Raw genomic sequence first — 566,480 nt, forward strand, 5'->3', positions numbered from 1 at the left:
TGTATTCCATGAGTTTGGACAGGTGTATAATACATGTATTCATCATTATAGTATCACACACAGTTTCACTGTCCTAAAAGTCCTCTGTGCTCTCCACCCATTCATTCTTCCCCCACCCATCTAGGCCCTGGCAACCACTGATCTTACTGTCTCCACAGTTTTGCTTTTTCCAGAATGTCATTTGGTTGGAATCATACAGTATGTAGTCCTTTCAGATTATCATCTTTCACTTAGTAATATGCATTTAAGTTTCCTCAGTGTCTTTTCATAACTAGATAGCTCATTTCCTTTTAGCACTGATTAATATTCCATTGTCTGGATGTATCATAGTTTATTTATCCATTCATCTACTGAAGGACATTTTGGTTGCTTCCAAGTTTTGGTAATCGTGAAAAAAGCTGGTATAAACATCCATACGAAAGTATTTGTGGGAACATAAATTCTCATCTCCTTTGGGTAGATGCCAAGGAGTGCAATCATGTGGTAAGAATATATTTAACACTCTCAAACTGTCTTCCAAAATGGCTGTACCATTTTGTATTCCCACCGACAATAAGTGAGATTTCCTGTTACTCCACATCCCCACCAGCATTTAGTGGTGGCACTGGTCTGGATTTTGGCCATTCTGACAGGTGTTTTAACTTGCATTTCCCTTATGACGTATGACGTGGAGCATCTTTTCATATGCTAATTTGCCATCTGTAAATCTTTTTTGGCAAAGTGCCTGTTTAGGTCTTTGGTCCATTTTTCAGTTGGGTCTTTGGCCCATTTTTCAGTTGGGTTGTTTGTGTTGTTATTGTTCAGTCTTAAGAGTTCTTTATATATTTTGGATAAGAGTCCTTTATCAGATATTTATTTTGCAAATATTTTCTCCCAGTCTGTGGCTTGTCTTGATAGTGTTGCTGGCAAAGCAGAAAGCTTTAATTTTAAGGAAGTCCAGCTTATCAATTCTTTTTTTTCATGGATTGTGCCTTTGGTATTGTATCTGAAAACTCATCACCATACCCAAGGTCATCTAGGTTTTCTTCTATGTTATTTTCTAGGAGTTTTATAGTGTGTGTGTGTGTGTGTGTGTGTGTGTGTGTGTGTTTAATAATTTATTTAGTTTTTAATTTACATCCAAGTTAGTTAGCATATAGTGCAACAATGATTTCAGGAGTAGATTCCTTAATGCCCCTTACCCATTTAGCCCATCCCCCCTCCCACAACCCCTCCAGTAACCCTCTGTTTGTTCTCCATAATTAAGAGTCTCTTATGTTTTGTCCTTCTCCCTGTAAAATTTTTTATATTATTTTTGCTTCCCTTCCCTCATGTTCATTTGTTCTGTGTCTTAAAGTCCTCATATGAGTGAAGTCATATGATATTTGTCTTTTTCTGACTAATTTCGTTTAGCATAATACCCTCTAGTTCCATCCACATAGTTGCAAATGACAAGATTTCATTCTTTTTGATTGCCGAGTAATACTCCATTGTATATATATACCACCTCTTCTTTATCCATTCATCCATTGACGGACATTTGGGCTCTTTCCATACTTTGGCTATTGTTGATAGTGCTGCTATAAACATGGGGGTGCATGTGTCCCTTTGAAATAGCATACCTGTATCCCTTGGATAAATACCTAGTAGTGCATTGCTGGGTTGTAGGGTAGTTCTATTTTTAATTTTTTGAGGAACCTCCATACTGTTTTCCAGAGTGGCTACACCAGCTTGCATTCCCACCAGCAGTGCAAAAGAGATCCTCTTTCTCCGCATCCTCGGCAACATCTGTTGTTGCCTGAGGTGTTAATGTTAGCCATTCTGACAGGTGTGAGGTGGTATCTCATTGTGGTTTTGATTTGTATTTCCCTGATGATGAGTGATGTTGAGCGTTTTTTCATGTGTCGGTTGGCCATCTGGATGTCTTCTTTGGAGAAGTGTCTATTCTTGTCTTTTGCCCATTTCTTCACTGGATTATTTGTTTTTTTGGGTGTTGAGTTTGGTAAGTTGTTTATAGATTTTGGATACTAGCCTTTTATTTGATATGTTGTTTGCAAATATCTTCTCCCATTCTGTCAGTTGCCTTGTAGTTTTGCTGATTGTTTCCTTCACTGTGCAGAAGCTTTTTATGTTGATGAGGTCCCAATAGTTCATTTTTGCTTTTGTTTCCCTTGCCCAGGAGTTTTATAGTTTTGCATTTTACACTTAGATGATTAATGTTAGATCTTTCTTCTTTTCTAATATATACATCCAATGCAATAAAACTCCCTCTAAGTACTACTTTTGCTGCATCCCACTAGTTTTGATAATTTGTTTTTTCATTTTCATTTAGTTTAAAGTACTTTAAAATTTCTCTTGAGAATTCTTCTTTGACCCATGTGTTATTTAGAAGTGTGTTGTTTAATCTCCAAGTATGTGGGGATTTTCCAGCTATCTTCCTATTACTGATTTCTAGCTTAATTCCGTTGTGATTTGACACTAGATATTGTAAGGTTTTTATTTTTTTTAAGTTTGTTAAAGCGTGACTTATGGCCCACAATGTGGTTTACCTTGGTGAATATTCCATGTGAGCTTGAGAAGAATGTGTATGCTGCTTTTGTTGGATGAAGCAGTCTAAAGATATCCATTATATTGGGGCACCTGGGTGGCTCAGTTCGTTGAGGGCCTGACTTCGGCTCAGTTCATGATCTCACAGTTTGTGAGTTCGAGCCCGGCGTCCGGCTCTGTGCTGACAGCTCAGGGCTGGAGCCTGCTTTGGATTCCGTGTGTCCTTCTCTCTCTGTTCCTTCCCTGCTCACACTCTGTCTCTCTCTCAAAAATAAATAAAGATTAAAAAAATTTTTTTTTCAAAAAGATATCCATTATATCAACTGTGTCCTCATTGGTTTTCTGTCTGCTGGATCTATTTCTGATAGAGGGTTTTGAAGTTTCCAACTATAATAGTAGATTCATCTATTGTTTTCCTTGAAATTCTATAAGTTTGTTTTTTTTTTAATTTTTTTTTTCAACATTTATTTATTTTGGGGACAGAGAGAGACAGAGCATGAACGGGCGAGGGGCAGAGAGAGAGGGAGACACAGAATCGGAAACAGGCTCCAGGCTCTGAGCCATCAGCCCAGAGCCCGACGCGGGGCTCGAACTCACGGACTGCGAGATCGTGACCTGGCTGAAGTTGGACGCTCAACCGACTGTGCCACCCAGGCGCCCCCGAAATTCTGTAAGTTTTTGCCTCATGGATTTTGATACACTGTTGTTAAGTGCATACATATTACTTGTGATATCTTTGTAGGGAGTTGACCGTGAGATCATGACCTCAGCTGAAATCAAGAGTTGGACACTCAACTTACTGAGCCACCCAGGCGTCCCTAAAGAATTTCTTTTAACATTTCTTGCAAGGCAGGTCTACTGGCAACAAATTCCCTTGATTTTTATTCATCTGAGAAAGTCTTTCTCCTTTACTTTAGAAGGATAATTTCACAGAGTACAGAATTCTAGGTTGGTGTGTTTTTCCTCTCAACACTTTAAATAGTCACTTCACTCTCTTCTTACTTGCATGATTTCTGAGGAGAAGTTGGATGTAATTTTTATCTTTGTTCAGCTATAGGTAAGGTGGTTTTTTTACCCCTCTGGCTTTTTTCAGAATTTTTTTCTTATCTTTAATTCTCTGCAGTTTAAAAATGATATGCCTATGTGTAGGTTTTGTTTTCTTGCTGTTTTTTTTGTGTGTGTGTTTTTTTGCATTTATGTTCTTTGAGCTTCTGGGATCTGTGGTTTGTTGTCTAACATTAATTCAGGAAATCCTCATGGTCATTATTGTTTCAAATGTTTCTCCTTTTTTTTTTTCTCCTTCTGGTACTCCCATTACATGCATTTTACATCTTCTATAGTTTTCCTACAGTACCTGGATATTCTGTTTTTTTTCTTTGTCTTTTTTTTTCTTTTCATTTTTGGAGGTTTCTACTGAAATATCTCAAATTCAAGAGATTCTTTGCTCAGCTGTGTCTAGTCTACTTATAAGCTCTTCAAAGACATTCTTCATTTCAGTTACAGTAGTTGTTTTTGTTTTAATCTCTAGGATTTCTCGTTGGTTCTTAAAATTTTCATCTCTGCTTATGTAGCCAATCTGATTTTGTATGCTATTAGTACTCTTAGCACATTAATCACATTAATCATAATTGTTTTAAATTCCTGTTCTGATAATCTCAACATCTCTGCCCTATCTGAGTGTGGTTCTGATGCTGAATATGGTTGATGTCTCTTCTATATTTTTTGCCTTATAGTATGTCTTGTAATTTTTCCTTGATATGCAGGCATAATGAATTAAGTAAAAGAAACTGCTATAAACAGAACTTTAATGATGTGGTGGTGAGTTGGGGGCTGGGGGAGGAGAAGTGTTCTATAGTCCTATGATTGGTCTCAGTCTTTTAGTGAGCCTGTACCTCTGGACTGTGAATTTCACATGTGTGTCTTTGTTTTTTTCTTTGTTTATGTGGGACAAGATGGCTAGAATGGGCTGGAGTTGAGTATTTCTCTTCCTGAGGTTAGGGTTTCATAATACTCCAGAGGTTAGGGTCTGGTTAACTAGTTTCCCTTGAGGGCAGGCCTTATTCATAAAAATAGAGTGTTTTGGTACATTTTAAAGTGGTTCCTTTTTCCCTCCGCTGGAAGCACTGGGAGATTTTTCTCTGATATTTGCTGTGGGAATCTCATCAAGCTCCTGGAGATAAATGTCGCAAAATTGTAGGGACCCCACTATGACTGGATACCCTGAATTTTTAACTCTCAGTCCATCTGAGCCTCCAGCAATTTGTCAGTTATAGTTCTGGTTTTCCTACCCTGGCACTGGTTCTCACAGGTAGTTTCCACTCATGAGTCTCTGCTCCAATAAATTATTATTCTCTGTATTCTCATACCAGTTTCTCCAATCTCAAGGGCAGCAATTTGCCCTGTATCCTCATCTCTCTAATGGATCCTAGAAGAGTTTTTGATTTGTCAGTGTGTTTAGCTTTTCACTCATTGTTAGAATGGAATGGTGGCTTCTGAGCTTCTTACATGCTGACTGGAAACTGAAATCTTTTTGTTTGTTAAATCAAGACAAGATACTATAGTCAAAAGTTGGGTTTTATCATGTTTGTAGGTAAACAGAGTTATTGCAAAATATTTCTGGTAAAGAAAGCTTACCTATATATAAAAGCAAAACGTCAAGTATTTAAAAATCAAATTCTGGGGCACCTGGGTGTCCAACTCTTGGTTTCAGCTCAGGTCATGATCTCACAGTTTGTGAGATGGAGTCCGATGTCAGGTTCTGCACTGACAGCATGCAGAACCTGCTTGGGATTCTCTCTCTCAAAATGAATAAATAAACTTAAAAAATAATAAAATAGAAATAAAATCTTCACAGTGTTCATCATCTAGTATATCAGGCTCCTAAAAGAGAAGCATTTCCTAAATCTTTCTGAATGTTGTTAATTTATATTTCCATGTAATTTGATAGTGCTTACTTTTCTTACTGCCCTATCCTGACATTTCTTTCCTTACAGTGTTAAATTAATCTACTTAAAAAAAGACACCTAGATTTTTCCTTGAAAAGAGGAACTTTATTAAAATATTTTCATATAAATCTCATGTCATTGAAAAACCACAAATGGTTTGAATGCTCACTAATGTTCACTTTAATTTTGTTGAGGAAAAATCCAAATCCCCCAAATATATTATTTTACCAATATTTTTAAAGTTCAAAATCTAAACACAGAGACACTCTTAATCAATTAACATTATCTTTGTATATATGTCACACACTGAGAAAATAGAAAGTGGCTTATTTTTTATTCGACAGTGGAAACCTGTGGCTTCAAACCTGTCACTTAACACTCCTTGGTGACATTTAGATTGAGAGCTGCACAGTGGGCCCAGGCTCGGTCACTGCATATCTGCAGCCAGGTGTGCAATCAAGTCTTTGGCATCTTGCATGACGGAGGGTATTTCTGAGCCATTTTCAGTCACTTGTGTTCCAAACAAGAACATCTTCCTGTCATTTCCCACCTCAGACAATGCCAAAGCTTCGTGGATATCTGTAATACGATAGGCTGTTTCAAGATCCTTCATCCCGAATAGAAAAAGGAAAGGAAAAAACTAGTTATTTTGCAATCCTTTTGGATAGAAAAATGTATTACTTTCATTGCTCTCAATGATCCCACCTCCATTTTAATGTGGAGGATATTGTGACCCCATTATTATGACTTCAGTGGTTGTCCGAATATAAAGATTTTAATCAGCATTATACCAGCAATGGGGTGCTTGCCTGGCTTAGTTGGTAGAGCATGCAACTCTTGATCTTGGGGTCATGAGTTCAAGCCCCACACTGGATATAGCGATTACTTAAAAAAGAAAGAAAGGAAAAGAAAGGAAAAGAAAAGAAAAGAAAAGAAAAGAAAAGAAAAGAAAAAAAAAAAACAGGTAGCAGGATTATACCAGTATTTATGAGCTATCATCAAAAAAAATTTTTGGAATGAAGTTAAGCCTTTATAACATCTTAATCAGTTTTCTAAGCACTGCAGTCAATCTGCTTTTTTTTTGTTTTTTTTCCATTTCTTTTTTATTTGCCCAAAATTATATTCAATAGGATGAATTATTTTATTTTTTTTATTGAGGTATAGTTGACACACAATGTTACACTAGTTTTAGGTGTACAACATAGTAATTTGACAACTCAACGTGTTATTCAATGCTCACCACAAGTGTAGCTACCATCTGTCACCATACAATGCTATTACAATACCATTAATTACATTCCCTGTGCTGTATCTTTCATCACTGTGACTTATTTATTCTGTAACTGAAAACCTGTACCTCCTATTCCCCTTCATTCCTTTTTGCCCATCTCCTTGTATTTATGGGTCTATTTCTGCTTTTTGTATTTGTTCTTTTGTTGCCATATTCTGCATGTAAGTGAAATCATATGGTATTCTTCTTTCTCTGTCTGACTCATTTCACTTAGCATAATGCCCTCTAGGTCATCCCTATTGTCACAAATGGCAAGATCTCATTCTTTTTTTATGGTAATATTCCAAAATATGTATGTATATACTACATCTTCTTTACTTGTTTACCTACAGATGGACACTTAGGTTGCTTCCATATCTTGATTATTGTAAATAATGCTGCAATAAACATAGGAGTGCATATACCTTTTCAAATTGGTGTTTTAGTTTTATTTCTTATTATTTATTTTTCAAACTTTTATTTACATTCTAGTTAACATATAGTGTAATATTGGTTTCAGGAGTACAATTTAGTGATTTATCACTTATATATATAACACCCAGTGCTCATCATAACAAGTGTCCTCCTTAATACCCATCACCCATTTAAGTGTTTAAGTTCTCTTTGGGTAAACACTCATAGTGGAATCACTGGATCATATGGTATTTCTGTTTTTAATTTTTTGATAACCTGGACCTGCCATACTGTTTCCACAGTGCTGGCACCAATTTATTTTCCTGCCAACAGTGCACAAGGGTCCTTTTTTCTCCACACCCTGACCAACACTTATTATTTCTTACAGTTTTGGTTCTAGTCATTCTGCCAGATGTGAGATGATATCTCAATGTGATTTTGATTTGTATTCCCTTGATTATGAGTGATGTTGAGCATATTTTCATGGGTCTGTTGGCTATTTGTATGTCTTCTTCAGAGAAATGTCTGTTCATGTCTTTTGCCTATGTTTTCATTGCATTATTTGTTTTTTGTGTGTGTTGAATTGTGTAAGTTCTTTATATATTTTGCATATAAAGTCCTCATCAAATATATCATTTGCAAATACCTTTTCCCAATCAGTATTTATCTTTTCATTTTGTTGATGGATTCCTTTGCTGTGTTGATGGGTTCTTTTTTATTCTGGTGTAGTCCCAATAGTTTATTTTGGCTTTTGTTTGCCTTGCCTCAGGAGACATATCTAAAAAAATGTTTCTGGTAGTATCTGGCTGGAATTTATTACATTTCTAAATGTTGGTCACCCCAATATAGTGCCTGCCTGAAACCAGAATTCATTTAGTTTTAGACCCTGCAGTGACTTTTTAAACAGTGTTAATGGATCCAGTAACATGTGGACAATGTCTTAAGTTAATAAATTCACTGACAGAATTGGAGAGGAAGAATATATATGAGGAGAGTGTTGGATAAAAAGAGGAGCTCTTTGTAATGATAAAAGCACATCAGGGATAGGGCTCAGTCAGTAGAGCATGCAACTCTTGATCTTGGGGTCATAAGTTTGAGCCCCCACGTTGGACATAGAGTTTACTTAAAAAAATAATAAATAAACTTAAAAAATAATAAATAAAATAAAAGTCACCATCTGTTAAAAACAAAAAGCACATCAGGGATAAACCCCAGGTTTATTCCATACTTGCATAACTGTGCATTAATAGAATAGAGGCCATCACTCAAAAAGTAAAAATAGTAAGATGACTTTTTAAAAATCCTTATATAATAACTTGAACCAATGAGTCATCTAAAAGCATAGACTACTTTGGCAAAGGAATATCAACAAAGATGCCTTAAACTAAACCAAAGATGCCTTAATATCCAAAACTTAACTCAAATATCCAAATCTTTCATTACTAAGCCCCAGTAAAAGTTATAAATTTGACTGTTTAAAAATGGCTCTGTTTATTCAATTTGACGAAGATAAGAGATACAAACCACAAAGGAAAGCATTGATAAAATAGACTATTTGAAATGGAAAACTATACAGGTGAGAAAAATATATGCAAAATGAAAACAGATGTAGGGAGCTCAGTGGCTCCATCAAGGGTAATAATATTCACATTATGGGGATCCCAAAAGAACAGAGAGAAGAGGGGACAGAAAACTTATTCAAAGAAATAATAGCTGAAAACCTCCTTAATCTAGGCAAGAAAACAGATATTCAGATCCAAGAGGCACAGAGATCCCTCAATGAAATCAACCCAAGGAGGTCCACATCAAGAAACATAGTAATAAATATGGCAAAAAGTAGTGGTAAAGAGAGAATTTTAAAAGCAGCAAGAAAGAGGTGCCTAGGTGGCTCAGTTGGTTGAATGTCTGACTGTTGATTTCAGCTCGGGTCATGATCTCATGGTTCATGTGTTTGAACCCTGCAATGGACTTTGCGCTGACAGTGTGGAGCCTGCTTGGGATTCTCTGTTTCCCTCTCTCTCTGCCCCTCCCCTGCTTACATGCTCTCTCTCTCTCCTCTCTCTCTCATAAACAAATAAACATTAAGAAAAAATAAAAGCAGCAGAAGAAAAGAAGACAGTTACATACAAGGAAATCCCATAAGGCTATCAGATTTTTCTGCAGAAACTTTGCAGGCCAGAAGGGAGGGGCATGATATATTCAAAGGGCTAAAAGGAAAAAAATCTGCAGCCAAGAATATTGTATCCAGCAAGGCTACCATTTAGAATAGGAGAGATAAAGAGTTTCTCTGATAAAAAAAGCTAAAACAGTTCATGACCACTGAACCAGTCCTACAAGAAATGTTAAAGGGGACTCTATTTAAGTGAAAAGACCGTAAGTAACAGTAAGAAAAGTAGGAAGCACAAAAGCAATACAAATAAGTATATATGTAAAAATCAGTCAAGGAATAAAAAAAATAAAAGGATGTAAAGTATGGTACCATATACCTAAAATGTGGGGAGAAGAGTAAAGAATGGTTTCAAACTTAAGTGACCATCAACTTATTATACAGAATGCTATATGTAGGTATTATATATAACATAATGGTAACCACAAATCAAAAATCAATAATAGATATGCAAAAATTAAAGAAAAAGAAATGCAAATATATCACTAAAGAAAGCCAGCAAACCGTGAGAGAAAAGAACAACAGAGGAAAGGATCAGAGAAGAGCTACAAAAACAACCACAAAACAAGTAACAAAATGGCAATAAATACAAACCTATCAATAATTAGCATGAACTAAATGCTCTGATCAAAAGACACAGAGTGATGGAATAGATTAAAAAACAAGACCCATATATATACTGGCTACAAGAGATTCATTTCAGGGGTGCCTGGCTGGCTCTGTCAGTAGAGCACATGACTCTTGATTTTGGGGTCATGAGTTCAAGCCCCACATTGGATGTAGAGCTTACTTTAAAAATTTTAAAAAGAGGCTCATTTTAGACCTAAAGACACATGCATACTGAAAAGTGAAGGGATGGAGAAATATTTATCATGCATATGGATGTCAAAAGAAAGCTGAGGTAGCAATACTTACATCTACTTACTGTAGACTTCATAAAGAATTTTTTTAAGTTTATTTATTTAGTTTGAAAGAGAGAGGGTGGGGAGGGGCAGAGAGAGAGGGGAGAGAGAGAATCCCAAGCATGCTCCGCGTTGTCAGTGTGGAGCCCAAACCGTGGCTTGAACTCAAAAACCGTGAGATCATAACCTGAGCCAAAACCAAAAGTTGGATGCTTAACTGACTGAACCACACAGGTGTCCAAAGACTGTAACAAGAGACAAAGAAGGACATGACATAATAATAAAGGGGACAATCCAACAAGAAGATATAACAATTGTAAATATTTATGCACCCAACATGAAATACCCAAATACAATAAACAGTTAATAACAAACATAAAGGAAATAATCAGTAGTAATATAATAATAAGGGGACTTTAACACCCCACTTACATCAATGGACAGATGATCCAAATAGAAAAGCAACAAGGAAACACTGGCTTTGAATGACACACTAGACTAGATGGATTTAACAGATATATTCAGAAAATTCCATCCTAAAACAGCAGAATACACATCCTTTTCAAGTGCACATGGAACATTCTCCAGAACAGATTACATATCAACCCACAAAACAAATCTCAACAAATACAAAAAGACTGAACTTAAACCATGCATCTTTTCTGACCACTACACTATGAAACTAGAAATGAACCATAAGAAAAAAACTGGAAAGAGCACAAATACATGGAGGATAAATAACATGCTAATAAACAATGAAGAGGTCAACCAAGGAATAAAAATTACATGCAGAAAAATGAAAACAAAACCGCAATGGTCCAAAATCTTTGGGATACAACAAAAGTGGTTTTAAGAGGGAAGTTTATAGTAATACAAGTCTACCTCAAGAAGCAAGAAAATTCCCAGATAAACAACTTAACAATATACCTAAAAGAGCTACAAAAAGAAGATGAAACAAAACCTCAAACCAGCAGAAGGAAGGAAGTAATAAAGATTAGAGCAGAAATAAATGATATAGAAACTAAAAAAAAAAAAACCCAACAGAACAGATCAATGAAACTAGGAGCTGATTTTTTGAAAAGATCGACAAAATTGATAAACCTCTAGCTGGGTTCATCAAAAAATAAAAAATAAATAGAGAGAGAGAGAGAGCACTCAAAGGAGCAAAATCAGAAACAAAAAAGGAAAAATATCAACCAATACCACAGAAATACAAATGATTATAAAAGAATATAATTAAAAATTGTATGCCAACAAATTGGACAACCTACAAGAAATGGATAAATTCCTAGAAACATATAACCTCCCAAAACTGAATCCGAAAGAAAAATAAAGTTTGAACAGACCAATTTCCAGCAATTAAAATCAAATCAATAATCAAAAAACTCCCAACAAACAAAAGTCCAGGACTCGAAGTCTTTGCAGGTGAATTCTACCAAACATTTAAAGAAGAGTTAATATCTGTTTTTCTTGAACTATTTCAGAAAATAGAAGAGGAAGAAAAACTTCCAAATTCATTCTATAAGGCCAGAATTACCCAACACCAAAACCAGAGCAAGACACCACAAAAAAGGAGAACTACAAGCCAATATCTCTGATGAACATAGATGCAAAAATCTGCAACAAAATATTAGCAAACCGAATCCAATAATATATTAAAAAAATTATTCACCATAATCAAGTAGGATTTATTCCTGGGATGCAAGAGTGGTTCAATATTTGCAAATCAATCAATGTGATACATCACAGCAATAAGAGAAAGGATAAAAACCATGTAATCATTTCAGTAGATGCAGAAAAAGCAGTGGACAAAGTGCAACATCCATTCATGATAACCCCCACTCCCTCCACAAAGTAGTTTTAGAGAGAACATACCTCAACATAATAAAGGCCATATAATCATATGAAAAACCCACAGCTAACATCATACTCAATGGGAAAAAACTGAGAGCTTCTCCCTTAAGGTCAGGAATAAGACAAGGATGGGGCACCTAGATGGCTCAGTCAGTTAAACATCTGACTTGGGCTCAGGTCATGATCTCACGATTTGCGAATTTGAGTGCCACTTCGGGTGAGCACGAGCCCCCCATCAGGTAAGCTTGAGCCCCGATTCGGGTGAACTTGAGCCCCAGTTTGGGTGAGCACAAGCCCCGCTTCAGGTGAACCCTGCTTCTCTCTCTCTCTTTCTCCCTCTCTCTCTCTCTGCTCCGTGCTCACTTGTGCCCCCCCCCCCCAAAACAAACAAATAAATAAATAAATCTTGGGGGAAAAAAGGAATAAGACAGGGATGTTCATTCTATAGTACTGGAAGTCCTAGCCACAGCAATCATCCAGGAAAAAGAAATAAAAGGCATCCAAATTGGTAAGGAAGAAGTAAAGCTTTCCCTGTTTGCAGATGACATGATACTATACATAGAAAACCCAAAAGACTCCACCAAAAAACTGCTAGAACTGATAAATGAGTTCAGTAAAGTCACAGGATACAAAGTCAATGTACAGAAATCTGTTGCATTTCTTAGACACTAATAATGAAGCAGCAGAAAGAGAAATTAAGGAAACAATTCCATTTACAATTGCACCAAAAATAATAAAATACCTGGGAATAAACCTAACCAAGGAGGTAAAAGACCAGTACTCTGAAAACTATAAAACATTGGGGCACCTGGTTGGCTCAGTCAGTTAAGCGTCCAACTTCAGCTCAGGTCATGATCTCACAGTCTGTGAGTTTGAGCCCCGCGTCAGGCTCTGTGCTGACAGCTCAGAACCTGGAGCCTGCTTCAGATTCTGTGTCTCCCTCTCTCTCTGCCCTTCCCCTGTTCATGCTCTGTCTCTCTCTGTCTCAAAAATAAATAAAAACATTTAAAAATTTTTTTTAAAAAAAGAAGACTATAAAACATTGATGAAAGAAACTGAAGACAACACAATGAAATGGAAGGACATCCCATGCTCATGTATTAGAAGAACACATATTGTTAAAATATCTATACTACTCAAAGCAATCTACACATTTAATGCAATCCCTATCATATACCACCAGCATTTTTCACAGAGCTAGACAAGACAATCCTAAAATGTGTATGTAACCACAAAAGACCCCATATAGCCAAAGCCATCTTGAAAAAGAAAAACCAAAGTAGAGGCAGCACAATTCCAGACATCAAGTTATACTACAAAACTGTAGTAATCAAAACAGTATGGTACTGGCACAAAAACAGAGATCAATAGAACAGAGTTAGAAAACCCAGAAATAAACTCACAATTATATGGTTAATCCATCTTAGAGACAAAAAAGGCAAGGATATGCAATGGGAAAAAGTGTCTTCAACAAATGGTGTTGGGAAAACTGGACAGCAACATGCAAAAGAATGAAACTGGACCATTTTCTTAAACAACACACAAAAACAAACTCAAAATGGATTAAGGACCTAAATGTGAGACCTGAAACCATAAAAATCCTAGAAGAGAGCACAGGCAATAATATCTCTGACATTGGCTGTAGCAACATCTTTCTAGATATTTCACTGAGGCAAGGGAAACAAAAGCAAAAATAAACTGTTGGGACTACATGAAAATAAAAAGCTTCTGCACAGCAAAACAAACAAACAAACAAACAAACAAACCAAAACAAAAACCAAAAACCAAACAAAAAACAAAAATTCCCTGAAAGCTAAAAACAAACGAAAACTAAAAAAAACTAAACAAGCAACAAAAATAAAAGACAACTACTGAATGGGAGAAGTAACATATCTGATAAAGGGTTAGTATCCAAAATATATAAAAAAAACTTATGCAACTCAACACCAAGAAAAACAAATAATACAATTAAAAAATGGGCAGAACACGTGAACAGACATTTCTCCAAAGAAGACATACATATGGCCAAAAGACACATGAAAAGATGCTCAACACTACTCACCATCAGGCAAATGCAAATCAAAACCACAATATTACCTCACACCTGTCAGAATGGCTAAAATCAAAACCACAAGAAATAACAAGTGTTAGCGAAGATGTGGAGAAAAAGGAACCCTCATGCACTGTTGGTGGGGATGCAAACTGGTGCAGCCACTGTAGAAAATAGTATGGAGGTTCCTCAAAAGAATAAAAATAGAACTACCCCGGCACGTCTGGCTGGCTCAGTCAGTAGAGCATGCGACTCTTGATCTCAAGGTCGAGAGTTTGGTCCCCACACTGGGTATAGAGTTTACTTACAAAAAAAAAAAAAAAAAAAAAAGAACTACCCTATAATCCAGTAATCACACTACTGGGTAATTTCCCACCAAAATATAAAAATACCAATTACCCCTGTGTTTACTGCAGTATTATTTACAATTGTAAAACTATGAAAGCAACTCAAGTGTCCATCAATAGATGACAGGCTAAAGAAGATGTGGCATAAAGAATATTCCATTGGGTGTGTGTGTGTGTGTGTGTGTGTGTGTGTGTGTATTTATTATTATTATTATTATTATCATTGTTATTACTATTTAGCCATAAAAAGAATGAAATCTTGCCATTTGCAGAAACATGGATGGATCTAGAGAGCATAATGCTAAGTAAAATAAGCCAGTCAGAGAATGAAAAATACCATATGTTTCACTCATATGTGGAATTTAAGATATGGAAGAAACAAAGGAAAGAAAAAGAGACATACCAAAAACCAGACTCTTAACTATAGAGAACAGTTACTAGAGGGGAGGTGGATGGGTGGGGGGATGGGTGAAATAGGTGAAGGGGATTAAAGAGTATACTTATCTTGATGAGCACTGAGTAACATATAGAACTACTGAATCGCTACATTATACACCTGAAAGTAATATAACACTATTAACTATACTAGAATTAAAATAACAATTTTTAATGTGGTGGTTTAAAAAATAAATGGAAAGCTATGTATAAAAAAGAGAACCATAAGCAAAGTAAAATAATAGCCAGCAGGTTGCTGGAGAAGATATTTGTAATGCACAGAAGTAACAAAGGATTATTTTCTCAAAAGATATGAAAGATTTCTACAACTCAAATAGGAAAAGATGAACACCCTAATAGGAATTTGTGAAAAGATATTAAAAGACAATTCACAGACGTAGAAATTAGCTTCAAAGAATGAAACGAATTTGAAACTAATAACCAATGCACATCTGAAAAGATGTTCAAGCTCACTAGTAACTAAGGAAATGCAAATTAGAATAACGGGATAAAATTTCAGCCCCATCAGATTGGTAAAAATGAAAAAGTTTGACAATACCAAGTACTGAGAGGGATATGTAGCTGCAAAAACTGTCATATTCCGTTGGTGGAAGAATAAATTGGTGCAGTATCTTTGGGAAAAACAGCTTGGTAAGTAAGATCTAGGAAAACCGAGTATGTACAAATCTGAAAAACCAGCAATTCCTCTTTAAAGTATATGCACTAGAGAAATGTTGATATGTATCTATAAGGAAACACATACATTGAGATTCACTGTAGCACTTTAAATACCAATAAAAAATTGGAAATAACCCAAATGCCCATTTTCTCTCTCTTCCTCTCTCTCTGCCCCTGCTACATGCATTCTCTTTCTCTCTCTCTCTCTCTCTCTCTCTCTCTCTCTCTCTCTCTCTCTCCCCCTCTCTGTCTCTCTCAAAAAAAAATTCTGAAGTAGCTTCTACACTGGACTGTAACATAGGCTCCTACTTTAGGTCATCATTTGTAATTACTTAGTTTACTTTCATAAACATTCACCCTTAGAAGCAGTGGGAGGATCAAGTTCTCTAATGATTGGCAACCTTAGCAATTGAGAGAGGGGCTTTAGTATTATAATGCTATAGATGTTCAATTTTTTAAAACTGATTTCATTATGGTAAAATACACATAACAAAATTTACCATTTTAACCATTTTTAAGTGTACACTTCAGTACAGTCACATTTTGTTCAACAATCCACCTCCAGAAGTCTTTTCACTTTGCAAAACTGAAACTCTCTACTCACAGCACAATAACTCCCCATTTCTCCCTCCCCCAACTCAAGGCAACCATCATCAATATAAACCTGTGTCCATTAAACAATAACTCCACCATCTCCTCTCCTCCCATTCCCTAGTAACCTCTAATCTACTATCTGTGTCTATGAATTTAACTACTCTAGGTACCTCGTAAAAGTGGAATCACACAGTGTTTGTTGTTTTGTGACTGGCTTCTTTCATTTACCACATTGTCCTCAAGGGTCATCCATGTAATAAAATGTACCAGAATTTCCTGTTTTAATGCTGAATGATATCCCATTGTGTGTATATATCACATTTTGTTTATCCATTCATCCATGGAAGAACACTTGGTTTGCTTCTACCTTTTGGCATTGTGAATAATTCTGCTGTGAATATGGATGTACAAGTATTTGTTTGAGTTCCCGCTTTCAATTCTTTTGAGTATGTACTCAGAAGTGGAATTGGTGGATCATATGGGTGTTATATTTTTAATTTTTTAAGGAACTGTCATACTGTTTTCTATAGTGGCTGCACCATTTTACATTCCCAATGACATTATACAAGGGTTCCAATTTCTCCATAGTAGTTTAATATCTATAATGTATATGTGAGAAATAAATTCAGGTCAGGTTAATTCATCTAAAACAAACTATTTCTTTATATATGGTAGTCCCTCAAATATTTTGTTGAAACCAATTCAACCATCAGTAAATGTTTATTGAAATTAAATTCAACACATATTTTTTGAATTTCTACTATGTACAGTATACTAAGTATTCTGAGGGACACAAAGATGAATAATGGTCTTTATTCTCAAGGAGTTTATAATCCAGAAGATCTAATAAGTATAAACTAAACTGAATATACAGCATATTGTTAAATATCTAGCTATTAAAAGTAGACATTTCTATTTCTTTCATTGACAATAAAGCTATTGAATACCACTTATATTTGCACAGATTTTTACCTGTTTGTTTGCAAACACAACCAGAGGAAGGATTGGGTTTGTTCCAATTAATTGATGAAGGTGTTTCTTGGCTTCAGGTAATCTGTTGTGATCTGCTGAATCTACCACAAAGATCAGCAGCAATCCTCTGGACAGGTACATTTCCCAATAGGAACGGAAAGGTTCACTGCCGCCAACTATACAGAATAGTGGAGAAAGAAGACACCAAAAACATTGCAGAAGTGTCCACTGAGGTGCCAGAAAAGATACTTTTAGATAATATCCCAACACTGGACAGATGTTTTGATAAAACACCACTGTGTTAGAGTGTACCCAATTCAGAGAATGACCAGAGAGCTGTTACTAGGGAAATGGTTGGTGGGAATATTTACCCTCCACAAGTGGTTCAATCATTCTGGAACATAAAGGATCAGCATAAAGACAGTAGATACTACAGAGGATGCCTTCCGATCCGTAAACATAGCGACCCCAGGGGCCACAGCCATCCTATCTGTTAAACTCAGAAAATGGGAGTAGGCTACTAAAATAACTCAGGGTGGTGGGTTAAAACACACCTTCCTCTAAAATAAGTTTTAGATGGACTGAATTCACTGGCCAGCCTCATTTGCACAATCTTTTTCCTTTGTCAAAATCCCAGAACTAATTTCTCTCTTAACATTGCACTAAGAGTTAATATGATCCTGTGAACATTAAGGAATACTTGCCTCAGAAAAAAAATGCCTTTGGATTATTTCATTCTGCTGATTCTTTCCAGAAGAAACTTACTAGTAATGATAATAATATATAGAGAGCGAACTTAGTTTTTGTTTTTCTCCTAGAAGAGAGGTTGGCAAACTATGGCCCACAGTTTAAATCTGGCCCAACGCCTATTTTTGTATAGCCCATGAAGAAAGAATGGATTTTACACTTTTAAATTTCAGGAAAAAAAAAGAAAGAAAGAATAACATTTCATAATATGAACATTATATCACATTTGGATTTCAGTGCCTACAAATAAAGCTTTATCAGAACACAGACATGTGGATTTGTTCACATATTGTCTGTGGCTGCTTCCACACTACAACAGAAGTTAGTAGTTTGAAGACCCCTGTTTTAGGAATTTAACAAAAACATTTAAAATACCACTGGGAAAGGGTCTTGATTTGCCTTTCTTTTGTTTTCCTTTTATAGAGCTAGGCTAATTCTGTAAAGTATTTCGTGTTATTAATTTTTTAAAAGAATGTTCTGTAATCTTCTAAGTTATTCACGTGGTTTTAACATACTTAAGCATGAATGAACATTTGGGTTGTTCTTTTTTTGTGTATGTGACGTCATGACATCTCATCTATATAGGGGATTTTTATCTTTTTTGTTATTAACTTCTAATTTAATTGCAATGTAGTCAAAGAACATGGTTTGTATGATGCCCCTTCTCTGAAAAATTTGTTAAGACTTGCTGTATGGTCCATGAAGTGGTCAATTTCGGTAAATGTTCCATGAGTGTTTCAGAAGAACATGTATTTTAGGTTTGGGATGTAGCTAAAATTGTCTAATTGGACAATCTTATATTGTCCATTGGATGAAACTTATTGATTATGTTCAAATTTTGTGTATCTTTTCTGATTTTTTTCTAGTTTTGATCCTATTAATAATTGACAATATGTTGAAGTCCCTCACTCCAATGGTAGCGTACGTCCTTTTCTCCCCCTGGTTGGAATCTTCCTCTCTTTTCCTCCCTTCCTTCCTTCCTTTTCACGTTTCATACTTTGAGACTATTTTCTTAGCTATATATTTGGTTAAAGTTATTATTTCTCCTATAGCTTCTTAATAAATTGAAAACTCTATTCCTAATAATGTTGTTAGCTGAAAGATCTGCCTACACATTTACCAATTTCCTGGCCCACATTTTCTTTTTGTAACTGGCTGAAAGCAAAAATAAAAAAGGTGATGGCAGTAATCTAAGTAAGAGACAGTATAGGTTCCAACTCAAATAGGTGCAGTACGAAAGGATATAACTGATGAATTCAGGATTTGTTTTAGAGGTAGAAAAATTCATAGTGTTTTATTTGTGGACTAGAGGTGAGGCTGCATAAGGAGAAATCAAGGGTGACCCCTAGTTTTCCGGCTTGAGCAACATGATAGGTGAGGGGCCATTTACTGACCAGTAGATTATAGGGAAAGGAACAGATATGGAGATAAATCAAGCACTTAGTTTTGACCATTTTAGGTTTGAGAGGCCAATTAGATATCTAGGTGGAAAGGTCAGGTGACATCTGGATATGTTTGGGCTGGATGGATAAATCTGGGATTCATTAGCAGAGGGATGATATTTAAGGCCAATAGGATGGATGAAATCATCCAAGGAGAGAGTGTAAAGAGAAGAGAATCTATGCAACTTTGGGGAACAGCAATATTTAGAGAAGCGGTGACTCCAGAATTACTTTAGAGTAGAGACTTCTGGGCTGCCATCTGGTTACAAAAAGAGGTTTAAGGCTTGTTTATAGTTGCATTTGCAGAGAAGGAAGTACACTTTATTTGCCTAGACTGCATGTTTATTAGAGGTAGTAAGGGAGGAGAGAGGCTGTTATAGGAGGGGGTGCTATAACTTTCCTTTCAGCTTCCTCTTATACCAGCACTGTAAAATGGAGAAAATAAAAAGAAAAGAAAGTGATTCCCCCTGTCCCTCCACTGCACTATTAAACTATATATGCATTCTAAAAGTATAGGAAAATCTGACCCAGTGTTACTTTTCATACAGATGCAATGTTGCTAATAGTATGTCTGGCTTAAGGTATAACAAAATGAACCTCTCCTGTTTACTAATAAGAAAGAAGGCTTACTCTCTAGGAATTCCATTTGGCTATCTTCAGTGTTGATGCATACTGCATTGAAACCTTGGGTGGGTGCCACACTGTGCTGGACTTTGTTTAAAGCTAGAGAGTGGAGAACACTGGTCTTTCCTGCTCCATCCAGGCCCAACACAAGGATCTGCTTATTTTTTTCCTGTGGAAAAAAAAAAGACAAAACAATAAACCCATGTGACCAGGGCCTCGTTTTCCTGGCTCCTGGCAGTGTGCCTGCCTGTGGTAGGACCCGATGATAATTGTGGAACTGTAAACCAGAGCAAAACTTCACAAAAAATTTAATATATCTAGGGGAACCCGGCTGAGCTCAGTTGGTAGAGGACAGGACTCTTAGTCTTGGGGTCGTGAGTTCAAGCCCCACGCTGGGTGTAGAGTTTACTTAAAAAAATTAATATGTCTAGAACAAACTGTGCCAATCAGTTTGTTTTTTATAATCTGCTATTAGTTATGTGGTATTAATCACACCACACCCTTCCATCCCCCAACTCCTGGTCAATCTATCAAATATAGACTTTATGTAGATCAGGATTTATAGGAAGTGCCGTAGATCACAGGATCAATTTTCACACTTCATTTTGCTTCTTGAGTTCATGTCCACTGGGGATTGCACCAGAATTCAGTCTGTTTGAGATCTAGGGATCTCTATGGTTCATGTACTGACTGTGCCATTCAGCAAGTAAGCATCTAAGTTTTCTTATTACGGATCTGTTTTGTTTTCCCAATTGGATCACTAGATTAGACGACTTTAGAGCAAAGTTCCCTTCTTATACTCTTTAAGATAAGTATTATGATTAAATGAAAAGGCTAAGGTTATAGAAATTGTTAAACCAGTTCCAGGGGTGCCTGGGTGGCTCAGTCGGTTAAGCGTCCGACTTCGGCTCAGGTCATGATCTCGCGGTCCATGAGTTCGAGCCCTGTGTCGGGCTCTGTGCTGACAGCTCAGAGCCTAGAGCCTGTTTCAGATTCTATGTCTCCCTCTCCCTGACCCTCCCCCGTTCATGCTTTGTCTCTCTCTGTCTCAAAAATAAATAAACGTTAAAAAAAATTTTTTTTTAAATATTAAAAAAAAAAACGGTTCCAATCACAAACATTTATTTTAAAACCTGACATTAAAACCTGTTGAACTTGACACAAACTTTAGAAAGAAGCATTCCACCAACATACCAGCCTTAAAAATTTTTATGACAAGTGACTGAGAGACAAGCATTGCAGACTGGTATGAAGACAAAGTTAAGAGTGCTCATAAAAGTGGCTATTAGGGTGCAAAATTTAATGTGATCAGTAGTAAATGACCAACAATACTGCAAGATTGCTTATAAGAATTCAATTCTATTTCCCAAACAGCCTGCTGAAGAAGTTTCTCATGCACAAAAACACCAGTAATTGTCTTCAATGGCACTGGTGTGGAAATAATCATTTACATTTGTATTCAAATACTAAATGTTGACATTAGATTTAGACTGGGTTTCTGGAAAAAAAGTGAATTTTTTTCACTGTTCCTATTTTTCTTTTTTTAAAAAATAAGATCTATGTGAAAGTAAGATGTTTTAAGATCTGATCTAATAGGGTCTTGTACAGAGCATGATTTATCAAAACTGTCTCCCGAATACCAGAATGAGACAAATACATGTTGGGGTGCCTGGGTGGCTCAGTCAGTTGAGCGACCAACTTCTGCTCAGGTCATGATCTCACGGTTTGTGGGTTCAAGCTGGCAAGGGTTCTGCACTCAGAGACGGGAGCCTGTTTAGGATTCTGTGACTCCCTCTTTCTCTTCCCCTCCCCCACTCACGCTCTGTCTCTGTCTCTCTCAAAAATGAATAAACATTTTTAAAAATTTAAAAAAGAAGACGAAGTACATGTTTTTGGAGTTAATTCTTGATGGCTCTTATAGCAAATAGTATTTCCATAGTTATTTCCTACCTTCATTCATGTTGCCTCACATCTGCATCTAAATGTTATAGTGTCATTCTGGGAGTGTCATGGTAAGGAATAAATGGCTGTAGGGTGTGGATTGTGTCTCCCTTATTGCCTCCACAAATGGCCCCATGCTCAAGGCTACCCCAACATATTTCATCAATTCCAAGATGCATTTTTCCCTCCCACATTTTAACATCTCTGAAATGAGGATTTTACAATTCATGGTATGTCATGTTTTGATTGGCAGCATTTTTTTTTCTTTCTCAGTGGTACTAAATTAATGGTATCTGAGATCCTATGGAAGTGTAAATTAAAACAGTTCCCTACTCTTTCCAACCACATCACTGTCCCTACGCCCATCCTTTCTAGAAATTCAGCAGTCACTGATGCTTTACATTTTACCTTATTTTAGCAAAATGCATGCTAAAATACATGCTTCCTCATGTTTATCTAATCTCTTAAGGAAAGCTGGGATTAATGTAAACCAAGAGTTCGGACACAATTTGTGATTTTGAACACCTCTGTTCCCTATCAAAAGTCATTCCTTTTATATTTGAATCTATAATAGTCTGTGTTTTACCAGAGATCAAATCTCAGTTAATAATTCAAATTGTTTAGAACCAGAAAAGCGCCTGTGAGCTCAGGAACTCCAGGAACAGAAGTCCATTGAGCTGGGTTTAATGTTTGCTTTTCCTTTTTATCCTACCCGCCCCCCTCCTCAATTTTTTAACTGTGGCAAAATTCACATAAAATTTACCATCTTAACCATTATTAAGCATACAATTCAGTGGTATTAACTACATTCATAATGCTCTTCATCTTGCAAAACTCAAACTCGGTAGTCATGACTAGCTCCCCACTCTCCCAGCCCTCAGCCCCAGGCAATCATCAGTTCTACTCTATATGATTTTGACCACTCTAGGTACCTCATATAAGTAGAATCATAGGTATTTGTTCTTTTGTGATTGCAGCGCCTGGTTTCTGAGACCTCTCAGTTAAAACTTTGTGACCATCCCTTCTGGGCGCTAGTAGTTTGAAAACAATTTTTATTGTAACCACGGAGAAGGTCTAGCCCTAAAACACACCCAGCACGAATTCAGGGACCCTACACTTTCTGACAAAGAATGTGTTCAACGGGAAGGACTAGGTTGGAGAGCCCGCGCGCGGCGAGGGTGCGGTCTGGTTTCTGTGCTGTAGGCGGCGGGTGCGCCAGTGCTGAGCGCTGGACGGAGATGGGGCCCAAGAAGGGCTGTTCCGGCCCCGTGAAGACCAACCAGGACCTCTTCTTCCTCAACGCTAGACCCGAAGAGGGGTGGGGCGCAGCGGCAGGGTTAGTTAGCCGTGAGGGTGAGGCAGGTGACGGGGGAAAAGGGGTAGCGATGGGTCCGGCGAAGCTTGGCACACCCCCTCCCATCCACAGATTAAAATGCCCAAGGAGACCGGATTCCCTCCCCCCGGTCGGGGCCTCGGACGTAACAGAGCCAGCGGCGCTCGGGCCTGACCGCCAATAATGGCCTTGGGGAGCGGGTCCGAGGCACCGGCCCCTTACCAGAGGCTCCAGCGGGGGCTTCGTCAAGGCGTTGTTATCCTTCTTCTCTTTGTCTTTTCCCTCAAGTTGTTCCTTCTCTTTCTCGGTCTCCCGCTCTTTCTTTTCCTCCTCTCTACACTTATTTTTCTCCTCCTTCCCTGTCTCTTTCCCCTTTTCTTTTCCCTTAATTTTCTCCTTCTCCACCTCCTTTTTCTCTTTCTCCTCCTTTCCTTTTTCCCGAATTTTTTCTTTCTCTGGCTCCTTCCCCTTCCCCCTCTCCATCTCCACCGTCCTAATTTCTTTCCCTCCTTCCGCGCGCCCGCGCGCTGGAGCCTGGATTCTGGATCCCGGCAGGTGTGGCCCCCGAGGCGGACTCAGGGTAGAGACGTAGGTCCACGCAGCGTAGAAACACTCGCGGTCACTGTGCGGCCGGGGCCAGTCTCCCGGCGCGTAGGCTGCCGCCGGGCATCTCGCGCCCACTAGCGGGGTCCGCCGCGCAGCAGATTCGCCGAACCAGGGGCTGGGGGAGGGGAGGAGATGGCCGGGAAGCTAGGGGAAGCTTTAAACCCAGAGGAGTGGGGAGGACCAGCCACGGGAGTTGGGAGACCCGTGGGGCCGATCATCTGCATAGGAAAAGCCTCCACCCTACCATCCCATCCGCGACACTTCCTCGGCAGGTCGCACTATGGCAGGATTCCCTTATGCTGGGACACAGTGTCTCAGAAAAGCCTTCCAAGCTGGCCCAGATTCCAGCGTCTCACCTCTACCTCACCACTCCAGAGTAGCCCGGCCTAAGGCCTAAGTGTCTCCCGTCGGGAGATCGCTTAAGGGAACCAGCGTCCCAGCAGATTCCGTGACTCTCCAAGCCAGTAACCATAAGCCTGAAAAGTCAAGTTTTTATCTTCCCGGCCCCCTGTTAACTACACTAGGAGTGTCCAGAGGCTGCTATCCAGGATGCTTAAGGAAAGAGAAAGTGAACGGTTCCCTTGTTTTAAATTCCTGACACATGTCGCCTAAAAAAGAATTCTGAAGATTAAATTAGTAGTCGGCCGGGATCACGGATACCAGTAATGCTGGGTATTAAAACTACAACTAAACAAAAATAGTCGCCCACAATTATATAGAGCAAATTAGGTACCACCTGGGCTTTTCAAAGGTGGTGTAATGTTTTTTAAACTGGTTTAAAAGCATATGGGTGGTTTTTATTATTTTGCTTTAATGTTTGAGAGAAAGTGAGAGCACAAGGGGGTAAGGGGTAGAAAGGGAGAAAGAATCCTATGCTCAGCCCAGGCTCAGCTTGCAAAGCCTGATGCTACGCTAGCTCTCAATGTGGAGATCATGATCTAAGCTTGACCTAAGCAGAAATCAAGTCAGATGCTTAACTGAGCCACCCAGGCAACACTTATTTCGTTAAACTGCATTCAAAAACATATTTCACAATCCAACAAAATAATCAATGCAATAAACTGACTTTCCTTCATCAGATCTACCGTTCAAATAGGCTTATAAGGAACAGTGAATGAAAGGCAGGTTCCAGGTTTGAGTAATGCAACAGTTTTTCAGGTTAGCAGTTTCCACTCAGCCTTGAAAATGCTGTGCTTAATAACTTAAAAAATGTTTACTACTCAATTTGTTTATATACTGGAAGGTAAAACTGGGTTCTTCCAGTCCCATCAGATTAGTTTTGTAGCTTTCTGGGAGGGGCAAGAAACAATTTTAGATATTCAGCCTAAAAAATTCTTCATATACCAACCAGAAGTCCCTATAAAATGCCAAGACCCATAACACCTTAATCCATACTCACTGCTAGAATCTTTTATTTTAAAATGTACCACAGTGAATGGATGTATCCATATTGTCTTTTATAAATGTACACACACATACACACACACACACACACACACACACATATATATACACAAAGAATATATGTCATTGGTTAAAGACCTGTCCAAAAGAAGAAACAATTACTAGAAATTTAATGTGGATGTTTACACTTCATTTGACAATTATAATTTATTTAAACTGAGGTTTCAGTTGCTTAGTAATGGCTGGTAATGACTAGCAATTACAGTGACTAAGTAGAGAAATGTAAATTTCACTTTTTGGTGCATTGGGTCAAAATTTTCAACAATGGATAATTTTCAACAAAATTCTGTAGCTCAGTTAACCTAAAAATGATTATCCTTCACCACAGAAATTTAATGGATTCCTAAATAACAAATTTACTAACAATTATTCCTATAATGGGGTATATATTCAGAAGGAATAAGTACATCACTCTTACCAAGAGTATTCTCTGAGCTCAAAAAGTATTATGCCATAATAAATCATTCATATATGAGGGTCTCTTGTTTAGATGTTACTGCAGATTCTGATTATGCTAAACAGAAAGGCAGCACCACATTTCTTACTTTTGTAAAGGAGGAAGAAAGCCTTTTAAAAATCTCTTTGAGGAAGTTTTGATATTTTCAGAGTCAAACACAGCAGCACTTTATTAATAAGGACAAAGTAATATGATCATAAAGAAATACTCAAAGTCTAGATTCAATGCTATCTTGGGCAGCACAAAATGAATACTCACAAGGGTGGGCATCCCAGTGTGTCTGTCTCACAGGTTCAATGGGAAAGTGGCTTATAGGTGAGGAAAGACCAGAGCAACACTGACACCAGACTGACTGTATAATACTTCATTACTTTGAGAAGGGTAATGAATGCATGTACTCTGAATGATGAAGGGGAGTCATTTCAGTATCTATTAACTGGGCCAAACAGTTCTGTTAAGTTCTAATACTGCCTGCTACTGAACTCTGGTGGATTTTCTCTCTACCTCAGAAGTCAATGTTTGAGCTCTTGACAGGGCCATTAAATCTTTCTGACTGAAACAGTCCAAACCCATCTAACCTCAGAACCACTGAGTCTAGGAGTCAACTTCTTACAACATTGATACATTTGCTTGAGTTCTTTAATGGTGATAAATCAGCATAATGTTATAATCTGAAAACAATACTGGGGTGCAAAGTGTGTATATATATATATATATATATATATATATATGTGTGTGTGTGTGTGTGTGTGTGTACTTGTGTATATATATGTACATATACACACCTACACACTTTTCATTACTCTCTCTCTATATATATATATAACATATATAGTATATGTAGTATCCCATATTCCAGTATCACATAACAGAGAATTTATAGTTAGAATTAATCATGACATTTACTTTAGTTTTCCTGTGGCCACTTATGTAATGAAGTGAAGAACACCAGTGTATTAATAAGGTCCCTTTTTATCACATGATATTTCTAAGCAGTTATTTATTTGGAATGCTAAGAAGATTCCACTTTCAGTCTCCTAAGGCCTCCTAAGACATAATTTAAAATGGGCTTTGGTAGGAACAAGTATCTTCAGACTCTAGTTGAAACAGAAGTAGTTTCTGTTTAAATCCTAGGAAACTTTGGATAACATGCCTTGTTTGTGAAACTGAAAAAACACCAGATCAGCACACAAAGAGAAAGGATGCAACAGAGATCAAGGTGGGAAAATGCCCCATTATTTTGAGGGCTTATCATCTGTGCAAAGCTAGGTAGTACAAGTAGGCTAAGTCTGACTAGGCTGAGTCTGAGGAAGATGTTTTCCTGTTTGATGCATGAGAAAATAATTTTATGAAAATGTGGGGGATGGGTGAGGGAGGAACTCTGTGTTTCTTGCTGTGTTACCTTTATTATGTTCCTAGTGTCAGTGAGACTAAAAATAGCCTGGAAACAAGAATGTTCCAATCACCAGCCACCTTTTCCACCTTTCTTCTTTTTTTGTTGCTGTTTCTTTTTTGTTGCTGGAGCCCCTGCAGGTTTCTGGTGTCTTGGGGGTATGATATTACTTGTAGATGCAGCCGATGTTGCTGCACTGCCAGGTCGTGGGGAGGTGGGTGGGCTGCTCACAGTCTTACTGGCATCCCTAAAATCATCAGATCAGGAAGTGTTGGTCATTCATATATTCAACAAAAGAAAAGGCTATAAAAACACATTATTCTTAACAATCTTCCACATATATTCTATTTCTTTCTTTCTTTTTTTTTTTTTTATTATTCTATTTCTTTTAAAGGGGGATTCCCAACTCCCTATCCATTTTTCTTTTGAATACAATTTTTACTGCTTCATAATTAAAGAAAAAGTAATATATGGTTCATGCCAATTTTTAGAAAGCTTAGAAAAGAAAAAAATTTAAATGACCTATAATCTTACAATGTAGAAATAACTTATTTAGTAACATTTTTAATAACTTCTTTCTAGTCATCTTACTTATAGTATCTGTTTATCTACATATTCAGTTGAATGACAAGTGTATTTAGAGCTTCCATTTGAAGATACCGAATCCTAACATTTATAATACAATTCTACAATCCTAGTATTTACAATATAATCAAATCAGAAACACCACATTTTCTTTTCTTTCCATAAGTATATTATAAAACATTTATTAAACATATCTGACTGTACTTCTTAACTTAAAATATATTTAAAAATTCTTACTAATGACCCTGAGTCAATCTGAGAAAGAATCAACCTATGCTCTGAGTGACTTCAATTGAGGAGCAATGACTTACAGTTCAGATGAAGCTCCTGCCGTTGCTCCCTGGGTCCCTTTTCCAATCTGATCCTTCTTCTTACCCTTCTTTCTTCCCCGGTAGTAAGAACGTTCTCGCATTGGTAGCCATCTTTCTGGGTCTGGGGTCACCTTTGGGTCATAATTCTTAGGCAGTTTTCCTGTATAACAATTGATAAAGGAATGAGAAATCTGTCCATAATGTTTTCAAGATAGTTTGCTTAAGGAATGTGTCCTAGCCTGGGAATAAATAACATTAAAATTGAAGTAAGTTCATCTGAGAAAGTTTTATTTGTATAATCTAGCAGAGGAAAAGGCCTTATTTCTAAGCATGACAGAAAATTCAGAAGCCATAAAGGAAAAGACTTCACAGATGTATCTATATAGAAAATTCTTTTTTTTTCTTTTAAGTTTACTTTTTTTTTTTTTTGAGAGAGAGAGACAGAGAAAGAGAGAACCAGCAGGGGAGGAGCACGGTGAGAGGGACAGAGGATCTTAAGCAGGCTCTGCACTGATAGCAGAGAGCCCAATGTGGGGCTCCAACTCACAAGCCACAAGATCATGACCTAAGCTGAAGTCAGATGCTTAACCGACTGAGCCACCCAGGCACCCCTATATAAAGAATTCTCAACTTCATTTGGTAAGAGATATATTTTTAAGAGAAATAGCAAATATATATATATATATATACACACACATATATATATATATGTATCATATACGCACACACACATATATATATATATTTGCATGCTATATAACACAGTGGACTGATATTCTTAATGTACAAAAAGGTCTTGATAATCAATAGGTAAATGCAAAAAAAATGGGCACTGCTATTATTAGGGTAAGCCAGGAGAAATAGAAGTCCTTAATAATGTGAAAAAATGCTCTTCTACCTCACTAATTAGAAATGAAAAAGGTAACAAAATTCTATCAAACTAACAAATATTAAAAGCAGTAATACCCAGTTTTGGTGAAATAGTGAGAAACACTCAAACATTACGGCAGAAGTGTACACAGTTTAGCCTTTGTAGAGAGTGATTAAATTTAGCAGTGCCACTCAAAATTCATACTTCTAGAAATTTATCCTGCAGATATCCAAAAGACACAAGGTTATGTATAGGAATATTCTCAAGGGGTGCCTGGGTGGCTAAGTCGGTTAAGTGTCCAACTCTTGGTTTCGGCTCAGGTCATGATCTCATAGTTTGTGAGTTCAAGCCCTGAGTTGGGCTCTGTGCTAACGGCACAGAGCCTGCTTGGGATTCTCTCCCTCTTTCTCTGCCCCTCCCCCACTTGCTCTCTATCTCTCTCTCTCACAATAAGTAATAAACACTTAGAAAAAAAAGAATGAGCATATATCACTTGTAAGTTTTAAAAAATACTTATCTAGAAACTACAAAAAATAAAAAAGTAAGTGAAACGGCAAGTTATTTCTACCTACAGTTATCGGCTGCTCCCTTGCAGTATTATTAATACATAAAACAAATACTTATAGTGGGCTGGATGCAAACATTAGCTTCTGCACCATCCCAAAACTCTACTAAGATGGAAACAAACACATTAGAAGGAAAAATAGGAAAAAATATATTATCAATAAAATTTTGGAAGCAGGAAAACAGATGGAGGAATGGTAATAAACTTAGCAGACTTGAGAGACCTGAATTCTAACACAATAGTGAACAAAATCAAAAACAATGTGATTTACACCACAGATTTCCCAGATTCAGAAACAGGTAGGTGGCTCCAAGGATAACCTCTGACTAGTTGACGCCAAACATGGTAATTCTACCCTCTCCTGCTATGGACTAAAATCAACTATAGCCTAAGCCAAACAATGTACGGCATTCCCCTGGTTAATGGTTCAGGGCTGGACACTGACCTATGTTGGCCCCATCAGATTAATGGGAAAGACATGCCAGCTGCAGAAAGTCCTTCTCTGAAAGGCTGGATATAAACAACAAGCTCTGTTCCCCGCCCCCACCTTTTTTTTTAAGAGAGAGACAGAGCCTAAGTGGGGGAGAAGGGGGCAGGGACAGGAAGGGAGGGAGGGAGGGAGAAAGAAAGAAAGAGACAGAGAGAGAGAGAGAGAGAGAGAGAGAGAATGAATCTTAAGCAGGCTCCATGCCCAGCACAGAGCCTGATGCAGGGCTCAATCCCACGACCCTAGGCATCACGACCTGAGCCGAAATCAAGAGTTGGATGCTTAACGACTGAGCCACCCAGGCGCCCCCACATTCCATTTCATAGATGAAAAACTCAGGCAGGTATCTTAAGTAACCTATTCACAGTCACAGCAAAAGAGCAACATAACTAGAGGAACAATGTAAATTCAGGGAATCAAACTCTCTAGAGCTGTACTCTTTAAAAAAATAAAATGTTAGCTATAGTCGAGACTAAAGTCAGTGTTCAAAGACAGAAGAGAGGACAGTGTATTTATGCGTGATGACTTTTATATAGGGCTAAACTCAAGCTTTTTTTTTTTTTTTTAATTTTTTTTTTCAACGTTTATTTTATTTTTGGGACAGAGAGAGACAGAGCATGAACGGGGGAGGGGCAGAGAGAGAGGGAGACACAGAATCGGAAACAGGCTCCAGGCTCTGAGCCATCAGCCCAGAGCCTGACGCGGGGCTCGAACTCACGGACCGTGAGATCGTGACCCGGCTGAAGTCGGACGCTTAACCGACTGCGCCACCCAGGCGCCCCCCTAAACTCAAGCTTTTAATTGAAGATTCTATAAGACAGAATCTAAAGATAAAAAAAGAAAAAATTCTTACCTTTCTTTTTTTTCTTCTTCTTTTTCAAATCTCCTTGTCTATAAAGAGAAGAAATATCATTACCATCATCATGATAAAATATTTATAGCAGAATAAACGTGCAAAAGAGTGAGCTGGGCATTTTATCATAAAGGCATTTAAGATTTTATATTGTCTTGCCAAACTTTATAAACTAGCTGGGATATTAATACTGGTTAAGTTTATTTTTACTTTTTCCACTTTTGCATTCAAGCATATTTTATTCAAAAACAAAAACACACTGAACAAACTCTGCCAGTAGAAATTGGCCTTGGGTGGAGAGGATTCCATACATACTGATGGAATAAGGTATATCACCCAATGGAGCATCTGTCCTTCCTAAAAGCCTTTAAAAATGGTTTGAGTGAGGTCATTGTTTTCAGGTTGACTGGCTTCAAGTGTCTGTGATGGAAGAGCCAATGCTGGGGCACTAATTCTGCTGCTCTTCAAGTAGCTGCAGGAACAAATGTTAAATTGAGTAAGTCATAATCTCAATTCCTCTCTAGGTATTTTTTTTCCTCCTCAAATTTTTATTTAAATGCTAGTTAACACACAATGTATTATTGTTTTCAGTATACTGGTTAAGTTTAATCAAGCTTCGTACACTGCAGCTTTTGGAAAGTGGTTTAAAAAAGAGGGCTAGCAATGTAGATACCATTTACATTGCCATATATTAAGTCTGTGTAAAAAGGGAAGAAACTTGAATAAGCATAAAAATCTCCAATACTATGTTAAGTTATATGCTTGGTAAAACTAGAGAACAGGTAACTAAACTCTTAGGCAAAAGAACATGTATACATATCATACACACAAAGAATCTCTCTGGGAGGGTATGTAAGACAAGTAACATTGGCTGTGACCTTGGAGAGAGGAGAGCACACATGGGTGGGAGGAAGCTTTTACTCTGTACTTCTTTATCTTTCAAATCTTGAAACTGGTAAGTTTATAGATACACTGACCAAAAAAGGGGGTGGTAGTGCTGAAAGGAGCATGAAAAATCAAGAAGACACTTCAGCAAGTATTGACAGCAGTTAAGAGGCAGACAGAAAATACCTCTGTACATAATCATATGTGCTATATCTCTATGGGAACTATGAAACAGTGAAGCATAAAGATGAGACTGCAACAATTCCTGCCAAGAAGTCATTCTAACAAGTCATTCAATTGTGGAAGTTCTTTCGGGGTACCCTCAAAAATAGGATATCCAACATACAGTGTCTTTATTTATTTGATGTTTATTTACGTTCTTTAAAAACTTTAAATGTTTATTTTTGAGAGAGAGAGAGAGAGAGAGAGAGGGAGAGGGGGGGAGACAGAGAGAGAGAGAGAGAGAGAGAGAGAGAGACACACACACACACAGAGGGAGGGGCAGAGACAGCACGAGCGGGGGAAGAACAGAAAGAGAACGAGACACTGAATATGAAGCAGGCTCCAGGCTCTGAGCTGTCAGCCCCCATGTGGGGCTTCAACTTATGAACTGTGAGATCATGACCTGAGCTGAAGTTGGATGTTTGACTGAGCCAAGTGTCCCTTAATGTTTACTTTTTATTTATTTTAAGAAGGAGAACGCAAGTAGGGGAGAAGAGAGAGAGGGAGAGAGAGAATCCCAAGCAGGCTCTACGCTCAGCGCACACTCAGCGTGGGGCTCAAACCCATGAACTCTGAGATCACAACCTGAGCCAAAATCAAATGGTGAATGCTTAACCAACTGAACTACCCAAATGCCCCAACAGGGTCTTACTTTCGAGTTTCATCTCTCACCCAAGACCATGCAACAGTCTTCTAAACTGACTCTCTACTAATCACACTCTACAGTCAGACCTGCAATTTCTCAAAGGTTCTCTGCAATTTCTTCTTTGCTTTTGCTTGCACTCTGCTTAATTCATCCTCTTTAAGAGTCAACACAATCACTTCCTCCTTGAAGTAATTTTTTAACCCCTGACTGTCCCCAGGAAGAAACTGTTCCCTCTGGTGTACTCCTCTATGCTCTGCACAATCACAGGGCATGCAACCTTTACTGAAATTAAATGGATTTATTATTTCCTTCTGCTAGACTTAGGATTAGAAAAGGGGGCACCCGGCTGGCTCATTTGGAAAAGCAGTGACTCTTATTCTTGGGCTGTAAATTCAAGCCCCAATGCTGGATATAGAGATTAGTTAAAAATTAAATAAATAAAGAAAGAATTAGAAAAGAACTATATTCCTACTGATTACTCAACTCTGTTTTGGAAGAGGAAAAAAATTACTACAGATATATAAAATAGGTGTTATTTAAAAATCCCCTTAAGATCTGGCTTGAATTTTTCATTTTGATGAAGCTTGAGGTAGGACTTATATGATGAAATGGAATATGGAACAACGTAGTATCTCTGGGACCTACAATTCCTTATTTTAGTTTTAAAAACCTATTATCAGGATGACAGTGCTTTTTTTATTTTTTTACCAAGTAGAGTTCATAACAAAGTTAATCATATACTGTTGTTGATATATTTTTTAAGTTACAAAAAAATCTGCATTTCAAAAGGCATTCTTTCAAAAAAGGAGAAAACAGTGAAAAATTATGAAAGCCACAAATCTGGGGGAAGGGTTATATGCCTTCCATTCTCTATTCATCCTGACTCTCTATTCATAGAATCTTAAACATTACACTGTAGGCCTCCACAGTGTTTCTGAGATGGCAATATGGGAGAGTAAGAATTGCTGACTTCTAGGGCACCTGGGTGCTCAGTCGGTTAAGAGTCCATCTCTTGATTTAGGCTCAGGTCACCACCTCACAGTTTGTGGGTTCAGGCCTGTGGCACTGAGCCCGCTTGGGATTCTTTCTCCCCCTCTGCCCCTCCCCTACTCTTGCACACATGTGTGAGCTCTCTCTTTCTCTCAAAATAAACAGGTAAACTTTAAAAAAGAAAAAAAAAAAAAAGAATGACTTCTAAGTTAATGTAGCTGGCTAATCCTTCCTCCAAATCAACAAAATAAACTTCATCTGAATTCTGGTATAGAATTACTAAATGATGTACTAAGTGTACATCAAAAACTTGCAAATAAAAAAAGTAGAGAATATCCAGCCAATGGAATACTATGCATAAAAAGAATGAAGTATGTCTATACTAGGAATATGGAAAAATCTCCATGACTCAGTATAAGAAAAGGCGGAAAACAGTAAGAACAATATATTACTCCCTTCTGTAAAAAAAACAAAAAATAAACCAATCCAAAGAAAATATTTTAAAATTATCTTTGTGTGTAAACACAAAGAAGATCCTGAAGGATATACACTCAGTACTAGGGGGAACAGAGTACACTACTAGGGGGTAAACAGGATGACGACTAAGAACTGGGTATAGCAAAAGAGAAGGGGAACAAAGAGGACTTAAACTTTATTCACATGGAATTTTCACAGAATGTATTTTTTATTCCTTATATAATTTAAAGTCAGCATTAGTGAATGTTACAATGAAAAACATTACCCTTGCTCCTTTGGTTGACTATCTCCAGCAACTTTTCCACCCTTTTTCCGAATGTAAGTAGCACCAGGAGAATTTTCAAGAGCCTCGACATCTACTTTCAGAGACATACTATCTGACGAGGGCAGGTGTTTACTAAGACTGGGATTGAACAGGAGTTCAGGAACACAATATATATACATATATATGTCTGTTAAAAGAAAGACAGTTTTTGATGTCCTTTGCCAAAAGTAAAAAAATGTTCTTAAATCTTCTACAGAATAACAAATCAGGTCATAAGGTCAATTACATATCATATACCCTGAAAAAAGAGCAATAATTTAATCATGCATTCCTTAACTCAGTGACACACTTCAAGATGGTGACTTAATAAAATCTCCATTCTAAAACAACTACCACGGTTATACCTCATAGACTTGCTCACTATAAAAGTTTTGACTCATGTCTGCTTAGCATTCACCACTCCACCTTGGGTTCATGAGCACACCCTGATGGAGTAGAGTAGCACAGCCAATTAAGGCACTGAATCTCTCCAGTAATTGTTTGAGATGGGCATGTAACTTAAGACAGCTCAATCAAAATGACATCTCAGAATCTTTCACAACTACTCAAATAAAATATGCTTTTTCTTTTCTTTTTTTATGCTGCTGGACTTGAACCTGAAGAGACACAGCTGCATCTTGTTGACTTCATTTTTGCTTCTGGATCAAACTGTACCCCAAGATGGATCTGTTATGGTAGTTTTTAGTCATGTAGATCAATAAATTCTCATTTTTGCTCTTACTAGTTAGTAGAGGGTGTTGTTTGTTGAAACTTACAACAGAAAAAGTCCTGCTGGGGAGTGGGCACCTGGCTGGCTCAGCTGTGGAGCCTGCGGACTCTTCATCTTGGGGTGTGATTTCCAGCCCCACGATGGTTGTAGAGATTACTTAAAAATAAAGTCTTAAAAAAAAATACAGAAAACAAAAAGCAAAAACGACAGAAAAAGCCCTGGTCAAATGAGGTAGTGGAAAGGATCTAGCATGCATTTGGGAGCTATCTGGAACAACAATCAAAAGGATACGCTTTTGCCTTCTCAGGATCTACAAGTGAGTAAGCAGAAATAAGCTGCGCCAGGGTGTGAATATCTTTTGGATTTTGTCTAAAAAAAAGGATAGTAAACAGTTTATGAAACTGGAAAAAGTAACATAAACAAGAAAATAACTTATTTGTATCAAGTAACAGCAATACAATTTGCATTTTTACATCTCTACCTTTCAGAACTTACTTCCATAGCTGTTCTAGGTCACTAATTGCCTCCTTTTTCCGCCCATATTTGAGTTTGAAGTTTGCAGCTTCTCTTATCAAGGACAAATGAGCAGAAGATTTGGGCTACAGGTTCAATAAGAAGAGGAAAAAAAAGTTTTAAGCTAAATATCTAGCAAGTTCATAAAGTTATTATATTCATTAGACCTTTAAGATGGACCTATCCATTACATTCCTCATCTTAAGTTATACTGAATGCACGAAACAAAAAATAACACACATATAGGGAGGGAGGTAGACAAATTATACAAGTGATGACCAATTTATGAATTTGGAGCATAACCTATCTCTACACTGTCTATAACCAGAAATATTTCCCCATGAGCAAATATTAAAGATATGTCACCACAGTTCTCCAATATTAACACAGTATTTCCCAGAACCCTGATATCCCTCCACTGCTAATAGTGCTAACAGTATAAATACTGTGTGAATGTATATTTATAAACTGGATACTGCCTATAAACAAACCCATAATGGAAAAAATGAAAAGTGTTCCTATTCCATGGACACGTGAGATACAACTACTGCATGTATTTATTGTTTCACCAATTACTACCATCCACGAGCTCTCTCTCGACAAGATGAGCACTCCTAATGCACTCATGTATTACTGTTTTTTGAGATTATACACGAACACACACACACACACACACACACACACACACACACACACAGTTAAAACCATAACTGAACTTCTGTTTTTAATTTTGCAGCCATCCCTATTTCTAATAACGTTACTTGGTATACTTAAAAAATTAATTTGACAGTCTAATAATATTCCATTCTTTAAACAGTGACTTGGAATATTTTATTCACTAAGTTCACTACTTGCAGCTTTTTATTTTTTTTTAATGTTTTATTTTTTTGAGAGACAGAGAGAGAGAATGCGAGCAGGGGGGAGTAGAGAGAGGGAAACATAGAATCCAAAGCAAGCTCCAGGCTCTGAACTATCAGCACAGAGCCTCATGCAGGGTTCAAACCCATGAATCATGAAATCATTACCTGAGCCAAAGTAGGATGTTTAGCCAACTGAGCCACCCAGGTGCCCCTGAAGCTTTTTATTTTTATGTAAAAACATGCCCTCATGACAATTTCTTCCACATATTTACCTGATGGTTTTGATACCACTGGATAGCTTGCGTGAAGACCTCAATGGCACTATCAATATCTTCCTCATGGCTGTACATAGTCACTAATGCAGACACCTACCCAGCCAAAAGTATAAATTAATGAATAAAATTCCCTCTCCCAGAATAAGCTTTTTGAAAATGAAAAAAATTGAAGAAATAGAAAATAAAAGTTGGTAGGCTCTGTCAATACCAAATTCATCATAAAAATTATTATCTTTTTAGAGCACAGTAACTAGAAATACTGTATACAGCAGTGGTTTCCAAATGCAAAGGTAGTTATCTATAAAATGTAACTTTCCTTTTTTTATTATTATTTTTATTATTATTAAAAAATATTTTTTTTTACATTTATTCATTTTTGAGAGACAGAGAGAGAGCACAAGTGAGAGACCCTGGGGCAGAGAGAGAGGGAGACACAGAATCGGAAGCAGGCTCCAGGCTCTGAGCTGTCAGCACAGAGCCTGACGCGGGGCTCAAACTCACAAACCGCGAGATCATGACCTGAGCCGAAGTTGGACGCTTAACTGACTGAGCCACCCAGGCACCCCAGCTTTCCTCTTAAAGTAGTGCCAGTTCACAGTTTGTTACCAGTGTATGGTAAGGTAAGTACAACAAATTGAGAGTAAGTGTTTAGAGTATTAGTTTATAAGGTAAGACATTGCTGGGACTTCCAATGTGTGATTGGTGAGGTACACTGCAGCACAGCTAATGTCCCATAAGTTGTATCTGGCCTGAACTACAAAAAGCCAGTGAAAAGCTTGCCTGGTGTAGAGGCATGGAGGCCCATGTGGCTGGAGTATAGTGGGAATGGGAGGGGCACAATGAGATGAGGTCAGAAAGGAAAGAGAAACAAAAAGCTGGATCTTAGAGAAAATCAGTAAAACTGATGAACTTCTGGCTAAACTGACCAGAAAACAGAAAAAGAAGACCTGAACAGCCAGTGTCAGGAATGAGAGAGGTTCTACAGATCTTAAAGAGATAAATAAGAAATATCGGAACAACTTTTATGCCAATAAATTCAACAACCTAGATGAAGCGGAAATATTTCTTGAAAGGCCAGATATGAAATAGTAGGAACCTTTACGTTTGCTTCTAATATAAAGTAATTATCACCCAGTCTTTAAAATATGAGTCTTCAAAAGAGAAAGCACTACTGTTATACATTTACTGAGTGCTGACTGTAAACAAGCTGTGTTAGAGGATACAGACATGAATAAAAGTCCCTATACAATAAATGCACATACCACCAACTACAGCATTAGTCTCTGCTTTGAAACACATGCTTTCACAGCAACATCACTGATTTAAACCTGTGATGCTTGAATCATCAGAGAACTAAAAACTAAATTTGTTGGCCACTATTACTAAATTGCTTTAGCTCAAAATACCACACTGAAGACATGACAGAATAATTTAGGCTAAGAAATTCCCTATGTAGGTCTTAGATTATTTAAAGTTGGCTTTCAGTGATAATATAAAGCTTAAATAGTGCCTCAAATATTTGCCTAATAAACCAATGCAAAGCAGAACATAAAGTGAGATTAAATGTATACCAGATAAATAACTGTATTTTAACTACTACTGCATTATGAATAAATAGAAATTAAATACAAAAAAATCAAACATACCAACGAACTATAATTCCATTACTTTCAATCTTTTAATATTTTAAACTCACCATGCCTGGTTTATGTTTTAACTCTTCTATGCTTCTCAATATTAGACATGCTTTGGATATATTACCTTGAGAGATTAAAAACATCATCATCACACTGAAGAAAACATATTATGAAAAAAATACAAGAAGTTTAAGTCACTTTGTAGTATCTCTAAATACTCAAGCTTTGGGATCTTGGAGATAATGTACTCTACTTATTCTTTTTACATATACATAAAGAAACGGAGTCCTAAAGAAACAATATAGTTTGCTTACACCCACAGAGTTAATGGCAGAGATGTTACCAGAAAAGAAGTATCCCAACTCCCACCTAGTCTGTTAAGTTCTATTTCTCCTTTTGTAGACTGTCACTTAAAGGAAGCTCTACCCTAAAGACTTTGAAATATGAAATACTGTAGATGGGAGCGCAATGGAAAACTTCCTATGGTGTCAAAATACTGTTTTTTTACTCATTGCATACCTCACTAACATAACCTTTCAAAGACTTGTCACAGGAACCATGATAGGCTCTTAGTAATTTTAGTACGATAAATAATCCTTTCAAAAATAAACTGAAAACTGGAGAAGGAAAGAAAATAAGGGGAAGAGCAAGAAAAAGGAGAAGTGGGAAAAGAAAAATTAAGAGAGGAAGTTAAGGAAATGTGAGTATGGGTAACAGGAAGATCAATAATTTTTTTTTTAATGCTTATTTATATTTGAAAGAGAGAGCATCTGTGCATGCCAACGTGTGCACATGAATGGGAGAAGGGCAGAGAGAGAGAGACAAAGACAGAGAATCTCTGTGCTGTCAGGACAGTGCAGAGCCTGACACAGGGCTTGAACTCACAAACCATGAGTTCATGACCTGAGCTGAAATCAAGAGTCTCAAGAGTTGGACACTTAACCAGCTAAGCCACCCAGGCGCCCATTTGTATTTTCTCTTTTAGAGTAATCTTTATGCCCAACATGGGGCTCTGGGGCTTGAACTCACAACCCTGAGATCAAGAGTCTCATGGTCTACCAACTGAGCCAGCCAGGCACCCCAAGACCAACAATGTTTCTCAATCTTGTTTTCATTACTACACACTATGGAGCCTTTTAAGACATTTCCTCCCCCCCCCCACCCCCCCCATTGTCAATTCTCATCTTTACCCATGAAATTTTCATTTCAGCCATCATAATATCTGTAATTTTTCTGATCATCCACCAAACAACTGATCCCCACCACCCAATGCTGAGAATGCATGGTCTACACCAGAGATACAACTTTCTATGATGGAAATTTCCTAATCTACCCTGTTCAACTAGCCACATGTGGTTATGAAGCTTCTGAAATGTGTCTAGCACAAAGGAGGAACTGGCTTTTAAAATTTCGTTTAATTTTAAACTTAAAATAGTTATACTTGGATAGTGGTTACCAAATGCAGATAATACATAGCTACAGACAATCACTCAGGGTTTGTTTAGAATCATGGGCAAAAACAAAAGCAGTTTTTTGTAAGATTCAAAAACATCAGTTTTCATTAAATTGTCTTGCCTCTTCTCCCCCAAAGATATGAGTCAAAATATAAACAAAGGATAAAGGATTAAGAAATTCTGAGAACTAGAATGCAAAGTAACTCTTATTTCACATAGATACTACCAAGTGACAGAAGCATTTCTACACATGACATACCCAGGAAATTCGCGTTAAGCATGATCTTTTGAAACATAGGAATCCTTTGCTTCTACTGACTTTCAAGGCATATACTGAGAATCATTCTAAAAATTTAATAACCCAAGAAAAGGCTGTTTGAAACATCGATAATTATGATTCATCATCGCGCAAAATTTTTTAAATCACATAGCCCACAAGTACTTCAGAATCATTTTAATCATGTTTCCATTAAAATGATATTTTAACCATGATGAAATCACTATCAATACCTTGGGAAATTTTCAGTTGTGCCATGGTCAGCTTAATTTCAGCTGCATTTTCTGGATGTTGATCTGAGAATTCCTAAAATGTTTTAGTTGGAGGGAAAAAAAAAAAATCACACCTAATTTATTCAACTAGCTGCACATGTTTCAATTACCACATCTACACAGAATTTTAAATCCAGTTTTAAGATAGTAAAGTTCTGGTTTTAGATCAAAATTTTAATTCCGGAAAAATTTTATTTGATACCTATTTTGTTTTAAAATTATGTCTGAAAAAAACATCAAATTATGCTCGGAAAGTGTAATAATATCAAGTTCCAGGAAGTCATTACTAGACAAATAATAATTCAGGTTACCACACAGTTCTGTTTGTTTAAATAAGATACTCAAAACAGATGATATATCCTTACTGAGAACCCCTGCCTAGACAACTCTGCCCTTCAGGATGGTCCTAATTTTACCCAGTTCAACTTTCCAATGTAGTGTACCCTCAGGAATTTCAAACATGTAATCTAGCAGTTGGTTTAGAATGACAAAAACCAAGTCAGTATCTCTGTAATTGTTTGCGTTTTTAGACTGGGACTCATTGGAAAATACATTATTGAAAAAGATTAAGCATGTTCTGGTATTATAAACCTAAAACAAACCTTTAACTCATGCTAAATTGATCTCCAAATGAAAAGCATTCCTCAGGGTTTAGGCAAACATTAATGCAAACTTACACAAAACAAAGTGGTAGCTCAAGAATTAACTAAAGTGACACTGTGGAATTTGTCTAGTGGTATATTACCTATTAGTTTTCCCATTTTATTTACAAGTTTGCAGGCTATTATAATGAAAATAAAACAAGGATGCAACTCTCTGACACCTCATTAAAAATTCAAGTAATTCCTTTACCTGAAGCAGCTCTATTGCTTTTACGTGCTGCTTTTCCCTGCAGAGCTGGGCAGCTTGGATTAATACAGGCAGGAGATGCTCAGGACTTTGGGACTGTAAACTGGCAGATATTTTGCGGCACTGTTCTGCCTAAAAGATAGTATCCCCCCCACCCCCAAATAAGTTGGTTAATGAAATTAAACAGTTAAGTGAATGACCAAAAAGAAAAGGATGGGGGTGGAAGAGGAGGGAACTCAGCTGAAAGACAATAGTAAATGAACAACTATCTAGGGTGAAAGAAGTGGTTTATAATATCTATTCTCAATTTTTTCTTATAGGAAAAAAATTTCCATTTACTAAATTTAAGCCATGAGTTATGAAAGTATTTAGGAAAGGACTAGTTCTAAACATTAATTTGTATGCTTAAATTCCAGAATTTTGTTAAAAAAAATACAAGTATCAGTCTTTGCTTCAAAACAACAAAATGTATGGGTATTTCTTGCTAAAGTATCTAGACTCAGTTCTAAATAATAAAAATGTTATTGCCTCTCACTCCCACTGAAAACCTGTTACAGAAGAATATAAAATCATTATTTACAATTAATGCATGTTAGAGTTAGAATTATACCCTTAGCATTTATAACTTAAGTAAATAGTACAAACTAAAATGAAAGATCTTAAACCTATAATCACAGTCGACATCTTTAATGACTTCTACTTTAACTCAGATCAGAAATAAGGTAATGAGAACATTATCTCATTTACAAGTGTGAATAATGTTTTCTTCCTCTTAAAAGGCAGCTGCAGACCCTTACAAAGAATTGAGCAAATTACTTGTTTAACAAATAAAATCTATGATACATGACATTCTGAAGAACACATGACATATAAGACAAAAAATGTAAATAAGTTGTACTGATTTATTTATATATATTTATTTATATAATATATATGTTTATTTGTATATAAATAAATTGTACTTATATAAGACAAAAAAAAAAATAAATAAATTGTACTGATGCACCCCTTATGCCATACTCCAAAAGGGTTAGCCAGGGGAATTGGAGGTTTGTTACCTACCTGGTTTGTGTACATAGCAAGCAAAGCTTTGTTAAATTCTATAGCTTGCAGCTGTTTCTTGGAAAGCTTAAACTCTACTCCTTCTGCATTGGTTAATTTCACCTTCTTCTTGGAGTCAAAGACATTTTGGTCCTGACAAAAAAAAGTTCATCTGCCATTAACAGCAATCTCAGACTTTAACTCTTTTAACACTTCAAGACTTTATTACTCTTCCATTTAATACACAAGAGAGCTTGGAAGATAATACATCTACCTGGTTAGGTTGCCTAAATCTCTAAGATGCATATAAATTTGTCTTAGGTTCTTGGTTTTCTTTTGATTTATCCTTCCACTCTTAACTGCTTGTTTTGAGCTTTGTGAAGAAAAGTACATATGGACAGAACAAATCTTACATTGCAAATTAGGACTAATGACAAAGATACAAAGAAATATGCAAGCTACAAACTATGCCCTTTAGAATTTAGATAACAAACGAGGAGCGCAATTCATTTCTCTTTGCAATAGTCATTACATAAGCAAATCATTAAAATTTAGAAATCAATTCACACCTCTTTTGAACCCATTTTTAGCAAAAAATGCTAATGTAATGTACTGTTCCCCCCGCCCCCCCCCCCCCCCCCCCCAAAACACACACACTTCTCACCTAGGTAGAAGCTCAAATAAGTTCAATTTCTCAAACTTCTATGTGGGACAAGCACAGTGTTATTGTTAAGAATTCTAGAATGTCACATACCTTTCTAGGATAAGGAAGACAATTAAATTACATTGCATCCTGAGAAGGCCAAACTGAGCATGTGAATGTCTACTGTGTGCACAATATTCTTTGTTAAATAATATATCTATTTGCAAATAAATGATATCCCTATGCTTTTTAAACCAGGTCTTCTATTAGTATGAAGACTAAAAGGAAGCAAAGAAGAAATCTAGAATAAATTCTACTTTTTCTGAGTGTGAAGCTCCAAACCAGTACATATCCTTTTAATTTGTTTTCTTAGTTTCCTCCCACAGGTCAAATATTTCTCCATATGTTCACTTGCTTAAACTGTAATCCTCCTTTTCAAGGGTCATCTACAAATTTGCCAACATGGAGATCTTTTCTTTCACCAATACTTCAGTTAAAAGTCAAAAAGTTTGAACAATATAATGATTAAGACTGAGTTTCATATTTCTTTGCATTACCTATAGCATCCAGCACTATTCTGAATAAAAAGTTTGTTGAGTAAAGAAAGTTTGGCATATAATTACAATGAGATTAAGATATTTAGTGTTTCACACACTCTCCTTTCCATAATCATATATCCAGGTAAAATGAATTTATCCTCACTGGCATTTCAAATAATTCATAAACACAGGCAGGTATATAATGCTAAGATTCAAATGCCACAATCTATTTTTGGATACCTAAACTATGCTGATAGCCTGCAACATCCTATAACTACTACTGGCCCTAATGCTATTATCTCATTTTCTGGGGATTCTCTAGATTTCTACTATAGAAGGGGAGAACTACCATGAAGGACTCTGCAATCAGAGAATTGAATCTCTGGAATCTGAATCCAAGCTCCACCTTTAACACAGGCTGTGTGACCTTACACAAACTGTTTTAACTTCTTTCAGCCTTAGATTATATTCCTATAAATCAGAGATAAGTACTGCCACCTAGAAACGTAACTGTGAAGATGAAATAAATGACACTTGAAAATTCACACAGCTGATCAAAAGGAATCAAATGTTACTTATTTTCTGCTGACCTGAATTTCAAATCTGAACTTGAAATGTTCTTCCATTAAAACAGTGTTCTAAATGGTAGTTAATTTTACTAACACGGTACTCTTTAGACCTGTTTATATACACACTTGTAATATTTTACATGTAGTATTGGGAGTGGGTAGAGAGAAAACCTGTCCATGTTTCCCCTCCCCCCAAATAAAAACCACGAGAAAGAAAAAAATTATTTATATAGAAAACTTATATTCAGACTCACTAGATGAAAATGTCACATAAAACATGCATGTTAAGCTTTCAGTTTAAGTCTAAAAAATGGGCACCTGGGTGGCTCAGTTAGTTGAGCGTCTGACTTCAGCTCAGGTCATGATTTTGCAGCTCGTGGGTTTGAGTCCCACATTGGGCTCTCTGCTATCAGCAGGAAGCCCACTTTCGATCCTCTTGTGTTCCCCTCTCTGTCCCTCCCCCACTCTCTCTTGCACGTTCTCTCTCGAAAAGAAATAAAAACATAAAAAAAGTCCAATTTATTTTTCAATACATAGATTCTCTACATTATTATAAACTGGTAAAAGGTCAAGATTTTAAAGTCCAGACTCTGTAACTACAAAAAAGTTTTATTATCTGAATATGGCTTGCAGAATCATCATCATTATGAAAGTTAAATAACACTCTCCAATGTAATTTTGCTACAACTGTACTGTGTCATGGAAAAAGAACAGTTATCCTAGGACAAAGCTGAGGTAATATGTTTTCAATGTAAAATATAAGTATAAGAAAGCCATGGATAGCCCATACCTTGTTAATAGTAATGATATTATTTGCAATCACAGCCAGCAATCCCACATCTGTCGGCCTGTGAACAATAAACAACAGTCAAAAAGGAACAAACATTTACAAAGAAACTTCATCCTCTATAAAAGGCATTTCATTTCAATAATTTACTTACTTTAGTTTTATTATCTGATTGTAAAGTTGCAACGCCTCCTCTGTACGACCCTGAAGCTGCAGAATATAGGCCATCTGCCCATGAATGATGGCCAGTTCTGCCTGTGGGTCTTCCTCAGTCCCATCCTAAGTAGAAAAAGAAACTTTTTTCCCCTGTAAATTCTCCAAATTGATCTTCATAATTACCAAGTGTTCCAAACATTCAAAAGATACATGATCTCAAAGACAACATGTAATTTTCAGAGAATTTCCCTTACTGTCAGTTTTGTTAAAATTTAGGAATCTGATAAAGGGGACTCCTAGAGTAAACTGCTGTGTCAACAGGTATGAGCTAGAAAACAATAAAAGATCGGTGAAAAAGCTAACAGCTATAAGGACTCTGTAATGAAACTATTTCACAGCTGTCTTTAAGGTACTGCACTTAAACAAAACTGAAAATCGTTGACTACTGGATTATTTGCGGTTCATTAAAGAAATATGCATGGAATTCCTATAAAAGGACCCATATTCAAAGACCTGAGCCTTATATCTAAAATAAGACAATGAATTTATATTAATATGAATTTAAAATAAAATGTATAAGGTATATAAAAATTGTTATTGTAATTTCTCAGCCTGAGACTCCATCAAACAACTGATCAAGAGGGTTTCTATTCTATTTATATGAAATAAATTACCTATTTCAACAAGTTAATAAACACTACAACGAAGCCTCCTATAAATTCATATTAGTCAGAAGTGTAAAATCTGGGATTAACAATGGAATACTTACAGAATCTTCTGATAATGAACGGCGGCAAAGATCTATAGGAAAAAAATGTTTTAAAATTAACATTGCAGGGTAACTCCCATTCCTTTCACCATTCCAAAGGACAAAAATTAAATTCTTAGGAAGAAGATTTCAAGATAATTTTAATAATAAGCAAACTTGAACTTTATTATTAGCATCAACTATGTTACATAAATATTATCAGTTTTCGTTATTCTAGCTCTCTGGCATTTTTCTTTCATTTGTAATCTCTAGGTTAAAAAAAAAATTTTAGCCTGGGTGCCTCAATCAGTTAAGTGTCCAACTCTTGATTTCAGCTCAAGTCATGATCTCACGGTTGTGGAACAAGGCCCCAGGTTGGGCTCTGCACTGACAGCATGGGGCCTGCCTGGAATTCTCTCTCTCCCTCTCTCTGTCCCTCCCCTGTGCACACGTGTGCTTTCTTTCTCTCAAAATAAACATTAAAAAAAAAAATAATAAAAAAATTTTAAGGGAATTAAAAAATATAAATGTAACAAATGTTGACTGCAAAAAACCAATGACAAAAAAGTATTAAAACAATGACAATAATTTCACCACCAAAAGAACCACTATTTGCATTTCAATTACTATTTTCTAAATGCAAATGCACAGCTACTGTTAAAATGAAACAGATACATTCTACATACTATTTTGAGACCCCCTTCCTCATCTAATAATATGTAGATATCTTCAGATTATAATAAATATAGATCTACATTACCATGCAATCATTTAAAATAATAATAATCTATTTTGTGGTTATGGTAAAACTTAGCCAATCCTCTTATAGGACAGAAACTCATCATGCCTTAAATTTCTTTCTTATGACTACCCCTTCAATTAGCATTCATAAAAATACATATATGAACTTATCTAATTATTTTCTTAAAATAAATTTCATTTATCTAATTATTTGCTTTTAATTAATTTAATTATTTTCTTAAAATGAAATCCTTGGATCAAAGGGTAAGCAAATTTTAAAATCTGCTACATATCACCAAATTGCCCACTGCAAAGTTGGCACTACTTTATACTCAAATCTTCCATGTATAAGAATATCCTTTTCCCATACTACTGTCAATACTAGGTATAATCAAGAAATTATAATTCTCAAACATATACCTCGTTTCACCATTTTTTCCTCTACACCATTTACTGCAGTCCCTATATCACGTTTATAGCTTCCAGGGAAATATGTATTCAGAAGAAAAGTTTACATGTTCCAGGAGTTGAAACCAGACATAAGTTCTCTAATAGGCTATTTTTCTTTTTTTCTTAATTAAAAGCTTGTTCAGAGCATGTAAATGCTATATATGGAAACATGTTAAACGGAGTTAAGATGTGCTTGAATAGTGTTACCAATATACATGCTGTGTATGCACATGCATGCACGTACCCACACAGTCACACTAAATTATCATTATACTTGAGTACCAGTTTAATAATGATAACCAGTATTTATTGGATGCTTATGTTATATGCCACATATTGCTGTAAATACTTGACATGAACTCAATTTACATTTAATATTCATAGTAATTCATTCAAAAACCTCCTCAAAATTAAGGTTTGGTGTGGATGAAAATGGACAAGTACTCTGGCTTAGGGATTAGACAGAAATAAGGGAGAGATATGTTAAAATGCCAAGAGAAAAGCTAGATGAACTGTTTTTTTTTTTTTTTTTATGTTTATTTATTGCTGAGACAGAGTACGAGCAGGGGAGGAGGGGCAGAGAGAGACGGAGACACAGAATTCGAAGCAGGCTCCAGGATCTGAACTGTCAGCAAAGAGCCCAACCTGGGGCTCAAACTCACAGACTGTGAAATCATGAGCCAAAGTTGGACACTTAACCAACTGAGCCACCTAGGTGCCCCATAAAGCTAGATGAACTTTGAAAAACTCCCACTATATCAGTATTTCCATTTAGAAACTTCACAAAAGTTGAGTACAATTTTTGGAAATAACTATTTTAATAATAGTTATTTATTACAATTACACATAAATTTAATAAATTTCCAACCTTCAGCTTTTTGTAGGATTTTCATTGCCTGGCTCAGATGGCCTTGTCCTATCAGTGCACATGCAGCATTGTAGCATAGTTCATGTGTGCCTTCTTGGAGACCCAAGTTCTCCTGCCGTGGAGCAAAATAAAAGTCAAACACTAGATAGGATTATAGTTTCATAGTTGTGTGGGTACACGGGGATACTCACTGGAACCACTTTTTCCCAATTGCTTTGTGCTGCAACAACTGCTGAAAGGTTTGTTTTTCTCTCCTCATCATAATCATCTTGGGAGTTTCGGACAAGATCTCTATACACTGCTAAGCATTCATCATAGCGTTCTAACCGGTATAGCTAGGGAGACAAATAGCAAGTAAAAAAATCAGAGAGGAAGACAAATACAGTATTAAATCTCAAACATCGTACAAATCCTTTTTGGAATCACTAAGTAGCAAACCTAATTTAGCATGTTATGGGCAATCAACAGTTTCCTTTATAACTTTTCAATTAGTTCTGTGTGCTACTAATACTTGCAAAGTTACTCGGCAATGAATCTCTACTATACTGCAGATTTGTAGGCATGATCCAAAAAGAAAAGTCATCGTATTTACCTCCTTCCTGAGGCTGGGTAAGTGCCTAAGTGGGCTGTAAAAGAAAACCTTTCCAAGGAAATCATCCTGCTACCTAGATCTGACTTACAATGAAAACATTTTCCCACCCATGAGTATTAAGCTCCAATAAATAAGAACAAAATTAGATGTTAACAAAAGGACTTAATACTTCCTAGGAGTTCACTGTATTTGATCGTCATTTTCTCTTTCCCAAAAATGAGCTAGTAAAGGGGCAATATATCAAGTACACAGAACATAATTCCTGCTTATTTCATTCAAGTTGTTCTCGAAGGGCAACAAGAACTGCCACTCTGGGTAAATTAAATCAACCATGTCTGACAGAAATTGGTGCCCTTCATCAATCTCAAAATGCTGGAATTTACCATAAATCTGCCCAGCTTACCTTAAAAGTTCTTTCTAAACCTACAATCCACGAACTTGCCCAAATCTTTCTCCAACCTATATGTATTGTTAAACTCCTACTATCTCTTGGGACAATACATTTAATACAACGTTATTTGCCCTTAATAACACTTTAAAAATCTTTAAGAGGATTTTGTTAAATCTAATAAAACATTTCTGTCCTCTCATCCTTAATAGCCCTATTTTTACATTAGGCTTAAACAGGTCTCAAAACCCTTTCAGAATAAGATATTTTAGGGATTTCATAAACTAGCTGAATTCATCCAGATTCTTATCCATCATAATTTATTTTAAACATATCCCCCTGGCCTTCACCTTTCCAACTAAAAAATTATAATTTGATAGGATAGTTTTAAATTTTCTTTAATTTTCTAACTACCATGAAGAAGCCATTTATTCATAGAACAGTATATATGCAAAGGTTTGTGTGAAGATCAAGAGGGACTATACTGAAACCTCAAGAATTGGTTTGGTGGCGAGTTTTCAGGATGGGCTGGGGTTCCTCATCCCTGCTCCTCGCTACAGGTATAATCATATTCACTCAGGATGAATGTCAACAGGTATTTTAAAGCAGTAATTACCACTTGTCCATAAAGCTCCTTTAGTTTGTCTGTCTGCTGATTGGCACTTTCTATGGTCTTCAAGGCATTCTCAATTCTGTTCAGCCTGTACTCACAATATGCCTTCTCAAAGGAAAGAGAATTACTGAAAAAGAAAAAAAAAACCCAGTATCTGGTCATTAGTTAACACTGCAGAGCACCCACCATATGCCAGACACTGCTGTAAGCACCTGATCTATATTAAGTCATTTAATACCATTAACAATGGATGAAAAAATTGACAACATTTAGTGACACGTCTGAAAAACAGTTCACAAATGGCAGAAAATACTACATCCATGTCCCTTGCCTCTCTTGCTTTCATGGATATTCTTATTAGAATTATTGGCCTTTTGAAACAAACAGTTAAGAATGAAATAATGCTTGCAGTTCGTGAGTTTGAGCCCCACATCAGGCTCACTATTGTCAGCCTGTCAGCGCAGACAGAGCCTGCTGCAGATCTTCTGTCCCCCTCTCTGTTCCTCCCCTGGTCACGCTCTCCCAAAAAATAAATAAACATTTAAAAAAAGAGAGAATGAAATAATGAATCAGCTAAGTAACTAATTACTTTAGACAAAAAGACAATCTGAACACTATTTTAAATGGGTTATTATAGTAGTCTCTTAAATCTATTAATCAAATAGTACATCCTATAAAGCTGCTTTAAATTTGTTCAAGAAGCAAATGAATAGCAAAGGTAACCAAAATCTTAAAAGAACATAGTGCTTATAACCAAACAAATGGTAAAACACACAACAACAAAAATACTACTTATCTACATTGACTTAACTCAGCTACACTAATATGACAACCTGAAACTCATTCTGGAGTTTTAACCATAACCCATGAGGAAGAATATTTATGAAGCAAATGACAATATCCTTTATTTACTTGCCTAAAAAAACAGTATTTGAAAATTTCCCTACCTCACAAAATGGCCAAAACTCAAAAAGATATTGAATTTTAGTATAAACATGTTTACTAGAAAGCAGAGTCCCCTTTATTTCCTCTTATATTTTTAATTAAGTTTTAAAATTAGTTTTCCATCTATCTACATGTATATAGTTAAAGAAAAAACAAACAAACCCAAAATCCAGAAAGGTATATATACACTAAGAGGTTTTATTCCAGGGCTATTCATATCTATCCTGTTCCCCTTTACCTCCTAGAAGTGATTACTTTAATTCACTGTTCTCCATCTAGTGTTTGTTTTTGTAAACTCAGGAAAATACACCTATAAATTCTTATATCCTCCTTTTCTTATATGAAAAGAAGTACACTAACTATACAGTTGACCTCTGAACAACACAGGTTGAACTGTATGAGTCTACTTATATGTGGATTTTTAAAAATAAATAGTATAGTACTTTAAGTGTGTTTTCTTATGACTTTCTTAATATCATTTTCTTTCCTCTAACTTCCTTTACTGTACAAATATAGTATATAATACATATAACCTAAAAGTATGTGTTAATCGACTGTTTATGTCATCTGTTAGGCTTCCAGTCAATAATAAGCTATCAGTAACATTTTTGAGGAGTCTAAAGTAATACTCAAATTTTTGACTACATAGAGGGTTCGTGCCTGCATTGTTCAAGGGTACACTGTACACCGTTTTTAAATTTATAAACCAGTATTTCATCAAAGAGTAAATATGCTGGGGATACCTGGGTAGCTCAGTCAGTTGAGCATCTAACTTTGGCTCAGGGCATGACCTCACAGTTCGTGAGTTCAAGCCCCGCATTGGGCTTGCTGCAGTCAGCTCAGAGCTCGCTTCGCATCTTTTATCCCTCCCCTGCTCATAATCTCTCTCTTGAAAATGAATAAACATCAAAAAAAAAAAAAAAGGTAAATATGCTGCAAACTTTATTTCAATACACATTTCTTCTGGGGCTTAGGCATAACTATAAAGAAAATCAACTTGCAGTAACAATTTAGAATATAAGTTCACAGTTCATGAAATGAGAAATGAAAAAGATTAACAAAAATAACAACAAATGTTATACATTTTAAAGACTGCTAAAGAGCTCTAAAACTGAATGATCTTGGCCTAAAATCATACTCACCTAAACCATTCTCAAAGGAGGTAGGCACAGAGGTCAGGCTAAGACTGCCATACTATCCTAAAGACCTCTATTTATACATCCTTACCCTAGCGGTTCTAGTTCTACCCATTCTGCCTTTTTTTAATTTTTTTTATTTAAAAAAAAAATTTTCTTTTTGATGTTTATTCATTTTTTTGAGAGACAGAGAGTATGAGCAGGGGAGGGGCAGAGAGGAGACACAGAGTCCGAAGCAGGCTCCAGGCTCTGAGCTGTCAGCACAGAGCCTGATGCGGGGCTGAACTCACAAACCGTGAGATTATGACCTGAGCCGAAGTCAGCCGCTTAACCGACTGAGCCACCCAGGCGCCCCTGCCTTTTATTTTTTTTTAATTAAACTTCTAAGTTGTTCTCCTTATGTCCTCCAAGAAATCATTACATTTATGCCCCATATCCCTCAGCAGTTTACTTGCTTCTTAGTGGTTCAAAGAAAAAGGCTCCCTAGGGCACATGGGCAGCTCAGTCAGTTAAGCATCAGACTTTGACTCAGGTTATGACCTCAGGGTTCGTAAGTTCAAGCCCTGCATGGGGCTCTGCGCTGTCAGTGAAGAGCCTGCTTGGGATTCTTGCTCTCTCTGCCCATCCCACTAGTATTCTCTCTCTCAAAATAAATAAATAGACTTAAGAAAAAATACTTCCTAAGGCAGAAAAGAACAAAGATACTATTGCTCCTTCCAGTTTCATAAATACTACTAGCAAACAGGGGAAAAAAAAAAAAAAGGAAAGAAAGAAAAGGTCAAAAATCACTGAATAGAGAAGAAAAACCATGGAAATGGTTAGAGTTACAGTAAACATATTCCTAACAACTGCACAAACAACTAACTGGATCACTTACTTGGCTAACACTTTAGTGTGAGTGTTGATGACATTCAAGGCTTCCTTGAAACTTCCATTTTGAATAAGGCATACCACTTTACAGTGTAGAGCAGTTACATCATCCTTGTTGATCTGCAGTACTAAGAAAAATTTTAGGAAAATAGTTTTAAAATCCATTCCTTTTTTACATTTTTACTAGATTTTCCCACCTACTGCCTCAAAAAGCTACATTTCCAATTTTACTGCAGCAACAATTAGTTGAAACATTAAAAAAAATGACTGATCATTTTTAACTTAAGAAGTGGCAATAAGGGGAGCACCTGGGTGGCTCAGTTAAGCATGTAACTCTTGACTTTGGCTCAAGTCTACATCTCACGGTTTGGGAGTTCCAGCCCTGCACTGGGTTCTCTGCTGACAGTGCAGAGCCTGCTTGGAGCTGTGTCTCCCTCTCTCTCTGCCCTTTATCTCTCAAAAATAAATAAAAATAAAAAATATCTTAAAAAGAAGTGGCAATAAGGACCGTTATAATTTAGTAAGATTTTCAAGGAGACAGATTCCCAAGATGCATGTAGCAAAAAAAAAAAAAACTAAGAAGCGATTTTCTCTGGCTTTTCCATCTTAGGACACATGCTACATCTTACATATTTCATTAGTTCACAGAGAAAGTAAAAAAGTTCATGCAGAATTTGGCAGCAAATGACTTAGGCTTGAGTACAAGCTTGTCATTAATGTCTCGAGCTCTTGGGCAAATCATTTCACTGATAAATGTCAGTTTTCTGATCTGCAAAATGAGTATGAAAGTTTACCCATTTACGAAATTATTAAGAAGATAAAATGAGAATATTTTAGAAAAATCTATAAGCTGTGAAGAACACAAATGCAAGCTATTTTGCTAGCAATATTTCCAAAAACCATTCAAAATTTCCCTATTCATCTAAGACAACCAACGAAAAGGGGACAAGGAAGGACTTAGGGGCAAAGTTTCAAAGCTAAACAGCTGCTCAGTGTCAAAATGATCAGGATCACTCTCCTTGCCCATGGGCAACAACAGGAACCTAATTCTGTGTAAAAATTAAAGAAAATTTTTACCAATTAAGAAAATATATATTGATAAATACACTGATAAACTTGATGATTAAATAATTCCTGCAAAATACTTACTATACTGCCACTGGGTTGCAGGCCTAGCCAAAGGCTAACGTTAATTCAAAACAAGTTTAGTAATCAAAATAACTCTAATCAATAGCCAGTTTCCTTAATGTCTGATCACCAGAAGTGCACTGGGGGCACAATCACTTCTTTCCACATTAACAATAGGATATTACAAATTATTTACACAATCTTGTATGCTACTGACATAATTTGTATGTTATTACTGCTTTAAACAGCCAAACCATGTGCTGGCAATCACTTTCCAAATCTCCCAAATATAGGTTGCATCTTCAGTAAAGAATTTAGCATGACAGCATTACAAAGCCTGGCCATATTATAGTTACATAGTAAAGGATAAATGAATAGAATACCTAAGCCTCTCATGCAAGGCAACTGACTCGAAATTATCCGTTACAGGGCAAAAAAAAAAAAAAAAAACGAGGCCAAACTTTTCTTCCGACGTTATTTCTAATGTTGGTGCTTTTACACACACATTTTCTGATCTGATGACACTGGAGAGAGAGTCTATCGATGGGGGTGAGAGGCCTAACATCCGTATCAGTCCTTTTCCATCTCCCCTGGGTCTGTACAGCGCCCACCTTGTCAGCACTAGCTTCTAAACTACGTGTCCCTTACAGGTTCCTCCCTCCGCTGCGGTCCAAGAAAACAAGCTCCCTCAGCAATACTGTCTTGATCACTCCGCTAAAAGGAAAGAGAAAAGGTGGCGATGTGGGCTATTTGCGAATTAAGAAGTAAAAACGCTAAGAGTCAAATAAGAAAACGGTTGGGAAGAAGTGCATGGAGCTGCGGTCCCTTTAAATTCCACCCTCACTTCCCGCGATGGGTAAAGAGGGAAGTACACGTGGCTCTCAGCAACCCAGAACCAAGGGCTGGTCATTGAGGGGCTGCGGCCCAAGTCCGCCCAGTGTTCCGGCTCTTGCAGCGGGCAGCGGGCGGCGGGGTCTCCCCTTCCCGGGTCTAATTGGAGGGGGTCGCGCGCGCCGGAAGGAGGCCGCGTCCTCCCTCCGGCCTGAGCTCGCCCCAGCGCCCGCCCGACACTTACTCTTGTTGACGGTCTTAAGAGCGCGCGTGAAGTCACCGTTCTGTCCATAACGGTTCACTTCACTCCAGAGGGCAGGCACCGAAACCCCCCCGCCGCCGCCGCTCGCCATCTTGAACGAGACACGGAGCTGGGCGGGCCGACCTCTACCCCGGAAGAGGATCTCTGAGGTGGACAAGCGGGGTAGGAAGCTGGTAGTTGCTTAGCGTTTCGGAGTCGGAAGTGCACTCGTCCGTGAGTCAGCTTCGGAGGCCGCGATCTTATAGGAATTTGCCTGGATACAGTCGATGCACCTTACCTGAAACCGGTCTGAAGGAACTAGGGTCGGACCACGGAAGTGGGTTCAGAACGGGTTCACCAAACAGTTTTGGTTCAAAGCAGTCCGCGGTTCCGGGGCTACCGCTGCCGGCGAAGCAGCACCCTGGTCCCACGAGGCGGAGCTGAGTGACGGCCTACGGAAGATAAATAAAAGGTCTGTAGGGTGGTAATATACTAGCTAGAAACCATAGGAAGTCTTTTGAAGGAGAGGGGGAGAGAGACGGTTCTCTTTGCTGCTGGATAATATTTCATAAAGGAATTGTACTTAAAAAGGATCTTGAAAGATTAGGAAAACCTGGGGTTGGGTCTGGGTAGAGGTCTGGCAGAGAAGCGAATATAAGGAAAGGCACAAAAGAAAAAAAAAAAAAAAACTTCCAAGTACGAAGCACGTTTGATGAAAACCTTTTGGCTGCCCTTTGGGCTCCAGTTCAGGAACAGTCGGCAATAAGGCCAAAGGATAATGTGTTTTGGGGTGAGAATGCCTAGATTGAGTTCCTGGCTCTGCGACTCACTATAGATGCTTGTGAACAAGTTATGTATGAGTCCCAGTTTTCCTGACTGTAAGATAAGGAAAACATTTTTCTAGGGATAAAAGATACTTCATGCACCTCAAGTAATACATAGATATAGACAAGTTTAGAGTTTTTGTAAGAACTTAAATACCAGGATGTGTTTGAATGTCAGAACAGAGTACCTATTGAATACTCTTGAGAATGACAGGACAGTGTATTGAACACCGCTGCAGACTCAAGTGTTGTCAAAATCCTACTAACTTCTGCCACTTCACGTCTCTTCTCTTTCTCGTCATTCTGTTTTCATCTTTCAATATTTCTGTATCCTGGTTCCAGGTTAAAAAAAAGTTACTTCTTTGGGGCGCCTGGGGGACCCAATTGGTAAAACGTGGCACTTTGGCTCAGGTTATGATCTCACAGTCCCTGAGTTCAAGCCCTGCATTGGGCTCTGTGGGCTCTGTGCTGACAGCTGTGAGCCTGGGATCTGCTTGGAATTCTGCATCTCCTCTTCGCTCTGTCCCTCCCCTGCTTACACTCTGTCTCTTTCAAAAATAAATTAACATTAAAAAAAAAAAATAGGGGCGCTTGGGTGGCTCACTTGGCTAGGCATCCGACTTTGGCTCAGGGCATGATCTTGTGGTTCATGAGTTCAAGCCCCACTTTGGCTCTGTGCTGACAGCTCGGAGCCTGGAGCCTGCACCAGATATTCTCTCTCTCTCCCTCTCTCTCTCTCTCTCTCTCTCCCCCCTCCCCTGCTCGTGTTCTATCTCCCAAAAATAAATACTAAAAAAAAAATTAAGGGCCTCCTGGGTGGCTCAGTCGGTTAAGCGTCTGACTTTGCTCAGGTCATGATCTCGCATTTGTGGATTCCACACATTGGACTCTGTGCTGACAACTCAGAGCCTGGAGTCTGCTTTGGATGCTGTGTCTCGCTCGCTCTCCCTGCCCCCTCCCCCGCTCATGCTCTTTCAGAAAATAAATGTTAAAAAAAATAAAAAAAAAAAAATTTTTTTTAAGTTACTTCTTTGACCTTGCAGACTAGGCAACATTCCTCATTACTCTCTAATGTAGCTCTTTGCTTCTGAACACTCATCATCTAAGGCCTATCTCTTTATATAGATAGACTGTCATTTCCATGAGGCCAGGGGCCCTATTTACCCTTATTCACTGAAGTATCCTTAGGCTCTAGCACACTGCCTGGCACATAGTTGGTACTCAACTTTTTTAACTGAATGAGTTTTTGCTTATGTTAACCCCTAATCTGAGTTCCTTCAGGGCAGAAAGTATGTCCAGCTCATGGTTGTGTCCATTGGTATTTGGCACATTTCATGTCTGGTCAATATAGCACAATGTAAAAGCAGCACTGTTGGTTTAGTGAACTAGTTCAGGAGGATATAGTCTTTGTAAATTAGTAAAAATCATGGAAAGAGTTGTGGACTTTCAGTGACTGTGGAACCGTAACAGATTTTAAGCTAATTATGCCTAGATTTCATGGGGTTAGGCGAGTTTCAGATGACATTTGATATGCCCAAGATTTTGTGTCAACTTTTCTGAGAAAAGGTTTTGTAGCTCTCATCAGAGTCTCCAAAGGTGTTTTTTATACAACAGCCCCACCCACCAAAGGTTAAGAACCTTTGGTGCCTTAGGGGTGATTCTCTAACTTCTTAGAACATTGACTTTACAAAAGGATTCACAATTTTGGTTTCTGCATCAGTCTGATGTCATATACTAGGTAGCTTCCAGAAGTTCCTCAGAATTCTATGAATTCCTAGGTTTCTGTTTCTTTTGTAATTTTAATGGGGTTTCATGGCAAACAGGATATAAATATATGGATTTTGTCTGCCATTTTTGAGACAAGTCTTCCAAACCAGAGTGATATTTTAAAGCATTTATGTGATGCCATTCTCCTACCCTCAGGATGAAATCCAAAAGCCTATCATGTAAGGAAGGTCCTTTATAATACAGCTTGCTACCTACCCAACCCACATAGGTCTTCTGTTACTCCCTAGTCCCCTTGCATGTTACACTCCTCTAACATTTGGTTATGTGTAGTTCCAGGTTGCCATACCTATGGGAATTTGCACATTTATCCATTTCAAATATACTGAATGCTTCATATGTGCTGGTATTTGGCATTCTGCTACTAGTTGGCTAGGTATACAATTAACAACAAAAAGACAATCCAGTGTACTCATGGAATGTATTTTCTAATTGGGAGAGATATATACAATGTCCAGTGGTAATCAATTTAATGAAGAAAGTTAAGAGGGATTAAGAATAGTGTGGGGAGTTAAGAATCCTTCCTAAGAGTCCTTCCTTTTCACTCACAACATATACTTGTTCTTTAAATCCCCTCCTCCTTTGTGTGCTCAGAATCTCTGCTCCTTTCCTCCAGGTTAAGATGATGTAGTGCTTTGAAATTGTCCTTGGAAGACCCCAAGATTGAGGGCAGAAAATGGATCTTGTTCATTGTTGCATCTCCAGGATCTTGCACATAATCAGTACTCAAAACCTTATTTTTGCACTAATGGATTTAGCCATTTGTGATTCCTGAGCAACTTCCATATACAGTATCTTGTCATTTGATCTACTCTGTGAAGTAGGCAGAAAAGATTTTAGCCCGACTTTACAAATGAGAAGTGAAGCTCAAAGTGATGTGCCCAAGAAAATCCTTTTATTTCCATTCTATTTTCACTGTACCACAATGCTAGATGAACAACTCCATGCCAAGTAATTTGAGGTTGTGGTGAGTTAAATGCAAAAAAAGTGCCATTAAAACATTTTCACCGGCTTCCCAAGAACTGCTGGGCTGAAGATGGACTGTGGATAAGCCACATTATTATGCTAATTCCCTGCCCTTTTCCCTATTTTTAGAAATGAAATCAGCTGAACAGAATATTAAATTCAAGGTAATTTTCATGGTGAATTTGTTTCACTCATCTACAATATGCCAAAGGAATGTTACATATTCATGTGTCAGGATATACTTTACATATGTTGACTCATTTAATTCTGTTAACAGTATGAGGGAGGTAGTATTAGTCTCATTTTACATTTGAAGGAGTTGAGGCGTTAACATTTAATTTACTGAAGGTCACATCATCCCTCACCTGGATAATAAATAGTCCCTTAACTTGCTTATCCACACACTAGCCAGAGAACTTTAAAAACATGTTAAATGTCATGTTATGCCCCTGCTCAAACCTTCCAGTGTTTTTTCCTTTCACACTTCAATGTGGCGTGCAGGCCCCAAGTGATCTAGCCTTTGCTTACAATCATCTTCCATTCTTACCTTTGCTCACCAGAGCTCCAGCAACAGTGGCATGTGTTTGCAGGTGGTCAAAAAGGCCAAGCTGTTTTACTTCCTGTTTAGTAAGTGATTTTCCCCACCTTTTTGCATGACTTGCTCTTGTACATCATTGCTCTGTTCTACTCAGAAGAGCCTTCCTCTTATTCCCAGCACTGTCCTATCACCTTGGTTAGTCTTCATATGCACTTATACTTTCCTAAGGCTACCTGATAGATCTTTCATGGTTTGTAGTCCCATAAGATTTCTGTGACAGTGGGAGTCTTGTTTCTATTTACTGCTGCTTTCCTAGGGCTTAGAATTAAACCAGGCAAAACATGTATTTCATGAATAGATGAATTAATAAAGCTTCACACAAGAACTTATCTTTGTCTTTTATTTGGCTACAGTGTTTTCATTTCAGAAGGCATTAAAGCAACAGCAACTATAACATGATTTTATGATACAAAGTTTAAGTACTACATGACTTGGAGAAATTTTTCTTCTTTTTATGTTTACCTACAAGCCCACAGAAAGTACAAACACCTAAAGATGGCAAACCAGGTAAATTTGTGTAAGTTAATTTATGTAACAGTTAAAAATACTTTCAAGAACTTTAGTACTAATGTAACAACACTACCGAAGATATATATATATATTCTATGAAGCTAGTAGTGAAGTGGATAATGACCATTAAAAATGGTCAGTCCTGGGCACCTGCGTGGCTCAGTTGGTTAAGCACCTGACGCTTGACTTCAGCTCAGGTCATGATCTTGCAGTTCCTGAGTTCAAGCTGCACACTGGGCTCTGTGCTGGAGCCTTGCGGAGCCTGCTTGGGATTCTGTCTCCCTCTATCTGTGTCCCTCCACTGCTTGCTATCTCTTTACCAAATAAAAGTTAAAAAAAAAGGTCAGTTCTATCCACTAGTCTAAACATTTGAATTTTTTTTCATGTACTACACAAAAACAGGTGAAGTTTTTGCTAGGTAGGGATAGAAGAGTTGAAACTACAGCCAATGACTATTCAGAAGCAACAAAGCCAAAGTTTAAAGATGTTGAAATTGTATCTTTTTAATTGTCCTTGTGAACATAAAAGAATGAAGCAGAACATGGTTTTTATAATTCTCCCATCTCTAGCAGACAGGTATAGCACATGGCAATGTGAGGAAGGAAATAAAGTGTAAGATTCTATCCTCTCCTCTATTGGAGCTTCCAACCCAACAAAGAACTACTTGTAGCCATTGTAGCTAGAAGGGATTTGGAAAGGTTTCACAGAGCGTGAAGATGAAGCTCTAGTAACTAACAAATTTTAGTAACAGAATAGATTTTAATAGCTCATTCTAAGAATTTAAGGTTCTTAGAGATTAAAGATTAAGGTTTTTAATCTCATAGATTAAGTGACAGTTGAAAAATTATGGAAAGCGAGTTCCCTTGATGAGTTTCATTAGTAATTCTTAAACTACAGACCATGGATAGGCTTCAAGGGAACACCAAAAACCAATGAAATCTGTTGGTAAATTGTGTGTGCAATCTCTACGGGCAGAGTCAGTGGCATTCATTTTCAAAGGAATCTAAACTGCAAAAGAGATTGTAAATTTATGTTGTAAGTCCTAGACAACTTCAAAACACTGAGAATGGAGACCTTCTAGATCAGCCTAATAATGCAGAATTTGACCTCCACTTGAAGCTTTTGTACAGATGATGGGTAAACAGGGTTAATTAAAAACTTGGTAATAAGTGAGATGTGAATGTAAGAGAAAAGCATCAAGTATGAAATAACACTTCTGATTTGGAGCAGTGAGTGTAGCCAGAGTTAACAGGCTGGGTAGAAGATGAATTAAGTTTAAAGCATTCAGACAGAAATACAAGACTACAAACACAGCGCCAGCAATCAGTAATACTGGTTTTAGCTTAAGGAGTTACTCCAATGATTACTTATAAATAATGGAGAGACTGTGTAGGAAACATAAATACTTAAGGGGAAAGAATAATGTAAGAAAAACTTCAGGATTGAGGTTGGAGTATCTTGGTGTCTAGTCAAGAAAGAAGTGGTTTAGGTTAATCATACCCTGCCCCACAGAGACCAGGTAAAAGAAATGATATGAGATGATAGCTTGTTAACAGCTGAGAGGGAGGTGAAAAGGTATAGACAGTATAAGCCAGTTGCAGGGGTCTTATCCAGATTTGATCTGTAGCAGAGATCAATATTTTTTTTTTCAACGTTTATTTATTTTTGGGACAGAGAGAGACAGAGCATGAACGGGGGAGGGGCAGAGAGAGAGAGGGAGACACAGAATCAGAAACAGGCTCCAGGCTCCGAGCCATCAGCCCAGAGCCTGACGTGGGGCTCGAACTCACGGACCGCGAGATCGTGACCTGGCTGAAGTCGGACGCTTAACCGACTACGCCACCCAGGAGCCCCAGAGATCAATATTTTTAAAGAAAGTTTATTTTGAGAGCGAGAAAGAAGGAAGGAAGGAGGGAGGGAAGGAAGATGGAAAATGAGTGGGGGAGGGGCAGAGTAAGAGAATCTTAAGCAGGCCCCCTCCCAGGGTTGAGCCTGATGCAGGGCTCAATCTCATGACTGACTTCATGTCCCAAGCTGAAATCAAGAGTCGGAGGCTAACGAACTAAGCCAGCCAGGCATCTGAGAGATTCTTAACATTTTTGAGGATGCAGGTCTTTTGGATAAAAACTATGGTTGCCCCATTTTTATAAATGTGAACATATATGTAAAATTTTACCTGGAAGTTTTAGGAGTTCATGGATATTCAGATTAAAGTTTAGTGATCTATAAAAAGTACTCAGGACTGCACAACCTAACAGTGACTTCCAAATATGGCTTACAGATTGATGATGAACTATAACACCTCTCAGTAACAACTGCTCTCTTAGAGGTGAATCTCACTGGGTACCCTGCTCAGACTTCTGTGGTAAGAAAGAAACTACTTAATGGTTATCAACTAGGAGATTCCAGTTTTCAAAAATGACATTAGGCTGAGGATTGTTAGTTTGGCTAAAACATGTATTATCAGAATTAAAAGAATTTTAGGATCACAGAGGCACCCATAATAGCTAAGTAAATCTTTCATTTGGAATGGCAAAGGTGATTCACACTATACTTTTTTTTTCCATGGGGAATTGCCCTAACACCCAGCAGAAAAGTTCTCAGAAAAGTCCCCTTTCCATGGCTTCCACAGTATCCCTTTATCCTACTTAGTCTTTCCTACCCCTAACACCCATCTCAACTTAAGAAAACAAGCAAAAACAAAACAAAGCAGCATCTCTGTCTACAGCTAAATACACATCTATTCTGAGATACTGACTGCAAATAAAACAACATGCCCTTAGGATTTTATAAAGATCATAATGTAAAAGAGGACTGACTATATTTTTCTCTTATCATTCTAAGATACAGGCATTTTAACTTTCTAAAACTTATGGGTTGAGATTCAGAAGGTCAAGTAGTAACTTTAGAGCTCGACAATAGGACATTATCAGCATTTAAGAAATATATCTGATTGTTATCTACCTAACAATGACCATACAATAGCTAAAGAGATTTTAAAAGTATTCTTACAGTAATTTCACTTCCTCTAAAGAAATGCTAATAATTATGTCCATATAGTCTACTAACCCATGAATCTAGAAAAGCATTTATTCACTAGTAAATTGTTTTCTCTGATTTAAAAAATTTTGATTTTTTTTTTTCTGAAGCTAAAGAAGAAATGTAGTTTTTCTCCTAAAAGCAAACAAACAAACAAAAAAAAACCCCAAAACAATGATGTTCTTATAAATTGCCCTCTCGGATTTTCTTGTCAGCCTGTTTCAAGGAAATCCATGTGTTCAATATATTTGCTCGCAGTTTGGCCCATACCAAATGGTTGTTTAATCCAAATATCTGAGCAGCAAACTGAGCTGATCCTTCTGGGGACAGTATGGTTGAACAGCCAAGACCTAATGGTTCAAAACGGAAAAGACAGAAAATTGAGCTGTCAATAATGAAAACACCATTAGTAAACTATTTTTTTAGAGTAATCTCTACACCCAACACGGGACTCAAACTCACGACCCTGAGATCATGAGTCACATGTTCTACCAATTGAACCAACCAGGCCCCCCTAGTAAACTATTTTACACTCAGAGAAGTCCTGTTAACCAAAGACCATAAAAAGCTACTGTATCATCCTTGTCTAAAGTAGGATCTGCAGGAGGAGTTTCTATCTCTACTACTAGAGTGGTAAAGTAGATTATAAGAGGATAATAATTCTGTACCATGAAAAGCTATTTTATATACAGTGTCTATCACTCTTTCACTGAATCCAACTATAAAGAAATTCACCTTTTCGAAAGTTCTTTTCACATACAATAAACTTTTAAATCCCTGGTGAAAGACAATAGAAATAAAACAAAGATCAAGTAGACAGAAGCACCTGTTCTTAGACAAACTTGAAGTGTGTTAATCTTTTTGATAATTTTCTAGCTGCTACTTTTGTCTTTGCAATTGAACCATCCTAAATCTTTAAGCAATAACAAGTCCAAACAAAGAATAATTTTACCAAATATCAGGTTATAAGTAAATTCAATATTAACAAGATCTAAAAGACAGTATAGTAAGAAAGTAACTTCCTTGTGGGGGGCAAATGTTTGCTCAGGCAAAGTTTCTTGGGGTGGTACTATTACCTCTGTGTCACTCAAGTTAAGTACTAACTAGCTTATAGATCCCAAAGCTCCATTCCCTAATATTCTTGGAATTCATCAGGCTCTTTGACTTCCACTGACCCCAGTAAGAATAAAGTATAAATCACACAATTTATTAGTTTGTATTAATAAACCAATTTGTGTAGCTCCATCACTTACTATGTGACAGCTGTCACATTAATTTTAGTGTCCTTATCTATTAAGATGGGAATGGTAACTAGTGGTTACCTTATGTGAGGATTCAACAAGTGAATACAGATAAAGTGCTTGAAGCAGTGCCTGGCATCTGGTACTCAATGAATGTCAACTGTTAGTAGTAGCAGTATTCTAGGCACAGGGTTCTACTCGAGTCTGAAATACCTGTGCCTATTGCTCAGGACTCCCTTTCTGATATCAGGAAAGCTTAACTACCAAAAATTAGGTTGTCTAGTGAGCATGCCATAAGAGAAAGAGAAATAGAGTTTTCAGGATTTTACAAAGGCCACTGTAAAACTTTTCCCCAAAAGATTATCCCCAATTCTACTGATCAAAATGCACAAATCTTCGGATTCCCTCTCTCTCCTTGGACAGTACTAGATAAAAACTGCCAAAGTTTTGCTTGTCACATTTCCCCTTTACTAAACTCCCTTGATAATGCCTATACTATTCCCTAGCATAAATTTAGTTAGACTTTCATTTATAGCCATACTAAATTTTTCACTAGAGTAGCTGATACAATCAGATATCTAGCTAAAGATCTAAAGATGGGCTAATCACAAAGTATATCCGCAAAACTGTATAAAAACAGCAGTAAATAGCTGAATGTTACACTAAAAGGTTTTTTCAATACATGTGTACTGACTATAGACCAAACATGTCCAGCTGTAAAAGTATTATTAATGGCATCCTATTTTTTATATTGAATTAACTAAAAATGATCTGCCAAAGCTTTAAAAAAATTAAAAATAAAAACAGCAGTAAAGGAAATAAAGAAAATAGACATAAACATATAAGAACAGGGAGATACAGCAATAACATTTGGCCAGCTGAAAAGGAAACGGAGTGGTAACTAACTTAGTAAAATAGGAAAATTTTATCCCAAACTGGAAGCAGGGAAAAAGGAAAAGCAATGTGACCAACATTAAAAAACCCATGCAAAGGCTGTAGAATTAGTAGCACCAGATACCTCTGAAGGGAGAAGTGGAGGTGAAAAATGAGCCCCCCTCCCCCCCCCCCCCCCCCCCCCCCGCCGCCGACTGGCTGAAAGTCGAGAAGCAGGCCATTAGATCCCTTGCCCCATTTAATGTACATGAGCAATTGCCCCTTCAGCACCATAGTGGAATCTTTAATTTTTCTGAAGGTAAAACAGACTTTGGTCCAGACTTCTGTGGACTGGAGGGCACCAGGTACAATTGAGGCAAGAAATGCTACAGTGAAAACAGGGAATTTAGTTTATATACATGTTAAAATCATCAAATTCCAGAATGCTGGCAGCAAGGTTTATTCCTCCAGGTAGAGGAGACTGAGAATAGAAAGATTCTTTGGGTAATTCTGGTCACACATGAGAAAAGATGAAGTGACACTGATGTGAGGGGTTATTCAAAGACAACCCTTCCAGATCACCCCACAGTGGAACCCACTTTTGACAAGTGCCATCCACTTGCACAGACCTTCCCACTGGTCTTTTATAACGCTGCACTCTACAGCCAAGGATTACCAGACACCAGATAGGTGAGAAAAGGAACTAATGTGAAAGAAACTATAATAATTTAAGAGAGATAAAAAATGTTATTGCAAAGATTAAAAAAAAAAGGATGGGGGAGGGGGAAGACCAAAGAACAAAAAACAGCTCTAAGAAATTAAAAATTCCGTATCTAGAATGAAAAACTCAATAGAAGGGCTGGAATATAAAGTTAAGGGAATATTCCAGGAAGTACAGCAATAAGAGACAGAAAAACTAGAAATCAGAATAGTTCAAATGTGAGTAATAAATCCAAAAATGAGAAAAGAGGGAAAATGGAGGGGGAAGGAAATTATTAGTTAATTGAAGAAAATTTCCCAGACTAAAGAATCAGCATTCCAGATTTTCTTTCTTAATGTTTATTTTTGAGAGAGAGAGAGAGAGACAGAGACATAGTGTGAGCTGGGGAAGGGGCAGAGAGAGGGAGACACAGAATCTGAAGCAGGCTCCAGGCTCTGAGCCATCAGCATAGAGCCCGACGCCAGGCTCGAACTCACAAGCTGTGAAATCGTGAGCTGAGCCAAAGTCGGACGCTTAACTGCCTGAGCCACCCAGGTGCCCCTCAGCATTTCAGATTAAAAGAGCCCACTGAAAGCCCAAGATGAAAATACTCAAGACACACCTTTGCAAAACTTAAAAAACCAAATTCATAAACAACTTAGAATTGGAATGGTGGAAAGGTGCCAGAGTTCTCAATAACTCTATATAAGACAATGGAGTAATGTTTTCAAAATTCTGAAGGAAAATAATTTTCAACCCCGGATTCCATTACTAAATTGTGGAGTATGAGGCTATGCTAAAACATATGTTATAGATATGGGGTGTCAAAAAAGTTTACCAACTGTACTCCTTCCTCAGGGAGTTAACTAAGAATGCTCTCTGACAAATTAGGAGTAAACAGAGAAAGGGGAAGACACATGACCTAGGAAACAGAAGATCTAAGACTAGAGAAAGGCAAAATGCATGTCCAGGTAAAGAGAGATCCTAAGACCATAGCAGGTGGCAGAAAAACAGACACATAGACCAATGGAATAGAATAGAAACCCCAGAACGAGACCCACAATCGTATGGCCAACTAATCTTTGATAAAGCAGGAAAGAATATCCAATGGAAAAAAGACAGTCTCTTTAACAAATGGTGCTGGGAGAACTGGACAGCAACATGCAGAAGATTGAAACTAGACCACTTTCTCACACCATTCACAAAAATAAACTCAAAATGGATAAAGGATGTGAGACAGGAAACCTGAATGTGAGACAGGAAACCATCAAAACCCTAGAGGAGAAAGCAGGAAAAGACCTCTCTGACCTCAGCCGTAGCAATTTCTTACTTGACACATCCCCAAAGGCAAGGGAATTAAAAGCAAAAATGAACTACTGGGACCTTAGGAAGAGAAAAAGCTTCTGCACAGCAAAGGAAACAACCAACAAAACTAAAAGGCAACCAACGGAATGGGAAAAAATATTTGCAAATGACATATCGGACAAAGGGCTAATATCCAAAATCTGTAAAGAGCTAACCAAACTCCACACCCAAAAAACAAATAACCCACTGAAGAAATGGGCAGAAAACATGAATAGACACTTCTCTAAAGAAGATATCCAGATGGCCAACAGGCACATGAGAAGATGCTCAACATTGCTCCTCATCAGGGAAATACAAATCAAAACCACACTCAGATATCACCTCACGCCAGTCAGAGTGGCCAAAATGAACAAATCAGGAGACTATAGATGCTGGAGAAGATGTGGAGAAACGGGAACCCTCTTGCACTGTTGGTGGGAATGCAAACTGGTGCAGCCACTCTGGAAAACAGTGTGGAGGTTCCTCAGAAAATTAAAAATAGACCTACCCTATGACCCAGCAATAGCACTGCTAGGAATTTACCCAATACAGGAGTACTGATGCATAGGGGCACTTGTACCCCAATGTTTATAGCAGCACTCTCAACAATAGCCAAATTATGGAAAGAGCCTAAATGTCCATCAACTGATGAATGGATAAAGAAATTGTGGTTTATATACACAATGGAGTACTACGTGGCAATGAGAAAGAATGAAATATGGCCCTTTGTAGCAACGTGGATGGAACTGGAGAGTGTTATGCTAAGTGAAATAAGCCATACAGAGAAAGACAGATACCATATGGTTTCACTCTTATGTGGATCCTGAGAAACTTCACAGAAACCCATGGGGGAGGGGAAGGAAAAAAAAAAAAGAGGTTAGAGTGGAAGAGAGCCAAAGCATAAGAGACTCTTAAAAACTGAGAACAAACTGAGGGTTGATGGGGGGTGGGAGGGAGGGGAGGGTGGGTGATGGGTATTGAGGAGGGCACATTTTGGGATGAGCACTAGGTGTTGTATGGAAACCAATTCGACAATAAACTTCATATATTGGAAAAAAAAAAAAAAAAGACAATAGCAGGACAAGTAGGCCTAGAGAGAAGCCAGTCCATACTGGAACAGGTTGGAGGGCTCAAGCACTTAACATATTTAACATACCAAGAGCAGATTTACACAACTCTGAAAAAGTTTGGGGCTTAAGTAACAAGCAAATCAACTCTTACTGAAACAATACTGACTCCTAGGACTTGTAGATCAGATCATTATCTTGGACTATGATAAAACTACCACAATATATTACTCATGAGATTCTGCTCAATCAGACAATTGATAAACTTCCTTATATGTTATTTATTCTGGCCCCTAATTTATAGAAATAAAATTTCATTTCCTCTACAGAAGTAACAATCACATTTACCTTAAAAACTCCATACCATGAATGATGTATTCTTGTGGGGAAAAAAACCAAACCTGAACATAATCTAACTATAGATCTCACCACCAGTTTATAGAAAATACAGGGGACGGAAAAGCATGTTAAACATCCAGAAATGTAATTAGCCAAATCCAAAATGTTAAATATTCTATAGAATAAATGAAAGGAGAAAAAGGAGGAGGATTAAAAGACTTTAAGAGAGAGATCAACTAAATGCACTGTAAGGACTGTGTTGGATCCAGATTTGAACAAATCAACTGTAAAAACAAATGAGATGATCAGAAAAACTTGAACACTAACTGAAAATTAGAGGATTTTAAGAAATTATCACTAATTTTTCTTATTATGAATATGGTATCATGATTATGATTTAAAAACTAAAGTTCTTATTGCTTAGAGAAGCATACTTAATATTTAAGTGTAAAATGCTGTTATCTAAGATCTGCTTGAAAATAATCCAGCAGGGAAGGGCTACATGTGTAACAAGATGTTAAATGATGAAGCTGAGTAATAGGTATATGAGATTTCATTATGTTATTCTCTCTACTATTTTGTGTGTTCCAAATTTTTTAACAGTTTTAAAGATTCAATGCATCTTACCACTGGGTAGTCGAAGAGAAGACCACACATCCTGAGCTCCCCAGTCTGGAGTGAGTGGAGGACAGTTGATCACTGGGTATGCAGTGTTACCAGACATCACTGGTCCTAAACCATTGCTTCTGCCTGCCACTGCCACAAATACAGTAGGAATGCCATCCCCTAGGGAAATTACACACATGTAATTGAAAGGAGGTTTTAAGATAGGTGAAAACAAAATGTCTATGTGCCTTAACTCCTTCAGTTCCTTTATTAGCAGTCTCCACAAAAAGCAAAATAAGACACTATTATTACATATACATTCAAAATATATATTTCACTCTGCTACCTATTATATCTCAAGTAACAAAACAGGGAGAGCGGTTTGGCCATCTTTGAGATATATAGTATAAAGGGAGTACTAGAGTGTGTGAGGGAATAGCTCAAAGGCCCCTTCTACTATGGCTGCTTAGGCTCACTGGAACAAAGAATGACATTACGCCAACTAGGGTCTATCCTGGTATCCTTCAACCAACAGGGTATAGGAAGACCTCATTAACAGAGACTAGAGGTTCAGGGGCACATGAGTAAAGGCAGACAGATTCAGTAATATAGTACCCAAATATTTAAGTCTCTTCAATATACTTTCTAACATATCCCTTCAACATTTCATTCTCTGATAAATTTATAAGTTATTCCTTTGTTTCTTAACACAGATTCCTAACCTGAAATCTAAAAATTTTATGTATTTACATTTTTCTGGATAAAGAGTTCAGGCTTTCATTAGCTTAACAAACAGGTCTAGAAACTATCCCAGTCCCCCGGCCCCCAAAACTGAATAACTATGCTCCTATAACAACTACCTTGAGAAAGTATACTCAAATCAACATTTTTCCCAGTTTAGAAACATTTGGTCAGGTGTATGAGACTCCATTATTCTAGATCAATACTATCACATCAAGCCATTTCTTTTACATACTAAATTCTAAAATTATTCCTTGGGGCACCTGGGTGGCTCAGTCGGTTAAGTATCCGACTCCTGGTTTTAGCTCACGATTTGTGAGATTGAGCCTTGTGTCGGGCTCCACGCTGACTGTGCAGAATCTGCTTGGGATTCTCTCTCTCCCCCTCTCTTTGCCCCTCCCCTGCCCACTCTGTCTCTCTCAAAAATAAATAAATAAACTTAAAAAAATAAAAAAAAATTAAAAAATTAAAATGCTTCCTTAATTTTATGTTTAACCGCCTCCTAGGAAAGGCTGTCCATTAAAAATACTTGAGAGGCTCTGCTACTTCAACTTCAGTCCTCCCAAAATTGATATGGGGCCTATTTTCTGTTGGAGCATATCAGAAATACTTGAGGGGCTTCTTATTAGTTAAAGACCTAACTTTTATTTTCCTTCCATATTGCATTTTCTTTTTTCGAGGAGGGGGCTCTATTCCTTTATTTACTTATTTTTAACATTTAAAAAATAACTGAACGTTGTTGGCACACAGTGTTGCATTAGTTTTAGGTGTGCTCATGTTGCATTTTCAAATCTTTCTCCTTGAGCCATTCTTTTCTAAGTGCCTTCTTTGGAAGTGCATATCATGAAACCCTAGACTACCATATTTTTCTCCTTGGATACATGGCATAGCTCTTCTTCAGTATTATTAGTCTAAGCATAAAATTTTTAGCAAAATCAGGAGAACTTCCTGAAATGCTCTAGTTGTATGACATTTACCTTCATACTCTGCTTTAATTCTCAGAGTTTCATCTGGTCCTTTATGGGCAGATGTTACCCGAAGTTCACATGGAATGCCAAATTTTCCACAAGCCGCCTTGATTTTTTCACAGTGACTCAGATCCGAAGTTGAGCCCATTAATACTACAACTCTGCACTGACTTTCTGATTTCAGAAGCAACTAGAAAAGAAAAACACGGACATGCAAAATAAAGATGGCAAAAATGGATAAATATAGAGATGAATACCATGAGAATAGTCAGTTTACAGAGCTATAGTAAAATTACAACTGGACGGAATATTTTCTTTCCTAATAGACCGAATTCAAGACAGAGACAAACAGGACAAAATGATAGAGGATTTCTTTTCCAAAATAACCTCTACATATAAAGAAAAGTGGTCTTCATACTTAAGACCTAAAGAATAACATTTAAGAAAAATTTTTTTAATGTTTATTTTTGACAGAGAGATGGATAGAGTGGGAGCAGGGGAGGGTCAGAGAGAGAGGGAGACACAAAATATGAAGCAGGTTCCAGGCTCTGAGCTGTCAGCACAGAGCCCAACGCGGGGCTCAAACTCACAAACTGCGAGATCATTCCTGAGCCGAAGTCCACTGCTCAACCAACTGAGCCACCCAGGCGCCCCTAAAGAGTAACATTTTTAATGAGATAAATTACATCTACTATTATAATACAAAGCAAGGATAAATACTGAACCCTTCTAATTAATACTCAGGAAGCTGTAATATAAAATATTTCATCCTGGGGTGCCTGGGTAGCTCAGTCAGTTAAGCATCCAACTTCAGCTCATGTCATGATCTCTTGGTTCATGGGTTTGAGCCCTGTGTCAGGCTCTGTGCTGACAGCTCAGTGCCTGCTGTGGATTCTCCGTCTGTCTCTCCCTCTCTCTGCCCCTTGCTCACTTGCTCTAAGATAAATAAACATTAAAAATATAATAAAATACTTCATCCTAAGATTTTTCATATATTCAGTTTAATGGAGATTTTAAGGCATAATCAGCCAATCTAGTTTCTAGACCTGTTTGTTAAGCTAATAATTTATAATCTATAAAAAAGATATAAATCTTTTTTCAGTTGGTTGCTTAGAACTCAAAATGCAAATGTTTCTATGGACATGATGTACTTAAAAGTAACTATGACTGTTGGATAACCACAAATCACAATTTCCATGTAATTATAATAATAACACCATAAATCTTAAAGTGACATTTTAATGTCAGATCGAGTTCTAATTCTGAAATCTGCTTATGGAACTCATGCTAACGGAACACTGAGGAGCAGTGGAGAGGGGTGGGTGGGAAATATAAGAGGCAGGGAGGAGACAAGGATTCTAGTATTCCCCAACAGAATTTGGGAGTGTACTGGCCAGTTTTACAGCAAGGGGTTTTAGTATGTCACTAAGAAGAGTCTGGTGTACATTTCTTAAAGGTGCTCCTTGTTTTAAAACCACTGGAGAAAAGAAAGTAACTACAGATTCTCACTTTTATTTTCCTTTTTGAAGCAAGATTTTCTTAAAGAAAAACACAGTACAGTATGACTTTACTATAAAAGTTTTACCTCTACTCTTTCTGCAACCCACTCAAAATTTTTCTTTACCATCTGGAGCCCTTCAGGAGTTACTTCTTTGAGGTCACGATATGACTAGAAAATAGGGTAGAAAGTTTAGAATACAAATATTCTATTAGTAATATTTTTACTAACTAAAATTATTTGATTTTTGCGTTTTGGGTAGATTAAGAAGAGCCTGAACAACAAGGAATGTATCTGAAAATGTATGGCTCTATAAATTCATTTCTTGAATTAAACTAGAGAAAGTTTAGATAGTGAAGTATACTTGTATTTTCATTTTGTTTCATTAAGTGCTTTGTACACTAGCAACTTTAGTTAACTGCCCTGATAATTCTTATGTATGAAGTATAGACAGCATCTGCCCTTATTTTGTTTTTCGTTAAGACAGAGCAGAAATGTAACCTGGTAAGATCCAGAACACTTGGGACAGAGTTCCAGATCTGCCACTTATAATTATGACAACATCTATCATCATCTCAGTACCTTAGCTTTCAATTAGCCAAACAATATACTTACCCTATGTGACAGTCATAATAAATGAGAAATCTGCTTTGTAAATGTAAACTGTTTCTATTATAATTTTTTTTTTCAGGGTACAAGAAATTTAAGACTTATTTATCCTTAAACGTAAATAGCAGTTAACTCAGGCTCTTAACACAGGGAGTAATAATTGCCTTTTCTTTCCTTCCATTTTCCTGTTCACCTCTATCCCAGCCTGATCTTGCAAAGGATAAAAAACCCCTGAAGCATTACCTGTTTGTCTTTCTGTTGGCTTCGATCTCCTGATGGCCAGAGTCTCCAGGAATCATTATCAATAACATCAGCAAGAACAATTTCTTTGGTGGTTACATCAACACCAAATTCAATCTAGAAAAAGCATATCACCAAAGAAAAGTTTTCAAAACTCTACAGCTAATGGCATTTCTCAGTTACAATCTTTACTCTCAAACCTCCATTTTATTTGTACCTTCATGTCAACCAGTGTACAATTCTGGGGCAACCAAGATTTCTCCAGTATTTCAAAAATAGCCCGTGTAGCATGACTCATGATATCCACTTCAGTTTGGCCTATAACAAGTCCAGCAAAGCAAAATTTTGCAGCAATTAGCTGTTCTTCAGACCACTGTGGATCATTATTGGCGTCATCCTGAAAACAGAATAAAGGAATACAATTAAATATAAAAATTTTAACCTTTTGAGATAAACTGAAGTCTTTTTTTCCTTGACCAAGAATTCCTCAGAATTATTTTTCTCTAAATACTTAACTTTTGGTTAAAATAACCCTTTAATTCACAATAATTATCTTTTTTTTTTTAAGTTTATTTTGAGACCGAGCACAAGTCGGGGAGAGGTAGAGAGAAAGAATCCTATGCAGACTCCGTGCCATCGGTACACAGCTCCACACAGGCCTGATCTCTCGTGGCCTGATCACGACCTGAGCTGAAATCAAGAGTCCGATGCTTAACCAACTGAGCCACCCAGGCACCCCAACAATTATTTTTGATTTCTCTATTTTTATTTTTTTGTAAAAAAAAAAAAAGTCTCAAAGTTATTATTTTTTTTAAATGTTTATTGGGGTGCCTGGGTAGTTCAGTCTGTTAAGCGTCTGACTTCGGCTCAAGTCATAATCTCTACACCCAACATAGGGCTTGAACTCATGATCCTGAGACCAAGAGCTGCATGTTCTATCAGATGAATCAGGCAGGTACTGCTCCTAACCTCATTTTTGATAAGAATTTATAGAAGACTACAAGTCTTTAGGGTTATTATTTGATAATTCAAGAGACTTAATATAAAGACATTAGTAAAAAAAAAAGATTTTCATTTTATTCTAAGTAGTGTCCCAATTTCACATGAAATTTTTCTTTAAAAAAATTTTTTTTAATTTTATTTATTTATTTTGGGGAGAGAGAGACAGAGCCCAAGCAAGGGAGGGGCAGAGAAGGAGACACAGAATCTGAAGCAGGCTCCAGGCTCTGAGCTGTCAGCACAGAGCCTCATGCTGGGCTCGAACCCACAAACCGTGAGATCATGACCTGAGCCGAAGTCAGATGCTTAACCGACTGAGCCACCCAGGTGCCCCTCACATGAAATTTTTCTTTTATGAATTTTTGATTTGTATTATAACCATAATATAAACATTTTAAGGTACGCAGTTCACTGATTATACTTGATCTGGGCCAAAAGGCTGAGAGGCGATTTTAGTTGACTGTTTAAAAATGTTACACTGACATTACTTCTGACATTGGAACTATGCTTAACAGCATAAACAAAGATGGAAAGAGAAAAGCAGGCAATAAAGAAAACAAATACAAATTTATAACCACTGATTCCTACATTTTTATTATGTTTTCGCTTGTAATAGACATTGGTAATAGTTTTTTCTGTATTTTAATATAAAAAGCTCCCTTGTATTAGCCTTTACTTCAAACTCTTCAAAAAATTTTAAGTTTCTGAATTGTTAAGTTTTCTTCCTAGTAACTGCTAGTTTTAATTTATTCATTTTGGTAGTGATCTTGAACCAAAGTTAAGATTAAGTAGAGTTTCAGAAATGTTTTCTTTTAAAAATCTGAATTATCACTGATAACAAAAATGTATATTATTGACATATATTTCTGTAATAAAGGTGCAATATCAAAAGTTTTAATAATGTTTAAACCTTTTGATTTTGAAATTTTAAGTTTGTTGCTATGTTATAGTAAAGCACAGAAATATAAAATAATTACCTTGAAAAACATCTCCACTTTAGGTGGGTAAAACTTATATCCTTCCTTGACACCAGGATTTCTTTTGAGAAAAGAACCCGTTGCTATTCTTCTGCAAACCCATTCAATTGGAATCATTTCACACTTAGGTGCAATGAAAGCTGTCTCCCCACATTTTCTGGTGAAAGCAGTTTTGATACCTATATATTGATAAAAAGTTTTTTTAAAAAGCATTAAAACTGTGTTTAAAAAGGTACATCTGAGGCATAATAAAACTGTTAACACACAACAAAATGAAACAAAAACTATCTAGCCAAATGCGTTATCCTTAAATGTAATTTAAAAAAATTTTTTTAATGTTTATTTATTTTTGAGAGAGAGACAGAGTGCAAGCAGGGAAGGGCACAGAGAGGGAGACACAGAATCCGAGGCAGGCTCCAAGCTCTGAGCCATCACCACAGAGCCTGGCACAGGGCCTGAACCCATGAACCATGAGATCATGACCCAAGCAGAAGTTGGACGTCCAACTGAGCCACCTAGGCACCCCCCTTTATATGTCTTTTTTTTTTAAGTGGAAGTAGGAAAACAAAATTATTAACATGGCTTTCTTTAATGCTTATCAAAATATTTAGCATATTTCATGTTAATGTTGCATGGCAAAGCATATAGTGGGTCAGAAGATCTGGGTCTCAGAGTCTTTACCATTCATTCATTCAGACATTCAAGAAATACTGAGTAACTCCTCTGCTACTGCTTACCTAACTTTGAACTAGGCATATGACTCATCTAAGTAGTACTAATTATCTTTAAATCAGATTTGGTGATAAGATTCTCATATTTGATAGACCAGTATTATATGGGCCTTATAAAATATCAAACTACAGGGCGCCTGGGTGGCTCAGTCGGTTAAGCATCTGACTTCGTCTCAAGTCTGATTTCCTGGTTCGCAAGTTTGAGCCCCACATCGGGCCCTGTGCCGACAGCTCAGAGCCTGGAGCCTGCTTCAGATTCTGTGTCTCCCTCTCTCTCTGCCCCTCCCCGGCTTCACTCTCTTTCTCTCTCTCTCTCTCAAAAATAATAAAAATTAAAAAAGAATTTTTTTAAAAATCAATCCACTTATCACAAGCAGATATAGCCCTACATTCTGGATAGCCCTTTTCTCTTAAAATTTGAAGGAAATAATCCCTGAAAAAAGTCTCCAATAGGTAGCAGCAGGAACTGCAGCCAATGTGGCCAGGAGGAAAGAAAACATTTGTTCTTCCTTTCCCTTCTCTTTTACTCAAATGTTAGTGGAAAACTAAGATAAAGAGCTAACTTGTGATGGGAGCTATTTTATTTGGGGGTCTTGCAAAATAACCTAATACTAGTTACAATTTTTATGAATCATATGATCGATCAACTCCACTTTTAGGTATTCCAGGTACTAACACTGGCAGCCTGAAGATGAGCATTATTATGTTAACCTATACAGGTTTCCAGGAAATGTTTTACTCCTGTTAATGCCACAGTATTACTTTGTGCTACCACGTAATAACACTTCTAGAAAAGGCAGTATTGAAAAGAATTGAAAGCAGGGACTCAAATTGATACTTGTACACCAAAGTTCACAATAGCCAATCATCAACAAATTAATAAATAACCAAAATGTACAATATACATATAATGAATTATCGTTCAGTCATTTTAAAAAGAAATAAAACTCTGATACATGCTACAACATGAATAAACCTTGAAAACATTATGCTAAGTGAAATAAAAGTATTGTATAATTCCGCCTACATGAGGTACCTAAAAAACGCAAATTCATAATCAGAAAGTAGAATAGAGATTACCAGGAGCTGGGAAGGGAGAATGGAGAGTTTTGTTTAATGGGTCATAGTTTCCATCTAAGATGGTAAAAAAGTTCTGAAAACGGGAAACTGTAAACGTACTTAATGTTATAGAATTTACATTTTTAAATAGTTAAAATGAGGGGTGTCTGGCTGGCTTAGTCAGTAGAGCATGTAACTCTTGATCTCAGGGTTGTGAGTTCAAGCCCCATGTTGGCTGTAGAGATTACTTAAAAATAAAATTTTAAAAATGGTTAAAATGATAAATTTTATTGTGTATCTTTTACCACAATTTTTTAAAAATATTTTTTAAATATTTATTTTTGAGAGACAGAGAGAGACAAACAGAGTGCAAGCAGGGGAGGGGCAGAGAGAGAGGCAGACACAGTATCCGAAGCAGGCTCCAAGCTGTCAGCAGGCAGCCGATCCGGGGCTTGAACTCACAAACCACGAGATCATGACCTGAGCCAAAGTCTGAGGCTTAACCAACTGAGCCACCCAGGCGCCCCTTAATTTTTTAATTAAGCTCTATGCCCAACATGAGGCCTACACTCATGACCCTCAGATCAAGAGTACATGTTCTACTAACTGAGCCAGCCACTCCACCACAATTTAATTTTAAAAAGTAGCAAGACCTGCTTTAGGTCAGGCATCATAAATCCGTTTTCATTTGTTTAATCCTCATAATACCTGAGAAGGTAGATAATAGGGGCAAACATTCAACAAAATAGATAAGGATAGAAGCATAGTAATCATGTTAGCTAGTACTAGATAAAGTAGGGTTTCCAATCAACACTTTCAACTCTGTGTGGCTACCCAATTAACCACTATGCTATACTGCCTCTCCTAGAAGTGTTATTACATCACAGCACAAGGGAATACTATAGCATTAACATGAATTGAAGCAGCTGCTGGAAACCTGCATGGGTTTAACATAATAATGTTCATCTTCAGACTGTAATGTTAGTACCTCCAATCCCAATCTAATCCTCTAAAATCAATTTTTTCTCATCAGAAAAAAATAAAAAAATTTTTGATCACATATATATCTATATACATACATATGTATATCCATACATGAAAGGAATCAACATTTATGGAAGTCTTGCACTGTGCCAAGTGTTCTATGTGTTATCTCATTTAACCATACATAAAATTTTTCAGGTAGGTGCTATTATGTTTATAAAAATTTTCAGGTAGGTATCATTGCATTTTACAGTGAAAGAAACAGAAGCTCAAAGAAGTTAAGTAATTTGACAAGCTAGGTCATGGTGCTAATCAGTAATGGTGCCTGGAACAGTTTCAAAACCTGTACTGTTTTCTCTGTATTCCCTCTGTGCTTGACCAGTACAATTTGATTGTAACAGAATTGTAGTATGCTACATGAACAGGAACTCTGGGAAAGAATAACAGTGTAATGGTCATTTTAACCTTTAAAGAATGATTGGGCTCACGCTCATGGATAGGCAGATGATTTAAGTCAATCCTTAACTTGAGGCAGTAACTACATGCCTAGCTTCAAGAATTTTTCCTTTTTAGATCTGTTAATCATTAGTCATATTTGTGTCTACCAAGCTTGAAAGACCAGTGTCCACATCTATCCTTTAAACATAAACAATCGTTACTTTCTTCAGAGGAAAACCCTTCCTCACATTTAAGAGAACTGAAAGAACAGAATCAATTTACGGCAAGACTCTTACACAGAAAAAAAATTTTTTTCAAAAAAAAAAAATTCAGTTTAGATGATGATTGCTCTAATACACATCATCTTAGCAAATTTCATGACTGCATGCAATGAGAAAAAGAACTCCTACCATGTAGCAAATGTCACTTCATACTCTGAATTACTGTGTCTGACAACTAATCAGTCCACATTATCTCTGGGGCCACCCATGTATTAAGGCCATCCAGCTTCTTGTCTGTGGTTTAGCAACTGCAGGACTCATACGCATGACTACTAACACACCTAAATGTAATTACGGTAGGTTTCTGTGGGAGAACCGAGACTTAAAAGATTAAGTTTTGATTTTTAAGTATTGAGACCAAACCCACACATTTTATAACTCAGGTGTAGTATGTAGAATATTATTTCCATGGAGAAATATTACTTGTATCTATCATTTGTACAGTATTTTATAGTTCGCTTATGATTGACAATGAGAAAACTAGAATCCTAATTTACTAATTGTCATTTGGTACCCTTCCCACTCTAATTTCTAGAAAAACCTTAATTAGAACATAACCTTGCTTATAAAGAAAGTAATTAAAACAATTTTTAATGTGTTTATTTTAAAATTTTTTTAATGTCTGTTTATTTTTGAGAGCATGCACATGCGCGAGCAGGGGAGACACGGAATCCAAAGCAGGTTCCTGGCTCTGAGCTGTCAGCACAGAGCCCATTGTGAGGCTTGAACTCACAAACCGTGAGCTCATGACCTGAGCCCAAGTCAGATGCTTAACTGACTGAGCCACCCAGGCACCCCTAATGTATGTATTGTTAAGAGAGACAAAGCATGAGCAGGGGAGGGGCAGAGACAGAGGCAGACACAGAATCTGAAGCAGGCTCCAGGCTCTGAGCAATCAGCACAGAGCCTGATGTGGGACTCAAACTCACAGACCATGAGATCATAACCTGAGCTGAAGTCGGATGCTTAACCAACTGAGCCACCCAAGTGCCCCTGAAAGCAATTTCAAATAGACCACTAGGAGTCAACTAAACATACCATTTATTTAACTGTCAGTGAGTAAAAATTAGATAAAACAACAGAATTCCTAATCTATCCTCTAAAACAAATCTAAGAATTTTTTAAAACTAAAGTTTTCCTTAATTTCACAGTATATAAAACCTGAAAAATATCTTTCTTTCAACATTTCCTGTGAACCAAGTAAGTTTTAGTTAAGTATGCCAAACACAGTGATTTAAATGTAATTGTTGGAGTACTTCATTTAGGGTAACAAACTTTCCCTTTAAAAATGCAAGGCTTTCAAAGTCAAAACTGGGAAAATCCTGGACAAAGAGAGACAACATGGTCACCTTAACTTACTTTTTGTTAAGCCCCAGAAAGCACACTGAATACTCCCTTCCTGAATAAGCAAATAAAAACTTGGGCCTGGGGCGCCTGGGTGGCGCAGTCGGTTAAGCGTCTGACTTCAGCCAGGTCACGATCTCACGGTCCGTGAGTTCGAGCCCCACATCAGGCTCTGGGCTGATGGCTCAGGGCCTGGAGCCTGTTTCGGATTCTGTGTCTCCCTCTCTCTCTGCCCCTCCCCCGTTCATGCTCTGTCTCTCTCTGTCCGAAAAATAAATAAAAAAAAAAATAAAAAAAAAACTTGGGCCTGTACTTACCTTGTTATTTGAGAGCATTTATATATATGTAAATATATATACATGCAATTCTGTAGCTATGTATAATTACTATGGATACGTAGGTGCTATATATTTTTTTAATGTTTATTTATTTATTTTGAGAGAGGTGGAGGGAGAGAGAATCCCAAATAGGCTCTGCACTGACAGCAGCAAGCCCGAAGTGGGGCCCTAACTCACACTGAGCCACCCAGGACCCCTGATTTTAGAATTTTTATTTTAAGCCTTCCTTGACTGGTGGTTTCTCAGTGACTGAGCAGGTTTTTATACAGAGCATCAAACTAATTTTAGGTTCCTTTTGCAGTACAGATTAAGTGATCCATTTTTAACTTCCCAAGTTATCTCATTCTCCTATACATATTAACGTTTTAAAAAGTTGCTTAATACTATAAATTGTTAACAATAAAAAAATTAGCTGCTGGGGTGCCTACATGGCTTAGTTAGTTAAGCGTCCGACTCTTGATTTCAAATCTGCTTTGGATCCTCTGTCCCCCTCTCTCTCTGTCCCTCCTCCGCTTGCATGCTCTCTCAAAAACAAACAAACATTAAAAAAAAAATCCTAAAATCGTATTACTTAGGAAATCTGAGTGGTCCTTTAAGTTTATAATAACACACTCACTTTCAATGTATAGAAGGATTTATGGTATGGAGACAAATTACGTTGTCAATTAAGTTAGTTCCACGCTAACTTAAAAACATTCAACAGAAAATGATGAAAGAGACAAAACTATTCAAGAACCCATTCTGTATAGACAGAACTGATTTAACTTGAATTACCTTGTTATTTTGTGGAAGGTAAGTATATCTATCTTGACTAAAAACAAAGTTATTAAATTCCTTTGGATTTAGAAAGATTAAGAGAAATTATAAACATGCTATGATAAGAGAAGAGGATTCAGTAGGCAGAGAGGGACAGATTAGGGCCTTAAATCCCTTGGCAGGGAAAAACACCTGTTTTCGAACAATGCTGGGAGTGTCTGACCACAGCAAGTCCCCTCAGGAATAAGGTTCCTCTTAAGAATGCAACATACTCCACCTACTCCCCCTCAGGTTTCCCCTCCAGATTTTGACAAAAGACCTAAGTAAGGCCATAGACCACTCCTCATACAATGGAAAGAGCCAATCAGATATGGACAACCCAGAACCTAGAACTAGCAAGCCAATAAGACTACAGTCTGAGAAAGAACAAGGGGGAAGGCAAGGGGGAGGGCTGACCAGATCCTTATTAAAAAAAAAAAAAGGACCCTAGACTAGAGTCCTCAAGCATTCACTTTCAAATGTTCTTTCTCAGTAATGAGAGCTTTCCTACTATTCTTACTTTCTTATCCTCTAATAAACTTCTGCCCACTGCTCATTTTGTGTCCACCTCTTCATTCTTTGAAGCAGGGAGACAACGAATCCTGGGTATTGTGGTAAGAAATCCTGCAATACCTTAAAGATATTGAGGGTTCGGTTCCAGACCACAATAAAGCAATTATTACAATAAAACAAATCAAAATGGATTTTTTGGTTTCCCATGCATATACAAGTTATATTTTATACTATACTGTGGTCTATTAAGTATGCAATATCACGATGTCTAAAAAACTGTACATACCTTAGTTAAAAAATACTTTATTGTTGGGGCGCCTGGGTGGCTTAGTCAGTTGAGTATCCAACCCTAGATTTCAGCTTAGGTCATGATCTCACAGTTTGAGTTTGGGCCCCGCATCTACACTGTTAGCGCAGAGCCTGCTTGGGATTCTCTCTCTGAAAATAAATAAAATGCTTACTGGAAGCTCTAAGAAATGAAAGGGCAACTGGGAAGTAAAAGGAGACAAAACTATTAAATTATAAAGTTAGAACTAGGGTAGTAAAAAACTAAGCTTTTATTTTATAGGTAAGGAACTGGAGGGTTCAAAGATTGAGTGATCCCAGGCAATGAGGCCTTTTACACTTGAGGGAAAGAGCTCAAAATTTTTTTAAAGTTCATTTATTTAAGTAATCTCCACACCCAACGTGGGACTTGAACTCATGACCCTGAGATCAAGAGTCATACATTTTTCTGTCTGAGCCAGCCAGGAGCCCCAGAAGAGCTCAAATCTTTTAACGAGGTTTCCTACACTACAGACAAATCAGCTGTTAACTGAATCCCTGCAGAAAAGCCCATTATCTTAATTCCCCTTTCTTTACTCCAAGTGCCCTCCATAGAAAGTTCTGATCTTAATTTCATCCTTTTGAATAGATGTCTGTATAGAAAATAGGCTTCTTTCAGTTTTAGAGTAGGAGGTAACCTTGGAAATCTTTGATCTAGTTTAAATTCCTCACTTGGGACAGGGTGAGAAGGTGTGGCAATCTTCAAATACTTTTCAGGGCTTTCAAGTGGAAAAGGGATTTGAAATTCTGTCTTATCTCCAAGGCGCAGAGCAAAGAGTAAATGCCCAGAATTGCAGGTACCAAATTTCAACTCTCCAATTACAACTACCTAACATCAGAATAGGCCTCCCTCATAGAGAAGTCTCTCCTAGGAAGATGTCCTAGGAGAGAAAAGTTACATAAAATATATGTGTGCCAGAGAAAGACCACAGCAAACTGTTAAGATTCCTTAACTAAATGGCATTACTAATTCCAAGTTCAGTAAAGTGTTATAGTGAAATTTAAGAGTTCCTGGTTTGATTTAACTTAAAGCTTAGCTTGTGAGACATCCCCAAAAACATGCTGTTAACCCAAATAATGTCAACTCCCGATGAAAGAGATCAGAGTGTGCCCTGTGTGTATGTGCACACTCAAAAGGAAGGAGATTGTGCAGGGAGGCACCTACCTGTTTTCCTGTAACAACTGAAAAATATACCTGGTAGTCAACAAGCTGTTAATCCAAATAATGTCATTTCCCCCATGAAAAGGACCAGTATGTGTGTGTGAGAGAGAATATGAAAGTGGAGGCTATTGGGAGAGCCACTTACCTGCTTCTTGTAACAACTGAAAAATACAACTGGTAGTTTTATTTGAGATTGCAGCTTTTCCTTCCAGGTGATTCTTTCTGGCTGCATTTCCTGCTGTAATCTGGTCCTTGGACTGAAGGAGGACTTTTCCTGGACTATCTAGCAATTCATAGACTTCTTTTGTTTTACCCTCATAGAGTTTTTTACCAATATTCAGCACTGTGGAAATAAAATGGAAACATCAGATTTCAGGGAAAAATTTCCTAATTGAAGACTGAATTATCTAGAATGATGAATCAGGGAACATACAAAGTGGTTAATAATTTTAATAAAAATTCATTCACCTGCATAGAACCTTATACCCTACAAAGTATTTTCACAGGCATCATATTTGATTCACACAATTTTGTGAAAAATTAGAACTATGTAAATAATTACAATTGACCCTTGAGCAATGTGGGGTTTAGGGTTGAAAATCTGCATATAACTTTTACTCCCCCAAATCTTAACTAATAGTTTACTGCTGATCAGAAGATCAACATTATCTGTTAAGAGGTAATGTTAAATGCTTGGGTAACGTGTTTTGTCCGTTATGTGTATCTTATACCATATTCTTACAATCAAACTAGAGAAAATAAAAAAAATTTTTTTTAAGTTTTTTATTTATTTTGAGAGAGACAGAGCACAAGCAGGGGAGGGGCAGACAGAGAGGGGGAGAGAGAATCTCAAGCAGGCTACAGCCTCAGAGCTTTCTGTAGCAGGCAAAATGGCAAAGTTCAGCCAGAAGGGTTTCTTGATGTTTAGTTAATGTGTAAGGAGAGGCACCCCCCACCCACTGAAGTTAGCCCATTTCCAAGAGCCTCTATTTTTTTTTTTTAGTTCACAAGCATGTGCACGAATATGGGAGAGGCAGAGAGACAGGGGTAGAGAGAATCTCAAGCAGGTTCCACACTGACAGCATACAGCCTGATGCTGGGCTTGATCTCACAAACTGTGAGATCATGACCTGAGCCGAAATTAAGAGTTGTACGCTTAACTGATTGAACCACCCAGGTGGTTATTTCTTAATCTTTCTTCCCTATCCTCCACTGTTAATCCTTTCTCCACACTAAGATGTAGGAAATTGTGAGGAAGTGAGTACAAGAGACTCTAATTTTGATGCAGGTCACAGACCTAAAAAAAGTAGACTCTGGTCATTAGAAAGAATGATTTAGATGAAGATCAGAGGTAACAGAAGTTTAAGGACTTAAAATTTCCAAGGGAAGAAATCACCCTCACATTCCCAGAACAAGGACTCATTCTTAGTATTGGCATTTTTTAGTGTCTGTGCGCCAGGTACACTAGAGATATACCAGTAAACAAGAGAGAGTTCTTGTTCTCATGAGACCTGAGCCTGAGGGAAGCTGAAATTAAACAGGACATCATAACAAGTATGATGTAAGAAACAGACTATAGGATCACAGGTTCACAGCAGGCCCACCTAACCTAGTCTAGACATCAGAGAAGAAAGGCTGGAACAAAGTGAGGATTAGGTTGCGATCAGAGGAAGGATAAACACTTAGCCAGAAGAGGAAAAGGGGTAGGTAGTGACGGTGACCATGGGGTAAAACAGTACATGGCAGAACTTCAATATGGTTGGAACACTGTGTGTGCATGCACTGCTATAGGGTAGGGGAAGGAGGTCAGCAGCTGAGAGTAAAAAAGAATGGCAGGAGATAAGACAAGGAAGAATTGGGCAGGGGTAAGATCACCAGCTAGCAGAGGTAACCATTAAACCAGTTACAATTCAATTTAATAGTTGCCACTGCAGGGTACCTAATCTAGAGGATGAATCCCCACCCTATCATAATGTCCTGACTCACTGACAAGGTTTAAAAGGCTCCTCAAGATAGAGCCTCAGCTTAGTGCTCCAACTTCACATTTCTTGATTCCCTTCCCAGAACTCTAACTTCCATGAATGAATTTCTATATCCCACTCACAGGCTTTTGACATGTTCTCTCTTGGCCCAAACATAGTTTCCTTCCCTTGCATTTCACTATTCATTCTTTAGGCCTCATACATCATGTTGATAATGCGTAGATTTTATCCTAAGAACAACCATGTGGCTTTTAAACACTTCAGCAAAATGACAGATTCCTATATTAGAAAGATTATGGCTGCTGCGTGGAAAATGAAATGAGGAAGGGGTGGATGGAAGAAAACTAAAGACTGAAAGACCAGTTAGGATGCTCTTGCAGCAATACAGCCCAAGAAATGTCCTGGTCTAAGGAAAAAGCAGTGATTGAAAGGCTCAAGATATTTAAAAGGTAAAAGTTTTAAGAACCACTCATTCAACATAGGGATAAAAGAGGGGGAAAGTCAAGGATGTTTCCTAGGTTAGCTACAAGGCAAAAGAAAGTTTTTAACTACTGCACCTCCACAATTTAGTTGAATCCATATTTATTACCTAGTTGTTAAACAGAGTAGGAATTTCAATTAATGGATAGAAAAAACATACTCATAGGAGACATATATTACAAGTGCCAAAACGCCTGCTAAGAACTAGCAGATGAATTCAGGAAAGACTGATGACTGAAAATAATTTGTGGCACTGAAATTTAAGAGTCTTGAAATGTATAGAACTTCCACAGAGAGGAGATAAAAAGTCTAGGGCTGTTCCCTCCAGTAAGGGAGCCTCTGGCCACATTTGGTCATGAAATATGAAACACGGCTACTCCAAATTGGGATGTGAGTTAAGTTTAAAATACACAATGGATTTCAAGATGGGGAAAAAAAAGGATGCAAAATAGCACACATTTACAAATATTGATTACATGCGGAAACGATATAGTTTTGGATATACTGGGCTACATATGATATATTTACAATTCATTTCACCTGTTTCATTTTACTTCCTAAAATGTGACTACTAGAAAACATAGTTACATAGAGTTTTACATATTTCTATTGGCACTGTTCTCCTAGACACCGCATAAATGAACACAGATGAGTGAACTTGGTGAATTAACCTAACTGGAATATAGGTATAGGATTCACAAGAGAGAAAAATCAAAGTTAGGGTTGAAGGGATAGGAAGAAAGCAGTATGCAGGAGGTGAAAGGGTCTTCAGACTGAATTTTAATAGCTCTTGGGTTGCCACTGAACATTTTTGAGCAAGGAAGTGCCATTTAGAAATCATAAAAGTGCCATTTGAGAAAGATTAACCTGCCAGTTAGATTCTACCAGTTTGGATGTATGGAAGGAAAAGACCTGTTCTAATACCCTGATTTTATGGAGTTGTTACTCGTTATCATCTGGATCTTTTTGTTTGGTCTCTATATATATTTTTTTACCTAAGTTCAATTTTCTTTGTGGAAGACAATGTACTGACTAGCCAACACAAACAAGTTGGTTCATCATAAATTTAAAAATTGGGCGTGTGGGGAAAAACACACTTAACCAGCATAAATGTCACAAGCTATTTTTCCTGAGGATCTAATCACTCACACATAAAATGATTATGTAACTATAAATGCAAACTAAAGCAAGGCAACTTTTTGCCTGGTGCTTTTGGAGCTCTTCAAAGCCATCATGGCATCAAAAGACTATAAAACACACACACATACAAAATCTGGACAGAAAAAAAGTAAATTTTCAGTAAATTCAATTATTAACTTTAAGGAGATAGCAGGTTATTATTAACCTAATAGGAAAAGCAGGACTTTGAAAAATCCACACGTTTCTGTGATTGTTTTGCAATATCTATTGATTACCAACACGATTTTCAGGCACCTCTCCAACCCCTGACCATTTCTCTTTGTAATCACTCTTTCTCTACTTCGTTTCCTTTCCCCAATCCAGAGTCAGTTCCGAGTATTTCAGAAAGTTCGGAGAGGCCCGGGCGGGCTGGGTTTCCTACGCCTCTCTCGGCGGTGCCTGGGCCACGTGTCCACCCGCCCAGCGGCCTAAAGAGAAGGCTGCAGGGAGACCAGACACCGCCCGGGGGTGGGAGAGGCAGCCAGGAGGGCCGCAGGGCGCGCACGTGTCCGCACCGAGCTCGCAAGCTCCAGGCGGGAGGGCAGGGAGTCCCCGGAATATTCCTGGGGATGCCTGTTACTCACCCTCAGCTGTAGCCATTATCCTGCGTGGGCTGAGGGCAAACGCCGCGCTGGGAACAGAGGCAGGGCTCTGGAAAAGAGGAGTGGTCAGAGAGGCTCACCCGGCGGGGAAGGGAGGGCGGCGCACAGACCCACCCCCGGCCAGGCCTGGTATCCCGCAGCGCAGACTCAGGCTCTCAGCTAGTACCACAGTCCGGAGGAATGCCTGTCGTCTCTGCTGCCCCGGCGGAACTTCGGCTCCGGGAGCTAGCTTTACCCCGAGGCTTCCCGCCGCGCAGACGCAGAGACGCAGGCTTCCCCCCGCCCCTACCACCCCGCGTGGGCGCTGTTCCAGAAGAGGCGAAAAGTGGCGCGCACTGGCGGCCCCTCCCGACTCTACAGAGGCTCGCTGACCAGCCCCCTTCTCCTCAGCCAGAGCGGTTCATAGGTTGGAGCGTACCAAGTAATGACGACCGGGGGAAAGCATGTGCGGAGGAGCATACAAAATTTACATCTTCTGGCAGAGAAATGACGTTAACCCTACTACTTTCATCACCCTAACCTTGGATGTTGGAAAATAACGGAGATTTCCACGTGCAGCAAAAACAGCTCCCCGTAGGGCTCAGGCGGAGGACTAGCTCCACCCTAGGCGTCTGTGACTCCTCCTCTCAACCAAGGAGCCTCTAGCCCCCTCCACGCTCATTGGTGGATACTGAAGGGGCGGGGCAGGGTGGCAGGGGGCGAGCTAATCACGCTTACTTTGGGAAAGCGCGCGCCGCCGCAGTAGCTAGGGTCGTGCGGCTGGGAAGGAAGCGAGCTTGAGGCGTAAGGGCCGAGCGGGCAGCTGGTTGGTGCTCAGGCCGCTGCCGCGGCTGCAGGTCCCTCCACGTGCTTTCGGCAGCGACATGGAGCTGGAGGAGTTGGGAATCCGAGAAGAATGTGGCGTCTTCGGGTGCATCGCCTCAGGAGAGTGGCCCACGCAGCTAGATGTACCGCATGTGATCACTCTGGGACTTGTGGGTCTGCAGCACCGGTGAGCAACCGGCTGAGGGGTGGGGGTGGCGGCGCGTGTGCTGCTTCTTCAGCACAAGCTGTTTCCCGCGGCCCGTGTTAGCGAGCTCGTGCGCGCCTGAGTGCCAGGAGGCCAGACCTCTACTACCTGGATTGGTATCTGCCTGTGGCATCGACTAGGTGGCCAAGGCGTGCGCGGGCACCACCTTGCATCCCTGGACTTATCCCTCTCAAGCCCTAGTGCTGTTCAGGGGCTCCCCTCCTCCCAGTATGCACCCCTCACAAGTCTGGCCAATTTGTTAAGGCTCCGGTTCTCTAGGGTTAGGCGGGTCGGAACTTCTCCCCGACTTAATCTTGCAGAGCCTGGAGCTGCTTTTGAGAAAGGTTTGTGTGGCGTGGCTGCTGGTCCAGGACTTACAACACCTTGAGGTGTTCGCGCGGAGCCTTCAACCCACCACAAGCTTTTGTTTGCAAGGGCAAGGCTGCTGTTGAGCAGACTGGAGATTTGAATGTAGGCACAGCTATGAGAATTTAGGAATTCTAGAGTTCATACCCCCGGAAACAGCTAGTTGATATTCAAAAGGAACTCCCGGTTGTAGATCTCATACAAATTAACTGAAAATAAACCAGTCACAGGAAATAGTGCATCTGAAAAAGATGCACGGGTTTCAGATAATGAAGGAAAAAGGTTGTAAGAAGATGCCAAGAAGTAACTCCCTTCTTTATTTAAAAGGGAGCAGTTCCTGTATGACAGGATACATACAGATTTTTGGTAGATCCCTTTGAGTTAAAAAATAACTTGGCTTCTGTGATCGTTCCGTTTTTTACTACCTGGAATATGCTATAAATCTAGATTTAACATTATCGCTGAAAGTATTACAAAGTTTTCATAAGGCAGTAACTGCAGCAACAACTTTTAGAACATTTAAGCAACTTGGCGATAAACCTTATCAGCAATACGGGAGGAACAAGTATAAATGAATTACAAATGATTTGCTTTCCCTCACCAAACTTGAAATGTAAGTAGTCTTTTTGATCTTTTCAGGGTCGCAAATACTTGAGTTTGTTTCACATCTTGCTCACGCCTCCTTAAATGCTGAGAGTGACTTAGAGTCTGGGAGGAATCAAAAAGAATATTTTTAACTTGAATGACTCTAACTTGGATACTTGTGGGTTGACCGTAATAGAAATCTTGTCTTAAAATACTGTACATTTTTTTGAGAAGATTAGATACAGAATCTAAGGAAAAACTAAAATCTACTTATATGGTAGTGCAGAGCAACATTAGTTTATAACATCTTAGGATAAGTTATTGTGGATATTCTCTGAAGGTAAGAGGTGTGCAGAAACGAGGGATGTTTATAGAGTTGCCTGGCAGTCTGTGGGAGACCAATGAACTGACCTTGATTTTTTTTTTTAATTATTTACTTTTTAACTAAAATAACTCAGAATGTTCATCTTCAGTCTCTCCTTTAAATATGTGCTGGAAGAAAAAAGGACTTTTTTTTTCAAGTGAATACAACTTGATTCCTAGCTACATGCACTTTTCTGTAGTTGCTTTTATGTGAAAGCATTATGCAGTTAGACAATACAAGATAAGAGCAATAAAAATGTAATTATAATAGAGCAATAATAAATGGATTCTATGAGACTGCTCATTTGGCCAAGTAAATCTTTGTTAACTTGGTTTTGAAGATTGACCTTGTGATGTTTTCAATAACAGTGGCAAGGAACCCAGTAGCTTCTGAGGCACAAATATATTAATGGAAAACTGTTTAAGATTTTCCTTGTGTAGGCATAGAATCATTAAGGGGCACTGAGGAGGCTGTTCCTCTCCCATAATTTTATCCAATTCAAAATTTTGAATTAGCAGAAGTCCCTACTCTTTAGAGGAACTGACTCGGATTGGAAGAATATCTCCCTAATGTCTTAAAGATAAAATCTACTCTGAACTAGTAGGTAGGGCTCAGAGATTAAGAACTGATGTTTTTCAATGACATTGAATCAAGGAACATTAGAACTGGATGCCTTAGATAGGTTATCATAGTTTAGTATATAGTAGAGTTAGTTATATACACTGTACACTGGCAAGCGGTGGTCCGTTGCAGAGGTGTGTACCTCCTCACCTACTTCCACTCAATCGTTAGTTGTTTTAAAACCACAGTAGTAACAATTCTATTGTTGGAATTTTTTTTTCCTTTTTGATGAAGGAATTTATTTCTCATGCATTATCTTTTTAAATCATGGAATCTAGAAGGTGAGATTGTTATCACTTTTGCATTGTATTTGGTTCTGTTTTTGTCTTAGGCATAATCTGATCTAAAATATTTAGTTTTGGGGATAATAGTGTACCTGAAAGTTATAATATGTATTTCATGTAAAAACAAATAGAACATCAATCACTAGATAGTCATGCACTGGATACTTAATCCAGATGGGTTCATCCAGAAGTACTTTCTTTCTAGTAGTTCTGGCTATTTGCAGATTTATTCCATAGTTCTACCTTCCGTCAAGGGGAATTTTAATTTAACATTTTCAGTGTCCTCTTCAGCTGTAAACTGTGTGCCTGTGTCTTCATGCCACATACATTTAATCACCACATGCTTTTTCAGTTCTAAAAACTATGTTTCAGTGGTTTGCAGAGTTCTGAACAAACCACACACACCTTTGTAGATCACACATTTTCGTGTTTAAGGGGCACCTGGGTGGTTCAGTTGGTTAAGCATCTGACTCTTGATTTCAGCTTAGGTCACTATCTCATGGTTTATGAGATCAAGCCCTGTGTCAGGCTCCTTGTGCTGTCAGCCCCTCCCCCCACTCATGCTGCACTTGCTGTCTCTCAAAATAAATAAATTTTAAAAAAAGAAATTTTCATGTTTAAACCACAGGCATATTTTCTGGAGGCTAGAATGACATGGACGTATTTTGAAGATTCCATGAAAGGAATTATTAAAGTTTCATAGATTTATCCGATGAATCAACTAGTTCGCCTTTTCTTGGTTAATTAGGAGATGAAAATGCCTGCTCTTTCAGTGACTTATAATTTCCCTGGGTTAGGAATTGAACCCTACAACTGATAAACATTTTCATACTTCTAAAAACTTTGAGATTTACCTGATGAAGTTGGATCACGTAGGGGGTCTCCTGTCTGTAGAAACATTCTGTAGAATCTTTTCGTTGTGTTATGCTCTGAGGAAACCGATTTGCAGTGATCTCAGGAGCAGTTTTCTTAAGAGATACAGACACTGGTTCTGTAAACAGAGCATATAACATTATCACTGGAAAGGCTACTTGTGAGAAAGATGCACTCAGACAACCTTTATGGAATTAGTTTCCATTTATCTTCATTTAGTTTGTTGGAGTACACAGGAATAGATTGTCAGAGAACTTACTTTGAGTTGCCAAATTTAAGGCTGGTAATAACTTTATTTTGATATTCATCTCTTAGTAATAATGACCAAATATGTCACATTTCTATATCCTTGGTTGGGGAAGTGACTTATGTTAAAACTGTCCTTGCTAATTTTTCCAGTCTTTGGTTTTGAAAGACTTTAATTCAATTACTTTTATAATTTAATGATTCTCAGTTTTCAGTCATAAGTGTTTTAAACTTTTCCAGTTATAATTTTTATTTATAACTTTGCTTTTTGCATTAGTTTGAAGCAGAATTTATCTATCCCTAAAAGAGTTTCAAAGTACCACTGCTTTTTCATTCTGGTCAATATTGGAAATAACATTGAGACTTGGGAAATCTAGTCCTAGGTTTCCTAGCAACATCAACTTGATCTTGGGCAAGTCTCCTAACTTCTGAGTCTGTGTTCTCATCTGTTGGGCTAGACTTATGTACTTACAGGTTCAATGGGCAAAATCCAGTGGGTTGGAAATGATACTTTTGTGTGGTTAGCCCTTAGCAATTTTCCTTTTCCTAGTTACATCAGTTTGATCTTGGGCAAGTCTCCTAACTTCTGAGTCTGTTTTGTCATTCGTTGGGCTAGACTTACGTACTTACAGGTTCAATGGGCAAAATCCAGTTGGTTGGGAATAATATTTTTGTGTGGTTAGCCTTTAGCAGTTTTCCTTTTCAGTAGCATATACACTATAGGGCATAGGAAAAGTTCAGGCAACTCATCTGACTTGGACTTTAGGTCCAAAAATAGAGAATAATATTTTCACCTCACTTGAGATAATAAGGGTCGTGGAGAGTAGGGAGGTTCCAGTTATTATCTAATACTTTATTCGAAAAATACTTAAGCTTCTGTTGTGTATATATAAGGCCCTGTGGTCAGTGCTAGGAATACTGTACTTCACAGGGCCAATGTGGTCCCTGGACCTCACAGAGAGGGAATGTTAGCCAGATGGTTCAAGAGCACAGACTTTTCTATGCCTCTATTTCCTTCTCTATAAATTGTGTATAATGATAGCACCTACATCTTAGAGTTGTGGTAGGAAGTAAATGCATTAATATACGTAAAGTACTTAGAAGAACTGTACCTAGATATATGTATACCTGTGACCTTCCGTCCAACTCCTGGGTATGTACTCTCTAGGAATGCATACATATGTTTACTGGAAGACAGGTACAAGAATTTTTATAGCATTATTTGTAATAGTCCCCATCTGGAAACAATGGAAATGTCCAAGAGTGGAATGGATAAAGAAGGTGGTGGTATGTATATTCATATATGGAATATTCAGCAGTAGTGAAAAAGCAAACTCCTACTACAAGTAAAATCATGATGAATCTCACAGTGTTTAGTCAAAGTAGCTTGACATTAACACATACCAGAAAAGTAAGAACATCTTGTATGATTCCAAATTTAATCTATGGTAATAGAAGTCAGAAGAATGATAACCTTTATAGGGGCTAGCAAGATGATTAATGACTGGGTGTAATGTTTTATATCTTGAGTTGAGTGATAGTTGTATGGGTGTGTTCACTTTGTAAATATTAAGCTGTTAAACTATTTGTATATACTCAAAATAATTTGATAGATTATAAATCTATAAAATGCTGAAGTTGGATTATCCTAAAGATCCAGAGAGATGCAGTGATTTGCTCTGTGTTGAGTTATTAGTGTCAAAGAGAAATTAGAACTCAGGTTTTCTGAGTCTCAGTCCAGTGCTTTTTCCTCTATTCTGCACTTTTTTTTCTTTCATATGCTATACTACCTCGTATTACCTTTTCTGACAGCTGTAATGAGTCAGTTTGGAATTATAGCTCACATAATTAATTTGACTTATTTGTAGAGTTACTAAAATGTTACACCCTCTACTAACTACCTTTAGAGAAAACTAAAATTCCAGATTTACTACTTTGTGGGTTTTTTTCCTTTTCTATCCCAGTATTCTGATAGCAATCATTGCAAATAGTAATTTAAAGGCTCATGATGAATGGACAGTTGTGCAGAAATTTCTGACTCTGGGAAATTTTCCATTTACTCTGTTACTTTCACTCTTAATGAGCTATGAAAGAAATCATTGCTCAGTCTTTTTTGCTCTCACACAGCTTATAAACATTATATTTAGTCTAAACTGTCAAGGACAGGAATAAGTATCTTTTATCAGGAAAAAGCAATGGAAGTTTTTTTCAGTGTGGAAGAACTTGGCATTTCTCAAGCTCTTACCATCTTCATGTGCTTTTCTTTTGATGCTCAGAGTTCTTGGGTTTTTGGCGTGACCTTCAAAAAATTCTTAAAAGAACATAGGAAAAGAATCATTATATGACATTTAAAATACATTGGCTTTCCAGATTTGAGTTCAGTAAAGTAAGAATATCAAAGCAGTTGGACAAATGAAGAATGAGTTTAAGAATTAGGAATATTTTGGTATAAGGTTTGGAAAGAAATTGAAATTCTTTACTTAAATTTATTGGGTCATTTGAACATACAGTAGTGTGAGGGTTTTATTTTTGAGGAATTTTTTACTACGTTACAATACAAAGAAAAAGTTAAGAGAAATTTTATTTTAAAAAGTCAATTTCAAGGTTACCATGTTTCCATTTGGCAGTTCTGAGAGCTGGTCCTCTTAAGATGCAGTCAACTTCTTCATAAAATCTCATTTTTCTTTGAGGGTTGCCATTTTTCTTTTGTAAAACTCTGTATTCATATTTTAAATTTTTGTATTTGGTACGACATTGTTTCCAGTCTCTGTCTATTCCAAACTGCATTAGTCTTCTGGCAATTTCCTCAAATATTTCTTTGTTTCTTGTGGCCCTTTCAAGCGTTTGCTTAATTTTTTCATCAGACCATATGTGTATAAGCGCTCTGACCTCATTGTCACACCAGTGTTTTCCAGCCTCTGTGTCGCTCACTGTTATAATCTGTAAATGATTTTTAGCATCTTCTAAAGGAATATGATTACCTATAAATCAATGTGATTTACAATTATACAAACTTATAGATAAATCTTGTATTTGAATATCATTCATTTAAAACAACCTGGATTGACATAAAGCACTGAGAAATATAATGATTTCAATGTGAGGGTCAAATCTTTTTCATATGTTCATATTCAAATAAGATTTTAAAAATTATAAGGCAGATTAATCTCCAATGTTGGTGAGAATAATTTAGCTGCTTTTCATCAATAGGTAATCTTCGCTGGATTTTTACAAATAGGAGAGTCTTGGTGTAACTTCTTAAACTGTATATATATATTAGCTTTAAATACAAAAAAAATTTTTTTTAATTCAACAATTTAGAACCCTGTACCTGACCCAGTGATACTCTGTAGTGCTGTGGGGCTGTCCACCTCTTCTGAGGCTGTACTTACAGTGTCTTCCTCTGTTAGAAAGCAAAGAAAAGAGCAGTGTATATTTGTTGTTCACAAAACTCAAATTTACTTTTGCAATTGAAGATTATACTGAGAAAATAGTAATGCTGGATTCCACCATCAAAACTGTAACCTCATAGCCAAGAACATTTGTTATCTCTAACCAAATTTTAAAATGCCTTTGTAGGATTCACCACCTTGAAAATCTTGGAAGTATTCTGCCTTAAAAGTCTCAAGGCACAGTATACAGTATTTGGGAATATGATAGCACTTTTAGACCCAATTTTGTAATATGTTTCATTGTTGTATTTTAATGCTTGACAAAGAACTTAAATCTCTTTTTCATTTGATCCTCATTGTAACTGAGAATGATCCTTTCTGCAATACATATAAACAGAGAAAAGACCTTAAAATTAAGTGGTCTGGGGCACCTGCATGGCTCAGTCGATTAAACATCTGATTTTTGATTTTGGCTCAGGTCACGGTCTCACGGTTCTTGGGTTCGAGTCCCACGTGGGGTTCTGTACTGACTACACACAGAGCCTGCTTGGGATTCTCTGTCCCTCTCTCTCTGCCCCTCCCCCACTCATGCTGTCTCTGTCTCTCTCAAAATAAATAAACTTAAAAAAAAAGGATTAAGTGGTCTTAGCAATTTTCATGTTGAGAGGTTAACAGCAGACAGGTAAATATTTTAAGGAACTGATGGTGCTTAGCTTGGTAAATATACATTTATTGTAGTGTAGCTCTGTACATATAGAATGTTTATAAGTCTGCTGTAGTTTGGGGAAAGCTCTTCCTTATATGCATATGTTGGATTGCTGTATTGATGCTATGATAGTTTTCTTTCCCTCCTGTACTTTCCTATACATTGGGACATTATTATTTTTTTTAATTTGGGGTGCCTGGGTGGCTCAGTCTGTTAAGTGTCTGACTTGGCTCAAGTCATGATCTCACGGTTGGTGAGTTCAAGCCCTGTATCCATCTCTCTGCCCTTCCCCTGCTCATGCTCTCTCTCTCTCTCTCTCTCTCTCTCTCTCTCTCTGTCAAAAATAAAACATTAAAAACATTCTGTGTTACTACTATTGTCTGTGCTGTTGCTTGTAATGATTGTTGTAAAACTGGATAAAACTACACAGTGTTTTGTTTTTTTTAAATTTTTTTCATTTATTTTTGAGAAAGACTACAAGCAGAGGAGGGGCAAAGAGAGAGGGAGACAAAGAATCTGAAGCAGGCTGCAGGCTCTGAGCTGTCAGCACAGAGCTCGTGGTTCGAATCCACGAACCATGAGATCATGACCTGAGCCGAAGTCAGACGCTCAACTGACTGAGCTGCCCAGGTGCCCCCAGTAGTTATTACCAATAGACAAGTGAGGCCAGAGGTGGTTAGGGGGCCTATAAGCTTATGCAGCAATAGCTATGTGGAGATTTATATGAGGATAGGACCAGATCTTCTTATTTTAAGGACATGTTTTTACAGTAAGACTAGAATGAATTTTAGCTTTTACCAACATTAAGACCTTCAATAACAGGTTGTATTTTGGAGCCACAAAGGCTACCTAATAGGCTACTTTTTTTTTAATTGAAATTTTTATTGAGATAATTGTAGATTCACATGCAGTTGTTAGAAATTAATAGAGATCCCTTCTACACTTGGCCCAGTTTTCTCCAATGGTAACATTTTGTTAAACCATAATATACTAATAAATGAAGGGTATTGACATTGATACAGTTCACTATTCTGATTCAGATTTCCCCTTTTACTTGCACTCACTGTGAGTTATGTATATGTATTATATTTTATAATAATTTTATCACCTTGTAGGTTCATGTCACCACCATCAAGGTCAAGATAATCAAGGGTTCCAACACCATAAGGATCCCTCTGGTTGCCCTTTTATTTTTTAAAGTTTATTTATTTTGAGAGAGAGAGAGAGGGTATGCTTGAGTTGGGGGGAGGAGGGGGCAGAGAGGGAGAGAGAATCTCAAGCAGGCTCTGCACAGACAGCACTGTCTGCGCAGAGCCCCACAAGGGGCTCCATCTCATGAACTGGGAGATCATGACTGAGCCCAAATCAAGAGTCAGATGCTTAACCAATTGAGCTACCCAGGTACTCCTGGTTGCCCTTTTATAACTAGACTTACCTTCTTTCATCCATGCCTAAGCCATTCTCCCACCCTCACCCCACTGGCTACTTTTTGGAGAGCACAAGTCCAAGGTAAATTTTGGCAAACCTTATTTCAACAGAATCTGAATTTATAACATTTTACCTAAGTGACTAAAACCATCAGTTCTAGGCTCAGGCACATGTCCTACTTCTGGGTTATGGAAATATTAACAGATATTAGGTGTCCCATAGAAATTTTGAGTAGTTAGTCCCAGAAAATAAGATGTCATATTGGAGAGTGGTAGTGTGGAAATCCCTACACTTAGCATATTTTAAGGAAAGAGAAGCATTTAGTTTTTATTATGTTTCTATCCCAACTGATACACTGCCATTCACTTCTCACACTCACTACCTGGAGTTAGCTAGCATCAGACTCTACAGCTTTAAGGGCTCACTCTTGGTTAAAACTGCCCTTACATCACATGCCAGCCACAACTTCAGCTGACTGGCTACAAACTTAGGTGATGCCGTAATCCCCTCAGGTTTGATAATTTGCTAGAACAACTCCTAGAATTTAGGAAAGTCCTATTAGGATTACAGTTTTATTATAAAAAATAGGACTCAGGAACAACCAAATGAAGATCCACATAGGGTAAGGTCTGGGAGGGTCCTAGATGCAGAGTCTCCATGCCCTCTCCCTGTGGAGTCAGGGCCTGTCACTCTCCCAGCACATCAGTGTGTTCACCAACCAGGAAGCTCTTCTAAGCCAGTTTTTATTGACATGATTATGACGTGATTAATTAAATCATTGGCCACATGATTGAACTTAGTCTCCAAAGTTACTTCCCTGCTAGAGGTCAGGGTGGCCTAAAATTCCAACCCTCTTAATCCCAAGGTTTGTCGTTTTGGTGACCAGTCCTATCTTGAAGCTCTTTAGAAACCCAGCTTGGAACACCTCATTAAAATAAACATTCTTTTTCTGATTTCAGCTCAGGTTGTGATCTCTGGGTTGGTGAGTTGCAGTACCGCATCTGGCTGTCTCTGGTCTGCACAGAGCCGGCTTAGGATCCTTTGTCCCCCTCTGTCTTTTCCCCTCCCTGCTCACGTGTGCGTGCTCTCTCTCAAAAATAAACATCAAAACAAATTTTTAAAATAAATAAATAAAAAAGACTTTCACCACTGGAAATTCCAAAGGTTTTTGAAGCTCTGTGTCAGGAACTGGGGACAAAGACCAGATTTTAATTTTTTAAAGATTTTAAGCCATCTCTCAGGTCACACCTTTGTAATTATCAAGTTGCCTATATTTATCAGCTTACCTAGGTCTGAACTTTCTTTTTTTCATACTTATAATTTTTGGGTTTTCTGAAATTTTAACCATCACATCTTTATTGGGTTCTTCTGTTGGATTAAAAATTTAAAGGTTCTCAGTATTGTGGTTCATGTGATCAAAGTACATTAGCTTATGATAATTTTACTGCTAAGATTACCCAAATTGCGTGCAAAATTTACCAAACTTTTTAAATATTTAATTTAGAAGAAAATTATTCCCAATTTTTGTTTTAATATAAATAAACCAAAATAAATGAATTTGAGAAAATAAACTTGGAATAGCCTCTGAGTTACTAACAATAGATAATTTAGTGCCCTCTGCTGGCCATCACATTGTTAATTTTTGTGAAATTGTGGGGATAGTGAATCATATTTTAATTTTGGAGATATGTTTTACCACATCCAAAAAGAAAATAGATCATTTCAAGATTCTTCTTAAGAGAACAGTGTAGTCTTTCACTTCTGATTTTTAAGCTGATGATAAGAGTGGTCTCTAATAGGATATATATGTATGTATGTATGCATGCATGCATGCATGCACGCCTGTCTCCACCCCTCAGAGCCGGAAGCAATCTACCTTTGGCTACCCCTACAAGAAAGCAGTGACTTGCAAGAATACCCAGATATTGAAGTATTCCAACTCATATAAATAGGCACTGATACTGGAGATGAATTTAGTCAATTTTAGGTCTATTCAGAAGAGATAGGTAACGCACAAGATTGTCAAACACAGATTTCTCTTCCAGCACCGTTTTCCTGGTAACATTCTGATTGCTTTTATACTCCCTTGCCTGTGCCTCACGTGGGGGGAAAAATAAATTTATTTTAGATGCAAAGAAGTAGTTATTCAATTTTCATGGGCCATTTCTTCTTATTTATTGTAATAGATTAGGCATAGCCCACGAGTTCTGTGATTCTTCCCAGTGGTTAACTTCTTTCATATGGCATTAGTCATGCATTTTTTAAAGTGATAATTGGAATGGCTATTTTTTCTCACCTAAATGGAATCAGACTGGATTTGATGTATTACTTTCTTCAGCCCTCTGCTGGTCTTATTCTCTAAATAAGACAACCTAGCTGTGGTTTTCAACCCTGGCTGTGCTTGATGATCTTACAAAAATATAGGTACCTGAACCCATCCTATAACCTACACTAGACCAAAATCTCCAGGAGTTCTAAATAGGGAACTAAGTAGTTATCTAGAATCCGGGAGGTCCACAGCTCTAGGTAGATTTTTATCTGAAATAAGAAGGAATCTCCTGGCATACATTTAAGATGGGAAAAAAAAAATTAACCTTTAGGAGATCAGTTTTATGACCAAGGGTCAATGTTAACAATATGGGGCAATAGCAACTCAGATTACAATATTTCATTAGTAGAATATATAAAATCAAAATAAAATGACCTCTACCTATTTTTACAAGAATGTTTATGACTTTATTGTGTTTTTGTTTTTAAATTTTTTTTTAATATCCATTTGTTTTTGAGAGAGAGAGAGATGGAGAGAGATGGAGCGCAAGTGGGAGAGGGGCAGAAAGAGGGAGACAGAATCTGAAGCAGGCTTCAGACTCTGAGCTGTCAGCCAGAGCCTGATGCAGGGCTTGAACCCATGTGAGACTATGACCTGAGCTGAAGTTGGACAACCGACTGAGCCACCCAGGTGCCCCTATTGTGTTCTTGTTTTTAAAGAAAGGTATTTGATGTGAATTTTTATCCTGAAGATAAATATTCGTATCTTTATACCTCAGTACAAAATCTTCTAAATAGTACAGTGGCAATTTGTGCCTCAATAGTTGTGCATTGCAGTTGTGCCTAAAGTTCTTACCTGTTTAAATTTTTTCCTTATGCATTTAGCTGCTGGGATTCTTATGGGTTTATACCTTTGCTTTTATTTTCATGGGAAAGTTTAAAATAAATTAACTTCTAGAATGACCGTAAATATTTCCTGTTTCACATTTTCTAAACATATTCCAAATTAACATATAAGCATACCAGACAGTTTTTAAAAACCCTCTCAGTTTTTATCTGGCTGAATGTTTTCCTTTCACATATAAAAAATTATCTTGAGGTAATTGGACTTAAGTGAGTCCAGAGGACTAACGAGCTAAAATCTTCTGAATGCCAAGGTTCTTAACTTTTTCCATGGAAATCTTTCTATCTCACTAAACACAATCGGATTTTAACTTTTTTTTTGTTTTTCTTTTTCCTTTTAATGACAAGAGTCATTGCTGTGATGCCCTGAGAAACCTTAGGAGCACAGTTTTGTTTACCTTTGTTATCGTACCCCTAGTCAGCTGCATGTTCCTATCGTGTTAGTCTCCTTAATTTCTCCCTATTTCCACCTTCCACTGTTCTAGCAGCTTTCGTTTCTCCCACTGAGCTTTTAATCTACCATCTCTGATAAATCAGACAAAGAAGTTTGCCAAGGGTGTGGGGAATTTGATTACCTGGTTTGTTAATCAATATGATCTTTACATTTTCCAAGGTTGTATGAATCTTTGAACTATGTGCAAGGTCTGTGATGGCTAGGCTTTTGTTTGAGGGCCTGGTGATCCCCTCATCCCTCATTTTGGTTTGTGTAAAAGGCAAACAGTCAAATAGGAAGCACTTACTTTGCTCTACCCCCTTAGTATTCTTTACCATAGGGCAGTATTTCTTAAACTTAAGCATGCATAAGTTCTCAGACAGTGCTGATGCTGCTACACTTTGAGAATAACAGCCATAGGGAACGTTATGGGTCATTAATCGTTTTCACCTTCCATTTTTGCATTTTGTAAATATGAGTATTATTCTTCGTATAATGTTATAACTTCGTATATGTTCTTAAAGCGTCTTACAGTATTTTAGTTATTGTAGCATCTTATTATACTATTATATATAAAATATAATTATAAAACCCATCATAAAGGCCCCATCCTTGTGACCTCATCTAAACCTAATTAACTCCCAAAGGTCCCGTCTCCAAATGCTCTTGCATTTGTTGATACGACTTTAGGAGTGACATATTTCAGTCCATAGCAACATCATATAATAACATCTTATGTATTTTTTCACACGCAAAACCAAAAAAAAATGTTGTTTTACCTGTGCCAGGACTTTGTTTTACTTCTCTCTCTCTTAGGTCTTCTGACATATTACTGACTAAATCATCTTCAGCTGCTTCTCCAGCAATGACTGTGTGAACATAGTGGGATATATGGTGATTTGGTTTTATTCACTTTCAGGATTGTGTTTTAAACTCTAATATGTTATTTACCCTTTTACAGTGAGCCTGGTGCTAAATACTGTAGTTGTTTCCTTTTCTCTAATTTAGATTCCCCACTCTTAAAAATCTTTCAGTCGTAGGTCCCTGTAGATACCTGGTGTTGTAAGTCTGTAGCTAGACTTACAGACTCATAACTGATGGAATGATCATTGTCTGCAATTACTGTATGAACAGAATCATGCTGCTGCTGTTGGGCTACTTTATCACTAGTCATTTTATTTTTCATGGGATAGATGTATATAGTTCTCTAGCAGACCGGTTTCTTTTTTCTTCCCAACAAAAGATTTTAGTACTTCTCACCACCATTTCTCAGTCCTAACTCTGTCATTGCCTCTCTTTCCCCTAGACACACACTCACACTCTAGGAATTAAGACTCCATTGTTTAAGCCAGATATTAAGATCTAGAAACTTTATGGTTAGTAGAGGTCTTTAAGAACATTTTGTCAAGTGTAGAGGAGATACTTGGTTTAGGATTCCACAAAGACTGAGCTAGAACTTGGATTTCCTGACTCCTGGTCTAGAACTCATCCAATTTATTTCATGCTATCATATCTTTTTGTGTATTGTATCTTAATCCTTTGTATTAAACTCATTTTAAAGAATTTTATGATATGTCCCAGAAGAACCACACTTCAAAGACATTCTCATGGGTTTTGTATTTTTCTAAGTTCTTTAATGTCCTTTTCCTGTTCACTCACAATTTTACCATAGTTGATATGAAAAGTTGCTTTAATTTCTGCCATCTAGAGTTGCATTTTTACTTTATTAAAATTGGTCTATTTTTAAACTTGTGGAAATCCAATTTTATTTCATCCTTTTTTTATAACTGTACTGTTCTCTATGTCCTGGAGGAGATTGATTATACATTCACTCTGTTTCATGATAAATTCAACAATTAGCTTATTGAATAACATTTAGTGAAACCTATTTAACTTAGATTATATACATGTTATCATGCTACTGACATTTTATGTGATGTAACCTGATGTTAAGATTACTTTTGTCTTCCTACCTGTCCGATCCTCTTCTCTTTTTACATTGGCACATCCTGTGGCTTGTTCTCCATCTTGGAATTCCTGTTCTTGTGATTTTTCTGTTTTATTGTGTCCCAAAATGGCATCCAGCTCAGTAAAAAATTTCATACTCTTAGTTATTCCTTGGTCTTGAGCCATTCTTACAATCTTATATTCATGTTTTAAGTTTTTGTACTTTGTTCTGCACTGTTTCCAATCTCTCTCTATTCCAAATTTCTGAAGCTTCGCAGCAATTTGTTCAAATATCCTTTTATTTCTCACTGTTCCCTCCAGTTGTTGTTGTATTCTTATATCAGACCAGATGCCTATTAGAGCCCTAATTTCTGGCACAGTCCAGTGTTTTCCTCCTTCATTTGCTACAGTTGGAATAAAAGTTGGATTAATAGGGGGTTCCATAATTGATGTAGAGTTACCTGTATCAGGTGGGGAGGGAAAGATATATATATATATATACATATATATATATACATATATATACACATATATATACATATATATATACATATATACATATATATATATGGTTACATAAGATAAATAATTAGATGCATCTTTAATAAAGAAAGACATTTTCTCCATGGGAGATGGAATACAAATCACAGCTTAGCTTTCCTCTGAAACTAATGGATAAATGAAGTACAGAACCTTAATCTGTTTGTTGTCATGTTAGTGACTGGCTTTAATACAGTTGTTTTTAATTAGTCACATTTTGATCATGTTTTTTTCTCTATCATTCCTTACCCGTCCATCCCACTCCTTTGGTCTGTGGTGTGTATTTAACTATATAGTGAACATTGAATACATAATTTTATAATATTGACTTGTAGAAAGCAATGCAATTAGAAAATGGCTTGTTGAGAACAGTTTATTTTTTTTTATTATTTTTTGGTGATAAGATAGGTGGGAGCAATTATCTCCTCTTCCTTTTAATCTAATGATTTCCATTGGCTACATATCAGTATCTCCTGGGGAGCTTTTATAAATCACTACTTCACTGCTAACCCCACCCCTCATCCCCGGATTGTGATTCTAGTGTGCAGTCAGGATTGGGAACCAAGACTATTCATGAATGAAGGGTTGGAAGAGGCATATTACAACAATTGGTGCTTCTTACTCCTCATGAAAATAAAATGTCCCATTGGTTAAAGAACAACTGTCATTTTAAGTGAAGTATTCTTTTAATGCAAGGAAATGTGCCAGAAATTTCATAATGCCCTAGACAGAATGTCCCTGCTTAGTTAGAAATCCTAGCATGGTACCTTCATGTTAGATCTCTAGTACAGTTTTGCAACTTACTGAGGTTATGTTGGCTATTTTAACAACCACATTATCTTGTGTTTTTGTCAGATTTCATGTTTGTTTAATAAGTGTTTAATAAGAAGGTAAGTTAATAAGAAGGTAATAAGTGTTTAATAAGAAGGTAGTTCAGACCTCAGCATCTATAATGTAAGTCATTAAAAACCACTTCTTAGCATTTACCTGAGGTATATGGAGATGTTTTTATTTTGTGGTACATTTAATGTCATTGTTTTGAAATGCTTTTCACTATTTTTCCTTACTTAGATTAACAACCTTCAATACAAATTTAGAAGCAAAGTGGGGATTTATATTGACTTTAATTGGGGTGAATAAAATCATCCTTGACCTCATTATTGATTTGGTATTATTTACTTTCACATGTAAAATTGTTTGTCTTAGACCTCAGGAGTGCTAAAGTGACATGTTCATTAAATATTAAGCATCTAGTATGTTTAATTTTGACCTGTATTTCTTACTATATTTAAAGGATGAAGGTTGTGAATTTGAAAGCTAGTATTTCTAGGCAATTTACGTTTTGTTAAAGAAATCATTTATTTTTAAAAATGATTTTTTTAGTATAGATTATAAAAAAAAGAGGGAAACTTGAAGTAATCCTAAGTGTTTCTATCGGGACAAATCATCCATTTTCTCAGAAACCAATCTTACTTTCCAATTTGGAATCTGATCAGTTTCATTGTTTTTTGACCCACCTAGTTCCATTGGTTTGATGTGAGAAACCAAAAGTAAAGGATTTCCTGAGAGGTCTTCCTTATCTTCTAATGTAACTGACATTTTACCTGGAAAAAGAATGGAATTGCTTTTAGAGTAAGTTCTAGGGAAGATAAATGTTGAATTAAATGACTGATAATGCTAGTAGCTTGAGCTGAATTTGATCATATTGATGAAAGATTATACATTTGTGATAGATTTTATATGATTTAAATACTGTGTGATATGGTTCAAATACTGTGCTTATCTATATAAAGGAAATTTTAATTTTTTTATCAATTTTTTTTAACATTTATTCACTTTTTGAGAGACAGAGTACGAGCGGGGAAGGACAGAGAGATGAGGGAGACACAGAATCCGAAGCAGGCTCCAGGCTCTGAGCTGTTAGCACAGAGCCTAACGTGAAGCTCAAACTCAGGAATAGTGAGATCATGACCTGAGCCAGAGTCAGACGCTTAACCGACTGAGCCACCCAGATGCCCCCAAATTTAATTTCTTCCATTCCATTGACGTGGTTTATTTTGAACTTCCACTAGTTTTGTTTGCTAATTTTGTAAGTTTCTAGAGATGATTGTGGTTCATTTTCAAATTAAATTACATTTTTAAAATAAAGATGTTCTTTAATTTTGTATTTTAGGTACTTTAACATAATAGGGACTTGATAAATGATACTAGCAATGTAAAACAGAGGTCCTGTAATGAGATAATCTGAAAATCTTGTTTATTTGGCATATTTGGTCAGATAGCTAAAATTTATATGTATCTTTTATAATTAGCTGGTTGGTACACACTAAACTTTCCAGAAATTAATCTAAGCTATGCTTAAGTAGACCAAAGAATGTGTCATATCAAAGAACCATGCCAACTTTGAAAAATGAAAATGGTGCCTTAATCTTCCTGGTTTCATGAGTTGGGTGTTTTCATAAAATGAGGCACAGGCTACTTTTTAATGTTTTTTGTTTTTTCAGAGAGAGAGAGCAAGCTGGGGAGAGTGGCAGAGGGGGAGATGGAGAGAGAGAATCTCAAGCAGGCTCCCCACTCAGTATGGAGTGTTGGGTTCTATCCCATGACTCCAAGATCATGGCCCAAGCCTAAATCGAGTCACCAACTGAACGACCCAGGCGCCCCTAGTTTGCTAGTCTGTTATCTGATTTAGGACCTAGTTTTATGTTTGTTGAAAACAGCGTGGAGCTGAAAATATTGGTAGGCGTGATAAAGAAAAGCTTCTCTTCCCAACTTTTCGGGCTATTTTTTTTCTTAGGTTGATCATTCCTAGCATAATTCCAAAATTGTATGTAGGGACCCCATACCCTGGAGATTGTAAACTGAGACTCTTAAGTCATCACTCCTGATGCATTTGTATCAAGTTAAGAGGAGAGAAATAGAGTGGAAATTTGGTCACTGAAAGAATGTGATTCAGCAGTAATAGTAGGCCAAAGGTATTCTGAAGTTGAGGATGATTATAACTTCCAGAACATGAAGCCTCTTAAGAGTTTGTATTTGAGTCCTTTGCCAAGGCTCAGTCAGGCTACCTTCTGCCTAACAGGAACTAGATCCTCTCTTCTTACCACTTGCATGAGGTTGATCCCAACAGTGGAAAAGGCACATTCTTTTTCTTCCCTTCTTCAATTTACCATATACCAATAAAAATTGTGCTGGCTCCCCATAGAGAAACCAGAAGACATTATAAATGAATCAGACCAAAAGTAAAGGAGGGCTTTCTAAGCCTTAAAAAAGACTATTTGATTGCATTAAGAACTTTAATCAAAACCTTTTTCATCACTGTTTGATTACATTGAAAACTTTTGAATTCTGTAGATCAAATAAAAAGCAGCCAAAATTTTAAGGCAAAAGAGATCACGCAGTTTCTAAGACCTCAGTTGACATAATTTGTAAAAGTGAATAAACATAATAGAAAATTGTTCCATAGCATTAGTAATTAAAAAAATGCAAATTAAAAGTTATCAATCACATACACCATTATAGTTAGTTAAGTAAAGTACACTTCTTTTGGAAAGCATTTTTTTTTTTTTTTTTTTTTTTTTTTAGCACTGTTTCAAAGTAATCATAGCCCTCCTGACCGGTAATTGAACTTCTGATAGTCTATTCTAAAGTGATAATGTTAGGTATTGATTATAGCATCATTTCTCTTAGGGGGCAAAGACAAACTGTATATGCACTCAGATATTATGGAACCATTAAGTAACATTTAATCCTGAATTATAATTAATTCTGGGTATAATTTAAAGATAATTTTTAAAGTAAACAAAATGCTAATGTGCTTGTAATTTTATAATTCAAAAAGTTTAAAGAACAACAACCAGAGACATTGTAGATGATGTGTTAGGAAGGGGCTGAAAAGTAAGGAGACCAGTTAAGAGCTTAATATTCCATGTGATAGATGAAGTTCTACATGGTGGTAATGAGAATAGAACGGGAAAATTTATGAAACATGTCAGTAGTTTTTTTAAGGACTTAGTGACTGATGAAAGGTCAAGGATATCTCAAATGTTTAATGTTTAAGTTTATTTAAATGATTGGAAATACAGTGATAGTAAGGTGGAGGCAGTTTGTAGGATGATCAGTTCTGAATGAGGGAAGAGAGAGAGTATGGTTTTAGAATTGGAGGGTTTGAGATACCTGAAACATACAACGTTCAGAAATAATTATGGGCCATCTGCTTACGAGTGACAATGGGGAATTTGGAGCCATGGGGGTACCTGAATGGGTTAGAAAGAGATCCTGTTAAGTGGAGATTAAACACACACACACACACACACACACACACACACACACGCACGCACGCACGCGCGCACGCGACAGGGTGGGGGGGGTGGCTCAGAGAAGAGAGGGGCAAAAATAGTGGAGATTTAGCACCCACATCTTCATTACACCAACCTCTGGTTAAAATCAAGGCCTTTCAGAAGTTGAGTCATTTACTTACCATTAACCAATATTTAAAGCATTTAAATGCCAAAGAGTGCAGGGTGATTAAATGGATAAAATAATGTTATTGCTCTTTTTTTTTAAATTTATTTATTTTGAGAGAGACAGAGTGTGAGCAGGGGAGGGACAGAAAGAGGGGGAGAATCACAAGCAGGCTGGGCTTTTACAGCACAGGGCTCGAACTCAGGAAAGTGAGATCATGACCTTAGCCAAAATTAAGAGTCAGATGCCTTAACCTACTGGCCACCCAGCTGCCCCCAGTGTTATTGCTCTTTAACTTGACAGTGGCTTTAACTTTACAATACCAAATTGCTGAATTTGGTATAGTATCAGCAATGTAAAGGGAGTATGTTAAGTGAAGTGCATTTTTTACCAAATGATTTATTATTGAGCTTTACACACAAAGTTCAGATAACCCAAATTAACCTAACTTCAATTTCTGTCATTGTACCATCCTTTCTCATTTGCTATCTTTATTCTACCACTTACCATTTTCTTTTGGGTGTTAAATTTATTCATGATGCCCTCCTTTCTGCAGTTACAAAGCATGTAGCTCAGTGCTTTGCACATGATATACACAGACAGTAGGTATTAGAAATTTTGAATTGAACAACTCTGCCCTTAAAAATAGCATCTGTAAGACTTTCGCAATGGGAGAAATCTCATTACTGCCATTGATTTCCCCTCTTTCCCTGGTGATATATTCAGCTTCCACAGACAGTGAGCAAATTCTATGTAAATAGTGTTGGCTTAACAACACAGCAAGTCAAGAACCTTGTTTTAATATCTAAATCATTTAATCATAAATAATATAAACTATCAAGTCTATTTTTGTTTCATTTTTTTGTTAAAGGGAGCTGTTCTTCTAAACAAGTAATGAAAGAAGTTATTATTTCCTAGTATTTTAGTGCTGTTATTGATAAATTTAGAAAAATGGGAACGTTAATATAGAGCAGAAAGTTCTGTCTTGTTTGGAGCTGTGGGGAAACAACAGTGGAGTAATATATTTGATTTTTTTTTCTCTTGCCACCCTTAAAAAATTAAAACCTAAAATGTTTTCAAAGCCCAATCCATTTTTCACAAAACATCAGGCATGCTTAAGGAGCAGTTGGCATTAGCAGTTAATGTCATTTTAATGTGTTTTTTTTTTCAGTATTTTACGGATTTAAAAAGTGGAGGTATTTAATCTTTCTAAATTTTTTACCTTGTGCAAAATACTGTAACAAGTCAGTTGTTTTTCTCAACCATAATATTCCAGGCTATGTTTATCATATGGACTCAGAAATCCTATACTGTTATAGTTTGTTAGGTAAAAACAACAAAAGAATGCTACTTTTTCTTTTTTACCTTCGGTGGTCTCTGGAGCTGTACTTTGGCTCAGCGTTGCCAGGCACCTGCCATTTGCATCTTCCTCTGTTAATTGGGTGGCAGGTTCATACTGCAGGATCGCATCCAAATCATGGAAGAACTTCATAGTTTTAGAGCTGTCTCCAGAGTTATGGGCATATTTAACTGTTCTGTATTCATATTTGAGATTTTTGTACTTTGCCCGGCACTGTTTCCAATCTCTGTATACTCCTAGTGCTTGCAGCCTTTTAGCAATGTAAATAAATATTCCTTTATTTCTCAGTGTTCCATAAAGTTGTTTTCGTATATTTTTTTCTGCCCAGACACTTAGCAAAGCTTTAACCTCTTCTTCAGTCCAGTGCTTTCCTGCTCCACTCTCCATGTTGAAAGTGACCTGGAAATGATTCACTATTTCTAGCCAAGGTTTTGTTTCCTAGGAAACCAGACGGCTGGTTGTCAATAAGCTCCAAAGAGCTGAAAAGATCTAGTTTAACTGGTTCAAGCTGCCTGAGGGGAGTAACTTGAGAAACTGCCAAATACGCAGGCTTTGTGATTAAAGAAGCCTGGACCTAAATGATGCCTAACGTTTTTTCATTTCAGACTTAAGGGGAAATTACCCTGGAGACAAAAGGGAAGGAAAACCATTTTTTTGTTTATTTCTTTTCTTACATAATACTCTGGTTTACTAAATGGTTGTTGATTTTTAAAAAATAATTTTAGAAGTAGTTGGCAGAGGTTCTTTCTGCCCCAAGATTTATGGCAAACGTTATTTTTTTTCCCCTCTGCCATGAATCATTTAGTCTTCTAGCATAGGTTAACCTTGAAGACCACATCATTTCAGTAAAGAAATCCTAAGTCATAAGTGATCCAGTCTTATAGGGTGTATAGAGTTATGCATATATATTTAACGTATTGGTAGTATTTAATGCATTGATAATTTAGTAAAATTTTAATTTTAAATATTTAGATTTTTACTTTGCAGGTACACTTAATGTTGTACTTTTTTTCTTATTAAAATGCTAAACAGGGATGCCTGGGCTGCTCAGTCCACTGAGCGTCCAACTCTTGATTTTGGCTCATGATCTGATCTAACCCCAAGTCGGGCTCTGTGCTGACAACATGGAGGCCTGCTTGGGATTCTCTCCCTCTCTCTCTGTCCCTCCTCTACTAGCTCACCTGCTCACTTTCTCTCTCTCTCTCTCTCTCTCTCTCTCTCTCAAAATAAATAAACTTTAAAAAAATGCTTAAACAACTATAATATATAATTTTGAAAAATATTATTTTAGCCATTATTTTAGCCAAATAAGTCAATGTATTAATTGACTTATAATTAGTTATTAATGTACATATACATATATGATAGAAATTTACCTTTTATTTCTACCCTGTTATACATTCTTTGGAACAAAAATTTGTTAAAACACATCTAGTATTTATAGAGCTATTAAAATTGTGGAGCATTTGGAATCTTTATTTTATTACTCCGTAGTGGTACAGATCCTCTTAGTCTTAAGGTGTGTTATAACTACCTCCGGCCCAGCTTTTGGCTTTTTTTTTTATTTCATCATCTAGAAATATTAACTCAGAGATGAAACACAAAGTTCCTGATTAGCTTAGCATTTTTAGAAGCAGCATTTTTTTTTTTTTGTAATAACTAAAGTGACAGATATTTGTTGGGGAAGAAAAGTGGTAAGTGCAGAAAAACAAAGCAAAAACCTCAAAAAAAAAAAAAAAGAATTTTGTTCATGATTCTAGTACCCACAACTAAGCATTTTACCTAACAATTTATTTGGAGATATCCATTTATATCTACATACTCAATTTAGAGGTCACGTAGTACAGGGGTTAGAAGCTCAAGTTCTGGAGTCAGATTGTGTTCTCATCCTGGCTGTGCTGCCACTTTCCATGCAACATCGGGCAAGTTACTTAACTTCCATTTCTTTAGTGTCCTTATTTGTAAAATGGGAATGATAATCATGATAATCATAGTATTTAGTTCATAGGATTGTTGTGAGAGCCTAATAAATTAGGTCGTTCCTATAAATTTTAGGACAGTGCCTGACATATTAGAACTCAGACAATATCATCTATCTGGTCACCATCATCGTGAGTAGAAGGGGCACTGGTACTGTTAGCATGTAATGTATTGTCAGTCCCTGAATGCTCTTGAGAAAAGTATGCTTCATAAAGAAGCTTATCAATGAGGTAAATTTAAATTTAACAGTTGATGCCTTTTTGTATTCACAGGGGTCAGGAGAGTGCTGGTATTGTGACCAGTGATGGGAATTCAGTACCAACATTCAAAACACACAAGGTATATTTGAACATTAAAAAATGTTGATAATAAAGATAACAATAACCAGATGATAACTAGTATGTTGGTGGGGGAAGGAAATTTGAACAAATAATTTGCATATAAAAGTCATACGCTGGATCAGCCTTTCCATTTGTCCAATTAGGGTCCATTTCTGTGTGATAGTTTGCTTGACTGACTCACGGAAACAGGTCATATATTTAAATATTTTAACATGCTTTGGGTTTTTAAAATGCATTTGATTTAGTTTATTTGACAAAATTTACTGTTTAGTACATCTTCAGTGTTTTAATGGAAAGTAGCTCATAAAACAAGCGCTCAACATTGTGAATGTATTAAATGCCATTGAATTGTTTACCTTAAAATGGTTAATTTTGTTATGTGAACTTCACCTCAATTTTTAAAAAAAATTTTTTTTGTTTATTTTTAAGAGAGAGAGGGAGAGAGAGTGCAAGGAGGGGAGGAGCAGAGAGAGGGAGACACAGAATCCAAAGCAGGCTCCAGCCTCTGAGCTGTCAGCACAGAGCCTGATGCGGGACTGGAATTCACGAACCAGGGCTGGAACTCATGAACCGTGAAATCATGAGCTGAAGTCGGATGCTTAACCAACTGAGCCACCCACGTACCCCTCAAATTTTTTTCTAAAAAGATATTTCATGGTTCTTACAATTAGGTTAGTCTTTAAGATTAGAATTCTGGAGCACATAGGATAAAAGCCTTTACTCACTAGGGCCACAAGTCTGGTTTTTTTTTTCTAAGATGAGCTTCTACTTTGACTTTACAAGGGAATGGGTCTTGTAAATCATGTCTTTACTCAAGACAATTTGAAGAAATTATATATTTCAAACCTTGGAATTGGACACACGAGATACGCCACTACAGGAAACTGTGAATTAGAAAACTGTCAGCCCTTTGTTGTTGAAACACTTCATGGGAAGATAGCTGTGGCACATAACGGCGAATTGGTAAATGCTACTCAATTAAGGAAAAAGGTAAGTGTTTTTAATGCTTTTTTTCATTATTAGGATAAATTAATGAAATGAAGTTATTGGGGATCTTGGTGCAGGATATTTTCTAATTGTTGCCACCTGTTATCTAACTGCAAAGGACAACTATATTAGAATTACCTGGAGTATTTGTTATAATTGCAGATTCTAAGATTGAGCCCCAGAATCTGCAGCAGGAGGGTGGTCAGTCTGCATTTTAATGTACTTCTAAGGTGATTCTGATGGTACTGCTTTAGAATAGAGATGTGAAAAAGTTGATTTATGGTTGTTGTGAGAAACAGAGAAATCAGGGTTTTATGGGCTGTTCCTATCCCTTCAGCCTTGTCCTTATGTTCAAAGCATAAAAAGAAAATAGAATATAAACTGGATAACAAATACAAGGGAAAGTGATTTGGAAACAATTACAGGAAACCACTTGGGGAAAAGGCAAAGAATTTACTTATGTTCATTTTCGTTTATAGCATGGTATTTAGAGCATTCTATGTTAATTTATGCCTATGCTTTTATCCATCATTAGTTTATCTTCCTTTTTTTTTTTAATTCCTTAGTATCTTTATATTCCTGATAGCTTATTTATCCATTCTTGCCATTCATTTATTGATGCCACGTTTCTTCAGTCCATTGGATTATAATAATCTTGATCTGGTAACCTTGGAAAGAAAACCCTCAGGTGGCATTCAGTAACAGGATGGTTATACACACACACATGCACACAGTTATTAGCATTCTAGAACAAGGCATTTTACATGGGATGAATAGTGACAGGAGTCAAATGATGATGAATTTTGGTGGGTTGAAAATATCTAGAACCATGCTTCCATACCACTCATTGTCCTTTTATTTTCAATTCTAGCTTTGTTTTGTTCTCGTTTTAGGCACTGGTATTATAATGATAATATGTTTTTCTGCCCCTAAGTGAAAAAAGAATTTTTTAATTCACACAATCAAAAAAGTATAAATACGAAGTAAAAATTACTAAGAAAAACTCACCACTTAGTGATAACCACCAAAATTCAATTCCATGCAATACCTAGCTCATTTCTAGACACAACCACTTCCCAGAGTCTGTATTTCACCTCTACACATTTAGCTGCCTACTGAAAATGTTCTATAGTATCAGTTTAAACTCAACCTGTACAGGTCATTGGTGGTGTTCTTGTCCTGGTCACACTGGCTCAGAACCTTATAATCTTCATGAGTGTGCTCAACCAATTTTTATTACATCTTCTACATTTAATTTTTCCATATAGTTAATTCCTTTCTTCTATTCTGTCAGCAATAATCAGTGGGGACGGGTAGCCCACCAGCACTATCACTAACAAACCTGGATTGAGCGGCCCCAACTGTAGTATGCCACTCTTATGGGAATGTATCCTATTGGTTAGGATTGTCAAGGGCTGAAAAAGTTAGAATCACAGTTCCAAATTCTTGTGCCTTCTCCACTCTCCCCCACCTTGACTGCAGGTTTATATTCCTTCAAACTTAGTTTTCAAAAGCTATTCTATATGCTTCCTAGAGCACTTTTTTTTTCTTGCTTAAAAACCTTCAGAGACTTCCTATTGCTTTCAGCAGTGGTTCTCCATTATTATATACATGTGTCATTAGTAGAATGCAGGATTTTCATAACTGAAAATTCACACAATGCCTGATCTCTTTCCATTATGGTGGGCTACTGGGTGAGGGGTGAGGTGGAGCTTCCCCTCTAATGATTACACTTTTCTCCATTCTAAATAGCTTCTGCGGCATGGTATTGGTTTGTCAACAAGTTCTGATAGTGAAATGATTACCCAGTTACTGGCATATACACCTCCTCAGGAACAAGATGGCACCCCAGACTGGGTAGCAAGGTAATTGTAAAACTAGGCTAAGCTCACAGCTCTGCTACGAGAGCTCTGTGTTGCAGAGCTTATGTCTTGTGTTTATAACTGAAATTATTCAATTATTTAATTAATTCCAGGATTAAAAACTTAATGAAGGAAGCACCTACAGCATATTCCCTGCTTATAATGCACAGAGATGTTATTTATGCCGTACGAGATCCTTATGGAAATCGCCCTCTATGCATTGGACGTCTTATTCCTGTATCTGATATAAATGATAAAGGTAATGCACTTCAGAAGAAATACAATTTCATAATGCTTTTCCAAGTTCTTGTCCTACTATTGGTACACCCTCAAATCTTTAGGTATAGGAAGCTTATGAATGAGAAGGAACTAGATAAAAAGAAAAAAAAATGATGTAGTACTTCGTTGTTTTTTTTTGTTTTTTTTTTTTAATGTTTATTTATTCTTGAGAGAGAGGGAGACAGAGCATGAGCGGGAGAGAGGGGAGAGCAGAAAGAGAGAGACACACACAGAATCTGAAGCAGGCTCCAGGCTCTGAGCTGTCATCACAGAGTTCAGCGTGGGGCTTGAACTCATGAGCCTGAGAGCATGACCTGAGCCATAGTCAGATGCTTATTTATCTATTTGGTGTTTAACTGTTCTCTTGAAATAGGTAGCCTCTTGTAAAATTTCTTGAATCCATTAACTGAATTGTCTTGTGATTTACAGAGAAAAAAGCTTCAGAAACAGAAGGATGGGTGGTGTCTTCAGAATCTTGTAGTTTTTTATCAATTGGCGCAAGGTAAGTTTTGTTTCACTCAGCATATTCACTTTTTCCACATCAGTAAAAAGTTTTTTGTTACGTGAAAGTTTTCTTTCTGATGGCTGCTAGACCTATCTATAAATCAATGCAGTTTCTTTTGTACATTTTACTCAGCACTGGCACTGACTTTAATATTCCAGTAATACCTTCTAATTTTGAAACTGGCATCTTGCTTTCAAAATACTATGAGACTTATTTTAGAAAGGAAGAATCTCCTCAACAAGGAATAGTTATGATCGAAAAATTTAAGCCAGGATAAAAATGTTCTCTTTAACCTCTGTTCTTCCAAAACTGAGTAAAATTTATGGCTTTTATTTTTTAAAATAAAAATTAGAATTTAGGGATAAGATAGAAGTATTAAATTTTTTTAATTTATTTTATTTTTTTATTATTACTTTTTTTTATTTTGAGAGAGCAGGGGGAGTATAGCGAGAAGGAGAGACAGAACTCTAAGCAGGCGCTGCACCATTAGCTCAGAGCTTGATGCAGGGCTCAAACTCATGAAATGTGAGATCATGACCTGAGCTGAGATCAAGAGTCAGACACTTAGGTGACTGTGCCACCCAGGCACCGCAAGATACAAGTATTAGATTTACTGCTGGAAGAATATTATTTTTTTATTTTTTAAGCCATCTCTATATTAAACTGAACCACTTTTCCTTTATAAGGGAAGGGACTCTTTGTGTACTTTACAATAGATGTTATTATCAGTCTTAAGGACTGTCTATTTAAAGTCTTCTTTCTTTAACATTGTTTCCCAAGATATTACCGTGAAGTCTTGCCTGGAGAAATTGTGGAAATAACCAAACGTAGTGTCCAAACTCTTGATATTATACCAAGGTCTGAAGGAAACCCGATGGCATTTTGTATCTTTGAATATGTTTATTTTGCAAGACCAGATAGTATATTTGAAGGTAAATAAAATATCTTTAACTTTTTACTTAAGTTTCTTTTTTATCTCACTGAAACATGGCAGTTCTTGGTTCAAAGGCTTACCTGGCTCTTTGGAGGCACATTATTAGATGCTGTGGATATGAGACTGAACCTACAAGTCATAATATCACTATTTTTCCCTTTCATGCTGGACCTTGTTTTCCTTTTAGGAGTAAGGATTATGATTTTCAGATATGTAATAAGGCCAAATTTTTTTTAAATAGTGAATTCCCCAGTTTATATTTTCTGCTTTAGTTGTTTTATATGCTTTACTTTTTGTACTCCATGTATACAGTTCTAACAAGCTAGTTTTCTTAGAATAATAATGAAATGCTAAGTAAAAATAATCTATTTTTTTTCTCAAACATTCCAGACCAAATGGTTTACACAGTAAGATACCGTTGTGGTCAGCAGCTGGCAATTGAGGCACCAGTGGATGCAGATTTGGTTAGCACTGTTCCGGAATCTGCTACACCCGCTGCTCTTGGTTATGCAGGAAAGGTATTTCTCTTGACATGCAGTGAAATGCTTTTATAGCACTGAAATCAGAAACCCTTGTATATAAAGAGAAACTTACCAGTATATTACAAGGAAAAAGAAAATGTTGGACCCTTTACAACAAGAGTTATTTTCCAACCTTTTCATTCAATGGCACTGTTTTAGTGGAATCCACCCCAAGATTCACCTAAAGATGAGCAGAATGATCCACTTCACTTAAAAAGACAACATCATTGGGGCACTCGGGTGGCATAGTTGGTTAAGTGTCTGACTCTTGATTTTGGCTCAGGTCATGATCTCATCATGGTTGGTGAGTTTGAGCCCCACATCAGGCTCTGTGCTGATGGCGTGGAGTCTGCTTGGGATTTTGTCTCTCCCTCTCTCTCTTCCCCTCCCCTGCTTGTGCTCTCTTTCAAAATAAATAAATAAACTTAAAAAAAAAAAGATAACATCATGAATACCTATAGAATTTAGTGGTAATATTTACTTATTACTAAAACTTATTTCTTGAAGCACCCTCCGTCACAAACCACTGGTTTATTTGTTCTCTATTTAGTATGGGTGATCACAAAGCTGTTTATGTTCATTTTGTGTAATGTTTTTAGTACTGTGCTTAGTTTCATTTTCCATAACCAGATAGATTTATATGACTATGGTGATCCTGGGGTGTCCTCATCTGCATTCACTATGTTGAAAGTTTTATGTTTTCAAAAGAAATGATATGCGCACATTTTATTTTGTTTTTAAAAATTTTTTTTTAATGTTTATTTTTTTGAGAGAGAGAGAGAGCGTGCGTGCAAATGGGGGAGGGGCAGAGAGTGAAGGAGACACAGAATCCAAAGCAGGCTCCAGGCTCTTGAGCTGTCAGCACAGAGCCTGACACGGGGCTCGAACCCACGAACCGTGAGATATGACCTGAGCCGAAGTCGGACACTTAACCGAGTGAGCCACCCAGGCGCCCCAATATGCACATATTTTAGATTAGTATTACCTTGAAAGATGGATAAATCACCTCCTGTCCCTCAAAAAGCATTCTTTGCATACTGGGTTTTGTTTTTTATTTTTTTAATGTTTATTTACTTTTTGGGGAGAGAGAAAGAGCACAAGCTGGGGAGGGGCGGGGGGAAAAAGAGAGAAAGAGAAATCCCACATGGGCTCTGTGCTTACAGCAAACTTTGAGATCATGATTTTGAGCCAAAATCAGGACTCAGATGCCTAACCGACTAAGCCACCCAGGTACTCCTGCATACCAGTTTTAATTCATTTCTTGCTGATAGTTTTTAATTGCTGTGAATTTTTTTGTCAGTGATTTATTGTCCTGTCTGCACACACTTACTGTTCCTTTCCAAGACAGGGAAGTAATATTTAAGAGAGAAACATTACAACTTCTGACAAATTCAATTGGTTTTCCCAATGAGTATATTACTTTGAACGAGTTTACTTTTTGTCTTTTTTTTCCCCTACAATTTAAATAGTGAAGAAAAATTGTAATCTATTGATGGAGAGTTCAGAATAGCAATTTCAAATGTTTTCATACATATTATAATGGAAGAATGACCTAGAGAAAATAAGAATCTAGAGTTCTCTATATGTTGCTGTTCATTGTCCTTTTATTTCTTGTCAGTGTGGGCTTCCATATGTGGAGGTGCTATGTAAAAACCGGTATGTAGGAAGAACATTTATTCAGCCAAACATGCGGTTGAGACAACTTGGTGTTGCAAAAAAATTTGGAGTATTGTCGGACAACTTTAAAGGCAAAAGAATCGTTCTTGTAGATGATTCAATTGTGAGAGGCAATACCATCTCACCTATAATCAAATTGCTCAAAGAATCTGGTGCGAAAGAGGTAAGTATTATTAAAACATACCCTAAAGTACCGATAATTAATAGTACGATACTGGCATAAAAATTGCAATTTAGTACAGCGAATGAAAATGGATAGTTCAATAAAATAAATTGTCATCTTTCAAATGAGTTAGTTTAGGAATAACTATGCAGCAACTTGGAAAACATATAATAGCCACTCTTAAACTGCATACTATAATCCTTAACAGACTAAAAACCTCAATATAAGGTTAATTTTAAAAACTCACAAAAGCCACACAATAAAATGTTTGTTTAATTTTTAGAGTACTTCTCTTTTTGAAGATGTAGAACAAATCCTACTGTAATAGATTTGCCACATTGGGTTATATTTTAAATCTCAAAGCTTATTCTAACTCTAAATATCTTAGTAATTCAAAATACAGAAGTGAGGTGTCATTTACAACTAATAGTTAAGTGGATTCAATAATAAAATCTCTTGTAGGAGAAAGTGGCATGGAAAGCAGTGGCAGTCTCTCTAGAAAGCTTTGAAAATAATTGTGATTATGATTTTCCAGCTTTTTATGGCTGTTAGAATTATGATAATCTCTTCAGAATTCCTTGAAAAGTTTGTAATTAAAAACAAAGAGGTGTAAAGTAAATTCACCATTTGTTACGGTAGTGAAAAAGAATACACAGCAGCTTATGTATCTACCAGTAGGAAATGTATCTACCTAAGTATGATGAAATATGTTGTAGCCACTAAAAACTGTAATTATGAAGACTACGTAATATGGGAAAATCTTTGCTTTATAAGAAAGGTAAAATAATTGTGGGTGCCAATTATGGCCATGTAAATGTACCTTACAAAAGGCAGAAAAGTAATAATAGAGAAAAAAAGCTCCTAATAGTAGTTAAGGTTTTTGTTATATCCTGTAGACCATTTTTTGCTTTCTGAAATGGTAAAATAAGAGGTAGGCAAAAGTGGCATTCAAGAGAAAATGAAGGTGGTCCTAGGAATATAAAGTCATTAAATGGGAAATAGAAGAAAGAAATGTTCTCATTGATAGATGGTAAAGGAAACAATAGGCAACTCAGTAAAAAGAATCTTTTACAAGTGGCTGACATTTTGAAATCTTTGTCCAGATGCTTGGGAGTTTAGAGCAGGGCTGCTCCAGAAGGGTTATAAATGTTAGAATAATATGTGAAATGATTTCTTTCCAAGGTACACATTCGAGTAGCTTCACCGCCAATTAGATACCCATGCTTTATGGGAATAAACATACCAACAAAAGAAGAGCTTATTGCCAATAAACCTGAATTTGAACATCTTGCAAAATATCTGGGTAGGTATTAAAATTTCTCTAAACATTTTTTTTTTAACAGAGAAAATCCAAAGCCTGTCAGTCTTTATACTTGTAATAAAAACAATGTCCAGCATTTGTTAAAAATAGCTAATTTTATAACATGTTAAACAGATACTGAATAGTATTCTGAATAGAGCGCCTGGTGTGTATACACACCATGGTAAGTGCTATATTGGAGACCTAGGCCAAGGTGAGATCAGGTAAAAAGGAAGAAAGGCTTTCTAGGTAGAGGGAACTGCAGGCATATCAGTTAAAGCCTCCCAAAGATCAGATCTGAAGAAAAACAAAAACAATTTTACCACAGATTATAATAGAATAATTTAGATGTGGGTACAAATCAAAAAGTGAAAAGCTAATGTAGGGTTATCTTTAATAATGAGGACAGCAGACTTGGAGATTAGCTTATCCTGGATAAGACAGTTGCTTTTCTGTTTTTTTTCTTTTTTTTTTTAATTAAAGTTTATTTATTTATTTTTGAGAGAGCGAGCAAGCAGGGGAGGGGGAGAGAGAGAGAATCCCAGGCAGACTCCCCATTGTCAGTGACCTGGGCTGAAATCAGGAGTCAGATCTTAACCAGCTGAGCTGCCCAGGCACCCCAAGACATTTGCTTTTCAAATTAGGTGAGATAAACTGTTGTAATATCACAGCAGATGTTTAGCCAATGTGCCTTGGTACCTCCGCACTGGTTGTCTAGATGGCTGGTTTTGACATGCCTGTGCCTTACCAGTTAAATACTTTGAATATCATCCAATTGGTACCTTATTGTGAACACTCACTTTTTGCCCGGAACGTATCTGTATTATTGTAATAATATCACAGATACCATATAGCTAGGCCATGTTTCCCTTATAAATGAAAAGACTTAGGAAAAGTAAAGTGACCTTGAGCTTAAATTTGAACACAGATTTTCCTGACTTCAAAGTCTGTTTCTCATAATCAAGAAAATTACTAAAGAGACTTTCTGAATCCATTCTAGATTTGAAGCCTCCAGTGCTATTTTAAATAGCAATTTAAATTCCAATTTCAAATTTTAAAAAATTATAAAGGCCCAGAATTTTATTGCTTATTCCCTCTCCCCTCCTCCACCCCTGCTTTTTTTTTTTCTTTTTTTTTTTTTTTTTAAGAATATGAAAGAGAAATTTTTATGCTGGCTTAAGTTTTCCTGTTTGTGACTGTTGTCTTGTGAGGCAGATCTTTCTTTCCAAAGGAAGCATCATGACCTTTTCCTTTTCCCCTCTTTCCCTCTGTAGGAGCAAACAGTGTTGTATATCTGTCAGTGGGAGGACTAGTTTCATCTGTACAAGAAGGGATAAAGTTTAAAAAACAGAAAGTGGAAAAGCAGGATATTATGATTCAAGAAAATGGGAATGGTCTGGAATGCTTTGAAAAGAATGGTCATTGTACAGCATGTCTCACTGGAAAATACCCTGTGGAGTTGGAATGGTAGTTGATAGGGGCAGACCTGATGTTTCAAAATATAAAGTTGGTCAAGAAGTTATAGTGGTGGTTATACCTTATCCATTTAACTGTTACTCCCTTGGTCAATGTAAAATGCCATATGCTTATGATTACCTTTATATATTTTGAGATTTCTTTTCTGAAAAGAGTACCAAAGTGCTATGCTTTCCTTAATGATCCTAGATAAATATTTTGGTGTCATCTAGGAGTTTGGATGATCCTTTGTTTTGTTTAGTAGTTTAGTACTTTGAGGCTACCAGTTATGAGATCATACACATTTAAGTTCAGATCAGCAACAATAATGCAATGAATAGATAAATTTCTGTTTTAGTAGGGATGGCCAGGCACTATACCTTCCCACAGATTCTTAGAAAATTTTGTGGAATGTTTCTTGAGTTACTGCAATTCGGTTGTGGAATATTTTCATAATTGAACCTTGCTAATTGCATATAATGCAACAACACTGTTTTTTGTGGTGTTTGTTTGTTTACACACAAGCATTGGCTAGCCTTTTTCACCTGGTCAGAGAAAGTAGGTAGTAAGTGGCATTTCCCAGGTCCATGCTTTAAATGGTTTGCAAGAGGTTAGACTAAGATGGTGTGATGCAAACAAGACATGAGTTAAATATAACATTTCACTCAAACCTCGAATCCATCATATCCCAAAAGTGTCAAGCCTCTAGAGTTCTCAGTGTGGTTTTGACCTTTCTTCCCTGTCTAACTTTGGACAAATCTTGAAACATCAACAACAATAAATACATGCCTCTTTGTGCCTCACTTTTCCCGCCTGTGCAGCGGGGTACTTAGTAAATTAATTAATAGGGATGTGAAAAAGTGTCATACTTTTTGTGGTGGTTAGAGCCATCCTGTCACCCCTCAGTTTTAAGATAGTGCATGATTATTAGCTTTTGAAACGTTGGCTGTTATTCTGAAATTGAGATTTCATTATGATGAAGGGAGACATACAGTTTAGCAGTGCTTTGCCACCTGTCTTTGAGATGTCCTAAGGATGATTGTAAAAACATGTCTGTGGAAGGTGTTTTTCTACATTTGACTATGAAGTATGATCTATATACTACTTAGTGCCCTTATAGTATAAACCCAGCAAGTAACCTAGTACATTTGAAATAAAAAATAAATTTTTAGGTTCTAACAACCCTTTTATTCTTATTAATTATATGTTCTTTTAATAAAGTGCTTGATCATTTGCAAACATATATACATATATATGTACAAATATAGATATATCATTGCAATTAAATGATCAAATACAAACCCTGTAGGGGCCAATTTTGTTTCAGATCAAGGTGACAACTATTTTGGAATTAGCATGCCTGTCTGATTCTAAGCATCACCTTATTACTTTTTTTCCACTTTGTTTTATTGGGATCTAACAAATACAGTTTTTTTGAAGTGTTTTCCTGTAACATCTGAGATTTAAAATTTTAAGATGCCTTGCCCTCAACTCCTGTTTATGTAAGATTTTTTTCAAACATAAAAGTGTTTGTTTCTGTGTTATTAAGTTACCTTAATTTGATGTATATAGTGTCCAAATCCATTTAGGAATTTAATATTTATTAATAACTGAAATCTTCTGTCTTCATTTGGTATATAGTCTCACATATTATATTATGGCAGGCCAAGATAAAATCTTGACAGCTATTTAAGCCCATGTGCAGCAGGCATCAGCGTGTTAGATAATGCTGTGGCAATGACACAAGCAAATTGACATTTGAATAAAGCCCTGGGACCACTTGAGTGTATAGCCTCTTGTCTTAAATGTATTCCTCATATCAGCATGGAGGAGGCAAGACCTGTGGGTCAATTTTGAATTGGCCTTACTTACATTTGATTTTTAAAAACAAGAGACTCAGGGAAAGTACTAAACCAAAATCTCTGATTTGACTTTCGTGTTTTCCATAGTTTTTGTCTCCCATTGTTTTTATTTTGTTTTATTGAGATGCTTTTATAAAGGAATATGGGACTGTGAGAGTTTGGTTATTCTACAAATTTCTTAATGTTTCTCCATCATGGCCTTTTATTTCACAAGTTTCTGAAGTCTGAATTCAATTACAGTTTTTTACATTTAATCTCAAATGTTGTTTAACTGTTTTAAATAGCAGAGTGCTGAAAATTACAAAGATGAAAAAAATGTGTTTTCACAGGATCTATATTGTTGTGAATTAAACTAAGTCTACTTTTTTGTGACTTCATTGTGATGTATTGGTGATAAATATATGTAATAAGTGTGTTTAAGTATGTGTGTGCTTTTTTTTTTTAATAATGACCTTTGGTTAGTGCATTATGATGAGTAGCGCAGTAATAGTCACATCTAGGCTCCATTCTTGGCACCAGCTAGCCAGATCTTATTTCTCTGATCCAGGCATTTCAATAAATAGACCAGTGCTTATGAACCAGGCAAAAGTCCTGGCTGAGTAGGAAGGAGAAATGAAGTTATTAGAAACGTAATGCTGAGTAAGCACTAGAATAGTGGTAAGTTTTGTGGAAATACCAGTGAGAATGGGGAGTGTCACAGAAGAGGTGGCTTAGATTTCCAAAATGTATGTGTGTGTTGGGGGAGTTGTGTTGTTGTTTTTTTTTTTCAGTCAAATTTAGGTAAATCAATAAATTGTATATTCAGACAATAGAACTTTATTCAGTCCTAAAAAGCAATGAGCTGTCAGGCCATGAAAAGATATGGAACTTAAATGCATATTACCAAGTGAAAGAAGGCAGTCTGTCAAAGCTGTATACCGTGCGAGTCAAACTTTATGCCATTCTGGAAAAGGCAAAACTATGGCTCAGTTCATGATTGTGGGATCCAGACCCACATTGGACTCCATGCTAAGTGTGGGGCCTGCTTAGGGTTCTCTCTCTCCTCCACCCCCCTTTTTTCCCCCCGCACCCCTCCATCCTTCCCTCCCTCTCCCTCTATCCCCTGCTTACGCTAGCAAGCACATTGTCTAAGATGGAAAAAAAACAATGAAGCCATCAGTGATTGCCAGGAGTTAGTGGGGAGGAAGGGATAAATAGAAGGAGCACAGAGAATTTTTAGTACCATGAAACCACACTGTGTGATATTATAATGGTGAATATATCTCATTATATATTTGTTCAAACCCATAGAATGTACAACACCAGAATAAACCCTGATGTAAATTATAGACTTTGGGTGATAATGATGTGTCATTGTAGGCTTATCAGTTGAAACAAATGTACTGCTCTGCTTGGGGATGTTCATAATGGGGGAGGCTCTGCAATATGCAGAGCATATTGGAGGGCAGGGGGTTTGTGGGAACTCTGTCCTTCTGCTCAATTTTGCTGTGAACCTAAATTAACTGCTCTAAAATATTGCCTATTTTAAAATAAACATACTAAGTCCCACCTCTAAAAGACAAAAAATAAAGTAATATATGCATATATGTTATTGCCTCTGAAAATCTTGCCCGAGGGCATCACCTGAATATCATGCCTTCTTCGAGTTTCAGATAGAGCCTGGTCAACTCCTAAGGGAAATTGCCTTCTTGTTTCTTAACCAAGTCAAAATAAATATCCAAGCCTCTCAGAAAAAACTGCATGCTGCTTAGACATTTTAGACTAAGCTATAGTATGCAATGTGAATGTGTGTGTGTGTGCACACGCGTGCATAAATTTTCTTCTTAAGTAGCTAGGAGTTCGATGGCAGGAGCTGATGCTTTTAACCTTTTTGGAAGTTCTCAGGATCTACCATAACACTGAACTCCTTGCACTGTGACAAAATGGAAAACCACTGCACAAAGGAGGCCCACACAGGAGGGCCCTGTACTCTTCCTCAATCTCTGAATTTGCTTCACTGAAAATTACTTGTTTGACTTCACTATTGACATACTGATGGATATCTTCGATGTGATGATTTTGTGTTGATTTGGCTAGGCTTTGGTGCCTAGGTGTTTGTTCAAACACCAGTCTGGATGTGGTGAAGGTATTTTTTAGATGTGATTAACATTTAAATCTGTAGACTTTGAGTAAACCAGATTACTCTCCATAATGTGAATGGCCCTTATCCAGTTGGTTGAAGGCCTTAAGAACAAAGATGGAAATTTATTGTAGAGTTTTTAAAATTGCCATAGGCACCCTGCTAGAGTTGCCAGCCTGTTGGCCTGCTCTACAGATTTCTAATTTGTCATTTCTCCAATTGTGTGGGGCAGTTTATTAAAATATATCTATTGGGGCACCTGGGTGGTTCAGTTGGTTGAGCCTGTGACTCCAGCTCAGGTCATGTCTCACAGTTTGTGAGTTCAAGCCCCATGTCAGTTCCACACTGATGGTGTGGAGCCTGCTTGGGATTCTCTCTTTCTGCCCCTACCCCACTTGTGTGCTCTCTCTCAAAAATAAACAAACTTTAAAAAAAACTAAAATACATGTATCTATCTCTGTGTCTCTGTTTTTCAAATGTGTATTTTTTATATATATTTTATATGGTGTGTGTGTGTGTGTGTATAAAATGTTGTTTCTGTTCCTTTACAGAACTTTAATAGACTCCTTTTGCAAACAGCATGACCTCCCTCATCCATCCATTCTTTCCTAGCCACCTGACAGAACAAGCCTGAATGAACCCAACCACTAATTTTCTCCCCCTTCAACCTGGCAGCTGAGCACCGTTAAGAGTAAATCACTGTTCTCCCAGTTGTGATCTACAAAGCAGACAACAGGGAGCTTATCTTTAGGGTAGTAGGACAACGTGATTTATAATGTATATTTGGTCTTTGTCCTATTTCTAGCACAGATATCCTAAAGCCCTTAGGAATTCCTAAGTGATAAGAGCAATTAAGTGTCTTTTTTGAAAATTCCAGTGTAGCGGTGCCTGGGTGGCTTAGTCGATTAGGCCTCCGACTTGGACGCAGGTCATGATCTCGAGGTCCATGAGTTTGAGCCCTGTTTCAGGCCCAGTGCTGACAGCTCAGAGCTAGGAGCCTGCTTAAGATTCTCTTTCTCTCTCCTCTCTCTCTCTCCCCACCCTTCCCCCACTCATGTTCTGTCTCAACAATAAATAAACATCTAAAAATTTTTTTTTAATTCCAGTGTAGTTAATAGTGCTGTATTAGTTTCAGGTATACAATATAGTGATTCAGCAGTTCTGTGTAGTACTCTGCTCATCAAGATAAGTGTACTCTTAATCCTTTTCATCTATTTCACCCCCACCTACCCACCTCTCCTCAGGCAACCAGCTATTTTCTAAAGTTAAAAGTGTTTTTGGTTTGTCTCTAATAAAGGTGTCTTGGTATTCATAACAAACTCCTTTCAAACACACCTGATTTGATGTTAATGAGGTGACTTTCTGAACGTATCTCATAGGGGATAGTTGCCAGGGGAACTAAATACATGATTAGAGGGTTGACCATTCATTCCCATTGCCCTGACTCTCAGGGAGAGGAGGAGGCTACAGGTTAAATCAATAGGTAATGGCCAATGATTTAATCAATTATGCCTTCATAATTAAGCCTTTACAAAAACCCAGAAGGACGAGGTTTGGAGAGCTTCATTCTTGGCGACATGGAGATGAGGTGAGTGGTATGCCTGGAGAACATGATAGCTCCTTGCTCCCTTCCACATACCTTGTCCTCTGCATTTCTTCCAGCTGGATGTTCTGAGTTAATTGTGTGGTGGATGGAAACCCCACACATTGAAGGTAGGGTCAAGGATAGTCAAAATCGCTTTTGAAATTATTATTTTTTAAAGAAATGACATCGACAACTGAGATAAGTGGGGGATTAGGTGAAGAGAAGTGAAATTAGAATGTAGCAACAAATGTGCAAAGGATCAGCAAGGTTCTAGGGTAGGCATTTGATATAGTGGACAGGAGAAGAGTAAAAAGGTCTCTTGGGGAAACAGGTGTCTAAGACATGAAACTTGGGGCAGCTGGGTGGCTCAGTCAGTTAAGCATCTGACTCTTGATATCAGTGTTGTGACTTAAAGCCCCATGCTGGGCTCTGTGTTGGGCGTGAGACCTACTTAAAAACAAAAAACAACAACAAAAAAAAAAACCGCTGAAACTCTGTTTTCAAGGTACTTAACTAGTATAAGAAGTCAAACTTAGAAATACTGTAGTTGGGGTGCGTGAATGGCTTAGCTCAGTTAAGCATCAAAGTTTTGATCTCAGCTCGAGTCGATCTCAGGGTTGTGAGTTTAAACCCTGCATTGGGTTCCATGGGCATGGAGCCTACTTAATGCAGCTGTTGGTAGCTTCTGTGAGAAATATAAGACCCCATTTGGGAAGGGGCCAAAGGCTTTTACCCTAGGGAAAAGCTAATATGCTAGCCTGTTACAGTTTTGTTTTGTGGCAGCAGACATGAGATTCCTGGGTCAAAGAGAAATTTATTATTCAAGGCAAAAGCAGTGGCCAGAGCTTCATTTATCAGTTCCCCCTGCCTCCCAAGTCCCACTGGGGTGATGGAGTCAGACAGAGATGGATGTCTGCGCACGCAGTAGGTTGTGTTACAGGAAAGAGTACTAAGTTTGGGAGATTCGCTTTTATAGGAAATGGAAGCAAGCCTGCTCTTTGGGAAAGCATTACCTCAGCTCTGAAGATCCGTCACCCCAAACAACCCTGAAAAATGACCTGGATAAAAAGCAATCAATACCTTGTATTTTTGGCATGCCCAGCAAGAATTTGCAAGGACATTCAGGCCCATGGCAGAGTGTTCCTCCCAACAGTATGCTGGTTTCATGGGATGGTGGGGGAAGATAGGTAAATTCCAATACAAGGCTTGAAGAAAGGCATCAAGAAGGTGATGTTTAAGCTGTGTTTTCTTAAGAGGGGTAAATGTGCATCAAACAGGCACAGGGAGAGGAAAGGGTATTTCAGCCTGAGACCTAGCCAAAACACAGGTGTGGAAATTTGATAAGGGCTTGGTATATTCAGAAGATTTACTAGGGTCTCATCATAGCTGGAGCTTACAGGACCAGGTATGAGGAAGGGGGTGGGGGGAGCAGTGGCCCACTGACAGGGCTAGAAAGAGAACCATCTTGTTTACCTTGGTAAAGAGTCTGACTGTCCTGCAGGCAATGAGGGACCACTGAAGGGGGTCTTAAGCAGGAGAATGTTATGGTTAATCTGGTTTATATTTTAGAATGGTCACTCTAGATTACCAGCTAAAAATGGTTTCTTGAACACCGCCTTCTGCATTTGCTTCCTCTTAAGTCCCTTTGAAAATGATATTAAAGGGATTTAAGAATCCTAAACTCTTAAGAATTAGAGGAAAAGATAAAATTCTGGAATCGAAAGCAAATGGTTCAGCTGATTTGGAAAAGTTGAATTTATATATATTTTGAGAGAGAGAGTGCATGTGGGTTGGGGTGGAGAAAGCATCCCAAACAGGCTCCGAGCTGTCAGCATGGAGCCCTACATGGGGCTCTATCCCATAAACTGTGAGATCATGACCTGAGCCAAAATCAAGATCGGACATGTAACCAACGGAACCACCCAGGAGCCCCTGGAACAAGCTAAATTCTAAATCAGAGAACAAAGGTAATAAACAATCCTATTTATATCACAGAACCCCTTAAAAACCTGAGAAGTTGGCTTCTGGAAAAAGGGCTGACAAGGGTAACTAAAAGGATTGGAAGGTCATTTAGGAATGAGTTATATCCTTATGCCACTACTCATCACCCCTGCAGCTTAATTCTGAAGTCTTTTATTCATGAAAGAGTAAAACAATATTTTTGTGTTAGAGGATACCAGGCACCTGAAACAATTAAGTAAAAAAATTTATACTCAATTCTGAGACACATCCCTCCACCCCCACATACACCACAGCCCTTCTCTCAACTTGATTTTCAACGAACTTGTCCCACAGACTCTGTTTCCAATTGCTTTTAAATGTCCCACTTTTAAATATGTGCAGATAAGTCACAATTACCAGACACCCCAGGAAGCCTCTAACATGAAAGATAGTGTCTGAAGTCAACTAAAGAAGAAAAAAGCATATCCTACAGGGGGAAAAACAAAAAAAAAAGCTATCATTAATATCAGAGTTGAAAGATGATAATGAATAAAACCGACATCACTCTAGCAGCAATTCAGAGTTGGAGCCAAGCAAGACTGGAAAAGCTTTAGGGAAAAGCTGACCAAGAAGGCCTGAACTAAGGTAGCAGTAGTGGAAATGAAGATAAGAACAATTTTTAAATGGAGATTGTAGGTCCCTCTGTAGAAAACTAATTCAGAACCTCTGGGAATAGAGGTCCAGGAATCTGTAATCTGTTTAACATCACCACAGCAGCTAGACTTTGAGATTAGGGACTGGAGACCTAGGGTCTAATTGGGTATGGGGGGGGGGGGTGTCTAGATTTCTTTACTGGCTGGGTGGATGATGGTGTCATTCTCAAATACAGAAACAAGTTTGGGAATACCCCCTTCCTCCTAAAAAAAAAAAAAAAAAAGATGATAGTTTGAGTAGCCTGTGGTACGTCTGGGTGAAAGTATCAATGAGCAGGCGGAGCTATCCCTTGCTTGGATTACTGCTAGTTTCTTACCACTGACCCTTAAGGACACAGGGTGTCCCATGATTTTTCATGTATGGTTGTCCATGCTGGGCTGTTTTCTCAGTCCTTCAGCACACACACACCCCAAAACAACAACAACAAACTCAGCTATTGCAGAGAGTGGCTTAAAAATAGCATTCTTGCCTTTGACACTTGTAATAATTTATGTCTCCAACGATAACTTGGAAACCAATTATTATTTAGGCGTGTAGCTTTGGTCACTCTCTCCCACTCAGACCTGTTTTATTGCTCCTATTAGTGAAAAATTTTTTTAGTCATCGTTTAAAACTTGTCTCTTCCAGCTATGTCTGTCTCAGCCTAATTATGACAGGGACCTCCTTTACAGGCTTCGTTGCAGGAGTCACAATCTTCCCAAACGCTACCGCAGATTTCCAGACAATATAGAATGGATTAAGTCTTTTCTTTTTTTTCTTTTCTTTTTAATTTAACGTTTGTTATTTTTGAGAGAGACAGAGTGTGAGCAGGGGAGGGGCAGCCAGAGAGGGAGACACAGAATCCAAAGCAGGCTCCAGGCTCTGTGTTGTCAGCACAGAGCCCCACGAGGGGCTCAAACTCACAAGCCGTGAGATCATGACCTAAACCGAAGTCGGACGCCTAACCTCCTGAGCCACCCAGGCGGATTAAGTCCACTTTCTATTGCACTTCACAACTATTTCATCTTCCTTTACATCAACTCTAGGCAATATCATTCTCTCCACTTTGTGGAAAAGAAGACACCGTCTCTGAATTAAAGTACTTTGCCCGAGTTTCTTGGTATAGCTCCACACTGGTCAGCTCCAACGTCTTTGAAAATCTTGCCCAAAACCCAGTGCGACCAAAACAGGTGCCTGAGCTGACAGCATTAGGCAAAAAGGCTGCCAGCTCTACTCCCAGGTTAGCCCAGCCCTCTCGGGAGGGGGCGGGGCAGTGAGACACTACCTGCTCCGGGTAGCTCCAGCTGACGTCATTGCAACAGCGACGCAGAAGATTTACGCGACAGCCTGCGCCTCTTAGATCCCAGCGGTCATTGCGGCCAGCAGGCTTTACGGCTTGGGTGTGGCTGCTCTTTCACATGTGTGTGGTGAGGTCTCCGATTCGGCTTGTTGGAGGGTCAGGTTGCGCTCAGACCTCTGCCCCAACCCTCAGGCCAGGCCTTCTAAGTGAGTCTCGCAGGAGGTGGTGTCCAGCGGGGACTTGTGTGGGAGAAGTGAAGTAAGGTGAGGCCTGGCGCTGCCTGTGCACAGATTGTTGAACTTCAGGGCCACTGCTTTGCTTCGGATGTGAGTCAGTGGCATCTGGCAGGTTGATGTGCAGACTAAAGTGACCTGTGTGATCTCTTCCTGAGTTGCCCAGCCTCGGACCCTCTGCCCCTTCTTTAGAAGAAAATAAGTGTGCCCCACCTCCTTACTAGGTTTGGAAGCTATAAAGTACATTGTTATTCAATGTAGTTGTGTAATGGAAATTAAGAAGCCCATGGATGGGGAGGGAGGAAGTTTCTAGATTATTTACTGTCTTTAAGATAACTAATAACCTAGAGAGAGACCTCTGGAGCACGACAGTTTGTTGACAGTCTTCAGACTTTTGAAGACTAAATGGCAGCATCTACTGCTGTAAATGAAGTAGGGAATATCTTTAACTTCATGGTTCCATTACATGTGAATCTGCTAAACTTACTTGCTTCTCCCCCTCCGCCCCAGTCTTATAAGGGCTCAGAAATGTTTGGGTGTATAAAAGTATATAGTGTTCTTATATTTATTTGTTTATTCATTCATGTATTTGTTTTTTATTTTTTAAAAAAATGTTTATTCTTTGAGAGAAAGAGCAAGCAGGGGAGGGGCAGAGAGAAAGGGAGACAGAATCCCAAGACCCTGGCTGTCAGCTCAGAGCTCTGGGGCTCAGACTCATCAACACAACCGGGAGATCATGACCTGAGCTGAAACCAGAACTAGGATGCTCAGTGAGCCACCCAGATACCCCTCTTTTTTTTTTTCTTTTTTAAGTATAGTATTCTTTATTGGAGAGGATATTTATTTTATGATTCAGTTAATGAAAATGAAAACCTTGGAGAGTAGATTTTGCCTTAAGTGTGTAGCAACCCCTGGGAAACTGACAGTTAAAAGTAGAAAAACCTATTAATTGTATAGAGAGGTGTGGTAGCCTTGTAATTTGTCATAAAAATAGTGTATCTTCAGTTACCTTTATAATCTTGCCCCTTAACTTTGAAGTCAAGTATTTTGGAGTATAAAAATTAATCAGAATGTCCTCATGGAAAATTAAGTGCTATAATTGCTTTTGCATTAAAAAATGCAATTTTGGGGACACCTGGGTGGCTCAGGTGGTTAAGCATCTGACTTCGGCTCAGGTCATGATCTCACAGTTCATGAATTCAAGCCCCGCATCGGGCTCTATGCTGACAGGTCAGAACCTGGAGCCTGTTTCAGATTCTGTGTTTCCTTCTCTCTCTGGCCCTCCCCCTCCCTCCCTCCCTCCCTCCCTCCCTCCCTCTCTCCCTCCCTCTCTCCCTCTCCCTCTCTCTCTCTCTCTCTCTCTCTTTCTTTCTCTCTCTCTCAAAAAAATAAACATTAGAAAAATGCAATTTTTTGGCACATACACATAAGATTTTTATGAAAATGCCTTAGTATAATATAGGCAATTTGTTATTCACAGTGGGAGAGAGTAGCAGAAGGTATCCTTCTGTACTGACTATACCTTGTCAGGGATAAACTCATTTGGCATGATTAATGGATAGTATGGACAGTCATCTTTATATAATGATAATTTGTGTGTATGAGGAAGAGCTTAAAATTTTAATCTTGTATATTACAAAAGAAAATATTTATAGAAATGCTTACTAAAAATACTGTAAATACCAAAGATCTTCTATTTTTAAACTTTATATTTAGAAATCATAGCATTTTCAAACCTTATGGGTCTCAATAGTTATTGGTTCATTTTGCTCTTTTTTGTTCTCTAATTCATATCAATTAAATGACATGGGTGAAAGTTAATTTTATTTTTTATTTCTTTAAAAAAATTTTTTTTATGTTTATTTACTTTTTGAGAGAAAGAGAGACAGAGTCGTGAGCAGGGGAGGGACAGAGAGAAAGGGAGACACAGAATCCGAAGCAGTCTCCAGGCTCTGAGCTGTCAGCACAGAGCCCGATGCAGGGCTTGAACTGACAGACTGAGAGATCATGACCTGAGCTGAAGTTGGACGCTTAACCGACTGAGCCACCCAGGCACCCCTTATTTTTTATTTCTTTTTTTATTAAAAAAATTTTTTTAAACATTTATTTTGTAGAGAAAGAGAGCGTGAGCAAGAGAGGGGCAAAGAGAGGGAGACACAGAATCGGAAACAGGCTCCAGGCTCCAGGCTTTGAGCTGTCAGCACAGAGCCCAACGTGGTGCTTGAACCCACAAGTGTTAAGATCATGACCTGAACTAAATTCGGCCGCCTAACCGACTGAGCCCCCCCAAGAGCCCCTTTATTTCTTTTTTTAATTAAAAAATTTTATGTTTGTTTGTTTATTTATTTATTTATTTATTTATTAATTTTGGAGAGAGAATAACAGAGTGCAAGTCGGGGAGGGACAGAGAAAGAGGGAGACACAGGATCTGAAGCAGGTTCCAGGCTCTGAGTTGCCAGCACAGAGCCCAACATGGGGCTCAAACTCACGAACCAGGAAATCATAACCTGAGATGTAGTCAGATGCTTAATTGACGGAGCCACCCAGGCTCCTCTATTTTTATTTCTTTAAAGTTTATTTTAAGAGGGAGAGAATCCCAAGCAACCACATTGTCAGTACAAAGCCCTAAAAGGGGCTCAGTCCCATTAACTGTGAGATCATGACCTGAGCTGGAATCAAGAGTCAGATGCTTTACTAATTGAGCCACTCAGACAACCTGGTTAATTTTATTTTGAATTAGTAATGAAATCAGTTCAAATAAATATGAACAAATAAACTTGAATAATTAAAATAGGCTACTGGGTAAATCTCATTTGCTTTTGAAATATGGAAAAGAGTTCACAGAAGAGAAAAAAATCACCTTGCCTTTCAAGGAAATACTAGTAATTGTTTCTTTTAAATCAGTGATCCCTAAAGGGTTTTTTTGTTTGTTGGTTTGGTTTGGTTTGGTTTGGTTTGGTTTGGTTTGGTTTGATGAATTACTGTTTCTACTCTGGGGTGCCTACGTAGCTCAGTCAGTTAAGCATCCAACTTTGGCTCAGGTCATGATCTCCAGTTCATGAGTTTCAACCCCACATCAGACTCTCTGCTGTTAGCACAGAGCCTGCTTTAGATCCTCTGTCCCCCTCTTTCTTTGCCCCTCCCCTGCTCATGCATCTGTGTGTGCATGTGGGTTCCCTTGCTCCCTCTCAAAAATAAACATTAAAAAAAAACAAAACTAGAGGATAAAGAGCTTATTCAACAATTACAAAAGGGACTTGATGTGACCTCTGAAGTCTTAAATAATATCATAGTTTATATACAGTGGACTAAAATTGGATCGATTTAGATAGATTTTCCTTTTTTCTACCAAAAAGGTAGACTTTGCTTTCACCTAAGTTCAGTTTCCAAAAGTATAGTTTACTTGTATTAATCTCTTCAAAGACATTTTGCAGGATTTTAACTACTTTATCTTAATCTGGGATGGAAACCAAAGAAAAATGAAAAGAAAATTAAGCATGTAGTGCTTTAAATTGTTTTTTTTTTCCTTAATGTTTATTTATTCTTGAGATAGAGAGACTGAGCATTAGTGGGGGAAGGGCAGAGAGAGAAGGAGAGACAGAATCCAAAACAGGCTCCAGCTCTGATCTGTCAGCACAGAGTCCAGCACGGGGCTTGAACCCATGAACCACGAGATTATGACCTGAGCCGAAGTTGGACACTTAACTGAGCCATCCAGACACCCCTAAAGTGGGTTTTATTGGTTAATTTTTTATATGCATTTTTTACATTGTGGTAAGTTGAGAGAGAATTCTACATTTCTACCTGTTTCATTCTCATCTGTGCATACCACTCCTCTCCCAAATTTTCTTCCAGCTCAGACCTAGTGTTAGGTTGATAGTATCAGATTAATTTTCAACTCCTTGTTCTCAACATAGATACTTCCTAAATTCAGAGATTAATTATGTTTTTGATATAGTTGTTTTTGTGAGGAATGATTTGTATTGAAGTTTCTCTCTCCCTTTTTCACCCTGCCATGTTCCCTAAAACTCCCTATCCCCATAATATTTCTGTATATAGGTGGAGTTCTCTGCTACCAATGAGGCTTCAATAAACCAGTGAAATGACTCTTCAGGAATTGGTACATCGGGCTGCCTCCATTTATTCAGATAAAATAGCTGTATGTTTTGATGAGTGTAACAACCAGCCTCCAGTTTATTACACCTATAAGTCTGTGGTTCATGCTGCTTCAGAATTATCAAATTTTCTACTATTACACTGTGACTTTCAAGGAATTCGGGAAGTTGGTCTCTACTGCCATCCTGGTATTAACTTACCCTCTTGGATTTTAGGGTAATTATTTTAATACTGAATTTTTAGTTTCTAACCTAATTTATAATTCTTTAATACATAGAATGTTGTATCTTACATAAAAATACAATAGTATACAGAATAGTGTTGCTTGATCAATTTTAGAGAGGCTAAAGAAGTTCGTATTTCCCAACAATTATTTTTAATCATTTAATTGATCTGAGTTTATTTAGGAGACCAGAAATTTTCATTAATAGAATATTTAAGTATCTCCAAAATATAAGGGCTTCATTTGTCTACCAAAAGAAAATGGTCATAAATTTGTTATATCAAAGCAAACAAGTGTTTCAGAAATAACATGACTATTTTTTCTCCTGAGACTGAAGTTTAGGTACTCAAAGTATTCAGTAAATGAATGAATAAGTAAAGTTTTGGATGTTGGTTCATAAAAAAATGAGCTATGGACTGAGGACACTAATTATTATTTGCAAAATGTTCATCATTAAGTTGTTATAGAATATTATCCTTATATAGTGATTTCTGTACTAGGGTTCTACAGTAAATAAAAGCTATTAAAGAAGTAGAAAAGTTGATGTTCATCCCATAATATGTGTGTTAGTAGATTAATGTATAAATGTAAAGCAAAAAAAGTTAAAATTTGGCTTCCATTCAGTCATTGAAAAAATTTTATTGAAAATTTACTATGTGCAAAAATCCATTGTCCCCAAAGTATACCTGAAAGTACTTTTTTTAGATTTTATTTTTAAGTAATCTCTACACCCAGTTTGGGGTTTGATTTCCCACAACCCCAGTATCAAGAGTCTTGTGCTCTACTGACTGAGCCAGACCAGCACCCTTACCTCAGAGTACTTTTAGTTAAAACAACTAACTGATTTTGGATCTTAAAGTGATAAAAATTTAATGGTGGATATTCTGCCTTAAAAACAAAATAGAAATAACTATAAGCAACAATGTGTCAACAAAAACATTGGCATTTCTGATATAGTCGTTGGCAAAGTACATAGGGAAATAGAAATACTTAAAGATGATTTTCAACAGATCTTCTATGCTGAGGAAATGCTATTCTGTACTCTTTATTTAGAATTCTCCAAGTCCCTGCTGCTTATGCTCCTATTGATCCAGATGCACCACCAGCGTTGTCAACTCATTTTATGAAAAAATGTAATCTAAGTTATATTCTTGTTGAAAAACAGCAAATTAATGTAAGTGTGTGTATTTAAATTTTTATGTGTGTTTATCTTTCAGTTGAAGGGTGTGTGTGTACATTTCTACGTTTCCTAAATGTAGACATTTGGGTTGGATAATTGTTGTGAGGAGTATCCTGTACATTATAGGTTATTTGAACAGCCTCCCTGGTTTCCACCCACTAAATGCCAGTAGCACTGCCTCGACCCCACCCCATCCCAGTTGTGACAATGAAAATTGTCTCCAGAAATGGCCAGGTGTCTCCTGGAGGTACAATTCACCTCCTACACTCTATTGAGAAACACTGCCCTATAGCATGAAGGCTATATGCCCTAGACATATAATTACTGTGCATTATTTTGAATTTCCTTTCTCTTTCCAAAGTTGTTTGTAGGAAAATCTTATAATAATGGAAACCTTTTTTAAAATTTTATTTATTTTTGAGAGGGAGAGGGAAGCAGGTACAGAGGGAGGGAGAGAGAGAATCCCAAGCAGGCCTTGAGCTGTCAGTGCAGACCCCAACATGGGGCTTGAACTCACAAACTGAGATTATGACCTGAGCCGAAATCAAGAGTTGGATGCTCAACTGACCGAGCCACCCAGGTGCCCCAAAACCATATCTTTGTATATTTGTAGCAATTTGTAGTGATCAACAACATTAAAGAACTATAACCAGGCTTAGATTTTGAAAAAAAGATTGGCACTTAGAGTTTTCCAGAGAGGTCTAGTCTATTTATTTTTTTTAAAATGCCCATTTATTTTGAGAACACAAGCCGGGGAGGAGCAGAGAGAGGGAGAGAGAGAATCCCAAGCAGGCTCTATGCAGCCAGCACAGAGGTTGACATGGAGCTTGATCTCACAATCGAGTGAGATCATGACCTGAGCCGAAATCAAGAGTTGGATGCTTAACCAACAGAGCCAGTCAGGCTCTTCCTAAATTTATTTTTTAATTTTTAAGTGACTGCCAACCAAATATCTAGCCAAGAGACATTGCTTTATGGGCAAGAGTTGGTTATTACATGTTCAGGAAGATCCAGCCCATGTTTCATTATTTCTTCATAAAATATTGTTTTACCAAAGAGGAGAAAAGAACATTATAGAACATATATTCAGTTTAGCCTGTTTTTACCCATTTCCTAGCTGAACCAATTTGTATTTGAGGATAACTTAAATGTGTTCCACTTATGTATCTATATGTCTGTGCATCTCTGAATATATAGTGAAAAATATCAAAAGCTTGAGATGCATGGAGGAATTCCTAGAGAATCACGAGTATTAGAATAAAGACTCTAGAAGGAGACAACTAAAGTATAATTGGTGAATATTTTCTAAATAAACATTAATGTGTAGTCAAAAGTTTTCTCAGATTGGTTATTTGTTTGTTTGCTTTTTTAATGTTTGTTTATTTTTGTGAGAACACCAGAAAGCTGGAGAGGGGCAAAGAGGGGGACAGAAGATCCAAAGCAGGCTCCATGCTGATAGCAGAGAGCCCACTGTGGGGCTTGAACTCATGAACCGCGAGGTTATGACCTGAGCTAAAGTTGGACACTTAACCAACTGAGCCACCCAGGTGACCCTGGTTATTTCTGTGTTGATGTAATAAACAAAGCTAAAATGGGAATGTGACATTCGTTTTTCTTGACAGCCTTGGTGAAGGTTTTATAAAAGAGGTGGTTGAATTTGAGAATTGTCAGTATTGCGTGTTCTTTATAACTGCTTATATAAAGAGTTGGGCATATAGAAAACACCATAGGAAGTCCCTTGCTTCCCGTTCCATTACTTTGATGATGGTATAAGTGTTCCTCCTTGACACATGAGCAATCAGGATGTACTTACTGAACCCAGCATCCACTAGAATAGTAGTTCTCAGTTGGAGATCATTTTGCCTCCCAGGAGACATTTGGCAATGTCCACAGTTATTTTTTATTATGCTGACAGTGCGGTGCTCCTGGCATCTAGTGGGTAGAGGCCATAGATGCTGCTAAAAATCCTATAAAACACAAGATCACCTACAAAGATTTATCTGGTGCAAAATGTCAGTAGTGTTGAGATTGAGAAACTATACACTAAAGACAAGTTTTTTGGGAGGGCATCAGTATGTGAAAGAAGCCCAAGACCTGATTCCAGCTGCTTATAACGTATAGTTGACCTTTGGACAACATGGTTTGAACTGCGCAGGTCCACTTACATGCGATGGTTTTTGTTTTGTTTTGTTTTGTTTGTTTTTTTTAATACAGTACAGTACACCATTGTAAATGTATTTTCTCATGATTTTCTTTTTTAGCATCGATACAATACGTTTTAATATAGTCCATATTCAGATTTCCATATTTGCCTCCAAAAAATCCTTTTAGCTTTTTCGGGGGAGGGGTACAAAATCCAGTCAAATATCATATAATACATCCCTTTCTCACACCTCCTTAGTATCCTTTCATCTAGAACAGCTCTCCTACCTTTTTCAAAAATATTTCACATCTTTCAGAAATCAGAGTTATTGAGGTATAATGTACATAGAGTAAAAATCACCTAGTTTATGTGTACATTTTAATGAGTTTTGGCAAATATAAAGTTATGAAAACACCTCTTAAATCATGATATAAATGTTTTCCTTATTTCAAAATCCTTGTGCCCCTTTTCAGTCAGTCCCAAGTACATTTTTTACATTTCCTCTTTTTTGAAACTATTTTAAGGGCTTTTGTGATGCCATGGCTGGTCTAGTTTTCCTCCCAGATCTCCTCAGTCACTTTAGCCAGCTTCTCTTCCTCTGTGAGGACAGGAAACTTGTTTGTAACAGTTTGTCACTTAGGATCATATCCTCAACACCTAGAACAATACCTGGTGTAGGAAACACTGCAAAGTGAGGCACTTTGAACTATGCTCATTTATGTAATGCTCAGCTTCCAGCTAAATACTACCTTCATTTTCTAAATGACAGTAAAGCTCAACAAAGTATAATTGGTACCATTTACAAAACCACTATATAACAAAGCCAGGATTTAAATACATTGGGTAAAATATGTTCTGATTAATTATATTTCAGTATTAAAAATTGTTTTTAATGTGCATAGAGTTGATACAAAATGTTACATTGGTTTCAGGTGTGCAACATCGTGATGGAGCGTCTCTATACATTATGCTAAGGTCACTACAAGTGTAGCTACCAACTCACTGTACAGTGTGATTATGGTATCACTGACTATATTCCCTATGCTGTACCTTTTATTCCCTATTATTTCAGTATTACAGATGTGTGAATATTGAAAATAATTGCGATTACAGAATTTAAGATTTTTAGAGCCCTTTATTCTTATGGTATAAGGTTATGCACATTCACTAAGAGCTGTATAATGTAATACTTATGTAACATTTTGAATTTGAAAAGCACTTGTTGAACTGCAGAATAAGTAAGGCAAATGTTATTTGGTCATTACTTTGTAGTCACTTGAGAGATTTTATGAGTTTAATTCTTTTTTTTAATTGAAGTATAGTTGGCATCCAATGTTAGTTTCAAGTGTACAACGTAGTGGTTCAAGTTTATATGTTATCTTCATTGTAAGTGTAGCTACCATCTGTTGCCATATAATGGTATTACAATGTTATTGACTATATTCCCTATGCTGTACCTTTTATCCCCATAACTTATTCCATAACTGGAAGCCTGTATCTCCTTTTCACCCATTTTCACCCACCCTTCTCCCCCTATGGCAACCACATTTGTTCTCTGTATTTATGGGTCTGTTCATGCTTTTTGTTTTTGTTCTTTAGATTACACATATAAATGGAATCATGGTATATTTCTCTCTCTTGTTTCATTTAGCATAATTCCCTTGAAGTCTGTGTTGCAAATGGCAAGATCTCCTTTTTATGGCTGAATAATATTCATGTGTGTGTATGTGTACATTACAGCATCTTTATCCATTTATTTATTGGACACTTGGTTGCTTCCATATCTTGGCTGCTGTAAATAGCCCTGGAATGCACATAGGAATGCATGTATCTTCTTGTATTATGTTTTCATTTTCTTTGGGTAAATGCCCAGTAGTGGAATTACTGGATCATATGGTATCCTTTTTTTTTTTTTTTTTAATGTTTGTTTATCTTGAGAAGGAGAAAGAGAATCCCAAGCAGTCTCTGCACTATCAGCACAGAACCCGATGCAGGGTTTGATCTCATGAACTGTGAGATTATGATCTGAGCTGAGATCAAGATTCAGATGCTTAACCGACTGAGAGCCACCCAGGTGCTCCGCTCATATGGTAGTTCTAATTTTAAGTTTTTGAGGAACCTCCATCCAGTTTACCACAGTGGCTGCACCAATTTACATCCTCACCAATATTTGTTATTTCTTGTCTTTTTGATTCTACTCATTTTGACAAATGTGAGGTAGTATCTCGTATTTTTGATTTGCATTTCCCTGATTAGTGATGTTGAATGTCTTTCATGTGCCTGTTGGCCATCTAGATGTTGTCTTTGGAAAATATCTATTCAGGTCCTCTGCCTATTTTTTTTTTTATTTTATTTTTAATTTTTTTTAATTTACATCCAAATTAATTAGCATATAGTGCACCAATGATTTCAGGAGTAGACTCCTTAATGCCCCTTACCCATTTAGCCCATCCCCCTTCCCACAACCCCTCCAGTAACCCTCAGTTTGTTCTCCATATTTATGAGTCTCTTCTGTTTTGTCCCCCTCCTGTTTTTATATTATTTTTGTTTCCATTCCCTTATGTTCATATGTTTTGTCTTTTAAAGTCCTTACATGAGTGAAGTCATACGATTTTTGTCTTTCTCTAATTTCACTTAGCATAATACCCTCCAGTTCCATCCGCGTAGTTGCAAATGGCAAGATTTCATTCTTTTTGATTGCTGAGTAATACACCATTGTGTATATATACACATCTTCTTTATTCATCCATCGGTGGACATTTGGGCTCTTTCCATATTTTGGCCATTGTTGATAGGGCTGCTATAAACATGGGGGTGCATGTGTCCCTTCGAAACGGCACACCTGTATCCCGTGGATAAATGCCTGGTAGTGCAATTGCTGGGTCGTAGGGTAGTTCTATTTTTAGTTTTTGAGGAACCTCCATACTGTTTTCCAGAGTGGCTGCACCAGCTTGCATTCCCACATCTGCCTATTTTTTTAATGGGATTATTTGTTTTGGTTTTGGTTTATTATTATTATTTTTTTTGATGTTGAATTATAAAAGCTCTTCATATATTTTGGATAGTAACCATTTATCAGATACATCATTTGGAAGTATTTTCTCCCATTTAGTAGGTTGCCCTTTTATTGATGGCTTTCACCTTTTATTGATGGCTTACTTCTCTGTGCAAAATCTTTTTATTTTGCTGAAGTCCCAATAATTTGCTTTTGTTTCCCTTGCTTGAGGAGACATATTTAGAAAAATGTTGCTAAGGCTGATGTTAAAGAGATTATGGTTTGTTTTTTTCTAAGAGTTTTATGGTTTTGGTTTCACATTTAGGTCTTTAATACACCGTGGGTTTATTTTTGTGTGTAGTATATGAGAGGGGCCCAGTTACAGTCTTTTGCACGTAGCTGTCCAGTTTTCCCAGCACCATTTATTGAAGAGACTCTTTTCCTAATTGCATATTCTCGCCTCTTGTGTCATAGATTAATTGACCATATAGGCATGGGTTTATTTCTGGGCTCTCTGTCCTGTTGTTCTATGTGTCTGTTTCTGTGCCAGTACCATACTGCTTTGATTACTACAGCTTTGTATTATGTTTTGAAACTGGGATTGTGATACCTCACCCTCTGTTCTTTCTTAAGATTGCTTTGGCTATTTGGGGTCTTTTGTGGTTCCATACAAATTTTAGGATTATTTGTTCTAGTTCAGTGAAAAATGCTTCTGGTATTTTGATGGGATTATATTGAATCTAGATTGCTTTGCACAATATGGACATCTTAACGATATTCTTCCAGTCTATGGCCATGAAATATCTGTTCATTTGTGTTGTCTTCACTTTTTTTCATCAGTGTTTTTTTTTTTATATTTTCACAGTACTCTTAGCCTCTTGGTTAAATTCATTCTAGATATTTTATTACTTTTGGTGTAATTGTAAATGGAATTATTTTCTTAATTTCTCTTTCCTTGCTAGAATATAGGAATTGCTTAATTGCTACTTCCTTGCTAGTATATAGGAATGCAACAGGTTTCTGTATATTAATTTTGTATCCTGCAACTTTATGGAATTCATTTATTTTTTTTAAGTTTTATTTACTTTTTTTTTATTTACTTTTTTTGTAATGTTTCTTTTTGAGAGACAGAGACAGATAGTGAGTAGGGGAGGGCCAGAGAGAGAGGGAGACACAGAAATCTGAAGTAGACTCCAGGTTCTGAGCTGTGAGAACAGAGCCTGACGTGGGGCTCAAACTCGTGAACCATGAGATCATGACCTGAGCCAAAGTTGTACGCTTAACCTACTGAGCCACCCAGGCGCCCCTAAAGTTTATTTACTTTTGAGAGAGTGTGTGTGTGCGCACACACACATACAGACACGTGCATGCGCACGCCACAGGTGTGTGCATGTGCAAGTAAGGGAGAGGCAGAGAGAGGGAGACACAGAATCCAAAGCAGGCTCTCTGCTGACAGAACCCACAAACCGTGAGATCATGACCTGAGCCCAAGTCAGATGCTTAACAGACTGGGCCACCCAGGCACCCTCATTTATTACTTTTAATAGTTTTTGATGAAATCTTTAGGGTTTTCTATTAGTATGATGTCATCTGCAAATAGTAACAGTTTAATTTTTTTCTTACCAATTTGGATGTCTTTCCTCCCACCCCCAAACCCTTTATTGCTGTGGCTAGAACTTCCAGTAAGTACCATTTGAATAAAAGTGGGTGGACATCCTTGTCTTATTTCTGATCTTAGAGGAGAAGCCCTGTTTTCACCATTGAGTAGGATGTTAGCTGTGGATTTTTCATATATGGCCTTTTATTATGGTGAGGCTTGTTCCTTGTCTTTGTTGCAAGTTTTTATCATGAGTGATACTGAGTTTTGTCAGATGCTTTTTCTGCATCAATTAAGAGGATGTGATTTTTTATTCATTTTGTTATTGTGAATTACATTGACTTGTGAATATTGGACCATTTTTGCAACTTTGGAATAAATCACATTTGACTGTAGTGAATGATCCTTTTAATGTATTGTTGAATGAGGTTTGCTAGTATCTTATTGAGCGTTTTTGTATCCGTGTTCATCAGGGAAATTGGCCTGCAGTTTTCTTTTTTTGTAGTGTCTTTTAAAAAAATATTCTTTTGCATTTAGTGTTTGTTTGTTTATTGTAACGTTTATTTATTTTGAGAGGGGTGGGGGCAAAGAGACAGAGAGAGAATCCCAAGCCGGCTCCACACTCTCAGCATGGAGCCTGATGTAGGGCTTAAAGCCACAAACCGTGAGATCATAACCTGAGCCAAAATCAAGAGTCAGATGATTCACAGACTGAGCCACCCAGGTGCCCCTGTTTATTTATTTTTAAGGTTTCTTTATTTTGAGAGAGAACATGTACATGAGCAGGGGAGGGGCAAGATAGAGAGAATCCCAAGCAGGCTGTGTGTTGTCAGTGCAGCCTGATTCAGGTATTGATCTCACAAATCCTGAGATCATGACCTGATCCAAAATCAAGAGTTGGATGCTTAATCCACTGAGCCATACAAGCACCTGTATTTATTTCTTTTTAAGTAGACTCGATGCCCATGGTGGAGCTTGAACTCATGATCTTGAGATCAAGAGTCCTCTATGTTCTACCAACTGTGCCAACCAGGCACCCCAGGTGTTAACTCCTCTTTAAATGCTTCATGGGGCGCCTGGGTGGCTCAGTCGGTTGAGCGACTTCGGCTCAGGTCACGATCTCGCGGTCCGTGAGTTCAAGCCCCGCATCGGGCTCTGGGCTGATGGCTCAGAGCCTGGAGCCTGCTTCCGATTCTGTGTCTCCCTCTCTCTCTGCGCCTCCCCCGTTCATGCTCTGTCTCTCTCTGTCTCAAAAATAAATAAATGTTAAAAAAAAAAATTAAAAAAAAATGCTTCATATAATTCACCTGTGAGTCCACCTGGTCCTAGACTTTTTGTTTGAGAGTTTTTGGATTACCAATGCAATTTTGTTACTAGTGATTGGTCTATTCTGACTTTCTATTTCTTCCTGATTTAGTTTTGGAAGATTGTATGTTTCTAGGAATTTATTTCTACTAGGTTATTCTATTTGTTGGCATATAATTTTTCATAGTAGTCTCATAATCCTTTTTATTACTGTGATATTGGTTGTTAATTTATTTTATTTGGGTCCTCCTTTTTTGATGAGTCTGGCTAAAGGTTTATCAACTTTATCTTTTCAAAGAACTGGCTCTTGGTTTCATTGATCTTTTCTATTGCTTCTTAGTCTATTTCATTTATTTCTGCTTTGATCTTACCATATCCTTCTACTCACCTTGGGTTTTGTTCTTTTTCTTTGAGGTAATCCAGTATCACTGTAAATTCTCTTAGAACTGCTTTTGGTGTATCCCAGCTTTGGACTATTGTTTTCATTTGTCTTCATGTAATTTTTGATTTCCTTTTTAATATCTTTGTTGACCCATTGGTTGTTCAGTAGCATGTTTAGCTTGTGCGTGTTTGTGTTTTTCCAGGTTTTTTTCTTAATTTCTAGTTTCATATCATTGTGATTAAAGAAAAAAAGATGCCTGTTAGGATTTAAATCTTCTTAAATTATTGAGACTTGATTTTTGTGGCTTAATGTGATCTATCCTAGAGAATGTTCCATGTGTACTCGAAAGGAGTGAGGAATGTGTATTCTATTTGATGGAATGTTCTGTATATATTTAAGCCCATCTGGTATAATGTGTTCAAAGTCACGGTTTCCTAATTTTCTGTCCGAACAATCTATCTAGTGATGTAAGGTGTTAAAGTCCCCACTATTGGGGCTCCTGGGTGGCTCATTTGGTTAAGCATCTGCCTCTTGATTTCAGCTCAGGTTATGATCCCACAGTTTGTGGGATTGAGCCCTGCATCAGGGCTATCAGTGCAGAGTCTGCTTGGGACTCTCTCTCTGTCTCTGCCCTTCCCCTTACTCATGTTTGCTCTCTCTCAAAAATTTTTTTCTAAAAAGTCCCCCACTATTGTAAGTTTCTCCCTTTGTTAATTTTGCTTTATGTATTAAATACTGTAGGTGCTACAGTATTGGGTACATAGATCTTTATAATAGTTATATGCTTTTGTTGTATTGATCTTCTAATTCTGTAATGCCCTTCTTTTTCTCTTATTACAGGCTTTGTTTTAAAGTCGTTTTGTCTGGGGGCACCTGGGTGGCTTAGACGGTTAAGTGTCTGACTTCAGCTCAGGTCACAATCTCAAATGTTCGTGGGTTTGAGCCTGGCATCAGGCTCTATCCTGACAGCTCAGAGCCCGGAGCCTGCTTTGGATTCTGTGTCTCCCTGTCTGTCTGTCCCTCCCCTGCTGGCTCATGCTCTGTCTCTCAAAAGTAAATAAACATTAAAAATAAATGAATAAATAGTCTTTTTGTCTGATAATAATAAGTATTGCTACCCTGGCTTTTTTTTTTCTTTCTTTCTTTTCTTATGGAATATCTTTTTCCATTCTTTCAATCTGTACATATATTTAGGTCTGAAGGGAGTCTCTTGTAGGCAACATATAGATGGGTTTTTTTTTTTTAATCCATTCCATTGTTCTATGTCTTTTGATTGGAGCATATTTAGACCATTTACATTTCAAGTAATAGGTATGTACTTAATGCCATTTTGTTGTTTTCTGATTGTTTTTATAGTTCTTTGCTATTCCCTCTCCTGATCTCTTTCCTTGTGATTGTTGATTTTATTTGTGTTATTCTTGGCTTTTTATGTTTGTTTTTTTTTTTTTTTGTATATATAGTGTTGATTTGTGGTTACCATGAGGTTTATAGATAACATCCTAAGTATGTAGCAGTCTGTATTAAGTTGGTTACTTAAGGTTAAACATATTCTAAGAGAACTACTTCTTTATTCTCCCTTTACATTTTATTTATATGTTGTCATATTTTACATCTCTTTATTGATAATTTTCTTCTAATTATGGCCTCTTCTTTTCCTCTTAAATAAGTATCACTAATGTTTTTTATAAAGCTGGTTCAGTGGTGAACTTTTTTAACTTTTGTTTGGGAAATTCTTTATCCTTCAATTTTTTTTTTTTTTTTTTAAGTTAGTGTGAGCATGAATAGGGGAGGGGCAGAGCAAGAATTCCAAACAGGCTCTACAGTATCAGTGCTAGAGCCTGATATAGGGCTTGAACTCACAAACCGTGAGGTCATGACCTGAGCTGAAGTTAAAGGTCTGATGCTTAACTGACTGATCCACCTAGGTGCCATTATCTTTCCTTCAATTCTGAATGGTAACCTTGCTGGGTAGACTATTTTTGATTGTAGGCTTTTTCTTTTCAGCTCTTTGAATACATCATGCCAATCCTTTCTGACCTGTAAAGTTTCTGCTGAAAAAATCAGCTGATGGCCTTATTGGTTTCCCTTGTATGTAACTTTTTGCTTCTTGCCACTTTAAAATTCTCTGTGTTTTGTGCCTGAGTGGCTTAGTCAGTTAAGTATCTGTCTTTGGCTCAGGTTATGAACTCGTGAGTTTGAGCCTCACATCAGACTCTCTGCTGTCAGCACAGAGCGTGCTTTGGATCCTCTGTCTCCCTCTGTCTCTGCCCCTCCTCCCCCTTCCCCCTGCCCTCTCAAATATTAAAAAGAATTTTAGGGGCACTTGGGTGGCTCAGTCAGTTAAATGTCTGACTCTTGGTTTTAGCTCAGGTCATGATCTCACAGTTTGTGAGTTTGAGCCCCGCATTGGGCTTTGCATTGACAGCACGGAGCCTGCTTTGGATTCTGTCTCCCTCTCTCTCTGCCACTTCCCCACCCATACTGTCTCTATCTCTCTCAAAATAAATAAATTTTAAAATCTTAAAAAAAATTGTTTTTATACAATAAAATTCTTTCTGTATCTTTTAAACTTTGACATTTTTTTTTATTTAAAAAAATTTTTTTAAATGTTTATTTATTTTTGAGACAGTGAGAGACAGAGCATGAACGGGGGAGGGTCAGAGAGAGGGAGACACAGAATCTGAAACAGGCTCCAGGCTCTGAGCTGTCAGCACAGAGCCTGATGCGGGGCTCGAACTCACGGACCGCGAGATCATGACCCGAGCCGAAGTCGGCCGCTTAACTGACTGAGCCACCCAGGCGCCCCTAACCTTTGACATTTTAATTTGTTATGGTGTGGACCTTCTTGGGTTCACCTTGTTTGGAACTCTCTATGCTTCCTAAACCTGGATATCTTTTTTCTTTTCCAGGTTAGGGAATCTTCCATACAGTTTTCTTAACATCTTTTATCTAACTTATATCATTCTAAGAAAACCATATATAGTACGTGTAGCATTCAGAGTATATATTAATTGATTATGTCATCAAGGTTTCTGGTCAACTGTAGGCTATTAGTAAAGTTTGGGAAGGGGGGTCAGAGTCATTCATGGATTTTAGGGTTGGTGGCTCCATAACCTATGTGTTGTTCAAGGGTCAACTGTGGTTGGAGAGAAAAGTTATCATAATCTTAAACCTGTAAGTTCAACATAATGTGTTCATACCCTAAGAGAAATAAATGTAACCTAGTAGAGATAAGAAAAGTTTAATGGCAAAAGATGGTTTTGAACTAAGTCTTAAAAATATGTATTATAGGTCCTTAATTTTTTTAATATTACAGGCCATACCACACCTGACCCCTAATACACACACCACAAACAAATAAAACCTATAGTCTCCTGCATTGTACCCTTGTTCTCATTTCTTTCTTATTTTTCTCTCATTTATAGTGATTTCTTTAATGTGAAAACTTACGTTTCATTAAACTTCTTTTTATAAATCCTAAAAGATATATTCAAAGGAACCTCCCTTTTAGCATGTAAAAGTTGAATTTAATATATTTTTATCCAAATTAAGTAAATCTGTATTAATCTGTCTCCATCTACCAAATATCTGAGTCAAAAACTTAGCACTCTTCTTAGGCTCACTCTGTATTCAGAAAGTTACCTAGTCCTATTGATTCTTGTTCACCGGCCCTTTCTGTCTGCTCTTGTTGCAACAGACTAGTTCAGGCCCAAATCATGTACCTCAATTGTTGCAAAAGGTTCATTAGAAAACCCTCACTTACCAAAAGTCTAACTTCTCAGTCTATCCTTGCCACCTTCAATTGAGTCTCATTGCTTATAAGTTAAGGTCTAAACCCCTTAGTATTGAGTATACAAATTTATTAAGGATAGCCTCTCCTCTCCTATTAACAATATTATATACCTAGTTCTTCACCTTACTGGAATTATTAAAGTTCTCCACGACACTAGCTTTCTTGGGTCATATACTCTGCATTAGCTGTTTGCCCAATAAAGTACCCCTCTTTACTTGGACAAAAGCTACTTATAACATAAATATTACATATGATGAAGCAATCTCAGACCTTCCAGGCAGAGTTAAGATCAACTCCTCTGTTTCTATTAACATTTCAAGCATATTCATGGTCAGGTACCACATTGCCCTGCAGTTGGATGTTTTTATGTCTGTTTATTTTGAAGGTGACTTTGAAAGTAAGGACAGCACTTTATTCTTGCAAGTTTTTAATTTATTTTTTAATCCCTAGTTATATAGCAAGTACTCAAAACAATGTTGAATGAGTGAATATTTCATATTACTTGTATGTAAAAAAGTCATTTAACACTAATATTGTGAACTTTGTTCCCCCATGTAACAGAAATTCAAATCTTCCTATGAAACATTATTGAATTACGATACACTTACAGAACATACTGACTTAGTACTCTTCAGGCTTCACTGGGAAAATGTTGCAGTCAGTTTGATGCTAAATGACAGAAAACAGAAATATGAAGAAGGAAAAATGACAAACAGCACAAATTCTGAGAACAATGAAGAAAAGTCAGAAGAGCACATGGATGTGAGGCTAAACCATTGCTTAGCCTATGTTCTCCATACATCAGGCACTACGGGGATACCTAAGATTGTCAGAGTCCCTCATGCATGTATATTGCCAAACATCCAACATTTTCGGTGAGTTCTGTCCTTTGAATCCTTCTTCAAAACTTGTATTTTAAGGGGAAATACTTTTTTAAGTGAACTCTACCCCTGACGTGGGGCTCCAACTCATGACCCCAAGATCAAGATTTGCATGCTCTACTGACTGAGCCAGTCAGGTATCCCAAGGGAATAATTTTTTTAATATACATTCTTTATAACTCTTGTTCCTAAATTGGTAGTCATAAGTAGTTGGCTCTCTTGTTTTGGCTATATCTGAACTTTAGTTCTCTGCAGGCTGGGGCTTCACCTCTCTGATCCAGACCTGGAGCCGGACAGAGAGCAAATAAATGATATGCTTGGAAGCTTTGCTTCTTAATTATTAAGAAGAAGGAAGTGTGTTCCTGGCAGAGGTACAGCAGAAGAATGGGGGAAAGGAAGAGTTTGGCTTGCAAGAGTGTTATCAGGGCAGAGAGGAGGAAAGAGTGGGAGGGCAGGAGCCATGTGACTCGAGGCAGGAGCCTGGTATGCCCTGTTGAAGAATTTTGAACTTAATCCAATAGATATAAAAATATTTCCATTTCATTAAGTTCATTCCTGTAGCATTGTAGACTTTGGTTTGCTCTTGTGGTCAGGAGATGAGAAATCTCTATGAAGTTGATTCTCAACTTGACAAGAAAGAAGGAAATACAAGAGGAAGGGAACCAAAGGGGAGTAATCTTAGGAAATCAAAAGAGGAAACAGAAACAAATATAGAAATAGAAACTTTGTGAGACAAGTATATATTTTTATGTCATTGTAAGTTATATATAATTTAAAAATTTCTAACCACATTTTAAAAGTACAAAGAAATAAAAAATTTAACAAATATTTAATTCAGTATATCTAAAATATTATTTCAGTATGTAATCAAAATGAAAATTAGTGAAGTATTATATGCTTTTATGCTTATCTTAAATCTAGCTTGTATTTTACACTTCCACATCTCAATATGGATTAGCCACATTTTTGGTGCTCAAAAGGCACATGTTTCTAGCGACTATCATTGGATGGTGCAGGTCTAGAAAAAGGGAATGGTGAAATGATGCAGACAGGTGTCTTGTAATTGACAGTCTAGTCTTTAGTGACTTTATTTCTGAGGGCCCAAGACTGAGGACAGATTACATTAGGCTGTGCTAAAGGATGAGAGATAAGGAAATGGAGATAAGAAAGTAAAGTGTTCATTTCTAGAAGCTAGTTTTAATGGGAAAGAAAGAATTCTGGGCAGGTGCAGATTTATTTTTGAGATGGAAGACATTTATGGGCTCATGGTAGAGAATTGATAGGAAGAGTTGGTTTGAAAAATCAAGAGATAGTATTGTAAAGGAGTTAAGATACCTTGAGATGGAAGGGTAAGGAATGTTCAGAAGCTGATGGATTGGAACTTTCAGATGAAAGGCAAAGCAGTACATTAAGAGTATGAGAGGTGAGGTGGGGTGGAGATGCAGGAGAATTGAAAAGAGTGAAGCAGATTTGGAATCTGGTGGAGGTGGAAGAGGCACTGGGCCAGTAGAGGCAGGAATTGTATGTAAAGTGGGAGCAAGTATTTGCTAGTAAGGAGTAAGGGGCTGATTTCAAATATATGAATTTCTAGGGGCCCTCGGGAGGCTCAGTCGTTTGGGCGCCTGGCTTCGGCTCAGGTCATCATCTTGCCGTTTGTGAGTTTGAGCCTCATATCAGACTCTCCGCTGTCAGCACAGAGCCTGCTTTGGGTCCTCTGTCCCCCTCTCTCTCTGCCCTTCCCTTGTTTGTTCTCTCTCTCTCAAAAATAGATAAACATTAAAAAAAATAATAAAGTATGTGAATTTCTCAATTGCTATTTATGCTTGAACTTAATGAAATCTATTTACCTGTTAAAAATCCCTTTTTCGTTTACTTTCAGGGCCATAAAAGTCACTTGTAGAAGAGATTTATAGTAGGTTCATTCTTGGTTTCCTTCCTGGGAATAAAAGCTACTCCAAAGAAGGAATTTATGGCAACTTCATTTCCCAAAAGTTTTTGCAGTTAGTGAGATAAGGAAAGGTCTAACAAGGCTTCTTTCTGCATCTGTTAAATCCAAAATGTCTTCAGCCTAAAGTAATCTTCATATCAACTATGGGGTTCTGAGTGAGTCCCCACAATATCATATTTGAAGATATTGTGAAATTAAGGTAATCCCTGCTTTTTAGACAGTGAGTTTTGTGTGTTCAGAATGAAGCAATGCCATAGGCTCACCACTGATTATCTATGCTCTGTAATATCCTAACTATATATATTCTGTTCTTTGTTCAGATACTGAGAGAAAAATATCAAATAGTGGGAAAAGGGAATCAGAGGTCTCTATTAAATATATAAGTAGGATAGAAGGAGTCAAGATTCTACCAGAAGAGCAGAACTAGGAGGATATATCAGGGACTTACTGTAAGGAATTGGCTTATGTTTGTGGGGTCTGGCTAAGCAAGACTGAGTCTATAGTGTAAACAGAAAGGGATGATCGTGAGCAGGTTGGAAACCCATAGGCATGTGCTTTTTTCCACAGGCAAGTCAGGAAAGAAGATCCTAGGGGAAGGGAGAGTAATTGTAGACCCAGATGTTGAGTCTTTTTTACAGAAGTCCTCAACACTCTTTTAAAAGTCTTCCAGTTCAGTAAATCGAGCCAACCTGGGATAAATCTCCCCTTTGATTAAAGTCAGCTAACCAGAGACTCTATATCTACAAAATCCCCTCACAGCAGCACCTAGTTTAGTGTTTAATGAAATAACAGGGAGGTATGTGTGCCACTAAATGGCACCCACCTCCCTTCTGTACTCCAGCTCTTGAGAGAATATCCCTTGTTTTGTACCCTAATGGAAAACCTAGAAAGGAAATTCTAGGGACTGTGGTTCAATCCAGCCATACTGACACATCAGAAAGTCATCACAGATGATAAAATATGTCATAGTAAGAAGTGGATATTGTTTTAAATGGCTTTTAATCCTTATATTTATAAAGAGTTATAGGATTAATAGTACCATTTTGGTTAATCTGAGAAAAGAATAAAAATCTGGCCAACATCCAGAAACTTAATGGTCATAAATCAATTTTTAGGATATGTGTTTACCAAATGTTAGACATTTCATATAACTGCATTCTGTTTTGCTTTAGGCTACTTTTCGAGATCACACAAGAAGATGTTTTGTTTCTGGCCTCACCTCTGACCTTTGATCCCTCCGTTGTGGAAATATTTGTTGCTCTATCCAGTGGTGCCTGTCTGCTTATTGTACCAGCTTCTGTCAAAGTGCTTCCATCAAAGTTAGCTGCTGTTCTCTTTTCACATCACAGAGTAACTATTTTGCAGGTACATTTTAGGAGCAAATGAAATGTTTTGTCTTCTATTTAGCATTTTATTTTATTTAAAAAATTTTTTTAGTGATTTATTTATTTTTGAGAGAAAGAGAGACAGAGCACGAGTTGGGGAGGGGTAGAGAGAGACGGGGACACAGAATCCGAAGCAGGCTTCAGGCTCTCCAACCGAGCTGTCAGCACAGAGCCCTATGCAAGACTCCCAACTCACAAACTGTGAGATAGTGACCTGAGCTGAAGTCGGACACTTAAACGACCGAGCCACCCAGGCACCCCTATTATTTAACATTTTACATGTTTTAGAGAATATTTTGTATTCCTGTAGGTTGTTTTTTTACAGTGGACTAATGATAATCTAGTTAGATTATTAAGGGTTGTCTTCTGATGATATCATCTAATTTACTTGAGAATGGGAGAAAAAAATCAGTTAATTCTACCTAGAAAATTATTTCACTGTGCATTTGGAAATAGTAATAACTAGAGGAAGTTGACCTTCACTCAAATCTGTTGGGATACACTTGCCTCTCCTGCCTTAAACTTCAGCTTTCAGTAGAAAATACAAACTTTAAGTTATAATTAGGTAGGAATTTACATTTTCTGACTTTTTATATCAGTATATTTTACATTAACTTATGGAAACAAATACTTTGTCATCTTTAAAGATTTTAAAATGTGTATCAAAGTAGGTGACTGGTATACAAGCCTTAAGATAATTACATTGCAAATGGTTAAAGATACTAGAGAGAATTAGCAAAATTGTATGTGTATCATGATAAACTAAAAATATCAGATTTATATTTAGTGTAAGAGACTCGAGGATGTTAAATTTCTGCCCTAAAGGCAAAATTTGATGTTGACTTTGTTTTTAGGCAATGTTTTTCGTCCTTAAAAAAATATTATGTGTTTACAAATATATATAAAATGAATATAATAATGTGGCTTGCTGGGTATATCAATTGCATATAAATTCTCATCTATGGTGAATCATTCTGTCAGTCTGGGCAGGACTTTAACTTATTTTTCTATAAAATTCAAGGAGCATAATTTTTAGGAAACCTTTTCAAAATACCTTAATAGATTTGAGAGAGAGAGTCATTAAATGGAAGGAGATTTTCCTTCTATGTCAAGTCTATGAGTTTTATCTCTTTAAATCCAATCCCCTTTAGCACAGTTTCAGTTAAATTTACTTTGGCAGTGGTTTTAACCTTTTTGGGGTCATGAGTCCTTGTGAGAAACTGATACACATTTATTAACTATGATTCCAGAACACAGCAAGTTGTGCATATATTCATGGTGATTTTATTTAACTCACAAGACTTAATTTGGGGTATTACCAGCAGATCAAATTTGAGTTTGAGTAAGGAAGAGAAGTACACAAGCTGACAGGATGTCCTTTCTTTTGTATAAGGCATGTCCTGTCTTGTTAGAAGGCGGAGGAGGAGGAACTGTAAAGTATCCTCCAAACTGTAAGGGACTTTGAGAACAAAAAATGAAGCCGGCAACTCCACACAGTTTACATACGTGCAGTTTATGCACGGTAACATAGTGACAGGGAGGACTGGCTGAATGATGATGCAGAGATGTGCAGCTGTTCTCCGTCAAGGCAGGACCTTAGTCTCTAGATTTTATAGACCAAAGATGTATAGGGGACAGCACTGTAGTAAGATCAAAGGGTCTACATGTACCTAATTGGCAGCTAATCTTTACTTAGATCTTGTGGCACCATCTGTGCCTGAAGAAGGGGAGAGAGACTAGATTATTTCGAACACATTTATGGACGGCCAAAGCAAACTTCTCCCTCCCCCCTCAATCCTGACTTTGGCAGACATTTCTAAGGTACAGATATTAATCTCCAGAGGGTACACAATACAAAGCCCCAAGGGAGGTCATCTAGCCGACATGAACGAGACGGAGTGCTACAGATGGATTCGGTGTGGTCAGCTCTCTTGCATGTCTCATAGTGAATTTTAGCTTTGTTGTTAGGGTTCATCTTTTCCTTCCAAATCAGATTTCTCATCAAATGATATATAAGTCATCAAGGATTTTTGCTTATGTGTATAATGTATATTATATACTTTAAAAAGAGCATCCTGTATAGATTTTATTTACGAATAATCTTACCTAAAAAATTAATTTAATTTGTTTTTACTGTTTATTTATTCTTGAGAGAGAAAAAGAAAGGGCGAGAGAGAGAGAGAGAGAGAGAGCGCATGAGCAGGGGAAGGACAGAGAGAGGGAGACATAGAATCTGAAGCAGGCTCCAGGCTCTGAGCTGTCTGTAGCACAGAGCCTGACACGGGGCTCAAACCCATGAACTGGAAGACCTGAGCCAAAGTTGGACTCTTAAATCAACTGAGCCACCCAAACACCCCATAAAGTTTTAAAAATTTAAAGTGGAATATCTTGATTTATTGTGGGGGAGAAAGACCCCAAAGTGAAATAGACTTAGCTTTTGAGGTAAACACTTATTTTGTTTCAGGTATAAGGACCTTTTGGAAAGAAAGGTCCACTTTTTGGTGTTTTACAAACCTAAAATATGTTTGAACTTTTTTTTTGTTTTTTTTTTTTGCACATACTCTGGATAACAAGTTATATTAAACTTGATGCACTTTAAAAGTGAAACCATTTAATTAGAGCAAAATCTTAGGTTGCTAGCCACCAAAATGTCAGCTTAAGTGTTTTGTTTTTGAGAGAGAGGGCACGTGCATGGGGGAGGGAGGAGCAGAGAGAGAGGGAGACTCTCAAGCAGGCTCCACACCCAGCTCGGAGCCCAATTTGGGGCTCAATCTCCCGACTGTGAGATCATCATCTGAGCTGAAATCAAGAGTCGGATGCTTGACAGACTGAGCCACTTAGGCACCCGTGTTTTTCATTTTTATGAGAATTTTACCTTAGAAATTTTGCAAGGAACCTTAACATCCCCTGTTTTTTCTGTTATTTCCTAAGTCCTATTTCTGTGTGCCTAGAATGATTTGGTAACAAAGTACATATATTGACTAGTATTTTGCCGCTAAATTTATCATTTCAGTTTGACTATCTGAAAAGTGTTACTATGCTTTATCTTGCTGAGTATTCATAGCTGTGCATTTATTTATAGAGTTCAAAGTTTAAGTTATTTTTAGCACCGGAAATGAAGGCCAGAACATTTCAGTTTGACAAGAGATTTTCCTTATCGTAAAACTTGGTAGAACAGTTAATTTGGTTGAGGATGCCTTATAAATAGGGTGGCCATTATAATTTATTACCCCCAAACCCTGAATGTTGAGAGTGAATGGAGGTGCTAAATTCCTAGACAAGAATCTGGAACAATAAGTTCATATTGGGATGTAGGGTCATTCTGTTACTTAAATATTTTGACAAACCAAGACTTTAAGTCATCTTTTTGAATTAAAATTCAAGTTGTCCATTAATGCTGCATCTTTTACTGAAAGAAACCATTTAAAAATCTTGATTCACATGGAAATTTTCTATGGTCAAGTAAAGAGATTGGCAGATCTTCTCCCCAAAAAGCAACTAGAAAGCTGGACAAAATTAACAAAAGCAACTACTCCAACACTTTAGAAATCAACCAGAGGCATACAATGATCTGAAAATTGTTTGTTTTTAAACTTTTTCATTTTGGATAAAAATAATGGGAATTTGTGGCATTCTAGACTGAGCTGCTCTTCCTGCCAGCCCCAGCTCAGTCAAAACAGACTTTTCTGTCAGGGCCCACTGTTTATAAGGGAGTTTATTCAATTTGGAATGGTAGGTTATATCCATGCCCAACAGCACTGTCTGTGAAAATGATGAAGTAGGCCAGCAAAGAGGGCAAAAACTTCAATAGTCTGAGGTTGTGGTGGAGGGGAGGGCAAGCACATTCTGGCTAAGGCTGCACTTGTGAATCAGAGACCAGAGAGCCCAAACAGATTCTTGGCTGACCTTGAGGTTGTGTGCATATACGTTAGAGACCCAAAAGGGCCCGTGGAAAATAAAAGCTTGGTTAGGCTTGAAAATGGCCTAAACTTTGAGCTCATCTATCCACACAGATCCATCTCTGTGGACAGTTTCTCCAGTCATTGCTTGACTACTGAGCTATGCACACACAAGGATGACCCATAGGAAGTAAGATATAAAATTGAAAATAAGACTATATATGTAAAACTGAGCAATGACATTAGTGGCCACACATCACTGGAAAGACAGACTACAGATTTAGCCCAGGCTAGTTACTAACAAACAAGCAAACAAAAACAAGCAACAAAACATTTCATAATGATAAAATGGTCAGTACATTAGGAGCTACATTGGTAAATCAAGAAGATGTAACCATTATAAATGTATATCCCCCTAAAACTAGAAGTTCCGAATACATAAAGCAAAACTAGACAGAAATGAGAACTAGATAACCCAATGGTTCAAAATTTTAATACCTCATTTTTAACAACTGAATGAAAAACTAGAAATCAGAACATATAAGACTCGAACAAAATTATCAACCAAATCCCATTTATAGAACACTCCATCCAGTAAATGCAGAATACATTCTTTTCAAGCACATTGATCATATTCTGAACCACAAAACCAGTTTCAGTAAATTTAAAATGTGAGCAAGTGGGATGTATCCCAGGAATGCACATTTGGCTTAACATCTAAAAATCCACTGATAGGGGCACCCAGGTTGCTCAGTTGGTTAAGTGTCCAACTCTTGATTTTGGCTAGGGTCATGATTTCATGGTTCATGAGTTTGAGCTTCACATCAGGCTCTGTGTTGACAGTGCAGAACCTGCTTGGATTCTCTCTCTCCCTCTCTCTGCCCCCCCCTCCACATTTGCTGTCTCTCTTTCTCTCTCTCTTCCCCTCATGCCCTCCCTCCCTCAAAAATAAATAAAAATCCATTGATAATGTACACTACATAAATAAGAGCATGTAATTACCTCAACAGATGAAGGAAAAGTATTTGGCAAAATCTAACACTTGGGATTAAAAAAAAAAAAACCTCTAGTAATTAAAGAACTTCCCCAACATGATGAAGGGCATCTATAAAAAAAAAAAAAAAAAAATCTACAGCTAATATCCTATTTGGTGAAAGACTGCATGATTTTGCCCTAAGATTGGAAATAAAACAAGGATGTTTGCTTTTGTCACTTCTCGTCAACATTATTCTGATTCTAGCCAGTGCAGTAAAGAAAAAAAAAACATTATTGGTAGAAGTTAAAGAGTTAAATAAAGAGACATTTCATATTTATGGATTAAAGTCTCAATAGTGTCAAGATTAAATTAAACATGGTTCCTATCAAAATGCTAGTAGACTTTTTTTGGTAGAAATTGACAAATTGATCCTAAATTTTATATGGAAATACAAATGCTAGTCCTGATCTATGCAATGAGTACCACTCAGCAATGAAAAGTCCCATGGTCTGAGTGATTATTCCTCCCTCCCCATTCATTTGTTAAAATTCTAATGTACGCTGTGATAGTATTAGGAGGTGAGGCCCTTAGGAGTGCTTAGGTCCTGAGGATGGAGTCCTCATGAGTGGGATTAGTGCTCTTGGAAAAGAGACCCCATGGACCTCCCGAGACTCTTCCACCATGTGAATATCCAACAAGTTGGGAGAGGGCTTTTACCAGAGCCCAGTCATGGTGGCATCCTGATCTTGGACTTCTAGGCTTCAGAACTATCAGAAGTGAATTTCTATTGTTTGTAATCTACCTAGTCTGTGGGACTTTGTTATATCAGCCTGAACTGAGACAAAAAGTGAATTGATACATGCAATATAAGCGCATCACAAAGTATTTATATGGAATGAAATAAGTCAGGTCAAAATAGAATTTATGTTGTGTGATTCCATTTTTTTTTGAAGATTTTTTTAAAATTTTCTTTTAATGTTTTTATTTTTGAGAGACAGAGACAGAATGCAAGCTGGGGAGGGGGCAGAGAGAGGAGACACAGAATCTGAAGCTGTCAGCACAGAGCCCCATGCGGGGCTCTAACTCATGAACTGTGAGATCATGACCTGAGTCGAAGTCGGACGCTTAACTGACTGAGCCACCCAGGCACCCCTGTGTGATTCCATTTTTGTAAAATTCTAGAAAATACCAGCTGATCATTAGGAAATAGATCAGTGGTTGTCTGGAGTTAGGGGTCCAGTTGAAGGGAAGAATTATAATGGTAAGTAGGTAATTTTAGGGCTGAAGAATATATTCATTTTTTAGATTATAGTAATAGTTTCACTGACATATTCATATATTTCATATTGTATGCTTTAAATATGTATAGTTTATTGTATGTCTGTTATATCTCAATAAAAGTGTTTTTAAAAATCTTTATTCATATTGTTTTGTTTTAGGAACATTTTTTGCACCTTTTATATATTTTTCTACAGAGAGAGTGGGAAAGGAAATGTGAATTGATTTTATATATTTTGTCCTTTTTAATCTTTAAACCGTTTTGTCTAGATTACCTAATTAAACATAACTAATATTTTTCTCAAGTTTTTTTTCTCAAGAGAAATTGATGGCACATTAAGAAGATAATGTTGCCTGAGTAGTTTTCCAAAATGATTTACAGTTTAATAAACAGCCTTAATTTTCATGTAGGTGTCCAGTATTAAGCTTTGAACTAATTATTACAGTATTTACTTTTTTAAAAAGAAGTGAAAAGAAATAAATTATCTTTAATGTGTTCACAGGCAACACCAACATTGCTTCGAAGATTTGGATCTCAGCTTATCAAGTCAACTGTTTTATCAGCCAGTACTTCTCTTCGAGTATTAGCCCTCGGTGGTGAAGCATTTCCATCATTGGCTGTTCTCAAAAGCTGGAGAGGAGTAGGCAATAAAACACAAATATTTAATATTTATGGTATCACAGAGGTATCAAGTTGGGCAACTTTTTACAAGATTCCAGAGAAGTTTCTTAACTCTACTTTGAAGTAAGGGCTTCAATTACTAAATAGGTTAGAGAGAAACTGTATTTTTCCAGTATCTTAACACTAATAATGTTTTTGGTAGGCACTGGGGTAGTAATTTTAGAAATACTATTTTATCTAGAATTTTACGCTGGGGATCCAGAGCCTTTCTTATAACTAGTGCTGCAGATCCTGCTAGAACTTTTTGTAACTAAACAGCAATAAATGACCTATGATAACCTTTCCACCTAATCTTTTCCTTTTGGCAGTCTTTGAATTCTAACATAACCAAAACCTTATTTTTCTTTATTTGGTACAATGTGATTTAAATACACTGAAAAATATTCTGTTCAAATGAAAATTTTAAATATGGTTTGGGTTGTTGTGTTTTTATAGATGTGAATTGCCTGTACCACTGGGATTTCCACTGCTTGGAACAGTAGTTGAAGTCAGAGATACTAATGGTTTCACAATTCAAGAAGGCAATGGCCAAGTATTTTTAGGTTGTTTTACATTTATTGACTGGGAATAATTTTTTTTTTAGGAAAAAAATCTGATAACTTTATTCTTTCACCAATATGTCTTATGTCCCGTATTCTTTTCAGTGATGATAATTTTTAATCTCATTCTCACAGTCATGAAACATTTAATATTATCATAATTTCAGATAACAATGTCTGATACTCTTAGGGAAGATATAAAAGTAATTTAGAAACTGTAATTTGGACGTTTATAGCCAAAATTCTTTTTAAGCAGTATTCTAAGAATTTTTTTAATCACATGTATATTTTTAGAAATTTTGTTTTGTCTCTTATTTTGCTGAGGTTATTGTTAATTTTATCAGGTGATGTTTAAAAGTGTGCTGCCCATGTAAATATTCAAAATGTGAAACTCAGTAACAGCTTTTGAAGATGTTCTTGATTTGATGGTTTTTAATATATCTCCCATGGATTTTTTTTTTTTTTTTATTACACTGGTGTTTATATCTTGTGAAGGTGGCAAAAACAGAGTGTGTTTTCTTGATGATGAAATGATAGTACCGCTTGGCACAATGCGAGCCACGGGAGACTTGGTGACGGTGAAAGATGGAGAGATGCTTTTCCTGGGACGCAAGGACAGTCAGATCAAACGATATGGCAAACGTCTTAACATTGAATTTGTGCAACAAGTAAGACTATTTAAATATTAAATATCTACTAACATACGTAGGTATTAAAGGTAGCCACCACCAATTTTCTGTACTGGGGTTCTCTATTAGTATTATTTAAACCTAAGATTTTTGTATTAATAATGAATTGCAATAAAAGATATGACTAATTCAGTGTGGCCCTTCAGCATAAAGAGATGGTTGTTTTTTAAATAAGTGACAGAGTGGATTTTAACAACTGAAAATAATGGTTTACTTTGCTCTGGGAGCTATTATTTTGAAAAACATTAAGAACCCAGTGTTCTGGCTACAGTAACAGTAGCAATCAATTTTTTAAAAATCTCTAGCTATTTTACAGTTTAATTTGTGTTGATTTCAGACATAAGAAGTTTGAGCATTTAGGAAGTTTGCTTTTAAATGTCCTCTGACAAATTGGGATAATCTCTCTCACAGGTTGCTGAAGGACTTCAGCAAGTAGAGTCCTGTGCAGTTACATGGTATAATCAGGAAAAATTAATTCTGTTCATGGTGTCCAAAAATGATGTAGTAAAGGAATACATCTTTAAAGAGCTGCAGGAACATCTTCCAAGCCATGCCATCCCGGATGAACTTGTGTTGATTGATTCTCTACCATTTACATCTCATGGTAAAATCATTTGAAGCAGATGTGTTTCAGCGCCAAGTGAATACTAATTGTATTCATAACTAGTTTAAAGGCTTCTTAATTCTTATTCTAAGTAATACTGGCATATGTTGAGGTAGACCCTCTGTTAAGTACTTTGTATAATTAACCCACTTTATTTATCTCTAGAAAATCCTGGGAGTAGGTTGTATTATTCCTATTTACAGATAAGGAAGATAAGGCTTAAAGAGGTTAAGTAATTTTGACAAAATTATATTGCTGGTTAGTGGTAGAATTGAAATTGTAAGACTGATTTCAGAACATATGCTCCTAATGACCACATTGCCTTTCCAATTTCATCTTTATCTAATATCTACATCAAAACGCAGTAATTGCTCAGTCGGTAGGACCATTTCTTTAACTCTTTAAGATAAACACTAACTCCTCCTTTCTTCTTTTCTTATCTGTTACCTACAACATTTTTGGTAGCATGGGACTGCTTTCTTTAGAACTGATCTTCCTATCACAAGCTATTCTATAGGAATTCTAGCTTTTACAGTGAAAAATGTATGTATTCTTAAAACTAATGAAGATAGTAGAAAGGGTTTGTGCTGAAATTTTAAAATTATTTCTCTTTTAAGGCAAAATTGATGTTTCTGAGTTAAACAAGATATATTTAAACTATATAAACTTGAAGTCTGAGTGTAAACTCAGTGGAAAAGAGGAACTTTGGGAAAAATTACAGCATTTGTGGAAGGTACAACTTTTTAATTTTTTTTAATGTTTATTTTTTAATTTTCTTTAATGTTTATTTATTTTTGAGAGACAGAGACAGCATAAGCAGGGGAGGGGCAGAGAGAGAGGGAGACACAGAATTGGAAGCAGTCTCCAGGCTCTGAGCTGTCAGCACAGAGCCTGACATGAGGCTCAAACTCATGAGCTGTGTGATCATGACCTGAGCTGAAATTGGCCACTTAACTGACTGAGCCACCCAGGCACACCTTAAATGTTTATTTTTGAGAGAGTGCACGTGCTTATGCTTGAATGTGCTTGAATGGGAGAGGGGCAGAGAGAGAGGGAGACAGAGGATCCAAAGGGGGCTCCATGCAGAGAGCCTGATGCGGGGCTTGAACTCACGAACTATGAGATCATAACCTGAGCTAAAGTCAGATGCTTAACCAACTGAGCTACCCATGCTCCCCATGGTTCAATTTTTAAGATACAAATTTGTTTTTCTGAAGAGGTCATGTTATATTTTTTGGGAATGTTAGCATCCTCATAAGTTTGATAAACTTTTCTAAGAATTATTATTAATGCCCAAATGTTAAGTAATATACTTTTGTTTATTCAATTTATATTAAATTAAGAGTTGTCTAGGTTAATATCAAGCCTCCCTCGCCATAAAGAAATTTATTGGAAGTGAGGTAGACACAAAGGCACAGGAAGACAAGACCTATCTTGACATAACTTTTCCCTAATGGGGCAGTGGGAGTGCAGTGCTTGTCAGAGTTGAGAAAACGGCCAAATCTTGGTATAGTACAATCTGTGGCATAAGGACTTATGTCCTTATTCCGGAAGAACTAGCAGTAACAACACGTATGTTTCTGCTTAATGGAATTTGTATATACAGATCTTCCTCAACTTATGGTGGAGTTACATGGTGATAAACCTAGTGTAGGTTGAAATTTTCCTAAGTCAAAATACATTTAATACACCTACCGAACATCATAGCTTAGTCTAGCCTACCTTAAGTGTGCTCAGAACATTTACATTAGCCTACAGGTGGACAACATCTGACACAAAGCCCTGTGTATAATAAATTGTTGAATATCTTACATGTAAGTTATTGAATACTGTACTGAGGGTGAAAAACAGAATAGTTGTGTGGGTACAGAATAGTTCTAAGCATATCAGTTGTTTTGTGATCACATGGCTGACTGGAAGCTGTGGCTCTTAGCTGCTGCCCAGCATCATGAGATAATGCATGTCGCTTGACTGGGAAAAGATCAGAATTTGAAGTACAGTTTCCCTTGAATGTATATTGTTTTTGCATCATTGTAAAGTTAAGATATCTTAAATCATTGTAAGTTGGGGGTTCTGTGTGTGTGTGTGTGTGTGTGTGTGTCAATTTAAATTTATTTTGAAATATGTGTATATATGTATATATATATGTATATATGTGTATATATATGTATATACATATATATATTACATTATAATTTAAATTTATTTTGAAATATATGTATATATATGTATCTATGTATATACATATATTTATATATATTACAACCATAGGTCAGTACAGTTTTTCTTACAAATGTGGAGTTTTCTGAAGGGTTCTGAAAAGAGGATATAATTATATAGTTTTATTTGAAAATAAAGGATATTCTGATAAAACTCTTATCTGCTTCATTTTTAGATTCTTAGAAAATAATTTCAATTTATATGAAGCAAATGAAGACAAAGATTGTTCCCATATTATATAAATATTAGATATTAGTATCTTGTGGACTTTATAATTAATAAGTCATGTTTTTATAATTCTAGGCCCTATTTTATGGGTGGGGAAATCACTCTAAAGGGAAATATAATTTGCAGTTATATAGTGAGTTTGTGATAAAATTGGTGGCATGGTGATGGTTCCCTTTACTATAAAGAAAATAATTTTAAAATTTAATTATTAAAAATATTTGTTTTGTGTGTCTTTTGTTCATATCATTAATGTAAGTACTATCCTTTATATATTACCTATAAATTGCTTGAATGTTTTGGTTTTAGGTCTTTACCAAATTTCTCCCTTTTCTCCTCTATAGTCTATTCTGAGTCTCTCAGAACATCCTTTGAAGGTTCCTGATGAGTCACTCTTCCTAAATAGTGGTGGAGATTCCTTAAAGTCCATACGGCTCCTCAGTGAGATTGAAAAACTAGTTGGCACATCAATACCTGGGCTTCTGGAAATTATTCTTAGCAGTTCCATTTTAGAGATTTACAATCACGTCCTTCAAACGGTGTTTCCAGATGAAGATCTGCTATTTAGCAAGAATTATGCCATGAAAAGAAAATTCAACGATATTAATCAAGAGGAAATCAGTGGAAAATCTTTACCTCAGAAATCTGTCCTGACTTTAAGTTGTGACAATGAGCTAGCTGCTTTTATTTCAGTGAGCAGAGGGAGTCAGATTTTGTCTCTGAATTCGGAGTTTTTAACTAAGTTAGGACTTGGCTCTTCAGCCCGTTCTTCCGATTTAATTTCACAGACTAACATTCAGAATGTGACAAGCCTAAATCCTCCAGCTCTTACTGGGCAGTCAAAAGATCCATCCTGTGTTGCAGAAGTTTCTCACGAGGGAACATCTGTGATAGAAGCCAAGAAAATGGAGCTTCATGTGAGGTGGAGGACGGACACAGGCAAATGTGTGGATGCTTCCCCTCTGATTGTCATCTCCGCTGCTGCTAAGTCCTCTGTAACTGTGTACATTGGCTCCCATTCCCACAGAATGATGGCAGTTGACCTTTACTCTGGGAAGGTGAAATGGGAACAGATTTTGGGAGGTCGAATTGAATCCTCAGCATGTGTATCTAAGTGTGGAAACTTTATTGTAGTGGGTAAGTTTCCATATGATAATGCTAGTAGGAACAAGTTAAATTTAAAAATCTATGTATGGTAGCTTTGGTTGTTGTCAATTATGGTTACCCACATGCTAATTCACAGTGTGGGTCTTGGGTCATAGTCTCTGGATTTGAACTTAGCTCTAAAACTGTTATCAGCTTTGTGAACTTTGACAAGTTGCTGGACCTTTTAGGACCTTCGTGTTCTTATGACCTTTAGGACTTAGTGTTCTTAGTTTTATAATAAATAAAACCTGTTGCATCATAAATTGTCCCCAAACTTAATGGTTTAGGGTAGCAAATATCTCACAGTTTCTGAGGTCAGGAATTTAGGAGCAGCGTAGCTGGGAGTCCTGGCTGAGGGTTTCCCATGTGGCTGCAGCCATCTGAAGGCTTGACTGGGCTGAAAAATCTTCCAAGATAGCTATCTCATACTGCTGCTGGCAGAAGGCTTCAGTTCTTGGCCGGTTCGTGGCAGGAAGCTTCTGTTCTTGTCACATGGACCTCTCTGTAGGCTGCTTGAGTGCTCTCACAACCTGGCAGCTGACTTCCCTCAGACTGAGTGGGGGAGGGGGGCCAGTGGGGAGGGGAGGAGCAAGGCAGTACTTTTAGGACCTCGTTTCCAAAGTTGCATACCATCATTTTTGCTTGTGTTCATTAGAAGCACATCATTAAGCCTGGCCTATACTCAAGGGGAGGGGAATTTAGGCTCCATCTCTTGAAAGTAAAAGTGTCAGAGAATTTGTGGACAGATTTTAAAACCAGTACAATCATCATAGAGCTTTTGTTTGTTTGTTTGTTTTTATTTTAATTCCAGTGTGGCTAACACAGTGTTATATTAGTTTCAGGTGTACAATAGAGTAATTCAACAATTTTATATGTTACTTAGTATTCGTCATAAGTGTATTCTTAATCCCCATCCCCTATTTTACCCATCCCCCCACCCAGCTTCCCTCTGGTGACCATCAGTTTGTTCTCTCTAGTTAAGTATCTGTTTCTTGGTTTGTCTCTTTTTTCCAGTTTGCTCATTTGTTTTGCTTCTTAAATTCCACATACATCATAGAGCTTTTGAGAGGATTGAGATAATTGCTTATAAATCCTTTAGTACATTGCTAGGTACAGACTGAGGGCTCATTAAGTGTTGTTAGCTACTAGCTGCTAATCATTTTCATTAAAGTATAGGTGACTTTTACTTTACTAAATATGGGGTCCAGGTGTAATGCCTCTCCTTGACTACCATTGTCTTTACTACCCCTACTACATTAAGTTTTACTTTATATGCTTGTGGAATCTTGTGCTGAGTGCTTAGGAATATGCCTCCCTACTTGTGCTATCCTAGCTAGGATCTACTTGAATCTGAGTTTGATCCTTCCCTTTTGACCACATACATTTTGAAAAGATGCTACAGGGAACTTTCAGTTATATATGTCAATGAGCATGAATAATTTCCATCCATGAAAGTCAGCTTGTTGAAGTTACTGTTTGCATCCCAAGTTTCTAGACTCAAAGCCTGGGACACATGGGGGTCTAGACATTTTTAAATTAAGATCTAATTTATATACAGGAAAACTTGCCCTCTTTAGTTTACAGTTCTGTGTTTTGACAAATGTGTACTGTCATGTAACCACTACCAAATTAAGAGTTCATTACTCAAAAGGTCTGTGTCACTTGTAGGCTTCCCTTCCCCTACCCCTAACCCCAGGCAACCACTGATCTGTTTTCTGTCCCACTAGTTTTACATTTTCTAATTTTTGCTTTTGAGTCTGGCTTCTCCTACTTAGCATGTGTTTGAGATTCATCCTTATTATTGAATGTATCCAGTTTCTTTTTATTGCTGAATATTCTGTTGTCTGGACAAATCATACTCTATTCACATTTGGGTTGTTTCCAGTTTTTCACAATTACAAATAAGACTGATATAAGCATTTGTAAGCAGGATATTATATGAATATAAGTTTTTAATTTCACTTGGGTCAGTACCTAGGAGGGGGAGATTATGCAGTAAGTATAGCTTTAACTTTGTAAGAAATTGCCAAAATATTTTCCTGGTGACTGAGCCATTTTGCCTTCTGACCACCAGTGTATGAGAGGTCCAGCTGTTCCACATCCGTGCTAGTACTTGATATTGTCAGTTTGAAAATCTTTTTATTTTAGCCAGTCAGATTGTTATGGTGTAGTATTTCATTATGGCTTTATTTTTTATTTTAGAGAGAGTGAGCAGGGGAGAGGGGCAGAGGGAGAGAGAGAGAGAGAGAGCATCTTAAGGAGGCTCCATGCTCAGTGCAGAGTCAGATGTGGGGCTCAATCCCATGACTCTGGGATCATGACTTGAGCTGCAATCAAAAGTCAGACATTCATTATGGTTTTTTGTTTCTTTGTTTAGATTGTTAAGTTTATTTATTTTGAGAGAGAGGGAGAGGGAGAGAGGGAATCCCAAGCAGGCTTCACATTGACAGTGCACAGCTCGAACCCACAAACTGTGAGATCATGACCTGAGCCAAAGTCAGACACTTAACTGAGTTAAAACTGTGGTTTTAATTTGCATTTCCCTAGTGACTAATGATGTATTTTTTATGAATTTATTTGCCATCTGTGTATCTTTTATGACTTTTCAGATTTTTTGCCCATTTTTTAAATTGTTATATTTGTTTTCTTGTTGGGATCTGAGAATATTATGTATTCTGGATACAAGCCCCTTATCTGTAAGTGTTTTGCATGTTTTCTCCTAGGCTGTGGCTTTTTTTTTCTTTCTTTCATTAACATAATGTCTTTTGAAGAGAAGTTCTTAATTTTAATGAAGTCCAGTTTATCATTTATTTTCTTTTCTGGATCATGCTTTTGGTGTCCTAGCCAAGAAAGTTTTGCCTGACCCAAGGTCACAAAGATTTTCTTCTGGAAATGAACTGAAGGAAATTTTTCATTACCCAACTGAGTCCTGGGGTACTTCACTGTGTAGGACATTTTTCTTCACCATAACTAAGAAGGCCACTTTCTTGCTACTAAGTAGTAACTGCTAGAAAGAAAACAGCACTGCAGTTACTCTGGAATTGGGCCTCAAATGAGCAGCAGTGGTTATATGGATAGGCAGAGTCATGTAAAGAGTGGTGGACCAGTGCCCAAAATCAGCTTGCCCTGATTTACATCCACTGCAGGGAACTTGAGTGATCTTCACTCTGTAGGTTTTGACCACGCCTACTGTCGCCTGAGTTATTCTGGCTACACCAAGTCAGGAACTCCTGCCCTAGCTTCTCACCTGTTGTAGCAGTTTGGGAAAAGCAGTCTGCTATAGTAGTTAAGTGCATAGGCTCTGAAGCTGGACTTCTTAGATTCAAATCCTGGCTCACCCACATGTCAGCTGAGTAGTTTTACCCTAGTAAAACTGTCTGTGCTTCCTTTTGTCATCTGTAAACTGCAGATATAACACTTCACAAGGTAAAAGCTCAATAAATGTTAGCTATTGTTAATGTTAGCATTTCTTGAACACCTGTGCACTGGGTATTCATATTATCTTTTTAAAAAATATTTTATTTATTTATCTTGAGAAAGAAAGAGCAAGTGGAGGAGAGGCAGAGATGGAGAGAGAAAGGATCCCAAGCAGGCTGTGCATCATCAGCACAGAGCCCAATATGGGGCCCAATGCAGAGCCCGACACTCACGAACCATGAGATCATGACCTGAGCCAAAATCAAGAGTTGGATGCTCAACCAACTAAGCCATGCAGGCGCCCTTTAATCCATGTTATCTTCATTATTACAATAACACTGGAGTAGATGTGTCCACATGCAGGAGAAAATCTGAGGCTCAGCGATGCTGGGTAATTTGCCCAATGATGGCCATGAAGAGATTTGATTCCAGGTCTGTCAAAGCCTCTCTTCTGCACTTCTGCACTTCTGTGCTTCATTGTTTTCTCAGTAGTGAAGCACTTTATGGTACTTTAAAAACAAAATGAGGTATACCTACTAGTAGGTATTTTAGTGATTACTATTTGGTTTTCTGCTTTACATTGCTGAAGTTTAAACCTGAGCTGAACATAGTAGTACACATAAAGAGCGTCAAATATAAATAAATGGTCATGGTTTAGGCTAAAGAATTATTCTCTGGTGATGTATCTAAATCTCCTCTTTTGTATTTTGTTTCCCAACAGGCTGTTATAATGGGTTAGTTTATGTTCTGAAAAGTAATAGTGGAGAAGAATACTGGATGTTTACTACCAAGGATGCTGTCAAAAGCTCAGCAACCATGGATCCAACCACAGGACTCCTTTACATTGGATCTCATGACCAGCATGCATATGCTTTAGATATTTATGTGAGAAACCTCATCAGTTTCTTATAAGCTTAGAAGAGTAGGACACTGTCAAGTGCTCTTGACTAAGGGGGGGCTGGTATTCACTCTTCCCTAAGTTTAGCATTGCGGTCTGGGAAGAAATGTTAATTAACAGTCTTAATATCTTAAGACATTTTTAACATCCTTACCAGATTTTCACAAATAAATTTGTTACTCAGAGTTTTTAAATCTAAAGAGCTTAGAATTACCATCTTGACAATATAAAGAATCACAAAGGGAAAAATATCAATAAGACCTGATAAGTTGGGGAAAACCATTTGAAGCAAATGTGACAGAGTTAAGATTCATTTATAAGAATAAATGGAAGAACAAACACAAATTATAAACACATGGAAAAATAAACAAGGAATATAAACATAAAAGACCCCAAAGAAGAAGTGTCTAGTAAATGTATTTAAATGTTTCCTATCTTTAGTAATCAAAGGATTGAAAATTTAAACTACATGATAGATAACCAGATAGTATTAGACCAGAATATGTTAAATGCTGGTTGGGGGGGGGTGGTGCATTGTAACTCAGTGAAGTCTCTGAAGAAAACAGTTGGGCCACAGCTAACTTCATATCCTTTGATTCAGTAAAATTCTTCTTCTAGGATTCTATCCTGCCAAAGTAATCAGAAACATGGACAGTTATGTGCACCGAGATGTCTATTACTAGGTTTTGTTTATGATACCATGAAATTAGTTTGAAACAAGTTTCAGTGATAAGGTAGAGAAATAATTTTATGTTCAGATGAGATATTATGCATTAAAGTAATAGAGTTTTACCAAGTAAATGAGCTAAATTAGATGCCAGTATATATTCAGAATGATCTCAACTATATTAAACTATTGTATGTCCCAAAAAGATCAAAAGGGAAAATGCTGAAATATTTACAGTGGTTCTCTCTGGGTGGTCTTTGTAATCTTTATACTAACTTGAATCTCTACAGTGAGACTGTATTACTTTTATACTAAGAATAAAAATTTACATTAATTAAATAGAGGTGATATGAGAAATCAGATATGTAGATTTGTTAACCACCAGCAGAAACCAATTAATTTGTTTTCTTATTTGCAGAAAAAGAAGTGTGTTTGGAAGTTAAAATGTGGAGGAACTGTCTTTTCGTCCCCTTGTTTGAGCCTGATACCACATCATTTATATGTGGCTACACTGGGAGGCCTGTTACTGGCTATAAATCCTGTAGGCATAAAATAACATATATTGATTTTATTATTTGTCTTGAATGTTTTATTTTTGCTTTGAATTCTGAAAAATTGAAGTATTTTTAAAAAATTTTAAGTTTATTAATTTATTTTGAGAGAGACAGAGACCATGTGAGTGGGGGAGGGGCAGAGAGAGGGAGACCGAGAATCCGTATCAGGCTCCACACTGCCAGTGCAGAGCCCAGTGCGGGGCCCGAACCCATGAAACCGTGAGATGTTGACTTGAGCCAAAACCAAGAGTCAGATGCTTAACTGACTGAGCCACCCAGGTGCCCCCTAAAGTAGTTTTTAATTAACTATAGTCCAGCTTTCACTGGACCAGAACTCCTTAAAAATGATTGATATGAGGATAGAAGTTCTATGTATGTCTTTGATCTGTTTTTTTTTTAATTGGTAGAATTTTCTCAGTCATATTAAAACTTAGAATAGTTTAAGGATAGATCTTATGTTCTAATTATATCCTGGTTTTATTGTACGTTTTTATCTCACCTCTTATAAAGAGCACTGATTAATTTTATAGCTGTGTATATGTATGCTAGCTTCATTTATGATATCAGCATGCCATTATAGCACTTTCTGATGTTTATAACTTTGCCCCTGGGAGATTTTATGAGTTTGTTTCATAAAGGGTAATTGATTAGTAATATAATTTAAATGCTGTGAATTGCTTTTGCTCATGGCAGGCCACTGGGAACACAGTTTGGAAACATTCCTGTGGAAAACCACTCTTTTCTTCTCCACGGTGTTGCCTACAGTATATTTGTATTGGCTGTGTAGATGGAAATTTACTCTGCTTTACTCACTTTGGAGAACAGGTAAAAAATTTCTGGTTCCGTTTTACATTATCTTTCTCAAAGTCATAATAGTTGGTGACAACTGAAGTAAAATTGTAAACATCATCATTTAAGTCATTGTATTGAAAACTAGTTTGATTTTAATTGTCAAGCCACAGGTTTCTTAATTTTGGAATGAGAGTATAGTAGATTGAAAAGATTCAAACACTGTTTTATTTGTGCCCTCCCCCAGTTTTTTTTAAAGTTTATTTATTTTGACAGAAAGAGTAAGTGGGGTAGGGAGGGAGAGAAAGAATGCTAAGCAGGTTCTGTGCTGGTAGCACAGAGCTGGATGCAGGGCTTGAACTTATGAACGTGACCTGATCATGAGCTGAGATACAGTTAGACACTTAACCAACTGAGCCATCCAGGCACCCTGCCCTCCCCCAATTTTAAAAACTTGACCAGTTTTGGGGCGTCTGGGTGGCTCAGTCAGTTGAGCGTCCGACTTTGGCTTAGGTCATGATCTTATGGTTCATGAGTTCGAACGCCCTGTTGGGCTCTGTGCTGACAGCTCAGAGCCTGGTACCTGCCTTGGATTCTCTCTCTCTCTCTCTGTCCCTCCCCCACTCATGCTTTGTCTATCAAAAATAAACATTAAACAAACAAAAACTTTACCAGTTTTTAGGCAATTTTATTATAATTTCTATTGAGGTGTTGAACATTTATTTTGAGAGAGAAAGAGAGAGCATGAGTGGGTTAAGGGCAGACAGAGAGAGATGGAATCCCAGGCAGGCTCCGTGCTGCCAGCACAGAGCCTGATGTGGGGCTCGAACTCACAAAACTGAAATCATGACCTGAGCCGAAATCAGGAATCTCACACATTTAACCGACTGAGTCACCCCGGCACCTCAAGGTTTGAACATTTAAAGATGCCCCTGCTTTTTCTATGAAAACCAAAATAGGTGGCATAACCCAAATTGCATTGTATGAAGTGCCATCTTCAACTTCATGACTGGCAGGGTAGGCTTCTTCTGCATTACATTAGGTCTTTTTTTTGGGGGGGGGGGGAGGATAATCTCCACTTCTTTATCCACAAGTGACTATCACTGGTGGCCCAACTGCTGCTGTAGGTTTGATGTTGGGGACTATTTGTATACTTGAGAGAGTGCTAACTCCACCCTGAGTTAGCCCAGTGGTGGCCAGTGTTGCTCTGGTGCTTTTTATTCTACTTTCACTCTGCCTGGCCTGGCAGTTCCTTGATGTGGGACAATTACTTTGTGATGAGATCTTTTATGATGTTCACTTAATATTTTTACTTACAAAATAATTTGAACATATTCTCACCTTTAGATTCCTAAGAAGTAAGAAGAGGCAGATACTGTTACTCCTATTTTTTTGGGTGAACCATAGATGAAAATGATTTTTCCAAGTGGACAGAATTAAGATTACAAATCCTGTTTCATGAAGATGCCCACTGTTCTCATTTTGTTTGCTTTTTATTCTGCTTTTACTGTAAACACTACCTTAGACTTGTGCCTTTTCCTTCTTTTCTTCAAAATATTGGCCGACAGGTTTGTCTATGGTACCTTTAAAATAAGTAGAGAGTATATATCCACAGGCAGACACACAACTCATGGCTTTTTGTTTAAACCTTTAATTTGAATTATTGCACATAAATTTTCCTTTTCAGTCACTTCCATCTTCTTACATTAGGAGAATAGAACAAGATCTAGTTTTTAATAAGATACATTGAAAACTGAGTGTAGTTTTATCTTTGAACTTAGTGTCTCTGAACATAATAGTAATAGCTTGCTCTTGAATGGGGTTCAAATTAGTTTTATTTCATCATATTCTGCATAGCAGTGACTCATGTAGAAAGAACACTCCAGTGTATTTTGTTCTAGATTTTACCACTGGGAAGAGAGGTATAATTTGAGAATGCTACTTTTCAGAAAAAGCCATTATTTCCTCTCTCTGTGTGTAGTTACCATTTAATAGCTTACATTGCTTACATTTTTATTAAGAATTTCCTAAAGCTTTACAGGACAATTGTTGAACTTAGATGAATTATTTTTGCCTTTCTCGTCCTTCAGGTTTGGCAGTTCTCTACCAGTGAACCAATCTTTTCATCCCCATGTACCTCAGCATCAGAGCAAGAAATATTTTTTGGTTCCCATGATTGCTTTATCTACTGTTGTAATACGAAAGGTCACCTCCAGTGGAAATTTGAAACTACTTCCCAGGTGTATGCAACACCGTTTGCTTTCTGTTACCAAGATTGTAGCAATGAAATGTTGCTGGCAGCAGCATCTACTGATGGGAAACTGTGGATCTTGGAATCTAAGAGTGGACGATTGCAAAGTGTGTATGAACTTCCTGGACAAGTCTTTTCTTCTCCTGTGGTCTGGGAATCAATGCTTCTTATTGGATGTAGAAATAATTATGTTTATTGTCTGGATTTGTTGGGTGGACATCAAATATAATCAAGTGCAGTCCTTATTCGATTATCTGAGATATCTGAAAATATTTTATCGTTACAGAACATTTGGATTAGTCTTATTTTATACTAAAGATTATTTTTGCTTAAGAAACTTGTCTATGGTACTTTATTGGAGAATGATCGTATTTTACTTCTTATAGCGGAACAAATGCTTTTAAAAGGAATTACAGAACAAAAACATCAATTTATTTAGTAGCACTCTTTGAATTAGGCTATGGATATTTTACTTTGGGCTTTTTTCTTTTTTTTATAGACTTCTGTGAAAAAGAAGATCAGAGTTTACTTGGTGGGTTAAAAACTCAGTCCATGATGTAATACACCATTTACTTATTTACAGTGAGATCTATTAATGAAAGGTTTTCAGAGGTAGGATGTTTTTTATCAAATTAGGTTCCTTATTTAGTATGTTTAAGTGAACAAAATACCAGTATTGAACTATATCTATGTATATATTTATCTCTCTTCCTATAATAGTTCCTTTGATTTATCCTCTTTTTTCCATTTTTGGTATACAAATCGTGATGAATATTTTTGTATTTCTCAATTTATTAGATTTTGTGATTGTATGTCCTTTTTTCACTGGCTTGGAGGTAGGAAACACAACAAAAACCAGGAAAGAAAAAACTCTATGTACTTTTAAGTGTCCTGATTCTCTTAATGTGTATGGTTTGGGGCTGGACCTGCTTCTCCAGTGCCATAGTCCTTTGCTTATACCTGCATTTGCTTGGTATGAAGTTGCCCCTGGTGAATTATAGCTCCTCCTGGGAGCCAGGCCCTGTATGCAGTCTCCTCTTGCACCTGGGCTTGGTCCATGATTTGCTTTAACCAACAGAATGCAGTGGAGGTGACACTAATGTCACTTCTGAGCCCAAGATTTAAGAAGGGCTGGACACTTGTGCTCTCATGGGATCCCAGAGCTGCCACATGAGAAGTCTGGCAGCTAGATGGAGAGGCCATGTCGTGAGGGAATGACCCTGACGTTTACTAAGAAAACCAAGGAAGCCAGAGAACCAAGGACAGGTGAAGCCGCACACATGCATTCCAGCCAGCCCCCAGCTATTCAGGCCATTCTGGTGCCAGACATTTAATTTCTCACCCATAGAATCCTGAGAAATAATAAAATGGCAGTTGTTTTAAGCCACTAAGTTTTAGGGTAGTATGTTAGAGTAGGGAGTTTTAGGTGGTAGCAGCAGGGATCACTGGAGCAGAAGTTATGTCATCTTCTTTTCCATGTCACTTAAATTAGATGAAAAAATGTCTCAATTTTCCTTGAAATTTCACGATATATTAGCTCAGGTAATAAAGCAGCTTTTTTTTTTTTTTTTTGCTATGGTACTATGAATTTAGCCACTAGTGGTAGTAATAATAATAACTATTTAGGGCATATTACATCCCAGACACTTGTGCTCAGGCACTTAAAGTAACAAAAATGTATCCTGTTGTTCACCTTCCCTTTTCTACAGTCAACTGTGGTATCATTTAACTGGTCCATTTATTCGTCAGTAAAGTCTCAAATATCAGACATGACAGAGTCCTTGGTTGCAAGCTATAGAAGTCAACTTAGGCTATTTTAAGCAGAAAAGAATTTTTAAAAAGAATATTGAATAGCTTGGAGAATTGCAACAAGGGCTAGAGCTATACAGCCAGGAATAATGAATGCCTGAAATCAGCATGACTGTGGCCTAGAGAAGACACAGCTGCTGTTCTTGAACCTCTAAATGCTCAGACCACTAATGCTAGATAGACAGTTACCCGCCACCGTCAGACTTCCTCATTAATTTCAACTGGGAGACAAATTCAGAGTCTCTTCCAAGTTTAAGTGAAACTGGTTCCATGCCCCTGATAGAGTACAGGAAAGCACATATCGGGCACTTCATCTTTGGTGGTGGGAGGTGAGTGCAAGACCCATGAGTTGGGAGATTTCCCCAAACCTAGAGTGGGGATTGAGGTACAGACTGGTCAAAAAGAACAACATCTCTTCTGCCAAGTTTTAGATCAGTGCTTCTTAAATCTTTTTTTTTTTTTTTTTGAGAGTGAGAGACATAGAGGGAGACAGAATCTCACAAGGGACAGAGAGAGTGCAGAGCCCAAAGTGGGGTTCAAACTCACGAACCATGAGATCATGACCTGAGCCAAAGTCGATGCTTAACCAACTGTACCACCCAGATGCCCTCAGTGCTTCTTAAATCTTAATGTATTAACCACCTGAAGCTCTTGTTAGAGTGAAATGCACGTTAACAGTTGAGAGGGCTGAAAGTGTGTTTTGCTGGGCCATAATGGAACCTGAGGCAAAAAGAAAAATCAGCAATACTGATCCTGTCCTTATTTAAAATTTTGATAATTGTTCATGTTGGAATTTGTATGAATTTTTATTTTATTAAGTAATCTCTAGGCCCAGTGTAGGGCTTGAGCCTACAACCCTGAGATCAAGAGTCACATGTTCTACCGACTGAGCCAGCCAGGCGCCCCAAGTACTAATATATATTATATATAGTACATATATATATAATATACATTATATATAGTACCTATATATAATATACATTATATATAACATATAATGTATATATATTGTATATATAATGCATACATTTGTATATAATTGTATATATAATGTATATTATATATATACATACACACTATATATACTATATATATAATACTGTATGAAAATAGTATTTTTCTTGATTACATAGTTTGTGGCACCCAAGATGAATGCCTCACATCACTCACTTGGCCCTAGTGCAGGCCTGTGAGTCAGTAGGTCTGGCCTGGGACCCTAAGCTGCCTTTCACAAGGTCTCAGCTCTCTCAGCTCCAGCCACTGTTGCTGTTCTGGGGCCCATGTGTTGTGTAAGGAGGCTGTAGGATTGTTTTGTCTGGGATGCAGATCATTCAATTCCAATTTAGGACGGAGATAAACATTTTATTTGCCCCTACTCATTACTTATCTCTAAAACACCTAGTAAAAAATACAAGGTAGCAAATAAAATGCCTTGAAATTTCTCTTTCTCAACAAAAGCTATATGAGTTTGCTTATAGTCATTGAAAATAGTAAAACCTTCAACTTGAAAAGGAAATTCCATCAGTGCTGAAGATCTTGTATGTATTTTTTATTGAAAGATCTCTTTCCTTCAATAATGAACATTTTACATTAAAACTTTATACAACCAAAAATCTCAAAATAATATTAAAATCACACTAAGATATTTTTCATTGTTGTCTCTACTTAATTTTATTATTGGTTAAAAATATTGCAAGACACTGTAACTAATGTTTCTGCTTCAAAATAAGCAATTAAACTAAATGTCACAAGAAGAGACAATGAATACATACTATAATTTGCTGATAACTGGCTAAAATGATAATAGTAATTAATGTGTAAGAAACAATTGCACTTGAAAAATTAAAAAAGTAAACAAAAACTCTCTATATGTTTATGAACAGAGTCAATCTGTTAACCTTGCCAAGAGAAGTATGTGTTTCAAGTTTAAAAAAAAATTTAACATAGCAATCATTGATTTAAAAAAAAAAGTGTTTTTGTTTTGAATTTCCCCCACAGTTTGTTAATCAGAAAAGACTGCAGCACAACTAAAGCAAAATAACACTTCATTGGTATTTAGTGCAATTTGGAGTCATTTTACATGAAATATTAAACATGTACCCTTCAGGAAGTGGTTGAAAGTAAGTGCTCTGTCCCTTTCCCCAGTGTACTCTTAACTTCTAAAGACTTTCATAGGAGCTTTTGTGACTAAGGCGTTTCTCCTGTGTGGTATGTGAGCCAGTAGAGGGTTGACTCTTCTAAGTATTCTTCTTCAGTGATCTGATTTCTTCCCCCTGTTCTCCACCCTTACTGTGGTATTATCCAAAGCTGGCAGGATGAAAGACAAAGTTTGGAAGAATTACTGTAGCACTAGAATACCAGGGCTCTAGGTGGAAAGACTGCCATTCAAAAGGGTGTTATGTTAGTAATGAAATCACTGAAAACTAACAAATGCCTACATGTTTGATTTAGAAATGAACATCAGTGTGGAAAACATGCATTGGAATATTAATTGCTTCCCACAGGAATAAAAAAAATTCAAGTTACACTGATTCTTAACAGTCTGATCCAGTATATATAATATTAAATCCGACTTGCAAGAGTACAACTATCCGCTTGACCACACTTGCCAGTTGCTACCATGAGGTTGAGCCATCATTTCCAGAAGATGCCTTCTATATGGTAAATGACAGAATAATAACAGCACATTGCATGTTGAGGGAGCTCAGCATGATGGATACTGATAAAATGTGTTTTTGTAGGAGAGGAAAAAGGAATGTGATTCCCCTTGCACTGAGTGAAGGATGTGTACTTGTATTGTGGAGTCAGAATCTTAAGAAAAGTTGAATATGCCGGCACCATGAAATAGAAAGTGTGGGTTTGCTGGTATGTCTATGCTTCATGCTTGCCATGTCCCTTCTTTGGACCACATGTGTGGAGCAACAAGGCCACTTTAGACTCTGAGATGTTTTTTAAAGGTAGTAAGGTGAATGCTCAAAATTATAAATGCTCTTGAACATTTGACTCTAAATATGAATCATTCAATTACGATAAAGAAAGAAACTTTCCATAGGAAGTCCTTAGTACAAAGGCTCCAAATCTTGGCTTCCTGTCAATTTTCCCTAAAGACCTAAGGGAATATTCAGAGATACGTAATGTCAGTAGCCTCTCCTATCTTGTAATAAATGGCTGGTTTGGGGGATGGGTTATTTTTCCTCTCTCACTTTTGCTTCTTGGGGTGAAATGAGCCTCCCTTTCAGAGTTTTAAAAGCTAGATTACACTGGAAGCAGTTTATCCCAAGGTTCTCAACCTTTGGGATGTATCAGAATTCGTCTGAAGAGTTTTGCCAGAATAGACAGTCCTGGCCCGTCCTCAAAGGATCTAATTTGGTAGGTAGGACTGGGATGGAGCCAGGACATCTTAAGTACCACTGCACTAGATGGGGATTCTCAGAGATGGAAAGAGAATATGTTGCTTCCTTTCTTCATGATGGTAAATAAAAATGTTGCCTAGGAGCCAACTGGGCCAAATGTTTAATATGTTCTTAAGGGAGTCCTGGTGTGGCAGGACCTGTAGAATAGCAGTGTGGTGGACATGTGCATGTGACAGTTTCAGACCAGGGAGAATTCAGAAAAGCAGACGCGGAAAGAGGTGGCAGCCAGACTGTTATGATACCTAGTTACTCACTGCATTCAGGAGAGTGGGAATTATTGTTTCTATCTATATGATCCTTTCTTTCACCGTTACCGTAGAAAAGGAAAGAAACCACCAAACAAATGGTAGGGTAAACTGGAGTAGAGAATCACAAACCATTACAAATATTGGCAAAGGACATGTTGTTCTAAATGGTGTGTGGGTGTGTTATGTGTGGAGCGCTGCAGAATGGGCATGGTAGGCTCTTGTAAGAAGTTCTTAGTTTGGAGATTTTGCTTCGTGTGGTCCCTCGGATGGAATTTTCTCTTGAGAATGAGGAGGAGCTCAAGGCACCAGGACCTAGGATTGTGCAAATACACTCTTTACAAGGAACGCCACCAGTTCCGTTTCTAAACAATTATTTTAGAGCCTATAAAACATGCTGCTTTTCCCTAGCTTGGTTTCTTTACCTCATATAAAAAATAAATAACAAGGGCAAGAGAAGAGCCAATAACTGGCAACAGGAGTGGGTTAAGAGTCACTCTACTTAATGATCTGTGGACAGTCGCTCCAGGCCTTGGCTTTCCTTTTGGCCAACGCCAGCCAAGCTGGTTCTGTTGACACGGGGGCAGCATCTGGGGTTGAGAACCTCTTGGTGACTTCTTTGACCAGCGGTGCAGGGGGAGCTGAATCCGAAATCTCCACTGAATTGTGTTTAGAAGGAAAAGAATAAGAATAAAAGTCAGAACCACATTTTGATGTATCAGAAGGGTAAGATTTCAGGGCCAGCCAACATGGCGGAAAAGTAGGGGGATCCATACTTCCCATGTCTCTCAAACAGACAGTCTAGAAGGAAAAGAGACAGGAGTCTAACAAGGAGACACTGGGACAACCTGACGGGCTGTAGGTGGGTGATTGTGAACTGGGGGAGATAAAACGGGCCGTGTAGGCATGGAGAGGAAGGATCCTCTTCTGCAGAGAGACAAAGGGAAGAAGAGAAAGAGTAGCTGGGGAAGTGTAGGACTGTATCTAGACAAGAGAAAAACCGACCAGGATGGAGAGGGATCCCATCTCTAACTCTGGGGCCTTCGTACTGGGGCCAGCTGCCCTGTTTCTGCACCTGGGGAGGAGGGGAGCCACCGCCGGGTTCGGGGGCAGGTCAGGGACGCAGTCCACAGTAGGAGAAAGCAGTCCTCTCCCTGAAGTACTGTGGCACAGGACAAAACCAGCTGGGACAACATAGGTGCTTCCCCAGGGCTGGGGCGCATGGAGCGGGAGTTTAAATCCCAGCCAAGTACCAGGGCATGGAAGTTGGCAGAGCGAGACAGACCTCCTCATCTGTGCCCACAGCACAGCGAGGACGGCGCAGTGATTTGGGACACCAGTCAGTGGAGAAGAGGCTGGGAGGTCGCCATTTTTCTCCCCACCACGACCAAGGTGGGGCCTCAGGGATGGGTCCCTGGGGCCCACAGTGGAGGTGGGACCCGCCTACACCAAACCACACCCCTTCATGCCAGGTAACTGCATGTCTACTGGAGTGGGATAGATGCTGAGGAACCAGATGGCCCCCTCCTCCAGACTAGTGCTGCTGCATTGCCTGGATTAATTCTAGGACAATTCTTGTTATTTAGATATATTCTTCCTTCCTTTTCTCCTTATCTCTTCCCTCCTCTAGACTGGGTACTCTGGTTGTTGGTTTGTTTTAGCAGACATATTTAATCCATTCTCTTGATACATGTTCTACACCACCTCCTTTCCTTTCTCTCTCTGGAATAATCAAGCCTATAGTTTCTCTAGATAACTTTATCTTCATTTCTTTTTCTCTGCCTCCTCCCTTATTTTCCTTGCTCTCTCTCTGAATTAAGCTATTTAGTCTCTCTGCCTGGTCAATGTTTATTTTTTCCTTTACCCTGCCCCTGTCATTTCTCTCTTTGTATGTGCTCTTCCATCAGCACCACCTCCACCCTGTTCTTTACTTGTAGCTGGTGTTTCTGGTTTTTTGCTTTTTGATTGTTTTTGTTTCATTTGTGTGATTGCATGTTTTTCTTTCCTGTTTATCTGTTTTCCTTTCCACAGCTACTTCAAGGGACAAATCAAAGCACACCTGGTGGAGGGTCCAAAACATCACTACAAGTAGGGAAATAAAATAACCAAAGTTACAACAACAGAGAGCAAGTAACTCTCCAAAACACACCTCCTGAAGGGCCAGGCCCTGGACAGTGTATGACCTCCTCTTTAATAAAGCAGTGCTCACAGGTGCAGAGCACATAACAAGCTTTTAAAACTCACAAGGGATAGAAAACTAGCCAAAATGACGAAACGGAAGAATTCTCCTCAAATTCCAGGAAGGAGTGGCCACTAAAGAATTGATCAAAACAGATATAAGCAATATAAATGAACAAGAATTTAGAAAAATAGTCATAAGATTAATCACTGGGCTTGAAAAAGGCATAGAAGACAGCAGAGAAGCTACTGATGCAGAAATCAAGGAACTAAAAAATAGTCATGATGAATTGAAAAATGCTATAAATGAGGTGCAAAATGGAAGTGGTCACAGCATGGATTGAAGAGGCAGAGGAGAGAAGAGGTGAATTAGAAGATAACATGGAAAAAGAGGAAGCTAAGAGATTAAAAAAAAAAAGTCCAGGATCACCAGTGGAGAATTAGAGAACTAAATAATTCAATCAAATGGAACAATATCCATATCATAGGAGTTCCAGAAGAAGGAGAGAGAGAGAAAGAAAGAGGCTGAAGGTGTACTTGAACAAATCAGAGCTGAGAACTTTCCCAATCCAGGGAAGGAAACAGACCTTGAAATCCAAGAGGCACAGAGAACTCCCTTCAGATGTAACTTGAATCAATTTACTGCACGACATAGCATAATGAAACTGGCAAAATACAAGGATAAAGAGAAAATTCTGAAAGCAGCTAGGGATAAACAGGTCTTAACATACAAAGGTAGACACATAAGGGTAGTAGCAGACCTATCTACTAGAACTTGGCAGACCAGAAAGGAATGGCAGGAGATCTTCAATGTGATGAACAGGAAAAATATGCAACCAGTAATCCTTTATCCAGCAAGCCTGTCATTCAGAATAGAAGGAGAGATAAAGGTCTTCCCAAACAAAAACTGAAGGAATTCATCCATCACAACTAAATCAGCTCTACAAGAGATCCTAAGGGGGATTCTGTGAGTGAAATGTTACAAGGACCACAAAGTACCAGAGACATCACTACAACCATGAAACCTACAGATAACACAGTGACTCTAAACCCCGATCTTTCAATAATAACACTGAATGTAAATGGACTAAATGCTCCAATCAAAAGACAGAGGGTATCAAAATGGATTAAAAAATAAGACCCATCTATTTCCTGTCTACAAGAGACCCATTTTAGACCTGAGGACACCTTCAGATTGAAAGTGAGGTGTTGGAGAACTATCTATCATGTACTGGAAGTCAAAAGAAAGCTGGAAAAGCCATACTTATTTCAGAAAAACTAGACTTTAAAGTCCGCAACAAGAGATGAAGAATGGCATTATATAATAATTATGGGGTCTATCCAGCAGGAAGAGCTAACAATTACAAATATCTATGCACTGAATTCGGGAACACCCAAATACATAAAACAATCACAAACATAAGTAATCTTACTGGTAAGAATGTGTTAATTGTAGGGGACTTTAATACTGCACTTATAACAATGGACAGATCATCTAGACAGAAAATCAGTAAAGAAACAATGGCCCTGAATGAAACACTGGACCAGATGGACTTGACAGATATACTTAGAACTCTACATCCTGAAGCAGCAGAATATACTTTCTTCTTGAGTGCACATGGAACATTCTCCAAGCTAGATCACATTCTGGGTTACAAAACAGCCCTCAATAAATATAAAAAAATTGAGATCATACCATTCACACTTCCAGATCACAATGCTATGAAAATTGAAATCAACCACAGGAAAAAGTCTGGAAAATCTCCGAAAGCATGGAGGTTAAATAACATCCTACTAAAGAATGAATGGGTCAACCAGGCATTTAGAGAAAAAATACATGGAAACAAATGAAAACGAAAGCACAACAATCCAAACCCTTTGGGATGCAGCAAAGGCAGTCCTAAGAGGAAAATGGCCTATCCCAAGAAATAAGAAAAATCCCAAATACAAAATCTAACTGCACACCTAAAGGAACTAGAAGCAGAACAGCAAAGACACCTCAAATCCAGCAGAAGAAGAGAAATAATAAAGATCAGAGCAGAAATAAACAATATAGAATCTAAAAAAACTGCAGAGCAGATCAATGAAACCAAGAGTCGGTTTTTTGAAAAAATAAAATTGATAAACCTCTAGCTAGGCTTCTCAAAAAGAAAAGGCAGATGACCCAAATAGATAAAATCATGAATGAAAATGGATGTATTACAACCAATGCCTCAGAAATACAAGCAATTTATCAAGGAATACTATGAAAAATTGTATGCCAGCAAACTGGACAAACGGGAAGAAATAGAAAATTTGAACAGACCCATAACTAGTGAAGAAACTGAATCAGTTATCAAAAATCTCCCAACAAATAAAGAGTCCTGGACCAGTTGGCTTCCCTGGGGAATTCTACCATACATTCAACACAGAGTTGATACCTATCCTCAAGCTGTTCCAAAAAATAGAAATGGAAGGAAAACTTCGGGACTCAACTCATTCTATGAAGCCAGCATTACTTTGATTCCCAAACCAGACAGAAACCCAGCAAAAAAAGAGAACTACAGGCCAATATCCCTGCTGAATATGGATGCAAAAATTCTCAACAAGATACTAGCAAGTCAAATTCAACAGCATATAAAAAGAATTATTCACTATGATCAAGTGGAATTCATTCCTGGGCTGCAGGGCTGGTTCAATATTCACAAATCAATCAATGTGATACATCACATTAATAGAAGAAAGGAAAAGAACCATATGATCCTGTCAATAGATGCAGAAAAAGCATTTGGCAAAATACAGCATCCTTTCTTTTTTAAAAATTTTCTTTTTTTTGAACGTTTATTTATTTTTGGGACAGAGAGAGACAGAGCATGAACGGGGGAGGGGCAGAGAGAGAGGGAGACACAGAATCGGAAACAGGCTCCAGGCTCTGAGCCATCAGCCCAGAGCCTGACGCGGGGCTCGAACTCACGGACCGCGAGATCGTGACCTGGCTGAAGTCGGACGCTTAACCGACTGCGCCACCCAGGCGCCCCAGCAGCATCCTTTCTTAATAAAAACCGTCAAAGTCAAGATAGAAGGAACATACTTAAACATCATAAAAGCAATTTATGAGAAGCCCACAGCTAATATCATCCTCAATAGGGAAAACCTGAGAGCTTTCCCCCTGAGATCAGGAACATGACAGGGATGTCCACTCTCACTGCTGTTGTTTAACATAGTGTTGGAAGTGCTAGCATCAGCAATCAGACAACAAAATGAAATAAAAGGCATCAGAATTGGCAAAGAAGAGGGCGCCTGGGTGGCTCAGTCAGTTAAATGTCCAACTTTGGCTCAGGTCATGATCTCAGGGTCTGTGAGTTCAAGCCCTGTGTCGGGCTCTGTGCTGACAGCTCAGAGCCTGGAGCCTGCTTCAGATTCTGTGTCTCCTTCTCTTTCTGTCCCTTCCCCACTCACACTCTGTCTCTCTCCCTCTCTCAAAGATAAACATTAAAAAAAAATTAAAAAGAAAATTGGCAAAGAAGTCAAACTGTCACTTTTCGCAGATGACATGATACTCTACATGGAAAACCCAACAGACTCCACCCAAAAGTCTGCTAGAAGGGATACACGAATTCAGCAAAATTGCAGGGTACAAAATCAATGTATCGAAATCTTGCATTTTTATATACCAATAATGAAGCAACAGAAAGAGAAATAAAGAAACTGATCCCATTTACAATTGCACCAAGAACCATAAAATACCTCGGAATAAACCTAACCAAAGATGTAAAAGAGCTGTATGCTGAAAACTATAGAAAGTTTATGAAGGAAATTGAAGAAGTCACAAAGAATTAGAAAAACATTCCATGCTCATGGATTGGAAGAATAAATATTATTAAAATGTTAATACTACCAAAAGCAATCTACACATTCAATGCAATCCCAATCAAAATTGCACCAGCATTCTTCTCAAAGCTAGAACAAACAATCCTAAAATCTGTATGGAACCACAAAGACCCTGAATAGCCAAAGTAATATTGAAGAAGAAAACCAAAGCGGGAGGCATCACAATCCCAGACTTTAGCCTCTACTACAAAACTGTAATCATCAAGACTGTATGGTCATTGGCACAAAAACAGACAGACCAATGGAATAGAATAGGGAACCCAGAATTGGACCCACAAATGTATAGCCAACTAGTCTTTGACAAAGCAGGAAAGAACATCCAGTGGAAAAAAGAAAGTCTCTTTAACAAATGGTGCTGGGAGATCTGGACAGCAACATGCAGAAGATTGAAACTAGACCACTTTCTTACAGCATACATAAAAATAAACTCCAAATGGATGAAAGACCTGAATGTGAGACAGGAAACCATCAAAACCCTAGAGGAGAAAGCAGGCAACAGCCTCTTTGACCTCAGCTACAACAATTTCATGCTCGACCTGTCTCCAAAGGCAAGGGAATTAAAACAAAGATGAACTATTGGGACCTCATCAAGATAAAAAGTTTCTGCACTGCAAAGGAAACAATCAACAAAACTAAAAGGCAACCAACGGAATGGGAAAAGATATTTGCAAATGACATATTGGATAAAGGGCTAGTATCTAAAATCTATACAGAACTCACCAAACTCCACACCTGAAAAACAAATGATCCAGTGAAGAAATGAAAGACATGAATAGACAGTTCTCCAAACAAGACATCTAGATGGCCAACAGACACCTGAAATGATGCTCAACGTCACTCATCATCAGGGAAGTAAAAATCAAAGCCACGCTGAGATACCACCTCACGCCAGTCAGAGCAGCTAAAATGAACAAATCAGGAAAACATAGATGCTGGCGAGGATGTGGAGAAACGGGAACCCTCTTGCACTGCTAATGGATTCATGCAAACTGGTGCAGCCGCTCTGGAAAACAGTGTGGAGGTTCCTCAAAAAATTAAAAATAGAACTACCCTATGACCCAGCAATAGCACTGCTAGGAATTTAACCAAGGGATACAGAAGTGCTGATGTATAGGGGCACTTGTACCCCAATGTTTATAGCAGCACTTTCAACAATAGCCAAATTATGGAAAGAGCCTAAATGTCCATCAGCTGATGAATGGATAAAGAAACTGTGTTTATGTACACAATGGAATACTACGTGGCAATGAGAAAGAACGAAATCTAGCCATCTGAAGCAACATGGATGGAACTGGAGGGTATTATGCTAAGTGAAATAAGTCAGAGAAAGATACCATATGTTTTCACTCATACGTGGATCTTGAGAAACTTAACAGAAGACCATGGGGGAGGGGAAGGGGGGAAAAGTTACAAACAGAGAGGGAGGGAGGCAAACCATAAGAGACTCTTAAAAACTGAGAATAAACTGAGGGTTGGTGGAGGAGAGAGGCAAGTGGGTGATGGGCATTGACAAGGGATGAGCTCATTGTTGGGATGAGCACTGGGTGTTGTATGGAAACCAATTTGACAATAAATTATATTAAAAAAAAAAAGTAAAAGATTCAGAAAGGAAAACCCAGTGAAACACTGGGCATCTTTAGTGAGAACAATTAGGGGAAGAAAGTGGGTGATCATAATTGTTACATACAGAATTAGAATATGGTTGGTTTTAATTTCACAGTTTCTAGAAGCCTAAGTTTTTGTGCACAGCTCTGCCTACATGATAATAAGAAATAAAAGGTAAATGTTGTCATTCTAGCTATACAACCAGTCAATTCCAGGAAGAAAAAGATCAAACCAGCAGTTTGAACTTATCTTTTTTTTTTTTTTTTTTTTCAAACTGGTGAGGTCAGAAGCTCCCCTCTGTACCAAGCTCTCGCTGGGGGCCTCCACTCCCTGCCGGCTCTCTAGACTTTCAGGCTGGCCTCACAATTCCAACACTTGTTTTATCAGATCTTAGAGACCTCCTAAGGTGAGGGATCTTGGCTTCTCTCTGAGTCTTATTTACTGCCGGTGGCGATGGCCTACACAGAATGAGAAATCTACAAATACTGACTGAAAAGACAAATACAAAAATAAAGGTTTGCTTTATTAAGCTGTAGCCACTCTGAACTGCATTAACTCTTTAGAGCGTCCAAGAAGTCTGTCAGAGAAAGGTATGTGATCTCTGACTCTGGAACTTTATTTTCAAAGAATGAGCTTGGTGGCACACCCGTTTGTTTAGAACCTTCAATTCTTGGGTGTCAGATCAAATGAAATTATGCCCATGGAGGTTATTGAGAAATTATACGGTGCTCCAAAGTGGTTTTCAAATATAAAGGCTTTATCTCTCCTCACCAAAATATTAAGTATAGCGTTAGTGGTTGAGACCTCTTTCCATTTCCATACCCAAGCTGGCAGGTAACAAAGGCATTACAAAGTCTAGATCTGGGGGGTGGGTGCCCTCTAGGGAACAGGGTTGCTCAGAAGGGAAAACAGGCCCGGTTAACCTCTGGGAGGAAGCTTGTTCCCATTCATATCCCTCCTTCAAGTGATTTGTAACAAGGTAACAGTTGGAAACATGACTAATCATTTTAATAGAATAAAGAATTTTTTTAAATGTGTGTCTTTTATATGTCACGAATAGGAAACCCTGCTGTTAATTAATGTGGTCAGAAACTTGCTATCTGAATCCCCATCAGTGAGCAGAGACCTTCCCACTTTGCCTGGAGTATCTGAGCCCCGTGGGTCACTGATTCAGAGAAGCAGCTTCCAGTTCCAGCTAGGTGCAGAGCCCCAAGCAGGGGTTTTCAGATTTAGCCTCCACAAATTTGTTTATTGTGTCAAAGGAAACTAGACCCTGAGTGCACTTTTCAGCTCAGGTTTGATGTGAACCCCTTTACATACAACCCTGTGCTGCTCTTAGCCCGTCAAAACCCCACATTGCTTAAATTTTACCTAAACTTCACCCTTTTCCCCCCAAATCCTCTGATAATCTTGCCTCTTCCTTTCTTTAGGTGGTTCTTCTGGTACATGGTCTCCCTTACAGGAGAGCAAGTTAGCAAACCTCATTTTGTTGGGGCTACAGGCAGCGGGGTGTCGGAGAGGGAGGGCTTGTTTGATGTCCAGGAATTTAGGGAGCCAGGTGACACCACACTGGTAGCCTGGAACTGGCTGCAGTGGGAGCATTTACCCCACGAAAACTCAAATGCTAAAATCAGAGGTCTCCCCAGTCCCTGGAGGGTGACCGTTAACCATTTACCACCATACCACTGGTGGTGGGGAGCTGCTGGTGGTCTTTACCAGAAGTGCTTTCTCAAAGCTGACCTCTGGGGCTGTGAAGAGACTCACACGCTGTGCCCATTCCCAAACTCAAGGATGTAAAGTGGCTGTGAGAAGACAAGCCTGTCACCACAGTTACACAGAATCCGACCTGCTCTCCCTACCTGTCACAGATGTGGGAAGAGTGTTGGCCTTTTTCAGCTGTTCCCTGCGCTCAAGCCTGGACGCTGCGGTCTCCAGCTTCTTCTCCTCCAGCTGTGGGCTGTGCTTGTGCAAGGAGCCTGCTCTGCTGATACTGCTGCTTCCAGGCTGCAGGATGACACCGACCTGGGTGGGCAGAGAGTCAGGGCAAGTGTGTGTTCAACCTCAGGACACGGAAAGACTGACCGTGCAAGGCCTTGGGGGGCTTCTGCCTGCCAGCCCCCAACCTCTGCCTCTGAAGGAGAAACGGGACTGCACTTGGGAGCAATGTGTGGCCAACCATGACGCCAGCCATGGAGCAGCTCAAGACAAAGGTCCCAAAAGAGGGAAAGCCACTTTTGTAGGAGTCCCAGTGAACAGACTATAAAATCAGGGCCACAGAGCAAGACTCCTGATTCTTCTCCCAGCTCACTGCTCAGATGCATTCACTTTCCTATTTCTCACATAACTGCAGTGTGTGTGGATCACTGCTAATAATCACGGACTCTACCAAATCAGGTTAACCTAACTGAGAGCACAAGGAAACCAAACAAAATTACTACTTGAAAACACTTCCCTGGTTTAATGGTTGTCAATTTATTTACTGCTCTACCCTAAGCATTCACCACTCCCAGCTAGCTTTTTTTTTTTTTAAACCCTTGTGACCCAACTAAAAGATAGCCAAACTCGAGAAGGAAAAGTTAAAGCTGAAGACCAGGCTACTCACGTTCTCTCTGGAGAGCTTTTCTGCCTGTTTGGCCTCCCTGGCTTGCTTCCTCTCCTCTCGAGTAGCTTGCTGCTCCCGAAACCCCTTCTGTTTCTGCAGTGCCAACGTTATCCACAGTGGCTGCGCAGTTTCAACCTTCTCCGCAAGTTTGGAGCCATCTAACGAGTGCCTGCTCTGAAGAACAGGCTTTTCTGGGGACAAAAAAAAGACTGCTGTTACGATTTATATGATGTATCTGGGGGCGTCTGGCTGGCTCAGTTGGTAGAGCTGTGGCTCATGATCTCGGAGTCATGACTTCGAGTCCCACATTGGGCGTAGAGATTAAACTTTAAAAAAAAATTAAAAAGCAGAATACATTTGGTCTTCATGCCCATTTCTAGAACACAGTAAAACCCTTGGAATTTCCTAAGTGATGAGAGCATAAGGTGTCCCTCATTCCGTTAATGAGATGACTTTGGGACCATCCTTAAGGCTGGGGGCTGGTTGCCAGAGGAGCCAACCATGTGATCAGGTTTGAATCTTTCGTTCCCACCCCCCAACCTCTGGGGAGGGGAGCAGGACTAGAGGCTGATTTCAATTGCCAATGGCTGATGAGTTAATTGGTCATGCATATATAGTGAAACCTCCATAAAAACCCAAAAGGACAGGGTTCAGGGAGTTTCCAGCTGGTGAACACATGGAGATTTGTGGGGAGAGGTGTCCTTTGAGGGCATGCAAGCTCCATGCCCCTTCCCCATACCCTGTCCTTATGGATCATTTCCATCTGGCTGTTCCTGAGTTACATCCTTTTATAATAAACTGGTTATCTAATCAGTAAAATGTTTCCCTGAGTTCTGTGAGGCACTCTTCCAAATTAACTGAACTCAAGGAGGCGGTTGTGGGAATCTCCGATTTAAGTTGGTCAGAAGCATAGGTGATGACCTGGATGTGGGAATGGCATCTGAAGTGGGGACAGTCTTGTGGGACAGGTAGACAGCATCAGAACTGATATGAATGATATGAAATGTAAGAAAGCCAGCTAGTATCTGAGGACGGGCTGATGGTGTGGAGACCTGCCCCCCCCCCACCCCCCCCCCCGCCCACCTCACTGGAATAGTGATCAGAACTGGTAAAGGCAAGGGTACCTGGGTGGCTCAGTCAGTTGAGCATCCAACTTCTGCTCAGGTCATGATCTCGTGGTTCATGAGTTCAAGCCCCACATTGGGCTCACTGCTGTCAGTCTGTCAGCACATAGCCTGCTTCAGATCCTCTGTCCCCCTCTCCCTACCCCTACCCTGCTTGCGGTCTCCCAAAAAATAAATATTAAAAAAAAAAACTGGTAAAGGCAAAGGGAGGTTTACAGTGAAACTGCTCACTTACCTTGATCCTTCACCCCTTAGAACTAGTGACATGAAATATTCAACTGTCCTTTCCTAACACAAACTCTGCACTGATGCCCGAGGGACTTCTCTGGGTGGAGAGGTAATATTTCTTATCAACAGAAAAATAGAAGTCTTTTCCTTCCCTCAAAATGGGACTAGAAATACAATCTTCAGTGTCAGAAAATCTCAAGCCTACAGGGGACCCAGGCTGCTATTTGATTTATTATTCTTATTTACTGCTTTATTTAACCCCTTCCCAAACATCCTACCCAGTGTATGAAAGAGGTAAAAAGGGTGCTGCTCGATCTATCCCATGAGACTGCTGAGGGCAGTGGGGCTCTGAAGAATGCAGTAGGAAACTGTGATTTTGGTCCAATGCTCTCTTTTGACAGAGTGAGTATGAGGGGCCACAGCAATCCAGTGCGGTGCCCCAGGTCACCCAGCAGTTAGTGCACAGGCTGAAGTTTGAGCCTAGGACTCCTGACTTCCAGTCTGAGCTTTTCCTGTGGTTGACTGTCTTGCCTATGCAATGGGGTAAACACACTTCACAGGTGGCTGGAATCAGAGGTTGAGCAACTGGACTCTTAAATTGAGCAGCCCTGGGCTTGACCTTGTGTGACCTTACAAAAGCTACTTAACTTCTCTAAGGTCTTCTAATCCATAAAGTGGAGATGACAATGGCACATGCCTCATCAGACTGCCGTGAAGATTAAGAGATCCTGGGTATCATACTAACCAGACAGTTGGCAGATAGAAACCACTCTACAAAAGTGACCTGTACTTACTATTTATGTCTATGAGAATCATCCCCTTCTTTTCCTCACGTAAAAATTAACCCCTTTTATAGATAACCATTCCAGCAATGCGTCCTTTACTACCTCAAATGAAAAGGGCTCAGTATAGACCTGTTCTTTGGAAATTCACTACAAGTTTACACATTGATGATCCAGAACCTTACCAACCAGGGCTCTCATTGATTTGACTTTTTATTGAGGAGAAAGAACCAAAGTAAAATCAAATTAAGAATTCAAGCACAAAAAGGAGGCAGATTCTGCTTTTCTATACCTTTAGACCTATAATACTCTACAAAGAGAATTCCTATTTACAACGAGTCTTGGTCATTATGCTCTCCCTAGTCATCAAATAAAGTTTCAGCTATGATCTAACACAGTAAAGAAAAGTGACACATTTCAGAAGTATTAAAAAAAAACCTGAAAGGTATTTTTAGTTAATTGTTAGTTAACAAAACAAAAACAAAAAATACAAATACACTAGACCCTTGAACAACATGGGTTTGAATTGGCCAAGTCTACTTACACACGGGGTTTTTTTTGTTTGTTTGTTTGTTTTTTTTTGAGAGAGAGAGAGAGAGAGAGAGCACACGCATGCAAGTGGGTGAGACGGGCAGAGGGAGAAAGAGAAACTTAAGCATGCTCCATGTCCAATGAGGAGCCCAACGTGGGACTCAATCCCATGTGATCCCAGAATTACAACTTGAGCTGAAATCAAGAATTGGTCACTCAACCCACTGAGCCACCCAGGCTCCCCTACGCGGTTTTTGTTTTGTTTTGTTTTTACAAATACAGTACAGTACTGTAAATGTATTTTCTCTTCCTTATGGTCTTCTTAATAAGATTTTCCTTTCTCTAGCTTACTTTATTGTAAGAATACAGTATTTAGCATATATAACATACAAAATATGAGTTACTCGACTATATTATCAGGAAGGCTTCCACTAGGCTATTACTAGTTAAGTTCTGGGGGGGGGTCAAAAGGGATTTTGACTACACAGGAAGGTAGCACCCCTGACCCTCATGATGTTCAAGGGTTGACTCTATTCACCACTTCAAGCATTCTGCTTAACTGAGAGGCTTTACACACAGGAAATAATTTAAGTTTTGTTCTACTCCAGGGCAGTGTAACACCTGTTTGGAAAATGTCTGAAACCAAACTGCCAAGATCCAAATGATTTCCATTTAAAGTTATTATGTAGGGGCTATTATGTATCAGTTGGTTAAGCATATAACTTTGGCTCAGGTCATGATCTCACAGTTCGTGATTTCAAGCCCCATGTCAGGCTCTGTGCTGACAGCTCAGAGCCTGGAGCCTGCTTCAGATTCTGTGTCTCCCTCTCTCTCTGCCACTCCCCTGCTTGCTTGTGCTCTCTCTCTCTCAAAAATAAATAAACATTAAAAAAAATGTAAAGCTATTATGTAAAAGGGAATCCTACACTAAACATTCCACCTGAACTTGCCTGGAAAGGTCATTAAAACAACTGGCCAGTTTCCTGCCAACAATTCTGACCAGCGTTTTATCACAAGGGTCAAAATACCTTTAAAGTAGAATTGCCTACTTTTTTTTTATTTGAAAAGATAAATCGTTAGCCAGATTTTTATTTCCTTAGAACTGTGGTTTGAATAGCACATCCTGGAGTTATGACCAGACTTTAGAAAGGCTGTAACACAATATATGTAAAGGGACTAACAGGTCTGGACTGTAGCTGGGGATCAATAAACAGAAAATGTTTTAGGATGTTAAAATGTGGCTCCTGTCTGAATTTCAGCCCAGGATGCCCAAAGGTCTTCAACAAATAATGGCACCGATTCCCACATCCTGAAGTAAAAGTTCTAGATCACTTACTTGGGGCAGGCCCACAAAGTGGCCAAACTTGGTGGCCATAGAAAAATCAGAGTTGAGGTGGAAGAAGCTCATAGAAAAAGTGGTCATAGAAAAATCAGAGTTGAGGTGGAAGAAGCCAAGGTAAAATATCTGTTTAAACCTATTCTCTCACATTCTAAACCCAGCGGACAAGGGGAACCACAGCCCACTCCAATTCCCTCCTTCAGCTTCTGGGGACATGAACCAGTGCATCCTGCCCTTATAGGGTTTTAACCACCGCTCCCAAAGGTCAGTTCTGGGAGAAAGGGCCACTTAATATCTGTTCCACCCGCCACAAGGAGGTGGGAATTTTGGAATGAGATGACATCTGCAACAGAAGTGCTAGAGGGCAAACACAGGAGGACATAGGAGGATTATCACAGCGGAGTTATGTCCACTGTTGTTTCAGTGACCTTTACCTTAAATGTATATGATGCTCCAGGTGTTTTAGCTAATAACAGCACTACAGGGTCACAATTAACAAATAAAATTGGAGATCCAGGCTTAATATTTTTATTCTGATGGGGTGTTCAGTCAAACATGTTTGGCCTGCGTGGCCTAGAGTGAGCAGGAAGACCCCAGTGGTCTTTAGACAGCACCCATGGGCATGTGGTCTTTGCTTTCATGCTGTTTTTCTACCAAGTAAAGAAAAATTCAATTAGCAGAGCCTGACAGCCCAGAATCTGGATACCGGGGAAGAAAACAGGGGCACTGCCAGTTTTGGATAGAAAATTATAATGATCAAAAGGGCTTCCCTAAGAGAAAGAAGCACAGCAGAGAGCTATTTCTTCCGGGAGAAGATAAGGAGAGTGAGAGAGTCCTCCAGACAGTGAGAGGGACTTGGATGATCATAAAAGCTACTGACACAAAGGCTAATGTCAAAACTGAAAATGGGGGTTCCAATTCAGGATGGTGACATAGGAGGGTCCTGCACCCCTCCCCTCCCATGGACACACTCAATATGCAGCTATATATGGAACAATTCCCTTTTAAAAAAAATCCAAAAACCAGCTGAACAACTATGCAATGGGTGAATGAGAAAAACTCACACAGAAGGAGGTTGGAGAGGGTGAGACACAATTTCACCATAAACCCACCCCCTGTACAGCAATCCATAACTCCGAGGGAACTCACAACTGTCAGCTTCTCCTTGAGGAACAAAAGGTTTGGATTCCACACCTGGGGCCCCAACTTTTAAGACTTTCACCAGAGGGACGGGCCCCCAGACACCTAGCTCTGAAAGTCAATGGGGATTGCAAACATGAGTCCCACAAAGCTTTAGGGAACTAAGGGTCAGCTTAAATTAATTAATTTTTCTGAGAGAGATAGCAAGTAGGGAAGGGGGAGAGAGAGAGAGAGAGAAAGGGAGACAGAGAATCCCAAGCAGGTTCCATGCTGTCAGTGCAGAGCCCGATGCAACTGCATGTTTTCCAAGTTGCTGCATAGTTATTCCTAAACCAGCTTATTTGAAAGATGACAATTCATTATACTGAACTATCCATTTTCATTCACTGCACTAAATTGCAATTAAAAAATTTTTTTAAATTTATTTTGAGAGAGAGAAAGAGAGGGAGGGGCAGAGGAGGAGAGAGAGAAAATCCCAAGTAGGCTCTGTGCTGTCAGTGCAGAGCCCAAAGAGGGGCTTAAACTCACAAACCGTGAGATCACAACCTGAACCGTAAAAAAGAGTCAGATGCTTAACCAACTGAGCCACCCAGGAGTCAGCACAGTTTTTGTTTGTTCTGTTTTTTTTTTAATGTTTATTTATTTTGAGAGAGACAGCGAGCACACAAGTGGGAGAGGGGCAGAGAGAGGGAGAGAATGAATCCCAAGTGGGCTCCATGCCATCAGTGCAGAGCAAGATGCCGGGATCCATCTCATAGAGATCGTGACCTGAGCCAAAATGAAGATTTGGACACACTGAATGGACTGAGCCCCCCAGGACAGTTATACACAGGCTTGCAGGGTGCACAATGGCATTCCCCCACAGCCCAGCAAAAAGGTTAAAGCAAAACAAAACAAAAACACAAAGAATGATGAAAATGGGCTCCTCAGCAGGACAAACAGAAATCACTCGGGAGAAATGGTCCGGAAGCGTGATCTACATGCTGGTCTAAGGCGTGGTTAAAAAGGACAATAAGGTCTTCCATAAGGCAAGTAACCAAACCACTATTGCTCAGGAAACAGATCTTTTCTCCGCAAAAATCACCCTAAATCTAAACAATTAAACACAAGAGAAGGCTTGCAGCATTTCCTAATAAACCTCAGGGGAGAGTTTCTCTGATACATGCAAGTAACTTCCTGGAATATGACCCAAACTTTACTTCAACAAAACAGAAAAGAAAAAGAATTAGATGAAGGTTCTCAGGGACCCCAAAGCCAATCCAAGTGATCACTGAACTGTCCCAAACCGATAGTCTGAAGAAACACGAGGGGCAGCCTTGAGTGAGGGCAGCTCTAAGATTTCTTTTTAAAAGGCTTCACAGTGGTAAGCTGGTGGGGGCAGGGACACATTTGCACAGCATTTTGCATAAAACTGAGCCAAAGTCAATCATTCACACAGAAGCTCCCAAGGCCGATGCTGCTGCTGAAAGTCCCCTAACCTCCCACCTTAGTGCCTTTACTGCCCAGAGCTAGAACACAGACTAGTCTAGAAAACCCCAGTCTTATCATCACTGTGAGGCTCCTTCATAAGGATTAAGGGCTTCTTTGTTAATTAGGACTGTATTTCAATGTCCGTTGTCAACTGAAAGTGTGTTAGTCTAAGTGTCAGCACCTGGAACTTATTACTTCTGTAAGTATCATTAACAGTATGAGCTGCAGGCAGGTAGCACAGTCAGCATTTCCAAAATTCTAAAGGAGCAGAAAAAGAAAAGGGCCTCAATACGACTTATGACAGCGAAGGGACGTGCTCCCACACTAGCCCTGCTTCCAGCTCCGGGCAGTTGTGGCTTCTGCCAGGACACAGACAAGCTGGACAGAGGCAGGGGGCACCTACCCATACCTACCTTTCCTCCCGGCCTCAGGAGTTTGGGAAGGCTTTTCTGGCCGAGCAGCAGACAGGGCCGAGGAACCAAGTTTCCTCTCTGTTTCTACAACTTCCTCCTCATCCCTCTTGTGTGCCTTCCTTTTCTCTGGGGGTGGCGGTGACCGCGGCCAGAGGTCCCTGCTCTCCTGACCCTCCTTGCATGGCTCGCCAGGCTCCGGGTCTGGCTTCCCTGCCCGGCGGGCCAGCAGCTCTACCAGGTAGGGCCTGCTCAGTTTGGAGAGTGGGGAGGAGGGGGGAGTCTGACCGGCAGGCTTGGGAGCCAGGGCTGGCTTCTGCACCAATGGCATTTTGTTTGCCACCTTGTCGTGCTCTGCAACTGGCTGAGGCCCCAGCTGGGCTGCAGGAGAAGAGTGTACTCTTTCAGCAGAGTCCTTCCAGGTGGACAGGGCTTGCTTCCTCTCAGGGGTTAGGGACAGGCCATGCTTGAGGGCCACACCCTCTGTCTCTTTCTCTCCTTTTGTACTTCCTGGTACAGGTGGCCCACCATCAGCACTGTCCCCGGTGCTGCTGTGCCTTTTCTTCTTCTTTTGTTCTGTCTGTTGGTCACAGTGGAAGCGCAAGGAGTAGTTGGTCCTTCTCAATTTTATCCCAAACGGTGAGGCTTTTTCCTCTTGACCAGGCGTTGCGGGGTCTGCCTTTCCTATACCACTGATGGTCTCACTGTCCAAAATGATCATGGGCTCTGCATGGGCCACTGCTTTCTGTAGAGGGTAAGGAGGGCTTGGAACAAGGAAAGATGGGAGGTCTTTGGCAAATTTGCATCCCTCTGTGCTGTCTGCTGGCTCCAGTTTCTCTGTACCCTTTGGGTGCTCATAAGTAGCCAGGGGCTGGGGAGCTGACCCATCATTGGGTCCCAGCACAGGTCTTTTTCTAATGCTCTCTGCTTCTGTGTTAGGTTTGGAGGTCTCGGTGCCACCATCTGAGAATTTCTGCCAAGCAGGCATAATAGAGAATTTTGCATTTACTGGGGGGATCCTCCGGAGGTTCCCGCGGGAATCACATCGGCCCCTGGGAGTGTGCTCTTCACCTGGTCGAGACTGGTCTCTATCAACGCGCTGCTCACTCTCTGTGTTCTTCAGAATTCTGGACCGAATGGAAGCCCATTCGGCTAGTGCAGCCACACTGCTCGGAGACTCCTGGGGGGGCCTGGCCTTCCCGTTCCCTGACCGGGGGTCGACAGATGCTCGGGGTGGGTTCTCCAGGACAGGGACATCCACGTGCTTCTTTTCTTCTGACAAGCCCAGGAGAGACTTGCATGCTGTGTCCTTGATCTGGCTCAGGTTGACGGCCGGGCCACAGAGCTGTGCTCCCGTGACCAGAATGGCTGTGTGGGGGACACTCAGGGAGGAGGGCAAGGCATGGGAGGCTGGGCTGGCTCTGGGGATCTTCGGCTCCTGGGGGGCAGAGGCAAGTCCTGCGTCCTTCAGGGGCATCACTGGGCTCAGATTGACTTTGGGGAAGAGAATCTGCTTCCCTCCGGATGACACCTGGAAAGTATAGGGCCTGGGCGTGGTCTGCCTCTCATCCACTTCCTGCCACCGAAGTTCCTCCACCTTCCTGTCTTTTTCTGGAGCGGCAGCTTCCTTCTTTTCCCCGGCAGCCAGCATCTCTTCTACCTTCGCCTCTTGTTTCCGGGGAGGCTGCATGTTAGCTTCTTGTCTCTTTTCCTGACGTGCACGACGACCATGCCCGGGAAAATCCCTGCCTTGTGCCTGCTGCTCTCGGCATGGCTCAGCCTCCTGGCTCTGCCTCTCGCAAATCCTTGACTCCTCAGAGTGTTCTCTTTGCTTCTCGGGTTGCAGGTGCTCTCGTTTGCCTGATTTCCCTGCAAAGTCCACCTGAACTGGGCTCCTTGCGCTCCTTTCCACGTCCAGTGGCTGCCACCTCTCCTCTTGCACACTCGCTGCTTCTCGACCTTCCACTTCCTGCTGCCTCTGCACCTCCACTTCCTCCCGCTTTCCCTGTTCTGCCCTTCTCTCTGCTGCTGCCTCTTCCTCCCATCGCTGCTCCTCCTGCAGGTGAAGCTTGTCCTCTCGTTGCCGCTGCTCCTCCTCCTGCTGCCTCTTCTCCTCTCGTTCTCGGTGCTCCTCCTCTTCCCGCCCCCGCTGCTGCTGCTCCTCCAGCCGCCTCTGCTCCTCCTCCAGACTCTGCTGTTCCTCCTGCAGCCGCAGCTCCTCCTCCCTTTGTTGCTGCTCTTCAGCCTCCAACTGCTTCTGTTCCTCCAGCTCCTTCAACTCTCTTTCCTCTTGTTCTTCCTGCTGCTTGTCGGCCTCCTGCCCGCTCCACACCACCTGCTCTTCCTGCTGTGTGCGTGGCGGCTGCTCTTGGGCCTCCAGGTGCCTTCCTTCCTCTTGTTCTCTCCGCTCTTGGCCTTGGGCACCTTGCCCTTCCAGTCTCTGCCTCTCCTCTTGGTGCTGCCTCTTTTCTGCCTCCAGCTGTAGTTCTGCCTCGTCTCCCTCCTCGTCCTCGCCTACTTCCTCCAAGAGCTCTTGCCTTCTGTTCTCTTCCCAAAGCCTCCTCTCCAGGGCCTGGAGTCTCTGCTCTTCCAGACGTCTCCTCTCGGCTGCTTCAGCCTTTTGCCGTTTGCACTTGGCCTCAAGTTCTAGCCAGTATTCTTCTTGGCATCTCTTCTCTTCTTCAGAGTCCAGCAGCTCTGGCTCCTCCTCATGCCAAATTGGTTTGCCTTCTCCAGGGTGTCCGTTCTGGTCCAGGGACAGCTGACCCGGAAGGCTACCTTGTTCATGCAGTCGATCCTAACATTGGTAAGGACAAAATAATTAGCCTTTTCCTTTTGCACAGGCAACCATTACCCACCCTATTCACAATGTCGGTGACCCTCTTAATCTCAAGAGAAAGTGCAGTTGTTCCTAAGTATAGAGATAGGTACACCCAGGCCAGCACAGCAAGAGTAAATTGTGAGAGTGGAGGAAAACATATCACCTTCATGTTTACTCCACGGCCCTTTTATTGGTCATTCTCAAATGCCTTTTGCTTAATACAAATGAATAAAAAGAGAAAAACCAATAGCCCAGCATTAGAAAGATGAGAAAAAATGAGAGCTGCACTTCATCCACGTCTCCTGAAATTTGTGACTTCAAAGTCCACACCAGTCAAATTGAAGAACCTTTGGCAGAGCCACGGTAAGAGAGCTGGCAAAGCAAATGCAAGGTGTCTAGAGCCCCTCAAAAGGCAGCCCCTCAACTCTGAGGCTCACCTGCCCCAGGCAGGCACCAAGTTAGAAAGAGCCAGTAGATGGGCCTGCTTCCCCCTGTTCATTGCAACACACCAGGTCCCTGATGGGAGACACTTAGTTGCTTCTATGGGTCCCTCACACCACCACCAACCCCCCTCCCCCCCCCGCCCCCCCCAGGTAGAATCAGTGCCCGCAAGCAAGGGCATCTGCCTGGTCAGCTGGGATGGGCGCTACATACCCTGGCAAGTCGCCTGTGTTTCTTTGACACCCTCTGGTTTTTTGGCTTAACGGACAGTTTGTGCTTGGCAGCACTGTTGTCCAGACGCGCGATGGCCAGGGGGATGGCATCTAGGTTGACACTTTCGATGGTTCCAGCAGAAGAGAAGTGCCTTTTTGGCCGCGATGGTTTAACTGGAGCCACCTGTAGAGGAGATTAAACTACAGAGTCAGTCCAGATCAGAACACCGTCGGGGGGGTCCTGGAATGGCAGCACTTGCTGGGGCCTGCACCTTGCCAGGCCTGGACTGGCCCGGGGGCTGCTGTGAACAGAGGCACTGGGACAGAGAGATGAGCACTGCTTTTGTCATCAAAAAACAGGACGTTGACTATTTTTTCTGCCAATGATTTTTGCATTAACTCAAAACAGTCATTTAACCTTTCAGGGACTGATTTTCCTACTCTGAATAATATGGGGGGGGTCAGATTAGATGAGGGGGGTTGACAAAACATAGCCAGGAGGCCCAATCCTGCCCACAGCCTGTTTTGGTAAATAAAGTTTTGTCAGCACACAGCCACACCCCTTGTCCATGGTCTTTAGTGCTTTTGTGCTACAAAGGAAGAGCAGAACAAAGGAGGGTATCTAGGTTGGACCTTATGGCCACAAAGCCTAAAATAAAGCATGGTTTGCTGAGCCCTGGACTAGCTCATCTCTATACTAAGGACTCTATAAGACACTTGCAAACGTCCCTCAGCCTCTACCTGAGACCCTCTGAAGTAGGGAAAATGTCTTTTTCATCTTTTCAGTTCCCTTTCTGCCCAAGCAGCAAATCTCATTTAGCAAGTACTCAGTAAATATTGTTTGGAGGAATGAAGGAACAAGGAAGTATAACATCTATGCCTAGGGCATGAAATTGCTACCTGCAAAAATGTTTTAGCACAATCATTCCAAAGCCACAGAACACAGAGTTGACTGGCAAAAAAAGGATGGGCAGAACTGTGCCCCCCCTGGGGGAAAGGGAAGGTCCTCACGGCACGACTGCAGCGCTGTAATGCAGATGGCACGCACTTAGGAGCCACCACCTCAGACAAACTGTACACCCGCAGATCAGCCTCAACCCAGGGGCCACACACCTGTAACTATTGAGCTTTTAAAGGCAAGCAGCAAGGTGAGGGCTCACAGCCATACCACGCCAACGTGCAGCAGAGGGCGCTCACGGCCCCATCTGCGGGTCTGGTGCCAGCAGCTCAGGCACAGAGGCATGAACAGAGGCCAGGGTTTATGTGTTGGCATTCATGTTGTAAGTGCAGAGCCAGTGGGGTTTAGCTGGCAGCTTTGCTTTTTGCAATTACCTTCCATATTTATGCACAAAATATAAAGGACCAAGCCAGCTCAAGAGCAAAATGGATGCTCAGTAAATAATAACTTAGGATAAGGAGCACAGTAGTAAGGAAAAATAATTCCAGCCTTTGGGCTCCTGGCTTTCACTTATTTATGGTTATCTTTATAATAGGTATCAAATTCTGAACTGTGGTTGAGAAGAGACAAATCAAACATTTATTTCCATCCCCTACTAGATGCGTGAATAAAAGGAGTTAGAGCCAAATGTGGTAGATTGAAGACACAGATAAGCACTTGAAGCTGAGACTTAAATGCAAGGTTTCATTTCTACTCATTTCAGCTGGGCTTCTTCATTGTCTGGGTGGTGGCACTGTCTTGAGCCATCCCCTTCAGAAGACTCAGGGACATACTCTGCTCACTGTACCAGTCCCTGGAAGGACCCTTGAGTCCCTATGCAAGTGAAGAGTGCTCACAGGAGTGGACTGGCCTCTACTGGAGGGGTGCACATGGTCTCCACAGGGTTCCCTGGACTCCTGCAGGCAGTCCCAGGTTTCAACAGAACACAGAAAAGTTAAAAAACAAAAATACATACAAGTAGAAAAATGCTAAGGTCTTTTTGCTTTTGCATGTCTAAGCATTTTTTCCTTTTTTAATTTCAGAGAGAGAGAGAGAGAGAGAGAGAGAGAGAGAGAGAGAGAAAATGCAAGTAGGGGACAGGGGTAGAGGGAGAGAGGGGGGGAGGGGGGGGAGAGGGAGGGAGAGAGAATCTCAAGCAGTCTCCATGCTCAGCATGAAACCGGGTGCAGGGCTGAGCCCAGGACCCTGACCTGGATCCTGACCTGAGCTGAAATCTGCATTAAGATACTCAACCGACTGAGCTACCGAGGTGCCCCTTACTTTGCATTTCCAAATAGAAGGACACTTTTTTCCTTACAGACTTGGGTACCTTCAGGTGTTCTGGAATGTCTTTTTCAATGGCTTAACAGTGTCTTGAAGTACCTGGTACATTTAGGAAAATGACCAACGTGTAAGTGTTCAAATATGTACGTGCTGGGAGGTGGCTATTTTTTCAGAACAGGGTTCAGTTCCAGCAGGTGCGCTGCCATGGAAACAGACACTCTACATCTACCACTGGTTATGTTTTGAAGGAATTTAAAGTAATAGATGAAGGTGGCATTTATGAATGGAAAAAATGAGACAGCGGATCGAAAAAAAAAGCGGGGGAGAGAATGGAAATGGAAGTTCAAGTAAAGAAGCTAAATATGTAACTTCAAATCATATTACCTTCTCTTCCATCTCACTTCTGGCTCCAGGCAGATTCGGAGGACTCCGAGAACTTGGCGTATCACTGGGCTGGAACCAAAAAGAGAGCACTCAAGTCAAACGCCAGAACAGGAAGTTCTGGGCAGATAACCAGATGCGGGCTGTGCCTGGAAAAGGCCGCAGCTGGCTTTACAGAGCCAGCAGAAGTCACAGTGGGGACTTTGCTAATGTCCAGACAAGGACTCCTGAGGCACAGAATGTGTGCTTTCCTCCTTTCCTGAGTTCAACACATTTCCATGTGAGCAGTGTCTAACCTCAGTCCCTGATGTGCTTCCCCACGGCTGAGAGCGTCCAGGTGCCGCCCTCTAGCCACCCCACCTGGGAAGCGGGGCTGTGTCACACACCTGGCCTCCGACCTCAGAGCGGTGGGCTATGCTCACTGCCTTCCACCCCCTTTGTCTGCCGGACCTCTCACCTCTATGCCAGACCTCTTCCCTGTGAGAAAAAACAAAGGCCCTACCAATTCTGCGCACAAAAGACTGGGCTGAGAAGGTGGATGACCAGAGGCAAAAACGAAAAAAACAAAACAAAAAAAAACCCCTCAGGACAGAAGAAGAAAAAGGCTGAAGATCCCCAGCCCAGTCACCTCGCCTGCCCTGGGAATGCCCACACTACATCACCTGCACCTTTCTGATGGCCCAATATACCTTCCACTTTGTGTGGCCAATATTTACACAGCTTCATCATCCCTTCCAGAGCAATAATAGCTTGTCCTGCCTCAGCCCATTTTCTGCACCACACTTAGAAGCATCTTTGGAAAACAAAAATCAGATTATGTCACTGTCCTGCTTAAAATACTCAGAGGTTTCTAGTACTCTCAGAGTAGAATCATCCCTTTCCCGTGCTCTGTACATTCTGGCCTCCCTACCTCGCTCTATCTTCCCTTTGCCCCCCATCACGGTCCAGCCAACAACACTGACCTGCTTTCTCGTGGGACACCCTCAGTCCTATCCTGGGCCTCTGGACTTGCTCTTCCCTCCATCTAGAACACAGCTCCCATAGCCAGGTCTGTCATGGCTGCTCTGACCTCCTTACCTAAAGAGTGACCTCTCCCCCTCCACGTTACTCACTTTTCCACCACTCTGTTTTACTTCCTGTGAAGCATTTTTCTTGATCCAAAGTTATTATACTTATAACATTTACTAAATAAGTTATTATCTTTATACATATCTGTTGACTTGCCATCTGACTCTCATTAAAATGTGACTATGCAGGGGCACCTGGGTGGCTCAGTCGGTTAAGTGACTGACTTTGGCTCAGGTCATGATCTCACAGTTTGTGAGTTTGAGCCCCATGTTGGCCTCTGTGAGGACAGCTCAGAGCCTGGAGCCTGCTTTGGATTCTGTGTCTCCCTCTGTCTCTGCTCATACTTTGTCTCTCTCTCTCTCTAAAATAAAAAATTTAAAAAAATGCAAACCATGCAGAGGCACCCCTAATCTATAGCTGCGGTAGCACTTGCCGAACGAATGGTCCTCCTCCTCCCTCAGGCCATGGTCTGTTGCATGTATTAGACCATCAGTAATAGTGAGGACATTTGCCTCAGTCCTTGGGCAATCCCTGCATTAAGGCTGACAGCCATTGCTGCCGCTCGCACTGAGAGATTGGAGAGAGTGGTTTTGGACCTCGCGGTCTCCACTTTACCCAGCACACCACCTGACACCTGCTTGTGTGGGAACCAGGAGTCATGAGGACCAGGCAGAGGTGGGCAACAGCAGGGGACCAGCCTGTTCTATCCTTCTTCACTTTGCTCTGTTAATCACTTCTCCTTCTTACTGCTCTATGACATATTAGCTGATAACAAGCATGACCTCTGGGGCCACGTCCATTTTAAAAACATCCAGGGTAAGTCCAGGCACCTTGGTAGGCAGAGCACAAAGAATGCTTTCTGCCAAGACTGGAAGACTCAGCAGAGAGCTCCCTGCTCCAGCTACTGGTGGGGCATTTCCTCCTTCCCCACCAGAGGCCTGAGGGGGGTCCCTTCTGCTGCTGGAAGGACTCTCATTCCAGGATATGTTCATGGTGTCTCTTTCCAAGTGTCAAAAGACCAAATTTAGATAAGACAATGCTGGACCAATATGACTTTCTTTCCTCATTAAGTAAACTTCAATTGCCAGTTTGATATGTCCTGTCTTGTTAAGAACCTATTTCTTTCTTGTTTTCCTTTAAATTAGTCCAATTTGACAAGTAATTATTCAGTGCTACTAAGTAAACACTAGCTATGTCCTAGGGAGACAGAGATGTGTAAGATCCAGTTTGTCCTCAAGGAACTCAACATTTAGAGATGGAGAGAAAACAATTATGTGGACAGACACAGATGAGTATGAATGTGTGAGAGGCACTAAGGACACACAGCAAAGACACACAGGAGACAGCACAGCCTGGGGGTAAGGCCAGGTAAGGCTTCCCAGAAGAGGTGGGTCAACCCGAGTCTTGAAGAACAAGTGGAAGACACTGTGAAGAGCGCAAAGGGCATGTCTTCTCTTCCTCTCCCTCCTCCAAGTGGCCCTCACTGCAGATCATGGCACCTGACCTGGAAGTGCCCTCCAGCCCTGGGCGACTCATCAGGAAAGCTTCTCTTGCATACTCCTTCCTTCCACTGCAGACCCAAGAGTTATCGGATGCCCCTGTTCACTGACTGACGTCCTCCCCACACGTATTAGCAAGAAGTCATTCCCAGGAGGAGCCTTACTTTGTTCTCCGTGTCTGACAGGATGATGTCCTCCTGAGTCACAATTTCCATGGGACTGGTCAGGAATAGATCCTCTTCTAAGGTAGCCTCGCCACTGTCTGCCTTCTTCATGGGAATGGCATTGGGTGGTGGCTGCCCAAACTTGATGTTTTTGCTCAACTGTCGCTGGAGAAAAACAAAAGAAAGACGTTCTGAAGCAGTGAAGCAGTTCACAATAACCGCAACCAGAGGCCCCAGCATATCTAGTAGGCATTGAGGCATATTCTGTGCACAACGTTTCTAGACTAAATACCATGCCAGTAAGCCATGATGCAGTCCTGTGATAAGTGAATTTGTTTTCCAGTTTCTTTTCTTTTCCTTTCCCACCTTCAAGCCATGAGCTTTTTCATCCAGCCACCTCTTTCTTGGAGATATCAACATTATCCAGGGGTAGAGAGGCCATATTTCTGAACCAAAAGTTGGGATATATGTTATGACAAAAATTTTTTGATTAACCTATAAATTTCTTTAAAAAAGTCTCTTAAGAGTATAAAAATTGTATAGAATATAGTTACATGAAATGCAGGAACCAGTGGGGAAAATCAAGACTCTTGTGGTCAGTGTAATGAGGGAACCCTCCAGCCTCTCTTGGACACATTCCTGTTGAATATTTATGCTTCAGCCACCTTCCTCATCAGGCCTTCACTTGAACATCATGTTCTGGTCACAGTGGGCACCAGGGTGAAGAAGGCCCCAATGCTGGCAAGTCTTTCCATGATCAATGCCAAAGTCATGGGAGTCACAGGAACAGTCTGTCCTGCCACTAGGACTTCTTTTTGCCTTGCTGCAGCTATGCTCTGTGAACTACAGGGCAGAAAGTGCCCAGTGGGGAAAAAACAGAGAAGTAGCCAGAAGGAAAAGGGCCAAGGAAGGATTTGTTACTGGTGGCAGGTAGCTAGAAGTGTGTGTGTGTGTGTGTGTGTGTGTGTGTGTGTGTGTGTGTGTTTGGGGCAGGGGGTGGGGGGGGGGAACAGGTGATAGAAATGAGGACAACAAATAGTATTTAGAATTAAAGAAAAGCCAGATTAGAAAAGAAATATATTCCCTGAAGAAAAAAATGTATAATAGTTTAAGAAAGGGCAAAATATTTAATGGGCTGCAGCAGAAAACAATGAATGACATTCCAGAAGAAGAAAGGGCATGCCGTGGCCACCTGAGAGACTACTAGATTTAATATACTATAGAAACTCTTGCCTTGATCTATAGCAGGTTTCTGAACCTCAGCGTTACTGACATTGTAGGCCAGATGATTTTTTTGTGTGGGGAGCTCATCCTGTGCACTGTAAAATGTTTAGCAGCACGTTGGCCTCTGGGACACTAGATGCCAGTAGCAATCCCTTCCCTGTCAAGACATCCAAAAATGTATCCTGAAGTTGCCAAAGTCCCCTGGGGGTGGGTAAAATTGCCTCTGGATGAGAGCTACTGCTCTACATCTTAGGTACTTGGGCTTCATAGTCCTGTCATGCCTCAAAAAGGAAAAAAAGGACGAAAGAAAGAAAGAAAGAAAGAAAGAAAGAAAGAAAGAAAGAAAGAAAGGAAGGAAGGAAAAAAATGCATTATTTGATATTTATCTTTAATTTGGCTAATATTTAATCCCATAGAGCTGCCAAGAGCAATAGCCATCACATAGTCCAGACCCCTCATTTTACAAAAAATGTCAGAGATCCAGTGGGGAGAGGTGACTGGCCCAAGCTTATGGAAAGAATGAGTGGCCCCAAAGGGATTTGAATCCAGGTCTCCTAAAACCATATTCAGTGTTATTTGCATTGCACTCCACAGGTTCTCACAAATTTGACATCAACACTTCTTTCTTATAGGGGCAGAAATAAAGAGATGATGCAGCATTCTTAATACCTTGCTGAAGTTCCCTGGCAGGGGAATCCCATGAGGGAAATGCCTGTTTCCCCTCTGAACTCAAGGGTACCAAATCCACCCACTCGTGCCCAGCTCCCCCTCAGCCTTGCATGGTGGACGGTGAGGTTGCAGAGACATGGAAGAAGTGAGCCCCAGACTTCCCTCCCCACACCCCCAGGGCACCCCGGCATGCCAAGTCAGGAGCACAGAAAGACAGAGGACTTGTATTTGATCTGCTGGTATTTCAGCCTGAGCCTGGATCCCCGGGCACCACAGAGAAGGAGCACACACCAAAAGCCCGAGTTCAGCCACTGAAGAACAGCTGAGCAGCCTAATAGGGTTTTGGGGAGGAGAAGGCTAAAAAAGGGTGTCTTCTCAAAACAAGTTTAGCAGGAAGCAGCAGTTAGTATCTACTCTCTAAGCAGATCAATAAGCAGGCACGGTTAGAGCAGCCGATGGAGTTAGACAAGAGGACACGGAGTAACAAAGTCACAGGCCCAGCTTACTCTGCTCATCTGTGGGTGAGGGATAGGGACCTGGTGATATGGTTCCTGCGTCCTAGTGAAAGCTGCAGCAGGAGTTCCCTCTGGGATTCCCAGCCCAGCCTTTGGTTTACCAGTTATCCCTTCTCTAGGAGTGCTGGCCAGGAGCTAGAAAGTGTTCTAAATCCCCTTAGACTGAGACTTCCTGTTGTCAGGGTCTGCCATCTCTCAATGCTCCTGAACGACTAAGATGAGGGTATTTCTTCCGGTTATAATAGAAAGAACAATTGTTTAATGAGCTCCCAAGGAAAACCTGGCATAACAGTCTAATGCCAGTTAGTTAGGATTTTTTTTGCCACCATCACCAAAAAAGAATATGCTGATATTTTTCTTCAAAAGGGCACTTTAAAAAATACTGATGTTGGTCCACCCTGACGCTTATGAGACAAACAAACATATGACAAAATGTAACTGCAGTCTTGATGGAAATAAATTCCAAAGATGGGATGGCTATTGTGGTAACCAGTGGAAAAGCTAAGAGGAAATGGAAAAATGAAATAGATGGAAAGAGAACAGGAGAAATAGGGTACAGAGGACAAAGCTGGGAAATGGAGGCAATGATGTTGAGAAATGAAGTAGAGAATGAAATACAAGAGGCAAGAGGAAGGTGCAGGCACAGAGGAATAGCATCAGGAGAGGGGTGTGGGCCTGGCTGCAGACACAAGAGCTGAGAGTGGGGAGGAAGGGAGGGAAGAAAAGAGGGAGGGAGGCAATGAGAATGTGTGTGTGTATGAAAGGGATGATTTATGTCACAGATATGTTCATCCTGGCAAAAGAAACACAATGCTGTTGCCTTGAGAATAACAATGTGCATTTCTGTGAAGCCGCTGATTTAAAATCCTTCTAGAAAAAATAAATTCAGACTGGTAGCTGGGAGCTTAGGGGGATGCAGAAGGGGAGGACCCAAGTCATCAAAGAAATGCTGGCTACATTTAGGGACGGGGCTGTAGCCTCTCTGTCCAGACAAAGGACTGTTTCACAGACACCCCTGTAGCTGTCAGGGATGAGACCATAGGACAAGACCAGGGTAGGACTTCGGGTCCGAGGCCATGGAGATCGATCCTCAGGTTCTCAAGGCCAAGACTCCTGCACCTGCGTGTTTCCCTTCCCTGCAGTTCCTGCTCCAAATGCTTCCTTCAGGGGACTCAAAGGACACAGGTGTCGAGACACTGTGTGATTTATTGACAATTAAAAGGTGACTGCTAAAACCTATTTGGCAATCTCAAGTGTCATGTGACTGGACTATAAGGATCACTGTGACTTTTTTGTGACTTTAACTCTGCCCACTATTCAGACATTGTCATGAGAGGAACTTTGATAGAAGCAGTCACTGAAAACCAGACTGTGCAGATGGAGGTTGCCCTTATAAACTACTACCACTCCCTCCACCTTTTTATAACACCCACGGGCTCTTTATATACACTACAATTACAACCAGAGAGAAGAGAACACTGTGCCTATCCTAACATCCATGCTGCTTGTGGCTGTGAATGGGGTTACTGTTAGGACTGGAATGTGAGCTGAAAGAGACTATATTTTATTCATTCAAATTGAGCCATTTTGTTGTAATATGGAATGCCAAAGAATGATGTTATAGGAATGCACATCCATATTTATGAGGCTTTTTCCTATGGTGTGGAAATTCCAAGCACATCATATTCTGCAGCTCTCACACTGCCAGTATTTAGATTCCCCCAGATTTTTCACAGCTATCCTCAGACCGTGTCTGTGAGAATAAAGCAGAGGAAGAATTAAGTTGCTGTCTCCTTGAGTGAACTACAGATACACCCATAGTTAAAATGAATTTTTAAAAAGAGGCAAAAGACATCTGCTCTACGCAGAAGTGGCTAAGACCAGGTATTTATTCTTTGTGTCCTTGACAGCTGCATAAGGTGTCAAAATCCTCAAACATATGACACTTGGGCATTTTTTAAGTGAAATCCAGCTTAGCAGAAGACAGCAGCTACTTAAAATGGAGGCTTTCCCTTCTGAGCTAAATAAATGGTCTGTGGATTAACAGAGTTATTGGCATTTTCTGACAAAGGTGTGGTATAGTTCTAAAAATCACCTGCAGGCTTAGACTATGATGTTCCTGCCTAAGTTTTATCATTGGTTGTTACACTTCATAGCCTGGTCTGATCTGAAATAAACAGGCACCTCCCTGATCCATGCTCTGGGCAACTGTAAAGAACATCAAGGTCATTGCAGTCCAAATGCAACGAAGTGTGAAGCTTACCAAACCACTCCATGCTATAGCAGGTAAGCAGTGATTTCGCATAGATGGCAGATTTTAAGAACTGGAGGAGCCAGATCATCCAGCATAGTCATCTCCTTATTTTTCAGATGGGGAAAATGAGGGTCAGAGAGGTTAAATGACTTCACTGCAGGCCACACAGCCAGGTGGTGGTGGAGGCTTGGCACAGGCTTTTTTTTTTTCACCCACTAGCCATGGGACAACTGACAATTATGTGTAGGATCTTCAAAAAGGGCACCATTGTTGTTTTTGTCCCTATAACTGTCCTGTATATTAGAATTTGTTCTCCCTAGAAACATGTACTATTTTTATACTAAAAAAAAAAAAAGTAATTTTTCTATTAAAGGTTCAATCATTTGTCACAGAAATTTTGGCAGGTGATAGATTCATTCAGAATAGATTTATTCAGAAAAGTGCAGGCTGATTTATGCTGCATTCAGTCCTGCTGTACTCAACAGAGAGATACAAACTGCCAAGAGCAACACCGGAGCAACAGCACCCTAGCTGGGATGACCACATGTGGACACTAGAGGGCAACCTTTCCAAACACAGTCAGTGTAGGCACGGTTCTGTGGGTTTCCGAGGGCCAGGAAGTTTCCTAGGCCAGAGAAAAATGTTTTTTGTTTTTTGTTTTTCTAAATGGCATTCCAAGAGAAATATCATTTTAAAAGAATGTCTTAATAATGGTGGCTAATCAGCTTGCCAGGACATCTACTGTCAAATAGGTGTTATCCGTAACTTTTTTCTGTTTTTCATAAACATACATACATACACAAAGACAATTTCAGACATAAAAAACATACATGCCTCTGACATAACTAAACACCCTCATTCCATGCTGGAGTCTAAGAGGGGGAGGTCTTTTATGCTGCTGACTAAGCATCAATACCAGCATAACGTTGTCATGGAAAAATGCAAAGCATTCATGCAAGTTAATAAAGTCAACTACTATTTCTATGACTTACCAGGAACATACTGCTTAGTCGACTGAAAAATAAAGCACAGTCTTTTGGGGGTGATACAATTAAATCTTATGTTACTCCAAAAATCACATTTTCTATGATAATGGCCCCCCATTTCCCTCCTCAAAGAGCAAAGCGTCTTTTAAAAATATATATAACAATTGAGCTGTAGGGCAAACTGTGAATCTATACAGCAGAAGCAAAATTAGGCAGACCTCATATGAGCAGATATTGTCCAAAGGAGATCACTCCGATTAGTTATTCTGCTTTACTCACAGTTTTCTTCCTGTTGTTAAAAGAACTGTTGCTTCAGGGAAGTTGGTTGTTTTACATTTTAATTGTGAGATCCAATTATTTAAACTTGTGCCTTACAGTGTTAATAGTAATAAGAGGCACTCACACATTTTTTTATTGAGTTTCAGTAGTGCAGAATTGCATACATTTTATAACTCCAGATCCATTCCTGGAGTGGCAATGGCATGTGGTGTGATGTTAGAACAGACATCATTTAAGACAACACACTATTATCAAATTTTTAAAGAACTCGCAAGCCCTTATAAAGTACACCTGTTTCATGGACTGAACGCTGTAAATCACTCCTCTTGGAAAGGGGATATTATGAGCCAGGGGTTCAGAACTTCTTAAGAATAATATTCCAGGAATCAAAAGACTTCAAGAAGGAAAGGTGAGGGGGGGTAGCATCAAGGTTTTCTTTGGCAATTACTATCCCTTTCTCTTCTCCAACCTGTGCGAAGTGACAGCTTCTTTTTTCTTCTCAGGCTATAAAATATGCAGCAGCATAGCCAGCAAGAACTAAAGACGGAACCTGGTTAGGAAATGCTAGAATCTGAAGGAAGCGCCTAGGTTAGCTCTGAGGGCAAGATGATGGCCTTGGGCAGTGGTTGGCAGTAGGTATAAAGATCTAGGCAAGTCTGGGTGTGGTTCTAGGGTGTGGACTATTTCCCCGTCTGCCATATGCTATACTCAGCTGAGTGTGTGTGGATATGTAACCAAACACAGGTCACAAAATGCATAGCTAATGTTCAGTAGAAACAAAAACATTTCAAGAAAATAGAAAATTTCCTTTGAGTATAATGCTTCATTGTATCGGCAGCTATTCAAGTCAGCTGTTCCTTTTTTTTTTTTTCTCTTTCATTCATTTATACATTTGTTATTGTAGACGTACAGACAGATGGAAACCAGCAAACCCGGAGTCCCCCGTTCATAATCTGGATCGCCTCCAGGCCTTCCCATCTCAAAGAAGTGCTTGCTTAGGTGCATCTGTCGGGGGAGTGAATGCTACCAAGCTATCAGGCAAACCTGCATGGTCAGATCCCGGGTGTCTTTGCTCCCCTTGCTTTTTCTGGATTTCTCATGATCTCAATCACATTTAGTGAAAAATTATTTTATTATTTTTTCATTATTAAGGAGTTGCCACCTGAGTCCATTTTGTGTAGAAAAAGTTGCTGGGCTCTGCAGTGTGAACAGGAGGGAGGTTTAAGAGCTTCCTGGCATTCTTCCAAGATACAGTAGCTCAGGGGGAGCCAGATTTACAGATAGAGCAAATAACAGAGTCTCACCATTCACTGTCCAAGGATGGATACCTGCTGTGCATGCCCTCAGCTCACAGTCAACCCTGTGCTCAGGATTACGGCCAACATTTAATGGTTGCTTTTCCAACTCTCCCCTCCCTCCATGTCCTACAGCTGATCTCGTCCTCCAGCATGACCTGTCCTCATGATATGAACTTAAAAGTGAAGGAACAGCTTGAGAGAAAAGGAGAGGGGATGTTATGCAGGTGGGTACAATGGTGACAATCTCACAGGTGGATGGAAGGTTTCCTGAGAACAGAATCAGGTCTGAGAAAGCAAAATTCTCACCAGAAGCTCCTCTGGATCTCCCGATCCATTATTCAAGGCCACTCTGGGGATTCTCCCACTTCCCACCATAGCTGGGGCCCCTCCTATGGCTCTGACTTTCCAATCTCAAGCTGTCTTACCTGAAGAGTTTTGACTTTGCCCAGGATGTTGTCCTGTGACATTGCTTGAACTGTCTGCTCACTTTCTGCTCCCCCATCAGGGATAAAAATACTGTCATGGGAAAAGGCCCGGGTTCCCATAGAATAGTTGAAGGACCTGGAATGCAAACCATGTGCTTCGTTTTATTAGGATGATAATACTTCTTTTGGCAATTCAATTTCCTGTTCCTCCTCATTTAGAGGACTCCACCCACAACCTGTCTTATTCAGAAAGCACTTCCAGCATTGTGTCCTGTTCTGCTAAGGGTCAGCCAAGTAGCTTGGGTAGGCGAAAGGGTCTCACAGAAATAAGGGAGCATGTGTCCAACACAATATTTTAGAGCCACTCAGTGAGAGAACTCAAAGACAGCTATCTACTTGCAGAGGACCCAGGACATAAGGCACTGCAGGAATTTTAACTGGAGGAGCCTATGTCCTGGTGAGCTGTCACTGTCAGTTTTCCCCCAGTAAGTCCTATCAACCAGCACTTTTTAAGTAACGTGCAGATCTAGAAGTTAGAGGCAAGAGATTCCTTTTTTTGGATTACAATCACACTGTTAGAAAGATACATACATCTAAAACTAAGACTTGACAAAGATTAGAACTGCTCGTAGGGACTGCACGTATAGTCTCTAGGGCTAGAATCTTTATGAGAAAGGTGTCTTAGGGCAATTTTGATGAGCTTCATGGACTGTGAGCAGCTTATAAGTGGTAGGTATCCAACGATAAATGCTTTTCAGTTAAAGGATTACACTTTGACAAGTCCAGACTTCCCAGGCAGAATCACACACTCTCTGTAAGGCAAGGCAGGTACATTTCCATGATTCCAGGCCCATGGGCAGACTCCCCCTTTCCCTCCTCAGGAAGGGGTCCCACCTGGAAGTGTTATCAGTGACCAAGTGCCAGCACTGGGGGAAAGGCGCCTCCAGCTGGTGCTCTTAAACTGAATTACAGAAATGGAGCAGGCAGGGTCCTGACCAAATCTAGACTGAACTGGGAAGACTGGGTACCAAATCGTATCTTCTAATTTGCCAGATTACAGGCAGCATGGTAAAAAAGCATATGAGGTTTAGAAACAGAAGACTTGGGTGTAAGCCTCCTGGCTGTGTGATCTTTGTCATGAATAAGAACAAGAACAAGAACAAGAATAAGAATAAGAATAAAGAATAAGAATAAAAATAATAGCCAAGATCAACCCTCACCTTTGTGAAAAACTGTGCCAAGAGCTTTGCTTTCATTATTTCAACACCAATCCCTTGTTACAGATGAAACTCAGGGGGTAAATCATCTTATCTAAAGTCATCCAAACAGAAGTAGTAGAGGAAATGAATTCAGAGCTACTGAGTACAGTCCTTCACCAGCCAGCTAAGTGTCTTAAAGCAGTGGAAGGTCTCAGCATCTTCCCTCCCATGAGTGAAATGGGGTGTGGGTGGGCCAGTGGGAGAGGAAGACAGGATGCAAATGACACGTGGGCTGGAATAGGGGAAGATTAGAGATGCTAAACAGCCAGAAGAATCGGTAAGCTTTCAGCCAAATAACACCACATACTGTAAAGCAGGAATCCACTCTATAAAATATGAGGCACTGTTTAGGATATGAATATGGAAAGAATTAAATAGATCATTATTTCCCTGTCTTCAGAGACTCTGTGACCTGTGTTACAAAATGAACATCCAGGTTTACCTAAAGAAGCTACGAAATAAACTTTTCATTTAAAGAATCAAATCTTTTAATATTCTATCTAAATGTCTCTCTCAGATCCCTGGCTATGACCCAGGTGGGAGAAGAGGTAACTGACTTCATTTCTATTTAGTGTATTTGCAGATGGCTTATATTTATATATGCATGCTTTCAGACACTCTTACAAAACATCTATACACAAGTCCATTTTAGAAGCTTCATAAATGTTTACTAATGACCAACAGTTGTGTGGCCAACATTACCTTGGTGTTAGGCCAAGTCCCATTCCAGTTTCTAAGTCAACCCTGACTGAATCATGAACTTCATCTCCTCGATCCCATTGTTTTTCCAAGTAGGCCGAGCAGTGACACTCTCCTACTTTTCTGTGTTGCCCCAAATGTTCCTTGTTGCCAACCATACTTTAATATCCACCCATTCCCCACTTCCAGATAATCATACTGAAAAATGGAAAATGAACAGTAACAACAGCAGTAGTAGTAATTACAGAAAGAGAGGTAGTCACAATGGTAATATTAATACTGGCTACATTTTATCAAGCCCTTCTTCCTATGTCCCTTGCATGTGTGCTAACCTCTTTAGTAGAACATCTAAGTCCTTTTTTTAATTAATTTATTTATTTTGAGAGAGAGAGAGAGAGAGAATGAGCATGAGTGGGGGAGGGGGAGAGAGAGAGAGAGAGAGAGAGAGAGAGAGAGAGAGAGAGAGAGAGAGAGAGAATTCCAAGCAGGCTCTGCACTGTTAGCACAGAGCCTGACGTGGGGCTCAAACTCACGAACCATGAGATCATGACCTGAGCCAAAATCAAGAGTCGGACACTTAACCTACTGAGCCACTCAGGCACCCCTAAGTCCTTTTATTATGTAATATTTAAGCCTTATGTGGTGGGCACTATTATTAAGCCTATTTACAGATGAGGAAACTAAGGCTTGAAGATAGGGAGTGATTTGCTATAAATTAAGTGACTATGTATATCTGGATCTGTTTCTGGCCTCGTTTCCCTTGGTCTACTTATCTATTTTTATAGCAATAATCCCACACTGTCTTAATTACTATAGCTTTTTAATGAGTCTTGGAATCTAGTAGTTTAAGTTCTCTAGCTTTTTTTTTTCTCAAGATGGCTATTCTTATCTCTGCAGTTCTACACAAATTTACACACACACACAGAGTCCAACACACTCCTGGAATTACTTTCATGACATCATTAGATCTACGGATAAATTTTGGGATAACTAATGTCTTTACAATATTTGATCTTTTAATCCCTGAACATCAGATACCCCTTTGTTTAGATCCCTCTTACTTTCTCTCAATAATGTTTTGTAGTTTTGTGTGTAGAAATCTTATACATATTGATAGATTTATTCCTACATATTTGATGTTTCTGAATTGACTAGAAATGGTGTATATAGGTTAACATTTTTATTTTCTAATGGTTTACTGGTATAATATTAAAATATAATTAGTCTTTGTATATTGTTCTTAAAGCTAAATTTATTAATTATAATAATATGACTTGATTCTTTTGGGTTTTCTATGAATACAAGCAGGTTGCCTGTGACAAAAGGCAGTTTTATTTCATTATTACTTTTTAAAGTTTATTTATTTATTTTGAAGGAGTGAGCATGTGAGTGTGACCAGGATAGAGTCAGAAAACCAGGGAGAGAGAGAATCCCAAACAGGCCCACACTCAGCACAGAGCCCAACATGGGGCTCCATCCCATGACTATGAGACTATGACCCATGCAGAAACCAAGACTCAGATGCCCAACTGACTGAGCCACCCAGGTGGAAGGATTTTAAATCCATCCTTCTTTTTTTCCTTCCTTCTTTCTTTCCTTCCCTCTCTCCCTACCCCCCCCTTCCTTCCTCCCTGCCTTTCTTTCTTTTTTTTTTTGTCACAGTGAATTAGCTAGAACTTCACACAAAGTTGAACGGAAATCGTGATGGTGGACTTTGACATGTTCTCAAACTAAGCAAAAACGTATTCAATATTTTACCATTAAGTTATGCTGTTACCTATAAAATTTTTGTAGGTTATATTACTGCTTCTTTGAAAAGATAGGCAGTCTATCATCTTTTTTATTTTAAATTTATTTACATTCAAGTTAGTTAATATACAGTATAGTATTGGTTTCAGGAGTAGAACCCAGTGATTCATCACTTACATATAATACCCAGTGCTCATCTCAACAAGTGCCCTCCTTAATTCCCATCACCCATTTAACCCATCCCCCCCCACCTACATCTCCTCTAGAAACCCCAGTTTGTTCTCTGTATTTAAGAGTCTCTTATGGTTTGCTTCCCTCTCTGTTTTTATCTTATTTTTACTTCCCTTCCCCTATGTTTATCTATTGTGTTTTGTTAATTCAACATATGAGTGAAACCATATGCTATTTGTCTTACTCTGCCTGACTTATTTCACTTAGTATAATACACTCTAGTTTCATTCACATTGTTGCAAATGGCAAGATTTCATTCTTTTTGATCGCTGAGTATCATTCCACTGTATATATATACCACATCATCTTTATCCATTCATCAGTCAATGGACATTTGGGCTCTTTCATAATTTGGCAATTGTTGATAATGTTGCTATAGACATTGGGGTGCATGTGCCCTTTGAAATCAGCATTTTTGTATCATTTGTATAAAAACCTAGTGGTGCAACTGCTGGGTTGTAAGGTAGTTTAAGACAGTAAGGTACTGGCACAAAAACAGACACATGGATCAATGGAACAGAACAGAGAACCCAGAAATGGGCCCACAAATGTATGGCCAACTAATCTTCAACAAAGCAGGAAACAGTATCCAATGGAAAAAAGTCTCTTTAGCAAATGGTGCTGAGAAAACTGGACAGCAACATGCAGAAGAATGAAGCCTGGACCACTTTCTCACACCATACAAAAAATAAATTCAAAATGGATGAAAGACCTAAATGTGAAACAGGAAACCATCAAAATCCTAGAGGAGAAAACAGGCAACAACCTCTTTGGCCTCAGCTGCAGCAGCTTCTTACTAGACAGGTCTCTGGATGCAAGGGAAACAAAAGCAAAAATGAACTATTGGGACCTCATCAAGATAAAAAGCTTCTGCACTGCAAGGCAATGGATGGAATGGGAGAAGATATTTACAAATGACATATCAGATAAAGGGTTAGTATCCAAAATCTATAAAGAACTTATCAAACTCAACACCCCAAAAACCAAATAATCCAGTGAAGAAATGGGCAGAAGACATGAATAGACACTTGTCCAAAGAAGACATCCAGATGGCTTACAGACACACGAAAAGATGTTCAACATCACTCATCATCAGAGAAAGACAAATCAAAGCCACAAAGAGATGCCACTTATCAGAATGGCTAAAACTGACAACTCAGGCAACAACAGATGTTGGCGAGGATGTGGAGAGAGGGAACACTTTTGCCCTGTTGATGGGAATGCAAACTGGTACAGCCACTCTGGAAAACAGTATGGAGGTTCCTCAAAAAATATCATCTTTTATTTATAGCTGATACTAAGGTTTTTCCCTTTGCCTTGGTTGTAGCAGTTTTACTCTGCTGTGGGCAGGTATGGATTTCCTCTACTTTATCCAGCTGGGGATATATAGTAATTTCTTAAACCTGTTGCTTGGTGTCTTTCATCACTTTTGGAAAATTCTAAGCCACTATTCCTTCAAATATTGCTTCTACTCCCTTTTTCCTTTATTTCCCCACCCCCTGATTTCTCTAACGTTAGAATGCTTCCCTATAAGCCATATGCCCTTATGCTATTTTCTGTACCTGTCATTCTTTTTACTCAATATGATTCAGTCTGGATTTTTTCTACAGTACTTGCCTTCAGGTCATTAATTCTCTCTCTGTGTCAAATCTGTTAAAATTACCTATTGAGTGCTTAATTTCAGTAGCATTTTTCATATCTAGATTTCCATTTGATTCTTTTTAATGGATTCTAGTTGTCTGGCAAAATTCTCTATCTTGTCAATTATTCAACTGAATATATTAATCACAATTATTTAAGTATCTCTATCTGAATCTTCAATATCTTTATCACCTGTGGGTCTACTTCTATTATTTTGTTTTTCTCATGGTCTGATTCTCAGCTGCCTGGTAATTTTTTGATTGAATTCTATATATCATGAATGAAACATTGTAGAGGCTGGGTTCTCTCTTTCCAGAGAGGTTTCACCCACTCCTCCAGCCATCGGCAGAGGAGCAGACCACCTGAATCCAATCAGGGACTGAGCGGATCATGGCTAGTAAGCAACCTTTGTAAGGCTCAGACTACTTCTGCTTTTCCCCACTTCTAGGGTATAGGCCTCCTGTTGTCCCAACTGACAGCCTGGATTGCTTCCTAAGGTCCCCCTCCTTGCTAGTCCCTAAATCCCTATTTTCATCTTTCCAACACCACAGAATGTCTGCCTTACCTTTCAGCCTCTATTTCTGTTCAGCTTTATCAACAAATTTGTCAAAAGGAAAACTGTTGCCCAGATTTAGATTCATTCTTCTGAGTTTCTCTTCCCTTGAGCATTTCAGTCCCTTAAGTCCTGGCTATCTTGGCAGCCTCTAACTCCAATTTTTGTATTCCAGGCTCCAGGAGATTGCCTACAGCTCTGTTGCCTTCTCTTCCTCTTGCCAGTCACCCTCCAGCTTCTTGGTCTCTTGCTCTCTCCCAACAGTCAATGCTCACAGGAGAGAAGCAATATGCAGAAAGTTGGGCTCATCTCAGTGGGCTTCCATTCTCTCCAGGAACTCATTGTTCAAGTCTGGTGCACTAGAAGCAATATGATGTCTTCAAACAGATGTCTTTGTTTTAATATTCTATCTGTATTTCTTGTTGTTCTTGGTAGGAGTTCTGATTTGCTACAAGCTACTTCATCACAGCTCACAGGAGAGAAGCAATATGCAGAAAGTTGGACTCGTCTCAATGGGCTTCCATTCTCTCCAGGAACTCATTGTTCAAGTCTGGTGCACTAGAAGCAATATGATGTCTTCAAACAGATGTCTTTGTTTTAATATTCTATCTGTATTTCTTGTTGTTCTTGGTGGGAGTTCTGATTTGCTACAAGCTACTTCATCACAGCCAGAAGTAGAAATGATTAAATAACTTTTTGATATTAAATTTCTACATTTGTCAGAACCTACTTATTTATATGGCCTTTACTCTTGAGGGGATTACTTTTCAAAGTGACCAAAAATATTTCTACCTTTTTCTTCTTATATCTGGTTTTTGTCCTATTGTAAAGCTCTGAGAAGAAACAGTGGAGGAGAATGGTACCTGGCTTATTTAGTTACATGGATGAACACTCTCTTCTAAATATTTCTGTTTACATAATTCAAATCAACATTAAATCCTTAGTAATCTGTATAATTTAAAATCTTTGGCAAACATGGTTACCAGTTCTAGCTCCAAACAACTCTACAATATAGATTATTTCCTTTTGTCTGAAGGGGAAGCTGAGACAAAGAGTAGGTAAAAACCCTGCCCAAAGTTCCAGAATTTGAGGCAGGGCTGGAATTCAAACTGAATACACCATGTGTGGAGATCTCAGCTTGAAACTATGTTCTTATGAACAAAGAGCTTGGTAGAATCATTGTCCTTAACAGCTGGGAAATAGGAATTACATGATTGGGAGGTAGTGGGGCAATTTAATACAAATTGTACCTTAGCAGAGTTCATCTGGACTTCTTTATTCTTGACATTTAAAAATCTTTCACAATTGATTGCAAAGCAGGCCAGTCCTCCCCCTTTCTTTTATTATGAGTGAGCCTAGAGGCAGGGACCTCAAAGCTGCAACTTTCCTTCAGACTTTATGTTCTCAAATGGAAAAAAAGGGGCTTCCTGTGTGGGAACCTTCTCTTCAGATGTTGAGAACACAGAGCAGCCTCTTGATCATGAGAAGAGATGTATAAAGACCTCTAAAATCCCCCAGATTTTTAACTTCTAACTGAAGGATTGTCAATACATTAAACAGTCATTTAAATTTAAACAAGATCTGAAGTCAAATGCAAAGCACATGTACTAAAAGCAAACTCTAGTAGGAGAGGAAGAGACACCCACTTGGGAAATTCATAACACTGGTCCCTGAGGAACAGTCTTCATTAGTTCAGGGAAGAATCATAGCCACACCTTAGAAGGGTTGGAAAAATGGTCCCTTTGGACTTGGAGGTCCAGGCAGCAGAAGTTCCTGGGCCCTATGGACAAAAAGCATGGCTGAGATGTCATAACTCTCATTTCTGTATCTGTCCTGGCTTTGTTGCTATTGTCACTGATGTAATTGTTATTGGTGAAGAGGTTCAGATTTCAAACATCTAATCAGAGGCATCCAGTCAGCCCATAGACATCAGCTTTTGGTCTTTCCCTTCAACTTGAACTCCTATGTTACCTTTTCAAAGGCACAGATGATAGAATGACCTGCTCTACTCTTCAGGTTTTAACAACCACTTTAAAAAACTCGGGGCGCCTGGGTGGCGCAGTCGGTTAAGCGTCCGACTTCAGCCAGGTCACGATCTCGCGGTCCGTGGGTTCGAGCCCCGCGTCAGGCTCTGGGCTGATGGCTCAGAGCCTGGAGCCTGTTTCCGATTCTGTGTCTCCCTCTCTCTCTGCCCCTCCCCGTTCATGTTCTGTCTCTCTCTGTCCCAAAAATAAATAAAAAACGTTGAAAAAAAAAACTGTCTACATGTCTCCAATACTACATGCTCTCTCTCTCTCTATGTCTCTAGCCACATGGTGGAGCTGGCTACCTGGCTGTCCCACTGTCTACAAACTCAACATCATCAGTGAAACCAAAGTCATCAGTGTTTCCCACAAAACCTACATCTTTCCTATTTCTTTGTTACTGTCATCCCTCAGGCTCCGTGATGTATGATTTTACGAGAGGTCAGGTCCAGGTTAGGGGAGAGCTATAGGGCACTGGACATTAATAAATAACATCATCTGTCCTTTCAGTTCAGAATTCCTTCAAAAACAATGTGGAAATCAAGGGGTAGGACTAAAGACCCCAAGCTGCAAGACCCACTCCAAGCCTGCACTCCATTCTGCCTGCCCACGCTTCTCTCCTGCTATGCTCGGAGGCACAGGCCGCTGCTCGCCACATCTCCAGTGCATCTCTACAAGGAAGCTAGCAGCTGGAGGGGGAGCTGCTAGTCTGGGGCACCGTCCACTGTGACAGATGGCAGTCCTCGTACAGCCAGCAGTCCAGGCTCAAAGGGCCTTCTGTGATGACGGAGTCCATGACAACAGGGGCCGAGGTCCCAGAAGGCGAGAGAGAGAGAGACTTGATCAAGACAGAACCGAAACCAGAACTCAGGCTCCTGAGTCACAGCTGACAGAGCTTTCCATTTTAACTCTCCATGTTTGTAGATATTTGGATTTCTTTGGGAACAAAGACACTATGTGAATAGCTGCCAGCCCACGGTAAGAATATAGTGTTAAGAGACTCTCAGTTCACCCACGACTGCAAATCTTATATAAAAGAAGGTGAGCCAGTTTTACTGCTTAAATACCAACTCTGTCAACACCAAATGAGATCCCAGCATCCGTGAATTTTTTTTGTATTTACATAATATTGACTGAGATTTTTTTTGTTATAGTAAAATATACTTAAAATCTATTATTTTAGCCAGTTTTAAATGTACAGTTCAGTGGCATTAAGTACATTCACAAGAACCCATCTAGAACTTTTCGTCATCCCAAACTGAAACTCTATACCCATTCAACAATAACTATCCATCTCCCCCCTTCCCCTAGCCCCTGATAACCATTATCCTCCTTTCTATGTCTACGAATTTGACTATTCCAGGTACCTCCTATAAGTGGAATCATACAACATTTGTCCTTTTGTGCCTGGCTTATTTCACTTAGCATAGTATCTTCAAGGTTTATCCATGTAGCATGTGTCAGAATTTCATTTTTTTTTTTTTAGAATTTCATCATTGTTGAAGGTTGAATAATATTCTACTACATCTAGAATATATCACATTTTGTTTACCCATTCATCTGTGGATAAACATTTTGTTTCAACTTTTTGGCCAATGTGACTTAACGCTGCTATGATCAGTGGTATTAATCAAGATTTTTTTAAAAAATTTATTTTGAGAGAGCGATAGTGTGAGTGGGGGAGGGGCAGAGAGAGAGAGGGAGAGAGAGGATCCCAAGCAGGCTCCTCACTGTCAGCGCAGAGCTCAGCATGGAGCTCAGACTCACCAAACTGTGAGATCATGATCTGAGCCAAAATCAAGAGATGGACACTCAATCAACTGAGCTACCAAGGCACCCCTTAAGATTTTAAAAAATGTATGAATACTGTATCATGACTCATAACTATGTGTAGACATGGCTGAAAGATAAGTAGGTATGCCCTATGTCCTCATTTCACACTGAAGATTTGACATTTACATCACTTTCATATCCCCTACCCAAATGAAAGTCACTCTCTGTAAAGATTAGTATAGACTTTACAGGACAAAAAAAGGAAAAAAAAAAAAAGGAGGAAGAGAAGAGGGAGGAAGAAGAGAGAACTTCTTGATATTTGCCTAAAATCATGGGAAATTTGGAGGTGAAATGCTTGAACAGCTAATAGTGGTATCTATTAGCAGTCCCTAGGGTTCAGCCCAGGAGGTTGAAACACCATGAACAGGACTATTGACTGAAGACCAGAGGATTCTAATAGGTTGAGTCAATTCTACAAGAAGGTGTGATTATTAGCACTGAGACAAACTTGGAGTGGCTTAGGGGGTCTTGTTCTATCTACATCTTATTATATTTAAAGACCTTTGATCTAAGTCATTATGGATTTGGAAGGAGAGGAAGAAAGACACTGCTGTTCCTCCCCAACTCCACCTCTTTCTCTTTCATTTACCCAGAGTCAGCTGTACTGACTGTCATAATTCTACCTAGAAGCTCTAAAGGGCATTGAAGATGAAATAATATAGTACTCTTGGGTGCACTTGGCAGCACACTGACCAAAATGTAGGGCTGTTTTGAAGGGCCCATTTCTGTGCTTGAAGTTGTAAAAGATTTCAGAAAACTCAGCTGAGGTCTGAATGCGTTATAACCCCACTCTGCTGTAATACACAGAATTGGGTTATTATGCTAGTAACCATGCCAAAAACAATATAAAGTTCACACACTTAACCTCTGCCCAGGAGAAGCTTTATTTTTATTATTTTTAATTTTAAAACTACTTGAGATTCTAAAATCACTGCAAATGTGGTATGAAGAACTTTTGTTTTCCTGGACCTCTGGAGGCAAGTGTCTGGCACGGTGCTCTCATCCCCAACCCAGGTGGACAATGGAGGCTCAAAGGCTTTGTTCTTGGACATGTAAAAAGACGTGTGCGGGAGACCTCAGAAGCAAGTGGAAGAACCGCTAAGGGCAGTTTAAGGGCCAATGAGTGTCTAATTGTCACTGTTACCCTGGTTTGACCTCCAGCCTGTTGTAATATGATTGACATCTATAAATGGTCTCCAACTGAAGTCCTCTGCAATTCCACTTCCTCTCAAACCCTGCACTAACTTTAAAGTAGTTAATTTGCCAGCTCAGAAACTCCCAGTGGTTCTCTTTTGCTAAAATCTTATGAGATGAAGCTGCTACGTTACTGGCCCACAAAGCTCTGCATGACAGGGCTCCAAACTTCTCTGGCTCTATGATGGAGGGCATGTAGTGGAGGGAGTTTGTGCTCAGACTCCATGTGTGAGTCTGCCTACCACTGAAACCCGGTTCTATCCCTTACCAGCTGTGTGGCCTTCGGCAAGTCACTAAATCTCTACGTGTCTCAGTTCCCCTATCTGTAAATGGGGATGATAACAGGACCACCCTCACGAAGCTACTGTTAGGATTAAATGAGTTATAGTATGTAAAGCACTGAGAACAGTGTAAGCATTTACATAAGTGTTACCCATTACTATCAAATGTTACCCTACTTCCAGCATCCTGTAAGACAAACCACTCGGTTCCCCAAATACCCTCTCTGGGCTCTATCATTGCATAGGCTCTTCCTCTCCATGGACTGCCCAATGCCAATCTCTTGGTTCAGGCCCTACTCATCCTTCAAGGTCCAGCTCAAATCTTACCAACACCCCCCCCCCCCCCCTACACACAGCCTCTCTTGCTTCCTGGAAAAAAGGCCTGTGCACACATCTCTTACTGTTTTATATTATGGTTCCTATAATCATGCCTTAAATAAGAGAGAAAATAAAAGTGCTGTGCATATTATAAAGTGCTACACAAATATGATTCCAGCACTAATGGGATCATTTTATCTCCACTACAGTACTTGGAGCTGCATGAGGGCAGGGATCACATCTGTTACCTTTGTTTCTCCCACAGTGCTTCATACAATATAATATGTGAGTAAAGTTTTTCAATGGAAGAGTGAATGACTAATACTGTAGAATAGTTACTCAGATGGGTTTTCCAGGGAAAGGTCACTGAGGGAATGGAGAGCCTGAGGCAAATGTGTTGATGGGGGGGGTAGGGGGGTGGGGGGGGTGGAAATATTTTCAGACCATGCGCATTTCAGGTATGGCAGGCCTGTGCCAGAGGCCATTGTGGGAGACTCTGAGAAGCCAGCTGGTGGGCAAGTCAGGAGGATGTTCAGCATCTTTAAAGACTTCTTCTGGGGACTTCTTTTTAATTCAAACCAGGGAAGTGTTCCAGGCTTTGCTTCCTACCTTCTGTGTCACACCCTCCCCCCCACCCCACCTAGTTTTCCTGGTTTCATTCTGTGTCTTCACACAGAAATTGACCTTGTCATGCTCAACCAAAAGAAAATCTACTTAGAAGAACAGTGGGGGATCAAAGAACAAAGGAAACTGGGACCAAAGCTTGGAAAAAGACAGGAGTTAGAACTGTAGCGGTCTGGGCATCAGAAACCACAGCGGCTGCCATGCCACAGGAAGAGCTTGGTTACGGGCTGCCACCATAGTTGTGTCTCATCCATCCTTGAGCACCTGCCAAGTCCAAGCCCAGGAGAGAAAATCCAACTGGCTGGTGGGGGGGGGGGGGGGTCACATGCTCATGCCAGGCTGCAGTTGGGGGAAAGTGGAGGATCTGGCCTTTTTGGCTTCTGTCATAGAGGCAGATACTGTGTCCTATTAGAGGTATACACAGAGAGGCAAACTTGATAACTTGGGGAAAAAAATAGGCAAAAACTGTTGGGAAGGGAAACTAAATGCTGACAGTTAAGTACCAAAAACAACCACCACACCGTATTTCTCATTCTGTATCTTGATTCTCCTTTCCAACCTAGCCCACCTGGATGGATAACTTTTCTGAAAAGCACTATGGTGTTTTGATTCTGCTTCTCTTGCAAGAGGCTGACTTTTCTTTCTTGGTGACGTGTGCTGTGCCTGAGAGCCAAGGATGCCATTCCCCATGCTACTGGGATGCCCAAGCCCAGGTCCAGGGCCCTGTGCCCATGCTTATTGGCAGAAGCAGTAGAGATCAGACAGAGGGTACATGACGGGACTGTGGCCTGGAACTCAGGGCACCAGAAGCAGAGTCACAGTAGAAAGAGAAGGTGAGAAGGAAAGCAAAACAAAGTTAGCCCTGTAGTCATGCCATTCCATCCCTCACCCATATGCACTTAGTGCTGAGGATTCTGAAGAGGAGTCAGGAAGGGTCACCTCCATTTTAAGTTCTGTTGACTGGAACTACTGTCTGTAGCAGGGTCTGGTGTGGAAGGAACAAAAAAAAGTGAGAGAGAGTATCATGGAGGAGGTGTTTCTGGGAAAGCTCTTCTCATTCACAAAACATGACAGAAGACAGGGAAGGTCCCCTTTCTGTCTCCCGCCTTTGTTGCCTGCATATAACAGGTGACACCTGACAGCCATTTGGGGGCTATGAAGGGACAAACCTGGGGACAAGAGACTACTCCCTGAGGAAGAGCAAAAAAAGAATCAGACCAGTTCTTGATGCCTTTGCTGAGTTACTTCATTAATGGACTTTGAAACTTGACAAGTCCTCCAGACTTTCAGGTACATCAGGTACTATATTTCATTACTGTTGAAGATACTAGTTGTGTTAGAAATAATCCTAACCTGATACAGCCTTCTAGCCACTACTCTACACACCAGGCACATTCTAAGATGCCACTGACATCATCTAACCTTGGAGTATGAGCCCACAGAGGGAAATTCTCCCCACACACAAAAGGAGAGGGCTTTCTGCAGCTGCACAGTTAACACATGTCTTGGGCCAGCCCTCCTATTCCTATCCTTTGTCTTTTTTGGACAAGCATCATGTAATTTGGGACCACAGATATTGGGTAATTACCATAGCAATGATTAGGGATTCACTTCAGGAATAAGGAAATATAATTATAGTCTCATTGCAGCTTGTTTCCATGACAACAGGGGCATTTGCAATTGATCAGCAGTTTTCTTCTAAACAGATCCGTGAGTCTCATTCAAATGAAATGCTAAAGAGCAATTAAGTATCCTCATCAAACAAACTAGAGTTGCTGGAAGAGACTGGAGTCAATATATTTTGTGTGGCATCATGGAAGCTCATCCCAGACTTCGGTATTCTATGAAAATATATGGTACCCAATAGGCTATGGAGCCTAATTATTACAACAGAAACAGGACAGTTCAAAAAAATTCAAGGAAGAGGAGGGAATTTGGGGATCTTAAATGCATGCACTCTTAGAACTAGAAATCAAAGATCACTTACTCCAGTCCCTAAGCTTAGTCCTGTGTCTCCATCACATAGGATGAGCAATTGTCTAACCTGCCGGGAGAATTCTGCAAGGACTCCACGAGTTTGCATGCTGTCTGTTCCACTCCTCAGTTGCTCCACCTGGACAAAGATCTTTTCATAAACCTCTCTACTCATCATCTGAATCAACTGAGTTTTGGTCTATGCTCTGGAAATAGAAAACTAGTATCCACGTCCTCTTTATATCAGTAATAACATTACCCTGCATTTGTAAAGTGCTATTTTATAGCAGGTAGTATAATGTCACATGCATTTTTTTGGTCCTCATAATAAGTGGGGAAAGAGCGTGGAGAGAGCATATCCATTTAACAGATGAAGGGCCTGGCTTGGGTCAGATCACACAGCTCACGAGTGAAAGCAGCTGCATGCACATGAGACTCTGGCTCCTGATCTGTTGCTCTCCCACACAGTGTATCATCAACCTTCATCCCCTCTAAACTTACTCAGTCCAGCTCCATTAGTTTTCCTGCTTTGTTCCTAAATTTCATTGAGTGGTTCTGTATATCTTTTCTAGTCCCAATTCAATCAGCACATCGCAGGTTCGTATGGGTAGAGGATAAATGATCAAGTAGTCTAAGTCTTTTCTGACTTGACCTTCTGAAAAGCAGCAAGGCCAAGTGACCCAAGGTACAACATGGGTAATCAGGGAGCCTGAACTCCACTGTCATTTCACTGGTGACATGTCTCACTATGCTGTCACCATGTACAGTGATACTCTGTACCATGGTGGGAAACTGAAGGATGAATCAGCTAAACGTTGACTTGTACAGTGGGAAGAGTCGGTATGGCAAAAAAGAGCAGTATTTGTACATTTAGTAAATGAATAATCTGAATGCCTGCTATGGCCCAGGCAAAATTCTAAAGCCTGGAAATACAATGGGTACCCTACAGGCCTACCTTTGTGGGAAGGTAAAGGAAACTGAGAACAATGGCAGGGAGGCCTGATCTACGCTAAGGGGGTCAGAGTAGGCTTATTCCCTGAGGAAGGCACATTTGTGCAGAAAAGTGAAGGATAAAGAGGAATTAGCGTGCTTGTAAGAGTGCCTGCTTACACCCTCAAGCAAGCGGAGATAGGGTGGGGTTGTTCAAGAGGAAAGGATTACCACATGCAAAATCAGCTGACTGGAATTCTAATCACATCTCTAACATGAACAGCACTGTACTGTGATCTCTTTAAGCCTCAGTGTCCCCATTTCTAAAGTGAAGGTATTGGATCAGGACTAAAAAATTACCTTAGATTTTAACACCGGTGTGTGTGTGTGTGTGTGTGTGTGTGTGTGTGTGTGTCTACTGAATAAGGGCATCATGTAAGTAGAGAGTAGGATTGATATCTCCTTTTGTGTGTATGTGTGAGCAGGGCTGCATGGGGTCAACCATAGGCAATTTTTTCTTCTCTTTATAGTCCAGAGGTCTTTTTTTAAAAAACATCTATCATGCCATGAATTCATACAAACAGATTCCAGCAGCTCAGGCTCCTCTCCACTGGCTCTAACAAAGTGTGCTTCTCTGGGTGGAGCAGGCTGGCACCTGAATCCAAGTATCTTTCTCTTTCACTTCCTTTTTCTGATCATTTTCCCCTCACATGTTTCTAGGAGCTATCTTGGTTCTTAGAGTGCTTAATATGCTCAACATACATACATGAATTCTCCTGGCAAGAATCTTGTGCAACAGGACCAACAGCATTCTGGGTAATATTATAGACCCTTCCAGTCTTGTCACAGTAACATCTGTGGGGCATTTTCTTTTGATAGTGCCCAATTCCCTTGATGTCTATAATAACACTTTTCTTACAGATTCACATGTATGTGGCCAAATAACAACTCTATGTTTCCTACAAGACACAGGCAACTATTTTTAAACAGGCAGTCTCAGACATAACCTGTATTTTTTCCCTCATGTCCTCTCTCCCTTCAAGCTGAACACCTCCCTCAATGAAGGGGCTCAACACCCTCAAGCAAATGTGTGCAGCTGCTTCTCCTTCCAAGCCAGCCTGCTGTAGCCTGCAGTGATGTCCTACTTCATAATTATCCCTTTCTGTTCCGCTCCAAATTTCTACCTCCTACTTTAGGGATTTAGGAGAGGAGAATAAGCCCTGAATCTCTCCTGCCTATACAAACTTATCACCTCAGCCAGGTAGGACTTCAACAATGCCACATTCACTACTTTAAAAAAATACATTTACTGAGATATAATTCATATACCCTAAAATTTCATTCATTCAAAGGGTACATTTCAATGATTTTTAGTATATTCTAAGAATTGGGCTACTATCATCACCACCTAAGTTTAGTTTTTATCATCCCAAAAAGAAACCCCACGCTCATTAACAGTCACCCGCCACCCTACCCCATGCCTGGCAACCACAAATCTTTCTGTCTCAATGAATTTGCCTATTTGAGACATTCATATAAATATAATCATACACTAGGTGGTATTTTCTAACTTCCTTCTTTCACTTAGCATAGTGTTTTCAAAGTTTATCCATGTCATACCATGTATCAGTATTTCAAATATTCCATTGCATGGATATATAACACATTGTATTTATCCATCCTTTTTTTTCAAAGTAGGCTCCACACCCAACATGGTACTTGAACTCACAACCCCAAGATCAAAAATCACGTACTCTACTGACTAAGCCAGACAGGCACCCCTATCCATTCATTTTTTGATGGACTTTTGGACTGCTTCAACATTTTGACTACTATGAATAATGCGGCTATGAACATTTGTGTACAGGTTTTTGTGCAGACATGTGTTTTCATTTCTCTTGGGTTATATACCTGGGATTAGAACTGCTGGGTCATATGGCAACTCTATGATTAACATTTTGATGAACCATCAAACTATGGCTATACCATTTTACATTACCATCAACTCTGTATTAGGGTCTAAATTTCTCTACATTCTCACCAACACATGTTATTGTATGTATGTATGTATTTATTTATTTACTTTTTATAGCCTTCCTAATGGTTGTGAAGTTCTATGTTATTGTGGTTTTGATTTGCATTTCCCTGATAACTAATGATGTTAAGCAAGTATGTTTTCATAATGAACCTTGTAATATTTTCTTTGGAGACATGTCTATTCAAATAATTTATCCATTAAAAATTTTTTTGGTCATCTTATTACTGAGTTATAAGAGTTCTTTACCTATTCTGAATATAACTCCCTTATCAGATGTATGGTTTGCAAATGTTTTCTTCCATTCTGTGAATTGTCTTTTCATTTTCTTCATGGTGTTGTTTGTAATGCAAAAGTTAATTTTGATGAAGTCCAATTTACCAATTTTTTCTTTTGTCACCTGTGCTTTTGGCACCTAAGAAATCATTATCCAACCATGAAGGTATATTCCTTTGTTTTTATCTAAGAATTTGACAGTTTTTTAAAAATTTTTATTTATTTTTTTAATGTTTATTCATCTTCGAGAGAGACAGACAGACAGAGCATGAGTGGGGCAGGAGCAGAGAGAAAGCGGGAGACACAGAATCTGAAGCAGGCTCCAGGCTCTGAGCTGTCAGTACAGAGCCCGACGCGGGGCTTGAACCCACGAACCGTGAGATCATGACCTGAGTCGAAGTCGGAAGCTCAACCGACTGAGCCACCCAGGCGCCCCAAGAATTTTACAGTTTTAACTTTTACATTTAGGTCTGTAATCCATTTTGGATTGGCTTGTGAATGGTATAAGAAAGGAGTCCAGGGTGACTGGGTGGCATCTGACTTCAGCTCAGGTCATGATCTTGCAATTAGTGGGTTCGAGCCCTGCATCGGGCTCTGTGCCCACAGCTTGGAGCCTGGAGCCTGCTTCCGATTCTGTGTCTCACTCTCTCTCTGCCCCTCCCCCACTCACTCTCTGTCTCTCAAAAATGAATAAACATTTAAAAAAAATAAAAAAAAAAAGAAAGGAGTCCAAATTCATTCTTTGGCATATTGTTATTCAACTGTCCCAGCACCATTTGTAGAAAAAGACTATTCTTTACCCATTGAATTGCTTGGCACACATAGTGACAATCAGTTGACTACAAATGTGAGGGTTTATATTTGTACTCTCATTTAAATTCCATTAATCTACATCTATCCTTATGCCAGTACCACACTATTTAGGTTACTGTAGCTTTGTAGTAAATTTTTTTTGAATTTTTAAATTTTATTTAAATCTAAGTTAGTTAACATATAGTGCAATAATGATTTCAGGAGTAGAATTTAGTGATTCATCATTTACATATAACACCCAGTGCTCATCCCAACAAGTGCCCTCCTTCATGCCCATCATCCATTTAGCCCATCCTCCACCCACCTCCCCTCCAGCAACCTCAGTTTGTTCTCTATATTAAAGAGTCTCTTATGGTTTGTCTCCCTCTATGTTTTTATCTTATTTTTCCTTCCCTTCCCCTATGTTCATCTGTTGCGTTTCTTAAATTCCACATGAGTGAAATCATGTGATATTTGTCTTTCTCTGACTTATCCTGCTTATTAGCATAACACACTCTAGTTCCATCCATGTTGTTGCAAGTGGCAAAGTTTCATTCTTTTCGATCGCCAAGTAATATTCCATTGTGTGTGTGTGTGTGTGTATACACACACACACACCCCATATCTTCTTTATCCGCTCATCAGTCAATGGATATTTGGTGCGCTTTATAGTAAGTTTTAAACTCGAGAAATGTGAGCCCTCCAAGACTATTTTGCTTATTCTGGATCCCTTGCATTCCCATATGAATTTTAGGACCTGCTTGCCAATTTCTGCAAAAAAAAGGCAGCTGGGAATTTGACAGGAATTGTACTGAACCTGTAGATCAATTCGGGGGCTATTGCCATCTTAACAATACTAAGTTTTCCAACCAATGAATGGTGATACCTTTCCATCTATTTAGATCTTTTTAAATTCTTTCAATGGTATGTTATCCTTTTTTCAGTGTACAAGTCTTTTGTTTATTTTTTATTTTATTTTTAATGTTTATTTATTCTTGAGAGAAAGAGAGAGAGAATGAGGGAGGGTAGGGCGGGGTGGGGGGAGACAGAGGATCCAAAGCAGGCTCTGCACTGTCAGCACAGAGCCTGGTGCAGGGATCGAACTCACGAACCGTGAGATCATGACCTGAGCTGAAGTCAGACATTTGACCAACTGAGCCACCCACGTGTCCCTATTTATTTATTTATTTATTTATTTTATTTTATTTTTTAAGTTTATTTCCTTTATAGTAATCTCTACACCCAGTGTGGGGTTCAAACTCATAACCCTGAGATCAAGAGTTGCATGCTCTTCTGACTGAGCTAGCCAGGCACCTTTGTATTTCTTTTATTAAATTTATTCCTAAGTATTTTATTTCTTTTGATGCTATTGTAAATGGAATTGTTTTCCTAGTTTCAGATTGTTCATTGCTAGCATACTGAGATACAAAAACTCCAATCTTATATCCCGCAGCCTTGTTTAATTTTGTGGATTCCTTGGGCTTTTTTATATATAAGATCATGGCATCTGCAAATAGTTTTGCTTCTTCCTTTCCAAGATCAATACCTTTTATTTATTTTTCTTGCCTAATTGCCCTAGCTATAATTTATAGTACAGTATTAAAAGCATATCCTTGTCTTGTTCCTGATCTTAATGGGAAACACAACCATTCTTTCACCATTGAGAATGGTATGAGCTGTGATATTTTTGGAGATGTCCTTCCTCAAGTTAAAGAAGTTCCCTTTTAGTTCTAGTTTTAAGAGTTTTTATGATAGTGTGTTGGATTTTGTCAAATGTTTTTTCTGCATCTATTGAGATGATCATGTGGTCTTTGTCCTTAATTTTATTAATATGGTATATTATATTTATTGATTTTGTATGATTAACTAACCTTGCACTTTTGGGATAAATCCTGCTTGATTATGGTGTATTATCCTTTTTGTATGTTGTTGGATTCAGTATTTTGTTGTATTTTGTTGAGGATTTTTATTTCTATATTCATAAGGGAAATTGGTCTGTAGTTTTCTTTTTTGTGATGGTTATGCCGTCTGTGTTATTAGGGTAACACTGGCCACATACAGTGACTTGGAAAGTTCCCTCCTATTCTATTTGCCACATTCATTCTTGCATGTAAGTCTGCTCATGCCATTCCAGATCTGAAAGTTTTATGCCTTGCCCATCAGCCATTCTGTGTCCTGCCCATCATCTGGAGCCAGTCCAAGGCTTCCTCATGCCTGAACCCTTTTTTGACTGCTATAGTCCCAGAGTGAGCCCGCCCTCATGGAAGCTCCTTTGGTTCTCAATGTGCCTACAGCTGGCACTTACTATAAGGAGCTGTAGCTGAGATAATATAGTAAATGCTGGGTGTGAGGTAGAAACTGGAAGCAGGACAAGTGGGGAGGAATCCTAGGAGCAGCAGAGCCTCAGTAAGGCAGCAAAGGCAGGAAGACACCTGAGCCTGGTGACCCAGGACTAGTAGAATTCAGGGCCATGTGACTCACTCCCTGGTAAGGCTACAGCTTCTTCAGAGTTAGAATGGGTGGTTAAGAATGCCCTCTTTCCTGCTTAATTACTGGCTCAGCAACTTACCAGCAAGTCACTCTCCAGCCTTAGTTTTCTTCCCTTTGAAGTGGGGATAGTGTCAGGAACAAGACAAGAATGTCCATGCTCACCACTTTTATTCCACATAGTACTGAAAGTCCCAGCCAGAGCAATTAGGCAAGAAAAAGAAAGAAAAGGCATTCAAATTGGAAAGGAAGAAGTAAAACTGTCAGTCACTATTTGTGGACAGGACTTTATATATGGAAAACCCTAAAGATATCACCAAAAAACTGTTAGAACAAATAAATGAATTCAGTAAAGTTGCAGGATACAAAATCAATACACCAAAATCTGTTGCATTTTTATATACTAACAATGAACTATCAAAAAGAGAATTAAGAAAACAATCCCATTTACAATTGCATTAAAAACATAGCCAGGAATAAGTTTAACCAAGGGGGTGAAAGACCTGTACACTGAAAATTGTAAGATATTGATAAAAGAAACTGAAGAAGACACAAATGGAAAGATATTCTGTGCTCACTAATTGAAAGGACTGTTAAAATGTTGTTGTTAAAATGTCTATACTACCCAAACCTACAGATTCAATGCAATGCTTATCAAAATTCCAATGGCATTTTTCACAGAAATAGAACAAACATTCCTAAAAGTTGTATGGAGCCACAAAAGAGCCTGAAGAGCCAAAACAATCCTGAGAAACAAGAACAAAATTGGAGGTAACACAAACCCTGATTTCAAACTACACTATAAAGCTACAGTAATCAAACCATGGAATGTTTTGGAATATATGGAACCAGCATAAAAAAGAGACATAGTGACCAATAGTACAGAATATAAAGCCCAGAAATAAACACCTACATAAATGGTCACTTAATTTATAACAAAGGAGGCAAGAATATACAGTAGGGGAAGGACAGTTTCTTCAATAAATGGTGCAGGGAAAACTGGACAGCCATGTGCAATGGCTGAAATAAGACCACTATCTTACACCATGTACAAAAATAATTTAAAATGGATTCAAGACTTGAGTGGAAGACCTGAAACCATAAAACTAGAAGAAAACATTGGCAATAAGCTCGCTGACATCAGTCTTGGTGATTATTTTTTAGATCTGACTCCAAAGGCAAGGGCAACAAAAGCAAAAATAAACAAGCGGGACTATATCAAACTCAAAAGCTTCTGCACAGCAAAGGAAACCATCAAAAATACAAAAAGCCATCCTGCTAATTGGGAGAAGATATTTGCAAATCATATATCTGAAAAAGGGTTAATATCCAAAATATATAAAGAATTCATACAACCCAATAACAAAAAACACTCTGATGAAAAAATGGGAAGAAGATCAGAACATTTTTCCAAAAAAGACATAAAGATGGCCATGAGGCACATTAAAAAATGCTCACCAACACTAATCAGGGAAATGCAAATGAAAACCACAATGAGGTATCACCTCACACATATTACAATGGCCATCACCAAAAAGAAAAAACAAGTGTTGGCAGGGATTTAGAGGCAAGGGACCCTTGTGCACTGTTGGCCAAAATATAAATAGGTGTAGCCACTATGGAAAACAGTATGGAGGTTCCTGAAAAATTTAAAAATAGAACTACCATGTAATCTAGCAATTCCACTACTGGCATTTATCTGAAGAAAACAAAAACACTAATTTGAAAACATGTATGCACCCCTTGTTCACTGCTACATTATTTACACAAGGCAAGATATGGAAACAACCTAAGTGTCCATCAATGGATGAATAAAGAAGATGTTACACACACACACACACACACGCTGGAATACCACTCAGTCATAAAAAAGAATGAAATCTTGCCATTTGTGATACATGGATAAACCTTGAGGACATTATGCTAAGTCAGACAGAGAAAGACAAATACTGTATGATTCCACTTACAAGTGGAATCTAAAAACTAAAACAAATGAACATGTAAAACAAGACTAATAAATACAGAAATAGACTGATGGTTGCCAGAGGGGAGGAGGTTGAACAGTTGGTGAAATGGGTGAAGGGGGTCAAGAGATACAAATTTCCAGTTATAAAATAAATCATGGCAATGTAATACACAGCATGGTGACTACAGTTAACAATACTATCATTTTTACTGTATATATTGTTCTACATATTGTATTGTATATATTATTTATATCATATATTTGATCTTAAAATCTTAAAAATCTTTAAAGTTCTCATCACAAGAAAAAAATTTTTTTATACCCTTTGTATGGTGACAGATGGTAACCAGACTTATTTTGCAGTATATATAAATACTGAATCATTATGTTGTACATCTGAAACTAATATGATATATGTCAATTATATCTCAATTTTTGAAAATAAGAAATGGGGATAATAATGTCAACCTCGGAGTGTGTGAACATTATATGAGTTCAACTATGCAAAACCACATTGCATTAAGTTCAATAAGTGGTAGCTTTAATATATGCCAATGGATATTCTCTGTGAAAAAAAGATTTGTGGTTAAAGGAGTCTTGGAAATGTTCCATAATACATCCCCCTTCTCAGAAATTCCCAGGGCACATTAGCATAGTAAAAGCTCTGAAAAGTCCTATGTAAAGGATCCTATTTGTTTTGGCCCAGAATTTCCCCAACCTATTTTTTTTTCTTTTTTTGCCAAGCTGACCCTCTCCCCCTTTTTAAATTTAACACATTTTGGGAAACACAATTTTAGTTGCATTTAATTAATAAAGGAAGTCACATTAAATTGTTAAAAACTGAACATGTTTTACTATTTTGCTTTCCCCACAGGCATGTATAATTTAAAAGCAGTAGCCTAGGAGAAATAAAGGCTTCTAACCTAGAGAAAGAACAGTATGCGTTAAAAGCCCAAAGGAAATGAGAAATTTCAGGCAGAAGGAGCAGATCAATAATGAGCTATTTTTGGCCATGGAGACATTTCTAGAATTACAGATTCTTGGAGTTTGACAGCATGTTAAAGTTCAACTCCTTTAAATTCCCACCCACTGCAGAATTTCCCCTTCATCAGTCCAAACTCCTTCTGGCACATACCCAGCCTCCCCAGTTTTAGGCAGCCCTAGTATTTAGGAAATTCTCCCTCACACTGGGCTGAAATCTGCCTCCTTGGAACCTCCACCCAAGACCATGCTAACAGAATTTTGAGTTTTGTGTTTTAGTGAGAGCTGGAGATAGCAAATAAAATGCACAGAAATTCTGTGAATCATTACACAATCTAAAGTAACATGATTATTGAGCAGTAAACTGAAAATAAAAAATTATAGGAAATATATTATACTTCCATTAAAAAAAGAAGTGTTGGAAACAATATCTTTAATTTTCTCCATCTGTAAATAGGGCAAATATTCAGAAATTCAGCTATACTGTAAGCAATGAATGTAGTATTTACTTTGCAGGTGGAATTATTTTGCAACTGTCAATTTCTGAGAAGAAAAGGGGAATGTGTATTTTAAATAATTCCTGTTTTCTTGTCTTTTTAATTTAAAAATAGTTAAAGAGACATTTAAAAAATTTTTTCATCCAAAGCTTATCCCTCCCAATTCCTTTATTATAAAAACAAGTGCTAAATAATTAAAATATAGTGTATGTCTCATAAATATAGGTTTATTAACAAAAACCAATAATAAGAACAGGTGGCATTACCTTTATTTTATAGAAGTGCAGGTGTTTGAATCAATATGAAATTCCAAGGCTTTGTATAACTTAAAATCTAAGGAAAACTCCAAGGGGGTAGACAGAATAGAACTTAAATGGGAAGAGAACCACCAGGATCCAGGCTCTTCTAAGAGTCTAAAATCATTCAGTAAGAAATCAGGGACTTGGCAAAACCATAAAAAAGGACAGCCTGTGTTTTCACAGAACAGTCCTTCTAAAGGAGAACCTTCTAGACTCCACCTCATTTTGCATTAAACTACTAGTTGGTCACATTTTAGTATCTGTTACCTCATTCTGATACTGTGAGGCAGAAACAGTTCACATTCCAATTTTCCACTGAAGAAACTGAAGTAAAATCAAAACATTTATACTGAACAATACTCAAGCATACCTTAGTACATAATGACATCCCAACCTCTGGATGGGCTTAGTGCTACCTGTGTTCTCCTTCCAGTGAAATCATTTCCTATAGTTAAATTCGATAGTATTCTTACTAAAGATAATGGAAGACAAATAACAGGCCTGTTGAGGAAGAGAGTCAATATCAGTTAGGACCCAGTAATGCTGTCACCGAGCACTGCAAAGCTTAATGTGCCACTGCTTGCCTAAGGATTCTGCATGTAAGTTGTGCTCAACTGGAGTGTCTATTAGAATTTACTTACTGACATACATCCCACAGGATGTTTTTGTTCTTGTCCTTGAATCACAGTAAAAATATCACAGATTACCTCATCTATTCCTTCCACATGTATTACGGCAAGTTGTGCCGTGCCAGGCATTCATAGGAAACAGTTTTTGAGCACCTAATACGAGGCTGAATAAAACCTGGTCCCTGACTTCATGGAACTGGCAGTCAAATGAGACAGACAAGCAAATCAATAATTTCCATAGAAAGTGACAAGTTCTTTGCTGGAGCCAGGTGCATGATGCTAGGGGAATGCCGGCAAGGGCAAACAAATCAGATCAGGGAGTGGGAAAAGGCTTCTCAGAGGAGCTGACTTCTAAGCTGTCAGTAGCAGAGTTTAATCATCTCTGACTCTAACTTCAATTCCCAGCACTCAGGTGAGAAACTACTTCCGACCCTGCTTTTCTGAGTTCTTGACACAGTCATGGCCAGATTTAGTACCTGTGCTCTAAGAAGCAAAGGGGGGTGAGGGCGGGGAAGAAGAATAAGGAGGGAGAGAAAGAGAAAGGGGAGGGGCAAGGAGAGGTGGGGGAAAGATGTAGAGAGAAACACAGAAAACAAAGAGCAGAAGCCAAAGCTCTACGACTTACAGACTCCAGAAGTCGCTAGAGATTGCCAGAGGTAGAAAGGGTGACCACTTTGTGCCTGAGCAGTCTATGTTCTCAACATGGATATACAATCTAATCTGTAACCACCCTGTCTCTTCGTCTAGCAACAGGGCATGGGAATGCAGTCTCCTTCTATCCAGATTAATTTACTGAGCCAAACCAGCAGGGTGCTGCCTCTATCACTAGTGAAGGCAGCAAAATGAAGGCACAGATCCCTGTGCTTTCCCAGAAAATGAGGCCAGACTCGTTGCCAATTCCCCATGGTGACATCTCCACACAGAATGCACAAAGTACCCCAAGCCTTCCATCTTCCCAGAGATGCAACACATCTGTGACTCTACCCTTGCCTCCTTTGGGATCCCATTCCCCACACTGGAACTCTGCTAAAATCTGGGGGGGGGGAAAGTATGGATTATTACCTTAGATTGTCTTCCAGGGTCTCCTCATCTGAAGAGAAGGTCCCATTGCTGACACTCCGGGGAGAGTGACTCTTACTCCCTGCTGACGCCTCCTGGGACAACAAAGTGTCTTTCTTTTTCCTTTTACCAAACAACTTCTTAAAAGGCTGGAATTTACCTCCTTTCTTCTTGTCTGTGGATTACAAGATGAACACACACTGCAGTTTGACAGGGCTGCACTTCTGAGCCTGAGAGCAAATTACAACTGAGCTGCCTCTGGCCAAGGGAGAAGGGGCAAAGGGCAGCCATCAGAGTGAATGAGCGACCAAGCCCTGTGCCAGGAATGACACGGCCAGCCCCAGTCCGGGCACAGTCAGGCAGAGGCAAGCCAAGGGCACAGTAAGTCTCCTGTCACCAGGCTCCCAAGAAGCACCTGGGATGACACAGAGGGGTTCCGAGGCTCACAGTGGCCTCAGAGCACCCCTTTGCACATGCCACACAACAGTGGTGCCTGCTCTCTTTAATAGGCAGATGGCCAGGGGCTCCTGGGAGGCTCAGTGGGTTAAGCATCCAACTCTTGATCAGGTGGTGATCTCATGGCCATGAGATCAAGCTCCAAGTCAGGCTCCACACTGAGCAAGGAGCCTGCTTGGGATTCTCTCTCTCTCTCTCTCTCTCTCTCTCTCTCTCTCTCTCTCTCCCTCTCTCTGCCCCTCCCCACTCGTTCTAAAAATTAAAAAAAAAAAAATAATTAAAAACAAAAAACAAGCAGGTGGCCAGTGCCCTTCTCCACAGAAGAAGCTGAGAACACATGTTAAGTCAGACAGGTGCTCAAAAAATTTCATACACCTTTATATATATAACTTTCTATTTATGTGTGTGTATCTACACACACACACACACACACACACACACACACACATATTCTCCACTGAGAATCACCCTGTTTTAGCCTTTGTTAGAGACAGAAAATAACTGCCAACTCTTGGCATCAGCTTTGCCCCAATTCCCTCCAACCCTATATATTTCCAATTTATTTCTCCCGTCTCCTCTCAGAATCTTCTATGAAGAGCCCCAAAGGAGTTGCTATGAACATCTTTCCATATATTACTTCATTCAGTCAGGACCCAGGCTCAGTGCCAGCATTACTGACAGATATTTTAGGTAATACCTTTCAAGTTCTGCTCCTTCAATTACAAATTCATCCATTATCACTCCACTCCCACCTCAGGAAAAAAAGTGTGTACCACCCCATACCAGAAGAAGCATCTTCTCAGATCCTTCCTTTTCTTTAAGAAGCTTAAAGAGCCACTTACTCAGGGTCAGACAATCTTTTTTTAAGTTAACCCTTTTTATGCATCACTGCTTTAAAAACTTTCTAAATATTAATTCAGCTAATCCTCACAATGACACTATGAGGTAGATATTATTAACATCCCCATTTTACAGGTGAGGAGTCTGAGGCACAGAGAGATGAAATAACTTGTCAACATCATGGGAAATATATCTTAAGTTGGAGTCAGGAGCTCTGAGGGAAAAGAAAATACAAAAGCTCACAATGTTTATTAAGAAATACCTGCACACTGGGGCGCCTGGGTGGCGCAGTCGGTTAAGCGTCCGACTTCAGCTCAGGTCACGATCTCACGGTCCGTGAGTTCGAGCCCTGCGTCAGGCTCTGGGCTGATGGCTCAGAGCCTGGAGCCTGTTTCCGATTCTGTGTCTCCCTCTCTCTCTGCCCCTCCCCTGTTCCTGCTCTGTCTCTCTCTGTCCCAAAAATAAATAAACGTTGAAAAAAAAATTAAAAAAAAAAAAAAGAAATACCTGCACAAAACACACAGGTATGAGTCCCCATCTGAGTATTAGAGCCCCCAGACCTCTTCGGGCCATAGTCTACAGAGAAATCTGGGCAAAAAACGAGGTTAAAGATGTGCAAGGTAAGGTAACCATCTCATTTCCTCTGGTGATCTTCAGTTCTGATCTTTCTGAAAGAAAGTCTGAAGTGAGGAAAAAGTGGCTTAAACCACTTTGCCTTAAGCTGTAAGACACTGAGATAGAGAGAATAGTTACCAATCACAAAAGGACAACAGTCTGGGATCCTTAATATAGGTGCAAATGCCTTCAAACTTCAGTGGTCTCTGAAATAACAATATCACGTTTAAAAGGAAAGGAGACTTGTTATATCAGATGACTCCCTACATAAGGCTTTGTGGTAAGCATATAGTCCTCAAAAAGGAATTTAGTTTTTTTCACTGTGTATTATTTAAAAGACAAGAAAGTGTGTATAATATAATTGAGATCATAACGCTTAAAAATGGTAAAAACAAACGGAACAAACTGGAGGGTTTGATTTCAGAATGTTTGTATGTTTTCAGTGGTTATCAATTCAGGAGTATGAGCCAGAGATTTTCATGACACCTGCTTCTGGCTCCCATCAATGGATAATTTTAAAACATTATAGGGGTGCCTGGGTGGCTCAGTCAGTTGAGCGTTCGACTTTGGCTCAGGTCATGATCTCGTGGTTTGTGGGTTTGAGCCCCGTGTCCAGCTCAGTGCTGACAGCTCAGAGCCTGGAGCCTACTTCAGATTCTGTCTCCCTCTCTTTCTCCCCCTCCCCCGCTTGCACTCTGTCTCTATCTCTCAAAAATGAATAAACGTTAAAAAAAAATTTTAAACATTATAATCAGTAGCAATTTTTGAAGACCATCAAAGAACATCAAGCAAATGTTAAAAGAGATGACCTTATATGAGTCAATTAAGAAATGTAAATTTAAAAAATTCTGAAAGATGCTTCAGGTATCATTATATAACTGGACTGATAAAATAAATGAATGTTTTCTCTACGACTGTCCAAAGCTCAAAATATGTAAATGACACCTAATTTCTAGATTTGGCAGCATTATTATAAATGGTCAAGTAGTAATTTGTGCTACATTCCACTTATTTCTGAGATGAAACTCTTCCTTTTTCCTTTTATACTGACTGCCTTTTTCCCACTACAGAAATATCTAACCCCTAGTTCTCTAATCAGAAATATGCTAGGGGTGCCTGGCTAGCACCCCCAGGGGTGGCTTAGTCAGTTAAGCTTCCAACTCTTGATTTCAGCTTAGGTCATGATCTCTCCCAGCACTGGGCTCTGCACTGGGTGTGTAGCCTGCTTAAGATTCTCTCTCTCCCTTTCCCTCTGCTCCTCCCCTGCTCACGTTCTCTCTCTCTCTCTCAAAAAAGAAAGAAAGAAAGAAAGAAAGAAAGAAAGAAAGAAAGAAAGAAAGAAGGAAAGAAAGAAAGAAAGAAGAAATATTCTAAAAGACCATAGCAAATTCTAAAAGTATCAGTTGTTACATCATTACCCCCAGTCTGGACCCACAAATCTAGCTTTTTTTTTTTTTAATTTTTTTTTCAACGTTTATTTATTTTTTGGGGGGACAGAGAGAGACAGAGCATGAACGGGGGAGGGGCAGAGAGAGAGGGAGACACAGAATCGGAAACAGGCTCCAGGCTCTGAGCCATCAGCCCAGAGCCTGACGCGGGGCTTGAACTCACGGACCACGAGATCATGACCTGGCTGAAGTCGGACGCTTAACCGACTGCGCCACCCAGGCGCCCCTCTAAATTTTAAACTACATAGAGAACATCAGGTTATGTCAGAATTTATGGACAGGGGGAAAAAATCATCACTTGCTCTAAAGTCAAGGTAGATTTGGTGGTGTTTAGCTGAGCTGGAACCAAATTAACCACAATGAAAGACAAATTAAATTACAGTTTCTTAGAATAACAACAGGTTAGTTGTGTATTTAACTAATGGGTGTATTTAACTAACTAGTTGTGTATTTAATTAATTGCTCTATACCAGCCAAAAAGGATTATATGGTCCTTTGTATTGCTTCATGCCCGAATGGTGGCAACCACCATATAAAATTGGTCTGCACTGGTCATATTGTTGGGGAAGATAGGAAGTGAAATGAATCTGGAAGGAGCTGAATACAAAGTCAAGGACAGGATAAAGAAAGCCTTGGGGAGGACACCAGGATACGGAAACCTTAGCTGGGAGAACCTGGTGGACTTCGTGCAAGCACAGAATGGCCTCCTTTAGGCGATCTGTCTTTAGAGCTGGCCCCATTTGAGGACTGCTTGTGAACTAGGCACTCTGGCACTCTGTACTGCACATTATATGGGCATTCACTTGGCATGAGTACACACATATTATCCTGAAAGATGTGTCAAAGTCCAACTGTCAATGCACTTCTCAAGAGTTACTCAGGAAAAGCTGTTTTGGCAATGCCTTAGTTATTATCACGAAGGTAAGAGAACAGTAAAACCTACTTGAACTATCCATCCAACAACCAGTCCTTCTTACAACAGGAAAAAGAGACTGTAAGTCCTAAGAACACCAATCTCTCTTTGGAAGAGGAATCAGAACACAGAAGTTCACAAGTATGCTCCAAAGTCTTAGTGTTTGGTCACATCTCAGTTATAAAAAATAAATTGCCTCCTCATTTCCAAACTACATCTCCTGTCATAAATATCTTTACATCTAAAATAAAATTTAAATATTTGTTTTTATGGTTATTTTACTATTGATTGGGGCAATTAATTAATTTTCCAGGATTAATTTTATGAAAAGATTCAGGAATGACATTTAGATCCACCCTCTATTCAGATAGCAAACCATAACTAAGCAACATTAATAGGAAATGAAGTTTTATAAATCAGAGAGGCAGTTAGACTTACTTGGTTCCCCACCTGACTCTCAAAGTCTGGTATAAGATCTCTCACATGAATAAAGCAAGTAGCTAAATTTTGTGAAACATTTGCAATTCTATTGCACAACAACCATTATGAAAACCTGAGCATATGTCTATAAATACCCACTAAATAAACTATTTTATGATCAGTTTATGATTTGGGGGTTGCACTGTCTCCACAGACTCAACTGGATTAAGTGCGTGGTCATTACCAGCAACTATTTTCTTCACAGATAACACCAACTCTTCCTGTGACTATTTTTGTACCAATGGGGGTCTAAAAGATCAAAGCAATTTTAACGATGTAGCAAAACAGAACACTTCTGCAATGCTAATGTGAAGTATTCCAAAATACAACTGCCATACTTTAGAAGTATATATAGTTCAGCAAAGTATTCTCCAACATTAGCATATTTAAGACAGCATTTTAGAATTTTATAACATAAATTTACTTTTGTTGGGTGATTAGGACAGTGGGGAGAAGAAGGGAAAGAGAAGGAAGAAATGTTCTTCCCACTAAACTTGTTACAGCTCTAGTTAGGGGTTAAATGTGTGGGCCCCAGAGACAAGAGTATTTGGCTCGAATCCTGACCCCATTTCTTACTAGCTATGAAACATCTGCTTACCAGCCTCTCTGGAAATTTACCATTTTAAGTCCTAAGACTGAATTTATAGTAGAAAAGGCAGTGGGTGCCATATTTTCTTAATATTTCTGCAATTTTCTGTTGCAATTTTTCACATGAAAGAACCTATATATGCATATAGACTGCTTCAGGAATGACAATAATTTTCATTCTTTAAGTACTGAACTGAATTAATTTATTTTCATCATCTAATAATTACCTTAGGGATTTTTTTCATTTAAAAGAGTGCACATTATCCATTATTTCATAGATATAATTACATGCCATTTGATGGCTGCAGCATCATAATTGCTAGTTTATATAGAAGCTTCTAAAAATTAAAAATCCCTGGGCAAGTCAAGCAAATCTGATTCATTTTCCATTTGTCATAAGGATGTAAATCTTATATTTTCATTTCTAAACCTAAAATAATGAAAGCATACAATTTATCTGCATTGGATTTATATGATTTATATGATTTATATGGATTTATTGGATTTACACTTCCCGAGGAGAAAAATAATTAAAAAAAAAATTTTTTTAGAGGGAGAGAGTGCACAAACAGGGGAGAGGGGCACAGGGAGAGAGAGACAGAATCTCAAGTAGGCACCACGCTGAGCATGGGGGCTCGATTCTACAACCCTGGAATCATGACCTGAGCCAAAATCAAGAGTTGGACACTCAACAGACTGAGCCATTCAGGCACCCCCAGAATTTTTTTTTTATCATACTCCATTTTAAGCATCATAAATGTCTTGGTCTGGGGTTTCTCAGAATGTGCTCTATGGTTGGTGCCAGCTTCTTGTTCAAAGACCACTACATTTGAGAATGCAGGTAAAATAAAGTTAAATATTTTTCTTTACTGTGAAGCTTTTCAGAGTCTTTAATATGCTGATATCATTATTGCTTTCCAAAAGAGCAGAGAATATGCAGTGCTTCCCAAAGCTGACTTTCTGGTCTCTGTCATGACAAGTGCTCCCCTGAACATACCCTGGGAATCACCTGTCCTCATTATTTCTTTCAAAAATATTTTAATTTTACTTTTACATAATCTCTACATGTGGGAGCTTGAACTTACAACCCGAGATCAAGAGTCACATGCTCTACTGACTGAGCCAGCCAGGCGCCCCTCTTTCAAAAATCTTTTATTTTCTTTAGGTACCATATATTTGGTACACAAACCTCCCCTACACTCCAGAGTACACTGCTCAGTAAACTTAAGTGAGTTGACTGAAACATTCTGGTTAAATAAACCTAATGCTTTAGGTAAAGTTCTGATTTCAAGCATGTAGGTAAATAGTGTACATTAGGACACAGTACGCAGCAACTGTCTGAATCCTATAATTTTACTAATTTAAGGGGAATTTCACAAAATTTTTCTTAGCTCTGGAACATGAGGATGCTTTTGAGAAGAAACTATTCTGTTAAAAAAGATGACCAGAAGTACAGTGATACACAAGCACTCGGTGGCTATCACATTTTTACCAGATCCAGTAATCCCAACACATTTCAACTAAGACTAAGGAGTTGGTGGCATGTCAGACAGGAGTGCTCTCCAGGGCCACATCATGAGAAGACTGAGGACTGAGATTCTACTTCCAGAGAGGAGGGAAGGTTATCATGGTGGCTGTCAAGTCAGGAGGGAAGAAGGAAGAGTTGTCTCCTTTTCTGGGGAAACACAGAGAGAGGCAGACATTTGCTGTTATGCCGATTCAGAATATGAAGAGACAGGATCAATAATACTTTCAGAAGAGGGCAGGGGTGCCTGGAACAAAGGTGAGAGGCCCAGGGATGGTAGTGACTGTGGCTTTTTCAAGTCAGGGGTCACAGGCAGAGAAGGCAGTGACCAGCCTGTATCAGGAAGTATCAGGTCCTGGACACTTAGGTGGATGGGCTATGGCATATGTTGTGGAACTCTGAGCCAGGACTAAAGTTTGGAATTTTTGTTTCCTCAGCAAGAAATGTCATCTTCTTCCTTCTCAACATGATGAAATTCTATTCATCCTTCAAGACCTACATCCTTGAAGCTTTTCCCAAGTCACCAAGCCCAGTGATAATTGACCACAGCTTCCTCTGGCTTCTGTGTGCTTTCCTCATACATCTTTTGAGCCACACCATATATTACAAGCTGAACTGTGTCTCCTCAAAATTCATATGTTAAAGTCCCAAACCCCAAGTGCCTCAGAATATGTATTTGGAGACAGAGTCTTTTTAAAAATGTTTATTTTTGAGAGAGAGAGAGAGAGAGAGAGAGAGAGAGAGAGAGAACACAAGCAGGGGAGGAGTAGTGAAAGAAGAATACACAGAATCTAAAGCAGGCTCCAGGCTCCAACTTGTCAGCACAGAGCCTGACGCAGGGCTCAAACTCACAAACTGTGAGATCATGACCTGAGCCAAAGTCAGATACTTAACCAACTGAGCCACCCAGATGCCCCAGAGACAGAGTACCTTTAAAGAGGTAATTAAGGTAAAAAGAGGTCATTAGGTGGGCTCTAATCCAATATGACTGGGGTCCTTATAAAGAGAGATCAGGACACAGAAACACATAGAGGGAAGGCCATGTGAGGACACAAGGTGAAGACGGCCATTTACAAGCCAAGGAAAGAAGCCTAAACAAACAGCAATGACACCTTGATCTTAGACTGCTAGCCACCAGAATCAAGAAAATAAACTGTAGTTTAAGTCACCCATTCTGTAGCACTTGGCTATGCAGCCCTAGCAAACACCACGTTGTATGATATTAAAGTAGTCACTGGGGATCTTCTGTGACTCTGCTTTCACGCCTTCACACATGGACTTCTATCTGGAACACCTTTCTGCCTTTGCCTAGAGAACTCCTAACTGTTCCTTCAAACACATTCCAGGCGTTATGTTCCCCGGAAAGACGTCCTTGAACACTCCAGCCAGAAAGAAGTCCTCTGTTCTCCATTTGTGCATGTACAGACATCTACTCTAACAACACAGCATGCTTTAGCTCCTAGACTGCAAGTTCCCTGGGTATGGGGAACTACACCTTGTTTATTCTACATCTATAGCACCCATCGTCATGCCTGACACAAAGCACTCAATAATACACTCTACTGTTCCCTATCCCCTTAGGGGCAGATGTGTTTTAGAAATCAGAATTTTTCAGATTGTATAAAGGTACATTTAGACCCCAGTGGGGTCTGTGACAGCACTTTATAACCAAATGCGGTATTTCTGGAAAACATCTATAGTCACCTTGTTTTGCTAATAAACAAATCTATGCCAAACTTCCAAAGAACTTTTGAGATTTTGAGAATACAGATAAAGGATGGTGATCTCTTTATGTAGTACAGTCAGTCCTGTAATCACACTTTTTTGGCAATGCGTATGTGTTCCAGTGACTGATCTATGCTATCTCCTCACCCAGAAACACTAGGTGAATGGAGAATATCGTGCCCAGTTGAAGTGAGGTGTGTAGCAAAGTGCATATTCACATACACCTCAAATATCTACCAGTTACCCCAGATCGCCACCAGTGTTGGGAGATACACTCATACACATGTGGTATTGCAGCTTTCTGTCCAGTTTTGTATAACCTCCCTTCCTCTACCCACAATAGCTCACAAGCTGCAGTCCTTCCAATGCACCAGTCCACAGGCAAACTTCAGGTCTTTCCCAAGGTAAAGTGCCATATTTATTGTGGTGTTTGTATATTTCATTACCATTAACACGTACAACATTTTATTATTTTTATTAGGTTCCTATTCTTTTAAAATATGTCACTGATAAATCTTTTTTGTATTGTGTTAATATCCCATTTTTCCCATTAGACTTGGTTTTGGTTTTATGATTTTGCATAGCATGTTGATTTTCTGCAATGTATGTGGCACATTACAGCAGCACTGACTGTAAATACTAAAACAAAACCTACTGAACTATTTCTGTACTTAATCCAGGTCTAGGCAAGGATCTATCAATTAAAATGACAATGACTGTGCAGGTTACTGGGACCTGCTATTTCTCAAAACTACATCATTTTTAATTTTTCTGTTTTTCCCATTGGTCTATCTCAGAACTCCCTTTTACACATCTTACAACAATTCACAAGCAAAACCAAATAATATTTAGAAATAGTAACAGAGGCAGATATGATTTCTAATGTGAAGTTTTGGTGTCTGGCCGCATTTCTCCCACATGCTAGAAGATGTGTGGGTGCTGGTTCTTTTCACTGCCAAATGTTTCCACTTGAGTTTCAGAAGGTATTGTGAGTAAAAAAATCAGACTGACTTTGAGTGGAAAATATTGGCAGGGGGAGCTTCCTGCAGGATTACCCTGCATATTTAGTGCAGTAGGACAAAAGCTTTTTAGGGACATCTGAGGCTATCTTGATCAGGGTTTAAGCAGTGAAACAGAACCAGTAGGAGATAGAGGCAGAAGCACACATGCACACACGTGTGCACGTGTGTGTGTAAGAGATACTAAAGGATTAACTGCAAGGAATTGGCTTCCACCAGGTGGTGGCTGGCTAAGTCAGTCTGAAATCCACAGGGCAGGTCCTCAGGAAGGACAGACTGGAGCTCATGAGCACAGACTGAAGCTGCTTTTCACAGATGGAATTTCTTCTCTCAGGGAAACCCCAGCCCTATTTTTAAGGCCTTACAATTTATTGATTCAGGCCCACATAGATTATCTTGAATAATTCCCTTACTTAAAGTCAATGAATTATGGACTTTCATTACATCTACAAAATACCCTCAGAGCAACAGTTCAATTAAACATTATTTATGTTTGATTAAATAACTGGGGACTACAGCCTAGTCAAGCTGACACATCAAAATGATCATCAGACTCCATCCTTTGTCAACCTGGCACTCATATACATCTCCTTAAACCATACCTAATCTCCAAATAAAGTCAATAACAAAGTCATACTTCCACTAACATGATACAAATAGCCCACATACATTAGAAAACATACTGACCCATTCCCTAGAAGAGGATGCAAAGTCCTTGAGTAACATGCACACTTCTCCTATAACTTACATACTGAAGTATAACCTTATTATTAACATATCTTACATTATGGAGAGGAGAGGGAAGAAAACAAAAATATTTGGTTAATACATATATACAACCATATTCATTAAAAAGTAAGGAAGAAATACCCATAACTATGAGTCCTTGTTTTAGCAACTGATCATGCGGTCATAGCTTTCTTTATATGTATATTTACATGAATATGTGTACATAGCCTTTATATGTATACGTAATCTCTGTAGCTATCTTATTCCACTAGGGATTCCACATTCCTTTCATCCTTGACAAGGACCTCAGCTGGCTGTGGTTCTTTGCCTGGTGAGGTGACATAAACCTACATACCTGAAGAACCCAGGCCATTAGTTGTCCTGAACTGGGTTGCTGCAGTTTCTTATTACTCCACAGGACCTGGGAGTACTAGGAGATGCCATTAAAGATCTCCTATATTCCACACATGCTCTTCCTTACCTCTATTGATAGTAGCAGCCCAATTTTCCCTTGGTAGTCAGGCTCAATCACTCTGGCCAGTACAGTTATCCCTTTCTCTACTTGTTTACTGACAGACATGAGGAGCTCCAAAGGCTGGGTGACAGTCTCAACTACCAGTTCAATGAAATCACTGTTGTGTCTCCTTATGAAAACATTCCTCCCACTGGAACTAAGAACTCCAGACAAGCAGAATCTAACGTCAAAGGGATGGAAAGCAAAATTTTTCCTAGCAGGTTACTAGGGGTAAAAGTGACCATTTCTAATTCTAGCCCTTTATTCCTGGGCCTGTGAAGCCTGGCTATGAGAGAAACAGTCCCATATACTGGATACTGACTTATACCACATCTTAGAGGACACAGTCCCAGCCCTAGTATTACCACCTAGCTGGCACTGTAACTGAGTCTTCTAAAGGCCATCCCACCATTCTACCAAGGCAGCTGCTTCAGAATGATGGGGATGTGGTGAGACCAGTGAATTCCATGAGCATAGGCCTATCAAGGTTCTTGATCAGAAATGATGTCTGTGTTGAGGTGTCCTGGGTGCTCAGTCAGTTAAGTGTCTGGCTCTTGATTTCAGTTCAGGTCATGATTTCATGATTTGTGAGATCGAGTCCTGTGTGGGGCTGTGCCTGAAAGCACAGAGGCTGCCTGGGATTCTCTCTCTCTCTCTCTCTCTCTCTCTGCCCCTCCCCTGCTCATACTCTCTTTCTATAAATAAATAAATAAATAAATAAATAAATAAATAAATAAATATTAAAAAGGAAAAAAAAGAAATGATGTCTGTGTCAAATACCATTACAGCAGATAAGGTATTCCATAAGTCCACAGATGACAGTTTTGGCAGAAGTACTGCATGCAAAAAAGGAAAATCTGTATCCAGAGTGTCTGTTCTAGTAAGAACAAAGTGCTGCTCCTTCCATGATGAAAGTGGTCCAGTATAATTAATGTGTACCAGGTAGGTAGCTGTTTACCCCAGGGCATGGTGTCATATTGGGAACTCAGTGTTGGTCTCTGTTGGCCTTGGCTGGTGGAGTCAGTGTTGTTGAGCTCATGTATAACTTGCATCCCTGCCACTATTGTATTCACAGTCCAGTTAACAAGTAGATGGGGAAAGAGGCTGATAGGTATCCACAGAATGTGTTATTCTATGCCCTTGATTATGAAAATCCTTCTGAGGCCATCCTTTAGTTAACACTCACATGGACACGAATATCCTGAAATCCTGTGCCCGTTCAGAGAGGTCTATCCACATAGCTCTTTACAGACCTCTTTGTCACTAATTTTCCAATCATATTCTTCCCAAGTCCCCAACCATCTAACCCATTAGTTACTACCTACGAACCGTTACAGACTTATACTTCTGGTCATTCTTCCTTAAAAGCAAAAAGAACAATCAGAAGCACTGATAGAAGTTCTGTCCACTTAGAGGATTTCCCTTCACTGCTGTCCTTTGGGGCTGTCCCAGAAAGGGGCTATAGCATTACAGCTTTTGAGTGGTACTTCAATATCATGCAAAACCATCCATAAACCAGGCCTAAATTTTCTCTTCCTAAGTTAACTGGTCATAAGGATCTCCCCATGAGGACACAGGCACAGAATGGGAAAGAGAGATATTGTAGCAGGAATGGGGACCATGGGTAATTAGTCCACTTTTTCATGTAACTTACTTGTGCCTTCTGGGTCTGTTCGAACCTGATCTGCATATACTAAACTTCCTTTTGATAACGGAATACTGTGCACACCCAGCTTTATGGCTTGGTGGTTAGACAACACCCAGTTCATGATGGGCAGCTCAGGTCACATGGTAACTTGGTGGTGCACGGTGAAGTGTTCAGTGTCTACTAAGCCAAAAGTGCCTAACATTAGCAAGCCAAAAGCTGTTTCTCAAAGAGACATAGTTATCTGCAGAGGATAGCAGGGTTTTGCTCCAAAATCCTGAGTATTTGCTATGATTTACCTACAGGGCCTGCCAACGGCTCCAAACAGTATCCCTCTCTGTCAGTGACACTCAAACACCACTGGATCTGCTGTATCAAATGGCCCAAATGGCAGAGCAGTTTGCAGGGCAGCTTGTACCTGTTATAGAACCTTCTCGTGTTCTGGGCATTACTCAAAATTAGCAGATTTCCAGTCATTCGGTGTGTGCCAGAGTAGCACACACAAAAGAGGAATATGCTGCCTCCAAAATCCACAGAGGCCTACCATGTGTTGGCTTCTTTCTGGTGGTAGGATGGGCCAGATGCAACAACTTCTCCTTCTTCACCTTAGAAGAGATATCACAACATGCCCCAGGCCACTAGACGCCTAGACATTTTACTAATGTAAAAGTCCTGGAATTTCAATGGGATTTATTTCCCATTCTCTGGCATGAAAATGTCTAACCACTATGTCTAGTGTAACTTATACCTCCTGCTCACCAGGTCCCATCACTATGTTTGCAAACTTTTAGTCTTTGTGATATTACATGTCAGTTATTTCTTTGAAAAACAAGCTGATTTTTAAAAGATTCAGTACCTCAGTTTGGTACTCTTGAACTAATAACAATTTTAAAGTCTGGGTGTCTTTACATCAATACCTTCATTAAACTGAGAGCTGGGTGGCACTGATGAACCAGAAATAAGCCCTGAAGAATGGCATATTTGTTGAGTAAAGGACATTTAGTAACTTGGGTGTCTCTGACTGGTTTAATTAGAAATAAGCTAAGTGGTTAGATAGCTAGAAATCATGACAAAAATTGTCATAATTATTGATAATACAGAGACTCAATAAAGGTTAGTGAAATAATTATTTAGTTACAGATTTCAGTATGATTTGATTCACTAATAATTTTTTTAGACCTAGGAGCGGTACAATCTTAGTTCCTGTTGGATAGAACTAAATTTGGGGTCAAATTCTCAAACTATGCCTAAACACATAAAAGTTCTTAGAGATAAAGAAGTCACTAGTTCTATTATGTGAACATCAGTTCTTAATATATTTAGCTGAAATTCTTGACGGCACCAGTGGCAAGCGGATGAAGGTTGACACTAACGTGTCTTAGATCCATCAGGCAAAGTGCTTATTGCTTGTGTAGATGACCTATGGAAAACAGACCCTAGTGGGAGCAGGAATGAAACTGTGAGTGTTCAGATGGAACAGAAATAAGAACTCCGCAGTCCTCTGTGCCTATCTGTGGGTAGAGCTACCCTGATACCATTTCTGAGAACAGGAAAAAACAACAGCAACAACAAAACCACTGTTTGCAAAGATTAAAAAAAAAATTCTAGCCTATCTCAGGATTCCAAATTATGTCAGACAGTCCTGTCAGGCTATTCTTTCTTGGTCTGAACACCATTCTCTTGTGCCTGATACTAAGCTTGTTTCTTTTGCACCTTATTCTGTTCTCACTGGCGAGCACTAGACAGGGTTGACACAGTTCCTTCAGGATCACTGTCCTCCCCCCGGTTTCTCATTACCAGAATAAATCTTGGACAACAACTCAGACAGGTAACAGATTTACTCTGGAACTGTACTATTCTAGGTAGAAATACAGTAACAACAAAAATACAACCACTACATCAGTTTTGTAGAACCTTTCCATTAACTCGTGCACTAGACACTGGTGGAATAAATGGCAATCCAATTCTGAGATTCTAAGGGTCAGTGATTTAAATTTCCACCTGTATTTTGGATGTGATACCTCTCTGACTAGTAACCACTGGGTCTGTGTGATACGGGAGTAGCTGTCCTTTGTCCTTTCATGGTTGGGAATCACTTTTCCAAGGGTAATCTAAGTTCTGTAGTGACAGGTGTCTTAGAAATGCAGATATCTACCACACAACTCACTCTCCAAAGTCACTTCAAGGAGTCACAGGAGCTCCGTAACTAACATCAGGAAATCTTGCAAAAGTTACTATTAAACCACAAATATTGTGGCTAAATGTGGCCTTCTGGGCAAATATTGCTACTTCTTGTTTGTTTGTCTGTTCTGGCATCACCAAGTCCAACAGTAGCTACAACTATCACATTTTTGTTTACTGTTTCTTAGCAACAAGGAGAAATGCTCTTCATTTCAAGAGGTTGTGTGAATATGGGGAAATGAGCCTTAGAGTCTTAAAGATCTGGGTTTATTTAGTCACCTTTGCCATCTGCTAGTTTCTTGGGACCTCAATTTCCACATCTATAACATGAGGTGATTAAACTATATACCATCTAAGGTTCCTAATTCTAAAATTCTATGAACTGTTCCCGTAAAAAGCAAGGCAAGTTTAGAAAATATTCTAGTTCATAAAACTTGTAACTCTTTTCATAAATTATCTACTAATTATATTCATTATGTTTTCTCTACTCCTACTTTGCTGCAAATGATGCTGGTTTTGTCACCACAATGTCTACTTAGCAAAATCAAGGACCTCTGGGGCTTAGGAGAGGCAATAACATAATCTGAAAGTTGGTAAGAGAATCAAATCATTCTGTCTCTTTGTGTCAGGATCCATGTCCCTACTCCTAGGAATGACAATGCTCATGGAGAAAGAACCTAGAATTTACATCCCCAATCCCTATCACCTCTTGCCATCCTCATTGTCTGACTCAGGTAAGTTTTCTAAAAAAGATAACTAATGTATGAGCCTCAAATCTGAGCAGAATGCTGTCTGAATTTCTTGGTGTCTTGTATATTCAGGAATATATGCCCCGCCTGGACTCTTACTCCACCTAATAACCCTACACATTTATATCCTGTCTACAAAACTCAGCCCATCTATGGAGAAGCAACACTATTCTGTTCAACACAAGTCAGTGTTATCTATGCAAGAGCTCTGTCTTCAATTGTGTTTAGTGCAGATCCAAGACAATGACTGATGAACAAATATTTACTTCAGTCCTACTGTGTACAAAGCACTGAACTAGCCCTGACATATTACAGGAATTCCTGCGTTCATGACACCTGCTAATACTCAAAATTTAGGAGGAGAGTAAGTTGTTTTTCAAATTTCATAAAGTTTTCAAGATTCTGACCTCCTATGAGAAAAATTTGTGGAGTCTTAATAGGAGAAAAATCCCTGGTAGCAGCTAATGGGCCTGTCTCTACCTGATGATCCAAAAGGTTTAGTGGTAGTGTTGGTGGTCATGAAGGTAGTATGTGTGTATACTGGGGATGAGCGGAAGAAGATGTAAAATATTCTGTTGAGGGCATGTAAAGCCCAGGGAGGTCTGGACTAAGGGGAATCCTTAGGCCAGTGACTTTCAAGTAATGGGCAATAGCCCATTTAGTGGACCCTCCAATCAATTTAGTGGGCTGTGACCAAGAATCCTCTAAAACTAAGAAGAAGAGAATAATGTGGAATACAAAATAGAGTGAGCTCTATTTCATGAAGCTTGTTTCTAGTTTATGTATGTGTGTTTATGTCTATATACACAACTTTATACACACATATGTTCTGATATAAAACATATTTCTTGCTCTAGATCAAGTAAAAAATATTTGAGAAATGCTAATCAAGAAAAATTGCCACATTTCCCAGTAAGTTAGATATTTAGATGTTAAGAGTCAACAACCATTTGTCAATGTAAGCCACTGCGTATGTGGCACTCACTTTGGCTAAAGGAAGATTAGAAAGCACTGCATGAAAGAACAAGCTGAAAGTTGCCAAAAGTCATTAAATAAGTTCCCTGACGTTGCCAAAGCCAGAGCTCATGTGCATACTGTTGAAATCTCCACTTTGGCTTTGATCATTTTGTTGCTCAACTACCAAAACTATCTTGGAGTTGAACAAAATCTCCCACTTCTTAATGAAAGAAGAAAGTTTGCTTTCTTAATGAAAGCAGGTTCTGTGCCTGCTGAGCTTGGTTTGGGGGCATAACTTGAAAACTGTAATTTGAGGCATAACTTTAAAGAAGTACTATGCCAGGGCACCTGGGTGGCTCGGTCAGTTAAGTGTCCGGCTCTTGGTTTCGACTAAGGTCACAATCTCACGGTTCGTGAGTTTGAGCCCCACATTGAGCTCCGTACTGACAGTACAGAGCCTGCTTGGAATTCTCTCTCACTCCCTCTCTCTCTGCCCCTCCCCAGCTCATGTACGCTCTCTCACTCTCTCAAAATAAACAAATAAACTTTTTAAAAAGTTAAAAAAAAATAAAATTAGAGTCCAAAGAACCATGAGATGAGGCATTTTCCTTTTTTCTGGGAGTTGCTAGAAACCAACCTATATCCTAATAATGTCACTAGACTCCATAGGTCTGCTGCAGGCCTCCGGGGTAAAAAAACAAAAACAAAAACAACAAAAACCCAAACACATTCCAAAAGGAATCTTCCTTCCTCTAACATGATCCAGGAGGACTTTGTGGAGATGGAGGCTTCATCAGACCCTGAAAGACAGCTGTCAAGGTGGATGTGTGGTGTTTTAGTGAGATGTGGTGCTTCTAAATAATGCATTGAGCCCTGATTACATCTCAATTTTTTTAAACCCATGCTTATGCTATCTCAGCCAGAAGACTGTAAGCTACAGGAGGACAATGTCCTCTGCTTCCGTGCATCCTTATGTGACCTACCTAATTGTGGTGGGAGCAAAGAGGCACCTAATAAATACTTCTGGCTGAGCTGTAGTTCTAGTTCACCCAAAGTGAGCACATTAATTGCCAAAAGCTTAAAACACAGAATCTTTCATGTAGGAGCAAAACTGGGTCCCTCAAATGTGCATTTTTCCTAGTAAGACGCCAGCTCTGACTCAGGACAAGTTATTTCAAGAAATATTTTCCAATAACTTGAATGAAGGAAGTTCTCTGAAAACTAATTGCAACATGCCATCCTCAATGATGCTCCCAACTTCTCAGTGGGAAACAAATCATGCTCCTGGTCTGTCCGCAACAGAGCCTGTACGAGGACGATAAGCTGAGTATTCTCTAATGGGACCCCAACAGCCCTGCCACTTGAAAGATTAATTCTACATTCTGGTGCTGCTGTGATGTTTTACTGATTTACTTATTTACTGTGGGAGTACCATTTAGAATTATCCTCAGCCTTGCATAATTTACTCTTTCCTATTTTTTATCTAGATAAAACACTGTCAAATCCTGGAAGTATGAAGCATCCCATGCAAAACCTCTCACAAGCACCACAATACAACTCTCCAGTGAGGATTCCTCTCCCAGTTATTAACCAGAAGATTTCAGCCATGGGGAGAAAGGAAAGGAGATGAGATCCCTCACACAACTCTGAAAATGGGCTTTTCTTCAGATTCTTGAGTTACTATCAGTGGCCACTCAATAGCGGTCAGATCACACAGCTGGAAAAGTGGCTGCTATATTATCAATCACTCGCAACACAGAAATAAGCCAGGTAAGAAAAGGCTATCAGGGGGAATAGAGCTTCATCAAATAAGATGGATGTAGCAAGAGAATTAAGAGCTTCAAAAGATACGAACTACATCTGGGCCCCAACTCTTACAAGGAAGAAAGAGAAGACATAGTTCCCAAAGGGGCTCATGTCAGTAATTTTTAGCCTCACTTTTCCTACAACTACCATGACAGATGATGGCTGCAGAGCACAAACTCCTCTGTATAACTCATTTGCCCTAAGAATCATGCATCTCTTCCTCTCACATTCAACAAAGCTTATTAAAATGTAGGTAAGTGTGGGGCACCTGGGTGGCTCAGCTGGTTAAGCGGCTGACTCTTGATTTTGGCTCAGGTCATGATCTCATGGTCGTGGAACTGAGCCCTGTGTGGGGCTCTGAACTGACAAACACAGAGCCTGCTTGGGATTCCCTCTTTCTGCCCCTCCTCTGCTGTGCTCTCTCTCAAACAAACAAACTAACAAACAAACATTAAGGGGTGCCTGGGTAGCTCAGTCATTGAACATCCAACTTTGGCTCAGGTTATGATCTTGTGGTTAGTGAGTTCAAGCCCCGCATTGGCCTCTGTGCTGACAGCTCAGAGCCTGGAGGCTGTTTCGGATTCTGTGTCTCCCTCTCTCTCTCTGCCCCTCCTCCACTCGCACTCAGTCTCTCTCTCTCTCTCTCTCTCTCTCTCAAGAATAAACATTAAAAAATGTAGGTAAGTGGGAATCATCTACACAGTGCTAATTCTGAGTACACTCTAATGTTTTTGAGAACTTAGATACCTCACTAATAATAAGAGTGCTTGGGAAATACACCATTGTATAAAGTTGCTGCCACAGAGGTAAAAAGCTGGAGGTTATATTCTGAGCATTTCCCAATTTCAGAACAAGTCCAAGGCCTTTTCTTCATATTCCATACACTTACCTTCTGGGCTGACTAAGCCTAAAGTTTCCCGATCAAACATATGAGATTCTTCTATCTAGTTAAATTATCCCAGTCAGAGACACTCCAATATGGGGGAATGCATGACCCAGTAGGGCATTTGTTATGCTATGATAAGAACTTAAACAGTAGGACTCAGGTTAGGTACAGGTACTGTTGAGTTGCTTTTGGTATCATTCTAATTCCAATAAGGAGAAAACGGCCAATGGAGTATTCAACTCAGGATTCTGCCCCTGACAGTTGCTCTGAGAAACATGTGTGAAACAGCAGACTGCCCTCCATGCTACTGTGTATGTTTTCCTTCTTGACCCTGATGTTATCTGTACGTCAGCTAATTTCATTTACATTCACTTCTCACATATGGCCCCAGGTGAAGATATATAATCTTCTCATTAAAAGATATCAAAGAAAAAGTAAGGGAGATGAAAAAGATTAGCTGCTGTAGTTCCATTCAGGATTCTCCAGTTTCAAAGGATACGAAAATGGCATCTCAAAGAATTTCCACTTCTCCTATATCTGAAAAAATAAAGATCTGCTGAGAACTGCATTGCAGATGTGAGATCTGGCTGGGTGCTTGGGCCAGCAGATTGAGACTGGCAAGCACAGCCTTATATATTCTGTAGGTCCTCGCTAATGCCCACTGCCCACCCTCCTCCCCATCAGTATCTACATGGGGCAATGCCAGACATCACTCTTGGGTAAAACAGACTGAGGCATCACATGAGGTACACTTCATCGCTTCTATTTTGCTTGAATCTTATTTAAAATAGGAAAGAAAAAATGAATTAGATGTATGCCAGAAAAATTAAATTTGCCCATATACCAGTGATCTTAGGAGCAAGTTATTTGCTACCTCAACCAAACACTGGAAGTTTGATTTTTACCTGACTTCTGTGAAGGGCAACAGAAGAGAGAGTGTTGGAGAGAGATTATAGGTACCATTAGGTATTCTGCTCTTGTGTCTGATTTCAGAAAACACTTCGTCCCAGCCAAAGCAATGACTCATCCTCTGCTGCCAGTGTCACAATAGGAATTTGATTTGCTGCAGCAAACAGTGCAACACTCCTTAGAAAAGCTCTGCTCTAGCATTTGTGAAAGATTAATTAAATTAAGTGCAGAAAATGGAAAATTACTTTCACCATTTTACATCAGAGAGAGATGACCAAAACACCACTTGAAGGTACTAACAACTTTACTTCAAAAAACAAGCACGTTTCTGTATTTGTTTGCTTTTGGTCGTTGCTGATTTGATTTTGGTTTTTTGGTATGTAATCAAATACTATGTTATAGGAAACAGACTCAGGGAGATTTGGGGGAGTGTGAGATTATGCTACACAGACATTCTAAAGAGACGGTGAAACCACCAACAACTACACACCAATGATAACTGGCAGAGAGTTCTTTAATTTAAATTTACATTCTCCTTTACTCAATGGTTATTATTGCCTTCCACGATAAAAAAGACTATAGAAAGTACTAAGATATCCCTAATGTAAGAGAGGAAGTGGTATGTTCCATGGGAAAGGGATGCTTATTTTGAGGAGAGAATTATCATTTCCAAGTGAGGAAGTCTTTCTGGTAGAAGGGTAAAATGGACTGGCCTTGAAGGATGAACAAAACAGCAAATGTTCAGAAATCAAAGGTTTTCTGAGTGATAAGCACAAAGAAATGAAGGTGAGAAAATGCAGCGAATCAGGGAGCAGTGAGCAGCTGAGACTGCCAGGAGTGGGGGAGACTTGAGAGCAGTGCCACCAGATGTGGGGACCAGATTGGTGAAAGGTCATGACACATATTAAACACATAGATATGTGGGAAATGTGCTCAGCCTTCATGAGCCGTGAGCAGGAGTTCAATTAAAAACTTTAACAATTAGAGCAGACAGGGCAGCTGCAGGGCTGGAACAGGGTCTTGGAGACCCACTTCTAGGCCAGGTGTTAACCCTTTAGTTACTGGACTGCAGGACAGTAACATGCAAACAGGATTGAATGGGATAGAATAGCTAGGGTATGGGGAAGGGCAGCATTTGGGGTTTTAGAAGAAGTGATGATTCACAAATGAGTACAATGTATTTCAAAATTTTAGCAACCAATACAGCTATACCAATATATACTAGTTGAATACCAGTTCTGTCTAAGGGAGTAATAATAATTTTCAAAAAGCAAAAAGCTAATAAAAGTTTTTGTTTCTCAGATCTGTAGAGTAGACCTCTACTTGGATGCCCCAAAGATACCTCAAACTCAGTAAGTCTAAAGCAAAAATCATCATATTCTTTCTTAAATGTGTAACGTCTTATGATTACTTCAGGAAATGGCACCATTAGCTATTCAGGTACTGATGTCAGAAATCTGGCAATCATTATCAGGTCTAGAACATCACTGCCAGCATATGAACCCCCATCCTAGTTTGGAGGAACCATCACTGTGTGAATTTTGATAGGAGCCAGGGTGATCTCTCCCTTTCACATTCAATGTTTTTTGCCCTCAGAACCTTCTACAGTTTCCAGAACACATCAAATTCAAGGTGGTCCTGAATCTCAGCCACATTCCCATTTTCCCAGTGAGACTACCTTCCTGTCTCCAGCCAAAGAGTCTTGTAAGACTTCCTGGTCAATTTACATGCATAGTATTTTAGGGATATAGTTGAAATATAGTCAAGTGTGTTCTTAAAATATCTATTAATTTAATTGTGCATGTGTTTAATTAAATATGTTAATTTGAGAACACTATTATTCAACTTGGACATTTTATAAATCAATAATATACAAACTTTTTGATAATTTCTTTGGCAGACTCATTCATTATTTCATCCTCTCAGTCATTCAAAACGTGTTAGTAATATGTTGGACTTAATGGAATAATCTCCATTTTCCTTAGTTTTTTCTCACTATTGCCCATCTTCTTGTTTTTTTAATTTCACTTTCCAGGAAATATCTACAGTTTCATCTTCCAACACTTTTATTGACCTGTCTGCTTCTTAAATGATTAATTTCCAAGAGTTCATTCTTATTCTCTGAACAAACAGCATCCTACTCTATTTTCATGTAGGCCATATCTTTCTCTTATCTCCCTGAGGTTTTAACTATGTTTTCTTTGAAGTTTTCTTTGGCTCCTTGCATTGCTTCTGATTCCTTTGAGTTCCCACTTCCTGTTTCTTCACTCTGGTTTCTGCCTTTCATGCTGGTTGCTTTAATCAAATGTCTAGTGATTCTTAGCTGTCCACTCATATTTAATAATGAAGCACTAAAAAGCTGTTTTGAATCTGGCATATGATATGAACTGGTAGACTTCACCATAGAGTGGGCAAAAAGACAGGTTGGTCTTTTTCGTTGTTTTTAATACACAAAGTGTATTCATTAGGTTACAGGCTAAGTTGCTACAACAAAGAGGTCCCCAAATACAGTGGCTCAAACAAGTCAGGAATTCATTTCTTTCTCTTTTTAACATTCCATAGTTGATGGGTAGTGCTAACAATCTGCTGCTCTTTCTGTTCTTTCTATCTTGCTGCTCCACTGACCCTCAGAGTGTCTTCCTTGTCCACATGGCTGGGGCTGCCTCAGCAGCACATCCACATCCTATCCTTGGAAGAAGTTAGAGAAAGGGGAGGACAAGCAAATTTCTTTTAAGAGAGCTGAAGAAGCTGCTCACACTGTAAATAAGAATTTGGTTGGTTAGTAGTGGGGCGCCTGGGTGGCTCAGTCGGTTAAGCGTCTGACTTCAGCTCAGGTCATGATCTCACAGCTCATGGGTTTGAGCTCTGCATCAGGCTCTGTGCTGACAGCTCAGAGCCTGTGGCCTGCTTCAGATTCTGTGTCTTCCTCTCTCTCTGCCTCTCCTCTGCTCACACTCTGTCTCCCTCTCAAAAAATAAAAAATAAAAATAAGCCTTGAAAAAAATTTTAATAAAAAAAGTATTTAAAAAAGAATTTAGTTAGTAGTCACACTCACTGCAAGAGAGCCTGGGAAATGCAGACTCTAGGTAGTCACGTTCCTTGTCAAAACTTGGGAGGGCTCTGTTAGTAAAAGGGGACTTTCAAATGTCCGTATCTCTAGGTTTTTCTCCAGGATAGTTCCTTTTCTCTAGGAGTGAATCCACCAACCCCTTACCTGGCATATCCAGGCTACTGGTATTCACTGTCAAATGCATAAATTAGGGCTTCTCATTCCTACCTCCTCTGTGCCTGATATCTCAGAGTCTGGTGGTCCTCTGGTTGACTTCCTAGAGAATAAACTGATTTTATTTGGTGTATAGGAGGCCTGGTTACCTGTCTGTGTGGGACAGAAGTGGGGAACAACTGCTCCTTGGACAGACTTTCTCCTAAAAGCCTTCCTCTTGGTCTCCCAACCCAGTCCTTGCCTCCTATGGTCTCTGATGTCTTTATTTCTGAGCTTTTCAGGGGTTCTCTGAATACCTGCATGGCAAGAACTTAGATTTCACTTTGATGTTCTCTTACCATTCCTCTGCTACTTTTTAGTCTTCATAAATTCTAGTTCAGGGTTATATACATCTACCTTCATCAAAGATGAAGTCTGAATTTCTGTTTCTTGTTCTCTTCATTATTTAAGGGATTTGAAAAAGGAGAAGGAAGTGAAAATGGCTTTACTACCTTGAAAATGGAAAATTTTTTTTCATCTGCATATGATGTTATCACTGGAAATTTTATCTCAAACCACAAATGTCCATTTGCTTAAAATAAGTTTTATTTTTCCATTCATCCTGTGGGTGTATATTTATGATCTCCACAAAGTAACCACTAATTGTATTTCATTTTCAAGTGATCTTTAAAAGGCTTATTTACAATGATATCCAAGACTTGCAGTTGTGAAGTCATTTCCCACCCTCTCCATACTTACACAAAATCTATATTGAATTTGTTTCTTTTGTCAGATGACTTCTGTAACCAGCAGTGACAGAGGTGATTCCAAGCTATCGTGTGTTTCCTAAACAAATGTTTGTGGTTCAAAACAGTGTAATTATAGGCTCCTGGGTGGCTCAGTCAGTTAAGCGTCCAGCACTTGGTTTCTGTCAGGTCATGACCTCACGGTCCTAAGTTGAGGCCCTCCTCAGGCTCCATGCTGGGTGTGGGACCTGCCTAAGATTCTCTCCTTCTCTTCCTATCCCTCCCTCATTTGTTTTCTCTCTCTCTCTCTCTCTCTCTCTCTCTCTCTCTCTCTCAAAAAAGTATAATTTAAAATAGTACCCTATAATATAAAAGGGTTTTTAATACCTGAATGTAAGGCAACTCTCTTTATTCTGAAAGAATTGTAGGAATAAAAGTTTACATGAAAACTTTATAATTTGGCATTAAAGAATTAGACTCTTTTCCTATTTTTGCTCATGTTATGCCATGTACACACTGTGTCCTCCTTCAGCTTCTTTCTCTGGCTAACTCACACTGATCCTTCAAGACTCCTTTCAATTGTCAGCTCCTACAAGAAGTCTTCCTTAACCGCTTCCCAGAGCTCCCCCAAAGGCTGATCAGGTGCTGCACCTGTGTGTTTCCACAACACCCAGTGTTCCTTCTAAATAGCATTTATAATATTGTAATCACTGGTTTATTTGTCAATCTCTCCCACTAAACTATGAGTTCCTGGAGGGCAAGGTTCATGTCTTGTTTATCTTCACATTCCTAGCATCTATAAACCATGCCTGAACATAGCAGTTGCTAGTTATACATTCACTTACTGACTGACTAAGAGAGATGCTGATTTCCAACTGGAAATAAAAGTGCCTCAATGAAATCAAGGGCAAAGGAATCCAGAGAGATCATTTACCTTGGTTAGTTTTATTCACTCTTTCCCATAGTGACTCAATATTAACCGAGCCAAGCACAGAAAATGTCTTCTATAAGCCTCAATTAAATGAAACTTCAGAAATAAAAATTTACCTTGGAAAATTAAGCAATTGGATTGCTGGTTGGACAAAAAGATGCATAAATTTGTGCTTTGAGTATTTGTCTTAGTCAAAGCTCTTTGGTTCTAATGGAGAGAAAGTCATCCAGGTTAAAAATGAGGGTTAATGGACCCAGAAAACACAAAAACCCTACAATGAGCAGTCACATTGGAGAGAAAAGCCATAGAGGGTAGGAAAATTTTGTGAGCACTTTGGGCTATAGTCTGCCCTTTTCCATATGTCAACCAGATACATGGAAGAAAACAGCAACTACTCCAACGTGGACTTTGACTTGCAGGCTGTACAGCTGACTGGAAGATTTGAGCTCCTTTACTGCTTTCATCCACCGCAGCTGCCATGATGCAGGGCCATCCATCATGCTGACAGTGTGGCAGGCAGGATGTCTCCCAAGCCATGGTGGATATGCAGATGGACTTAATCACAGCTGCACTAATGGAACTCTTGGGGGCAACATATGAATAAGTTTCTGAGATGCAGACGCATAGGCTGAAGGAGCAGAAGACACAATATAAGAATCTTCTTTTTAAAGATCAGGCACGCAGCTGGCTAAATGGAAGAGCAACTCTATGATTGAGCCCATCCACCTACACCCTGCTGAAAATTATGGCTGGTCTCCAACCACGTCAATTTAATCATGACACCAAACTAGCAAAGGAAAGAGGCAAACAAAGCAAAATATAAAACACACACACTGAGCAAAACTGCAGTGATGGTTTTTGTGTAGTTAATTTATTCCTCCAGGGAATCTCTCTTGGGGGGTGCCCTATTTCCCCAACTTTGTCTGTGTTAGGTACTCCCTTCCTCAACTACCATGTGGTATGGCAGATCTTTGGCATATCTCTATCAGGGTATTTACTGTCCACACCCTTGTCAATCTTCACCACTTTCTGAGATTGGGAATCATGTCATTCATAGATCGTTTAGTTTAAAGAAGGGTATACATAATTAACAAATGAATATTATGCTGTATAGTTCTATATTCTTAGAACCTAGTATGTGCCCAGGTCATAGATGGATGAGTATATGGATAAACAATAAAAAATAAATGAAATTAATATATCTAGAATTAAAATTTAATTGCTTTTAAAAAGTTCTGTAGTAAGAGTTGAAGGGGAGCAAAATATGCCACCCCAAAATATGCCACTTTGAATTAAAGTTCCTTAAGAAATAGCCAGTGCAACAGTGACACTCTGACCATCCTTTGTCTCCCGGAAAGTAGGAAATCTATCTCCCATCTGAAAGGTACCCTCCCTGTGACAGGTGGGTAGAAGACATCCTTATCACCAGAGATAGGGAATTCAAGGCCAAGGAACCTATATAAACAAACCTTGTTGCTTCCTCCCTAATTTATTACCCCAAGCCCAAAATTCTTTGTGTTTTAATTCTTTAAAAATCTATTGCTTCTTTGTTTGAAAGGTATAAAAGCTGCCTGCTTTGGTTACTTCTTTGAATCTCTTATTTGTATAGGTTCCCATATGTACAAAATTAAATTTGTTTTTCTCTTGTTAAACTGCTTATGTCAATTTAATCATGAGACCAGCCAAAGAATGTAGAAGGGAGAAAATTTTCTTCTACAGAGTCATAGGTTTAAAAATTTCTCACAACTTTCATCTGATTTATTTCACATATAAACATCAACAGAGTTGATGTCCATCTGTCCTTTAAAAAGTGTTTTTATTCCAGAAGTCTGTAAGTTTTGAGATAATTATAAGATAAAGACTTTTACTGTGGTCTGGTGTTCTTAACACATTAGGAGAGTAGGGCAGGGAGTGAGGGTGGGGTACAAGAGATCCTGAAGCTGAATGCTAACTGACTCTGATGGTGGCTGACTTTTTCTGCAATGCTCTATTTAACCTGACAATATCCATGCTATTTGTAAATTTCTTTCTTTCTTTTTTCTTTTCTTTTTTTTTAAGCTGTTAAGATGACCTGAATATGCTTCAGGTTCAGTTCTGCTTAAATACATTTAGATGGCATTTAGGCCATTGCTCATTTTAGCTAAACTTGGGGGAAAGGGATGTGTTGATGGCTCTCTTTATCATTCTTTGATGAAAACAGAGAATAGACATTGACATTTTACATTAAAGGTCAATTTCCACATCTGTAAACTAAGCACGATGACACCAATTCACAAGGCTGTGGTGAGGGATAAATGGGATGATGTCAGTTCACCACAGTGCCTGATACATAGTGGGTTCTCCATATATGTTTGTGGATCCGAACCAATTTAATTAAATAAGGGTGCTAGTCCAAAGATACTTTTATTTCTCTCTCATGGAAAGCAATTTTTCTGACAAAGAATTTCTTTCTCAGGGGACTGTAGCAGATAAAATAGGAAGTTTTGATACAAGCATAAGAATATAAAGTCTGAAAAACAAAGGACTTAGATATTCCCATTTCCATCTAAACTGCTCCAACCCCACTCAATTCTGTTCTGTTGAAAAACCCTAGGCCTTCATCATGCTATTTCTCCTCTGCTTCAGCAAGTGATGAGAAGTCAAAGAGGAGTCAGAAAAATGTTAGAAGGTGTCTTTTCCTTTCTTGCCTAATAGAGCATCGGACTAGAAAACCACATTTCACTCTAGATAGCTATGTGACCATACTGAAGTCACTTTGACATGTTAGGGCTGAAATGAGAAGAGGACACTAAGAAAACAGCTAACCACTCCACCATCCTATGAAATATAATGAATCAAGGATAGTACTGAAATGTGAAGAAGTCCAATAACTCCTACCTGAAAATATTTGTCAAATCCTTGCCTATCCACATCAGCACACCTGACCGAGACACTCTCACTTGTGGCTAGATGATTCTAACCTATTTACACGTTTTAACAAGATAGGTCAGCTATGGTCCACAATCTTTACTATTAGCCCACCTGCTCTGGCCTTGCCTGCCTCTCCAAACCTCATCTTTCCTTACTCACTCTCCTGGGGTCACATTGGTTTCCTTTCAGCTCCTCAAACACACCACATTTCCTCCTTTCTTTGGGTCTGTGCTTCCTCAATGAAAACCCTTCCCCTAACTTTTGCCTAGATATCTCCTACTCATCTTTCAGGTTTCAGCTGAAATGTCACTTCCTGATGGGTATTTAAATAGATCCCCTACTTTGTGCTTGCTCTCATGCACTCTACACTTTTTCTTCACGACACTCACTGCAACTTGGAGTTTTATATTTATTTGACTGTTTGTTTAACGTCCATCGCTACCAGGAGAGAAAAGGCTCCATGATGGCAGAGAATCTGTTTTGAGCACCACTGTATATACAGGACACAATGCGATGCTTGATTCATTGCTGAGCAAGTAGAAACAAAACGGCATTTGTTAATCATATACAATTTTGTTGGGGATACACTTTGAAGTACAACTGAAAACTTTTCTAAGGGAGAGTATATGGGTAGGGATCCTCTTTATGGAGAAAGGGTTCCTTATTATAAGACTACTACCAGAATGTTATTTTCAATACACTACAGTTCCCAATGGCAAATTATGTTTAATCACTGCCAAATCTATCCAAAGTATTTAGCATCTATTCAAAGTGCTGAATTACCTGACATAAGCTTTGCTTGAGTTTACAGAACTTTGAACTTGGGGTTCTTTGTGACTCAGTTTCCTTATCAGTAAAAAGAGGAGTATGAACTAATTGCTCCCTAAGACTCTAATTCAAAATTTCAAATCCTAGGCTAAATTATTATTTCTGCAAAAGATGTAAACCAGCAGCTCAAACACAAACACACACATACATACAAACTTCAATAGTAACCAAAAAAGTAAATTTAAAAAATGAGACATTTCTTTGCAGGTCAGATTGGCAAAGATGGAAAAAAAAATCCTTGTTTAGCAGTTTCAAGAAAAAATAATTTTCATTACTGTACAATATATGGAATGCCTATTTAGCAATATGTATCAGAAGTCTGAAAAAGTATGATGCAGATTATATTTTTCAAAGACAGCCACACCAATAGAGTCCATAATCCCATCTGATCTTCCTACGACATGATGTTGATGCTACTCCATTGAGAGTAGGTGTCTATGTGCCCTGGAGAGGCCTGTACAATAGAAGTGATGGTGCATGGTTTCCAAGGCTAAGTTAGAAAAGGTGACACTGCTTCCACGGGGCTTCCCTAAGCTGCATGGAAGAAGTCTAGTTACCCTGACATCAACATGCTAGAGAGATACCACATACAAATGGAGAATGGTGCTTAAGGAGTCCTAGCTGTGCTAGCTCCACTATTTGACTCTTCCCAGCCCAAGCACCACACATGTGAGTAAAAGAGCCTTTGAAGATTCCAGCCTCCCACTCTCGAGCCAACCCAGCCCATGTCAAGCAGAACAGAAATAAGCTATCCTTAGTGGGCCCTGCTCAGTTTGCTGATTCAAGAGTAAAATAAATGTTGTTAGAAGTACTAAGCTTTGGGGTAGTTGGTTACATAGCAATTGATAACTAGAAAGTTATATACACTCTTGGGTTAAAAGATATCTATATCCCTACATATAGATAGATAGATAAAGATGTAGACAGATGAAAGACAGATAGATAGATAGATAGATAGATATGTATATAGAGATGTATAAATATGTATAGATATAGATATCTTTTAACTTAGCAATTTGAGTTCTAGATATTTGTGCCAAGAAAATATTTAGAAAATATACAAAAATAGCTAGAACATTATTAATAAAGACAAATGTTTTGAAACCATCTAAAATGTTTAGCAACTGATTAAATATTTTATATTCACACAATCACTAGGCAGCAACACAAAAAGTGATGCATTCATGATAGTAAATCATGCATCAAAAAATGTAATTAATCCAATTCCTTGCACCCAAGGTCCATTTTCTTGTAATTTTTATAGGACCTATGTGCAAATAAATCGACCTTAGGTGTAAAAATGAGGTTAAGCATATACATCACTGGTTCATGTCTAGCTCTCCTTAAATGTTTTATTTATGCAAAGATATTAAAGCATATTAGTTGTTTTTATTTTTAACAAAAATTATACTCTACAAATTATTTAAATTATAAACTCTGCAATTTGCTTTTTGATCTCATAATTATTGCAGATATCTATATATCATATCATATCTCTCCATGTCATAGATCTGTATTTAACTCATTGTTTCTAATAGCTTACCATAACTTATTCAAACTTTTCTCCCACTGATGGACATTCAGGTTGTACTAGATTTTTCTTTTATATCATTACAAGCAATGATAAAATAAATATTTTGGTTTAAATATCTTCAGGCACTGATGCTTCTATTTCTATAACATAAACTCTCAAGAATGGGTTTGCTGGGTTTTTAATATACATTGTTAGATTACTTTCCAAAAGGAACACAGCAATTCATATTTCCACCAGCATTTTCCCTGCACCCTTACAAGCAACACATTCTCTCTCTCACGGGTGGAAAACTGTCTCAATGTTATATACTTTTTCATATATTTAGGATATAAATCACTTGTCATATGTTACAATTATTTTTTCTATTTGCCATTAAACTTTTCTCATGGCATATTTTGCAGCATTACAGTTTTAAATTTTGTACGTCAAATCTATTAATCTTTTCCTTTATGGCTGCCTAGACCTTTGTCTTAAAACCTCAACACCCTGTCAATGATTAGCATTTGTGGGTGTGGGCGTGGTTGAAGACACTAATCTGGACAGGACTATTCTTTCTATACTGAGCACTTGAAGTACAAACATAAATTACTCCTTTGCTGCCATTGTCCAGAGAGACTGTATATTTGTTCAATTGTGAGTTCTAGACAAGTGGTCTGATACCTTTGTTCAAAATAAGCAATTCCATTCCTCAAAGAACTGAGCTTTTCTGATGGAGATGTGAGTTGGTATACAATGAGTCTGTAGCACTACAAAACATGCTAATCTATTTCTTGTTCCTTTAAGGAAATAAAAGTAACCTTCAAAATAATCTTTCTATATGCATCTCGCAAAATGCAAGTTTCTAAGTTCTATAATATTTCATTGTTACTAAAGAGAAACTTTTGGGTTATGCAAATCCAGGCGGCTCAGGCTTTAGATATCTCATCTGTCTTTGATGAAAGCCTTGACTTGACAAATACCCAAGATTTATTGCTTTATGGCATCTGGTTAGATATGAATTAATAAGAGCTTTTACAGTTTCTTCTCCCATTCCCATTGTATTTTTTCAAGCACATAAGCTTGCATTTTTATCTACTAATGCAAATAGGATGAGGCATTTTAATTATTTCAAAATCTACAGTTTAAAAAGTCAACTTTATTATAAGTATACAAATGTGAATAAATTGCTGAAAACATGCCCTTAACTAGATAGGACTCTACCCTATGAACAAGATCAGAGGGTAGAGCAGAGGGCATTATGCAACTAATTCCTTATGTAGTGCTTGGGAGGAAATCAGAGGACTCCATTGGCTTTAATATTATCACTCTAATTTCTAAGTCTGTATTTTTATATCCTTTATCTTCCACCTAAGTTCTGTCTACCAAAACTTTTCTACTTCATATGTATTTATGACTCATATCTATGACTTAGTCATATATATATGTATATATGACTAAGTCATAGATATGAGTCATATCTATATATGAGTCATTATATATATATGACATATATATAATATGTCATATATGATTATGTCACGAAAGCAAATCAATCAACATCCTTACACAGGGATTTCCCAGTTTCTGTCAATGGCACAATTACAACTTTAAACCTTATAGTCACCTTTGCCCCTACCTTTTCTTCACCGTATCAAACCCTATTGATTTTTAAATCCTTTATTCATTCAAAACATTTATTACACATATACTATATATTTTTCATTGTGGTAAAATACACATAAAATTTACTATTTTAAGCATGCCTAAGTATACAGTTCAGTGGCATTAAGTACATTCACAATGTTGTACAACCATCACCACCATCCAGTTTCAATGCCTTTCATCATCTCAAATTGAAATTCTGTACCCATTAAACAATAACTCCCCATTCCTACCTCCCCTGATGGCCCTGGCAACCACCATTCTACTTTCTATGAATCTGACTACTCTAGGTCTAATAAATAGCATTACTAAATTTTTTGCATATTCTTAAGTATTTCCTTATGAGATATAGTGTTTATTCAATAAAAGTTCTTTAGCAAATCAATCATTGGAGGATCAATTTTACAGCTGCCTGGATGTAAAGTATGAAAAACTAAATTTCTGGGTCAAAGAACAGCTAGATGTTAACACATTTTTACACACCAGCAAATTTTACTCCAGAAAGATGCCACTGTTAAGAGAGATCATATTTATCTCTACTGTATCATTACTTTTGCATACAAACCAGCTGCTGATTTGTAGCTGCTTCTTCTAGCTCTTTTTGTACCAAATTTGTATAGCACACAATTTGTATAGCAATACAATGATTTGTATTGAACAATTTGCACTTTATCATCTTAATGTGTGATATGGTTATATATATTGCTGTTGTCATTTGTGTAGCTTATGTGGAGGTTTGCCAGGGCCTCCTATGAGATCCCACTGTTGATTTTATAATCCCAGCATGCTATATTATTATTCACTAACGTTTTTTCAAGGTATGTATGAAGTATATTTTTCTTTTTTCTTTTTTCCTCCCTTATTTTCCTATATGTTTTAAAGTCTATTTTAAGTTAACTGATACAGGGACCATACTAATGATACATTAGCAAAGTAAAGGCAGATGATATAATCTAGTTACATATAATTAGTGGATGATCTGATTCAAGAAATAAAAGATTATAGGGGCACCCGGTGGCTTAGTCAGCTAGGCGTCCAACTTCGGCTCAGGTCATGATCTTGCAGTTCATGGGTTCAAGCCCTGCGTCAGGCTCTGTGCTGACAGTTCAGGGCCTGGAGCCTGCTTCGGATTCTGTGTCTCCCTCTCTCTCTCTCTCTGCCCCTCCCCCACTCACGCTCTGTCTCTCTCTCTCAAAAATAAATTTAAAAAAAGTTTTTAAAGAAATAAAAGATTATAAAAGGAGAAAGTAGAGTGCTGCTCTCTGATAGGATTCCAATTGCAGTTCTTACACCATTATTTTTAATGCAATTTAGAGTATATTTCTTGAACTGCAGTTATCTTCTATATAAAAAGTATGCAAACTCAGAAGGAGGGCATCACCTTGGCAGATCATAAATAAAATACCAGAATGTCCACCAGGAGCCCAGTACAGTGCCCCCATTCACAGATCTTCCTTATATGGAGTATTCATCCTATGCACTCAACAAGTACTTGAGTACCCAGTAGGTGCTAAGGACATAACAATGTTCTAGAAATTTGGTCCAAGATGGTGGTGTAGGAACATTCTGAACTCATCTCTACCCATGGACACACGGATTCTATGCTACATATATAGCAATTCCTCCTGAAGAAGAACCGAAGGTTGATTAAACAGTTTCTGCACAACAAAAGGCAGAGGGACCACAAAGAAAAGGACAGGAGAGATGGAGACATGGTAATAGCAGGAACTCCACCCCCACCCCACAACCCACAATAGGTAGGATATCACTGAGAAGCCAAGCACAGATTCACCTGACCTAGGACACAGGAAAAAAAAAAAAAAAACAAAAACAAAAACAAAAAACTAACAAAAAACCCAGTGGTTTAAAGGGAAACTAAACTATAATCTTTTTTAATGTTTATTTTTGAGACAGAGACAGAGCATGAGTGAGGAAGGGGCAGAGAGAGAGAGGGAGACACAGAATCTGAAACAGGCTCCAGGCTCTAAGCTGCCAGCACACAGTCCAGTGTGGGGTTCAAACTTGGGAATGGAAAGATCATGACCTAGGCCAAAGTTGGTCGCTTAACCAACTGAGCCACCCAGATGCCCCAGAAACTAAACTATAAATGAAGCAAAATCCAGTTACAAACCCTAGAGCATCTACCAAACAGTAGAGAAACTACTGGAATTCTCACTCTCTCTACAGCCAAAGGAACTGGTGAGCACTCCTGTTTATGTACCCTCTCCTCCTTTATAACACAGAGGCAGCGGAACTAGATGCCCTAGTCAATCTAATAGGGCCACCACAGTGAGCCCTGGGATCCTAGCCCAGTTCCAGCTGTCCCCACAAGGCAGCTCTGGCCTGTACCCACCTTAGTTGTCCCTCCAGGGAGTCCCCTGCACAGATTATCTCAGCCCACACTGACTCCAGCTCCAGCTGTCCTACCAGGGTGGCCTGAATATGGGGCACACCAGGACTTCTCAGCCCTGTCTACTCCAGCTCTACTCAGCCAGCCAAACCTGTCAGGCACATGCAATCTACACAGGACACATTCCTACACAACCTCACTCATTCAAGACTGGGAGAGGCAGCTATTCCACCTAATTCGTGGTGGGGCCGGGGGGGGGGGAAACAGAAAGAAAAAAAATGAAGAAACAGAGGAATATGTTCCAATGAAAGAACAAACTTCAGGAAAAAAAAAAAACACAACTAAACAAAAGAGAGATAGGCAATCTAGCTGACAGAGCTCAAAGTAATGGTCATAAAGATGTTCACCAGCCTTGAGAGAGGAGTGGATGAACTCAGTGAGAGTTTCAACAGAGTTAGAATATATTAAAAAGAACTAATCAGAGATGAACAATACAATAGATGAAATGAAAAACATATTAGAGTAAATCAACAGCAGATCATCAGATGCAGAAGAAAGAATTAGAGAAATGGAAAGCAGACTGGTGGAAAGTACCCAAGCTTAATAGCAAAAAGGAAAACTAAAATTTAATGAGGATAAGAAATCTCTGGGACAACATCAAGAGTAGGAACATACACATTACAGGGGTCCCAGAAGGAGAAAAGAGAGAAAAAGAGGCAGAAAACTTACCTGAAAAAATAATAGCTGAAAACTTCCTTAACCTATGGAAGGAAACATACATCTGGGTCCAAGCACAGACAGCACCAAACAAGATGAATACAAGGAGACCCACACCAAGACACAATAATTAAATGTCAAAAGTTGAAAATGAAGAGAGAATCTTAAAAGCAACAAGAGAAAAGCAAGAGAGAAGCATTGTTACATACGAGAGGAAATCCCGTTAAGACTAACAGCTGATTTTTTCAAAAGAAGCTTTCCAGGACAGATGGAGTGGCACAATATAGTCTAAGTGCTAAAAAGAATAAAAAAGCCTACAACCAAAAATACTCTACTCAGCAAGGTTATCATTAAGAATTGAAAGAGAAATAGAGTTTCCAGGACAAAAAATAAAGTTAAAGGAGTTCATCACCAGTAAACCAGCCTTACAAAAAATGTTAAAGGAGCTTCTTTAAGCAAAAAAGTAAAGGCTATAGCTAGAAGTAAAAGAATTATGAACTTATCAAAATTATGAAAAGGAGGCGCCTGGGTGGTTCAGTTGGTTAAGCATCCTACTCTTGATTTTGGCTCAGGTCATGATCTCACAGTTCTTGAGATGGAGTCCCACGTCAGGCTGCACATTGACAGTGCAAGACTTGCTTGGGATTCTCTCTCCCTCATTCTCTTCCCATCCCCCACATTCTATCTTCTCAAAATAAATGAATAAATTTAAGAGAAAATGATGAAAGGAAAAACATTTCACTGATAAAACCAAACATACAGTGTAAAAGCAGATCAATCACTTACAAAGCTAGTATGAAGGTTAGAAACAAGTAGTAAAATCAATTATATTTACAAACAATAGTTAAGAGATACAAAAAATTTTGGAATGTAAATTATGTTATACACATGAAACACTGAGGGAGGAGTAAAAATGTACTGCTTTTAGAATGTGTTCGAACTTAAGTGGCCATCAGCTTAATATAGACCATTACATACATTGGATGCTACATATAAACCCCATGGTAATCACAAACCAAAATCTTGTAATAAATACACAAAGTGTAAAGAGAAAGGGATTAAAACATAGCACTAAAACTCATCAAAACACAAGGGAAGAGAAGAATAAAGGAGAGAATAACTACCAAAAAACCCAGAAAACCATTAACAAAACAGCAATAAGTCAGTAATTTAAATGTAAATGGACTAAATGACCCAATCAAAAGACACAGAGTGACTGAATGGATAAAAAACAAGACCCATCTATATACTGCCTACAAGAGATTCAATTCAGACATAAAGACACATAGACATTGAAAATGAAGGGATATAAAAACATTTTACATGCAAATGGAAGCTAAAAAAAAAAAAAAAAAACCAGGGTAGCAATACTTGTATCAGAAAAAATAGACTTGAAAACAAAGGCTGCCACAAGAGACAAAGAATGGCTTTATATAATGAAAAAGGGATCAATCCAACAATTTTATGTATGTATGAACCCTACATGAAAGCACCTAAATGAAGCAATATTAGGGGTGCTTGGGTGGCTCAGTCGGTTAAACTTCCGACTTTGGCTCAGGTCATGATCTCATGGTCTGTGAGTTCAAGCCCCACATCGGGCTCTGTGTTGACAGCTCAGAGCCTGGAGTCTGCTTTGGATTCTGTGTCTCCCTCTCTCTCTGCCCTTTCCCCACTCACACTCTGTCTCTCTCTCTCTCTCACTCTAAACATTAAAAAGTTTTTAAAAAAATAAATGAATATTAACAGACACAAAGGGAGAAATTGACAACAATACAATACAATACTAGTAGGGGACTTTAACATCCACTTATATCAATGGCTAGATCCACCCAGGTAGAAAATAAATGAGAAAACTGGCTTTGAAAACACATTAGACATAGATTTAACAGACATATATATAGAATATTCTATCCAAAAACAGAATACAGATTCTTTTCAAGTACACATGAAATGTTCTCTAAGAGAGATCACAAGTTATGCCATAAAGCAAGAATCAATAAATTTGAGAAGACTGAAGTCATATCAAGCATCTCTTCTAAACACAAGGTTATGAAACTAGAATGAATTACAAAGGAAAAAAAACTGGAAAAAACACAAAAACATGGCTAAAAACCATGCTATTAAACAATTAAGGGTCAATGAAGAAATCAAAGAGGATATAAAAAAATACATGGAGATAAGTGAAAATGAAAACACAACAGTTCAATCTTTGGGATGCAGCAAAAGCCATTCTAAGAGTGAAGTTTACAGTGTTACAGGCCTACCTCAAGAAACAACAAACAAATCTCAAACAATCTAACCCCACACCTAAAGGAACAAGAAAAAGACAAACAAAACCCAAAGTGAGTAAAAGGAAATAAATCACAAAGATAAGAGAGGAAATAAACGAAATAGAGACTAATAAAACAATAGAATAGATCAATATAAGCAGGAGCTGGTTCTTTGAAAAGATCAACAAAATTGATAAACTTTTAACCGCTCATCAAAAAAAAAAAAGAAGGGGCAGGGAGAGAGAGGATGCAAATAAATAAAATCAGAAAGAAAGAGACTACAACTGACACCACAGAAATAGAAAAGATTACAAAGAGGCTATTATGAAAAATTATATGCCAACAAAATGAACAACTTAGAAGAAATGGACAAACTCCTAGAAACATCCAAAACTGAATCAGGAAGAAATATAAAATATGGAAAGACCAATTATTAGTAATGAAATTGAATCAATAATCAAAAAACTCCCAACAAACAAAAGTCCAGAACTAGATGGCTTCACAAGTGAATGAAATTAAACATTTAAAGAAAAATGAATGCCTATTATTCTCAAACTATTTTAAAAAATAGTAGAGAAAGGAATGCTTTCAAATTCATCTCTGGGGCCCATATTACCCTGACACCAAAACCAAAGGTACTACAGAAAAAGAAAATTATAGCCCAATTTCCCTGGATAAACATAGATGCAAAAATCCTCAACAAAATATTAGCAAACCAAATTAAGCAATATATTACAAGGATCATTCACGACAACAAACTGAGATTTATTCCAGGGATGCAAGGATGGTTCAATATCTATAAGCCAATGAAAGTGATATATACCACGTTAACAAAATGATGGATAAAAATCACATAATCGTCTCAATAGATGCAGATAAAGCATTTGACAAATTTAAACACTCATTCATGATAAAAACTCTCAGCAAAATGGTCTTAGAACATATTGCAACATAAGAAAGACTTTATATGAAAAACCTACAGCTATTCATAGTAAAAAGCTAAATGCTTTTCCTCTAAGATCAGGAACAAGACAAAGATGTCTACTATTGCCACTATCATTCAGTGAGGTACTAGAAGTCTTAGCAATAGTGATTAGACAAGATAAAAAAAAGGGCATCCAAATTAGAAAGGAATAAATAAAACTGTCACTATTTGCAAATGACGTGATACTATATATAGAAAACCCTAGAGACTCCATCAAAAAACTACTAGAATAAATAAATTCAGTAAACATGATAAAAAAATCAATATACAGAAATCTGTCACATTTCTATACAACAAAAAATAACAGAATAACTAAATAGCAGAAAGGGAAATTAAAAAAAAACAACTCTCATTTGTAATTGCATCAAATAGAATAAAATGCCTAGGAATAAATTTAACCAAGGAGGTAAAAGATCTGTACTCTGAAAACTATAAGACATTGATAAAACAAATGACAAAACTAAATGGAAAGATATACCATGCTCTGAATTCTAAGAATTAATACTGTCAACATGTCCACACTATCCAAAGCAATCTAAAGATTCAATGCAATTATTGTCAAAATTCCAACAGTATTTTTCATAGAACTAAAACAAATAATCATAAGTTTGTATGGAACCAGAAAAGACCCTGAATAGCCAAAGCAATCTTGAGAAAGAAGAACAAAGCAGAAGGTAATCACAATCCCAGATTTCAAAATATACTACAAAATTACAGTAATAAAAACAGTTACTGGCACAACAATGGACACACCAGTGCAACAAAACAGAGAGCCCAGAAATAAACCCACACTTATATGGTCAATTAATCTATTACAAAGGAGGTAAAAATATACAATAGGGAAGAGGCAGTCTCTTCAAATAAATCGTGCCAGGAAAACTGGAAAGCTACATGCAGAAGAATGAAACTGGACCACTCTTTTACACATTACAGAATAATAAACCCAAAGTTGCTGAAAGACCTAAATGTGAGACCTGAAACCATAAAACTCCTAAAAGAAAACATAGGTTATAATCTCTCGGATAGCAGCCTTAGCAATATTTCTCTGTGTATGTCTCCTCAGGTAAGGAAACAAAAACAAAACTAAACAATTGGGACTATATCAAACTCAAAAGCTTTTGCATAGCAAAGGAAACCATCAGCAAAACAAAAAGGCAACCTACTGAAAAGGAGAAGATATTTAAAAATGACATATCTGATAAAGAGTTAATATCTAAAACATATAAAGAACTTCTACAACTTGACACCAAAACCCCCAAAAAATCCAACTGAAAACATGAGCAGATGACCTGAATAGACATTTTCCAAAGAGAACATATAGGTGGCCAAGAAACACATGAAAAGATGCTGAACATCACTAATCATCAGGGAAGTGCAAATCAAAACCTCACACTAGTCAGAATGGGTAGTATCAAAAAGACAAGAAATAACAGATATTGGCAAGGATGTAGAGAAAAAAGAACCCTTGTGCTCCATAGGTGTAAATGTAAATTGTTGCAGTCACTATGGAAAACAGTATGGAAGTTCCTCATAAAATTAAAAATAACATACAATCTAATAATCCCATTGCTGGATATTTATCTAAAGAAAATAAAAACAGTAACTCAGAAAAATATATGTACCCCTATGTTTACTGCAGCATTATTTATTGTAGCCAAGATATAGAAGCAACCTAAGTGTCCACTAACAGATGAATTAATAAAGAAGATGTGATATATATAATGGAATATTACTCAGCCAGGAAAAATACTGAAATCTTGCCCTTTACAACAACATGGATGGACCCAGAGGACATTATGCTAAGTGCAATAAGTCAGAACAGAGAAAGACAAATCCATACTAAATCTTACATGTGGAATCTAAAAGACAAAACAGAAACAGATTCATAAATACAGAGAACGAACTGGTAGTTACCAGAGGGGCAGAGGTGATGGGATAGAGAAATAGGTGAGGGGGATTAGAGGTACAAATCTAAAGGGATTAAGAGGTATAAAATAAATAATTCACAGGGATGAAAAGTACAGCATAAGGAATATAAACAATAATATTGCATGGTGACAATAACTTTGTTTTTTTTTATCTTTTTAATGTTTATTTATTTTTGAAAGAGGAAGAGAGAGAGAGAGAGAGAACAGGGAAGGGACGGGGGTGGGGGGCATGGGCATCCTACATGGGCTCCGTGCTGACAGCAGCAAGCCCCATGCAGGGCTCAAACTCATGAACTGCGAGATCATAACCTGATCTCAAGTTGGATGCTCAACCAACTGAGCCACCCAGATGCCTCAGGTAATAATAACTTTTTAAAAAATTAATGTTTATTTATTTTTGAGACAGAGAGAACATGAGCAGGGCAGAGAGAGGGATCAGAGGATCCAAAGTGGGCTCTTTGTTGAGAGCAGTGAGCCTGATGTGGGGCTTGAACTCACAAACTGCACAATCATGACCTGAACCGAAGTCAGACACTCAAGCAACTAAGCCACCCAGTGCTCCGGGTAACAATAACTTTGTATACGACAGATGGTGATACACATATGGTGGTGAGAAGTGCATAATGTATCTAATTGCCAAATCACTATGTTGTACATTTGAAACTAACAATAATATTGTATGTCAACTATACTCCAATTAAAAATAAAATTTAAAAAAACGTTCCTGCCCCCAGGAAATTTATGATCCAGTGTGGGAAAAAGAAAAACAGAAAATTATAATATAGTGTGATAAGTGCTATAATGGGAAGTAGAGTGACACTAAAGTATATCCAAGGGTAGCTTAATAAATGGATTCATAAGAGATTCAATTCTACATTTATGAGTGAAATACAATCAAATCCTTAAAGTACTCAGCAGCACTTTACTACTATGTTGAATCATATATAATTTAGAAAACTATAGGAGCTCTTCCAAAAATTTTAAAGTATGATATATATACAGAAAGTGAACATATCTTAAGTGTACAGCTTGGTAAGTTTTTCCAAACTAACACGACTGTGTAACCAGCACGTGAATCAAGAAATCAAACAGTATCAGCATCTAGAAGTCCTTCTTACGCTCCTTTACCCTGATTTATAACAGTAAAGATTATTTTTTCCTATACTTTTTAATGGAATCATGGAGCATGCACTTTTGCATGTCTGGCTTTGTGTCCAGTTGTGGATTGTTCATTATTTCTGCTATTTTGCATTCTTTGTGTGAATCCACATATTTATCTCAATATATAGGCATCTTGGTAGTTTCTGGTTTGAGGCCACTATTAGTATTACTCCTATAACATTTCGGAACATGTGTTTCAGTGAATATATGTATGCACTTCTGTTATATATTCAGTTAGGAGTGGAGACGCTGGATCCTAGGGTATGCATACATTCAGCTTTAGAAGGTAGACAATAGCAGTTTTTTTTTTTTTAATTTCTTTTTTAACGTTTATTTATTTTTGAGACAGAGAGAGACAGAGCATGAACGGGGGAGGGTCAGAGAGAGGGAGACACAGAATCCGAAACAGGCTCCAGGTTCTGAGCTGTCAGCACAGACCCCGATGCGGGGCTCGAACTCACGGACCGCAAGACCATGACCTGAGCCAAAGTCGGCTGCTTAACCGACTGAGCCACCCAGGCGCCCCAGACAATAGGAGTTTTAATATCACAGGAAAAAAGCAGAAATAGCACTTGAGAAAATATCCATGCTCTAAGATTGAATAAAAGCCAGGATATAAAACTATATATATTCAAAACTATGTAGATTTTTTTGAATTTTTAAAAACATTTTTAAGGTAAACTCTATGCCCCACATGGGGCTTGAACTCAAGACCCCAAGAGCAAGAGTCACACGCCCTAATGCAAACTGGTGCAGCTACTCTAGAGAACAGTATGGAGGTTCCTCCTCAAAAAACTAAAAATAGAACTACCCTATGACCCAGCAATTGCTGGGTTAGATGTTTACCAAAAGGATACAAAATTACAGATTCTAAGGGATACATGCACCCAATGTTTATAGCAGCATTATCAACAATCGTCAGACTATAGGGAGAGCCCAAAATGCCCATAGATAAAGAAGATGTGGTATACACACACACACACACACACACACACACACACACACACAATGGCATATTACTCAGCTATCAAAAAGAATACAACCTTGCCATTTGCAACAACATGGATAGAGCAAGAATGTAGTATGCTAAGTGAAATAAGTCAAAGACAAATACCATATGATTTCATTCATATGTGGAATTTAAGAAACAAAACAGATGACCATATGGGAAGAGGGGAGGGGGAAGAGGAGAGAGGGAAACAAACCACAAGAGGCTCTTAACAATAGAAAACAAACAGGGTTGATGGAGGGATGTGGGTGGGAGGGAGAGGGGATAGATGGGTGATGGGCATTAAGGAGGGCACTTGTGATGAGTATTGGGTGTTGTATGTAAGTGATGAATCACTGAATTCTACTCCTGAAAACCAATACTGTACTGTATGTTAACTAAAATTTAAATCTATCTATCCATTAAAAAAAAAAGAGTCACATGCCCTACTGACTGACCCATCCAAGCGCCCCTAAAACTATGTTAAACTATCACAGTATACAGGAAAATAACCTGGAAGGAAAATAAATCAGAAATGTAAGAGTTATTATCTTTAAGTGGAGGGTCTGTTAGCAATTTCTTTTAAACTTATCTATATTTTCCAGGACTACTGACCACCTTAAATCTCATACACGTTTTTATCCAAATGGATATATCCATGGAGTACCAAAGTGAAGACAGTTATGATGATCAGACGCTATGACATTCTCCAATCTGCAAGGAATTTTGTGAATGCTTGTTGAATGACTAATACAGAATTTTATGTCACATACCTGGCATATGTTTATATGTTCTTATATTTTGTGGCAAAGTCTCAGATTCACAGAAAATCAGAATTGAAAAAAAATGACGGGAGTCATTTGGTTCACTTGCTTTCAAATATTTTTAGCTCTGGAAGACTTTATTTGAAATTTCATATGGAAACCTAATATATAAAAGTGAGAGACCTAGAGCATTTTGAAGAGGCTTTGGGAGTGAGTGCCCTGCCTGCTTAGTTCTCTAAAGTAAACAGGTCTGAAATGTCAAGAATCTTTAAGAGAGAACTTTGAAAACCACCGATCCAATTCAATCCACTCATTTTCTGGAAAAAGAAGCTGAAGCAAAGCCACAAAGCAAGTTAGCTACAGAACCAGATTTTCTGACTTGGGAGTCTAATGTTTTCTAACATAGCCACTGCTTTTCACGTGGACTTATTGCTCTCCAATTACAGGAACAATGCCTATGCCCCTATGTTTCCTAGCCAGGCCAGCACAGACAGACAGCAGTGCCCAGAACATTTTTTTTTTTTAATCAAACAGTTGACATACACCTGCTATTCTATTCAATTGGAAAAGGCCAGATTACCACCTAAGGTTAATTATATACAGAAAAAGCTATGCATACTTTTTATAAAAGGAGCTAAGGATCATCTCAGTCTCCTCCTCAGTGGCACCAAGGACATTTCCCAGTACCAGTAAGGGTAGATTAACAAGTTAAACAATAAAGCAGCTGAGGTATGTAATGGACTTAAAAATCAAAAACAGGAAAAAGACACATATTGAAGAAATTTCTTCCTGCCCAGAGCAATTAATGTGGTGAATAGATGGAAAGGGAGGCAGACTATTTTTAGGTTTTAAAGGTAAGATAAGAGATACGAAGAAATAATAATAAGCAGTAAACCCCCAGTGCAGGGGCAAACACAAGGGCATGTTTTCCTTTTTTTCCAAAAGATATTTTTAGTGCTGGCAATAACTGCCCGAAGTGTTACCCTGCAGTTTTTCCATCATATAAAGGAACTGAGTACTGGAGAGACACAATAAAAAGTCCAGAATGAAATCACAGAGCAGGGGCATCAGTGGAGGCGAGAGGGATGAAAATGAGCTCCCAGATTCTGGTACATGTCTTATCCCGAGCTGAGTTTATAAAAAGGCAAACTTCCCTTTATTCATAAGGTAGTGTGCAGTACTTTTAGAATTGATGCTTACAATGATGATCATGAGGTGGCATGTGTATCAGTAAGAAAGGATCAGAGTCTATGTTCAATGGAGTTTGGCTGTGGGATGTGCTAGCGTTATTTCTCCATTGGTAATCCACACACAGCACCGCACAGACCCTCCTCTGTCGATTCACACAGTACTGAACAAGCTTGTCTCCTAGGTGCAGTTTCTCCCGTTGAAATTCACTTTGCTCACACCTGCAAGCACTTTTCCTGTGCCACCACTGCCATGATGACATCGCAATTTCTGACACTGGTAGAAAACATGACTTTCAAAACCCTTTTCACAACTATTTTCTCATTTTACCCTCATGACATCTCTGTAATGTGCACTTGCCATTGGACAGATAAAGAAACTTATGCTCCAAGACTGTGAGTACTCCAAGGTCTCATAGTGGTCAGGTGGAAACAAGAACCTGGAACTTCAAGTTTTCAGTCCATCATTCTTCTATTACAATTTATTTTCCATCTGGCCCTTTACAGAAATTTGCCCACCTCTGCTGTAAAATCTGGTTCTGTTTTTTATAAAGAGATCACAAAGCAATTTTTGGCAAGGGAGACTAAGAAACTGTCTATAGATTCAGAGAGGCCAGAAAATTTCTTTCTGTTACTGACAATCCATTGCTTTCGTCTATGACCCCATCACTTGACCTTTCCTTCTTAGTGTATCTATTTGTGAAGCTGAGGTATTCAATCTACTCTTGGCTCCTAGGACTGAAATTTTCTAGCACCTGTGCACTGTGTCTAGCTATGATTACTGCCTAATTCTCATGTTCATAAGAAATGTTAAGACAGAAAAAGAATGGGTTGTCAGCGTACAAAAGTCAGTAAAAGTAGTTACAGCAACAACTTGTTTATCCGAGCATATTTTTTGAGTTAATGAAAGTATATCCCTCACATTATGTTTGTTGCTTTTAGTGGAATACTTTCCTGAATGTATATCATAAATTCTGTCTATATTTAAACACACTTTACCCATTTTTTTGCTGACTCAGAATCATCATAATGAAATTTGTTACATTATAGCCCTCTGGGGCCACTACAGAATGGAAGTTAACTGAGTGAACACAAAAGAGCCAAGAAAACTGAATTCATAGTTCTTGTATCTGCTGTTCTCCTTCCCTCATTCTCAGCACCCATCCTGTAGTGAGTGGAATGCTAGGATTGGAAGGTGATCTAAACCAACTAACAATCTCCTGCTGAAATTCCGCAATCCAAAAACAAAACAAAACAAAACAAAAACACAAAAAACAAAAAAAAAGTACCCATCTAATAGGATGGTCTGTCTTAATCCACTCAGGCCGCTATAACAAAACATCAGACTGGATTATAAACAACAGAAATTTATTTCTCTTAGTTCTAGAGGCTGGAAGTTGGAGATGAGGTGCCAGCATGGCTGGGTGAGGGTCCTCTTCTGGACTGCAGACTTCCTGTTCTGTCCTCAGATGGTGGAGGAGGCCAAGGAGCTCTCTGGAGTCTCTTCTATAAAAGCACTAATCCCATTCAGGAAAGCTCTGTTCTCCCAACCTTGTCACCTCCCAAAGGCCCCACCTCCTAACACCATCACCTCGAGCATTAGGATTTCAATATACAAATTTGGGGGAAACACAAACATTGAAACCACAGCAGTCTGGTCTAGGTTAGTTCACCACATCATCAAATGTTTATAATATGCCTCCTCTGGGTCAGTCACAGTCTGAAATTCAAAGATGATTGAGACATGGTTTCTGCCCTTATGAAACATGAAATTCCAACTTTGGTAGAAAGCCCAGTGTTCTCATAGAAGACTATACATGAATAAGAAAGCCCCACTTCTTAAAGCTTCATATTTGTCTATTTTGCTCATTTAGTACTATCTATTTTACTTTCAGGGCTCCACTCACACATTTATTTTTCTGATGACAATGAACATTGTCTAAATGGATAAGAAAAAATTCTTAGCAAAGCAGTCAGAACACTTGCTTTCTTTCCATACTCAGGATTTTGTCTTACAACAGCATCCCTTGAGATAAGGCTTCCAAGAATAAATTCTACCTAAAAATGGCGATGTCCTTGTAATATACCATAATACTTCAAAGAATTGTTTTGCAGTAACTAATGTTTTGCCCTCAAATTACTCCTTAAAGGTCCAAAAGGAGGTTAGGTATATTTCAACATGATTCTCCCACTGAGCTGACCTAAACTTTCTGTCTCCATTTAACAATGATGAACTAAAGGAAAGTCCTAAATACTTCTACTTGATCATGGGTAAGTCTAGCAGTAAGATTTTTCTTTCACAAGACTCAAAATCAAGTATTATACAAAGAATAAAGGGTATCTTGAGAAAGAGAAAGATGGAAGAGGGAGAAGAGAGAAATGGAAGAAAGAAGGAAAGGGTTCAGGAAGGCAGAAATGGAGGGAAGAGAAAAGAAGGGAAAATCAAGAAGAGAAAGACATAAAAGATTAATACCCAATCAAGAGGTCTTTATTCAAAAAAATTACAGCATTGAGAGAAGATCACAAATGAAGAGCTATTTACCGAATTTCCTTATATGAGTGTGAAGAGCCTAAGGTGAAGACAGAGGGACATGGCCTAAGGTTTGTATTCTCTGGCACCTGACCCTTTCTAGATCTGATATCAATTGATGGCACCTGCCTCCCAGCTCCAGGGCAAAGGAAGCATATATATCACCTTCTATCAGGTAGTGATGAAAAAGCTGGATTTAAGCCCAAAGCAAATACTTATGTGGTAAAATAGTATTAGCAACTGAGGAAAAAACAGGCTTGAACCAGGGTTAAATAAGTGGAAGATTTAGTCAACACTATAGAAAGGAAGGATGAATAAAAGACTGGACTAGAGTAGATTAAGCCATCACTACTGACAAATGATAGGATGAAAAACTCAAAAAAGTCACCTATAAAACTACCAAAACAGAAAATAATTTAGTAAGTCTGATGGAGTATGAATCAATGGCTTTCATAAACAATAAACAGAAGATATAATGGATAAAAAGACCTCAATTACAATAATAGCCAAGACAACAAAATACCTAATAAAATAAGCTTAATAGGAATATGAAGGAATATATGTAGAAAACTTCAAAACACTTCTAAAGGACAGGCAAGTGACCAAGTAGAAAGGCACACCATAGTCTTGGATAGAAAATTGTGACATCATGAAGACATCAGTCTCTAGAACTTCCTAGAAGCCAAATACAATTCCAGTAAAGAATAGTGGGGAAAGCTCTGAAAAAGGAGAGCAATAAGGCAAAACTAGTCCCACCAGATATTAAGATGTTTTATAGACTCTCAATAATTAAAACAGTATGAAACTATTCCATGAATACACAGATAGATCCATATGAAAATAGAAAGTCCAGAAAATAGATCAAGATACATTTTTGAATTTAATATAGGATAAAAATGGCATCATAAGTGAGTGGGGAAAGACCATTCAATATACAGTTTGGACAGTTGGATAGCCAACTGGAAAAATGTGAATTTGGAACTAATATTCACACCATACACCAAGATAAGCTCCAAGTTGAGCAAAGATTAAAATGTTAAAAATATAACCATAGAATTATTAGCAGCCACACACACAAAAATGAGAACCTGATGTTATCTGCCCCCTGGTGGAAGAACACCTAGGAAGTAGTCTTAAAAAAAAAAATCTAGGGGCGTCTGGGTGGCTCAGTCGGTTAAGCGGCCGACTTCGGCTCAGGTCACGATCTCGCGGCCCGTGAGTTCGAGCCCCACGTCGGGCTCTGTGGTGACTGCTCAGAGCCTGGAGCCTGTTTCAGATTCCGTGTCTCCCTCTCTCTCTGACCCTCCCCCGTTCATGCTCTGTCTCTCTCTGTCTCAAAAATAAATAAACGTTAAAAAAAAAGTTAAAAAAAAAACTAACCAACCTAGATCTAATAGTGCCTTGATCCAACTACCAATTTACAGAAACAGAAGAACACAGAAACTACACTGCAGGGATGCAATCAGTAAAATCCACACTGTGGAAGACTCTACACTCAGGACACCTAGGGCAGGACACTCAGGGTGCAAAACCCCAGTGAAACATGCAAGAACAGTTATATCTGCATACATATTTGTTATAAGGAAAAAAAGAATACAGATTAACATTTTTCTTGTATATACATTAAAAAACTCAAAAGAGATTCACATAAAACTAAAAATAGTGATATATTTTGGAGGGAAACTGGCATTTTCCCCAATGGGAAGAAGAGTTCATTTTATACTTTCTGAACTTGAGGGTTTTTTGTTGTTGTTGTTGTTTTTAAGGTTATTTATTTTGAGAGAGAGAGAGAGAGAGAGAGAGAGAGAGAGAGAGAGAGAAAGACCACACATGCAAGTGAGCAGTGGAGGTGGGGAGAGACAGAGAGAGAGAGCGAGAGCAAGAGAGAGAGAGAGAATCCTAAGCAGTCTCTGCACTGTTAGCGCAGAGTCAGACATGGGGCTTTATCTCACAAACTGTGAGATCATGACCTGAGCCAAAATTGAGAGTTGGACTCTTAACTGACTGAGCCTCCAGGCGCCCCTTGAATTTTTGACCCATGGAAATTCAGTATCCATTTAAAACTTAAAGAAATAGGGGCACCTGGGGGGTTCAGTTGGTTAAGTGTCTGACTCTTGATTGGCTCAGCTGATCTCACAGTTCCTGAGATCAAAGCCCCATGTCCAGCTCTGCACCGACAGTGCAGAGTCTGCTTGGGACTCTCTCTCTCCCTCTCTCTCTCTGCCCCTCCCCTGCTCACACACTCTCCCTCTCAAAATAAATAAATAAATAAACAAACAAACAAACAAACAAAACATTTTTTAAAAACTAAAGAACCAATGAACTTAAAAAAAGCAAAGCAAAGCAAAGCAAGAAGGGAAGGGGAGGGGAGGGGAGGGGAGGGGAGGGGAGGGAAGGGAAGGACAGTAGCTCTTAACCTTGAAATGACCATGATAAAAGCTCCTAAGTACAAGTTCCTGAAGAGGTTAGCAGCAAGCAAGAGATAATGAGCACCTGAATTAAGGTAATTTGTCTTGCTTTTTTCACTGGAGAATTGCAACAGTTTCCAAATTCATTTTCCTGACTGCAGTTTTGCATCTTTCAATCCATACTTCATGTAGCTGTTGCAATTATCTTTGTAAAATGCAAATCTAATCATGTTTTTAAAAATTTGGAGATTTCCTAAAACATTAAAAATAGAAGTACCAAAAGAAAAATAATTACTATATGATCCAGCAACTTCACTTCTGGGTATTTATCTGAAGAAAATGAAAACCTAACTCAAAAAGATATCTGCACTTCCATAATCATTGTAGCATTATTTATAATAGTCAAGACATGGAAACAACCTAGGTGTCCACTGATTGATGAATGGAAAAAAAAGACTAGTATATATGTATATGATGGAATATTATTCAGCCATTAAAAAGGATGAAATTATGCCTTCTGGGACAACATGAATGGAACCTGAGGCTATTTTGCTGGGTGAAATAAGTCAGAGAAAGACAAATACTGTATGACCTCACTTATATGTGGAATAAAAATCCAAAACATCAAGGTTTTACAGAGAATAGACTGGTGGTTGCCAGAGGTAAAGGTGGGAGTGGGGAGGGGGATATGGGTGAAGAGGGTTAAAAGGTAACTTCCAGTTATAAAATGAATAAGCTATGGGGACAAAATGTACAGTATGGTAACTATAGTTGATACTATGGTGCATATTTGAAAATTGCTAAGAGAGATCTTAAAAGTTTTTATCACAAGAAAAATATCTGTAACTATATATGATGACAAATGTTAACCAGACTTACTGTAGTGATCATTTCCCAATATATACAAATATGGAATCATTATGTTGTATACCTGAAGCTAATATAATGTTTGATGTCAATTACACCTCAAATAAAAAACTTTCAGTGTCTTTTTTTTTTTAAGTTTATTTTGAGAGACAGAGAAAGAGCACGAGTGGGAGAGGGGCAGAAAGAGAGAGAATCACAAGCAGGCTCCACACTGTCAGCACAGAGCCTGATGTGGGGCTTGAACCCACGAACCTTGAGTTCTCACCTCATCTCCCCCAAGCAGAACTTGCAAGGACCATGCTTCCCTAGTAGAACTAAGGCTCACAGAATCCTTTGTTCAAATGTATAATACAGGCATGTCACAGCATGCCGTAACTACTATTTGTTCTAGTCAGTATTTTTTAAAAATATTTTTAAATGTTTGTTTGTTTGTTTGTTTGTTTATTTAGAGAGAGACAGAGACAGAACCTGAGCAGGGAAGGAGCAGAGAAAGAGGGAGACATAGAATCTGAAGCAGGCTCCAGGCTCTGAGCTGTCAGCACAGAGCTCGATGAGGGGCTTAAATTCGTGAAATGTGAGATCATGACCTGAGGCAAAGCCAGTCACTTAACCGCCTGATCCACCAAAGTGCTCCTAGTCAGTAGTTTTTTTAAAGTTTATTTTATTTATTTAGAGAGAGAGCTTGCACACATGCATGAGCAGGGCAGAGGCAGAGAGAGAGAGAGGGAGAGAGAGAATCCCAGGCAGTCTCCAAGCTGTTAGCACTGAGCCCAACTCAAGGCTTGATCCCACAAACCCATGAGATTATGACCTGACCAAAATCCAAGAGTCAGACGCTTAACCAACTGAGCCTCCCAGGTGCCCCTGTAGTCAGTATTTAATAAATGAATTATCACGCCTTACAGCCAACCCAACTCCTTCTGCAAAGATCCTAAATTCAAAGAATGGGATTCCAAAAAGAGAATCAAAAGGCAGGCTTATAAAAAAAATGACTAGTTCACTGAAATGAATTTATTGGTTTGTCTTCATTCCAGATGGTCCTTGAAATCAACATCCTGTATTACTCACACAGCACATCAAGAACTGCAGAGAGCCTCGTGCCCTTCTTCCCACAGGTTCCAGCAGGCTGACTCCTTCAAATAGGAACAACTTTCCCTTAGGCATATACTAACTAAAACCCCACTATCTAATTTCTTAGGGAGGAGAGTGAAGTTGAAGAGCTGGTTAGTGGAGAGTCAGGAATTGGTCATAAGAGCAGAGACTAGAAATCACACATACTCCTAATCAGATCCCTATGCTAATCTCCTAGAAAGCAAAGGAAGCCTTCAATCTTACTACTCCTTGTTTCTTGCATGTTTAGGATATTTGAGCTGATGAGCAAGTCTGTGGCTACAGAAATACTCCTGAGCTTTGACAAAGATATGGGCGTGGCTGCAGATCAAAGTGCTAGAGTGGACGAGGTCCTCCAGACAAGTGGCTGCCTGCCCCACCTATAGGTAGGTTTCTGAGAGCTTTTACTCCTTTTTTTTTTCTTTACTCAAATGTAATCTTTTGGTCTCCTTTCTCATCATTCGTACAACCAAACAGCCCTAATTTTACTTCCCTCCTCATTTTACTTTCCTGTAGTGTTCTCATACTGCAAGCTTCAGTGCACTTAACGGTCATTTACGTTTTTACAGATTATGCTGAATCTCAGACCCAGCACCTCTTAAGATTTCACCAAACACAAAATTTAAGCAGTGATCTAAATCTTCTTATGTTCTTCTTACCTCTTCTTACGCTGTAGTAGCCCTGGAATCACAGGACTTTAAGCAGGAAGGTATCTGAGAGATAGAGAGGTGAATATCTTTGTCCAAGATTATGCTAGTTAACTGCAGAAACTTGATCAAAGTCTGTTTTCCTAATATCCAGTTCAGTTATTTCTATCACATCTAGTTATCTCCATTTTTTCCCTTAATCTTAGATACTGCTTTCAAATTTGTTTCATAGCAAACTATGGTCTAGCCCACCAGAATCCTCAAATGAAGGAATTTTCTGATACCAGGAGCATCTTCTTGAATCATATTCAAACTCCCGCCTGAAACAGGGAGTCCAAGTGTGGGTGAAGGGGGGCAGAGAGCTGGATTTGGGGGGGGGAGACTCATGTTATTCATGTTCAACTAGATGAATTCATCTTCACACCATCTACCAGTTAGATAGTTCTGAAGTGACCTGATATTGTATCTTTTTCATAATATCAGTAAGTTGTATTTAGGACAGTGAAGGTCAAAAGGCAGACCAGGCTCCAATGCAACTATTTGGCCAAATATCAAGAAAGATGGTAGATTTAATTGCTCTGTGTTATTGTCCAAAGTAAATGAAAGGAACAGTATCATTATAAAACAAATAATTCCAGGGAGAATCTTCCTGCAATCATCCAAAATCCTTGTAGGGAACAAATTATTTGTAGCCATCATAAGCAAATTCTTGCATGTTCAAGTAGACAACTGTTATGAATTGAATTTTGTCCCTTCCAGAATACCTTGGAGTCCTAACGCCTAGCACCTCAAAATGTGACTCTTATTCAGAGATAGGGTCCTTACAGAAGTAATCAAGTTAAAATGAAATCATTAGGGCGGGCCCTAATCTATGTGACTAATGTCCTTATAAAAAGGGAAAATCTGGACAGAAACACATAAAAAAAAAAAAAAAAAAAAAAGACAGTCTGAAGACACAGAACACCACGTACTAGCCTAAGAACACCTGAGGCTACCAGAACCTAGGAGAGAGGAGTGAAGCAGATTCTCTCTCACAGACCTCAGAAGGACTCAACCCCGCCAACTCCTTGATTTGGACTTCTACTTTCCAGAACTGTGAGATAATCGTTTCTTTATTTAGTTTGTTTCTTTATTCCCCGAGTTTCTGTTGTATAAGTCACCCAGTATATGGGTGCTCTCTTATGGAGCCCAAACTAACACAACAGCTGATGGCCAATGGGATTCTAATAATGCCCAGTCAGTGCTCCAAGGAATCAACTTCAGGTTAATACAGAGATGACCTCTTAACATTAACAGAAGGTATATAGCTTCGCTCACCACAGAAAACAAATCCAAGAGTTTTTCCAATTGGGAATATTTTACATATTTATGCAAACACCAATTTCAAATGATGCTTCTCTCTAAATGCCACCTACCACTTTTGCCAAACTGGGTACACAGAGTGGCCACACACACACACACACACACACACACACACACACACAGTATATCCCTATATTTGGCTTTGAATAGATCGGAAGTTCCCACAGTTTCTGGGACTATGACTGCAACAATTCCTGTCAGTTTAGCAGAGGAGATTGGAACAGCTGCATCTTCAATACACATCATTGTCTTAAAAAGATGCTCAGAGTGAATTACAATTAAATTACAGAGCTGTCAAAAAGGGTTATAATAATAGCATTTATTCACCACATTTACGAGGCCAGACATACAAAAAAGGAAATAAAAGCTGAGGGGAAGAAAAACAAAAACCCACTCCACATTACTTACCTCAGCAGGAAATGTGGTTGAGGGGAGAAGAGAAGATGAATTAGTTATCATGCAAAGAGCATAGCAACAGCAATGCTCTGTGTTTCCAGAGGGTCTTCCATTCCAGAAGTCAGAGGCACTTTAAGTCATCATCTGGTAGAGACTCATCTCTCTTTTACAATTGGAAAAAGGAGGGCCAGCAAGGGTGCCATGACTCACCCACAGTTACAGACAAGCAAGGGAGGAGCTGGGACCTGAACCAAGAGCAAGGATGACTCCCGCCATGAGCTAAACAAGGAAAGCAAAATCAGGGCAGCCAGATCTGGCCTCTTGTTTTGCTCTCATCTAGAAGAGTATATTAATTTATTCTGCAATTATTTATCATGCAGCCCTTGGAGAAGACTGAATATTGTCCTTCGCTTCTCCTGCCAAAATGACACAGGTAAAAGAGGGGAAGAAAATCCTCCACCCATTTAGTCAGTTCTGCTACTAATCAATAATGTATTCAGAACCACCGGAAGAATGGTACAAGTCACTTAGTCACCTTCAACCTCAGCGTCCGAAAGATAGATCGAGGATAGTAATGCTTATGCAGTGACAAAACTCCTTGAATAAAAAAAAATTTGCTAACTAGATCACCATGCAATCCAGCAATCAACAAATTTCTACTGCATTCCCTCTTTGTGTAAGACATGATAGAGACTGTCAGAAACCAAGAGAGGTGTCACGTTTAGACTTGTTTCTCAAGTGCTCTAGTTAAAGAGAGAAGATACACAGAAAGATAAAGCAAAATAAGGAAGCACATATACTGTATTTTAAGTTACTAATTAAGTCACTTAAACAAGTTCAGAGCAAGGAGAAAATTAACTGATTCTTACCAATCTATTTCTCACCCTTTCTTCCCTGAATATGATCACATAATGGTGGCTTACTTGGCACCCTCAGGTTTACCTGAGAGTTCTGAAAATTTATTTCAATTGGTCATTCAATTAAACCATCCTTTCTACTAGTTAAGTGGTATTTCCATTATACATAAAGTCCCAACCCATCCCCCATTTTAGACCCTTGCTTGGTGGCAGCAGAATGAATCACTAGGGAAAAAATAAAAACATCTCTAATAGCGCTACATCTGATAAAATCGATGACTTTATAGGAGCTGTTCCCTGAATTAAGACAAAGGATAGATGACATATGACATTATTCTCCCACTCTGTGCCAAAGGCAGGTATCACTTATTGATCACGTAATTATTTTTCTGCTCAGTGTAAATACAGCCCTACAATCTTTCTTAATACAGTACCACTGGCAGCCACTGGTCAAAACTGACTGGTGATAACAGAAGCCACTTGCAATTACAGTGAGATTTTTTTAAGTTTATTTATTTATTTTGAGAGAGCATGAGTGGAAGTGGGGCAAAGAGAGGGAGAGAGAAAATCCCAAGCAGATGCTAGGCTGTCAGTGTGAAGCCCGACTAAGGGCTTGATCCCACGAACTGTGAGATCATGACCTGAGCCAAAATCAAGAGTCAATGCTCAACCGACTGAGCCACCCAGGCACTCCTGCATCTAACTTCTTAATAAGCTAATTATGTCATACAACATTTACGCTCTAGGTTCAAAAGGTGATGAGCAGAACATGATTCAAAGATAAGTTGACAGAGATGGACAGCTATGCCCCAGTATCCATTCTCTTTTCACCAAATGTTAAACTCCACTTTTAACTGGGTATCTGGCTATCTTTTCAACAAAATGTTAAACTCCACTTTTAACTGGGTATCTGGCTATCTTTTCAACAAAATGTTAAACTCCACTTTTAACTGGGTATCTGGCTATCTGCAAAAAAGTACTTAAGTTCTAGATAATGGGATATAGTCAGCCTCCAGGTTGTGTGCTTAAATGGGTAGAGAATACATACTAGGGCTGGCCAAGCAACAAGGAGAAGAACTTAGGTCCCAGATTTCATTATGGAGTAGAGCCACCATACTGCCCCCAAAGTGTCTATCTACCTCTAAGCTGTTATGAGCGAGAAATAAGTTTCTAATGTCTTCAAGTTACTGTTATTTTGGGTACTGCTCCTTGTGGACAAGCTTATATCCTGACTAGCAAGATAAGCACATATTAATTTGCACTAACCTAGAGAACCAGTTCTTTTATCAGGAATAAAGCAATATGAGAGAGTAAAAGGAAATTTTTCTTTCAAATATAAATCAAAGAAAACATCTTCCAATCTGCTTTAAATATTTTCAGTGGTGACAATCTCATATTCCTATGAATTCTGTATTTACATAGACAGCAAGCACACATCTCATATATCTTTGTATGTAAATCTGATCATACAGAATATCTCACATGGAAGTTCATAGGTACAATAGTGAGCCATGGGAGTATTGGAATCTGTTTCAAAACTGTAGATCCTGAATTTTTGCCATCAGAAGTGGCAAATAAATCTGAAACAAATCTGAGGATCTAAGCTAGTAAATAAAGTATTTTATTTCTATAATGAGTCCTGGACTCTTAATTTCCATCCCTTTTCCAAACACACACACACACACACACACACACACACACACACAACTTACTCACTCAAAACATATCCATGCTTATACTCACACACAAACATGCATACAAACAAAACATTTACATAGGTTACAAAAGAGTTTAGAAAAGTACATGGGGGCTTAGTCACCTGTTCTGTATGATTTTGGCTCTTGCAAAGTATATCCCCATAGTCTCTGTCCCATTTCAAACCATTCTTTGGCACTACTGTGGTCTGAATACCAGGTGAGACAGTTGTATAGCAACTCAACATGGCTCTTCAGCTACCCTACTATAATTTCATGGTAGGAACAAATGCAGGGTTTCCAAAGACCAATATGAACAGATTCCATCTCCCATAACTCTTGGTGTGTGCATTATTTATTTTTGGTGGGTGTGGGAAAGGAAGGAAATCTAATGACCTTTTAATTTTTAATGTCAGCGCCCAGTTAAAAAAAAAAAACAAAAAAAAACCTTAAGAACCTGACTTCATTTACCTCAATCCTCACCTTTCCCTGGCTTACTCGCAGGTAAGGCTAGCCAGTAATTATAAAAGACTATGAGGATTATAATGATTCCATTTTCTCTTTTTATATTTCACTGAAATTTTTCCTTGTTTAAATATGTATCATCCTTGTTTTAAACATGTATCCTCTCACTTAGAAGTAAGACCTAAAATCTCACCAACTTAGAACAGAATGATGGAAGAAGAGTCTAATGGATCTGTTTGCCTACCACTAAAACAGCTCATTCAGTGAAGCTAGGGAGATGGACTGCCAAATCCCAATGATAGACCATTTTTAATCAAAAGAAAAGCAATTTTAAATATATATGAGCAAAAACAACAACAACAACAACAAAAGGGCAAAGAGCTACAGCCTAGATGTAAACCAGAGAAGCCCAGGTACTTAAGGACCACAAATCAAGGGATTTGGATTATCATATTAAGAAGAAAGGACATTCCAGCTTATCACTTTTGCCACTCTGTGTAAAGGGACCAGCCAGGTTGTTGCCTAGGCAAGGTGACCTTGTAGGATTATACAGGCTCTTGCCTGCATGAGGATGCCCAGCCAAGCATGTCAGAGGTGAATGAAACCCAGCTTGCCTGCCATTCTTCAAGTGCCAGGCTAGCTGCTCCAGCATAGGGCTGTGACCACCTGAAGGAGAGGCAGTTTGTTTTTTTTAATATACACAAGGTTTTGAATCACGGGCTCATGGGGCTGCATCTGTCCAGAGAGGACACTGTTGGATAGCAGGATGTGCCAGTTGAGAACAAGCTACTTTAGCATAAGGTTATTTTGAGCTGAAGGCAACTGAGAAGCAGATACAAGAAGAGCTCTCTGCCATCCCCTTATCTGCCTAGAAGCAGGACGAACATTTACAAAGGTATTCTCCCTCCCCTCTCTACCAGGAAGGACAAAAGTTAATGACTGGAGACAACTTAGACCCTTATCAGCCGGGAGACGGCACCAGAAGAATCTAAGTAACAAACCTTACTAACTAGCTTTTATCTGTCAGTAGTTTCTCCATATATTTTCCCTCTCACATTTACCACCACTAGAAATTCAAAGTCCTTTTCCTTTGTCCTGTCACTTCTCTAAGTATTTACTGTCCCTTTGCTAAGATGGTATATAAGACCAAATTTTAACTATCCCTTGAAGTTATTATCTCTGAGTACTCTCATTCTAAGTTTAATGCACACATTACAAAACTAGTTTTTCTCTCATTAATCTGTCTTTTGTCAGTCCAATTTACAGAACCCCAAGTAGAGAACTAAGGAGAATAGTGGGAAGAGTAATTTTTCCTTCCCTATCACACCTGTCCTTCATTCTCAAAGGGCAGGTTTTTTTTTTTAATTTTTAAACATTTATTTATTCTTGAGAGAGAGAGAGACAGTGTGCAAGTGGGGAGGGGCAGAGAGAGGGAGACACAGAATCTGAAGCAGGCTCCAGGCTCTGAGTTGTCAGCACAGAGCCTCACATGGGGCTAAAATTCATGAACTGCAAGATCATGACCTGAGCCGAAGTCGGATGCCTAACTGACTGAGCCACCCAGGTGCCCCTGAAAGGGCAGTTTTGTTTCAAGAATTAGAAGGTCTGTAGCCCTATATGGAGTTAAGTACTAGATGATCTCAAAAAAGGGAGAAAGGAGAACTGGGGACACTACCTATGTACCCTCTCTTGGTAATAGGGTACCTCTGGGTCAGGAGGTGAAGCTAAGGTGAGCAGAGCAGTGTCATGGGAATGCAACCTGTGCAGTCCCAAAGAGCCCTATGCTTGTTCTAATGTTTTGCTTTTACTGTTTTAAAATTCTTAGTTTTTTTTTTCTAACAAGGGCCCTCATATTCTCATTTTGCACTGGACCCCAGAAATTATGTAGCCATTCCTTAAGGTGAAGGTGGCATAGTAAAGTGCTGAGAAGTTAGAAACCACTCAATGCTACAGCCTCTAGGAGCACAGTTCAACACACAATATTGGACTTGGGGGTAAAAAGACAAAGGGACCTTAAGAAGCTACTGACCAGACCCTCCTATAAGCCTTGGATTGGTAATGACAGAGCACCCAGGGACTGCTGCCAGGGATGAGAAGCTCAGGGTGGTTAATTTTGTAACCCAATCGCTCCTCCTTCAAGTATGAGAAGTCTGTGAGGATTTGAGTCCCTCAGAGAATTACTCCCAGGTACCAAATAACACAAGTACTCTGGCTCAGTGATGGTCCTTTCCAGCCCTCAATGATTACTGGTTGGCTACTAGCCCCAGTCAGCAGGAGGGAGAAACAAAGAGAAATGTCCTTACTGACTGGTTTGATCACAGACATTTCTATTCCCTTCTTTTAATAATGGGAAATTGAGGATTTGATTGTGATAATCATCTGCCCTCCTATCCTTCTTTTTACCCTTCAGCATTAAAAAACAAAAGTTTATTTATTTTGAGAGAGAGAAAAAGCATGAACAGGGGAGGGTCAAAGAGAGAGAGAGTCCCAAGCAGGCTCCATGCTGTCAGTACAGAGTCTCAATCTCAGGAACCATGAGATCAATACCTGAGCCAAGAAAAAAGAGTTGGATGCTTAACTGGCTGAGCCACCTGAGCGCTCCTACCCTTCAGCATTTTTATCCTTCTCTTTTAACTCTTATTACAATGTGCAATATTACAGAGGCTAATTTTCTATAGGAAACATTCAGGAAACTTCATTAAGATCATATGTATCTCCCCACTAATTCATCAGTTAGGCAATTAGGGTGAAGTGGATTCTTGTAGTGAAAATAAATTCTTTTTGAAATTTCAAAATGACAGTATAAATGAGATTTTAAGGCTTAGTCTACTATTACCTCCAGTTGATAGAATTATAAATTATTTCTTATGTTCTTTATATTATTTATTTTCAAAGTGTTTCATAATATTTTACTTTTGCGGTTAGAAAAAAATAAAAATTGTAAAAGATTTAGCCTGAGTAAAAACTATTTCCACATATTTTAGGAACATCTTTTTTCCATATAAACTGCTGATATACTAATTAGAAATCATTTTTACCTATTCATTAAAGCTAGTTCCTCAAGAACTTCTACTTGGAGCCTAGCTCTAACTGCTGTATCTTTTCATCTTTGTAAACCTTAAGAATGTCACAATTTTTCAAATGTGGGGTTTGAAAGACACAGGAAAAAGATAAGTAAAAATCATTCATAATCCAGTCACAGTTGAAAAAAATAATCTAAAATAAAAGGCAAAATATCTCCCAACCCCAGTTTTCTAACACATGAACAGATGTATCTTTTTAAATAAGAGAGAGATTACAATATTTTCATTTTTTCACATAAAAGTGTATCATGCACATCTACACTGGACAGCATGCATACACACACACACACACACACACACACACACACACACACCCCCCTTGTCCTTTTTAATGGCTGTCTGAACCATGATTTAGTCAATTTTCCCATTGCTGGCAACAGATTGTTTCTTGTTATTGCAAATATGGCTTCAATGAATAATTTGGCATATGTATTTTTATATATAATGCTATTACTTTTGCAAAATTCTTAAGAATGCTATTCTTCAATTAAAGAGGACAGATATTTTAAATATTAATAAATGCTATCAAATGGGGTGCCTGGGTGGCTCGGTTGAGTGTCCGACTCTCAATTTCGGCTCAGATCATGATCCTGGGATCGTGGGACTGGGCCAGGTTCCACACTGAGCATGGATTCTCTCTCTCTCTTAATCTCAATCAATCTCTCTCTCTCTCTCTCTCCCTCTGCCCTCCCCCTCAAATAAAGTAAGTAAATGCTATCAAATTATCCTCTTAAAGGATTGATCAATTATACTCTCATAGCTTATGAGTACCCCATTTCTCACATCTTTTATTGCACATAACATTATCAATGTTTTTCAAAAGTTCTTAATCTGATTCTAAAAGAAATGTTTCCATTCATATCCCAGAACATCTTTCCACACAACTTTTGGCCACTTGTGAAATTTCATCTGTAAATGTGCTCATGGTCATGCCTATGTTTTCACTGACCATCTTTCTCTTGCTGTTCACTTTTATACACTCGCTGCTCAGCACCCCCAATGATACTAGCTGAGTCACTCCTTCACAACACCCAGTGCTGAGGCTGCCGTTAGACCGAGGCGAGAGCAGCATTTAAGAACATACCAGCCTCATTATTTAATATTTTATTGTTTCAACATCCTAGCATGAAAGAATAAAAAATGTCTGTCTACCTGCTACTAATGACCATAAGCATAAAGCTTTAACAGTGCTCTGGAATGTTCAAATACCAAGATAGCTTAATAGAAAGCATCACATCACAGCATACATAGTCATGAAGTTATTTTCTTCACGTGAATAATTTCATGTGTACACACAGCAGTAAAAATCACAGCACACCTCATCACACTGTGAGCAGCCTTAAAGAGACAGAGCCATCTACTCTCAGGAGAAAATTGCTTTAAGTTGTTTTGGTTTTTACTTAGAGAGAGAGAGAGGGAGAGGGAGAGAGAGGGAGAGAGAGGGAGAGAGAGAGAGAGAGAGAGAGAGAGAGAGAGAGAGAGAGACAGAGAGAATACCAAGCAGACTCTACACCACTAGTGCAGAACCTGAAGGGTTCAAACTCACAAACTGTGGATCAGGACCTAAGCTGAAATCTAGAGTTGGATGCTTAACCGACTGAGCCACCCAGGCATCCCTCATCAGAAAATTTAAAAATAATTGCATAGAACATTATCATCCTTTGTAAAAATATCTGAATGTTTTAAAAAACTAAAATATAATTTACCAAAAGATGACAAATGTTTGATTAGAATGGTGAGTTTGGGATATATATATTTTTTGTCTTTAAATTCTCTAAATGGTATTTTAATTTCATCATTTGAAAGTAAGTTTTAATTCTGAAATTAGAGTGGTGGTGGTCACACAACTCCATGAATATACTAAAAACAGAACCATATGCCTTAAAAAGGTAAATTTGATATGTGTGTTATTTCTCAATACAGTTGTGATCTTCATAAAAGTAAAATTTTAAAGTTAAATACTGCACTGTAGGGGCAGGAAAGATATGGGAACTCTGCACTTTCTGCTCAATTTTGCTATAAAAACTAAAACTTCCCTTAAAAATAAGGCATATTTTAAGAAAATACTACAATGCAGCCTTTGTTAATTTCTCACTAATTTTATGTTTAAAATTCTGGGAGGCAGTAGAATACATAAAAGCTACAGCACAGATAAGCCTCTTTTCAACCCCCTGTTCTTGGCAATGATATCTGATAAGCAGCTGAATGTGGCTTCTTAAAGCATCAATGAAATTCGTGTCAGCATATTCAAAAACTTCTGGGTGACTTTGATTCTAAGGTAACTTACTGGGCCTGTGTAGAGTAATCTATGCTCCCACTATGCTTAGTAGAATTAACAATGTTGAGTTTGACAGTATCTTAGAGATATCCATTATTTCTCTTTCTATTCTGCTCAGCTTCTGGGGTCCCAGCTGATGATTAATGAAAATTTCAATGTGTTGAACTATTTCATATAAAATTAAGTTCTAGGTTAATTAAAAAGCCACCAAGAATAAATTGATTCCATTTATCACCAGTGTACTGTAACGGATAGGAGCTCTCCGGGGGCTGGCTATTCTTTTAGAACCTTCTATCCTAAAATGGGATAACTTACAAATATTGTATCTAAAGGGCTAAACAAGAAGCCATAACAATCATCAAGATACAAGTGAAACTGTTCTACTACAATGAATTTGGTAAATAGACTTCCAAATGTTTCTTTTCTTCAAAAACGTATATAAAAACAAGATCCCTTTTTATTCCCAAATGATGAATGGGAACAAAAGAATATTTCTATGTTACGGTGGTCTAGTGTATGGAAAAGAGTCACTACTCCCAACTTGGGATCTTTAAATTTACTCCAAGTGTTGTGAAATCTGTTCTTGGAAGCTCAGGTAGGAGAATGCTTCTCCCTGAAAGGAAACTTGCAAAGTCCTTAGGGAGAAGTCCTTGAATACTGATTGGATTTCAAACAAAGGGCATAAGAAAATGTTACATTCTCTCTAGCCAAGCCTGTTCCTCAAGACCTAAATTAAGGTACTGCTAAAAACATGGAACAAAATTTAAACAACATTTGTCACAAGATGGTAGCACTTCTTCTTTCAGTTTGCTACCTTGATACAAGTCTTTGGGGGCGACAACTCATTCAAGTGGCTGTGTGTTCAGATCATCTTCCTGTGACAGTGTAATTTAGCAGGAGCATCTGTGACTGGGGACAACTTTCGTTAGGATTTGTTTAGCCTGTTATACATCAAGCTGTAGGGACTGACCTCCCCAAACTGCCACTCTGCTCTGAAAGAGGTGAAAAGGAGCCCAAGAAAGCACAAACAAAAACCCAGAAGCTGAAAAAATACAAAAGAATCCACTTGATGAATGAAAAACACAGGAAACTTTTGACTGAACATAAGTGATCTATGGCTGCTCAGGTTTTAATAAATTTAAATCACCGACCATCAAAACAAAAACTACTGACGTAAGATTAATATTTGTTCTCATTTTAAAGTATATTATTTTTTCTATGCCTTTTATTTTTCCCTTCAACTTTAAGGGTATAAATATTCCATTCTGCCTTTAAAAAAAAAAAGTCAGCATGGAGAAGGGACACATTTTTTTGTTCTATCCTATAGGCACTATAAAGGACATGGCCATAGCTCTAAGAAAAAAGTTACTTGTGAAGTAACAGTGCCTGGCACAAAGTAGATGATAAGCTCCCAGTAAGTACAGACAGAGAGCTCTGCTCTTGAAAGTTTTATGTGTCTATTTCTTCACATGTGCAAAGTAGTTCAATGAGTACTATTTTTTCCTATTTCCGTATTAAATACTACCTTCCACCACATCTAAGGGACAGACAGATAATATCTTGCTGTATTGCAGGAGGGTAGGAATGAGATAGATCATTATGCATCTGTTTCTTCCCTGATTAAATGCTAGAGCTAACTTCTAATGTCAGAGACCTATGATAACACAAATTCGCTCTGGAGAAGGTGCCTTATCCTATCTTCTGTTTGAGGTTCGTGGCCATTGGGCCACAAAATTTCTCATGATTCACAGAAATGATAGCTTAAAATGAAATCTGGTTTATTTGGGGTTTGGACAAGAGATACTTTTTTTAAATTTTTTTAAAAATGTTTTTCTTTATCTTTGAGACAGAGAGACAGAGCATGAGCAGGGGAGGGGCAGACAGAGAGGGAGACACAGAATCCGAAGCAGGCTCCAGGCTCTGAGCTGTCAGCACAGAGCCTGACGCGGGGCTCGAACTCACGGACCGTGAGATCATGACCTGAGCTGAAGTCAGACACTCAACTGACTGAGCCACCCTGGCGCCCCTGGACAAGAGATACTTGAGGAATCAACTTTATAATCACAGAACTGTGCAGATGCGCCACACAGCAAAGTAAAGCTGTGATTTCTAATGAGGAGACATAATGTTGTCAAGGGAGTCACATAATCCAGGAAAAAAGAAAAATATTTCCTAAAAAAATAAAATAAGAAACTAAGAAGGTCTAACAGACTTCTTTGTAACCTTCCTTAGGGATGTGGTAAAGCCTTCATAACATGAGTCACAGAAAATTACTGTGGGGCCAGACTCTCACATACTGGAAAGTCATACTGGCCGGAGGGTCTGTGTTGTTGAGCAGGGGTAAAAAGGAGAAAGTAGTTCAGTGAAGGCATAATGCAGAATGTCTACCAAAGCTCTCGTTTATCCTAATTTTGACTTCTACTTTCCCAAAGAGAAAAGTTTACAACATCCAAACAAGCTATTGTAAACCCACTTTTTAAGGGAGAGAAACTCTGCTCCAGATAAAATAAAAGAAAAAAAACAACAACACATAACACCCAGGAAATCAACCAGCAAGATTGCATTAATATACACAGATCCTTTGCATCTCTGCCAAGGAAGGTGGGGATTAATCCAATCACTGTTGGCTTCCATGTAAGTCATTTGAAAGAACTTGGGGGGAAAAAACTGAATTGGGAGTTTAAAATCAAAATGTTCTAATCACTAGTAGTAAAAATAGATGTATTTTAGGACTTACTGAATGCAATATATTGTGATAATTCTTATTTATATGGTATAATTGAAGGATGAGGTTAACCAAATGTTACCCCTCTCAGTATCAAATTTTTTTAAAATAAAAGTATTTTGAACAGAAATTTTTCGATAATAAATTATACACTGAATAGAATGTAAACTGTTCTTGGAGTCTCGGGGCCATTATTATTAGGCTTAGATGTAATAACATGATATCTTAAGGGAATTATTCAAGATGGTCTGTTCCTGTCAATGCCCTTCTGCCTTAAAACATTTTTGTGCCTATTTTAAAATAAGTATTCTGGGGGCGCCTGGGTGGCTCAGCTAGTTGAGCATCCGACTTCAGCTGGGGTCATGATCTCATGGTCTGTGAGTTTGAGCCCCACGTCGGGCTCTGTGCTGACAGCTCAGAGCCTGGAGCCTGCTTCGGATTCTGTGTCTCCCTCTCTCTCTGCCCCTCCCCCACTCATGCTCTGTCTCTCTCTCTCCTTCAAAAATAAATAAAAACATTAAAAAAATAAATAAATAAAATAAGTATTCTGTCTCCTTCTTTCACGTGTTTAACTGTCACTTCTTATTAGGTCGGTGAGCCTTTTTCTCATAATTCCTTCTTTTAAATTTATGCTTCTTGTGCCTGTGCAATAGGAGATCAGATAATCAAGAAGGACAGAATTGTATGTACAGAAAGAATCACTAGGTGCCAAGCAAAAGCCTAAGAAGCTCCCCTAGGAGTTTGGAGAATGAATGATATCTGTTTTAGCTGCTTTTGCTTTGCTGTATCCCAGACAGTTGAGGTCATTGTACAAGTAATTTATAGTTAAATCCAAGCATTTCTGTACATTAAAAGCAATAAGGAAAAGATGGCTTTCGTCTCTTTAATGTGCCACTCAGAGTAGGCACTCTGTATCGTACCTGAAACAACAGCACTCAGAGTCTCATTATGGACATTCTGTGTAAGTTTAATTCCCTCCATGGCCATGATTTTGTTAAATGTTACTGAAATAAAAAGTACAACATGCAATCTGTGAGCACCAAGCTTGTGAAATTGGAAAAAAAAAAAGTGCCCCACACCTATATTATCAATTCTGTGGTGCATCTTCCACTTCAGTGAAAGAAAGCACACTACCTTTATCATGTTGATGAATATTAATTTGTAATAAAATGGAAGAGAGAGAGGAAAACAAAGTGATACCTGTAATAAAACACTGAAATTATTATTGCATTTCACAGTCCATAAGAACTGCACATTCACAGAATTACAGTCTCCATCAAACTGCTGACCCCTGCCAAGAGGGAAAGATTTACTGCACTCCTCACACCTGAAAAGGAAAGGTAGGATTAGTTCATGGACGCTTTCCCTTTCAGTATTAATAGAGTCAGTGTTTATACTAGATGAAACTACATGATTCCCAAACAATGAGGAAACCTCTACCTTGCCAAATTTACAACCTCTCACATCTTATCTCTTCTGTTTCAAAATGTTCTCTAATATCTACAGATTTGTGTTGTCATTATAGTCTAATTTCTCATAATTAAGTGAAGAGAGTAATAGGTTTATAAAATATAACAATAATCATGATGATGTTTTCTTCTGTTCTTATATTATTTTCTAAGTAGTTCAACATTTTTTGCAAATATTCACTCTCACAGTCGTTGTTTATTAGGAAAAAAAATTATGCTGGACTGACAAAACTAAGGCAAAAAATTTTAAACATTTAAATTTATTATATAAAGTAGATTTATACCCTCCTGCTTGGCCAAATGTAACAAGTTTCCATTTTAAGTTCTATTCCTTTAGCAAGATTAAATTCCATGTGCTTTTCTAGCTACACCCATAGATTCTTGTAGCCCCCATCTTCCTACCTGGTATAAGTAATCACCTGAACTGTCTGTATACCATAATGTCTTTTTTTCCCCAAACTTTCTTACGGTTTTTCAAATACCAACCATGTTCTTGAACTTTGTAATTTATACAGCTCTTATCAGCTGTTTTTTAACAACATTTTTCCATAAAGCATTTGTGCATCTTTCCCCTACACGTTTATAGCCGTGTTTTGACCATGGTCCCCTCTTTACCCTGAAACTCCTTTATCCTGGCACAGTGGCTATACTAAGCAAGCTATTTATTCTCCCTACTTCTACGTCACAGTATGAAGCATCTCCTTAAAATACACTTTTCACAACCTCTTCCTTTCCCAGGTCTTATTCTTTTAAAGGAACCACATCAGTCTCAAGTAGAAACATGACACTGAATACTTTTCTTATGTTTTTTTTCAACATTACAACCAAAAGTCTCTTCCTTTAAAAATTCCTAAATTTATGACTTCCATCCCTCTCCTAATGTTACTGAATTTATTGCTATGACAATTAACAAAATCGCAACATAAATGTCATCTCTCTACTTACATTTGGCCAGATCTATCCAAGAGGTTTGAATCACTGGAAGGTCCATCCACTTTCAGAGAACTAGTCCTATTATGGTTTTACTTTTCATTTTTCATTTATTTCTAAAACATAAACTATATTAGTGGTTCCTTATTCAATTTAGATTCCTTTTATGTATCTCTTAGCTGCTTCCTTAGCTTAACTACTTTGTTAGTGGTAATCTTAAATCCCATCATCACTGAAGAACTGGATATTTTAAAGCTTCACTACTTTTTGTTATTGCTGTCATAATGCTGTGAATGCCACAATATTGCTTTTGAATGCAATTTTCTGGGCCTGACTTACAAATGTCCTCTGTTGGATTGGCTGAAATCAGTTACATGTTTTCTTTTGTAGGATCTATTGCTACTGTATACTGCAAAATTGTGCCTATGGATTTGTCTTTTACAATCTACCCATCTGATAGTGGGATATGTTAGCCAAGAGTTGGAAGAATGTATCCATATCATTCACTCTTTATGAGGATGTGTCTCTAGTCATTTTATACCTTACTACACTGACTTTTAAAGTGCTCATATTGGTATATTTTCCCATTTAATTCAACTCATCAACTATTTACTGAGTGCCCATGAAGAGTACAATACTGAACTATACAAATCGGGAACCGAAAATGAAACGCAAATCATAATGTGTAAATCTATAATCTTAACAGAGGCAGGATACAGAATGCACCAGTACTAGAATATAAAAAATACACTTTTCTTTCTGACCTTCTAAATAAAACATAGTAGGCTATAAGCATTCTTCGATTGCTTTGATTCATATTTGCCAATTTGATTATTTGCAAGGCATTCCTTGAGATTATGTATACAACAGTAGCCACAGAACATGTAACAACTTGCAATTTAATAGAAGAATAATTTCATAAATCAATACCAACATCTCAATCCCAATATGCTTTTGTTGTCCTCTACTTATAATGTATGGGGGTTTTTTGGTGGAAAATTACCTACTGTAGTAAAATGAACAATTTGGGAATGAAGAAAATCTAGATATCTCTAGATATGTTGGCGTTTGGAAATATCAACATATACTTCTTATTTCACTTTTCTAATACACCCTTTCTCTTGTCAGTTTTTTTTTTAAAACATGATTTCCTCCAAATGAAATCAGTGCTGTGATATGCAGGAAGGAACTATCTCTGCGATTATTCTACTTGGTGCTTAACAAACATTATGGCAATACGCCAAAGTACATGTTGGGGCTGGGGCCTCAAACATTAATCAGACATTGTCCCTGCCCTAAAGGAACTCACAGTCCTATGAGACAGTGTTGTCTGTGTGGGGTGAAGGGAGGCAGGTATTAGTCAATCTTATACCACTCTCCCCAATGTCTGAGATCATAATTCTACATGGAATTTCAAAGATCTCTCATGTCTGTATTTTATATGAAAAGGTTTACATTTTTGAGACCAGGAAAAAGTCTTCTCATTCTTCTTATTTGAAATCAAGTATTTTCCATAGGTTATTTGTTTTCCTCCGCACAGCACAATGTTTAGTTTTATGTTTCTTTCTTCCCAAAGTCTTTTAAACATGACATGTCAGACCTCAAGTCATTTTTTTATCTCTTGGTCAGGTTTCTCTTCATCTCTCATTTCATTACTCTTCCTCATGGTCAATCTCTTCATAAGTCTTCACAACATTATTAACCTCATATTTCATTTTTGACATTTGTTTAAGCAGACTCCTGTGCAGGAAGACTATTAGAGGTCTTTATTATAGAACTGCTGCGGTTACTATACAAAGAGTTCATACTTTATCTATGGTTGTGGAACAGATGTGAATTTTTTTGTATCACAACTCAAAATGCATTTTTCCCTTAGAGATAATATTGTTAAGTGGTGGTTGTGGTATTTCACCCAGATCTCCATTGAGGAATTAAGGGCTTATTCCCCTAAATATTTAGTGCTGCTACAGAATGCATGTCCTTAGGTAGGAGAGTAATAGCCCCCCAGAGACGGACCCTTTCTAGTCCCTAGAACCTGTCAATGCATTACCTTTCTTAGCAAAGGGACTTTGCAGATGTGAGTTAGCCAAGGATGTTGAGATGGGAAGATTATCCTGGATTTTCCAGACAGGCCCAATGCAATCACAACCACCTTTGCAAGAGAGGCAAGAGTGTCAGAAGTCACAGGAAGAGATGTGATGACAGAAGCAGAGGCCAGAGAAAGACTGGAAGATTCTAATGAAGGGAGCAGAATATGCCACCTCAAAATATGCCATTTTGGCATACTGATTATTTTGAATTAAAGTTTCTTGGGAAATAGGCAGTGCAAGAAGGACACTCTTGACTCTCCTGTGCTCTCCCTGAAGGCAGGAAATAAGTCTCTTATGTGAAAGATACCCACCCTGTGCCAAGAGGGTAGAAGGCATCCTTATTAGCAGAGAGGCAAGTCAGGGCCAAGAGGATAAATAAACAAACTTTGTTACTTTTTCACTAAAATAGTACCCCAACCCCAAACCTCTTTGTTTTGTCAATTCTTCACAAATTTATTGTTTGCCTAAGAGGTATAGAAGATTCCTGCTTTGGACACTTCGAGTCTCATATTTTTAGGGGGCTCCTGTACATATGAAATTAAATTTGTTGTTCTCCTGTTATCTTATGTCCATTTCACTATTAAACCAGGCAGAGAACCTGAAAGGGAACATTTTTCCACCCCTACACTACATTGTTGGCCTTGAAGGTGCAGGAAGGAACTACAGGCTAAGGAAGGCAGCAGTCTCAGAAGCTAGAAAAGGCAAGGAAAGGGATTCTCCCCTTGAGCATCCAAAAGGAACACTGCCCAGTGGCCTCATTTTAGACCTCTGACCTCCAGAACTGTAAAATAATAAATGTGCATTGTTTTCAGCCACTAACTTCATGGTAATTTGTTTCAATAGCAACAGGAAACTAATACACATCTTGAGAAAAATTATCAAGGTTTCTGTGATCAAATAAATGGGGGAAACATTATTCACTTTATCTCCCTCTCAGTGCCTACAATTTGAGAAGTCCTACAGTGAAGAATTCTGTTTAACTTTGTTTAAACTAGAATTTTTCAAAAGTACTTAACCGTAGACATTTTAAGGACTGTTTAACAGTACTATTCATGGAGCCTACTTTGGGAAAAAATGCTTTAAGGATTTATGCTATGGATAATGGCACCCAGAAGAGATGCAGATATTCATTTATCTAGACTGAAATTCCATCCACTGATGCTGTTTCAGTGAATTATTATTGAGTGTCCATTTTAGCTTTACATTGTGATAGGTATCGGGATGAGGGAAGAGGAGGTGAGACATAAAGATATAGAAGAAAATATTACTGACTCCAAGGAAATCATCATTTAATATGAGATATGACATATTTACCAAAAACTGTAAACCAGGTAGAAAACATTAGGTTCTGTGTGTGTGTGTGTGTATATATGTATATATACACATATATGTATATATGTATGTATATATACATATACATATGTGTGTGTGTGTGTGTATATATATATATATATATATATATATATATATATATATATATGGGCAGGATGGGCTGTGAAGTTTGGAGAAAAAAAATGAATCATTTCCAGGAAGTTGGGGGTGTCAGAGAATGAATTATGAAGAGCTGGCATTTGAATTTGTCTTTTTTAAAACTGTTTTTAATGTTTGTTTATTTTTGAGAGAGAACGAGAGAGAGAGTATGAGCAGGGGAGGGGCAGAGAGAGGGAGAGACATAGACTCTGAAGGCACAGAGCCTGACACACGGCTCAAACTTGTGAACTGCGAGATCATGACCTGAGCCAAAGTCAGATGCCTAACCAACTGGGCCACCCAGGCGCCCCTTGAATTTGTCTTTTAAGGGCAGGTAGGCTGGTGATGATGAGAAGAGAGGGAAGAGAAGAAGGGCATTGTGCAGTGGTGGCATCAGAGTAAGCAACCCTACCTAATGACAGGCACTACCTGACCCAAGAACTAAGTTGTTCCCTACTGGGGAAAGACAAGCCTTGGTAAGCCACATCCTTGTCTGTGCAAGAATCAGAATTACAAATTTGTGGGGTGGTAGGGGGGTGCCTGAGTGGCTCAGGCGGTTAAGTGTCCAACTCTTGACTTTGATTCAGGTCATGATCCCAGGGTTGTGGGATGGAGCTGAGCATGGAGCCTGCTTAAGATTCTCTCTCTCCCTCTGCCCCTCTCCCCTGTTCATGCTCTCTCTCTTAAATAAAAAATTAAAAATACATACATACATACATACACAAAATACAACCAAACACTTAATATAAAACTTTGGGGTATTTTTCTGCATGGAATAGACTTTCTGAGACTCCCTAAAATATATACCTGGTAAAGTTTAGACTACAGATGTTTTTTGCTTTTCCTGGTAAATATTCCTAGTGGTAAGGATATAGCCTTTTTATTGTTCCTTGGACCTCTAAACTTCTGTTCAGAACTGGAGTCATCTGTTGAAAAAGTTTCAATGCCAACTCCATGTGTGTGAAGACTAGGCTTTAACAGTAAATGGGAAAGGGGGACCATGTCTGTGCTACTTTAGCTTCCTGTTTCGTGTCAGCTTTAGTCTCCTTGGGAGCAGATACTGTCTCACTGTTTGTTCTTTGTAAGCCTCAACTCTAGAGCAGTGGAGGCACTTGGCATACATTTGTTGAAATGGTGAAAGGATTATCGAAGTGAAATCTTGGCTCCACTCAAACCGATTTAGAAAAAGAATTTTCTTAAACATTTATTTCAAAATGGAAAAGGAAGAGTAAAACATGTGGCATTTTAGAGGTAAGGAATTCAACAGAATTTTTTGGTGGGGGAGGGGCCTTTAGCCCCTAGAAGAAATAAGGCTTCTCACTTTCTGGAAGAGATGCCTGCACTATCCGTAGGCTTGATCCAAAGAGAGTGGTGAATCAAACACTTATTTTCTGACTGTTCCTTAAAGAAAGAAAGGGTGGGATTTAGAGGATCACAGGGCTCCTCCCAAGAAACACATTCATGTAGATGTGACCTCTGGAGATTGTGTGCCCCCGCCCCTGTTTGTCTGGCAAACACCTGCTCATCTTTCAAGGCAGCTCAAATGACAAGTCTGGGAGGCCCTGCGGCTCCCGTGGCAGTTGTTTACTCTGCCCTTTGTGGTTTCCAGCACTCTGTGCAGAACTCTCTCAAATATCACTAATCGCATTTTATACGGTTATCTGCTTACATATCTGGATTCAATTCCATAAACTTCTGCTAGGGCAATGTTAGATTCAAAGGCAAAGACTCCGGCCTTTAGAAGCTACTTCCTTCTCTAGGAGGCAGACCAGCATACAACTACTTATAATTCTCAGCAACTGCAAGAGAACATAATGCAGAGAGGAGGTAACGGGAGGGAGGGCAGGGTCTTAGTTCATATCCTTAGGTCTTGGCACAGTGTCTGGCACATAACAAGTTCCAAACATGTTAATGGAGGGAGGGAGATAGGAAGAGATGAAAGAAGGGGGGAGAAAGGGAGAGAAGGGAAGGAAATGACAAAAATACCCCACCCCATCCCTGTCACTGTGCTGAACACTGTCAATCGATTAGTTACTATAAAGGTGCTATTCTCAGGTCCCTGGAAGAGATGTTTTGGAGCAGAGAGTTGATGTTTCAGTCATACTTGGCACACAATACCATACATGATAATCACCATCTGAGGGCAGCAAGTCATAATTTGTCCTGTATTTAACTCTCATCCCACTCCCAGGGGGTCTACAGAACAGAGACTTACAGAGGTTGCGTTCTCTGAAAGCACTAGTTCTATGCCAATTTAATTCTTGGGTTCTGCATCATTAGACCAGCAGGCTTCCTTGCTTCTGCAAAAGGATTTAACTAGAATTTTGGTGCCCTCAGAACTCTGTCTGCCACCCAGCTCCCTATTTCTCTGCCAGTTTCATCTGCACAATGCATCTTGGGTTACATATGGCAGAGAGAGAGAGGAATCTCATTTCAAGCCTCTGCTGTCCGCATCGCACAGCCCTCCCTGAGCAGCCTCTATTTCACAGGGGAGAGAAGGGAGGAGGCAGGATGATCAGCCTCCTCAAAAGATGAGTGTGTAAAGTATTTCTCAAATTTTCATCTTCAACAGCTGGTACCATTCAACTCCCTGGGGTGGGGGAGACTATGCTTTGTTGCTTAGCTAGCAATATAATCTCTAGCTATCCTGATGCCAAAGTATCAATTACAGGTTCATTTGGATGATGGGATAAATTGGTGTTGAGACCACTAGACAATGACAGAAATTGGAGGTGGTGGGAAAGGATGCCAAAGTGGGCTGACCTCTATCCTGAAGTACAGTCGAATTCTTCCTATCCTTGCAAATTAAGTAACTTAATTCTAAACTGCTAGTTGTCTCATGAAGAGAAACCCACCCGCAGCAGAAGTGAAGCAGGTATTCCTGAAGGTTTTTCTTTGAGGGCATAATTAGAGAGATGTTAACACTCCTGCAGCATCTGAGCTCTCCCAGTGTTATAACAGGAGGAAATTGGAAAAAAACAAAACAAAACGATGACCTGCATTTACAAACAAATGTTTTACCAGACACAAAAAGTCACATATTATATGATTCCATTTATATTAAATCGCTACAATAGGTAAATCCCTAGCAACAGCAGATGGGCGGTTGTTAGCGGTTGAGGGGAAGGAGAAATGGGGAGTAAGCGCTTCAGGGGTACAGTGTTTTCATTTGGTGGGTGATAAAAATGTTCTGAATGTACTAACTGCCACTAAATTGTTCACTTTATGTTATATGAATTTCACCTGAATTAAAAAAAATAAATGTTTTATAATTGAGGGCTTCAGTATTTCGCATTGCTCAACAATCTACCGCTGCTGGGGAATAGGGAGGACTTTATTCCCATTCCACAGTGATAAGAGGGATTAAGTAGGTCTCTAAATTCTAATACTTGTCACCTTTTGGCCTTTCCTATGAAAAGCCTAGTATATTCCCAGAATGTCTGTCACAGGGAAGTAATTCAAATCAATGACCCCTGACTTGCTTGGCCCTTGACAATGAGCAGCAGCAGCGACAGCAAGAGCAGCAACTGATCATCACAGGGCTAGATAATCAAACGTCCATGGGGTGCACCTGTTTACCAGCCTCTCAGCCAGCCGCCCACACTAGACCCAGGTGGCCTAGCTGCATTCGGGGACATGAGACAAAGACTATGGGCCATTTTAATTCAGTAGAAAAATATGAAGACCTTGCTCTTGCCACACTCTTTCAGAGTCAAAGAAAATTAATTTTAACAGAATAGAAGCAAGAAGGAGGCAGTTTTTCCCTTCTTGTTTGATACTAAGAAGAATATACGCTTCAACACACAGATCCAAAGCAGTCAGCTGTTAAGTGAAAAGAGAAGCTCACGAACTTAGGAGGAATAAAAACATATTGAGAAGTTAAAAGAAGGGGCTTTGAAAAGAAACTACAAGACTATGTAACATCAAAAAATGGCTAACAACTATATTCATTTTTTTAATTTTTTTTTTATTTACATTCAAGTTAATTACCATATAGTGCAACAATGATTGCAGGAGTAGATTCCTTAATGTCCTTTACCCATTTAGCCCATCCCCCCTCCCACAACCCTTCCAGTAACTCTCTGTTTGTTCTCCATATTTAAGAATCTCTTATGTTTGCTAACAACTATATTTAAAAGCAGGTAGGGGACTGCCCAGTCTTACCCAACATCTCCCCCCTCTCACCCCACACCATGCAGTCAGGGCCACAGACAAGTAGGCCTCCCGAGTCCTCACCCAACCAACTTTCTGAACCATTCCATTTGTCTCACATTCTACTTACTTCTTGACATACCTCCAATTTTTCTGGTTTTGACCTTATGACTTTTTCTCCAACCACAGTTTGTCTCACCACGCAGACTTTAACACTTAGCTTTGGGATATTTTTTTTTCTAGACCAAGATCTAGACATTCCTCTGGGAATACTACCTTTGGTGGCTTCATCCACATTTAGCCTGACCCAGGGATGTCACTCTTCACTGTGACTCACAGAAAAGTGTGCAGTTCTGTTTTCGTGTAACCTTCCCTTTTCTCAGGTGTAACCCTTAAGACTAAGCCTGAAAATAAGGCTCTAGTGCTGATTTCAGATTCACAAATGGCTAGACAAGCTTCATATTAAGTAAGAATTTTTAAATATAACGAGAAAGAAAATTACATTCAATGCTTTCAAAATCCCCTGATTCTATTGCAATATGCCAACTGACTCAGAGAGCCATGTTATATTTTCCTATGTTGTGTGAGAAAAACCCATGTGATGCTGTCACAAAATGTTCTATATACCACAGAAATTACAGTATTACTTTCCTGGAAAAATTCCAAAAGGAGAGAAATAGCATCTGTTTTCTATGTTGGTCATGCTATAGAATGAAACGCAAATGGGAAGTAGGTTATAGAGGGGGCATCTATTTTCTCTCTGATAGGAATGCTGAGATAGAGCACCAATTTTGAGCTGTCTTGAGGTTAAGCAGTATGGATGGGGAATGCAATGTTGTATGTGTGCGATTCCTGTCCTCGGCCGGAACAAATCCTTGTCACCTCCATCCTCACATCACTATCACAGCGGTGCATGTGAATTGGAATAATCTGGCTCTTCTGCTTACTGATGCTGACTTTAGGCAAGTCACTTAAGCTTTCTGAGCCTATTTCTCCACCAGTGAGACAGGAATAATAACACCTATTCTTTATTACTGTTATGGGTTAAACTGTGCCTCCAAAATGTATACTGAAGTCCTAACCCTCAGTACCTCAGAATGTGACCTTATTTGGAAATAGGGTCATTGTAAGTGTACTAGTTACACTTACAATGTAAGTGTACTAGGGGAGATCATACTGGAGTAGGGTCCTTAATCTAGTATGTCTGCTATTCTTCTAAGAAAAAGAAAGATGGCCACATAAAGACACAAGCACACGAGAATGACATGTGAAGACAGAGACAGGGACTGACATGACACAAGCAAACCTAGGAAAGACAAGGATTGATGGCTACCACCAGAAGCCGTGAAGAGGCAAAGAAGGATTCTCCCCTTATGTCTCAGAAGGAGCATGGCCCTCTCTTGATTTTAGACTTCTAGGCTGCAGAACTGTGAGAAAATAAATTTCTGCTATTGCAAGCCACTTGGTTTGTGGTACTTGTTACAGCAGCTCTAAGAAACGAATACGGTGGGGGAGGTTTATTTATTTATTTAGTTAGTTAGTTAGTTAGAGTGAGTCTGTGTGTGTGTGTGTGTGTGTGTGTGTGTGTGTGTGTGTGTGTGCGTGTGTGTGTGTTAAATGCAGGGGAAACAAACACAGAATAAACCAAGTAGGCCAGAAGAAAACAAGGCCAGAAGGTAATTTTTCTTATGTATTTAAATCAAGGAAATGACCTTATTTTCTCTGGAGCCAACACTGCCTCTCTGAACCTACCTCCCACTGTTGTCCCTCCCCCCTGCTCCAGCTCACCGGAGCATTCCTCCTGTGAGGAGGCTGTGCTTGAAATATCTCACCATGTTCACTCCTTAGGGTCTTTTGCATCGGCTGCTTCCTCTGCCTAGAACACACCCAGGGTGAACTCCTACTTCCTGTCTTTCCTGAATGAAGCTGACTCTGGCTCTGCCACTTAAACACTGCAATTTGTACTCCTGTGCCACCCAGCACTCCCAATTCCCCTTATTCAGCAGTTCTTTTTCTTTTTTCCATATTCTTATTGGCTTCTAATAGCCTGGTAATTTATTTTTCTATTACATGCAGTATTTATTATCTGTTTCCCTCTATGCTAGAACATAAGCTCCACAAGGGCAGGGATCTTCATGTTTTGCTCACTTATAGGAACAAGCATCTAAAACAGTATCTAGTTCATAACAGGTGCTTGACAAAGTTTTTTTCAAATCCATTATTTATTTTTAATTAATCACTTTGTAATTATAGAAACTGTACATGTGTACTATGAAACATCAGAAAAATTAAAAACTTAAAATTCCTACCATTCAATAATGTTTCAAATTATGATAAATCAGAATGATTTATAGCTTCTTTTAAATGACTCACTAAGGAATTCTATCTCTTTATATATATATATATTTTTTTTTTTTTTTTGAGAGAGAGACATAGACACCATGAGTGGGGAGGGGCAAAGAGAGTGGGAGAGAAAGAATCCCAAACAGGCTCTGCACTGTCAGTACAGAGCCCAACGTGGGGCTCAAACTCACAAACCTGTGAGATCATGACCTGAGCCAAAACCAAAAGTCGGATGCTTAACCAACTGAGCCACCCAGGGCCCCCATATACATTTTTTAGATGTTTATTTATTTTGAGAGAGAGACAGACAGGCAGAGAGAGAGGGAGTGAGAAAATCCCAAGCAGGTTCTACACTGTCAGCACAGAGCCTGACAGAGGGCTCAAACTCACAGATCGTGAGATCATGACCTAAGCCAAAATCAAGAGTTGGATGCTTAACTGACCAAGCCACCCAGGTGCCCCAAGGAATTTTGTCCCTTAAGGAAAAATGTCATGGTATAGATAGCCTCCATATTACAAGATTTGGTATGTGGGTTAAAGGAAATAATGTATCCACATAATACTAATGATTGTCATAACAATTCAGATAGTTATTTTCTTTCTTTTGATCTTATCTTTAACTTTCATCCTTTGCACCAACTTCTAAGAAGTAGCATATACCTGTAGACAAGAGAATGGTATAATGTTGTTCTTACAGGGGAGGCACGTGGGGAAGGTCTCCCACTCCTCTCACTCAAGATGGAGTCTCCAAATTCACAGTATCAAGCTCTACGGTCCAGATGTACCACGAGACACAAGGCCACTAACTATTCCATAGAATTTTATAACAGCAACAAAACAATACAGTGATGATTACATTTTTATATTACATCCTCCCATTGGCAAAGCTTTTCATGTGAGATGAAAGAAAGGAGGCTAAGAGAATTTAAGTGACATGTCCAAGTTTACACATATGGTAAGTAGAAGAGCTGAGTATTAAATCTAGAATTAGAAGGTCATCAGCGACAAGGATCTTTTTTTTTTTTAAAGTTTTTATTTATTTTTGAGACAGAGTGAGACAGAACATGAACGGGGGAGGGGCAGAGAGAGAGGGAGACACAGAATCGGAAGCAGGCTCCAGGCTCCGAGCCATCAGCCCAGAGCCCGATGCGGGGCTCGAACCCACAGACCACGAGATTGTGACCTGAGCCTAAGTCGGACGCTCAACCAACTGAGCCACCCAGGCGCCCCAAGGATCTTTTAACTTGATAGTGAAATGCATACTATCCATTTCTAATATCCCACTCACATTAAATAAAATGCTCTTTAGTACTTTCTCCATAAGTTACTTCCCTCCCCGTTCTCTAAACAAATGACTTACCTATCTTAATAGCCAAACGTCCTTTCCTTGCTGGGTAACTGTCCACCAAAATTTTCTTCTTGTAAAAAGGAGATCAGTGGTTAAGTGTTTCAGGAAATGGGATACATTGTTGAGAAAATCTGGGGATCACTGCTCTTGTGAACTGTTGAGAAAAAACAAAACATCAAGAGCTTTATATCTTCAGTCCTCTTGGGACGCCTTCAAAATGAATCTCTTTTCCATTCTGGCAGAAGTCAGTACAAAGGAGTTTTTGTTTTGTTTTATTTTGTTTTCTGGTTTTCAATTAGGTTTAATAATATTAAACTTGCATTCCTTAGCCTAAATTTATTCTAGACTCTTAAAAGCATTTATTGTAAATTGTTTCTACTTTTGAAGGGACTGGAAAAATCATGGCCATGAATACAGAGGCTCCCGATCCTTATTATATACAGAATTCTCACATTTATTTCTCATGGTAATTTAGCTAAAATTCAAGGAGCTAGAAGACACAAACTCAACCTAGCAGAGAACTGAAGGCAGTAATCATTAGATTGTTTCCACGCCCCCCCCCCGAGGTAGCAAAGGCACTTTTTTATTCAAACACCAATAACAGAATTAATGAGGTTAATGGGCTCTCTGGGGGTAGGGCATGCACAACCTCTTATAAACACTCCAGAATAAAAACTGTGACATAGTGACAGTATATTTTAACTGGAATGGATATGGGAAATATCCAGGGGATAACCCCAGATTCAAATATTCCCTTTGCATAGCCAAAGAAAAGAAAACAACTTTCTGGGACAATGATACAGAAAGAAATCTCTTCAAATCTTAGGATGACAATGGATGTCTGGCACTGACCAGGAGCTGATAGTACAGGCTTAGAGAAGGATTCCCAGTTCTGGTTATGAGGGGCTAGTTTGTATCAGACCAACTTTCCACTGAACACCACTAGAAAAACTAGATAAATATATCTAAAACCTGTTTAAAGGCACTGGAGTGCTACCAAGGTAGCCAGAACATGAGAGGCTAAGATCTTAGGGAGAAAAGAAACAAAACTGAGGCAAGTCATTACACTGCTTTTCCTTTCAAAACATCAAAACATCTACTGATCTTTAAGAGACACAGGGCACGTTGAAAAAAAAAAAAAAAAAAAGGGGCGCCTGGGTGGCGCAGTCGGTTAAGCGTCCGACTTCAGCCAGGTCACGATCTCGCGGTCCCTGAGTTCGAGCCCAGCGTCGGGCTCTGGGCTGATGGCTCAGAGCCTGGAGCCTGTTTCCGATTCTGTGTCTCCCTCTCTCTCTGCCCCTCCCCCGTTCATGCTCTGTCTCTCTCTGTCCCCAAAATAAATAAACGTTGAAAAAAAAAAAAAAGAGACACAGGGCAAAACTGCTGAGAAGCCAAGCAGAAAGCAGCTGCTTAGAGGCACATAAAGTGAGTGGACCAAAAAAGTACCAGAACTAAGAATCAAGTCACTTCGGTCCCTCATTAGATTAAGGAGGTCTGCCCTACTCTGACTGCCTATCAGAAGCAAAAGTAAGCTCCATAGAGAGAGACATCATCATCCACAGTATTTGTGATTCTTTATACAAAATGTCCTGTATTCAATCAATAATTACTAGGTATACCAGGGAATAGGTTCAAGAAAGAAACAGACAATGAAAACAGGACCCAGAGACAACCAGGGATATTATCTTTAAAATAACTGTGATTAGTGGCATGCCTGGGTGGCTCAGTCATGTAAGCACCTGACTTCAGCTCAGGTCATGATCTCATGGTTCATGAGTTCAAATCCCGCACTGGGTTCTGCACTGACAGCTCAGAACCTAGAACCTGCTTCAGATTCTGTGCCTCCCTCTCTCTCTTTGACGCTCCCCCACTTGTGTTCTCTCTCTCTCTCTTTCTCTCTCAAAAATAAATAAAAACATTTAAAACTTTTTAAAAAACTGTGACTAATATATTTGAAATTACAAAGATTATAAAATATTTCAACACATATCTAAGTCACAAAAATAACCAAAAAAACACAAAGAGTAAGGATACAAAAGATCTGAATAACACAATTAACAAACTCAGCCTTAGTAACCTATGTAGAATACTGCACCCAACAACCATGACCACACATTCTTCCAAGGTACACAAGAAACATTACAGAAGTTAACCATATGTGGGTCATAAAATAAGTTTCAAGAAATTTCAACAAATAGAAACCATGGAGTACTTTTCTGAGCTTACTCGTTTGAAATAATAGAGACTCACAAGAAATTGCAATAATAGTAAATTTTTTAAAGCAAAATAAAACGTACATACAGTAAAATATGCTACTTTTTTTTTTTTAAGTAGGCTCTATCCCCAGCGTGGAGCCCAACGTGGGGCGTGAACTCACAACCCTGTGATCAAGACCTAAGCCGAGATCAAGAGTGGGATGCTTAACCAACTGAGCCACCGAGGAGCTCCGGAATACATTTTAAGTGTACAATTTGATACAGTTTGATAAAGGAAACTGTTGTTTTGATACAGTTTGATAAAGGAAACTGTTGTTGTGTAACCACCAACAAAATAATAATATAAAGCATTTCCATCACTCCAGGAAGTTTCCTCATGTCCCTTTTAGTCAAATGCCACAACCCAAAGGCAAACCACTGTTCCCATTTCTATTACTGTAGATTAGTTCTGAACCACATACAAATGGACTCATAGAATGTACTCTTTTGCGTCTGGCTTTATTCACGCAGCATAATGTCTCTGAGATTCACCTACACTGTTGAGTGCATCAATAGTTTACGTCTTTTTATTGCTGAGCCATAGTCCATCGTATGAAAATATCACAACTTATAATAAATTCTCCTATGAATGGATATTTGGTTGTTTCCATTTTAGGGCTATTATGAACAACACTAATATAAATGTTCTAGTACAAGTCTCTTTGTGAATATAAATTTTCTCTTGGATAAACACCTGGGAGTGGAACTCCTAGGTCACAGGGTTGACAAATGTTTAACTTAATAAGAAACTGCCAGGAGCTTCTGGGAAGATGGTGGCGTAGGAGGACGCTGGGCTCACCGCGTCCTGCGGGTCACTTAGATTCCACCCACACCTGCCTAAATAACCCAGAAAATCGCCAGAAGACTAGCAGAACGGATTCTCCGGAGCCAAGTGTAGATGAGAGGTCCACGGAAGAGGGTAGGAAGGGCGGAGAGGCGGTGTGTGACTGGCGAGAGGGAGCCGGGGCAGGGGGCAGCCCATCGGCAAAGCAGAGCCCCCGAGTCTGGCTGGCAAAAGCAGAGCGGCCAGACAGAGTGTATTCGGACAGCAAGCAGGACTTAACCTCCGGAAGGTAATAAGTTAACAGCTCTGCTTGGAGAACGGGAAGGCTAGAGGACAACGAGAGGGGGAGTTGTTGAGCCCCTGACAACAGAGCGCAGCTTGGCAGGGAACTAAGGCGCTCGTCAGTGCCATCTCCCTCACCCATCCCCCAGCCAAAATCCCAAAGGGAACCAGTTCCTGCCAGGGAACTTGCTGGCACCGCGCAAACACCCAACGCTGTGCTTCTGCGGATCCATCCCTCCTGCAGGTCTGACTCCCTCCTGGTGCCACAGGGCCCCTCCCTAAGTGGATGTCCAAAGGAAAAGCGAGCTGAGCCTGCCCCTCCCGCCCCGTGCACCTTGCCGATCCACCCCAGCTAATACGCCAGATCCCCAACACCACAAGCCTGGCAGTGTGCAAGTAGCCCAGACGGCCCACGCCACCCCACAGTGAATCCCGCCCCTAGGAGAGGGGAAGAGAAGGCACACACCAGTCTGACTGTGGCCCCAGTGGTGGGCTGGGGGCAGACATCAGGTCTGACTGCGGCCCCACCCACCAACGCAAGTTATTCAAGACAGCACAGGGGAAGTGCCCTGAAGTCCCACACCACTCCAGGGACGATCCAAAATGAAGAAACGGAAGAATTCCCCTCAGAAAAACGTCCAGGAAATAACAACAGCTAACGAACTGATCAAAAACAATGTAAACAATATAACAGAAAGTGAATTTAGAATAATAGTCATAAAATTAATCTCTGGGCTTGAAAACAGTATAAAGGACAGCAGAGAACCTACTGCTACAGAGATCAAGGGTCTAAGGAACAGCCAGGAGGAGCTAAAAAATGCTATTAATGAGCTGCAAAATAAAATGGAGACGACCACGGCTCGGATTGAAGAGGCAGAGGAGAGAATAGGTGAACTAGAAGATAAAATTATGGAAAAAGAAGCTGAGAAAAAGAGAGATAAAAAATCCAGGAGTATGAGGGGAAAATTAGAGGACTAAGTGATGCACTAAAGAGAAATAATCTATGCATAATTGGTATTCCAGAGGAGGAAGAGAGAGGGAAAGGTCCTGAAGGTGTACTTAAAGAAATAATAGCTGAGAACTTCCGGGATCTGGGGAAGGAAAAAGGCATTGAAATCCAAGAGGCACAGAGAACTCCCTTCAGATGTAATTTGAATCGATCTTCTGCATGACATATAGTGAAACTGGCAAAATACAAGGATAAAGAGAAAATTCTGAAAGCAGCTAGGGATAAAAGTGCTCTAACATATAAAGGGAGACCTATAAGACTTGTGACCGATCTCTCTACCGAAACTTGGCAGGCCAGAAAGGAATGGCAGGAGACCTTCAATGTGATGAACAGAAAATATGCAGCTGAGAATCCTCTATCCAGCAAATCTGTCATTTAGAATAGAAGGAGACATAAAGGTCTTCCCAAACAAACAACTGAAGGAATTCATCACCACTAAGCCAGCCCTACAAGAGATCCTAAGGGGGATCCTGTGAGACAAAGACTACAAGCATGAAACCTACAGGCATCACAAAGACTCAAAACCCATATCTTTCTATAATAACACTGAATGTAAATGGACTACAAAGACATACGGTATCAGAATGGATAAAAAAAACAAGACCCATCTATTTGCTGTCTACAAGAGACTCATTTTAGACCTGAGGACACCTTCAGATTGAGAGTGAGGGGATGGAGACCTATTTATCATGCTACTGGAAGTCAAAAGAAAGCTGGAGTAGCCATACTTATATCAGACAAACTAGACTTTAAATTAAAGGCTGTAACAAGAGATGAAGAAGGGCATTATATAATAATTACAGGGTTTATCCATCAAGAAGAACTAACAATTATAAATGTCTATGCACTGAATACGGGAGCCCCCAAATATATAAAACAATTACTCACAAACATAAGCAACCTTATTCACAAGAATGTGTTAATTGCAGGGGACTTTAATACCCCACTTACAGAAATGGATAGATCATCTAGACACGTGGTCAATAAAGAAACAAGGGCCCTGAATGATACATTGGATCAGATGGACTTGACAGATATATTTAGTACTCTGCATCCCAAAGCAACAGAATATACTTTCTTCTTGAGTGCACATGGAACATTCTCCAAGATAGATCACATACTGGGTCACAAAACAGCCTTTCATAAGTATAAAAGAATTGAGATCATACCATGCATACTTTTGGACCACAATGCTATGAAGGTTGAAATCAACCACAGGAAAAAGTCTGGAAAACTTCCAGAAGCATGGAGGTTAAAGAACACCCTACTAAAGAATGAGTGGGTCAACCAGGCAATTAGAGAAGAAATTAAAAAATATATGGAAACAAACGAAAATGAAAATACAACAATCCAAATGCTTTGGGATGCAGTGAAGGCAGTCCTGAGAGGAAAATACATTGCAATCCAGGCCTATCTCAAGAAACAAGAAAAATCCCAAATACAAAATCTAACAGCACACCTAAAGGAAATAGAAGCAGAGCAGCAAAGACACCACAAACCCAGCAGAAGAAGAGAAAGAATAAAGATCAGAGCAGAAATAAACAATATAGAATCTAAAAAAAACTGTAGAGCAGATCAATGAAACCAAGAGTTGGCTTTTTGAAAAAATAAACAAAATTGATAAACCTCTAGCCATGCTTCTCAAAAAGAAAAGGGAGATGACCCAAATAGATAAAATAATGAATGAAAATGGAATTATTACAACCAATCCCTCAGAAATACAAGCAATTATCAGGGAATACTATGAAAAATTATATGCCAACAAACTGGATAACTTGGAAGAAATGGACAAATTCCTCAACACCCACACACTTCCAAAACTCAAACAGGAGGAAATAGAAAGCTTGAACAGACCCATAACCAGCGAAGAAATTGAATCAGTCAGCAAAAATCTCCCAACAAATAAGAGTCCAGGACCAGATGGCTTCCCTGGGGAATTCTACCAGACATTTAAAGCAGAGATAATACCTATCCTTCTCAAGCTATTCCAAGGAATAGAAAGGGAAAGAAAACTTCCAGACTCATTCTATGAAGCCAGTATTACCTTGATTCCTAAACCAGACAGAGACCCAGTAGAAAAAGAGAACTACAGGCCAATATCCCTGATGAATATGGATGCAAAAATTCTCAATAAGATACTAGCAAATCGAATTCAACAGCATATAAAAAGAATTATTCACCATGATCAAGTGGGATTCATTCCTGGGATGCAGGGCTGGTTCAACATTCGCAAATCAATCAGAGTGATACATCACATTAATAAAAGAAAAGAAAAGAACCATATCATACTCTCAATCGATGCAGAAAAAGCATTTGACAAAATTCAGCATCCCTTCTTAATAAAAACCCTCGAGAAAGTCGGGATACAAGGAACATACTTAAACATCATAAGAGCCATTTATGAAAAGCCCACAGCTAATATCATCCTCAATGGGGAAAAACTGAGAGCTTTCCCCCTGAGATCAGGAACATGACAGGGATGTCCACTCTCACCGCTGTTGTTTAACATAGTGTTGGAAGTGCTAGCATCAGCAATCAGACAACAAAAGGAAATCAAAGGCATCAAAATTGGCAAAGATGAAGTCAAGCTTTCACTTTTTGCAGATGACATGATATTATACATGGAAAATCCAACAGACTCCACCAAAAGTCTGCTAGAACTGATACATGAATTCAGCAAAGTTGCAGGATACAAAATCAATGCACAGAAATCAGTTGCATTCTTATACACTAATAATGAAGCAACAGAAAGACAAATAAAGAAACTGATCCCATTCACAATTGCACCAAGAAGCATAAAATACCTAGGAATAAATCTAACCAAAGATGTAAAAGATCTGTATGCTGAAAACTATAGAAAGCTCACGAAGGAAACTGAAGAAGATATAAAGAAATGGAAAAACATTCCGTGCTCACAGGTTGGAAGAATAAATATTGTTAAAATGTCAATACTACCCAAAGCTATCTACACATTCAATGCAATCCCAATCAAAATTGCACCAGCATTCTTCTCGAAGCTAGAACAAGCAATCCTAAAATTCATGCGGAACCACAAAAGGCCCTGAATAGCCAAAGTAATTTTGAAGAAGAAGATCAAAGCGGGAGGCATCACAATCCCAGACTTTAGCCTCTACTACAAAGCTGCCTTCATCAAGACAGCATGGTATTGGCACAAAAACAGGCACACAGACCAATGGAATAGAATAGAAACCCCAGAACTAGACCCTCAAAAGTACGGCCAACTCATGTTTGACAAAGCAGGAAAGAATATCCAATGGAAAAAAGACAGTCTCTCTAACAAATGGTGCTGGGAGAACGGGACAGCAACATGCAGAAGAATGAAACTAGACCACTTTCTCACACCATTCACAAATATAAACTCAAAATGGATAAAAGACTTGAATGTGAGACAGGAAACCATCAAAACCCTAGAGGAGAAAGCAGGAAAAGACCTCTCTGACCTCAGCCGCAGCAATTTCTTACTTGACACATCCCCAAACGCAAGGGAATTAAAAGCAAAAATGAACTATTGGGACCTCATGAAGATAAAAAGCTTCTGCACGGCAAAGGAAACAATCAACGAAACTAAAAGGCAACCAACAGAATGGGAAAAGATATTTGCAAATGACATATCGGACAAAGGGCTAGTATCCAAAATCTATAAAGAGCTCACCAAACTCCACACCCGAAAACAAATAACCCAGTGAAGAAATGGGAAGAAAACATGAATAGACACTTCTCTAAAGAAGACATCCAGATGGTCAACAGGCACATGAAAAGATGCTCAATGTCGCTCCTCATCAGGGAAATACAAATCAATACCACACTCAGATATCACCTCACACCAGTCAGAGTGGCCAAAATGAACAAATCAGGAGACTATAGATGCTGGAGAGGATGTGGAGAAACGGGAACCCTCTTGCACTGTTGGTGGGAATGCAAATTGGTGCAGCCACTCTGGAAAACAGTGTGGAGGTTCCTCAGAAAATTAAAAATAGACCTACCCTATGACCCAGCAATAGCACTGCTAGGAATTTACTCACGGGATACAGGAGTGCTGATGCAGAGGGGCACTTGTACCCCAATATTTATAGCAGCACTTTTAACAATAGCCAAATTATGGAAAGAGCCTAAATGTCCATCAACTGATGAATCGATAAAGAAGTTGTGGTTTATATACACAATACAGTACTACGTGGCAATGAGGAAGAATGAAATATGGCCCTTTGTAGCAACGTGGATGGAACTGGAGAGTGTGATGCTAAGTGAAATAAGCCATACGGAGAAAGACAGATACCATATGTTTTCACTCTTATGTGGATCCTAAGAAACTTCACAGAATCCCATGGGGGAGGGGAAGGAAAAAAAAAAAGAGGTTAGAGTGGGAGAGAGCCAAAGCATAAGAGACTCTTAAAAACTGAGAACAAACTGAGGGTTGATGGGGGGTGGCAGGGAGGGGAGGGTAGGTGATGGGCATTGAAGAGGACATCTTTTGGGATGAGCACTGGGTGTTATATGGAAACCAATTTGACAATAAATTTCATATATTAAAAAATAAATTAATTAAAAAATTTTTAAAAATTAAAAAAATGAAACTGCCATTTTATTAAAATGGCTATATCATTTTATACTCTCATTATTAATAAGGAGTTCCAATTTACACAGCTTCATCGACATTTGGTGTTGGCAGAATTTCAGTTTGAGCCATTCTAGTGTGAGGTTTTGATTTGCAACTCCCCGGTGACTAAGAACGATAGCTTTTTATTTATTTATTTATTTATTTATTTATTTATTTATTTATTTATTAATGTTTATTTTTGAGAGAGAGAGAGAGAGAGAAAGAGAGAGAGAGAGAGGCAGAGCTTGAGAGTGAAAGGGCCAGAGAAAGAGGGAGACACAGAATCTGAAGCAGGCTCCAGGCTCCGAGCTGTCAGCACAGAGCCCGAGGCGGGGCTCTAACTCATGAACTGCAAGATCACGACCTGAGCCGAAGTCGGACGCTTAACCGACTGAGCCACCCAGGAGCCCCAATGATAGCTTTTTAAATATCTTCTTTTATACAGTGTCTGTTCTAAGTCTTTTGTCCATTTTTAAATTGTGGTTTTTTAATTATTGATAATTACAGGAATGCTTTACACATTCTGACACTTGTCCTTTGTCAGGTATATGTATTGCATATATTTTCTCTAGTCTGTGGTTTTCCTTTATAATTTTTAACTGTATTTTGATGATCAGAAGTTTTCAATGTCGATGAACTCCAATTTGTCACTTTTTCTTTACGTTTAGTGCTTTCAGTATCCTTTAAGAATCTTTGCTTAAAGTCTACTTAAAAGCCTAAAAGATATTCTCCTATATTTTTTCCAGAAGTTTTGTAGTTTTAGCTTTATGATCTCAAATTAATTTTTGTTTGTGGTGTAATGCAAAGGTAAGAGGTTAATTTTCCTCCCGCTTGGTCTAGTAACATTTGTTTAAAAGACTTTCCCTCCCTAATTGAATTGTCATAGCACCCTCATCAATTAATTGACATTCAACACAGTATGTTTTCAATTAAGCTAGAAATCAATTAAGCTAGTGATAACCAGAGAATCCTCAAGTGTTTGACAATTAAATAGTACACATCTAAATAACCAATGGGTCAGAGAAGAAATCACAATGGTAATTAGAAAAAATTTTTGGCTTAAGTAATGATGAAATAATAAGAAATAAAAATTGGTGAAATGTAGCTAAAGTTACATCAAAAAAGAAGTTTAGAAATTCATCGTTTATATATCTATCTCAAGGATTTAGAGAAAGACAAAAATCCAAAGAAAGAAAAAGTAAGTAATTAAAAAGTAAGAGCAGAAATCAATGAACTAGAAAACGGAAAAGTCATCAAAACCAAAAAACTGGTTCTTTGAAAAAGACTAGTAATATTGATAAACCCTTCAGCAGGGTCCAGAGCCAAAGCTGCTCATTGTCAACTCTTTTACCTAAGAGTCTTCTCCCCACAACACTGATTTCAGACAGATTAAGTCTCCTCAGTTCCTCTATTGTTGTTCCCAAAGACAAGCACAGGGTCTATTTTATGTGAGAGTTGTGCTTTTATTTTTTACAGAGAAACATCTACAGAATAACAGAAATAAACAGGAGGACACTGCAAGGTTCCCAGAATCTCAAATATGAACTCATTGCCAGTACCATGAGGTCAAAACAGTGTTCACCTAGTGTTTGACAAGACATCAGTCCCCAAGATGTGAAACTATCAATAAAACTATTTAAAATACTGACTTACAGCCACTATTATTAGGAGTGAACTTCATTTTTAGTGCATATTCTGCCTTAAGTGAGCAACTAACAACATGATAAAGCCAAGACATTTTAAAATTAAGTCTCCAGAATATGAATATAAATCTCTATATATTTTTCACTGATATTAAGTTACAGTTACAGTCAATATAATACACAGTAATAAATATTTTTCTTTTTTTTTTTTTCTTTTTAGAGAGAGATAGAACATGAGCAGGGAAGAGGGGCAGAGGGAGAGAGAGAGAATCCTAAGCAGGTTCCATGCTCAGCATGGAGCCCAATGTGGGGCTTGATCCCACAACTCTGGGATCATGACCTGAGCTGAAATTAAGAGTCAGACACTCAACCAACTGAGTCACCAAGGCACCCCAGTTATGAGTATTTTCAAACAAAATATAAAAAGCCACACACCATTGGGCACCTGGATGGCTCAGTTGGTTAAGCGACCAACTTTGGTTCAGGTCATGATCTCAGTGTTTGTGAGTTTGAGCCCCATGTTGGGCTCTGTGCTGACAGCTGAAAGCCTGGAGCCTGCTTTGGATTCTGTGTCTCCCTCTCTCTCTGCCCCTCCCTCGCTTGCACTCTGTCTCTCTCTCTCTCAAAAATAAACATTAAAAAAAGAAATTAAAAAAAGCCACACACCATCTGTGAAATATTTGTTCTGCTACCATAAAAATGATTTAAATAATAGACAAAAATCAACCACTTGTATTAGTAATTGATAAGTAATACACAGATAAAATGTGGCAATCAAATTCATTCCATAGTGAATAGTTCAAGAAAATGCTGATGGAAATTTGAGGAAATAAATATTTAAAAATTACTCAATATGTAAAATTTATCATACTATTCAATGAAAGTATAGGTGTTTGTCTCAATAATGAAATACATAAAGGACTACTTTTTTAGTGAGCCACTAAAAGAAAGGAGTAGAGTAGAAGAAATATATGTTCTAGTAATAAATTACTTTTTTAATGAAAACAACACTTTATGGGGCACCTATACACACTGATTGAGTGGAGTGAAGAAAGGAATCCTGGAAAAGTTAGTACCATACATGAAATGCATTCATTGCCTCATTCATAGCCAAGCTATCATTGAAAAGAAGTTGAATCTATAAGAGCACCAAGAATGTCACTGGCTAGTTAATTTAGTAGAATCATTATAAAACCTTATAATAACATGGACAGTGATCATGAAAATCTTTTATGCTGCATGCACAGTGGTTCCTTGGTTTATTGTCATACCACTGCACCAAGAAGAGCTGTCAAATTTAAGTTTGCCTCACATTTTTTCTTTTACAACTAAACAAGTATACTAAAACATCATGACTGGGGCTCCTGGGTGGCTCAGTCAGTTAAATGTCAGACTCTTGATTTCTGCTCAGGTCATGATATTACAGTTCATGGGTTTGAGCCCCACACTGGGTCTGTAATGACAGTGCAGAGCCTACTTGGGATTCTCTCTCTCCCTCTCTCTCTGCCTCTCCCCCACTTGTGTGCATGTGCTCTCTTGTTCTCTCTCTCTCTCTCTCTCTCAAAACTAAACTTAAAACATAAAATAAAATAAAATAAAATAAAATAAAATAAAATAAAATAAAATAAAATAATAAAATATCATGACTGCTTCAGTGATGCCTACTATCAGCCATATACTTCAGAAGAGATATTTTTGGTGAAAAAAATTAGCATGTTTAAATAATTCTTAAATAGCAATTCTGCTCAGAGCCAGTTGTTACTTACTTTTCTGATAAAGTTGATGCTTTATTAATAAATGATAATTACTTTGCAAGAAAATTCATTCTCTGGAAATAGTATTTTGAAAATGGGTGCTTGGAGAAGTTTCCATCCAGTGATTTTGTTGTTGTTGAAAATGATAAAAGCATTACCTTGAGCAATCATCCTTGAATTCTCCCTGTCTCATCCTTGCCACAACTAATACCAGCAAATGTTTATTTGATCTACCTTCCAAATACATCAAGAACACAACCACTTCTCATGGTCTACAATGCAACTATGCTAGTCCCAACCACTCTCATCTAATCCCAGATTACAGCTACAGCTTTCCAGATAACCTCTGGGCATATGCTCCTCTCCCAAATCCTGCACCACACCACTGCCCCCAGGAACCTGAGTCACCTTACTAACACCTAAGTCAAATCATGTCACTCATTTGCCCAAAGCTATCTAATAATTTACTATATCTCAGCATAAAAGCCAAATTCCCTACAATGACCTACAAGGCACTACATGGTTTTACCATTACCTCACTGACATCATTTCCCAATACCCTTGTTTTTTTACTTACTCCACTCAAGTCCCAGTGGTACTGTGCCTCAGAAGCCAGGCACACTTTGCCTCAGAGCTTTGCAATTGGCTGTTCCCTTTGCCTGGTATATTTCCCCAGATATCTTCCCTCACTTCATTCAGGTCTTTACTTAAAGATCATTTTTCCATGAGGCCTTCCCTGGCCTCCCTATCTACAATACCAACTACTCCCAACACTCCCCATTCCTCTTCCTTGCTTTATTTTTCTCTTTAACGCTTACTACCATCTAACATACTTTAACTATACTTGTTTATCAGCTTATGGCCTAGCTCCATCTGAGGGCAGGAATTTTGGTTGGTGTGTGTTTACTGTTCTAGCCTAGAAAGATGCTTAGCATTAATAATTGAATATGTGCATGCTGAAAGAATGAGTAGTCAGTAAAAACCTTCATTATGTACACATTTTAAAAGCTTAGAAACAGACTTTTCTAAATCTCCCAAATGAATTTTAATAAGTTTTGAACTCTTTGCTAGAAATATAAAAATGCATTACCTTAATAATTAGCAAAATTAATTAAACAACATGGGAAAATAAAAATTATTAGGTAAACTGAAACAAAGTTTTGATATAGCCAATGGATATGACTGAAAAACATATATTATGATTTACCAAGTGCAGTAAACAATGTCATTCTTCTATTGGATCAACATCTCTTTATGAATTATCTTTTTTTTAGTTACTTAAATAAATTATGAAAATAAAGTGAACTTAAAACCACATCATCAAACATCTATATCACATAATGTTAAAACAAAACAAAGCAAAAAAATAATGACATATATTTCATGAATGTGCTCTCATGGAGCAAAGGGAATTTACTGTACTCTTAATAAAATAAAATTTTAAGTATTTTACCTTTATTCATCCTTTAAAAATGTCAATTTTGGGGCACTTGGGTTGCTCACTTGGGTTAAGTGTCTGACTCAATTTTGGCTCAGGTCATGATCTCACATTTCATGAGTTCAAGCCCCCTGTCGAACTCTGCGTTGACAGCAAGGAGCCTGCTTGGGATTCTCTCTCTCCCTCTCTTTCTGCCCCTCCCTTGCTCACTCTCTCTCTCTCTCAAAACAAATAAACTTAAAAATTTTTTTTAATTTTAATGACAATTTTGTAAATATTTTATGATATTCAAAATATTCATATATTTAACATTTATAAACAAGCAAACAATCATGGGGGAAAAAGTCTTCATTTACAGCTTGAAAACCATTGTGCTAAAGACTTGGGAAGGAGGAAGAGGCACATCTTGTCCCAGTTGATAGATATAAAATCATCAAATAATTTAACACAGTGTGGTAAGTATTTATGACTTGGTCTCTGCCCTCCTTTGAGGTTTCATCCCTCACTACTCCCTAAATGACTCAAACTTTACAAAGTTCATACTCCAGCAACAGCTAATGTCTGGTAATTTCTCATGCACAATTCTTGGTTCTGGACCCCTCTGCTTCGATCTAGGGTTGCCAGGTAAAATACAAGATACCATTTTCTGGGTGGCTAGGAATGAAAATAATTATCAACACGGATTTCCCTAAGAAACCAGTTAAAGCATAAGTAGCAGAAGAGCAAGGAAGAAAAAAAGACATTCCTCAAAAAAAATTTTCTTTCTCTCAACACTTCATCCTTTTTTCAGTGGGAACTGAGAACTAAGTTTAAATGAAGTCACCGAGCAAAACTTTCTAGAGGGCCTCACACAACCTACCAACTGCTGAAGGTCATCTTTTCTCCTAAAGAAGTCCCCTACTTTCACAGGGCTCCAGGACCTGGGCATCAATCAGTGATGCCAATACTTGTGTTGCTTAGGCCTTGGAGGCTTAGCTCTAATCTCATGATGTTTATAATTCTCATCAGTCAATTGGGATGGCATTTAATATTCACCATTAACCCAACATTATTAGTGAAACATATCTCATTTTAAAGGAAGCACTCATTTTATGTACAGTCGATTCTCATTATTTATAGTAGGTATATTCTATTAAGTTGCCATGGATACTGAATTAGCAACCACTGAACCATGGAACCACTGCTCCTAGAGGAAATCACAGCGTTCAGTTCCTGAGAGCCTCTGGTCACACTCTGATCAAGCAATCAATATATACACATAATCTTATTTCACGTGGGTTTCTTTTTAAAGACACCTTATTTAAAAAAATTTTTTAAATGTTTATTTATTCTTGAGACAGACAGACACAGATCATGAGCAGGAGAGGGGCAGAGAGAAAGGGAGGCACAGAATCTGAAACAGCTCCAGGCTCCAAGCCGTTAGCATAGAGCCCAACACAGGGCTTGAACTCACAAACCATGAGATCATGACCTGAGCCGAAGATGGAGGCTCAACCTACTGAGCCACCCAGGCACCTCTGAGGCACCTTATTTAATATACATTGTTAAATCTGTTAAGACTGAATCCATGGCCAACAGCACTATAACTCGTGCCTGAATGAAGCTTACATAACACACACATTTCTCTATAAAGCGTATCACAGCCTTCTTAGACTCAGGGAACACTCTACAGCACTTCGGGACTATGTTTGGGAGCCATTTAATTTATTTTATTATTATTTTTTTAATGTTTATTCATTTTTGAGAGACAGAGCATGAGTGGAAGAGGGGCAGAGAGAGGGAGACTGAATCCAAAGCAGACTCCAGGCTCTGAGCTGTCATCACAGAGCCCAGTACAGAGCCTGATGTGGGGCTCGAACTCACCAGCCATGAGATCATGATGTGAGCCAAACTTGGATGCTTAACCAACTGAGCCACGCAGGCACTCCAGGGAGCAATTTTAAACAGCAAAATCACTACCAAAAAAACCCCCACAAAAATGCAAAAGACATGATATTGAACTAACCACGAAAAGAATACTTGTTTAAGTATGAGACCTGAGACAAGTTGCATTGTTTGACCTCAGCTGGGAATATGCACACTAGGCAACTGAAATTTTTCACTGATCTGCGCATGTCTGCAAATGACCACTAATGTGTCCCAAGTATTGATTTTAGGGTTACAAATAAATTTTAGCTAGTAGGCAAACTGGCAAATACAAAATCCATGAATAATGAGTATTTATTGGATGTATGGTTCCAAGTCCAAAATCTGGTTTTCTTCTCTTAAATTTCTTCCCTTTTAGACAAAAGAGGCCTCGTGAAGCCTCTATAAATTTCATGACTCCCAGCTCAACTAAACTAGCTTCATGGATGCCCACTTAACTGTTAACATAGTAATTTACAATTTGTCCTATGTTGAATACTCAGGTTTGGAACCCTAGCCCCAACTCTATTCATTTCCTTTCTCATATCCTCAGAGGGAACTTTGCAGAACACTTGAAATGTTAACAGTTTGTGATTCAAGAATAACTATACCTGGGTCTCTTTTTCAAATACAAAAACAAAATCAGCAATAATGAGGCAATATATGTTTGGTATCACACCCTGGGGACTGACAGGGAAGAGGAAGGAGAGGGAAGAACAATGGGATCTTTCAGTGGATGCAGAGTAGGTATATCCAAGTAAATTCCTTCGAACAAGCTGACAAATAGACTTTTTTCCATTTGCCATGGCCACAAACAGGATGTTCCACAGCCCCTGCTCTCTGTGGAGTCCACCCTAAAAAACAAGTGCTGAGAATCAGTTGCCTGTAATTCAAGTTCTCAGTCCAGCAGTGAGGAAGACAGGGTGTCAGGACCACATATTCAGGATTCATTTCCTTCGGTAAATCATGATGCCTATGACCTGCCACTTGAGAACAGACTGTAACAGAAACTACAGCTAAATTACTCAGAAAGTTTCTGCCTAGGACTAGTAACTGTGCTGCTGGTTTTGGCCAGGTGGAATCAGGTTTCTACCCGAGCAGCTTCCATGCTGCATGCAGACACAACCCAGCCACTCTTGAGCAGTGTGTTCTCAGCCAATTCTCAATAGCAACTGGCAAGAGAGGCTGTGACTCCAGTTTGGGTGGCTCAGAGTGGACAGGAGGACTGTGATACTCTTCTCCTTTTTCTCCTCCAAGGCCTCTAACCTGAAAGCTCAGTGCAGTAGGAATATCTGGACTTTGGGCCAAGAAACCCAAATTCCAGTTTTGGCTGGATATGAAATTACATTGTAAATTTGGGGAAAAAGGGGTTATCAACTACCTCCTTCCCTTTCCTCTCTACCTGCATGTACTAGCAAGAGGAGGACAGAAATTCTGTTCCTTCATCTCCCACCTTCTTCTGCCTCTTAAGTTCCAGAGAACTTCTGGGAATGTGTAGGTACAAAAGATTTACCCAGCACTGTGGCGGAAGCCACAAAAGAGAAAAATCTAAAGCCGTGAGCACATGGAAACATCTTCACAGATGTTTACCCACAGAGTCAGGCTGAAATCTATCCCTACCCCCTCCCCAGATCTTATAATTCTCTACTATTCCTCTGCACAGAAAATACTTCTTAGCCAAACAACACATTTTGGTAATCTGAAAGGTGGCTGCTACTATTAATTTTCATTTTTTGTCTTTCTTTCACTGTTAAATTTCAGAGGCAGGTGATCTATACATTTTATCTCCATCACTTCAGCACGGTTCTCTCCTTAATCCACCAAATATCTCCTGATCTTGCCAATCTACTCAAATTGCACTTTTGAAAGTCAACAATGACCTCTGAATTCCAAATAAATGCCTTTGCTCAATTCATATATTTCTTGACACTCACTACTCTCCCATCTATAGCCCCCTAATATACAACGCTAATTGGACACTATTAAAATTTTTCTTTCTTTAGTTTCCTTGATAACTGTATCTTCCTCATTGCTTCTTTTTTTTTAACTTTATTTTTTTATTTTTTAAAATTTATATCCAAATTAGTTAGTATACAGTGAAGCAATGACTTCAGTAGATTCCTTAATGCCCCTTACCCATTTAACCCATCCCCCCCACAACGCCTCCAGCAACCCTCAGTTTGTTCTCCATATTTAATTCCTCATTGCTTCTAAACCTCTATATGTTTTTCCCTCTCCACTGATAAATCTTCAAAGCAAAGCAAATATCTTTTTCTTAGCAGCTGTAATGACAACACAGTTTTCCTAAGACGAACACCTGTCATTTCACTTATTCTCTGTTATTCTCCATGTGTTATTAGTTTTTTTTTTTTTTTTAATCTTTCTTTCTTTCTTTGAAGGTCTCTTTAACCTGTTCTGTTCCCATCCTAATGCGGGCTCTCACCTATTCATGCCTGACTTACTGCACTGTCCTACTACTCTGTTAGTCAGCCTCTGCTGTGTCCTAAATATTACTGCCAGATTAGTTTGGGAAATTATACTTGCTCCATTTCTACAAAGCATGCAATGACTCCCTGTTATTCACAGAACAAATTTCTGAGTCTGTCATTCAAGACCTCCCTACTAAACCTGGCCCCAATTAACCCACCCAGCCCTTTCCTATTACCTACACCTACCACCCCCCATCCCAAATTACCTACTCTGGACAAATCAGTATCCTTGTATCCCACAAATATCCAAGATGGGTCTCAACTCTAAGCCTTCCTTGTTTTCAATGAGGAGCATAGAAAAAAAATGTGATTTTCTGTGGACCTTCCACTTAACATTCCCACTACCACTGCAATTCAAGATCACCACTTCCAACAGAGCAACAGCACATACATAATCCCCACAAAAAGCCCTCACTCTTCATGGCTAATTGGATCCCACCAGGACCTATTATTCCACTCAAACCAGAAAGCATGTGATAACAGGGAGTGGTAAGCCAAGAAATGAAGGGTCCCCTATGTTTGTAATGTTGGCATCAGGAGGTTATTACATTTTGGAGGGTGGAGGAGGAAGAACAGGGGAAAAGGAGGAGGTTTTTTGTTGTTGTTTTTCTGCTGCTGTGAAAATACTAACAGAACCTGAGTATCACAGACTGATCTCATTCAATTTTTTGCAGTAAAGCAGCTCACCAGATATATAGTTCTGCTGGTTGTTTGAATTACAGATGAATAAACTAATCTGTTGCTTTATTTTCAACTTCTCAAAGGTAACTGTTTATAAGCACATCTTAGGAAAGAAACTGTACCTCCCTGATACTTGGGAGAATAAATGGCTATTAATTTCCTATATTTTTAAAGAAAAATCTAGGGTTTAATCATGAAAGGATAAGCCTGGTATGGGGTCATAAACCTGTGCACCTGTTCACCAAGTATGGAAGGTAAATATTTGAGACAGATGGCCAATGAGTCTTTCCTTTTGAGAGTACAGCATATCCTGTTTTACTGAACTTTCTTTTACTGCTTCACAGATACTGCTTTTTTTGTCTGTTTAACAAATTGAAGGTTTGTGGCTACCCTGTGTTGAACAAGGCTATCAGTGCCATTTATCCAAACACTTCATGTCTGTCACATTTTGGTAATTCTCACAATTCACATTTCTTCATTATTATTATATTTGTTATGGTGATCTGTGATCAGTGATCCTTGATCTTACCATTATAATTGTTTTAAAGAGCCATGAACTATGCGCAAATAAGATGGTGAACTTAAATGTTGTGTGTGTTCTGACTGCTCCACCAACCCATTGTTCCCCTGTGTCTCTCCCTCTCCTCGGGCCTCCCTATTCCCTGAGACACAATATTGAAATAAGGCCAACTAATAACCCTACAGTGGCTTCTAAACATCCAAGTGAAAGGAAGAGCTATAGGTCTCTCACTTTAAATCAAAAGCTGTAAGTGATTAAGATTAGTGAGGAAGTATGTCAAAAGCCAATAGGTTGAGATGTAGGGTTCTTGCACCAAACCGCCAAGAAGTGAATACAAAGGAAAAGTTCTTGAAGGAAAGTAAAAGTGTTACTCCAGTGAACACATAATGATAAGAAAGAAAAACAGTCTTATTGCTAGTATGGAGAAAGTTTTGAGCGGTCTGGATAGAAGATCAAACCAACCACAACATTCCCTTAAACCAAAGCCTAATCCAGAGCAAGGCCCTGACTCTCTTTAATTCTACGAAGGCTGAGAGAGGTGAGGAAGCTGCAGAAGAAAAGTCTGAAGCTAGCAGAGGTTGCTTCATGAGGTTTAAGAAGCCATCTCCATAACATAAAGTGCAAGGTGAGGCAGCAAGTGCTGATGTAGAAGCTGCAGCAAGTTACCCAGATCTCACTCATATAATTAATCAAGGTGGCTACACTAAACAGATTTTCAGTGTAGACAAACAGCCTTCTATGGGAAGAACATGCCATCTAAGATTCTCCTGGCTGGAGAGGAGAAGTCAATGTCTGGCTTCAAAGCTTCAAAGGACAGGCTGACTCTCTTATTAGAAGCTAATGTAGCTGGTGACTTCAGGTTGAAGCCAATGCTCATTTACCATTTGGAAACATCCTAGGGTCCTTAAGAATTGTGCTAAATCTACTCTATCTGTACTCTAGAAATGGTACAACAAAACCTAGATAACAGCACATCTGTTTACAGTGGTTCACTAACTATTTTAAGCCCACTGTTGAGACCTACTGCTCAGGAAAAAAATGTCTTTCAAAATATGACTGCTCACTGACAATGCACCTGGTCACCCAAGATCTCTGATGGAGACGTACAATGAGATTACTGTTGTTTTCATGCCTGATAATCCAACATACATTTTGCAGGCCATGGATCAAAGAGTCATTCAGACTTTCAAGTCTCATTATTTAAGAAATACACTTCATAAAAAAGAGATAGATTTCATAAAGCTATAGTTGTCATAGACAGTGATTCCTCTGATGGATCTGGGCAAACTAAACAGAGAACCTTTTGAAAAGGATTCACCATTCTAGTGTCATTAAGAATATTCATGATTCATGGGAAGAGGTCAAAGTATCAACATGAACAGGAGTTTGGAAGAAGTTGATTACAAACCTCATGGATGACTGTGAGGGGTTCAAGACTTCAGTGGAGAAAGTAACTGCAGATATGGCAGAAATAATGAGAGAACTAGAATTAGAAGTGGAGCCTGAAGATGTGACTGAATTGCTGCAAATCCCATGATAAAATTTTAGCAGATGAGGAATTATTCTAATGAGTGAGCAACGAAAGTGGTTTCTTGAGATGAGAGCTACTCCTGATGAAGAAGCTGTGACGGCTGTTGAAATGACAACAAAGGATTTAGAACATTATATACACTTAGTTGGTAAAACAATGGGAGGGTTTTGAGAGGGCTGACTCCACAATTTGGAAAGAAATTCTATTGTGGGTAAAATGCTATCAAAAGCATTGCATGCCACATAGTAAATGTGAAAAAGAAAAAAAAAAGGAAACTGATGCAGCAAACTTCATTGTTTTATTTTGAGAAACTGCCACAGCCACCCCAACCTCGAGCAACCACCACCCTGACCAGTCAGCAGTCATCAATATCGAGGGAAGATTCTTCACCAGCAAAAAGATTACAATTTAATGGGAGCTCAGATGACGGTTAATATTTTTTAGCAATAAAGTATTGTTTAATTTAGGTACGTCACCTTAGTTTTTAGACGTAATGCTATTGCACACCTAAGAGACTATAGGATAGTACAAATATAACTCTTACATATACTGGGAAATCAAAAATTCATTTGACTTTATTGAAGTAGTCTGGAAATGAACCTGTAATACCTCTGAGGTATGCTTGTATTATTAGTTAATGCTAAGAATCTATGGTTCTTGATCAGATAAAAATTATTTTTACTTTAGACATGATTCTAGGACAAAAATCCATGCTCTCTTGGATTTGTGTTCTCCTATTTTCATTTTCCCATCTCTTTTCCACCTGGTTTTATCTTGCGAAGTACTTTTTGGCTCACCTCAGGTTTGGTCTCTTTTGCTGGGATTTGAGAATGTAGAAGAGAATCTTCCCTGATTTAGCTACGAAGAAACAACTTACCCACTATCTGCTTACTAGAAGTAGGAATAGACTTCTACTGATCCATCCACATCCCAATCCTAGATGAGTCTTACCAGTAATGCCTTTATTGTATATCCCATCAGATTAGAATATGTTTTGTTTTATGCACTGGCTTATATGGTCAATTGTTGAAATGCTTATGGCCTTTTCCTATAGAAACTATTTGATAAATGATTATTAGGTTTTCAGGCTAGCTCTCACATCTAACTATCCACCAAAGTCTTTCTGTGTTTCTGAATCCCCTTGATCTAAAGGAAGGCTGGGAAGGGATGGTTTCAGTTTCTTCTGTGTCTTTCCAGGGATCCTTTGATTATATACAAACATATGTATATGTCCTCACCCTTTCTCCTCTCCTCTTTCTTGACATAACAATTAAATATACTACACACTGTCCTCTACATTTGTTTTTCCTTAACAAAATATCTTGTTGATTGCTGCATATCAGTGCAATACATCAGCTATGTTCTTTTTAATAGCTCTATGGATATAAGATGGCTTAATCTTTTTTTTTTTTTGACAGTGAGAGCAAGTGGGGGAGGAGGGGGGGCAGAGAGAGAGAGAGAGAGAGAGAGAGAGAGAATCTTAAGCAGGCTCCACACCCAGCATGGAGCCCAATGCAGGGCCTGATCTCATAACCCTGAGATCATGACTTGAGCTGAAATCAAGAGTCAGATGCTTAACCAATGGAGCCACCCAGGCACCCCTAACAGGGCTTACTTTTATTTAAAAATTAAACTAGTTTATAAATTTATTCATAATTTAATAAATTGCCTAAGGTAAATTTAAAATTTCTTTTTTCATTGTAAAAGCAGTTAGCAACAATAACCACCACAAAAGGAAAATCAAGAAGTGAAAAAAATTATCCACAATGTCACTAAAACTGTGTTGGTATACTTCTTTCAAGACAATATTCTTAAAGGCTGGTGCATGGAGTGTTTACACCACAATCACCATAGGTGTCTTTCAAATAGGCAGATTCTAGGGCACTGCCCCAGACTTATTAAATCAGCAATTTTGAGTATGGGGCCTTAAAGTTACAAGATTTATAGCTAAAGTTTGAAAACTGTTACCTGAAGGTCCTTTTCTCTACCTTAAAAACAGTTTTACAAAGAAAAAAAGAGCAAACAAAAAAACAAATTCTTAAATACAGAGAACTAACTGGTGGTTCCCAGAAGGGAGACAGGTGGGGGGATGGGCAAAATTGGTCAATGGGATTAAGAGTATACTTATCATGAATAAACACTGAGTAATGTACAGAATTGCCAAATCACTACATTGTATATCGAAAACTAATATAATACCATATGTTAACTATATTGGAATTAAAATTTTTAAAAAAGTAATTATAGCTTTAATTATAGTTTATTGGTAATATCATATTCCCACTTTTTTCAACTTTTAAAGCTAATGTTTTATAATTAACATCTTTCCATGTTACTAAACTGTCTTCACTATCATCATTTTAACTGCCTGCATAAATGCTCCACTGAATGAGTTTCCTAATTTACTTCATATTTTCATCTTTGGTTGGACATTTAGGATCATCCAAATTTCACCTTCACAATTCTTGCTCTTCCATACTGTCCGCTGAAACAAGTAAGTAGTTAAAAGCCAAGGCTACTACTTGGAAGATAAATTTCACTTAGTGCAATACACTAATACAACTTTACTTTCATTGGAGCCACATTTATTGAAGCCTGTCATGTCCAAGGCACCCTGGGGACAGCTAAGATGAGGAATTCAAGATGCCACCTGCTGAGTTTAAAATCTAGTAGACAGTTTACAATCTAGAAATAATCAGCCAACATTCTACTTAATTTGTTGGTCTTGGTAGCGGGTTGAGTTTTAATACCTCTAAGACAGCTACCCTTATGATCTCTCTTTTACAGATGAAGCTTGCCCAGCATCACAAAGTAAGTGGAAGAACTGAGATCTGTACCTGGACAGTGTGACTCAAAGGCAGGGATCAGCAAACTTTTTCTGTAAAGGGCCAGACGGTACACATTCTAGGCTGTGGGACCAGATGGGTAACTGATGTAAGTACTCAAGTCTGCTCCTGCCAAGTAAATCATCTAACAATACTGTAATGGATGTGCACGGCTGTCTTCCAAAAATTTACTTGCAATAACAGGCTCCTGCTCTAAGGCATATACTCTTTACTTTCATGCTATTATGCCGTTTCATTCAGCCAGTCTGATATATTGAACATCTCCTTTGTGCTAGGTAGATACAAGATTGCAAAATGAGTAAAATGAGTCTCTGCCCTAAAGAAGGTCGAAGATGAGAAAAAGATATGACTTTAAGACATTTAACCTCTGTCAATGACTCAATTTTAAAGCTATAAATATTGATATATAATATCCTTCCTTATACAATATGGATGTTGTGAAAATTAATGAAACAGTTTATATATCATCATTTATTCAGCTGAATGTCATTTTTTTAAATGTTAAATTGATGCTTGGTCTTTATCAGTCCCAAAGGAGTTGAGTAAATAAATCAATCTTTTCTTTGCTCGTATAGGAGTCCCTCTGTGTTAATAAACTAGAAATTTTTATCTGAATTGACTGCCACATACTCTTATTTTTATGAAGCACTTTTAAAGTTTATGTCACATTACATTTTCTCTTGGGACCAAAGAACTTTTAAATTTTCATTTTTTTTAACAAAATGAGAAAGAAAAAAAATCTGTGTAATTCACAAACACTGTACTTGTCCTCATCAAGTTACACATCCACAGTACCTTCCTGTTATTTAGATTTTCTGAGTTATAAAATTATGTTCTTTGTGCGTATCTCATGGGCATTTTGATGCATGTGGAGCTTCTGTAAAACACAGGCAAGAAGAGTCAGACATTTACTTTTAGGGAGTAAAGAAGATAATTTTTAAATTGCTCACACAATTATACACTCAAAAATAAAAAGGAATGAACTACTGCTACATGCAACAACAGGGGTGAATCTCAAAAGCATTATGCTAAGTGAAAGATGTACAAAAGGCCAGGTCCTACATGATTCCATTTAAATGACATTTGGGAAAGGGTAAAACTATAGAGACATATCTCAGGTCCATGGCTGCTAGGGGCTAGGAACAGGAGGAAAGGATGTGAGGGAACTCTTTGGAGTGGTAAAAATGTCCTATACTTTGATTGTGGTATGATCACATGACTGTACACGCCTCCAACCGCACTTCAAAAAGGGTGAAGTTTACTATATGTAAATTAGACCTCAATAAACCCGTCCAAAACTTATAGAGAATTCCTTGGGCAAAGATAAATAGACCCAAAAGTTTCCAATAAATTGCTGGTCAGGTTAAGTTGTGACGGGAGCTAATATTGTGATTTGGGTCAAATGCACTCCATTTGTTTACTTTCAAAGACAGACCCCGTGGGAACCTCGGGGCAGGGTTGGTCTCTGAAAGTAAGTGGGAGGAGGGAGAACACAAGTTAGGTAGTTGGAATGTCCTGACCCAGATGGCAGTTTCTGGCCATTCTTCACAGACTCCTGAGAAGCTCTTGTTTCACTGTGTGAAGGAAGTTGAAGTAAACTATACCACTTTCTGCTACATTCAGTCTGACCCACATCTTTACCTCAAACTGCCTGGGAATATGCAGAGCGCAGATTGCCGACACTTTGACTTAGGTTACATATTACTGCATTCGGTAATGTTTCTAGTCCAGTCATTTCAAGAATATCACGAAGAGTCTACCATTTGTTGGGCAGTAACACAGCAACAGACACGACCAAAATCCCTCCTCTCCCAGGGCTTATATCCCAAAGGATGGTTAACAGCTCACACTTACTGAGTGCTTACTATGTGTCAGGTGCTACGTGGATCGACTCATTTACCTCATACAACTACCGAGTGCAAAAGCTATTACTCTCATTCCTACTTAAAGGCGAGGAAACTAAAGCCCAGAGTTAAGTAAGGACACACAGCTAGTAAGTAGCAGAACCTGGGTTTAAACCCAGGCCAAGTCGCTCCCTAGTCCATGCTCTTAGCTACACTGTCTGACTAGGATACAGGTCAGCACAAAGGTTATACTTACACAGTCCCAGAATAGCAGTACTAACTAGATGCCTAGGAGAGGACTATTAAAGAAGGCTAGTCCATTTATATAGAACAGTGTTACCTCATGATATAAGGCTAAACAACATTAATAATTTTTAAAAGGAAATATTAATTAACATACACACAGAAAAATGCTTACCTTAATATCAAAGAAATAAAACAAAATGTAATTTAATATTTTGCTTTTTAAATTAGCAAGAAAAGAATTCGGATGGAGACAGCAAAGACTAATGCACTGCTAATGGAAACATAAATTAATATAGCTTGAAAGGCAGTTTGCATTCTGAGCCATAAGATACATATTTCTTTTAACCTAGTGTTTTCCATTTCTATGACTTTATATTTAGGTCAAGATAAAGATAAAACATGAAAAAAGTTATGTGCAGCAAAGATCTTTGTTACAGCAAATGGTACTTAAAAATTTATAATATTTATTATTTATACAATTTAGTATATATACAATTTAAAAATCCAAGCTTAAAGATTAAAACTAAAATAAAACCTACATACCTCTGATCCAAAATTTGTGCTTTTCAACAAAGTAGGTATTTATAGTCTCACCTGTTCTGGTTAGGCTATGGTTAACATCAGCTAAATGCGTAAGTGTGCCAAAACACAAAATAGGTATCAAGATTTTAAAAAGAAGGGATTTCACTTGTCAGAAGTATAAAGAGTCTGGTGGGCATATGTAATAAAATCAGGCTCCAAATTATATCAATCTGAGTGACTCTTTCTTTCTCACCTCCAAATGCTAGAAGAAAATAGAGTTTTTCTTTCCACAGTCCCTCCCTCTTAATTTTACACATTGCTTAAACATGTAAATCTATGGAAAAGCAAAATGCTATTTTAGTCCTTCCTGACAGAATCACTTTTTATTGTTATCTTCCTATAAAAACAAACATCTCGTGCTGAGTTACCCCTATGAATCCAAACATCTAGTGAACATTCCTCAGCTAATTATTTTCCTTACAGACATTAATGTTTTCTTTTTTAAACTACAGATCTTATTTAGGGTAAGGAATATCTCTACAGTTTTCTTACTCTATTCAGAACCCTCAGATAAAGCCTTTGTCAAGAATCCTTTATCTTGCTCTATGTCTTGCTCCTGCTCTAGAGCACATCTTCAGGACAAAAGGTAATGAGGAAACACACAGGTAGTCTGGTCTATTTTACAAACTATAAGAAAGTCAAATGGCAGGAGCACATGGGGGAGAGAGTACTGAGAGTGAGGCAGAACGGGAAGGCAGAGGTGAACATACTAAAATTTATCCTGTTACTATAACAGGTGCATGTCTGCACATCAAGTCATTTTATTTTTTATAGTGCTTGGGAAAGGCAGGCATTTTACTGAGGAAGAAATTAAGGCTTCCAAGGTTTAAGCAGCTTGCCCAAAGTCACAAAGCTGACAAAAGGCAAAAGCAGAATTTATTTTTTTTAAGTTTTTTTTAAATTTATTTTTTATTTTTAAGAGAGAGAGAGACAGCATGAGCAGGGGCGGGGCAGAGAAAGGGAGAGAGAGAATCCCAAGCAGACTCCACACTGTGAGCACAGAGCCTGATGTGGGGCTTGAATCCATGAAACCATGAGATCATGATCTGAGCCAAAACCAAGAGACAGACGCTTAACTGACTGAGCCACTCAGGCGCCTCCAAGAGCCGAACTTAAACCTGGAGTCAGTGCAGTCAGTTATACCTGGTGTCCTTAATTATCTGTCATGCAGTACCTGTCTTCTACAGAAAGAGGATATGTCTTCTGTAGAATCTGTTCATATTAATATGAACTTTATAAGTAGCTTGCTTTAAAAAAACAGGCAGCAAAATAGTATGAAACCTTTCCTTACTCAAAATATGCGATGATTAAAATATCAAAATATGAGAGTGACTTAGCTATGAATTCTCTGGAATGGCTGCTTTTGCTAGATTTTCTACAATAAATAGGCATTGGGGCGCCTAGGTGGCTCATTTGGTTAAGTGTCTGACTTTGGCTCAGGTCATGACCGCGCAGTCTGTGAGTTCGAGCCCCATGTCGGGCTCTGTGCTGACAACTCGGAGTCTGGAGCCTGCTCTGGATTCTGTGCTTCCCTTTCTCTCTGCCCCTCCCCTGCTCACACCCTGTCTCTCTCTGACTCTCAAAAATGAATAAGCGTTAAAAAAATTAATAAAAAAATAGGCATTAATTTTTATAGGAAGGATAATTCCAATAAAAGTTATTTTTAATAGTTTAATATTTTTAAAATCAAGGACAAAGGCCAGGTACTATGTAGTATTGTACCCAGCAGGCTGGAGAAGAGGCTACTGGGGCTAGGTAGCACTGGTGATGACTCCATTTGTACAGTGAGACCACATCTAGAAAGATTTTGCATACCTTCCCTAAAGAGACCCTCTTTCAAAAAACAGGAGGAAACAAACTAGTACTATGGAAGTAAGTGCTAGAACTTTTTTCTCCTCCATGAATATTCATGATAACTTTTTCTTCCTTTTTGTGATAACTTTATCCCGGAACTATGAGAGCAACTACACTATAAGAGCAACTCTTCCACAGGGAGGAGAGCTACGGCAACCCTGTAGAGGAATAACTGCTCTACCTCCCATGAACATGCAACTACTTCTGCATAAGGGAGGTGGGAAATGTTCCACATGGAAAACGACTTTGGGCTGTATGTGAAGAAAGAGATTTTTGCCAGCTGGGGAAAAGCAAGAAGAGAGAAGAGACAAGAGCATTTAAAGGTTCAGAGAGTGCAAGCTTGTGTTTCTCTGGAGTTCAGATAACAACACTGAAAAGAAGTTGTGCACTATGGTCTATCCTGGAAGCTCTCCACCCTCCATTAACATGCAAAATTAGAATTCAGCCAGAAGCCTTAAAGAGTTGATGGATGGTGGTGCCGGCTCAGTGACATTACCCTGATGGATGTGGCAGCTTGCTGTCACCTTGTGATACACATTCTTCTCTCTCCATGTTGACATATCACACAGGTGATAGCCAGCCATAAAGATAAGGTGTTATTTTCCCCTAAAACAAATATCAAGTAGACAAGTTGTGAGTCTTATGCAGAGATTTATCATCTTCTACAAAATACTAATAAAATAGCTGCCAATTGAGCTGAAACGATTACAACTCCCCAAAATGTCCTTTCTTGAGAGTAACAGGCAGAATACAAACATGGTCTACCTTTACCCAAGAAGGCAAGAGCTGGATGATCTTTGTTCTTTCCTGCGAAGGAATTATAAAAGACATCAATTTATTTATGGGATTTTCTATAAGGGCCAAGAGACTTTCAGGAAAAAGCACTATTTTAGCAAATTGAAAGAACACAAAAAAACAGGCTGCTCATTTTCAGAAAGCAACACCTGCATAATCCAAACATTTGAAAGAACGCATTTATCCCATAGGAACAACAGAGAAACAGCATTTGGTATTTCTATTTGACCTGTGGAAAAGGGATTGTTCATACTAAGTGTCAGCAATCACATCTAGAGGCAAAGTCTAGAAGCTGTTTCAGGACTGTAGAAATGCAGGCATGCATGTATATTTATTACTATTTGCCTCATTCCACTGAGATTTGGGGTGGCTTTCAGCAAACATGTTTATAACCAAATAACAGTAAAATATTAATAGGAATTTTGAAGCCCAGACAGGGAAAACATGAGTGAGAGTAGAAATTCAAGACCACTGACATGAAAGACACAAATATGCATGCCATAATTAAACTTCAAGTTAGACTTTGGGGACCAAAGCAGTCAAATTGAAAAAAGAGACACATTTAGTCACATCATTCTCATTAATAGAAAGGAAAAGGCTTACAATACCTCAGGAAAGCAAAGTTTTCCCAATCTTGAATTTTAAAAGGAAATTCTCAGATGCAACATTCTTTGGGGGGCACTAAATCCAGACAATGGACATTGCCCTCCATACCTCTGTGTTAAATGCAATAACTAATTTCTTTTTTTGCCACCTCTATCATCCTTTGATTAAAAAACAAACAAACAAACAGGGGCGCCGGGGTGGCTTAGTCGGTTAAGTGGTTGACTCTTGATTTTGGCTTAGGTCATGAACTCATGGTTCATGAGTTCAACCTCCATATTGGGCAGTGTGCTGACAGTGCAGAGCCTGCTTGGGATTCTTTCTCTCCCTCTCTATCTCTATCCCTCCCCTGCCCTCTCTCTCTCACACATACTCAAAAAATAAATAAACTTAAAAACAAAACAAAACAAAAAGCAAATAGGACAACCATTACAACCCAGTTTCCTGAAGGAGATTCTTTAAGCAACTAAGGTGATTGTATTCTGCAATATTATTTGCCAAAAGACTGAATGACAGAACGCAGGAGTTCAAAAATGGGTAGATGGGGAGCATTTCTCTCAGGCAATCTTCCAGAGAATAGATACTCATTTATTCAGTCATGCATTTATTGAGCTTCTCCTAGATGCTAAGAATCAAGTTTGGTGCTAAGGATTTAAAGGTATAGTAAGACATATTCCCAATTCTTGAAGAACTCATGATTTAGTAAAGTCTTATTTTCATAGGTATTTTTTTTTATTAAGGACCTTATCTCCATTAATTTTTATAGTAACTCTTCATGACAACTTAGAAGGGATGATACAAAGAACAGAACTTACCATGCTTCACTAAAAGCACTTATTAGATGATTTCATAGCTGGTCTTTTTTCTTCTTTCCCTACACAAAGCTTACCAACTATTCACTCATTTTTAACAAATATTTATTGAGTGACTATTTCCAGGCACTGTCCTTGGCAATGAGTTATAGCCACAAAAAAAAAACAAAAACAAAAACAAAAAACAAAAAAAACCAAAAAAACAGAAGCAAAAAATGGGTAATAATATGTATGAGGCAGCATTCTAAGCTAATTACATATATTAATTTATTTAATCCTCACAAGTAGTCATTTTTCAGATTAGAAAACTGAGGTGGGATAAGGTTAAAGGCCAAAGTTACAGGGCTAGGAAGTGGTAGAACAGGGATTTAAACTCAGGCAGTCTGGCCACAGGCCATATCCATGAGCACCACAGTGACTGTCCCTAATAGCAGGTGCTCAGGAAATATCTGTTAAGTGAATGAACAGAAAAGAGAAAGACAAAAAGTCCAGAAAAGAAGTCAGGAAGAATGTTGTAGAGATTAATCAAATCCTTACATTTTTACAGAAAACCCTAATGGTCACAATGTACTTCCAACGAAACGTTATTGAGGCTTGTTTACACCTATGTATTTTGATCCTCATCATTGAGAGGAGAAAATGGAGTTCAGATCCTCTTCCCAGTTCACAGAGCTGCCAACTGGGAATGTTCGGTCTCCTGTGCTCTTTTTAAGTTACTTCAGAGGCATGAGTGGCAAACTCAGCTTGAGATACCAAGTAAAGCTTCCCAGAGGAAGAGGCATTGGGCTGTGCCTTTAAATAAACATGCAGGATTTTAAAGTCATATTCCAGAGGACTAAAGAAATCAAGAAAACCAAAGTGCTACATATACAGTATAAATTCAGCAAATATTTGAACCAAAATATATTTATTTCTACAGGTTCACAAATCAGAATGCAAATATGAAAGGTAAATTTGGAGAGAAATGGAGAGACATTCTCAGGTCCTTAGAGATCAATGCAGTGGTCCATCTAGTTATGACAGCATTCCCTTAAACTCTTCGTTCCTTGTAAATACACTATTCCTAGAAGAATAACTACTCATACAATATAATATTAATCATCATGCAGCACTGCTCTTTTCAAAAAGCACACACAAAAATGTTTCTAGCAACAACCTGTGCTTTTTGCATTTCCTAGAGCCTAGGTTTAAAGCCTGGCTCTACTATTTACTAGCTGTGTGAACTTGGGCCTCAAGTTTCCTCATCTGTAAAGTAATTAATAATACTTATCTGATAGGATAATTGTGGGGATGCAATGAGTTAATTAATGTAAAGCACCTCAAATAGTATTTGGCAAATAGTAAACATTCAGCCAATGTTTGCCAGTGTAGGACATAGTACTAACATTTCCAAATACTTCAGTCCCCTTCCCGGTTCCTCAGGTATGCCCAAGATATCCTCTGGTATCTCCACTGGTTACATGTCATTTGCAGGATCCTATGGATTATTTATCCTCTACCAACTGACAACGGACTTGGCTGTGGACACCAGTAAATGAGTAAACATGATATACACACTATCTGAGCAGAAGTTTCAATAGCCAATGCATGCTTCCACTGGCTCTCTCCTTTTCCTCTGTTATGAGTACACTACATCCCAAATACAGGCTGCTCCTTCAGCCTAGATTATGGAATTAAAAGACATACAGAGTAGGGGCACCTGGATGGCTCAGTTGGTTAAGCATCCGACTCTTGGTTTCAGCTCAGGTCATGATCTCATGGTTCGTGGGTTTGAGTCCCATAGTGGGCTCTGCACTGACAGCAGGGAGTCTGCTTGGGATTCTCCCTTTCTCTCTGTCCCTCTCCCACTCATGTGCACACATATGCGTGAGCACACTCTCTCCCTCTCTCTCAAAAATAAACTTAAAAAATAAAAAAGACACAGAGAGCAGTAACAGATCCAATGTCAATCTGCCCAAAGATGTGTAACGAAGGCACAAAATAAACCTCTGTTCTTACAAGCCACTGAAATTTGGGGGCTATTTGTTGCCACAGAACAGCTGACTAAAACAGCTATTATTATTTCAATTAAAAGAATAGTTTTGAAAAACTTTAAAAAATCTATAGGTATTTATCTAAAAATCATCACAACACATCTATCACAGCAGATCTGAATGTGTCTAATTGTTACAAGTATCTCTTAGAAACTAAGTAACTTGGTTCCTATTCTTTATTGCCGTTTCTTTATTCCTTTATCTAGTAAAGTACATCTCCTGACAAACCTTAAAGATAATGATGAACATTTCTGCTGAGCTCATTTTTCCACTCAACATATACATCCTCCATGGGAGCCATGATTTACAATATGGAAGTCAGGAGACTGGCTTTCAAATGCCTCCCTTTTAAGTTTCATGGCCTTGTATAACAAGCTAATTTTCATTTTAAAGAGAATTCATTAATGCAGATTTCATCACGCTTTATTAATAGATTCTCATTGGGTCTGTTTTCCTATCTCAGTCTTTTGTAGTTTTTAGAAAACTTAGCTTCTAAAAAATAATTTTATTCTCTTATATCAACAATAGCATTTAACCTTCTCCATACCTCAAAAAGGGCACATTTCCCCTTCTAGGCAACTGCACTATGCTCATTTTTGGCAGAAGTACTGAACTACTATTCCTTTCTTCTAACACTGTTAGCACTTTGGGTGCAAGCTGCTAATTTCATGGGCTTAGAATCTAATGGGGAAAATAAGACAGTAAGTAAGTAATCAAATGGCTTCAAATCATGTTAAGTACTATGAAGAAAAGAGAGTGTTTTAATAGAGAATGATGAGGTATGGGGTGAGATGAACTTAACTGGTAATCAGGAAAGACCTGTCTGAGTAAGGGGAAGTTTCCTGCCCAATCCTACTCTTTCTCCCCATGAGTAGGACATGAAAAGGCACAGCTGGATAAAGGGCAAAAGGACACTATTCCGGTGAGGCACTGAGGAAGAAGAGTGTTTGAGGAGCTGCAGGAAGGGAACGTTTCCCTTGCTCTCACATTTCAGCAAGAGAAAGAGGAACATGAAATGGAGTGGATGAGCAAAGCCAGAGTCAGATCATGTGGATCTTCACTGGCTTGGGATTTATCCTGAGAGGAATGCGAAGGCACTGCAGGCTTTTAAGAAAGCCAATGATGTGATCTGATTTGCACCAATAAAAGATGTGTGGAAATAGGCCAGAGAGAAACCAGAGCAGAAGTGGAGAAACTAGTGAAGAGGAAGAAGAAAGCAAGCCAAGAGGACCTGGAGAAAAGTGGAAAGACCTGAGGCATATTTTGGAGGTAAAATATACAGAATGTGCTGACAGACTGAAGCTGGGTATGGTGGGGGAAAAGAGCAGAGGCTGACGGTAGGTTTCTGGACTAAGGAAGGAGGAACTTGGCTAAGACTGAATGGGATGAGGATGACTGGGTGAGGGAGATCCATCTAACAGCTGAAGTCAGGGATTCTATTTTGAACAAGTACAATTTAAGATGCCCGTGACATCGCGAACTGAAATGTCAGGTAGATAAATGGATAAATAAGGATGGAGTTCAGAGGAGAGATGTGAGCAAGCACTAAACTTGGGAGAGATCACCCCTCGGTGAGAAGGGCATTCCCACTGAAGGATGACCGGGCATGGAGAGTCAATGCCAGAAAGTAAGGAAGTACTTGCAGAAGAAAGAGGGTGAGGTGTAAGACAGACAGAAGTCCCCTTGAAATGGCTCTCACTGGCCAAAAATAGTCATTGTTACAAAAAGAAAAAAAGGTAATTGTACAGTGGAGAAGCTCAGAGGTCACCAACTTAATCAAATGTTCTAAAGTAACATCATCAGTAATGGGATGAAGCAAAATCATCTGCTATTGGACAGGATGTGATGAGAAGAACACAGAAAATGCCTGTGATATTCCTAGAAAAACACCCAACTTGAATCTCATTGTGAGGAAACAACAGACAACCATTACTAAGAGATACTCAACAAAATAACTGGCCTGTAATGTATGAAAGTGTTAGGGTCATGAGAATCAAGGAAGGACTGAGGAGTGGTTCCAGATCAGACACCAGAGGGACACAGCAACCAAAAACAACCTGCAATCTGAACTGGATTCTATTACCATAAAAGACATGATTTAGACAATTAGCAAGAGTTGTATAGGATCTGTAGATTAAATGGGAGCAAAGTCATCACGCAAACTTCCTGATTTTGTTATCTTACAGGTACCAAGGACAAAGTCTTCATCTATAGAAAATACAAACTATTCTGGAATGTTAGGGTATCATATTAGTAATTTACTCTCAAATGGTTCAAGAAAAAAAAAGGTTATTTGTACTGAGCTTGCAATTCTCCTGTAAGTTTGAGATTTAAAAAAAATTTTTTTTAACATTTTATTTATTATTGAGAGACAGAGAGAGACAGAGCATGAGCATGGGAGGGGTAGAGAGAGGGGGAGACAGAGAATCTGAAGCAAGCCCCAGGCTCTGAGGTGTCAGCACAGAGCCCGATGTGGGGCTCAAACTCACAAACCGCGAGATCATGACCTGAGCCGAAGTCGGATGCTCAACCAACTGAGACACCCAGGTGCCCCAAGATTTTTTTTTTAAAAAAGCAATGAGTTGCAATAATATACCTACATATCAGATTGTAAACATTAGAAGACTGACCAATACCAAGTACTTGTGAGGATATGAAATATCAGAAACCCTCATACACAGCTGGAGAGAGTGAAAATTGGAAGGATCATTTAGAAAACAATTTGGCATTATCTAATAAAATTGATAATGATACACATCCCCTGTGACTCAGAGATTGCACTCCTACAAAATCTCTTAAATGTGAGTACCAAGATGTTCATGTGGCACTGTTTGTAAGAATCAAAGACTGGAGGGGCACCTGGGTGTCTCAGTCAGTTGGGCATCCAACTCTTGATTTTGGCTCAGGTCAAAATCTCATGGTTCATTTCCAGCCCTATATCGGGCTTTGCACTGGCAGTGCGGAGCCTGCTTCAGATTCTCTCTCTCAGCCCTTCTGAACTCTCTCTCAAAATAAACAAACTTAAAAAAAAAAAAAAAAGAATGGACTATTAACTCTTAATGTGGATGGGATAAAAATGAGGATGAGAGAGAACTGGCAGACAGAGAGGAAATGGGATGTTTCAGAGAACTAGCCCTCTGAAATGCTAACTAGGCTGTGCAGAATTGTTTCTCATTTATATTTCATTATCTGAGACTATAAATACATATTTTCGGAGAATAGAAATGTTTGTAGCCACAGCGGTTATATAATATAGGAACATTTAAAACTAATAAAATATTAGTTGTCATAAGAAATATAGAAATTCAATAGGCAAAAGAAGTTCCATCAATCATACTTATTAAGGAAAAATCTTTCTCCTCTTTACTGATGTGTTTATGCATGCTTCAGAGACAGAGGTTATTAAGAAAGCAAAACAAACACAAACACAGACAGCAAAGATGGTGCACAGGATACCAAAAAGCACATGCTAATAACTAAGCAGTATGTATTGGCCAATGTACCTTCCCAAACTCACACAGAATCATTTGCAGTCTCAGCGAGAATCCAGAGCAAAGGCTAAAGAACAAGGTAAATTTGATGCATAGTGACAGTGCCTGAGAGACTTCTAGCTCTTCTAGATCTCAGTTAAAATGAACTTTGGAGAGTATCTATGAACAGAGGGATAAAGGGCAAGAGAGCTGAGGCATAATGCTAAAAGGAGTTAAAATATACATTTCCTAAAAACAGAAAAGAACTGATTCTGTCTTCTGGTAATGATACTTTTATAAATACACATAGTGAGTGAAGCAAAATGAAACAAGTTTATAGTAATCAAAAAAAATGTTGAAAGCATACAAAATCTATAAATATGTAAAGTAAGCTTTAAAAAACTTGAATACCAAGTTTTATTTATGTTGATTTTTATTTCAAAATCATGATGCAGTTGGGCAAATAATGAAAGGAAATAGAAAAATAAAATTAAAAATAAATTTAAAAATTTAAAAAAAAATTAAAAATACACACACACATAAATATAGTTATATTTGTGCAAAAAAACCTGAGTTTTTTCCTCTTATATAGAATTTTCATATTCATATTCACTGTATTCCCAGGGACATAAACCAGGTTGTACCTACATATCAACCATTCTAGCACACTGAAGCATTTTTCTTCCTCACATAGTCACTGTCAGTTGCAAGCATTTCTGAGGTAGGTTGGAGATGCAGGCGCCATGATATAAAATGAAAACTGAGCAGACAATGCCTCAACACTCCTTCAGAACCTCCTCTTTCTTTCATTATCTACTCAAAAACTAAGGAAGGGCCTGCTCTAAACTTTCTGGTTACACAGTTTAAAGAGGGTTGCTTTTCTCCTCTACATCCTTGCCTTTAGGGATGTAGTGAAATGAACAAGGCTCTTTCCCAAGTGGTCATGTGAAAAGACAGAGGCTGAGAGACAGAGACAGAAAGACAGAGAGAGGACTCATTTTCAGACTCAAAAAATAAGAGAAAAAGGTAAAGCAAAGGGTTTTTTTCTTGCTCCTAAGAAAGCTTTACAGACCTGATGGCAATAGTATGACAATATTGGAGCAAGTTCACAAGTACCATGAGGAAAAGAGATTTTATCACTTAAAGATACTTGTAACTGCATACATGGAAGCACCTTTTGGTGACAACAAACTCCAGAATGACTTTTCTAGCTTCATTTGGCCCTAGTGATACACAGACACCGTAACTTCACTAGTACCTGTCTTTATGCCATCAGCAGTCCCTTCATCAGAAGAACTATTGTACACATTGGCCCAATTCTGAAACCTACTGAAGTTATACTTACTATTGGAGGCTCAAATAATCAGAGCTTTTGGAAATCTACTGAGAAAAAAGAAGACATCTCCAGGAAAGGATGGGAAACAGGAATCATCAAATGTGTTTTCTTTATTGATTAAAAGAGTGACACGTTATTTTCAGTTTTCTAGGTTGAAGGGTTTGAAATTAGAAGAGGCATTTCTTCTAGTATTAAGCACGATCAAACCTTTTCAAATCTCATGTTTCAGACTCTACTGATAGAGGTTGATAAACTGTCCTTTTACCCACAGAAACTTCAAGTGCAGTCACATGGTGCAGGTTATTAGATACAGTCTGAATTTAGAATTGGAGATCTGAAGTGTCAGTGATTTAACATCATTCCTTCATCATGCCATCTATCTCCTAAATCAATGATTTAAACCTCAAGATCGTAATCCCAGACAAAGTTACCAATGCCAATATAGGACAACTGGGGGTCACTGTCACCTAAACCTAGACTAGAATGTCTTATCCTCTGAGAGACATATTCAAAGGAAAGGCTTAACCAGCTAAAGCAGACTTAATGCAAAAGCTTTCCATTGAAGTTCAGTGGAGAAAACAGCCAATCCAATTGGTCACCCTCACTCTTAAATCAAAAAGATAAGAAGAATATCTGAAATAACAAACTCTTTCAATATAGCTGTTTCCATTTTTTCATTCTGTAAAACATTACCTGAATTGTATCCATGTGGGACCAGATTTTCCTTCTCAGCTTAAGACAACTAAGAAAGTTTTGAACAAAATATATGAAGAAATGTTTTTCACACACTAGATATCAGTCAATGCAGGACAGGGGTCCCTGAGAGAAAAGAAACAAGAGACGAACCCAGCTTACTGACTGGAGAGAATTTATAGCCTACAGTGCAGGTAGAAGAAGGCCAGGTGTAGCCCAGTGATCTCTCTGAGTTGAAGACAAAGTTTAAAGTTAGGAAAACCAAGGTCACTGGAATTCAGGGATAGGGTAGTAACAAGGAGAGGGGTACACAGAGAGGGAGGTCTGGATATCTGCAGAGGATTACCCTTTGGTCTTAGGCTAAGTACTAACTGACACATGCATGTGGAAAAACTACCTAAAGCATGGATTAGAGAACACAAGAATTAGGGTTCACACAAGACCGTGATTAGTTCATGTTCCCAACAACCAGAATGGAAAGACTTTATAACAAAACAACAAGGAGTACAATCCTCACAAGAGTATTGTCTGAGCAACGGTTGTCTGAGCAACGGGAACAACTGAACATTAGACTAAAGGCTATAAATAAATTTGCTTAACAAAGGTCAACAGAGGGGCGCCTGGGTGGCTCAGTCACTTAACCAAGTGTCCAACTTTAGCTCAGGTCATGATCTCATGGTTTGTGAGACCCCCCACTGGGCTCTGTGCTGTCAGCTCAGAATCTGGAGCGTGCTTCCGATTCTGTGTCTCCCTCTCTCTCTGCTCCTGCCCCACTTACACTCTACCTCTCTCTCTCTCAAAACTAAACATTGAAACTTTTTTTTAATTCAAAAAAAAAAAAAGATCAACAGACAAACTGGAATACATCAACTTTCCCATAAGATTAAACTGTTCACCAGGTACTGCATTCTAGTACAAAATCCAAAACTGTTTCAAGGAATTAAAAAAAGAAAAATCCAGCACCCAACAACATAAAACTTACAATGCCCACCCACTCATGCTCTGTCTCGCTCTCTCTCTGTCAAAAATAAATAAACATTAAAAAAAACAAAAACAAAAAGACGCCTGGGTGGCTCAGTCAGTTGAGCATACAACTAAGGCTCAGCTCATGACCTTGCAGTCCATGAGTTCGAGCCCCACATCAGGCTCAGCGCTGACAGCTCAGAGCCTGGAGCCTGTTTTGGATTCTGTGTGTGTCTCTGCCTCTCCCCAACTCATGCTCTGTTTCTGTCTCTCTCAAAAATAAACAAACATTTTTTAATTAAAAAAAAAGAAAAGAAATAGACCCAGAAATGACATAGATGAAAGACTACCTGAGAATTTGTTTATTTGAACCTGAACACATACAAAATATGCTCCATATGTCCCAGAAGGTAAAAGAAACTATGAGCATGCTAGAGAAAGAGAAGATATAAAGAAAACCAAATCAAACTTCTGAAAATAAAAAATATTCTAAGTGGAATTAACAGGAGACAAGATAGTATAGAAGAAAAGATGAGTAAATGTGAAGGCACATCAATGAAAAGTCTCCAAAATGAAAGACAGCAAAATTACTGAAATGAAGGAAACGAACGGACTAACTGTGAGCTGTGGAACAATATCAAGTGGTCTAACATAAGTATAATTAGAGTCTCAGAGGGAGAAAATAGAGGTGAGAAGAGAGAAAATTTATATGAAAAAATAATGGCTATTTCTCCAATTTTGCCAAACAAATCCTCAGGCATGAGAACTATAAAGAAAACCATACCAAGACATAACAAAATGAAATTACTGAAAACCAGTGGAAAAGAAAAAAATCTTTAAAGATCCAGAGAAAAGAGATACAGTATATACAGAAGAATAAAGATAAGAATGACGGATTTCAACAGAGACCAGAACATCTGCAAAATCTGAAAGAAAAAAGAAACTGCCAAGCTAGAATTCTCTGAAAGTTGCTTTCAAAAACAAAGGTAAAGTGAAATTCATCATGAGCAATAGAACACTATAAGAAATTTTAAAAAAAATTTTAATGTTTATTTATTTTTGAGAGAGAGAGAGAGACAGAGCACGAGTGGGGGCAGCGTAGAGACAAAGGAGACAGAATCTGAAGCAGGCTTCAGACTCTGAGCTGTCAGCATAATGACACGGGGCTCAAACTCAGAAGCTATGAGATCATGACCTAAGCCAAAGTCTGACACTCAAATGACTGAGCTACCCAGGTACCCCTGAACACTACAAGAAATTTTAAAGGAAGTTCTTTAGGTGGAAGAACAGTAATGCCAGATGGAAATCTGGATCTACACAAAAGCATGAAGAGTACCAAAAATGGCAAACATGGGACTAAATACAAATACTTATTTAAATTCAAAATGTCTTTAAATGATAGTTATTTAAGGGGTGCCTGGGTGGATTGGTCAGTGAAGCATCTGACTTCGGCTCAGGTCGTTGATCTCATGGTTCTTGAGTTTGAATCCTGCATTGGGCTCTATGCTGACAGTGTGGAACCTGCTTATTCTCTCTCTCCTTCTCCCTCTCCTCTCTCTGCCCCTCCCCCACTCTCTCTCTCTCTCTCTCAAAATAAAAGAAAAAAGATAGTTATTTAAAGTAACAGTAATAAATTGTAGGGTTTATAACCTAAAATCATGAAGAAGTTAAGATATGTGACAATAATATACAGAGGTTAGGGGAAAATGGAAATATACTATTGTAAGATTCATATAGTACCTGTAAAGTAATATAATATTACTTGGATATGAAGTATAATTAAAGATGTACACTGTAAATTTTTTAAACTACCACAAATAATATAACAAACCAATTTTGGAAATACAATATTGTACTGCAAGTAACTTGTTCTCCAAGTGTTCTACAGGATGAGCAAACATTTCTAATAAATTTAAACTTGATAAACAAGCAGTATCTTGCAATATGAGTAGTACATGATGCCAAATGTCACATGATCACAACTGGACCAATGGCTCTTCTCTCTCTCTCTCGCTGCAGGATTGTGGATGATCATCTCCCACACTCGAATGCTCAGTCTCAGGCCACAGCGTTTGGCAGAAATCAGTGATTTTTCAAAACGTTGTAAGATGCCCACAACTGGCACTAGTGTATTTTTGTCACTTCAAAGCACCTGTGGACGATCCTTTGCTTTTTCCATACGAGAGTAAGCTTAGGAATGCTCTACTTCATTCTAGGTCAGGCTGCCTGTGGATATAGACCCCTTCCTCTGCTGCCTTATTGCCAGTTACATTAAATACAGTATATGACCAGAGTTTATTAATACTGTATTGTAGTCAACATCTGTGTGAGTGTATACAATGGCCCCCATGCAGAAAAAGATTCCACTGAACCAATAGACAGTATGATTCCTTTAGTGATAGTGAAAGTCATCCTACACAATAACCCTCTTCTCTTTTGTCTCCCTCACACCAGCCACAAAGGTTTTCAAAGGTAAGTGCAGGTTAATTTGTTTATTTTTCTTCATATTTTGTATTTTCTTTATTATTTCATAGTATATTACAGTATTATAATCATTTTTATATGAATATATTTGGGTTGTGTAATGAATCAGCTGAGTTTCCAGTAATTCTTATGGGGAAATTTGCTTTGATACACAAGTGCTTTGGATTACAAGCATGTTTTCAGAATGAATTTTGATTGCAAACCAAGGTTTTACTGTAACTGGAACCATAAAAAATACTTAATCCTGCCCACTCTACCCCCCAAAAAACTCAATCCTGCCCCCAAAAAAGGGAGGAAAAAAAGAAAAGGAGAACAAAGAACAAATATGACAAATAAAAAGCAGACTGTAGCTTAAACCTGACCATACTAATAATCAAATTAATTCCAAATAAAAAAGGAGAGATTGTCAGGTTAGATAAAAAATAATAAAAATTCATTTCAAATACAAAGACAAGCTAAAAGTAAAATAATGAGAAGAGATATGCCATAATAACACTTTTAAAAAACTGGAATGGCTATATTAATATTAGACAAGTAGAATTCAGAGCAATAACTATTACCAAAGATAAAGAGGGTCATTTCATAATGATAATTATGTACCTAATAATAGACCTTCAAAATAGAAGAAGCAAAAACTAATAAAAGTGAAAGGAGACACAAATTTACAATTAGAATCAGAGATTTTAATAACTCTTTCAATAATGAATAGAACAAGTAGACAGAAAATCAGTAAGACTACAGAAAACTTGTACAACACTATCAACAAACTAGCCTAGTTCACTGGGCCTAGTTGGGTCTACTGACCCAACAATAGAAAAATACAACATATATTCTTCTCAAGTGACCACGAAAACAAGGCCAAATAAATTTAAAGCATTAAAATCATACAAGCATGTTCTCTGACCACAGTAAAATTAATTATATATCAACAGGAGAAAGATATCTGGACTAGCCAAATATCTGAAAACTAAAAAATAAACTTTTAAATAACCTCCTGAGACAAAGAAGAAATCAACAAAGATGTCATAAAATGTTCTGAACTGAATAAAAATAAAAATATGATATATCAACATTTGAGGGATACCGCTAAGGCAGTGTGTAGAGGGAAATTTCAGGTGTATACATCAAATCTCATCAAATTGCATACTTCAATTACTGTATATCAACTTTACTTCAATACAACTGTTTAAAAGCACCTTGAACATTCAACTGTTCACTGGTCCTTCAAGCTGTAATTTTATACTTCCTCATTCCAAACCCATTCAACAATACCTTTTTAAAGGAGGATGGGAAGTCTATCTTCATGGTGTTGGCATCCATCCATGAAATGCTATTTAAAATAAGACACATATTTTCCTCCACAAGGAAATGTAGGTGGAGGTGAAGTGGTCAGGAAATAGAGCAGATACTTCATCAGTACTAACTGAAGGGTGGAGAGAGCACTGAAAAGGGACATTTGGCACTTCCTTGCTTTTTACGCTACTCGGATACCTTCCTATCTGGAATTACTTTAGAGCTCCCAAAGTCAATCTGTCTTTCTTTGCCAAATAATGTACTGTTCCAAGAAACTGCTGGAGTTGCCTCATGGCTTTTAGCAAAAAATGTGTAATTTGGCTTGTTATCTATTGATATACTTACATGCTATTCAGAAAACCCAATGTGAATCTGTTCTTTCCATCTGAATCATGGATACAGCTCAAGTTCCACCCTCTCCAGGCAATCAGTCTTCCCCAGCCACTCTAGGACCTGCTGACATCCCTCCTTCTCTGATCTTCGATCTCTATAGAATTTTCAGTTTGTATCATGTCATTTATCATTACAATGTTTGTTTTCTTACCTGGTACAGGGAGATTTCTTCTATTCTCCCCAAGTTTCTGGCTTTGCTATAATATGGGAATTTCTGCCCACAGTTCTGCTGTCTTAGGGAAGTAATGAGGAAAAACCTTTCACTCTGTTTTTTTTTTTTAATTTTAATATTTATTTTTGAGAGAGAGAGAGAGAGAGAGAGATGGGAGTATGAAGGGGGGAAGGGCAGAGAGAGAGGGAGACACAGAATCCTAAGTAGGCCCTGGGCTCTGAGCTGTCAGCACAGAGCCCAACATGGGGCTCGAACCCATAAACCGCAAAATCATGACCTGAGCTGAAGTCAGACGCTTAACTGACTGTGCCCCAATAAGCTTTCACTCTTAACATTACTTTTATTTCCTCCCCTCAAGAGATAAACAATCTGATTTGGGAGAAGATCAGTGCTCAGGCAGGAGTCAGCTTCTGCCTAGCCCCTTCTCAGAAAGAGCCACTTGCCCATTGGCAGAGCACAACCTCCTCTGGAAGGCAGCATGCAGTTTTCCAGCTGTTGTGCCTCCAACAGAGTAGACACTTGAAATTGAGGAGAAGGGAGAAATGTTGTAGGCCCCATTTTGGCCTTGGGTCCAAGCCACATTCCTCAATCCAGCTTGATCAGAAATATAGCTGATAATACATTTTAATCTCCACTATCAATAGAAGTTGATGATGGGTACAATTAACACCACCAACATCCAGAATGCCTTACCTTCCTTTATCTGACTGTCAAATGTCTACCTTTCCAGGATGCCTTTTTATTCGTGGAGTCTTTCCTAATTCTCAAGGTTAATCATTTCTAGCCTTTGCCCCAAAGTATATTACTGTTACTTCCACTATATTTACTCTGCTTGTCATTTTTGTAAGGTGTATATATCTCTTTCGGTACTTAAATTATAAGCTCTTTAAGAGAAGGGGCTATGTCAAATTTATCTTTTGTGTCCATCAATTCAGCTTAATTTTTTATACATTTAATCTGGATCACCTTTGTAATTGTTTACTGTTTGTTTTTAAGCAGACTGTAAATTCCAGGAGACACGGAGTCACTTCTAACTAATGCTAAATTTCTTCCACTGACATGGAGCTTGACACAAAACAAATTCTCTGTAAATATCTGTTGAATTGAATTACATTTTCTCTTACACATTTCTATACAAGCCTAATAAATATTTGTCTGCTGACTGAGTGATAAGGGGAGGGTGAGATGTGGAAGATGAACCTAAAACTAAAGTGCCATCTTATTAGTTCCAGAATAACTAAAATCAAAGCAGCAACAACAACAAATATGTACTTCCTTTAAAGATAACGGTAAAATGATGAAAATTACTCCTTTACCCATACTTTGTCCTTTGGAGTTTTCATACCTATAAATTACTATTTAGTATACTCAATACAAAGGGTAGAAGGTAACTTGCACCATCACTGACTGCTCTTATCTCCAAATGATCACCTTCTAATGAAAAATAGGTTTTTCACATTGCAGATACAAGGAAATCTTGGAAATAGAATCCACTCAATCTAATAGAGTTCTGAAATAGTGACTCAGCAACAGCACAAGCTACAAGGGCAATCAGACCTCCAATAGCTTTTTGCTGTGTTTGCCACTGCAAAATGGGTCAGATATTCAAGCTTTCTGCTATGCAGAGCCAATGACAATTGGTACATCTTGGCCTCATAGAGGTCCCTTGACTTTCCTTCAGTAGCTCAGTAGCACTGCAGCATGCATTTATTTTAGACACTCAAATTTAAATTTGTTAGCTAATTGATTAGAAAGGAAAGAAAGAAAAAGCCTAAGAGCCTAATAACTTAAATTAGTATGTATTTAGTAAGTGACTACTGACAGTCCAATCTTATCACCAGGTTCTTTGGGGAAAATTTTTCTTTTTTTTTAATTTTTTTAATGTTTACTTATTTTTGATAGAGCAAACACAAGTGGGAAAGGAGAAGAGAGAGAGGGAGACACAAAACCTGAAGCAGGCTCCAGGCTCTGTGCTGTCAGCACAGAGCCTGACATGGGGCTCAAACCCACAGACCATGGGATCATGACCTGAGCTAAAGTTGGATGCTTAACTGACTGAGCCACCCAGGCACCTCTGGGGAAAAAATTTCTAACCTCTGTAGTATGACTGATTAATACTGAAACAGTATAGCCTGATTAATACAGTATAAACTGATTAATACAGAAGCCACTACAGAACAATGTGGAATGTAAGGAAGTATGAGAGTTTGCAGTATAGACAATCAGAACAGAGAAGGATAAAAGGGATGGTTCATGGATGAGCTGCATCTTGAAGGGGAAAAAATGTAGTATTAAAGTGATAGATGAATGGGAATGCTCAGGAATGAGGGCAAATCCCTAGAGTTACAATCTACTTGAAAAGCGAATACTTTCAAAAGTCCATGTTGAATCTGATCTCTCTCAGAGTAGGTAACAACCTACTGACAGATCTGGGTTGCAAAATCAAACCTAAGACTCTCCTGAGTAGCTTTTGAGTAGGTCCCAGTTTTTTAAAAGAGCCCCTGAAATTGCTGTCATCACTGAAGGTCAGGAAAAGGGCATCCCATAATTGATACATATATAACAGAACATTTATTACAACCATCAGATGATTACTAACTTACTGCTGCTTTTCTGGAAGATGTTAACTATTGCAAACTGCATACCCCAGCGGTAACTGGTCTACATAGAACGTCCATATCTAAGCTAATTCTCTAGTGCAGTAGTTCCAAATCTGTGGGAAACATGGAGCTATTCCAAGGATCCCAGTAAATTCACATAAGCACCTAGTATTGTCTGAACACCAAACTGTGTTTCACACACAGATACTGCCATGTTCTAAATGTATATGATTACTACTGTCTTTCATTTTTAAATACATTTTTTAGAGACAGAGACAGAGAGAGAAAGAGGACGCAAGCATGCAAACAGGGGGCAGAGTAGAGGGAGAGGCAGAGAGAGAATCCTTAGCAGGCTCCACACCCAGCACTGAACCCAACACAGGGCCAGATCTTATGACCCTAAGATCATCACCTGAGCTTAAATTAAGAGTCAGATGTTTAACTGACTAAGCCACCCAGGTGCCCCTAATTTTTAAAATATATTTTAAAATGTCATTAAATTTATAGCCAGGTTCTTCACTACTATTATCTAGGACCCCTCAAGGAGGTTAAGGATAGTTACCCAACAAATGATAAGTCCTAAGGAAAGAAGCACAGAAAAGAGGTTCATCACACAGAGTAGTCGGGAGTGGGTACAAAGGTGCCCAGAAAAGACTTTCCAGGGAAAGGCTTGAATTAGTGTTTCTTAAAAACGAAAGTTCCTCAAAAGTCAGAAATTTCAAGAATTTTTAGCTTTGTATTTTCATTTTAGTAACACTTTTTTTTAAATGCTTATTTATTTTTAAGAAAGACAGTGTGAGCAGGGGAGGAACAGAGAGAGAGGGAGACAGACGATCCAAGCAGGCTCCATGCTGTCAGAGCAGAGCCCTATGTGGGGCTCTAACTCATGAGCTGTGAGATCATGACCTGAGCCGAAGTTGGATGCTTAACTGACTGAGCCACCCAGGCATCCATATTTTAGTAACATTCTTAAAAAATTATATAAGCACATTCTGGATCACGTGGATGCCCACTTTATAACTCAGTATAGTAGGCAAGAATGAGAGGGGGATTTGCAACTGTGAAGTGGTCAAATGCCTGATCTCCTGAGCTGAACGATATGCTAAGCCAGTGAAGAAGGGCTTAAATAAGAACGACACAAACTGATTTACATTTTTAAGATCTCATATTTGTGACTGTGTGGAGAATGGATTAGACAAGATTAGGGGCAAGAGTAGAAACAGAAACACCAGTTGGGGGGTTTTAGAGTAGTTCTGACATGTAAGAATGATTGTTTAGATTAGAGGTACTAGAACTGATATTGAAGGAAGTGGATGGATTTTTTAGGACATGATTGGAGTTTTGTTTCTTTAAAAAGAAAGCACATGTCTAAACTCAGGCGGAAAGGCTGAGTAACAGTGTACCCCAACAAAGGGGCAGAGAAAGAAAGACACAGGGACAGCAAGTCCCAACGGTGAAAAAGAGCATGGTTCATTCAAAGAACCAAAAGAAGATCAGTTATTTGGGATCTTAACAGTGAGTGGAGAAATGCAGTAAGAGACACTGCTGGAGGCAAGAGGGGTCAGATGTGGCCATATTATAGAATCTGAACTTCATCCTAAAAGCAATGAGGAAATGGAGTGGTTTTAAGCAGAGAAGTGACATAATCTTTTCAAGATGTACACTGTGAGGTGTTCGAGGTGTCCTCTGGATTTAGTAACAAGGACATAGCGACCTGACAAACGCAGCTTCATGGGGGTACAGTACAAGTCAAATTGGCAGAAAGCCAATTTTGTCTCAGGCAAAGAAACAGAAAACAACGGTGCAACTATTGTGCACTAACCAACAAGCAGGTAAGAAAATCAAATCAAATGAAAAGTCTTTTTTATTCTAAGCTTCCTTGGAAGTACTTAATTCTGACAGATAAGATATGGATAGACAAACAGATAAATAAAACAGAAAGATATATAGAGGAGGGGAAGGGAGGATCCAATGGATTTTGATCTTAAAAGATTTAGGGTTATTTTAAGATGGCTTAAAATCAAATTAGACTAAGAACTGGTTGATAACAATAAGAGATGAACCAGAAGGTAATTAAATATATTAAAACATTTCTATTCTTTTAAATATTTCTCCAAATAATACTCTTACATGTTGTATATTTATTATTTTTAGTAATAAGGATTTAGGGCTTTTTTTATTTGAATTTGTGATTGCAGTTTCACAGGAAAACATAAGTTATATTAGTTGCATAACTTACATAAGTAACTTATGTTCTCTCGGAATCAGTTATCAGCAAGACTACCTTCACTTTAATTTAACTCATAGTCATCTCTCAAGGGGCAACCCACATAGAAGTTCCCTTCAGGACATCTTCCATAAAATGAAGGTTAGCCCTGTTTCTGTGCCTCTGTAGCACTGTATGCATAACTTTATCACTACTGGTTTTGTGCCTTATTCATCTTTGTATCCCCATGCACAGCACAGTGCCTGACACATGGTAAGTTCAATAAACGCTTATCAAACTAATGAATAACAGATGCCTTCCAGTTTGGACCATGAAGCCATTCCTAGGCATCAACATCCCCTGGTGGCAACATCCCCACAGTGCAGCATAACAGGGAGGAAGTGAACAGTTAACGGAGGGTTTGTCTTACAAGCCTAAAAGAAATCTGGAAAGTAACAGATCTACATAGAATCCAACACCCAACCCCCCTCACTCTCCCTCCACCACTTCCCCCAGCTAAATATCTAAATCCACAAAACAAAAACCAGTTCATAACACAGTTCTAATACTTTATCTTTGTTTCCTCAGAATCAAGCCAATAATACTTGTGATGGACATTACAAGAAAAAGTTCCATAAACAGATAAAACAATTTAGTAGTACTGTTAGATTTTTTAACAGATTCCCAAGTTAACTGTGTTTGACATATTTTCTTGGATATTGAAGAATAAATACTAGTTCAAAAACTTCTACCTCAGAAATATTTTTTCTCATTGACTCAAACAATGTTAGTCACAATAGCCACGTTTATTATTTATTTTAAAGTGTCTTTAGCCCTTGTCCAGTAATCACAGAATATGGCCTTTCCTTTTTTAAAAAACACAGAAAAAAACATTTTATGTGGGAGGTGCAGAAACTTAAGGAATATTTTTATATCTTATTTGAACTATTATTTATCCATCTATTTCACAATAATCAAAATTGAAACACATTCCCAATTGCCTTTCTAGTTTGGGTGCATCTCAAAACAGCAGAAAATGACCTGCTCACCCTTGTCAAGAAGCATGTACAATGATGGCATGAAGGATCTGCCCAGCAAACAAATTAATTAAGCACCAGACTAAAGAATTCCAGAATCAGCAGTGACTAAGGATTCCTTTACACACAAAGAGAAACAGGAACTCTGTTTCATCCTGATTAAAGCTCTGTAATCAGAGTTCTCAGTGGTCTGTAGGTCATGCTTTGCAGACTACTTTACACCCTACAAAAACAATAAATCAAAGTCATCTATTATTTTACAGACTCTCAGTCTAGCCAGTTTGGGTTAAAATCATTCCCTGGGTTGCCTACAGGTTAAGCAGCCAGTATTTTTCCAGCATTGTTTAACTTTCAGCACCTTCTATACCATATCACACTACCTCCCCCCCATACACTCACCAGGAAATATTAATAAGATGGTACACAGTGACAACTCCCATCTTATTTTGCTCAAATTCTAGTGGCTGCCTGTATTTCAATCAATCTTTTCCACTACAAGAAAACACTGGAGAAAAGATAGTAACATTTCCTTCTCCCACCCATTGTGATACCAAGGACAGTGTAATAGAAGCGTCCCTTTGTGCAGTCAAAGCCTACAGACAGCTTCAATATGTGCTGCCTTGGAGCTGGCTTTGGCTCTTTGGAGCAAAGCCGAGATTTAATGAGGCTTTCCAGATTGAAGGTCACAATGGTGTGCTGAATAATAGGGTTTTTGCAGAGAACCATACATTAATAAAACTAAACAACTACATATGGCTAATGGACAACTGAGACATAATGATAAAAGACAACTGATGACCAATAACAATATTTCATAAAGCCAGCCACACAAACCTATACTTAACTTATGAGAGTTTAAGGTAACACAGACTATACAACAGGGAAAGCTTTGGTACATAGGTAGAAAAGTTCCATAGTTCATTTCCCAAAACATCATGTGCAGCCTCTGCCTCCAAAACTATCAGCCACTTTTCATATTAACTATCAGGGTAGAGGAAGAAAGAAAAAGGAATTCAAGAAAAGAAGATTTCAGTAACATAGATTCTCTTCTTTTTAAACTGAAAAATTCAAATGCCCTGCTTCTGACTCTTGTTTATTTTAATTCTTTTTTTAATGTTTATTTATTTTTGAGAGAAAGAGTGAGCGAGTGCAAGTGGGGGAGGGGCAGAGAGAGAGAGAGAGAGAGACAGACAGAATCCGAAGCAGGCTCCAGGCTCTGAGCTGTCAGCACAGAGCCCGACACAGGCTCGAACCCACGAACCGTGAGATCATGACCTCAGCTGAAGTCAGACATTTAACTGACTGAGCCACCCAGATGCGCCTGCTCTTGTTCTTAAAAAATAAAATCCACTCCTTTTTTCACTCCACTAAGGCCATTCTTTTTCTCTGAAGGTCCTTTTCTTACTACATTCCAGAACTTTTTATAAGATAAGAAATGGAGGTAAACTAGTTATTTTATATGAGAATAAAAACCAAACAAACAAAAAATCCTAGGCTCTGGTCTTGTTTCTGGTAGTGCGTAACCTTAAGGAAGTCACGTAAACCTTCACTGATGCCACGCATCTTTATACATACAACAACAGGGGTGAAACGCGACTGGGATCATAAGTGGGGTTTCATAGTGACAACTGAATTTTACGAGTAATGAACTCAATAAAATTCTATGTAAAAATATTTTGTGGATGAGCATTTTTCTAGGGTTAGCATTCACTTATAACAGATTTTCAAAACTGGTAAAGAAGCACTGGTAAAGACAATTTTTAAGTAAAATGTTGTAAAGAGTCTATAATTCCATGATTCTTTAATAACAACAGAATTAAGTAAATTTTAAGTCAACTGGAATAGAAAACAGCCTACAAATTTTCATCCTCAGAGAATGGAAAAACTGGAAATACTGTTCATTCAAGCTGTCAAGAATCCTAAGGGATCTGGGAGAGATGAAGGGATTCTCTCAGCAGTGTTTAAAGGCCAGATATCCTCCCTCCACCCTTAGCTGAAGACTTAGGGCCACCCCAAAAAGGGCATGGAAGGAAGCAATGTATACACCTAGTGCCCAGATCTTGATTGTTAAAATACCATTCCCCTCTACAGAGGTGGGAATCCTTAAAGAAATGGCTGAGTTTTAGTCTGGGGCAGGGATAGTAAGGTGACCCTGGGACATCTTGTTGGGCTAGAAAACAAGGAAGCACTCAAAGACTAAAGGATCATGTTAAAGGTTGACAGGAACAGGTTTGAAGAGGCTCCCACTGGCAAAATTTGTGCAATACAAACCTCAAAAGTAGTAACGAAAGTAACATATCATAAACTTGAAAATTTTGAAGTCCATGAGTACAAAATGGTAAGAGAAAAAAGAGCTAGTATAATGGGAGAGCGAATAAAAGACAAGAGAGAAAACCAAGAGAAGCCTTTCTTTACAGAAGACTACCAACCAATAATATAAAAGAAACAATGAAATTAGAAAAATCATCAGGGCAGCTGGGTGGTTCAGTCAGTTGAGTGTCCAACTTCAGCTTGGGTCATGAACTTGTGGTTTGTGAGTTTGAGCCCCACATCAGGGCAGAGCCCGCTCCAGATCCTCTGTTCCCCCACACCTGCTCTCTGCCTTCCCCAACTTGTACTCTCTCGAAAATAAATTAAAAAAAAAAACAAACCATTTTTCAACCCCCATGTGACAGGTGATTTAGGCAAGGATCATCAATGGATGTAAAAAATCACTAGGGAGTAAGATATTCACACGGTCTCAAAGTATCACCCAACATATTCCTTACTGCCAATGTGTCCATTCCCTGAACCTGGACTTTAAGAATGAACATAGCATTGGATATTCTAATTAAATGATATCATGGTTAATTGGAATTAACTTTTTCAAACATCTGTGAACTTACCAATTTTCAAAGAATTAGAACATAACACTTAATGTATACATTCAGCATCATCTAATAATTATCTAAGGATTCAGAAGGCCTTCCTATACCTTACTATGCCTCTTTATTATCAGATGAAAATAAAAGATAAAAGGATCACTGCACAAAAATACATCCCGACACAGCACACTAGGATTGTCAAGCTGGCTGTTGCCTTTTCTGGTTCCCAGTGGCCAATGGTTCCACTTAGGGATATCACAGTCCACAATTGTTCTACTGTCCCCTCCTAAGCTTTAGGTAAATGAAAAACATCTCTTCCTCCCCCAAAGGTAGGTGAGATGATGCAGAAAATTCTACAAGACAAAGAACCATGTTTCTTCAACAAATGGTAAGAGAAAAAGGGGAAGAAAAGGAATGGTTATGGATTAAAAGAGACTTAAGAAACACATCAACCAAATGTAACATAAGAAACTTAGCTGGATCCTGATTCAAACCAACCAACCATAGGAGCACCTGGGTGGCTCAGCAGGTTAAACATCCAACTTCAGCTCAAGTTATGATCTCACAGTTCGTGAGTTGGAGCCTCACATTGGGCTCTGTGCTGACAGCTCAGAGCCTAGAGCCTGCTTCAGATTCTGTGTCTCCCTCTCTCTCTGCCCCTCTCTCACTCACACTCTGTCTCTCTCTCTCAAAAATAAACATTAAAAACAAATTTAAAAAAATTTGGTTTCAAATAAACCAACCATAAAAATACATTAAATAGGAAAATTTACTGAATAGATATTAGATATTAATTATTTTTAATTTTCATGTGTAATGTGATTAAGATTACATTTTTAAAGAGTCCTTTTTGATAAGGTACATACTGAAGAATTTATGAATAAAACAGTATGATGTCTGGAATTTGCTTTCAAACATTACAACTGGGTGGTGGTAAGGGGATAGGAGCAAACGGGATTAGTTATGTGTTGATAACTGTCAAATCTGGGTGATGAATTTGCAAGCGTTCATCGAACTACTGTCTCTATTTTTGTGCATGTCTGGAAATTTCCATCACTAAAGCATTTTTTTAAAGTGAGGTGGCCCTATTAGTTATAGGTATGGAGACACTGTGGTCAGTTAAGATGTATGGTTGCCCAGCTTCTGGATCTATGAGTAACTGATTTTATTTCAGTAACCATTTACGAAATACCTGCCAGTTTCTGGTGTCTCTAGAACTCGGTGATAACCAAGGGTACTTTTCAGTATCATCAAGAATGTAGTGATTAATAGTGTGGTCTCTGGAGTCAGATTGCCCACACTGGAATCCCAACTCTGCCACCTACTAGGTGTGTGACACACAGAAAGTTGCTTGATCTCTCTATGCCTCAGTTTCCTCATTTATAAAATAGGAATAATAAAAGCATCTATCTCAGAATACCTGTGAAGTACTTAGAACAGTGCCTCATATACAGTAAACATTCAATAAATGTCAGCTATTATTGTTGGTGTTCATCAGTCGATCATATTAAAAGGAAATCTGACTCTCATCTACTGCCATAGAAAATCTCATATAAACACTGCCTTACTTTGATAGCTATGAAACACTTTAATAGCATTCCAGATTTCCTAAAATTTAATGGTTGTGGCATTTGTCTGTGACAAATCGATGCTTATAACAGTTTGAGGAGACATTATGTTCCTTCATATTAATTGACAAAAAAAGATACCAAGATGCAGAACAGCAAGATGTCACCCCAGCTGCCCTTTAGTGAACCAGTTTATTTGGAAACGCATTTTGTCTTCTGGCAATACATCACTGATTTTCGTCTGTGAATATAAGGTCACATCATCATAAGCAGGGTTGGAAGATGCAAATCAAGCTGATTCACCAATAACTGTTTCTAGTATTGATATTTTGAAATATAATAAAGCTAGAATATCATAAAGAGCAACGACCTCCGGCCTCTCTCTCTGACAGTGAGGGTTTGGTGGAATTGCTGACGCTGCTGAGGATGGGGAATGAAGGTTGGAAGGGAAAGCAGTGGTAGACTATTGAATCCAAGACAGAGTTCAGGCTCCATCTAGGCAGAAGGTATAATGCATGTGTACTGCATGTTCTACTATAAGTAGAAAACCAAAACAACGATAACTTGAGAGTGACCAGCAGCATCTCAAGAACAAGGCAGTGGGAAGTACTCTGCTCCAGGTATAGAAAATAAGGGGATGTGACGTCTGTAGAGAACACAAAAATATGGATGAACTGGCTAAAACTCATTCTGCATTTTATTATCACCATGCATTGGCAATTCAAAACATCTCGATCAAATATTCCTCCCCCCAAAAAATCTTTTGTCTAAATTCCAGCTACGGGAGTCACTGCTGAATTTTAATAATATACATATAAGCTTCAAATTAGAACATTTTTAAAATGTGTATCTCTATTATACATTTATGCCACATGGAATTTAGAGAATGCCCATTTTATAGTCTGTGGAAGCAGATTTCAGCTACACAGATTAATTTTCAGAGTCAGTTTATAATGGTTCAAAATTGCTCAGTCTGGCGTCACAGTTCGTGAAACCCACCATTCCACATATTCCTGAACTTAAAGAGCAGATTCAAAAAAACAATGATAGTCTGATGATTGTAATATGAAGAAACAGAATTTTAGTTACTTCATTTCTATCTTTATGTGGCCATTTGAAGTTTTTAATTTGCATTTAAATCAGTGAAACAATTAGATCTACTATGTGTAATATTTTGGTTTGGTAAGTGCAGAGTTTATTTCACATAGGAGAAACTTTAATGAATATGAATAATATCTTTTAAATCAGAATTTATTATTGTTTATAACTTTTTTCAAGACTAAAGAATACAATAATTGTTCAATGAAAGAATGATTTACTGATATAATAATTATTACATAGAAAATAATGATTGCTACTGATATTAAATGGTTACTAGCAAAAATAATTATGCTGTATAGAGGAGGGGGTGTTAAAAAATGATGTGTCCCAGGTTAAATGCACTAGGTACATCATTGTCTTTGATACTCTTCTGTTCTGCAATTAACTCCACTTAGCAGTATTAAAAAACCCAAGACCTTGAGAATAAGTATCAGAACTAGCAAAGCCGAGTAGTGCTGGGTTCCAGTTGTCAAATGCAAAAATAAACAAATCTCTGTCATTCTGTGATATTCACATATTTTAGAAGTCAAACGTGTTTCAGAACAGGCGGGACAACTTTAATCAAACAGATAATGACCTTCCACAAAAGAAACAGGAAAAAAGTCCAAACTGCTAATTGCTGGCATTAATGCTACTGAATCATGGCTCATTTATAACCATCCTCCTAGTTACGATGGCATATTATCTATCTTATTTTCACATCAGATTTTAGAATCCTTCAGTATGAAATCATAAACTGGAGCTTTCTAATCACAAGTAAAAGGATACTTGATTAGTAGATAATGCAGCCACTCAAGATTTTTAAGCAGAGAAATTGTATTCTAAGATTTAACAACTTGTATTGTGTGAATTGATGTGAAAAAGGTTAAGATTTTCTAAAACTATTTAATTGGTTGCTTATTAGTAGAGAACAAGTTGGTAACTTCTTAGAAAATTAAATGATGCTTTCCTAGCCCATTTGTGGTTAATTTTCAATTTTAAAGTTATGAGACTCATTCCTTGAACTGGCAAGCATTGGTAAATGTCTTCTGTGTGTCTAGCAGTGTGCCTATTGGTGGTGGTCGGGCCTCACTGGTCAAACCAAAGGAGCAAAGTCTCTGCTATTCAATGGAATAACAAATAAAAACATATTTATGAAAATGTGACCAGTGAGATCACAGAGAAACACACCAAGTGCTACAGAAGCAGGAAGAAATAGCTCGAAGTAAGTTCCAAACTTCAACTGCTTTGAAATTAAGACAGAATTCTGACATGTATGTCAGAATTAAGTATATGGGGGGGGCCTGGGTGGCTAAGCTGGTTAAGCATCCAATTTCGGCTCAGGTGATGATCTCACAGTTCACCGTTCAAGCCCCATGTCAGGCTCTGTGCTGAGAGCTCAGAGCCTGAGCCTGCTTCGAATTCTGTGTCTCCCTCTCTCTGCCCCTCAGCCTCTCGTGCTCTGTCTCTCTCACTCTCAAATATAAATAAATATTAAAACAAATTAAATATATAACCAGTGGAAGTTCATTTGGCATGGACTTTTTCTTCATATCCAAGCAGTCTCTTCATATTGAGTTGTTTCATCTCCAAGAGATCTACTTAATTAATTTTACCACAAAATCTTGAAATCAGAATACCTCAGATAAATGACTGGTGGCAGTGAAAATCAGAGATTAAAGTGGAGATAGCTACAGGAAGGTGGAAGAAAGGAAGGGCAACAGCTGGATGCCTGTCATTTGAGGAAGGGCGTGGATGGCAAGCCATTAATGAATTCTGGAACAGAATGAGCACACACAGATGAGCAGCTCCTAAGTTTCTCTTTAGATCCACTGTGTATGAAATGTCTATGGGATACCTGTAGGCAGACGTCCAGTAGAAGTTGGAAAAGCAGTCTGGAGCAAGGTGGGGCTTGCTGATATAGCTTTAGAAGTCTCCATTTGAGAGATGGGGATTAGAATCAGGGGGCTAGATGAGATTGGCTAGGAAGATGTCACAGGGAAGAAAAACAGATGAGGATGGAACTTGATTGTATACAGTTTCCCATCATTCCTTAAAATGTAACCGTGTGATAAAAAAGCATAAACTTTCCTAAACTACAGATGCCTACCTTTTACTTCTTTTACCCAGAAAAGTTAAGAACATGATGTTAGAAGGTGGAGGAGGGTCAGTAAAGTATTCTCCAGAATGAGAAGGTACTTTGAGACACAAAACTGAAGGAAGCCACTCCATACCATTTTCAGTTTTATTCAGGGTAACAAACTGATGGGGGAATCAAGAAGATGGATGATCCAGACCCTACACAGCCATTCTCTGCCCCAGGCTCCCCCCAGTCCAGACCTTAACCCACAGTTTTATGGAGCAAGGGGCACAGTGGTGAGGTCACAGGGCAATTATCTAAAGTGGCACCTTAGGTGTGCCAGGCATCTCTACTAGTTACCTTAAAGTAGGACCTCTGTGTGCCACTTTAGGAAACATTAAAACAAGCCTTTCTGCATTCTGGTCAGGGCATACATTAACCTCCAAGGCCTGGAACACGTTACCCTGAGGGAGATGGTTGCATAGGCACAAACAAGATGGAGGGCCAAAGATGGAGTCAGTGTTGTCAGCTCTCCTACCCACAGGCTCTGAGAGAGTGCTAACTCTGCCACTCAGAAGCTGGATAGTCATAGGTAAGTCACACAATCTGCAGGCTTCAATTTCCTTATCTGTACAATGAGGGTATCATAGCAACCATCACACCATGTACAATTTTTGTGAGAATTCAATGATGAGGGATGTAAAGTGCTTCATACAGTGAATGGCACAGAGAAGGCACTCAATAAATGTTAGCTACCATAATGGTGACAGTGATGAATCTTACTACAATTCTGGCCATATGGCAGGAACTTAATAAATAACTGTCTATATTGCTCCATATGTTTCTAAAATCTATTTCCATCTCTCAATGAATGGCCCACTTAAAGAGTATTTTGTTGAGTAAAAAATAATTCACTATACATTATAGACTGACTCATTCTCTGATTATGTACATACAATTGTCACTATACAAAGAACTTGATTGAGAAATGATTGCACTCTTATATTCCTTCCCTGTTGATATTAAGTAACCTGCTGCTTCTGATATTTTTCTATTCTACACATTTCTAAATATCTATGAAAAAAAAAACCCTAGGTTTTCTAATCATCCATTGAAACATGAAAATGTTTAGTCAGAATGAACTAATTTGTCCTCAAAGCTTCCATAATTATGGGTCCATTACTCTACTTAATAAATTGTATCATAATTAACAGTAAGTGAGTCTGTTTCTTCCCAAAGATTTATAGGCATGCTGAAGTCAAAAAATGTATTCATCCCTGTATCCTCAGGATCCAATCCAGTGTTTAGCATGTGACAGTAAGTATTCTCGATGAATCAATGAATTAATGAATGGACGAACAAACAAATGAACAAATGAAAGAACTCAGGAGCATGTAGGACAGGGAAAGGGATAACCTGGATTGTACAAGATAAAGAGTGTGGGCCAGATGAACTCTGTAGTCCTTGTGATTCAGTTGAAGATTAGCCTATGGTTGATGTATCTTATCATAATGGCATTACATACGTCTCACTGTCATTAATGATGAAAATCTGTCAGTCAGATAGAAATAAGTTATAGTTTCAATATTCACAAAGTATAGCCATTTTTATGGAAAAGCAATTTTAAAAATTAAAAATCCACTCAGTTGGAAAAAGCCAAAGATGTACTATGGCACTTCAAAAAAAATCATTTTTTTATCCTGTACTCACCAGGCAAATAAACCAGTCCCACCTGGTGTAGGGGTGAAGATGATGGACAACCAATTAGGAAGAAAGAGGCTCAAAGTGCCATTCTGCAATACTGTCTGTGAACAGAAATTACAAGCATTAAATTTCTGGCAAAAGCAAAGTTGGCATATGTCACAGCCCATATGACTCTGAATGCAATCCAATACAGTAATTTTGTACTTTGGTATATGTCACAGATCATATGACTCTGGGTGCAATAAAATATAGTGATTCTGTACTTTTGGAACACTTAGGGGTAAATATACCATGTCAGATTAAAGAGGTTTCTAAATAACTGATCTTTTGTCCATTCTAAAGAGGACATATTTTAAAATGTTACCCTCTGGGGATGGACATCTCTCTCAGAGGGTATCATTACAAAAAAAAAAAAAAAAAGAAAGAAAGAAAGTATTATTTAAGATGTTTTGGACCACAGGTAAAAGATTACCCAACTAACAGGGGCTTAAACAATATGTGCATTTCACTTTGTACATAACAAAAAGTCTTAAGTTTTCAGAACTGGTTTAGAGCTCAGCAATATCACTGAGGACTCAGGCTCTTTCTGTGCTTCCTTCCCTCCATCCTCAGCATCTTGGGGAAATCTTCCTTCATGGTCACAAAATGGCTGCCACAGTTCAAGCATCTCATCCTTGCTTAAAAGCCCATTTCCCAAACAGGAAGGAAGGAGTGGTGGTTAAAAAAAAAAAAAAAAAAAAAAAAAGGATTTTCTAGTCATGTGGCTCCCTGCTTTATCACAGTGTAAAATCTTTCCCAGAAGCTCCCACGCTGACTTGACCTTACACCATTTTTTCCCCTAGTGCAGCAATTTTATGGTTTTTTTTAACCTTTTAATTCAATATATGTTAAAAACAACAATAAAAAACCCAGTTTAGCCATTTCTTCCACCCCACCTCCCACACCTTGCCTCCAGCACCACCATTCTGTTCTCTGTGTCTATAAACTTGCTTTTTATTTTTTTAAGATTCCATATATGAGAGATCATACAGTATTACAGTATTTGTCTTTCCCTATCTAACTTCGTGCAATTAGCATAATGCTCTTGAGGCCAATCTATGTTGTTGTAAATGGCAAGATTTCATTTTCTTTTATGGTTCATTAATACTCTATTGTTTATATATACCACATCTTCTTTATCTGTTTATGCATCAATGGACATTTATGCTATTTCCTTATCTTGACTATATATATAAATGATGCTGCTGCAATGAACATGAGGATGCATACATCTTCTCAAGTTAGTGTTTTTGACACATATTTTTTAATTGCATAACATTTACTTACAATAAGGAGGCTAAAAAATATAGAGCAGAGGTTTGACAAACAATCTTGATGATGAGAATTGAAACTGCTACACCAAAGCCTGTGAATACCCAGTCCTTTCAAGAAATCTACTAGGCAAAGATCCCTTTCTAATCCTATATGACCACCATGGTGCAGTACAAAGTAGAATTAGAAGGATCTGGGATTCAATTACATCTCCCATTACTTACTCTGTTAAATGAAGACAAGAATGTCTACCCCTATAGAAATGAAGACAATAATACCTATATTGATTGTGTAAGGAGTCTATCTTACCATGTCCAGGCTCTAGATAAAATATTTTTTAATTTTTTTCTTACAGAAGTTCTTTTTCCCTTATGCTATTATTAAACCAAAATATGACTGCTATGTTCCTGAGTCAAAGAGCAGGAGTCAAATCACCCAAGGAACTAGATATGATCTATATATGCACATGAGAAAGAAAATTTATTATAATCTCTTAGTGGATAGGACTGGTACACCTTATTATCACCTTCTTCTGTACCACACAGGGAAGATGACCATGCTTGCTGGTTAAAGCAATTATTCAAGAGTGCAGGCAGAAGAAAAGAAGGAGCAGCAAACACCTAACACTGACTGGCAAGGAGACAGATTGGCTGATCGTTTTGATTCTGAAAATGGGTCACTGTATCCTCAGCAGTAACCTCAGAATTCTAATGACTGTAGAACCCAGAGAATGCTGACCAGAGGAACAGAGCAGTGGGAAGGAAACAATTTACTTTGATAGTTCTGACTATGCTAATAGCAAATAATTTTCAAAGTGTGAAATAATTTTGTATCTAGCAATAGAGAGTTCTGGAATAGCATTCTCCTGACTTCCTTACTTCCTCTTCCCTCTTAAAATTGCTAACTGGCGGTAGTGAAAAACAGCAATGGACTAAGAAGTCAGTGACCCAGGTTGGGTTCCTGGCTTATTCTTCATTACTTTGTTTATAAATCTCCATTTCCTCAGTATGAGTTAGGTGAGGTTGGACCATATGTATCTGAAGCATCTTGCAACACTGAGATTTTATGAGTCCAGGGGCACTTTGATTTTTAAACAAGTTCTCTTTTGTTACCAACACCAACTTTATAGTTCCATAATAACTGGAAAAATAGAGGAGTACATCCATGTATGATCAAATTTTTCCAATAATATAGGAACAGCCAATTATTACCTGAGACCTGGAGGTAAGGGTGACTTAGCCAAAAGTCATCCTGATAGTCTGGGATTTAGGAAATGCAGTCATTTTTGAAAGAGGCAAAATTAATAGGTCCATCATGAAATAAAGATATTCTTTTTTAAGTCTTTTTACTTTTTTTTTTAATGTTTATTTATTTTTGAGGGAGAGAGGGAGAGAAAGACAGAGTGCAAGTAGGGGAGCGGCAGAGAGAGAGGGAGACACAGAATCTGAAGCAGGTTCCAGGCTCTGAGCTGTGAGCACAGAGCCCGATGTGGGGCTTGAACTCATGAATCGTGAGATCATGACCTGAGCCAAAGTCAGATGCCTAACAAACGGAGCCACCCAGGTGCCACAAAATAAAGGTATTCTTAAAATTTGTATAACTCTACAAAATTTGCTTGTGTGTAGGGGTCTGAAATGAACACGATCAGCTCTGACACAGGTATAATGCCCAGTGCATTATAGGAGCAAACAAAAAATACTCAAGTCTCAGTTCAAAGGCGACTCCCTTCAAAGACCTTTCTAAACCTCTACTCACCACATCCTCTACCCCTGTTAGAATTACTATAAATTGAATTCCAGTGACCTTTCATAGCACTTTATTGGTATCTTTCATAGCACAGACAGCTTTCTTCCTCTTTTAGAAGTATTTATGCACAGGTTTATCTCCTTTATTGTAAGTTCCCCATATGCTCCAAATTGCTTATGATAGTAATAAATAAAGCAATACTTGTAAAATCAATGATTTTCCAGAACAATGCCTTTCTAGGTTGCTTTGCTTTGTTTTGTTTTTTTGAAAGAGAGAGAGAGAGAGAGAGAGACAGAGAAAGAGTACATGCATGCATGCGCTCAAGCTGGGAATGGGCAAGAGGAAGAGAGAGAGAATCTTAAGCAGGCTCCACTCCCAGCATAGAGCCCAATACGGCGCTTGATCTCACAATCTTGAGATCATGACCTGAGTTTAAATCAAGAGTCAGACACTTAACCAGCTGAGCCACCCAGGCAACCCTCTCGATGTTTTATTTGTTATTATTATTTTTTAATGCACAGGTAAGAAATATCTTACATTGTGACCCAGTGTTTCACAAAATACTTGCCCTAACCAAGTAAGATACACTCTGATATTCTCTATTCTTTTCTATTTTACTCTATTTCATTCTTTTTAATAAAGGGAGCAAATCACTAGATGATGTTTATGAACCTCTAAGTCTCACCCTAAAGTTTAATAGTGATCCAGAAGAGTTCCTTAAAAAGAAGCAAAATGTAAAGGGAGATCTAGTTTCTGAAATTCATTTCTGAAAATGATCTACAATCTACTTACTCTTCTTCCTACAGATGGTGAAAAGCTAAATACTTATTTTCCCAGGCTCCCTTCCAGCTAGGCATAGCCATGACCCATTTCTGTCAAATGAAATGTAAGTACGAGTCACAGAGGTATCATCTAGGAAAGTTTCTAAAGGGGCCAGATTCTGCTGGCATGTCCCCTCAGCCCTTTGCCATTCTTCCCATTCCTGCCTGAACCGTGGAGATGATACCTAGAGGTGCAACAGGCACCTACTGACAAGCACGAGCACAAGACCTACAAGGAGGGATGGGAGAACAGAAGGAGCCAGAGTCTATGGTGACATCACTGAGCCACCAGATCAGTCATGGGCTGCCTACCCCAGACATTTTACTATGTGAGACAAATAAAGTCCTTATTTGCTTAAACCACTGTTAGGTTTCTGTTTATTTATAGTTGAACATATTCCAAACTGATCCTACACTCAGTAACCATTTTTGGATTCAATGACCCTCCATGGGAGGTAAATTTTTAAAAAGGGAAGAGCGTTTTTTCTGAAATTTATTATGGAGGCTCTCTAACACTTTAATTTATACAAGAATGGCTTTGGAGAGCTCCACTATGGAGAGAACACTTCCAGTGATCATCAGTTCATAGAAAAAAATGCTTTTTGTAGAAATTTTAATCATGTATTCATCTAACTTCATCCCCAGGCAACAATGCTAGTCACTAAGGATATCACAAAGAACACAATCCAATCTCCAAGAGGCTTATAGTCTAGTGTGAGAATCAAACATACCGTGAGATACATGCTATGACAGGATGCTGTCAGGGTACTGGGATGGAACGGAGATGAGGTAGATTCACATGCCTTTCAAAGCATCAAGGCAATAAAATACAGCAAGTTCTGTAAAACCATCTTAGCAACTTCATTTCTCCTCTAAAAATGCACTAAAAGTATAATTTTTTAATGGATTAATATAAAGAAACATGTTCCCATAGCCTCCAATAAAACTCTTCTATGATCACTAAAAATGTCCCATGGAAATGTCACATGGAAAAAAAAAACTTTTTTTTTCAAATAAATCTCCAAATAGCTTTTCACAAACTATGAAAAAGACTTAATGCCTGTCATCTCACAACACATTTATTTTGCATTTATCAGTTAAACTGGTGCAATTGTGAATGTTGATTCACTTAGCACATAGAAAAGACCAACAACCAAAAATAACTGACATTTTTATTCATCAACACACACTAGCATGGACAATAGAACAACAAGACAGTATATTTTGTCAAATAAAAATATAAAGACCAAAATTTTAAATAACACATCCTAGAAACAAGATTTTATTTACCACTTCTCTACCTTTTGGCTAATATCAACTACAGAAACAAGAATTTTTACTAATCCAGAGAGAGTCAATCAAATCAAGCTGTTAGAGCAAAGTCCACATTAGGATCCCGTTGACCTCAATACAGTGGTTTCACATGACAACTGGACTGAACAGATATACAGATAAGCCTACCATCTGGGATTTTTTTTTTCTTTCTCTTTTTCTTCCTTTTTTTTTTTTTTTTTTTTTTTTGGCCTTAGATGCAGCACTTTTACTTATAGTGACCATATTCCAAACCAGAAATTAATGCAGCCTAACTACTAAAATTGATAGTAAAATTGATACTAACTAAAATTGATACTAACCTAAAAAACCAATAACCTGATAAAAGTAACCACCATACCTGACCCCCACCGACAAAGAAGAAATGGGGGTGAGGGAGAATAAAGGATTGTGTTAAACACAGATTTCACAAAGCAATATGGTCTAGGTGTAATTTCTATTTTAGCCCATGAGTATCTTTTTTCTCAAAGAAAACAAAAGGTTTTTGAGATAGTTCAGATACCCAGGACAACTGGCAAATTGTCACATGTCCAAGTCAGTGCTTCCTCTCACAGTAACTCCTTCAGTTACTTTTAGCTCTTTCTCTCTTCTTAAAGTTACCATGTAAGGATAAAAAAAATACACTTTCTTAGGGTAAATTAAATATTGGGGGAGGGGGTTAAACTTTTCAAATAACTTACATTTTGGAGGTTAGTTTTTACTTTAACTTAGTTAGCTTTTTTGTATTTATATTTCCTTTAATAGCACAAATATATATACTAGTAGTTTAAAGAACCAAATATTCTACATGTCTCATTTCACAAACCAGCAGTGCCATCCCCATCCCATTTTTCCCACCTCCCAGAGGCAACCACATAAAAATCTTTTAATTGTTTCCTTTGGCATTGACCTCCATATGCAATGTTAAATTACTGCTCTTGATTTTTTAGTTATAAAAATCTACTATCTTTTAGACTTCGCACTATGGAAGTCACCCACCCTTCTCAATCCATACCTACAAACCCACTCTTCCCATCCTCCTTCTACAGTCATCATTTTGTATGGCTCTTTATTCAATGTCTACATTATTACTACATAAATGATATTTCCAGCTAACCATATGCTATACTAATGATTACTTTTTCTTGAACAACTCCTGTTCGTACCCTAACCCAACCTCAGTGAGTCTTGTTCTTGATTTTCAAAATGTATCTAACTGCAATTATTTTGAAAATTCACAAGTTGTTTACATCTTCTCTTAATGAAGTAAATAAAAATTCTGTCAATTTCACCTTCATGACAACATGGCCCCTGAAGATTTCACACCTGTTCAAATTTGGACTATTTTGCTCTCTAGACTAATCGCAAAGTTGTCATCTTTGAGATTTTCCTTCACCAACACCCTGCACAGTCCCTTTGTTTCACTTTTGTGTTAAAGCCACAATTTCGTGCTTTCAGGTCTGTCTCCTTTTTTTTTTTTTTTTTTTTTGACATCTTTACTTTGATGAAGGTTTTCTTCTAGTAATTTCCTTGGAAGTAAAAATTTTGAGACCTTGAATGTATGAAAATGTACTTACTGGTGCACCTGGGTGACTCACTCGGTTAAGCATCCAACTTTGGCTCAGGTCATGATCTCACAGTTTGTGAGTTTAAGCCCTGCGTTGGGCTCTGTGCTAACAGCTCAGAGCCTGGAGCCTGCTTCGAGTTCTGTGTCTCCCTCTCTCTCTGTCCCTCTCCCACTCACTGTCTCTTCTCTCTCTCCCTCAAAAAGAAATAAATATTTTTAAAAATTTTTTAAAAAGAAAATACCCTCTCATACACAGAGGGTTTAATTTTTTTTGTATTGGATTTCACTTTATTTTGTTCCCTCTCCTGTTTTGGCACAGAAAAAAATATCACTGAAAGGAAAAAGGAAACAGCAGGTGAGCAGGACTAAAGAGACAGGACAGGGGCAGGCAGGGGGCAGCATCTGAACTGATGGAATACCTGTGCTTAGTCTGCTTCCACTACCCTAATTGGGGGTTTCAGGGAGAGGGACGAGCATACTGCAGGCAGAAGAGGATGGCTAAAATACTTCAGAATTTTGAAGGCATTACTTCATTTTCTTACTGTATTCTTTCTACTGCTTTACTGTGCCCATGTGTTTCAACAGTGCTGCTGAGAAGTTTGATGCCAGTTTCATTCTTAACATTGGGTGTGTACCCTGCTCTCTCCACTTTTTCTGAAAGTGTTTAAGATCCTCTCTTTATCCCACATACTTTGCAATGTTTCATCGAAGACTTAGTGTGGGTCAACTTGCATCTCTTGTGCTGAGTTCTCAATGGGCCTTTTCAACATGTAAACTGATGTTCTCCAGTTCTGTGAAATTTTCTTGAATTGTTTGATGACCTTCTCCCTTCCATTTCTCCTTCTTTGTGGATTTCCTGTGATTGGGATGTTGGGTCTCTAGTACTAATACTCTAATTTTCTTATATTTTCTTTCTCTTTATCTTTTTTCTCTACTTTCTGGGAGTTTTCCTCAACTTTATCTTCCAAATCTTATTATATATATTTTTTTAAAAACTGAGTTGAATCCTCAGCAGCTTTTTTTTTTTTTAAGTTTATTTACTTTTGAGACAGACAGACAGAGCATGAACGGGGGAGGGGCAGAGAGAGAGGGAGACAGAATCAGAAGCAGGCTCCAGGCTCTGAGCCATCAGCCCAGAGCCCGATGCAGGGCTCGAACTCACGGACCGCAAGATCGTGACCTAAGCTGAAGTCAGAAGCTTAACTGACTAAGCCACCCAGGCGCCCCAAAAATCTTATTACATTTTTAAAATGTACCAATGTTGGGGCACCTGGGTGGCTCAGCTGGCTAAGTGTCTGACCCTTGATTTCAGCTCAGGTCATGATCTCATAGTCATGAGATTAAGTCCCACATCAGGCTCCACACTGATTGTGGAGCCCACCTGGGATTCTCTCTCTCTCCCTCTCTCTCTGCTCCTCCCCTATTCATTCTCTTCCTGCCTCTTTCTCAAAATAAATAAACATTTTAAAATATATATTTAAAATTTACCCATGTTATTTTAATTTCTTTTTTATATTTAATTTTGAAATAATTTAAAATTCCTATAAAAGTTGTGCAAATTTTAGAGTTCATATTTACCTTTCACTCACCATTCCCTAATGTTAACAATCTATGTAACTACAGTACCATTTAAAAAAAATTTTCTTCAATGTTTATTTATTATTGAGAGACAGAGAGAGACAGAGCATGAGCATGGGGGGGGCAAAGAGAGGGAGACACAGAATCCAAAGAAGCCTCCAGGCTCTGAGCTGTCAGCACAGAGCCCAACGTGGGGCTTGAACTCACGGACCACGAGATCATGACCTGAGCCGAAGTCGGACGCTTAACCGACTGAGCCACACAGGCGCCTCCATTTTTAAAACCATTTTTAAAACCAGGAAATTAGCATTGGTATAACAATATTAACTAAATTACATGCCTTACTCAAATTTTACCAGCTGTTCCCCTAATGACCTGTTTCCGTTTGAGGATCCAATCCAGGATCTCACATGGCATTTAGTTGTTATGGCTACTTGATCTTCTCTAATCTGTGACAGGTCTTCCTCAGTCTTTCCTCATCCTTCATGACCTTGATATTCTGGATGAGTACTGGTGAGTTATTTGTATTTGTATTTGTATATTCTCTCAATTTGAGTTTGTCTGATGTTTTCTCAACATTGGATTAAGGTTATGGATTTTAGGCAAAAATACCAAAGAAGTGATTTTGTGTCCTTCATTTGCATTGTATCAGGAGTACTGATATATTGTATTGTTGATGGTATTAATCTTGATCACTTAGTTAAGGTGGTATCTGCAGTGTTTCTCAACTATAAATACACTTTTCCCTTTGTAATTGAAAAATGGCAGCAAGCAGGCAATTAAGCTAACTAGCCCATTTTGACCAAAAGTAACTGATCTGGATTACAGTTACTAGTTTGTCATGTACCCCAACAAAACAAACAGAAAAGATCTCTTTTCCCTCTGAAAACTTCAAAACTTAGTACCTTTCCAGAGCAACAGGGCCCTCAGCATCTTTAGATCTAACATGGTCTAGGGATCTACATACACAGTGTTTATGGTCCCTCTTGTTAAATAAGACTGAAAATTTAGCAAGTAGCAATGGCCTAATGTTTGAATCCTAACTGAGACTAAAATGTAGGTAATTTCCTAAAGAGAAAAGTATTCATGTACAAATGTGTGAGCCCCGTGGCCTAAAACAACTTCTTCATGAGAATCAACACATTCTCTTCTTGCCTCCCAGCAGTAAGTGCCTATCTCAGATAGCACAACCAATCGTGTTCACCTTCTCTAAGGCAGAATGAATGTCTGCATTCAATGATCTAAAAAGGAAGCTCTAACTTGGAAACTTCCTAAACAGACAGAAAGACATCTCATTTCTATCAGAGTAGCCCTGAATAGACCAATGGAACTGCCAGGGCTTGTGGGCCCCAACAGGTCCAAAAGCTAAGGAAATGACAACATGGAAAACTAAAAAGAAGGAAAGAAAGGATGAAGAGGGTGTCAGGTTAGAAACAAGAGAAGAAAAGAAATGACAGTAGCTAAAATTTACTGGGTACATATGTGCCAGACTTGAATTATAAATACAACAGCCCTTTAAGGTAGACATTATCACTGCCCCCATTATACACAGGGAAAAAATACCGAGGCTCACCAATTATCTCTGCGGCCACCGAAGGTGCTACTCTAACTTGCATAGCCTTAGTATGAACACAGAGAACTTGGCCTTTAATATGCCTAATGCTTTTCTAGTAAATACATACTAGTGCTTTTCTACCAGGACAACCAACATAACTCAATGGTGCTTATTAAATATTTTCATGTTCTTGTACAACCCAAATGAGATCCAATTATTAAAGACCAAGCTGTTACAGAGAAATCAAGAAAAAAGAGGAAAAAAGAATAATGATTTCCCTCACCATGTTCAGATAAGCCAGCCTGGTATTTGCTTTAGGGAACTGTATGACCTGTTCTGAGTATAAAACAGCTTTCTTATGGCTAATGAGAAAATTTCCACACAGCTAACACTGAAAAGGTGAGCAGATTGGAATAAATCAATCTTGCCAGCCTTGGAACTTTCCAAATACACTACTCATACTGACAGTGTCAGAAGGTCAAGAAACATACAAATCTCCTTCAATAAGGATGAGTGCCTTTAAACACTAGCAGTCCAGAGTTTAGTCCTATAATTCTTCATAGAGAAGATCCACTCGTGGGACATGAACTTCCTATCTCCTCTATCATCTCTCTTGTGCTCTGTCAGTTATTTATGGCTTGTAATTCTAAGGGCCCCCAGGGCCCTTCCCAACTCCTGCACAAGTCTAAAGGACAGGGAGAATCTGGCTTGAGGAAGTGTGGCCTGGGAACAAATGGGTTTTTATGAAGAGCCTTAAAAAGACAAGAAGCCCAAGCTTGCAGGGACAGTTCTGCCTCTGCATCAAGGTATTTCAGAAAGCACACTGCCCCAGAAAAACACCCTACACAACCATTCCACCTGGGCCTGAAAGTCCTTCAACAGGAGCCCAAGCCATAACACAGTAACTTCAATACCTACCCAGCAACTTTTCAGAAAATAGGTTTCAGTGAGGACAAGAGCTTGGGGTTGGAAGATTTCTGATGAAAGGTAGAGGCCACAAAAAGCATTAGTCAGGGTACTAGCCCAAAGCTATGGAAGAAACTATTAGATTTTCCAGGGATGGAACTGCAAAGTATCAAGAACAGAAAGATGGGAGTAAGATTAGCTATAATAAATATCCAACAAACATCACAGATATTCCACATTTAGAATCATATTGTACCTAGTCTCTAGACTCAATAAATTTTGACAGAAAACAAAGGTATTACAGGTTGGAAAGGATGCTGCGTCTTCACTGAAAAAGATAACCTAAGTTTGCAATATTAAAGGGCATCAGATAATAGTGACAACAATAAATAATTAATAGCAGGGGCGCCTGGGTGGCGCAGTCGGTTGAGCGTCCGACTTCAGCCAGGTCACGATCTCGCGGTCCGTGAGTTCGAGCCCCGCGTCAGGCTCTGGGCTGATGGCTCAGAGCCTGGAGCCTGTTTCCGATTCTGTGTCTCCCTTTCTCTCTGCCCCTCCCCCGTTCATGCTCTGTCTCTCTCTGTCCCAAAAATAAATAAACGTTGGGAAAAAAAATTTTTTTTAATAAAATAAAATAAATAAATAAATAAATAATAGCCAACACTTAACACAGAGCTTATAATGTAGGAAGCAATCTCTAAACTCATGAACTCACTTGTATTTCCTCATGTTACTCTCACACAACCATATAAAACAGGTCCTTTAATTGCAGCCAAGTCCTATTATTTTATTTAAAATGGGAACAGATTTAAGTTTGTACTTTGTTCCTACCATATTAAACAACCCAAGCTCAGAGTTTCATAACTCTTAACTACCTTGAAGAGTCATTTGAAAGATCAATAATAAACTAGAGACAAATGTCTTCTGTTTCCTAGCAAAAGACATTACACTTCTTTGGACACAGTTTTGTTTACAAGCTTCCAGGTTTCTACCTGGCATTCTTGCAACATCATAGTTGTTCTCTGCTTTTAGTGAAAGCACAGAGCTCCAAGAAAACATGGAGCATGTTCCACTGAGAACCCTGAGTTCCCATCACCATGAAAAAAGACTTACAAAGGAAATTCTTAACTTCCTTCCTAAGAAAGAGATACCAAAACTAAACAGAAAATGTGACAGTTGGTTATCATCCATCCTGAAAACATGTTTGCTACCTACTGCTAGGTGAACAATCCAGAAATAACTTCTGTCTTTTGACAGTGAATTAAGAATAACATTGAAGAATTATGGCTATGTAATGTTGTAAGAATTATGCACATACTCATGAAAAGGTAAAGAGGTCTCCTCTTCTCTCCAAGGCAATGCATAGATGTACAAAAGACACAGTACAGAAAACCTAATAATAAAAGCAAGATTTCTACTGGGACACAGACTCTCCACAGGACTATGACAGAAGTTCTACTATTCTTTAAGGATTAATGTAACAAAATGATTAGTAATATAAAGAACACATATTTGTCTTGTGCAAGTGGAAGCAATAAACTTGAGGGAAGGAGCAAAACTGTTTATTCTTATAGTATACCCTCATTTTCAGTTCTTCAAACCAGAATCTTAGAAGGAAAGGCCCAGCTAAGATCTATTCAGTTTTTCCTTCTAAGTTAATGGCCCATCAAACCACTGTCCAGACTCTCTTAGATTTGGCGTTCATCCAGCCAGCTAGCTGCACTGGAAACCCTCAGAGAGTTCAAATGACCCATTCTGCAGGCTCCCCAAATCAGGCAGCTAATGATCTAGCATTCCTCCTTCCAATGTCTAATCCTCCTTTTTCCTTTTTCTTTCCTTCTACCTCTCCCCTTGCCATGTCCTTTGAGTCATGAATATAAATCTTCAATACAGTCCATATAGTATCGCTCTTTCTCTGAGAACATAGTGCAGGGCTATGGTGTGAAGGAAATGGGTGACTCCAATTAGATATAGACAGTGTGCCTCCAGAGAGGCAAGGTAAGATGAGCTTTTTAAAGACTAACCATTTATTCATTTACTCATTCCACAAACACTGAGCGAGTTCCAACCATATGACAGGCATATTGCTGAAAGCTAGGGATAGAATGGTAAGCAAAAACATAGTTCCTGACTTCATGGGACTTAAGGACTCATGGAGAAGAGAAACCTTAATAAGTAACTATACACTTAAATGTAAACCTGCAGCTATGATGGGTGCTATGAAACATATCAGCCTTGTGAGTACAGAGTAGGGATGTGGGTTAGTAGGAGAGTTCAGGAGGGCTTCCCCCAGGAAGTGACAATGAGAGTCCCTAACAAGGATGAGCCAGAGGGAGGAGAGGAGAAGGGGAGAGCTGCAGGCAGAGAGAGAGAACGCAAGGGCCCTGTTGAGAAAGGGAGCTGGGCAAATGTGAAGCCAAGTGTGAAGCCGAAAGAAAGCCAGTGTGGCTGGAGGACAGACAAGGAGGGACCCAGCAGAGCCTGAAGAGGCAGGAGAGGCCCAATCCAGCAGAGAGAGTTAAGCAGTTCTGACTCTCCAAGGAGCAATGGGAAACCTAGAAGGCTTTTAAACAAGGAGATGATGGTCTGGGTTTTCAGAAAGTTCAACAAAGTCACACATGTAATCCACACAGTCACTAATTAAACTCTTCTAATCGGTAGGTTTAGCCCTGGACCCTGTTCTGCACAATACCAAAAAAGGGGGTGCCTGGGTGGCTCAGTCAGTTAAGCATCTGACTTCAGCTCAGGTCATGATCTCACAGTTTGTGAGTTCGAGCCCCACATCAGGCTGTGTGCTGACAGCTTAGAGCCTGGAACCTGCTTTGGATTCTGTGTCTCCCTCTCTCTCTGCCCCTCCCTTGCTCATGCTCTGTCGGTCTGTCTCTCTCTAAGAATAAATAAACATTTTTGAAAAATAAAAAAAATAAAAAATAAAAAATACCAAAAAGGTAATACATCCAAATGCATGATTTGACTATTTGGGAAAATAGAAACCACAGAGGGCTGGGAGGCATGGCCCCTTGGTTTTTGTCTGTTTGAGGACCTTGAACTAGTCACTACATTTGTCCAGCCCCTGTTTCCTCATTTCTAAAATGAGGAAGTGCACAGTAGGACCACTCAGTCCATTCCCTCTCTAGGAGTCTCATTAGAAAAAGAAAAAAAAAATAGACTTTAAAGAACCCAAGTGGCCAATAAATATAAAAGAGATGCTGATATTCATTCATAATTAGAGAAATTAAAATGCATCAGACTGGCACAAAATCATGGCTGGCAAGGATGTGGAACAACAGGAACTCATACTATTAAGTAGGAATGTAAACTGGTGCAACCACTTTACAGAATAATTTGGCAGTAGCTGGAAAGACTGAAAATGTACACAACCTATGACTTAGCAATTCCACCCAGAGAGACATACCCTAAATAAACTTTTACACATATGCACAGGAAAGTTAAGAGTACTCATAGCAGCATCATTTTTGAACAAACTAAAAACAGCCTACATATCAGCAAGAGAATACAGAAATAGGGTATATTCATAAAATGGAAAACAACATAGCAGTGGAAATGAGTGAAATGGAGCAATATATATAGCAACAAGGAGAAACATCATAAACAAGACTGAGTGGAATAAAAACAAATTGAGAATACATTTGACATATCTTTTATATAATGTTTAATTTTTGCACAGTGACTGTTTAGTAACACTCATTTTTAATAAAAGTACAGAGATATACATAGGAGAGCTAAGTGACAAATTCAAGACAGTAGTCACCTCTAGGAGATAGGGAGGGAAATATAACCAGGAAACGGGCTTTAACTAGATTTGTAATATTTTAATAGCTTAAAGTTGGTGGCGAATGCACAAGTAATTATTATGTTATCCTTTATGCCTTTTTTTACATGGAAAATATTACTAATAACAACAAAGAACAGGAAGCAGAAGAAAAACAGATTGCTTCTGAAATCAAATTTGCCAAAACAGCAGAACCTGATGACATATAGATATAGCCTTGAGAAGAAAAGGGGTCTGGCCTTGAACCAGAAAGTAACAGGCATGGGTTCTGGGCATGGATATGTTAATAACTAACCATGTGCTCCTGGATGAATCTTCTAATGCTCCAGGTGTTAGCTCCCTCCTCTGTAAGTAAGGAAGTTGCAACAGATGATGTCTAAGGTCCTTCCTGTCCATATCTAAAATCTCATGGTTTTCCACTGTGCTCCCCACTTCCCATCTCAACAGGAGCTCTGGCACTGGGCAGCAGAGGGGCTACATGATGGATCATTTGCAATCCAAATTAAGGTTTTAAAATTTGCATTTACTTGGGATAACTGGGTGGCTCAGTCTGTTAAGTGTTTGACCTCGGCTCAGGTAATGATTTCATGGTTCGCGGGTCCAAACCCCACATCAAGTTCCGCACTGACAGTGCAGAACTTGCTTGGGATTCTCTCTTTCCCTCTCTCTGCCCCTTCTGTGAGCTCTCAGGCTCTCTCTCTCTTTCTCTCTCAAAATAGGTAAATAGGGGAGTTCTGGGGAAGATGGTGGTGTAGGAGGACGCTGGGCTCACCGCGTCCTGCCGATCACTTAGATTCCACCTACACCTGCCTAAATAATCCAGCAAACCGCCACAATACTAGCAGAACAGAGTCTCCGGAGCCAAGAGCAGACGAGAGGCCCAAGGAAGAGGGTAGGAAGGGCGGCAAGGCGGTGCACACTACACACTGGCGGGAGGGAGCCAGGGCGGAGGGGCGGCCCGCCAGCCAAGCAGAGACCCCGAGTCTGGCTTGCAAAACCGGAGGGGCCAGACAGAGTGTGTTCAGACAGCGAGCAGCACTTAACATCTGGAAGGTTATAAGCTAACAGCTCTGCTCGGAGAGTGGGAAGGCTGGAGGACAACGGGAGGGAGAGTTGCTGAGCCGTGGACCACAGAGCTCAGTCTGGGGGGGGGGGGGGGCGCTCGCCAGCGCCATCTCCCTCACCCATCCCCCAGCCAAAATCCCAAAGGGAACCAGTTCCTGCCAGGGAACTTGCTGGCACCGCGCAAACACCCAACGCTGTGCTTCTGCGGATCCACACCTCCGGTGGCGGGTCTGACTTCCTCCCGCTGCCGCAGGGCCCCTCCTGAAGCAGATCACGAAGGAGAAGAGAGCTGAGCCTACCCTTCCTGCCCCCGTGCACCCTACCTATCCACCCCAGCTAATACACCAGATCCCCAGTACCACAAGCCTGGCAGTGTGCAAGTAGCCCAGACGGCCCACGCCACCCCATAGTGAATCCCGCCCCTAGGAGAGGGGAAGAGAAGGCACACACCAGTCTGACTGTGGCCCCAGTGGTGGGCTGGGGGCAGACATCAGGTCTGACTGCGGCCCCGCCCACCAACGCAAGTTATTCAAGACAGCACAGGGGAAGTGCCCTGAAGTCCCACACCACTCCAGGGACGATCCAAAATGAAGAAACGGAAGAATTCCCCTCAGAAAAACGTCCAGGAAATAACAACAGCTAACGAACTGATCAAAAACAATGTAAACAATATAACAGAAAGTGAATTTAGAATAATAGTCATAAAATTAATCTCTGGGCTTGAAAACAGTATAAAGGACAGCAGAGAATCTATTGCTACAGAGATCAAGGGACTAAGGAACAGCCAGGAGGAGCTAAAAAATGCTATTAATGAGCTGCAAAATAAAATGGAAATGACCATGGCTCGGATTGAAGAGGCAGAGGAGAGAACAGGTGAACTAGAAGATAAAATTATGGAAAAAGAAGCTGAGAAAAAGAGAGATAAAAAATCCAGGAGTATGAGGGGAAAATTAGAGAACTAAGTGATGCACTAAAGAGAAATAATCTACGCATAATTGGTATTCCAGAGGAGGAAGAGAGAGGGAAAGGTGCTGAGGTGTACTTGAAGAAATCATAGCTGAGAACTTCCCTGATCTGGGGAAGGAAAAGGGCATTGAAATCCAAGAGGCACAGAGAACTCCCATCAGACGTAACTTGAATCGATCTACGGCACGACATACCATAGTGCAACTGGCAAAATACAAGGATAAAGAGAAAATTCTGAAAGCAGCTAGAGATAAACATCCTCTAACATATAAAGGGAGACCGATAAGACTCATGACTGATCTCTCTACTGAAACTTGGCAGGCCAGAAAGGAATGGCAGGAGATCTTCAATGTGATGAACAGGAAAAATATGCAGCCGAGAATCCTTTATCCAGCAAGTCTGTCATTTAGAACAGAAGGAGAGATAAAGGTCTTCCCAAACAAACAAAAACTGAAGGAATTCGTCACCACTAAACCAGCCCTACAAAAGATCCTAAGGGGGATCCTGTGAGACAAAGGACCAGAGACATCACTACAAGCATAAAACATACAGACATCACAATGACTCTAAACCCATATCTTTCTATAATAACACTGAATGTAAATGGACTAAATGCGCCAACCAAAAGACATAGGGTATCAGAATGGATAAAAAAACAAGACCCATCTACTTGCTGTCTACAAGAGACTCATTTTAGACCTGAGGACACCTTCAGATTGAGAGTGAGGGGATGGAGACCTATTTATCATGCTACTGGAAGTCAAAAGAAAGCTGGAGTAGCCATACTTATATCAGACAAACTAGACTGTAAATTAAAGGCTGTAACAAGAGATGAAGAAGGGCATTATATTAATAATTACAGGGTCTATCCATCAAGAAGAACTAACAATTCTAAATGTCTATGTGCCGAATACGGGAGCCCCCAAATATGTAAAACAATTACTCACAAACATAAGCAACCTTATTGATAAGAATGTGGTAATTGTATGGGGACTTTAACACTCCACTTACAGAAATGGATAGACCTAGACACATGATCAATAAAGAAACAAGGGCCCTGAATGATACATTGGATCAGATGGACTTCACTGGATACACTGCATCAGATGCAGATGCTCTGCATCCCAAAGCAACAAAATATACTTTCTTCTGGAGTGCACATGGCACATTCTCCAAGATAGATCACATACTGGGTCACAAAACAGCCCTTCATAAGTATACAAGAATTGAAATTATACCATGCATACTTTCAGACCACAATGCTATGAAGCTTGAAATCAACCACAGGAAAAAGTCTGGAAAACCTCCAAAAGCATGGAGGTTAAAGAACACCCTACTAAAGAATGAGTGGGTCAACCAGGCAATTAGAGAAGAAATTTAAAAATATATGGAAACAAATGAAAATGAAAATACAACACTCCAAATGCTTTGGGATGCAGTGAAGGCAGTCCTGAGAGGAAAATACATTGCAATCCAGGCCTATCTCAAGAAACAAGAAAAATCCCAAATACAAAATCTAACAGCACACCTAAAGGAAACAGAACCAGAACAGCAAAGACAGCCTAAACCCAGCAGAAGAAGAGAAATAATAAAGATCAGAGCAGAAATAAACAATATAGAATCTAAAAAAACTGTAGAGCAGATCAACGAAACCAAGAGTTGGTTTTTTTTAAAAAATAAACAAATTGATAAACCTCTAGCCAGGCTTCTCAAAAAGAAAAGGGAGATGACCCAAATAGATAAAATAATGAATGAAAATGGAATTATTACAACCAATCCCTCAGAAATACAAGCAATTATCAGGAAATACTATGAAAAATTATATGCCAACAAACTGGACAACCTGGAAGAAATGGACAAATTCCTCAACACCCACACACTTCCAAAACTCAATCAGGAGGAAATAGAAAGCTTGAACAGACCCATAACCAGCGAAGAAATTGAATCAGTCAGCAAAAATCTCCCAACAAATAAGAGTCCAGGACCAGATGGCTTCCCAGGAGAGTTCTACCAGACGTTTAAAGCAGAAATAATACCTATCCTTCTCAGGCTATTCCAAAAAATAGAAAGGGAAGGAAAATTTCCAGACTCATTCTATGAAGCCAGTATTACTTTGATTCCTAAACCAGACAAAGACCCAGTAAAAAAAGAGAACTACAGGCCAATATCCCTGATGAATATGGATGCAAAAATTCTCAATAAGATACTAGCAAATCGAATTCAACAGCATATAAAAAGAATTATTCACCATGATCAAGTGGGATTCATTCCTGGGATGCAGGGCTGGTTCAACATTCGCAAATCAATCAGAGTGATACATCACATTAATAAAAGAAAAGATAAGAACCATATGATCCTGTCAATCGATGCAGAAAAGGCATTTGACAAAATTCAGCAACCTTTCTTAATAAAAACCCTCGAGAAAGTCAGGATAGAAGGAACATACTTGAAGATCATAAAAGACATTTATGAAAAGCCCACAGCTAACATCATCCTCAATGAGAAAAAACTGAGAGCTTTTTCCCTGAGATCAGGAACACGACAGGGATGTCCACTCTCACCGCTGTTGTTTAACATAATGTTGGAAGTGCTAGCATCAGCAATCAGACAACAAAAGGAAATCAAAGGCATCAAAATTGGCAAAGATGAAGTCAAGCTTTCACTTTTTGCAGATGACATGATATTATACATGGAAAATCCAACAGACTCCACCAAAAGTCTGCTAGAACTGATACATGAATTCAGCAAAGTTGCAGGATACAAAATCAATGCACAGAAATCAGTTGCATTCTTATACACTAATAATGAAGCAACAGAAAGACAAATAAAGAAACTGATCCCATTCACAATTGCACCAAGAAGCATAAAATACCTAGGAATAAATCTAACCAAAGATGTAAAAGATCTGTATGCTGAAAACTATAGAAAGCTCACGAAGGAAACTGAAGAAGATATAAAGAAATGGAAAAACATTTCGTGCTCATGGATTGGAAGAATAAATATTGTCAAAATGTCAATACTACCCAAAGCTATCTACACATTCAATGCAATCCCAATCAAAATTGCACCAGCATTCTTCTCGAAGCTAGAACAAGCAATCCTAAAATTCATGCGGAACCACAAAAGGCCCTGAATAGCCAAAGTAATTTTGAAGAAGAAGATCAAAGCGGGAGGCATCACAATCCCAGACTTTAGCCTCTACTACAAAGCTGTCATCATCAAGAAAGCATGGTACTGGCACAAAAACAGACACATAGACCAATGGAATAGAATAGAAACCCCAGAACTAGACCCACAAACGTATGGCCAACTCATCTTTGACAAAGCAGGAAAGAACATCCAATGGAAAAAAGACAGTCTCTTTAACAAATGGTGCTGGGAGAACTGGACAGCAACATGCAGAAGATTGAAACTAGACCACTTTCTCACACCATTCATAAAAATAAACTCAAAATGGATAAAGGACCTGAATGTGAGACAGGAAACCATCAAAACCCTAGAGGAGAAAGCAGGAAAAGACCTCTCTGACCTCAGTTGTAGCAATTTCTTACTTGACACATCCCCAAACGCAAGGGAATTAAAAGCAAAAATGAACTACTGGGACCTTATGAAGAGAAAAAGCTTCTGCACAGCAAAGGAAACAACCAACAAAACTAAAAGGCAACCAACGGAATGGGAAAAGATATTTGCAAATGACATATCAGACAGAGGGCTAGTATCCAAAATCTATAAAGAGCTCACCAAACTCCACACCCAAAAAACAAATAACCCAGTGAAGAAATGGGCAGAAAAAATGAATAGACACTTCTCTAAAGAAGACATCCAGATGGCCAACAGGCACATGAAAAGATGCTCAACGTTGCTCCTCATCAGGGAAATACAAATTAAAACCACACTCAGGTATCACCTCACACCAGTCAGAGTGGCCAAAATGAACAAATCAGGAGACTATAGATGCTGGAGAGGGATGTGGAGAAACGGGAACCCTCTTGCACTGTTGGTGGGAATGCAAACTGGTGCAGCCGCTCTGGAAAACAGTGTGGAGGTTCCTCAAAAAATTAAAAATAGATCTACCCTATGACCCAGCAATAGCACTGCTAGGAATTTACCCAAGGGATACAGGAGTACTGATGCATAGGGGCACTTGTACCCCAATGTTTATAGCAGCACTCTCAACAATAGCCAAATTATGGAAAGAGCCTAAATGTCCATCAACTGATGAATGGATAAAGAAACTGTGGTTTATATACACAATGGAGTACTACGTGGCAATGAGAAAGAATGAACTATGGCCTTTTGTAGCAATGTGGATGGAACTGGAGGGTGTTATGCTAAGTGAAATAAGTCATACAGAGAAAGACAGATACCATATGTTTTCACTCTTATGTGGATCCTGAGAAACTTAACAGAAACCATGGGGGAGGGGAAGGAAAAAAAAAAAAGAGGTTAGAGTGGGAGAGAGCCAAAGCATAAGAGACTCTTAAAAACTGAGAACAAACTGAGGGTTGATGGGGGGTGGGAGGGAGGGGAGGGTGGGTGATGGGAATTGAGGAGGGCACCTTTTGGGATGAGTACTGGGTGTTGTATGGAAAGCAATTTGACAATAAATTTCATATACTGGAAAAAAAAAACAAAAACAAAATAGGTAAATAAACTTAAAAATATATATAAATAAGGGGCGCCTGGGTGGCTTAGTCGGTTAAGTGGCCGACTTCAGCTCAGGTCATGATCTCACGGGTGGTGAGTTCAAGCCACGTGTGGGGCTTTGTGCTGACAGCTCAGAGCCTGGAGCCTGCTTTGGATTCTGTGTTTCCCTCTCTCTCTGCCCCTCCCTCATTCATACTCTCTCTCTCTCTTTCTCTCTCTCAAGAGTAAGTAAACATTAATATATATATATGTATATATATATACATACATATACACATACATGAAAGAATGAATGAATAAATAAAATTTGCATTTATTTATTTACCTATAAAATATTTTGTTTTTATTATTTTGCTCACACTGGATTCATGTATTAGTTTGCTAAAGTTGCTATAACCGAGTACCACCAGACTGGGTGGCTTAAACGATAGAACTTTATTTTCTCACGTTTGTAGACGCTAGAAGTCCAAGATCAAGGTGTCAGCAGGATTGGTTTCTTCTGAAAGCCTCTCTCCTTAGCTTATCTTTTCCTTGTGTCTTCATGTGGTCTCTCATCTGTGTATGTCTGTGTCCAGCTTTCCTTTTCTTACAAGGATACCAGTCACATTGGATTAGGGCCCACCAAAATATCCTCATTTAACTTAATTATCTCTATAAAGATCTCATCTCTGAATAGTCATATTCTAAGATACTAGGACTTAGGATTTCAACATATGAACTTTGTTGGGGAACACAAATGAACCCATAACAATAGGAAAGCTTTAAATCTTCACACTGACAGGTTTGTGGGAAGAGACGGCAAAATTACTAACTTACGAATTTAAATTTGCTAACCACTCTAGTTCTATAACTGTCTGCTTCTGGTCACTAAAATGTCATACTTTTTCATAACTAACTTGGGATAATTTTTATGTAGGGCTGCTTAAAACTGGGTAAATCGGGGCGCCTGGGTGGCGCAGTCGGTTAAGCGTCCAACTTCAGCCAGGTCACGATCTCGCGGTCCGTGAGTTCGAGCCCCGCGTCAGGCTCTGGGCTGATGGCTCAGAGCCTGGAGCCTGTTTCCGATTCTGTGTCTCCCTCTCTCTCTGCCCCTCCCCCGTTCATGCTCTGTCTCTCTCTGTCCCAAAAATAAATAAACGTTGAAAAAAAACTGGGTAAATCAATTACTAGATTTATCTATGCATGCTATTCAAGCAAGGTTAATTCTTTCTGACATGAAAAATAATTATGTCTTTTAACAAAAACTCATTCATTGTCTAGAAATAACCTGATTGGAAAAATACCACACAACTGGTTTCCAAGGACTAACATCTGGTGCCATAAATGACATACATATGATTTCTCCAGCATATTATTTCAATAGGCTCTGCTAATCAACAGACATCACCATTCCATAGTCTATATCAACACATACAGCATTGTATGATGCACAGTTGGCCAGTTTGTCCCACTTCCAGCATGCTGCTCACTTAATTTAGCCCAGTGAGTGACAAATTGAACTCTCTTGGCTTGGCCTGCAAAAGTCTCAATGTCTGCTAACCCACACAGAGTCTCTTTTCTTGAGCCTGTAAGTCATAGGAAAGAGAGCCAGGTCTCATTAGGGCAAAACCATCACAGGACACTGAGGATCATGGAAACTGGCCATTTCAGAACAGTTAATATGCCAAAACCTAAAATGTCCAATGTGGGCAGCTGAAGGACACTGTTCCTTAAGCCATAGACATGTCTTATTTTTAACTTGGGTAAATTGTAGTTTTGACCAAGTCTTACCAAAGGCAGGTGAATAAAAGCAGGTCCATCAAAGCATGTCATCAAAGCAGTCCCAAAAGAACAGTTATTATAAGATCCAAATTCATTTAAGAAAATAAAGGAGCAAGAGGAAATAGAGAACATCAAATACTAATGCCAGATCCTGGCCCTAAAAAACGGCACTTGAATAAGGTAGTCATTAGCAGATGGATACAAATATAGCCTACCTAGTCTTCCATTCGACTTAAAGTATCTACAAGATCCAAGTTCTCACACACACACACACAAAATCCAAGTTCTCAAAACAAACTTTGATGATTCAGTCAGAGGGCCACAATTACACACACCGTCAAGTGAAAGTAAACAGCCACCTGCTCCTTAATCAATGCTCACCAAATCCACACAAATGATGTTTTTAATGTAATTAACAGAGCAGGGATTCAGCAGAGAGTTCAAGGTGTTTTTACCTTTGTAAGGAATAGGCATTGGTACTGTCATCAAGTTTAAATATGGAGGTCTCCTAGGAACTAGCTGTTGACCCCTGGGAATTATCCTACTGACACCTTAGTTTTTGTTATTATTAAGTGGAAAAAGTGTTAATTATATCAGTTATTAAAAATGAAGCAGTAGTGCTCTAAATATGTTACAATTAAAATTATTCTTAAAGAGTAGGTCAGAATAGTAATTATGTAATTATTTTATTATGTAATTATTTTACATAAATAATTATGTAAAAATAGTAATTATCAGTAAGTATTTTCTGAGGTTGATCACACTTTGTAGAATTTCCCAAGACCATAATAATACTTACCTACATTTTTACCAAAGTAGTATAAGTATATGCAAATATAAAGAGTTAACATTAAAATTATGTAATCATATATAAAAATTAAAAACTTCCAAAATTTTTCAAAATTTCATGTATGAAAATAGGAAAAATCAGGGCAGATTTTACAACCTGTCCATAACAGACAGAATCTATCAGGTTGCTCCACCAGAAAACCTTAAGCCCTTCATGTTTCTCCCAGAAAACCTTAAGTCCTTCATGTCTCTCACATTTTTCCACATAGGTGACAGCTAATTTTACTTCAGTTTCAAAGTAACTTTACTACACGCTCTACTACGTGTGCAACAGTAAAACATTCATCAAGTCAATGTGCAGACAGCTTAAAGTACTAGAACTTCAAACTGGAAAGTCTAAATTCACTAGATTTGCCAAAGAGCACTTTTTTTTTTAAATTTAAAGTGTGAGAAACATGAAAGACTTAAAGTTTTCTGGTAGAACAGCTCTTATACTAACTAACTTGAATTTAAATTTAAAAAAATAAATCCAAGTTAGTTAACATATAGTATAATAATGGTTTCAGGAGTAGAATTTAGTGATGCATCACTTACATATAACGCCAAAGGGCATTTAAAAAAATATTTTAAAGGACCAGCAAAACCCAGCAAGACATTCATGATTTGAAAACTAAACATACATTTTTAAAATTTTAAGGTTCCTTTAGAGAAATTTAAGTGTTGATATATATAATATTAACAACCGATGGAATAACAGGTCAAAGATCATTCCTTAAAACAACTGCCAACTAAAAATCATATCAAAAATGAAAATGCCACTTCTCTAAAATTATCAATAATAGCAACCCTTCCATCTAATTCTCTATCACTTCCTTTTCTCCCTCCAAGTGTCTCTAACAATTCCTTGACTACCCCTGTACCAACAAGCCATGGATCCCATACCCTTTTTACAATCATTCATTGCTTTTTTTAAAAGTTTATTTATTTAGGGGCACCTGGGTGGCTCAGTCAGTTGAGCATCCGACTTCGACTCTGGTCATGATCTCGTGGCTCCTGAGTTTGAGCCCCACGTTGGGCTCTGTGCTGACAGCTCGGAGCCTGGAGCCTGTTTCGGATTCTATGTCTCCCTCTCTCTCTGCCCCTCCCCAACTCACACTCTCTCTCTCAAAAATAAATAAAAATAAAACGTTAAAAAAATTTTTTTAGTTTATTTATTTTGAACTCAATGCAGGGCTTGATCTCATGAACCGTGAGATCATGACCTAAACTGAAACCAAGAGTTGGGTATTTTATTGACTGAGCCACACAGGTGCCCCACCATCACTCACTATTGTCTTGCCCTCTAATTCCTTGTGAGCCAGCTTTAGATCCATGGCCCATTGTAATAATCACTTCCTTGCACACACCTTCACCTCCCTAACCCCACTTCTCATTTCGTCCTATTCACCTGTCAAAATACTAAACTAGCTAATGCCAATCCTTACCTCTCCCACAACTGTACCAGTGTTTCTAAACATGGCCACAGGAACACACTCAACCAGATGAGTCACATTTCCAATTCATGACCACAAAGCTCAACCAACAGAGCCCCTAGTGGAATCAGACAATCCTAGCATACTACTATATTACCCATTCTTCCACTCTCCAAGACAACTATTCCATATCTTACTCTCTTTCCCCAAATCTCCAACAGGACCTCCCCTGAACACTCCTTCTCAGCTGATGAAATAGAGGCGATCAGAGGAGAACTTCCACAAGCTCTCACCACTGCCACCACTTACCTATCTATAGCTGGGCCCATGTACGGTATTCTCTCTTCCCTCCTACTACTATGGATTTTTTTCCATTTTACTAAGGCCAACTCCTCCCGTAGAGTTGTCCATCAGACTTCATCCACTCTTACCCACTCAAGAGGAAGGCTCCAGCAATTCTCCCCCATTTTCCTACATCATTAATTTTCCCCCTCTGATTAAGCATCCATTGACATGTTAGAACATATAAACATGCTATTTTTCCCATATTAAAAAATTGTTGCTTCCATTTATAGCTTCCATTCCATTTCTCTGTTCTATATTACAGCAAAACACAAAAACTTGTCTCTATTTGCTGTCTCCAATTCAACTCCTTCTACTGTCCCTTAAGTCTATTCCAATCGGTCTCTACCATCATTCCACTGAACTGCTCTTGTCTGTGTCACTGATGACCTTCACATGGCTAATAACTCCAATGGTCAATTCTCAGACATCATCATCATGATCTGCCGGCAGCATCACACACAGTGGATGGTTTCCTCCGCACTATTTCTCTTGGCCCCAGAACTTCATCATCACTACCTCACTGAAGACTTTCTTGGTCTCTGACAAGTCCTCCTCCTACCTTCAAGGTCTCTAAACACTGAAGTACTCTAGGGCTCAGTCCTTGAGCCTCTTCCCATAACTTATATTCATTCTCTGGGTAACTTCATCCAGTCTCATAGCTTTAAATAACAACTATATGCTGAAACTTCCCAAATGTATATTTCCAACCTGGATCTCTCCCCTGAACATGAGCTTCATATATTCTTCTGCATCCTCTCCTCTATCAACTCTACTTGAATGTCTAATAGACACCTCAAACATAATATGTCCAAAGCTGAACCTCTGACCTCCTGCTCCAAACTTGCTTTCCACAATCTTCCCCATCTCAATAAATATCAACTCCAGCCTTACAATGGCTCAGACAGAAAACTTTAGCATCATCCTTGACCCTTCTCTTCCTCTCACCTTCCACATCTAATCCATCACCAAATTTTGTTGGTTCTACTTTTGAAAAATATGAAACATATAACAAACATATCTAAAATCTGACTGCCTCTCACTACTCCATAACACCATTATATTTCAACTGTATAAGCAAGAGCCTCCTACCTGGTCTCTGTGCCCTCACTATTCTCCACACAGGCATCAAAGTGACCCTTATAATTTAGATTATATCTTCCTCTGTCAGAATTGTCCAATGACTTTCCATCCCATTGAGGTAATAGCCAAAGTCTTTGCAGTGGCCTCCAAGGCCTCACATGAGGGTACGGGGTTACTTCATCTCCCACTACGTTTCTGCCACCTGACTCCACTCCAGCCACATACAAGCCAGGCACACCCCCACCTCAGAGCCTTTCCACATGCTTTGTCCTCAGCTTGGTTCACTCTTTCCCATTACAATCGCATGCTACCACCTCAATTTCTTCAGATCTTCGCCCAAATGTTACTTCTGAGTGAGACCTCCCTAACAATTCTATTTATAAATGTAACACTCCCTATTCCCTTTCCCTACTGTTTCTCTATGGCAGTCATTGATATTTCTCCACGGTGACAATGATAGTGTTGATAAACTGCATGTTCTTGATTTTTTATTTATTTTTGTTTCCCTGACCAAAATGGAAGTGCAAGAGAACAGGGATTTTTGTACACAGCTATATCCTCAGAGGCCAGAACAGTTCCTGACACACTGCAAGCAATAAGTACTTGTTGAATGAATGAAAGAATGAACATATTATATGATTTAAACTACATGTTTTAAATTTTGATGTAGTCTAATTTATCAATATTTTTATTAGTTATGCATTTTAACATATTGTTTAAAACATCGTTCTCAACTCACATATAGCTTTATGCCATTTCTTTAAAAAGAAACTAAAAGTACTAATCACAAAGGAAGAAATTGTTAAGTTTCCTTACTTCTTCCTGGCTGAAGACAACATAAACAAAACTAAATGACAAACAATTGATAGAAGATCCAGAATATATAAAGACTTCCTTGAAACTTGAAAGGAAAAAAACAAAAACAAAACACAACAACTGGAAAATGAACAACACTGATAACTGGGCAATTCACAGGGGGGAGATTACACAGGTTGATAATCCTAAGAAATACCATTTTATACTCATGAAATGGCAACAATCAAGCTGTCAATAATGAGGGGTGGTAAGGATTAGATAAATTGTATTTCTTCCTTTTCTAGTGGATATATAAATTGGTATACAAAATAAATTACATTTCTTTGCTTTTATTATAAGAAATATAATTTTTAAGGTTTCAGATAATTCTGTTAAATGTATATGAATTACGGAATATGTATAGATGAATACATATATATGAGTATATAAATTTCTTCTATATTTTCCTATGCCTACATTTCTGACCAAAAGACTGCAGTAGCCAATGGAGTGGAGTCACAAACACTATTATGACCCATTAAGGAAGAGAGCAAAAGCAACTTGAGACATAAGGATTCAAAAGAAGCAAGTAATTATGGGAAGAAAAGACATATGTATAAATCAACCCAGTTTTCACTGCATTTCAAATAGTTTTCTTTCAAATGCAATTTTCAAATCCCTCACATATTTAATAAGATAGCAAACCATTTTTCTAACATTGGAGTCAACAAATAATACTTCAACTAAAATTCAAGCAACCTTTCCAGGCTATGCAATTGACTTCTCATCTGAACAAGGAGCCAAATACAGTGCTCCAAATGATACAATTTTAAAGCTTCCTTATTCAGACCAAATCATCTTGATTGCCAGTGTCCCCAACCTGAAGCCCAGGAACTGCCAGCTGTGGTGCATACATTAATGACAGAGAAATAGAGACCACCCGGGCAGGAAAGGCCTTTGTGTTTCTGCCAAAATAAAAGTCATCAGCATTTTCTTCCAACCAATCACTATCTTAAATGGCCTTGGGCCAGAAGGGCTTCTGGTCACCTAATCTCTTGAGGCATAAACAAGGTCTTCAGGATTCTGGTATTATCACTTTTGTAGAACAAGAGTATCAAAAACATTCAGAAGATAAGGCATCACTTTGGCATGGAATCTGGCACCAGAATTCCTATTCAGGGCTTCCAGTGGAAGAACTCAACTACCTTGTAGAGAAAAACAGCCATTTAAAGGAAGGTTAGACTGGAGGCAGGAAACATGAGGCCAGGTTCTAGGCGCCTAGGGAACTCTCAGGGCCAACCTGGCTATAATGTAATCTCTGTATTTGTAGGATGAGAATAATTATAAGACAAAAATGCAAACTGTCATTAATATGTGACATTAATATAGTGTCATGAGTCTGCACAGCAATTTCTCAACCCAGTACTCCTGAGTTCCAAACACATTCAAGTACCCACAGGCAAGCATGACTAACTTATGTCACATCACAGAATCAAGGAAGGAATGAACATTTGTAAATTAGAGGCTAACATGATTCCCCAGTGCCTAGCACACAGGAGGCACTCTACCAAATCTGATTTAATCCTCAAAACAATTCTACAAGAGAGTATGATCAGCTCCACTGAATAGAGGAAAACAGACTGAGGAGAATTAAGTAAACTGTCCACAATAAAATAAACAAATACAGAAACTACTAATAACCCTAGTAAGCACTCAAACCCGAATCAGTCTAAGTCCAAAGCACTGGCTAATTCATCTATACCAGTGCTGTTCAACAGAAAAACAACACGAGTCGTTGTTGGAAATTTGAATTGTCTAGTAGTCACATTCAAAAAGTAAAAAGAAACCAATGAAATTTATTTTAATCACATATATTTTTAAGATTTTATTTTTAAGTAAGCTCCACACCCAACGTGGCTCAAACACAACCCTGAGATCAAGAGTTGCATGCTCTACCGATCGAGCCAGCCAGGTGCCCCTTAATCATATATTTTATACAAGAATAGTGTCAAAATATTATCAACTCACTATGTAATCAATATTAAAAAATTGAAAATATTTACATTCTTTTTTTTCATACTAAGCCTTCAGAATCCAGTGTACATTTTACCCTTACCGAACATTTTTATTTAGACCAGTCACGTTTACTGCTCCATTGCCACCTGTAGCTACTGGCCAGTCCAGACCTATTTCTGGGACAGTCCAGGCCTATCCCACACTGACTCCAGCAAGCAAAGAAACTATTCCTCCGGGCCCAAGACTAACAAGTACTTCCTATCTCACAGCTGGTGGTATGGAGGGGCACAGTCCTGGAAATACACTGAGTCAGGTGCTATTACCTGAAAAATTCCCTCTATAGTGATGCCTTCCCTGACCCTAATGTCACTCTCCACCACCCCTTTCCCAGATTCACCCTCTTCCACAGCATCCTCTTTTATTTTTCTTCTTATACTGTGTAAACCTATGTTGCAAGTGGCTTTCCCTGATTCCCTAATTTGGGTTAGGTTCCCATGCTACACATGTCTATATCAGAAAAAAACTGCTCTGGTGTCATACAACAGGAATTCAGCCCAAATTACCTTAAGCAAAATAACTAACTAAATGGAAATTTATTATAAAAATTCTGGGTGCCCAGGTTGGATCTCACACAAAGAACTCTAATCAGAAACCCAAATTTCTCTCCATCTCTGGTTTCCACACCTCTGAGTTTCAGGTTCATTTCCTCCCATTTTCTTACAGGGGTTTCCTTCCCTCCTCTAGGACTTATGGTGACCCTAAGAGCTCCCATGGTTTCACATTACTATTTAGACATCCAAAAGTTCCTTGACCTTCCTGCCTCTGTTACATTTCAAAAATTCCAGGGAAAGAAGTTATTGGCCTGGCTTAACAGGTCTCACCTTTGAACCAATCAACCATGACCCCATCATTGGGTCAGCTCTAACAATAAGTAGGTAGATGACTGGGTATAAGCAGTGATTCCTAGAAATGGCGGGGGGGGGAGGGGTACAGTCCATTACAGTTTCTCTAAACCCTGCATTTTCCTTGTCATTATAGTCATTACATGCGAAGATAACTACCTATTTAAAGTATAACTTCCAGATTAAGCCATAAACTCAAGGAAGGTGGAATACATGTCTCTCTTGGTCTCCACTCTATCCCCTTATTAGAGTAGTTTCTGGCACACAGATGGTTGTTTAACATATTTTTGTTAAATGAATGAAACTATTTTTAAATGAAATTTTAAGGTAAAGACATATAGTAAATGTAAAACAATTCATTAAAAAAAATTTATACAAATTAATATCCTGAAACTCTATCAGCCCATGAATAAAACCTCCTCCTGTACAGGTAGGCACTTGCAGCAATTCAGTTGGGACTCCAGTGTTGCAGACCATAAAATCCTATAATCCCCTCACCAAGACGACTTTGTCTGAATGACTCTTGTACACACACTAGCTAGGTTCCCTACAGGAAACAATGCCCATAGGTGGCAACTTAACAGTGGACATTCTAGCAAGAAAAGTGATAGGGCTCAGAAAAAAAAAAAAATCTGCAAAGTGAACCCTCTGGTAACAAAAGCAGCAACAGAGCAGAGAGGGAGAGTGAAGCATCATGTTTACTGCTAACAAAAGGAAGGATACGAAGCCCTGTGGCTGGAGCAACACAAGCTCCTTTCACTTACAGCCTGACCCAATTTATCTGGCACATGAAATCCTACTTCAAGTTAAGGTATGAGCTTTTCAAGGCATGGACATTTGTACTCCCAAACTTGTACAGGGCATTCTCAATGTTGCACTCACCTGGTGATACTAAACATTCATTCATTTATTCCTCAAAACTGAAGGAAAATATCTCTAATTTGTAAGTGAAGAGGTTGAGGCACAATACTGTGAAAAAAAAATAGTAACTTGCCAGAATCTGTTCTCTGAGGTGTATCCATATAGGTAAACTCAAGTGAAAAACTAAGTAATGAGTCATATTTGTACCTATTGTACAGTCTTGACAAAGCACTTGACCTCCAGTACTTGTTCAATTATTATTATGCCCACTTTAAAGATGAGGTAAAGCTCAGAGGAGATAACTTGGCATGAATCGGTTTGGCTAGAAATGGCTAAAACAATATTTTAACCTAGGCCTTTATACTAAATCTACTGTTCTTTCTACTGTCCCCAAAAGCACAAAATAATGTTGATAAAAGTGAGTATTTCTCAAATTTACAATTACTGCAAGCTACTGTTTCACTCTGAATGTGTAACTAATCTGTGTAAATACTGACAAAACCCCAGCTCTCCTGCTACATTAGCTACGTGATATTGAGCAAGATATTTATTTTGCTTCTTTTGATCTTTAGTCTCCTCATCCATAGAATAGGTATAATAATGTCAACTGCACAGGGTTGTCATAGGGGTTAAATGAGAGGAAGGCTTTGGGATTCAATGCGGGAAAAACAGGATCCCTTGGTCTTGGAGGAGTACCCAGTCCATAGAGACATACAGATCAACAAATAACTTCAATAAAAGCGGTATAAAGAGGGATGCGAAACGTATGGGGACAAATCAAAGCTCAGTTTTGAAGTGCACACAGAATTAGCCAGGACAGAAGGTGCAGCACAAGACATGGAAATATGCAAGTGCACGTACTGCTCCAGAAACTCCAAGAATGTGGTGTTACTAGAAGGCAAAGTGGATAAAGAATAACAAGAAACAGGTCTGAAGAGGTGGAGGAATCAGATCATAAAGACTCATGTAGGCACGCTAAGGAGTTTGGGTTTTATTCTGTTAGGCACTGAAGAATTTTAAGGAGTATGACATGGCAACAAGTTTAAATTTTAGATATGGCTACATGGGGAAGGATGGATTTAAGAAAAACAAAACTGGAGAAAAAGCAGAGAGGGGTGATGAGAGCCTAAATTAGTGACATGGTAGCAGAAAAGGAAGGATACAGAGGAGAAATAGCTATGAGATAAATCAGCAGAATTTGCTAAATGAGTAGGTGGGGAAGGAAGTAGACAAAAGAGAAACATGTAGGTCTAGGAAGATGTTCATATTCCTGGTTTGAGTGACTTGGGGAACTCAGATGGGGAATACATGAGGAGCTTCATGTTTTAAGAGAAGGTACTGGGGGGTAAGTTTGATGTGAGCTGAATTCTGTGATGTCTGGCAAGCATCTGGATAAAGGAGAGTGAAGTTCGGGAAAAAAGGATGAAATGCACATGCAACAGCCACAAGCATGGAGGGGACAGTTAACACCTGAGAAATAAATGAATCCAGCTCAAGGGAGCATTTAGGAGAAGAGGGTTTTGGAAAGAACCCAGGGAAACTGCAACATTACAGGGGTGGATGGGGGGGGTGGAACAGGGGCTGTGCTGCATGAGAAGGAGCAGCAAGAAGCATGAAAATGATCCAAGAAACCTGGTAATAAAGCATTTCAGTGTGTGCCAATGGCCAACAGTGTCTCTGCAACAAAGATGTTCAGTTAGGAAAGGGCTGAAATAGTGTCCATTCCATGTGTCAATGCCAAAATCACTAGTGAGCCTTCCAAAAGAAAAAAGAGGCAGAGAGAGCATTTCTGTGGAGTGGAGGGAGCCATTAGCAAATTACTGTGGTGGAGAAGTAAACATAAGGTGAAAAAATAGAGCTTGGTATAGGCTTTCTTGTCAAATGCGCCCACCTGATAGGAGGAAAACGTTCAAAGTGGTTGTGGAATCAAAGCACCAAAAGTCAGTAACTGGACCACACGACATTACTGGGGGCCAGGCCAATTTACCAACTGCACCTGCCAACAGCAACAGTGGAGAAACTCACTGGGCCATGTAGGGAAAGTGATGTGGCTGGACAGCTCCTGACTACTGCTGGAAATCATATAAGAGAGGCAGAGAAGAGGAAGGAGGAGGCACAGGACTCGGGTGTGTTGATGGGGTAAGAGGTAGAGAGAAATTGGGGAGTTTGGGGTGTGTGGTCCATAGCACCCTTTTCGGAGTCTTAACTTCCAGGAAACCAAAACGTGATTACATTCCAAAATGGGCTAAGAGGACTCTAAACAGAGCTTTGGACAGTTGGTTAAGTGTGAGTAACAACATTCAACATTATCAGGAAGGAAGAACTGGAGTGTTTTTCTTAACTCACTCGCTGCCTCCCCCTGCATTCCCAGGTCCCTCCCAGCATTCAGAGTTGCTGGGGTCTGCCTGTTTAATACTCATGTCTTTCTTTGCTCAGGCAACAAAATGGCTGCTGCCCTTTTTGTAAGTGAAATGTCACATCTCCATCTGCAAAGAAAGTCATTCCTCTAACCTGTTTCCTTCTCCCAGCAATCTGCATGCAGTAAGAAATCTGGGGAATACTACTGAATGGTAAATAATAATATGTGGAGAATTCCCTGGAATTCCCTGAGCTTGCACCAATGGGTTAACAAGGCTTAGGATGAAAGTATCCAAGATTAGGTAAACAGGGCGAAAGTGCCCCCAATATAGAACAAAGGTATAGGAATAGGAAGCCATAGGATGAAAGCATCCAGGATAGATAAACAGGGTAGAACTGCTCCCAACATAGTACAAAAGCAGAAAGCTGCTTTCACAGGATAGAAGGTCCAAAATAGGTAAACAGGTAAACAGGGCTATAGACCCCACCCCCCACCCCACCCCCACCCCAGCTGGGTGAAATTGCCCACAGGGCTAGAGCAGAGCTAATTAGTAAAAGAAAGGTGCCTGTTGACCCTGAGGTAGCATGCTCTATCTGTCTTATCCCCTAGGCAAGTTAAGATAAACAGACATGGCACCTCATGCCTACAGTAAACAGCCATCTGCTCAGCGCCAGGATTTTGTTTTTACCCAAACCCCTAACACTGGATATCTTCAAAATGTTTCTCTCACACACGTGAGTTAATGTTCACAGTTTCACTGTCTCTTTCTGCATGTCCATATTTGTAAGCCTTCTGATCCTAATAAATACGGAGCAATACTCGGGGCTCTTGTCTCCTCGGGGACATTAGCCTCTCTTGCATTTTAATTCTGTGTCCTTGCTGGACAAGAGAGAACTCCAGACTCGAAGTCTGCGACAATAGTATGTTTGGAGAGCTGAAGAAGAATATGAGATAAGGAAATAGGAACCAAATTTAACCCAGGAAATTACAGGAGAAATTATGTCATGAAAATATATAATATTTAAAACAAAAAACAAGCAAACAAAAACCCTGACTCCAGAATCTCCTCTTCAGCCTGGTTTTCCTCACAGTCCTGTAGGATCACATACATCTAGAAACTGCCAGCTCAAACTCTTTCTTTTTACTTTTTCCCCTCTCCTTTTCTATTGTTTAGATCAGACATATATTATATCTATATAATATTTCTATTATATAGCTCTTACATATATATAGACCTATATATAATTATGTAGTTGCCAAACTAAGGCAAGGAAACCAAATCCAGCCCATAACCTGCTTTGTATGGCCAAGGAGCTAAGAATGGCTTTGGTTTTGTTTTTGTTTGGGCGGGGGCGAGAGAAAGCACGCAAGCAGGGGAGAGGGGCAGAGGGAGAGAAAGAGAGAATACCAAGTAGGCTCCATGCTCAGTGCAGAGGCTGATACAGGGCTTGGTCCCACAACCCTGGGATCATGACCTGAGCCAAAATCAAGAGTTGGATGCTCAACTAACTGAGCCACCCAGGTGCCCCAAGAATGGTTTTTATATTTTTTAAGGGTTACAACAAACAAGTAAAACCAAAGTAGAATATTCAACAAGAGATCATATGTGGCCTGGGAAGCCTAAAATATTTACTTGCTGTTCCATTACAGAAAAAGGCTATCAACTCCTGTTATAGATGAAGATGTTGGTGCCCAGCAAGGCAGAGACTTTCTTGAAGGCACGCAGCTAATTAGCAGGAAAGCTTACACAAGAATTACTTCCTTGGCTCCGGGTCCCGGGCGCTCTCCCAATCACCACAGTTCATGCTGACATGACCATCAGCCAAACACAGACTAGCAATAATTCCCACTTGAAGGTACAAAGGGAGTTGTTAGGGTATCCGTGAGAACCACATAAATAAGCTTTAAAATAACAATACTACTAATATTTTTTAAAGAACTCCTGGCTAAGTAATATCAAATGGGAGGGAAATAACTTAGTGATGGGCAACACATCTCAGACTCCCCCTCTCTACTCTCATCTCTTCCTCTTAAGTGTCTCCTGAAATCTCTTCTAATCTCTGTCACCTGGGTAAGAATGTTTGTAGAGAAGGTATGTCAGGAAGCATGCCTTGTTCTTGGCCAAGAAAGCACTGCACTCTACCCACCCACATTCTCACATAAAACCAACTGCGCAGCCATGTGGCAAACTATAGGGGGCACCAGTGGCTCTGTGGCTTAAATGATAACTCATGTCAAGATGTCTCTCATTACTTAAAACACTTTCATCATACGTAATCCATTCACATAATCTTTCAAGTTATATGTAATAATCAAAACTCACCTTGAAACTTCCAAGAAAAATTCCAATGGTAATACTTCCTGCATAAAACTCCATACGAAGCAGACTATTTTGTGTTGTGGCTCCCTATCTTGAATGACATTCATTCAGAACTCCTCTGTGGCAGATATTTAATATCATTCACTAACAAGAGGTAATTATAATTTGTCCATCTTTATAAATCATAACACACCCCCAGTCATCTCCTCGGACATTTCTCAGTGCCCATAGCCTCGTTCTGTCCTGGAGCCAGCAGAGCTCACCCTGATGGTAACAATATTATGAACAGCATCATAAATATCCTAAAAGGCAAGAAGCCAGGAAAAGAGAATAAATGCTCTATTTATCCTCTATTTAAATGCTCTATTTTAAGTTTCATAGTATTATTTTAGAATGTTAAAATAGATTTTAAGGAATCTAGTCCAGTTTTTTCACAGAGACATATTCACAAATAACAGAACTCATGTTTAATGTCTTAATTAAATGTTCTCTCCATGTCCTCTTGAAGAAATATATGAATTCAAAAAAAAAAAAAAAAAGAGAGAGAGATTGAGAAGGAAAGAGAGGAGGAGGAAAAGGGGGAGATAAAGAGAAAACTCCTAGGGCACCTGGCTGGCTCTATCGGTGGAACAGGCAACTCTTGATCTCGGGATTGTAAATTCAAGCGTAAGTAATCTCTATACCCAATGTGTATAAAGGAAGGAAGGAAGGAAGGAAGGAAGGAAGGAAGGAAGGAAGGAAGGAAGGAAGGAAGGAGAAAAGAGAAAGGAGAGGGAGGGGAAGGGGAGGGGAGGGGAAGGGGAGGGGAGGGGAGGGAAAAGGAAAAAGGAAGGAAAGGAAAGGAAAAAAAGATCCTCAGTCATATATAGTTCCTGACTTTTCAGTCCAATGTAGCTCCATGGCTTAAACTCTCTCAAATATTTTTATTATTTGTGATAGAGTTTCACTAGCCTTTTAAGAGTGAAGCAAAGAGGAGGGCCTGATAATATACCTCCTCTTACAGTATGCATAGCATGTTTCCTGGTCTTCTGATAATGCCCTTATCTAAAATCTTGTACTCGTATCTCCCTGTTGAAATGATTCATTTGTAAGTTCTTGTGGATTTCTAATCAACACATTTTTCACCAATAACCAATTTTTAAGAAAATAAACAATGGGTCCAGGATGAACACAGATCCTATTTACAATAATCAAACAAAAATATCGAAGTGTTTTTTTATTCTAAATGGAGACTATTACATCATGAAATAGGTGGGGTTAGGGTATGGTATGCTGTGGAATGTATATATATATTCACTGCATATTTGTTTATGTGTTTATTCTCGTAGTTCAACTTAACCTATTAATTGAAAGTTAATTTGTCATTTTTTCCATTAAGGAGAAAGAAACCCCTTTTGGGTGTCCCTTTTCTTCACAAAAGTGAATAATTGTGCTCTGCTACTGATACATTTTTCAGATCATTATTCAACCTGCCACTTAGCTAATAACAAGTTGTAAAAACCATTTTCATCCTGGAAATATTTCAGGGTGCAAGATCCTCTCTAATAACAAAAAATGGAATAAAGGCAATTTTTCTACTTTTGAAAAAGTTTTGGTTTCATATGCTTTTGGTCAGTATCTTGGTATCACTTCTGTAGTCAATTAGAATAAAGGAAAAATGTTCTGAACTCCTTTACAACCGCGTCCTTCATCTCTCTTTAGCTCTAAGTGTGGAATACAGGAAAATTCAGAATCTATGTGGAAAACATGTCCTTTGTCTCAATTTTCAGTGTCTTTCTTTTGTCTATAATTTTTCTTTCTGTACCTCTCTGTCTCTGTGTCTTTCTCTGATTTGCTTATTCCCCTTGTTTCTATTTTCCACTCTTTATTTCCCCAACCTTCCTGACCTGCTACTTCTCCTGACAACCCATGATGTAGAAGAAAAACTATACATTTATAATTGTTTTTAATTTATCAAGTAGAATTTGATATCCTCTGTTCTTGAAGCATTGAGTAAAAACTGTTTTTTACCCAATCTTAAAAACCTACTCCATAAGCCATGTCTATTGCTACCTCCATAACTGAAATTCCTGGATTGTTCCCTCCAAATTCAACCCTTTCTTCAAAGTTTACCATCATTTACCCAGTTGCTTAGCCAGAAACCTGGTAGTCGTCTTTGATTTCTATTTCCCCCATGTTCCATTTCAAATCCATTAGCAGGTCCTGTAGGCTCTAAACCCATAACACACCCCGAATTTATCCACTCCACCACATCCCCCCCACTACGTAGTCTCCTTGTAAAAGACACCATAGTCAGACTTCTACAGTCACCCCCTCATTAGTAGCCCTGCTTCTGTTCCTGCCTTCCTTAAATCCATTATTTACATAGCATCCAGAATAAAATTTTTAAAAAATTAACCAGCTCATGACCTTCCTTTGCTTAAAGCCCTCCCACAGCTTACCACACAGCAATCAGCATTTAATCCAAACTCATCAAAAAAAAACCTACAAGTCCTACATGATGTAGTTCCTATCAACATTTCTGATCTCATCTTTTTGTCCCTCCCACATATCAAGCTCCTTTCTGCCTAAGGGTCTGGGCACTGGCTGCCCCTCTGCCTGTAAGGTCCAGATCACAGGATGGCTGGTTCCTTCTTGTCATTCAGGTCTTAGCTTAAATGTCACCCCTTCAAAGCAGCCTATACTGGCCAACAATCTAAAGTATCTTCTCAAGGCACTCTATCATAGCACCCATAGTATTAAAGTTATTAAAGCACCAGATATTTCTTGTTAGATTGATTTTTTTTTTTATGTCTTGTTCTCCCACCAGAATGTAAACACTTCAAGAGCAGAGAACTACTGAATCCTATCCATTGCTATACGCCCAACATTTAGAGAGGTTCCAAGAAGGAAGTCAGTAAGCTCTCAATAAATATGTGATAAATGAATAGATGAACAAAAATCCCACAGTCCTCCCAAAGCCTTCCCTTACCACTCTAACCAACAACAATATTTTTCCTTAACGACTTCATAGCATTAATTTGACTCTCAATGTCTTGTTACATCTGTTATATTGATGCTTTAAATTACCATATTATTTAACTTCTCATGATGTCATCATTATACCACAAATATTAAATATGTACCTCCTACAGCTGAATGAATAAAGGTAGGAAACAAAAATGTTGTTATTGGAAAATCAATTAGCCCTTTCACATGAGCATTCTACTTCAATGAGATCTTTGTATTTCTAGTTGTCAACCTGCACAGGTGCCTTGATCATTAAAAATAAAACTCTATGCGATACATTCTCCATGGAACACCTAACTGGGTCTTAGGCAAAACAGTGCTAACTACAGAATGTTGTTATTGTAGAATTAAAACAAAAGGCACCATGCAGCATTTAATTTGACCTAAGGAAATAAGGTAAATGGGGTAAGAAAGAATATGATGTACAGACCTAATGTAGCTTAAGAAATGACACATTTTAGGATTTTTTTTTTTTCCAGAAAAGGGCATCTCTACTCTACACGTATCAGTTGTCTTTGTTAAAAAAGGGTGTGGTATCCTGATTGCTGGTCCCTAAAGGATGGGTGCTTTCAAAAGTAATAAATATTTTAAGTCTTATCACTTTGACTTTGCTACTGAAACTATCTGTTGATGAGAGAAGGGACTGTATTTTGTAACTATATCATCTAGAAAACTAACCTTACTAATGAGTTGGCAAGCTACCACTGTTTACCACAGCATGCACCATACTCGAATTCAAAGGAGGTTCTATGAAAGTAGAAGCCACTCTTCAGTTTATAATCAAAGAGGATCCGACAAAAAAGAATTTTTACTCACCCATGTGGTAAAGTGTGAGTGCTATAATAGTACTGTAAAAAAATTAAAAATGATGTAGAACTTCTCAGGCAGAGATGACATCTGATCTTTGGACCTATGCCATAGCAAGGCAGGCCCTTAAGACAAGTGAAAATCTGCTGCAATTTAATATCTGATCCAATGTACTTGGTTGCCTACAAATAATGTAAGATGATTTAGAATTGTTTAAACCATCTCTGAAAAAAGTAGCATTTTATGGGCAAAAGAAATGATCATATATCCAGCAAATACTACCATTCTGAGGTAATTCCTTACTTACTACTATTTATTTTAATATAGTTCTTTTTTAAATTTTTTTAATGTTTATTTTTGAGAGAGAAAGAGAGACAGAGAGAGACAGAGAGACAGAGAGAAGACGCGAGCAAGCAGGGAAGGGGCAGAGAGAGAGGAAGACACAGAATCTGAAGCAGGCTCCAGGCTCTGAGCTGTCAGCACAGAGCCCAATGCGTGGCTTGAAGTCACAAACCGTGAGATCATGATCTGAGCCGAAGTCAGACGTTTAACCACCTAAGCCACCCAGCCACCCTAATGTAGTTCTGAAAGATATTTTAATACATTAAATACTTATCTAATAACACAAATTATAAGCCATTAGAAAACAGTGCTTCAAGGTTGCAATTTTCCTTACCTTGCCTCTCCTGCCTCCATTCATGACACTCTTCTAGCACTCATGACTTGATCGTTCAAATTATTAAACTATTCAAATGGTAAAGCTACACTTGTCTTCTGTTGCTGGGAAAAAGACAACTCTGCAATTGCCTGCTAAAGTTGAAGCTTTACATTTTTAAAGAAGAGAAAGAAGATTAAAGATTATTAAAAGGACATTAGTGGGGCACCTAGCTGGCTCAGTCAATAGAGCGTGTGACTCTTGATCTTGGGGTTGTGAGTTTGAGCCCCATGCTGAACCCAGAGCTTACTCTAAAACAATGCAAAAAAAAAAAAAAAAAAAAAGGACGTTGGATAAGTTTGGTTTTGACTCCAATGAAATAAATAACTATTAGGCAAAAGGGACAGGAAAAAATATCCTCTGAAGGGGAAAACAAAAAAGTGTGATGATTCAAATATGAAGTAATTAAAGTCTTTTTTAAAAATCCTCCTTCCACAAATAAAATCAGGAAACAGACATCTTCGAGTCTGCTGTAATCGTCATTAAACTGAGACGTCTAGCCAGCCTCAGTCTACAGTTGCCTTGGGAACACCTCCAGGGCCGGGTGCTGGATTCGGCACAGTGCCTGTAAACGGCTTCCTCTGTCCTGGCAAGACTCGCTGGACTGCACATAAAAGAACCTTCCACCACCAGCCAAGTGTCTGTAGACGTCGTTTCCTGTACAGCCTGACTTCACCTGCTCAGTGTTTCTCGCTCTACTCTCTGGACCTGCAGTGTCTCTGAAAGTTCCATCTGTGGATTCTTCCCTTGTAACTAAAATCATCTGCTCTCTCCCAGATCCCTCACAGCCAGACCTTTCTGTCTCACCTTCTAGGTTGAACACATTCTACTAATTGCAGCCAGGGCAAACTCTCTATGCTCAACAAAGCTAAAGACATCTTTTCCTCATATACTTCTGTAAAGGGTAACTCCTGCCCACCACCACCAGGCCTATCCTGGCCTCCCAGATGAGGTCCAGTCAATGGAAACTCAAGGGAAAAGGAAACTTGTGGTCTATTTATCAAAAAAGGAACCAAATGGTATCCTATTCTGTACCCTTTCCTAAAAACCTAATAACAATGTAATCAATTGGGCATTACTAGTTTTTAAATCTGATGTTAAATATTAAGTACAAATACAAGCAATAAGAAATAAACTAATTCACTCTAATATCCTGCTACAACAGTCATAGGCTGCTATTTCATTTTGTTATAAACACAACATAGCAACAATATTACAGGAAAAAGAAAGACAGAAACCTACCCATAATTCCACAACCATAAAACACCAACTACTGATTTGGGGATATTCTTTTTTCAGTTATTTGCCATATAGATATTCATTTTTAGACCAAATCTTTCCATAGATTAGTGCCTTTGTATATTTCTTTCCCACGTTTCATCTGACAAATTCCTATTCTCCTTTCAAAACCCAGCTCATATATGATGACTTCCCAAAATATCTCCACGAAGAGCAGCTGCTGAGGTTGTCAGGCCTCACAGCATTCTGTCCCTATCTCTGCTCCAGCACTACCCTGCTGCAATAGAATTCATCTGCTTTCGTAACTCGCCTTCAATAAATTGTATGCTCCATGTGAGTAGAGGCCTTTCTTATTTACTCTTGTATCCCAGGACCCAACACTATCAGAGTCTATGTGAAAAAAAGAAATGAAACAATTATGATCCTGGTATACATACAATTTGGATTCAACTTTGTTAACTTTATGTTATACCATAGTTATTGTCCAATACCCATCTCCAGCAACTGCTGGAAGGAAGAAGGAATCTGTATGCATCACAATCTCTAACAGGACTGGAAAACTACAAAAGGACTTCCAGGAGGCTTTCTCACTGTAGTAGGTAATATGAAATCCTTTGGGGAACAAGTGAAGGTATACTTTACACCCATTACTTACACACACACACACACACTCCAAACTGTCAGAATGTGAAAGAGGCCTCTCGCATAGCACAGAGAGCAGAACCCACCAGCATTCTTCTGTATTCAGAGAGAAAACCACACCCATTATGACAAATAAGTCAGATGAATTATTAGAGAAGCAGCATGGTATAGTTGAGAAAGAACTGAATTTAGATGCTAAAGAAACTAAGTTCAAGTTATTAGTTCTATGACCTGATTCCTCAATCAATAAAATATCCTGCCATTCTGCTGGATGCTGGAAATTGAGTGATGAAAGACAGAGTTCCCACTCACAGGACTGCCAGTCTGGTAGAAGAAACAGATAATAAACAGGCAATCACAGCACAGTATGGTTGGCACCATGGTGGGAAATACAGAGTGCCAAGGAAGCATGGTGGGGGGTCAAGGAAAGGCTCCTAGAGGAAGCTACATCTGGAAAGATTTTAACAGAGAAAAGAGGTAGGTGGGAAGGAAGTGTCTTTCTAGGCAGAGGGAACAACATGATAAAGGCTCAGAGGCATCTATAAAATAGGAATCTTAATACCTAATCACCGTAGAGAGCAATTTTGAGGTTCAAGTTGGATGCTGATAAGGAAGGGTAAATTTCTTGTAAATGGTGCTTACTAATAAGATTATAAAATTGAAGGGTGAATAAGAAAGGCATCTGCTCATGTGGAACATACAATTTATTGAAGACTACTGCCTTCACATGGTCTTTCCTTTTGATAAAGACACCAGTCATATTGGATTAGGACCTATCCTAAGGACCTCATTTTTGCCTAATTATCTCTAGAAGGTTCTATCTCCAAATATAGTAACATGCTGAGGTGTGAAGGTTAGGACTTCAACAACGTGAACTTGAGGAGGAAGAACTACCCCCACTCAATGAGGGTTTTTAGATGTGTTTTCCTAATCATCCTTCCCCTATAAAATGTAAATATCTCTTTATATACTGTGTTATATATACGTACAATTTTAGTACCCCCCCGCAAAGAAAACAATTTTTTCCCCTTGGAGGCAACATCACCCTTGCTGACAATGCACATTTTACCTTTTTGTTAATACTTTTCTGGGTCTCCTACATTTTTTATAATGATTAGGTCATATTCTTTTAATCAGGAAAATAAGCAAACTATGTTTCTTATCGTCTATTTGTTCTTCCATCTCCCACTGGCCAGTGATCTTCTTGAAGATCTTGGTAATCTGATGGCAGCACAGTAAATGCTGACAGAATGGAATTAAACTCTAGAAAAAATGTTAAAGTATGGAAAATTGCTTAATAGTTTTTCTAAGGGCTGTGTTGAGAGGTCACACTGTGCACTATCTTGTCCCTACCCTTCCCCACTCAAAAGAGCAACATTTTGGTGAAATCATGATAAATGAACAAGGTCATTCACTAGAAAAGAAGTCACCAAAAGGCAGACTGGGAGATGTGTGTGGGATTGGAGAAGGGTAGGCAAGCCCTTACTGGTTAATTGTGTGCATACAAGTCTTAGGGGTTATTTCTTTAAGAGTACTAGATAGCTGGGGCTCCTGGCTGGCTCAGTCCATAGAGCTGTGGCTCTTAATCTCAGGGTTGCAAGTTCAAGTCCCACATTGGGCACAGAGATTACTTAAAAATGAAATCTTTTTTTTTTTTTTTTTTTTTTTTTAATGAGTACTAGATAGTTAAAACATCACCTCCACTGCCTGGCCACCAGGAGCCAAAACCCTTGGAAATATTTACCAAAGCCTAAAATTTGCTTGCCAAAGAGTTACTTTAACTGCTAAAATCAGAACTATAAGAGACAGAGTTGGCTCATTTTGTACACATTTTAAGTTGGGGTGATAATAAGTCACATTACAGCCACATGAAGATACAGAAATTCAGCAAAGTGGGCTGGAGGATTGAGAGGGGAGCTAAAGAAAGAAAGAAACGAGAAGGGAGAAGAAAAGAAGAAGGAAAGAGAAAGAAGAAAGGGAAAGAGGGAGAGAGAGAAGTAGAGAGACAGAAGGTAAAGGGAGAGTAGAAGAGAGAGGGAAAAAGGAACAACTGAAATGAGTAATGTCAGCAATTCAGCTGGCCATCCAGTCCATGAGAATACATGTTCAGTGAGGGCTTGGGAAAGGAGAGGTGAACCCGCTTTGGACCCAATTTCTATGTGTACCGAAATTCTAGTGTTTAAAGGTAAGTATTTTTCAAATAGCAGAGCCCCTAAATGGAAGCCAATTCCTTCAGCTGGTGCTCAACTAAGGAAACAACTACTTGAAAAACTGGCTGTGTTGACCCAATGAAAAATGGCACCTGATCTCCAACACTGCATCTTCCTAAGTATTTGCAAGGGTAATAGCACCTGTGTTTGTTTTGTGCCTTTCCCACAAGCTTTATTACCTAATCCAATAAGAGACAACTCCACTACATACAATTTAAATCTCCTTTTTGTAACGTGAGTATTAGAAGAGTAAAGCCACATTAATCAAGACAGTGTGGCACTGGCATAAGAATAAACGTACAGAAGAATGGAACAATGGAATGGAACTGACAGTCCAGAAATAAACCCTCACATTTATGGTCAATTGATTTTCAAAAAGGTGTCAAGACAATTCACTGAGAAACAGAATAGGCTTTTCAACAAATGGTGTCAGGACAACTGCATATCCACATGCAAAGAATGAAGTTGAAGCCCTACCTTACACCATACACAAAAATTAACTAAAGTTGATCAAAGACCTAAGTTTAAGAGCTAAAACTATAAAGTTCTTAGAAGAAAATACAGGAATAAATCTTTGTGACCATGATTAGGTAAAGCTTTCTTAACTCTGACACCAAAAGAAAATGACAAAAGAAAAAATAGATAAACTATATCACAATTTAAAATTTTTGTGCTTCAAAGGACAAGAAAGTGAGAAGACAATCTACGGCATAGAAGAAAATGTTTGCAAATTGTCATCTGCCAAGGGACTTGTATCTAGAATAAAGAACTCCTGGGGCGCCTGGGTGGCTCAGTCAGTTAAGCATCTGACTTCAGCTCATGTTATGATCTCATAGTTCATGAGTTAGAGCCGCATGTCAGGCTCTGTGCTGTCAGCCAGAGCTTGCTTCAGATCCTGTGTTCCTCTCTCTCTCTTTCTCTCTCTCTCTCAGAAATGAATGAACATTTAAAAAAAATAGAATAAAGAACTCTTACAAAACAACTTTTGAAAAATCAAACATAAAATTGCCAAAGAATCTCAATAGATATTTCTCCAAAGATAGAAAAATGGTCCATAAGCATATCGAATATTGCTCAGCATCACTGGCCATCAGGCATGTTGAACTACCACTTCATAGCCAGTAGGATGGTTATAATAAAAAATATATAAAAAACATACATATAAACATAATAAGTGTTAACAAGGATGTAGAGAAATTAGAACCTTCGTACACCACTAGTGGGAATGTAAAATGATATAGCTACTGTGGAAAAAAGGGAGTTCCTCAAAACATAAAAATGGTTATCATATGGTGCAAGTACACTCTCAAGAATATCCCCAAAGGACAGAAAACATATGCCCACACAAAAACTTGTACACACGTGTTCACTGCATCATTATTTGTAATAGCTACAAAGTAGAAACAACTCAAATATCCATCAACTGGTGGATGGATAAATATAACATGGTATATACACATGATAGAATATTATTCAGTAATAAAACAGAATGGAGCACTGATGTATGCTATGATATGGATAAAACTTGAAAATATTATGTTAAGTGAAAGCCAGTAGTCACAAAAGACCACATATTGTATGATTCCATTTGTATGAAATGCCCAGAATAGGTAAAACCATAGAGACATTGGCTGCCAGGGGTGCAGGAAGAAAGCAACAAAGAGTGACTGCCAAAGGTTTCTTTTTAGAGGGATGAAGATATTCTGCAATTAGGTAGTGGTAATAGCTGCACAACTCTGCATACACACTGAAAACCACAGAACTGTGCTCTTCAAAAGGGTGAATGTTATGGTATGTGAATTAAATCTTTAAAAGCTGGATTTTTTTAAAAAAGGGATAAAAGTAGAAATTATATGATGCAATGTAAGCAAATTTTCTTTTCTACTCTTACTTGCTACCAGATATGAAGCAATGCTGACATTAAAGCAAGTAAGTCTCCATTTCTATAAACTATCTTTCATTAATGTCAAGAGCTTCAAATGAATTAACCTTCAAGTTAAAAACTATGAGGAAATACAATTCTGCTATACTATCAAATATAAAGGATCCACTCACTCAGAGTTTAAATGAACATCTTTATGGTACACAAGATAGAAAGCCTTAAATAAAAATAATTTATGGGAGTGAAAGTATAGACAGAAGCAATAATTTATGTTTCCTATACTATGTACCTTAGCCAGAGTTCATACTTTATCTGGACCCAGACATTCCAATTCTGAAACTTCTGTAAGAATTAAAGAAAGAAAGAAATGTGGACTAAGAGTAATTGTTACAATCACAAAATATTAAGGTAGAAGAAAACAACTTAGGTTATCTATTGACACGCTAAATACAATTTTAGACAGAGGAGCAAAGGTAAATACAAGACGACTGATTCGTCATTACTGTCACCAAGGAAGCTCTGGTATCCGTCTGCCTTTGAAGCAAGAAAGTGTCTATCTTCTTTGTAAGGAATCAAGTTTTCCTTTTTCTGGGTCACCCTAAGTTTATCCTAGTACAAAAACCTTAGAAGAATAAAAGTCTTACCAAAAGAAGTAACCTATCTGATTCTTAGAAGTTGTCTGTTCAAATAGGGCTATTACACTATTTCAATTCAGATAATATTATGAGAGGGATCCAACTTTAAAGCCTCACAAGGTCTTTTTACAAGGTAATAACTGATGGCAAAATGTCACACAGGCCATGCCAGACACAATACACAACTTCTGTTAGCAGGGCTTCTGCAGAGCAGCTACCAAGCAAAAAAAGGCCTTTCTTTTCCTCAAGAACCCAAAGGTACACAAACATATACACATGTGTACATACACACACACACACACACACACACACACACACACACACACACTGCACAGTCCCTGGGCTGCTTCCCTCAGTATTTATGCAGCAAGATCTGCTATGCAACACAGGCTGGAAATGTCTGCAGGAGAGGCAAGAGGGACTAGAGGCTAAGCAGCATCCAGGTAGTGCCCTGGGAACCCTGCCAAAGAATTCCAAAGAGGAAGAGTAGTTAGTGTGGCTAGATAGGTCAGGAAAGAATTCACAGGTATTGTTAGAGCCATAAAAATGGGTAAGGAACTGGAAAGGAAGAGAGGAAGTGGAAGGGATTGAAGGCGTGGAATCAAGAGGCAAGGACAGGTGCACAGAGGAGAGGGAGGTGACTGGAGGCACTGAGTTGAGGGTGAGGAGACAGTGGTAGGTGAGGACTTGAATACAAATGGAGTTGGAACCAGAAAGCAGAGGGCTTTGGATCCCAAGCTAAGGACTTTCTGCTAATTTCTCCTTTCTATGTAGATTAAGGACATCACTGTTGGTTCCTGAACATCTGAGTCCCAATTTCCTTATCTGCAAAATGAAAGTTTGGGATTAAAAAATAGTTATTAACTAATAATAGTTTCATACGTTGCTTAACCATTACATGTCAAGCTGTACGCTAAGTTTGTACACGTATTACCACATTAATTAAGCCCCTTCTAGTCTCAACCTGCTCTGATTACTTGAAAGAGTCTATCTCTCTAATTGATTCTAATTCCTCCTTTGATCGGGTACATTCTTTTAGAAGAGGAGAGAAGAACTGAAGACACAACTTCCCACCAGTATTCTGGCAGCTTTCTACTCAAGTTCCTTCTTGAATAGGATATAGGGTCCTCCAGATCCTTTCTGCCTCCCATAATATAAAATGTTCCCTGGTGGAAGATATCTGAGGTTGGTACAAAACAAAAGCTCATAAAATGTCTTAAAAGTAGGAGGGCTCTAATGCAATCCATCATTTTCCCCCTTGGTATTGAGAAAGAGAGAAAAAGTCAGGGCTTCCACCCCCAGACTTCTGCCCGAATGAGCTCACCAGCTGATGTTCCTAAACCCTCTTCACCTGCCCAACCTCTTAACATAGGAGCATCCAGGGGCTCAATCCTTGAGCCTACTCTCTTCTGGAGACACTTTCTCCCTGGAAGTCTCATCTGTTCTCATTGCTTTATTTTTTTTAAGATTTTATTTTTACGTAATCTCCACACCCAACACGCGTCTTGAACTCACAACCCTGAGATCAAGAGTCGAACACTCCACTGACTGAGCCAACCAGGTACCCCTACTCTCATTGTTTTAAACGTCAGCTCTATACTGAGGAATAGCAATTTTACATCTCCAACCCAGATTTTTTTCCCTGAAATTCAAACACATTTGTCATTTCAACATCACCACGTTGATGACTAATAGACATCTGTATTAGTTTCCTAGGGCTGCAGTAACAAATTTCCACAAACTTGATGGTTTAAAACAACAGAAACTTATTTTCTCACAGTTCTGGAGGCCAGAAGTATGAAACCAAGATGTCTTGGGACCATACTTCCTCCAAAGGCTCTAGGGGAGGACCCTTCTTTACTTCTTCCAGCTTCTGGTGGCTCCAAACATTCCTTGGCATGGGGTGGTACAACTCTAATTGCTACCTCCATCTTCATGTGGCCTTCTCTCTGTCCTCTCCCTCCCAAAACATATCCAGAACTTAACACTCCTTCATCACTATTCTTCCAGTCCAAGCTATGAATAACCTTCTAAATGGACTCCACGATGACACCCTTGCTTCCCTAAAGTCATGCCACTCTGATGCTTACACCCCTCCAATGTCTTCCTGTCTTATTTGGAGTAAAAGCCAAAGCCCTTCCAATGGCCCACAAGACCCACAGTGTCTGCTCCTGCATTCCTCTGACCTTTTCTCCTTCTGCTCTCTCCCTTTCATCAGTGAGGGCTGCAGCAGCTCCTCACTGTCCCTTAGACACAGGACCCAGTTTCTGCCTCAAGCCCATGGTACTTGCTATTCCCTCTGCCTGAAATGCTTCTCCTCAGATAAGCACATGACTTTTAGCTCCCTCACCTCCTTCAAACATCAACTTTTCAGAGAGGCTGTCCCTGACCACCCTACCTAAAATTGCCAACACCACCATCTTCCCACGCTCACATGTCCCATCCTCCTTCCCCTGGTTGTTTGCCTGCCCCCCCCCCCCCCCCGCTCCATACACACAGACTGTGAGCTCTACAAAGGCAGGATGTTTACTCAGTTTTATTCACTGTTGTTTATCCAGGATCTAGAACAATCTCTAGCACATAGTTGTCATTCAATAAGCACTTCTGAATAAATGACAGAATCTAGTACAACCATCTGATCTGAAAAATGAGGTAGAGAGATTTAACCCTGTCATACAATGAGCTGTAGAACAAGGAACTGTCTTTGTGTTACATGATTTATGCTAATTAAAGACATGAATCCATGCTAATAACAAGTTATATCTCCAAGCAAAGAACTGCACTTTTAAGAGGAACCCTTTAGAGACAGGTATCCAGATCTAAAGAAGTAAAGCAAATGATGAAAAGTTGAGATATTATGTGGTACATTCTGGGACAGGCCAGATTCTTCAGAAAATCAAGTCACACCAATAGCCCACTGTAGGCCTAAGCAAGGGCAGGGAATTGGCTCCTATTCCATAACACTCATCCTCTTTCACCTAATAAATGCTGTTTCTGGCCATTCTCTAAAGAAGAACTATTTATCTGAGTTTAAAAAAAATACCTTTCCCTTTTCTGAATTCCCATTTTCTACTCCTAATAGCCTATGAGAAACAGAGGCTCCTGGATAAAGACTTCCATTCTTTCCTCTAAAGACAAGCATCTTATATAATCTTAAATAACAGAACAGGCAAATTCCCTATTCTATTGTGCAAATTTCCATCTGAACGATCTTGACTAATTCTAACTTACTCATTAAATTTCTTCTGAATCTATCTAACTTTTTACTCTTCTGTCTTACCCATTTACACTTTTCTCTATTTTCTCCTATCACCATCTTCTTTCCTCCTCTATGCTATTTTCCAGTCACCTATAACACCCAGGAACCCCTGGTCCTCATGTGTTCATTTATTTTTTCATGCAATAATTCAATAAGCTATTTATGTAGGTTCTGCACTGTACACGGCACTGTAACAGACCCTCCTTATACTGTGTCTGTGAGTGTGTGCGTTTGTGTGTGCATGTGTATACCAGATAGGGCCAAAGCAAAATAATTCTGTCTACCAAGGAGAGTCACTACCACTGTTCTACACCTGCTTCTTAGCCACATTGTTGGGAATCATGACTGCAATTCAAATGTTAGATACACTACTGATCTCCAAATGAAGTAGAAGATTTCCATGCAGAATCTTGGAGATTTGACATGTTTAACAATGCTCCCAAAAAAGCTTAAAGATGGAGGTAACAATACAATATCTTGTCTGATTTCTTATCTCTTGAGAGGGTATTCAAAACTAACCAAGTGCCATCGCTGCCTTCTGGTGTTTGGAAACCAAAGCCCCTGCTCTGCATTGTATGGCACCCTGAGGGTACCTTCAGAACTATGAGCCCAACAAGTCAACCAAGACAGCACACACTCAGTTTCCAGATGAACCAGTCTGCACTTTATCTCACTAGAAGTTATAGGTATTACAGAGGAGTTGGGTCTCACCTGTAGGGACATGAGGTCTCACCTGTAGGGACATACCAAGCAGAGGTATGTTTGTCATGGCCTCATTCCACAAATGCATAACTAAAGAAGCAAAGTGATGAACCATAGAAAATAACGGTTTCCTGTCACCTGTGTGAACATAAAGTCTCACAACAAGGAGTTCCAAAGGTACTTCATCATCTTCCACAAGGACTGAGAGCTCTGAATAGACTTCTTTTGGCTTGTCCTTTACCTGTTGCCCAACAACCACAGCTCGTGGTTCTGAGCCACACTGCCAAACCTCAGATGACTTCAGTTGTCTCAAAGGGTGAAGAATCACTTCAGACATCTGTGACCAGCCTGTGTCCAGACAAAGAATGCAGAAAGGGCATTTCATTTTTTGGTTGTGGGTGAAATTTTTGGTGACTCTGTAAAAAGTAGTTTCAGTCAAGATGAGGATAGGAAGCCAGATGCATAATGTGAGGCATTAGTAAGGTTAAGGTAGATATTAGAGGCTATACTTGTGAAAAACCTGTGAGTGAGTGAGTGAGCAAGTAAGTGGGAGAGAAAAGATTGAATGGCATCATTAAGAGGGATTAAGCACCAGCAGTTGTTTGTTTTTTAATAATAGGCCAGGCTTAAGGACATTTTTATCAAGAAGGGAAAGAACTAATAGGAGAAAGGAGTTAACCTAAGACCAAAGTTTCTGAAAAGATGGGAGATAATAAGGATAAAAGAACAAAGAGGAAGTTTAGCTGTGGAAAAGGGAAGTTTTTCTACTAAAACACTAAGAAAAGGAGCTTAGATAATGGTTAAATGAGATAATGTACATGCAAGTACCTTATAAAGTGTACTCATCCATACTAATGTAAGTTATTATTATGCAGCACCTACCAAATGTCAAAAGACCAGGCACTCAAAAAATGTCTGTTAAAAGAACTGGGATCTTAAGGGAATTGAAATACCTGAGAAGGGGTTGAAAGGCAAGAAGGCTATGGGCAGAGAGGGGAGCTCCAGTCTGTAGAGTTTACAGCAAGAAGTCCACAGCACACTGGTAGGTAGACAGGTGTCCTGCAAGTTCATATCTTAGTCCTGAATCCTGATTATCTAAATATATGTTGTTTCTACCCTGTAAATAGTACAGAGATATTTAGAGATATTGGATGAAATAAGATCTGTTAAAGCCAGGGTCTGGAAGTTTCAATCTGAGAATGGGGAGTCCTTATTTATTTCTTCTCTTGTTACAAATATAGTGGGTGGTATGGAATTTATATTAAACTATTCTTAGCTCTAAGACAGATGCTAACACATTTGTCGTAGCTGAAGGAAGGAGGCCAAACAATACTGCAAGACTTGATAACCTGAGGCGAGATACAAAAATGGCTCACTGTCCTATACTGAAACATTACTCAGTGCAATAAAACTCTGAAATATCCTCTGAAAAAATACTTGTTTCCTTATTATCTTTTTGAAGATACTGGCTCTCTAATCAATCAAATACAAACATTAAATCTTGAGAAACTATTCATGAATAAGACTGCACAAAAACAAAGTCATATGTATATGTATACATATACATTTATACATACAGAAATTCAGTAACTATAAAATTATTCCAGCAAAGCAGTTTTATGATATTATTATTTCATTAACTAAAAATGAACACTTGACTGCATCTGAGAACTGGTGTTCTCTAATAAAAAGACAAACCTGCCAAAAAAATATCTATACTTGTTGAATCTATTTGTGTATTACTGGGGTCATGAAATTTATCCATTCTTAAGAACTGAGATGGAATCCTGGGAGTGGAAACATGTGATTAATAGTACCTGCTTTGATATCAACCTATTTGTCAACACTAATTCTATAGCAGACCACATTTGGAGTTGATCAGATGCACAAAAAGTGGGCTCTTGTATGCACCCATCCTATCAATTAAAGACAGAATTATAGAGGTTAGGTTTCCCCCTTCCATCTTTGCACCTCTACAGAGACATGTCAGGAAACATGGATATTTCTAAACTTCTTAATGACCTTCACTCTCCTTGAGAATTTGTTCTGTTTTCTTCTGGCTTTCCTTCTAGAATTAGACACAGGATCATACACTGAAACCATCTCCTCATGCTATTTCTCCATCTATCACATTGTAAAGACCATTTCCTGAAAAATCTGTGCTGCATATTTTTACTCCATTTCCCATAATTACCAGTCTTAGCCAGACTGAAAGAGCCAATAAGTGTACCTTGGTGTTTTCTTCCCATTGTCCTAACTATGGGTTTGGAGAAAAAAGTAAAGGCAATTTTCTTTATTTTAACAATGAAAACTATAAGCACACTACTGCAGTTTCAATTTGTAAACAACAACAATTCAGGTCAAAAGGGCAAGTTTCTTGAGAAAGCTGAATATAGCAGTTGCAAAAAGAACACTTAATGAAAAACATCTTGTAGATTGAATTGTAGTGCATAACCATGTCCCCAAAAGAAATAACCAGAGGAAAAGCTTATCTGGTTACCCACTGAACCAGTGGGTAGCTTTTCTTTCACCAATATGAACTATGGGCATACCAGGGCAAATGTACAAATTAGCAAAATGTACAATTAACACAGATGAAGATATGACAGGGAAAAGGATGAATACCACAGGCATAATATTAGTGCTGAATCACTGTGGATAGTGATATGGAAGAAAACCAGAAATATGAGGGTTATCAGCAAAGTTCTGGGAAGCAACACAGAAGAAAAATAATACCTGAATGACCTTACTCAACCCCAGTCCACATCAGATGGCTGGACTGTAGGCAGCCCTCCATCTCTCCAGCTTCACTCCCGGCCTTCCACACTGGCTTCCCAGAAGGAGCACTTGTAAACTTTAAGGGAATATGAATCCAGACTGTGACTCAAAAACTTTAGTCATCTTGTCTTCTCCTGGGAGCCTTCATCAAACAGCAGCAATACTATTATCTACTTGGATAGCTAAGTTTGTGCTTGCTGCTTGTCTTTTATATTAATCCCTTTTCACCTTCAAGTATAACTGTTATAATTAAGAAAACATGTAAATACTATCAAGAGAGTGAAAAGACAACTCACACAATGAGAAACAATACTTGCAAATCATGTATCTGATAAGTAATTAATATTTAGAATATATGAAGAACTCCTACAAGTCAACACGAAAAAAGCAAACAACCCAATTCAAAATTGGGCAAAGGGAGGAGGATTCTGGGAGAATGGTGGAGTAGGAAACAACCCCACCTAGAAAACAACTCACTGGGAAAAGCTGTCTGATGCAACTATTTTGGATCTCTGGAGTTTGTTGAAGGCTTGCAATTTCCAGGGGTACACCTGCACTGCAAAATGTAGTTAATTTTGGTCAATTTCAGCTCTTAGCACTGTAGCAGCTACCCATCCTCCACCCCCAGCCAGTAAGTAGCAAGCAACTGTGCATGCATGTGTTCCTAGAATAATTTGCACAGCTGTGAGAGCTAGGATGAGTAACAATGACTCTTTCCTACAAATATTGGGGATCTATACTCTGCTAACTGCTGCTTCTGACACATCCACATATGTGCTGACAAACAGGCAAGGAAGCAATGTTGTCATACCTCCCCCTAGTTCTATAAGTCTCTCCCTGCTCTGGCTGAAATGACTTCCAGAGGATTAAAAGGGCTAGTGTCTCCACCACTCCTCCACTTCATTTTTCACCTTTTCCCCTTTCTGGAGCTAGACATTAAAGACTAAGAGATTCAAAAACAACTGCATATAAGAAATATTAGAAAATGATCATGCATGCTCAGAAAAGACCTGAGAAGACATTAAATTTATTACTTTAGGCTAATCCTCAGCACAGACACAGCCTCCAACAATCAAAAAAACAAAAACAATACGAAAAAAAAGCAAACCCTGGGTAAGGGGTATAATCTGATCTCCAAATTTACCACATTATTAGATTAATATGCCCAGCGTTCAACCAAAAAAAAAAACAAAACAAAAAAGTCACAAGTCATACAAAGGAACAGAAAAGTATGATACATTCAACAGACAAAACAAATCAACAGAAACTGTCCCTAAGAAAAGACCTAATGGCAGATATACTAGACAAAGACTTTAAAGCAAGTGTCTTAAAGATGCTAAAAGAGCTAAAGAGAGATGCAGGTCAAGAAAATGATGTGCAAACAAAATGGAAATATCAATAAAGAGAGAGAAAACCTAAAAAGAAACAAACAAACAAAAAACCTTCTGGAGCTGAAAAAGTATAGTAACAGAAATGAAAACTTCACTAGATGTATTCAAAGGCAAATGTGAGGAAGCAGAAGAAAGAATCAGTGGACTTGAAGATAAAACAATGGAAATTACTGATGCTGAAAAACAGAAAAAAAAAAAAAAGAGAGAGAGAGAGAGAGATCAAAGAAAAGCAAACAGATTAAGGGACCTGTGTGTGGAACACCATCAAACAGAATAACATATACATCATGGGAGTCCCAGAAGAAGGAGACAGACAGAAATGAGCAGAAAGAATATTTGAAAAAATAATGGCTGAAATTTCCCAAATTTGATGAAAGACATAAACCTAAACATCCAAGAATTTCAATGAACTCCCAAGTAATTTGAACACTCACAGAGACCCACCAAGACACATTATAATGAAACTTTCAAAAGACAAAGAAAGAATCTTGAAAACAGCAAGAGAGAAGTCAGTCATTACATATAAAGGATCCTCAATAAGGTAACTAGATATCTCACCAGAAACTTTGGAAGCAAGAAGACAGTGGATTGATACATTCAGAGTGCTGAAAGAAAAAAATTGTCAACTAAGAATCCTATTTCTGGCAAATCTGTCCTTCAAAGGTGAGAGAGAAATTAAGATGTTTCCAAATTTAAAAAAAGTTGAGGGAATTTGTCACCACTAGACCTGCCCTTCAAGAAATGCTCATGGGAAGGGGAGCCTGGGTGGCTCAGTCAGTTAAGCATCTGACTTCGGCTGGGGTCATGATCTCGTGGTTTGTGGGTTCAAGCCCCACGTTGGACTCTGTGCTGACAGCTCAGAGCCTGCAACCTGCTTCAGATTCGGTGTCTCCCTCTCTCTCTGCCCCTCCCCCACTCGCACTCTGTCTCTCTCTCTCTTTCTCTCAAAAATAAATAAATGTTAAAAAAAACTTTTAAATAAATTAAAAAAAAAATTTTTTTAAAGAAATGCTCAAGGGAGTCCTGCAAGGTGAAATGAAAAGATACTAGGCAGTAACTCAAAACTGTATGGAAAAATAAAGATCTCAATAAAGATAAATACATGGGCAATCATAAAAGCTATTGTATTGTAACAATGGTTTGTAACTGTATTCTTTGTTTTCTACATGATTTAAAGACCAATACATTTAAAGAAAAAAGACAGTACTAGTGTGAGAGCTAGTATTACTATAACTTTGGTATGTAACTCCCAATCTTGTTTTCTACATAATTTAAGAAACTCATGCATTTAAAAAGGATTATTCATTTAGGATTTGGGGCACACAATGTATGAATGTAATTTTGTGACAACTACCAAAAGGGGTGGGAATGAAGCTATAAAAAAGAGTTTTTGTATGTCATTAAAGTTAAGCTGCTATAAAAATCGTGTAAGAGTGTTTTGACCTTAGGATGTTAAGTGAAATTCTCATAGTAATCACAAAGAAAATAGCTATAAAGAAAATGAGAAAGGGATTTATAAACGTATTACTACAAAAAAAATCAACTAAACACAAAAGAAGACTGTAATATATGAAATGAAGAACAAAAAAGCTATAGGACATATAGAAAACAAACAGTACAATAACAGATGACCTTCCTTATCAGTAATTACTTCAAATATAATTGGATTAAACTCACCAATTAAAAGGCAGAGATTGGCAGAGTGGATAAAAATACATGACCTAACTATAAACTGTCTACAAGAGACTCACTTGAGATCCAAAGACACAAACAGGTTAAAAGTGAAAGGATGGAAGAGATATTCCATACAGAAAGTAACCAAAAGAGAGCCAAGGTGGCTACTCTGGTATCAGACAAAACAGACTTTAAATCAAAAAATATTACAAGACACAAAAAAGAATACTCAATATTAATAATAGATTCAATACAGCAAGAAGATATAACAATCATAAACACACATCTAATGATAGATCACCAAAATATATGAAGCAAAAACTTCACATGGGACATCTTCCAGGACAGACCATATGCTGGGCCACAAACTAAGTCTCAATAGATTCAAACAACCAATGGACTTAAACAACCAATAGACCAAAGAAAAAAGCACAAGAAAAATTAGAAAATACTTACAAGATAAAATGAAAACACAAGAAACCAAAACTAATGGGATACAGCAAAAAGTGCTGAGAGAAATTTATAGCTATGAACACTTACATTAAAAAAAAAAAATAGAGCTCAAATCAACAACTTAACTCTACAACTTAGGGAATTGTTAAAAGAACAAACTAAACCCAAAGCTAGCAGAAGGTAGAAAATAAAAATTAAAGCAGAGATAATTTTTTGATAATTACTGAATGATAATTACTGAAATGGAGAATAGGGGCACTTGGGTGGCTCAGTCAGTTGAGTGTCTGATTTCAGCTCAGGTTATGGTCTTACGTTTTGTAGTTTTGAACCCAGCATCAGGATCTCTGCTGATAGTGCAGAGCCTGCTTTTGATCCTCTGTCTCTGTCTCTGTCTCTGTCTCTCTCTCTCTCTCTGCCTCACCCCCTCCCCCACAATCTCTCAAAAATAAATAAACATTTAAAAAAAAAAAGAACATATAAATTGAAAAAAATCAATGAAACCAAAATTTGGTTCTTTTAAAAGATGAATAAAATTGACAAACTTTTAGTCAGATGAACCAAAAGAAAAAAAAAAAGAAAGGACTCAAATTACTGAAATCAGAAGTGAAAGTGGGGACATCACTACTGATTCCACGAAACAAAAAGGATTATAAGTACTATGGACAACTGTATGCCAAAAAGATCAATAACCTAGACAAAATGGGCAAATTCCTTAAAACACAAAACCTACTAAGATTAAGTCATGAAGAAAGAGAAAATCTAAATATACCTATAACAAATAAAGAAATAGAATCATTAACCCAAAATCTCCCAAAAAAGAAGAGTCCTGGGCCTGAGAGTTTCACTATGAATTCTACCTAACATTTAAAGAACTAATACCAATCCTTCTCAAACATTTCAAAAGAATTAAAGAGGTGGAAACACTTCCTAACCCATTCTATGAGGCCAGCATAACCCTGATACCAAAGCCAAAGACATTAAAAGAAAACTACAGACTAATATCTCTTAGAATTATTTATGCAAAAATCTTCAGCAAAAGGGGTGCCGGGGTGGCTCAGTCAGTAAAGCATCTACCTCTTGATTTCAGCTCAGGTCATGATCTCACGGTTCATGAGATTGAGCCCCGCGTCAGGCTGACAGCGTGGAGCCTACTTGGGATTCTCTCTCCCCCCTCTCTGCCCCTCCCCCACTTGCATGCATGCTCTTTCTCTCTTTTTCTCTTTCTCTCAAAATAAACATTTTTTTAAAAATCTTCAACAAAATACTAGCAAACAACTCAGCAGCATATTAAAAAGATTATACACCTTGATCAAGTAGGATTTATTCCTAGAATGCAAGGATGGTTCACCATATAAAAACTGAGCAATGTAATATGTCACATCAATAAAATGAAGAAAAAAATACCACATGATCATCTCAATTGATGCAGGAAAAAAAAATCTAACAAAACTCAACATCTTTTCATGATAAAAACACTCAACAAAATAGAAACAGAAGGAAACTACCTCAAATTAATAAAAGTCATATATTAAAAAAAAAACTCACAGCCGAGTTTTTTGTTCCACAGAAACAGAGATCACCAATAGTACTGGACTACTCCTCAGCTGGCCCCTCCATGAAAGTTTGGGAAAGGAAGGGAGAATTCTTATGTTCTGATTTTAGAATTCCAAATTTAGAGTGATTAGAAAAATAAAGCAGTGTTTTTATTTCCACTAAAAAAAACCTCATAGCAAACATCATACTCAATGGTGAAAGACTGAAAGTCTTTCCTTTAAAATCAGGAACAAAGTAAGATATTTGTTTTTATTAAGGCTATTCAAAATAGTACTGGAAATTCTAGCCAGAGCAATTAGGCAAGAAAAAGAAATAAAAAGTATCCAAATTGAAAAGGAAGGAGTGAAATTATTTCTGTTTGCATTTGATATGATCTTATATGTAGAAAATCCCAAAGACTCCAAACACTCACACTCTCACACACACACACACACACACACACACACACAAACACACACACACAAACACACACACACAAAGGTGTTAAGATAGATGAATTCAGCAGAGTAACAGGATACAAAGTCAACACAAAATTATAAGTTGTGTTTCTACACATAAACAATTAGCCATGTGGAAAGGAAATTACAAAAACAAATCCATTTACAATAGCACCAGAAAGAATAAAATACTTAGGAATTAACTTAACCAAAGAGGTATAAGACTTATACAGTTAAAACTACAGAACAAGCGCACCTGGCTGGCTCAGTCATTACAGCATGTGACTTGATCTCACAATTATGGGTACAAGCCCCACGATGGGCATAGATTTTACTTTAAATAAATAAATAAAGTAACTACAAAACATTACTTAAAGAAATTAAGGAAGACATAAACAAATGGAAACACGTCACATGTTCATGGGTTGGAAGACTTGGTATTATTAAAACGTCAGTACTACCCAAAGTAATCTACAGATTCAATGTAATCCCCATTAAAATCCTGAAGGTGTTTTTAGACAGAAATAGAAAAACTCATCCAAAAATTCACATGGAATCTCTGGGGCTGATAATAATCAAAACAATCTTGAAAAAGAAGAACAAAACTGGAGGACACACACTTCCTAATTTCTAAACTTACTACAAAGCTATAGTAATCAAAACAGTGTAGTACTGGCGTAAAGAGAGACCTACAAACCAATACAATAAAGTAGAAAGCCCAGAAATAGACTCCTACATATATGGTCAAATGGTTCTGACAAGGGTGCTAAGACCAGTCAATGTGGAAAAAAAACGTCTCAACAAATGGTGCTAGGAAAACTTAACGTTCACATGCAAAAGAAGGAAACTAGGTCATTACCTAACACCATATACAAAAATTAACTAAAAATGAATCAAGGACCAAAAAGTAAGAACTAAAACAATAAAACTCTTAAAGAAAACATGGGACAAAAGCTTCAACACGTTGGTTTTGGCAACAACTTCAACACCAAAGGCACAGATAACAAAAGACAAAATAGATAAATTGGACTTTGCAAAAATTTTTAAATTCTATACATTGAAAGATACTATACATAGAATAAAAAGGCAACCCACAGAATAGAAAAAAAAAATTGCAAATCATATAATGGATAAGGGATTAATACATACAATACATAGACAACTTCTAAAATTTAACAACAAAAAGGCAAACAACCCATATAAAAAGCAGACAAAGGACTCTTCTCCAAAAAAGATATAGCAATGGCCAATGAGCACACAAAAAGATGCTCAACATCACTAATCATTAGAGAAATGAAAATCAATCAAAATGACAATTAGACATCACCTCACACTCAGGATGGTTATTATCAAAAAACAAACAAACGAAAAACAAAACAAAACAAAAAAACAGGGGCACCTGGGTGGCTCAGTCGGTTAAGCATCTGACTTTTGATTTCGGCTCAGGTCGTAATCTCACGGTTTGTGGGTTTGAGACCCATGTCGGGCTCTGCACTGTCTACACAGAGCCTGCTTGGAATTCTCTCTCTCTCTCCTTCTCTCTGCCCCTCCCAGACTCATGCTTTCTCGCTCTCGCGCTCTCTCACTCTCTCAGGAAAAAAAAAAGTGTTGGCAAGGATGTGGAGAAATTGGAACCACTGTGCACTGTTGGCAGTGATGTAAAATGGTAGAGCCACTGCAGAAAACAGTATGGTGGCTCCTCAAAAAATTAAAAATGGAATTACCACATGATCCAGCAATTCCACTTCTAGGTCTACACCCACAAGAACTGAAAGCAGGATCTCGAAGAGATATTTGTACACCCATGTTCACAATAGCATTATATACAATAGCTAGGATATGGAAGCAACCCAAGCATCGATCGACAGATGAATGGATAAGCACAATGTGGTACATACATTGAGTGATACTCCCCTGCTTTTCAAAAGTTTATGTGCCACTTCACTTTTACAAAAGACCCACATTAATAGTTAGTTTCACTAACTTAAAGAAATCTGAAGAAGATTTTTAATTTTACAAAAAAAAAAGGCAAAAAGTAAAAACAGCATTCAGCATTTGTTTTACAGCGAGTGATTACAGAGGCAGCACCCATTCTGAACAGTGAGAGTGGCCCTGCCAAGCTCCTTCCCCAGGAAATACACTCACCATCTCAGCATCAAGCCTCCATAGCTCTGAACTGTGTCTGTGAACACCCGTGCTTTATTGTGACTTATTTTGTGCATCCATTAGCAAGAGATGTCATAAATCCATGATCAGTAAAGCCTAAGAGGTTATTTTTGGGGTCTAGGAATGCTCAAAATATTTTTCATGTAAATTAATTGTAATTGTTTCTTCACTTTCTGCCATTTCAGCTTACAAAGGGTTTCCTAGGAATGCTCTACTTTCAGGCAGGAGGAGAAACTTGTATTACCTATTGTAACAAGTAATAACCAGTGAGGATGTGGAGAAATCAGAACGCTTGTGCACTGCTGGTGAAATTTTAAAATGGTATGGTCAGGGACATCTGGGTGGCTCAGTCAGTTTAGCAACTGAGTCTTGACTTCAGCTCAGGTCATGATCTAGCAGTTTGTGGGATTGAGCTCCCCTTCAGGCTTGCACTGACAACACAGAGACTTCCTGGGATTCTCTCCATCCTCTCTCTCTGCCCTCTCCTTCTCTCTCTCTCAAAATAAATAAATAAATAAACATTTTTTAAAAATGGTATGTGGGAATGCAAGCTGGTGCAGCCACTCTGGAAAACAGTATGGAGGTTTCTCAAAAAACTAAAAGTAGAAGTACCCTATGATCCAGCAATGGCACTACTAGGTATTTATCCACGGGATACAGGTGTGCTGTTTCAAAGGGACACATGCACCCCCATGTTTATAGCAGCACTATCAACAATAGCCAAAGTATGGAAAGAGCCCAAATGTCCATCGATGGATGAATGGATAAAGATGTGGTGTATATATATAATGCAGTACTACTCAGCAATCAAAAAGAATGAAATCTTGCCATTTGCAACTACGTGGATGGAAATGGAGGATATTATGCTAAGCAAAATTAGTCAGAGAAAGAACAAAAATCATGACTTCACTCCTACGAGGACTTTAAGAGACAAAACAGATGAACGTAAGGGAAGGGAAACAAAAATAATATAAAAACAGGGACGGGGACAAAACAGAAGAGACTCATAAATATGGAGAACAAACTGAGGATTATTGGAGGGGTTGTGGGAGGGGGGATGGTCTAAATGGGTAAGGGGCACTAAGGAATCTACTCCTGAAATCATTATTGCACTATATGCTAACTAACTTGGATGTAAATTTTAAAAAATAAAAAACAAAATTAAAAACTAAAAAAAAAGAAAACCCCCCAAAAATGGTATGGTCACTGCAGAAAATGATATATGGCAGGACCTCAAAAAGTTAAACATAAAATTACCATATGATTCCAGCAATTTTACTGGCAGGTATATATGCAAAAGAATAGAAAGCAGCCACTCAAAAAGATACTTATTCAACAAAGTTCATGGCAGTATTATTCACAATTGCCAAAAGGCAGACAACCCAAATGTCCATCAATAGATGAATAAATTTTTTTAAGATGTTATATACATACAATTTTATTCTGCCAAAAAAAGGAATAAGGTCTAATATATGCTACAACATGGATGAATCTTTCAAATATTACACTAAGTGAAGTAAATCAGCTACAAAAGGACAAATATTGTGTGATTCCATTTATATGCAGAACCTATGACAGGCAAATTTCATAGAGACAGAAAGTAAAGTAGAGGTTACCAGGGGATGGGGGGAATGAGGAGTTACTGTTTAACAGGTCAAGAGTTTCTGTTTGGGATGATGAAAAAGTTCTGGAAATGAACAGTGGAGATGGTTGTGTGACATTCTCAGTGTACTTAATACTAATGAACTATACACTCCAAATGGTTAAAATGGTAAACTTATGTTATATATATTTTGCCATAATAAAAATACTTTTCGGGGCACCAGTGGCTCAGTGAATTAAGCATTTGATTTCAACTCAGGATCATGATCTCATGGTTGTGAGATCAAGCCTCAAGTTGGGCTCCAAGCTGCTTGAGATTCTCTCTCTCTCTCTCTCTCTCTCTCTCTCTCTCTTTCTCTCTCTGTCCCTCCCTACTCCCATGTGCACACATGCTCACTCTCTCTCTCTCAAAATAAATAAACATTAAAAAAAAATAAAACAGGGGCACCTCGGTGGCTCAGTCAGTTAAGCATCTGACTTCGGCTCAGGTCATGATCTCACAGTTTGTAAGAGCCCCACATCAGGCTCTCTGCTGTTAGCACAGAGCCCACTGCAGATCCTGTTTCCCTCTCTCTATGCCCCTTCCCCTCTTGTGCTCTCTCTCTCAAAAATAAACATTCATAAATAAAAAAATAATAAAATAAATATATTTTAACCATTTGAGGGAAAAACCAAGAATACTGAAAATTCAAATATAATAATCAAATACTAGCATGACCTGGTTAGTACAGTGTCCAAACAGAATTCCCCTTTCTCTCTCCCTCCTCCTCTTCCTTCCTTCCTTCTTTCCTTTCTTTTTTAGGTCTTTCCTTCTTTCTCAGGTTTTACAGCAAATAACTAAACATTTTGAGGAAGACAGATGCATGAGGGAATTTTAATGAGAATTTCGTTTTAAAAGGATAAATCATATTACAACAGAGACTGGCAGAATGAGGTAATCAATAGCAGGGATTATAAACAACCAGCAGGCAAAACCAAAACCCCAGAAGGTACTTCTATCTTCAGTAAAAGGGAAAATGAAGAAAGAACAAAAATACATGTGCAAGCCCCAAATTTTAAGTCCCTCAGTTCTAGGACAACCCCTTGTAACTATCTTAAAGGATAAGATGAGTTAAATAATTCAGGCAGAGCCAGTTTCACTGGCTGTGAACTACTAGGCAAGGAAACAAAGAAACATAGCCTGGATTCCATGCCAGCAAAGGTCAAGGATCACATCTTACACCATCTCTAAATGTACAGCCTACCACTCTAGCTTCCCAACGCTGCAGACACACTTTGTGGGAAATCAGTTTAAAACTCTCATGGTCCTCAATAGGTAGTTAAGTTCAGATTTCCCAACCTAATATCTCATAGAAAGAACAAGCCAGTTTCATCCATATTCTTCTGCTGATTACTGCTCAACTATTTCACATCTCCAAGAAAAAAGTTATGGACAAAGAAAAATGTTTGCATTCTTTAGCCTTTCACTTGATTTGACAAGGATCATCTATAAACCAAACTTTAAGAAATCAGGATAGACCTAACTTACTAATGATTCTTTAAAAAAAAAATCATAATGTCACCGTTATGATTATAACTGGCAGAAATGGTCTCCTAAGATGCATTCCAGCTCTAATTAAAACAGGGCTGTCCCAGAGCTCCCACTTAATTTTAATTTATATTAAAATAACTCAGAAGAGCTATTCGATATATTGAACAACCACCTTAAATCCAGTTGGTTAAATGTTAGCATCTTCCCTTTCCATTAGCCATAAGTTTAAGATGGATAATGTGCTGAGGGAGAGAGGCGGCATCCAAATTACCAACACAAGTGGCCTTTTTTCAGGCCAAAGAAATTGTTTTCTAAAAATGAGATTATGCTATACTTAGTCAAGCTATTTAAAAGATGGAGTGCTAAAAAGATTCTGTCCATCAATAACCATATCAGTGGAACTAATCAAAACTGTAAGAACAGCATCTAAAAACTGATTTTAATCAATGTTGAAGAGATTGAACTCCCACAGCTTTTCACTTAATTATACCGATGATCTGAAAGCTGGAAGAGATTCCAAATATTCTGACAGCTCTTCCACTTCATTCAGAGTTCTCTGGACTACTCTATGCAGAAACAGGACCACTGTTTCACTCCACTCACTCAGCTTTACTTTTGTTAAAGCACTTACTACAACCTGACATTACATGATATAGTTACATGTTTACTAGTTACTATCCCTCTCCCACCAGAATATCACCTCCATAGCAAGAGGCCCTGTGTGTTTGCTCTTATATCCCACTGCATCAACAACAGCACTTGGCACAGACCAAGCCTTTAGTAACTACTGTATCTGTTTACTGACTGACTGAATAATTCTTGCCCAATACCCTTTTATTTTATACATGAGATAATTTGAGGCCCAGGGGAGTAAAATGACTTGTGCAAGGTCATTAGGCTAACTAGAGGGAAAGCCACACTTAGAACCAGGCCTCTCAAATCCCAGTCATCCTTCCAATGTCAATGCAATCATGCCACTCTGCTTTTGATGGCTCTCCATTGCCTTACAAAAAAAAAAAAAAAAAAAAGTCAGCACTCCTTACCTTTTTCAAATCTCTCCAAATTTTGCCTGACCCACTTTTCTAGTGCTATTTCTGCCACTCCTTTTCACGCCATATGTTCCTGCTACCTCAGTATACCATGGCTTCCATGCTTACCTTTCCATCTCTTCCCCATCTATCCAAATTCTCCCCACCCTTCAAGACCCAGCTCAATTATCACTTCCTCTGTAAGCTTCCTCCTTATCTTTCTTTACCCTTTGTCACCAGAATATTCACTTCTTCTTCTCAGTTCCCATGGCATTTTGACCTATTGGAGCATACTTTACATTCTGCCTTGTCTTTCTTCTTTACTAGACTGTGAGTTCTTCATTTTTTAAAATATTTTTTTAATTTTATTTATTTTTAGAGAGAGTATGAGCAGGGGAGGGGCAGAGAGAGAAGGAGAGAGAGAGATCCCAAGCAGGCTAAGGTTAAGTACGTGTAACCGACTAAGCCATCCAGGCACCCAGCGAGTTCTTCATTTTTGTATTTACTAGCAACTCCATAGTGCCTGATATAAACAGCTGATCAAGGGGAAAAGGAAGGAATACAGGAGAGGTGTGCTACCCTTCTATGCTCAGTATGACTCCCAATGTAACAACACCCTCCCAGCATCCCAACTGGCTGCCCCAACAACAAAGGAAAAAGTTAGCTACGGTTAAAAAAGGGAGGTGACATTAAACAAGACAGCACATGGGAGAGCCTGGGTGTCTCAGTCAGTTGGGTGTCTGACTCTTGGTTTTAGCTCAGGTCATGATCTCATGGTTTGTGAGTTCGAACCCCGTATTGGGCTCACACTGGCAGTGCAAAAGCCTGCTTGGAATTCTCTCCTCTTCTTTCTGCCCCTCCCATGCTCATGCACACATGTGCGCTGTACTCTATCAAATAAATAAATAAATAAAATAAACAAACAAACTTTAAAAAAATGACAGCACATGAAATCAGCTAGTGAAATGTAGAACACAAATTATATTACATTGTTCAGCAATAATGTAAAAAATGCTACCTTCTTTTCTTAAGTTAACTCTGCAACAAAGTTATTAATACTTTTGCATTCAAGTAATCTGCACTCCCCCAACCTTTGTTCTTTTCATGCTTTACCCATGGTGCCCAGCCCAGGGTGTGTATTCAAGGCATGTCTGCTGACTAAAGATAAACTGGGTTTCCAATGACTCAGGCTGGATGGGATGTGGGTGGTCATGGTGCTTGTAAAAATTAATGATAGGATACTTCATTTAGAATGAAGTAGAGGGACAGGAGGGGGGTGGGTACTTTTCACACCCAGCACTCAGGTCAATTTCAGACCCAAAGGGAAGTGGAACATTGCATGCAGGTGGATACTACCTTACTATCAAAGCTGGAGGAAGGAATGTTTCCTCCTCCCCCTCCCCAACAGCCCAGCCACAGATGGGTAGTCACAATTCAGCCAATGAGAAGCCACTATACTTCCAACTCCCAGTTTACTCCAGTGGACTTTTACTTCATAATTGTCCCTCTCAACACCTCCCTTTCCTCTATGAAAGAGCAGTCCTCTGCTTTGTTCTCCAGTCTTGCCCATGGTACTGCCACAGCTTCCATGTCCCAGACTACAATTCTCTGCTATTGCCAAATAAACACATCCTTTGTTGGTAAAATAAATGGCAGTTTTATTTTTTAAGGTCAACTAATTTTTCACTAAACTTCATACCAGAAGGCACTGTTACTTATTTCGGCCTACTCAAAGGTAACCATTAACAGATTGCGATCTTGTTTTGTTTCTTTATATCTAGGATCAACCGGTTTTTTTTTTACCAGACAAAATGCATAGAAAGATGGTAATTGGGAAATATTTTTATAAGCCAACCCTCTGGAAGTAAACCTGTATCTTCTTTCAACCTCCACACCACCCCTACTAGCTAGTATGGATGATGAGATTAATTGAAATGTCAGGGGTTCCCTGACAGTCATTGTTCACTAGTTGCCATTAGGTCACTGATAACAAACTGATAGTGACTTAGAACTGTGTGGGCCAAAAAGAAAGACTAGACCTGAAGGTGCATAAAGTGAACATCTTTAGGATGTTAATTTGAGCTGCCCATGCTGATCAAGAAACAAAAATCTTAACTAGAAATAATAAAGACAACAAATTTGGTCCTGAGGTTTTCTTCTTTTTTATCATTGCCAATTAAAGACCAGTATGTTTGATTCATCACATCAATAAAAGAAAGGACAAGAACCATATGATTCTCTCAATAGATGCAGAGAAAGCATTTGACAAAATACTTTCTTGATAAAAACGCTCAAGAAAGTAGGGATAGAAGGAGCATACCTCGAGATCATAAAAGTCATATATAAATGACCCAACGCTAATATCATCCTCAATGGGGAAAAACTGAGAGATTTCCCGCGAAAGTCAGGAACAAGACAGGGATGTCCACTCTCGCCACTGTTATTCAACATAGTATTGGAAGTCTTAGCCTCTGCAATCAGACAACACAAAGAAATAAAAGGCATCCAAATCGGCCAGGAGGAGGTCAAACTTTCACTCTTCGCAGATGACATGATACTCCATATGGAAAACCCAAAAGATTCCACCAAAAAACTGCTAGAATTGATTCATGAATTCAGCAAAGTTGCAGGATATAAAATCAACACACAGAAATTGGTTGCATTTCTATACACCAATAATGAATCAACAGAAAGAGAAATCAAGGAATCAAACCCATTTACAGTTGCACAAAATACATAAAATACCTAGGAATAAATCTAACCCAAGAGGTGAAAAATCTATACACTGAAAACTATAGAAAGCTTATGAAAGAAATTGAAGAAGACACAAAAAAATGGAAAAAGATTCCATGCTCCTGGGTAGGAAAAACAAATATTGTTAAAATGCCAATACTACCCAAAGCAATCTACATATTCAACACAATCCTTATCAACATAACACCAGCATTCTTCACAGAGCTAGAACAAATAATCCTAAAATTTGTATGGAACCAGAAAAGACCCCAAATAGCCAAAGCAATCTTGAAAAAGAAAACCAAAGCAAGAGGCATCACAATCCCAGACTTCAAGCTATACTACAGAGCTGTAATCGTCAAGACAGTATGGTAGTGGCACACGAACAGACACTCAGATCAATGGAACAGAATAGAGAACCCAGAAATGGACCCACAAATGTATAGCCAACTAATCTTTGACAAAGCAGGAAAGAATATCCAATGGAATAAAGACAGTCTCTTCAGCAAGTGGTGCTGGGAAAACTGGACAGCGACATGCAGAAGAATGAACCTGGACCACTTTCTTACACCATACACAAAAATAAACTCAAAATGGATGAAAGACCTCAATGTAAGACAGGAAGGCATCAAAATCCTCGAGGAGAAAGCAGGCAAAAACCTCTTTGATCTTGCCCGCAGCAATTTCTTACTCAACATGAGTCCGGAGGCAAGGGAAACAAAAGCAAAAATGAACTACTGGGACCTCATCAAAATAAAAAGCTTCTGCACAGCGAAGGAAACAATCAGCAAAACTAAAAGGCAGCTGACAGAATGGGAGAAGATATTTGCAAATGATATATCAGATAAAGGGTTAGTATCAAAAATCTACAAAGAACTGATCAAACTCAACACCCAAAAAACAAATAATCCAGTGAAGAAATGGGCAAGACATGAATAGACACTTCTCCAAAGAAGACATCCAAATAGCCAACCGACACATGAAAAAATGCTCAACATCACTCATCATCAGAGAAATACAAATCAAAACCACAATGATGGCTCACCTCACACCTGTCAGAATGGCTAACATTAACAACTCAGGCAACAATAGATGTTGGCGAGGATGCGGAGAAAGAGGATCTCTTTTGCATTGTTGGTAGCAATGCAAGTTGGTGCAGCCACTCTGGAAAACAGTATGGAGGTTCCTCAAAAAACTAAAAATAGAACTACCCTATGACCCAGCAATTGCACCACTAGGCATTTATCCACGGGATACAGGTGTGCTGTTTCAAAGGGACACATGCACCCCCATGTTTATAGCAGCACTATCGACAATAGCCAAAGTATGGAAAGAGCCCAAATGTCCATCGATGGATGAATGGATAAAGAAGAAGTGGTATATATATACAATGGAGTATTACTCGGCAATCAAAAAGAGTGAAATCTTGTCATTTGCAACTACATGGATGGAAATGAAGGGTATTATGTTAAGTGAAATTAGTCAGTCAGAGAAAGAACAAAAATCATGACTTCACTCCTATGAGGACTTTAAGAGACAAAACAGATGAACGTAAGGGAAGGGAAACAAAAATAATATAAAAACAGGGAGGGGGACAAAACAGAAGAGACTCATAAATGTGGAGAACAAACTGAGGGTTATTGGAGGGGTTGTGGGAGCGGGGGTGGTCTAAATGGGTAAGGGGACTAAGGAATCTACTCCTGAAATCATTATTGCACTATATGCTAATTTGGATGTAAATTTTAAAAGAAATTAAATTAAATTAAAAAAAAAGAGGAAGTCAGGAAGATTCAAAGCATGATAAGGATTCAACATACCATTGGTGACTTGAAGATGTGTGGGTGTGGGGAAGGCACATAATGAAGACTCTCTAGAAGCTGAGAAAGGCCCTGAATGACAGCCAACAAAGAAACACGAACCTCAGTACCACAACCAGTAGAACTAGATTCTACCAGAAATGTGAATGAGCTTGGAAGTATATTATTCCCTAGACTCTCCATCTAAGAGCCCAAAGTGGCTAATATCATCATTTTTGGCTTTGTGAGGCGCTAGCAGCAAATCCAATTGAGCCTGCTCAGACATCTAACTTACAGAACTCTGATAATAAATGAGTGCTGTTTTAAGTTTGAAAAAAAAAAAAAAGACAAATATGTTCATAAAACTGACAAGAAACCCACATTCTGGGGCCATGGCTTTGTACCAGCCAACTCTGGCTACTTCTTCCTCAACTGGAACATCAGGAGCTTTCAGGGTTAGAAGAGAAAAACTAACACCTCATAGCTGTTTCTTCAAAACACAGGCTAAGTAAGCACTCTCTCTTCATTTTAGCTCTTTTCCTCCCCAAAAGTATACAGCCTGAAAATCTTGCTGCTTTGCCCATCAAGGTTTATTCAACACTATCTGAAATTTTTGTAATAAGTACATTTTAAAAGGCCTTTTTAATGAGCACCGTCTTATTTATCTGAGTTACAATGGTTAATGTCTAATATCTTAATGTGTTTTTCTCAGAAGTAAATAAAGCTATAAGGCCTCTGGCCTATAGAGGAAGCTAAAACTGAGTCTAAAAATCAACATTATAAGCAAAACAAACTCTCCCTCCTATGTATGTATGCGCGTGCATACAATCGCACACAAATTGGCATTAACACCTAATATATAATGACTCAAGAACAGATCTTGCAACTTAATGATAATTGCAAGCACTAAATGGTCCTCTAACAGTTCAAAGAGCTCCATCTTCCAGAGCACCTAACCTATTAGCAAGAAGAGATTACAGACAACGGAAAGAACTCAGCTCAGTTACTTAACCTCTGAACCTTAGCCTTCTCATCTGTAAAATGAGGGGCTGGTCTAGAACAGTGCTGAGCAGTAGAATGCAAGCCACAAATGTGAACTGGATATATACTTTTTAATTTTCTAGTAGGCACATTTAAAAAAGCAAAAAGAAACAGGTAGAATTAATTTTAATAATGTTTTATTCAATCTAACATAGCTAAAACTTTCCTTCAACATATAATCAACATTTTGAAAGTATTAATGATGTATTTTACATTCATTTTTCATACCAAGTATTTGAAACCTACCCCGCATCTCAATTTGGACAAGCCACATTTCAAAGGCTCAACAGCCACATGGGACCAGTGGCACCATATGAGACAGCACAAATCTAGATGATCTTTGAATTCCTCTCAATACTGGACGTAATTTTAACAAAGGGGAGAAGAGATGTATACATCAAAGTAGACTTAGAAAAACTGTAAGTTTTTAAATTCAGTGAAGTTGGATCTGTAAACAACTGAGTAGGTGGTGTGATCTACTACTTGCAGACTTAACCTGTTCATGTTACCATAGCCACCATCCTACAAACCTACAGAGGGATTAAGCACATTCAGGACAGCGTACAACTGCTTAATGAATGAGACTTCTAGAAAATCCTAACTACGAAAAAACAACTGTTAAAATGAGACTTCAACAGAAACAACAAAAGAAATATAACTGACAACCATGTTATCTTCCACATATTAAGATAATGCTATGAAACACAATTTGCACATGCTTTTGGAATTATTTCTCTAATTACTCAACATCCACTGTTCTAGAAAGAGTCACGCTGCTCCTCTCACACTGCCTTGCTTATTAGTCCCTTTGTGATCAATGATCTGCCTTCGCCAGATGGCCAGTCTGGGTTAAGACTACAATATGAGATCAGAGAACAAAGCAAAGCTAACTGGCCTTCCCAGGAACTGAACCTGTGACCCTGACCTCATTATCTCTAGAAAATAGTTAACCCCTCACAAACGTGCCTGGGCAGCTGCATCATAAATAGTGCCAACAAAGTCCACTGCGGCGTCTGTCACAATACTCTGGTAGAGAAAAAGTCACTCTAAATTTATGAAGTACTTTGCAAAATGAAGAAAATCCTGCATGCTTCCTTTAAAGTAGTCTGGAGTTCAGCAGCAGTGTCTTACTAGCTCTGCTGGATCAGTCACGAGCTTCCCTGAGAACATCAGCTGCGGCCCCCACCTAAGACCACACATGGCTTTATCAAGGAGGTTCAGTTGTACTGATGTTTCCTCTCCCAAAATCAGTGAGCATGTCCTTTCCTTTCTATGTCTCCTATGTGAGGAAACCATGGGTTAACAACTATATACAAGAATTTTCACAGATTATTTATTGAATCCAACTTATCTCAGATTTAAATAATAACCAAATTTCTCTATTGTATCCCCTCCTTGCCTGCTCCCCTTTCCCTCTTAGTGCCAGCCAATCCCTCACCAGGTGAGTGGGGTGAGGCCAGTGGACTTCTGGGTGGATTGTTCTTACCTTCCCTGGTAAAAGCCCAACACCTTTTTAGTAAATTGTCCTTCCTTTCTTGTTATTGAGAATAATAACTCTTAGCAGCTGCTTCTTGCTCTTAAATTCTAACAACCTGTCTCTAACGAGCTCAGTACTTACTTCTGATTTAAGTATTTCCCTGAAGTGTTTCAGGGATGCTGTTTCTGTATCTTTTCCTTAAACATTTAATATTTAACACAGTACCAGTTTCAGAAGCAAGTTTATCGAAATTTCCACTTAAGCTTCATAGTAGGCTTTTGAAAAATTCTACAAACATCTGGAAGAGCCGGTGAAGATTTTTAAATCTGACTGAAAATATTCATTGTCACATTTCAAATGGAATCACCTTTCCACATGCAAACTTACTAGAATATAAAAGCTATGACATATGGTTGGGCTATTTGGCTTCTTAAATGTTTCTGATAACATGTCTCTAGAAGACATTCAACATCTCTTAAAGGTTTTTTCTCCATTTGTTTTATTTCCACAAAGTTACTTCAGAATTTTTTAATTTATGGATTAAGAGTCTATAATCCTGCACTTCTCATACATCTGTGGAAATCACACATATATGTAAATCTAATATATGCATATGTATCTGCCTCAAAGCTACTAGTATAAATGAACATCTAAGTTGATTTTGCTCTTCTTATCTCCAAGGATTTTCACATCAAGAATAATAGTACTATCAAAATGTTGTACACCTAAAACTAATAACACTGTATGTCAATTATACTTAAAAAAAAAACAAAAACAAAAACATAGAACAGTGCAAAATATAATGGTAACCAAGTTTAGTATCGAATTACAACAACCATTCAATAGCTGGAATGTTTCTTGATGCTCACAGAAACTATACCAATTCACTGAAGGGTCAAGTGTTAGACAATAGGAATAACTTAATAAATTAAACATAAGACATAAGCTTACTAAATATGGACACATTTCATTAGGGGAAAAACCATTTCTTGAGGGCTAACCTAAGGATGAAATCTGATACTGAACAATAAATAAAATAATATATTCACTTTTATCTCATCTTAACAGAAAATGAAGACTGAGGAACAGAAATGTATGGATTTTCAAACCACATAAATAAACCATGAAACTGCTGTTCTCTGTCTAATATATCAACATGATCTACACAAACTCTGATTTTAAAATTATCAGATCTGAATAGACTAACATCAATTCAACAAATAAACTATTTAAACATACAGTTAAAAGTTTAAAGCTCCATGTACACAGACACTAAAATGCAAAAGGAACATAATTTTATATACCTTTAAGTACCTGGTAGTCATCTTATTTATAAAAGACACTCCCACATGTCAACAGCAGTAGGCAAACCAGACCCTACAAGAGTCTGAATCTGTAAGATGTAAATGTGAAAGAAATAGTGAAATCTGCTTTTCTATTGTCATTTAAAATCATCTATTCGTAAATTCTCAGTACTACTTATAAAACATATTCCCTTATGGCATTCTTTCTTTCTGACAATATTTTTAAAAGAGGAAATTTCCAGAAATAAAATAAAATACTGCTAAAAATTAAGAAGCACTTGCAAAGAACTAAAATAAAAAAAAAATTAATAGGGCATTTAGTTGTGCTTCCTTTCAAGTACTTTACAAAATAAATACTTTAACTGCCCAGTGATTTTGAGACAAATCAATATACTATAAAATACTCTTGCAGCTCTTAAGTCTTCATTCTGTGCCTTAACAAAAGCTGGCATTCATTCGTAATGAAGTCTTTTTATAGTTACACAGCTATTTTATGTCTCTTTTGAAGACATATTAAACCTTTGGGTGCTCAATAAAACTGACCAATTAATTGACTTTATCGTAAAAACCTGAGAAGCTATTCCCAAATATTTACATCAAAGAGCAGACAAAGTCAAAATGAATTACTAGTCTATCCAATGTTTTCTTACTTGACTAAGTTGAAAATTTTCTTCAAGTGGGTCCTTTCAAAGGAAACCACAAAAGATGTACCACAAGGGGTAAATTCTCGATACTGACATTCAAATTTACATAAAAGGAATGATGTATCTACAGAAACCATTGTGACATATCAGAACAGAGTGTGAGGGGCAAGGCAGCAGAGAACTTTGGGGTCAAACAGAACTCAGTGTGAATTCTTGCTTCATCTCTACTAACCTTATGACCTTGGGCAAGTTAATAAAACCTCTCTGAGTCTTAATCTCAATTATCAAATGGAAACACAAGGCCAAATTACAGGCTGAGCACTAAATTAGATAACATATATAAATAGACTGCTTACCACAGTACCTAAATCATAATAAATACTCAATAAATAAATGCAATTACTAAGAAATGTTTAAGAATCTATTTTCAGTGTAATTTAATATTCAAATTCCAACTGGTGTAAATTATTAAAAGGAAAAATACAAAGATTCATTAGCAGATTTTTCTTTCATTTAACCTGATCATCCATTACGTTAGTGCTTTTCAAACTGCAGGTCCTAGCCCATTAATGGAATCTGAAATCATTTAGTGGTTCTTAACTAGCATCTTTAAATAAGATAGAATAAAAACATAAGAATGCATTGCACATCAGAAGTCTAAGCATTGATTCATGACGTCCTTTAAACATACTTGTAATGTGTTTGTATACTAGATGGCAATATAAAATTCACCTCTTACTGTACAAAAAACATTAAAATCCACTGCTTTATAATAATGAAAATAAAAATAATTAGTTGACGCTGAATGCTTCATGTGTTCTAGACCTTGTGCTAAACACATACATGATTTCATGCGATCCTTCCAAAAACCCAATAAGGTAGGTACTATTACTTCCACCATTCTACAGATGAGGAAACTGAGACTTAGAGACTTTAAGTCACTTGCCAAAGATGCAGTGCTATTAACTGGTAAATCGAGGGTTCAAATTTAGTCACCTGACTCTAGAACCTTCAGTAAGTACTAGGTTGTAAAACATAGGTTTTCCTAATATAAAAGTTATTCAAAAAGTAGATTTTTTCATGAAGCCTAATTTGATAGTGATTTTCTGGAGTAGAGTATATCCTGAAAAAGGCAGTGTGACTCAGAGGTGAAAACACTAGGCATGAGATCCAGCTTCTGTCCCTGGCATTGCTGCTTCAGTGGCAAGGAGTTGGCAAGTCATTTAATCTCGCTGTGTCTGGATTTCCTCACCTACAAAACGGGAATGATAATATCTGGCCTGCCTCCCCATAGGCCACTGTGAGAAAGTATATGTACATACAACAAGTGAAATACTCTATTGTGCTACTCAGTTATCTGAGATGATCACTGATACCACCCAAGGGGCCTCATTCTTCATGGAAACATACATCAAATATGATCAAAAAAGGAAGGTCACCAGGCTTTTATAAACTGTATGTGGAAACATTCTGCACAGTTTTGACACAAAGCAAGCCTTCAGTAACTGTTCATTAAACTAAAAGAACTAATTCAATCTGTATACATATTTTATCCATTTGTATTTTATTTTTCATCGATTCATTCTTTCCATAACTATTTATTTATTGAGAGACAGAGACAGCACGAGCAGGGAATGGGCACAGAGAGAGGGAGAGAGAGAATCCCAAGCAGGTTCCGCATCTTCAGCGTGGAGCCCAACCTGCGGCTCGAACCCACGAACTGTGAGATCATGACCTGAGGTGAAACCAAGAGCTGGCTGTTTAACCAACTGAGCCACACAGGCACCCCTCTTTCCATAACTATTTATTGAACACCTACTCTATGCCAAATTCGAAATGTGGACTACAAACAAAGACTATAAACCGTCCCTTGCACTGGAGAATTTCACATTAATTTCAATTAATTTTTGTAAAATACAATTTCTTCATCTAGCAATAATAATGGCTTATAGTTATTATAGTGCTTGATAGTTTAGAAAGAATTATGTGGTAGCTTTTGTTTCCTGCACCAACTGCCTAAGTATGTCAAGTCAGTATTACTATTTACTGACTCCAAATTCAGTGCTAAGTACGGTCTTTAGAGTGAAAGTTTCTCGATGTCAGAAGTGACCATAAAAATAAGCTTTTGAAGAAAATACATTTTAATACGGGAAAGGGGCAATCTAGTAGCATGATTTTTCTTTCCTTCACATTTCAGAGTTGAAGTAATCTATAGTGCAAACATATCACCTACAGAAGATGCATTTTTCAAAATGTTTCTTTAAAAACTGTGGCTTTGAAATTTCTTCTACAATTTTCTGTTGAATATATTGAACCAGGATTCAGTTTCCTCATAGAATAAAGGAAGCAATAGTGTAGGTGTGTTTCCTTTGTTGACATTTTAAAATTACTCAAAATTGTTGTATTCAGATTTCAAAGTCACATACAATACCAAATAATTGTTAGCCATTTTATACACAATTTAACAACTAGGATAGGTAATTTTTACAGGTGAACACCAATTTACTGACAACTTAATGAACTGAAATTTGCTACACAGTATTTACTAAGACCCGTTTACTAAAATTGCCTTATTCTTTGTATTCTAACCACTCCCTCTTCATCACCACCACCCCCAACATACTCACACTCCCTCACCTACACCACATCAGTTTCTGGGCCATTATTCGTAAAACCATATTAAAATTTCACAACACATGGTCCTAGTTACTAGGTTCCCCCCCCCCACCCTCCTCCACCTGAGCCAATGTGTCTTTATATACACATTCTCTCTGAAAATCCAGAATTCAGACAATATTACGATGCCTCTTTTCTGAGAACAACAAACATAAAACGTAAACGTTTGCCTTTCTGTTTACTGATAACCATGAATAAAACCCATACCCCACTTACCGTATCCGTAGGGTTAGGAGGTCCAATCTCACCACTACAGAGCTCTGCAAGAAATGACGGTTACAGGACCAGGAAAACCATCTCAATAACGCCTGGGAGAAGATAAGGAAAACACATTTTACACCACTGGCACTGTGCAGTCTCCCGGCTCCAGCCCTTGGTAAACAGGGAGAACCTTTGTCTTGCCTCAGCCATCAAACTGGTGGCTCATCAGAATTGGGGCAACAAGAGTTTGTGCGAAATGGCTTGGCAGAGGTTAAACAAAGCAATGCAGCTCCGGCGTGGGGAGAGGGCTGAGCACGGTCAGCGTCCGAGATCGCAGACGGCGAGGTCTCGCTGTACCCCCTTCGCAGCTGGGACCCGACCCTGGGACCCCGGGACCCCGGGACCCCGGGATAGGATGCCGCGGCGCGGGAAGGAGAGAGGGAATTAGAAGGTCCCACGCTCTCGGCAAGTTCCCGGGGCGCAGCCCGTCCGCAGGTTCCCTCGCGTGAGATCCAAAGCGGCGCACACCCTGCGCCGGTTCCTCGGGGAGGGTCCGCATCGTACACGCGGGGACACCGCCCCAAATTCCACCGGCCGGCCACACCGAGCCCACGCCCCCAGGGCAAGGGCAAGGTCGGGAATCCCGGGGCGTCGCGGGGGTGCAGCCCGGGGGGTCGCGAGTGCAGGGGGAGAAGCCCGCCCGCTGCCCCCATTGTCTGGCTCTGGCCGCGGGCCGACAGGGCGCTCACCTGAGTCCCCGCCTGGCTCCGTGGCTGGCAGAGCGATTGGACGGCGACCGGCGGTTCCGCGCGGGCGGCGGACGCGACCCAGCCAGCGGCCGCCCCGCAGCACGGGCAGCCTCCGCAGCAGCACCAGCAGCGCACCCGCCCCTCAGGCGGCCGCGGCCTCCATTGCTCTCCCCGCCGCCGCCACCGCGCGGCACTGCGCGCCCGGCCCCGCGCGGCGTGGTCACGTGCTCCGCCGGCGCCTCGGGCGCTCGGACCCGCGCCGCCGCCCCGCCCGGTTTCGCCCTGGACTGTCGGCCGCCGCCGGGCACCCGGCGCCCGAGTTCTCGCGCCCGCAGGGAAAGGCGCGCGCGGGACAGCTCCCCTCCCGGGAGGTGCCCAGACTGCGGGAGCCGGCCAAGGGAAGGGTTTGGGATTGGTGAACGCCTTCCCAGCACTGCAGGGGATGGCTCGAGGGACCGCTGAACGCGTAGGGGTCTGAGGTTGCTGTGGGGGGCTCACAGGGAAGCTCGCGTGGGGTGAGAGCCCGGGACCATCAGTCACCACCCCGCCGCGGGCAAAGCTGGCCCCTGGTTAACTGGGTGAGCGGGAGACTAAAGCGAGCCACCTGGATTCCAGAGGGAGTTTACCACTACCCCCACCGCCGTCCCCGCCCCCGCCGCAGAGGCCCAACAGTGAGAGAGAGCACTGGGACTCCTGAAAGTCAAGCAAGTTGAAAGATGCCACACGAAATAGAAAGGTTCAAAATTGCTTTGCTGAGCCTCTGTACATCAGAACAGAGTGACATTGATTTTAGTTATTGTCCCCAGCCATAATGAAATTAAATCTTGAATTTGATATTTTAAGGAAGCTATGTTAACTTTTCATCTTGTGTCGTAACTGGGAACACAGACTTTTTCTCCATACTTTTTTTTTTTTTGGATTATTTATTTTGAAAGAGAGAGAGAGAACGAGCAGAGGAGGAGTAGAGAGAAGGGGGACAGAGGAGCCAAAGTGGAATCTGAAGCAGGCTCTGTGCTGACAGCGAGAGCCAGATGTGGGGCTCCAACTCATGAACAATGAGATCATGACCTGAGCCAAATTTGGATGCTTAACTAACTGAGCCACCCAGGCGTCCTTCTCCATACTTTTTGCTTTAACTTTAAGTGGAACCCGGAAAGCATTTTCTAGTGATCTTTTCCTTCACTATACATGCAAAGATGCTAAAAATAATTTAGTATCATTATAAATCAGGAAATTGGAAACAAAGCAAAAAAAAAAAAATCCTCTGTGACAAAAGATGACAGGTAACCCTAATCAGGTACTTGATATTGAGTGAGATGTCCCAATGCCAAAAACAGGACTATTGATTGTAATGTATGTGCATAGCTTTGAAGAATAAATCTGCATGTTGCTTTATCGACTGGTTTTTTCTAAACTTTTTAATTACCAGCATGAAATATAGTTGTGTATTTTTGTGAATATAGGTTTCACTCAGTTGTTCAATGTTTGCATATTCCAAATGATGCCTGCTTAATTCCAAATAAACATAATGAAGAATTTTACAAAGGACTCAGCAAGTTTCTTCTGATTTGAGGATCACCATAGTGTACACCTGAAACTAACACTGTTAACTAAACTGGAATAAAAAAAAAAATCCAATTTGATCCAAGAGCACTAGGAGTTCTCAGCCAAAAATTTGTGCTGGACATATAACTGAGGTCTTTTTCTAGACATATTTAGTCTCGCCAACTACCTGAAAACATAATCTATAAAAATTCATATTTACATAAGCCAAGTGTAGATCTACTGTCTTTTAATTTTACAGGGCAAGTTACCCAAATTATACAGCCTTCAAATATTGAAAGAGTTCTAGAGAATTTATGCTCATGATAGAACTTTCCAGTTGGACTTTGTGTCTCATGGCCTCAGAAATCAGAAGCTATCATGGCACCACTTTTGACAGATGCTGTTTTTTCCCTCAGTATTCTTTTGTTTCAAGTTTCTGTTTAAATTCTAGTTAGTTAACATATAGTGTAATGTTAGTTTCCAGAGTAGAATTTAAGTGATTCATCACCTACCTATAACACCCAATGCTCATGACAAGTGCCCTCCTATCACCCATTTAGCCCATCCCCCATGCACCTCCCATTCAGCAATCTTCAGTTTGTTCTCTGTAGTTAATAGTCTTTTATACTTTGCCTCCCCCTCTTTTTTTCTTCCTCCCCCTATGTCCAACTGTTTTGTTTCTTAAAATCTACATGAGTGAAATCATATGGTATTTGTCTTCCTCTGATTTATTTCACTTAGCATAATACACTCTAGCTCCATCTATGTCATTGCAAATGGCAAGATTTCACTCTTTTTGATGGCTGAGTAATATTATATGTATTTACCACATCTTCTTTATTCATCAGTTGATGGACATTTAGGCTCTTTCCATAATTTGGCAATTGTTGATGGCACTGCTATAAATATCGGGTGCATGTGCCCCTTAGAATCAGTATTTTTTAAAAATTTTTTAATGTCTATTTATTTTTGAGAGAGAGACAGTGTGGGAGCAGGCAAGGGGCAGAGAGAGAGGGAGGCACAGAATCTAAGCAGGCTCCAGGCTCTGAGCTATTGGCACAGAGCCCGACGCGGGGCTCAAACTCACAGACCGTGAGATCATGACCTGAGCTCAAGTTGGACGCCCAACTAACTGAGCCACCCAGGTGCCCCAGAATCAATATTTTTGTATCCTTTGGGTAAATACCTAGTAGTGCAATAGCTGAGTCATAAGGTAGTTCTATATTTAACTTTTTGAGGAACCTCCATACTGTATTCCAGGGTGGTTCCCTCACTTTTCAAACACATTGTTTGAAAATCATAGTTCGTACATATGGGGCTAATAATATTGTGACACGTCAAACCAAGTATTAGCCCACTCTTCCACTTTTGAAATAGCTGCCTGTCGGTTAAGACATAGATTTTCAGAGACCCTAATACAATACAAAAGATGCAGAACATTTGGAAATTTTTAAACATTTAACCACTTAACTGCTACATTAGAGGTTATGGAAAGGATGTGCAAAAGAGATTATATGGTTAAATCAGTAATTCTTGGCTGTGAGTAATTTTGCCCTCTAGGAGACATTGGCAGTGTCTGGAGACATTTTTGGTTGCCAGAACCTAGTGGGGAGAGGCCAGGGATGCAGCTAAGCCTCCTACAATGCACAGGACAGCCCCCACAATCAAGATTTATCTAGTCCAAAATGTCAATAGCACCAAGGTTAAGAACCCCTAAGTTAAGACAATTGACTTCCAAAGCCTCTTGATTCTATACTCCATCATGTTTGCTTATCAACCCTTTCCATGTACATTAACATCAAATTTTCTTAGTGCTCAGTAAAGAAGTACCATAACAAAGTCTTTCACTGAGTGAAGAGACTAATGAGCTGAGTGGGACAAAAAGCAGTTATGCAAATAAAAGTCATTTGGATAATAAATAAAGAAAAAAGATAGGAAAAAACTAAAGTAGTAGAACTATTGCAGTGTGGGAGGATCTTAACTGTCCTTGTGACTTTTTTAGAGCCCTGTTGGATCTTCCCAATGGCCTTGACCTCCAAAATGAAAAAACTGAAGTATACCATCATTTTGAAAGTTTCCATTAAACAGGAATAAGGTTAGTAATTCCTTCCTGACCACACCAGGGGATGAGCTGTTGTGAATATTTAGAATTCAATGTGAGTGAGATGGACTTATTTAGATGGCTCAGAGGGGTGCCTGGGTGGCTCAGTTGGTTGGGCAACCGTCTCTGCTCAGGTCATGATCTCACAGTTGATGAATTCAAGCCCCTTGTCGAGCTCTGTGTTGACAGCTCAGAGCCTGGAGCCTACTTCAGATTCTGTGTCTCCCCTCTCTCTACCCCTCCCCTGCTCACGCTCTGTGTCTCTCTGTCTCTCAATAATAAATAAACATTTTAAAAAATTTTAAATGGTTCAGAAGTCAGAAAATAGCTTCCGGGTTGAGGTGAGAAATCAGAACACCTATCCTATCTATTGTGCCTATTTCCTGCCTCTATGCATGGGTCTGTCATTCAAACTTGAAACACTTCATCAAATCTGTGAAATGGGGATTACTGTTGAATCTCACATAGCAAACATCTAAATTACAAAGTTATGATGATATGTAAAAGTAAAGGAACAGGAAGGTATAGTAGGTAAATACTAATTAAAAAAAAAAAGCATGTGGGACAACTGGATATCCAGATGCAAAAGGATGAAGCTGAACAACTATCTCACACCACTTAACAAAAATTAATTCAAAATGGATCATAGATCTAAAGGAAAGGGCTAAAACTATAAAACTCTTAGATGAAAACATAAGAGTAAATCTTTACATCCTTGAGTTAGACAATGGTTTCTTAGATGACACCCAAACACACAAGCAACAATAACAAAAAATAAATAAAAGTAAACTACATCAAAATTAAAAACTTTTGAAATGATACCAGCGAGAGAGTGAAAATATGACCCACAGAATGAAAAAAAAATATTTGAAAATCATATGTCTGATAAAGGGACTTGTATACAGAACATATAAAGAATTTACACAACTCAATAATTAAAAACGCAGACATCCCAGTTTTATTTTTTATTAAATTTTTTTTCAACGTTTTTTATTTATTTTTGGGACAGAGAGAGAGACAGAGCATGAACGGGGGAGGGGCAGAGAGAGAGGGAGACACAGAATCGGAAACAGGCTCCAGGCTCTGAGCCATCAGCCCAGAGGCCGACACGGGGCTCGAACCCACGGACCGTGAGATCGTGACCTGGCTGAAGTCGGACGCTCAACCGACTGCGCCACCCAGGCGCCCCTAGGCATCCCTGTTTTAAAATGAGTAAAGGATTGGGGTGCCTGGGTGGAGCAGTCGATTAAGCATCCGACCTCAGCTCATGTCATGATCTCGTGGTTTGTGGGTTCAAGCCCCATGTCAGTCTCTGTGCTGACAGCTCAAAGCCTGAAGTCTGCTTCAGATGCTGTGTCTCCCTCTCTCTCTACCCCTGCCCCGCTTGCACTTTGTCTCTCTCTGTCTCTCAAAAATGAATAAACATTAAAAAAAAAATTTTAATGAGCAAAGGATCTAAATAGATACACAAATAGCCACTAAGCAAAGAAAAAGATGAGTAACACCATTAACTATCAGGGATGCACAAATCAAAATCACAATGAAATACCCGCTAGATAAGAACATGTGTTGGTGAGAATGTAGAATAATTAGAACACTCATACATTGCTAGTAATGTTGTGAAATGGTGCAGCCACTTTAGGAAACAATTGGCAGTTCCTTAAAATGTTGAATAGAAAGTTATCATGTGACCCAGAATTCTACTCCAAGGTATATACTCAAGAGAAATGAAAACATGTCAGTGCAAAACATGTACATGAATGTTTACAGTAGCATTACTTATAATGGCCAAAAAGTGGAAACAATCCAAATATCCATCAACTGATGAATGAATTGAACAAAAATGTGTTATTATCCATACAGTGGAATACTACTTGGCAATAAAAAGAAATGAAATACAAGGTTCACACTGTATGGGTGAACCTTGGAAATCTTATGCTAAGAAAAAGAAGCCAGACATAAAGACCACATATTGTATGATTCTATTTATACCAAATGTCCAGACAGGCAAATGTATCTATACAGACAGTAGTAGCTTCATGGTTGGAGGAAGAAAGTTGGGGGAAAATGGTGAGTAGCTCTTAGTATGAGGTTTCTTTTGGGGATGATGAAAATGTTCTAAAATTTATTGTGGTAATGGTTGCAGAATTCTGTGAATATAATAAAAATCATTAAGTCATACAATTTAAATGGATGAATTGTATGAATAAATATAAATTATATTTCAATAAAGCTGTAGCAATATTAATACCTGATAAAAGAGATGTCAAGATAAAAGTTATCAAATGCTAAAAGGTACAAGCCAAGAAAGTAAAAAATTACAAAAAGGTACAAGCCAACAAAAAAATACAACAGTCCTGAAACTTTACATATCAAACAATAGAGCTTTTGAATTATTTAATCCAAAAACTGAAAAAAAAATGAAAAGTTAAAAATTTGCTCTTATACTGGGAGACTTTTAACCTTTCTTAGAAATTCACAAATCACACAATGATAACCATACAGAATTAACAAGCTTGATCCAAAAGATAACAGGTAACCATACAGAAATAACAAGCTTGATCCAAAAGATAACAGGTATTGTGTCCTAGACAAACAGAAAATAATGTATTCTGGGGCACCTGGGTGGTTCAGTAGGTTAAGCATCCAACTTCAGCTCAGGTCATGATATCACGGGTTCCTGAGTTTGAGCCCCATGTCAGGCTCCGTGCCAACAGCTCAGAGCCTGGAGCCTGCTTGGGATTCTGTGACTCCCTCTCTCTCTGCCCTTCCCTGCTCATGCTCTCTCTCTCTCTCTCTCTCTCTCTCAAAAATAAAATAAGCATTAAATTTAAAAAAAAATACATTCTGTACAAAACTATTGGGAACAATCACAAAAACTAACCAAGTTTTAGGCCAAAAAAAACGAAACCTCAATAAATTTCAAAAAACAAAATCTATGCAGACAGGATTCTTTGATCAAAATTCAATAAAATGGGGGCATCTGGGTGGCTCAGTCGGTTAAGCATCCAACTCTTGTTTTTGGCTCAGGTCATGATCTCACGGCTCATGAGATAGAGTCCTATATGGAGCTCTGCACTGATGGTGTGGAGCCTGCTTGGGATTCTCTGTCTCCCTCTCTCTCTGCCCCTCCCTCACTCTCTCTCTCTCAAAAATAAATAACCATTTTTTAAAAAAACTCAATATAATGGAAATTTGTAATACCTATGTGAAAAAGTTAATATTTCCTTTTAAACAAGACCTGTGTTGGGGCACCTGAGTGGCTCAGTCTGTTGAGCTTCTGACTTCGGTTCTGGCCATGATCTCATGGTTCATGGTTCAAACCCTGCCTCAGGCTCTGTGCTGACAGCTCAGAGCCTGGAGCCAGCTTCAGATTCTGTGCCTCCCTCTCTCTCTGCTTCTCCCCCCGTCACACTCTGTCTCTCTCTCCCCCTCTCAAAAATAAATAAACATTAAAAAAATTTTTTTAAATAAACAAGTCCTATGTTAAAAATAGGGTGACCATATTTTCCAGTTCACCCAGAACAGTCCTGACTTATACTTATTGTTCTGGTATAATCTTTGTATTTCATTGTCAAAAGTGTCCCAATTTGGATGATAAGTTATATAATGACCTCAGTTAAGAAATAATCCAGAACTGAAATTGGAATTTATTTAGAAAGCAATGACAAATAATGACAAAACACCTGTTGGGATACAGCCAGAGGTTCTCAGAGGAAATTTTGTAGCTTTTAATTAGTATGTTAGAAAATAAGAAAGATTAAAAATAAACTAAGCATATAACTCAAAAATGAAAACAAATAAAAATAAAAAAGCAGAAAGAAGGAAGGAATGAAAAGAGAAGTCAATGAAATAGAAAACAAATCAAATAGTAGATTTGATCAATAAAATAGAAAGTTGATTCTTAGGGAAAAATTGGCCAGTGTCTGGTCAATCAGTGAAGAGACACACAAAAAAAGAAACACTGTACAAGAAAAGAGACATTACTAAAATACAGAATTTTGAAAACTCTATATAAAATAGATGTTTCTGAAAAACTGAATTATCAAAACTGACTTGAGAAAGGGGAGAATATCTGAATAGATCAATATTTGTTGAAGAAATTGAAAAGGTGCTCAAATGTTTTCCTCAAAAATAGATGTCTACCCAGGTGATTTCATGAGTCAGCTCTAACAAACTTTTAAGGAGGCATCAATTCCCATGTAATGCACAGGATTCCAGAGCATGGGAAAAGAGACATTTCATAACTTATTCTAGGAGGCCGACATAACTATGACATCAAACTAGACAGTGCTGCTTTCACACAAAATATGACTATGGGTCAGTCCCACTGACAGGCACAGATAAAAGATCTGAATAAAATACTAGAAAATCAAAACCAGCAGTGCATTAAAAATAATAACACAGTTCGAATTATACACTTAAAAATTGTTAATATGGTAGGGGGCGCCTAGGTCGCTCAGTCAGTTAACCGTCCAACTCTTGATTTCGGCTCAGGTCATGATCTTGCAGTTCATGAGATTGAACCCTGCATCTGGCTCTGTGCTTACAGCGTGGAACCTGCTTGAGACTCTGTCTCTCTCCCTCTCTCTCTGCCCCTCCCTCACTCACATTCTCTCTCTCAAAATCAATAAATAAACTTAAAAAAATTGTTACTGTGGTAAGTTGTATATATATTTTACCACAATAAAGGAAATTAACATTACAAGTATTGGGAGTTATTTTCCACTCCCAACTGAGCTCTTATTCTGCCATTTTAGAACAGAGGCCCTGACAGTTTTTGTTCTGGACTATCTTTCAAGAATGTTTGTCTAGCTTTGGAGGACATAGATAGTGTCACTCTAGCCCAGGGGGACAGATTTGTTTGCTGTCCAATATAAAAAAATAATGTCTCCCCCTCCTCCCTTTCCCTGGGGAAAGGTTGGGCAGATTTGCTTGAAGCTGCTTATAAAAGATGGAAGTTTCTTAATTTCTGGTTTCTCAGCTGTGATATAAACCCACTCTATGTGCAGCATCCATCTACGCCTACTTGTGTGATCCCCGTGGGATTTGGGGACATGAGGAATTGGTGTAAAACACATGTTGCCCACTGTGTGTGCAGTAATAAAGAGCTTTGTCTCTGATCCAGAAGTCTCGTATCTTCTGCTGGCACTTAAGAACCTGTGACAGGCTAACCTGCCAGGTTGGAATAGGTGAAAAATCTCAGACCACTCACAGTTCTTCATAGTTTGGGCAACAAGGATAGGCTGCTGACAGATGTGGAAGAGAAAGGATGAGGTTAGGGGATATAGGAAGATTACACAGAAACTGGTGGTGAATGTTCTCACCCAATAGTCCGCAACACTCCTACAGTATTTTATTCAGTCCTGCTCATGAATATTTAGAATCTAGCAATGAGAGGTGGGTTTGAGACAAATTGTCTGAATGGTGTTCTCTTCAGGTAGGATAGGAGATGCAAGCCTGTGGGGGCCCCAGATAAAAGGCAGTATGACTATGGCTGCTAGATCAAGAGATCTCTAAAGCTGAAATAAACGATGTCAGCAGGAAGGGTACAGAATTTTGGTTTTGTTGAGCCTGGGCCACCATCAGCCACTTGAAAGTAAAAATCAGCACAAAGCTTTGCTTTCTGAGGAGAGCTATTCTTCTCTCCTTCCTTCTCTTTCCTGACCTCAGGAATGTCCTGCTACTTTAAGGGAGCAAATGGTTGGGTCAAGATCTCCCTGTTCCCATGGAAGACTAAAGGCCATACACACTCTGTACAAATATACTGAGGAACTTCAGGGAAGGAAGGGACTCAAATTCCTACAGCTCCTTTGGGTATAGACATCCAAGTCACCATCCTACCTGGTCCAAGAATGCTCAGATTTAACTGATGGTATTTGGACAGGGTTCTGAATGGGGACCAGAAACTAATATGATTTTACTGGTAGGACTTTTTGGACTAATTCAATGCACTGTTGTCACTTGCATGAATAGTAGGAATTGAGGTGTTATATGTTTATATTCCCATCTTGTGTCAGAGGGGATTAGCTCCATCCAGGAAGAGCAGAAAGTAGACATGCTTGTGGGACAAACTCACTGCCATTTGTCACTAGATGGTGAGCCAGGAGTTAGCATGCGTGCCTCTACTTCTGATTTCAAAGTTTTTACCCTGAAGATGATATCCTGTTGGTTGGCAAGTCAGAAGTTTCCATTTCAAGGCCCCAGACACTCACACTTAGCACTGGCAGGGCTGGCTGATAACTCTCAACAAAATTCAGAGGCCTGCTTGCCAACTAAAGTTTCTTGGGACTGTATGGGCAGATTCACAATGTTCAATTCTTCTGGCTGTATCTCCAGCCACGCCCCAACAAAAAGGAGGTTGAGCATCTTGTGGGACTTTTGGGGAACAGGAGATAGTGTGTGCCTCTACTGGGCATTCTATTTGGTCCTTTACATCAGCTAATTCACAAATCAGCATTCTTTGAGCGGGGCCCAAACCAATAGCAATGAATGCTTTCTTTGTCCCCTACAAAGAACCTACATTGCAGCCTGGCAAAAAAATCATATGGTCTGCCTGAATCAAGAAACTGCAGTGGCTGGAAATCTAACCTGCTTCTATATCTGTCATCCCTGTCCATGTGCTATGAGAACATAAACATTCATGTGGGCATGGCTGCTCTTGAGCCATTTTGTCATGCCTAATTGCCATCAGTGGCCACTCCCAAACATGGACTCTGCCTTGTATATGTACAAACGCACAGATAGGCACAATCTTTTTTTTTTAGTACAATCTTTTAAAAATCTGATTGCTACAAATTCATAGGCTTCTCCTGACTGCTGAGCCACTTATGTATGCCTATCAAGGCTGCAACTACTCAGTGACATAGCTCATGTTTCTTAAACAAACCAGCGTAATGATGATCTAAATCAAGTTTCAAAAGAACCCCTAAACTAGAGTGACTAAGTGACTCTTTGGGTTGTCTGTAGGGGGGAGAGATGGCCACAGCCTATCTCTCTATTGTGGATGAGGGTTGCTTTTTGGCTCATCTATTGCCCCATTAACAATATTACCAGAGATTAGCAGATCAGTCTACATTGCAGGACTCATAATGAATAACAGATTGACTTTAGACTACATCCTGGATGTCTAAAATAACACCCACTGATGCCCATATTTACTCAGAATCAGCTGTGTGTATAATCCTGGGAAGCATGATTGAGGTCAGTACTGCTGGTCAGCATCTTCCTGCTGCCTAGAATCTTATTGATATTAGCCTTAACTAATACTTTATGAGACAAATTGAACAGTTCTGGTCCCAGCCTCTTTTGGTCAGATTAAGCAGTGTGGCCATGGAGTGGCACGCTTATGTAAGAACTTAAGGTTGGCCAAGAAGATATTGGGTCAAGGTGTAGATTATTTTTGGGAGAGGCTGCCATGGACTCTGAATATCCCTGTATATTCTTGTGGTGGGTATGCCAAGAATGCAAGGCCCTAACTGATCTTTACCCAGGACATTTTTCAGTATTGTGTTTGCAGTGAGCATTGTGTTTGCAGTGAGCAACATGGAGGGGTGTGGCAATGTCTCCTTCTGGGACAAAGAGCAGGATTACTTATTGCTTGTTATCAAGGAAATGGATTCCCTAAACTTAGTGTTCCTAGGCTGTGACATGAACCTCTGCATGTTGGTATTCATCTGGGCCCCGCCACACTTTCCCCTTGGTGTTTGGGGGGCTAAGGAGAACCAGATCAGACATGATGCTTATGCTGCTTGCTGTGCTGTGAGTAATAAAGGCCTCAGTCTCTGACCCAGGAGTCTCCTATTTTCTACCAGCATCTAGTAAACTGGGATATGTTAGCTTATTAGCTAATAATTAAGGAAAAATATGATCCCACACACTTATATTTGACTATCTTTCAATTTCTTTAATACATATTGTTCTAGTTGAGCTCTATGTTATTTCTTGTACCAAATTTAAGCTTTTTTTTAATTTTCATGCACTAATTTCATACATTATATTAGCATATAACCATTCTTCATTCTTTTATTTTCTTGGACCTGATGTATTTGTAATTATTTTTCCCTTTTGTTTTGATTTTTGTATATTTTTCTTGGTAAGTTTTATTTCAAATAAAGTTTATTAATCAGTCCTTTTATAGATCCAACTCTTGGCTTGTTAATCTCAACTTTTGCAGTTGACATTACTGTTCTCTAACTCATTGTTTTCTATCCATCCTTATTTAGCTGTTATTTTGAGAAGGCGCAGAGAGCAAGGGTTGCTATTACTTTTTACCAATCTCTTATTTCTTGATTAACATATTTAAAGTTATAGTTTCCCTCTACTCCTACTTCAGCTGTGTCCCACAGTTTTGATTCTAGTGGTTTCTTTATCAGTCTAAATTATTTCATCTTATGATTTTCATCTTTATTAAAGGATAATTTAGAAGGATAATTTTTAGTTTCCAAATACAATGAAGTTTTTCCTATCCTTTTATTATTTTCTATTATTTCTTTTTTAATTTAATTTTTAAAAACTTAAATCCAAATTAGTTAACATATAGTGTAATAATGATTCCAGGAATAAAATTTAGTGACTTATACACCCAGTGCTCATCCCAACAAGTGCCCATTGCTCAACCAGCTTATCCCCATACCCAACACCCCAGCAGCAACCCCCAGGTTGTTCTCTGTATTTAAGAGTTTCTTATGGTTTGTCACCCTCTCTGTTTTTATCTTATTTTTTCTTCCCTTCCCCTATGTTCATCTATTTTGTTTCTTAAATTCCACATATGAGTGAAATCATATACTTGTCTTTCTCAGACTGACTTATTTCACTTAGCGTAATACCCTCAAGTTCCATCCATGTTGTTGCAAATGGCAAGATTTCATTCTTTTTGATCACCAAATAATATTCCACTGATATATATATACCACATCTTCTTTATCCATTCATCAGTTAATGGACATTTGGGCTCTTTCCACACTTTGGCTATTGTTGATAGCGCTGCTATAAGCATTGGAGTGCACATGCCCCTTCAAAACAGCATTCCTGTATCCTTTGAATACCTAGTAGTGCAATTTCTGGGTAGTAGGGTAGTTCTATTTTTAATTTTTTTGAGGAAACTCCATACTGTTTTTCAGAGTGGCTGCACCAGTTTGCATTCCCACTAGCAGTGCAAAAAAGTTCCTCTTACTCTGCATCCTTGCCAACATCTGTCGTTGCCTGAGTTGTTAATGTTAGCCATTCTGACAGGTGTGAGGTGGTATCTCATTGTGGTTTTAATTTGTATTTCCCTGATGATGAGTGATGTTGAGCATTTTTTCATGTGCCTGTTACCCATCTGGATGTCTTCTTTGGAAAAAAGTGTCTATTCATGTCTTTTGCCCATTTCTTCACTGGCTTATTTGTCTTTTGGGTGTTGAGTTTGATAAGTTCTTTATACATTTTGGATTGGTCTATAGTTCTCTTTTTTAGTGGGGTCTTTGTTGTGTTTTGGAATTAAGGTAATGTTGGCCTCATAGAATGAGTTTGGAAGTTTTCCTTCCATTCCTATTTTTTGGGGAACAGCTTCAAAAGAATAGGTGTTAGCTCTTCTTTAAATGTTTGGTAGAATTCCCCTGGAAAGCCATCCACCCTAGACTCTTGTTTGTTGGGAGATTCTTGATTACTGATTCAATTTCTTTGCTGGTTATGGGTCTATTCAAATTGTCTATTTCTTCCCATTTCAGTTCTGGTAGTTTATATGTTTCTAGGAATTTGTCCATTTCTTCCAGATTGCCCAATTTGTTGGCATATAATTGCTCATAATATTCTCTTATTTGTTTGTATTTCTGTGGTGGTGATTGTGATCTCTCCTCTTTCATTTGTGGTTTTATTTATTGGGTCTTTTCCTTTTTCTTTTTGATCAAACTGGCTAGGGGTTTATCAATTTTGTTAATTATTTCAAAGCTCCTGGCTTCATTGGTCTGTTCTACTGTTGTTGTTGTTGTTTTCAATATCATTGATTTCTGCTCTAATCTTTATAATTTCCCTTCTTCTGCTGGTTTTGGGCTTTATTTTCTATGCTTTTTCCAGCTCTTTTAGGTGTAAGGTTAGGTTGTGTATTTGAGACCTTTCTTCCTTCTTTAGGAAGGCCTGGAAGGCTGTATACTTCCCTCTTATGACCGCCTTTGCTGCATCCCAGAGATTTTGGATTGCTGTGTTTTCATTTTCTTTGGCTTCCATGTACTATTTACTGTTCTCTTTAACTTCTTGGTTAGCCCATTCGTTTTTTAGTAGGATGTTCTTTAATCTCCAAGTACTCATGGTCTTTCCAAATTTTTTCTTGTGGTTGATTTTGAGTTTCAAAGCACTGTGTATGAAAATATACAGGGTATGATTTTGATCTTTTTGCACTTGTGGAGGTATCATTTGTGACCCAGTATGTGATCTATTCTGGAGAATATTTCATGTGCACTCAAGAAGAATGTGTATTCTTCTCTTTAGGATGAAATATTCTGAATATATCTGTTAAGTCCATCCAGTTCAGTGTATCATTCAAAGCCATTGTTTCCTTCTTGATTTTCTTTTTGCATGATCTGTCCATTGTTGTAAGTGGGATATTGAAATCCCCTACTATTATGATATTATTATCAATGAGTTTCTCTATGTTTGTGATTAATTGGCTTATATATTTGGGTGCTTTCACGTTGGAGGCATAAATATTTACAATTGTTAGATCTTCTTGGTGGATACACCCCTTAATTATGATATAACGCCCTTCTTCATCTGTTACAGTGTTTTAAAATCTAGTTTGTCTGATATAAGTATGTCTACTGCAGCTTTCTTTTGACGACTATTAGCATGATATATGGTTTTCCATCCCCTTACTTTCAATCTGCAGGTGTCTTTAGGTCTAATATTAGTCTTTTGTAAGTAGCATATAGATGGGTCTTGTTTTCTTATCCATTCTGATACCCTATGTCTTTTGATTGGAGCATTTAGTCCATTTACATTTAGAGTAAGTACTGAAAGGTACAAATTTAGTGCCATTGTGTTGCTTGTAGAGTTGGTGTTTCTGGTGATTTTCTCTGGTCCTTTCTAGTCTTTGTTGCATTTGGTCTTTTTGTTTTGTTTTATCTTTTCACCACTCAAAAAGTCCCCCTTAAAATTTCTTGCAGGGTTTAGTGGTCATGACTTCCTTTAGATTGTGTTTGTCTGAGAAACTCTTGATCTCTCCTTCTATTTTGAATGACAGCCTTGCTGGATAAAGAATTCATGGCCACATATTTTTCTGATTCAGCACGTTGAATATATCCTTTCACTCCTTTCTCTTTGCCATGTTTCTGTGGATAGGTCTGCTGGGAACCTGATCTGTCTTCCCTTATAGGCCAAGGACTTTTATTCCCTTGCTGCTTTCACAATTCTTTCCTTTCTGTGTATTTTGAGAATTTGACTATGATATGCATTGGTGATGGTCGATTTTGTTAAATCTAATGGGAGTTCTGTGTGCTTCTTGGATTTTGATGTCTCCATCCTTGACCAGATTAGAAAAGTTTTCTGCTATAATTTGCTCACATAAACCTTCTGCCCCTTTCTCTCTTTATCTTCTGGGACTGCTATGATTCGAATGTTACTCCTTTTTAATAAATCACTGAGTTCTTTAAGTCTTGTACTGTGATCTTTTGCCTTTGTTTCCCTCTTTTTTTCTGCTTCATTATTTTCCATAATTTTACCTTCTATATTGCTGATTTGCTTCTCTGCTTCATCCATCCTTGCCATCATGGCATCCATTCGAGATTGCATCTCAGTTATAGCAGTTCTTAATTTCAGCCTGACTAGATTTTATTTCTTTTATCTCTGCAGAAAGAGATTCTCTGGTGTATTCTATGCTTTTTTCAACCCCAGCTAGCATTCTTATTATCATGATTCTAAATTCTAGTTCAGACATCTTACTTATGTCTGTGTTGATTAAGTCCCTGGCTGACATTTCTTCCTGGTCTTTCTTTTGGGGTGAATTCCTTCATTTTGTCACTCTGGAGGAAGAAAAAAGTTAATAAAATTAAAAATTAAAATTAAAAAATTAAAAACAGGTGCGCCTGGGTGGCTCAGTCGGTTAAGCGGCTGACTTCGGCTTGGGTCATGATTTTGCTGTCCGTGGATTCGAGCCCCGTGTCGGGCTCTGTGCTGACAGCTTAGAGCCTGGAGCCTGTTTCGGATTCTGTGTCTCCCTCTCTCTGACCCTCCCCAGTTCATGCTCTGTTTCTCTCTGTCTCAAAAATAAATAAACGTTAAAAAATTAAAAAAAAAAATAGAAACAAAACAAAATATCAAATAAAGGAAGCTAGGACCTAGGTGTGCTTCATTCTGCTTGTTGAAAGAAGCTTGATAGAATAGAGAAAAAAGGGAAAGGAAAGGGGAAAAAAAGGTAAGAAAAAATTTAAAAATTAAAAAAATTATATAATAAAAGAGAATAAAATAAAATAATTGAAATAAAATAAAAATTTTCTAAAACTAAAAAATAAAGTCAAAACAATTTCTCTTTCTGTATCCAAGAAAGAGAAAGAAAGAAAGAAAGAAAAAGAAAACCATTTAAGCAAAAACATAAGCAAAGAAAACCAACAAATAAGTTGAACCAACAAATGGAATGTAACCTGAATGAAGTTATATCCGGTTTCCCCTAACTGAAACTATGAAACACTCTATAGTCCATACACTAAACAGGTGGAGGACTTGTTCTGGTCTTCTTTGGAATGTGCTTGTAGGGCACAGTTGGGAAGGATTTGGTGTAAGGCTCCCTTCTCCACTAGGTGGAACTGCTTAACTTACTGGGGTGGATCAGTGTGCATGTGTGCATGTACAGGAGAGGTGGAAATGGCTTCATCCAGTTCCCTAGTCTCTAGCATAGGAACTTTGTCTCTCCCTGACCATTGATCAAGCACCCCTCCTTTGTCTCAGGCCTCCATCCACTCCCTGCCTCTACCCTGTCTGTGTCCAAGCCATCAGCCTGCCAGACGGTATCTCCCTCCAGAGTTTTATCTCAGATGACGTTTTGTTCCAAAACCCTACACTTCAGAAACCCCTGTGGCCTGGACCCACACCGACTTTCTGGGGGAGGGTCTCGCTGAGCAATCGCTGGGTGTCAGCTTGCCCCAGAAAATGTTTGTGGAATCATGCAGTAGTAGAGGTTCAGAGATTATGGCAAATCACAACACACAGCCGTTGCTAGGTTTCACCACATTCTGACATCTTTGTCCCAATACCAGCAAACATGGCTGCTCTCCTGGGTCTGCTGGGACCTTTGCCTGTGGGGAGGCTGTATGGCCTCTACCAGATGCACTCCAAGTAGGGAAACTGCTTCTCTCCATGTGGCACAGAAATCCCTCAGACCCTGCTGCTTGTTCCTGAGGATTTGCCCTACTCCCCACCAGAGCACTGCCAGGCACTAAACTCTGAAACTTCAGACTCTGCACTCCACTGTTTATAGAATCCTGGTGGTATTGAAACCCTTTCCTTTTTCCCCGTCAATGGTTTTGGGAAACAGAGTTCTTGTTCAGTGCCCTGCGAGTGTTTTCACTCTTTCTCTTTCTCTCCAGCTACTTTCCGGAGGAAGGCTTTTCTTGCATGATCCTGATGCACCTCTTTCTCTGTCCTCTTTCTGTAAAAACGGCTGTCTACCCTCCATGGCTTTTCTCTCTCCCCTAGTTCACCTCTCTCACTGAGTACCTGCCAAGATCTGTGGCTCAAATTATTCAGATCATTGAGTTAATCCCCAGATCAATTTCCTAAGTGTTCAAAATGGTTTGGTACTGATCTAGCTGCATTTCAGGGACAAGACAAGCTCAGGGTCTCCATGCTGCTCTGCCATCTTAACTCCTCCCTATTATTTTCTAATTTTATGCAACATGGTCAGAGAAATGATTTATATGATTTAATCCTTTTGAATTTGAGGCATCCGTTAAGGGCTAACATATGCTCTATTTTTAAATATGAGAGATGTGCTTGAAGAAAATGTGTATTTTGCTTGTTGGATGCGAACTTTTATATATGTACATATATATATATATATATATATATATATATATATATACACAGCTGTACGTTTGAAATGGCTGTACACTTATGTTCTATTGTTGTTCTTGTTCACCAGTCTATAACACCTTACTTTTGTCTTTTTTTCTTTTCCCTAGAATTCTACTAGTCAGATAAGATTAGTACTCTAGTTTTCTCTTGGTTCCCATTTGCCTGATGAATCTTTTCCTTTTATTTTCAAATTTTCTACGTATTTTTTTATTTTAAATTTATCTCTCTTGTGGCTGACATTCTGGTTCTTTTTAAAAATTTTTTAATGTTTATTTATTTTTGAGAGAGAGAGAGACAGATCGTGAGTGAGGGAAAGGCAGGGAGAGGCTGAGGCACAAAATCCGAAGCCTGATCCAGGCTCTGAGCTGTCAACACAGAGCCCAACGCAGGGCTTGAACTCACAGTGAGATTATGACCTGAGCCAAAGTCGGATGCTTAACCACCTGAGCCATTCAGGTGCCCCTGACATAATGTTTTTTAAGATCCAATCTGACTCTGCCATTTAATTGAAGAATTTTAGCCACTTACATTTATTTTGGCTACTCTTACATAAAGATTTACCCCTGCTATCTTTCAAATTTTCTAATATACTTTCTATAGAGATCATGTTTTCTTCTGCTGGTTTAAATATTAAATCACTTTAAAAATTGTGTAAAAGTGAATTCACCATTACTAGTAATATGTCCACAAGCAAGTCTTGCCTGTGTCCTCATCTATGAGAATAAAGAATATGATTACTGTGGGAATTAAATGAGGTAACACATGTAAAATTCTCAGAATAGTGCCCAGGAAGAATAAAGTTCTAGAAAAGTGTTTTAGTATTATATCATTATGACAGTTGCTTTTGACTCATAGCTGTGTTGTTTCTCCCTGTTGATTTCAGTATTTGTATCTTCTCCCAATAACACAAATGTTTGGGGTGCCTGGGTGGCTCAGTCAGCTGAGCTTCTGACTTTGGCTCAGGTCATGATCTCACAGCTTGTGAGTTCAAGCCCCGCATTGGGCTCTGTGCTGACAGCTCAGAGCCTGGAGCCTGCTTCTGATTCTGTGTCTCCCTCTCTTTCTGCCCCTCCCCCACTTGTGCCACATCCTCTCTCTCAAAAATAAATATTGAAAATCTTTTTAAAAAACACAAATATTTTTACCTTTTCTCATGTTTTTATTGTCTTTCTTCTTCCTATCTAGCATGTTGGTATTATCCAGATCCTAGAAATTTTGGTCTGAATTTTTATAGATTCCCTCCCTCCCTTTTCTCCTTTCTTCCTTCCTTCTTTCCTTCCTTCCTTCCATCCTTCCTTCCTTCCTCCCACCCCCTTCCTTCTCTTTTTATTAACATAATAGACCGTACTAAAATATTTGATTAATTCACAAATCTCTTGCAGTATCTCCTATACTTACTTCTCTAATTGATTCCTTCCTCCAAAAGTGTTTCAACAGCTAGTTAAAAGTTTCAAAATTATTTTCTTTCAGAATTCTAAAAATAATATGTGATGCTTGGCTCTAGTGTAGCTATTGAGAAATTTGATGCTGTCTTAGTCTGTTTGGATTGCTATTGCAATATGCCACAGACTGGGTAGCTTATAAAAAAATTGAAATTTACTCCTCACAGTTCTGGAGGCTGGATGTTCAAGATGAAGGTGCCAACACAGTTGGGTTCTTTGGGGTTGTACACTACCAACTTCTTGTTGTGTCCTCACACGTCAGAGAGGGTTAGAGAGCTCTGTGAGGTTAGTTTTAACAAGGGCACTAATCCCATTCACTAGGGCTTCACCCTCATGACTTAATTACCTCCCAAAGACCCTACCTCCTAACATCATTACATTGGGGAGTAGGGTTTTCACATAGGAATTTGGTGTCAGCGGGGCGGGGGGGCACATTCAGTCCATAAGAGATGTAAATTTTTGATCCTTGTTCCTTTTCAGGTGACCTGTTTCTCTCTGAGCCTTTTAAAATTTGTTTCCTTGTCTTTATTAAAAAATTTTTTTTAACTTGAGAGACAGAGAGAGAGAGAGAGAGAGAGAGAGAGTGGGGGACTGGGACAGAGAGAGAGAATCTTAAGCAAGCTCCATGCTCAGCATGGAGCTCGATGCAGGGCTTGATCCCATGACTCTGGGATCATGAACTGAGACCAATTCAAGACAGACACAATTGATTGAGCTACTCAGGTGCCTCAAAAGATTTTATTATTTTTTTAAGTTTATTTTTGAGAGAGAGTGTGTGTGTAAGCATGGGAGGGGCAGGGAGAGAGAGAGAGAGAGAGAGAGAGAGAGAGAATCCCAAACAGGCTCTGTGCTGTCAGCATGGAACCCAGCTTGGGGCTTGCGCCCATGAATCATGAAATCATGACCTGAGCTGAAATCAAGAGTTGGACACTTAAATGACTGAGCCACCCAGGCACTGCAAAAGATTTTAAGTAGTCTCTACACCTAATGTGAGGCTTAAACTCACAAACCTGAGATCAAGAGTCGCATGCTCTACCAACTGAGCCAGCCAGGTGCCCCTCTTCCCTTGTCTTTAATATTGTGTCTAGATGTGGGTTTTCCGCTTCCTTTCTACTTGGCTTTTTCTGAGCCCACTTATTTTTTTAATGTTTATTTTTGAGAGAGCAAGTGAGCGAGAGAGTAAGCATGAGTAGGAGAAGAGCAGAGAGAGAAGGGGAGACAGAGAATCTGAAGCAGGCTCCAGGCTCTGAGCTGTCAGTACAGAGCCAGACGTGGGGCTTGAACTCACGAACCAGGAGATTATGACCTGGGCGCTTAAGTTGGACGCTTAACTGACAGAGCCACCTAGGCTCCCCTTTCTGAGCCCTTTTAATAAAGACCTCAGACTGTATCCTTTGATTTGGTGACATTTATCTCCATTATTCCTTAAAATATTTTTTGCACTCCTAATATTTCTCTCTTGTGAGGCTCAGTATTACCTGGATCTTGGCATTCCTACACATACCCTCCATAATGCTTTTCTTTTACACATTCAATCTCTTTTTCTGATGCCTTCCGGAAGAAGTCCTTAATCTCATCTTCAAATGCACTTAGTTTAAAGCTATGTCTGTATCAAATCCTTCCTCAAAGGAAGATAGCAGCAGTATCAATTAAGAACAAAATATAACAAAAAGCACTAACAAGAAATATTAAATGTGAAAAAGGAAATAAAGAACACATGGAAGTTGGTACCTTGACAAAAAATGGTTTGGAGTAATGTGAATAAAGCATCATTGGGATTGTTCAAGAAGGAAAGGTGGTGATGAAGTGAGTATAGATTAACACTTGTTAAGGATTTTTTGTTCTACAGGGTGTAAAAAAAATGGAATGGTCAGGTCTGGCAGGGTTTAAAAATGGGAAATTAAAGGGATGCCTAGGTGACTCAGTCAGTTAAGCATCTGACTCTGGATTTCGGTGCAGGTCATGATCTCACGGTCATGAGATAGAGCCCTGTGTTGAGCCCCACTTCAGGCTCCGTGTTGGATGTGGAGTGTGCTTGATTCTCTCTCCTCCTTCTGCCCCTCCCCTGCTCACGTTCTTTCTCTCATGCATGGGAGGTTTGCATGCAGGTGGGAACAAGCCAAGTGAGCAAAAATGACTCAGGAATGTGGTGTTAATTATAGAATCTTTTGACTAGTAGAAAGAATGAATACTGATTATAACTAGATAAAATAGTTAGACGGTAGAGATGGTTCATGTTATAAGAGGGAAGGAAGTTCTACGGATACAGATGTATTGTTAATAGATTTGAAGGGTGAGAAAGTTTCCCTAGTGTTTCCATTTTCTCAGTGAAAGAAGAAACAACCTGAGAGCAAGAAAGAGAGGGATTGAAGGTCTGAATAAAGAGGTGTGAAATGCTTGTTGGGGAGAGGTTAAGTGTAAATTGACCAGGAAAATGTATAGGATCCTCACACAATGCTGTGGGCCCTTGATTTTCAGGGTCATAAATTTCAAGTGAAATTGGAACCAGCATGGCTGGTTTTTTCTCTATCCCTGTTCAGCTGCTTAGGTACAGATGCAGCATAGTTGAAGTAGTTGGATACAAACAAGATTTGAGTTTTCAGTTTACAGGGACAAGAGAATTAATGTATATGCAAAGAAAATGAAGCTTATGCAAGATAGAGGAAAGTGAGGGACTTATAGACAAAAAATAGGGGAGAGAATCAATTGTCTGGAGATCCTAGTTGAGTCAAAGGATTGGTTAGGCATGACTGAGTGACCTAGAAAGAGGTGTGAGTAGCATGCTAGAAGCTGAGGTTTTTGGAGGTAATGATAAGATCTACAGCAGTGTTTTCAAGCTATAGGTTGAGTCCCATTAGTAGGTCAGTTTGGTGGATCAGTTTCTAAATTAGCACTTTAAATCCGCTACACAGGGGCACCTGGGTGGCTCAGTCGGTTGAGCGGCCGGCTTCGGCTCAGGTCATGATCTCACGGTCCGTGAGTTCGAGCCCCGCGTCGGGCTCTGCGCTGACAGCTCGGAGCCTGGAGCCTGGTTCAGATTCTGTGTCTCCCTCTCTCTGACCCTCCCCCATTCATGCTCTGTCTCTCTCTGTCTCAAAAATAAATAAACGTTAAAAAAAATTAAAAAAAAAATCCGCTACACATTAGAATCATGTAGAGAACTTAAAATTAAAAATTAAAATGCCCACACCTAATTCCCAGAGATTCTGATTTATTTGGACAAGTACAGGGTTCAGAAATCAGTTTTTCATTAAAACTGTCCAGGTAACACCAATGCAGGCCTGGTCAATAACCACTGTTCCAAGATAGTGAAATTAAAAAGACTGATGATAGAATAAAAGTAAATCTTCTAAGAATTGGGGAGAGGGGGAGATCAGATGTGTGGTAAGTTGTAATAAGGTGATGTGGCAGGTGGCATAGTCAATGTAGTTAAGGTTCTCAACACAGAGCATATGAAAGAAAAATGTAAACACATACACAAGCCTGTTCAATCATTTTGTACATGGATTTCAAACAGAAACTTTGACTTCATTTCTTGAACTAGAAATAAATCAAAACCATTAAAAAAAAAGTATCTCACACATTAAGTACAAGGATTTACCCAAATCCTACCATGATAAAGTTTGAATTGTTAATTTTAAAGATTATTGCTAAAATTTAAGAAAAAACTATTTGTAAGAGAAAATAAATTGACTGGAAAGTTTAATGGAAAATCTATGTCAAGCATAATTTAAAAATTTTTTAAACAAATTAAAAACATCTACAAATGGTGAGAACATTCAGTATTTTAAGATAAAACTAATTTAGGAAAATTGTAGTAACATGGTTAAGAAAATAATTATGGCAAGCTACACATTTTTAAATTATGAAAAACATTAAAAATAAAATATCTAATAAAATAGGCCTTGCTATTGCTTTGGGGGAAAAGGTGGGAATATTTTTTATTTTATTTATATATATTTATTAAAAGATTTTCCATATGACATTGCAAATTAGTCCCATTTCTCTTGTATTTTGCTATATGAATTCACACAAAGGAGATGGAATACATAAAATTACAAATATGGTAGAAAAATAAACCACATCACACCCAAATACACAGTGAATTATTGCAAATGGCATATACCATATCCCAGATATATAAGGCATATTAGTTTTAGAAAAGAGCAATGCCACCCCCAGGTACACACAAACACACATACACAAATACCATTGTATTAAAACCACAATAGGAAACAAACTGTATCATAACCAACTGGTCTTCCACTTTCTTATGTTCGTTCTTAAGTTCTTCTTTTTCAATCATAATGAAACCTACCAAGGAAAGGATTTTCTCCAAATGTGTATGGTTCAAACACGATTAGTTTTTGAATCTGACATTCTATTTTGTACTTCTGTTCTTTTATTAATGTGTGTATATATATACATATTTAGATATATCTAAATTCCTTAAAACTACAACCTTGAAAATTAATTGTAAAAAGTTGTTTTCTATTTACATGCCACAGTTCAGTGTTTACATACTATTCTGTAAGACTAATAAATTACAACATACAAGTTTAGAAACAAAAACTGGTATTATTGAATGTATACTGGCATTTTAACAAAATCTTTTACTATATTTACCCCATATACTTTTATGGTCTGAATTTTTTTCTTAATACAGGGAGGAATTTTATTTACTGAAAAAGTGTCCCAAATTTCTGTTCTATGGTTTTACAAAATTCTGAATGTGGCTTTTAGTTTGATTTTGATAGAATTTGTATTAAGTGAAGAGTCCATGTGATAACCAAAATAATAAAATATTGCATATAATATATAAATGTATCTTTCCCATCACAGTTCTTCAAGTTACAAATGATATACGGTAATTATTATTTTATCAAGACCTCTGCTATTGTGAAAATAGACCTGAATATATTACCCTTGATGATAGATAGCAAATTGGTGAACAATTAATTTTACATTTAGAAGAAAAAGCGTGACAGCACAGCATCAAGATTGATAATCCTATATGAATGTATTAAAGATATGGGTTATAAACACAGGTATGAAAACTGAAAACACTTTGAAAATAAGTATTGTAAGAATATTTATATACACATATCATGGCTCATTATGAAAAAGATTATTAAAGCATAATGTGAACAATACATTATATTAATTCACAGTATAAACACACACTTTGTGGAGCAATTTAAGTGAGGAATAATATAAGTATAGATATAACATTAGTTAGCACTATTAATACATATTTTGTTCTGTCATATATATAAAAATATACACATAGATATGGCTCTTTTAAACCAAAATTTTTATATAAATATTCACTGATTTAAATAAAAGTTGACAGAGGTAGAATTTGTGTCAATGTTCATGATTTTCAAGAACAAGTACTTCAAATATTTCATTACTGTTCTGTCCTTTAAAAAATCCACAGAGGTAACTCATTGAAAGCCACCATTCTGAAAAAGGGGGGACAGGAAAGGGGAGTTAAGAGAAAAACGATAAACAAAAATTACTTGGTAAATTCACAAAAAACTAAGAGACTGTTTTCAGTTTTAACCAAAATTATAATCTCTAATAAAGCCTTTGCCCATAATCAAGTTATAGTTAACAGCTCTATACTTCAAAATATATTCCCCTCAGACCACCCAAGCACATCAAAGTATATGAGGACTAAATGAATGATACAGAGTGAAAAGAAAGGGGTAACACAGGATGTTAACTGAGAAAAATTACTCAAAATGAGGAATAATATGTCTAAGTTAATGTACAAGTACTGTAAATTGTGTCTGAGTCTTAAAACAGCATATTATGGACAAATATTTTTTACCTTATGTGCTGTCTAATCACCACCCCAATTAAAACACACACACACACACACACACACACACACACACACACACTAAAATATGAAAAATTCCACAATGGAAACATGTGATGAACTGATAACTATTTTATTTATTTAAATAAAAAAAAATTTTAATGTTTATTTTTGAGACAGAGAGAGACAGCACAAGCTGGGGAAAGGCAGAGACAGAGGAGACACAGAATCTCAAGCAGGCTCCAGGCTCTGAGCTGTCAGCCCAGAGTCCCATGCGGGGTCAAACCCATGAACTGTGAGATCATGACCTGAGCCAAAGTTGGACGCTCAACCGACTGAGCCACCCAGGCACCTGATAACTATTTTAAAATGGCATTTTTGAGGAGCACGTGGCTGGATCCATTTAGTGGAGCATGTGATTCTTGATCTCGGGGTCCTGGTTTCAAGCCCCACATTGGGCATAGTGATTACTTAAAAAATAAAACAAAAAATAAATCATCTCTTGTAAAATTCCAAATGTAAATACTATCTCCTGGCAGAAGGAAAGAAAAGGAGAAAGGAAAGGAGAAAGGAAAAAAAAAAAAGAAAAGAAAAATAAAAAGAATAAAATGTCATTTTGAAAATACTTTTAATGATTAGATGCTCTCAACAATTTATTAAGGGGAAAAACCCCAAAGAACAGAACAAAACAAAATATAAGTTAGGATAAAAAATTATTTTGAGTATGATCTGTATTACAATTATATATGTATGTCTATGAATGTGTGTGTATATTTATTACAAATCAAACAAGAAGGAAGTATATACCAAAATGCTAACTGATATTTTCTCTGGGTTATAGGATTAAAAGTGATTTTGACTTGAACATACATTTTCACAACAGCCAAGAGATAGGAGGAACCCAAGTATCTACCAACTCATAAATGGTATAGTCATACAGTGGAATATTGTTTAGCACCAAAAAAGAAAGAAATTCTGACACATGCTCCAATATGGATGAACCCTGAAAGCACTGTAAGTCACAAGGACAAACACTGTATAGTTCCAATTATATGAGTTAAACAGAGTAGTCAAATTCACAGAGACAGAAATTGTAATGGCAGTTGCCAGGAGCTGTGGGGAGGGGAGACTGGGAGTTAATGTTTATTTCATGGGTAGAGTTTCAGTTGAGGAAGATAAAAAAGTTCTGGAGATGGATGAAGGACATTATTTTTTCACAATAATGTGAATGTACTAATTGTCAGAGAAATGTGGACTTAAAAATGGTTAGAATGATAAATTTGATGTTATGTATATTTTACCACAATAAAAAAAAACGTTTAAAAAACTGATTTGGGGGCGCACCTGGGTGGCTCAGTCGGTTAAGCGTCTGACTTTGGCTCAGGTCATGATCTTGCAGTCAGTGAGTTCGGGTCCTGCGTTGGGCTCTGTGCTGACAGCTCAGAGCCTGGATGGAGCCTGTTTCAGATTCTGTGTCTCCCTCTCTCTCTGTTCCTCCCCCACTCACGCTCTCTCTCTCTCTCTCTCTCTCAAAGATGAATAAAGGTTAAAAAAAAATTTCTTTTTAAAGTAATTTTGGTGTCCTTCTTTATATTTTTATATTTTATGTTTTCTCGCTGAGGATGTACTAGTTAAACACAGAATTACTATATGACCCAGAAACTCTACTCTTAGTTACTCCCAGAAGATTTGAAAACAGGTACTTGAACATCAATGTTCATAGCAGCATTATTCACAATAGCTAGAAGGTGAAAACGACCCAGGTGTCCATCAACTGATGAGTGGACAAACAAAATGTGGCATAAACACACAAAGGAGTATTATTCAAGCATAAAAAAAGAAACAAATTGTTTCAACATGAGTCCTGAAAACATTATGCTAAGTAAAACGAGCCTGACACAAAAGGACAAATACAGTATGATTTCACTTATATGAAAAGCTAGAATGGGCAAGAGACAGAAAAGTAGATTAGAGACTTTCAGGGCCTGGGGAGGTAGACAGGGGACTGAAGAATTATGGCCTAAAGGATATAGAGTTTCTGTCTGGAGTGATGAAAAAAGTTTGGAAATAGTGGTTTTGGTTGTACAACATTATGAATTTAATGCCACTGAGTTGCGCACTTTAAAAACAGTTAAGATAGCAAAGTTCATGTTACATATATTTTATCACAATTAAAAAGTGTTCTAATTTGGGGGGTCTGGCTGGCTCACTTGGTGGAGCATGTGACTGTTGATCTCAGGGTTGTGAGTTTGAGCTGCATGTTGGACATAGAGATTATTTTTAAAAAATTGTTTAAAACAAACAAAACAGAAAGTTTTCTAAATAATCACAGCTTTAGAGATTGCTAAATCCAGCATGTTCTAAATCAGTGGTTCTGAAAGTATAATATGGGTATCTCTGGAGTCTCCAAGACCTTTTTTGAGCATCTATAAGGTAAAGCCTATTTTCATAAAACCAAAGAATTATTTGTTTTTTTCACTCTTATTCTCTCACAGGTACACAGCAGAGTTTTCCAGAGGCTACATAGTGTGAAAAGCCAGGTAGTAAATATTTTAGATTTGTGGGCCACGGGGTCTCTGTCACAACTACTCAATTCCACCTCTGTAGGAAAGCAGTCTTAGACAATGTGTAAACAAACAGGTGTGGCTATGCTAGATTTACAAAAATAGGCAGTGGAGTGGATTTGGCCCACAGACCTTAGTTTACCAATCTCTGGTCTAAAATGCAGCTGTGAATCCAGTATGAGAAAATGTATGTGTCACAACTGTTACAAGGCTTTATAACGAGAAGCTGAACCTCCATCTAATCACATTCAAATTAATGCAGCAGCTTAAAAGTTGTGAGGACACAGTGATTGTAGCCAGCACTGAGAAGTAGTCCTCAAAGTGAAAGAGGAAAATGCATGTTTTAGTCAAACAAACACACACAAAAGAAAAGTACAGCAATCAGGACTCATTTAAACCTACGCCCTACAAATACCAATAAAACCTGGCGGATCAGTATGTCAAAACACACTACATAATTAATGTTCACAATGAGAATTCTGAGTCATTGAGGAAATGCTTAATTATCTTCTATATGCTTCTACTTAAAATAAGGCAAAGAAATGCATATTTTTAAAAAAGAATGACTTTACTATTTCTGTCAGCAAGCCTGCATTTTGCGGTCAACCTACCTTTCAAGCCCTGGTCCTGCAGGACTTCTTTCCCATTCGTTCCCATCTCCAATGAATCAGCACATCCCTTTGACCCTTCTTCTGTTAAATGTATCCTACCTCTTTACAACCACTTTGCTCTGTCTACTAAAGCTTGAACATATGCATGTCCAGTGACCCAACAACTTCACTCCTACGTGTATACTCAAAAGAAATGCACACATCTGGTCACCAACACACAGGTACTAGAATAGAATGTTCATCGTAACTCTACAATAGCCCAAACTGGAAATTACCAAATGCCCATCAACAATAAAATGGGTAAATGGACTGTGGGGAGTTCATGCAATGTAATACTATGCAGCAACAAGACTGAACAACCTACAAGAACACACACCAGTATGAATGAATCTCACAGATGTACTGTGGAGGAAAACAAGCCAGAAATGTAAGATTTCGTTTAAAAAGTGTCCAAAAACAGGCAGAAGAAATCTATGTTTTTAATAGGCAGAATAGTTACTTCTGGAGCAGGGCTTATAAGCAGGAGAGAGCCCAAGAGGGATGTGTTTTGTTTCTTGATCTGGGTGTAGGTTATTCACAGGTGTATTCAGTTTGTGAAAACTCACTGAGCTGTATGCTAGGATATGGCACTTTTCTATATATATGTCATTTGTTTTTAAAATTTGTCCTAGCTTTCAACATTATTCCACAGATCCTGAACTGAATATACTGTTCCTCTCATAGCTCTTTCTGGTCTCTGCCTCTCATTTCTATCTTCCCCAATATGGCCCAAATATAGTTATGAAGTTAATCCACCATCTTAATCCCTCCCTTGTACCCATATTATACACAGAAGCACCTTCAACGGCTCCCCTTGACTTACAGAGATAAGACTACAACCTCTAGTTGAGCCTCACATTCAATATACCCTCTGTGTCCCACCCTGCCTGCCATGCCTTTCTCCCTCATTATTCCCCGACAACCTGCCATTCCTGTCAGATTGAGTCTACTGTGTCATGTGCATTCCCATTTGTACACTGCTGTCTATACTTTTACCACCTGTTATTTGTATGTTGAATTTGGCACTTCATCAAGTGTTACTGTGTGATACCTCATCCTGTCATTTAATATTTTGTTGTGGATGCCTTTTCTTCTTTAATTGAGGTATAGTCTACATACATTAAAATGCGTGGACTGTTAATGTTCAGGTCAATGAGTTTTTACAATTGTATATACCCGTGCAGCCATCACCAAGACACAGAACCCTTCATTACTTCACAAAATTCCCCTGATCACCTTTGTAGGCAATCTCCCCTCCCTCCACATTGAAAACTACTTTCTGAATTTTTATAATTACAGATTAGTTTTGCTTGTCCTAGTGTTGCATACTTACCTTTATGATAATTAACAGCTTATATGTTCAGGAGAATGTAAAGGAGACCTCAGAGTTGAACTAAGGGGTGGTGTGGGAAGACCATGTCGACGCATCTCTTGGATTGCTCTTTCTCTGTCAGTAAAGATCAAGGAAGGGATTATACAATTAAGTGGTATACAAAATATACGATGCTGTGATTTTTACTGATTAAGTAATTTCTCCTCAATTAACTAATGAGTATTTCTACTAAATTTAAATCCAATGTCCTTATAATTTTTAAGTAGTGAGTAAAAGATTTCAATTAAAGGAATATGTACTATAAGAGGTTGTTCAAAGCCCCTCTGAATACAGATTTGCAAAGTTGGTTCCCACCTCTGCCCCTTCCTTTCCCACCTCTTCTTGAACATAAATCTAGCTTGTTCCTTCTTCCTAAAAACTCCCAATGTCAGAAGTGAAATAACCCTTTTCTCTACTACACCCTCCTCCCCTGTGTCTGGGTCAGCTCCACAAAGCATGGTGACTGTGTTTCTAATTCTTTTGTGGGCTATTCAGGGTCTCTGGCCTAGACTTTCTGCATTATATTCCTCAGTATCCAAGATTTCTACTTAGTTGGGTATTTCACAAACTATTTTTTCATTATGATCCCCCTTAAAGAAACTTTTTAAGATATTCCCTCCCCCCAAATTATCCACTCTTCCCAATGAAATTTTAACATATAGATATGTTATTTATGTACTGAGGTCCTCTGGCAGGTTATGAGTCATTGTAATACCTAAAGTTTTTTTGCCACTCCCTCAACCCCCAAGAACCAATATTGTTCCCTGGGGTGGCGATAATGGCACTTTAAGAATGCATAACCTAGTTGGATGATAAGGAAAAGGAGATGTCCTGTTGGCCTACGTTTCTTTGGGGACCAGGAACAAGGGAAAAAGAGGAATTAAGGGAGTCTTATAGCCCTAGGCAGTAGGACCCCCCTTGGACTGAAGAGAATTTAAGTTATCATTAAGAAATAGAAATCATGTATGTACAGTTTAGCACACTGAGAAACGAAATCTTCTCAATTACGAGAAATTAGTAACACTGATTTTATGTATTGATGCTTTTCTTCATTTCTCAGGCTTCCTTTCTCTTTGAAATCATAAATATTGATTTCCTAGCAAATTTTGTCTATACTACAAATGGCATATCTTTCAAAAGTTTTGATGCAAATAGAAAATAAGAGAAATAAAAAAACTGACCCGATAAGCAGCAATTTGACCACTATCTGAGTACGAAATCTCAGGAATGTTTATGTCTATGGTATTAATACAGCAAGAAAGAGTAATGAAAGAAAAGTAGCTTGACAATTGATTTGCAAATTAGACTTCAATTTTAGCTGTGAAAGCAAGTTTCATCCCTGTTTGTGGCACTTGGAGATTAAGGTTTTCAATATACAAAGCAAATGAACTGAAATAAAAGTGAGTATGAAAATTAGAAAACTACTAAGCGGGAGGGAATATACTGTATATAAGAGCATGGGGTTTAAAATTAAACAGATCTGTCTTTATTTCAAAACTTTATCTTTTTAATTCACATTTAGTTAACATAAAATGCTTTGTTAGTTTCAGGTGTATAAGATATATTTTGATTTTAGTTTTGGCTCTGCCATTTATTATTTGTGTGACTTCAGGTTCCTGTAATATATGCATAATAATAGATTATTAGTAGCATTAATCAGATATGTATATGGTATCTGGCACATACTTATCAATTGCTCTTTTGATCATCACTTTTGTGACGATCTGTATTTGGAGTCTCCTATTGGACCACATTGTGCTTTTTTTTTAATTTTTATTTTTTTAATGTTTATTTATTTCTGAGACAGAGAGAGACAGAGCATGAGTAGGGGAGGGGCAGAAAGAGAGGGAGACACAGAATCAGAAGCAGGCTCCAGGCTCTGAGCTGTCAGCACAGAGCCTGACGTGGGGCTTGAACTCACAGACCGTGAGATCATGCACCCGGGCTGAAGTCGGACGCTTAACAGACTGAGCCACCCAGGCGCCCCATTTTTAAATTTTTTTTCAAAGTTTATTTACTTGAGAGAGAGAGAGAGAGCGCGCACGAGCAGGGGAGGGACAGAGAGAGAGGGAGACACAGAATCTGAAGCAGGCTCCAGGCTCTGAGCTGTCAGTGCAGAGCCTGATGCGGGGCTCGAACCCACAAACTGCGAGATCACAACCTCAGCCGGAGTCCGATACTTAACCGACTGAGCCACCCAGCAACTCCAGTTTGGGGTCTTGTAGCATCCTTACTCGCCTGTTGATTCCCTATTGTATTCTTTCAAATAATGCCCTGATTTTGCCCTGAGAAATGCTATAGAAAACATGTAGACAATATTTGCTACTTTATTTACTGTAAGGATATTATCTCCCACAACACTTTTGACTTTTTAGGAAGAAATATCAGAAGAAGTTTATTTATTTATTTTTTTAATTTTTTTTTTTTTAACGTTTATTTATTTTTGAGACAGGGAGAGACAGAGCATGAACAGGGGAGGGTCAGAGAGAGGGAGATATGAAGCAGGCTATTCACAGAATATGAAGCAGGCTCCAGGCTCTGAGCTGTCAGCACAGAGCCCGACGCAGGGCTAGAACTCACGGACCACAAGATCATGACCTGAGCCGAAGTCGGCTGCCTAACCGACTGAGCCACCCAGGCGCCCCAGAAGAAGTTTATTTTTGTATGAACACTGAAAGAAAGTTGGCTATTTTTAAGTCCTATTAAATCTTTTTTGGGACAGGGAATAAATAAAAACACTGTCCAATGCTCAAATCTTTTTCTTACCGTTCATATCTTTCAGTTGAAATCTGCCTTTTCATAGAATCATGATCGGTTTGTAACTGTGTCACTTTAGCCCGAAGCATGGTGTTTTCCCGGCCTAGACTAGTTCTTAAAAATAAAATTTAAAAATAAATAAATAAATAAGTAACAAATATGTTGTTTTGTAGAGTCTAGTGCTATGGAGTTTTGTTTTTGCTAGTAATAAATACAAATGGAGGTGATAATTAGGACAAGAAAAGAACAAGTCTTTTTAACACTACTTTTCTCAACTTCAGGAGCTTCTATCACTAAGTTTTCTTTCATTCATTCATTCATTCATTCATCTTATTTATTTAACAAACAGTTAAACTAAACTTCCAGTATGTGCTAGGCACTGTAGCAATGCTGGAAATACAAATTTGAATAAGACATGAATTATAACATCAAGATGTAAAGTATCTTCATTGGCTCTTTCTGGACTCTTGCCTCAGAAAGACAAATATTATTAACTTCTTTTAAAAGTTAACTATTCTACTTGTACTATCTACTCCAGATTTTCTCCCCTCTTCCATCAAATATGTCCAAATCTGCCCGTCTAATAGACACTATCATCAATCTCCTAAAAGGTAATTAATCACTAAACTTATGTGAGTCAAACTACATGCCATTTTGTCTTTTTCTAGTCCACACAGTAAAAGACACAGATGGCTTTCCCCATCCTGAAATGCTCTCCCCTTTGCTGACTCCTGTTTGTTCACAACTCAACTACAGGCATTTTTCTAAAGTTCACTCATTCACTTCCATGGGTACCATCTCTGTGGTGAAGATACACAAATCTGTATCTCCAAACACAATGTATCTCCTTAAACTAAACCCCCAAATTCCTAAAAGCAGCCACAACATAAGTAAAATATTTTGGTTTTGTACCACCGTACACACTCCCATCCGCTTCTCTCGCCAAAAATTATTTTTGACAAGCGATTTTCTTTAAACAGGTTGATTTATGCCACTTACAATTTGCTTTCTGAAAGGGTTAACTTCTCTTTAAGTAGCTGAATTTCTGTATCCTTCTCGTGGGAGGTTAAATGAGAATGAAATTCTTTATCTCTATTTGTAGCCAACAATGATTCAAGGCTTTTAATTGTATGTCTCTCACTTGCCAGTTGTTTTTTGAACAGGTCTGCTTCTGATTTTACATTTTCTAATTCCACCACAACCTATAGGGAAAACAAAGTAAGATTACTTCAGTACAATTTGAGACTCACTCTAAAAAATTATTTGTAGAGCTATATACACTTATCAGTTGCTTTATTTTGGGTACCAGTTAAAGATTTTGAACCATTTCTTTAAGTGTAAGAAGTCATCTTATTTTCAAAATAATTTTTGCTTATTTGGTATAAGACCTATTCCTATGAGTTTCACTCATACTTCCTTGCCAAGAGAGGGTCATTAACATAAAATCCTAAATTGTGGCCATCCTACCAGAAAGGAAGCCCTTCTGATCTATTATGTGTACTCTGACCAAACAGTCAAGCCAGCACTGGAGCTTCTCAGTAGCTGAAAATAAAGATACTATTAAATGAATGAAAACTGAAAACATCTGTATTTGAAAACATGCACTGGGATGTTTAAAGTAATGCTCAGTTTGAGAATGGGAAGTTCCAGGTAACTAGACTTTGAAAATTAAGTAAGATTTAAATGCCTTGAGATTTTATCAGAAAGACTACTCTATTTAGGAAATAATGAACTGCTCAGTCCTTCATTTAAATCTTACCTTCAGACAGAGAAAGAATATACTGGGATATGTTCCTATTGTATAATAACAACACTCCTATTTTCCTAAATATCCATCTATTCCAAAACAGAAAGCACCTAATTTCATCACTAGGCTTGCTAGAAAAATCCTGGCAAAGAATCTAGTTTTCAAAATCCTGTAGTCAAAAGTAACTCCTTAAAGGGAAACAAACTTTATCAAAAGTGCTTGATAAAATAAAACAATGAGAGTAAGGCTCAATAAAATAATGTGCTACAATGAAGTCTTTTAAGTCCTTACCCTCTCAAACTCCAGGTTTTTGGAATTCAGTTGTTGGGTCATAAGATCTTTGCCTGAATCCAGCTTAATGCAAAGTTCTCTAAGAGACGACAAATCATTCAACGCTGCTGCTTTTGCATCTTCTTGGTGTCTCAGCTCTTCTTCTAATCTAGACATGGCTTTTGCCATTGATGAGATCTGAGACTCATAAGCATGATGTGCATTTATGTGCTGAGAATAGAAAAAGAAACTGGTAAAAAGTTAAAGTAACCCAGTAATTTTAAAGGCTTGAATCTGTGCAGCCATGACCTCACTTTAAAAAAAATAGTAGAGCCAAGTTTTGCACATTTTAAGATACTCTGAGGGAGCTGCCGGCTATTTAAAGATGGCCTATTTAATGCTTAACCCAATGAATTGTATATAACTACTAACCACGGTAACTAGGTACCTCACGTATATATTTGGAAGATGCAAAGATAAAAATCATTGTTTTAGGGTAAAAAATGAATCTTGGAAGTTAGATTAAATTTACCTTTATAAATTGTTATAATGCCTTTTCAAGAAAAAGCAACATATTTACTTCTCACTCCTCAGTTGCCTTTAAATTCTAAATTGCAAAATGGAGGAGCGCCTGGGTGGTTCAGTCAGTTTGGTGTCCAACTCTTGATTTTAGCTCAGGTCATGATCTTGCAGTTTGTGAATTTGAACCCCAAGTCAGGCTCTGCACTGACAGCATGCAGAGGGAGACTGCTTTGGATTCTCTGCCTCCCTCTCTCTCTCTGCCCCCTCCCCTACTCAAGTACATGCTCGCTCTCGCTCTCCCTCTCTCCCTCTCTCTCTCTCTCTCTCCCTCCCTCCCTCCCTCAAAAATAAATAGCTGGGAGGGAGGTAAGTGGGGGGGGGATGGAATAAATGGGTGATTGGCATTAAGGAGGGCACTTTTTTTGCAATGAGCACGGGGTGTCATATGTAAGAGATCAATCATTGGGTTCTATTCCTGAAGCCAAGACTACACTGTATGTTAACCAACTTGAATTTAAATAAAAAAATAAAAAGTAAAAACAAAATTTTTATTAATAAATTTCAAAATGGAGTTTGTTTTAAAACTGAATACCTGAAGTTCTATTTAAATTTAATTTAACCTAATAGTAATCCACAACTTTATAAGATTTTAATAACTGAAATAATGAACAAAGTTTGAAACACTGATAAAACTCTCTTTCTAGAATAATCCACATTTTAAGTTCCACACAATTTAAATTGTGAGTGATAAATACAAACTGACATCAATTCTAGTCTAGAGTCTAATAAGAATTCCACACTTGAAAAATAAAATGATTTTAATAGGTATTAACAAAATAAATTGACATTAAAAATCTGTGCAGAAAAGTAAATATTTGGATTTTCTAAATTAATGAATTAAAAATCAGAGTTCCCTAAAACTAAACATAAATAGGTAAAAGTCAGTTTTACATACCACAAAAGAACACGAACAATGACAGACAAAAAAATTAAAGAATAGTTTCTTTCGAGAATTTTGAAAGCTAAAAAGCATTCTTCTAGTTATACTCTTGATAGGAAAACTTCTAGAGACAGGGTGCCAGTTTCGTAGGACTGCTGTAACCAATTACTACAAATTACTGGGTGGTTTAAAACAAACAAAATTTATCCTGTCACAATTCTGGAGGTTACAAGTCTGAAATTTAGATGTTTGCAAAACCTAGGGGTTCTGAGAGAGAATCTGTTCCAGGTCTCCCTCCCAACTCCTGGTGGTTGCTAGCAATCCTTAATGTTCTTGCCCTGTAGACACTTCACTCCAGTCTCTGCCTCTGTCTTCATCTGGTATTCTCCCCTGTAGCTTCTGTGTCCAGATTTCTCTTACAAAAGACACCAGTCATTGAGCTATGGCCTGCCCTAGTCCAGTATGACCTCATCTTAACCTGATTATAACTGTAAGAACCCTATTTCCAAATAAGATCACCTTCACAGGTGCTGGAGGTTAGGATTTCAACATAACTTTTTGAGGTCCATAATTCTATCTATCCTTTAGCTCCCCAAAATTCATGTCCTTCTTATGTGCAAAATACATTCATTCCATCCCAACACATTCTAGCATCAATTCTAAGTCCAAAATCTCATCTAAGCATCATCTAAATCAGATACGGGTAAGACTCTGGCTATGGCCCATTTGGGGACAAACCACTCTCCCTCCCCAGATCTGTGAGCTAGCAAACAGGTTATCTGCTTACAAAAACAATGGGGAAACGGGCATAGAATAGACATGCCTACTCTGAAAGGGAGAAAATAGAAGGAATGAAGGGGTTACTAATCCAAAGCAAGTTTGCAACTAAGCAAGGAAAATTCCATTTGATTTTAAGGCCTAAGAATAATTATCTATGCCACGATAGTCTACGTTTTGGGCCTGCTAGTGTGGCCCCACCTTCTCAGCCCTCAGCAACAGCCCCACCCTCTTGGCCCTCAGTGGCAGGGGCCCTGCACTCTGGGACCAAGGAGGCAGTAGCCTCACCCCCTGGGGCTGTACCCTCTGTGCCTGTGGTGGCAACAGTAGCCTCATCAGAACCTGAGCTGCCCATGGCAGCCCTGCTCATCTCTGAGTTACCTTCAGAGCCATTCCTCCCTTTTCTCAAAGGAGAACACGTATTTATAGCTAAGTAACTCTGCTAGCCTGTTTCCTGCTAGTAGGATCCCAGACATTCAGCCTTCTTTCATTTCATCCTATTTCTGTCCCCATCAATACAAGTTGGCAGTGTTTCTACAGAGATGACTGACTGGATTCATGAGCCACATACCAAATCTGTTCACCAAGAGGTTGTGTGTGAAGCCACACACTTGGCTCTGTCTCCAAAGCACATTATCTGCATAGGCTAAGAATTTTCCAAATCATCAAGACCTGATTCTATTTTACCCCCTAAATTTTAAGTCTAGTATACTTAACATACACTGTTATATTAGTTTCAGATGTACAATATTGACCCAACAATTCTCTATATTACTCAGTGCTCATAATGGTAAGTGGTACTCTTAATCCTCTTCACCTATTTCACCCCTCTCCCTACCCACTTCCCTTCTGGTGACCATCAGTTTGTTCTCCATAGTTAGGAGTCTGTTTTTTGGGGAAAAAAAAAAGAAAAAAGAAAAAAAGATCTGTTTTTTGGTTTCTTTTTTTGTTGTTGTTCATTTGTTTTGTTTCCTAAATTCCACTTGAGTAAAATCATATGGTATTTGTCTTTCTCTGACTTATTTCACTTAGCATTATACCCTCTAGATCCATCCATATTGTTGCAAATGCCAAGATTTCATTCTTTTTTATGGCTGAGTAATATTTCAGTGTGTGTGTGTGTGTGTGTGTGTGTGTGTGTGTGTGTGTATACACACTGTATATATATGTATATACATACAACACATCTTTATCCGTTCATTTATCAATGGAAAATTGAGCTGCTTCCCTAGTTTGACTATTGTAAATAATGCTGCAAGAATCAAAGGGGCAAATATACCTTTTTGAATTAGTGTTTTTGTATTCTTGGGGTAAACATCTAATAGTGAGACTACTGGATCAGATGGTAATTCTATTTTTAACTTTTTGAGGAAACTCCATACAGTTTTCCACAGTGACCACACTAAAATTTTACATTCCCACCAACAGTGTATATAGATTCCTTTTTCTCCACATCCACACCAATGCCTGTTGTTTCTTGTGTTTTTGATTTTAGCCATTCTGACAGTTGTGAGGTGGTATCTCACTATGGTTTTGATTTGCATTTCCCTGATGATTAGTGACATTGAGCATCTTTTCATGTGTCTGTTGGCCATCTGGATGTCTTCTCTGGAGAAACGTCTGTTCATGTCTTCTGCCCATTTTTAAATTAGATTGTTTTTTTGGTATTAAGTTCTTTATACATTTTGTATACTAACCCTTTATCAGATACATCATTTGCAAGTATCTTCTCCATTCAGCAGGTTGTATTTTATTTTTTTAAAGTAAATGTGGGTGGGGCTTGAACTCACGACACCAAGATCAAGAGTCACATGCTCTACCAACTGAGCCAGCCAGATGCCCCTGGTAGGTTGTCTTTTAGTTTTGTTGGTTATTTCCTTTGCTGTGCAAAAGATTTTTATTTTGGAGTAGTCCTAATAGCTTATTTTTGCTTTTGTTTCCCTTGCCTCAGGAGACATATCTTGAAAAATGTTGCTATGGCCGATGTCAGAGAAATTATTGCCTGTGCTCACTCCAGGATTTTTATGGTATCAGGTCCCACATTTAGGTCTTTAATCCATTTTGAGTTTATGTTTGTGTATATGGTATAAGAAAGTGGCTCAGTTTCATTCTTTTGCATATAGCTGTCCAGTTTTCCTAGCTCCATTTGCTGAAGAGACACGTTTTTCCCACTGCATATTCTAGCTTCCTTTGTTGGAGAGTCATTGACTCTACAATTGTGGACTCATTTCTGGGCTCTCTATTCTGTTCTTTTGATCTATGTGTCTATTTTTTTGTGCCAGTATTATACTGTTTTGATTACTACAGCTTTGTAATATACCTTGAAATCTGGGATTGTGATACCTCCAGTTTTGTTCTTCTTTTTCAAGACTGCTTTGGGTATCTGCAGTCTTTGGTGCTTCCATACAAATTTTAGGATTATTTGTTCTAGTGCTGTAAAAAATGCTGTTGGCATTTTGATAAGACCTAGTTCCTTTTGTCCTTGGCAGTTCCTTTATCAATTTATCTCTGTCCATTTTACTATAAGCAGCAAGAAGAAACCAGGCTACACCTTCCACACTTTGCTTAGAAATTTCCTCAGCTGAATATCCAAGTTCATCACTTATGTATAAGTTATACTTTCCTTCCAAGAGTAGACCATAATTCAGTCAAGTTCTCTGTCATTTTATAACAAGGATCACCATTCTTTCAGTGTCTAATAACATGTTCCTCAATTGCATCTGAGACCTCATTAGAAGAAACACTAAGATTTCTGGAAAAATTCTGTTCTTGAAAATTTATGCATTTTGTAAATAACATAAGTTTTCTCTACACTCTCCTTTTTTCTGAGTCCTTACTAGAATCCCCTGTAATAAGCATCTACCAACAAGCTTTTCAAAGCAATCCAGGTTTTTTCTCTCAAGCACCTCAAAACTCTCCCAGCCTTTGTCCATTACCAAATTCCAAAACCACTTTCACATTTTTTATGTTTGTCATAGTTTGTTACAATTTTCCTCATGGAAAAAGGTATGGCAGGTCCTGAAAGCAATCAAACATAAAAATGATCTTGCTTTCGCAATTCCACTTCTAGGTATATCCTCAATAACAGAAAGAATTTGAAGAGATACTGTACATCCACGTTCATAGCAGTATTCCTGGTAGCCAAAGATGAAAACAAATTAAATGTCCATCGACAGATGAATGGATAAACAAAATGTGATGTATATACATAATGGAATGTTTATTCAGCCTTAAAAAGAAATGAAATTTAGACACATGCTACAACATACATGAACCTTGAGGTTAACTGAACCTTAAGGCTAAGTGAAATAAGCCAGTCACAAAAAGACAAAATATTGTATGATACCATTTATAGGAGGTACAAAGAGTGGTCAAATTCATAGAGAAAGAAAGTAGGATGGTAGTTGCCAGGGGCTGGGATAGGGAGAGAGTAAGGGAGTAGGGGGTGAGGGATGGGAAGTTAGTATTTAATGGGGACAGAGCTTCAGTCAGGGAAGATGAAAAAGTTCTGGAGATGGTGGTGATTTTGCATAACAATGTGAATGTACTGGGCACCTGGGTGGCTCAGTCAGTTAAGCATCCCATCTGCCTTAGGCTCAGTCATGATCTCTGGTTCATAGGTTTGAGCCCCACATGGGGATCTGCACTGGTGGTGCAGAGTCTGCTTGGGATCCTCTCTCTCCCTCTCTCTCTCTCTGCTCCTTTCCCCACTTGTGCTCTCTCTCTCAAAATAAATAAATATACTTTAAACAACAACAACAAAAACAATGTGACTGTACTAATTGCCAAAGAACTGTACTCTTATTAATGGCAAATGTGATGTCATATATATTTTACTACAGTTTAAGAAGAAATAATGGGGCTTCTAAGCAAATTATTAGAATTAATGACAAAAGATTACCACTGAACTTGATTTTATCAATGCTTAAACCTTACTTCGATAAAGTATCTTTGAATGTTATAGCTTTACTAATAATATCATCACAAGACAAATGAATACATTACCTCCTGAATTTCTTTTTCTAGTAGCTCTACCCTTTCTCGAAGGTGTCTCCTCTCTGTGTCAATAGAAAGAAGTTCCAGTCGAACTGAGCTGCTTTCTCCCTCAGCTTGATGGGCTTTGACCTCCCAGTCTTCAGCACGGTTATGAAGCATCTGAAATCTATCTAACAAATCTTGATTTTCTTTTTCCTAGTTTTAAGCATAAAAACATTGTTCCTAAATTAGTAACTGTCACCCACTGGAACACTCATATCATAAACATATACAGACATTAGAAAATTTGTTTTAATTCAGAAACATATGCTATCTATGCAGACAACATATACTAAGTAAGATCTGCGGGGAAGTATAAAAATATAGTAGATAAGATCTCAAGTATAAAAATATAGAAGATAAGCTCTCCACTCAAACCTTATTATCTAAGAGAGGAGACATACATACATACATACATACATACATAAGACAGAATAAACACACATGAAAAAAATTTTTAAATGTCTTAAATCCAACTTAAATAATGTTTTTTCACCTTAGCAGCCATTAAGCTCTCCCATCGTGACACCTCAGTTATGTAATTATGAACTCTACTCTTCATTTCTTCTTTTTCTTGCACTGCTGCTTCCAATTCCAATGAGATTTCCTACAAATCAGAAAATTGAAGACAAATCTATAATGAATGTGATACCTAATGAGTTCTATTTCTATTCAAATAGCTCCTTTTGAATTGGGGGAATAAGAGTAGGAAAAAGTAAAACTGTTCCTAAGAGTTATTTTCTTACTTTTTTCCTGACTGATTTCGACTTTTTAACCAAATATTACCACTGATCTCCTGCAAGAGTTAGGACCGTGTATCTGGCATTTATACTATGGGGCTAGCTACGCTCATGGGTTGACATTTTTTAAAATTCATATATCAACAATATGCTTTATATTGAATACTGAAAGTAATTTTTTTAAAACAGGAAAATCATTCATCTCCTTGGTATAATCCTTTAATAAACCAGCAAAAACAAAGTCAATAATTTTGAGTAACTGCTATTCTAAAATATTCAATAATTTACTTAGAGATTCTCTAAGTTGCTGGAAGGAAGTATGAATAATTAAAATCTATTGTGGGTCTTTAAAACGCAACACTTTGCCCTGGGAGTAATCCTGGGGGTGACAATAATTTCTGCCACAGAGAATCCTATGCTCCCAGCTTTAGGATTCCCAGTAACAAAGACCAAAATGGTAAGGAGACCATAGCTGCATCAACTAGACACTCTGTGATATACAGCAGCTTTCTAAACTGCATTTTTAATACTCATAAATACTATTCTCCTTACAGAGTTCTTTATGTTATTGATATTTACAGCATTAAATTTTAGAAAACATATTTACAGCTTTAAAATTTAGCAAGGAATGACTGTATTATAAACAATCCATTTATACACTGGACTCATACCTGGTTTTCTCTTGCCATTGTAGCCAAATCATCTTGTAATCTTCTGTTTTCCTTAAAAGACACTTCTTTAGATCTTCCTACTTCATCAAGTTCTTTGTGAGCTGTATCAAGCTGGCGCCGGAGGCTGCTTATTTCTCGGTCCCGACTAGTCAACGTTTCCTTTAGCTGGCTGTTACATGAAGGATATGGAAATAATAAAGAAAGCTTTTTAGAAAATTGTAAATCACTTAAAAGAAAACTGTATACTCTGAAATTAAGTACAATAAGAATACAAGAAACCACACTACATTAAGACACTGATGAATTAGGTAAAGCAGATATTTTAGATCTCTATCAATCATTAAATGGAAGTAGTAGTCATAAAATAAATTTATAATTCCGTAAGTAAAAATAGAAGACTTTCAAATGTTATGAGCAAAACATAATAGATTCAATTGGCAAATACTATTTAATGTTTAAGTCCCCACTACTATGTAATATGTAAAGATATATATAATAAATACAATTAGTGATTTCTGTCTTGAAGTAGAGACCAGACATAAAATGTAAAATTTTGTAACTGTTCAAGATAGATTATGATGTAGAACAAATTCAATACTGACTACTAAAGTAATCTAAGTTTTAATAATTAGGGTCCAAACAGGGTAATTACTATAGAAATAAAAAGCATATAGGCATGAAAAGAATAATGAATCAGACACAACTGTTGAGATGTTGATGATGGAGGAGGGGAGAAAGTTAAAGAGGATGGCATGTTCACCCTCTTTAGCAGACTCAAATGCTGCCACCGGCAAAAACAGGAAAACTGAAGGAAATTTTCCTATGGTCTAATTACTACTTAAATAGATAAAGCTGCACTCACTGAAAATTTCTGAAAAGCATTTATCACTTACTTCATAGAAGAGTCATACTCTGAGACTGTTATCTTCATCTGAGCAATAGCTTTTTCCTGTAGAAATTATGAAAATATATGATTCTAAAACATTCATTTAGAAATCTTTCCTTGAATTTATATAACTTATGACATTTATATAAATTATGCTATAAAAGAAAGCTACAAAGTAAACATATTTCTATTTCCCAACTGTACTTCATATATTGGCATATTTCTAACCTACTCTAAGAACTTGAATTGTTTCAGGGCTCCTGGGTGGCACAGTCGGTTGGCATCCAGCTTTGGCTCAGGTCATGATCTCACGGCTCGTGAGTTCGAGCTCCGCGTCGGGCTCTGTGCTGACAGCTCAGAGCCTGGAGCCTGCTTTGGATTCTGTGTCTCCCTCTCTCTCTGCCCCTCCCCCGCTCAAGCTCTGTCTCTGTCACTCTCAAAAATAAACATTAAAAAAAAAAAAAACTTGTTTGAATTTGCTGTAATCACATCTGATAAAATTACATTACATTCTATCAATAGAATTTTTAAAGATCCAAATTATTGGCATAAAATGAAATTTAAGCATATTAAAAGATATGGCTCTGGACCTTAGCAACCTGTATATGGGGGGTAAGAACTGCATATTTGTGAAATAGAGAATGAAATCGTTTCTGTTCAGATGCTAGATAAAGGTATTGAACAGTCACAATACTTTATTAGCCAGGTTTTCTTGCAAGTTTGCAATCTTTTCGGTCTTCTCATCTACAGTCTCCTGAAGAAAGTCTTTTTCTTTATCAATAGCACCAATGGTCTTTTTCATTACATGAGCCTCTTCACTCTGTGAAGTCATCTGAAGGTGTAGTTTACCTGGAAATAAAGAGAAATGTTTGTTAGACAAAGTAAATTAGGTTTCGTGAAAACAAAATTTAAAAAACCTTACCTATTTTTTCCTCCAGTAAGTTAATTTGTGATTGGGCTGATTCAAGTTCACCTCTTTTTTTGGAAAGCCGATGCTGACAATCATCAAGTGACTGCTGTAGCTGCTCATTTACTAACCTAAAGAATCAGTGGACCAAAAAAAAAAAAAAAAGTCTACTTTATCTCTGGTAGAAATATTTTTTCATTTTTTATTTTAAAGCTTTTCCAGTATAATTAACAGCATGATATTATATATTATTTCTTGCTGTCTGCCATTCTTCTTCAAAATGGTTCGTTCTACTTCCTAAAAATAATATAGTATGAAAATCAAAATAATTGTCTACACTTTTCTAGAGGCTTCCCGGTAGTTTCAAAGCTCTTCTCGGTTTCCTTGTATCAACACTCTTTCCCTTATAAAATCTATTTTCAATAGTGAAGGCAAAGGCATAGTTTTATAGTATGCTTTTATTTATTTATTTTTTTAAACGCTGATTTATTTAAAAAAAATTTTTTTTATATTTATTTTTGAGAGACAGAGTGAGACAAAGTGAGACTGGGGGAGGGGCAGAGAGAGAGGGAGACACAGGACTGGAAACAGGCTCCAGGCTCTGAGCTGTCAGCACAGAGCCTGACGCGGGGCTCGAACCCACAGACTGTGAGATCATGACCTGAGCCGAAGTCGGACGCTCAACCGACTGAGCCACCCAGGCGCCCCTATAGTATGCTTTTATAGTATTACCTGGTACTTCTTCAAAGGATTATCCATAAATCCTGACTAGTGGGCTTTTATTTATGTTTTTTAATTCTTTTGAAGTAGGTTCCACGCCGAACATGGAGCTTGAACTCACAACCCTGAGATCAAGAGTCGCATGCTCTACCAACTGAGTCAGCCAGGAGCTCCTGACCAGTGAACTTTTAATTTTGCTTTCTATTTTGACTTTTTTGGTGGGTATCAACTGGAGGTCATACTAAACAGGGAAAGTGGACATTATACACACACACACACACACACACACGTGTGTGTGTGTGTGTGTGTGTGTGTATGGAAGAGAAGATGGGTCTACCAGGTGGATGGAAAGAAACATATGCTTCATCTATCTGAGTATCAGCTTCAAAAATGTCTTCATGTCAAGGGTAAGATAAGTTTATGTGATTAAAAGGGCAGCAAGATCTCTATTAATGATATCGAAAGTGGCATGAGGTGGCAGCTCTTTCTGCCCATGGGTCCTGTCCCTGTGCTTTAATAAAATCACTTCTGCACCAAAAAAAAAAAAAAAAAAAGTGGCATGAGGTTTGGATAATGTGGCTTTGTTTCTGTATAGTGCTTCTCATCGTGGTTTGTATTGGCTTAGCTTTAGATTGGATCTGAAGGCTTGAGCTCATGACTCTACCAGAGTATAGTGATATGGAGAATGTGACTGGCACCCTTTCCTCAGAGATAAGTCAGGTTTTTTCCGTCAGAGCAAAATAAAGTTATGTAACCGTGCAATTTCCCCAGGTTATACAAGGCAGACAAAAAAGTCTTCACAATCCCTTCCTATAACACAGTGACTGTGAGGGAAGTAGCACAATGAGCTCACAAGACAAAAGGATATTATAACAAAAAAAATGTGAAAGTAGCTGTAGGCTTGGGATCCAAGAAAGGCCAATGAAAGCTCTGCCTTGTAAGACTGCTAAGGGCCTCCTGTGAGGAAAGGAAAGAGGAGCTGTGACTACAGTCTGAAGGAAAGAGCAAAATGGATTAAATGCCAGATCCAGTCAGCTGAACACAAAAGGGAAACAGGTGGACTAGTAATTCTGGGTGACAGAAATCGACCATAGTATCTGTATTTTGGAGCTGAATATAGACATGAACCCGAAGAAGAGAAGTTGGTTCATTCAGCTAGCTCTCCATAGGATATACGTAGCACTTGAGAAAAAAAAATGCAGCTTTCACCTTAGATAGTCCTAAAGTCTGATTAAGACCTGTAGTCAGAACAGCAGAAGGGCAAAATGGAGATCCTCTCTGAGTCCTTAAGACAGTATTCCTTAATTAATCACAGATTAATTAATTAACACAACCAGCTCTTGATCTTATTTCATTTAGTTTGTTTGATAATCATGGACCCCTTACGAACAGACTCTGGCTTTCCTTTTCCTAATTATTCCTTGGATTTCAATCCTGCTGTTTATTTTACTATATATTTTGCAATTCTCAGTATTTGTATATTAGGTCTGTGCCTTTTATCTCATCAACTTTTTTTTATTCTTCTGGGCTCTGAATTCTAGATGAATTTCTTGAGTTTGTTTTCTATTTTACTGACTCAGTTTTTGGAAATATCCATTCTACTGTTCACCACCATTTTCAGTTTTAATTTATTGATCTTTTTTCTAATCATTACTATAATTCTTTCTGATCTCAAGTTGTTATTACTTCATGATTTAGTTTACATATGCAATGTCATGTTGGCATGTGAAAATCTTTTACTGATCCTTATTGCAAATGTAATTTAGAGAGGAATATCTCCTCTGCTTCTTCAGTGATCCCCTTCTTCTAATCTTAAGTCTTTAAAAAGACTTACTGCAGCTACCCAGTCCAGAAAAAAAATTAACTTTGTTGACTTTTTATTTCCTTCAATGTTCTGTATTTTAAATTCACTAATGTCTAGCCAATGACCCAGTCTCATAAGGCAAACACATTTCTGAAGTACTGCATCTTTCTCTCATCTCATAGAATCCATTTCTCATCCAATCCTTTTGATTTTATGTAAGAAATGTTTCCTAAATCTAGCCTCTTTTCAAGTTCATTGCCACTATTTCCAGTCCAGACATACAGTCTCCCCTGTTTGCCATTAGTCTCTTGTGACTCCAAATCCATCTTCCCAATTTCCACTAGAGTTCACCTCCTAAAAGGCATGCTAATCACATTACCTCTCTGGTTAACATGTGTTTCTTCTCCATGTTTACAAAGTAAAATCCAGACACTCCTGCTTATCATATGAAGTTCTTCACAACCTGCCTCTAACCTGTAGATACTGCCTATGTTTCCATATTGACCTTCTTACCTTTCAGACACATCACCTTTTTAGACTCTGTATATGAGTATTCTGATTTTACATTTCTTTGAAAGAAGAGAAGGACAATGATGAGCAAAAAATTCTGTAATTTTCAGCAATCTTACACTAGGGAGTGCAAACAATCCAAAATATGGAAGGGGAATTTTTGAAGGACATAGGTCTAAAAACTTATGCTATGCCTGCAATTGATTGCCTGCAATGATATCAGTCTGTGAAAGTCTTTAAAAATAGGGATACTCAAAACCTACCCAGGTTCGCTCAGTGAGTAAGAACCTCCAGAGATCAGCCCTTAAATCCATACTTCTCAAAATCTCCCCAGGTGATTCTGCTGCAAGGCCAACTTTCACTGCTCAAAGGTCCCATCCAAAATGCCACCACTAAGAACCTTACATAGCCACTAACTCATTTCTAGAAGTGAAAAAACAAAACTTTCAAAAAACTTACCTAAGTGAGTTCATCTCTGTTTTGTGATGAGATGAGTCACCAGCCACATGGCTAAGTTTTTGAGCTTGGAGTTTTGCTTTGTTCTCTAATGACTCTACTGTTTCTTTCATTATTAACATTTTAGACTTTAATTCACACTTTTCATCTTCATGCTATAATTTAAATTAAAAAAATTAATAGGTGTATGTCTATTTTGTTTTCCTCAAGCACTCTTTAATATTTCTGGAAGAAAACTAAGGAAATAGATTTAACAATACTTTAAAAGTCATGTGTACACTTTAGGTTTTAGATGTCAGAATGGGCATACACATTCATCTCTCCTTTTCATTCCTTTTCATTATCAGTGAAATGGAAAAAAAAAGATACAAAAAAAAAAAAAAAGCAATAAAGGAAGAAAAGAACATATCCATAACAGCAATGAAAAAGGGAAGGTAAACCATTAGCAAGCAGAGCAAATATTCTGAGAAATTTCTAAAAATCAGTAAGTACATTGGACTGAAGAAAAATCAGAGCAGAAAATACTGTAACCCAAACACAAAATGGGCAAGACTTAGATGAAGACACTATAAAATTTTCCTGAAGGACATAAAACACAGCCTGATTTAATGTAAAGAGTCACCATGTTTCTGAATGGAAACACAATATTGGAAATGTATCAAAAGTTCCTGAAATAACTGTTAAATTCAATGAAATTTCAATAATAATCCTACCAGGACCTTTTTAAAACAGGGAAGGTGGCTTAGATTTCATTCTAAAGTTCACTTAGGGAAAATAAGTTAAGAAAGCAGGAAAAATTGTGGGCACTGGGGGGAGAACATAGGTAGACTTGCCTTATAAGGTATCAGAATGAATTAGAAAGCTACTATTAAAAGAGTGTGGATTTCACAAGAATGAGCAAATGCATGTACACAGATGTAAATTTAGAAAAGGTAGCATTTTAGGGAAGTGGGAAAAGAAAAGGCTCTTTAAAAACAGTTGGGAGAGCCACTCATCGGAGAAAAAAATTTGCTAGATTTCTATTTTATTTTACATATAAAAATAAATTCTAAATGGAATAATGATCTATATGTAAAACTCAAAATGAAGAAATATTTGTGATAAATAGAAATTTTCCAGTGAAAACTGTAGACTGACCACACATATTTGATATCCCCTCCGTCTGGAAACTGCTAAAATGATAGTAAAGGAATAGAAAGTTACACACTCACAAGGGCATAGAGAACAAGAAGGAAAACAAGAGTGGATGAGTGACTTCAACAACTTGTGGAAGACAAAGAGTAGACAGAATAGTGACTCAGAGCAGAAGAAGGATACACCCTAAAGCAAAGTTTCTGAAACTAGGAACTACTGACACTTAGAGCCAGGTAATCCTTTGCTGAGGGGGGCTGACCTGTGCATTGTGCACTGTAGGATGTTTAGCAGTATCCCAGGCTTCTGAGTAGGGGAGGCCCTCTAGCATTATTTCCAGGTATGAGAAGCACCTTCTCCCCTAGCTGTGTTAAGCGCAAATTCTCCAGATATTGCCAAATATCTCCTAGGAAGTGGAAGTGATCTAAAGAAACACTGATCTAAAGTGACCGGAGTAAGTAATATCTATGAGCAACTAGCTGATTTGCCCTGAAGAAACTCAACACACGAAGGCACCAAGTGGTGGGATGAGGTCAGGAAAAGAACTGAACAAGGAGATTGGCTAAAATCTATACGGGGACCATCACACACCAGAGAGCTCCTCCCATCTCTTTCTAGAAATTTTTCTTGGGAAGTAAAAATATAAATTTTAAAATATATCAATAGAAGACTTAGAAGATAAAGTTGAGGAAATCTCCCAGAAAGAATAAAAAATCAACAAGAAAATAAGGGAGAAATGCTAAGAACCTCAGATCTCTTTAGGAGGTCCAAAACCAACTAATAAAATTTCCAGATGGGCACCAGGCTGGCTCAATAGTTAGAGCATATGACTCTTGATCTTGGGGTCAAGGGTTCAAGCCCCATAATGTGAACAGAACTTACTTAAAAATAGAAAAAGTTCCAGAGAGAGAAAATAAGAGTAGTATATCGGGGTGCCTGGGTGGCTCAGTTGGTTAAGTGTCCGACTTCGGCTCAGGTCATGATCTCACGGTTTGTGAGTTTGAGCCCCACGTTGGGTTCTGTGATGACAGCTCAGAGCCTGGAACCTGCTTCAGATTTTGTGTATCCCTTCCTCTCTCCCATGCTCACACTCTGTCTCTCTCTGTCTCCCAATAATAAATAAACATTAAAAATTAAAAAAAAAAAAGAATAGTAAATTACCCAAGAAATTAAAAACAGGAGGTAAGGAGGAAATTCTAAATGTTTTCAGAAATAAAAACATATCATGTACAAAAGACTAGGAAACATAAGAGTATCAGATATCTCAAAGAAATTTAACAATGGAAAACAGTATTCAAAATTTTTAGTGAAAATAATTTTTAATCTAGATTTCCATATACACAAGCTGAATCATAAATCAACTTATGAAATCTGAATAAAGACATTTCCAGACAAGTAGTGTACCAAAAACAATTCCTCCCATGTATTCTTTTCCAGGAAACTGGAGAATGTGCCATACCAGAACAAAGGGAAAAACCAAGAAAGAAGAAAATATGAGATTCAATAGAGGAGAGGGAGACAAGGAAATTCTTAAGAGGAAGACATAGTCTACAACTGAGCAAGAAGGGAGAAAGCTCAAGAAGGAAAGTCTTCAGCGGGAAACAACAGAACTGATGGGTTTGAATATTCAAAAAATATTGAAAGGCATGTGGCAGAGGTTGGAGTTCTTAACAAAAATTAGCAATGGGTTTAATGAAAACAGAAAAGTGACAAAAAACAAAACGAAACAAAACAAAAGCAATTATTAACTCCAGGAAAAAGATCTGTAAGAGAAAAGGCAAGAGTGGTACTATCCCATTTTGCTGACCCATGAGCCATTATAAGTCATAATAATATAGACAGTTAACTACCAAAGTAAATATTATATGTAGTAAAATTATGCTTGAAGTAATGGGGGAAGAAAAAGGGAAGAGTGCTAGGTCATCATCTAACATCACAGAAATTCATTAAATAATCTTAAATCAATAAATTAAGACTGAGCAATCACAAACACATTATTTAGAAACAGGGAGGTAAATAAACATCAGGAGGAGTTAGATGTTGTGGGTGGTAGTTTTGGGGATAAAGAGGTAGGAAAGGAAACTGTTTTTTGTGGGGTTTTTTTTGCATTAAAAATATTTCAAAACTCCTTGTAAAAACAAGAGTACATGTATAGTATAAAGAATAAAAAAAATGAACATTTGTGTACCTATATTATCTGGCATAAAAATATATTACCTGAACCTTGAAACTACTTGTGAGCAGTATGGATCCCTAAACAATACATAATTTAGGTGTGTGTAATGTGTGTGTGTATATATATATATATATATACACACACACACACACACACACACACTCATATATATATATATATATATATATATATATATATATATATATATTTTAATGTTTATTTATTTTTGAGGGGGGGGAGGGACAGAGAGAGAGGGAGACAGAGAATCCCAAGTAGGCTTCACGCTGATAGCAGTGAGCCCGATGTGGGGCTAGAACTCATGAACTGTGAGATCATGACCTGAGCAGAAGTTGGATGAGTAACCAACTGAGCCACCCAGGAGCCCTAAGGTTTATATATTTTTGAACTCTACATAAGTAGATAAAATCATACTGCATGTTCTTTGACATTGTATTTGTAAGATTCGTGCACACCGATGTTTGTAGTTATTATTCATTCATTTTCACTGCTTTGTAATACTTCACTGTGTGAAATACTACTCCCATTTATCTATTTTCCTCAAAACTGACATCAAGATTGTTTTTCATTTTCTACCAGGGAGTTAATTATTTTAGGCTCTATTATGGTCTATGGTCTGGTCTAGGTCTATGGTCTATGGTCTGCTGCCATTACTCTGTTGTAATACAAAAACAGCCACAGGCAATATGTAACAATGAACATGGCTGTGTCCTAACAAAAACTTTATTACAGACAGACTAGAGGCCACAATTGTTCTGGGGGCCATAGTCTGCTGACCTCCAAGCAAGGTTCATGTCTAGAAATGGACTTGCTGGATCACAGAATATGCCTTTGCTAGATAATGCCAAAATATCCTCCAAAGGGGTACCAGTTTGCACTTCCTGACACTACACATACTTGTTAAATAATGTTATAACTTGTTAATTTCTGATGTGATATAATTTTCTGCTAGATGTGAAATGTTTTTACTATGGTTTTAATTTGTATTTCTGCTATTACGGAGATAAAACCCCTTTTATGTTTATTAACCATTTGTAATTTCTTCTGCCATAAAGTGTCAATTTACGTCTTGTGTTTTTTTTTAGGTGAAATGTACAGCACATTCTCTCAGTGGCTTGTCTTTTCAATTTATGGCTATTTGGTGAACCAAAGAAGTTCTTGTCAATGTGGCCCTGTTTATCTGTTTTCTTTCATTTGTATTTAGGAGCATACATTTTGGCAGCAGACACTTGCTGGTTGTGTGATGTTAGGCAAATCTCCCCGGCCTCAGTTTCTTTATGAAATAAGGATAATATTAGCATTTACTTCCTATGGTTATTATTGAAATTAAAATTACATATAATGTTAACAAAGTACCTAACATAGAGTAAATGCTATATAAGTCACTGCTGTTATTATTATTTCCCCAAGGTCAAAAAGATTTTCTCCTGTATTTTCTTTGAAAACTCGTAGCTATTTCTTGAACATTCTAAATTTCAAGTCAACTTGAACTGATTTTTGCATATAGTATATTTGAGGTAGGATGAATTCCTTTTTTTCTTTTTTTAAAGTTTATTTTTGAGAGAGAGCACATGCATGTGAGCGGGGAGGGGAGAGAGAGAGGAAGAGAGAATCCCAAGCAGGCTCTGCATTGTCAGCACGCCCCAAGCGGGGCTTGATCCCACAAACCGTGAGATTACGACCTGAGCTGAAACCCAGAGTCGACACTTAACTGATTGAGCCACCCAGATGCCCTCTAATTCCTTTTTAATACACATATAATGTGAATAGCCAAGTATCCCAGAAACAATTACCAAATAATCCTTTCTTTTCCCATTGATCTGAGTCCTTGATATATCAAGTTTTTCATATATCTCTGGGTTTACTATCTACTGGATTTTATCATTCTCTTTTAATCCTTGTGATCTACCACTAGATTAGATTAATTACTGACTCTAAAGCCTTCATACCTAGTAGGTTACGTTCCACCATGGTCTTCTTTAAAATTTCTTTGTGATTCTTAGCTCTTTGTTTCCACGTAAAATTTAAAATCTATTGTCGAGGGGCACCTGGGTGGCTCAGTTGGTTAAGCATCTGACTTCGGCTCAGGTCATGATCTCGTGGTTCATGGTTCAAGCCCCGTGTCAGGCTCTATGCTGACAGCTCAGAGCCTGGAGCCTGCTTTGTGGATTCTGTCTCCCTCTCTCTCTGCCCCTCCCCTCTCGTACTCTGTCTCCCTCTCTCTCAAAAATAAATAAAACATCAAAAAAGATAATAAAATCTATTGTTGATTTACACACACACACACACACACACACACACACACACCACCTTCTTGGGATTTCAGATGGAATTACATCAATTCTATAGATCAATTTGAGGGGAATTTACATTCTTTTTTATAAACATGATGTCTGTCACCTTTTTTATAAACCTGATATATTTCTCCACTTATTTAGGTCTTCTTTAATGTCTTTCAATAAGGTTGTATAATATTTTTTATAAAGGTCCTCCAAATTCATACATAAGTATCTTATATTGCTCATCTCTATTAAAATGGTATGGATTTTCTTTTTATTTATCTTCTTTGGGATTTGTCATACTCCTAGCATTCACTGTCCATTTGGAATCCGAGGATTACTGTGTTTTTAAAATACCTAGAAAATTATCAATCATTATCTTTTCAAATACTACCTATCTCTCATTCTATTACATTATCCTACAATTTTGACAAAATACATGAGACTTTCTCACTTTATTCTCTAAGACTTTAACTTATTTTACATTTTCTGTATCCCAATCTCTTTCCAATGACTTCTAGTACTTTAGATCTATTTTTCAGTTCATTAATTCTCACTATCAGCTCCTGGCAAGCTGAAATGCCAGGTACCCTTTCACCTGAAATAATTAAAAATTGGGACAAGATACATGAAACAATGGTTTTCCAGACACTGAACATCAGGCAATGATGGACAGTGACATGAGGGACAAGAAACAAATGAGATGAGACCTATGAGCTTACTGCTTCAAGAAAATCCAGGCTGTGGTACAGGGATAGGAACTCAGGTGAAGGTTGGTGGTCTCCCCTAAGTTCAGAAGACAAGACTGAGAGTCAAGGAAAGCCAAAGCAGTTAGGGTTTGCAGAGCAGATACTGGAGAGCTACACAGACTAAAAGTTCCAGAGATCTTTTAAAGGTACCACTCGAGTGCAGAGCTCAACACAGAGGAAGCTACTCAAGAGAAAGCCAGAGAATAAAACCGTCAAAAAGTTAAAGGGAATAATACTCAGGGCTCATACAGGGATGGAGTAATTCCTATTCCCATGAGTCATTTGAAAACCTCATAATTCATGGGGCAATACATAGTGTACTCAAAATGGTTTTGTCCCAGTGGTGGAACAAAATTAGTCCAGGACTAAATGCTACTCTGGTCCCAGTTTTGCTAAAAGCAAAACTGAAAAGTCTCAAGCTACTTTCATCGACTAAACTATATCCCAGAACAAACCTAAAAAATATTTATAGGAATCCACCAACCAAGAAGGTGAAATTCACAATATCTGACATCTAAAGTAACCAGGAATGCAAAGAATCAGGAAAATATAACCCATGATGAGATGAAAAAAACAAAACCCAACTGACAAACAAAGTTGATAAAAACAGATAATCAAATTAGTAGACATGGTAAATAAAAACAGCGAAGACACAGTAAAGGAAATCAGCCAAAATGAAATACCAAGAGAAAAAAGACTGTCAGAACACATATATCAATTTGTTAAAAATATTCTACATATATTGGGGCGCCTGGGTGGCGCAGTCGGTTAAGCGTCCGACTTCAGCCAGGTCACGATCTCGCGGTCCGTGAGTTCGAGCCCCGCGTCAGGCTCTGGGCTGATGGCTCAGAGCCTGGAGCCTGTTTCGGATTCTGTGTCTCCCTCTCTCTCTGCCCCTCCCCCGTTCATGCTCTGTCTCTCTCTGTCCCAAAAATAAATAAACGTTGAAAAAAAAGAAAATTAAAAAAAAAAATTCTACATATAGAGAAAGCAATAAGGAATGAAAACAAATTTCATTTTTTCCTCCATGTCTGTACAATGATTTTTTAAAAAGAATAAAACAACAATAACTAATACTTACTGAATGCTTACAAATGCCAGCGACTCTTCTAAGTTCTTGACATATATTAACTCATTTAATCTTCACAAAAACTTAAGAATTAAGTACTAGCATCACTCCCATTTTACAAATAAAGAAACTGAGGGATGGAAAATTTGAGTAGCTTACCTACAGGTAATAGGTAACAGAGATGGATATGAACCCAAATAGTCAGCCTTCAGAGTACACATTCCAAATAACTGTTACACAGCATCTCTAGAACACTATTTTGTAATATTATCTTTTATTTTAATGTTTGAGAGAGAGTGCATGCAAGTGCACACTGGGGAAGGGCAGAGAGAGAGAGAGGGAGACACAGGATCTGAAGTGGGCTCTGCACTGATAGCACAGAGCCCCATGTGGGGCTCGAAGTCACCAACTGTGAGATCATGACCCAAGCCAAAGTCGGACGCTTAACCGATTGAGCCACCCAGGCACCCCACTACTTTGTAATTTTAAAAATATACAGTAAGGGGTACCTATAGTATAGTATATTGAAACTATCATTGAAATAGTTATTCATACAACACAATATACCCCAAATCCAGTTTGATAAATTACCTGATGATTAACACGTGTCAAATGTTCGATAGTTTTCTCTAATTTTGATTTTTCAAAAATACTCATTTCCTGGAGATTCTGAAAAAAAATTTTATAGAAGATGTTCATTCATATCAGGTAACAAAATTACCAGAGTAAACAAGTCTACAGTATTATTCTGTTTGTCTTTTTATAACATGGAAATGTTTTAGAAAGAAAATCATTAGACATTTTACAATAATGCTTTTGGTCGAAAAAAAAAAGTGACAGGAGTTTCTTGTTTTTTATATTCTACCTCCATGTGTAATTGTAACAAAAGACACAGAATGGTATGGATTTGTTTTTAACAATTTATCTAGATCAATCCATTAGCACAACTATAAAGGGAAAAACCGAGCAGGTTAAGTAAGATCAGGAGTGTGCCTTAATGAGAGATATCAGAGGAAGAGAGTGCAAAGAAGAAATCACAAAGACAAAGGAACAGAATACTACATGGCCATGCAAGAGATCAGAATTTCAACAATGGGCTGGTCAACAGTGTAAACAAGTGCTATTTCTATAGTTATGTTACCTTATCCAATTATTGCTGATACTAAGTGTAGAACAAGTGATACAAGTTGGTGTTCTCTGAGAATTTTTCTAGTGTAGATTCATACTTCTATCCAGGTTACTCATTAAAAACAAATAGACACCCGATGTTTGGATTACATATCTGGTTGGAAGGGTCACTGCACTGTATTCATTTTTTGTTTATTAAATTATTCAACCAGTATTGAGTACACACTATATACCAAGCACCAAGCAAGGTATTAGGAATGCATAGTGAGTAAAATGGATAAAGCCTCTGACATCATAGTTACTAAAGACTAGTAGAAAAGACAAACCTTAAACAAGACACTATATAAAACCATGAATATTCTGCTAGAAAAAGGAACTTTATGGCAACATATTGAAAGGGAATCTAGAGCCTAGAGTTCGCTTCCTATGTGAGGAAATGATGTTTAACCTGGCTCTAAAGGATGAATGGGAATTTGCCAGGTGAGGGTACTCAAAGAGATGAACAATTTTTCAATAGCCTATACAGAAAACTGGGGGCAAGAAAAAGTCCATTAAGCTTGGAGTCAAGAAAGTGAGGGGTGGGAAATGGGGAGATAAGTTTGGGGAAAAGAAGGCTAGACTTGAAGTAGGCAAGAGCCAATCACTGAAGTCTTTGAAAACAGTTAACAGATTTAAATAGGAAGTGATGTGATCGGATTTATACCTCTGAAAGATGACTCTAACTTCAGTGTAAAATATAGATTTGAGAGGCTGCTAATACACAACTACAGTTGAGAAAGAATAATGGCCAGAACAGGATGGCAGAGGAGTAATGGAAAGAAGTAGACAGATTGAAGAGAAACTAACGTGAGCTCAGGAGCCAGACTCCATGTGACTTCACAGTTAGGTGATCTTGGGCAAATTATTTAAACTCACTGTAACTCAGAGACCACATCTGTAAGCATTACCTATCTGAAAAGGCAATTGTGAAGATTTACTAAGCACATGGAAAAAGCACTTAGAACAGAGCTTCCCACATGAAAAGGGCTTAATAAATGTTAAATATTATTTAAGAGGTAGCACAAATAGAACTTGGTGATTGATTGAAGGACAAGAAGAGCTTTAAGGGAGAGAGGAGTCAGTGATGATGCCTGGTTTGACATCTGGGTGGGTAGCAGAATAAGAGGAAATTACAAGAGGAAGCTTATGGATTGAGATGATTAGTTTTAAGTAAAAGACCTACTGTAAGCTCATAAATCCTGCCTCCTACAATCTAGAAAGATTCTGGTAATATGAATATCATTTTTTTCTGAGCTTTTAGTCTACTGCATTTTTAAACCCTGTTTTTACATTCCTTGGTCCTTTCAACAAATATGGAAAAGAATAAATCAGTAGCTTGTGCTAAAAGTTGCCATATTGCACAGAAGTTTTCCATTTGGTAGTTTTAACACTTATTTTTATAAGAAAGCACATTCTGGAAGGCAGTATTCCAAAAGATCCCAATTAAAAGTATTGTGTTGGGGTAAAATTTTAACTGAAAATGTATGCAATAAGGACTACCTTTATAATGCTTTAATGTCCTTATTCCTAACTTTAGCTACTGATTTCTAAGCATTAATTCAATAATACCTATTGAAAGTAAACTACACAATCCATAATAGTAAAAGTAATAGCTATGTTGAGTTCTTACAATGTTCTAAACTCTATTAAGTGCTTTGTGTACATTAACATATTTTTTGGAGATTATAAAAGAAAACATAAAATACTGTGCCTAAACAGGACACCAAAAGCACAAACAACAAAAGAGAAAATACATAAAATGGACTTCATCAAAATTAAAAACTCTTGTGCTTTAAATGGCTTTAAAGCCATTTAGAGCACACCATTTAGAAAATGAGGGGCGCCTGGGTGGCTCAGTTGGTTAAGCAGCCAACTTCGGCTCAGATCATGATCTCACGGTCTGTGAGTTCGAGCCCCGCGTCGGGCTCTGTGCTGACAGCTCAGAGCCTGGAGCCTGTTTCAGATTCTGTGTCTCCCTCTCTCTGACCCTCCCCTGTTCATGCTCTGTCTCTCCCTGTCTCAAAAATAAATAAAACATTTAAAAAAATTTAAAAAAAAATTAGAAAATGAAAAGGCAACCCACAGAATGGGGCAGAGTATTTGCAAATCATGTATCTGATAAGGGGCTTGTACTGAAAGTATATAAAATACTCTTATAGTTCAATAACAATGAGATAATAATCCAATGTAAAAATGGACAAAGCATCTGAATAGACATTTCTTCAAAGATGATATACAAATGGCTAAATAAGCACATGAAAAGATGCCTGAAATTATTAGCTATCAAGGAAATGCAAATCAAGACCACAATGGATACTACTTCATACCCACCAGCATGATGATAATAAAGAAGACAGATAATAACATGTGTTGGTGAGGATGTGGAGACATTAGAACTCTTATACAGTGCTGGTGGGAATATAAATGTTACAGTTGCTTTGGAAAACAGCCTGGCAGTTGCTCAAATGGTTATGGTTATCATATGAACCTAGGTATATACTCAAGATTAAATGAAAACCCATATAAACAAAAAGCTGTACATGGATGTTCACAGCATCATTATTCATAATAGCCAAAAAGTAGAAACCACACAAATGGAAATTAAAATGTTGTCTGTCTATCCATACAATGGAATATTATTCCACAATAAAACAGAATAAAGTATTAAAACATATATATGCTACATGAATGAACTTGAAAACATTATGCAAAGTGAGAGAAACCAGAAGATAAAAACCACATACTGAATGATTCAATTTATATGAAATGTTCAGAGTAGGCAAATCCACAGGGACAGAAAGTAGCTTAGTGGTTACCTAGGCCCAAAGAGGCTGGGGGGAAATGGAGAATGGCTGCTAAGGGGTTTACAGTTTCCTTTCGAAAATGCTCTAAAATGGACTGTGGTGATAGGCTTAACAAGTCTGTGAATATACAAAACCACTGAATTTTACATTTTAAATGGGTAAACTGAATGGCATGTGACTATCTCAATAAAGCTGTTTTAACAACAACAAAAAGATAATGTCCCTCCACCTGAGGAACTTCCTATTGAGATCAGAGGTCAGTAATTTTCTATAAAGAACCAGATAATAAATATTTTAGGCTTTGTGGGCCAGTTTCTGTTGCAAATACTCATCTCTGCCACTGCAGCACAATAGAAACCACACAGAATACTATGGTAAATGAATGAGCGTGGTATTCCACTAACGTTGACCAATGATGAAATTTGAATTTCATAGTTTTTGTGTGTCATGAAATACTCTTTTTATAGGACTTAAAAATGTAAAAACCATTCTTAGCACATGGTCATACAAAAATACAATGGTCTAGATTTGGCTCATGTGTCATTGTTTGCCAACCTCCTAAATAAATAATCACTTTACAGGAAAATATCTATAAAGACCTCCTTTTTCTCCATAAATTTCAAAAATAAGTCGATCTTATTACTTACTTTTAACTTTTCTTTTAAAGCTTCTTTTTCTGCCATAATCCTTCTTAAGTCAGATAATGCAAGTTCTTTTTCTTTTTCCATAAGACTAATAATATTATGGGAGGCTGTGGTTTGGGTGGATTCTTGTCTTAGGGCACGTAACTGTTCCTGAGCCTTAAAGAATTAAAATATATAAATAAAAAATGCTTTGGACATGCTCCCATGTAAAAAAAAAAAACAAAGGCAAACTAAACACATGCTACTTTGCTCTCTTGCCAAATCTAAACAAAATGAGTAAAAGGTATTAAAATAGTAACAACAATAAAAAAAACAAAAAGACAAAGAGATTAAGGGGAAATGCAAGCTACAGAATTTTGGAAACCAGACAGCAGGTGGACAATTAGTAATTAAGTAAGCAGACCCAAGAAAGCTGAAATCCAAGCCACGTGGAAAGCCCAGAAATCAATCAATTTGCAACTGCAGATTCTAAAAAAGCTTCAGAAGTAAAAACAGCTTTTTCAACTTGACCTTTTAACTTACATGCCCTTCTCCCTCTCTCAAAGTGGCAGTGGAATTTCATGGGAAATTGATATGGAACAAATATATCCAAATCATGGGTGCTACCCACTGTTTGACAGACTATTAACATGTCTGAATCCCAAGGATAAACTTGGCTCAGAATCAGGCTAAGACCTGTTCTAGGTAATTTTAGAAGAGACTATCTAACAGACCTGACACATAGACTAGAGAAGGAGAATAAATATGAAAGAATAATAGAAATCTCTGCTTTAGGAACAGGATGATAATAATAGATAATTCTAATTATGAAGAAATAGCACAAGGTCCATATATTACAGTAATTTAAAAGATTTACACTGGTTCCCTTAAGCTATTCTATAGAATCTGTTGGCTTAATCAATTTCTTACTTCATTATATAAGACACTTAGTTTATCTCTTTCTGCTGTCAACAATTTAACATTGGACTGTATATCCTCCATATGTCTTTCAAATCTTTCCAGCATACGCTGAAGTTCATCTCTTTCTCTTGTGATCAGATGAACTTCTGAGTTGTAATCACCCTGAAACATAATTTAAAAACAGAAGTTATCACTTGTTATAATTATCACCATATGGTTGTCACAGGATGCTGGTAATGACAGTGACTGAATAATGCTAACAGATAAAAGAACACAATTTTTTATCTAAAATGAGAACAGAAGATGAGAGTGCAGGCAGTATTGGGGCAAATCTCCTGGCCTTCAAATGCCTAGGAAGGGACTCCACTGCCAATGATACCACTTGATCAGATCCCATCAGATGCTTCAACTGTCCTTCTCCTGGAGTTGTTTATAATAGTAGTAACTAGGAACTTGTTAGATATGCAAGTTCTGTGGGCCCACCCCAGACAGACTGAATCAGAAACTGTGGGCACAGGGCCCAGTAACTATGGCTCATCAAGCCCTCCAGGTGATTATGCATGCTAACTAACTGTTGGCAACCATTAGTTTACAACCCACTCCAGGGGAGGGACTAGGAGGGTATGTATGTGCCTATTACCCACTGCATGTTAACTATTACAGCCTAGCACATTCCCCAGTGTCTTTTTTGTTTGTTTGTTTGTTTTGTTTTTTTTACTGAATCTAAGATCAATTTCCCAGCCACACCAACCGCCCCACCTGTCCCAGCCCCAACCTATGTGAGGTCTATTTTTGCAATGAGATAAATATAAATATTTCTACCGAGGAGTATACATTAAGGATGTTCACCAAATAAGCAACTACTTCTAACATTTCTAAAACAGGATTATGCCTATTATTCTAGTCTAATGCAAAAGACCCACTATCTTCACTATTGTGGAAAATAAAGGTGATAAATGTCGACCTGGGATCTAAGATATCTTAGCATTTAGGTACTAATTGCAGAAGCCCCACGTAGGGATAATCTGATAATCAGGTACACTGGAAAGCATTCTGATCTATGTCACTCACTATCTACCGTGCACATAACCATGTCCAATGTAGACTTGGTATCTGTAAGTACCCCTAACCTGCCACTTGGAAATAAGTTATCCTTTTGGTTAAACAAGCAAAATCAAGGGATAATGGATGAGATTAACTATCTGGACACTTAAAAGACAAGACATTTTACAGGACAAAAGCAGATTAGGGTTTGAGGGCTTAATTAAGGCTTAGATAAGTATAAGAGAAACTCTGTAACCTAACCACATCTACCTAAAAATATCTTACAGAAAGGAGGTAGTTTACATAGATTTTAAAAAAGGAGAACTCTGTGAATAAAGATTGACAGTTCTGCAGATGTGGTCATTGAGCACTAGAACGAAGCAGAGCTGAGCCTTGTATTGTCCCACTGCACTAGAGCCACAGATGCGGCCACGGCCAACAAAATTCAGCGGGCTAGGGCAAAAGCCCAGAAGTGAGGGGCTCACTCTGCATATCTCTCTGAGCTCTGGGCTTGGCAAAAGTGTTGCTGCTCATCCAGCTTCTCCCCCAAAGCTCAGGTGAAGATCTGGAGTGGGGTAGGAGCTGGGGGTCTGGTTATAAAGAAAGTTGGGACATTAAAAAAAAAAAAGATTTTTATTACTGTCTTGGTCTCAGCTTAACAGTGACTTTCTCTAAGGAATCTTCTGATTCTCCAATCTAAAATTTTTTAGTTATTTATATTATTATTTTTATTTGAGAGAGAGAGACAGTATAAGCAGGGGAGAGGTGCAGAGGGAGAAAGAGAGAGAATCTTAAGCAGGCTCTACGCTCAGCATGGAGGCCAACATGGGGCTTAATCCCACAACCCTGGGATCATGACCTCAGCTGAAATGAAGAGTCAGAGTCTCAACTGACTAGGCCATCCAAGTGCCCCTCCAATCTAATTTAGATCTCCCTGTATGTATTCTCAGACCATTATGAAACCTTCTTGTATCTTTTCTTCACTAACACTATAAATGAGCTTATAAAGTTATTAATATGATTATGTGTTTAAAGTACATCTTTACCATTAAAATGTAAGCTCTGTGAAGGACATAGTAGGTATCTGGTTTTACTCACCATAACTTCAGTGCCTACCATGGCACCAGGTAAAATGTATAAATTCTCTAACATTAGTGACTGGCCTTCTCCCCCTCCCACAAATTTTTTATTTAAATTCTAATTAGTTAACATATAGTGTAATACAGGTTTCAGGAGTAGAATTCAGTGATTCATCACTTACATGTGACACCCCGTGCACATCACAAGTGCCCTCCTTAATACCCATCACCCATTTAGCCCATCTCCCATCCACTTCCTTCCATCAACCCTCACTTTGTTCTCTATTGTTAAGAGTCTTTTATGGTTTGCTTCCCTCTCCTTTTTTCCCCTTCCCATATATTCATCTGTTTTATTCCCTAAATTCCACATATGAGTGAAATCATATGGTATTTGTCTTTCTCTGACTTATTTCACTTAGCATAATACACTCTAGCTCCATCCATGTTGTTGCAAATGGCAAGATTTCATTCTTTTTGATGGCTGAGTAATATTCCTGTGTGTGTGTGTGTGTGTGTGTGTGTGTGTGTGTGTATACATCTTTATCCACTCATTTGGCCTTCTTAAGCAGGAACTCTAGCCTTTTCTAAATATATCCTGTATGGACATAAATATGCAGGTATTTATATTTGTGTTCATAAATGTTAATAACGCCCTTATACCACTCCATCATTCCTAACACACACATACACAAGCTCATACACACACATGCAAAATACTAAATGCTACGAGCATAGGAACTATGTCTTCTTTATCTCATGTCCAGTGTTTAACTCATAGCTGGCACTCAGTATGTGTCTGCTCAACTGAACCGAACTTTGTATCTAGACTTGATGTACTTCCCCACTTTGTAAATGAGGAAACAGGGGTTCCATGAAGTGAGGGAACTTATCCAAGGTCATAAAGACAGTCTGTAGAGTTGTAATTTCTATCAGGCCTCCAACTCTAAAGCCCTTTCCACTACCAATATACTCAAAACTCACAATTGGAACCATAGTGAGTACAAGGTAAGAGGAGGCAGTGCCCACCCTGCAGACAGCAGAGAATCAACGGGTGTATTTTTGACAAAGATCACTGATATTAAAAATAGCAATTTTTTCCCAAGTTACTGCAATCCCAAGAAACTGTGCCTAACAGTGAGCCATAAAGCAGGAGTTGAAAACTCAAAGCTTGTACCAAATCCAGCTTTAGTGAGGTCTTTGTTGTTTGCCATGTAGTTTCTAAACATGTTGAAAATACCCAAGTTGAGGTGCAGATGCACAGAACTGTGCATCACAACTGTTTTATCCTCCTCCCATTTTACTCACATACACACCCACAATTCCCTACCATTCTTGCAACTTATTATTAGAATTCCAAAATGCTCTGAATACTCTACTCTAGAAAATGAATTCTTTATCTGAGTCAGTTAACACTAGAATATTTTAAGAAAATAAGTTGAAGGGGATAAAAGTCTCTCCTAAACCAGTATCTCTTGTTTTTCAATTGTGAATCCCTATCAAGGAGTTCATTAAATCAAATAATTATGTTAAAGGCCTTCAGATATTTTCCTACTCAGTTTTATTTAATAAATGCTTGATTAAACTAATCAACCATTTTGCAGGAAGATTCTCCTACATAATGAAGGTGATCAATTCAGTGATTTATTTTTTCTGAGTCCTAAGTATATATGGGGCTTAAAAAGCAACTCAGTAAACACATAAATTAACTTACAGTGTTTTCCCACCAGTTCCCTCTACTTGTACCTGATAACATAGAATAGTGTTTCTACTGACACCAGTAAATCAAATTCAGCCATTAGCCAATAAGGTTAAAAAACAGAGTCTAATCATAAAACAACCCAAAACCATTCAACAACAGACACAGGATATTCAAGAAAAAGATGATGAAACAAGTAAATTCAGCCAAGTCTGAATTTTTTTAACCTATTATCTTCATGTATATGTCACAGTGACTTGATATTTTTAAACATTTGAAATGAAATGTTTTGAGTTTTAACTTTAATCCCAACTTCCCCTAATTTTATCTAGTGTGTAAATAATGTTAGAATCATAAGCCTCCAGGACTCCTATAGCTCTAAAGCTTAAAAAAAAAAAAAAAAAATGAAGAATTCAAATTATACTCATGAAACACTGAAAATAACTGAGACCTAAAAGATACACAATTTTAACCTCTCATGAAACATGGTTAACTTTACCTAGTTTTAGACTAGCAACTTGTAAATGTGGTTGTAGTAGACAAATGGGATGATCTGCCCCACACTTATTCCCACCCTCTACCTTGTCCTGCTACATGGTTAACATGGAAGATGTCTGGTGTGTACAACGTGACCCACCTTCCTGACTGATCCAAGGCTGGGAATAGTATGAAGCCATGTTGTCTGCCATGTGGACAAAGCCACTTTGCTTTGAGAAAGAAAATGCAGCTGATAACAAGAGTAAAGGATAGAAAGAAAGGAAATGTCCAGTAGCATGAATTACTGGTTCCAGTTTCTGGAAGCCCAGATGTCCATGCACTTACCCTACACCCTTAATGAACTATTCAATCTTTCCTTAATTTCCAAAAATCAGTACATTATACTTTGTTCTTAAGTAGTTTTCCTAATAAATGCAGTGTCCCTACAGGATATAGGTCATGTAAGAAAATAAGAATCAAAATTAAGAAAAACTTTTAAAAAGCAAGTGTGAATAAAGTTATATTTAATACAATAATAACACCAGAAAAGCTGGCTCATCAAAATTCACTCTTGCCTATTAATCATCTTTAAAAAGAGGTATTACCTTTTCTAGTGTTTTAAATATTGGAATTTTTTCACGTGTAGAATAATTTGTAGAACAAGATCTTCGCTGTATTATATGTTGGAGTCTTTCCAGCTCTTTCTTATAAAAATCTCGTTCTTCTTCTATACCTTTCAGAAACGTATCTAAACGAGAGGGTGACTTGTCTCGACGTTTTATTCCGTGTTCTAGCCTCATCCTTTCAACTTCCAGAGTAAGTTCTCTTTCTGTAAGTTCAAGTAGTTAAATATTAAAAGTGTTGGATATAAATTGTACAATTAGCCAAATAAATTATTTGAATAAGTTTTAGAATACAAGCTACTAAAAATCATTAATCTTTGTATATCACCTGGTGCTCATCATGACACGTGCACTCCTTAATCGTCATCACCTATTTCACCCATTCTCCAACCCACCTCCTCTCTGGTAACCATCAGTTTGTTTCTTTTTTCTTTCTTTAAAGATTTTACTTTTAAGTAATCTCTACACCCAACATGGCAATTGAACTCACAACCTCAAGATCAAGAGTTGCATGCTCTTCTGACTGAGCCACTCAGGCGCCCCAAGAGTCTGTTTCTTGGTTTGCCTCTCTTTTTCCCTTTGCTCATTTGTTTTATTTCTTAAATTCCACATATGAATGAAATCATATGGTATTTGTTTTTCTGACTTATTTCACTTAATACTCTCTAGCTCCACCCATGTTGTTGTAAACAGCAAGATTTCATTCTTTTTTATGGCTAATATTCCATTGTATAGATATACCACCTCGTCTTCATCCATTCACCAGTCGATGGACATTTGGGTTCTGTCCATAATTTGGTTATTATAGTAATGCTGCTATAAACATCGGGGTACATGTATCCCTTTGAGTATTTTTGTATTCTGTGGGTAAATACTTAGTAGTGTGATTGCTGGATTATAAGGTAGTTCTATTTTTAACCGTTGAGGAAACTCCATACTATTTTCCAGTGGCTGTACCAGTTTGCATTCCCACCAACAGTGCAAGAAGATTCCCCTTTGTCCACATCCTCACCAGCCCCCGTTGTTTCTTGTGTTGTTGATATCAGCTATTCTGACAGGTGTGAGATGATATCTCATTGTAGTTTTGATTTGCATTTTCTTGATGGTAAGTGATGATGAGCATCTTTTTTCTTTTTTTAAAAGTTTATTTGAGAGAAAGAGACAGAGAGAAGAGTGCATGCACATGGGGGAAGGACAGAGATAAGAGAGAGAGAGAATCCCAAGCAGGCTCCACAATGTCAGTGCAGAGCCTGATGTGGAGCTCAAACCCATGAACCATGAGATCATGTCCTGAGCCAAAGTCAGACAGACACTTAATCGACTGAGCCACCCAGGCACTCCTGATGAGCATCTTTTCATGTGTCTGTCTGCCATCTGTATGTCTTCTTTGGAAAAATGTCTATTCCTGTCTTCTACCCACTTTTTAACTGGATTATTTGGTTTTTGGGTGTTGAGTTTTGTCAATTCTTAATATATTTTGAATACTAACTCTATCAGATACGTCATTTGCAAATATCTTCTATTCCACAGGTTGCCTTTTAGTTTTGTTGACTGTTTCCTCTGCTATGCAGAAGCTTTTTATTTTGATGTAATCCCAATAGTTTATTTTTTCTTTTGCTTCGCTTGCCTCAGGAGACATATCAGGGTTAGCATGTTTAAATGCCAATGGACAAAAACAGAACAGACTAAAATTATGGAAAGGAGACTATTAATATGCAAAGTTTTAAAATTAGAGATCCAGAGAACAGATGGAGGCAGTGGCCTTTCCTAAGAGGGACATACTTCCACAGTAACATGAGGGAAGATAATGACAGACAGTTTAGGATCTGGGGACAGAAAACTGACAGAAGGCTTCCCCGATGGCTTCCATTCTCTTAGGGAACCTGAAGATTGCCTACTCAAAATGGGAAGTGGAATGAGAGTCACAGCCTTATTGAGAATGGAAAACATTTGAAATGTTCTCTGCAGAGAGTAGGAAATCAAGTGGTAAGAAATACAGAGTAAGATTTCCATACATCATTGAGTGCGCAGCTGAGATTCAGGACCATCTAATTTACAGTGCTATTGATGCGTCTGGTGCATACACATGCAGTGGTTAACTGTTCATGTGTAAATGTGTAAAGGGTAAATATTTTGGTTGACTTGTGCCTGGATTTTTGGCAGGGAGGGTGCATTCACAACAGAGAAATAGGGGGTTTCATGTATTCGAAAGATCACACTGAAATGACAGGTCATGGCTAGCTATGAAAGGAAGTAAACTGCAAACTTCTGTATATAGATCTAAGCACTTTAATGTATTAACCCATTTAATCCTCACAACAATCTTTTGGGTAGGTACCATCATTAACACCATAGACAGGGAAACTAAGGCATAGAGAGGTTAAGTAATGTGCTCAAGGCTTACAGCCAGTAAGGAGAGAAGGGGTCAAATAGATTATCCACTTGGATGCTAAACAGCCTAGGATATAGCCTCTTCTTAATATAGCACACTGGCTTTCTTTTACTTTCCAAGACACATGGAGTTTGAGGGCATCAGGCTTCTGCTCTTGCCATTCCTTCTGCCTGGGAAACTCTGCCCCAAATTTTCATCTGGCTGGTGTCTTGTCTCTGAGACCTTGGGCCAGTCAATTTCTAGCATATCTCCCCCTATTTTATTACCCCTTATCATCTCAAACTGGCTTTTTCATTTATGTGCTAACAAAGGCTCCACAAGAGCAGGAACCTTGTATATTTTGTTCACTACGATCATATACCCAGTACCTGAAACAGCCTGGCACACAACAAGCTCATAAACATTTTGAATGAATGGGTGAGTGGATGAATTCTTAGGTGTTTCCTAAACCAACTCATTTAGTGCTGTTACCCTACTGAGAGAGAGAGAGAGAGAGAGAAAGAGAATGAATGTGTTCTTTCAAGTGATACAAGTACATTTCCTTATAAAGATTCTGCCCTTCAATTTTTCACTATTTCAGAAGTTTTCCTCTTAGTCTTAATTAATTCTATAATCTGCCTCAAAGAAGGACATACTTCTACTGGAAAATATTCAAGCAGGGTTCCTTGTGCCAACTAGTCAAAAATATAAAAGAATCCTGTAAGGTTGTTGAGGGACAGAGATTTTTCACTGTATTTACAGCACTTAGTATGGTTTCTGGTATATAACAAGCACTCCACAAATATTCATTGAATGAATGAAAGAAAGATAATCTACTAAGAAAAAATAATGCCTCAGGAGGAAATCACAATCACTTTTTAAGTTATTAACATTTTATATTTTACCTGTAACTGCAAAACTTTCCATTTTTTTGTTAAGTCTTTGCTTTTCTTGTTCAAGCTGATGAACAACAGTTTCCAGGTCTGATTTTATAAGGAGTTCATCACTCAGTCTCTCCTTTTCTTTATGGCATAAGTTTAATTCCTGCAAAATTTAATACTATAATTAAGGTTTCTAACAACCTTATAAAATATCATAGCACTTAAAATAAATATTTAGTAGTACCTTAAATTAAGAGTAACTGACATACACACAGACACACATTTTCAGTTAGTCAAGTATACGGTTTCAACTAGAGTTAATTGTCAATTGTAGCTAAAAGGATCATAAAACCCAAATGTCAATAGTGCTCCTTTCTGAGAGTTATTAAATTTTGTTTTCATTTGCCCAGCATACTGTCCTACTTTTTAAAATGAATAAAAAGTTTTAAAACTTTATTTTTAAAGGAAGGCAGAACAAAGACACAGTGCTCTAAGACTATCATATGTCTCAGTAATTATGCTGGTCATTCTCTTTGCCTCATCTGCACAGTGGGGATAAGATCAGTACTTGGACACCAAAGATTCACTTGTGAGGATGGAACTAAGGCTATGAAGCACTCTGCACAGTGTCTAGCACATGGAAAATGCTTAATAAATGTTAGCTATTAATTTCATTAATATTTACCTTAAAAATATATAATATAGCACTACTGGAAAAAATAAAAAAGGTCAGAAAATAACTACAGCATCTTACTGTCAGCCAATACTACTGAAACTTGGTCAGAATTCTCAGACAAGCATTATGAATCACATTTGACTGTTTATAGTGTATATACAACAGTAGTGAACAAAAGCAAAAATCTCTGCATGACACTGTTAGTAAAAAATCACCAAAACATCCACTTTCTGTTTATTGACTTCATGGGAGAATTTCACAGTATCTTTGAGATTCAAGAGTAGACAACATCTAGCAGGTTTAGTTAATTCAATTATTCAGTATTGACTTAAATACCTGTAGTTGAATAAAAAGGAAGCCACTGCGATTCACAGTGAGCACATAAAAATCAACAAATATTCAAGCACCTACAATGTGCCAGCATATCACAATGGCTCCATGGGGGGTGGGGTGGGAGGGGAGTTTCATTTTCTAATTTGCTTTAAGCCACCAGAACATTGCTGCTACACTGTATATATGAGAAATATGTGTCTGTATGTATATATACGTGTGTGTGTGTATGTATATACATATGTATATGTGTGTATATATACATATACACACATATACCATATACACACATATACATATAAAAGAGTATATAGAATGAAAAAACTTGGATTAGTCTCAGTTTCTAATCTTAGCAGAAACTCATCCCATTTAATGGCTATTTAAAAAAATCCCCAATCATCTTTTGGGTGACCACCCAGGACCTTCCACCTGTAAGCAAGACATTCTGTCAGTTCTGGACTACAGAACTTTATGCTATTTCTGGGTTTATGCTGGGATGATTACTACTTTTTTCATTTGAAGACTATCAGAACAAATAATATCTAGGAAAATGGTTTATAATACTAAACAAAGCTTTTTAAAAGAGGACTGAGTGTTTTTGTTTAAAATGTTATTTTTAAGTAATCTCTGCACCCAAACCAGGGCTCAAACTCATAGCCCCACAATCAAGAGTCGCATGCTCCACTGACTGAGCCAGCCAGGCACCCCAAGACTGAGTACTTTAATAAAAGTCAACAATGTTTAAAGTAATTATCAATTTCTAGTCTTAATATTACTAAACTGACAAGTCCTGAAGTAGTTAAAAGAGTATTCCTAACAGGTTTTCCAAATTTGAATTTAACTTGCAATCTACTATATATGAAATTAAAGAATTACAAAAATATAAACAAAATTAAATATATCCATTCAAAAGAATATGACTCAGCCATAAAAAGGAAGTACTTGCTACAAGCATGAACCTTGAAAACACTGCGCTAACTGAAGGAAGCCAAACACAAATGGCCATATATTGTATGATTCCACTTATATAAACTGTCCAGAATAGGCAAATCTATAGAAATAGAGGTAGATTCGTAGTTACCAGAGGCTGAACAGAGGAAAATGGGAGTGACTGCTAATGGGTATGACATTTCTTTTTGGAGTGATGAAAATGTTGTTACTAGAGTGAATATAATGTGTAAATTACATCTCAATTAAAAAATATATGCAATATAAAGCACACAAATTTTATTACCAAAAGTTCTAGCAATTCAACATAACTACTTACCAGTTGAAGTTTTGCCATTGTTTCTTCAAGATCCCGCATTTCAGAAAGCTTTCTTTTAATCTCTTTCTAGGAATAAAAAACTTACTAAGTACAGACCTGAAAGTCAAGAATACTTATCACTAAGTCACACTGCAAATAAGACCATCATTTTTCAAGTAGTCATCCTTCTCACCAGGGAGATTTACCTGTTTGTTGTTGTTTTGTTTTAAAATTTATTTTGAGAGAGAGAGAGAGAGAGAGAGAGAGAGAATTCCAAGCTGACTCCACGCTGTCAGCACAGCACAGCGTCTGACACAGGGCTTTTATCTCACTAATCATGAGATCACTTGAGCCAAAATCAAGAGTCAGAGGCTTAACCGACTGAACCACTCATGTGCCCAGAGGCTTTAGCTGTTTTACTTTTTTTTTCAATTTTTTTAACGTTTATTTATTTTTGAGAGACAGAGAGAGGGTGAGCAGGGGAGGGGCAGAGAGAGAGGGAGACAGAGAATCCGAAGCAGGCTCCAGACTCTGAGCTGTCAGCACAGAGCCCGATGCAGGAGTCGAACCCGTGAACCAAACTGAGATCATGACCTGAGACAAAGTCGGACGTTTAACTGACTGAGCTACCCAGGCGCCCCGAGGCTCTAGCCGTTTTAAGCCTCAATTTCAGTGAAGAGGAGACAACATTCAGGCTTCTCTTTAATTTCTTGGTATCCTGAATGCTTACAGGGAGCTATTTATAACATCTAAAACAAGACGACCACTTAAAAAATATTTTGCCTACATGCTTGTAGGGTCTTCCTTGAACCGTAATTTTTGGGTTCTTTTATGGCACCATCATTTCCTAATTTTCCTATCTTTCCACCTGCAACTACCAACGAGAGCAAGAGCACTGAATGCCAATGTTAAAACATTTTGACCCAAAAGGAATCTTTTGTGAGCCAAGCTATCATTCTTGACCAATGCCAATGGGACCTGAGAAGCTATATTCAGTATGTTGTGTGCATGAGCATAGAAGATGCAAAAGGAGGTAGAAAGAGAGGAATGAGATACAGGACTGTTGCAATGAAACATGAATCACAAAAACAAAATTAAAACTGCACTATATTCTTCATTTTCTAAGTTTATTTTCTTTTAGTAATTTCTATACTCAATGTGGGGCTCAAACTCATGATCTGGAGATCAAGAGTCACGGGCTCTTCCAACTGGGCCAGACAGGAGCCCCTATATTCTTCATTTTCAAGACTCTTTTGGAAATTCTGGGTCCCTTGAGATTTTATAATTTTATAATCTTTTTCTGTTTCCATAAAAAAAAAATGCCATTGGGATTTGGATAGGGATTGTACTGAATCTGTAGATTGCTTTGGGTACTAAGTCCTCCAATCCATGAACATAGGATGTCTTTCCATTTATTTCTGTCTTCTTTGATTCTTTTCAGCAATGTTTTTTACTTTCTCAGGTAAGTTTATTCCTAAGTATTTTATTCTTTCTGATGATATTGCAAATGAGATTATTTTATTAATTTCCTTTTGGATTTTAATTATTGGCATATCAAAACACACCTGATTTTTGTGCGTTTTGTATCCTGCAACTTTGTTGAATTTATTAGTTCAAGTTTTTGTGAAATCTTTAGGATTTTCTACATATAAGATCATGTCACACAGAAACATAATTTTATTTCTTTCTTTCCAATTTGGATGCCTTTTGTTTCTCTTACCTAACTGCTTTGGCTAGTACTACATTGAACAGAACTGGTGAGAATAGGCATCCTTGCATTGTTCCTGATCCTAGAGGAAAAGCTTCCAATCTTCACCACAGGGTATGACATGAACTGTGGGCTTTTCATATATGGCCTTCATTATGTTGAAGTATGTTCCTTTTAATGTACTAATTAGTGGATATGACACTGCATAAAATTGACTCAGTGATGTAGCGTACTGGTCCTCAAACTAGATTATATACCCATTCCTGAGGTAACATGAAGACTTCCCAAGTATTATGTAAAACTACTATATACATGTAGTTTTAGTGTATCCATATCTGGATATACAATCCTTTTCAAGAATTATCTACCTGACAACCTGCATGTAATCTAGGTATCTCATGAGTTCTCCTCTCCCACTTTTCCTCTCAACTGTTTTTCTCCCACTATTTTTTAAAATTTTATTTATTTATTTTGAGAGATAGAGAACTTACATGCATATGCACAAGTGGGAAGGGCAGAGAGAGCGAGAGAGCGAGAGAGAGAACCCTAAGCAGGCTCCACATTGCCAGCACAGAGCCCAATGCAGGGCTCGAACTCACAAACTGTGAGATCATGACCTGAGCCAAAACCAAACAGTTGGACACTTAAGTGACTGAACCACCCAGGCACCCTCTCTCCCACTTTTTAAAGCAAAAGGATGCATCTAATATCACACTGTCTCAAAATATGAAAAACTTTTGAAGCATCAGGCAAAAAGATAATCTGAGGGGCACCTGGGTGGCTCAGTCGGTTAAGCGTCCGACTTCAGCCTGGGTCACGATCTCGCGGTCCGTGAGTTCGAGCCCCGTGTCGGGCTCTGGGCTGATGGCTCAGAGCCTGGAGCCTGCTTCAGATTCTGTGTCTCCCTCTCTCTCTGCCCCTCCCCCATTCATGCTCTGTCTCTCTCTGTCTCAAAAATAAATAAATGTTAAGAAAAAAAAATAAAAAAAAAAAAGATAATCTGAAGTTTATAAAAGATACATATTTATTAAGATATGTATTAATAAGACATATCTTATTAAGACATGTATTTCCAATAAAATTTTACTTTTTGATTTAGTATGTATTTATCAACATTTGTTTGTATTTGTCACTCTGATCCATTGATTACTGATAATTATAATGATAGCACCATTCGGAGGAAAATGTTAACACTTTGAACCTTGTAGTCAAAGGACACTTTTAAAAATAAAAAATGTCAATAAATAAAATAAAATATTTCAATTCATGTATTTTTTTATTACAGAGATGTTTGATAGGGTGATCACGAAAAGATATTCAAGCATAAATATGTTAAAAGAGGATAAAACTGGAGATTTCAAGAAGAAAGGGTCATTTAGATTCTACTAGCTATATTTAAAAGAACAATGTAACAGTTTTAAGAGATAGGTAGGTTGGAAATTACATCCTTTGTATCTATTTAATCTGTTTATTAATTACTATTTTTAAAGATTTTATTTTTAAGTAATCTCTACACCCAATGTGGGGCTTGAACTCACAACCCTGAGATCAAGAGTTGCATGCTCTTCCACTGCACCAGCCAGCTGCCCCCTTTCGTATTTAAACTTAAAGATGAAAAATGTTAGCTACCAACTTAAAATGTGCAAGGATATACACTGTTCAAAAAATACTTTTAAAGGATTCATGAGCACAAAATGACATAGAGGACAAACTTCCAAAGCTCACTCACAACACAGAGATAAAAGAACAGAGATGAAAATCTTGAAGGAAAAAAGGACAAAGTCTGGAGAGCTAGCCTGAGAAAAAGCATGTTTCAGAAACACACCCAAATTTAGACAGCAGAAAAACCTGAATTACAAAACAACCAAACCAAAAGACCCAATCAGGTATCAAAGGGCTTAAGCTCACTATGTTCTGGAAGAATTAAGAAACGCTCCCACAACCTAGACATACCTTTGCTTCCCCAAGTTCTTTATCAGCAGTCTCAAGCACTTCTTCTTTATGTCTTTCCAACTGCTGTGCTAACTGGTCTATTTCGGTTAATTCTTGGCAGAGTTTTTCATTTTTGTTACTTAAATTAACAACTTCAGTAGTTACGGTTTCCTTGGTTTCCATAAGCTCCTGTATATGCTTCTCCAGGTCTTTATTAGCTTGCTGAAGAAAGTCAACCTAAATTGAATTTGTAATTAACAGGTATATGAATTGGAAAATTATCCTAAATACTCAACTTTCAAAATACTTCAAAATACTCTATTTTTTAAAATACTTAAAATTAAACCAGAGGTATTTTACATTTGCAATCTTACACTGTTGATTCACAAAACTGACAATGTGTGGTTTAACAAAAATATATAGCCATTGGCATTCAACTTTTAAGCATGGAAGGAAAAGTAAAAAATTTGTGTGAACTTTTTCCCAACAGAGAGTTCTACCATTATGACAAGAATATCACTACAATGATAATATCACTCTGGACTGTGCTGTCCAATATAGTAGCCACCAGCACCCACATGTGCATACTGTAGAGCTAGTCCAAACTGAGGTGTGCTATAAATGTAAAACATATGCAAGATTTCAAAGACTTGGTACAAAAAAGAAAAAAAGGAAAATATGTCAACATCAACATTTTATAACAATTACACACTGCAATTATATTTTGGATATACTGAGGTAAATACATTATTAAAATTAATTTCATCTGTTTCTTTTTTATTTTATTTTAATCTGGTTACTAGAAAATTAAAAAACATTTTTTTAATGTTTATTTTTGAGAGACTCACAGACAGAATGCAAGCAGAGGAGGGGCAGAGAGAGAGGGAGACCCAGAATCCGAAGCAGGCTCCAGGCTCTGAGCTGTCAGCACAGAGCCTGACATAGGATTCGAACCCACGGACCATGAGATCATGACCTGAGCTGAAGCTGGATGCTTAAACCAACTGAGCCACCCAGGCGCTCCCAGAAAATTTTAAATTACATATGTGGCTCATATCATATTTGTATTGGACAGCACTGCTCTAGGGCTACTATTGATATTCATGACTTACTATTCTGGTTCTGGTCCAGTCAGCAATGACATGTCTAAATTTCTAAAGGTGACGTAACATGCTTTATGGAACTCTCCTGTTCTTTTACTCCTAGGTCAGACACATGGCAAGGGAATCAATTACATGTTTAATTTTTTGGATTTCTTTCTACAAATCTTTTTGATATTATAAAAGAAATACAAAAACTTCGAAAACAAAGAAAATAAAAAAGAATATCTCATCACACAAAGATAAGCTGTTCGTATATTTTAGTGTATTCTCTTCCAGTGTTTTCTCTAAGTTCATACGCACATTTTTAAAAAGCAAACTGAAGATCCCATTGTGTCTGCGGTTTATTCTCCTCCTCTAATTTTTTTTTAATGTTTATTTATTTTGAGAGAACGAGAGAGTGTGCTAGCTGGGGAAGGGCAGAGAGAGAGAGGGAGAGAGAAAGAATCCCAAGCAGGTTCAAACTTACGAACCATGAGATCATGACCTGAGCTGAAATCAAGAGTCAGATGCTTAACCAACTGAGCCACTCAGGTACCCCTATTCTCCTTTTAAATATTTAACGTTATGGTGTATATATCTTTCTGCCTCATTAACTATCTTTTTAAAACATGATTTTTCAATAGTTGCATACTATTTCTGGATAGTTTGGCTCTATCAAATCTTTCCCACTGTATAACTGGTAAACAACTCTGTTACTTTTACAAATCAATGAACTGTTACAAACACTTAACGATTGTATATACTCGGTGAAATAATTATAAATGTCATTACCTGAACATTTAAATGAGCAATAAGCTTTTCATTGGTTTTGTTTCTAGTCTCCAGAGAGAGGACATCAGGGGAACGGCCACTGTCCAATGCAACTGATAGTCGTTCTATCTCTCGTTCTCTTAGCTCAATCTGAAGACATAAAATCATGCTATAATTTTAAAAAATTTGCTTTAAACTGAAATAATTAACACTGGACACTTACTTGAATATACTTCCATTTCTCTTATGCTTCACAATGTATATAAGAGATTAACACTCATACATGTATCCACACCAATATGGGATTATAAAATGCATATACACAGAGCAAAAATAAACAGAGAAAAATGTCAAAATAAGAATGTCAACAAAGTTTTCGTAAGTATTTCTATTGAATAGATTTTTCCTAATTAATTTTAATTTTTTGGTTTCTTCCCCTCCTCCTCCAAGATTAGGCAATATTGATATAAAAAGAAATGATTGAGTACTAGAATGGAGTCTGAGTGACTTCAGTGCCTAGTGGAATAAATGCAGAATAAATGAATAAATGTAGAACAGAAAGAATTACTACTGAAACTCAATATTAAAAAGGATAGGAAGTTGGGGTGAATTTAATTATTATTTAGAAAACAACACACACAAAATCACAGAGATCACTATCAACCATGAAATCACACTTACATGCACGAATTTGGAAAAATGGATGTACACATTTGCAGTGTTTTTTCAAAAACACTGAAAGCTAAAACCAAGCACTCAATTCAACAATATTGAGCACAATTCTAGGTATATGAAGATGAATAAAACATGATTTCTAACTTTCAGGAACACAGCTTTACCAAGAAAACTAGCAAGTAAATCAATAATTGCTGTAGTATGTTGTTCAGTGGTAGAATAAATAGATATATGACACCAAAGTGATTAAGGGAATACACCGATTTACTCTCCATGATATACCCATATGCCTATGGAAATTAGTGAAGGCTTTATCAAATACATATGCCCAAAAAGGTTATAAATTATGCTATGAAGAGAAAGAAGAAAGGAGGAATGTTCCAGGCAGTGACACAGAAACATAAAGCCACATGGTATGATTGAAGGAGCAGAAATGGCTCGGTAAGACTGAATATACAAGGGAACTTATGGTTGGGTCTGAAGAATCAGTCAGGAACTAATTATGATTAAGTACTGAATACTTTGCTAAGGAGAAAGATTGCTCTGCACTAAAAGATGAGTAAGAATAAAATCAGAGGTAGGGAGACCTACTGGAGGAATGAATGAGAGATGAATAAGGTGTAAAATAGAACAGTGAGATGAGCAGAAGAAGTAAGTTTACAAAGTACATAGAAGTGACAGAATTTGGTGAGTGGTATGTGAAGGGAAGAGAAGGAGATCTAGAAAGACTACAGAATGTTGGCTTGGGCAGATGGTGATGCCACCAACGAACATAGAGAATATAGGGGAAAAAAAACAAGAGTTGAGGCAGAAGATAACAAGTTCAGTACCAGACATATGGTACAAACAGCTTTCATCCAAGTGGAAATGCCCAGTATAAAATTGAACATACGGGTCTGGACCTCTGCAGAGATTTGAGCCAGAAAGACTGGGAAGTCATCAACATACAGAGAATATTTTAAGAGAGTAAATGAGACCTTCTGAGAAAATATACAGGGAAAGGAGTCAAAGACAGAATCCTGAAAAACAGTAATATTTCAGGGAAAGGGCAGAGAGAAAAAGCAAAGAAGAAATTATAAGAGATTTTTAAAAAAGGGGAAACTGAAAGAAAATGAGTCATGAGATGGTTTCAAAGAGAAATTATCAATAATGCCAAATACTATAAAGGGGTCAAGGAAATGGAGACTAAAAGTATCCTTTTGGATCTAGCAATTAACGTCACTGATGTCATTACTAAACCCATTTATGTAATGGGAAGCAGAAGCCAGAAGGCAACAGGAGAGCCAGAGGTGAAGAAGTGGAGACAGAAGAATAAGATACTCTTTAGAGAAGTTTACATGAGGGAGGAGAGAGCATTAGCAAGAGGGGCATTAACAAGAAGGGCTTTAGCAAGAGTTAAATAAAGGAGATCTTTTTTCAAAAATTTTTATTATTATTAATGTTTAAGTTATTTATTTTGAGGGACAGAAAGAGCATGAGTGGGCAGGGGCAGAGAGAGAGAGGGAGAAACAGAATCCCAAGCAGGCTCTGCACTGCTAGTGCAGAGCCCAATGTGGAGCTCAAACTCACAAACCAGGAGATCATGACCTTAGTCAAAATCAAGAGTTGGACACTTAACCAACTGAGCCACTCAGGCACCTCTAAAAGAGATCTTTTTAAGGGATGTTAGCAATGACCATGATAGCACTTCCCTCTAGGACTGTTAGGAAGATTTAAAGCATTACTAGTTATAAAGTGGCCATATATGAGTTTGTTAAAAAAAAAAAAAGAAAAGAAAAGAAAAAGAAAAATCGATTAAAGCAAATAAGAAGGGAGGGAATAGAGCCACACACACAGGTAGAATAGGAAGAACACCACACTACTCATTAAGTCTGGAGAGCCTGAGTGTGAACGCTGATGATTTTATTTTTTAAAAGTGTTTATTTATTTATTTTTTTTGGGGGGGGAGAGAAAATGTGAGCAGGGAGGGGCAGAAATAGAGAATTCTAAGCAGGTTCCACGCTATCAGCACAGAGCCCAATGTGGGGTTCAAACCCAGAAACTGTGACGTCATGACCTGAGCTGAAATCAAGAGTTGGACACTAAATCAACTGAGCCACCCAGGTGCCCTAACATTGTTAAATTTAAATGTAGAGATAGGAAGTTGAGACAAGGTGGTATCTTGACAACAAGGGTATTTATTATAGGTTGGTGAAAGAGCTTGAGGAGAACAGCAACATTTGGAACATAGACTGAGAAAAATAGAACAAACTCAAGCAAAAAGAAAAAGAAAAAAAAAAAAAAAGAAGACAGGCAGCTGAGTGGATTCAACTAAGATTGATAACCACAATAAATTGATGGTTTCAATCAGAATGGTCAGGCTATTTTCTCCAAACACCTCAGCCACCTCACAAAGATGGTAAAGACTGGTCAGCTTATGTTCATAAAGTACTTGGAAAAAAATGTGATGAAGTGTGATTATAAATTAAAAAATAACAACATTCAACTTGTGCATATTTGATATTTTCAATTTCCATATAGTAAGTTTTTTGGTTGACTTTATCACAATCCTTTTACTCCATTTTTATCTGAATAACCTTCAAAGTACTTTATAAACTTCACAGTTACACCAACACGTAAGTTACATTTATATTTGTATGTGCAGATCACTTCACTCCAAAAAAATAGTCATGTGCAGAAAATGAAAAACATGTTACCCAATTTAAGCTTCAGTAAGCATATTAAGAAAGAAAGCTGTAGTTATACAAATCAGAATTTGCCAAAATACCAACAGAAGGTATAAAAGAACAAAGCTTATTATGGTTATGATCTAACCCTGCATATTATATCAATTCCCCTACTTCTTCAGAGAATTATTTTACTAGTTCTTATAGAGAATACACAACAAAAAATATGGTACCACTCTCAAAAAGACTTCTGTTCAAGATGACAAAATCTACAGTAAGAGCAAAAAAGTTATTTAAGATACCACTTTAAAGCATAATACACTTCAATAAAATACCTCCCAAGATGGAAACAAGTAATATAATTAAGATATTTGGGGAGATAGATGACTCACCAGAAAAAAAAAAAACAAAAAACTGCTATTTACCTCAATGCATAATGAAGGGACTGGACTGTTTGCTCTAAAGCCATCTAAGCTACTCCAGCTACTATCCTTATTAAGAAACTGGTAGAAAAGATAAAAGCTGTATACAAACTCAGTATCAATAATCCCAAATATAACCCAATTTTATTTACAATCACAGCATACCCATCCCAACAAGGCGACCATGCATCCCTACTATGCAAGTATATAAAAATCCTACCTGCTGGTTATAATCTCGCAGTTCACTTTCCATCATTGCTAACTTTTCTTGTAACTGGTGGACTTCCTCTTGAAGTTCTTGAATTCTGAAACACATTTATAACTAGTGCCAATATAGTTTTGTTGAGAAATACAAAATAACAAGAAATGAAACTAGATGTGTTGTCCTATAAATTCTCTACTTTCTATTTCTCAGTAAAGTATGAAGTGCTGTGCCAAAGGGTTCCCAAGCACAATATAATCAGAGTAACATTATCTTGCAGATTTAATTTTATATTCTAAGAATGCATAAAAAAATCCTGAGCGGTAAATAATTTGTAACCAGATACATTATGCCTACTATTGCATTTTGATCCTTAAAACTCTTTGAGGGGCGCGCCTTGGTGGCTCAGTAAGTTGGGCGTCTGACTTCAGCTCAGGTCATGATCTCGTGGTCTGGGTCTATGGATTGGAGCCCTGCGTCGGGGCTCTGTGCTAACAGCTGAGAGCCTGTAGCCTGCTCTGGATTCTGTGTCTCCTCCTCTCTCTGCCCTCCCTGGGTCACACTCTGTCTCTCTCTCAAAAATAAACATTAAAAAAACAAAAACCAAAGAACAACAACAAAACTCTTTGAGGTACTGCTGTCAATTCTTAGGTTCAAGAAACTAGAGGGTGTAGTCCAGAATTCACAATATTATTAAGTGAAATAAGGGATCAAAGTGTGTTTTCTGAATGACCCTGTATTTTCTAATGAACTACCCTGCAATCCTGGAGAAGAAAAATATTGAGAAATACTACAATTTACCAAGTATCTACAGCAAAAACCTACTGCTTTCTGGAACTTGTTAATTCTAACAAAATCAAGATTTGTCTAAATTATCTGAATTGTACAACTGCCCAAATGTATTTGTACTATATCAAACTTTGCCAAACATTAACATAAATATGACATAACCACTTTCATACTGCAAAAATAAAGCCTGAAGCCAGTTCTGCTTTTAAGACAGATTTTCCATGGAGTAGAGTCAGTGAGGCTGGACATACCCTGTCCCTGCTGTTACTGGAACCAACATTTCCTGCTTATCTAGGTTTAGAAGAGTATGTATGCAACTGCACACATATATATGCACATGAATGACTCTGCATACAAGCTATGTATACGTGCAAATGAAAACAAACAAGATGTTTAAGAGACTAATGCCACCCATGATGGTTTGATAGAAAAGAAACGTTTTAAGGAGAAAAGATAATGACAGAAAATGACATATATGCAGACCAAAAGCCTCCTTAAATATACTAACAGGCTGTCTGGGAAGTCCTAGGTTACAACTGTAACAGAAAAACAAAACACAAAATACTACACAATTAAGGTCAGATAATTATAGTTATGTAGCACTGCATAAGAATAACTAAGAGATCCTAATTAGTACCTCAAGTAATGTTCCTTTGGATTGTTATATTGAGATTAATAAAGTGAAAAAACTCCTGCATACTTTTTACATAATCTAAAAAATAAAGTTATCTGCACTAACCATTTCTACTAGTATAGTACGTATTTTAGAATGTGTCTCCAGCTATGACCATAGAGGCTGTCACTAGTGTTCTCTTGCTCCTATGAACCCCTTATAATTTTCTTAATGGCATTCTATGTATTTCTCTTGTCTCATTTTTACTGTTAGAACATAAGCTTCTCAAAAGCAATACTATCTTACTCATCTTTACATCCCCAAAACACTTACATTGTGCTTTTCTCGGAGTTTAATGAAGTTTCAATTAAAATGGAATTTATATCTGATTCCAATATAAGGAAAAACAAGTACATAGAGTTAGAGAATCATGAGGCAAAAATGTCAAAGCCAGTTACAAATCTATTCAGGTTCGTTGGCATTTGACATAATCTGAATAGAGTCCTGTAAAAGATGAATTGGGCAATGAAACTAAATATTAAAGCAATGCTACTAAAATAGGTTCTAGATGGCAATAAATTATTTTAAAGCAGATATGAACAGAAACATCAGATTTATGATCTATTTGAGATCAAAGTTTCATAACAAGTAAAAACATTCTATATTGAAGATACATTCAGAAAGTACTTCTTGAGTGCTTATACAAAATTCTGTGGTAGGCCCTGGAGATACAACAGTCAAGAAGACTGAAGCCCTACATCGAGAAACTTATAATCAAGTTGATTAACTGAAACTAGCAAAAAATTATTTAATGCACCTGTTATCAGCCACTTGCAGGAGGTCTGCAATGTAAGGGTCATCTGGCTGAGGGACTGGATATGAACTGACTTCGGAGGGAGGGACTGGTTCGTCTATCTGCATACGCTGGCGCCTGAAAGCAATACTTCTTTTCTTGCCACCTAAAAACAAATGTGTACTTCAAAAACATTTAAAAGAAACAAAACACTGTCTTAAAATTAAATATTCCAGAAGGTTAGGCTTTTTGTTATAAAGTATGCCTCTAGCTCATAAAACCTAGCGATAAACTATCTCCCCCCCTCACACCCTGATCTTTAACTATACAATGCATTCCTGAAAACCTCAACAAGACATGGTTATAAGACAAGTTTTATTTTCTGCATGCTTGGTACATATACCCAGATTTAATCTATTCCTCCACTAGATGGGGACAAGACTTTGGCAAGATTAAAAGTTGAGTGTACCCTGTGGTATTTCCTATTATGAGCTCAAGAAATCATCACCAGCAGAAAACTATCAAATGAGAAGCTGAGGGAAGTAATAACTAAAACAGAAATGTTTATTAAGCAATGCCAAAAGAGCAGAGAAGAGAAACTTTATGTAGCAAAATTAGTATATAATAAAAGTCATCTATAATATAAAATGATGCTACAACCTGAATTAGTGGGAAATGTCTACTTAATTATCCTTGAAACTAGCAGGAGTAATTTCTTTTTATGGGTAGATACATACTGTCTTGGTCCAAATTAAATGGATAGTTTACCTTTGTCAGCATCTGGCCAAGATTAGACATGCGCTTGAAAGACAAATCTATCGTCAGGAAGAACAAACACAATCCACAACCTTGTCTTCATTAGAATCCTAACAAATTTTGTATGCACTTACCTCATTTTGAGGATGAAGAAACTGGGTCAAAAGTATTTAAATGATTTGTTTCTAGTTACACACCTATACAAGGCAAACCATTATCTCCTTCCCTTACCTCCTGGTTTTTCTCCTTGGTTGCTCCTTCTCAGCTTCTTACAAAGACCCTCTCCTTCCACTGTCCAAGGAAGTTAAATGCCAACTTCCCTAGGGTCTATCTTTGGTTCTCCTCTCTTCCCAGTCTATACAGTCTCACTAGCTAATTCCAATTACATCCATAGTTTCAATTCCCATGATACTCTAATGACTCCCAAATTCAAATCTTCATCTAGGACCACACTTCTTTTTTTTTTTTTTTTTTTTAAGTTTATTTATTTATTTTGAGAGAAAGAGCAAGAGAGCAAGCATGTGAATGGAGGAGGGGCAGAGAGAGAGGGAGAGAGAGAATCCCAAGTAGGCTCTACATTCAGGGCAGAGCCCCATGTGGGGCTTGATCTCAATACCCCTCACGAACTGTGAGTTCATGACCTGAGCTGAAATCAAGAGTTGGATGCTTACCCGACTGAGCTACCCAGGCGTTCCTGGGACCACACTTCTAAGAACAGATCTACACCACAAATCCCACTGCATACTAGAAATCTCAATGCAGATGTTCCACTAGTATAACATACAACACATGCAAAAGTGAACTCCTGCTCTGCTTTCCACCTTCTCAATCTTAAAAATGTTACCATCATCTACCCACTCATTCACTAGAAACAGAAATCTGGGAATTCTTCTACTTCCCAAGTCCCTCATATTCAGTCACTAAATTCTATAGATTCCACCTTCTGAATCTCTCTGGAATCTGCCCCACTCTTTTCTCAGGAAATCTGACCATCCTCTTTTTCCACTTTAATCTAGTTACTTCTGAGACCTTTTCCATGTTTCTCGATCTTTTCTGCCTTTAGCCCAAAGTCCCCCTCTCCATCTCATCTCTTGCCATTTCAATCCTCATGGATTCCACTTGGCTACAGGCACACTATAAGATGACTATGCGTGGTCTTTGTCAACACTTGGAACTGTGCCAGCATATAGATCTCCCTTCATCACAGTCTTCATTCTGACCAAATCACTCCTGGTTCTCACTGTGCTCCTAATCCCTCACTCTCCACCTCATCTCATGATCCAGCATTTTCCTACACCTCACTCACTCTCAATAATCTTCATCCCGTCATTCAGACATCTTGATGATCTTGTCACTGGTACTAGAGATTCTTCCACCAACTTTATGCCTGACCACCCTCAACTATGGATATGCCCCATCATTTCTTTTGTCCTGCTCGAGAGCTACTGAGTATAAAGCTAAAAAACAGTAAAAATAAACTAAGAAATAGGTAAATAGATCATTTCCAAATTTTTGATGAGTACAGATTATCTTTACAACTAAAATAATAATGGTAATATTGACATGGCAGCGATCAAAGAGTTCCTTTTATAGCTTGTGGATCTTCAGATTGATAATTCTGCCACTTTCATTTCATTTCCTGAAAGTCAGGGCCAGCTTGTGAAAAGTTGTTAAACAACATGCTAAATGTGAAATGTCAATCTTTACCCTGAATCTTTCCTGTTCAGAGCATCAAATGAAGACTTCACTAGGTTTTATAGTGGCTTTCTGATTTTGGTAGTCCATTGAATTTGGAAGTCTATTTCAAAGGAGCTTGAAAGTTGTTGTACACTGTTAACGACTGACTGCCCCTGTCCTCCCTGAAATACCATGATTGTTTATGAAAAGTATCTTTAATAACGCTGCGGACAATTTGGCTTGGAAAAAAAATAATAATGATACCAATAATTTAAAAAAGGAACTTAAAATAATGATGAAGGAAATAAAACTCTGGGCACTGAAGTTAGACTACTTATACCTAAGAAGATACTATTATATAAGTTCTTAAACACATGCATAAAATACTAGCTGGATCTTCAGAAATAAATTTAAAAGTTTATGTGATGATCCAAGATCATCTTTTCAAGTATTAAAGTTTAAGCATGAAAATCCAAAGTCCTATTTTGGTCAACAGCTTTAATATCTTTAAAAGATTAGGTGTGTACAATTTGTTTTGAGAAGGAACAGACCTACCTGGAGTTTGTACTACAGCATGCAAATTCTTTTCTTGAAGTTGTTGAATTCTTTCATTCTTAGCTTTACTCTCTTTTTCCAAAAGTTTGAGTTTATGAACATATTGGTTATTTAGAAACTTCAGATCAGCTGTTTCACGTGCACACTTCTTCAATGTAGTTTTCAACTCTTAAAATGAAAAAGATTCAAAAACTATTTTACAGATCAAGAAATCAGTTAAGTCCTTCCATTTCACAAAATCCAAAAAGTCGCATTAATTTGAAAGGCTCCATCCAATTCTTAGCCAAGCTTTGTTTGAAAGGCTATTACCTTTTCTACCACTGTTAACAAAACTGAAAATAAGTCACTAAACAAAACAGGGAATTATATTTTTTTTCTGCTATGTGGCTTAAGTTATGGCTTTTGCTCCAACTTAGTAAACTGGGTATGAAGCTGAGGGATTATGAATTCATGCCAGGTATTAGGGCTTTCTACTGAATATAACAAGAATTTATAATAAGATAGCCATACAATTACCCTCTGTCCAGGACTTTGAAATCATCCTTTTTTAAAAAAACTTATTAATGTTTATTCCTTTTTTGAGAGAGACACACATACACAGAGCATGAGCAGGGGAGGGGCAGAGAGAGAGGGAGACACAGAATCTGAAGCATGCTCCAGGCTCTGAACTGTCAGCACAGAGCCTGATGCAGTGTTCGAACCCACAAACGTGAGATCATGACCTGAGCCAAAGTCGGACGTGCAACCCACTGAGCCACCCAGGCACCCCAAAATCATTCTATACAATCTTTGAGTTCAAAGACAAGGCATTAAAGATTCCGAATGATAGAAGATTCTCACCTCACTTTAGTTCTCTTACTTTCAGTAAGAGGCTGTTTCAAGGACATTTCTTTAGTTTCAGCATTTAATATTTTCTACAGTAATTTTATTTTTTTATTAATTAAAAAAATTGGGGGGAGGTACTTGAATGGCTCAGTCAGTTAAGTGTCTGACTTCGACTCAGGTCATGATCTCCTAGTTCATGGATTCAAGCCCCGTGTTGGGCTCTGTGCTGAGAGCTCAGAGCCTGGATCCTGCTTCAGATTCTGTGTCCCCCTCTCTCTCTGCCCTTGCCCCGCCCCCTCAAAAATAAACATTTAAAAAAATAACAAAAAAATTTTTTTTGAGTATAGGTGACAAACGTTGCGTTATTTTCAGGTATGCAACACAGGAATTCAGCTTCTCTATAAGTTATGCTATGCTCACCACAAGTGTAGCTACCATCTGTCACCATACAATGCTACTGCAGTATCAGTGACTATATTCCCTATCCTGTGCTTTTTTCTATAGAAATTTTAATTCTAAAGATTTAATCCACATATAGTGAAGAAGAATATAGCTATGAAATGCAAATTTATTTTCCTTGTTGGGAACTCTTTGACACACTCTACATTATTTCAAGACTGTCAGGGGGGAAGACTATCACATTTCTGCATGGACGCCTTCCCTACATATAAAACAAAAAAGGAAAAAAACATTACATTTTAAAAATCACAAAATTTTACCTTTAATATGTTGGCTTGATTGTTCTCTCAGTTTCATTAATTCCAGGTATAATTCATTATTTTCCTTTATCAATCTTGCATTTTCAAGTTTATAAGGTTCCAAAACAAAATCAAAATTGGCACTTTCTTTTTCAGCTTTCACAGCAGATAATTTTGATTTCCGAAGACTTTCTGTTGTATGAACTAGGTCACTGAAATTATATAAAATATAAATACAAGGAAACATTCTCTTAACTTTTAATAACTAAAAATATATTTCTAAAAATGTTAAATGTTAATGCTAAGTAAGATGAAATCTAAAAACAGGGTGGTGGTTCAGTCAGTTAAGCATCCAACTCTTGATTTCAACTCAGGTCCTGATCTCACAGTTTGTGATACCTGCTCCAAGAATGCTTGGGATTCTCTCTTCCCTCTCTCTGCCCCTCACCCGATCGTGTGTGAGTGCGCACGTGCTCCTTACCTCTAAGCACACAGACCAGAATATTCATACATCAGTATTTACTGAGCAGGGAACACAATATAGAACACATTATCACGGAGCTTCTATCCTACTGACAGTTTGTCAGGTTTTAATACTATATGATAAACTCAACAACTATTTCAGTGCCAACTATATGTTCAGCCTGTCCTAGGTAGAGCAGAGATAAAGTCAGTCTCTAGTCTTAAAGAGTTTGCATTCTAAAGGAAACACAAGAACAAGTTTCCAACAATGATTTAAGTAGTGAAGGTAACATTCAGCAGATGTGACAGACTCCTGCAGGCCATTACAGCTAAATGAGCATGGGCAGGAGGGAGAGGAGAGAGGGATTTCCCAGGCAGACAGAATAACACATGGAGATCAAGGGTGAGAGTACACCTATGTCTGGGGAGCTTCAAATGGTTACATACATGGGAGATGAAGCTGTAGAACAAAATCACTATATAAAAAGTCTGCCAGTTTTTGAAAGTTAAACACACTTTACCCTACAACCCTGAATCGCAGACCTAGAACTACATCATGAAGAGTTCTGGAAGCCATAATAAAGACCACCAAGTATCCCCCTCCAGTCTCTCCTTACCATCATCACAGCTTGAGCCCTACTGCAAAAGCTTCCCAAGCAATTTCCCTGTTCCTGTCTCAAATCACAGTAACAACTCATGTAGAAAAGAACAAAACTCACACAGAATCTTTCACTTAAAGTAACATGTAACCACTAAAATAATGACCAGCCACATAATGGAGAACGATTATCAAATCACAGTAATTAAAAGGCCAGAGAGGCAGACATAGAACTCCCAACTGTATCAGAAAAATCACATAAAAAAATTGTAATTCTATTCACAGAGAAAACTCTCAGAAATGTATACTCTGAACAGTGTAGTGTGAATGGTGACCCTGAGAGTTTTGCAATGTGGAGGACCTGAACTGATGATATAGAAGCAGGATCTAAGAATAATGAGCTTCAGATGATTGAAGGACTTTATAAAAACAAAAACCAAAAAAATCCACCCATTTCTTCACCGTAACACGAAATTCAATAGAAACTAGATAAATGGGATTAAGGATCACACAGGTTTAGAACTGTATTTTCATCTTTACCTGAAAAGTTTTTCTACCAAAGGTAAACACTCCACTGTCAGAGTCTGGCGGTATCCCAACTGATCCAATCTTTTTCTAATATTAATATACTTTCTTTCTGCAGCTGTAGTCATCTTGTCTTCCAAAAGTAGTTTTATTCACTCCCCAAAATTAAAGCCCTAAAAGAAAGGAGTAAAACATTACTGTTATTATAGTTATTATTACTCTGTCATGGTAAGAAGGAAAGATTATTTTAATATGAATCAACTACTTTTTGTTTCTCTTCAGGTAGGCAGCCTTCTGGAATACTTAGATTGATTTAAATGCAATGCTTATGATAGTCACATTGCTGCACTAAAATAAATCTCTCTTTATAAGCCTATATGTAAAAGTTAAAAAAATAAAGAAGAAAACAAAGAAGAATATTTTCCCAAACCTGAGGTAGGCAGAGAATCTTTCGAGAAGCCTTTTTTGAAAGCACTAAATATAAAAGAAAAACCTGATAAATTTTTAGACTTCATCAAGTTAAAAATGTCTGCTCATCAAAATATTCCATTAAGAAAACAAAACAACAAATGAATGGGAGAAAATATTCATAGTATCTGATAAAGGATTTATATATGAGGTACATAAAGAACACTTACAGTTCAATAATAAAGCCCATCCAAAAGAAAATGGGCTAAAGACTTGAATAGGCACCTTGCAAAAGGTAACTGAATGGGAACGATCATAGGAAAAGGTGCCCACCACCTTCAGTTATCAGGGAAATACAAATTAAAACCACAATGAGGTATACAATTTCACCCATACTAGAATGGCTAAAATAAAAAGCACAAGACCAAATGTTGTCAAGGATTTGGAGCAATTGGAATCTTCACACTGCTGACAGGAATGTAAAATCACTGTGAAAAAAAGTCTGGCAGTTTTCTTATAAACAAACTTCTACCCTGTAACTCTGTAATTCTATTGCCAGGTATTTACTCAAGGAAATGAAAATAAACATCCACAAAGAGACTCTACAAGAATATTCATAACAACTTTACTCATAATAGTCCCAGACTGGAAACAACCTATATATGTCCATCAACAGCAGAAGTATAAATAAACTATGAGGTATTGACACAATCCTACTCAGGAATGGAAGAGAAGGAATTTACTGATACATGTCAACCACAAGAATTAATTTGGACATTTGAGCAATGGAAGCCAGACACATATACTGTATGGTTCTATTTACATGAAATTCAAGAACAGGCAAAATGAAACTATGTAGATAGAAATCAGAACAGCTGTGGGCTGGGTCAGCCTGGGTCAACAGAGTGGGTGGAGACTGGCTGGAAGGTTTAAAAAGGAACTTTCTGGGGTGATGAAAATATTATGTTAACCGGGGTACCAGTTACACAGGTGTACTGCATTTATCAAAGGTTTTCAAATAGTACACTTGAGATCTGTGCATTTCACCATGTAAATTTTACTTCCATGAAAAAAGACACAAACACATAAAGTAGTTCTACACATATTTTTATCCTTGCCTTTTTCAATGCTTATGAATATATTCTCTATCAATCTGCCCTAAAATGGAGTTATCCAAAGATTGCTTGTGTAGAACCTTTGCTCTTTTCTAACCTTCACCAGGTAAACATAGTGCTAGTACTCATATTTCTAAGACATATTAAACTTTTGTTTTACAGCTCTATTGTTTTTCACAATTTATAAAATGTTAATGTATATGAACACATGCAAAATTTCATCCTCACAACTTACCCTATAAGGGAGACAGGGCCTACTAGACATCCTCCCAATTCAAAGGCAAGGAAAGGATGCCTCTAGAGAGTTTTCCCAAACTACAAAGCCACAAATCAGGTGGGCATTCAGGTCTCTTGAGTCCTGGTCCAGCACTCTTGTTTCTCTACCAAGGTGCAATCCTTCTTGGCCTTTTGGCTAAGAGCAGGTGTAGTATCTATACCAAGCTGCAGCAACTTACCAAATCACTTCTAAGGTAGTACCTCTCCTTGATTACTCCTTTCTACAAATCTTTTCTCTCCATGCTCTTGCTAACCTTTTCTTTCAGTTGTGTCTCCATGGACTTTCTAGGTTCCTTCCACAAGAGGGACCTGATTGATGCAGGTCAGGAGAAACTCCTGGAGACATCAGAAAAACACCTGTCAAGGGGCGCCTGGATGGCTCAGTCTGTTAAGGGTCGGACTTTGGCTCAGGTCATGATCTCACGGTTGGTGGGTTCAGGCCCCTTGTTGGGTTCTGTGCTGACAGCTCAGAGCCTGGAGCCTGCTTCAGATTCTGTGTCTGCTTCTCTCTCTGCCCCTTCCCCACTCAGGTCTGTCTCTCTCAAAAATAAATAAACATTAAAAAAAATTAAGAAAAACACCTGTCAAACCAAGAACTAGCAGGGCCTCACCACTCAAATATTTCTCCTCTTTGTCTATTACCAACTTTGGTTACCCAGAAATAATACTTCCTCACATCCGGACTGAGGCAGAATGTAAATGAATCAAAAAATCATCGAAACACAGGGCAGACAGAAAAGATTAATATCCCCCAAGAAGAACAAAAAACATGTATTATGCTTTCCTCGCCTATGGGCTACTATCTTCCCCCACCTACATCACCCAAGCACTGTGGCTCTCCTCAAATTTTCTAGAACAACCATATAAAAAGGTTAAGTTTGGAGGTCCTCCACGCATATGTGTTTAGAACCACTCGCTAGCTTGACTCTGGGGAAAAGCAGGTGTCTGAAAGCCAGTACGTCTTGTTTTTACAAAAGTGACTTGTGTGCACATCTGCACAGGGGCTCAAAACAAAACAAAAGGCCAAGCTAAGTTAGGTTGTCTCGAAGTCCTTCAGTGCCAAACTTAAAATAGTAGAGACTGGAAAGGACAGGGGATGTTTTCGAAAATGCAAAACAAAAGTTAACAAACGGCTCTAGTCCTACACCTTGGGATGCTTTGTTTTTTTTTACAAAGAGCACGTACTGTTCTTACTCAACAGGGCACTTTAACTTTTAAATCAACCCATCAGTTGGCAGCAGGCAGGTGTGCACGCACCGCACAAACGCCCGCGGCCAGGGGCGCGGGAGGAAACCCGGCGGCTTGAGTTGCTCCAGGACCACCTCCGGGCCGCGGCTTCACTGCCGGGTGTCGAAGTGAAGGGGTGTCGGACGCGGGCCCGCAGGGAGTCTACGCGCCCCGCCCTGCCGGGCCTCACTTCCTCCCGCGGCCGCGCGGCCTCCTTCCCGGCAGCGCCCGGGCCCGGTTCGCGGGGACCGCCGGGGAGGCCACGGCTGGGACGCCACAGCGAGGACGCCGCCGGCGCGCCCGGGCCTCCCTTCCCCGCGGCGGCACTCACCCGCACCTCCGGCCGCCGCTCCCTCCGCCTGCGGCCGCATCACCTCTCAGGCCTCGCCTCTCTCGCTGGCTCCTTCAGCCCTAGACTCCGGCTCCGGCTCTGGGACAGTTTGAAAATGGCGCGGAGAGAAGGTCCCAGCCTGCGCGGAGTCGGCGCCGCTGTTACCCCGGTAACAGGACCCGCAGGCGATTCGCAGCGCGCGGCTGCCGACGGCGGCGCTGGGCACCGGAGCCCGGAAACGCAACGGCCGGACGGCGCGCGGCCACGGCGCCCCCTGACGGCGGGCAAACCCGGAACCTCAGCGGATGCCAGCGGTGATCTTCACGTTGGCCGGGTTCGCTGACAGTCTACTGGGCTGAGGGTTAAAACACTGCCCTTGGTCCCTGCAGCGAATAAGCCTCCACACGCTAGCTGAACTTCGCCTGCTGACCACGAAAAGTCCAACCTAAAAATCACGTTTTCTTTGCTACTTTCCCTGATAACCACCCAATAAAATTGACTATTGCCGCCACATCCATGTCCCTGTAAAGCTCTGAGTAGACACATTTATTATACTTGTACCATCATGATGAGTATAACATCATGAATTATAGCTCACTCCATGAAAACGTAATTATTTGCATGTCTCTCCCTCCTACCCCCAACTGTGAATTTTTTGAGTCAGATTATTTTACTCAGCTGACATACTCTCTAGCACCTACCACAATAAATGTTTGTGAATGGAATTAAATTGAAATAAACCGATTGTAGAGAGCTCGCCTACTTGAGGAAACGTATAGGTCGTCAAATCCTAGAATTCCATTTTTCCCCTAAAACTTTCTGGATGATCAGAGAGGAGTTCAATTTCTTTCTGTTCATTACTCTCCCAAGTAGGCCTTCCACTCAGAAAAGGTACTTAATCTCAGTATGTCATGTAACTGCTCTGTGGGTTGTGAATAACTTTGCAGCCATTCATATATTATCGTTTCCATTGTGTGTGTCTTGTTTGTTTTCCCACGTGCCTTAATGAGTTGTTTCATGGTATTTCTAGGAGACAGTGACTTAGGTACTCTAGATTGTTATTGTAGTCTTGAATATGTACAGTAAACACTTTTTTTTGCTGAACTCCCTTTTGAAAACAGGGAGGCATAAATAAATATCATAGAAGAACGGCTGTGCAACAGCCATCAGTCCAGATGACTCCTGGTCTTCCCTTTGCCCTAAACCATAGTAATTAGAGGGCACCTTTTGGGATGAGCACTGGGTGTTGTATGGAAACCAATTTGACAATAAATTTCATATATTGAAAAAAAAAAAGAAATATAAAAATCGAAACAAAAGATATTCAAAAAGGTGGGTGAAACACTGCAGTTATGGGCCAGTTTCACTCCATGGGACATGGAAGACCAGAGTCAGGCTCACTGCTGGACCCCAGGGCCTAAGGTCAGGGTCCCTCGCACACACATACATATCTTTTGGAGGGCTAACATTCAACCTATTACACTCTCTTAGTGCCTTCCTGACTTCTGTGAGCCATTCTAATAAATTATCTAATCTGAGAGAGGTCATGTATAGTTGGTCCATCGAAAGTATGGGAGGCCCAGGACTTGTGACTGCGATCTGAAGTAGGAGTAGTCATGTAGGACTGAGCCCTTTACCTGTGGAGTCTGCAGTAACTCTGGGTAGTTAGAGTCAGAACTTAATTGAATTATGGACCCCTCAGAGAAGTGGTTTTGGAAAAGACACTGTATTTGGTGTCAGGAGGGAAAAAAACCTCTCATCTGGTGTCAAAAGTGTTGTGAATAAAAATAACTCACCAGGAAACAAGTAGGTATGTGCAGATAATGTTTAGGAGAAACTTAACAGAGATAAGTTGAGGTTTTTTTTTCAGGTTTCTTCTCTGTATTTTCTTTTTCTTTTTAAAATATTTTTATTTTTGAGAGAGGGAGAGAGTGCACAAATGGGGCAGGGTCAGAGAGAGAGAGAGAGAGAGAGAGAGAGAGAGAACCTAAAGCAGGCTCCTCACTGTCAGCACAGAGCCTGATGCAGGGCTTGAACCCAGGAGCCATGAGATCATGACCTGAGCCAAAGTCAGATGCATTATCAGACTGACCCTCCCAGATACCTGCCCCTCTTCTGTGTATTTTCAAAATATATTCTGTGTATCTGAATATCATTAACTGATGTAGTCAATGATGATCCTGTTTCCCCTGTTAGATTATGAGCTCTTTATACTACACAGAAGACTAATGTGATCTTCTTTCTGCCTATAACCAAGCAGAGTGACTGGCACTTAATAAAAGGTCAGGAAGGGTAAACTGAATTGAACAGAGCTGAATGAACCAGATCTTCTGACACCAAGTCCAATGCAGCATAGTTTCCTTTCTTTGGTGACTGCCAAGAAATGGAGCTAAAATGTCAATATGACTCCTAGCTAATTCAGGTCCCTTTATTTAAGCAGCAGGGACTCAGTTTCCCTATTGCTACAGGTGTGTGGTTTGGCTGGCAACCTGATGTTTACTGGCAGATAAGGATAATGGTTACAATAAGTTCCCGTCTGCCTGGAGCCTTGCAGTGGAGCCTCCAGTGACTTGGCTACAAAAGACACTCAAGCTGTGTAAGTGATCAGATGTTATGAGAAGCTGTTCTTTAGCAGCAGAGACACTGGAAAATTATTTCCAAGAAAGGGTCACTTTTAAAAGCAGAATGCTAAAGCATCCTAATGACATAGCAGTTTCTTTTGTGTGTCTACAAAGATATCAGAACTTTTCATTTCATAATACTAGCACAAGGGATTACACCTTTTAATCACCATTTGGAGTCAATAAGAATAGAGGCCTGGGGGCTATGTATGAATGACATGAATGAAAAGATTGATAAACACTAACGTGTATTTTTAAAAACTTTCTTTTTGCAGGTCAAATATCTATGGTCAAAACACAAAGTATAAGCTGGAAAAATATTTACAATGATTATCATAGACCTAGTATATACAAAGCTCCTATAACTTGACAGCAAAATAACTAATAAATAATAGAATATAGTAGGAAAATTATTTTAAAATGAGCAAAGATATGAACATTTAATTCATCACATGGCTGTTTACTGTGTGAACAAGGACTCAAACTCATTGAAAATAAGAGCATACAAATTAGAACTAATGGAGGTGTGAAGGATGAGTAGGTAGCCAAGTAAAAGGCAGGAAAAGACAATAAGCAAAGATACAAATAAACTAATATTAATCATTATGTATCAAGTGCTTGTTAGGTTCTGTTCTAAATGCTGGGCATGCTTTCCAGGTACTAGTTCATTTAATTACTCTAATAACCCTATGAAATAGGAAGTGTAGGTATCTCTATTATACTGAGGAGATTAACTTACCAGAAGTGACGAAGTAAGTGATAGAGTGTTGGCTTCAAGTCTGGAAATGAAAACAACTGTGTCAAGGAAGGGAACTCTATAGGACAATGGCCAAAAAGGAGAATATTCAGATGATGACCAATTAAACTTTGTGGAGACACAGAGTTGCCAGGGTCCCCAAAGTTCAATTAGACCAACTTCTACAGAAACACAGATTTCTGTGCAACCTCTCCAACACATGGCCACCCCACTTACTCCTACTTCTAATGATAAGAGAACTCACTACCTTTCAAAGCAGCTCAGTGCATCACTGAAAGCTTTTTTAGAAAAAGTCTTCTTTGTATGAAGCTAAAATCTGCTTCTCCTTGAGTGTCAGCATTTTTTTCGGAGCAATCAGAAGAAAGTGAATCTTCTCCCTCATATGTATGATGACCCTTCAGAATACCCCAGATCCTTCAACCTTTGCTCAGATGACATGGTCTCCAAGTCCATAACTTATCTGGCTACCTCCTCTGGAGGTAGAAACTCTAGTTTCCCTGTTTTCCTCTAAAATGTATACCCAGAAAAGATTGCATCAGATTAGGACTGAGGACTGGGATATATTTTTTCTCTTCATATACCTGCACAGCACATTCACTGTATACAACACAATCCAGTATCACCTTAGCCTTTTTAGTAACTGAGTCACATATTCACCAGTAAAGAACTTCTACTAAGTCTACTAAATAAAGTCTTCTTACTATGGCTGATATATTTTTAATATCTATATTTATTTATATTACCCTGAAGGCAAACGTGAGTTTCCGGAGCAGAGACCAAAGTTATTATTACTTACATCAATAACTATGGGTTCCCTTGCCCAACCCCCAAAGTGATGTGATGAAAGCCACATGTTGCTCAATATGTGCTGGCTTCTGTAGTGCAGGAGAGTAAGCCCCTTTAAATTGAGAATCTGAGAGTTTATATTTGAGAGGGACAGCGCTCACCCTTCCCCTCCTGAAAAAGGGAGAAAAACCTTTGCTGTTTATGGTACACTCATTTTCCTTGGGAAGAGAAAGGAAAGGTCCTGGGTTCTTACCTGCTGGAATATAAGTATGTTTGACCCTTTAGCAACATGGGGGTTGGGGCACGGACCTCCTGCACAGTTGAAAATCCATATATAACTTTTGACTTCCTTAATACTTACTAATAGCCTACTATTGACTAGAACCCTTACTGATAATATTAAATGGATTAACACATATTTTGTGTGTTACATGTATTATATACTGTATTCTTACAAGAAAGTAAGTTCGAGAAAAGAAAATGTTATTGAGAAAATCATAAGGGGGCGCCTGGGTGGCTCAGTGTCTGTTAAGTGTCCGACTTTGGCTCAGGTCATGATCTTACGGTCCGTGGGTTCAAGCCCCGCATCAGGCTCTGTGCTGACAGCTCAGAGCCTGGAGCCTGCTTCAGATTCTGTGTCTCCCTCTCTTTCTGCCCCTCCCCCACTCATCCTCTCTCTCTCTCTCTCTCTCTCTCTCTCTCTCTCTCTCTCTCTCTCTGTGTGTGTGTGTGTCTCTCTCTCTCAAAAATAAATAAACATTAAAAAAAGAAAGAAAAAAGAAAATCATATGAGAAAATACACTTACAGTACTGTATTGTATTTATCAAAAAAATATCTGCATGTAGGGGCGCCTGGGTGGCTCAGTAGGTTAAGCATCCCACTACAGCTCAGGTCATAATCTTGCAGTTTGTGAGATTGAGCCCTGCACTGAGCTCTGTGCTGTCAGCTCAGAGCCTAGAGCCTGCTTCAGATTCTGTGTCTTCTTCTCTCTCTGCCCCTACCCCACTCGTGCTCTGTCTCTGTCTCTCTCAAAAATAAATAAACATTAAAAAAAATCTGCATGTAACTGGACACGAGCAGTTCAAACCCATATTGTTCAAGAGTCAACTGTAAATGCCTCCAGGGGAAAGACAAGAGCAGCCTCTCCTGGTCTATAACTCCTGTGATGTCCCCTTGGTTTGGGTTTTGCCCCCCTCCCGCTACCTCTGAAAGGTAAATACATATGTCTTGGGAGGTAAATCTCTCAGTTCTCTCATTGTATTCTATCATAGCCATATTTTAACTTCTAAGGCTTGTTCTTTATCCCAGGTTCTGGTAAAACCTGCTCAGAAAGTCCTAACTATGCAGAAACATGAAAATACTTACTTCCTGACTTGGGCTGTATTTGCATCCTTTTCCTAGGCCCAAACTGACTCTCATTCTCTCTCTCTTACTTATCACGGGTCCCCAGGACTCAGCTTCAGTGTCAGTCAACATGTATTGGGCTGCGATTATCAGAATGCCCGATTAATAATTGGTTAAGTCATCAAAACGTTTCATGTTCTCACTTGACAAAAAACCCTGACAGTAGCAGGTCCTAGTTTGGTTTGCAGTTCAGTGGTGCCATCAAGACTTGATCACTTCTCTTCTTCCACTTTCTCTTCTCAGTGGATGGCTTTTATCTTAAGACCTTTTGCCTCACTGTCTCCTGGGATGGCTGTCACAACTCTAAGAAACCAGTCTCCATGCAAAAACACCCAATACAAGAAGTGAGGGATTGCATGACAAGAAAAAGAAAAAGGATTTTGCCTCAAAGGCCTCTTTACCATATGAGAGAAAAATGTCTCCCAGAATCCCCTAGTAGAGTTCCCTTTGTTGGCCAGAACTGGGTCCCATGCCCACCCTGAGAGTGGTCCCTGGCAAAGAAGGCCTGAATCAGCTGTGATTTATTCCTAGACCAAATTAGGGGTTTATTAGCATGGAATAGAATGTAAAAAATGATCCAAGAATTTTGGGAGATCTTGTCTCTTCATCTCAAATCAAGAGAGAGAGGATTTAAAGGAACCACTTAATAGTGTTCCTTGAGCAAAGGAGAGAATCCTGAGGTGAGGACACCCTCTCGGAGTTTGTTGTATCTTTCCCACAACCAGGTATGAGCTTCACGTGAGCAAAGATATTGGCTCCTGTACCAGATCCTGTGAATTGCGTCCCTTGGTATCTGCTCCAGGCTCCTGGTGTGCCTTCCTGTATGGGAGGCTAGAGAGCTGAGCGCTGTGTTTCATGGATTCCCTTGAATGGAATTCCCACTGTCATCTGCACTCATATGAGACTCACATGAGGAACTGGATGAAGGAGAATGAGCAGCAGAATGTGAGGCACCTGTTTGGCTTGGATGGGTGGTGGCAGAGGTAGTTTCAGGAGCATCCTGCAGCATTGGTGAAAGCTTTCCTGACCACAAAGGAGGTGTGATCCTGGCAGTGGGAGCCATTTCTAGAAGCTTTGCCTAGAGCGTGTTCTTCTAGCCCTTCCAAACAATTTTTGTAAGCTTCCTACCACCTGGTTGAAGGCCCCTTCTGTTTAAATGATCTAGAGGGATTTCTGTGGTCTACAACTATAACCTCACAGGAAAGGGTCCTGTCCAGGAAGGTCTGCAGGAAGGGAAGCTGGAGATAGTGCCAGTTCCAGGGTGGAGGAGTAAGAGACCTCTGGGAATAGGAATGCCTTGACTCTTCACAAGTGAGCTGCAGGTTAGAGAGCCCTAGGGAAGAAGGGAGGAGGGTTTCCAAAACACCCACAACAAAAAAGAAAGGGGTTTAAATACTGGTTAGAGAGCAGACATTGGTTCACAGCAACACTGGTCAAGTAAGAACTTTCCTGTCCCCTCCCCTCCCCTACTTTCTTAAGCAGTTTGGGTAGAGGAGGAATTGACATGGGGGCAGGAAAGGGGAAAGTAAGTGACCAGTTCCCTTTATCTTCTCTCTCTGCAGCAAACCCAAGCTAGGAAAGGGCGAAAACATTGACCATTGAGCCATGCTTAAAGTTTTGTTTATGACAGGGAACTAGATATTTTAATTACTGACCATGCACTTATTCTACTTAAGAGACACCAAAAAAGTCATGGGTCATGCTGGAGTTATTTCTAGGGGCAAGAGGAAGAACTGCATGTGAGGAAATAAAATGTATATTTTGAGCCATTCTGAGCAAACCACACGTACTTTGAACATAAGTATACTTTGGCTTCTTTTTTTTTCCCCTCAAAGTTGGGGAAAACTATTTGAAGAGGAAGATTCTGATACACAGAACCTGTCTTATCTCACTCTTCCTAACTCATCAAAATTGGATGATGACAAACAGAAGTTTCAGAAATATCCTCTACAGAGATGAAAAGCCCCTGAGAGATGGTGCAAATGTATAAAAATGTTCAAGAAGCGTTGGAGAAATAAATGGATGCCAAATATGTAATGGGATATTATGAGAAGCTGGTGATATTTCAAGGAATACCCTCAATTTTCCAGTTGATGGAATGCAAAGTCAAAATCAGCATGCTCCGTACTCTAGCGCTCAGCATTCGAGGTTTCACTGGAAAGACCAATTCCTGGGCTGGATCCTCTATGGGTCTGATCCAATACAGCAATTACTTCTCCTGTGTAGAGCTCCCATAGCACCCTGTGCTTCTTTCCATAGCATTTAATTTTCTGTATTATAATTGATTTTCAAATTTGTTTAGCAGGATTGTGAACTTAACTCATACCACATTTCTGAAATATGGAGAAGTCGTAGTCCCTTTGTTAACTAATCCAGCCTTTTTCCTCCATTCCTCCCTGCTGGTAAAAACAATGAGCGTTTAGCCTTTCCTGGTTTAAACTTAATTTGATCCAATAATTTAAACACTCCCTTTAAACAAGTGATGTTAGTCTGTCTTGGAAAATAAAAGCTTAGTCTGTCAGATTTTCCACCCTTTCTGTTCCAAGATGTTAACTGGGTGTATGCATGTGGGGAGGTGTGGAGTTGCCTGACCTTGTGGCTAAGGGGAACACTGTCTTTGGGAACCTCTTCTACTCTTGTCCACTTAGATGCTCTTGACATTGCTGGCATTGCGCTGAAGCCTGTGGCTTGTGCGATGCATGGATATCTCTTTGTCTCTCTATTTCTGCCTCTCTTTCTGATGGCTCTTTCTGACTCTGCCTTCCCTGGTCTCCTCCCACTATTACATCCTCTGACTGGCTATGACTCCCATTTTATCCCATCTCATCCTGCAATCCCTCACCTAACTCACTGGCACTGTGAGATTCCCAGCCAGGTTCTCAGATATTCCCAGTCACATCTGGAAAGTATAGGTTACTCTGAGATTAAATTTCATGACTTTTCTCTGCCTGGCCATGCTGCCCTTCTTGGGTAGACACGAAGCAGCCTGCAATGAGGTCTCTTCTCAGAGTCTCAGATGGACAAAGGGAGGGAAGGAACTCCTTTTGCCCTTGCTGTCTTCCCCAGTGCTATACTACGTACTAAGCACAAGTGTCTGACTGTGCTGGGCCTGCCTTGCTCTCTTCGTCCCACAGTTCCAGGGCTGAAGAGGAATGGCTTCCCTCCCCGCTTCTTTAGTAACACACCTTCCTTGTACCACAGAGTAGTTAGAGGTCCCCAACAGGATGTCTTCTCCACTCAAGGAAAGAATGGTCTAGTCCACCAGGCCTGGTTTCTAGTGGTTGGGGGATGAAGGTTAATAAAAGAATTTAGGAAATCCCCTCCCAATTCAACAACCTGTTTTTTTTTTTTTGTTTGTTTTGTTTTTTGTTTTAAATGTTTATTTATTTTGAGGGAGGGAGAGAAAGAGCACAAACAGGGGAGGGGCAGAGAGAGAGAATCCCAAGCAGGCTCCATGCTGTTGGCTCAGAACCACCCCCCAACGCCCTCCCCCCCCCCCCCCCCCCGGCCAGGGTTCAATCTCAGGAACTGTGAGATCATGACCTGAGCTGAAATCAAGAGTCAGATGCTTAACCCAGGTGCCCCAAAAACCTGTTTTTTGAGGCTATTGTTTGGCTGCACAATCTTATTTGAAGGTCAGAACCTGATCTTTCCCTCTGCATTACATGTAAATTGTTTGGAACAGTGCCTGGCACCCAGTATGCAATCAATGTTCTCATTCTGTAACAAATCTCTTAATCTCCTCCTGAGACTGGCTGGTGTCTTGTGTAAACTGGAAAAGCAAAAGAGAAAAATCATGCTGATAATTTCTATAATATTAACCTTATTAACATCTACATTTTACCATATTTCAAAATTATCAACTAGTATATGCTAGTGGAGAAATTCAAACAATATAGGAGATTACAAAGTGCAAGTCCCCAAGAAAATTCTAGTATTTTCTCTGATCTGGCCCCTGTTTTATTCATTTCCCTAAAGGTAATGACTACAAGCAGTTTGGTTAAATCTTTTTACTTGTCTATCTCTCCCATTACACGATGAGGTTTTTGAGCTCATCTCTGTAGCATCGCAGGTCACCAATAAATGCTTGATGAATGAATAAATAATTGAATAGGAAGTTATCAAATAACATAGATTACATAAAATATCTTTAAGAAAAACTTTACTATTATATAAACTTGTTAAGATGCTTAGTCACTTTTTGAGCTTTTCTTGATAGGATTACATCTGATTAAAATAGAACACAGATTAAATTATAAGATTAATTTATTTACAGTGTTCTTTTAAATGCTTGCTATATTATACTGAATAATGAAGATTAGATGATGACAAGGCATTTCATCAAGGCTTTTGGGCTTTTATGTGAATATCTGATACCATCCCAGTAATTCCCAAAGCTTTCATGCTTATTTTATTTTTGATGTGTTACAGCATATAGCCAATACAGCCTCTGCTATCTTAATGTGCTAAGGTAAAATGGAATGTGCTGGTGATTGATCAATTGGATTCATCAATGTTTTAAAAGGCAGTAATATGATTCTTCTTTAAATTAAAAAAAGAAATAATTTTGGCAGTCTGATTATGATGGGGAAGAGACATACCAATCTAGTGAATAGATTATTGGTGCAAGAATAAGAAACAAGACCCACTATGTCTCCTTTCCAGGACTGGTAATGGGGTTCAACCCAGGTCATTTTGGAGGATTCCAAACCAGTATCTTGGAAGACCGGTTGAGGATAGGAGCCTCTCTTCCCTGCTGTGTCCCAAGTGAGTAGATAGCAGACATCTCTTTCTTTGCACGGTCACAGAAGCACATCTGATAATAGGAACTGGGTTTGAATTGTGGCTCCATCATTTCTTAGCAGCGTGGCCTTGGGAAAACTGTTTGACCTCACTAAGTGGGCTTGTTGTGAGAATTAAACTGAATAACACATTCTTACCATAGTGCTTCACACATAGTGCTCAAGGTTAATTACAAATTACTAGCCATCTAGAAAGTAGAGCTTTCTTTCTAACCAAGATATGTTTAGGTTGCTACTAGACGGAGTAAGCATCTACTTCCTGCATCCACAGGTGACTTGGTTTTCTGAACCTGTACCTGTCTCCTCCCTATTACTAGCTCAGAGTAGGAAAGCTATGATGCTGGCAGCTATGTGGTAGCAGTGGTGGAAGCCATGGATTGCCACTGAAGTGATATGATCTTGAAGATGAAAGTCAGTGGTGGCCCTCTGATTTATGACTCTCTGGACCGTCCATTCATTTTTTAAGCACATAATTTAATGAATTAAATTCGTTTGTTTTTGAAATACCTAGAACTCTGATGGGTACACAAGCTCAAGATTATTTTATTTATTTATTCCTTTATTTAAAAGAAGTTTTAAGTTTATTTATTTATTTTCAGAGAGAGAGTGCACAAGAAGGGGAGGGGCAGAGAGAGAGGGAGAGAGAATCTCAAGCAGGCTCCGCACCATCAGCACAGAGCCCAACGGGGCTCAAACCCACAAATGATGAAATGATGACTTGAGCTGAGATCAAGAGTTAGATGCTTATCTCACTGAGCCACCCAGGCACCACTCAAGATCATTTTAGTAAAGTCCTAGCTTTGATTCTGGATCCCTGTCTGGGCCATTATTCTTCCTTTCTTCATAATCAAACTTCTGGAAAGAGTAGTCCTTCTATATTGTAAACGTATCCTTTATCTCATTTTGTACTCAATTCTACCACAGTCTGGCTTCCTTCTGCTACTAAAGCACTGAAATGCTTTGACCAAGGTCAGCAATGACCAACCAAATACTAAATTTAGTAGACTTTTTCAGTCCTTGACTTACTAACCATCATTGGAAACTATTTCATTAGTTTGACTGTTGATCACACCTTTCTTTCTGGAAAATGCTCCTTTCTTGATCCTTGTGACACAACATCTTTTAGTCTTCTCCCACTTCTTTGGTCAACCTCTGTTGTGAGCTTTTTCTTCTCTGATCCCATTAAATGTTTGTGCCCCCTAGGGTTCAAGCCTCAGAGCTCATCCCTTCTTACTCAGTATACTGGGCTTCTGTGAATTTAGCTACTATCCCCATGGTAATGACTCCTGAATCTCTACCCCTCCTCTGTGTAAAATCCCTGCATATTCTGGGCACTGTAGACAACACCCTCTCCTTCTGCCTCGAGACACATTGAATTCTGAAAACTCCCTGCCTGGGTCTTTCGTTCTCTCATGACTTTATCAGATGGCTTCCCCTCATCATTGTTATATCTCTCTCCCACCAAATTTTCCTGAAATATAAAAACATTTGCTTGTTAGACAATGGTTTCTTAGAGACAACATCGAAAACAGAAGTGACAAAAGAAAACATGGATCAATCGAACTTTATCAAAAGAAAATATTTTGTGCTAGGGGCACTTGGGTGGTTCAGTCAGTTAAGCTCAGGTTATGACCTTGAGGGTTGTGAGTTTGAGCCCCTCATCGGGCTCTGTGCTGACAGCTCGGAGCCTGGAGCCTGTTTCAGATTCTGTGCCTTCCTCTCTTTCTGCCCCTTCCCTGCTCACACTGTCTCTCAAAAATAAATAATAAAAAAAAATTTTTTTAAGAAAATACTTTGTGCTATAAACAATATCACCAACAAAGTGAAAAGACAATCTGCAGAATGGGAGAAAATTTTTGCACATCATATATCTGTTAAGGGACTTATATCCAGGATGTATAAAGAACTCTTATGACTCAATAATAGATAAATTAAAAATAGGCAAAAGAGGGGAACCTGAGTGGCTCATTTAGTTAAGCATCCGACTCATGGTTCATGGTTTCGAGTCCTGCATGGGGCTCTGAACTGTGGTATGGAGCCTGCTTGGGATTCTCTCTCTCTCTCCTTCTCTCTCTCTCTCTCTGCCTTTCCCCAACTTGCTCTTTCTCTCTCTCTCAAAATAAATAAATAAACTTAATAAAAATAAAAATAGGCAAAAATTTGGATAAGTATTTCTCTAAAGAACGTATGCAAAAGCCAGTAAGTGCCTCAAAAGATGCTCAGCATCCATCAGGAATCGATAAACATCCACATGGACAAACCATAATGAGATACAACCTCACATTTACCAGGCTATAATCCAAAAGATAGACAGTAACAAGTGTTGACAGGGATGTGGAAAAATTGGACCCTTCATACATTGCTGGTGGGAATGTAAAACAGTGCAGTCACTTTGGAAAACAGTTTGACAGTTCCTCAAAAAGTTAAACGTAGAGTATGATCCAATCAGCCAAAAATACAAAAACACTAATTCAAAGAGATACATGCACTACTATATTTATAGCAATATTACTTACAATAGTCAAATTACTGAAGTAGTCCAAGTGTCCACTGATAAATAAATGGATAAAGAAGATGTGGTATATAAATACAATGGAACATTATTGAACATAAAAAAATAACAAAATCTTGCCATTTGCAATGACACAAGTGGAGCTGGAGAGTATAATGCTGAGCAAAATAAGTCAGTCAGAGAAAGACAAATACCATATGATTTCACTCATTTGTGGAATTTAAGAAATAACAACAATAAACAAAATGAGCAAAGGTAAAAAGAGACGGAGAGAGAGAGAGAGAGAGAGAGAGAAACTAAGAAAGAGATTCTTTACTATAGAGAACAAACTGATGGTTACCAGAGGGGAGAGGGTGGGGGGATGGGTTAAATAGGTTATGGGGGTTTAGGAGGGCACTTGTGATGAGCACTGGGTGATGTATGGAAGTATTGAATCACTATATTGTACACCTGAAACTAATATTACACCATATGCTGACTATACTGGAATTTAAAATTAAATTTAAATTTAAAAAAATTTTTAATGTTTATTTTTGAGAGAGACAGAGAGAGCATGAGTGGGGGAGGGGTGGAGAGAGGGAAACAAAGAATCTGAAGCAGGCTCCAGGCTCTGAGCTGTCAGCACAGAGCCCAACGCAGGGCTTGAACCCACAAACCGTGAGATCATGACCTGAGCCGAAGTTGGACTCAACTGAGCCAGCCAGGCACCCCTAAAATTAAATTTTAATTTTAAATAGTTACCATTATGACCTGACAATTCCATTCCTAGATAATATACCCAAGAGAAATGAAAACATATGACCACACAAAAACATGTGCACAAGTGTTCAGAGCAGCATTATCCACAATAGGTAAAAAGTGAAAACAGTTCAAATGTTTATCAACTGATGAATGGATGAAGAAAATGTTGCATGCCTATAAAATAGAATATTACTGGCAATAAAGAGGAGTGAAGTTCTGATATGTGCTACAACATGGATGAAGCTTGAAAAGATTGTTAAGTGAAAGAAGCCAATCATAAAAGACCACATATTGTATGATGCTATTGATTTGAAATGTCAAGAATAAGTAAATCTATATATAGAAAAAGTAGATCGGAGGTTGCCAGGGATTGGAGAGAATGGAGAATGGCTGCTAATAGGCATGACATTTATTTTGGGGTGATAAAAATGTTCTGAAATCAGATGGTGGTGATGATTGTATAACTCTGAATATACTAAAGCCATTGCATTGCAAACTTTATTATTTTTTTTAATGTTAATTTTTTGAGAGAGAGAGAGAGCACAAGCAGGGAAGGGGCAGGGAACAAGAGGGACAGAAGATCTAAAGCAGGCTCTGCACTGACAGCAGAGAGCCCAGTGTGGGGCTCAGACTCATGAACTGTTAGATCACGACCTGAGCCGAAGTCAGACTGAGCCACCCAGGCGCCTCACATTGTGAACATTAAATAGACCAACTCTGAGCACCTGGGTGGCTCAGTTGGTTAAGCATCCGACTTTGGCTCAGGTCATGATCTTGCAACTTGTGAGTTTGAGCCCCACATCTGGCTCTGTGCTGACAGCTTAGAGCCTGGAGCCTGCTTCAGATTCTGTGACTCCGCCTCTCTCTTCCCCTACCACACTTGTGCTCTCTCTGTCTCTCAAAAACAAATAAACATTAAAAAATAGAAAATAGATAAATGGACCAACTGTATGATATGTGAGTTGTAGTTCAGTAAAATTATTTTTAAAAGCCAACCCACTTGCTTGTCTTTTAAGGCTCGGCATGAATATCATTCCTTCTTATTCACTCAGTTCCCTCAACAAATATGTGCTGAATATCTGTGATATGCCAAGCCTCCTTGTTCTAGGCTTGGAGACAGAAAGGTGAGTAAGATAGGCAAGAACCCTGCTCTAAGTGGGCAATATAGGTGGGAGATAGAAAATAAATCAGTAAACAAATAAGTGAATAGTTTAACTTCAGGTTCTAATGGGTGACTGAAAAAATGAGATGGGGTAAGGCAACAGAGAATAATGGAAGGAGGAGGGCTGGCCAGGAAAGGCATCTCTGAGGAGTGGCATATGAGCTGGGATCTGAATCCCATGCTCATCCCATGCTCATATGGGGCTGAATGTCAAGGAAGCAGGCTTATAAAGATCTGGGATCAGAGTATTTGAGGTAAAAGAAAAGTTTAATCAGCTCATGGAACAGAAAAAAAGTATGACTGGAGTACAGGAAATGAAAGAGAGAGAGGTAGGAGACAAGTTCAGAGAGATAGGTGGGGATCCAGACTACATGGACTTCACAGATTACTCAGAGAGTTTGAATTTTTCTAAGGGCAACAAGGGGCCATTGAAAAATATGACAGATGGAATTTTCAAAAGATAGCTGCACCAATATGAATCACATCCACACACTATTACAAAATGACTGATACAGAAGTGCTGATGCATAGGGGCACGTGGACCCCAATGTTTCTAGCAGTGCTCTCAACAATAGCCAAATTATGGAAAGAGCCTAAATGTCCATCAACTGATGAATGGATAAAGAAGATGTGGTTTATGTATATAATGGAATACTACTTGGCAATGAGAAAGAACGAAATCATGCCATTTGCAGCAACGTGGATGGAACTGGAAGATATTATGCTGAGTGAAATAAATCAGTCAGAGAAGGACAGATATCATATGTTTTCACTCGTATGTGGATCTTGAGAAACTTAACAGAAGGCCATGGGGGAAAGGAAGGGGAAAAAAATAGTTACGAACATAGAGGGAGGGAGGCAAACAACAAGAGATTCTTAAATACAGAGAACAAACAGGGTGGATTTGGGCCTGTGGGGGAGAGGAGAAAATGGGTGATGGGCACTGAGGGGGGCACTTGTTGGGATGAGCACTGGGTGTTGTATGTAAGCCAATTTGACAATAAATTATATTCATCAAAAAAAAAAGAATCACAGGAGGATACTTATTTCGTCGTCAAAAATAAAATTGTAAAAACAAAACAAAAACAAACAAAAAACACAAAATGATTGAAACTCTCCCATTTATGTTACTCAGTCTGAGTCCAGACATGGGCTTATCATTCTCTGACCAAGAGTATGGCAGAAATGAAACCATGTGACTTTTGCAGGTAGGTCATAAAAAATGCAGTTTTACTCTCTCTCTCTCTGTCCCCCCCCCCCCCTTCCTCCCTAGACACTTTCCATTGGGACCTAACTACTATGCTGTGATGAAATGCAAACTGGTCTTGACAGAAAGATCACCTGGAGGGTCCATGTGGAGACGTACTGAAGCTCTCAACCAACAGCCAGCTTCAACCACCAGTCAGGAGAGAGGATGAGTCCTCAGATGATACCAGCCCCAACCTCTGAATGCAGCAGCTAAGCTTCCAGACATCGTGGAGCAGAGACAAGTTATCTCTGCTGTGTCCTGCCTGAATTCCTGACACAGAATTTACGAGCATAAAAACTGGTTCCCCACCACCCCCTGCTCCCGCCCACAGCAGTCTGAGGTCATTTGTTACATAGCTATAGTAAATGGGACAAAGGGTACAAAAAAGGAAGTCCGTGTGATTTGTTCATATTTTAAAATGTCATTTACGTTTCTGTGAGAATGATACAGAGTAGAAGCAAAAAGACTTATGAAGGCTCCCTAATGTGTCCCAGCCAGAACCAGTTACTTCATCTTGGACATACTTCTAGCATGTCGCCTATAGATGTATTGTATTCATTGGCAGACATCTCCCTCAAGGAGCTTAGAATTTAGTAGTTTTTCTCTTTAGGAAAGCTTAAAGTAATTTTTGTCTGGAAATCCTGAAAGATTTCCTAATGAAAAGAAATATTAAAATAGTTGCCTTCTTAGTCCTATTGGGCCATACATAAAAGGAACATGGGCTTTATGAATTAGGGAAAATATCAAATTAATGAAAATCAATTTCTTAATCTTCTGGTGATAGTGTGGATTGTTTGAGCGAAGATGTTTTACTCATTGTGCCTATGGGTAATAGTGACAAGAATGCTTATCTCACAGGCAACTAAAGGCTAATGAAATAACATTAGCAAGTTATTAAAGACTTTTTAAGTTAATTTATTAATTTTAGTTATTTAAGACTTTTAATAGTGGATACTGGCTTCATAGCCAAAGCCCTTGGTGACACTCCCTCTAGCCTGAGAAAATGTGTGCGTGTGTGGAGGGAGGTAGGGTGAGGGGGATGAGGAATGGATCCCTTTTTTGTGTTGTCATCTTCTTAGACCAATTATGTTGCCGCATTTCAGCCATTCACTCTGGAGACAGCTGAGTTTGATTTCTCAACTATTGCCAAGAAATCCATAATTGATTCATTTCTTTTTAAAATGGAGTGCTTATTAGCATTGTGCTAAATAACATTCTACAATTTTACAAATGTTATGTGATTTAACCCTTACAATGAACCTATCATAGGAGTACTGCAATTTCCAGTTTACAAATAAAGGATGCTGAGGCACAAAGAGGCTAACTGCCTTGAACGAGATCATATAGCCAGACAGAGTCAGGATATGAGCCCAGTTCTCTCTAGCTTCAGAGTCTGAACTCTTAGCTCAGTGCTATATTGTCACTGATCTTCATGGATGCTGCCCAATGGGCAGGTGGCAGTAATTCAATGATGTATGCCCCATTTCCTTTATAAAATCTTCTTTGCCTTGGCTTTATCAGACTACAGATATATCTAGCTCCTCTGAGCTATTATAACACTTACTGTCTGTATCAGTCACTTGACATCTATCATTTATTGTCTTATATAGTGGTGTTCGATTTTGTGTGTACACATGTTGTGGCCTGCTTCAGTTGGGGATCTTTGTTTTGTTTTTTTTTTTTTTTCAACGTTTATTTATTTTTGGGACAGAGAGAGACAGAGCATGAACGGAGAGAGACAGAGCATGAACGGGGGAGGGGCAGAGAGAGAGGGAGACACAGAATCTGAAACAGGCTCCAGGCTCTGAGCCATCAGCCCAGAGCCTGACGCGGGGCTCGAACTCACGGACCGCGAGATCGTCACCTGGCTGAAGTCGGACGCTTAACCGACTGCGCCACCCAGGCGCCCCGTGGGGGATCTTTGATTGCAAGCTACAGTAATTAACTTCAGCCAACTTAAGTGATCCCTTTCACTCCCTGCCCCCAATATGGGAAAGAATATTGGGTGATTCACAGAATCAAAGAAAGGAAAACAGAACCACCTGACCTTGGGAGGAATAGAAACCAGAACAACTCTGGGGGTCTTTAGAGAGACACTTATGGATGGTCTCTTTGGTATGACCATTGGAATGACTTAACTCCAAGGGCCTTCATTCCACCCAAGTATCACTGTGCTCAGGATTCAGATTCCTGGTAGAGACAGAGAATCTGGTGGGTTTGACTAGTATAGTCATCTGCCTAATCCTTATAGAGCACAGGGGCTGTGATGGATGGTGACCAGGATCCAGAATGATTCTACTGTGATACAGAATGAGCAATAATTCAATTAATTTCTAGAGTGTTTTGATAAATTATATACCCCCTGATGAAGAGCAATATGAGGCAGAGGGATCTTGAGTAAGCAGTAAAATCACAATTCTTAGGATGATGCCCTAGGGGAAGGGCACATCATGTTAGGCTTCATCAGTAACAAAGTGTTTAGTCTTTTATACTCCCATTAATTGTCCCCCCTTTTTTTCTATTTACAGAACTGTTGGCTGTGATAAATTTTATGGTTTGATTAATCTTACATCAGACTATGCCTCCTGAATAAACAAACATGGAAATGAATTAATATGAGCACAAGTTAGAAGTAGTACATTTATAGCTATAGTTAATTCAAAGTAAACTTGGTTTATAAAATTCCAAGTAAAGTTTTAATAAGTAAATTTTAATACACACTACTTAAAGATGTTTTTTCAAATTAAATTTTAGGTTCTACAAACTTTCTTATGAGAGCATATAATGTTTTGGATTAAATGTTATATTATTCCATTACTTAGAAATCCTTTTAGAAAGTTCTCTTTCTCTAAGTGCTATAATATTGACTGGTCACTGATGAGCTCAAAGGAGTTTCAGAGAATCAATATTGGCTTCGTTATTGTTTGGCAAAGCCTTGGAAGTAACCTAATAAGAGCTGTTGGACCAGAAACACAATCCAAAGATAAAAGGCTTTTAAAAAAATTATAGCAGATGCAAGATATGTTAAATTCTAATGAAACAATGTAAACTTTCTTCCAAAAGAACCCTCAAACCTTTTTGCACATATCATTATTAAAATCATCCATCAAATGCAAAAAAAAAATCATGATTATGCTTCTCAAGACCCCAAAATGTGAAATCACTTGCTCAAAGTTACCCAGTAAATTAGTGTAAAAGTTTGGGCAAGAATTTTTTCATCCTATATTTAACTTATTGTGCAATGAAAGTTAAATAGAAAATTTTAATGATTAATAGTAACATATATAACCATTAAAGAGATTAAACCCAATCCTGTAAAATTTCAGACAATCGTACCTATTCTTTTTACTGTTTTATACATGTTATTTTTACATATTTTCCATTAATGCACACATATAATTCTATGATCACATTTTTTTTTGATTTCTGAGTACAAACTTCCTACATTTCTCCTCATGTTGGACACAAGAAACCAACCTAAAACCTCTCACTTCAGAATGTTCACATGGGCATTTGCATATTAATCTAATAAGATTTTTAGTTCATCCTTGCTTCTCAAACAAAGGCATATCTTCCATTCTCTACTTAGCCCTAAAGTACTAAATGGGTACATGACTTTTTTATTTATTTATTTATTTATTTATTTATTTATTTATAACAGTAATTTTTAAATATTAAAATCCAAGTTAGTTAACACATAGTGTAATAATGGTTTCAGGAGTAGAATTTAGTGATTCATCACTTACATATAGCATCCAGTACTCTTCCCAACAAGTGCCCTCCTTAATGTCCATCACCCATTTAGCCCATCCCCCCACCCAACACCCCTCCAGCAACCCTCAGTTTCTTCTCTGTATTTAAGAATCTCTGTGGTTTCCCTCCCTCTCTGTTTTTATCTTATTTTTCCTTCCCTTACCCTATGTTCATGTTTTGTTTCTTAAATTCCACATATGAATGTAGTCATATGATATTTGTCTTTCTCAGACTGACTTATTTTGCTTAGCATAATACACTCTAGTTTCATCCACGTTGTTGCAAATGGCAAGATTTCTTTCTGATTGCCGAGTAATATTCCATTGTGTATGTGTATGTACACATACACATACACATATATGTACCACATCTTCTTTATCTATTCATCAGTTGCTAGACATTTGGGCTGCTTCCATAATTTGATCATTGTTGATAGTGCTACTATAAACATTTGGGAGCATGTGCCCCTTTGAATAAGCATTTTTATATCCTCTGGATAAATACCTAGTAGAGCATTTGCTGGGTCATAGGGTAGCTCTATTTTTAATTTTTTGAGGAAACTCCATACTGTTCTCCAGAGTAGCTGTGCGAGTTTACATTCCCACCAACAGTGCAAAAGGGTTCCCCTTTCTCCACATCCTTGCCAACATTTGTTATTCCCTGAGTTGTTAGTATTAGCCATTCTGACAGGTGTGAGGTGGTATCTCAGTGTGGTCTTGATTTGTATTTCCCTGACGATGAGTGATGTTGAGCATCTTTTCATGTGTCTGTTAGCCATCTGGATGTCTTCTTTGGAAAAGGGGCACATGACTTTAAAACTAATGTACTAGTTCATTTGTGCAAAAACAGTAACTTGATACTTCACTTGAGTAGTAAAATCAAGTTTACAAAACCTTTCATGAAATGAAACACTGGTCCTCTAATTTACAATAGAGTGTCTGCTACCACACCTACCCTTCTTATTTAAAAAAATGTTTTTTTAAATATTTATTTATTTTTTAAAGAGAGAGAGAGAAAGCACGAATGGTGGGGAGGAACTGAGAAAGAGGGAGACAGAGGATCTGAAGTGGGCCCTGCTGACAGCAGAGAGCCCCATGTGTAGCCTGAAATCACCAACTGTGAGATCCTGACCTGAGCCGAAGTCTGAAGTTGGACTGGGCCACCCAGATGCCCCTCCCCTTCTAATTTTAATTGCAAATGAATGGAGCCAGACTACTGATGATTGAATACATTTTTCTCTGCATACAGTGTGTCTAGAAAACAAATCACTATTCAGTTATAGATTTCATACTTGGAAAGGCAATGGAAATTCTAAAATATAAATTGTGAATAA

The 566,480-nt window shown here is 38.4% G+C and overlaps 7 protein-coding genes and 1 long non-coding RNA gene across 31 annotated transcripts; 3 read left to right on the forward strand and 5 right to left on the reverse strand.

Moving 5' to 3' along the window:
* Positions 1-5,786: 5,786 nt before the first annotated feature.
* On the reverse strand, positions 5,787-24,354 carry ARL9 (ADP ribosylation factor like GTPase 9). Its single transcript, XM_027057245.2, has 4 exons — positions 23,464-24,354; positions 19,974-20,136; positions 17,155-17,330; positions 5,787-6,078 (listed from the first exon to the last, which is right to left on the reverse strand). Exons 1-4 carry the CDS (start codon positions 23,722-23,724, stop codon positions 5,899-5,901), a joined length of 780 nt encoding a protein of 259 aa, XP_026913046.1. The 5' UTR covers positions 23,725-24,354; the 3' UTR covers positions 5,787-5,898.
* A 2,392-nt stretch (positions 24,355-26,746) lies between these two features.
* Positions 26,747-54,674, reverse strand: SRP72 (signal recognition particle 72). Of its 2 annotated transcripts, none has more exons than XM_015068535.3 (19): positions 54,514-54,674; positions 52,318-52,438; positions 49,363-49,486; positions 47,958-48,101; positions 47,767-47,878; positions 45,729-45,760; positions 44,958-45,082; positions 44,807-44,864; positions 42,287-42,418; positions 41,228-41,356; positions 40,337-40,409; positions 38,432-38,496; positions 36,733-36,828; positions 35,583-35,686; positions 35,379-35,456; positions 34,319-34,456; positions 30,834-30,871; positions 28,058-28,217; positions 26,747-27,408 (listed from the first exon to the last, which is right to left on the reverse strand). In XM_015068535.3, the coding sequence occupies exons 1-19, from the start codon at positions 54,620-54,622 to the stop codon at positions 27,231-27,233; spliced, it is 2,016 nt and encodes a 671-aa protein (XP_014924021.1). In that variant the 5' UTR covers positions 54,623-54,674; the 3' UTR covers positions 26,747-27,230. The 2 variants fall into 2 exon arrangements, with proteins under 2 accessions (XP_014924021.1, XP_053073314.1); XM_053217339.1 differs by lacking the exon at positions 54,514-54,674 and adding an exon at positions 53,822-54,433.
* Positions 54,675-61,346: 6,672 nt separating this feature from the next.
* Positions 61,347-108,837, reverse strand: PAICS (phosphoribosylaminoimidazole carboxylase and phosphoribosylaminoimidazolesuccinocarboxamide synthase). 8 transcript variants are annotated; one of them, XM_053217333.1, is made up of 17 exons: positions 108,441-108,837; positions 104,129-104,215; positions 102,098-102,475; positions 100,904-100,993; positions 94,326-94,397; positions 93,604-93,975; positions 93,240-93,305; positions 90,730-90,866; positions 86,629-86,695; positions 82,549-82,746; positions 74,435-74,613; positions 72,676-72,855; positions 72,462-72,575; positions 71,697-71,780; positions 70,121-70,301; positions 68,424-68,582; positions 61,347-62,582 (listed from the first exon to the last, which is right to left on the reverse strand). In XM_053217333.1, the coding sequence occupies exons 1-17, from the start codon at positions 108,820-108,822 to the stop codon at positions 62,416-62,418; spliced, it is 2,913 nt and encodes a 970-aa protein (XP_053073308.1). In that variant the 5' UTR covers positions 108,823-108,837; the 3' UTR covers positions 61,347-62,415. The 8 variants fall into 8 exon arrangements, with proteins under 8 accessions (XP_053073308.1, XP_026913024.2, XP_014924022.3 ...); XM_027057223.2 differs by having other exon boundaries at positions 102,098-102,532; XM_015068536.3 differs by lacking the exon at positions 102,098-102,475.
* PPAT (phosphoribosyl pyrophosphate amidotransferase) lies at positions 87,365-122,721 on the forward strand. The gene is made up of 11 exons (XM_015068537.3): positions 87,365-87,637; positions 110,688-110,754; positions 111,540-111,746; positions 113,496-113,608; positions 113,719-113,864; positions 114,314-114,386; positions 115,170-115,321; positions 115,714-115,841; positions 117,463-117,684; positions 118,867-118,987; positions 120,259-122,721. Exons 1-11 carry the CDS (start codon positions 87,510-87,512, stop codon positions 120,453-120,455), a joined length of 1,554 nt encoding a protein of 517 aa, XP_014924023.1. The 5' UTR covers positions 87,365-87,509; the 3' UTR covers positions 120,456-122,721.
* Positions 122,722-129,991: 7,270 nt separating this feature from the next.
* AASDH (aminoadipate-semialdehyde dehydrogenase) lies at positions 129,992-173,703 on the forward strand. 6 transcript variants are annotated; one of them, XM_027057199.2, is made up of 16 exons: positions 129,992-130,202; positions 134,232-134,504; positions 135,565-135,685; positions 148,468-148,781; positions 151,908-152,100; positions 158,777-159,018; positions 159,391-159,497; positions 159,990-160,162; positions 160,595-160,787; positions 161,405-161,520; positions 163,577-164,369; positions 168,517-168,680; positions 169,779-169,901; positions 170,608-170,739; positions 172,794-173,061; positions 173,454-173,703. In XM_027057199.2, the coding sequence occupies exons 2-16, from the start codon at positions 134,275-134,277 to the stop codon at positions 173,513-173,515; spliced, it is 3,231 nt and encodes a 1,076-aa protein (XP_026913000.1). In that variant the 5' UTR covers positions 129,992-130,202; positions 134,232-134,274; the 3' UTR covers positions 173,516-173,703. The 6 variants fall into 6 exon arrangements, with proteins under 6 accessions (XP_026913000.1, XP_014924024.2, XP_026912993.1 ...); XM_015068538.3 differs by lacking the exon at positions 173,454-173,703 and having other exon boundaries at positions 129,993-130,202; positions 172,794-173,291; XM_027057192.2 differs by lacking the exon at positions 173,454-173,703 and having other exon boundaries at positions 130,002-130,145; positions 172,794-173,291.
* A 2,594-nt stretch (positions 173,704-176,297) lies between these two features.
* Positions 176,298-453,800, reverse strand: CRACD (capping protein inhibiting regulator of actin dynamics). 6 transcript variants are annotated; one of them, XM_053217326.1, is made up of 17 exons: positions 453,608-453,800; positions 452,874-452,965; positions 375,313-375,407; positions 316,852-316,993; positions 307,487-307,588; positions 305,452-305,552; positions 304,238-304,364; positions 303,958-304,041; positions 238,492-238,663; positions 212,158-212,293; positions 204,508-204,672; positions 201,780-201,848; positions 199,176-199,358; positions 195,704-198,497; positions 188,677-188,867; positions 187,934-188,096; positions 176,298-179,080 (listed from the first exon to the last, which is right to left on the reverse strand). In XM_053217326.1, exons 8-17 carry the CDS (start codon positions 304,022-304,024, stop codon positions 178,920-178,922), a joined length of 4,101 nt encoding a protein of 1,366 aa, XP_053073301.1. In that variant the 5' UTR covers positions 304,025-304,041; positions 304,238-304,364; positions 305,452-305,552; positions 307,487-307,588; positions 316,852-316,993; positions 375,313-375,407; positions 452,874-452,965; positions 453,608-453,800; the 3' UTR covers positions 176,298-178,919. The 6 variants fall into 6 exon arrangements, with proteins under 6 accessions (XP_053073301.1, XP_053073302.1, XP_026912978.2 ...); XM_053217327.1 differs by lacking the exon at positions 305,452-305,552 and adding an exon at positions 310,666-310,795; XM_027057177.2 differs by lacking the exons at positions 303,958-304,041; positions 304,238-304,364; positions 305,452-305,552; positions 307,487-307,588.
* LOC128314542 (uncharacterized) lies at positions 179,077-183,391 on the forward strand. The gene is made up of 2 exons (XR_008296311.1): positions 179,077-179,893; positions 180,453-183,391. It is a non-coding gene; the product is annotated as an uncharacterized LOC128314542 (long non-coding RNA).
* A 22,609-nt stretch (positions 453,801-476,409) lies between the features above and the next one.
* Positions 476,410-545,503, reverse strand: CEP135 (centrosomal protein 135). Of its 6 annotated transcripts, none has more exons than XM_027057159.2 (26): positions 545,366-545,503; positions 542,018-542,175; positions 540,439-540,629; positions 538,895-539,062; positions 535,931-536,072; positions 533,730-533,814; positions 529,768-529,896; positions 527,915-528,130; positions 524,275-524,340; positions 522,026-522,164; positions 518,732-518,955; positions 513,840-513,992; positions 512,934-513,086; positions 508,907-508,984; positions 500,897-501,048; positions 497,419-497,534; positions 497,191-497,345; positions 496,504-496,559; positions 495,611-495,779; positions 494,696-494,806; positions 494,170-494,355; positions 487,947-488,156; positions 486,908-487,110; positions 485,918-486,022; positions 483,113-483,226; positions 476,410-478,203 (listed from the first exon to the last, which is right to left on the reverse strand). In XM_027057159.2, exons 2-25 carry the CDS (start codon positions 542,128-542,130, stop codon positions 483,124-483,126), a joined length of 3,423 nt encoding a protein of 1,140 aa, XP_026912960.1. In that variant the 5' UTR covers positions 542,131-542,175; positions 545,366-545,503; the 3' UTR covers positions 476,410-478,203; positions 483,113-483,123. The 6 variants fall into 6 exon arrangements, with proteins under 6 accessions (XP_026912960.1, XP_026912950.1, XP_026912956.1 ...); XM_027057149.2 differs by having other exon boundaries at positions 545,360-545,497; XM_027057155.2 differs by having other exon boundaries at positions 476,410-479,035; positions 545,360-545,497.
* Positions 545,504-566,480: the final 20,977 nt, after the last annotated feature.

This window comes from Acinonyx jubatus, chromosome B1 (genome assembly GCF_027475565.1).
Source record: "Acinonyx jubatus isolate Ajub_Pintada_27869175 chromosome B1, VMU_Ajub_asm_v1.0, whole genome shotgun sequence".
In the NCBI taxonomy this organism is placed as follows: Eukaryota; Metazoa; Chordata; class Mammalia; order Carnivora; family Felidae; genus Acinonyx; species Acinonyx jubatus.

Coding starts and splice junctions, on each gene's coding strand:
- PAICS (XM_027057223.2), bottom strand. CDS start 108,822: ATGGAGAGTGGAGCAGGAAAGCACTGGACTGAAGAAGAGGTTAAAGCT. Junction 104,216..108,440: donor AGCTCCAGAGACCACCGAAG/GTAAAAAAGAAA, acceptor TTCTTTTTCCAG/GTAAAATGTCAGTTACATTA. Junction 72,856..74,434: donor AAGTGGAGATGTTTTTCAAG/GTAATTATTTTA, acceptor TTCTGTTTTCAG/GATGACGCCAATAATGATCC.
- CRACD (XM_053217326.1), bottom strand. CDS start 304,024: ATGGCCATGGAGGGAATTAAACTTACACAGAATGTCCATAATGAGACT. Junction 238,664..303,957: donor TCTGAGTGCTGTTGTTTCAG/GTACGATACAGA, acceptor TGTAATCCACAG/ACAAGAAGAAAGGAGGTAAA. Junction 198,498..199,175: donor AACACAGGCGACTTGCCAGG/GTATGTAGCGCC, acceptor TACCAATGTTAG/GATCGACTGCATGAACAAGG.
- ARL9 (XM_027057245.2), bottom strand. CDS start 23,724: ATGGAGAGGGGGAAGGGGAAGGAGCCAGAGAAAGAAAAAATTCGGGAA. Junction 17,331..19,973: donor CCAAATGGAATTCCTAGAGA/GTAAGCCTTCTT, acceptor TATTCTGTATAG/TTGGCGGCAGTGAACCTTTC. Junction 6,079..17,154: donor TTGTGTTTGCAAACAAACAG/GTAAAAATCTGT, acceptor TTCGGGATGAAG/GATCTTGAAACAGCCTATCG.
- PPAT (XM_015068537.3), top strand. CDS start 87,510: ATGGAGCTGGAGGAGTTGGGAATCCGAGAAGAATGTGGCGTCTTCGGG. Junction 111,747..113,495: donor CTACTCAATTAAGGAAAAAG/GTAAGTGTTTTT, acceptor CATTCTAAATAG/CTTCTGCGGCATGGTATTGG. Junction 118,988..120,258: donor ACATCTTGCAAAATATCTGG/GTAGGTATTAAA, acceptor TTCCCTCTGTAG/GAGCAAACAGTGTTGTATAT.
- AASDH (XM_015068538.3), top strand. CDS start 134,275: ATGACTCTTCAGGAATTGGTACATCGGGCTGCCTCCATTTATTCAGAT. Junction 160,788..161,404: donor TCTACCATTTACATCTCATG/GTAAAATCATTT, acceptor TTCTCTTTTAAG/GCAAAATTGATGTTTCTGAG. Junction 169,902..170,607: donor TGTTACTGGCTATAAATCCT/GTAGGCATAAAA, acceptor TGCTCATGGCAG/GCCACTGGGAACACAGTTTG.
- SRP72 (XM_015068535.3), bottom strand. CDS start 54,622: ATGGCGAGCGGCGGCGGCGGGGGGGTTTCGGTGCCTGCCCTCTGGAGT. Junction 42,419..44,806: donor ATATCATTACTATTAACAAG/GTATGGGCTATC, acceptor TTTTTTTGTCAG/GACCAAAATGTCTTTGACTC. Junction 40,410..41,227: donor AAGCAATAGAGCTGCTTCAG/GTAAAGGAATTA, acceptor AAAACATTTTAG/GAATTCTCAGATCAACATCC.
- CEP135 (XM_027057159.2), bottom strand. CDS start 542,130: ATGACTACAGCTGCAGAAAGAAAGTATATTAATATTAGAAAAAGATTG. Junction 540,630..542,017: donor TTGGTAGAAAAACTTTTCAG/GTAAAGATGAAA, acceptor ATATAATTTCAG/TGACCTAGTTCATACAACAG. Junction 524,341..527,914: donor AAGAACTTGGGGAAGCAAAG/GTATGTCTAGGT, acceptor TTTTATTCCTAG/AAAGAGATTAAAAGAAAGCT.